The sequence below is a fragment of the Rhinoderma darwinii genome, chromosome 6 (genome assembly GCF_050947455.1).
Source record: "Rhinoderma darwinii isolate aRhiDar2 chromosome 6, aRhiDar2.hap1, whole genome shotgun sequence".
Lineage (NCBI taxonomy): Eukaryota > Metazoa > Chordata > Amphibia > Anura > Rhinodermatidae > Rhinoderma > Rhinoderma darwinii.
This window is the reverse complement of record NC_134692.1, coordinates 26959196-27535911: the sequence shown is the minus strand read 5'-3', so window position 1 is coordinate 27535911 and position 576716 is coordinate 26959196. Positions and strand designations below refer to the sequence as shown.

At 40.5% G+C, this 576716-nt stretch overlaps 2 protein-coding genes and 1 pseudogene across 5 annotated transcripts; 1 reads left to right on the top strand and 2 right to left on the bottom strand.

Moving 5' to 3' along the window:
• The first annotated feature begins 260083 nt into the window (after window positions 1-260083).
• On the top strand, window positions 260084-520349 carry KCNH7 (potassium voltage-gated channel subfamily H member 7). 4 transcript variants are annotated; one of them, XM_075829369.1, is made up of 17 exons: window positions 260084-260428; window positions 272815-273045; window positions 397817-397972; window positions 417656-418084; window positions 426077-426097; window positions 426539-426562; window positions 430388-430602; window positions 446392-446817; window positions 452416-452815; window positions 455365-455564; window positions 480918-481161; window positions 482705-482910; window positions 484388-484484; window positions 491313-491564; window positions 502019-502187; window positions 510542-510734; window positions 513591-520349. In XM_075829369.1, the coding sequence occupies exons 1-17, from the start codon at window positions 260353-260355 to the stop codon at window positions 513858-513860; spliced, it is 3609 nt and encodes a 1202-aa protein (XP_075685484.1). In that variant the 5' UTR covers window positions 260084-260352; the 3' UTR covers window positions 513861-520349. The 4 variants fall into 4 exon arrangements, with proteins under 4 accessions (XP_075685484.1, XP_075685483.1, XP_075685485.1 ...); XM_075829368.1 differs by having other exon boundaries at window positions 480909-481161; XM_075829370.1 differs by lacking the exon at window positions 426077-426097 and having other exon boundaries at window positions 480909-481161.
• On the bottom strand, window positions 382211-382280 carry LOC142656751 (U2 spliceosomal RNA; annotated as a pseudogene).
• Window positions 520350-525845: 5496 nt separating the features above from the next.
• On the bottom strand, window positions 525846-550315 carry GCA (grancalcin). Its single transcript, XM_075829366.1, has 8 exons — window positions 550142-550315; window positions 537847-537984; window positions 536711-536780; window positions 533146-533189; window positions 531749-531896; window positions 530062-530175; window positions 528018-528076; window positions 525846-526084 (listed from the first exon to the last, which is right to left on the bottom strand). The coding sequence occupies exons 1-8, from the start codon at window positions 550163-550165 to the stop codon at window positions 526058-526060; spliced, it is 624 nt and encodes a 207-aa protein (XP_075685481.1). The 5' UTR covers window positions 550166-550315; the 3' UTR covers window positions 525846-526057.
• Window positions 550316-576716: the final 26401 nt, after the last annotated feature.

Here is a 576716-nt window from a genome sequence, read left to right as displayed (position 1 = left end):
GGGTACAACATTTTTGCACTCAACTATTTTAAATATGGGAGACACGGGGCGCCATTTTTCGCCCACCAGCAATTTGGAGATACCTTAATTGGCAGAATAAAAAGCCCGATAGTCGAGATTCTAATAAAAAGATCTTTAATTCCAAGGACTACTCACTTAAAAAAATAAAAATAAAATGGGCATTTATGTTTTTGCTACTTTCACAATAGACATAATACCTAATAGTGAACAAATTCTTATGTTAGCTCTCATGTCACATCAAGTTACACCCTGTTGTATCTCATGTGACGAAATATAACGTGACAGGATGTAATGCAATGTAACGTTCTGTATAAAAAAAATGTAAATAATACACTTTTGGGGTTTAGGTATTTGCTGTCAATTCATATCTCAGATACTTGAGTTGAATTTATTGAGGCGGATAGAAGCTTACTGAACACCAAAATTTCTGTGGTGTTTGAGAAGATGCGCACATCACAGTTCAATGCTTATTCCAGTTACTTGTGGGCAGTTTGAGACAAGTCATTTTTTTTTATTGGTTTACACTTTTAAAAGAAAAGTTTGGATTTTTGGAGCCATTTATTACATCTGATATAAAAAAAACAAAAAACATTTACCCCAATAAAAAAATATATATTGAAGTGTTTTTCTATTCATTTCAGATATTCTGTGCTATCCTGGCCTCCTAATGAGCAGGGGTGCCTTGGGTCTGCCAGAGGAATTGATCCTGCAGACCCACCATCAACCTATAGAGAACATGTGCACATCCCTTTTAACTCCAGCCATTAACATTGTGTACACAGTTCATATCATTAATAAAGTAAATGATATTGGTATCTCTCTCTGTAAGAATTGTTCCTAGCACCAAGTAATAAGCTGCAGACCATCTTCAAAAGAGCTTTGAGGACCATTACTGGGTCAGAATCTAGACCCACTAGAGGATCCACTGGTGGGCCTATCCAACCCTGGTTGTCTTCCAGTTACAGAGCCTGATTCCTATATAAATCCATGTTGTTATGCAGATACTTTCTTCCCCTGTCTTTTTCTCTTCAATTGCTCTGCCCGTGTAAGTATCTGTTTAAATAACATGTCCATCGCAATTATGGGTATACTACAGTGCATTGATATTGGAAATGCTAAATATATATGAATGAATGAAATATGTTCTACCATTTTTGTTATAAGTGTGCTTCAATTTTAACCCCTTCCCGACATTTGGCGTATGGCTACGTCATAGCCGGGTAGGGGAAGTATGGAGCATATGGAGCGCAAACCCGCTTGTTTAACCCGTTGAATAGCGACTGCGGCATTTAAATAGTTAGCAATGCAATCGCGGGGTGGCGATGGTTGCTATGGCAGCCAGGGGGCCTAATGAAGGCTCTTTGTCATCTTTGTGCTCCTATTAAGCCCTGACTCTGCTTTAAGCCCTGACATATGTTTTTTTTTATGTGGAAGAAAAAATATAAAAAGTAAAAAAATCGACCCTTTTCCCATTTTCCCCCTAAAGCATTGTAAAAAAAACAAATAAATAAACATAATTGGTATCGCCGCATCCATAAAAGTCTGAACTATTACAATATATCATTATTTAACCCGCACGATGTACGCCGTAAAAAAACAAAAGAGGAAAAATTTAATAAAAAGTGACCTCACATGTACCCCAAAATAGTAGCAATAAAAACGACAGCTTATTCCACAAAAAATAAGCCCTCATACCGCTTAATCGACGGAAAAATAAAAAAGTTATGGCTCTCAGAATATGGCAACACAAAATAAATTAAATTTTTTACACTTAGTTTTTACTTGTAAATATAGTAAAATATATAAACAAACGATATATATTTGATATCGCCGTAATCGTGTTGACCCGCAGAATAAAGTTAACATGTTGTTTTAATTGCACAAAGAATTCCGTAAAAACCAAGCGCAAAAAACAATGGAGGAATCGCTGTTTTTTTCATTTTCTACCCCACAAATATTTTTTTCCCACTTCCTAGTACATTATATGCCACAATAAATGGCGCTATGAAAAACTACAACTCATCCAGCAAAAATAAAGCCCTCATAGGACTATATCGACAGAAAAATGAAAAAGTTAAGGCTTTTGGAAGGTGGGGAGGAAAAAAACGAAAATGAAAATCTGAAAATTGTTTACGACGGGAAGGGGTTAAACTGGTCTCAGGGTGTCCCGCTGATAATAACCCCAGTGATCAACTAATCTATTGGGAAATCCATCAGCAAGTGTTTAATTTTCATGCAGTGCCACTACAGGGGAAATTAAGTATTGCACAGTACCCACTGGGCTGTCATTGTGATGCTTGAATGTGCCAGCTTCTCCTAGATTAAAAAATGTTGTTTGTAGCCACTTACTAAGGGGACTCACTCTATTAACCCAGTATTCCCTAATTTGGTATTTAGAAATGGCTTTTCTAAACCAAAAAAACCTTTAGAATGAATACATTTTCAATGAATGCATACACAGCATCAGTACGTAGCATTGCGTCCAAAGCTGCACCCTACAAAGTCCTCATGGAACATCTCTTTATCTTTAATCCAGATTTCCCGTAACTGTATTTATTCCCATGGCCACCGTGGTCATGCAAATTATTGTTTAGTGTAATAAATTGTCTCTCCTTCAACATTTTAACCCATTTTTTTGGTGTTGTTGCTAACGTGCAATAACGGAAGCAGTGTAAGAAGTATGTATTTTCTTCTTATTGATTTATCATGGTGCTTTATTTACTATGGCTGCATTTTCATTAGTGTGCGAAGGGTTGATTTCGAAATTTACATACACCCCTATCTTCCATCATTTGCAAGTCATTAAGAATCGCCCTGCATCATGACATTTAGTGCATGCAATTACAGGCATAAATGATAAGAATACCATTAGTTAATTGGTTTCACCAGTTTGTGTACAATTTTCTGTCATTCCACGATTCCGGCTTTGGCCTTATATATTTATTTATTTATTTTGTGGAGGGGTGGAATCAGAAGGTCATTGTATAGAATGCAAGATGGAGTGACAATAGATTTCAGTATCAGACAACTATGATTGACAAGTAATCAAGGTTCCTTCCATTTGTCATATTATACCAGGTTCTCAAGGGATCATATGGAAGAAATATTTTTTATCCTTTAACTCTCTATCCAAAAGGTAAAAAACGGCTCTGCATACAATGTACAGTTTATGAGACAAGAATGTGTGAAACCAAACTATCTGAGAAGCCTTTTTTAGACTTTTATGGACACACCAAATTTATTTGATGGATTGTACTGGGTGACTAAATTAGACTAATGCATTTTAAATCCTGCACTTCAAGCCATAGTAACATAGTAAGGCTTAAAGGGTTTTCCAGTCCTAAGAAATTGATGGCCTATCCTCAGGATAGGCTATCAATACATGATCGCTGCGAATCTGACTCCCGGGAAACCTCCCGAATCCCGGCACTACTGCATCAGCTGTTTTAGAGGGGACGATGCGCTCGTATGAGCGTCGCTTCCCCTTCATCCCTTTCCTGCTCGTACTATGAATCGCCGACACACTTGTAGCGGTGGTTCACAGTATTACAGCCTTCTCCTATTCACTTGAATGAGAGAAGGCTGTAATACTGTGAGCCGCAGCTATGTGTCTCGGTGATTCACAGTACAAGCAGGCTGAAATTAAGGAAAGCCAGCGCTTGTACGATCGCCACGGCCCCTTAAAAACAACTGATCGGCGCGGGTGTCTGGAGTTGGACCCCCACCGATCAGATATTGATAGATAGGCCATCAATTTCTTAGGACTGGAAAAACCTTTTAAAGGCTATGGACACCTTTGGCTTGGAAAAAATAATTTGTCTATATATTAATGGTTACCTGGAGTTAAAAAAATATGTTTCCCTAAGTTTTAGGCTGCAATGTTCAGTTCTTCCCCCTGATATTCAGTTTGAAGCCAACTCCTAGTTTCAGACTTTTCTTATGTAGACATGTCCGTTCCAGTAATACAGGCTGGATGTGAGGTCTGTTTATTCAGGATGCTACTGCCTTCACAAGCTCTCTTGTGTCAGCAAAGGTTTCTTCCTGTACTGTCCCCCCCTTCTACAGCCGATGAGAAAATGGAGGGAGAAAGCAGAGAGAGCCGATATAGCGAGGAGCAGTGTGCTGTCGGATATTCATCAGAAGCAGCAGGACAACCAATAAAGCTGTGATCCGCGGGCCGACACAGTGCCTGCCGAGCAAAGGAAGCACTGCTATGGCTTGTGTTGGCTTTTCTTTTGCTCTTGATGCGCAGCACCAGCTGCAGGACAGGGACCTAGTGCGCCATGTGACATCATTCTACCTGGACCTTAAAGGGGAACCATTCCAGGGTTGCATTGCTCAGTTTTAAGCCCCTATGGTGAGTTTCCTAACATTTTTTTTCTGTTATTCCCTGTAATTCCCTGTCTTTGACTGGCTTTTCATCTTGACTCCGCTTGAGCTGACTTATCTGTGTACTAACCTTAGGCCTGACCACGTCTTGCCTCCTGATGCTGATTACTGGACCTGATGTTGCCTGCCTGTTACTGACCCTGTTTTGCTTCAACACGAAACGGTTCGTACCTGCCATCTGCAGCCTAACCATCTATCAGGGTCTATACTGGGGACCCCAACTTGGGAATCTTACAGGTAAAGTCTATACCTCCATGCAGGCGTTAAGCTTATGGAACAGGGGATTCCTTAGTCTCTGCACCCTAGTTTAGCCTCAGTCAACTCAATAACAGTCCCAGTCATTCATCATCCTTGTCTGCTGCCAAGTCCTTCTCCAACAAGTCTTCAAGGTGTTACTCTGTAAGTCTGTTTCCACTACACTGCACTACTCTGCCTCTCCACCCCTGAGACATCAGCCAATTTCCAACTACGCTATATGGGGATTAGCATCCAGATTTGCTCTTGAATTTATAGTCTAATACAGAGTGTTACATAAGTGAAAGAGTTACACAGATTCTGCAGTAGCAAAATGGTAGGACATTTTTAGGACTCTTTCGAAAGTTGCTTATTTTTCCATTTAGGATGCAAAAATTTAGTGCAAAGGAGTCCATATTCCTTAATTAATTCAATACATATGTAGTAAAAAGACACAGGTCCATCAAGTTCAACCCCCTCAATTAATCAATTACACGACTTTCATTGCTAGATTAGTTATAACCCTCAGTACCATTCATCAGTAAATACATATCTAGCCCTTTTTAAATTGCTGATAGTATCTGCCATTACTACCTCTTGTGGTAGGGCATTCCATAATTTGACTACTCTAACTGTAGACACCCTTTCCTATATTGATGTCTGAAATGTATTTCTTCCACACACAATGAATGTTCCCTGGTCCTTTGTAAAGTCCTTAGAAAGAACAAATAATGTTCTCTGTATTGCCCACACATATACTTATACATATTAATAGGATCACCTCTAAGTCGTCTCTTTTCCAAGCTGAACAAGCCAGATTTCTCTAGCCTTTCATTGTAAGAGACACCTCCCATCCCATTTAATAATCTAGTCTCCCGCCTTTGAACCCTCCCCAGCTCTCCTATATATCTTTTACAATTTGGAGCCCAAAATTGAATTCCATATTCAAGATGTGGCATTACAAGAATATTTAAAGGGGTAATATTACATTTGAATCACAGGAATTCACACAGCAGGAATGGATCCCAGCTCAACAGAAAAGGGAAACATTGTCAAACTTTTCTTAGTGAAGCTTCACCCTCTCCAGACAGGAGAAGTATCCTAACATAGTACACTTTGACTATCACCAGGGGCATAACCACGAGGCACTCTATAAAAACTTGGCTTGAGGCCCCGCTCTGCTATGGCCACTATTAACAATTTATGTAAAGCTGTAAAGGGTATTATCTATTTATTTACCACTGTCCCCTTGGTCTTTTCCCTTGGAAAGTGTACATATCCTCTAAAGGCCTTCTTTAACAGTGGAGGACACCTAAGCTACTGGGCCCCATAGTTTGCTACTTATTAACTTGCTCCATACATATACTAGGTAGCCCAGTTTGATTACCATTGGACAAGCGGTAGTGAAGGTGGTTGGCTATATAGCTACTTATATTTACGCCCTTGACTCTTGCTGCTGCTCCATATAGAATCCTATCATTCCACACAAATCTAGACCTACAGATTTTCTTTCTCACTGTATTGAGAAGGTTTATCCAGAGTTTCCATAATCACATTACAACACACCATCCACTGGTCAGAAGAGAGTATGCGGCTACTGTAGCATTTGAAATAAAAAAAATAATACATTGAAACCAATTACTATCCCATTACCTGTACATTTAGGGTTCAGTAAGTTTCTGTTATGTCTGAATTTTCTCCTTATAGTTGATCTTTTAAAAAAAAATAATCACAAAATTAAAGAATCCACTGCTCATTTATACATCTCATATAAAATACACACCAAAGAAAATGAATGATCATTTAATAAAATTGTTTTCAGGCAAACTATCACCAACATCTTATGCTGCACAATATTTGACATGGTTGAATAAAACAATTACAATATTCTTTCCTAAGTTGGATATCATACCAGTTAAATTATGTATTATGCGTATTTTAGAATGGCAGCAGATGAGATGACCATCATATTATACATGCACATACCAAAACTCCAAATAATGACAGGACAAGTTAAAATTACAACCCTGATATGGTAAAACCATACTTCAATTCTCCCGAGTAAGCACATATTTCCAAAAACTGCATATTTCTTGAAACGGTTCTGGATTTCCCTTTGCGAAAAGATTACATAACGTAGTCCAAGTTTTTTTTTTTTTATCCTAATTGGCCAAAACGTGAGGTCTGAGATATTTCTATAATATTTTTTATTAGGAATTGGAGCTAGTTTTTTCTGTTACCAAGCACTAAATCACTTGCATAGACTTAGCGTTGCAACATACAATTCTAGCTGCATGTAGCCACCACTAGAGGGAGCTTAGCACTTTACTGCTTACATAGTTATTATTGAGTTGACTTCAATGTATACTAGTATGCAGTAAGCTCCTAAGCTCCCCCTAATGGTGGATGCATGCATTCAAAATTGTATCTTTTAACTCTATGTCTGTGCAGCGAATTTGAAACTCTGTATCATGCTAACTACAAATAAGAGTATATGAATGAAATATGATCATTACATGCTATTATCATCACTCATGATGAAGGTCAGTTATGGATAAAATACATAAATGTCAACAAGAAATTAGTTTCTACCATAGAACGTTTAAAACATACATTTTATATAATCATGTTTAGTTTATATCAAATGTCTGATATGTTTATTATTTCCAATTGGAATTAACTAATTATATCTATGGAATTTTATTGTCTATGACTTAACAGCTTGGATACACACAATTCATAGCAAAAAAATTATCGGTATTACTATTGCTACAGAAATTCATAATTTATCATGGGAAATGGTCAATTTCTATCAATAGAATATAATATATTTAAAATGACTGTCTGGTGGTCACTCTAGAGATGATGTCAGGATTAGCACCATCCAGTTGGTAGCCATTTCAATGGATGTTGTCTTGACCTCCAGTCAACCGCTTCCCCCCACATTAACAATATGGGGTAAGTGGTAGTCTAAGATTTGACATATAATTAGACGTTAGGAATGTCTAGTGAATGAAGCGGGAGGGCATAGCTTGTGATGTCACACCAGCATATGCTAGCCCACTCCATTGAGGAAGAGCCACGGGTTAATGGAGGCTAGGTGAGTATTATTTAATTTTTTGAACTGACCATCATGTGACCCACCATATGAGTGGCCCAGAATGACCAACCAATCAGGAGACTGGACAAGTGCTTTAACAATTATCTTAGTAGTTACGGTGTGCTTTTGCACCAACTGATACAGCTTAGGCTATGCTCACACCTGCATTGTGCATTGTATAATTCCGTTGTTCTGCTCCAGCAGAGGAGCAGAACACGGGAATACTGGTATCAACAGTTCCGTTGCACTACGGACACCACCGGCGGCCGACAGAACCCATTTAATGGGTTCAGTTGGCTTTCCGTCGTGGGTGTCCATGGTTTTATCGGAGAAAGTAGCACAGCATGCTGGACTATTGTCTCCGGAAATCTCAGCCGGATCTGCAATGGAGGCCCCTAGCAGAACCTCCAACTCAGATGTGAGCGAGACCTTAGCCTTCCTTTCCACTTTCCGTACTTTGCATATAAAGTTTTGAATAAGTTGAAAAAATATTTGTAGAAAAAATACGAAATGGTTATTCAGCGCTTCTTCAGAGATCATAGAAAATACATTTTCATTACCTTCCATGAGTGTAAAATTTTGCATAATATCACATTCTCGGGAAAGAAATCTTGTAAGAACCGTAACTGTTATGGGTTTTAATTGTTCCAATAAACAAGCTTTTAAAACAGTTCTAAAATGTTTTATAATAACAAGCTTTGGTCTTTATCCCTACAACTGCAGAAATAATTAGAAGTAAGTGCCATTGTGTACAATGCCTTCTGGACTAGGCTGAAGGTGAAGGAGAGAGTATCATGCTACCCTTGTCAGCTGCAAGGGTAATTACTGCTGGCTGAAATTACTCAACATTTGTTTATAAGCTCCCTAGAGCATGCTCTAAATAGATTGTCTGTTATAGCCCAATCATATTAAAACCCTGCTCCTTGCAAGCAGCTACCTCCTGTTTTCTATAAGCGAGGATGGGAAATCCTGCTGCTCACTTGCTGAACACTGCATGATGCAGATTTATGCGTTATGTGATTGATTTTATGAGCTGCTCTAGATAGCATGCTTATTGTATTTTAAATGTACCTACTATATAATTGTAAAGGTGGAAGCTGTTAATACAAAACATCACAATTGTAAAAGAGTTGAAAACCAGAAATGGAGAAAGATGTTGGCAAATTGAGTGCTTTGAAAAGTTGGCCACAAATGAGCCCGACTGGCCGGTCGGTAGGCACTCTCTGTTATAATACACAAGTGTCATGGCAGCAATCACAAGATGCCTACAGCACATGTTTTTAAACAGTGCCTACAAACAGTAGGCACATTAACCCCCTTAATGACCAAGCTATTTTTTACGTTTTTCCATCGTCGCATTCCAAGAGCTATAACTTTCTTATTTTTGCGTCGACACAGCTGTATAAGGTCTTGTTTTTTGCGGGACAAGTTGTATTTTTTAATAGCACCATTTTGAGGTACATATTATTTATTGATTAACTTTTATGAACTTTTTTTTGGGGGGGATAGAAAAAAATTTTGCTATACTTTTTTGCGTCCTAAATCTACGCCGTTTACCGTGTGGTATAAATAACACAATAAGTTTATTCAGCGGGTTGTTATGATTGCAACGATACCAAACTTGTATCGTTTTTGTATGTTTTACTACTTTTACACAGTAAAAACACTTTTTTTGCAAAATTATTTGTTTTTGTGTCTCTATATTTGAAGAGCCGTAACTTTTTTATTTTTTCGCCGATGCAGTTGTATGAGGGCTTTTTTTTTTGCGGGAAGATGCGACTTTTTGATCACTTTTTAATCACTGTTTTTTAAAGTCAGGATTCACAGAAAACAGCCATTTTTCCGTCGTTTTTTATTTAATTTTTTACGGCGTTCACCGTGCGGGTTAAATCATGTAATAGCTTTATAGTCAGGGTCGTTACGGACGCGCCGATAGCAAATATGTGTAACTTTTTAACTTTATTTTGGTTTTTTAATAGTAATGCAGTTTGTAAGGGAAAGAAGTGGCTTTTTCATTTTTTTTTCACATTTTTTTTTATTAACTTTATTAAACTTTTTTTTAAACTTTTTTACTAGTCCCACTAGGGGACTTTAATATGCGATTCTCCGATCACTATTATAATACACTGCAATTCTTTTGTATTGCAGTGTATTACTGCCTGTCCGTTTAAAACGGACAGGCATCTGCTAGGTCATGCCTGCGGCATGATCTAGCAGGCATTCATTACTGGCAGACCTGGGGGCCTTTATTAGGCCCCCGGCTGCCATGGGAGACACAGACACTCAGCGATCTTATCCAAAACAACTCAGATGCGGTGCTCGCTATTGAGCACCGCATCTGAGGGGTTAAACAGGTGAGATCGATACTAATATCGATCTCACACGGCAGAGCAGGGACGCCCCCAGCCCTCAGCTACATCTGGCATCTGAGAGCAGGGAGATTTGACAGCTCCCTGCTCTGTTTACTTATTCCGATGCCGCAACGTAAAAAGTCTATGGCATCGGAATAAGGCCCGTTAGGGACCGACGTAAAAAGACTATGGGCCGGTCACTAACGGGTTAACATAAACATACTACAGATTTTTTTTTTATAAATTTGGGACAGACACTATTTAGTGGATCTATATTGAAAAAAAGGAAATAGATGGCGCCCTTCCAAACTCTCTAGGACCAAATGTAAAAAAAAAATATTATAGGTATCAGCTCATCTGATAAAGTTGTGCACACTATTGATGACATTAAAGTTTTTGGGATCGGCTACTCCAATCCACTTAAAAAAGATTGATTTCCTGTGATTCTCTTCCTTTAAAGGGAATGACTGAGCAATGGACTCGAGAATATTGACAGGACATCTAGGCACCTACCGGACAATATCTTCAGTTATTATTGAAACAGAACTATGAATTTCAGGTCTGGACCTATCCCATCGTCAGGTCAACTCTAACAAAGAAATGCGTTGTCTTGTTTCAATAATAACTGGAGATTCTGTCCGGTTGTCCGGTAAATGTCCTGTCATTATTCTCGAGCTCATTGCTCTGTGATTCCCTTTCAAGGAACATGATGGGCAAAATTGATACGCTGTGTTGTATATATACTATATGGACAACAGTTTTGGGACACCTACACATTACACCTACAGAGGTTTTTATGTCATCCAACTCTAAATCCATAGGCATTAATATGGAGTTGTCTCCCCTTTGTAGCTTAAACCACTTCCACTCTTCTGGGAAGGCTTTCTATAAGGGCATGACCACACGTGGCGGATTTCCTCCGCAACTGTCCGCATCAATGCCGCACAGAATCTGCGTTGCAGATTCTGCTGCGGATCTGCACAAAATGTGCAGTAAATTGATGCGGACTAGCTGCTGCGGACTGCGGTAAAAGTACTTCCCTTCTCCCTATCAGTGCAGGATAGAGAGAAGGGACAGCACTTTCCCTTGTGAAAGTCAAAAAAATTCATACTTACCGGCCGTTGTCTTGGTGACGCGTCCCTCCTTCGGCATCCAGCCCGACCTCCCAGGATGACGCGGCAGTCCATGTGACCGCTGCAGCCTGTTATTGGCCTGTGATTGGCTGCAGCCGTCACTTAGACTGAAACGTCATCCTGGGAGGCCGGACTGGAGACAGAAGCAGGGAGTTCTCGGTAAGTATGAACTTCAATTTTTTTACAGGTTGCTGTATATTGAGATCGTAGTCACTGTCCAGGGTGCAGAAACAGTTACTGCCGATCGCTTAACTCTTTCAGCACCCTGGACAGTGACTATTTACTGACGTCTCCTAGCAACGCTCCCGTAATTACGGGAGCCCCATTGACTTCCTCAGTCTGGCTGTAGACCTAGAAATACATGGGTCCAGCCAGAATGAAGAAATGTCATGGCAAAAAAGCAAGACGCATCCGCAGCACACATAACATGTGCATGACAGCTGCGGACTTCATTGCGGAATTTAGAATCTCCATTGAAGTCAATGGAGAAATTCCGCCATGAGTCCGCCACTGCTCCGCAACAGACAGAGCATGCTGCGGACACCAAATTCCGCTCCGCAGCCTATGCTCCGCAGCGGAAGTTTACGCCTCGTCTAAACGAACACTTCTAAATAGAAGTGGAAGGCAATGGAGAAACGGCTCCGCTGCGGATTAACGCTGCGGAGTGTCCGCAGCGGAATTTAAGTGAAATTCCGCCACGTGTGAACCCAGCCTAATAGTGTATCAGTGGGAATTTTTGCCCATTCATCCAGAAGAGCATTTGTGATGTAAGACACTGATATTGGATGAGACGGCCTGGCTCGCAATCACCGTTCGAGTTCATCCCAAAGGTTTTTGATGGGGTTGAGGTCAAGGCTCTGTGCGGGCAAGTTCTTCTACACCAAACTTACCAAACCATACCTTTATGGATCTTGCTTTGTGCACTGGGGCATACAATTGTCCAAAATGTCTTGGTATGCTGAAGATATCCCTTCACTAAAACTAAGGGGCCTAGGCCTACCCCTGAAAAACAACCCCATAGCATTATCCATCCTCCACCAAACTTTATAGTTGGCACAACGTAGTCAGGCAGGTAACGTTCTCCTGGGATTAACCAAACCCAGACTTGTCCATGAGACCGCCAGATAGAGAAGTATGATTCGTCACTCTACAGAACACATTTCCACTGCTCCAGAGTCCAGTGGCGGCAGCTTTACACCATTCTATCTGACGCTTGGCATTGTGCTTGGTGATGTAAGGCTTGCATGCTGTTGCTTGGCCATGGAAACCCATGCCATGAAGCTACGGGCACAGATTTTGGGCTGATGTTAATGCCAGAGCAGGTTTGCGACTTTTATGCATTATGCGCCTCAGCACTCGGTGACCCTGCTTTGTAACCTTATGTGGTCTGGCACTTTGTGGCTGAGTTACTGTGGTTTCTAAAAGTGTCCCTCTGCAATAATACCACTCACAGTTATTGGTGGAATATCTAGAAGGGAAGAAATTTCCCTAACTGACTTGTTGCAACGGTGGCGTCCTATTACCGGACCACACTGGAATTCAGTGATCTCTTTAGAAAGATCCATTCTTTGACAAATGTTTGTATAGGTTAGACTGCATGGCTAGGTGCTGGATTCTGTAGCTTTAAATGTTATATTGTTTAAATTCCACCAATAAGTGTAGCTCTGAAAGCCTGCAGTGAGAACGCCGTACGACAGACTATGCGAATGCCAGCCCACCTTTCTTCCATTACCACTTATTTAAAAAAGAAAAAAATATATTGAAGAAGTGTTCTTGAATGTGTGGGCATTCTCTGTAATTTGTAAATGTATTATTTTAGTTATTCCAAAATGTTAATTTTTTACACTTATTTTACCACGTGTCCCTAGGCTTTGGGCAAAAGTCACATTCTAGCATTTATATAAAAGAGGATGTCCAGAATTAGTAAAACATGACTGCTTTCTTCCCAAAGCAATGCTACATCTGTCCATGGGTCATGTCTGGTATCTATTAACCCCTTAAAGGCCAGGCCAATTTGAGTTTTCCATTTTCGTTTTTTCCTCCCCGCCTTCCAAAAGCCAAAACTTTTCTATTTCTTCGTCGACATAGCCATATAAGGTCTTGTTTTTTGTGGACAAGTTGTAGTTTGTCATGGCACCATTTATTGTTCCGCATAATGTACTGGGAATCTGAAAAAAATTAATTTGTGGGGTGAAATGGGCAAAAAAACAGCGATTACACCATTTTTTGGGGGGGGGTTTGTTTTTACGGCGTCCATCAGGCGGTAAAAACAACATATTCACCTTATTCTACAGGTTGATACAATTACAGCAATACTACATATATATGTTTTGTTTTATGTTTTACCACTTTTAGAAAAAAATAAACTGCTAAAAAAAAAAATGTTTGTGTCGCCATATACTGAGAGCCATAACTTTTTATTTTTCCATCAATTTAGAGGTGGGCACATGTGACTTTTTGATCACTTTTTATTCCTTTTTTTGGTAAAACTTAAGAAGACCAAAAAACAGCAATTTGCATGTTTTATATATAGATTTTTTGACGTCGTTCACCGAGCAGGTTAAATAGCACTATATTATAATAGTTCGGACTTTTACCGATGTGGCGATACCAGTTATGTTAACATTGCTTATGGGGAAAAATGGGAAAAGGGGGGTTTTTTGAACTTCTAATATATATATTTTTTTGGGAACATTATAAAAATCTTTATTTAACAGTTTTTTACTTTTTTTATTAGTTCCCCTAGGGGACTTGAAGCAGCGATCTTTGGATCGCTTGCATGATATACTGCAATACTAATGTATTGCAGTACATCGTGATTCTGACAGTCTCCTCTGAAGCCCTGCCGGAGACAGGGCTTCAAAGGAGTACAAAGATGGCAGACCTGGGGGCCTTTATTAGGCCCCCAGGCTGCCATAACAACCACTGTAAATGGCCGATCGTGCCGTGGGGGGGGGGGGCGCAATGTTGTGTTTGAGGGGGTGCCCCCTTGATTCTAACAATTTAAATACCGCGGTTGCGATTGAGCGCGGCATTTAAGGTATTAAACGGGCGGAATAAAAGTGTACTTTGATTCCACCCGTTGCAGTGAGGTGTCGGCTGTGTAACATAGCTGTCACCCTATGCGTATGGAGCGAGCTCAGCCCGTGAGCCCGCCCCATACTTCCCCTTAACGGCTGCCGCGTACCAGTATGTGACATGTCGTTAAGGGGTTAAAGAGCTGTAGTACCATACAACCTGTGAACAGGTATGGCACTGTTTTGGGAGTACCGGGGATCACATTGTACACACTCCCACTTCTCAGTGACATGTCAGAAGATTTAAAGATAAACCTTCACTTTAATTGCCGTTATATACTCTACTTATCACCATTTCTAAGATCTCTGGTTGCTATCACTGAATGGAAAATTTTATTGCTTCAACAAACTGAGCTCCATGTGTTTACACCATCTAATAACCTACATAAACCTGATGACTCCATCTTGGTGTTTGGTACTAGCTAGGCAGCACGCCCGCTGTTTTGTGGTTATTTTTGCCTCAGATCTTTATTCTACTCCTTGTATTCAATATAACCTGCATGCTACCAAGTAGTGATTGTCCAAAGAAGAGAACCCCTTCAAAGTATATGTCCACCTTTGATCACCATTTTGTTTTGTTTTTGTTATTAAAATGGTTCCTAAATTTTGAACTGCTTAGTTTTTACAATATATCTCCAAATCCCCTGATTTTTTTCACACAGACATGGATTTAAATAATGCAATTTTGGTTGCCTGCAGTCACCACTAGGTAGAGATCAGTAGTTTACAGAATATTAGTTACTAAGCTCCCCCTAGTGGTGGCTACAGTCAACCAGAACGTTATTATTTAACCCTAAATCTACACAGGGAATTTGGAGCTCAGTATCAGAATAATGGATCTTGCTTTGTGCACTGGGGCATACAATTGTCCAAAATTGTCCAACCCCTGTGAAGATACCAACATTTGAAAAGTTTTTTCCAGCGACACTTAATGTGTGGCTTATTTGGTGGGTGTGTCTTAGGGGTGTGGATTATATTATGAGTGTGGCAAATGGGTGTGGCTTTATTCCCAGAATTTTTGCATACAAATTAACAAACAGAAATGTCTGCACTAGTTTGGCTGACAACTACTATGGTGGCTGGTAATGCCCTCTGTAAATAATGCCACTGTGCCCTCTTTAGATAATGCCACAGTGCCTTATATAGATAATGTCACACCCCCTATAGATAATGCCACAGTGCCCTCTGTGGAAAGTGCCACAGTGCCCTCTGTAGATAGTGACACACCCCCCTGTAGATAATGCCACAGTGCCATCTGTAGATAATGTCACAGTGAACTCTGTAGATAGTGCCACACAGCCCCCTGTAGATAGTGCCACACAGCACCATGTAGAGAGTGCCTCCTTGTAGATAGCGCTACAACCCCCCCCCCCACCCTGTAGATAACGGCATAGGGGGTCTCTCTAGGAGTGGAATCACTAGTCAGACCGTTGCAACGCTCTTGCCGGGGATTTCCTCTCCCGGAGGAGCCCCTGATGTCATTGTCCATATATGGACAGTGACGTCAAGGGCTTCGCATCGGCAACGCTCTAGCTGGGGACTCCGCTCCAGGGGGAGCTCCTGACTCCAGGAAAGAGTGAATGGCAGCGAATAGAGTGAATAGTATTCAACTGTATTTGCGTCCGGAGGATGCAGATACAATTGAATTTGGAAGTTGCCGAGACACGTCCGGGACAGTAATTTGCTGGGACTGTATCCGTAAATTTGGGACAGTTCCGGCAAATTCAGGACTGTTGGCAACTATCAAATACATAGAGCCGTCCTTTGCCTTTTTGTGGTCCAGGACAGGTTAATAGTGGGTCCCTCCTGCACTTCACAAAAATCGGTGTGTCACTCCATGGTATTTTTTTTTAACTTACTTTGTCTTCACTGAATCACTTGTGTTCCCTTCACAGACACTGTGTTGTGTCCTTCTTCTATTCTCTTCAGGTACAAGCCGAAGAGAATCACATGACGCTTACTATATGTGTCATGTCATGTGATAGGCGCAATGGAAAATTGCGCTGCTTTCTCCTGGGAGCACCAGCAGATAGTATCACACATGATAGGCTTAGATATTAGATAAAGGGTCCCAGCAGACAGGATCACATGATTGACTTATATACAGGGCACCAGCAGACAGTATTATACATGATGGGCTTAGATACAGGGCCCCAGCAGACAGTATCACATGATAGGCTTAGATACCGACCACAGCAGACATATACTAATCCTCCCTACTCCCCTAGAGTCAGGCCCTCTTCACCTCCAGGCACAATGATGTACGAGGTTAGGACACAGCACAGCGTCTGGATGTAAAGAGAACCTACTCAGGAGCAGGGAGGGTACATATTTGGAGATGGTACATCAAGGGGCCTGCTTGCCCCACCTAAAGAAATCCCTATAGATATATTATGAAATTACTTAGCTGGAATTTTGGACTTAAAAAGTAAATGGTGTTCAAAGATAAAGATTAACTTTAAAGTATATGTATATAAAACTGGAATACGCCTTTAAGTTTATTGTTATGCCCTTAACATATGAGAATAAATTAACAAATTAACTAAAGTATCTACCCATCTCAGTATATTTAGTAGTGTGATGTTTTTTCCTATTGTGCTACATCAATCAGTGGCCTTGTAATCAATCATTTAAACCAGTATATAAAGCTATCAGAGGATTGTAGCTATAGGGTCACCATGTTTGAATGTGGGGAAGGCTTTTACTTTACCAGATGTGAAGTCGGCAGGTGAATCACTTGGATAAATCACACTCTCAGAGAAGATTTAATAGTGTCATTGTCACTGGAATACCAGTTGTAGATTGCTAAGGAATTGATTTTTTTTTCTCCTTTACTAAAAATACACTAAAGGCAGAACTGCAAACAGTCCTCAAGGTAAAAGTCCCCGAGTGATTTGCAGCCACTAAAGATATAATGTATTTATGTTCCTTGTCAGACTTTTAATCAAATAACAAAATAAGGACATCGAAGCCGGAGCATCATTTTATTTTACAACCTTTAGAATGAACTTCTTTTGATGACGGTCATGGGTGGGGGTTTTGTCATAAAGGATACAAAACATAGAGACATACCCATATCCACAGAACCACACACAAACGTATTATATCGAATGCATTACAATGATAATTTATTTTAAATATTGTGTTTGTTTAATATTTACAGTTATGTGAAAAAGTAAGGACGCCCTTTATAAAGTTTTGTATTTTTGACATATGTGAAATATCAATATTTGATCTTAAAGGGGTTCTCTGGGCATTTTATATTAACGGCTTATCCTTAGGATAGGTCATCAATATCAGATCAGTGGGGGTCCGACTCAGCTGATTGATGGGGCCGCAACATTCATTTCCGCGGTCTTTTCACAGTTTACATGTGCAGTGCCGTACACATCCGTAGCCGCGGTGCCTGGGATTGCAATCCTAAACACAGCCACTATGGATGTGTATGGTGCTGTGCCTTGTAAACACTAAAGAGGCCGAGGCAACGAAAGATGCAGTCCCTTTAGTCAGCTGATCAGTGAAGGTGTCGGGAGTCGACCCACCACCGATCTGATATTGATGACTTATTCTAAGGATAGACCATAAAAATATAAAATGCATGGGGGGGGGGGGCAAAACTCCCACCTTGGTCACCAACAAAACTCGTCCTGTCCCTGCTTAAAGGTGATGTACTTGTATGGTGTACTAAACATTTTTCACAGAAGGAAATTGCATATTTGAGAATTTATTTGAAATTAGTTATTGCAAATTCAATGTGTTATCAGTTTTTTGTTGAATTGCATCTTATTTATGTTTATATAGTGTTTGACGGAAGAACAAATACTGATATTTCCACATATGTTAAACATAAGAAACTTGACATGGTGTCCTTACTTTTTCACACGATAGTATAAGGGTTTGGTGGAGTACATGGCTTTTAGTCTTATAGCAATGTAAACCAAGGCACTGGAATCCAATTCAGGATACAGACGATCACCTTATTCCAGCATATTAAAGGTACAACTGCATAGTACAGGCGACGTGTCAGTTACAAGGCCTTTATCCAGCCATAATAAACCCACCACCTAACATCAAGATAATATTCACATTGTAATGACATGCAGCTCCACCTATTGGTGATGTCACACACCACAGTATCTAGAAATAAGCATAAAACAAATAAATTCACAATAGAAAAAGCAAACGTGATATTAATTTAAGGATTGAGACATAGAAAAAAATTCACATAGACTACCACTACTGGTATAGACAAAGCAGACTATGTGGGATTAACAGGGCATATACAATCTGATACGGGCACATACATGTATAGAAGAATCCTAAACCACAGTCGATAATGTACCTAACACCTTATATGTAAAACCCATATATCACCGCCACCTCTATCACTAAGTATTCTAGGCCACTCTCTTGCTTATCTCCCACTCTTGAATATAACCTTCCTTGAACTGCCTGGTCATGCCCATTCTATGCCCAGTATGGTCTGCCTCTGGGTTTTCTATTATGGTGTTGAGTGCGTTTATCAGCCTGCCATTTGCGAACAGGTTCTGCAGGGCAAGTAACAGGCTACAGAAATATTCTACTGACCTGCCAATTATTATTACATGTTTGCTAAAATAACATTATATTAAAACATTTCTGTTTATGCTGTTTGCTAAAATAGACTTTACATCTGAAAACTGAACCTCACTTCTAAGCTACTTTTTGCACTTCAAATACCACTTAAAAAGTTGCAAATGCTTATCATGGGCATCAATACAACAGCGCCACCAACTGTCTCATTTAAGTAAGATTAAATAATATTTGGAGCAATAAGTTAAGACTGAAGCTTGCCTAAAATGGCAGATAATCTGTTATAATAATCTACAACGCACCTAACCAAGAAAATTAATGTCCATAATGAAATATGGTAACAAACTATTTTATTCTGTACCATTGCAGATTTTTTTTTTATTAATACATCGAAATACGTGCAAGCTGCAGAAGAGTAATACAGATTGTTCGGGTGCTGCAGAAAATACATTGCTCTCACTGGGTAATCACCCGTGTGTGTAAGCCCATTCCCCCCTCCCCCACTGAACTTGTTTTCTTTCATCGCATTTTACGCTGCCATTTGAAATCAATCATTAAAACAAATATTCGCTTTTCTCTAGCACGTGCTCCATTAGAAAGTTATGGTTAATGAAACAGTCCTTTACTTTGTGAAAATACTACTGTCAGATACATGATAGAGAAAGAAAACCATAGCGAGCTAATGAACACTATACATTAGCTCTACAAATTTCTCATTTATATTGTTATTGTGCACGAAAGCCTGCACAGATTGTTACAGAGAGCCACAGTCCTAATTTGTCGGACATTACATGCCTGCGTCTTGCAGTTACCATAAATGACTGACTGCTATCAGTATTGGCTATTTGGGCCCCTAGTGGACGTGATTCTGAGAGTCCACCTTCCAACACATGTATGACCACTATTGTTATCATTGCAACACAGGACAAATCAAAATTTTAATAGGTTATATTTGTAAATTATCCCATAAAAAACCTAGTTTAAGTGATAGGTTCCAATGTCAGATCTATATGGGGTTGTCCTCTACTAGACATTTAGAACCTGTTGTATTAGGTACCCATTATAATGTAAGAGTCTAGGTCCACTTGAGTATGGTCGAGGTCTTTGTTGCGTAGCATTTCATGCTGAGTATACTTGGTTTCCCTTGGTCTGCCAGAGGAAGTGACTCTGAGAGCTCACCCTCCATCTATACAGAACATGTGCACGTCCACTTTTATTCTCGTTATTCTCTATGATGCTATTATTGTGCTGTCATCAATAGGGTCTTTAAGGTTATTTTTAAGTCAACTTCAAAATTCATGTGTGCAAATAAAAAAAATATTATATTTTATTTATATAGCAATGTACAGACTGCAGTAGAGGGGGCAGATGAAAGAGAATAACAGATGGCTGCAGCATCAGACTACACACAGGGTTTGTTTGTAGTCTGTTACCATGGAGATGCATAGGAGCAGCATCAACTAAACTAGTGGGATATTTTTTCCAGTTAAGAGTATTGGCACAGTTGCTTCATTTTATTTAGATGCATTAGAGCAATAAAATGAGTTGCAAAAGTTCACTACAGATCCTAAACTTCTATATATAGAATTGTGAATGTTTTCTGTGGAAATGAGCAAGTACAAAGGGCAACATGATCAGAGCATTGTCACTTAACAAACAAATATAGATCAATACTCATGGCCATACCTCGAGATCGGAGCCTGGACTCATTGTGACACTTTTAGATTTGGCTAACCACTAGGAGATTTTGCAATCTTCAATTTAAAACGCCGTTCACAGGTATATGATCTTTATGCAGGGAATTACCAGGGTTGCGTCCCCGGAGTAGTCTCCAGTATCAATAGCTGACGGCATGCAGATGGTATTTTCAAAGCAAGGTACCAGAATCCAGGTCGTACAAATCTGAAGTCAGAGCCGGCAAAGTTAATGCAACATGATAAGACAGATCAGGTCAGGCAGTGATCCAAATGCAGAATCAGTAAACAGTCCGGGTCAAATCCAAACTAGCAACTAACAAACACAATTACATATAGTAAAGTAACATGGTCAGGACCCTCTGTGACTTCTCCTGGTTTTCTAAGAAATTGGCTTTATAATGTGAATATTATATGGAAATTAGATTGTGATCTGCACTATAGGGTTAAAGTGTATCTATTCATTTTGTTTAACCTTAAAAGTTCCAATGTGATGTGCTGATTCATTTTCTAAAAAATATCTTTATAGGAAACTACATTTTTCTGTTACAATGCTGCAGTTTCCGTTTCCCTTTACCCAGCCTGGAGATATATGATACAATTATGGCAGCCTCCATACACCACTAAGGGAGCTCACAGGATACAGATTTATACAGGTCCCATTGAACTCAATACTGGCTGTAAAATGCTATATGCCCCCTAGTGGCAACCACAGGTAGAATTTTTTTACCATTTTATTTTTGCCAGAATGGCCTCTTATTAGGCTGGGCCCCTTAGGTCATTACCACAATTATGGCAAACGGATGAATTTGCTGATATTGTTGTGGAGCTGAACTGGTTGCCTGTGATAAAACAACTCTTTTAAGGAGTAATAAAAACAAATCAAACTAACTAATAAAATCTGATAGAAATCGATAACAAAAAAAGCAAAAGAAACACTCATGCAGACTTTCAAGTATAAGCAATTGTCTCAAAAAAGGCTGGTACAGATAAAAAAAAAAAAATACCAGACGGGTGTATGAGGCATCAGTGTCTGAATGGCTTGTCATGTTCTACCGTACAGAAAACAATAGTTTGTTGTTCTATCGCTAATTTGCTAATAGTATTATATATACTATTGTCTGTATCTCAGCAAGGGGTCGGTTCTGCTGCTGCAAATAATCCCTAATTAGCCAGAGTGAGCACTGCATGCTAAAATTTGGACTTTTACTTATTCCCTCAAAATATATAATCACATAAATAAATATATATATTCAGATCCAGCACATTGGTTATATGGATTGTAAACATGTCTACTAAGTCTGATCCATGATTTGTTTAAAAGAGATGATTAAGATAAGTAGATATCCTTTTTGCTGTATACTTGCTAACAGTCCTGATTTTGGTGAGATAATCCTGTAAACTAAACCATAAAATAGTGGGGTTTATGCAAAACAAGTGTTTTGCATAAAAAAAATTGCATAACAAGTGGCCATTCCCGCATTTTTTTGGGGCGGGGCTTAAAATGTCCCGATTTTGGGGATTAAAATGTTGGAATGTATTCTGCTGCAACCTGAGAATAAAGCTGTGTTCACAGTGGCGTCATGACTATTTACAGGATCTATGACGCTTAAGACAGGTCCCATGTGATCCGTCATGATCCCTTTTTTTACCCCGATCGATTCAAAATGGCTCTGTCAGGTTTCCATCAGATGTAAATTTTTACTAGATAGAATAGCGCAGCATGTTACACTATTCGGGCCACAAAAAAGCAATGGAAATCTAATGGAAAAATGAAAAAACAAAAAAAAACAAATGCATCTATGAACAGAGTCATTGCAATATAGGGAGGAAAAGGAATTCCCAAAGTATTATCTACTTTGTCAGTCCCTGTGGTCAACCTGATAGATGCGTTAGAGTAACATATGTTCTGAAAGTGAAAAATGAAATTATGGAGATAAGAAATTTTAATTATCTCTGCGCTAAACTAGAGAAGTATCACTAAATATAAAATAATGAGAAAAGTGTATAAGTTGGATAATACCTAGACTTTTCCAGCATTGCTCCCTAAAATATTCCCAATGGGCAGTAGTGAAAGTGATTAGGAGTGTTTAAAAGATGACATTTTGCGTGGACTCCATGTTGTATGGTTGCTGTCCATTTTGGATTGTATGAATCCATCTTGTGGCCTGAAGGAGCCATTTTGAGATTATAAAGTAATGTTGCTTTAAAGAGGTTCTGCCATCAGATTATAAGTGCCCTATCTCCTACATAATCTGATCGGCGCTGTAATGTAGATAACACCAGTGTTTTGTTTTTTTTCGAAAAACGAGCATTTTTGAGCAAGTTATGAGCAATTTTAGATTTATGCTAATTAGTATCTTAATGACCAACTGGGCGTGTTTTTACTTTTTACCAACTGGGCTTTGTACAGAGGAGTGTGTGACGCTGACCAATCAGTGACCAATCAGTGTCATACACTTCTCATTGTTCCAGCCCATTGTTACAGTGTGATTGTGCAGTGAAAGAAGCTGGGCTGCAACAATGAGAAGTGTATGACGCTGATTGGTCACTGATTGGTCAGCATCATACACTCCTCTGTACAACGCCTAGTTGGTAAAAAGTAAAAACACGGCCAGTTGGTCATTAAGAAACAAATTAGCATAAATCTAAAATTGCTTATAACTTGCTCAAAAAAAGGCTTGGAGAAGAATTTAGTATTCTATAAGGGAGGGGTAGTCTGACTCCTAGCATCTATGACGCAGTATATTTTGGGAACTCATAGTTTTGCATTTGAGACGTCTTGTAAGCGTATGATTGGTTCAGGGCAAAACATATTGTCATTATATGTTATTGGCTAAATGAAATCCAAATTAACGTCACATTGTAAACAATTGGCTGGAATCAAGCTGCTCCTACTTCGAAATATATTATTGTAATGGCTTGATGAATAAACGTCAGAGAAGGATTTTAAGCATACAAAGCATGGTCTCTTGTGTCATCCTTTCTCTCAGATATATATATATATATATATATATATACACACTACCGTTCAAAAGTTTAGGGTCACTTAGAAATGTCCTTATTTTTGAAAGAAAATCACAGTTTTTTTCAATGAAGATAACATGAAATTAATCAGAAATACACTCTATACATTGTTAATGTGCTAAATGACTATTCTAGCTGCAAACGTCTGGTTTTTAATGCAATATCTACATAGGTGTATAGAGGCCCATTTCCAGCAACCATCACTCCAGTGTTCTAATGGTACATTGTATTTGCTAACTGTGTTAGAAGGCTAATGAATGATTAGAAAACACTTGAAAACCCTTGTGCAATTATGTTAGCACCGCTGTAAACAGTTTTGCTGTTTAGAGGAGCTATAAAACTGACCTTCCTTTGAGCTAGTTGAGAATCTGGAGCATTACATTTGTGGGTTTGATTAAACTCTCAAAATCACTAGAAAAAGAGAGCTTTCATGTGAAACTCGACAGTCTATTCTTGTTCTTAGAAATGAAGGCTATTCCATGCGAGAAATTGCCAAGAAACTGAAGATTTCCTACAAAGGTGTGTACTACTCCCTTCAGAGGACAGCGCACACAGGCTCTAACCAGAGTAGAAAGAGAAGTGGGAGGCCCCGCTGCACAACTGAGCAACAAGACAAGTACATTAGAGTCTCTAGTTTGAGAAATAGACGCCTCACAGGTCCTCAACTGGCAGCTTCATTAAATAGTACCCACAAAACGCCAGTGTCAACGTCTACAGTGAAGAGGTGACTCCGGGATGCTGGCCTTTAGGGCAGAGTGGCAAAGAAAAAGCCATATCTAAGACTGGCTAATAAAAGGAAAAGATTAATATGGGCAAAAGCACACTGACATTGGACAGAGGAAGATTGGAAGAAAGTGTTATGGACAGACAAATCGAAGTTTGAGGTGTTTGGATCACACAGAAGAACATTTGTGAGACGCAGAACAACTGAAAAGATGCTGGAAGAGTGCCTGACACCATCTGTCAAGCATTGTGGAGGTAATGTGATGGTCTGGGGTTGCTTTGGTGCTGGTAAAGTGGGAGATTTGTACAAGGTAAAAGGGATTTTGAATAAGGAAGGCTATCACTCCATTTTGCAACGCCTTGCCATACTCTGTGGACAGCGCTTGATTGGAGCCAATTTCATCCTACAACTGGACAATGACCCAAAGCACACCTCCAAATTATGGAAGAACTATTTAGGGAAGAAGCGGGCAGCTGGTATTCTATCTGTAATGGAGTGGCCAGCGCAATCACCAGATCTCAACCCCATAGAGCTGTTGTGGGAGCAGCTTGACTTGGTAAGCAAGAAGTGCCCATCAAGCCAATCCAACTTGTGGGAGGGCCTTCTGGAAGCATGGGGTGAAATTTCTCCCGATTACCTCAGCAAATTAACAGCTAGAATGCCAAAGGTCTGCAATGCTGTAATTGCTGCGAATGGAGCATTCTTTGACGAAAGCAAAGTTTGAAGGAGAAAATTATTATTTCAAATAAAAATCATTATTTCTAACCTTGTCAATGTCTTGACTATATTTTCTAGTCATTTTGCAACTCATTTGATAAATATAAGTGTGAGTTTTCATGGAAAACACAAAATTGTCTGGGTGACCCCAAACTTTTGAACGGTAGTGTATATATATATATATATATATATATATATATATATATATATATATATATATATATATATCTCGATAACCTATGATTTGAAACTGGATAAATAACTGAAGGGCGGGTATCGGTTGACATACCCAATACAAATTTCAGTCTAATATATTTTGGCCCATGATTGCATCAACAGTTTTTGGTGCCGAAACCCGGGAGATTGCTCATCTGATAAGCTGTCAATGGAGGCCGGGCATTGAATCAGTGAATATTAAAAACCGTCCGGTACGTAAGAAGCTTATTCTTACAAAACCTTTTTCACTCATTCATTGCCGTGGCTGGAATTAGCTCACACAATGTCACATCTACTGAACGCAGTAATTTATCCAGAAGTATGAGGTATGTTAAAAGCTTTTTGTGTGATGAATGATTGCAGATACATACGTTATCTTGAGTTGTTGTTGCAGATGTGTGAATTTTGAGGTTCATGGTATGAGAGAATATTTGCCAGCATTGAACATTGAAACTGTTTAGATTGTATGAAACAGAAGCTGTGAGGAGTGAGTGCGTGACCCCTTACCCTTGGAATGTGATGTCGTAATGAGGAAAACAAGAGGAACTTTTAAAGTGTCAGTGAATAAACTTGTGCAGAGGTCGTGTGAATCCATTGCATACATCTGTCTGTGTGTAAGATGAGAAAGCTAAATGCTGTGTAGTGAACCTGCTAGGAACTGTGCTGTTTGGATTTGTGTATTGTTATAGGTCTGTTGAAAATTTCATTTATTATTTGGCTATTGTGTAGGAACTGTTAAGGATCAAAGGAAATGTTATCCTGTTGCCCGTTTGTTCTGAGAGAGCTGAGTGACAGGGACGGCGAGCGTCACAGACTACTGAGTCAGTGATACTATAAGTGTCCGTCGGTGCCACAAGTGTTCGTTGGTGACACAACTGTCCTAATCGACAGACTGCGTGTATAGCAGAGAGTCTCTTATAGACTGCGCAAGTATAGCAGAGAGTCGCGAACATCGGCAGACTGCGCGAGTATCACAGAGAGTCACGAACATCGACAGACTGCACATTTATAGCAGAGAGTCTGGGACAGAGGAGTTGGATATTCGTCGGTGATATCCTGTAGATAGTACCAGTAGTAGCGCCAGGATCAGAGAGGGCAGAGCGGGATCCCAGTAGCATACAGCCAACGATTATTGTGATAAACAGGGGAAGAAAGACACTATAACAAATACAGAGGGATCCTGTAATAATCAGGTCCTTTGTCAGGATAATAATGGTCAAATGAATATATATGAAAGTGCATAAGTGTGTATGTACCATTACACAGTGAAATAGGGAAAACTTTGAATGTTGTATTGAGTAATACTTTATATGCTTCTGGCACATTGCCAACTTGTAATATTATGTGTAAGGGTCCTTAAAAAACCACCAGTTGTATACATTGTCAGACTTGCATAAGGTAGGAATCAGTACAGACTGATTTATAGCATGCATTTGATAATCCAGCATAAATTTTGATCTGTAGTAGTATAACACCAGACTGCTGGACTGAATACAGTCGTAAAATATCAACCTGTGTTCAATGACCTACACAAATTACCGTGAAGGACATTGGTATTGGCGCACACCCAGAGCCCCTAAAGAAGTCATCACCAACATACGTAGCAAGCCCCTAGACTACAACCCACAGAGTGACTGGTTGACTGGGGACGATGAGATATATCGGATCAAATAAGTGGATTGTTCACAAATGTAGGCTGTGTGGATATTCATAAATGGCTGTTTGTGAATAGACAGAGACAGATAATGAATCCGGAATGCTGTGTGTAAGGAATTGATGATGATGATGGTGACTGTCACGATCTGTGTGTATGTGGACCCACTGGGCCATACCACCATAGTGGGATAGCAGCTGGCCAAACAGCGTACCAAGTCAATGTCTATGTAGTCCAAGCAAAAGGGTACTTGTAGCAGTTCAGAAAGTAGTAACGGCTAGGCTCAGATGGGACCTTGGCAGCAGACACCAGGCGTGGTGTAACACAGCAGGCATGACCGATGGCACAACATGACTCCAACTTTCTAAGGCACAGGAACAACGGTAACACAGGATACAGGATACAAGTAGCAGGTACGGAAACACTGGGAACTGGATAACACTAAGGGACCATTTGCCAGACTAACACGGGTAAACACAACAACGCTCAGCCAATGAGTGAAAGGGCTGAGCCCTTTTTATAGTTCAGGGTGATCATGGGTAAATTGATGATTATTTTCATGTGCGCGCACTGGCCCTTTAAGGCTGGGAATGAGCGTGCGTGTGCACCCTACGGGACACAACAGAACAGAGAGTAAGCGAGCGCTGGTGTCTCCTGGGGAGGAGATGTGGTCCAGCGCTCACAGATCCATGGCTGCGGCCGTCGGGGGGTGAGTAATCCCGACGGGCCGCAGCCGTGGATGCTACAATGATTAATGTAGATCGTGATGGGGGGTGTGATGTAACATGTGTGAAATCTGATGTGACCACAATATAGCAGATCTATATTGCATGCTCTTGCTTTTAACAGCAGTACTGTGTTAAAATTTTTGTATCTTGTGTATGGGGTTAAATAATTTGAGTTATAAATGTAATCAGTTCCTCTCCCCTGTATAAAGGAATGTTTCTTATCTCTGCGCATGTACTGTTGTCCGTAAGTACAGGGTGAGTAAAATATTACAGCAGGCTGAATTTGTTTGTATAAAAGAATGTGTGGCGCTACATTACATACTTGTAAAGGGATCTTGATGTCCCAGGAGCCAGGTCTGTAGAATCACAGACTTGGTCATAGGATTAGCAGAGAGTGAGATGCAAAAGAAGCCTGTCTCCTTACTCTGCAGGGGGCCAGGGAGGTACCTTGCGATACACTCATGTAACACAGTACATCCCCACTGATTAACTCACCTCCCTTCCCCCTCGAGATTCTGGGGAGGAAGCAGGAAGTTCCAACGGCTTCCATCCCCCTCACCAGGTAATGAGATTCCATGAAGTAGCCATAAGCCCATGGCCTCCCCCCCCCCCTTGCACGTGCATGAGCATGTGATGTCACACAGATGTGCACGGGAGGGTTTCAAAGGACAAACGGTCCCACACTTCTGTCTCTTGTTTCCTGCTCCCCGGCTCCCAATGGACTCCCCTTCCCTCCTGGTCTGCTCTTGCCTCATGGCTCTCCCCTCCTGAGACCACACCAACCTTGGACCAGATGAACTGCTAAGTATCCACGTGTAGCAGCAGCTACACGCAACTTCTCACCCCTAACACAACAGTTCCCTGTTAACCCTTGTAGCCCTGAGTTCCCTAAGTAACCCTTGAACCCTTGATCCCTGAGTAACACCTAAGTAACCCTTGATCCCTGAGTAACCCCGGCAGTAACTTGCTGTCCCTGAGTTACCTGCATATCCCCTGGCATACAGCAACCCATTCCCCTTGTTAACCCTTTTTCCTCCTGAATTCCTAAATTAACCCTTGATGTCCTTGCTACCTGATTAACCCTTAGTGTACAGGGATAGTTATTGCTAGGTGGGAGTGGGACAGAAACAGTGAGCATGTGCATGTGTATTGTATTGTAACGTAACTGTATTTATATGTATGTTTAGGTAAGTGGGTGGTGGTATAACATATGATTGCGATACCGTGTTTATACTGTACTACGTATAGCGTGAGTATATTCAGTATATATTAACTTGTTATTTGTATTGGGGTATACTGATACTATACTGTGATCAGTTACTGTGTTCTGTGTTTGGTGTATTTTATATGTAAGTGTGATTATTGTTAGTAATAAATATTACCCTTTATTTACTACATAATTGTATTTACTCAGTCGTATACACTTACGTAGCAGCAAAGCAAGTAGATTAATGTTAGTATAAGGAAAAGGTAGGGGAACTAGGCATAACCCTAGTGACCCTGATTATAAAGGAGGTAGTAATGGTGGGTGACACGAGCAAGTGAAACCCACCATTATACCAGCCCTTTTACAATTCTCATGTGTTATGATATGATTTAATGTTGTAATTAGAGATGAGCGAACTGGGACAACGAACCCGGTTTCGGTCCGAACATCGGGAAAAGTTCGGTTCGCAGCGAATCCGAACTTCACCGGGTTCGGCCGAACCCATTTTGACCGAACCCGGTCAAAAATATTATACAAATCGGCAGCCACTTGTCTCTATCAATCACTGATAGAGAAAAGAGGCTGCTGATTAAAAATAAAATAAAAAGCATTTCAAACGTACCCGGTCGTTGTCTTCGTGACGAGTCCCTCTTCTTCCTCCAGTCCGACCTTCTTTTCTGACGCGGCAGCCTGTGATTGGCTGCAGCGGTCACATGGGCTGTATCGTCATCCAGGAATGTCGGGCCGGATGTCGAGAGGGACGCGTCACCAAGGCAACGGCCAGGAGACCGGACTGGAGGAAGCAGAAAGTTCTCGGTAAGTATGAACGTCTTTTTTTTTTACAGGTTACTCTATATTCTGATCGGAATTCACTGTCCAGGGTGCTGAAACAGTTACTGCCGATCAGTTAACTCTTTCAGCACCCTGGACAGTGACTATTACCTGACGTCGCCTAGCAACGCTGCCGTAATGACGGGTGCACACATGTAGCCACCCGTCATTACGGGGCCTCATGCACACGACCGTAAAAACACCCGTTATTACGGGTCGTAATTACGACCCGAAATAGCGGGCCCATAGACTTCTGTTAGCCATGGGTACCTTCCCGTTTTCTCACGGGAAGGTGCCCGTGCCGTTAAAAAGATAGAACATGTTCTATTTTTTTATTTTACGGGCCGTGCTCCTATACATTATAATGGGAGCACGGCTCGGAAAAACGACCGGCTGCCCGTGGCCGGCCGTGCTCATCTCCGTGCGCCGAGCATGGTACTGTCCAGGGTGCTGATAGAGTTAATGGGCTGCACTAACTCTTTCAGCAACCTTGACAGTACATGCTCGGCACGCGGAAAATACAATTTTAATGTAATAAAAATTAAAAAAAACAGCGGCCTCTGCAGCCAATCACACGCTCCTCTCCTGAAATACTCTGTGCTGCCTTAAACTCTGTGGACAGGTCAGGATCCTGTTTCTTTTAAATGCTGCACTGTAGCGCAGCCTTATATAGTGGATCGAGCGGTTTCCCCAGCAGCATTTAAAAGAAACAGTATCCTGACCTGTCCACAGAGTTTAAGGCAGCACAGAGTATTTCAGGAGAGGAGCGTGTGATTGGCTGCAGAGGCCGCTGATTTTCTTTTTTTTTATTACATGAAAATTTTATTTTCCGCGTGCCGAGCATGTACTGTCAAGGTTGCTGAAAGTGTTAGTGCAGCCCATTAACTCTATCAGCACCCTGGACAGTACCATGCTCGGCGCACGGAAATTACAGGTTCGGACAGAACTAGTTCGGTCCGAATCGAACTTTTTCGTGAAATTCGGCGAACTAGCCGAACCAACATTTCATAAGTTCGCTCATCTCTAGTTGTAATGTTTTGAAGTTAATTCAAATTAATTAAATACAGATATTGTGAGACATGTGTTCTTGAAAACTTATGTACCCCTAATGTTCCCTACTCCCACATATAGTTTATTGGTTTGCAGTAATTAATATTAGCAGATATATTATTTTCTATTTTATTGGATAAAGAATTACAATTGTTATTTTTGGTTTTTACACATGCAGGCAAGTGCTATAGTACTGCCTAAATTTTATTTTTGAAAATGTATGATGTTTTAAAAGTTAATGGTTGCACGTTATCTAAAAGATAAAATGTAGTTTTGTCAGGAGAAAGTAATTTTTGTTCCAGGATATTGTGTATTAAAGGGGGCCAAACTAGTGCCCCCAGACAGAGTGCCAAACCTTACTATGTTGAGATATGTTGTTTGGAACTCTGCTACATTACTTCCGCAGAGTCCAAAAAGGAGGGAGTAGTGATGAGACTGATCAGGTACAATTTTGTTTTATTTTGAATAAATGAGTTTGGTTCTAGGAGGTCTACAAAATGTGTATGCCATTTTTGAGTTTTTCTGTGTAGATGATTCCAGATCCTTCCAGAACGGTAAATATGGCATTGGGTATGCTGTGGTGTAGTCACCACCCAATATGAGGTATTGTGTAACAGACCACTCTCCTCTAGCAAATCTGCACAGGAGGCCGAGGTGACATCACTCACAGATGAGTCTTTACAGATTTAAATGGGAAGGAAGTGAAAATTGCCTGAACATTGTTGATTCTACGACAGATTTTAGTAAAAAAAAAATTTGTTGTGGTATTAATTTATGGTGTTAATCAGGTATCTATAGGACCTGATGGGAGTGGGATTCTCAAGTGTTCTAGGTTATCAGATGAGTGGGGAAAAGTGTATAACATTTGGTTTTTATTTTTGTTTTGAGAATAAATAAGACTCCACCATTTTCAAATTGTCTTTATGCAACATGGGTTTTTAGTGTAAATTTGTAATGTAGAGATACTTCATCATATACAGTATGTACAAGACAGGATACGATGCATGACGTAAATAATCCAGAAATCACTCTCACCTTTTTGTTCTGTTCAAGATGCAGAGCTGGAGGTGCTCGCTGAGGCTTGTAACCTGGCAAAAGGTAAGATGGGTGACATTTACACTGACTCTAGGTACGCTTTTGTTATCGCCCATATTTATGGGCTTATTGGTAGTAGGAACTTTGTTGGATCATCGGGTAAGCCAAATGAGAGCGTACGAGATGACACACCTGGCAAAGAGAGTATGTGCAGCCAGGTAACAGCGAATTGGCTTGTCCCTGGATTCAATAATGCCACCACTAGGTTTGTAGCAGCCTCCATAATATGCGCACGGCATGACATAGGTAAAACAGCAAAGGTACCTATGAAAAGTGCAGCCCAGCCAGATTACCCGTCCCAGCGACTGCAGAACATACAACTTCCTGAGGTAGATGTGTAGGAAAATGTGCTTGTATGTGTAGACCTGTTCTCAGGGTGGCCTGAAGCCTGGCCAGTATTTCCTCCTCTGCAGACGTTGTGTGTAGTGACAGGGGCGCAGTTTTTATCCCAAGTATTGAACTCGTGTTTGTACAATGATAAAGATATCAGCAGTTCTCCAGATGTTATCCCAAAGTTAGTTTGTTTGATAATGGTATTCAAGAAGTGTTGTGGGAATATTAAATACTGAGGTTAAGTTTTATGTAAAGTTCTGGATCAGCGTGCCTTAACATTGGCTTATTGGAGGCATATGTCAGTATTATGTTTGTGTAAATGATAACTTCTCCGTGCAAGTAGATTCTCATTTGAAAATATTTTTGTTGTGAAAGAAAAATTTTAGAGCAGTAAATTCTGTGTGGTATATATAAAAAGAAGAAGAATCAGTTTGTATGTGACCGTTTTAGTTACTGCCCAATGTGAATGTTTAACGTAAAGATGTCAATAGTAATGTTGTTCTTCTATTGAATTACCTGATGAAGATAAATTAATGATTATGTGATGAAAAGATTGTTGGCACTCTTGACGGCATTTGCATTGATGGTATGTGGCCTCACATATGGTAAGATCTAATTGGTATGTCCCAGGTTTTACAGCTGTTGCTGCTAAATTCTGTTAGAGCTGTTTGATTTGCCTACAGAACAGTCCTGGCCGACCGGTGCCAACCTTATCATACCCGCCTCCAACAAAGAGAAGAGACCTTGAGAGTCCTTCCCAGGTAATACAAATCAGACACTTGGTATGAGACACCTGTCAGATAAACAATGGTATCTGTGTATATTTTTGTGGGTCGGAGCTTTTACAGTTTATCAGCTCAGATCAAGGTATAAATCCTGCTGTAAAGAGTAACACCAAGAGCAAAATAAAATGTACCCAGTAGCTACACATTTTCTAGGTGCCCTGTCCAGGCACCTGTTTCTTTGATTTAGTTTAAGGGCCTGACATGGTTATTGTATGTACATAGAACAACTTTTATAGTGTATGCGGAGATTGTTATCTCCAGATGAACATTTATTTTAACAATTGATAAAGGTTGGGCCCCCAGCAAGTGCCAATAAACATGAACTAAAAGACATTTAACATGATGAACTTCATTACTGAGATGCGGCAGGCACAGCGTGAGCCGATACAACGCGCTTGTCATGAACTGAAGGCAGTGTCACAATTCTAAGCAGCTGTGCAGACAAGCAACTTGCCAAAGGAAAAGGATTTCGATGCAGATGGTTTTTTGGCAGTCACAATAAAACTCCACTAATCCGTCTACAAGGGAACTCACCCCAGGCTCACAGTATAAGGTGCTGTATACAGCCCGGTGACGTATACTAACAAGGTACAGTGACTTACAGATGAGAGGGACTAAACCAAGTCCTGATGACATCAGCATTTGTCAAAGTAAAGTAAGTGTGAACCCGTCATCAGCATCCAAGTATTTTAATAAGTAAGTGACCAGGAGGAGGGTAATAATCCCCCACTGGACACCACCATACAGTCTGACTCCATAATTGTGTTGGCGACAGTCAGTGAAAAGCAGACGACAAAAGAAGAAGAGGATGATGATATACAGGACTTGAAAATGAACTGATGGGACACAGACCTGAGGGGTGATAGCATGAGATTGGTGATAGCATTATTTTATTAGTTGAGGTCCTATTGTTTGAGGTTTATAATTATAATGTGTGTAAATATGCCACGGTACTGCAAATTACAATCTCAGGTGTTTTATGTGGAGGTGTGAGGTGAAGGTCACTGGTTATTGTGACTTATAAGTAAGAAGTACATGGCAGTAATGGGAGCCCTGAGGTTATGTGACCTGGGTGTCTTTAGGTTTGAGAGAGATGCTGCCCACGACCTGTTATATCTGCAGGGGTAAAAGTCCCATTAGGACAGTAAGTGACCAATACAAGTGACGTGGTGGAGAAGTTTGGATTATTGCCAACATTAGTAGGTTTAACAGTAAAGAATGCTCATAATATAGAGTAAGTGGCCGACAGATTTGACGCTGTTACAGATTATGTGTTTGATGTTTTGAATGCTGCCCAAGGGTGGATGTGCATGTGCCAAGTAGTTAACCCAGTCTGTCGACATTATATAGACCTTTTTGACATTATGCAGGTCAAATATGACATAGGGATCCCCCCTGTAGCTGAGAAAATAAAGAAAGACTTCAGGAAAAACTTTTGCAATGCTTCACAGCAAAGTCTAAAAAACGTACCCACCATCCTAGAAGTGTGTACCTTCTGAGTGAAATTAGTATGGGAAGGAATTTTGTTGACATGCCGGGGGGATAAGGTGAAAAGGCTACGTAAGTTCGCAAGGGGGGATAAGCCCTCTTTTAAGTACCAGACTTGGATACAAAAGGTCCTAAAATAAACCAAAGGTTGGAAATGTGAAAGTGATTAGGAATGTTTATAAGATGACATTTTGCGTGCACTTCTATCTTGTATCATTTTGGATCATTGGAATCCATCTTTTGGCCTGAAGGAGCCATTTTGAGATTATAAAGTCATGTTGCTTTAAGGCTAAAACATCTATGTCAGCATTGTCTGAAACAATTCTATGTTATTTGTTCTTGAGATGGATGTTTATATTTAGTGTCTCTCTAGTATGGAGAGTACAGATGAATATTTACTTATTTTTGTGTGATAAGGGAGGGGTTAGTCTGACTCTTAGCCTTGGAGAAGAGTTTAGTATTCTATAAGGGAGGGGTAGTCTGACTCCTCGCATCTATGATGTGGTATATTTTGGGAACTCATAGTTTTGTATTTAAGACGTCTTCTAAGCATATGATTGGTTCAGGGCAAAACATATTGTCATTATATGCTATTGGCTAAATGAAATCCAAATTAACATCACATTTTAAACATTGTAAATGATTGGCTGGAATCAAGCTGCTCCTACTTCAAAGGATATTATTGTAATGGTTTGATGAATAAACGTCAGAGAACAATTTTAAGCATACAAAGCATGGTCTCTTGTGTCATCTTCTCTCCCAGATATATATATATATATATATATATATATATATATCTCGATAACCTATGATTTTAAACTGGATAAATCATGGCCCATGATTGCGTCAACAGAAGTCACACACAAAATGGGGAATATTCTATCCTGCATGAATAAGTCATTATCATCATGTATCCTGGCAACTGAGCACTATAAATAAGAGCCCACCGAAGAAACAACAAGAATCTATCTTGAGTCATAACGCTACAGGGTGTCCGATAAATAGACTATTGCAAAGTAAATCTGAATCACCGTTTTTATGACCTCATATTACAATACCCAAAACAAAACTTTAAAGACTATCTACACCTTCGCAACCATTTTTTTAAACTTATCCCTATGCATACAAAATGAAGAATGAAGCAATGTCTATTACTCCTATGCAAACCAATGTCTGTGTCTCCATGGTAACAGACTACAAACTCTGATCCTGCAATCATAGCCCCTTCAATCTGTGCACTAACCACTAAATGTACATTAAGAAGAAGTAGGGGGCTTATAGGGAATGCTGGGGAGGAGCTACTCATTCTGAGGATTGGCGGTGGTCTCAGCAGTCTCCTTTTGGTGGGAAAAACTCTTTAAAGAAGAACACTTACAGGGGCATAACTAGGAAACACTGGGCCCCATAACAAACTTTTGCCATACACAGCCCACCCTTGTAGATAGTGCCCCCTGTACATTGTGCCATACAGCCCCCCTGTAGATTTTGCCACATAGGCCCCTGTAGATAGTTCTATTCAGCCCCCTGTTGATAGTGTCATACAGACCCCCTGTAGATAGTGCCATACAGCCCCCTGTAGATAGTGCTATACAGCCCCCCTGTAGATTATGCCATACAGCCCCCTGTAGATTATGCCACACAGCCCCCCTGTAGATTCTGCCATACAGCCCCCCTTGTAGACAGTGCTATACAGTCCCCCCTGTAGTGTCACACCCCCTTGTAGATAATGCCACACAGCCCCCTGTAGATAGTGCTCCCCTTCCCCTTGTAGACAGTGCCATACAGCCCCTTGTAGATAGTGCAAACCTCCCCCTTGAAGATAGTAGAACCCACTTCCCCCTTGTAGATAGTGCCATACAGCCCCCAACTCCCCTTGTAGACAGTGCCATACAGCCCCCCACCTCCACCTTGTAGATAGTTCCATTCAGCCCCCACCACCCCCTTGTAGTCAGCGCCCCCACCTCTTCCTTGTAGAGAGTGCCATACATCCCCCACCTACCCCTTGAATATAATGCCAGACAACTCCATTTTGAGTTGACCTTAGAGCAAATCACTTGTCAAAAGAGTCCATTTCTTATGGGTTGATTCACAAATAACCTATTTTAGCTTATGAATAATATGACCTGTGTGTGCAATGCTAACAAAAAAGTTTATAATGCAATTGCCTTATCATTCCCCAGGTTGGGCCAAGGAACCCAAGACCATTGCTCATACTATATAGGTTTTCATAACTTCCATACATGTCAATGAATAGTTGCCTTCAAGACACAGCAACCCCTACTTTACAGTTGAAGTGGACAGAGGATAACTGTGGAGCCTAGCTGCCGGACCCTTACTGATCGGACCTTTGTAATATATTTTTGGACAAAACGTTTGAGAAAATGTAAAAAATTGCTCGTATTAAAAAAAAGTTCAGAAATGATAAATGAAACAAATAAATATTTTCTGTTCCATGGTGAGATTACAAATACAACAACTGATTATTTAAAGCCATATGATGTAGCGAGGTGCGAAACACGTCAGGAATATGACCTTGTGGTCATGCTCACTCATGCTATTATAATTCCTTTTGTTTGATTACATTTTTCTTTTTATTTAATTGGATGCTTGTGTCCTTGCAGAGAGATGCACGCTTTCACTTGAGCGGTCTGAAATGAGACAATATATTAGGAGGTATAAATGAATATAAATGCACATTGTATCTAGAATGCTTATTCATATTTTCCCGAATGTTACTGAAAGAAAACGATAAAGGGACATTGAATGCTCAGTTGTTTTGTTTCTGTATGCTTAATGTGAATGGAGGACAGAAATGTAGAATTTTTTTGTATTTTTCTTGCAAATTAGATTATATTGTTCCTGCTAATTCCTGCTAATTATGCCTTGTATCTAACAAATACAAAATGTTCCCTTTATATTCTTGTCTCTACCTTCTTGTGATATGCAATAACATGGTCTTTAATAGTATACACTAATTTCTTCCCCCATATGTCTTAGATCCCAGTGCTCCTGGCTTGTCATAAAAAATAATTCCTAATTATGTCTATTTAAAAATGTATTATATACATAAAAATGTATAATAAAGTATTGTTTGTAGGGTTTAATTCCAGAAAACATTACACATTGACATAGTAAACAATCTATAGCAATAAATCCTTCCCCCTCTAGCCCATGGCCCAATTACATTTTAATATACAAAGACACAAACAGATAGATTTCACACACACCTCAGTAAAGAATACCGATGTACAATGTTCATTTTTCAGTGCTTTTTATATTGGTACTGTATATTGCAACCAATGTAAAGGAATTGCATTTGGTGTTGTGGGGTGAGAATTCACCTATAAAGCCATACTGTATGTACCGCTCCTTAAAATAAGTTAAAATCAAGTGTTTATCTAAAATATAAATTTCCAATAGCATTTGCAAAAGTAAATATATTCATAATATGACTGTTGATATGTGTGTACTAATGAATATAACTGTATTAGTTGTGATCTTTTGCCTTCACGATTTTCAGATTTTTTGCTCAACACGTTACCATGCAGTGTTAATACAAAAGGTTGGCAAAAACCTGCTGACAATCATCCCCATTATAGGGGTTATAAAAATTACATTTGAACAATTCATTTTTGTTACACGGGTCCAACTTTATGTAAACAAAGCTAAAAATTATTGTTCACCTTTTAGCCCCATTTTGGTTTTAGGTCCAAAATTATGAGCTAATTAATTGTATCTTTAGGCAATGTTCACACAAGGCGGATATGCTGCATAAAAGTACACAGCATATCTGTCCTGGAACTTGCAGGGAATTCAGCATGAGAAAACGCAGCAAATTGTGGTGCTGATTTTTGTACGGAATCTCCGTTGCGGAAACTCTGATAAAAAAAATTAATACTTACCCCGTTCTCTGTTATCATGCGTCCCTGTTTTATTGGTGCAGCCCGGCCTCCTGGGATGACGCTGCAGCCCTTGTGTCCGCTGCAGCCTATGATTGGCTGCAGCAGTCACAAGGGATGAAAGGTCATCCCATTTGCTATTTGTTGAGGGTTTTACCTTCCCGATGAATTCAATGGGGAAAATCCGCAACAGAAAAGCAGCGATTGCAAAGCATAATCTGACATGCTACGGATTTAAAAAAACGCACCCCAGGTCAATTTCTGAAGGGTTTTTCAGCTGTTTTTTTCCACTGTGTGTGGATGGGATTTGTTCAAATCTCATCCACTCTACTGCTACTGTACTACGCTGCAGATTTTCAGCAATGAAATTGTTGTTCAAAATTCCCAGTGTTTACGCATCATGTGGACTTACCCTTATAGACATCAGAGTTCCATTTTTATGATGCAGAGCACCAAATCCCCTGGTCACCTTCACACAACCATAGAGACCAATGACACAATTCTGGTTGACTGTAGCCACCACTAATTAAAGCTTAAAGTCGTTAACCCCTTCCCGACATTTGACGTATCCATACGTCATAGCCAGGAATTGGAAGTATGGAACGGGCTCACAGAATGAACCCGCTCCATACGATGTGGGTGTCAGCTGTATGTTACAGCTGACACTTGCCATTAACAAGCGAGATCACGCTCGAGAGCAAGCCCGCTAGTTCAAGCCGTTAAATTCTGCGGTCAATAACGACCGCAACATTTAAATCGTTAGAAAGAGGGGGTGACCCACTCTAGCAGCTCATCGAGCCCCCCAGCAATGCAATCGTGGGATGGCGATGGTTGCTATCTCTGCCTGGGGGTCTAATGAAGGCCCCCAGGTCCGCCATCTTTGTGCTCCTATTAAACCCTGCCTCCGGCAGGGCTTAATAGAAGCCTGTCAGGAAGACGATATACTGCAATATATTAGTATTGCAGTATATCGTGCAAGCGATCGCTGGTTGAAGTCCCCTAGGGGGACTAATAAAAAAAGTAAAAATTTGTAAAATAAAGTTGTTTTTTTATGTAAAAAAATGTTTTAATTAAAAGTTCAGCAGTCCCATAGAGAATAAGTGAAGGGGCAGTGCGCATGCGTAACTGCAGCTCCATTCAATCAGGGGACTCAGGACCTCTGTTCTCTGGATAAATGGGGGTTCCAGCCATGGGACCCCCCCCCCCCCCCCCCCCCCGTGATCAAACACTTATCACCTATACTGTGGATAGTTAATAAGTTGTTTTGGTGGGATATCCCCTTAAATTTTATGGCTGTGAAGTAAACAAGAAGGTCCTGAGCTGTGTCTCACAAAAACTGAGCTCTTTGCAATAACTCAGTGCTCTAGGTCATAGAGAGGTGTCTTCCTCATGGTTATTTAATGAAATCAACAGCATAAGTCTTTATATATTTTTCAGTTTTTCATTCAAATATGGGTTGCCATTTGAGTGCTTGCAAAACAGATCCTTCTATCCGTTGCATCAATAGTTCAAGAATTGTTACCAGTCTTTTGTTATCTCCATATAAACTAGTTTTAGAGCAAACATGTTGGGGAGCTAGGCTGGGATAAATCTAATCGAATGTGATTGCATCCATTCCACCATTTTTAGACTCAGCATTGAAGAATTTACACCTGTATGTCAGGGAAATTGTTTATATGTCTCTTATTTGTTGATGATTAGATTGACAGTCCATCTATTTCAGCAGAAAGTGTATAATGCATGATTTTACCTGTGGTGACGCTGCAAGGAAAATAAACACTACCAGATTCCCTCAAAGATTCCAGAAGATCACTGGGGCTCCCAACAACGAGATACCCTGTGATCAGCTTTTCATCTGGGGTGTCAAGAGTGTACAACCCCTTAATAATCTCTTCACCTTTGATCCTATCCTGTCTCTTATTGAAAACAAAACTGTGAGAAATACATTAAGAAATATGCTATATGTATCTCAAGAGATCAACCATTTTTCACTCTCCTCACAAGGACAAGATCTTCTTGTCTGTAAGGCACAAGGCAGAAGCAGGAGCCCTCCCCCACTGCTCTGTCTGCGGTTGGGAAAAAAAACATTCCGTCAATGAAACTTTGCTTCCTTTTAGTCATCTGCCTGTCAAAAATGGGAATGGATAAGAAGGAATTTAAGATCTGTGTTTTCCATATTCTTTGTATTATTTATTTATAGGTTTACTGTTTCTCTCTTGAAATTATATCATTTTGGGTCCAATTACAAGATCTCACAATCTGATCACATTGAGCCAAAAGATGGATGCATAAAATCTTGTGAATAGACTGGTAACAATTATTATATTCACTAGTTTTTAAAGAGCTGTCAACTAGCCGGCTCCTAAGGCTAGTAAAAATGATAATAGTGCTGAACAAAGGAGATGAAAATTAAAAGGAAAGGCAAAAAAAATAGAACCGCTGGATGCAATATGAAGATGGAGAAACACAGCCATAGAAACCAGTCACATAAATAGTCATGAAATGAAAAGTTTCAGATTTGTATTGAAGTAAAAAAAAAAACTACTTAGAGAAAGGCCAACAGGCCAGACTAAATAATCCTCGACTTAACGTCCAATTCTGAATCACATATTAGCTGCAGAGATTTTAATGTAAATATGCCATTACACTGTCATTACAGTGATCACACCGCATGGCTCACAGGTCACATCCCAGCCACTGTTAATTTTGCAGGCAAAAGCTTTTTTTCTCTTGAAATGTTAATAACTTTCTATTAGTTAATGTAGCGTGACTAAAATTCAGATTAGATATAATTCATTTTAATATCTGTGACTGGCTATCCTGATCATTTAGCAATGGTTTCTAGCTCAATACAAGATGCTAAATTGGATTCATTTGCATAGCCCTGTTACAGCAGACCATTCTCCAAATCCAGGCGTCTTCAAATTAATTTAAAAGATTTTTTTTTTTATTTTTTTTTGCTTGCTACCTCGCTTTCCTGTATAAAATCTTTTGCTTACGACTAATTGAAGATACCGTAAGCCCATAACACATTTTTCCCCGACTAGAACAAATGACTAGCTAATGTCATGAGTGGTTGTTAATCGGTGCAGGATAAAATAACTGTATACTGCTTCAGAATACAAATAAGGCTTAAAATTGTAACTTTATGTCAACCAGTCAGACTCTGAACTATTAAAAATGTCTAAAAAGCATTAAATGTAGGATATACCCAATTAAGCTGCTGCAAGGCAAAAGTCGCCTCTGCTTATATGACCATTGGTCAATGGGTGCATATTTAATTGATATAGGAAAGAAAAAACATTATGTTAGTACAACAACATCATATAAAAGAACGTCAGTTGATTGGAATATAGATTAAGAATAAAAGCTGCACAAATAATAGAGATATTTGTACTCATGTCTGTTTTGCAGTAAGGCTTTGAAATACAATACATTTTAAACACTATAAAATTTAAAATTGTATGAATACCATAACGCTTTTAGAAGACAGCCATTTATAATTTCTATAGATATGCTGGTAATATTTTTACAGAATAATAAAAAATGTATCTAAAATAATACATTCTCGTAGTAGTTATTTTTGAAAGATTTGTAAAAGGGGTTGTTACACAATTAAATCACAGGAATTTTTTTTACATTTTAATGAAAAAAAATTCTTTGTAGATATATTTATGTTACATACTCGTTATGTCGCCCCCTGGTGTTCTGTTGATTCCTTCTCAGAACATCCACCTAAGTGAAGGTTTAGTGCCATTGAGAAAAAGCTGCTTCTAGTTCGCCGATTCTTATTGGCTGGCTGTCATAATAATACACGTGGTGGAGCTGAGTCGGTTGGAATGTGTGTCCACCGGCACTGGACACATTAGGTGGACTTTCTGAGAGTGAATAGAAAAAAAACACAAGGGGGCACCATAACAAAATATAACAGAAACATCTAGACACAGAAGATTTTTTTTGCTCCGACTTATACCTTTTAGCAGGGGCGTAGCTAGGGGGGGGGGGGAAAGCGGGGCATGTGCTCCGGGCGCAGTTCAGAGGGGGGCGCCAGTGCCACCTCCTCCTGCACTATAATTGTACCTGTGTCGCAAGGACACAGGTACAATTAGAAGCAATGAATGACCGGGCACGTTCCGTGCCCAGCCATTCAGCGCCTTTCCACGAATGAAGCGACTGGTACCTTTTGTACCAGTGACGCTTCCGTCGATGAAAGGCGCTGACTGACTGACAGGGAAAGTCATCCTGCCCAGCCAATCAACGCCTTTCATAGACGCTGTGTTCAACCCCCTGGAGACCTGCGCAGAAGAGAGCAGGTCTCCATGGCTGCCGGATGGCGTGGGAGCGGGAATAAGGTGAGTTTGAATTTTTTTTATTTTTTTTTAATTGTAATAGAAGTGTGGCTGTATCTGCGGGGGGGGGGACTTTGTCTACACGGGGGACTTTATCTACGGGGGGTGTCTATCTACAGGGGGACTATATCTACAGGGCTGGGCTATATACAGGGGGACTATATCTACAGGACTGGGCTATATACAGGGGGACTATATCTACAGGGCTGGGCTATATACAGGGGGACTATATCTACAGGGCTGGGCTATATACAGGGGGACTATATCTGCTGGGCTATATACAGGGGGACTATATCTACAGGGGGGCTATATACAGGGGGGCTATATACAGGGGGACTATATCTACAGGGCTGGGCTATATACAGGGGGACTATATCTGCTGGGCTATATACAGGGGGACTATATCTACAGGGGGGACTATATCTACAGGGGGGCTATATACAGGGGGACTATATCTACAGGGGGGCTATATACTGGAGTGGGCTGTCTATAGAGCACCATATACAGGGGTGGGCTATATAGTATATAGCCCCCTGTAGATATAGCCCACCCCTGTATATGGTGCTCCATAGATAGCCCACCCCAGTATATAGCCCCCCCTGTAGATATAGTCACCCTGTATATAGCCCAGCCCTGTAGATATAGCCCAGCCCTGTATATAGCCCCCTGTAGATATAGCCCCCCTGTGTATAGCCCCCCTCTGTAGATATAGCCCCCTGTGTATATCCCAGCCCTGTGTATATCCCAGCCCTGTGTATATCCCAGCCCTGTGTATAGCCCAGCCCTGTAGATATGGTCCCCCTGTAGATATGGTCCCCCTGTAGATATGGTCCCCCTGTAGATAGCCCACCCCTGTATATAGTCCCCCTGTAGATATAGTCCCCCTGTAGATATAGCCCACCCCTGTATATAGTCCCCCTGTAGATATAGCCCACCCCTGTATATAGTATCCCACAAATGGCTCCCCCTAGAGTGCTCCACAGAAAGCCCACCCCTGTATATAGCCCCCTTGTACATATAGTCAACCCCTGTATATAGTGCTCCACAGATAGCCCACCCTTGTATATAGTATATACAGGGGTGGGCTATCTGTGGAGCACTATATACAGGGGTGGACCATTTAGTGGAGCACTATATACAGGGGTGGACTATATGTACAAGGGGGGGCTATATACAGGGGTGGGCTATCTGTGAAACACTATATACAGGGGTGGTCTATCTGTGAAACACAATGTACAGGGGTGGACTATATGTGGAGCACTCTATACAGGGGTGGGCTATATCTACAGGGGGGCTACATACATGGTTGGGCTATCTGTAGAGCTCTATATACAGGGGTGGGCTATATCTACAGGGCGGCTACATACATGGTTGGGCTATCTGTAGAGCTCTATATACAGGGCTGGGCTATATCTACAGGGGTCTATATACAGGGGTGGGCTATCTGTAGAGCACTATAGGGGGAGTTATTTGTGGGACACTATATACAGGGGTGGTCTATATGGGGGCACTATCTACAGGTGCTCTATGGCAGGCACTATCTACAGGGGGCTCTATGGCAGGCACTATCTACAGGGGGCTCTATGGCAGGCACTATCTACAGGGGTCACGGTGTGTGTGTTTGACACGGTGTATGGTGCTATTATAATTAGAGGTGCAGTGTATAGCGCTATTATATTTAGGGGTGTAGTGTGTGGTATAATGATAACTTTATATTTATTTATAGGTGCAGAAATGTTGGAAAAGTGAGAAGCTGAAGACATGTGAGCGGCAAACTGCAGAAATGGACCGGGAGAAGTCATCATAAAGGTCTGGACCAAATGGAGAAAAATAACTAGAATCTGAGACGTCACCGGTGAGTCACTTAATGTAAATGTTTATTCTGCCTCTAATCAGTAATGTTGTCACTGTATGATCTGCAGCGAGATGATGGGTGGTGTGATTATGATAGGATTTATTTTTTGTGAAACGGCATCTCCCAGCATATCCTTACCATTGTTCGGGCTATGCTGGGAGCTGTAGTTTTACGCCGTACAAACCTATACGGCAGGGGTTGCACTAAATTGAGCTGTATTTGTTCTGGGGCTGTATATATGTACTGAGCTTGGTTCTTGTGCTGTATATATGTACCGAGCTTGGTTCTGGTGTTGTGTATAGAACCATATTGCTTGTGAAATGTACAAATAATTTTATGCTCGCGTTACATAAAAAGAAATGACACGTCGATTGGTAGAGAAAACAAACACGGCGAGGGGGAAGGAGATGTCGGGAAAGAGGTTGGGGGGGCGCCAAACTGAATCTTTGCCCCGGGTGCTGGAGAACCTAGCTACACCTCTGCCTTTTAGTGATGGCTCCTGAGAGAAATTCAAGATCCCAGTGGCCTTTTCTTTTAGTCATATATGCAACAAACCCCTCTCCCCCTGCTGGGTGATTACTGCCTCATCGGAGCAAATTATATTGCACACTTTCCACCTCCCCCTGATCCTACACTGTGGCAGCACACATCTTCCTACCCCCTCTTACCACTCTAAGCCAGGTATCAGCAACCTGTGGCACCGGTGCCACAATCAACATGTGGAGCATGGTTTGCTGGCACACTTCCCTCTGCCGGTGTCCAGCGCCATTGTGTGCTTGGCGACACTGAACACAGGGGGAAAGAGTGGAGCTTTGTTATGTGCTTGGCGATGCTGATCTTCCGGAGAGTGCAGTGCTTCATTGTGTTTGTCACTGATAAACACTTGGCAAGCACACAATGCAACACTGTTCTCTCTCTAAGGCATAATGAAGCACTGCTCTCTCTTGGTGATCAGTGCCACAAGGATGGAGTTCAATAACCGCACTGTAAAAGAAGACGTTCACAAAAGTTGTCAGCTCTCTCTCCTATGTGCACCCCCCAAGTTGGTGTTTAGTAGCCGTGGACTCCCCTACGTGAACCCCGGAAATCTGGTGAGAAGTAACCGAGGTCTCTTCTATGTGCAGCCCCCCCCCCCAAGCTGGTGCTCAGTAGTCGCTGTCACTCCTGTGTGCAGCGTCCCCAAGATGTTATTCAGGAGCTGTGGTCTCTCCTGTGTGAACCGCCCTAGCTGGTGTTCATTTGCCACGGTCTCTCCTATGTGCACAACCCCCAACTGGTGTCCAGTAGCCTCGTATGTACCACAGATGGATCATCTTTGCAAAGAAAGTCAGGGACATTGGTCAGACTGAAATGTAAGTTTAATGAACTGATTTAATTGGTTTATGTCACATACATGGTTATAATATGTCTTATATCACTTTTATATTTGCATGACACACTAGTCATTTATAATATTTTATCATTGATTATTTTTGTTATTGGCACGCCATGCAAAAAAGGTTGCCTCTCCCGTCTCTAAGCTGTAATGTCTTCTCTGCTCTCTTTTTTTTTTTGGGATGGTGCTGCTGAGATGATTTCTCTCAGTCACTGCAGCCTGTTGTGGGGCATTTGAGAGAGGATGAAGCTGCAGGATCAATCACTAAAGAAGACAGTCTTGGGGTAACTTCTATTGATAGTACATTACTTCAGTGGAGACTGTTTGTAGTTAGGATCGACTAGTTAATCGCAGAATTAGAAGTAGCTAGTACACATAGCAGTAAAAAAAGTTCTAGTGCCCCTTTCACTGTGCGTTTTCCCTGTACATATGATGTATGCGTTGGGTATTGATTCCTTTGAACTTTGGTTGTTTTGGACAATACCTTTCAGGATACAATGGTCAGCAAGGAAAAGGAAAAAGTGGGTAATTACCCAAATTAAGCACATTCATCCACTTGAAGCCTAACGTTTTGGAGCCACTATATCTTATATTTGTAATTTTATGAAAAGCCCCACCTTTTTTGGAAGAGTATAAATAGCAGGAAGGTGGGTAGGGAAAATTATAGGTATTATGACTACAGTAGTGAAAAGCCTGAAGTCCCTAACAGATGACAAAGCACTTTCCAGATAAAATTGTTCATATGGTTAAAATGTATAATAATAATGAAAGGGATTGTCAACACACTCAAGCTTTGCTGTGTAATTTGTGGCCTCTGAGATAATCTTCTATAGGCGTAACTACCAGGATAGCTTGCACGACTGCTGCTATAGGGGCAACAACCTCTGAGGTAAAGTGCAGATGATGATAACTATACATTATGGGGGCATAATAAAATTTTCCATTACAAATTTTGCTATGGAGCCCCAAGATTACTTATTATCCCTCTACTGCGCCATTATATTCCACATTATTACTATACTGATGCTGATTATTCCTGTACTTTGGCATAATTTTTTTCTGTGCTGTGATGTCAGTGTGTGCATGGCAACGTTACCCGCCTAACTGCATTGTGACAACTGTAGAGTTTAATGGAGGAAAGATAATGCTATGGGGTTGTTTTTGTTTTTCAGGGCTTGGCCTAGGCCCCTTCGTTCCAATTAAGGAAAATCTTTATGCTTCAGCATACCAAGACATTTTGGACAATTGTATGCTTTGTATGCTATAATATTTGTAAAAAATAAATAAAAATAGGACCATCGGCGCTGCACGAAGAGACAGAAAAATAGACGACTTAGATGACCATCATGGCAATATTTAATGGAAGGGCTACGCGTTTCGACACCGAACTGGTGTCTTCATCAGGCCAGTACTGGGTGGCAGCCGGCGATCTACACTTCACCACCTCATAATAGTCTCGGAGGAGCGCCGCCACCCCCTCACCTTTTTGCCGTACTAACTCTGCTCTAGTAGACCGAGCTCAGCCATGTATTATATTGCTAGTGGTAGAGAAGCCGGACCCAGGAAGGCTCAATTTTAAGAAGCAATGTTGCGCCAACTTCTCCAAGTTTTAGATCATATTTGGAGGTTGGAGGAGATTTGGGGCAGAAATTTAATCTGGAATGAGACAACTGCTGAATAGCTTTACTATAGTTCATACTTCTTTGGTGTCACATATTTGATTGAACTTTTTCTTTCACTAAAGCTTTCATCCATCTGTCTGTCTCTGATCCTGGTTGGCAACCACATATAGAAGCCACTACAGTGCCCATATGAGCTCTCACAAAAATGTCCTCAAAACCTTAATAGAATAAAAATCTACACTGTTAAGCTGGAAATACACTTTACATAGCTCTTGTCTGAACACTCAATCGGCCGACAGCTATTCCTTCCGGCTCCCCCACTCACACATGCAGACTCGACTCCTCTGGCAGCGGCTTATCTACTAACGAACAAAAGAATTGGGCCGAAGTTCAATACGTCCAACCTTTCTCTTCCCCGACATCTGCCATTGGGAGAGAGTCACGATGCCGCCATACATATTAGAGTCTGGACCGGTCCAACCAAAATTGATGGGACTGACCGACAAATCTAATTTGTATAGCCAACTTTACAATCATCCCCTACTATTTCTTTCCAACTGTTAACACATGAATAGATCTGACACTAGTTCTTCCATTCAAGTCATGCACCAGAAGCTCAAAATAAACAGTGCAATAGTTCCTAACCTGATATGGCAATTATGGGAATACATGTAATTGTGGAGGGACATAATAAAGGTTTACTTAACTCTTACAAGGCATATTTAAAAACAAAATGTTGTTGTAGTTAATATTGGTAAGCAATGCTGAATCGTGTGGCTGCAATCTATTCCTCTATTCATTCTTTTTAATGTAGAAAGTTGAAAAAAGAAATAAAATGCAGTAATGATAATGCACATGGATAATACAATTGAAGAGATAAATTTTCTGCAGTTCCTGTCCTATCTCATTGTAACATTGTAAACTTTACAGAAACATTTTTTGTGTTTATAAAGTTTCTAAAAAATGACTACAATTTAGAAAAATTTGTATTTAGCAAGATTTACATTTAGATTAGCAAATCTTACTTAAATGTTGATTCTAACTTGCTAAATTCACCATCATATTTTAAATATTTCTAGCACAGCTCTAAATGAGCAAGTAAGCCTTTCAAAGAAATACCAACTTAGAGTGTACTACAATTTAAAATGATTTGTGATGTTAGAAATTAAACTGGCATATGCAATCAAATATTAAATACAGATTTTAAATTTCACTCTGTGAAGCTAAAAAGATCAAAGAAAACTCTTAACTGTTCTTTGAATTCAGTATTATACTTCCTAGCAGGTCATTTACTCCCATAATTTAGTTTGACTTATTTTGGTTTCTTATCTATTACAAGTATGTGGCAAATTGATGGTCCCTCTCTGTCTGTACTTTGTAGTTTTAAACTTGGACATTGCAGTCTATGGAGAACATGCCTGAAAGGAGATGAGCTGCTGAAATGGTAATACGGCAGCTTTCAAATCTTTCCACTTCTTTAGATCTCATAGTTTGGATGTGTTTGCATTGTATTTTAAATGAACCTGTTGTTTTACAGTATAATGTTGCATTAAGTTTGTTCTAAGTAATTAGGCTATAGATTTTATAGCTTTGTCTACGAAACAGAAAACGTCACTTCTGTTACTTAGTAGAGAAATCTGATATATTCCTAACTCTGACTTGCAAAGCTTAGCATATGACCATTTTCCTTTTATACAGTACAGTACATGTAAAAATTACAAATGAGCAAGCCAGTTTGGTCAGTTCAAGGTTCCTGGCGAATAAAAAGCCATTTGCTGTGAACAATATTAGGCTAGGTTCACACTGCATTTAATGATTCTGTTCGATGGGGCTAATTTGCACCAGATATTGGTACTATATGCCAATAAAATTGCATACCTGTGCTAAAGACACCAGTGCCAGACTCACCTCTACAGCAGAACTGAAAAGCTAGCAAACAAGGGGCGGTATTGGATCAAAGATTTGCGTAAAGGGAGTAGAGGGGAAGCAAATACCTGTTTTGGGTGGCAAAACCTGGCACCATGATGGGAAGCCAAGTTTGATCTTTGCTATAGGGCCCCACTGACAATATATTATTCATTCCATTTTCATATTTTATCTTAGAGTGACATGATTGTTGACATTGCTGTGGAACCCAATGCTACAGATGTGTCCTTCCTTACCTTTCCTCTTGGCATATCCCGAGATGTGTAGCACGAGATGACAAGTCTTGAAAAAAAACATGATTTTGTGTTACACTGTCTGGAGTTGTTTATGCTATATGTGTCTATGAATGATTGTGATGCAATGTGCAGCCTGTTGAGGGTTTTGATTGCATGTCGCGATAATGTTTTGAATTTATATTGTGAGATATTGGAGCCCTTAATGAAAATTGCAGAAAGTTAAGGGTGGACTCATCTGTACATCCGTATATAAAATGTTTTCCCTTTAGAAAAGGTCCAATTTTTTTTGCTTTTACAGTCAACTTGTGCAAGAGTTGATGGGATTCTTTGATTTTTATTACTGTAATGACATATACCGCTGGTTCCAGGACACTGAGTATTACAAGCTAATGTGTATCAATATACTTTACATTAAAAGTCATAATGTATTTTGAATTAAAGTATTAATTGTACCAATACGTGTTTCTGGACACATTTCTTGATTAATGTTACTTATGCCCATATTTTAGTTTAATAATATATTAAAAAGACATAGTTCATGTTGTAAATATTCATTTCTGTTTTGAAGTGATTTTGCTGAGATTAATTCTAATCAACATTTAAATATGCAGCAGCATTGACATGGGGTGTATTAATGATGAAGATATTAAAATTGCTGCGGCAGTTATGCCATAAATCAATCAAATCAGATTGCAGCGAAAAATCTGATATTTTTTTTTATTAGAGCTATACTGTAGATAAAGGGTGTCAAACAACTTCAAACCTTTTCAGAAAAAAATGATTTATTTTCTCTATTAATAAAATAGATGTAGTAATTACTGGGGGGTGAGATTATAGTGTAGCTATAATTATTATTTATTGAATTATGCCTGCCACTTTATTATAGGAGATATCTATAAATTTAAAAGACAGATTTCAAATAAAATATATTGGATATTATTTTTGTCTGCTTCTCACAGCTTTATTGTACTTACATCCACCATGTCATAGTCTTGTAATTTAAAGTATTGCTGGCAGTTTTCCTAGTCATCACTCACACCTCAGCATTTATGCCCTGACGTCTAATTTTTAGAGATATTTTATGGAATTTGATGACATATGGCATAAAGCACAAAGTAGCTTAAAGGATGATTGTGCAAATATGGGGATTTGACAAACCTTCAAATTCAGGGTGAACATACCATATGTTAAAGTCTGTAAGCAGATTCAGAGTCCTGTGGCTGAAACAATCTGGTTCCGTACACAGATAAGAGACAACATTTTGTAGCGTAAGGCAGAGACGTGGTCAGGAAACAATCCAAGTTTAGTACATCAAAAGCAGCAATAGGTTGTAGAGTAAGGCAGCATTGAATTAAACTAGGGGCAAGAAGCTTAAAAGTCTAGCAAGGAGAAAGTGCAGTTTATATAGGAAGCCAAAAGGGTGACACTAATTAGGCAATCTTGGCACAGAATCTCACGAGGCAAGAATCAAGAGAACCTAGACAATAGAGTCAGCATTGGAGCCGTCCAGCAACACCAGCAGTTCAATGAGAAGATATACTACCTAGGACAGGAGTTTATTGGTTGAATCCTGACCCCATGTATAGAACTTGTGAAACTGCAAAGAAACCAGTAGCTAAAGGGGATCATTGCCAGCTTAATTGATGCTTCCTAATGTCTAGTATATTCAACTCTGCTGAGAACTCATGTGGATAGCCATATTAGCACTTTGGAAGGCCATTTGTGGATACTATTGCACCCCTTGTTTAGTTCTATTAAAGCATAGATACAATGCCATAACCATATTGGGCCTGTAGCAGTGATAGGTTCCATTTAACATACCTTTAGTCATTGTAAACCTTCATGTGGTAGTTTTTATTCTTTATTTTAGATTTCCTGGATAAACTATAGTATTTATGCTTCTAAAAAAACAACAGAAATATAATTCTGACCCTCAATTTGTCTTAGCAACATTGGCTGTAAAGCTGACTGAGCAGTAGCTTGAATACAGGTATAAACTATATGCTATGTAGCAGAAAAATGCAGCTGGTCTGTTGGTCAGCTTTTGCACAACAAGTATAAATCCTGGGGGACATTTATTAATACCTACATTTTGACAGGATAAAACTAGACCAGACAAGCAGAAACAAATTAATCATAGTGGTGCACGCTGTATGATAAATTTGGCGCATTTGGTTAAACACTATTCTCTTCCTTACACCACCTTATGGCTGGCATACTTTACACCAATATTTTGCACCAAATGAATGTCACACGCCATTAATAAATGTTGCGCATTTTACGACTCCTCTTAGCAACACCCCTTTTTCTAGACACTTTCAAAACTGTCATAGGTGCAAAAAGTGTCTAAAATAATGAATAAATTAGTTACATGGCATGTACGCCAGTTTTGCGGCACAATTTGAGCCAGAATACTGGTGCATTTTGCTTTGTAAAGCTCCCTCACTGTATTATTTTTTTTTTTTTTTTACTATTAGACAAAAACATTCTTCTTTTATTCTGTATGAACTTGTATGTATCTGGATGTATCTTAATTTCATGCAGTTTTGTAGAGCAAGAAATATGAGATCTTTTTGGAGAGGCTTTCTTCTAATTCCATGACTGGGTTAAATCCCACATGGAGCCATATTATGGAGTTGTGAATAACATTTTTTTTTTTACTGTAAGGCTATTTTGGGCCTGGTGGACAAGGATTATGAGTCTGTCAGAGGTCCTGCTTAGAGGTAGGAAGAAAAAGAAGAATGGGAAAAAGAAGAGCTCAATCATATCCGAACAGCTCTTATCTCCATGCTGTAGTCCATATAATGTACGATATAAATAGATTAGTAGCCTTTGCACTAGAGCTTATTGGACCACTGGTAATGTGGAAAATTATAGCTGTACTAATATTTAGGATTCTTTTTGAGGTTTTTACTTTGCATTGATGGTGATATCAGAAAACAAATGTTGATACCAGAACTCCACTCTTAACACACATTCTTATTAACACGTGTATCCAGTTTTCACCCTTATTTTATAAAACAAACTCTCTTAAGCTATGCGTAAAATTACAGAGCGTATCCACCCTGGAGCCCGTAGGGAATTCCGGCCAAAAACCTCACCAAATTGCGGTGCATCTTTTCGGGTGGAATGTCCGCTTTGAAAAACAACAGGTTAAAAAAAAATAAAGCTTATACTTATCTGTAGTCATTGCAACGTGTCCCACTGATGTCCTGAATCCCAGCCCCCTAGTTTGGCATTACATCCCATTTTATTGGCTGCAGCAGTCACATGGGATGAAACGTCACCCCAGGAGTCCAGCCTGGACGAAGAAGCATAGAGAACTGGGTAAGTATAAACTTCTATTAATTTTTTTTTCTAGTTGCGATTTTTGCAGATTAATCGTAGTTTTTTTGTTGCAAAAATCGCAACATCTGCTATTTGCTGCGATTTTTACCTCCCCATTGAATCTAATGGGGAAAACCCGCAACAGAAAAGCAGCGATTCCGAAGCATAAATTGCATTATATATGGTACATACAAACACATATTAGATAATATGTTGTAATATAACATATGGCCAACTATGAACTCCTATACAAAACCCATATAATTAATTGGAAAATAAAATAAAGCAAATGTAATAAAACGTCTCAAAACATCAAATACTACACAAAAGGTACACATTTTTGAAAATATATGGGTATTTTAACAAAAACTTACAGAAAACATTTTAAATGACTGCAATATATTAAAGTACAGAACTTTATTTGTCTCATGTACTTTACCCAGTACAGTATATAATCATCTGAAATGTATGCCGCAAAAAAAAAATCTGTGTCGAACCTAAAACGTACAGGAAAATCCGGCATGATAATTGATTGAAAGTTAAAAACATTTTTGAAATGTGTCTGAACACAATAGGCCCTAAGTACGTGATGGTTACTTTATTAATATATTGCTGTAAACAAAGTAAAGGTGAGTTGTAAGAGCAGAAATGGGCACACATTTAGTGTAAGGTAACTTTTGAAAGTAGGTTTTGTTTGAACCCATTATTTGCAGTCAAGGTTGCAAGGGAGCTTTTGAAATTATTCATGGAGACAAATTGCCTTGTACAAATCTTTTTATCTGTCTATTTATGACATGCAGTAAATTTTGCTGCTTAGATGTATTACCCTTTCATTTTGTTGTTAGGAAGCTTTACTTTTATTATGTTCTTTAATGTTGTTTATTTTGCCCATTTCTTATAATGGTATAGTAGTGCTTTTTGAGTTTTTTTAAGATTCCTCTCTAAAGGTCAAAAGCTTGATTAACATGATACATATATTTTAAAGTATATTATACCCTTTAGTGTTTATTAGCTGTCATGGACTGTGTGAGACCCACCCAAGTTATTAGCACTGGTCGAGACTTTGAAGGCCCTAAATTATTTGCCAACTAGCAGTTTCCGGGAAAAGTGTGGAGACGGCAAACTGAAACATGAACCCATGAGGAGGCCGTTTTCTCACTTCTGTTTTGAAGGTACCAAGAGAACAGCCTGAAAGCCCAACATCAAGATCTGGTGTTTCGCCACTCTGAGGTCTACCGGTAGATTCAGATCTACAGTTTAGCCACCATTGCTGTAGACCTGTCAGCAGAATGCAGTCTGTCAAATTAGATGTAAAATACGCTATATCTCCTGAAGGGTGTGCAGTACCAACTACAGCTCTGCAAGTTTTTTCTGTAGCATAATTTAGTCTAGAACTAAGAAACAACTTTTGCCATACAAGTGCTTTATTATTTAGGATTGCATTGAATTACACAGCATGTAATCTTCAGTGTATCTTTGATGCACAAAAAGTTTAGGTTGGTCTTAGTTATTGTGAGATCAGAAACTAAGTAACGGCCACACACCATTGAAGTTGATAGGATATATGTTCAATGGTAAGGGTATGTTCACACGCACTGTTTTCAGACGTAATTCGGGAGTTTTACGCCTTGAATTACGCCTGAAAAAACGGCTCCATTAGGCCTACAAACATCTGCCCATTGCTTTCAATGGGTTTTACGATGTTCTGTTCCCGCGTAAAAATATGCCCGCGTCGAAGAAGTGCATGTCACTTCTTGGGACGTTTTTGGAGCCGTTTTTCATTGACTACATTGAAAAACAGCTCCAATAACATCCGGAAAATACGCCGGAAAAAATGCGAGTAGTTACAAAAACGTCTGAAGATCAGGAGCTTTTTTCAGGCGAAAACAGCTCCGTAATTTCAGACATATTTTTCTACTGCGTGTGAACTAAAAGTCGCTGAGTAATTTGAGTGGTGGCTAATTTGTAATTGGCATTGCACTACACAAGTGGGCAAGTCTGATCATAATGCCTGTTAGTAGGGAATATGTTACATAGTGTTTCTAAGCTAACATTATTGAATTATAACATGTGACATATTAAATGAAGTGTATAATAACACTTAAAAAAAAAAAAAAAGCCATTATGGGAACAATGAAGAAAAAAATGAATAATTAGAAAAATGTTTTCTCACTATAATCTCCTATGTACTGTTTAGACACATACACTGACGTGTTATCTCCTCCTCTTGTCCCTGCAGATTCTGCTGTGGGTTCTCCTCTCTCTATACACTGATATTGTCTAAATGTGTGATCTCTCCCCACTCGCCTGCAAATTCTGCCATGGAAGCAAATGTTCTGTTCCGACAGGCCGTTGTTTTACGCGGCAGTTTTGAAAAATGGGCACGTAAAAAAACAGCAGCCAAAAAGAAGTGCATGTCACTTCTTGAGCCGTTTTTGGAGCTGATATTCATTGACTCTATAGAAAAATAGCTCCAAAAAGGGCCATAAAAAAAACGCAGCGAAAAACGCGACTTTGAATAAAAAACGTCTGAAAATCAGGAGCTGTTTTCCCTTGAAAACAGCTCCGTATTTTCAGAAGTTTTTGATTTTGTTTGTGCACATACCCTAAAAAAACAACCAGGCAGATTTACTACTGGGTCTGGGTTTTGGTGCAAATTGGCGCAATTTGTTGCAAATTTGATGTTGGCATCCCACTAGACACTTTTTAAAAGTATCTCAAAAAGGAGCATGACTTAGTGGGAAAGGGATGCGACTGATGAATAGGGGGTTGGGTTTAAAATGTGCCAATTGCACATAAAAAATTGCACAAAATTCCAGAGCAAAATAAGGCAAATCAAAAGTGGTGTAAGAAAGAGAAAAGCGTCCAACAGGTCATGCAAGATGCACCACTGTGATTAATTTACCACATTGTGTGATTGACTGGCCTAAGTTTACGCTGTCTAACCATTAGACAGAATTAGTAAATGTGGGCTAATAAAAGCTAAGCAGAGATGAGCAAATTTCCCGAAATTCGTTTTGTGAAGGATTCGATCCAAAGAAATTTGGTGCAAATGGCAAATCATTCCAATTCCTAAAATACAAAAAATACCACAGTCACCTCCCCTGGTCTGCCATAGCGACGCGTCCCTGCTCCAACTGGCTGATGTCTGCTAAGCCATGCTCCTCAGATGATGTTTTGTCCCATGTAACCGCTGCAACCAGTAATTGGTTGCAGCAGTCACATGGGACAAAATGTAATCTCCGGAGGCTGACTAAATATCACTCCAGCCAAAAGAATCAGGGATACGTCGCTACAGGAGACCAGGATGAGTATAATATTTCTTTTCTTAATCTCCTCCTCTCCCTACTTCCTCTCTGCAGTGGCAAATACGGTCGGAAATTTGCACCAAATCAAACATGATTCGCTGAAGACTTTTGTCTGTAATTTCCTAGGTATTATAAGGAAGCCCGTCAGCGACCACCATTTTGCCAAAATTCGTGCACCGCGAACCCCAAAAGTTTCGGATTTCAAATTTGATACGTTTAGAATGGATTCACTCAACTCCAGTACAAAGGTGTCCATAGTCTGTAAGGAATAATTATTTTTTATTTAGCTTTTTGATTATACATTTGCCATTGGCTCCAATGGGGAAGAGAACGTGTCAAGATATTTTGTAGGGCAAAGCAGTGTGTGTCCTGATCGATTCAACAGCAGAGAAACAACTGGGATCCGAGTACTGCCAGATAGTAATAAAATAAAAAGTTACATGTCTCTCAAAATGTAACAAAAAAACATATACAAATAAGCAAGGGATTTTACAGCTGTGTAGGTATGAGAGCTAGAATGAAAGTAAAAATGAAAATGTTTAAATATATATAGCTCGGTCCATCTGGGTTTAATAGTCTATTTGCCTTACTTAATCATAAAATTTTAGGATATGTTCATGTCACGTTTTTTGGCCTACATTTGACGTATAAACAGGGAAAAGCTCCTGAACTATACGTTAAACATAAGCTGTGATTGATGCCTAACAGTGATATCCGCCACCCATAGGCTTTTATGGTATCCATTAAATGGATAAGTCACAAACGCTCATTAACCCTTTTCATGACGTCGCACGGACCTATGTTAGGCAATGGGGACGTTCAGACTGTCCGTGATTTTCACGCAGCGTGTATCCGCTGCGTAAAACTCACGACATGTCCTATTCTTGGCCGTTTTTCGCGCATCACGCACCCATTGAAGTCAATGGGTGCGTGAAAATCGCACACAGCACACGGAAGCACTTTCGTGTGTCGCTCGTGATTCGCGCAACAATAGATAAAGAAATGAAGGAAAAAATAAAAGCACTTCCTTCATTTCTTTTTCTAAACATCAATACTGTGTGTCATAAGGATGGCATATGCGTGAAAATCACGCAGCCACGCACCATTCACTGATGACACACGGAACTGCAACGCGCGCAAAACGCTACGAATAAGGCCTTAGGGTATGTTCACATGCAAACTCAAAAACGTCTGAAAATACGGGGCTGTTTTCCCTTGAAAACAGCTCCTGATTTTCAGAAGTTTTTTAAGCCACTCACGTTTTTCGCAGTGTTTTTTACGGCCGTTTTTGGAGCTGTTTTTTATAAAGTCAATGAAAAACGGCTCCAAAAACGTCCCAAGAAGTGACCTGCACTTCTTTATCGCGGCCGTTTTTTTTTCGCGCCCGTTTTTCAAAACGGCCGCGTAAAAAAACGGCCAGTCGGAATAGAAGGCCATTTTTCCCATTCAAATCAATGGGCAGATGTTTGGAGACGTTCTGCTTCTGATTTTTTGGCCATTTTTCGGGCGTTTACGGCCCAAAAAACTGCCAAAAATAGGGCGTGTGAACATATCCTCAGGCATGCCTTTAACGAATCTGCCACCCTTAGACTATAATGTCACCCGTTTAAAGCATAAAAGCTAATACAAAGCGCATGATGTATTGGTTTAACGAAAGTCTGTGATGGATTCCATACAATGGCATCTGTCATCCTTAGGATACCGTGTAAAAGAAAAACATACGTTTACCATCTACTACGCTATTCCATACCCCCTTTCTTTTGCAGTATACTTATGTACACTCTTTTGGCCTCCGTCTAACAATAGAGCGCTAAGAACACGTTCAGCGTGTATATCAGGAGCTTTCCGACGTGCACACTAAACATAAACTTATAAAGTGTCAGGGCCTAATTTTTTTTTTTTAAATTACCCAAAAATATTCTCTGATATTTTTTCTGTATGAAACTCCAAACCAGTGACTGACACGGCTTTTTCTTTTGACTCAGTATACAGGAATAAAGTTAGTGAAATATGCAATGCATCACCTCCAGACCAAGCTATTGCTTTTTTCATTTATGTGCTAGATGGATTTACTTAGATTTGTCTTTCAGAATATTTGGTGCAAACTTTCTAAATCTCATCATTTTCAATCTTTTTTTTCCCTTTTGTTTTATTTTCCTGCTGATAAGTTATTTTCTTCCCATACGTCTTCACTGCTGGGTAATATTAGTGTCATATATACCGTGACGACAGACTGAAGACTATTAACAAACCATATTTCAAAAAGGAAAGCAATTTGGATGTATATAAAAGCCTTGGTACAGTCATGTTACCAACCACAATGAAAATTTAATGGAAAGCAACTGCAATAATAGTAACATCCCTGCAAATATTGACCAGGACTACCAGTAAAGCAAATTTATATTATCCTATGTTATCTTCGCCTAAGCAAAATCTAACAGATCATAAAACTGACCTGTTTGATAAAAAAATGTATAAAACTAGTATTTTTTTAATTGACATCATTTCTGATTGGTCATTCAAGTGCTGCAGAGCTGAGTGACATTTCGTGACACAGTGTGTAATGTGTGTGTAATATCATATCGGGGGTTTTAACCTGATGAATTACTTTAAGTCGAAGAGTTTTTCAGAAGGCAGAAACAATGTAGAATAAAAAGTTAAATAATAAATTCAGCTTTTCTACATTTAAACCCTAGCTTACAAAAATGTTCTAAGTCACAAATCAGAAGCTATTCTGAGTAGAGGGCAGTGGCATACCTATCATAGCGGCAAGTCGTCGACTGTTATGGGTGTTATTGTGGGAAAAGGCCCGGCACTAAACTACTGCCCCTGTTTACAATGTTATAGTAAAAAAAAAAAACAGAGTCCTTATATGCAAATACATTATAAAATTTATCAATACACAATTTAGGACCTAAAAGCTATTGAGAAAATTTTAAAACATCTACCATAGATGCTTTGTACACCATGAAATTGGCTCTTGGGAACAGGGAGACTGGTATTGGGTAAAGGAAATAACGGCTAGCAGGCATGAAAGCTACCATGGGGCTCAGAAAATGTAGACCTACCTCCCTTGGTGAGAACCAGATGGGAGAATGGATAAACTAATGCTGGAAGATAGCAGGCACCTAAAGGAGGCTGGACAAAGGAGAAAAGAAGAGGTATGTAGATTAAAGAATTATATGGACGTAGAAAAAGAAACAAAGAAATGGCAGCAGCAAGTGGCAGACAATGTGAATGCTATAGGAACTTTGGAGAAACGGGGGCCCAGCCCTGGTTGCTCCTATGCTTTTTGGTAATGGGCAGTGACTCTTCTCTTCAGTGGAACCACATTTTAAGCAAACAAGAGGTTTGGAAATTGGAATAAGGGTCATGAAAAAGGCATTGAGGTGGAAGTAAAAAAAATAATGTTAGTTTTATTCTAAGTGGCAAAACCCAGTGCCATAATGGGGGGTGGGGGGGTTAATATCTGCAATGCTTTTGAGTAGAAGGTTCCAAAAAGTCAACTCAGTGCTATACGTATGTTAAATGTTTGTGTGGGAGTGGGCGTAGCTAAGTGCGACCCCATTCCAAATTTTACCATGGGGACCCATGATTACTTCTTGCCGTTTGTTGGCGCCTTCAATTTATGTCTCAGGGTAAGTAGTGCTTTAGAGACTGTAGCATTCTTACTCAATACACTCCCCTGTGTAAAATCATTCTAGCCTATGCTATAAGACCAATAGTGAAATACAATTCTGACAGACTCTTTGGTTATCTCTACATCTGTAGCACAGAATATTTTACTTAGCTCATTGTATATATACGTGTTATGGCATAATAAAACCACTTGTTCATGATACAATGTAAATCTTTATACATTTCTATTTTGGACGATTCCATTTCTTTATCTCTCTATCTGTCTAAATTTTACCCACAAAGGTATGGCTGAATTGTTTTCTCATTTTCATTTCGGTGTAAGAATTGAAAAACAAAATTGCATTAGTGCTTATGTGCTGCATATTAATAAATAACCTAGATTGCAAACATTTGCTACTAATATAACACCAGAGGAAATGCACGAAGTTTAATCACATTTTTCAACACTCTACTGAGAAATATGCTTCAGGCACACACCTGCTTTTCCCTGTTACATCTAAAAGTGAATTATTAGTTAATATATGTTATTGGTGCACAATATTTGAGAGATTTTGCTCGTTATAAGGTAACATAAAAGAAAAACAAATGGAATCAGTGTAATATAATGTACAGTGAAATGAGTTGTATCAGTGGTTATTGTCCTCTTTACCTCCTACATAACAAATGGAAAGACTGAAATAAAATACAGTGCTCCAGATTACATCCAATTATGTACATTACATTAGGATGTAAATGGATGCATTTTTTTATTCCCTTCGGCCATGTTAAAGAATAGCTTGTAGAAAATATTTTGGCAGATTTTTTTTTTCATCCATTTATTTTTTCGCTAGGCTTTCCTTTACCTAGGTCACTGCCCTAGCCCCATGTATGAATACCATGGACAACCTTCATTGCCCTGCTAACTTCTTTCTAGCTATGCCCCTGGTTTTCATGACTTGGATCACTAGAATGAGGGGCCACAGTGCAGTTTTAAGTTTTTATACGTACACAGTACCACTCTCATCCATGAGCTGTGTCTCATATTATAGCTCAGCTGCAGCTCAGTCCCGTTCAGTTGGGACTTATATATAAGACACAGCTCATGAACAAGAGCAGTGAATGTTAAAACTGCAAAAGAGCTTTGGCACTTCACCAAGCACAGCGCCACAGCCCTGTCATTCTCATTAACTGTTGGGTCTCCACCAATCACTCACTGATGGCGAATCCTAGGATTATACATCGTTAAATGGGTTGTTTGGTTTGAAAACACTTTTTCAAAATCCCTTTTAAGGCCTAATGAGTTAAAAAGGGGTGTCCTCATTTCAACCCTCTTGTAATTAGCTAGAGCAGAGACCAGCTAAAAAAAGTCTCTCTGGAAGACCCATCATGTCTGTAATTCCATGGGCACCCTATTGACTTCAGTGGGCCGTCTTTAATGCTTAATTCTACCTGTGGTGGCACTGCAGGGGAATTTAACACTTGTTACTGGTTTTCCCACAAAGATTACTGTTGATCGCTGGTGGTCTCAACCTTCTAACAAAAAACGATTGTCAAAAGGGGACAACACCTTTTAACCCCTTAATGACCGGGCCTGAAAAGACCTTAATGACCAGCTAAATTTTTCTGGTTTTGCCTCTCTGCGTTTCAGCAGCCATAACTTTTTTATTTTTTCATTGACGTGGCTGTATGAGGCCTTGTTTTATGCAAGAGAAATAGTATTTTATTTTTCCCACAGTTTGGGAGTAAAAAAATTTTTTTTTACGGCGTGAATATAGGAAAAAGCGATTCTCGGAATAGTTTTTTTTGTTTCTTTTTTATCCTGTTCACGTTTCACGCTAAATAACCCGTTAGATTAATTCTTCAGGTTATTACGGTCGTGTAGATACCTAATATGCGTAGGTTTTTTGTTTTTATTTAGTGTAGGGGCAATAAAATGTATTTAATGCCAAATAAAGACTCTTTTTGGCACTTTTTTTATTTATTTATTTGTTTTGTTACTTTTTTTTTTTTTAATCCCATCAAGGGATAACTTTATTTCTAACTTTATTTTTTACTTGTAATGTATTAGCATACTTCTGTACGCTAATACATTACACTGTGTCACTATGACACAGGCTGCTGATCGGGCAGCACATAGTGTGCCCGAACAGCAGGCACACGGAACAGACAGCCCTGGGGTCCTTTGTAGGTCCCCAGTACTGACTGCAGAGGGATTCCCCGGTGTTTGATCGCATCACTGGAATCCCGGTGATGCGATCAAAGAGGGAAATTCCCTTTGATCATGCCGCGGTCACGGACCGCGGTAATCAAAGTGTTACACAGCTGGGGTCCGAATGTTTGCTGGGGTCCAGCTGTGTTCAGGAGGCTGCTCTAAGATCAGGAGCTGTTAGTAACAGCTCCTGCTTAGAGGATGAGTGCTCACACGAGCGCTCATCAGCCTGATCTGCAGCGACGCCAAAAGACGTCTCTGTAGATTAAGAACCCGCACCGCCTGACGTCAAAAGACAGTGGGCGGTCGGGAAGGTGTTATGGGAAGCTGTCACCAGCATTTCACCTATTGAACTCTGCTCACCCCTCACTGGCTGCTGCTGTCAAAAGTTCATTGCCGGCATTCGATCTTCTAAAAACCTCCTCCAACCATAAATAACCGTCTGCAAACATTTTGCGCCATTTATGGTCATAATCAGGTGTCCCTTTGTGCGCACACCAGAAGAGGACATCGATGCACAAGCGCAGGATTTCATGGGTGCTGGGGGAGATATGAGGAGCCTTCAATCAAAGGTAAGGAGGTGGGGTTAACTCGGAAAGGCTTGAGGAATGAGGATATTACTCCTTTATGCTCATTAGCATACAGTGCAGGAACACTAAAAAACTGAATACTAAGGCGGGATTCACACGACCGGGTCGTTCCCGAGCTCGAGTATCGGCCGGTAAAATCGGCCATTTTGCCCGGCCAGTTTGCATTAAGTTTTGCATCCGTGCCGGGCCGGGCAGATCCGGACAGTGACATCAGCGGCAACTCCTGAAGGGGAATCCCCATGTGTTCGGGGATTCCGCTTCAGGAGTTTCCCCTGTTGTCACTGCCCAGATATGGACAGAGACATCAAGCGCTCTGTCCAGGAGCGGAATCCCCGAAAACACGGGGATTCCGCTCCTTCAAGGAGCTAAAGTGCGGCTAGCACATAGCAGAGCGGGGAGATACCTCCCCGCTCTGCTATAGTGGCATCGCTACAGTAGTAGCAGCCGCAGCAGCAGCAGCTGCAGCTGCTAGCGGCGCCATCGAAGGTGTCGCCGGGCCAGGGTGCTTTTAAAACAAGCAGGGGAAGGGAGCCAGCGGGAAGGGGTCTATTATTCCTAATGCAGATGGGTGCCGGCCGATTTATGAGCGGCCGGCACCCGGCCGGGAAACCCTGCCGTGTAAATGAGGCCTAAAGGTACAGAGCCTACTTAGAAGATAATTATAGGTTACATAGAAATAATTTTTCACTTCCACCTGGTATTGCTGGTTTAATAGGTGAAATGCTGGCGACAGGTTCCCTTTAAGGCCTCGTTCACATTACGTTTACAGCCCTCCATCTGAGGTATAGATCGGACGGCTAAAAGATATCCCACTCTATAGGTATACAGTGGGATGTTACCCGAATTCCCCGGGCAGAGTGCTACCTAAAGTGCTGTGCCAGGGGAAGCCCCTGACATCTCTCTCCATATAAGGACAGTGACGTTAGGAGCTTTAAGATGCCATAATCCACGGCCAGAACATTGGCAATGCTAAGGCTGGGGATTTTGCTCCTGGAGGAACTCCTGATGTCACTGACTATATATGGACAGCGACATTAGGAACTTTAGGATGTTGAAATCCTTGGCCAGACACTTGGCAACGTTCTGGCCAGGAATTCTGCTTCTGGAGGAGCCCCTGCTGTCACTCTCCATATATGAACAGTGACATTATGAAAATTAAGATTCCAGAATCCCCAGCCAGAGCGTTGGTTGGGGATTTCACTCCTGGAGAAGGCTGTAGCGTCCATGGCCGAGGGCCATCGGGTTTACTCACCTCCTGACGCCCGCAGCCATGGACCCATGAGCGCTGGCCCCATCTCCTTCATAGGAGACGCCAGAACTCACTTTCGCTCCGGTCTGCTGTGTCCCTTAAAGGGCCAGCGCACGCACAAAGGAAATCGTCATCATCATCAACTGCCACGATTTCTTGGTCTATAAGAAGGCTTCAGGCCTTGTGATCCTTGCCTGAGCATTGTTAGTTTTCCCAGTCTGTCTTGCAAATGGTCCCTTAGTGTTTCCCGTTCCAGTTGTTACCCGTGCCTTGTTCCTGTTTCCCGTGTTGTGCCTTTAGTATTGCATCTGCCACGTCCAGAGGAATCTGCCACATCCTGTGTCATCTGCCACGTCCGGAGAAATATGCCACGTCCTGTGTCATCTGCCACGGCCTGTGTTATCTTCCACGTCCGGAGGAATCCGCCACGTCCTGTGTCATCTGCCACGTCTGGAGGAATCCGCCACGTCTGGTGGAACCTGCGGCACCTGTGTCATCCGCCATGTTTGGCGTTACCTGCTGCACCCATCTCCATCAGTGCCAGAGCTGCGGCCACTGTCCGGACTATCCAGGTACCCTTGTGCGGGACATTGTATTGCTGGGGTTTCCTGTTGTTTGGCCAGCTGCCTCCCCGCTATGACAGTACGGCCTAGTGGGTCCACTAACACGCTTCGTGACAAAGGCCCTGACATCCTTGTCCATGGACAGTGATTTCAGAGGCTTTGAACTACTTGCAATTGCTGTGGCTGGGACTCAGGGACTGGAGAAGCCCCTGACATCACTATCTATGTATGAACTGTGAAATCAGGGGCTTCTCCAGGGTTGTAATCCCTGGGCCGAGTGCAAACTGATGCTCTTCCAAAATTTTGCTTAGCTGCACTCTGGAAATTGGATTTATGGACCATGCCTGTTTTGTATTTTTTTTTATTTTTTTTTAGGAATTTAGAGTAAAAATAAAAGAAAGGGAATGCATATGGTTTTTGCTCATAGCTTCCCTTCCTTTTGAATCCACTTCTAGTTTTGACTAAAAAAACAGAGCCAAAAACCTTGCCAAAAATCCTAGCCTAAAATTGATACAAACATTTTTATTAGTTAGTAAGTGCCAAATGGCAATTTTTATTTTTATATTTCTTTTGCCAGTCAATTCTCTTATCATTGGCCTATGGTGCATTGAATATAATTCCCACTTTTAGTGGGATTATTCTGGCTGTTTTTTAAAGGTGCACTTCTGCACGGTCAATTAGATGTAAATTTTCTTTGCTCCCGGCAACTATTGTAATTGTGCATTCCATTAAATATGCTGAAAGCCAGTTTATGAAATGTTGTTGTTTTTTTTCGTTTTTTTTTTACTCGTTACTCCAGGGCACTTCTGCGAAAAAAAAATTACAACTGATCCGGTAGAGTTTGCAGTAATTGTTTCAGTGAAATTACAAGCGAGTTATTCTCTTATGAGAAGACATATGTTTTTCATTAGAGTGCTAAATACAGGAGTAACGCTTCAAAGTGATTAGTACAAACAGGTCTAAAATAAGATATAAAGATTGTGTTAGACTAGCTGCAATTAGCAGATTTCACAATTATGTCATTGTAATCTTTCCCTGAATCTGGAACTTCAGAAACCATCTGTTGGCATAAAGAATAATTTACCAATAGGGGAAATAAATATAAATTATATATTTTTTTATTGTATTAGTTTTGATTTTTATGTGTATGTTTTGTTTAACCCAATCTTTTATTTCTTAATTTTTCTGTTGTTTTTCGCAGTAATAAATCAAGAGTGCAATTTCAAATAAATATTTGGAATTTTATGTGACTTTTCCCTCTCGTTTTTTTTTTTTTACTTTATTTTCTTAAAGGGGTTTTCCCATCTTGGACATTTATGTCCACAGGATATGTCATAAAAGTCTGATAGATGTGGGTCCCCTCTGGGACCCACACCTATTTCTAGAACGGGCCCCCTAAACCACGTTCTAGCTTACGCAGCTCCTGCTGCCTCCCGGCCACATCCGAGTTATGGAAACTGCAGAGCTCACTGAGCTACGCGGTTTTTGTAACACCCGTAGAAGTGAATGGGAGTTCCAGAAATAGCATAGCACGGAGAGCTACGCTGTTGTTGTAGTTACCAAGTTCTGGAAACAGCATAGCTCGCCGTGCTACGCTGTTTCAGTAACTTCCATTCGCTTCTATGGGAGTCGAGCCGAGTAAGCTAGAACGGGGTTTAGGGGACCCTGTTCTAGAGATAGGTGGGACCCACAGTTTGGACCCGCAACTATCGGATATTCATCCTGTGGATATGCCATAAATGTCTAAGATGGGAAAACCCCTTTAAGGCTATGTTGTATGAAATTTCAAAAATAAGCCATTAAGGCTAGGTTTCACATCACATTTTTGCATCCTATTTTAACCAGTTCAGGACCGGGCTATTTTGAGCCTTCAGGACCAGACACCGTTTAGCCATTTTTAGCACGTGTTAGTTAAATGGCTATAACTTTTTTATTTGTTGGGCTAACGACGTTATTTTTGCGATGTTTTTTCCGTAGACAATGCAGGTTTCTTTTTTTATCATTTTTATACACATCCTTTTTGCTATTTTAGAATTTTTATTCATAAAGTTTGAAAATAATAGTAAAAAAAGAAGCTTTTTTACGTTCCAGCTATTTTTTTTTGATAATAACATAGTTTTACCCTAAAATAGACCTTTTATTTGTGATCGTCATTGTCTACCGTAAATTGTAATATATTACATGTCTATATTAGGGTAATTGGGTCAACGCCAGCGTTACAACAATGATTGGCGGGGGGGAACGTTTTTTTTTGGTGTGGGTATTTTCTGTGTATTTATTATTAATTTTTTTTTGCACTTGACTTTACTATTTTTTTATTACTATGGTCTGTCTCTCAAAGGTCAAAAAAGACCTTTGGGGAACTTTATATATATGTTTTCTTTCTTTTACACCATGTTTTTCCACTGTAACTGGAGCTGCACAGCAGACCCAGTTACAGAGGAGATCAGCCCTCTCATAGTGACGATTGTCACTAATAAGGCTGTGCTGGGTCTAGTTAGACCCAGCAGCAGTCCGTCAGTAACGGCACCCGGCGATAATGTGACCAGTCACACGATCACCGGGAGGAATAGAGACAGCGCCGCTGCTGCTGTCTCTATTCCTATACACAGCGTTCATTGAGCGCTGTGTAAAAAGACATCAGAGAAGACAGAAGCAGCGAAAGCTGCTTCTATCCTATCCTCAGGGTCCCCGGCAGTCACTGACAACCGGAGACCCGACATTCAGATGCCCGATCGCGCGGGCAGCAAGTTAAAACCCGAGCTGTAAAAAGTCTATGGCTCAGGTTTTAAGGACCCTGACCGCTGGCCGTAAAAACACAGACAGCTGTCGGGAACCAGTTAAAGGTAAATTGGACAAAAAAACAAAACAAAAAAACTTTCAACAGTAAGCAAAACTGTGGTGTGGAACGAGCCTCTGTCTTGTATATCATTCCCTTGCAATCATTTGTCTTGTATTTAGAAACACATTCAAAAAAATATTTTGTAACACACTAAAAACACTATTTAAATTTTTTAGGCCAGGTTCACACCATGTCTTTGCCTACCTAAAAAAATAGGTACATAGTTACATAGGTTGAAAAAAAATAAATCAAGTTAGCAAAGTTATAACGCCATTAAAATGAATACCAAAAAATTATATGAATATATTAATGTCAAAAATAAAAAATCTGATAATATTGGGCCTCATAAAGATGAGGTAGCATCCTATTCTATTGTAAATTGATTTTGGTGGAACTTGCATAGTTAAAAAGTTGAATCTAAAACATCTCCAATATTGCACCAAATTTGCACCACAATTTGTGGCATTTGTCTTCTCACACAAAAAAATAAAAGTGTGATCAAGCTGTAAATCTATTTTTCAACTTATTTACTAAATGCAAAGGTTATTAAGGAGTTAAATTAGTGGAGCAAATGTTTGTCTGCTTGTAGCAAAAGTAAAAATGAATTCAGTCAGATAATTTAAAATGTACCAGATTTCTTTTTTTTGTCAATGGTTTTATTTGGTTTCAACAAATTGTAAGTATAACAAGAGGAGGGAAGGGGAACAGAGAAGTAGGGAAGACACAAATCAACTTTGGTATTGTACATCTACATCTCCAATACATAGTCAGACATCACATGCAGTTAGACCAGCAGATTCGTAAGGTCCAAAGATAAGCAGTACAATAGTTAATCAGAAATATATGTAGATGCGTTCAACATATGCAACCTAGAAATGAGATCTGTGAGTCATTAAGGACGATATTGACAACGGGGGAGAGGGAGAGGAACTTATCTTATAGAGGAAGATGCGCGAGTCACTTATAGTCAGGCGAAAGGCTCAATCATTAGAGTAGTATAGTGTAGGCAATTACACAACCGTTTAACAAAGGGTAATTTGTGTAGCACCAGCTACCGACTGTTCAAGATACCATGTGGTATACTGAAAGCAGGTGTTAAGTTTCTGTTTTATCCTGTGTGGGAGCATGTCAATAAAGGTTTCCCATAAGGAAAAAAACATTTTAACTCTCGTTTCTTTGTGCAGTGTAGCCTTCCCCCAGTCCATCCTGAAAATATGAGAAAGCTTTTCCAAAAACATTTTCAGGGGTGGTGTCTGAGGCAAGAGCCATTCCTGTGGGATGGTCTTACGGGCTGAGATAGAAACTGTAAACAGTAATTTTTTTGCGTTTGAAGTGTCTGAGTCCAATATACCAAAAATTGCCCAAAAAGGGTAGAGTGGCACAAAATTAACTAAGTGGTGTAATGCAAAGGCTTCAACTCTTTTCCAAAATTGTCAGATAATGGGGCAGCCCCAAAAACAGTGATAGAGGTCAGCGTTCATTTCAGAACATTTGGGGCAAGCTGATGTGGGAATTCTGCCCATTAAGAAGTTTCTCATTGGGGATATGTAGGCTCTATGGACAATCTTCAGTGACATATCCCAGTAGGATGCTGACGGAAGAAATCTCAATGCAGTGTATAAACTATCCATAATATCTTTGATGGATAGTGTGGGAAAATGTTGTAGCCAGGAATGTTCACCTATTGCAGGGGTAATGTAATCAATAGGAGATCTCAGGAAATTATAATGCAACCATATTATTCTCTTGTTATTTTTAGTTTTGAGAATTAGGTTAACCACCAGGTCCTGTGAGGGATCAGGAGAGATCTGTTGTATCATTTTTCTCACGTAACTAGAAGCCTGTAAGAATGGAAAGAGCGCCTGAGAGGAGAAATGGAATTTGTCTTGAAATTCCCCAAATGTCAGTGGACGGGAGGCATCCGTCCGCAACAGATCGGAGATGCATCTCACCTGCCCCCTCCCAGCGAGTAAATATTTCAGCAGGATGTCCTTGTTGAAAATCAGGATTACCTACAAATGGCAGTAAAAGTGAAGCATGGGGAGTCAAGTCGGCTCCCTTGAGCACAATCTGCCATGTCTTGATGACTGAGGAGAGGAGAGGCGCACCCCGTCTGTCAGGCTGTCACTAGGGGCATGCAGGATATATAATAAAGACTGGCAGGGGCGTAACTAGGAAAGACTGGGCCCCATAGCAAACTTTTGACTGGGGCCCCCCTCCCCTGGGTGTCACACAACCCCCCCCCTTGTAGATAGTGCCTTTTTTACAGCCCCCCCTGTAGATAACGCCATACAGCCCCCTCTGTAGTTAGCGCCATACATCCCCCTGTAGCTAACGCCATACAGCCCCCTGTAGATAACGCCATCTAGCAACCCCTGTAGATAACGCCACACAACCCCCTGTAGATAACACAATACAGCCCCCTGTAGATAACGCCATACAGCCCCCTCTGTAGATAACGCCATACAGCCCCCCTGTAGATAATGCCATACAGCCCCCCTCTAGAGAACGTCATACAGCCCCCCTGTAGATAGCGCCATACAGCCCCCACTGTAGATAACGCCATACAGCCCCCACTGTAAATAATGCCATACAGCCCCCTGTAGATAACGCCACACAACCCCCTGTAGATAATACCATACAGCCCCCTGTAGATAACGCCATACAGCCCCCTCTGTAGATAACGCCATACAGCCCCCTCTGTAGATAACGTCATACAGCCCCCCTGTAGATAACGCCATACAGCCCCCCTGTAGAGAGCGTCATACAGCCCCTCTGTAGATAGCGCCATACAGCCCCCACTGTAGATAACGCCATACAGCTCCCACTGTAAATAATGCCATACAGCCCCCCCTGTAGGTAACGCCATACAGCTTCCCCTGTAGGTAACGCCATACAGCCCCCCTGTAGGTAACGCCATACAGCCCCCTCTGTAGGTATTGCCATACAGCCCCCCTGTAGGTAACGCTATACAGGCCCCCTGTAGGTAACGCTATACAGCCCCCCCTGTAGGTAACGCTATGCAGACACCCCCCTGTAGGTAACACCATGCAGCCCCAACCCCCCCAAAAAATCTGACCTACAGTGTGTCCTACAAAAGACATGTATCCCCTATCCACAGGATAGGGGATACATGTGTCATCGCTGGCAGCGATAGGGAGAACGGGGGACCGAAAGTCCCCCGAAGTTCTCCATGACTAACCTCTGACTTCCGGCGTCTGCGCAGCTCAATAAAAATGAAAGGAGCGCTGGTCACGCATGCGCACAACCGCGACCGGCACCCCATTCATTTCTACGGAGCTGCCGACACAAACCCCGGAAGTCCGAAGTTTGTGATGGAGAACTTCAGGGGACTTTCAGTCCTCCGTTCTCCCTATCAATGCCAGCGATCACACATGTATCCCCTATCCTGTGGATAGGGGATACATGTCTTTTGTTTAATGGCAGAGCGGGGAGATACCTCCCTGCTCTGCCGTAGTGTTCAGTGGCGTCACGCTGTAGCAGCCATAGCGGCTGCTAGCGGAGCCTCCGGCCATTGTGGGGCGGGCCCCATAGCTACGGCTGCTACGGCGGTAGTTACGCCACTGAGACTGGGGTTTGGCGAACTGCACCTCCACGAGAGGTTCGGAGTAGTGCGAGGTGTTGTGTGTCCAATCTGACACAATTCTTAGATTAGATGCCAGGTTATAATCGCGGATGTTTGGAAAGTTAATGCCGCCATTGAATTTTGTTTGATGGGGGATCCTCATGGCTATCCTAGGTCGACCATTGCTCCAAATAAATTTTCTGTAGAGGGCCATGATTACCTTTTCGTCTTTAGGTTTTAAATATATGGGAAGGGACTGCATCAAGTATAGGAATTTTGGAAATTTTGCTAAATGTGGAAGAGGTGTTTTAGATGGTCTATATGTGCATTTATATTATCGGCGTATAATTTTTGCGGGTTTTTTATAAGGGTTGTCTCTAAATAGGTGATGTGAGATCTCGACCATTTGAGTGGTGGTCTTGAGGCCCAGGAAGGCGGAGATGAGCCCTAAAGGAGTAATGCTTCTGATTTTTGTAAGTTAATGGTGAAACCTGATTGCGGTCCATATGTCTCAATACTTGAGAGGACAGAGGGGAGCGATTATCTTGGGTTGGAAAGAAATAGCAATACGTCATCAGAAAATGCCGATATACGAATTTCCTGGGAGTTTATTTTGATTCCCTGGACCTCTTCATCAGAATGGTCGTGAAGGGAAGAAAGGTGACTCGCGCATGATCCTAGAGAAAAGGTTAAGGGGGGAGCAAAAAAACAACAAATAACATATTAGAACTCCGACAAGAACGTAATGCAGTTTAGTGGACATCATGTCATCAAGCAACATAGCAAGCGATGAAGCGCACGGTCAGTCCAGAGAGCGCTCCTTGTATATGAAAATCAGCCTTCTGGGAGGAAATGACTTTTAGCTCTTGACGGATCGTCGAACAATAAGGTGCGGCCTTCCACGGTCACCTGCAGTCTGGCCGGGTACTGTAGTTGGAACCGGACGTTCGTCTCCACTAGATGCTTGCAGACTTCAGAGAAAGTCTTAAAATATTAGAATTTTGTGACCTCTTACTTCCAGATCTCTTTTTTTCTTGTAATTCTGAAGGATTCGCTCCTTGGTGAGAAAATGGAAGAATTTGGCTATTGTAGGGTGGGGTCTGTTCCTATGGTTTTCTGGTTCTTTGCCCAGTCGGTGGGCCCACTCAATGGGAGGCATTGGGTGATCAGTCTGTAAGCCGAGGGCTTGCATGAGGTCATGTGATAGAAACAGGTCGTCTCCCTTGACTGATTCAGGAATACCAATGAAGCGCAAGTTGCTTCTTCTGTTTCTGTTCTCAAGGTCCTCCAAATGGTCAAGTAGGAGTTGCACTTGCGAGACTTGTTTGGAGGAAGACTGTTATATAGTGTGAATGGTGTCCTCGCATGTACTGATCCTTTGTTCGGCTTCTCCCAGTCTTTGGGAATTGGAAGTAATTTGAGATAATGCATTATTGATAGAGGTGGGAAGTGCCTCCAGGCGTTTGTCGAATATCGGGATGAGTAGGCTGGAAACTTCCTGTGCCACTGCAGCCGCCTGGCTTTGGTCAGGAAGAGACTGGTCAGCAGGACTGGGCGGAGGAGAGTATGAAGGCTATGTCATGGTTGCAGTAGTGCCTTTGCACACTTTCAATTTTCTGGCTTTTTGGTTTAAGTGGGGAGAACTCAGAGTAATAGAAGATCTAGTGGTACACTCGTGCATAGCACTAGCTGAAGGGTGGAAGTATTTGTCCATATCAAGAAGGCAGCAGGTATATGACACAAAAAGGGAGCACTGACAGAACGCCTGCGCGCTTACATGCTATTGCAACATGGCATCCAGATTGTTAGGTGGTTCAAGAGTATAAGGGCCACGTGGAGCAATGCGACCCTCCAGGTCGGGTGGGAGAAAGCTGTTTAGAATGAGACCCCAGAATGTCTTAGCCACCACGTATGAGGCGTATCCCAGTTAGGAGGGGAGTTAAGCAAGGGTGTTTCGAGAGTGAATAGTGGCTCAGAGTTTTCCAGGTGTTAAGCAGAGCCAGTGAGCTATTATGAGCCCGTATCAATGTATGATCTCAGCGTTGTACTCTTTGCTGTAGTCGTATCACCAGGTAGGTGTGCAGGGCCAGTAGGACACCGTTTGGGGGTTCCGCTGATGCAGGGTGTTATACCGGCGGCATACCAGTGAGTTGGGTGAAGGCGGGTAAGATGGCCGGCGACCGTCGGCGCTAAGGCAGTGAGGGCAATGTAGCTCTCGGACCCCGTAGAATATGGGGCTGTTGTCGTGCCCAGCTCAGCCGTTGATAGTACTACGATGTGTGCAGCCAAATTCACATTCCTGCGACACAGAGGGCTAGTTTGGCGACCAGCTGGGATCGAAGTCGAAGTAAGATGCGGCCGTTCTGTAAGGTACCGCCCCCGGGAGTCCCAAAAGACAAAAAGTTTATCTGGTGGTAAGTTTTTGAATGTGCAGCCCAGAGAATAGTCCCAGGTTAACTTAGGCAATGAAATATGTAAAGTCTCTGGTGTGGTGCGCAGGGGCTTCTATGCAGGCCTATAAAGGGAGCACCAAGATGGTGGCTGTGCCTCCTGTTCTCCTCGAGTCAGGGTCAGAGGGCTTCTAGGGGTGCACAGGGGTACACACGTGGACCCAAGGAGTCTGTGCAGGTAGCAGAGGGGTCCCAGATCGTGCTCCCCAACTCCGTCACGTCAGGAGTTTGCGTACAGGGGAGGCCGGAAATTTAGTCCCCAGCTCCGGCCCCAAAAGTAGCCTCAAAAAAATTAATTCAGATTTGGCCAATTTTGGTCTTAAATTGTGTGGCCGGTGATAGCCTTGCAGACTGTCACCTCGAAACCCTCAATACAAAGGCGTAGAGGGGAGGATGGCTTCAGATTCAGTCTGCCCATCTGGAGCCCACTAAGAAAGCGTCCACCCTGGTTGCCGCTAGCCACGCTTCCCTAAAATGTACTAGATTTCTTAATAGGCATAAGTATTTTACTAAATTGGGCACTTTTCTCGACGACTACACTTCCCAATTTCATTGGTGAAAAATACACCATTATTAATAAATGTAGGCCATTACCTTTTAAAAGGTTTGAAAAAATGTAGTGTGAACCTAGCCTTACTACTTTTATTACATTACCTTATCCTGTGCTATGTGAACATGTTACATGATTATTCACTTTTACCTCTACCTGATACACAGATGAGTCCCACACCAGAGTGAAAAATAAAAATGAAAAAATATTTTTTTTTATTATTTGAAAAAAACCAATATTACAAACATTACTCTATGTACAGGACATAACGTGATCAGTGTATATTTTTTTTTTTATAACAGAAAGCTGGAGATACTCCTATGCATCTATGAGCTTATGGAATCTGTTGCCTGATCTTCTAGAATGCCTAGCATATAAGTAATCTAATAAAGCCCTGTTCACACAGAGTTTTTCGTTGCAGAAAAAAACGCAGCAAAAAAACACGGCCAAAATTGCCGTTTAAATTGATTTCCTATTGATTTCAATGGGAGGTGGAGGCGTCTTTTTCCCGCGAGCAAAAAAAAAGTTTACGGGAGAAAAAACCGACATGCCCTATCTTGAGGCATTTTCCACTTAAAAAACCCCATTGACATTAAAGGGAGACAAAAAAAAACGCGTATTTTGAGGCGAATATTTGCCGGATTTGTTTGCCGCTATTTGTGACGCGTTTTGCTGCCACTTGCTAATTATCAAAATTAATCAGCCATGTTCATCTGTGCCAGTTGTTCCTAGCTTTCTTTATACTCTACAAAAGGAGAAACTCTGCTAAATTGTATACCAAATTATAGCTACATACATCTTTCTGGTAAAAGCACAGCAAAAACAGTATTAAAGAGATATTTTGACCAGTCACACTTATGGTGTATACACAGAATATGTCATAAATGTTTTATAGGTTGAAAATCCACCTCTTTGATCCCCAGCTCCTGACCTCAATTTTGCAATACAAGATGGCTTACAGTGGCCGCTAAGAGGAGCAAAAGTGGGGGGAGGCCATGCATGTTGCTCTCTCTATTACACCCTATGGAAGTCCTCCACATAAGTGTGTCCCAGAGGTGAGACCACCATCTATCAGACTTTTATGGAATAACTTGTTCAATGGATATATTCCCTTCCTATTAAAATCTTAGCAGTTAATTAATAATATTAATATTACTACATTACTATATATACATTCACAAGTTCTTTTTATGGTGTGTTACATATATCCTGGTGAAAATCGGTAAAATCTAAGTACGCATTTTATTTATCCGATACATTTCCTCTGAGATCCTCTGGTCAAGGCTGCAGTAAGTCTATTGTATAAACAACATCTGCATTTTGTAATAATATATTTTGTAACATAAATCTATTTTGCATCTGTCCTGGAGCAAAAACAAGCAAATTAACTTTTTTTATTTTATTATGCAATTGCATTAATGCAATCTTCTTCTGACATTGATAAATCATCACATTTCAATAGAACTTGCCATTGAACCAGATAGAAAGTTGGCTTTTGAAGTGAAGCAGTAAATATGCACATTTATTATTGTTATTGCATCGGTTTAGATTTCTTGTATGTATCAAAAGTTCATACATTGTATTTAAAACACAAACACTCTATATATAGTTAATAAACCTATTATGCGAGACTGTCCACAGCCAGACTCATTATAATGCCCAAACAATATTTATGTTATCCCCGTTTAAACTTAATTGTGCATAATGTTGTGCAAGATTTGCAAACTCTGTTGTCTTAACAAACATTAGAGGAAATTCCTAAGCTTGGCTGAATCTTTTGTTTTATCAGCACTATTTTTAAATTTGAAAACTAAGTAAAAATAGCTTAGAATGGTCGGATTTAATCATTAAGCACCTAATAGCTGATGTTAAATAACATTGAAAAGAAAACCGAAAAGAAGATGATTTTAGTTCATTCTGTTTTTGCAACACTTAAAGTAACAAGACAAATAACTTCTACTGTATATAGATCACTCAACGAGACAGAATAACTTTCAAAGCTTCAGAATGAGACTTGAACATGGATTCCTTGTAGATGAAACAAAGCTGCAAACTCTTAGTGCATGGCATAGTAAATAAAAGGGCATGCAAATAATGTGGTCCCATAGTAGATCACCTAAGTCAGGCCCCACAAAAAGTCCAGTAGATCTTATCCTGAAAAATTATGGCTTCTCCTGATATAAGGCATAACAGGGCTGATGAAATAATTCTTGAAATGCTGGAAAGCTTGATCGGAGGCTAATAGGTTGGCTAATTTAAAGGGGTTTTCCCATGAGGGTCATTTATGACATATCCACAGGATATGTTATAAATGTCAGATAAATGGGGTCCCATCTCTGGGACCAGCACCTATCTCTAAAACGGGGCCCTATAAACCATGTTCTACTGCTCTGTGCTGTGGTTGAAGCGTGTGATTTCCGACCACGAATTACGGAAACATTCTCTCATTGCTAGGGGCACCACCACTGGGACCACCACAGTTCTTAAGAATGGGGGACCTGAACCCCTGTTCATCCTCACTTCCCTGACCGCAATGAGGAAGACATTGAATGAAGCGGCGGTCGAGCATGCGTGCTGCCGCTGTATTCAAAGTCAAAGGGAATGATGAAAACAGCTGAGTACATTGTCAGCTGTTTCCGTCATTCCCAAAGACATTAAATGGGGCGGAAAGCAAAATGCTTTAACACCGCCACAATCAAGCTCCTCCTAACTGTGGTCAAGCAGTGATGAGAATCTGGGGGTTTGGGATCTCTGTTCTCACGAGCCAGCGGTGTGGCCCCAGCATTAAGAAAATTATCACCGATCCTGTGGAAAGGTGATAATTTTTTATTCTGAGACAACCCCTTTCAGTATTAGTACCAAGCTTTATTAGTTCTTAGTTAATTGCAAACAAAAAATCCTATTTATTTTTTTTACAAGAGAATCATCTTTAATTTATAAAATTTTAGGTGTAATGCAGTATAAAGTTTTATCATTCAACTGTAGAAATACACAATTCTACGTGAAACAGTATATTTTTACGCTCTTTGCACACTGGCATCACAATTTCTGTTTTACAGAAATAATTATTTAAATTATGTATACATTAGGATAGAGCATAATCCATTTGACTGATCTGTCCTGATAACCCAAATTTTATCAGATTGTATAGTAAAGTGGAAGTGTACACTCTCATATGTTTACTTTATAGGGGTCAATAGTGACAATAATCATTGTATGCAATATAGCTTTTATAACTATATGTATTTAGTATTAATCCCACAAATCTATTGCACAAAAAGCAATTGTTGCCATCTCCAAACTTTATTTTACAATTCAGCACAATATGGCTTTTTGATTTAAAGCCCCACATGTCAGACCTTACTAGCTGATTTTGAGATGTCAAAGTGCACTTTGAGCCAATTTCAAATAGAACATAAAAGTACGTGAGAGACATGTAAGAAAAGTATGTATTCCCAGGCAGTATAATAGCTTTGTGTAGCTTGTTCTTGAATAAGTCTACTTATACAATTTGTATCATGGTCTGCCAATTTATTCTCAGCAGTAAAAAAATTTACTTTTCTTTTTGTGTAAAATGTTCATGAAAATTATCTTCAATTTTTACTTACTGAGTACATGGAACTTCAAATTATGGTTCATGGAATAAAATGTTTTAATTTATCCAACAGATTGAGTGTGGGGTTTCCTGGCGTGATTTTTCTTACTTGAGCAGGGTACATCTAGTGGCTGAGAAATTGAGAATTTGTGATGGAGGAATATTAAAAGACATCAAGCTCTTCATTCCTTCATCACATTAAAGATAAATTAAGGTGGAAACAAAAACATTCAATGGTTGTGTTAAGGATCTGCAAGGCACAGCTTCTGTATCCACGCCCATAGGTAATCAGTCTGCACCTGCTTCTATGTCTGTGAGACTGACTCCATCTTCCACCACTCAGGATGGCAGGCTTAGGAGTGGGAGAGCCTATCACAGCCTGGCCAGACGGAGCTAGCTCCCATCCTCTGGTCTATTTATACCTGCCTTTCCTGTTCCTACTTTGCTTGAGATTCTTCTCTGTTGGTTTCCTGGCCCTGCTGCAGCTTCTTGAACTACTTGTCCCTGCTTCGTATTGACCCTGGCTTACTGACTACTCTTCTGCTCTGCGTTTGGCACCTCGTACTCTCCTGGTTTGACTCGGCTCGTTTACTACTCGTGTTGCTCACGGTGTTGCCGTGGGCAACTGCCCCGCTTCCCTTTGTTCTGTGTTTCCTTGCCTGGTTGTCTGTCGTGCACTTACTGAGTGTAGGGACCGTCGCCCAGTTGTACCCCGTCGCCTAGGGTGGGTCGTTGCAAGTAGGCAGGGACTGAGTGGCGGGTAGATTAGGGCTCACTACTCTGTTTCCCTATCCCTGTCATTACAGGTTGTGATTGGGATCACAGTGATAAGAGCTGTGTACAAACAAAAAGTTCCTAGTTCTTAACCCCTACATGCACCTGGACGTGCCATTACGTTCTGGTGTGGGAGGTGATTTTTAGAGCGCACTCACGCAACACCCAGGACACCGGGGACTAATGCGATCGCGCTGTTCCTGCCCTTTTAAGCCATCAAATGCTGCAGTCAATCGCGACTGCAGCATCTGAGACACTAAAAAGAGGGGAGCGGCCCCCTCTGGCAGCTCATCGGTGCCCCGACAACGTGATCAGGGGGTTCCGATGGTTGTCATGGCAGCCCAGGGGCCTGATGAAGGCCCCCAGGATTGCCTTAACAGTACTTAACAGAAGCACGCAAAAATGACTATACACTGCAATACTCTAGTATTGCAGTATATTGTACCAGCGATCTGATGATGGCTGGTTCAAGTCCCCTAGGGGGACTAATGAAATGTGTAAAAAAAAAGGGAGTTTTTAGTAGTGTAAAAAAAATTATAAAATATTAAATTTAAAAATGTAAAAAAAAAACTTTTGCCATTTTTCCTCTAAAGAAATGTAAAAAATAAAAAAGTAAACAAAATTGGTATATCTGCGTCTGTAAAAGTCTGAATTATTACAATATAGCATTATTTAACGTGCACCGTGAACACCGTAAAAAATAAAAATCCCAGTTTTTTGGTCAACTTAGCTCTCAAAAGTGTTTTATTAAAAAGTGATTAAATAGATATATGTACCAAAAAATGGTACTGATAAAAACTACAGCTTGTCCTGCAAAAAATTAACCCTCACACCACTCAATCGACCAAAAAATAAAAAGGTTATGGCTCTCGGAATGTGGTGAAACAAAACAATTTGTTTTAAACAATTTTTATTTTTATTTTAAAGTAGTAAAATAGAAAACTATGTAAATTTGGTATCACTGTAATCGTATTGAGCCACAGAATAAAGTTAAGTTGTCATTTTTACGATAAAACGGTACAAACGAAACCCCAAAGTATTGATGAATCACAGTTTTTTTTCCAGTTTCAGGCCGCAAATAATTTTTTTGCGAATTTCCCAATACTTTAAATTGTACCAATGAAAACTACAACTCCTCCCACAAAAAATAAGCCCTCACACCACTCTATTGACATTTTGGCTCTTCGAAGGCGGGGAGTGAAAAACTAAAATGAAAAATCCAAAAATAGCTCAGTCCAGAAAAGGTTAATCAACCATATCACACCACTTGACTCTGGTCCTATCTGCAACCTTCACACAATTAATAGGAGATTGTAATTAACTATGGGGATCTCTGGTCACAGTAAAGCACAAATTAACCCCTTCCTGCCACAGCCATTTGTTTTTTTCAATTAGTTTTTTTCTTCCCCACCTTCCAAAAGCCATAATTTTCACCCTTTCCTTAGACACAGCCATGAGGCCTTTTTTTTGTGGGACAAGTTGAAGACTGAATGGAACTCAACAGCAACAATGCAGCCATCAAAGGACATTGTAATAACATAATGCAGCACTATCTAGTCACGCATCATCTACACATTGCCAATGCTAAATGTGATTGCCATGATGAATTTATCCTTTATCCCAAAAAGCAGAAAAAAAGGTCATTATTTTGCTTCATCTCTAAACCTTCTTATATGGCAGCAGAAAAGTACATATTTTGCTGTATTACTTTTCAAGCCCACATTACAAACCCAATAACTGACCCTCAAGAGCACAGATTGGAGGCAAATGGGCAGCGCGGTCGCTAAGTGGTTAGCAACACTGGGGTTCAATATCTGCATTGAGTTTATATATTCTTTGCATGTTTGCATTGGTTTACTCCAGTATCCACCAACACTCCAAAACCATGCTAATAGGTAATTCCTTCCTATGGAATTGGCCGTCATCTTGTCTGTAGTAATTACATAGTAAGCCCCATTAGGGACAGGGACTTATGTGAATGGTGACAATCTCTTTACACCGATGCAAAATACTGTATATAGGTGCTATAAAAATTAATGGGAAAAAATAAAATATTTTGTGAAATTATGTGTGCCTGAATTTTTTAAGGACATAAGAGAGCTATTACAGCTATCCTGTGGTAAACACCAGACCACATAAACTGTTCCCAAAATAGGCTTATTTCCAGAATGATAATTTATTGCAGTCTTCTAATCTCTGTAAAAATATAGATAACCTGTTTGGCACTAAATCTCTATTAGAAAATTGAAATAAACTGGAAAACTAGACGTGATGAGCTATAATGACCTAAAGCATCACAACAATAGAAACATTTATTGGCTATTTTGTGTTAAAAAAAAGAGCTTTAGCAGGAACCCTGAGCCTTTCGTTTGAACGTGGTTTCTGTAACCCGTCATATATTTCCCAGAATTAAATTATTGAGTAACAAATATAATATAATATAAATAGATTTATTTTTCAATTCCATTATTATCAGGTGACAATAAGGTTTTATTTGCTTTGTAGCTTATTTGTATATTTGCTATTTAAAGTTAATAATGATACATGACAGTTGAATACAACACAAACAAGGGATTGGATTGAGTCAGGAACGTGGCATTCACCTTTATATGTCTATGGTTGACTATGAATGAAGACACTCATTTGAAACAATGCTCCACACTTCAGCAATCCTCTAGAGAACAGTAGACTCGGCTGGTAGATTCATGAATATGTGCAGAGCACAATCCAACCAGAACTTGCCCTTATAAAAGAACCACTAGAAGCTTATCAGTTTTCAGTTATTTATATAATCACAAGGTTGTCATATTATTTCCCCCTCCACAGGACGGGGCTGATATACTACCAATGTTATGTACATATCTTACTAATATAATTCTGGAAATAGTGGATAAACTAACTGAAGATTGTGATTTTCATGGCAAAGATGAATGTACAAACTCGGTAATAAAATTGTTATATTAAGTAATATATAAATCATAGATAGATAAACGCAGCTGTATACTAAGATCCATAAATTAATTCGTACAATAGTACAAAGGGCTGTATACTTTAAATATTAAAAAATAATTAAATGGGTATTTCCGTCATATAATAGCATAATGCTTATTCAAGCATGTCATAACATTATGATAGTCAGTAGTCTGACGTCTGGGTCCCCAGCACATCCAGAGACTGAAGGGAAGAAGCCCTCTCGCCTGTTTCCCTGCACAGCGGCTCTCCCCTCCACCAGGATATTGCAACACAACAGCGCTTAACTAGTGCTGCAGCCCCTTAACTTTGAGGATCGTGGGAGTCCCAGCAGTCGGATCTCTACTGGTCAACAAGTGATGGCATATCCTAGCCTAATAGAACAAAAAACACTTTAAAGGGAAACTCCAGCAGGCACATGAAATCATTTTCACCCTAAACTTCCCCACATTATAACAGTGTCCTTTTCCCATCATTTAACCTCTAACTTGCTTTTCAAAGGAAATAATCCAGTTTCTGTCCTCTAGTGGCAATACTAGCACCTGGCACCAGGGGCACGTGCCTAGGATCTTTTACCCATTGCCCAATGACTTTTAGTGACAGCGATCACCATATTCAATTGTATCTGTGTTCTCCCCCTTCGCCAGTGCCCTATGGAGCCCAAGTATCTTTAGATTCTACCAACAACCCTGATTTCCATTGTCATGATTGTAGAAATTACTGTCTGCAGGCAGTAGCTTGGGTAACTACATGTTCCATTATGACTTCAGCTTGTGATCTGTGGGCTGTGATCACATGTAGCAAAAGCTAAAGTTATTTAGATCCTTCTAAATTATGAAAGGATACTGGTGAATCTTAGATGCAGATCTTAGACATAGGAAAATACACAAGAGAGGCGGCAAACTGTGCCCTGTGCAGCAGCATGCATGTCATAGGCAGTGTGTTGACTACCGCCACTGCAGGGAGGGGAGAGAGGATTGGTTGGCAATACGTTTACATCATTTACAGGAAGCAACGTGGAGGAGATTCAGCAACAACAACAACAACAACAACAGTATAATACACAGGGCTAGAAAAGATTTGTGGTTTTCACCTAGTGCACTAATGTATGGGTTCTATGTAGCAGCCCAGGAACATTCTGTCTGATATTTTATTATTGAGAAACCTATCATGTAAGATGGGAAATTGTTCACCTGAGTTTCCCTTTAACAAAGGCAAAGCATGATTTGTCTATGTATAAATAATGGAGACTAGGTCAATTTTGTATAATAGCACTCTGCCTATGTTTTTGGATTTGAGCAAGCACATACAAAATACACACAGAGCCAAATATATTGGTAAGGAAATAGACCCAGCTCTGCATGAGACAACCCCTTTAATGATAACTGTTTTGTCAATGGTAACGTTAAGCTCCTGCAACCCAATGCTAAATCTGTATCCCTCTCCTACTATGTGCCCTTTATAATATTGGTGTCTTCTCTGGGCTCCCTCAGGTAGCAGCACACGTGTGCAACTGCTACTTCTACACCTCTCTAACTATTCCCGTTGTTACTACTGTACTTTATTATTTACTTTATTTTTATTAATTTACTCTTTTTTGTATCATTATCCTGAATTTTATTTGTCTGATTTGATTCTAAAACACTCAGTAATTTGCATTGACAGAGTAGAAGTAAAAGCATCAAGATATCCATAAATAGGACTTTTAGCAAGATTTCATTACAAGCTTAATGACTTTTGACTGGCATGTTTAATCCAATATGTCAGTTATTACCGGGAGATGTATGTGTAATGATGAATTTACAAATCATATTGCAGAATAAAACTCTGTGCCATCGAGGGACATATTGTGTTTTTTTCCACACAGCAAGAATGCAGAAACTCACCTTACCTGTGACAAACTGTGTGCCGTAATGAATTCATTCCAGATCCAATGTCTCATTGCGGAGGTTACGATCCCAGCAATATTCAAAATAGTTTAGATTGCATCTCATTGTTTGGGAAAAGAGTTTATTACTCATTACCTACCAGTTTACTGATGATTGATATAACATTCTGCTCAGCAGGGAAAAAAAATGAGAAAGTTTTATGAATAATTTATAAAATCTTGGCATATTTAAGATATGGACAGTAAGTGTAAGATTGTTATTTCCTATGCTTTTTCTTATAGTGTAATGGGAGAAATGTGATGTACACAACATGGCATTAAATACTGGCAATAAATTATGAAATTTTTGGATGCCATTCAAATGGCAAGGTTGGCGGTTCTAAAGTCATCATAAGTGTACAGCAAACATATGTTCACCCAATGATATCATAAGTACATCGCTGTTATATGTTCTGTTCTCCAGCCCCACCAAATTGTCCCCTGGTCTTCTCTTGCTGTTATATGTTTCATGGGTCATTAAGGGGTCAGACATTGACGTACAGGGAAACTACCTAATGGTGGCATAGGAAAGATAGCTTTCTTCTTTTCTGCAGGACAGCTATTTTGCATCCTTTTCCAAGAGAGTGTTGCTTTAAAGGTGTTATCTCCTGAAGCATACTCCTTTTCAAATGGTATCTGGTACTGATCTTTATAGGTCTGGCTTAAATAATCCTGGCGATCAGCTACCATCACCCGGGCCCTTAATGTAAAGCATGGACAGGTTGGGGGTGCCGGAGCCGCTCGTACATAACAACTCTCCATTCTGGCTCAAAGAGGGGGACCCGATCTATAATATTTTTGGTTCCTTATGAGAACATACTCCAAGAAAGTCTAGAAAGACCCTCTCTCCAAGCAGTTTATTGGGCAAGGGGTACCCTAGTATTTATACATACCCAAGGTACTAATTGGAACCAAAGTAAAGTCATATGTATTTTCCATGAGTGAAGTTATATTTGCTTCAGCAATGTGAGTTGTGCGCAAACAGCCCTCATAAATAATTTATACAAAGAGTCCAAAACAGGAGACATCAAATTCTAACTACCAGAGGCATAATCTGAAGAGCCTGGGCTCCAATACATAACTAATAACAGGGCCCCTACCTACCATATAAAATTTATAATACTGGTGCCTTCTTATGCGACTGAGGGGCTTTTGGGCCCCCTCAAGCTCCAGGGTGTGGGTGCGACTGCTACCTGTGTACCCCCTAAAGCTACTCCCCTGTTAATTACACATGCCCCAAGAGAATTTAGAAAGGGAGTTGTAGAAAAAAATAGAACAATCCCTGCTCCCCCTGTGCTTATGTGTCCAGTAGGTGGTTCTACTCAATGATTCCCTGCCCTGTAACATGCTATGCAGGTAGGTCAATGCATTCAATGGGACAGGTTTGCTTTAAAGATATCCCCTACAAATAATTTGGTGAATACAATTACATTGTTCTGTTTTACCATAATGACTTTATGCATGGGCAAAACATAAAATAAATTACTATCAATTCTAAATATTTCCAGCATAACGCAAATAAAAAGAGTTTGTGATCCTTTAACAACATTGGAACGTATCCTAGCTGCAAACTCGCTTATGTCTGTAAATTTGGCAAGTGGTAAATTTCACAAATAGCCTAAGATTAGTAAAATGGCCGTTGTAATTCATTTATATCTCCCCACGCATGAGGTGGAAGTATATTTTGAAGAATTTGATAAATAATAATATAAATATTCTCTTTTATGACAGCTTTAGCTGTGGTCCCTGGTTGTTGGCATATGAGATTAAAATGACATTACTCAATATAGATAATTAATTGTAAATTAGTTTTTATCTCTAAAATAAGCTTGTTTTATATCTCTGAAGAGCATAGTTTGGAAATCAAGGATTGAGATGTATAAAGGAATTAAACACTGAAATTCAGGAGTGTGGCAGATATAAAGAAATCCCTGAGAAATGAGCAAGAGCAGCCGTCTAATCATATGAATCGTAAATGAAAAGCAAGACTACGATAGATAGATAGATAGATAGATAGATAGATAGATAGATAGATAGATAGATAGATAGATAGAGAGAGAGAGAGAGAGAGAGAGAGAGAGAGAGAGAGAGAGAGAGAGAGAGAGAGATAGATAGATAGATAGATAGATAGATAGATAGATAGATAGATAGATAGATAGAGAGATTCTTTTGAAAGGGTGTGGTTTTGGTCCTGGACTCTCCCCATTGAAGTGATTGGGAGTTATAGTACTTGTTGATTGATCGGTCAGGCCCCACGATCAATGTTTTGTGACCTTTCCCAGCAAAAGGTCATGAAACATTTTGGTTGGAAAAACCTTAAAAATCTACCAAACTTTGCTAAAATGTGACAATAATAGAACTTGCTTAAATGGGTATTCCAGTAAATAAGAAAACTGTTCATAAAGATAATCTTTTAACTGTAAAGAGAGATCCTGAAGACTGTGAGAAATGAATACATAAAGTATATTTAATTTTTTTTAGCTTTTTATTGTACAAAGAAAAACATTTATTTGCTGAAACGGGGAATATCCCTTTAACTTATGTCAGCTTTGTGAATATAACAAAAGTTAACAAAAGTGCCCTTGTGTTGTAGTAGTGTGTGGTTTCAGGAAGTCTGAATTACAATGATAATGCTGAGATGAATACACCACCACCTGTTATCCTTCTATTCATATTAAAGGGAACCTGTCACCAGCATTTCACCTATTAAACCAGCAATACCTGGTGGTAGTGGGTTTAAAATCATTTCTATATAACCTATAATAGTCTTCTTAGTCAGCTCGGTAGCTTTAGTATTCAGTTTTTTAGTTCCCACACCGTATGCTAATGAGCAGAAAAGAGTCAAATCTTTGCTTGAAAAGAGTCAAATCTTCGTTTGAAAAGAGTCATATCTTCATTCCTCAAGTCTTTCCGAGTTTACTCCGCCTCCTTACTTTTGATTGACAGCTCCTCGCCTTCCCCCAGCACACAAATTCCCGCGCTTGTGCATTGATGTCTTCTTCTGGTGTGTGCGCACAAAGGGACACCGGATTATTACGATAAAAGGCGCAAAGTGTTTGCAGACCGTTATTTACAGTCGGAGGAGGAGTTTAGGAGAGCGGATAACGGCAATTAACTTTTTATAGCAGCAGCCAGTGAGGGATAAGTAAAGTTCAATAGGTGAAATGCTGGTGACAGGTTCCCTTTAAACATGATTTTACCTGTCTTATCGAATGCAATGTTAATACAATTATTTATGGGGAGCTGGCACAAAGCATTAGATGGGCACCACAGGGCGGTTTTATAAATATAGCGAACAATGCAGCTGCACTGGCTCCACCTCCCTACCGTGTGATCCGCAACCCCTCCCCCCAGCACATATAGACATAGTGCCTCACTCCTGGGCACCCCCTTCAGGCAACAATTTGACATATCAGTACAAGGATGTAGTTGTAGTGTATTAGTGTCAGCACACTGGGGGGGGGATCTGTGACAGGCACTCTGGGTAGTATTGGGGCTGACACTCAGGGGCATCTGCAGCTTGGGCGGAGGCTTTGTGTGGGGGCATTGGCGGCTATGACCTCATGCACATGACTGTAGAGGTGTGCACGGTCTGTGATTACAGCACGGACGGCCCGCGGAGTGTCATCCTCGGGACGCCCGCAATCACGGACTGTGCACACACAAGATGTGCATTGCCGTCAATGAACCCGGACCGTAATTGCAGACCGTATAATGACATGTCCTATTTTTTTGTGTGGTCCGGACTCTGGGCAATGCACACGACCGTGGTAACCACAGTCGTGTGCATTGGCCCATAGGACAGCATGTATTCTATACTATCCGCAATTGCAGTTCCGGATAGTATGCGACCGCAAATGCACGGTCGTGTACATGAGGCCTAAGGATCTGTGGGGAGCATCTGGAGCTTGGGCTGCGGGTTTATGTGGGGGCATTGGAGGCTAAGGTTCTGTGTGGGGCATCTGGAGCTTGGGCTGAGGGTTTATGTGGGGGCATTGGAGGCTAAGGATCTGTGGGGGGCATCTGGAGCTTAGGCTGCGGGTTTATGTGGGGGCATTGGAGGCTAAGGTTCTGTGTGGGGCATCTGGAGCTTGGGCTGAGGGTTTATGTGGGGGCATTGGAGGCTAAGGATCTGTGTGGGGCATCTGGAGCTTGGGCTGAGGGTTTATGTGGGGCATTGGAGGCTAAGGTTCTGTGTGGGGCATCTGGAGCTTGTTCTGAGGGTTTATGTGGGGGCATTGGAGGCTAAGGATCTGTGTGGGGCATCTGGAGCTTGGGCTGAGTGTTTATGTGGGGGCATTGGAGGCTAAGGATCTGTGTGGGGCATCTGGAGCTTGGGCTGATGGTTTATGTGGGGCATTGGAGGCTAAGGTTCTGTGTGGGGCATCTGGAGCTTGTTCTGAGGGTTTATCTGGGGGCATTGGAGGCTAAGGATCTGTAGGGGGCATCTGGAGCTTGGGCTGAGGGTTTATGTGGGGGCATTGGAGGCTAAGGTTCTGTGTGGGGCATCTGGAGCTAGATAACACTGTTAAGGGGCTAAAAAACAGGTAATAAGAAAATAAATGTGCTGCTTGCTGTGTCTCTGTGAACACCAAATAATAGGCGTCATTACATTTTGCGGGGCCCATCAATGTGTTAAAATGGCCCTGAAAAAACTAATATTTTGTATATATTGCAACTAAAATTATTACAGCTGCAATAGTAGGTGCACATCTGTAATAAACATGCATCATACAATATATTCTTATTTGTCAAGCCACACCAGGGCCATAACTGCATCATATAATGTCCCGTGTTACAACATACTGTATATTGGTGCTGCCCTGTCCGTTGTAGATGATCTCAGTGACTATAAGTGCCTATTGTTACAACAGAGTAATACAAAATGATCATGAACGCATTGTCTATATCCAGACTTGGAAAGAATGAATGTTATATATTTCCTATTCTATCATCACAGCACCCCCTAGTGAAATAAAGCGGCACTTTGAAATTTGGACTTGAAAAGCAAAATGTGCAAAAATGAAAAAATGCGTGCTAATGTGGCACATGATTTTAAGTGTATTTACGGTATATTTATAAACTGTAGATGTAGCAGAGCTGACTGAGCATTTGGTAAAACTTACTGTGATATAACATTGTGACTGAGGTTTTCCAAAATACTGCGTTATGCTATCTTAACTTAGTAAATGATGGTGCTGAAAAGAAACCGTTACATTACAATTTTAGCTCTGCTACATCTGTATTGTTAAAGGGTTATTCTAATCACAGAAAGGGAAAGATAAAAACTTTGAAAGGGACGCAGCACTAAAGCAGCAATGCAGCCCCTTCATTCTCGGGGTCGGTGGGTATCCTTGTGATATACCATCATTTTCTGTGATGGGAATGACCCCTTTTAGGCTATTTTCACACATAGGGTTATTCAAACTGTCAGCCTTTAAAATGCATGCAGAAAATGTTACTCTACTTGTGATTTATATGGTGTTTTTCTATTTTTTGTATATTTTTTTTGTGCATGTACATTATATATGTATTGTGCTAATCTAATTAAGGTGTACAGTGCACCAAATGTATCTTGTGTTTTTCACATGTTTTACACTTGCCTCAGCAGTTTTGAAAAGTATTTAGAAAAAGGGCGAAACAACCAGGAATAGTAAAATACAAATGCAACATTTGGCACAAAATACTGGTGTGTGTATATGGCAGCCATTAAGTGGCAATAAAGGGGTTTTCCCATCAGAGACATTCATGACGTATCCACGGGATATGCCATAAATGTCAGATAGATGCGGGTCCCACCTCTAGGACCCGCACCTATCTCTAGAACGGGGTCCCCTAAACCCCGTTCTACTGCTCTGTGTTGTGGCTGAAGCGTGTGCTTTCCGACCATGAATTACAGAAAACAGCATAACTCAGCGGGTCCACATCTATCTGACATTGATGATATAACCTGTGGATATGTCATAAATGTCCCTGATGGGAAAATCCCTTTAAGATAAAGAGTGGGACTAACATGCCCAACAAGTTGTGCTAACTGCATTATGCCACCTGCACCCATTTGGTAAATTTGAAGCAATCATGCCCTGTTTACATATTCAATTTGCACTGTATTTGGCATATATGCCAAACATATCCGTAGGGCCCCCAAAACCTGACGCATGAAAAAAGAGTGTCCTTTTGGCATTTAATGGGTCAGTATGAGTCTGCTTACTTTTTTTTCTTTTCTTTACTGTATAGGAAAGAATAGCCTGCTTTATAAAACTCTATTGTGTAAATGGAAATCTATATTTTTCCTATTCACTAATATCATTTGGATGATATATTTATAGAGAACTGAAAAGAGACAAGAACTCACTCACACAAATACTACATGTGAACTCAGCCTTTCTTCACTATAATCACGTGTCTGGGCTACCTGGTGACATTTAGTGGAGCACAAGTTATAGGATGTGAACTGCGAGTGACGCAAAAATATCAAGGTTGGATTTTTTATGATGGTCGCAACGTCAACCGCTGTTTCCCGTAGGAAAGCATTGAAGTCACAGTAGTCCCATAACGCTACTGAAATTCGTGCACAACCAGATGTCGCTATATAGCCCCAACCTGAGATGCAGTATGAAGTGTAGTGAAAAAAGAAGTTGAAAAGAACTGAAATTAGAAACACTTTGTTAAATCCAACTAATTAAATTAACCAGTTTTCACACGATTAAGCAAATTGCACTGTACGATTTTCCTTTGAAGACCAAATTGTTTTACAATTACGTAACAACAGTCCATGAATCTCTGTCCTTAAATGTTCAGTGCTTGTACACACTGATAATCAAGCAGTGCAAATTAAAATTCTGCATGTTTATGTAAGAGGTGCAATTGTTTTTTATGTGCTATAATAATAATAATAATCATTATTTATATAGCGCCAGCATATGCCGCAGCATTTTACAATCCCTAGGGAACATGTAAAGACACATTAGACATTACATAGTGACAAGTAATTCACAATTCAAACAAGAGGAGTGAGGAACCTGCTCGCAAGAGCTTACAATCTATGAGGAAATATTGGAGACGCAAAATTTAAAACGTGCTTGTTCAGTACAATGGTCCAGCCATCTTTTATACATATGGGGTATTGCACATAAAGCTGCATGAGCCGGTCACCAGCCGGTGTCAGTGTATGGCAGACATGAAGTGCCATAGGGTGCAAGGAGTGTGGGGGACACTGCTGAATGAAGGGGTCATGTTCTTATAGGGGGGAAGGTGTAAAGGAAAGGAATCAGATTAGGAAATAAGATAGGCCTGTCTAAAAAGATGTGTTTTCAGGTAATGCTTAAAAATGTGGATGTTGGGAATAAATATGATTGTCCGGAGCAGCACATTCCAGAGGACTGGCGCAGCACGAGAAAAGTCTTGGACACGGGAGTGGAAGGTTCAGATTATGGAGGATTTTAATCTTAGATCGTTGGCAGAATGTAGAGCACAGGTAGGGTGGAAAGCAGAGATGAGGGAGGAGATGTAAGGAGGTGCAGCACTGTGGAGAGATTTGTGGGTGAAAGTAATAAGTTGACATTGGATTCTGAATTGAATGGGCAACCAGTGCAGTGACTGGCACAGAGTAGAGGCATTGGTGTAGTGGTTGGTCAGAAAGATGAACCTGACCACTACAGTCAGGATAGATTGGAGAGGGCAGAGTTTAGTGAGGGCAAGCGAGATTAGTAATAAGTTACAGGAATGAATCAGAGCGACAATCAGAGTTTTGGCTGTTTCCACAGAAAGAAAGAGCGCATTCTGTAAATGTTTTGAGGTGCAGGTGACAGGAGCGTGCAAGTGATTTAATATAAAGTGTAAAGGAAATATCTGAGTCCAACATAGCCCCAAAACAGCGGTCGTGCTGCCTAGTAGTTATGATAGTGCCACACACTGAGATGGAGACATCAGGTTTGGGTAGGTTAAAAGATGGTGGGAACACAAGGAGCTCAGTTTTAGAAAGATTCCGTTTCAGATAGGGAGAGGACATGATGTTAAAGACACCGGACAGACAATAACTGGTGTTTTGTATTAGAGCAGGGTTGAAGTTAAGGGAAAAGGCTTATATCAGCGTTTGAATTTACCCCAAAGGTGTGTATTGGGGTTGAGGTCAGAGATCTGTGCAGACCACTCAAGTTCCTCCACACCATACCCATTACACAATGTCTTTATGGAGCTCACTTTCCGCACACGGCACAGTTATGCTGGAACAGGAAACCCCAAACTGTTACCACAAAGTTGGAAACATTCAATTGTCTAAAACTTTCTTTGTTACGGGTACTAATAATATAGCACAATACCCGCAAGTTTCTAGTAGTGCTCTACTTTCGTGTTTCTTATCCTGGACTCCCCCGTTGTTGCAGAACTACAACTACAAGCATGCCTTGACAGCAGCAGTCTGTCACAGGATATTGGGAGTTATAGTTTGCAACAGCTAGAGAGCCACACATTGAGGACTACTACTCTACTTTGTGCCTCTCAATCACGTCACTCTCTTATTTCAATCCTCCGTCATTCCACTATACATTAGTATTAGGCAATTATTCTATTTCATCGTTAATTTAAAAAAAATATGTGTAATAATTTGATAGCTGATTGTTGAACAACTAATTCAAAGTTTGAAATGCATGTTTCATTTTCTGACAGTAATCTGTAATACATTATTCATACTTTCAACATTCAGATGGCTCGTCTATAATGGAGAAATGATTGGCTTAATTTTCAACATATATACCAGCAGCTCACCATGCAAATCATGTATTAAGATCTCACATTCTGTTATTTCCCATTTTCGGCAAATTTAGAAATTGCATACAGCACCGTTGGCTCAGGAACATAGATGTCATTATGTATTACATTCTGTGGCTTTTGCTCTTTAATGTTTAAATTATTATCAAAAAGTAAACACGTTTTAAGTTCAAGTTTCTTTAAGTGGAAAGTAGCCAAACCACATAATCACTGAGTAAACATTTTAGATTGGCTTATTTCTTTGAGGCTTCACATACATGAATTCTCAGATTAGATGTATAACAAAATATATTGCGGCAATTTGACTATTTATTGACAAACCACAACAATATGTTAACTGATGTAATACAAAGCTAAATATTGTCCTCTACTTGTTTGCTAGATTATGGACTAAAACATTCTGCAGTATTTGCTAATGTTAAAGGGCAACTCCAATGGGGACACCAAATATCCCCTGAGAGTTCATCCCCTGGCTCCTTCCAAGAAGTAAAGAAATAAAGGGAAACGGGAGGAGTGACGGCCATCTTTCCAGCGGTGATAACTACTGTGTTTTATCCACTTTTGGGGAAAATTGAGCACCCAATGCTCAGACACATACACAGTAGATGAAAGTAGGCCACAATGGCTGATTTTGACCATCATTATTATAAAATGTTATGCAAACTATCATTCACATTTCTCAGTGACTAGCAAATGCCTCCTGAAAGGTGGTCGGCGATGAAGCTATGTGTGTGGCATGATCAGTTTATTACAGCTGAACATTATACACTTTTTTTAACCACATTATAATTAAAAAAATGTTGTTAATCTGCCGTTTGTGTCTGGCATGCTTGTGGTTAGAGCGTTCAAACAAATGATCCATTGTACAGTTGATGGGGCGCACAGTGTCCAATTCTAATCCTAATGGTCAACTTTAGTCATTGGTAAGCCTACTATAGTTGATTATTTATTTTGTATTGCTTTAAACATTTATTTTTGTCCCCACATAAGAATTCATAACACAAAAACCTTAATTTTTAATGTCATGTAGGCATTTCATAAGATGATAAAACAAAGATCAAGCAAGCAAAAATTAAATACACTGAATATTCTGATAAAACAAAAAAATTAATCACGATTTTGTCTGAATCAGAGAATCTTCAGTACTGGAAGACAACATTTGGCCCTGGGATTACTACAAAAAGAGAACCAAGTCAATGGCTTTGCAATATAAAGAACATATAATTATCACATCAATACTAGAAAAACCTCTCAATGGCCAATAGATTATAAGACCTCATTTTATAGCCCAGTACCAAAAAGGAGATCCAAAAATGTGCAAATAACCGTACAATGTTCATTATATGAGTAAGTATACCTGTAAACAGGGCCGCCATCAGGGGGGTATTAGGGGTACTGGTGTGAGGGGCCTGGCCAAACCTAATTGAAAGGGGGGCCCGGCAACTACTGCGACATTCTTTTGGTAGGAAAAAACGGGCCCCTGCAATGGGGCCCGTTTTTTTCACCAAAAGAATGTCGTGAGCTGCTGCGGGCCCCCTCCCTCCCCTCCCCTCCCCTCGTCATGGGGGGCCGTCAAACCGTCCGCCCGCGCGCGCGCACCCGATCGTGCGCACAAGGAAACTCCCGCGCGTGCGCACTCGCGAGCGCGCACCCACGAACGCCCGCACTCGAGATCACCCGCGCGCGCACCCGCGAAAGCCCAGAAGCGCGCACCCGCGATCGCCCGCGGACACACCTGGACAAAACTTACCTGGAGCCTGGCTGGAGGTGAAGGACTGGACGTCTGGACCGAAGACATCGCCTGACGAGGACTGGAGTGGGAGCAGCTCTTCTGACACAGTGAGTAAATTATCTCAAAGTGCTGTTTATGTATGGCCCTGTTCACACAGTATTTTGCAGGCAAAAAAAATCTGCCTCAAAATTCCTTAAAGAATTTTGAGGCAGATTTTGAACTGCCCACACTATCTTGCCACGTTTTTTTGCTGCGTTTTTTGTCCGCGGCGATTGAGGACAGCAGACAAAAAACGCAGCGAAAAATGCATTTTCTGCCTCCCATTGATTTCGATGGGAGGTCAGAGGCGGAACCGCGGCAAGAAAGGACGTGCTGCTTTTTCTTTTTTCAGCGACTGGCTCCCATTGATTTCAGATTAAATCAATGGGAGGCGGTTTTGGAAGTTGTTTGGTGCTGATTCTGACGCAGTGTCCGAGTCAATATCAAGGCCCAAAAACTCTGTGAACTGGGCCTTATTGTTAGGGCTTATTCAGACGAACGTGTAATACGTCCGTGCAACGCGGGTGATTTTTACGCGCCTCGCACGGACCTATGTTAGTCTATGGGGCCGTGCAGACTGTCAGTGATTTTCACGCAGCGTGTGTCCGTGTGTCCGCTGCGTAAAACTCACAACATGTCTTATATTTGTGCGCTGTTCGCGCATCACGCACCCATTGAAGTCAATCGGTGCGTGAAAATCACGCCCAGCACTTCCGCAGCAGTATAAACTATGAATGAAAACAGAAAAGCACCACGTGCTACAAACATACAGAGTGTCATAATGATGGCGGCTGCGCGAAAATCACGCAGCCGCGCATCATACGCTGCTGCCACACGGAGATGTTATGGACCTTTTGCATGCGCAAAATGCCACGTTTTTTGCGTGTGCAAAAAGCATACGCTCGTGTAAATCCGGCCTTAGGGTAGGAACACACTAGGCATGAACACTGCGGATTTTATGCAACACATTTTATTGCGGAAAATCCGCAGCGTATCACAGTCGCAGCAGAGTGGATGAGATTTTAACAAATCTCATCCGCACGCTGCAAAAAAAATGGACCTGCAGTGTGGCTTTTTAAGCCGCAGCGTGTCAATGTATTCTGTGGAATCGCTGCTCCTCTGTTGCGGAAATGTTGCGGTTCTGCCTCAAAAATCACAAATGAGAAAAAAAAAAAGGTACTTTTTTAAATTGATAAAGTTTAGACTTGCCCCGGCCGTAGTCCTGGTGACGCGATCCTCTATTCTTAGCGCAGCCCCGCCTCCTTTCATGACGTTTCATCCCATGTGACTGCTGCAGCAGTCACATGGTCTACAGCGTCATCCCAGGAGGCGGGGCTACGTTCAGAAGAGAGAGACGCGTCGCCCTAAACTACGGCCGGGGCAAGTCTAAACTTTTTTTCCCTGCAGGATTCCCACAGTGGACATGCCTCACGAAACCTGCGCCACTATTTGGTGCGGTTTTGCTGGCAGAATTCCCTGTGGCTACCGGGGCGGATAAGCTGTGTAGTTTTACTCAGCATATCCGCCTAGTGTGTCCCTTATGATGTCGCTCCTGGAGCTGCTGCCGGTCTCTAAATAGGCAGTTGGTCCAGTAGAATTTGGAATTATTTTTTTTTGTGAACCAGCTTACAAAAATACAAAACTTTTGTGTTAGGGCCTGTTCACATCACTGTTCGCTTCTGTTCCGGGGTTCCGTCTGAGGTTTCTGTCGGGTGAACACCGCAACGGAAAGTGAAAGTGACAGCGCAGCTTCCGTTTCAGTCACCATTGATCTCAATGGTGACGGAAACATCGCTAATGGTTTCCGTTCGTCACCATTCCGGCTGAATTTTCGGACGGAATCAATAGCGCAGTCGACTGCGCTAATGGTGACGGAAACGGAAGCTGTGCTGTCACTTTCACTTTCCGTTGTGGGGTTCACTCGACAGAAACCTCAGACGGAACCCCGGAATGGAAGCGAACAGTGATGTGAACAGGCCCTAACACAAAAGTTTTGTATTTTTTTAAGCTGGTTCACAAAAAAAAATAATTACAAATTCTACTGGACCAACTGCCTATTTAGAGACCGGCAGCAGCTCCAGGAGCGACATCATAAGGGACACACTAGGCGGATATGCTGAGTAAAACTCCACAGCTTATCCGCCCCGGTAGCCACAGGGAATTCCGACAGCAAAACCGCACCAAATAGTGGCGCAGGTTTCGTGAGGCGTGTCCGCTGCGGGAATCCTGCAGGGAAAAATAAGTTTAGACTTGCCCCGGCCGTAGTTTAGGGCGACGCGTCTCTCTCTACTGAACGTAGCCCCGCCTCCTTGGATGACGCTGTAGACCATGTGACTGCTGCAGCGGTCACATGGGATGAAACGTCATGACAGGAGGCGGGGCTGCGCTAAGAATAGAGGATCGCGTCACCAGGACTACGGCCGGGGCAAGTCTAAACTTTTTTATAAATTTAAAAAAGTGCCTTTTTTTTTTTCTCATTTGTGATTTTTGCGGCAGAACCGCAGCATTTCCGCAACAGAGGAGCAGCGATTCAACAGAATAAATTGAATCGCTGTGGCTTCAAATCTCATCCACTCGGCTGCGACTGTAATAAGCTGCAGATTTTCCACAATAAAATGTGTTGCATAAAATCCGCAGTGTTCATGCCGAGTGTGTTCCTACCCTAAGGCCGGATTTACACGAGCGTGTGCTTTTTGCGCGAGCAAAAACGTGGCGTTTTGCGCATGCAAAAGGTCCATAACAGCTCCGTGTGTCAGCAGCGTATGATGCGTGGCTGCGTGATTTTCGCGCAGCCGCCATCATTATGACACTCTGTTTGTATGTTTGTAGCACGTGGTGCTTTTCTGTTTTCATTCATAGTTTATACGGCTGCGGAAGTGCTGGGCGTGATTTTCACGCACCCATTGACTTCAATGGGTGCGTGATGCGCGAACAATGCACAAATATCGGACATGTCGTGAGTTTTACGCATCGGACACACGCTGCGTGAAAATCACTGACAGTCTGCATGGCCCCATAGACTAACATAGGTCCGTGCGAGGCGCGTGAAAATCACTGACAGTCTGCACGGCCCCATAGAGTAACATAGGTCCATGCGAGGCGCGTGAAAATCACGCACGTTGCACGGACGTATTACACGTTCGTCTGAATAAGCCCTAACAATAAGGCCCAGTTCACAGAGTTTTTGGGCCTTGATATTGACTCGGACACTGCGTCAGAATCAGCACCAAACAACTTCCAAAACCGCCTCCCATTGATTTAATCTGAAATCAATGGGAGCCAGTCGCGGAAAAATGAAAAAGCAGCACGTCCTTTCTTGCCGCGGTTCTGCCTCTGACCTCCCATCGAAATCAATGGGAGGCAGAAAATGCATTTTTCGCTGCGTTTTCTGTCTGCTGTCCCCAATCGCCGAGGGCAAAAAACACGGCAAGATAGTGTTGGCAAGTCAAAATCTGCCTCAAAATTCGGTGCGCGGTTCCAGGCGGTCGCCGGTGCGCATGCGCGGGAGTTTGCGGGTGCGCGCGATTGGTCGCACGGGCGGCGGTGTTTGACGGCCCCCATGCTACCCAGGGCCGCTATCAGGGGGGGTATTAGGGGTACTGATGTGAGAGGCCCGGCCAAACCTAATTGAAAGGGGGGCCCGCAGCTCATGACATTCTTTTGGTGAAAAAAACGGGCCCCATTGCAGGGGCCTGTTTTTTTTCTACCAAAGGCAAGTCGCGGCAGTTTGCCGGGCCCCCCTTTCAATTAGGTTTGGCCAGGCCTCTCACATCAGTACCCCTAATACCCCCCCTGATGGCGGCCCTGGGTACCATGATATAGTGCTGGACGGAGTACCGTTAACAGGCGGTACCACGGTCGGGGGGCCCAGAAAATTTAGCTGTAGGGGGCCCTGAAATTCCTGATGGTGGCCCTGCCTGTAAATATTGCTAGAAATGAAGTGAAGAAATGGAGAGAAGTGCAGACTAGAGCTTCATTGTGATCACTGCCAGACATACAAGTTGGATTCAGAGAAGACTTTGCATCAAGAGGGATTTTTGCTGCCGTAAGGTGTATAAATAGAATTAATATTATTATCATATTCATTCATCCGGTACGCCAATCATCAACAGTCTTAGACGTGATTACCAATGAACAGTGATTCGTAAACTTTTTACCATGGGGAACCCTGAAAATATTTGTCACCCTCGAGGACCTTCCACTTTCATTCCTACTTCAAAAAAGCCTGGTGTAGGGACAATGACGAATTAAGTAGACCATAGGACCTGGCTTGTTCCCTGACTTTGGCTTCTCCTTCCCAACCGCCATACTGTGTTTATTATATACTTGTATTTACCTGTGTATAATATATATATATATATATATATATATATATATATATATATATACATATATGTGTATATATATATATATATATATATATATATATATAAAACAAAGAAAATCAAGAGCAGCACCATGCAGGAATGAACAGTATATGTGGGTGCCAGTCTCAGGATAAAGGCTGTATCCTTCGTAATAGTCTACAAAAAAAATAGGCAGCACTCTTGGATCTCCAAGTGAAAAAATCAAGTGATGAACTTTGTGCTTATGGAATAAAGTTCATCACTTGATCTTTTTCACTTGGAGATCCAAGAGTGCTGCCTATATATAGTACCTGTGTGTATTATATATATATATATATATATATATATATATAGTCCAGAGATAGATGAACACAGCACTCCAGTACTTCCAAAAAATCAGGCCATGTGCTCGTCACCAGGGGATGAATCAATTCCCCAATTCAGAATAGAGAAAAACATAGAACACAGTAACGGCACCAGGACTTCAGGGTAGATGAAAGCAGGGTGGATATATTCACCTCAACACAGCAACGTTTCGGTTCAACAGGAACCTTTCTCAAGCCATCTTGAGAAAGGTTCCTGTTGAACCGAAACGTTACTGTGTTGAGGTGAATAAATCCATCCTGCTTTCATCTACCCTGAAGTCCTGGTGCCGTTACTGTGTTCTATGTTTATATATATATATATATATATATATATATATATATATATATAAAAACTCACAGGTACAATATAGCCATATATAATATATATGTGTACAGTATGGACCAATATATAATGCACACAGATAGTATATATACCTGTATATACTACACACAGTACTGTACATGTGTGTATTATGTCATGTTTTTGGATTTTTACAATAGTCACAAGATCACTTTCAACTTTTTTTTTTCCCATGGGAAAGTCATATATCCACACATTTACCACTATGGTTTTTCCCGTGTTTAGCCGCAGCCTAAAGGACTCTATAGTTTTTGTGTGTGTGGGTATTTTTAATGGCCCTGTCCCTGAGATCAGCATTTCATTATCTTCTCATCCTGGATGAGTATGTGTGTAGAAACAGCGACTCTGATTATACGGATGCCTTATAACTGAATTAGTAGACACTATGTTAGGTACTTAGATCTATTGTCGTGCTCTATTAGTTGAGTATTGTTGACAAAAATATATGAAACCCCTTTAATACTGTCTTTCAAATATTAGTTAGCGGTATGCAATGTGTCCGTAGAGAAGATAGAGTAGGAAATTGTAAATATGGTTCATGCTTTGTTTCCAACCACAAATTTATTTATGAGAAATCTTAAGACGTCCTTATACAATTATAGAGGGATGTTAGTTACTTTTTGTTGCAAACACAATTGTTTCATATATATTCCAGGATATTCACACATCCCAAGGTTGTAGTTTTTGACACTCAATTTTCTATTCTAACCATATATTTTGTTTCTTGATACATACAGTCTTAGAATGTTTTCTTATTCCCTTTGTATGACCTCAAGGAGAGGGATTACAAGCTGTGTCCATGAGCTCTGTGACTCATATCACTCTTTGTATACGAAACATATACACTTAAATAAAATAAAGGTAGCCCTCATGTCCAGGCCTGTTTTATACAAAAAGTAATATACACGATTTGAGTAATGAAATATGCATGGACCAAACCAAGATCTAAAAAATGGGTTAATCGTATGGTATCGAGTAATAGAAGTAGTGAACTATCAAGTGAATTACCAAACCAAGATCTGAGAAGCGGGTTAAAGAGGCTCTGTCACTAGACTATAAGTGCTCATTTTTGAGCAAGTTATGAACAATTTTAGATTTATGCTAATTAGTTCTTAATGACCAACTGGACGTTTTTTTTTACTTTTTATCAAGTGGGTGTTGTACAGAGGAGTGTATGACGCTGACCAATCATGACCAATAACCTTCAGCAGCCAAAGCGTTTTTATTTTTTTATTGCCGTGGCTGTATGAGGCCTTGTTTTATACGGGAGAAGTAGTATTTATTTATTTTTTTCGCAGTTTGGGGGTAGAAAAAAAATTATTTTTATGGTGTGAATATAGGAAAAAGCAATTCTCTGCATCGTTTGTCTTGTTTATTTTTTTATCCCATTAACGTTTCATGCTAAATAACCTGTTAAATTGATTCTTCAGGTTATTATGATCGTGTAGATACTTAATATGTGTAGGTTCTTTGTGTTTTATGTAATGTAGGGGAAATAAAATATATTTTACGCAAAATAATGACCTTTTTTTTTGACATTTTTTTATTTATTGATTTATTTTGTACCTTTTTTTAAATTCCATTAAGGGAGAACTTGACTTACAACTTTATATTTTACTTAGAATGTATTAGCATATTCCTGTATATTAATACATTACACTGTATCACTATGACACAGGCTTCTGTTAGGGCAACACATAATGCGTCCTAACAGCAGGCAAACTGAGCAGACAGCCCTGGGGTCCTTTCTAGGTCCCCAGTGCTGACTGCAGAGGGAATCTCTGGTCTTTGATCACGTCACTGGGTTTCCGATGACGAGAGCAAAGAGGGGAGTCCCCTTTGATAATGCTTGGCGATCAATGGTTTAAACAGCTGGAGTTGGAATGTTTTCCGACCCCAGCTGTGTTCAGGAGGCTGCTCTAAGATCAGGAGCTGTAAGTTACAGCTCCTACTTAGAGGATGAGCTCACAGGAGCGCTCATCAGCCTCCTCTACAGCGACGCCAAATGATGTTGCTGTAGATTAAGGTACTGCACCGCCTGCCGTCAAAAGATGGTGGGCGTTTGTTAAAGAGTTAATAAAGCTATATATACACACAACAGATGGACCTCATGCTCCATATAAAGGATCTAGTCGAAAGTTGACTACACAGGCAATGGAAGGTGGTGGACTCATCATAAGGGCATGGTTGTTATTTTTTAGGCCAGTTGGGTAATGCTAAGAAGAGTCCTGGATCTTTTTGCTGTTCTTTTCTTCTTAGACCTTTGTTTTTATTAGGGATCTTGTAAAAGATCTATTTGTCCATGTATATGTCTGTATTAGAAACACAACTGTAATTATATTTAAAAGCATTTACAAAGCTACATTGCTTCTAAACTTATATAAATGATTATGTTTTTTAAAAAAAAAACTGTACAAGAAACATAATACCCAGAGGACAATAAGCTTAATATTAGGACATTTAAGGGACGCGTTTCGGTAGAATCTCCATTGTGTTCATCTTTATAGTGCAGAATAAAGACATGTTAAACATAAACATATTCAAAATGGCCGAGTCGTTATGCGGAATGAACAAGAAACTGTCTTTGCTTGAGGAGATTTTAACAACTACATTTTTTTCTCTAAAATAAAATAGCATGGTAACTGTGTGACCAGTCAAATGAAACTAAAGGTAATTAGGACGAGTGTGGGGTTAATTTGGTCTATAATTATATTATATTAACTAAATTAAAATGGTTTCTTTGGTAAATTGCAATTCATTAAAGCTACAGATATTAAAAAATATACAATAAAATTACATGAAGCATGTACACATTAATAGCCATTAGTAATAGCTTGATATTTTGATTCAAGCAACAGTTTAGAAGAATGTCAAAGGGTGATTGCTGGCACCTCACAAGACGGAAAAAAAAATTCTTGCCTTCCTGACACTTCACAGGGACCCTTTCTCACAATGCTCCGATACAGCTTGAAATTTCTGGCATATTTTGCATTTCACAGCATTGGCATAACACAGAGCCACTCAATATTCAGTTACAATGTAAACCCATGGAAGAAAGAAGCTGCTGTTACGGATAAGGCATAGAGAACGCTACATAGGGTATGGAAATGCTTCGTACCCACAATCTATTGTGCTTCTAAATTGCAGAACATCTCATACACTAATGATCAGCACAATGGCATTTTTCTGTGCTGAAATACAGTTCACTTATGAGCAATTCTGCTGAATATCAAGTCATTTTAATTCATAAAACATTAGTATTGTTAAACAGAATTGTGCATGTCATATTGTAGATTACATATGGAAAATACAGATTCTAATTCATATTATTGGAATTTTTAGAGGAGATAATTATATTTCATATCACATAGAGGTACAAGCCTTAAGTGCTTTTAGGATAATCAAGAGACTCAACAATGTATCTTTAGATATGCAATAAATAGTCTTTTGACTCAAATTGTCCTTTGGGGGAATTTTTCGCTCATTCTGTTGGCATCAATGCCCATTTAAAGCTTAAAAATTGGGAATTTACTCAAATATTCTTTGAATAAGCCGATAATACAGGGTATAAAATAAATATATAATTCATAATCAAAAAAAAAATCAGCATTTATTGAATTTTTGTGAATTAGTTGCAGGTTTGGGTGGTCATGCTTTATTGAAAAAAATATTAAATAGGACTCAAATTTGAGTTATTTGTTTACCATTAGAGGTTCTAGTATTTTTGGCAAAACTACCAGAATCACATTGGAGTCCTGATGGATCCCATTATACCTCAATAGGATCTGTCAAGATTTATTGGGATCTGCTAAAAAAAGATATAACTTATAGATATGTCTACCATTAACCTTTAAAAAAAAAATGTCATTCTTGAATTTCTCACAATACAGATTTATTACTAATTTAATATCGAGACATGCTAACAAAGCCCTCAACCTGCTGCAATTCACATCACAACTACTAGGTGGCAGGGCCGGCCTTTGCACAGGGCGCATCACTCCAGCAGTTGGAAGGAGGCGCTGCGCTGGCTCCATTCCCCTGCTTGAATCAGAAGCGCCCAGGCCCGGGAATTTTGAGGCAGATTTTTTCTGCCTTACAAAAAACGTTCAGTGAACATACCCTAAGAGTGTAGTGCTTGATTTTAGCCGTTTTCTGTCTTTCTTGAAACAATTTTTGGTAGGGGTGTCCTGAGTACATTTTGTTTTCCAGGGGTGCCTCAAGTCCGAAAAGATTGTGAAACTCTGTAGTAGGCTACAGGACCACGCCAACCTATGCAAGGATCCCATCGTGGAGCAGCTCAGTTCGTCGTGGGAATGAGGCCTAGGTGAGTACAATTTTTTTTTTGGGGTGGCACTGTCTACAAGAGGGAGGTGGGAGAATGTATGGCACTGTCTACGAGGAGGTGGGGGATTATGGCACTGTCTACATGGAGGAGGTGGGGGATTATGGCACTGTCTACAGGTAGGCTGTATGACACAATCTACAGTGGGGGACTATCTACAAGGGGGGGATGTGTGTGGCAGCCAGGGGAGAGGGGCATTATACTGTGTTGAGGCCACTAAGCGGACATTATACTGTGGAGGGGCACTACAGGGGGCAATATAGTGTGTTTGACACTTAGGGGGCATAATACTGTGTGGGCACAATTAGAGGACAAAATACTGTGTCCTTGAAGGGGTTATGTATGTTATATGTTATATAATTAAATATTATTATACTGCATGGGGGCACTAAAGGGGCATTATAATGTGTGGGGCACCATATAGGGCATTATACATTGGGGGGGGCATTATGCTTTTTTATGGGGCATTTTTTTATGATGGGGTGGAGTGCTGAAAGATCATTTTGCATGGCGCGCCATCTATCCTAGGGCCGGCCCTGCTGGGTGGTCACAAATAGATACATATAGCATAAACAACTATTGACAGAGCATCGCAAAAACATCTTATTTAAGGCTCATCATCTCACGCCACTCATCTCAATATACGAAGAGGAAAGGTAAGGAAGGACACATCTGTAGCTGTCATAGCTCCCTTATGAATGGAAGCCATGATGGTAGTGTTAACAAAGCCAGAACCGGAGAAGGTCTGATCTTTATGATCTTCTCAGTGCTTGTCATCCCTTCAGTTGTCCATAATCATCAGGCTGGAAAAAAATTATACCGTGATTATTAAAAACAGTTGCTTTCCTGCCTCTACTGAATGTAAAAATGAAAAACAAACACCATAATAAAGCCTCTATTTCCTGATTTTTAAAAAAAATCTATTTTATGTTTTTTTAAAGATCACCCAATAGGTAAAAGGAAGAACATTTTGTGGCTGATTGACTTAAAATGGAATCAAACATACTATTTAAACAAAGGAACCCCCATCCCAATTGGTGGCAGTAGTATCATTGTTTAGGACTAGTTTGCTTTTATGGAACCAGGAGGGCTTAACATCACCGATGAAATGCAAGCAGTGGATTAAGACGGAATGGTCCAACATTCCTCCAACCAATGGAATAATCAACCAGTACCATAAAATAAATGCTTGGTAGAAATCACTGTTGTTTAAGGGAGTCATGCCAGTTATTGAAGGCATAAGACATTTACTACTGGATAATTTTGTCACCAGAATAGTACAGTGGTTTATAAAACACAGTATAAAATTTTGGAGATATTTATAAGTAATGATTTCAACATAAAACATGAAAAAAATCCATATATTAGTAAATCAGGAGCTAGAGCAGCAGACAAGGATTTATATTTATGTTTTATTTATTTACAAAGACATTGGCTTTTTTTATTACAGCGGATATTTTTGCAAAACTGACAACAGGAAGTGCAGCCATATTAGTGGTCACCATTGAATAAGCCTCTGAGCAACTAGTGATAAACTGTCATTTTATCAATATGCTCAATCAATAGTGACAATTTACGCTTCCTTATGTCACAAAAATGGCCTCTACAACAACACAAAACAAATGTGTATAGATCTGTAAGTAAAAAAAACAAAACATAATAGCTAAAGTATGGCAACTGCTCTAACTTCTGACTTATTAGTATATGGACAATTTTATGTTTTGTGTGGAATTTCTCTTTAAGTAAACATATTAATGTTTTTATAAATTCTCTCCCAGTTTGCGTGGGTTTCCTCTGGGTACTCCAGTTTCCTCCCACACTTAAAACATACTGATGAATATTTTGGCTTCTTATGAAATTGACCCTAACTGTGTTGGAGATAGGGAAATTAGATTGCAAACCCCACTAGGGACAGAAAATTATATGGAAGGCCACAATCTGTACAGTGCTTCAGTATATGTATGCACTACTATAAGCAAAACCAAACAAACAACAAACTGTAAATTCCACTTTAATGACAAATGAAAGAAAATAATCCAGAATAATTATAATACTAATAATAATATAATTCTTCAAAAATCTTATAATTATAATGTTTATTTATTTACATAATTATTATTATTATTATAATTATTATTAGCAGTAGTAGTAGTAGTAGTAGTAGTAGTAGTAGTAGTAGTAGTAGTAGTAGTAATAGTAGTATTGTTACTATAATTTTTGTATAATATTTTTTATTATAATTATTATTATCAATATTGTTATTGTTATTTTTATTATTTCTATATCTGTATTTAATGGAATTTCTGGCTTTGTATATGCAATATATTATATATAGATACATTGCTTTACATTTAATGAGCATTGATAGCAGCAATTTTTTTATTTATCCACGCTTTTTTTAATGGCTTGTTTAAGATGTCGAGCTGTGAAAACCAATTATCTGTCCTATGGGAAACCGCTATGTCTACAAACTATTTATTCTCTAGAGCCATTAGACTTTCTGGAGTGGGCTATTATTTTTATTTTCACAAGTGACTTTTCAACGCCACATAGGGAATAAATGAGGAAGCCTAAATGCACCACTTGCAATGTATAAAATCACAATTTCGTTCTGATAAGGCTAAAGGACTTAATCAGGTTTCTCATCTGAAGGTAAAAAGCATAAAGGACGAGCAGACAATAGCTACAAACTGGACTGAGACAGGCTAATTATTGTGGCTTCATTATGAAACTTATTTTTACATAGGTCACTTGGGAAGTATAATTAAAAATGCATTATATGTGCCTTTTGTGAAGCGATTAAATTAAAAAGAGAAGCAAAAAAATAATTATGTAAGGAGCAAATAGTAATGTTGGTCAACAACGTTTGTCTATGAAAGAAATAGCGTGCTAGAGGTTCATTAGAAACACCGGTGTTAACAGGAACCGTGTTTGAAAAATGAGCCGTAGAGCAGCTTTTAAGTACTCAGATTAAAGGATTTATAATGTCAAGTTTAACACCGAAATTATAGATAACATTACAGCACGGTGAGTAATGACACCCTTCATCTAAGTTGGCACATTGGCATTCATCATAAGATTTGTGTAGTACGAATAAATGTATTAATTAGTTGAAAAATACTGAAATGATTAACTGTAGGTATATGTGCGACTTTCTGTTTGCATATATGCATATGATACAATTAAACAGAGATTTGCATGAGCATTAATCTAGGTTTTAGAATTCGGAGGAAAATAGTATAAAAAGGGCTACCAATTTCGGCCCATGCTCACCCATGCTCCATATGCATTGTAACAACTAGTTTAGTAACCCAGGCTGTGGCTCCATGGGAAAGAAAGAGAGATGTTCATATTATATGTCCTATTATGACATGATATAGAGGGGTTATTGCCGGAATACACCCCCTATGAGCCAAAGCAGCTCTCACACTGGTGGATATGAGGCAGCCATGTATTACATTGTTGCCCATTTATTTGAATGAGATACTAGATTGTACCAGATAAAGCTTCCCCCAGAGATTACAGTTTACCACCGGGGGCAGAGCGGGGGGGGGGTTGTCTTGTCTTCTTGAGACCACCTCTTTGAATATATTCCAATATGGCTATGGATTGTACAGCTATGGGTCCAGTTAAAAGGGATTTTAAAATTAAGAGCTTAATCTGTAATAATAAAAAGTTTTTAATATATTTAATTTATGGATATGCCTCTTTCACTGCTTTCATTTCTGCTCGCCATTTCTGATCCTTTCTGTATATAATATGTACATGATGGTGTGGCATCAACGTCCCATGACTTGACTCCCTTTGTTCCCTGCAGGAGACATGATCACGCAATCACATTGCAATTACAATAGGAATGTAATTATTTATCATTTGAGGACTTGATATGACATTAGGGCTGGACAAAATTCCTGGGCAAAACATCTATAGGGGCTTCCATTTTTGAAAAGGAAGAGAATGATGAGTTGAAATGTACTGCCAAAATACTTTCCAAATAGTTGTGACATAGGGCATGACCACACATGGCGGAATTCCTCCGCAACTGTCCGCATCAATGCCGCACAGAATCTGCGTTGCAGATTCTGCAGCGGATCTGCACAAAATGTGCAGAAAATTGATGCGGACTGGCCGCTGCGGACTGCAGGAAAAGTGCTTCTCTTCTCCCTATTCAGTGCAGGATAGAGAGAAGGGACAGCACTTTCCCTAGTGAAAGTCAAAGAAATTCATACTTACCGGCCGTTGTCTTGGTGACGCGTCCCTCTTTCGGCATCCGGCCCGACCTCCCTGGATGACGCTCCAGTCCATGTGACCGCTGCAGCCTGTGCTTGGCCTGTGATTGGCTGCAGCCGTCACTTACACTGAAACGTCATCCTGGGAGGCCGGACTGGAGACAGACGCAGGGAGTTCTCGGTAAGTATGAACTTATATTTTTTTTTACAGATACATGTATATTGAGATCGGTAGTCACTGTCCCGGGTGCAGAAACAGTTACTGCCGATCGCGTAACTCTTTCAGCACCCTGGACAGTGACTATTTACAGACGTCTCCTAGCAACGCTCCCGTCATTACGGGAGCCCCATTGACTTCCTCAGTCTGGCTGTAGACCTAGAAATACATAGGTCCAGCCAGAATGAAGAAATGTCATGGTAGTAAAAACAATACGCTCCGCAGCACACATAAGATCTGCGGACTTCATTGCGGAATTTTGACTCTCCATTGAAGTCAATGGAGAAATTCCGCCATGAGTCCGCAACCAGTCCGCCACTGCTCCGCAACAGACAGAGCATGCTGCGGACACCAAATTCTGCTCCGCAGCCTATGCTCCGCAGCGGAATTGTACGCATCGTGTAAACGAACACTGCTAAATTAAAGTGAAAGTCAATGGAGAAACGGCTCCGCTGCGGATTAACGCTGCGGAGTGTCCGCAGCGGAATTTAAGTGAAATTCCGCCATGTGTGAACCCGCCCTTACACTGCCCAAATATTTGTACAAAATGAGTGCAACAAAAATAGTGCCTACATCATAGCCCCATACAGTACTCAAGTAACAAATAGTACCCCAATATCACCTTGATATAAATGTAAGATGACCTGCCAGGAAGGCAATTAAAAGGTGGAGTGGCCAATAGCCCCTTTTGCCTATGTAGTAATTAGGCCCTGCCTGACAGTCATGACCTGTACTTAGACTTAGCATTACCCCTGATTTTTTTTCTAATAAGGCATAAGGTTGTCGTAAATGCTATGTACACCTTTGAAATCACTTTTTCTTAATAAAAATGTCTATCAGTGTGATTGGTGCAACTTTCTAAATACTTCTTATTAAAACATATTTTTACTCTTTGATATACAGCTGCTTTGTAACCTGTATCCAGAGCAGCTGTATTGTGTGCTAAGACCTGAATCCGTCAGGTCCGCGGAACCGATGGGTTCAGTGTCAGCGGGTCCTGACTGTCTCTGGCACACAGGATCCACCTGTTATTGATCACATCTAAGTAATGAACTCAGATGTGATTAATAGCAGCTCGATCCTGCGTTTCAGGGACACGCAGGACCCGCTGATGTTGAGCCCATCAGTCCCACGGACCTGACAGATACAGGTTTCCACACTAGATACAGCTGCTCTGTATACAGGATACAAAGCAGCTGTATCTCAAAGAGTAAAAATAATTTTTAATAATAAGTATTTTAAAATTTGCACAAAACACACTGATTGACATTATTATTATGAAAAAATATATAATTTCTAAGGTGTACATAGTCTTTAATGATATTTACTATATCATGACCTACAATTGAATCAAAACTGAGTTTATCTATTAACTGCATATACAACAAAAAAAAAATTTCCTAGACCGCTAGTAGCACAGCTTCCTTTTTGAGTCTGTATTAGAACGCAATACTCAGTTCCGATGCATTTCTACTGAGCCAAATTTAAATCACCAGAGGGTTCTCATCAGAGGCGTAACTAGGAAACACTGGGCACCATAGAAAACTTTTGACTGGGCCCCCCTCCCCTGGGTGCTACACACAGACCCCCCCTTGTAGATAGTGCCCCCTGTAGAGTGTGCCATACAGCGCCCCTTGTAGATTCTGCCATGCAGCCCCATGTAGATATTACTATACAGTCCCCACCTCCCCTTTTAGATAGTGTCATACAGCTCCCCTCCCCCTTGTAGACAGTACCCCCTACCTCCCTCTTTGTAGACAGTGCCCCCTTCTTCCCCTTGTAGACAGTGCCAAACAGCACGACACCTCCCCCTTCTAGCCATACAGCCCCCCCACCCCCTTGTAGACAGTGCCATACAGCCCCCACCACCCCCTTGTAGACAGTGCCATACATCCCCCCACCACCCCTTTGTAGACAGTGCCAGACAGTGCCCCCCAAACTAAGAAAATAATTGAATAATCTAATCACCCGCCTTTTAACCCCCTAGAGCTCTTCTATGTCCTGTTTACAATGTGGACCCCAAAACAATCCACATTGGAGATGCAGTCTTAGAAGTCATTTTATATTTTGGAAATAGGAAGAAGGGAAAAGAGTTGTGGTTCCTGTAGAGAACGAAAATAATAAACTTTATTAATATGTTTTTGTTAAAATAATTCTAAAATAATATTTTTTATTTTATCAATGTAGGGATTATTTTAACAAAAACATATTAATAAAGTTTATTATTTTCGTTCTCTACAGGAACCACAACTCTTTTCCCTTCTTCCTATTTCCAAAATATAAAATAGCATATACTGGTGGTATACACCTTTGTGGTTCCCTAAAACTCACTTTGTATATAATAAATAAGTGAGGGTATCAGCAAAATCTCTATTTTTGAGTCTTAGAAGTCATCAACTTTTCCCTTTTCCCGTCCCTTGGTTGAACTTGATGGACATGTGTCTTTTTTCAGCCGTACTAACTATGTAACTATGTAACTATGTAACTTTCTTGCATACATTTGCTAATACTTTATGCAGAATAGCAATGCAGACATTGTTTAGAGAATTCTAGAAAAAAATTACTAAAAAACTATAAGAAAACTCAAATATTGGCAAATACGCTATAATTTTCACTATATAACATATTCTTTTGCTAACAAAACAGACGTTTTTGTCCTATTTAGAGAATAAGCTAGGAACCAAATATCATATAAGATTTCCATGTTGTTATGTCACTTCCTTAAAGCTTACCAATCTGTCTCTTTTTTCTAAAAAGATGTAAAATTACATGAACAAAACAAATAAAGAAATAAATAAATAAATAAGCTTTAGTTCAAAATACAAGAACTAATCATTCATAGGGTACAGCATGTCACATTAGTTCCCCTGCTCTTGACAAATGACAATAAAAAACAGGATAAAAATATAAATGTCAAATGGTTTATAGTGACACTAAAGTCAAACGATGTGTAATTCAGACATATGTATGTTTATACCTAAGCTAATTTATAGAAGCTCAGGTGCAACATCATTGCAGTTTTCTGCTTACCGAAAACACAGCTGCTTCCATGTGAGAAAATTCAGCAATAAAACAATTATATTCTCCTATACAAACAGCCAGATCCATGTTATGTGTTATATTTACAGTGTTGGACTGGGGTTTCTTGGGCCCACCAAAGAAAAATAATTCTGAGGGTTTCCCTCTATCTATACAGAACATGTACATGAAGACAATACATTCAAGTTGTAAGGGATTCGTTCCAAAGTCATCTCTAAATGGGGTTGTCCTCTGGAGCTCATTTTTATGTCAGGGCTTGGGTCATCGGAGGACCCTCACGTGCTCTGCTGGGCCAGTCCGTCTCTCTACAGCAGCATGTAGAGTCCCTATGGGTCTGTAATCTGGACCCATAGGTACTCTACATGCTACTATTTGGTTCTTCTGTGAGGATTCATATTCTCCTATGCAATGCTCCTAAGGGAGAATACCTCCGTAACAAGACATGCATTGGAGCATGTCATTATTTTTTTTAAGGCATGCAGAGGTACAGTGTGGACCTATAGCAGTCCCAGGAGTGCCATATCATTGAGCTTTAATATGACCATGTGTGAGTGTCCTTACATTTTATACATGTGTTTTGTCAAAAGAAATGTATTTACATTTAAAGGGATCCGGAACTCATGCTATGTTTTTAGGTTCTGAAAATGGAATAAGGTCCAAAAAACTGATTGAAAAGCTCAAATCAATCTTGTTGTCCAATGAGTTGCACAAAAAATACAAATAAAGCATCTAACAAAAAAAATCACTTGTGTACAGATGGTTTTTTATGCATTTTTTTTTGTGATGGATCCTTTCCATTTCTATGTCACTCAAGCTACAGTAACATTAGTTTCATATGTCAGTTTTGTCCTGATGAGTTATTTCTTTTTGGTATTTGTATTTGACAGATTCTGTCATGATCTATATTTTACAACGTTGATATAATCAGGTGACAAAGTAAAAACTGGATGCAAAGTAGAGCAATGTCAGTTTGTGATTTGTTTTTCAATCTATTTAGATCAGTTGTAGAGGCACTTGTCCAGGATTAGGAAAATGGTCTGCTTTTTTTCCCCCAGAAACAGTCACGTCTTTCCATCAGCTGTGTCTGTTATTAGGGTGCGATTGAGGCTGAACTGCAATGCCAGACATAACCTATGCAAAGACCTGGCACTGTTTCTGGAGGAAAAAATTAAATCTTTTTCTAATTCTGGACAACCAATTCTAAATTATCCAATTTTAATGCACTTTCTAAAATATTAATCTTTAAATTGCTGAGCCCAGCAGCCATATTTTTACATTCCTGCCTTCGCTGGTTTGTGCTGTGTGAATAAATGAGGCTGCAAGTTAAAAACTTTGTGCTTCACATTTATCTGCTTCAACTACTGAAGATATTTGAATTTCAATGATAGCATCATATCATGCTTAGTTGTTTACCATATATTGTCTGTGGATGTAAAGCGGTTGTCTAAGTTGATCAATACATAGCTGCCTTCTTTCAAAAACAACGCCACTCCTGTCCTCAGGTTGTGCTTGGTATTGCAGCTCAGCCCCATTCAATTTGATAGATCTAAACTGCAATACCAGACACATACTATGAGAGAAAGCAACCATGTTTTTGTAATCCTAGACAACACTTTTAATAGTTTGCCATAGAAGTTGTAACTCAACCCTATTGGATATAATTATGTTACATGGAATAAACAAAATAATTTAAAGAAAAAGTTACTTCCAAACAATTACACAACTCTTTATCAGGTGTAAAAGCCTTTATTTTGCCAATTTATTATTTACACTTGGAATGCCACCTTTCTAAAAGCCCTTAATTCACTATTTTATAGTCGGTTCTATGACATCTGGAAAACAAAGGCAAACAAATTATATTATATTGAATGTGTACACTTCTCATAAGACTCATTGATAAAGAAATGTTTCATTACAATGATAAAATTACACTGAAAATTAATTTTTGTTAGGCGCACAGATTAATTAGCAAAACATCTTTAGTTGCTCAGATGTTTGGAGAATAGCTCGACGCACTGACATATGTACTTTTAAAATAGTGGCTCATGAGAAGAACAAATTTGCATGTACCTAGGAGAATGACGAACGACATCTAGACTTCTGAGAAATGGCAACCAAAAATATAGCACAAAGTGGCATATGTATTTCCATATCAATGACCCAAGGGAAGTGAATATTTGCATGCGGCTTATACTAAGAAGCATTACCATGTCCAGTTATTTAGTCAAAATTTGCAATGGAAAAGATAAAACTAATAAACAAATGTACACAAAGAAAAAAATAAAAGAATAAAGAAAAAGATACATATCATTTGGTTTAATAGAATGGAAATTTACTGCGGATCTCTATAAAAAAAAATCAAAAACATAATACATCCATAATACCAATCTTTAGTATAGACAGATATAGTGTGGAAATCTCACTGATTCACCATGCACATAGTCTCAAACTCACCTATAGAATCACCTACAGTTTTCAAGAAAAAGTAAGTGAACCCATTGGCATTACCTGGATATCTGCATTGATTACTGATAAAATGTAGCCTGTTTGTCTATAATTGTGTAAAGGCTAATGGTGTTTTCATTGAGGGAGGGGGCCGCGCATGCGTGTGGCTCTCTCTATTCTGTTGTATTTGACTTATGGAAACAGCTGAGCAGTGCTTGCTCGACTGATTCCTTAACTCCCATTGAACAGAATGGAGAGAGTCGAGATCCTGCCGTGGGAAACTTTACGGGTGACGTCACTCTCTGCACTGACTCTGGCCACTTTGTTGATCTTGAATTCTTTGCCGGGTTTACGACACGTCACTTGTGTCGTGGTATATATTGGCTTGTTCTGCTTCTCAGTCCGTAACGCGCATGCGCTGTCACTGTTGTTCTCGCGGTCCCTGCTATTCTTGAGATAACAGCAGGGGCCGCGCATGCGCGTTACAACAGAACAAGCCGATATACACCACGTCACAAGTGACGTGTCATATACCCGGAAAATAATTCAAGATCAACAAAGCGGCCAGAGCAGAGAGTGACGTCACCCGTCAAGTTCCCCACGGCAGGATCTGGAAACGGGGCCACTTTGGAAAATTTAAGTATATTACAAATGTATTTACATTTATAAATTACAAGCATTAACACAAAGTCATTAAATTTCTATATTTTAAAATGATCGCATGTTCAAGTTTCCTAGTGGTACTTTAAAATATTGTAAAAAAAAACTTTCAATAAAATGTACTGAAAAAGCAAATGTATGGGAAAAAAATATACAAAACTGGTTTCGCCGCATTCGTATCCACGTACAGAGTGAATGCATAAAAAATAAAAACAATGCTAGAAAAAAAAGAGTAATTAAAAAGTCGTATACTCTATACCCTAAAATTGTACCATAAAAACATCAACTCGTTCAGCAAAATACAAGCACGGATAAAGCTACATTGGCGGTAAAATCTAAAAGTTATGGCTTTCAGAATGAGGACATTAAAAAAATGAAAAACAAAGAGGTTAATCGCTAGAAAGAAGAGACATCTCAACCACATCAGGTTTTAAGTCTCTTGGTTTTCTGTTTGTTTTAAAAAAAATTGTTCAGAACTCTATTGGTTATGTAAGCAGAATTTCTACACCTGCTATACATTTGGCCTAAACTACATCTCCAGGGAGACCACGCCAGCTTTTGTCATCACTTTTAGTGAGAATAAAAGTTGCAAAAAGTTGCCACCTGTTCTGACATTTAAAAAAGTTGCATTTTACTTTAAGAACTAGTGTTACATGTGGGCCATTAGATACATGTGGGCCACTGTGTTTTACCTAATGGGTATATAAGTATATTTCAGTGTATGCAGTGTATTTTCTCCTCTGTATAAAAAGGCCATAGCTCAGAGGTCTTTATTGCTTCTGGGGACAAAAATGGAAAAAGGAGAAATATTTCAGGTTTTCGAGTTTTAACTGGTCATTTATAAGTCTAGCAAAAAAGGAGCATTGTCAATGGGGCAATGAGAAAGTAAAGTCCATAAAATTTATTTCCTTTATGGACATAATGTCATTTTGCGTTACATTCTTATAATCATAGGCAGTGACATGAAATTCTGTCTCTAGTGTCCGCTGTAAATTTTTTATTCATCTCCTTGGAAACAGATATCTGTTATTATTTCTTGCTACTATGGGATGTTATTCATCATCTGATGTACAAAAATATTTTAAAGGGTTTTGCTGATTCTTCAGTTGCCCCAAAAGTCCAAAGTTCTTCATTTGATAATTTATAATTCTATCACATTCTTTATAAAACAACCAGCATAGAATTTTTTTCTTTGAATTTAATAGGAAAATAAATGTAGAGATATACAGTAGGAACCAACAAAATGTGCATAGTTCCGATGCATTTCTATACAAGAAAATTAGAACTTTTCATAGACTTTATTGGCATGGAAATAATCCAAATATATAACTCTTTTCTTGTCTATTCTGCCAATTCACTTAATCACAGTATGGTTGCCAGGGGATCGCTATTTATTTCCAGCCTTTTTTATATTTGCATGCTTTAGTACCCCAAGGTAAATCCTAACTAGAAAAGGGGCAAAACCCATCAATGGTCTAGATAAAGACTATATTCACAAGACAGTGGAAAACAAGGGCGTTAAAAACGGATCAACTGCCAGTTTTTCAGGGCCATTTTGCATCAGCGTCTCTCCAAATTTTCATCCATTTCCCAGCCGTCTGTCTATTTTTAATGGCAGTTTGTCATCTGTTTCTCACATAAAAAAAAAATGGATGTATTTCATTTGTCAGAGTTTTTTGTACCAACCCCCTGAAAACACCACAGTGCCCATGTAGATAGTGCAACAATGCCCCTCTAGATAGCGCCACCCCTCATAGATAGTAGCAAAAAACTTGAGGACAGCATCAGTATGGCAAAAGTAAAAAAGTGTTTATTAACACATCCCAATATCAATAGTGCTACGTTTCGACCCCACAGGATAAAGACTCCTGCGGGGTCGAAACATAGCACTATTGATATTGGGATGTGTTAATAAACACTTTTTTACTTTTGCCATGTCCTCATGCTGTCCTCAAGTTTTTTGCTACAATTGATTGTCCAGGAGGGATCACTGTATTTGGAATTTGCATCCAGCAGAAATTGAGTAGCTGTATTCCGATCAAGTGAGTGCTGTGGATAACCAGTCTATCACCCCTCATAGATAGTGACAAACAACCCCCTGTAGATAGTGACACACACCCCCTGTAGATAGCGACACACACACCCCCTGTAGATAGCGACGCATTCACCTGTCCCCGCTCTTGCACCGTCCTCTTCTCCAGCAATGCCGGCCCAGTTTATTCTGACCAGGCTTGCTCCAGCGGAGTGACGCAGGCAGCACGATTATGTTAATCCGCCGCCTGCATCACAAAAAAGTGCCGAATGGCAGGGAAGGTTTTCCTTTCCTTGTCAGCGATGTCAATTGTATCCGCGTCGTTGAAGGCAAGCATTCACGGGCCGTTAAAAAAACAGCTGTCTGAATACACCCATAGAACTTCATTATTCTGAAAATGGTCATTTATAACTGTCATGTGAATAGCCTAAGGCATCTTTAAATGTCTTAATGCCGTTACACTAATGGGTGTTCACTAGTGCATACTAAAGCATTTGAACCTCCGAGTGACAAAGTATGTGGCAACTAACATCTATTCTATTAGTCCTCTCAGCCCTTGAGCAATGCTCTGGAATAAAGTGTTTTTTTAGTTAAGACCATGATCACACCGCTACCAGAGGCTCCATTCAGAGCCTACGTCTGTAGTCCCTGGGGAATTTGTTGCGAAGCATAGGGATGCATGATGCGCTATTCTTTTCGGCAAATTGACCGAAACCACAGACCCCTTTGTAGGGCTATGTTCACACCTGTGCTGGTCGTTCTATTGTTCTGCTCCGTCAGAGAAGGAGAACAAGGGAAAAACTGGAAAAGCCGGTTCCATTGTACCATGTACACCAACGGCATCTGACGGAACCCATTGACAATTTTTCCCGTCGACTTCCATCAGGGTGTTTATGCTTTTAACTGGAAAAATAGTGCAGCATGCTGTCCTATTTTTTCTGGTATTCTCGGTGGAATCTGCGACAGAGGCCCCTAACGGAACCTTCTACGCAGATATGAACTGGGCCTAAGTCAATGAGGTCCATCAGGCGCCAGTGGTATCCAGCATATGACAGATCTAGCAGGGCATTGGGGCTTCCGTTATAGACAGAAGCCACAGCGCAAATGTGAATATAACCTTAGAAGACCTGTTTTTAAAAACCTTATTGGGCATTCCATGTTATGAGCTAAAGGGAACCCCCTTCTGAACTTCCATCAATTTGCTAGAGTGGAGAGTGTCTCCCTCCCTTGTTGGAGGACCCTGCCTTCACATGCATTACATAGCATGATCATTCTTTTAAATGAGAACAACGGGGGAATTGAATACTTGCAGCCAGGTTAATTAACAAATTACAACTAATCACTGGGGTCCCAGCAACCGGATACAGTGTAATAAGCTCTTCATAGGGTGATCTTTCTGACATAAAAATTGTACAAAGCAGACAGCCCATTTCATTTTTCACCCCTCTTCCATCTTAAATGTTTTTAAAAATGTAAAACAAAAAATGTTAGACATCAAATTACCCTTGGTTATTAAAGGGTAACTAAATGTTCAACAAACTTCTAACATGTCATAGTGACAAGTCAGAAGTTTTGATTGGTGGGGTTCTAAGCACGTAGGCCCATACCAATCGCTAAAACGAAGCGGCAGAAGCGCTCGTGCAAGTGCTCAGCCACTTCATTTCTGTTTGTCTTTTTCCGGAACTCAATGTAGCGGTGTACGGGCCCAAAAGAAAGTCTATGAGTCCGTACTTCGACACAACGGCTTTCCGCAAAAAGCCGAACAGTAACGAAGCGGCTGAGCACTTCTGCTGCTTCGTTTTAGCGATTGGTGGGGGTCTCAGTGCTCGGACCCCCACCAATCAAAACTTCTGACATGTCACTACGACATGTCAGAAGTTTGTTCAACGTTTAGTTACCCTTTAAGAAATAGTTATTCTTTCATGCAATATACAATACATAGGTAAAACTGCCCAGATTTAATTCATAAGTACTTTCTTTCAAAAAGTTGCGAAATAATGCAGGGTCTAATAGTACAAAAAGAAAAAAAAATATTATCTGCTACTTGTCTTTTTTCAAATCTCTTGATACACCCACCCACGGAAAAAAAAGAAACCTCAATCAGTAATTTTATGTCTACACAGTTCCATTCTTTACAAATATATTTCCTTTACTTCTTCTCCATCTCATTTGAATATGTAACTTTTTTAGAATTCCTAAATTGACCTACAAAATGAAAAATTCATACTTATGCATACAATGTAGCTGTTTCCTATTGCAGACGGTGCAGTATATCACAAGAGAATAGATATATTTAATACCTCTTTAGAGTACAATCACTTCCAATTAGCATACTTACCGCTGTAGAGATTCAGTCTTTTAAAGCATAATGTTTTATAGTGGAGCAATGATGAGAATAGTAACATTGTTCTCTATAGAAATACCTAAGTGGGTAAATAGCTGACTCAGATGCCCCTTAACACTTAATTAAAACATATTGCCATAAATTCAATTTATACATTTTAAGCTGAACTAAAAGCTTGCGCTCATCTACAAAATAATCTTGATGGTTTTACTGGCATAGGCAGCAGTGTGGACAAAATATGGAAAAAAAAATTCTCTTTAAGGTACTTTCCATTTTTAATATGGGAAGTAATATCAGATAATAAAATAAATTGTATTGGTACAGAACACAGTGCTTAGATCAACATATATTGTACTATCGTCAAGTTAAATTAAAGAGGACATGCCACCAGACAGTGCTAGAAAAAAAAGACATACATTATCCATAGTCAATAGGTATAAGGAACTTTTCTTTAATGCCCTTGTATGATGAGTTTTGGCAGACACCCAAGATCTTTTTTTTTGGCTGATAAACATGTGATTTACAAAGATTGTGTGAAAATATATTACCTTCTGTATTAAAAACGCTAGGACGTATACTGAGTGGATGACTGCATGCCAGCCATGATGCCCAATTTTTATCCTCCACTTAGAGTGAATGTCCACTCTTGAACACCAGTTTTAGGCTCAACACACATGATGCGTATTAAGTGCGGATTTGCTTGCGGAAAACCGGCAGCGTAATACAGTACCAGCATAGTCAACGAGATTCCAGGAAATCTCATGTACACGCTGCAGTATTTTACGGGACGGAAATTGACCTGCAGTGTGTTCTTTCGAATCCGCAGCATGTCAATTTATCTTGCGTTTCCGCTTGCAAATTTTATCTGCCTAGTGCTGTGAAAACTCGCACCACAACCCGCAGCTGGAAAACGTGCCGAAAAACGTAAAAACCGCACCGAAAACGCATAATTAGGTGCATTTTTTTACCTGAGAATTTCCTGTGCATTGCTGCGGTTTTGGTGTGTATTTTCCGCAGCAAAATATGCAAAGTGTGCATGTAGTCTTAAGGCTATATTCACACTGAGTTTTTTGACAAGTTTTTTGACGCGGAAACCGCGCCGCAAAACTCGTCAAAAACTACCCGAAAATGCCTCCCATTGATTTTAATAGGAGGCGGAGGCGTCTTTTTCCCGCGAGCGGTAAAACCGTCTCGCGTGAGAAAGAAGGGACATGCCCTATCTTTGGGAGTTTACGCCTCTGACCTCCAATTGACATCAATGGGAGGCAGAGAAAGCGTATTTCACAGCGTTTTATGCCCGCAGCGCCTAATGGCCGCAGGCGAAAAATGCCACGAAAAACTCAGCGAAAATCGGCGTGCAGGGAGAGGAAAGTCTGCCTCAAACTTCCAAATGGAATTTTGAGGCAGAAATTCCGCCTGCAAAAAAACTCAGTGTGAACATAGCCTAAAGGTTTAAAAGGTTTAAATTCTATATTAATTAATTTCCTGAGGTTAAAGCTCCATATCCCTGATACATAGCTCCAACTTCCCTGCATAGACATAGCACTAAATAATAATGACATGACCCAACTTCGTCCAAGAACAGAGCGGCTACCTGTAAAATAAAGCACTTGGTAAGCCAATACACCTCATTACATTGAACTACATCACATTTTTAAATGGATCAGCAGGGGAAAAAAAAATCGACAAAGTGGTTCTTTAACCTCATGCCTCCGCAAACATTTAAACATTTTATTTACGTTTTTTTCTCCCCACTTTCCAAAAGTCCAAATTTTTCAATTTTTCCGTCGTTATTGCCGTAATATGGCTCATTTTTTGCGGGATGCGCTTTATTTTCTCACGGCACAAATTATTATATCATATAATATACTGGGAAACTTGAAAAAAATTTTTTGTAGGGTGAAGTGGGAAAAAAACAGTGCTTACCCCATTGGTTTTTGGGTTTAGTTTTTATGCCATTCACTGTGCGGTAAAAACGCCATGTTAACTTTATTCTGTGGGTCAATACAATTACAGTGAGGGTATGTTCACACGGCCAAATTTCAGACGTATACGAGGCGTATTTTGCCTCGTTTTACGTCTGAAAATACGGCTCCAATACGTCGGCAAACATCTGCCCATTCATTTGAATGGGTTTGCCGACGTACTGTGCAGACGACCTGTTATTTACGCGTCGTCGTTTGACAGCTGTCAAACGACGACTCGTAAAAATACAGCCTCGTCAAAAGAAGTGCAGGACACTTCTTTCAGACGTTTTTGGAGCTGTTTTCTCATAGACTCCAATGAAAACAGCTCCAAAAACGAGTTGGTAAAAAAACGAGTTGGTAAAAATGCGAGTTGGTAAAAAAACGTCTGAAAAGCAGGGTCTGTTTTCCCTTGAAAACAGCTCTGGATTTTCAGACGTTTTGGTTGACTACGTGTGAACATACCCTGATACCAAATTTATGTCGTTTTTTTATGTTTTACTACGTTTACAAAAAAAAACCTCATTCTTAAAAAAAAATTGTCTCCGTATGCTGAGAGCTATAACTTTTTTATTTTTTAGTTGTGCCCTTTTTTTTGTGGAGTGAAGTGTAGTTTTTATTGTTACCATTTTGGTAGAACATAAGACTTTTGATCACTTTTTATAAAAAAAATGTATGCGGGACAAGGTGACCAAAAAACTTGGCATTTTTTTAATTTTAAACGAGCGGAATCGGACTTATCTCTAATTCCGGTCTGTACTCTTTAGTGTCCGCTGTGACATGCAGCCGACACCTGCTTAATATGGAGAGGGCCCAGCCGTGAGCCTGTTTAATGCTTCCCCTTGCCAGTTATGACGTAACCCTATTTCAAATGTCGGCAAGCGGTTTAGTTTCCTGAAAACATATGCTGCACTATATATTTTTTCCCGACCTGGTGTTATTTTAAAACATCCCCATATTCCATAACAGGGCGTCCATTTTGGTAAAGTACATAGTGCATGCTACACTAGTGTAATAGAACTGCATACTGCTTGGATGGTGCAAAGATATTACTACATCTCCTCCATTGCGTCAAAGATCCACTTATCAGCTGGTGTTTTTACATGGTTCAATGACATCGAAGATTAATAAAGACAAATTCAGTCAATGGCATAGGGTTGGGTACCAAGATTAGCTATTAGGGTATGTTCACTCGAAAAAACAGGGAAAACAGCCTCTGATTTTCAGCCGTTGTTGAAGCTGAAAAAGTTGTTTTTTTCAGACATTTTTTCTAGACATTTTTGGAGCTGTTTTTCCCTTGACACAATGAAAAACATCTCCAAAAACGGCTCAAGAAGTGACATGCTCCTTCTTTTTATGCTTAATTGATTTACACCCCGTTTTTTTAAAACGGTGGCGTAAAAAAATACCCCATCTGAACGAAACACAGTTTTTCCCATTGAATTCAATGGGCAGAAGTTTGTAGGCGTTTAGAAACCGCTTTTTAAGGCATATTTCGGGTCGTTTACTCCCTGAAATACGCCTGAAAACACAGCGTGTGAACATACCCTTACCATCATGTGTCCCATTATTTCCACCGTTCTGCTGCAGGTCCATCTTGATGAGGACAAGATGGATTGGACCAGGTTTCCCATGCAAATCAAGCAGATCCTACGTGTACCATTGATACAATTATAACAATTCTACACATAGGTCAGTGGATATTGGTATAGACCAGCACGCCGAATAATGTCATTGTTGATACATGACCCCGGTTTTTTCACTGTCTGCAACCTTTTCAATACTGTTTTAGGTGGACATGGACATAATATTCATATTTTTGTATAGACTGGTTATGATCAATTGCTCTAAGGTGTAACATTGAAAACAATAAGTGACCTTGTAAACAATAGTTGAATGATGAAAGATCTTGTTTTATTCTATATTTTGTATAATATCTTTGAATATAGATATAAAAAATCATGAATCCCTGGAGCAGTTGTACGTTTTCTATATGAATCGTCAACCTTCATTTTGAGAAATAGTATTGTGAACATAATGTGGATCCTTTTAAAAACGTATACATGGAAAATTTTCAATAAAGTAGCATATGTATCGTTTAAAAAAGAAGCATTCCGATTTCCGTGAATAGGGTATACACATACTGTATGTATCTAGTTAATGAAATCAGAGCAACAGCTCTTGTATAATACAATGTTTGCTGCTTAGAATTTCTGAAGAACTGAAATGCTATAGAAGAACTAAGAGTACTCTTCAAAAGATACCATAGATGAAGATTATTTATAATAAAAGCAAAGAAAATTTGCATTCTTCATGAATACAGTGATTGAAGGGATACTCTTAACCTTTCTATCAACTATCCTTCACTTAAAGATGCCCATGGCCTTGGGTTAACAATAATCAAGCCTGTCTTGTTTTCAGTATTTTCATGTGTAAGTAAAATGTTTGGAAGTGGAGATTGAATTGTGATCACAATTATATGTATGCTGAAAGCTTATAAAGGCCTGAGCATTGAATAGCTGGTGCTCAGCAATTTCTCCCCATTGGCATTTTAGATGAATAATAAATGTAATAATAAATTGTATATATATATATATATATATATATATATATATATATATATACAGAGAGAGAGAGAGAGAGAGAGAGAGAGAGAGAGAGAGAGAGAGCAAAAAACGTAGAAATAGTAAGAGCACCAGGACTTCAAAGTAAATGAGAAGATGTTGGTTTAATCACCAAAAAGTGAGTGACGTTTCGGTTCACATCTGAACCTTTCTCAAGCAGTTACAAAGTGCAAAGTACCAGATATAAATTGGAGCAGAAAGGGTGAAAAAAGTTGGATAGCGGCAATTTTCAGTACTCTCCTAGGTGCCTGTATCCAAAAGTTACCTCTCCAAGTGGGGTAGAGGTTCCATCAGAGATGGAAATGATTCCCAAAGAATGGATGCAGAGTGGAGCATATAAAATATAGATGTGTTTAGTTCATTCAACTTTAGCAGCTACGCGTTTCAAGATTGGACCGATCTCTTCCCCAGGCTGATAAAAGGGATCGGTCCAATCTTGAAACACGTAGCTGCTAATGTTAAATGTAATAAACGCATCTATATTTTATATACTCCACTCTGCATACATTCTTTGGGAATCATTTCCATCTCTGATGGAGCTTCTACCCAACTTGGAGAGGTAACTTTTGGATACAAGCCCCTAGGACAGCGCTGAAAATTGCCAATATCTGACTTTTTTCACCCTTTCTGCATCTATCTACCAACGGAGTCTTGGAGACTCTGGAGCAAAGGTGAGGTTGATATGACATGTATTGATGTATTTTAACATGTACCTTTATGTATTAGAATGGAGCAGCTGTACAGAATGGGGCGTGATCCCTATATTCTCTGATAAATAAAAGGACTTGTGTGTCTTCTTATAATGTATACTGGGAGACAGAGGCAGGAGACTAGAGTGCATTCTCTTTGAATGACGAGCTATTAAAGTGACTGACAGTTGGGAAAAACAACAGATGACTAAGGTTCCATTTTGTGTCTGTTGAAACGGAGAGAGGACGGACATAACAGAGAGAGATAGTACAAATAGCTAAATTTAAGAAAATTATAAGGAAAGTAAATTCTTCATATATACATATTTGCCTATAATAGTGCCAGGTCGAAGGAGAAAGATTATATATATATATATATATATATATATATATATATATATATATATATATACATATATATATATATATATATATATATATATATATATATATATATATTTATATATACCTTTAGTTTACTTATTGGAAGAACAGTTCTAGTCAATAGAAAGAGAAGGAACTACATTGAATATTTGATATTATCAATAGTTGAAATGATAGAGAAGATAGATAAATAATAACTAGAAGATCTACAAATAAAACAACAACAAGAACAAACGAAATAAAATTATTTATTGGATAAATAAATTATCAATTATATCAGAGGCACCATTCTTAAAAAAAAACAAACATCTATAAGGGGAGTTGTAACATTTCTCAATTTATCTTCTACATTTATTAATTCGACTGGATATTATTAGCGAACTCTTAAGAATTTATCTGGCTAAATAGAAAAACTTTTGTTAAGTCAATACATCTTTTTGTTATATTTTATTGCTCATCTTACACGGATCTTCAGCAGCAGTCCTCCACTTGCACCACAGATACACACTCCAGGGTGTTGTGCTCCTAGCACAACACCAATAGGTGAGCATATTTGTATTTCTCCTTATGTGCTCTCACCCATCTCCACAGTTGATGTGCTATGTGCCTGTCATGTTTTTGTTTTTATCACTAGATTTAAATAGGAGGTACATACAGTGATCAACCAATTAATAAATTATCTATAATTCATATTCTATATATGTGCACTTATCAGAAATACTTATATGGAATTTGTAAATATACATATAATAAAGTGCTATAGAAAGACCCATATATATATATATATATATATATATATATATATATATATATATATATATATACTACCATTCAAAAGTTTAGGGTCACTTAGCAATTTCCTTATTTTTGAAAGAAAAGCACAGTTTTTTTCAATGAAGGAAACATTAAATTAATCAGAAATACACTCTATACATTGTTAATGTGCTAAATGACTATTCTAGCTGCAAACGTCTGGTTTTTAATGCAATATCTACATAGGTGTATAGAGGCCCATTTCCAGCAACCATCACTCCAGGGTTCTAATGGTACATTGTGTTTGCTAACTGTGTTAGAAGGCTAATGGATGATTAGAAAACACTTGAAAACCCTTGTGCAATTATGTTAGCACCGCTGTAAACAGTTTTGCTGTTTAGAGGAGCTATAAAACTGACCTTCCTTTGAGCTAGTTGAGAATCTGGAGCATTACATTTGTGGGTTCAATTAACCACTTAATGACCAGCCTATTTTAAACCTTAATGACCAAGCCATTTTTTACGTTTTTCCATCGTCGCATTCCAAGAGCTATAACCTTTATATTTTTGCATTGACATAGCTGTATAAGGTCTTGTTTTTTTGTGGGACAAGTTGTATTTTGGGGGACATATTATTTATTGATTAACTTTTATTAACTTTTTTTTGGGGGGGAATAGAAAAAAAACTGAAATTTCGCCACTTTTTCGCATCTTAAATCTACGCCGTTTACCGTGTGATATAAATAACACAATAACTTTATTCAGCGGGTTGTTACGATTGCAACGATACCAAATTCGTATAGTTTTTGTATGTTTTACTACTTTTACACAGTAAAAACGCTTTTTTTTCAAAATTATTTTATTTGAAGAGCCATAACGTATTTATTTTCTCGCCGATGCGGTTGTATGAGGGCTTTTTTTTTGCAGGAAGACTTGTAGTTTTTATTGGTACCATGTTGGAGTAGATGCGACTTTTTGATCACTTTTTAATCACATTTTTTTAAAGTCAGGATTCACAGAAAAAAGCAATTTTTCCATAGTTTTTTTATAAAAAATTTTACGGCGTTCACCGTGCGGGTTAAATAATGTAGTAGATTTATAGTCGGGGTCGTTCCGGACGCGGCGATACCAAATATGTGTAACTTTTTTACTTTATTTTTTTAATAGTAAAGCACTTTGTAAGGGGAAAAGCTGGGTTTTTCATTTCTTTTCACATTTTTTTTTAAATTAACTTTATTAAACTTTTTTTTTACTTTTTTACTAGTCCCACTAGGGGACTTTAATATGCGATTCTCCGATAGCTATTGTAATACACTGAAATACTTTTGTATTGCAGTGTATTACTGCCTGTCCGTTTAAAACGGACAGGCATCTGCTAGGTCATGCCTCCGGCATGATCTAGCATGCATCCGCTCCAGGCAGACCTGGGGGCCTTTATTAGGCCCCCGGCTGCCATTGTAGACACAGACACTCGGCGATCGTATCACCAGGTGTCGGTGGGAGAGAGAGGGAGCTCCCTCCCTCTCTCCAAAACCACTCAGATGCGGTGCACGCTATTGTTCACCGCATCTGAGGGGTTAAACGGATGAGATCGATACTAATATCGATCTCACCCGACAGAGCAGGGACGCCCCCAGCCCTCAGCTGCCTCTGGCAGCTGAGAGCAGGGAGATTTGACGGCTCCCTGCTCTATTTACTTTATCCTGATGCAGTGCCGTGAAAAGGCATATGCATCCGAATAAAGCCCGTTAGTGGCCGCCGTTAAAAAAGGCGTATTGGCAGTTACTAACGGGTTAAACTCTCAACATGGCTAGAAAAAGAGAGCATTATTCATGTGAAACTCGACAGTCTATTTTTATTCTTAGAAATGAAGGCTATTCCATGTGAGAAATTTCCAAGAAACTGAAGATTTCCTACAACGGTGTGTACTACTCTCTTCAGAGGACAGCACAAACAGGCTCTAACCAGAGTAGAAAGAGAAGTGGGAGGCCCCGCTGCACAACTGAGCAACAAGACAAGTACATTAGAGTCTCTAGTTTGAGAAATAGACGCCTCAACTTGCAGCTTCATTAAATAGTACCCGCAAAACGCCATCTGGAAGAGTGCCTGACGCCATCTGTCAAGCATGGTGGAGGTAATGTAATGGTCTGGGGTTGCTTTGGTGCTGGTAAAGTGGGAGATTTGTACAAGGTAAGAGGGATTTTGAATAAAGAAGGCTATCACTCCATTTTGCAACGCCATGCCATACCCTGTGGACAGCTCTTGATTGAAGCAAATTTCATCCTACAACAGGACAATGACCCAAAGCACACCTCCAAATTATGCAAGAACTATTTAGGGAAGAAGCAGGCAGCTGGTATTCTATCTGTAATGGAGTGGCCAGCGCAGTCACCAGATCTCAACCCCATAGAGCAGTTGTGGGAGCAGCTTGACCGTATGGTACGCAAGAAGTGCCCATCATGCCCATCAAGCCAATCCAACTTGTGGAAGGGCTTCTGGAAGCATGGGGTGAAATTTCTCCCGATTACCTCAGCAAATTAACAGCTAGAATCCCAAAGGTCTGCAATGCTGTAATTGCTGCAAACGGAGCATTCTTTGACGAAAGCAAAGTTTGAAGGAGAAAATTATTATTTGAAATAAAAATCATTATTTCTAACCTTGTCAATGTCTTGACTATATTTTCTAGTCATTTTGCAACTCATTTGATAAATATAAGTGTGAGTTTTCATGGAAAACACAAAATTGTCTGGGTGACCCCAAACTTTTAAACGGTAGTATATATATATATATATATATATATATATATATATATATATATATATATATATATTAGAAATTCTGCTGACACGCCTTTCTTATAACAGTGGAGTAGGCTGTCTTGTTCCCAGTAGAATGGTATAGCCCACACATTAGTTCTGTGTAATTCTTTCACCTGGCTTACTGAATATGACTAAGGGTGTGTTCACATCAACATACATTTCCGCTGAGGGGTTCCGTCGAAGGTTCTGTTGGAGGGTTCCGTCGGGTTAACCCCTCAGCGGAGAGGCTGTTGACGGAATGGTGACTCAATAGTGACGGAAACCTAGCTAATGGCTTCCGTCTGTCACCGTTGTGACAGGGTTCTGTCGTTTTGATGGAATCAATAGCGCAGTCGACTGCACTATTGATTCTGTCCGAAACAACGGAACCCTGTCACAACGGTGACAGACGGAAAACATTAGCTAGGTTTCCGTCACCATTGAGTTCAATGGTGAGGGAAACAAAAGCTGAGGTTTCCGTTTGCCTTTCCGTTGAGGGGTTAACCCGACGGAACCACTCAAAGGAAGGGCAATGGTGATGTGAACAGGCCCTAAACATGGTGCTAGTCATGTGGTGACTCACACACACACACACACACGCACGCACACACAATAGTTTAGAACTCCTGATAATCTGGCATTGGACAAATATAGACAAGATTAATGCCAGGAAATTGCCTAATGGTCCAGAAGGCTCTCACTCAAAGATCAGTCCATCACAACGGGCCACATCTAAGACATGATAACTTTTTACGTACAGACCAATACAATTTCTTGTCTGTGTTGCAGCATCGGATGTGACGAGCGATGGACCTTGAGTGCAGAGAAAAGGGAACAATAGAGTTGGGTATTTCTCAGTTAAACACATAGCCAAAAAGGACCTGCAGTTCGTTTGGATGTTTTTTTGGGCATAATTTGTGAATTCCTGGCTGAGTGGTACCTGTTACGGCCGCGGTCACGGACCGCGACCTCCATTTACCTGTCTTCCACAGATCTTCCTCTTCCTGCCGACGTCTCCCTCCACGGAGACACCAACTCATGCGTCCGCTCTGCCCCGTAGTGTTCACTAAAGGGCGCCCGCTGGTTCCCGGTCTTAAAGGGCTAGTGAGCGCATATGTAATTAATTAATTAATTATGCTCAGATCACCTTGAACTATAAAAAGGGCCCTGCCCTTTTGATCCTTGCCTGAGCGTTGTTTGTAATTCCCATGTTAGTCTTGCAAATGGTTCCTTAGTGTTGTCCTGTTCCCAGTGTTCCGTACCCTGCTACCTGTATCCTGTATCTTGTGCTGTGTTATTGTTCCTGAGCCTGTTTAGTGATTGAAGTCATGTCCTGCTGCACCCGTTGTCATCCGCCACGTCTGGCGCAACCTACTGCACCTGCTGTCACCCGCCACATCTGGCGTAACCTGCTGCACCTACTACCATCTGTGCCAGAGCCCCTGCCACCATCTGGACTATTTCAGGTACCCTCGTGCTACAAATTTGTACAGACTTTTGCATAGGCTGTGACTTGGCCAGCTTCCTCTTCCTCTCCGCTATGGCAGAGCGGCCTAGTGGGTCCACATACCCCTAGATCGTGACAGTACCTATGCCTGTGGAGTAGTTTTGGTAGGCCATCTTCTGCTGGGAAGATTCACCACTGTTTCAAACCTTCACCTTTGGCATTCTCAGTGGTTTGAAGCTTTGATGGAGAATCGGAGCTCTACAAATTATTTTTTTTAACCCTTTCTAGACTGATATATCTAAATAACATTTTTTTTTTCTATGTTTGGAACATGTTTTGGAACTCTAAAAAAAAATATCACATGGCAAAATTTTTATTATTCTGCAAAGAGTGGGCTACAATTATTCAACTATTCTTTGATTTTAAAGACTGATATGAAATTGATGCAACCAGTTATCAAGTGGGTCATATAGTTTTCACATGGGTGACTTGAGTGTTAGATCACTTTGTTCCTTACATAAATGCAACAATAATTGAGAAAGAGAGTAACATCTTTATTTAAGTTCCCTTTCTCTAATATCAAATTTTGTATAAAAATAAGAAACCATTCAGAATGAGAAATTTGCAGTTATAGGGGATATTTCAAAGGGGGCAAATACGTTTTCATTAAACAGTATAATTATTGATTCCAGTGGTCACATATTATTGGTAGCCAAGATAATATAATTCTGTATTCGTTTTTCTTTTATCTCATGTAGCGTTGGGAGAATACCATGGGATATTTTGCCATTTTTCCCTTTCTGAAATGACATCATTCCATCCTTCTTTCTGCTTGGATAGTTCACCTAATCCCAAATATGTATTTTGAGCTGAAATCAGGGGTCTTCACAGGTCACAGAAGTAATTTTCTTGTTGCTTGAAACATTTGTAGGCAATGAAGGCTTTGTTGGTGTTCACACGACCCTGTTGGAAGCATATGGGAAGCTCAGTGGTCTTCAAAGGATGTAGTTGTCCTCCAACATTAAAAACTGCATTACAATAAACTTATATTTAAGACTACCAACAAATACAATATAAGGAAATAATTCTGAAGTTAAATTACATTTGCTTTGTACAGACAAAGAACAAAAATCTTCACAAATTGACAGGATCCCAAAAAGTCTTGCTGCACAGGCAATGTGTGGCATTTCTCAGCAGGTTTAAATAATCAGAAGTGACCATCTGACACAGGCCTGTCTCTTTAAGATGTAGTAGAGCTTGCGCACTCTAATATGAAAAAAACAGCAGCGGTGGCGAGACAAAAAGTGAGAAGTTGGCCGCAGAGGTATGCTCTACAACCCAGCCTGGCATCCCCTTATAATGGGGATGAGCTGCTACACCAGGCCCAGTCCAAGGACAAGAATGGCACCACAAAAGCAGACCCTTTCTATGAAATCCCATATAATCCCTTTAAATTATACAATTCTGCAGCTAGTACTTTGAATAACTCCCTGATATGGATTTATATTGTTTCTATTGAACCCCTTGGGAGTTGTATACATCTGTATGTAGCGCGTTGCCCCTATTGGCGGCTGCAGGTAAACAGAATTTTATGATTTCCCTCAATGGCGATGTGAAGGGAAACAGCAGGAAAAGTTCAGAGCCTGGCAATGTTTTTTTTTATAGCAGTAGAGTGTGGTCTGCCTGTATGGTTGGTACGTATCTGTATTTTTATACAATTCAATTTTTTTTAAATAAAAATCATACAACATAATACAGTAGGCTTGTCTGTTTTTCACTGAATAATCACCAATGGGGATATCATTTTGTTAAAACATAACCTTAAATATTTTGTTTATATCGAACTTCAACAATTATGATACAAATATATTAATATGTGAAAGTCTTGTGTTTGCTCGCATTGCATTGACACAATCATCTAAATTGTTTGGACAGACAAGATGTTTATTTTTTTGCGTATGTTTTACATATTATATATATATTTTTTTATAAATATTATTTATATGTTCATTTATCTTTTTATGATTATTTTGTGATTTTCGCCAGGAGGAGATCGGTAACGCCACTAGTCCAGATGCCTTAAGCCCCTATTACACTGGCCGATTTTGGTTGGTGCAGCGAGCACCGATCAATGAGACGTCGTTGATCGGCGCTCGTTTTCTCCTGTCAGAAGGAGCTATGGATGGGGACGAGTGCTCGTTACTCTGATCGCTCATCCCCATACATTATTATCATGTCGGCAGCGCGTCTCCCTGTTTACACAGGGAGATGTACTGCCGACAACAATAATATTTTACGTTTTTAAAACGATACGATTAGCAGATAATGAGCGTTTGCTCATTCATCTGCTGATCGCTGTCCTGTTTACGCAGTGCAATTATTGGCAATGAGCGTTTTATGAACACTTGTCTGCCCGATAATCGCCCAGTGTAAAACCCCCTTAACCAGTTTCCGACCGCTGGCTGTGTATAAAACCCGTGCCTTAGACTATTTATGGCGCGGGTTTTAGCTTGCTGCCCGAGTGATTGGGCAGTTGAATATCGGGTCTCCGTCAGTCAGTGACTGCCAGGGTCCCTGAGGAGAAGATAGAAGCAGCTTTTGCTCAATAAGCGCTGTGTATATGAATAGAGTAAGCGGCAGCGCCGCTGCCTCTATTGGTTCAAGTGATCATGTGACTGGTCACAAGATCGCCAGGTGCCCTAAGTGGCAGACTGCTCCTGGGTCCAACTAGATGCAGCACAGCCCTATTAGTGACAATAGTCACAATAAGAGGGCTGATTTCCCCTGTAACTGTAGCTGCTGTACAGCTCCAGTTACAGCTGAAAAACATGGTGTAAAAGAAGAAAATCAAAAAAATAAAGTCCCCCAAAGGTCTTTTCTGACCTTTGAGGGACAGACCTTAATAATAAAAAAATAAAAGTAAAATAAAGAGCAAAAAAATTAATGATAAATACACATAAAATACCCACCCAAAAAAACGTTCCCCCTGCCCATCATTGCCATAACGCTAGCCCTGACCCAATTACCCTAAAATACACATGTAATATATCAAAATTTATGGTAGACAAAGACGATCACAAATAAAAGCTCTATTTTAGGGTAAAACTATTGTATTACTAGAAAAAAATAGCTAGAATGCAAAAAAGCTTATTCTTTTTACTATTATTTTCAAACTTTAAGCCTAAAAATTCTAAAATAGCAAAAAGGTTGTGCATAAAAGTGATAAAGAAAGAATCCTGCATTGTCTACAGAAAAAAAAACATTGCAAAAATCACATCGCTATCCCAACAAATAAAAAAGTTATAGCTGTTTAACTAACGCGTGCTAACAATGGCTAAACGGTGTCTGGTCTTGAAGGCTCAAAATAGCCCAGTCATGAACTGGTTAATACTAGAGATTCCCCTCCCCTTGCATTAAGTATAGCTACATATCTGTATCTGTCTCCGTTCATCAATGGCTATAGAGCGTAGATAGTACAGATATGGGGCTATGTTTGTTTATTGGAAATTCTAGGCTACTTCACTAGTACATCCCGTGTCTATCCACAATCTATTAGCCCAATAGCCTGCAGTCCTATGTAACTCGGATGAGTTTTACCAAACAGCAAACACAACAACAATGAAAGGGTAAATGTATTTCCGTGAAGAATTTTGACTTCCTCCAAGTCAGTAGAAAGAAGCTTATTGCATAATGAGAAAACCCTTTTCTTAGGGGATCTCTTCAGTATACATGATTTATAGTAACTAGAGAATAAATGTTTTATAGAGATGGTGCAAAAGAAAACATATTGATATGTTGTCATATAATGTATGACTAGGTTACCAATGAAAGCTTTACCACAGAGCATCTATGCCAGCATGTAAGACAAAAGACATTCTTGAGGCAAGAAGACGTATATGCCACTTAAATTATATCGGAAATGAATAAACCAGAAAGTTGGCATGTCTGTTGAGACAAATCATGGACAACATGTCTCTCAACAAGGGAATGTATTTGTTCTGTCCTGCCAACAGATTTATCACTGCCCAGGCAAAACAGGCAAAATACATTAGTGTCATGGCAAACTGATAAAGAGAAGCGCTTCAATCTAGCATCTTCAATGGGGAAAGTCTTAGGGTTGTATTGATCTGCGATATATAAATCTTGTTTTCTGTCTGCAGAAGTGAATCAAGAATGACCCTTGAGGTTAACAAACATTGTAATGTATTTAGGCTGGGGCACATGCCCATGTGTGTTTACACATTGTATTTAACCAAGTATCTTGTCATCTAATTGGCCAAGAACTTAACTAGTTTCCGGTAATGAGAAGACATTGACATAAAAGAGGAAATTCAGATAACGTGTGCTTCCCGCTTTCATACATAACTACTGTAGAGCAGGCAGGTTTCTTGTGGAAGCACAAAATTAGACAGCAGGAGTCCATAGCTGAGCTGCAACTTTATGTAATTGAGATCTGGCTCTCATACATATTAACAGCTAGATCTGATTAAGAAAGACAATGTGATAACTTTTTGCTTCTATTTAAATGTGTATTTTTTTTCTGTAAATTATTATAGTCTTATATTTAGGGCTGGTTTTATAAAAAAAAATGGAGCCCCAGGCAACAAGCGGGGCCATGCTCACCATATTTAGGAAGTTGTTTTTGTAGTTTCCAAAGCTATATATAAAACACGGGTACATAAGCAGTTCTTACTCAAATGTTTATACCTGAATTCTGCCTAACAATGGTAAATAATACTTCCATACATTACCCACACAATGAAGCCATTCAGTACCCAAATAATACCACCATACAATGCTAAAATAATACCTCCAAATGATAGTACCATATAAGCGTTACTCTACCTGACTGGTAGAATGGACAGTTGAGTGGAAGGTTTTTCTGATCCCTCTTCAGATTGTTCATGGGCGTCCGTCCACAGGAAATGGGGCCTTTGGAAATTGCCCAGACTACCACACTAAAACTGACCCTAATTTATTCTATTTATGCCTTAGGCTAAGTAGTTTTTCAATAGAACTAGACGTGATGTGTTCACAAGACAGAAGTATTTCTTAAAATAGATTCTCAGTTGTTGCCCAGAGACATGTTGATCTCCCACTCTACATAAACTTGTCATGGGTACTAACAATGTGGAGATCTCAGGGGGACGTCATAGCTAGTTTTTAAATCTGTTAAATCTTTAGAAGAGTGGTGTGTTCAACTATATGGTTATCTGACTTTTTTTGGAACCAAATTATATGATTCTGCAAAGGTAGGCAGCACAATGTGCAAGCACTTAGGCACTGTTCACATTAGCATTTACATAAACCCCTTTTGTAAAATGGATCCAGCATAGCCACTGTGGCTTCATTATAAATAAAAGCTGTGTCACTAATGTGAACCGCACCTTAGAAATACATGATAGGAAGAGGCACAACATGTTAGTACCCCAGTTTGGAGCTGGGAAATTAATTTATAGGATAACTAAACTTTTCAAAAACTTTTGGCATGTCATAGTCACACCTCAGAAGTTTTGATTGCCAGGGGTCTGAGCTCTTAGACCCCCACTGGTCAGTAAAATGAATTGGCAGTATTGCCCGGGTATTCTATGCCATTTAGTTTCTGATTGGTTTTCCTCGGAAAGCTGAGCGAGCGGTGTACGGACTCATAGAGTTTCTATTGAGCCCGTACAACACTTCAAGGAAAGCCGAGGAAAGCCATTCAGAAATTAAGCGGCACACCGCTCACCCGATCGCTTCTCCTTTTTTATTTTAGCAATCGGTGGGGTTCTCAATGTTCGGGCCCCCACCCGATCAAAACTTCTGACATGTCACTATGACACGTCAACATTTTTTTAAAGTTAAAGGGAATGTGTTGCCAGCAAAACATGTTTTTTTTTTTTTTATTAAACAGTTAGTGTAATGGTGGGGGGGGTAGGGAAACGGACAAGTGAGCCCTAATCTACCCGCCACTCTGTCCCTGCCTACTTGCAACGACCCGCCCTAGGCGACGGGGTACAACTGGGCGGCGGTCCCTGCGCTCAGTAAGTGCATGACAAACACGACAAACAAACAAGGGAATACAAGCAAGGGAAATGGGCAGTTGCTCGCGGAAACACCGTGAGCAACAGAGTAGTGAACGAGCCGAGTCAAGCCAGGAGAGTGCGAGGTACAAAGCGAAAAGCAGAAGAGTAGTCGGTAAGCCGGGGTCTGTATGGAGCAGGATCAAAAAGTAGCAGGAGCTGTAGCTGGGCCAGGAAACCTCAAGGAAAGAATTCACAAGCACAGATGGACAGGAAGAGCAGGCTTAAATAGACCGAGGGCGGGAGCTAGCTGAGTCTGGCCAGGTTGCGATAGGCTCTCCCACTCCTAAGCCTGCCAGCCTGAGTGGAGGAAGCTGGTGTCTGTCTCAGGGATGTACACTCAGGTGTTGACTGATTAATTCTGGGAATTAACCCCGAAGCAGTGCCTGGCAGATCCTTTACAGTACCCCCCCTTTTATGAGGGGCCACCGGACCCTTTCTAAGTGGACCTGGCTTACTGGGGAAACGCAGGTGGAACCTCCTGACCAATACCCCAGCGTGAACATCCCGGGCGGGTACCCAAGTCCTCTCCTCAGGCCCGTATCCTCTCCAATGGACCAGGTACTGGAGGGAGCCTTGGACCATCTTGCTGTCCACGATCCTGGCCACCTCAAATTCCACCCCCTCAGGGGTGAGGACGGGAACAGGAGGTTTCCTCGAGGGGGCCAAGGACGGGGAGCAGCGTTTCAGGAGGGAGGCATGAAACACGTTGTGTATACGAAAAGACGGGGGTAACTCCAGCTGGAAAGAGACAGGACTGAGGACCTCAATGACCTTATACGGCCCAATAAACCGGGGAGCAAACTTTTTGGACGGAACCTTGAGACGCAAGTTCCTGGATGACAACCACACCAGATCCCCGACCACAAACAGGGGGTTAGCAGAACGTCTTCTATCGGCCTGAGCCTTCTGTATGCTCTGGGACGCCTCTAGGTTCTTCTGAACCTGGGCCCAGACTGTGCACAGATCCCGATGAACGACCTCCACCTCGGGATTGTTGGAACAACCAGGTGAAACGGAGGAGAACCGTGGATTAAACCCAAAATTACAGAAAAAGGGAGAGACCCCTGACGAGTTACTGACCCGGTTATTAAGGGAAAATTCGGCGAGGGGAATGAAAGAAACCCAATCAGATTGACAGTCAGAGACAAAACATCTTAAGTATTGTTCTAGAGACTGATTAGTCCTCTCCGTTTGGCCATTGGTTTCAGGATGGAAAGCAGAGGAGAAGGACAGATCAATCCCCAACTTATTACAGAAGGCTCTCCAAAACAATGAAACAAATTGTACCCCTCTGTCAGAAACAATATTGACGGGGACCCCATGGAGACGCAGGATGTGTTTGATAAACAAGGTAGCCAACGTCTTGGCGTTGGGTAGTTTCTTGAGGGGCACAAAGTGGCACATTTTACTGAAGCGGTCTACCACCACCCACACCACCGACTTGCCTTGGGATGGAGGCAAATCGGTGATAAAATCCATGGAGATATGTGTCCAAGGTCTCTGGGGAATGGGCAACGAACGCAGTAAGCCCGCTGGTCGGGACCTGGGAGTCTTGGACCTGGCACAAACCTCACAGGCGGCGACGTAGGCCTTAACGTCTTTAGGCAAACCAGGCCACCAATAATTTCTGGTAATGAGGTGTTTGGTACCCAGGATGCCTGGATGGCCAGATAGTGCGGAGTCGTGATTTTCCCTAAGTACCCTTAGCCGGAATTGCAGGGGAACAAACAGCTTGTTCTCAGGAAGGTTCCCAGGAGCTGAACCTTGATCAGCAGCAATTTCAGAGACTAAATCGGACTCGATAGAGGAAATGACTATACCTGGAGGCAAAATACAAACAGGATCTTCCTCCGAAGGAGGGCTGGCCATGAAGCTACGTGACAGTGCATCCGCCTTAATATTTTTAGACCCGGCCCTATAGGTAACCAAAAAATTGAATCTGGTAAAAAACAACGCCCATCGAGCTTGTCTCGGGTTTAGCCTCCGGGCAGATTCTAGGAAAACCAGATTCTTGTGGTCGGTAAGGACCGTTACCTGGTGCCTAGCCCCCTCCAGGAAGTGGCGCCACTCTTCAAATGCCCATTTAATGGCTAAAAGTTCGCGGTTGCCAATATCATAGTTACACTCCGTGGGCGAAAACTTCCTAGAAAAGTAAGCACAGGGGCGGAGATGGGTGAGGGAGCTGGTACCCTGGGACAAGACGGCCCCCACTCCCACCTCGGACGCGTCAACCTCCACAATAAATGGCTCCCTTTGGTTGGGCTGAACCAGCACGGGGGCCGAGATAAAGCACTTCTTGAGGGTCTCAAAAGCCTGGACGGCCTCAGGGGGCCAATGGAGGACATCAGCACCCTTGCGAGTGAGGTCCGTAAGAGGCTTAGCGACGACCGAGAAGTTAGCAATAAATCTCCTGTAATAGTTAGCGAACCCCAAAAAACACTGTAGCGCTTTCAGGGAGGCAGGTTGGACCCATTCAGCCACAGCCTGAACCTTGGCAGGGTCCATGCGGAATTCATGAGGAGTGAGGATTTGACCTAAAAATGGTATCTCCTGTACCCCAAATACACATTTTTCGATTTTGGCAAACAGTTTGTTTTCTCGAAGGACCTGGAGCACTTTCCTGACATGCTCTATGTGGGAGGACCAGTCCCTGGAAAACACCAATATGTCATCAAGGTACACTACAAGAAATATCCCCAGGTAATTTCTCAAAATCTCATTTATGAAGTTCTGGAAGACCGCAGGGGCATTGCACAACCCAAAGGGCATGACGAGGTATTCGAAATGGCCTTCGGGCGTGTTAAACGCAGTCTTCCACTCATCCCCCTCTTTGATGCGAATAAGGTTATACGCCCCCCGTAGATCCAATTTAGAGAACCATTGGGCCCCCTGAACCTGATTAAAGAGATCAGGAATCAAAGGAAGGGGATACTGGTTCCTTACCGTGACCTTATTCAGGCCACGGTAGTCAATGCATGGCCTAAGACCCCCATCCTTCTTCCCTACGAAGAAGAAGCCAGCACCTACCGGAGAAGAAGAGGGACGAATGTAACCCTTGGCCAGGGATTCCTGGATATACTCCCTCATGGCTTCACGTTCGGGACAAGAAAGGTTAAATATCCTACCCTTAGGAAGCTTAGCTCCTGGTACCAATTCGATAGCGCAATCGTATTCTCTATGAGGCGGTAATACTTCAGAGGCCTCTTTAGAGAAAACATCAGCGAAGTCCTGAACAAACTCGGGTAGCGTATTCACCTCCTTAGGGGGAGAAATAGAATTAACAGAAAAACATGACGTACAACATTCATTACCCCATTTGGTTAGCTCCCCAGTATTCCAGTCAAACGTAGGATTATGCAACTGCAACCAGGGAAGACCTAGAACCAAATCGTACGATAATCCCTGCATCAATAGTACAGAGCATTGCTCCAAATGCATGGAGCCAACAAGGAGTTCAAAAACAGGGGTATGCTGTGTAAAATAACCATTAGCAAGAGGAGTGGAGTCGATACCCACTACCGGAACAGGTTTAGGCAAATCAATCAGAGGCATAGCGAGAGACATAGCAAATTCCACAGACATGATATTAGTAGAGGACCCTGAATCCACGAAGGCACTGCCGGTAGCAGACCTACCACCAAAAGAGATCTGAAAGGGAAGCAATATCTTAGTACGTTTCATATTTACGGGAAATACCTGTGCGCCCAAGTGACCTCCCCGATGATCACTTAGACGCGGGAGCTCTCTGACAGCATTCTTACGCTTGGGACAGTTGTTTACTTGATGCTTGACATCCCCACAGTAGAAGCAGAGACCATTCTTCCTGCGGAATTCTCTACGTTGTTGAGGGGACACGGAGGCCCCGAGTTGCATAGGTATTTCTGAGTCTTTAGGGGAGAAACGAAGCAACGGGACTTCGGGAGGCATCATGGGGGAGTCGGAGGAAAAAACACATAAACGTTCACGTTGTCGTTCCCTGAGACGTCGGTCAAGTCGTACCACTAAAGCCATAACCTGGTCTAAGGAGTCAGAAGAGGGATAACTAACTAGCAGGTCTTTCAGGGCATTCGACAGACCCAACCTAAACTGGCACCTTAAGGCAGGGTCATTCCACCGAGAAGCTACGCACCACTTCCTAAAGTCAGAGCAATACTCCTCAACAGGTCTCTTACCCTGACGTAAGGTCACCAGCTGACTCTCGGCAAAGGCAGTTCTGTCAGTCTCGTCATAAATGAGTCCGAGGGCAGAAAAGAAACAATCAACGGAGGAAAGTTCAGGGGCGCCAGGAGCCAAGGAGAAGGCCCACTCTTGGGGCCCTTCCTGGAGCCGGGACATAATTATACCCACCCGCTGGCTCTCAGAACCTGAGGAGTGAGGCTTTAAGCGAAAGTAAAGCCTACAACTCTCCCGAAAGGAGAGAAAAGCCCTCCGGTCACCTGAGAACCGGTCGGGCAACTTGAGGTGGGGTTCAAGGGGTGCGGTGAGGGGAACTACCAAGGTAGCATCAGGCTGGTTGACCCTCTGAGCCAGGGCCTGGACCTGTAGGGAGAGACCCTGCATTTGCTGAGCCAGGGTTTCACGGGGTTCCATAATGGTGTCAGGGACCAGGGTAGACTAGGTATAGGGCTTGTGAATTTGTAATGGTGGGGGGGTATGGAAACGGACAAGTGAGCCCTAATCTACCCGCCACTCTGTCCCTGCCTACTTGCAACGACCCGCCCTAGGCGACGGGGTACAACTGGGCGGCGGTCCCTGCGCTCAGTAAGTGCATGACAAACACGACAAACAAACAAGGGAATACAAGCAAGGGAAATGGGCAGTTGCTCGCGGAAACACCGTGAGCAACAGAGTAGTGAACGAGCCGAGTCAAGCCAGGAGAGTGCGAGGTACAAAGCGAAAAGCAGAAGAGTAGTCGGTAAGCCGGGGTCTGTATGGAGCAGGATCAAAAAGTAGCAGGAGCTGTAGCTGGGCCAGGAAACCTCAAGGAAAGAATTCACAAGCACAGATGGACAGGAAGAGCAGGCTTAAATAGACCGAGGGCGGGAGCTAGCTGAGTCTGGCCAGGTTGCGATAGGCTCTCCCACTCCTAAGCCTGCCAGCCTGAGTGGAGGAAGCTGGTGTCTGTCTCAGGGATGTACACTCAGGTGTTGACTGATTAATTCTGGGAATTAACCCCGAAGCAGTGCCTGGCAGATCCTTTACAGTTAGTGTATAGGTGATTAAACATTGTTCTAATTTATTTTATTTTTTTCACGAGTCAGGAAATATTATAAATTGGATTCAATTTATAATATTTCCCAGCACTGGTCACTAGATGGAGCCATTCCCAAAATTGCAGCATTGCATGTGGTAAAGCAACCACATTGCTTTATGCTGCAAAATTGGGTAAAAATCCCTCGCTCTAGTGAGCTCTCAGAATCCCCCCCTCCTTTATCCTGGCTAGTGCCGGGATAAACGAGGGGTTTGAACGGTCTAACCTCCTACACTGTGTGTCGCCATTTTTTGAGCTAACACACAGTGTAGAAGGTTAACATACAGTAGTAAACACACTGAAACACGAACATACATAGAAATAACTTACCTGCTCCAGTCGCCGCCGCTCCCTCCGGTCCATCCGCTCCGTCTGCTGCCGCTGCTCCATGTGCACAAGTCCGGAAGCCGCGACCGGAAGTAGTAATCTTACTGTCCGGCCGCGACTTCCGGTCCACAGGAAAATGGCGCCGGACGGCGCGCATTTCAAATTGAACTGTGTGGGAGCGGCGCATGCACCGTTCCCACACAGCGGCGTACACGAAAGTGGATGGAACGGGCCCCGTTCGCAGTCCCTATGGGACTGGAGCTGCCGTATTCCATGTCTGTATGTGTCGTTAATCGACACATACAGAAATGGAAAAAAAAATGGCAGCCCCCATAGGGAAGAAAAAGTGTAAAAATAAAAAAAAGTAACACACAAACACACAAATTAATCCAAACGTTTTTAATAAAGCACTAACATCTTTAACATATTAAAAAAAAAATTGGGGATACACTGTTCCTTTAATGTACACTTTAACCTAACTAAACGGTTATGCCAGGATATATACTTTTACGCATCTGTTATCATTTTTAAGGATTCATTTTATATTACAATACATTCTCAATTAAATAGAATTACTTACATTTGTGGGTTCTCTTGTTCCATTTTTCCTGGAAATTGTACTAAGGAGGAAAAGAGTCTGGGGGGGTTTGCCTGTCACTGAATGAGTCAAAAGGCTGGAGCTGCAGTGAGGGCTTTGACCAATCTTGTTCACTTTTGCTCAAACAATGAATGTGAGATCCCATGACAAGTCAGTCTGTTTTCAGCTTGTAGACACAGTGCTAAATTACTATAATAAAATTATTTGGTCCAAACAAATGTTTTCTGTATGACGCTGTCCAATCAGCTTATGGTTCTCCTCTTCCAAGGCCAGCAACACAACCTGATCATATAGTATACGGTTTCTATTCCCGACTGTGTTTTCAACTGGTGATACCTCGGGTTATTTCACAGCTAGATCCTGTGATCTGCGATCCTGGTGCCATATGAAAGGTTAGAATCTCATCTTTCATATGCCACCAGAGTCACTGTTCTAGGTAGTCCACAGACAGAGATATGGCTATTTGAAGTGATCCCCCTTCCCTCCAGCCTCAATCTCTCACACTGTGTGAAGCAGCTTCATGCTGATAGGACGGTGTCAGAGGCTGTGAGGAGGCTCCACCTCAGGAGAATCGCTGGTATTGACACCCACTTTTCTAGTATAGCTTCTTTGCATATTTCTAAAAAGCTCATAACCTTTAAAATAATAAAAGTTTTGGAACACAATTTTCACTAGCATTATCAGTGTGACAGCGCATATTAGATTAGCTAGGAGATTAGGCATTACTAAACTAGTGACAGATCCTTTTTAAATTGACACTCTAAATAGAATCTCAAAATCCAGCTTTTGTTCAGAGTTAAGTCTCAATGAGCTTTTCTCTGTAGACCATTTCTGCTGCCTGCTCGCATTGAGTGGTTGTCCAGGAACTTATGCAAGAAATGACTCTATGTGTGAACAGAATTAAGAGGTATATTATTATACAGTTTATCACATCTGGATTAGATTTATATTGTAACAGAAGCAAGCACCCTGTATACCACAATTGGATGGGCACACGCTAACTTGGGGTGCAGAGTCTAAGAAAACAGCAAGGACCCCATGTGCCCCGGCTTTGCCATGTGCAGAAGGCCTAATACTAAAATGAAGATTCCAAAAGTTCCCACATTTTTTTTTTCTAAAAGCAGAATAAATAGAGTATAAATACAAACAAATCACAAAATGATAGCAATGCATTAGAGTTCTTTAACACAGCCCGATACTGGCTGGAAAAAGAAGTGCAGATCGACGATACAGCACATAAGAACGCTCATTTGCCTGATTATTGGCTCGTGTAAAAGGCCTTTGAACATGTTTAATTTACATTAATAAATGTTCATTTATGCTTATGCATAACAAACAATATACCTGTGAAGATGTAACAGTCTGCAGGCCTGATATATGATATTCTCTATCATATGATAAAACATTGCAATATAGTTTTCATCATTACTTGTCTATCAAGTCTCTAAAGTGCGGTTGATTGTTTCTTCTGATATCTGAGGAACCTTACAAAATTCCATTATGTTCCATTTGAAATTGTGAAAACACCTTTTTTTGGACAATAGTGAAGGTCTTTTTACTTGTAACAAAAAACATTCAACATTTTCTTTAAAATTTATTTAATTTGTAATCTGGCAATGCAATCTGCAACAGAAAACAATGTAAGCAATGTAAATGCAGTCACCTGATGAAAAGCCTATGTTGAGAAACACTCCTAATGAGTGGCTCTTATGCATCAGTGCACCTACTAATGAGCTGCCAAAGAAAGCCTTGCAGAGCCTGCTAAGATAGAGCAGGAATGTGAGAAGCTAGACATGTAACTTCCCTGCTGTGATCCCTGCCTTTCTACTAACAGGGTGCCCAGAACTAAGCTACTAATGAGCATTCTATATAGTATGTCCGAACCAATGATATCTGTAGACAATCCACCTGTCTCCTTTAAAATACAGAGTAGGATGTGTGCCATGGAGAAACCACATTGGATCTTTTTGTTAAATAATTCAGAAAAATATTGATTTAGAACATCTATATTTTAAAATGGATGGTATTTTATTTTATTATTTTTGTATGTTGTTTTTTTGTTGTTTTTTTGCTTAGCAAGTTATTTTATTTATTTTTTCCAAACCATAATTCATATAGACAGAGCTCCCTTTATAATAGTCTTACAATTTATTACTTGGGAAGATAATCAGACTTAAAGTTGTGGAATATGATACTTTTAATACTTAAAGGTTAACATGAAACTGATGATTTCATTCATGATTTGCTGCTCAAAATTAGGACATTTGAAATTCTATATTGATGTTTCAATAGAATGGAGGCAATTTAAAGCATTTATTTCAAAAGATATATATCTCGGCTTGGGCATCGTTAGAAGGATACCAGCAGGTTGCTTAGAAAGTCCATTTACCTAACTCTGTTTGCTGAAAATTCCAGTCTTCCAAATGAAATCGGTACTGCAGGACACCTTTCAACTTTAACTACGAGCTGTCCACGGTATACATCCTGATGACACCGCACTTCCTTTGAGTTTTTTTAAAGACTTCCATTTTACTGTGAAAAAAAAATAGAATTTATATTATGAAAAGGATGATTGGTAGGTAACGCTCACAGTCTGATATGACGGCTCATGGTTCAGTAAATTTAGTTCAGAACAAAAACCTAAAGCATTTTTTAATGTGCAATGAGAATTGCTGACTAGAAATGTTAAAAAAGTGATGCATTCAGATAATAGGTTGCCTATTTTATATATGTAACTTAATGTACAAAAAAAAAACCAATATAACCACAATCATATATAAATAATTTTATTGTGGAAGTAACAATCTATTATTTTTATTATTATTTACTAATTCATTTACTAATTATTTACTTATTGATTTGTTTATTTATTTATTTATTTAATCATCTTTATTATTTAATTCATTTCTTTTATTGACTTATCTGAATTCAAAATGTACAAACATTTTTAAGATAATCCTTTAATAATTTCTTATACTAACTATACACAACTGAGACCACTGTGTGTTTACCCCATTTCACAAGGTGCTTCCGTTTTATGCTGCAATTTTAAAAACTAAGCTGGAGAGTAAGAAAAGAAAAAGATGGACCTTATAGGAAGTTAAACCTAGCACTGTTATATAGCCCTCAAGATCTTGGAATCCAGTCCCAATTTCAGAAACTAAAACATTAAAGTATTAGAAGACCCTCTAAGTTTATGGGGAAATGCACAGCAAAAGTAAACAACTCACTTTTCTTTATATGGAGATGAATACAGTAGATGGTCCAGAATTTTGCATGTGAAAGAGAAGCCTAAAAAAAGTATCTTCGCCAGTACAGTTACAACATAACTAGGTCACCTCATCAACAGATGTTCGGATGAAATGCTATCAAAAAAATTACATGCACCCAAGTGGTGGCATACGAACATAGAAGGGAGCAATAATGTCAGGTTCAGCTCCAGATGTTTGTGCTCTCTTTGGCAACAGTCACAGTGGGCCCCTCATCTTCCTAACCATTGTGTTGACACGTGTAGAGCATGCTTAGTCATATCAGCTTTGTCACTTCCCCACCTCAAGTCCAGAAAGCCCAAAAGTGTCACGTACTCAGAACTAGCAGAACCACTGGTTATGAGTATTTTTAGAGAAGTCTTGTAATGAAAGAAGTTATTAATGGAGTAATGACACAAAGTGAATAGCTGTGGTGGGGTAAGCCAATGCTGGTGAGGAAGCTAAAAAGGTGTGTGTGCGTGCGTGCGTGCTTGCATGCATGTTTTAGCTCTTCAGTTACTAAGACGAAACTTCAAATAATGAAAATTCAAAACGAGTTACAGTTATTGGCCTTCTAATTCCCTGCGATTCCAAGATCTGTCTTACATTTATGGGTAATAAACATGGTGGGAAGTAATGTGGGTCATACCATATGGTCTGAGTGATTGGCAACTGGGTTCTATTTTAACATTCACACAGCACAAAGGCTAGAAGCCCTCCTCCCCAAGTGATGAAGTTGTACTCAATACTTTCAGAGTTTTTCAAATATAGCAATCTTATTTATAAGAAATACCCAAGAAGATACCAAAGGAGGTTTATGGCATTTCCAATTTTTAAATATAACCTTCATAGCAAAAATAATTTCTAAGCCTCCACCTTACCAGCTAGACATCAATCTGAGTCAAGGATACATAACACAGGGTCTGCTGTGAAAAGCAAAAAGAGGGATTAACCTAAGTTTTATGCCAGAATCGATGTAATTTACGGCACCGCCATAAAAGGTGCATTAGATCCGCTGATGATGTTGCATAACGAGACTAATGTGAATCCTGTTTAATGCCCTAAGAATTTAATAATTTTCAAGTGTAAAAAAAACACATAAAATATAAATACCTGTGAAGAACGCAGAGAAGGTGTCACGAAGGGTCTGTAGACCCACTGGGTCGTACCGCCTTGGCGGTAAGGCAGCTGGCCAACAGGGCATAGGTCTGAGTCTATATGATATAGGGTACCTGTGGCAGCACGGACTGTAGCTTGGCAGGAACTAGGCAGCAGGTGGACGTCAGGCGTGGGGAAGCAGACAAGCGTGGTATCAAGCACAGCAGGACTATAGCAAGCACGGCACTAGATCGGGATACAGGTACAGGAACAGGAAACACTGGGAGCAGGAAACACTAGGGTACCATTTGCATAGACAGACTAAGAAAACACAACAATGCTCAGGCATAGAACTAGGGGGCTGGACCCCTCTTATTGTCCAGGGTACTCACGGGTCAAAGTTTGTCCATGAGATCTGGTGCGCGTGCTGCCCCTTTAAGAGCGGGCACGAGCGTGCGCGTGCACCCTACGGGATCCAGCAGAGGTGAGTGGACGCGAGCACTGGCATCTCCTGAGGAGGAGGCTGGGGCCAGCGCTTGCCGACTCGTGGCTGCGGCTGTCAGGGGGAGGTTGGAGCTGATAGCCCGCAGCCACGGACATTACAGAAGGATTATGGGTAATTTTACAGATAGATTTTAAAGCAGTGATCCAATACTGCGATCCAGTCCTCAATACTCTTAATCAACAATCAGTCATAGGCATCATACAGTATGTACCTTATTAAAACATCAGGCTCAAAGACCAATAGAATAAAACCTCCCATGAACATTTTAATGATTGTATGTCTCATGAGAGCATTGTACATATGTATGATCTATACACTGTACATTATCACCAATACATGGAGTCAAAAAAGTATACAATTACCTCGAAAACCTCAGTGAAGTTTCTTGCATTTCCATTCAAAAGATACATTAATTATACACAGATTTATCCTTTATTTTATGTAAGAAATACATACTTTTGTACAAGAACACCACTCATAAATTAATGAAATATTCCGTATACTTTGCACTAACCCAAAACCTTTGTTACTATTTGTTGATAAGTATCTGCGATGTTCAGTTATAATTAATCCGTAGGGGAATTCCCTTCCTGATAAAGATTTTTATACAGTGCCATAAGGCATTTATCATGAGAATTGGCTTAGAAAAAAAATATTTCATTGTAAAGTCTGTCTTACCTCATTACTTTGATGTAAATATTTAGAAGCTGCAAAAACTGACAGTAGAACAATAACTACATAGCGTGGTTTTCTTAATTGTTCATGTCTTGTGATATAAATACATCACAAGCCTTCTGTTTCTCATATACGGTCAAAAAATTATATAGATATTATCTACAGTATATTATATATTGTATATTATATATTTATTCAGAATTTTATTTAACTTGTATGAGAAACAGAACTCAGTTCATTAGAAGCATGACAATACGATTAACATATACATCAATCAGCCATAAAATAGAAATCACCTGCGTAATATTTTGTTAGCAAAAATTTTAATAACATTTTGAATAAAAAACACATAATGGAATTTCAAACACTGTATGAAAGAAGCTTATTGATATAATCAGTTACAGACAAGTAGGAACAATCAGTAAAGTAAAGAATGGGGGAAAAAAAGGTAGGAGAGGGTTAAATAAACAAAAAAGGGTCATCAAGTGAGAAACCAAGACGGGTGTTCCTAAGTTATTAAATCGTCTTAGCGTAGTCCTGACTAATATTTTGTAGGTCCCCCGTTATGCTGCCAAAACAGTCACACTAAATCAGTGTGATTGGCACAACTTTCAAAATACTCTTTATTAAAAATGATTTTTACTTTTTGAGATACAGCTGCTTTGTATTCTGAATACAGAGCAGCTGTATCTTGTGCTAAGACCTTAATCGGGTTCAGTAAAAGTGGGTCCTTTGTGTCTTTGACTCTCAGGATCCACCTGTAATCGATTACATCTAAGTTATGAACTTATATGTGCTCGATAGCAGCTTGATCCTTTATGTCAGAGACATGCAGGACCCACTGACACTGAACCCATCAGTCCCGTGGACCTGACAGATACAAGTTTCAGCGCTAGATACAGTTGCTCTGAATACAGGATACAAAGCAGCTGTATCTCAAAAAAGTTAAAATTATTTTTAATAAAAAGTATTTTGAAAGTTGCACCAATCACACTGCTAGACATTAAAAAAAAAAAAAAGAATTCAAAGGTGTACATAGCCTTTAATGTAGGTGGTACATGTCAAGGTAACATCCAAGGTTTCACCAGCAGGACAGTGCCCAGAGCATTACACTGCCACGCCGGCTTGTCTTCTTTCATATTGCATCCTGGTTCCATCCCTTCTCAAGGTAAGAGGTGCACATTCTCTCGGCCATCCACATTTTGTAGAAGAAAGTGTGATTCATCAGCGCAAACCACCTTCATGAATTACTCCATGGTCCCGTTCTGATGCTCATGTGATCATTGTAGGTGTTGTTGGTGGTGGACAGGGGTCAGCATGGGCAATCTGACCAGTCTCCAGCTGCACAGCCCTATACGCAGCAAGTTGCAATGCTCTGTGTGTTCGGAAATTTTATGATCATAGCCAGCATGAATTTTTTCAGCAATTTGTGCTAGAGTAGCTCTTCTGTGGAATCAAACCAGACAGGATAGTCTTCCCTTCCCACGCACATCAATGAGCCTTGGGTGCCCATGACCCTCCCACAGGTTCAACGGTTGTCCTTCCTTGGACCATTTTCGGTGGGTAATAACCACTGCTTCCTAGGCACACCCCACAAGACCTACCATTTGAATGCTCTGACAGAGTCGTTTAGTTATCACAATTTGGCCCTTGTCGAAGTCGCTCAGATAGTTACATTTGCCCATTTTTCTGGCTTCTAACACATAAACTTCAAAAACTAATTCTTCACTTGCTGCCGACTATATCCCACCCCTTTACAGGTGCCATTGTAACGTGATAATCAATGAATGTTGTTCACTGTACTTGTCAATGGTTTTAATGTCATGGTTAATTGGTGTATAGTGGAAAAATAAACAATAAACACCATATATTTATGACTAGAGAGGAGCAAATGTATTCTACACTAATAAAATTTGGTCAGCATGAATCTCAGCAAAATGACAGTTGCTGTTGAAAGCTGGCTGCCATTTTACAGATTAGAAAAAAGATCACATGACCTCGAGCGGGCTTCCCCATAATGCTTTGCAAGCAGCCTTCCCAAAATGCACTGCAGTTAGTATCTCTCTCATTTTAAAATGGGTATCTTAAAGAGGCTCTGTCACCAGATTTTGCAACCCCTATCTGCTATTGCAGCAGATAGGCGCTGCAATGTAGATTACAGTAACGTTTTTATTTTTAAAAAACGAGCATTTTTGGCCAAGTTATGACCATTTTCGTATTTATGCAAATGAGGCTTGCAAAAGTACAACTGGGCGTGTTGAAAAGTAAAAGTACAACTGGGCGTGTATTATGTGCGTACATCGGGGCGTGTTTACTACTTTTACTAGCTGGGCGTTGTGTATAGAAGTGTCATCCACTTCTCTTCACAACGCCCAGCTTCTGGCAGTGCAGCACTGTGACGTCACTCACAGGTCCTGCATCGTGTCGGCACCAGAGGCTACAGATGATTCTGCAGCAGCATCGGCGTTTGCAGGTAAGTCGATGTAGCTACTTACCTGCAAATGCTGATGCTGCTGCAGAATCAAGTGTAGCCTCTGGTGCCGACACGATGCAGGACCTGTGAGTGACGTCACAGTGCTGCACTGCCAGAAGCTGGGCGTTGTGAAGAGAAGTGGATGATACTTCTATACACAACGCCCAGCTAGTAATAGTAGTAAACACGCCCCGATGTACGCACATAATACACGCCCAGTTGTACTTTTACTTTTCAACACGCCCAGTTGTACTTTTGCAAGCCTCATTTGCATAAATACGAAAATGGTCATAACTTGGCCAAAAATGCTCGTTTTTTAAAAATAAAAACGTTACTGTAATCTACATTGCAGCGCCGATCTGCTGCAATAGCAGATAGGGGCTGCAAAATCTGGTGACAGAGCCTCTTTAATATAACACAGTGGACCACCACCAGCAGATCACATGGATGGTATGAATTGAGTGCCTCTCCACTCTTCCTCCAGACTCTGGGACCTTGATTTCCAAATGAAATGCAAAATTTACGTTCATCTGAAAACAGGACTTTGGACTACTGAGAAACAGACCAGTCCTTTTTCTCCTTAGCCCAGGTAAGACGCTTCTGACGTTGTCTCAAGGAGAGCAACAGTTGTAGCCCATATCCTTGTGAATTTCCCCCAGATTCTTGAATGGCCTTTTCTTGAGAGTCCTTTCAAGGCTGCGGTTATCCCTGTTGCTTGTGCACCTTTTTCTACCACACTTTTTCCTTCCTCTCAACTTTCCATTAATATGCTTGGATACAGCATGTTGTGAACAGCCAGCTTCTTTAGCAATGTCCTTTTGTGGCTTACCCTCCTAGTGGAGGGTGTCAATCACTGTCTTCTGGACAACTGTCAAGTCAACAGTTTTCCCCATGATTGACTGTTTGACCATTTAAAGGCTTAGGAAACCTTTGCAGGTGTTTTGTGTTGATTAGCTGATTAGAGTGTGACACCATGAGTCTACAATCTTCAACTTTTACCCAATATTCTAATTTTCTGAGAGACTAAATTTTGTGTTTTCATCAACTGTTAGCCCTAGTCTTCAACATTAAAACAAAAAAATGCTGGAAATAAATCACTCTGTGTGTAATGAATCTATACAATACACGAGTTTCACTTTTTGAATTGAATCACTGAAATAAATTAACCTTTTGATGATATTCTAATTCATTGAGAAGGACATATATATGTATGTATATATATATATATATATATATATATATATATATATATATATGTATATATATTGTAAACAGTCAGCAGGAAGACTGGTAGAGGGTAGGTATGTGCCACTGAGATTTCTTATCTCAGTGGTGTAAATCTCTGGGAAGTTTGTTGCTCAGCAAGGTTAGTTGGTGAGCAGGAGTTTTTTTAGGCTGGATTTCAGGGTCTGGGATTTAGGAATGGCTGTAGAGATTCTGGGTGGGATGGCCATTCACATACCTCCACTCCAGGTTTTGATTTCTAGAGGTTCAGAGTCTCAGCTGGCCCTGATTAAAAGGGAAGCTGACAGTGTGAAGAGAGAGAGAGTGAGGAGGAAGGAGGTTGTTATTCCTCCAGGGAGACTGCTATGACCAAAGCACCTAACAAAGGGGATTTTCACAATCAGGTGGTGGCTGCTACAGGGTGAGAACTTTAAAGATTGTTTTTCAACAAAGTTATATTGTTATGTTGGTTGCTTTACCCAGTGGACGCAAACTCTGTACAAAAAGGATCTGTTTGTTTGGTGCAAATAAAAAGTACCCGCTGTATCTGTTTTACCCTGTTTCCGTGTGCGTGACTGCCCAATACAGCAACCCAAGGGGGACGCCAGCTCACAATATATATATATATATATATATACATAGACCTAAATTCATATTACACTATACAGATGATACATACAGAAGATTAGAAATATACAACACAAATATATCGCATAGAATGAAGCCAATCTGGTGCATAAACATTGTATATATGCATTTGCATATTGTAAAGGGAAGTGTTTTATATATTTATATCTATGTACATGTAGTGTAGATATATATATATATATATATATATATATATATACATATATATATGTATTTGTCCCTCCAGAAAGGTGTCATCTAATCAGACACCCTGGGGGGTGTAAAACAAACAATGAACTAATCCAGGTAGCAGGAAGTTCCGACTGCCCTTCCGTCCCCCTACTAGATAATGGTGTTCCATGAGTCCCAGGCCCCCTCCCTCTCACGTGCACGAGCTTGTGATGTCACACAGATGTGCATGGGGGGGGGGGTTTAAAAGGACAAACGGTCCCAAAGTTCTCGCTCTCTTGTTCCTTCTACCTGGCTCCACTAAGGGTCTCCTCTTCCCTCCTGGCCTGCTCTTGGCTCATGGCCCTTCCTGAAAGACCACATGGACTGCTAAGTATCCACGTGTAGCAGCAGCTACACGTTATGATCTCCCCCTCCTTACTTCAACCCTTGTAGCCCTGAGTCCCTGTTTACCCATGCTGCCCTGAGTAACTTGCTAGCCCTGCTTTACCTGTTTAACCCTTTCCCACCATTTACACAGCAACCCATTCCCATTGTTAACCCATTGCTGAACCCAAGTATAGGGAAAGTTATATTAGGAGGGAGTGGGACAGAAATAGTGAGCGTGTATTGTGTGTATTGTAACGTAATTGTATTCATATGTATGTTTAGATAAGTGGGTGGCGGTATAATTAGGATTATATCATGCTTATACTGTACTACGTATAGTATGAGTATACTCGGTATATATTAACGTGTTATATGTATTGGGGTGTACTGATACTATACGGTGATCAGTTACTGTGTTCTGTGTTTAGTTTGGTGCATTTTATATGTAAGTGTGATTATTGTTAGTAATAAATATTACCCTTTATTTACTATACAGGGTGGGCCATTTATATGGATACACCTAAATAAAATGGGAATGGTTGGTGATATTAACTTCCTGTTTGTGGCACATTAGTATATGGGGGGGACGACTTTTCAAGCTGGGTGTTGACCATGGCGGCCATTTTGAAGTCGGCCATTTTGAAGTCGGCCATTTTGTATCCAACTTTGTTTTTTTCAATGGGAAGAGGGTCATGTGACACATCAAACTTATCGAGAATTTCACAAGAAAAACAATGGTGTGCTAGGTTTTAATGTTACTTTATTCTTTCATGAGTTATTTAATACGTTTCTGACCACTTATAAAATGTGTGCAAAGTGCTGCCCATTGTGTTGGATTTTCAATGCAACCCTCTTCTCCCACTCTTCACACACTGATAGCAACACTGCAGAAGAAATGCTAGCACAGGCTTCCAGTATCCGTAGTTTCAGTTGCTGCACATCTCGTATCTTCACAGCATAGACAGCATAGCGAGATGTGCAGCAACTGAAACTACGGATACTGGAAGCCTGTGCTAGCATTTCTTCTGCAGTGTTGCTATCAGTGTGTGAAGAGTGGGAGAAGAGGGTTGCATTGACAATCCAACACAATGGGCAGCACTTTGAACACATTTTATAAGTGGTCAGAAACTTGTAAATAACTCATGAACGAATAAAGTAATGTTAAAACCGAGCACACCATTGTTTTTCTTGTGAAATTCTCGATAAGTTTGATGTGTCACATGACCCTCTTCCCATTGCAAAAACTAAAGTTGGATACAAAATGGCCAACTTCAAAATGGCCGCCATGGTCAACACCCAGCTTGAAAAGTCCCGTCGCCCCCATATACTAATGTGCCACAAACAGGAAGTTAATATCACCAACCATTCCCATTTTATTTAGGTGTATCCATATAAATGGCCCACCCTGTATAGTAAATAAAGGGTAATATTTATTACTAACAATAATCACACTTACATATAAAATACACCAAACTAAACACAGAACACAGTAACTCGTCAAAAAACGGCCGAAAATGGCTCTCGAGAAAGAAGGGACATGCCCTATCTTCGCGCGTTTACGCCTCTGACCTCCTATTGACATCAATGGGAGGCAGAGAAAGCGTATTTCGCGGAGTTTTTTGCCCGTAGCACTCAATGGGCGCGAGCGAAAAAACGCGGTGAAAATCGCGGCAAACGACGTGCAGGAAGGACAAAATCTCCCTCAAAATCCCAAACAGAATTTTGAGGCAGAATTTTCCTCCTGCAAAAAACTCAGTGTGAACACAGCCTTAAAGTGCTGTTTGAAGTATGGAAAATATTTAAAGAATTCTTCTTACTGCCAATCAGTGCAGTGCAAATAGTACAGTCTGCACGGCACTGCCCCATATCTCTCCTCGGCAGCCAGTCTCAATTGCGGCGTCGCTCTCTGCAATTACATTCAGGCCAGCCCAGGACGGGTCGCGCTTAGCGCTGTTTTGAAGTGGCACGTCCTAGGCTGGTTTCTTTGCTCTACCTGCTGTATTGTAGTGGTCTGCCTGTGCTGGCTCGATGACAGTGGTGGATTAATATGATCTTAGGCCCTGGGCTGTACACAAGTTATGGGCCCACATCCCACACGTAAGTATCACCTACATGTCAAAGTACATCACATGACACTCTGCAGACTGTCTCTTAGCCTGATCATCTGCTACCACACTCACACTTCCCCACAGCCCCCACCACAGTAATTTACATAGATTGTAAGAGCAACATTACCAATAATACCGCCTTACTGCTACTGAATAATACCCCCGTACTGTTACTGAATAATACCTCCATACTGTTACTGAATAATACCCCCATACTGTTACTGAATAATACCCCCATACTGTTACTGAATAATACCTCCATACTGTTACCGAATAATACCCCATACTGTTACTGAATAATACCCCCATACTGTTACTGAATAATACCCCATACTGTTACTGAATAATACCTTCATACTGTTACTGAATAATACCTTCATACTGTTACTGAATAATACCCCATACTGTTACTGAATAATACCTCCATACTGTTACTGAATAATACCTCCATACTGTTACCGAATAATACCCCATACTGTTACTGAATAATACCCCCATACTGTTACTGAATAATACCCCATACTGTTACTGAATAATACCCCATACTGTTACTGAATAATACCCCATACTGTTACTGAATAATACCTTCATACTGTTACTGAATAATACCCCATACTGTTACTGAATAATACCTCCATACTGTTACTGAATAATACCCCCATACTGTTACTGAATAATACCCCCATACTGTTACTGAATAATACCCCCATACTGTTACTGAATAATACCTCCATACTGTTACCGAATAATACCCCATACTGTTACTGAATAATACCCCAATACTGTTACTGAATAATACCCCATACTGTTACTGAATAATACCCCATACTGTTACTGAATAATACCTCCATACTGTTACTGAATAATACCCCCATACTGTTACTGGATAATACCCCCATACTGTTACTGAATAATACCTCCATACTGTTACTGAATAATACCTCCATATTGTTACTGAATAATACCTCCATACTGTTACTGAATAATATCCCCATACAGTTACTGAATAATACCCCCATACTGTTACTGAATAATACCCCCATACTGTTACTGAATAATACCCCCATACTGTAACTGAATAATATCCCCATACAGTTACTGAATAATACCTCCATACTGTTACTGAATAATACCCCCATACTGTTACTGAATAATATCCCCATACAGTTACTGAATAATACCTCCATACTGTTACTGAATAATACCCCCATACTGTTACTGAATAATACCCCCATACTGTTACTGAATAATATCCCCATACAGTTACTGAATAATATCCCCATACAGTTACTGAATAATACCCCCATACAGTTACTGAATAATACCCCCATACTGTTACTGAATAATACCCCCATACTGTTACTGAATAATACCCCCATACTGTTACTGAATAATATCCCCATACAGTTACTGAATAATACCCCCATACTGTTACTGAATAATACCCCCATACTGTTACTGAATAATATCCCCATACAGTTACTGAATAATATCCCCATACAGTTACTGAATAATACCTCCATACTGTTACTGAATAATACCCCCATACTGTTACTGAATAATACCTTTATACTATTACTGAATAATACTTCCATACTGTTACGGAATAATACATTTATACTGTTACTGAATAATCCCCCCATACTGTTACTGAATAATACATTTATACTGTTACTAAATAATACCCCCATACTGTTACTAAATAATACCCCCATACTGTTACTGAATAATACTTCCATACTCTTACTGAATAATACCTCCATACTGTTACTGAATAATACCCCCGTACTGTTACTGAATAATCCCCCCATACTGTTACTGAATAATACCTCAATACTGTTACTGAATAATACTTCCATACTGTTACTGAATAATACCTCCATACGGTTACTGAATAATACCTCCATACGGTTACTGAATAAAACTACCAAACCATGATCACATATTACTACAACATAGTGTCAGAAAAAACCCACCATACTGTTCGTGAATAAATCACACTATATATAGACCAATATTACCACCATATAGTGACCTTATAGAGGTAGATGCCAGTTATACACAAGATATCTGCAGACCATATAAGTAATTACAGTATAGTTATATCGAGTGACTATTGTGGCAAATTTAAGTTTTTTAAATTTTTATACTGCTTTTTTTTGGTAGGTTCCGCTGGAGCGTTTGGACTACATCGTAGATTCATTGGACTACTCCGATGATCTACTTTTTAAAAAAAAAAAAAAATGGTGAAAGAGGGTTGCATGGGGGAGTTTAGATTTCAATAAGTTTTTCTTATGTCTGTTTTTTCTAATACTTTATTATGGCCTTGGTAATGGCTGTTGTCTGATTGAGAGCGTCCATTACTAAGAAGGGGCTTCGTGTTAGCCAGTAAAAAGGCTATCACTAACCCCTATTATTACCCCGGTTCTCACTGCCGCGAGGGGAGTACGATCCAGTACCCGACCATCTGAAGCGACGGTAAGGCAGCAGGGCGGCCACAGGCTGGTTTTACCAGGCTGGGAAGGGATAAAAAACGTGGCCCTTCCCACCCTGGTGATGCTAGGCTGCAGCTGCTTTATTGTATCTGGCTGGTTGTGAAAAATAGCGTCTTTTAAAAAAAAAAAAATAGAAAAAAAATTACGTGAGATCCCCTCCATTTTTCATAACCAGCCAGATACAATAAAGCAGCAGCAGCCTAGCATTACCAGGGTGGGAAGGGCCATGGTTTTTGGCCATTCCGAGCCTGATAGTACCAGCCTGCGGCCACCCAAGTGCCCTTCTCTTCAGACGGTCGGGTGCTGGATCGTACTCAGCTCTTCCCAGTACTCCTGGTGGCGGTGGGTACCGGGGTAATAATAGGGGTTAGTGATAGCCTTATTACTGGCTAACACTAAGCCCCTTCTTAGTAATGGACGCTCTCAATCAGACAGCAGCCATTACTAAGGCGGTAATGAAGTATTAAAAAACATAAAGAAATTTATTTTATTGAAACGACAACTCTTCCACACAATCCACTTTAACCATTTTATTAAAAAATAAAGCTTAAATCAGCGAAGTAGTCCAACGAATCTACGACGTAGTCCAAATGGTCCAGCGGAACCTGCAAAACAAAAATTAGCAGTATGAAAAATAAAAATAAAGTTGGCTGCCCCCGCAGACATATGAATAAATAGCTACCTTCGGAAACGTATTAAAATAATTAGAAAAATTAGGCCCATAAAATAAAACATATCAAATAAAAAAAAATAATTATAACACCTTTCTTTTAAAGAGAACCTTTCACCTCCCCATACATGTACAGCTGAGTGCAGCATGTAATGGGGAGGGCTGCACAAACTCTGGGGCACTTTACATTTTTTTTCCTAGCCTCCTTCGTTATTTAGATATCAGTGCTGTAATTTTTGGCGCCCGATATTTAAATAACCCCATGAACTGTCAATGGGGAGGTAATTGGCAAGGGGGCGTGTAACATCGCTGTGACACTGTCCAATCGGCTACGGTCAGCGTTACAGCAAGAGCTGGAGAGAGAGCGCGTGAACGCAGCTCCGCCACCACTAAAGAACACAAGAGGAGAAGAAGAGTGTGAATTCTTCTTCTTCTTCTGTTTCATTGCATCGGAGCTGTGCACGCACGCACGCTCTCACTCTTTAGCTCTCGGCAGACTAGGACGACGACAAGACTGATCTCTCACCTGAGATCACAGTCTTGTACTTGCATGCAGAGAGCTGAAGAGTGAGAGCGTGCGTGCGCACATGATTTCCTCTCCAGGTCATGCTGTTGATATTGTCCGTAGCTTATTGGGCAGTGTCACAGCGATGTTACACGCCCCCTTGCCAATTACCGCCCCATTGGCAGTTCATGGGGTTATTTAAATATCGGGCGCCAAATATTACAGCACAGATATCTAAGTAAGGAAAGAGGGTAGGAAAAAAAATATATAAAGTGCCCCAGAGTTTGTGCAGCCCTCCCCATTACATGCTGCACTCAAATGCAAATCTGTGGGCAGGTGAAAGATCCTCTTTAAAGTGTAACAACTTTTAAAAAAACTTTTGACATGTCAGAAGTTTTGATCAATGGGGTCCGAACACTGACACCCCCTACTAGTCGCTAAAACGAAGCAGCAGAAGTGCTCGGGTGAGCGGTGTGCCACTTCAATTCTGTTTGGCTTTCCTTGGAGCAGTGTACGGGCTCAATAGAAAGTCTAGGAGTCCGTACACCGCTCACTCGGCTGAAAGTCGATCATAAATGAAGCGGCACAGCGCTCACCCGAGCACTTATGCTGCTTCGTTTTAGCGATCGGTGGGGGCCTCAGTGCTCGGTCCCCCACCGATGAAAACTTCGGACATGTCACTATGATATATAAAGATATCTATTAATGCGATTGGTGCAAGTTTTAATTACTTTTTATTGAAAATGATTTGTACTTTTTGAGATACAGCTGCTTTGTATCCTGTATACAGAGCAGCTGTATATAGCACTGAGACCTGAATGCATTAGGTCGCCTATTACTGATCACATCTAAGTTATGAACTTAGATGCGATCGGTAACAGCTCGATCCTGCAGGACTCGCTGACACTGAATCAGTCAGTCCCGCTGACCTGACGGATACAGGATACAGCGCTATATACATTATATAATATATTTATTTTAATTAGCGGGGGCAGGATTATGGGGAAGGATTAGGGCCTGTTCACATCAGCGTTGGCTTTCCTTTCCAGTGTTTTCCATTTGGTGGTTGCCGTCGGGTGAACCCCGCAATGGAAAGTCAAACTGAAACCACAGCTTCCGTTTCAGTCACCATTGAAATCAATGGTGACGGAAACATTGCTAATGGTTTCCGTTCGTCACCATTCCGGCAGGTTTCTGTTTTTGTGATGGAATCAATAGCGCAGTCGGCTGCGCTAATGGTGACAAAAACGGAAGCTGTGGTTTCAGTTTGACTTTCCGTTGCGGGGTTACCTCCGACGGAAGCCCAGAACGGAAAGCCAACGCTGATGTGAACAGGCCCTAAGGTTTCTTTCACACTAGCATTAATATACGTTTACCTCTCTTCCGTCAGAGGAAGAGAGGATCGATACGTTAAACGGAAAGCAACGGTTCCATTAGAATTACCATTGCTTTCAATGGTAATTCTTTTGTGTCAGTTGCTTTCCGTTTGTCTCCATTCGCTAAGTTTCCGTTTTTTTTAAAGGAAACAAAAGTGCAGTCTGCAGAACTTTTATTTCCGTTTAAAAGAACGGAAACCTAGCGAATGGAGACAAACGGAAAGCAACTGATACAAAAGAATTACCATTGAAAGCAATGGTAATTCTAATGGAGCCGTTGCTTTCCGTTTAACGTATCGATCCTCTCTTCCTCTGACGGAAGAGAGGTAAACGTATATTAATGCTAGTGTGAACAAAGCCCAATACAAGTAAGATATTAATAATATTATTAATAATAATAATAATAAAAAAAAAAAAACAACTCAGCTGGGATTTGAACCAGCAACCTTCCATGTGTAAGGCAGACAAGCTAACCACTACACTATAGAAGCTATCATAGCCAATGCCTGTGAAACTATAGTAGTTAAGGTTTTTTTCAACGACAGGCATTATTAGTCTCTCCTGTCTCTCTGCTGCGTGTGGGTGGTGCCTGGTCAGAGACTCACAGTCAGACTGGCTGCCGCATGCAGTATGCACTGGGAGTGACTGTGAGACTCACCAGTCACAGCCCTGATTGTAGCTTTCCCACGCTAATTAAGCACAGGAAAGCTACAAAGCCAGGAGTATACTGCAAGGGGAGGGGGGTCTGGGCGTTTTACTGACAGCAGAGGGCTCTATAGGGGGGAATTATCCCCCCACCATAGAGCCCTGACTAGTTACTATACTGAAAGGTTAGGGGGGGGTCTGAGCATCTGACTGACTGCTCTAAAGGGGGGGCCAGAATCCCCCCTATAGAGCTCTCTGCAGTAAGTCAGACGCTCAGACCCTCCCCCACCCACACTAATCCTTCCATTATAGTGATGTGAGGACTCTATGGGTTGGATTATTCCAGCCCCATAGAGCCCTCTGCTGTCGGTAAAATGCCCAGACCCCCCCGTGCAGTATACTCACGTCACGGGTCCCGGTCCCAGCAAGGCAGGACTTACCTCGTGCTGCTCGTCGCTCCTCCTGCAGACTTGCTACTCTCTGGCTGCATGTGCTGTGTACAGCGTCAGAGAGGAGGAGGAGTGTTACAGACGTTCGGCACGTCTGCTATGTGGGTCTGCATGGCCCCTCCCCCCGATCCAGTCTGTCCCGGGCTGAAAATGCCGCCCCCCCCCGTTTGGGTAGGTGGTGCCGCCTGAGGCCGTCGGCTCACCTGGCCTCATGGCAGGTGCGGAACTGTGTATCAGTGAGTGTGTTTCAGAGTGAGGAGAAGCTATTAGAGAATAGATAGTTAGATTTACAATAATTTGATAGATAGATTTTAGAGAGAGAAAGGAGTCAGTATCAGTGTGATAGTTAGGAAGGAACAGGCAGCCATTGCTGTGAGTGCTGCTGCGGCTGTACAATTCTTACATTAATTTGTGAATCCCCAATCTTCATCACATCATTCACAAATATTCTTCAATAATATTAATCCTGGTGCTGACAGCGTCTCCATTACCTTCTGAAACAGATGTCACATACGTGACATTACTCATTATTTTTCATATAACTAATCGTTCCACCAAAAACTGGCGTTTTGCACTGCGTCAAGCATTTACACAGTGCCTTTATACTTTAGTCTGTGTCCAAGTGAAATTTTTTGTTGCTGTCACTTTGACATTACTAATGCTGTCTTGACGTTGAAGATCTTAAAAAGGGTTGGATACAGTCCTAGAGGACCTCCGAGTGTCATACCCGACTTTTCCGGGCAATTGGGACACTTTCGATTCACAACAAATTTATTCCGACCAAATTGAATCTGAAGACCAAATCAGACACAAAACTAATTTCAGGCAATCCGCTCACCTCTACCTTTTCTGAAACCTTCACATATAGACAGTTTTTTTGGATTTAAAAACGCACATAAAACCAATTTTAAAATGCCATTTTTTTATGCAGTTTTTGGCAGCGTTTCTTTATTTAATGGCAATTTATACATGCTACACTTAGAGCATGCTGCGATTTAAAAAAAAATGCTACTGACCACAAAAAAAAACTTCACAAACAAATCACAGCATGTAGTGCTTTTTATATTTGACTATAGAATTTAATGTAATATTTGGTTGCACAAAAAAAAGCCACAAAAAACCGCCATAATAAAGTTCTGAAAAATGCAGCAAAACGCTGTGTGTCAATCCAGCCTAAAGGAAAAACAAAAACATGTACTCTTTGCTGCATAGTATAAGGAGCTTTTTTAAAAAATTCTATTGACTTCTATGTATTAGGGCATGATCACACGTGGCGGATTTCCTCCGCAACTGTCCGCATCAATGCCGCACAGAATCTGCGTTGCAGATTCTGCTGCGGATCTGCACAAAATGTGCAGTAAATTGATGCGGACTAGCTGCTGCGGACTGCGGTAAAAGTACTTCCCTTCTCCCTATCAGTGCAGGATAGAGAGAAGGGACAGCACTTTCCCTTGTGAAAGTCAAAGAAATTCATACTTACCGCCCGTTGTCTTGGTGACGCGTCCCTCCTTCGGCATCCAGCCCGATCTCCCTGGATGACGCGGCAGTCCATGTGACCGCTGCAGCCTGTTATTAGCCTGTGATTGGCTGCAGCCGTCACTTAGACTGAAACGTCATCCTGGGAGGCCGGACTGGAGACAGAAGCAGGGAGTTCTCGGTAAGTATGAACTTCATTTTTTTTTACAGATACATGTATATTGGGATCGGTAGTCACTGTCCCGGGTGCAGAAACAGTTACTGCCAATCGCTTAACTCTTTCAGCACCCTGGACAGTGACTATTTACTGACGTCTCCTAGCAACGCTCCCGTCATTACGGGAGCCCCATTGACTTCCTCAGTCTGGCTGTAGACCTAGAAATACATAGGTCCAGCCAGAATGAAGAAATGTCAAGTTAAAAAAGCAAGACGGATCCGCAGCACACATAACATGTGCATGACAGCTGCGGACTTCATTGCGGAAATTAGAATCTCCATTGAAGTCAATGGAGAAATTCCGCCATGAGTCCGCCACTGCTCCGCAACAGACAGAGCATGCTGCGGACACCAAATTCCGCTCCGCAGCCTATGCTCCGCAGCGGAATTTTACGCCTCGTCTAAACGAACACTGCTAAATTAAAGTGTAAGTCAATGGACAAACGGCTCCGCTGCGGATTAACGCTGCGGAGTGTCCGCAGCGGAATTTAAGTGAAATTCCGCCACGTGTGAACCCAGCCTTACAGTATTTGTATATTGGTGAAAAAAAACAAAACTGCATGTTCCAATAGGCTCCAAGTGAAAAAGGGAATTTTTGTTAGCCAAAATCTTTTGTTTTTCTTGCAATTTCATGACCAAATTTAGATTAAAAAAACATTGTGCATCTCAGATTTTTTTTTTTTTAATAAGGACCTAAAGGTTCATTTTTGTTCAAATGTAGAGAAAAAATAATGGCTAGATTTTCTTGCCTTGACATGTTCATTAAGTAGAAAAGGAGATAAGTCAGTATAAACTTGATCTGACACCTTCACTAATAGAGAAAGCAAGACATTAAATATATGTAGATCCAACCAGGCACCTGCCATTAGCAGCAATGACCTTAACAATGTGTCTTTCATAGAAAGGTAAAATTATGCAATAGTTTTCTTTAATATATTAACAGCTTAAGTAATTTCCTCATATTTTAATTTGTTAATTCATTCATCAGCCCGATAAATGTCTTTCTCACATAAAATAAAAAAGTTTAATGAATAAAAACACTTTGCAAAACTTCAGGTTCAGAGGCCTCTGAATTTCATGGTTAGAGTAATGAATTCAAATTTTAATTTTGACATGAGATCTAACGCCCTGCTGAAAATAAAAATTAAATCTAATGCTCGCTTACAGTAAATGAATGGTCAGGACTACTATTTTAAAACCATAATATATGGTGTGACAGGCTGCATAATTAAGTTCACACTCTTCCATAGTATAGTCAGACTACTAAATAAGATATGGTTAAATTTTCCATTTTCAGTCGCGGTGAACAATTTTAAACTGCACGGATGAAAATGACATTGAAGAGCAGTTATTCGCCTTAAGGGTCTGTTCGGCATTTATATGACACCGTAGCATAACATTCAAAAAGGTCAATTTTTTTTATAGTTGTCCAGAAGAAAATGGAGATGTACAGAACTCTGATTTGTCTGGCTTTACATAAATTGTACATGTCTTCTCTGAGGTTAAAGAGACAATGTCAACATGTTCGGATTTCGAGTTGCATCTACTTTGTTGATCTTTTTTACATGGCAAAAAGCAATTTTCACGTCTTCGAGTTCCTCAAGAAATGGCCTGAAATAGATCATTATGGCTCTAGATGAGTGATCACAAAATATACAGTTATCGTATAGAGACTGAAATGGCAGATCAGTCAGACATGGCATAAAAAGTGATAGTACATATAATTAAAATGTTCGTTCCCCCATTACGGGAGGAGAGGCTGCGGCATAATTTCACCCTCTTTGTCATTTGTGAAACCAATTAAACATCAGACATCTGTCCCAACCGCTTTATTAAAATGCAGAGTATAATTTCCAGTGTTTAACAATATTTGCAAAACACTCTGCATATGTTTAAATTTTCATTATCATTGCTGTGACACGTAAGAAGCTGTGAAAAAATTGTAAACAAAATGCACATTACTGTACAGTGAATATTACAGCTGAGAGGCTTTCAACCCGTCGCACATTTAGAATAACTCTTAGACGCTAAAAGATATATATTATTATTTTTGTTCTAAAAGGTAACACAGTCGGGATAAAAAATAATGCATCAGGTCAAGGTCTTGGGTTACTAAACAGAAAATTGTCCAAAGAGTAAACATATTTATCAAAAAATAATGAAACCAAATGGAATGCATTAGAACTAGAGCATACAGCTATTTATATTGGTAATGTGCAGGGGACATCTGGGATTTTAAATTCTTCAAGCGGAGAAAGTTTTTGAAATTTAAATGCCCCACACCTACCGTTTGTCACGGTCTATTAGTAGTAATAATTATTATCATACATAATTAACAATGATTTCTAAATAAGCAATGTTATAAAAATATAATATAATATAATTAATTACAATTATTTTTATTATTATTACTAATAATAATAATAATAATAATAATAATATTAGCAGTAGTATTATTAACCCCCTGACACATACACCAAGATTAAATGAAAATCCTTAATATTTAGTAAATTCAGGGAATTGTGATTAATTCAATTGGCTTTGTCGTAATCTATCAATACTAAATATGATAAGAATAATAATCTTGATAATAGTATTAAAATAAGAATTTTGTTTTATGCCCCCTCGAAGTTGAGCAAATAACTTTTGACTAAAAGGACCACTCCTACTATATGTATATTTTAGGGTGTGCAAATACAGCATGGAAAATCCACGGCAGAATATAGTACAATGTATGTATGTGTTTTTCAAACCCCATTCACCCATTGCGGAAACAATCTGTACAGATTTTAGAGCTTTCTGACAATTTTCAAATTAATTCTGTTTCTAAAAATGTGTCAGATTTCACTGTGGATTCCACTCTGGATTTCTCCCCTGCCATTACAAAGGGCAAAATCTGCTGGTCAAATCATCGCCATGATGAGCAAAAAAAATCTGCACGCGTAAGGTGTGGATATTAATTTCAGGCTTCATTGCAGATTTGGGCAGGGTATTTAGGGTATTTGTTACATACTTTAAGTTTAGCTGTGCTGAAACGAAATGTGGCAAATCTGTTGCCAATGTTTTAAAAACAAATAGATACAATAAACCAAAATGAAACCACAAACCATATTAATTTCAAAATATTTAATTTGAAATGTATTTTTTTTACTTTTTGTATTTTTTTCTTAACATTTTTTTTCCTGGATATAACGATATTATAAGTTTAAGAATATGTTTCATGAATTAATTATAATAATTTAAGGGTGACACAAATAGAGATAGTGCTACTTTCTCATTGATATGATGTGGAGTTAAAATACATCATGGGGGATTACAGTTTTCTACTGCAGTGTTAGTAACATGAGTTATTAGGAACATTTCTTTCACACAAAAAAGATAGCATCCTGTATAAAAATGTATATATAGATTAATACTGTACATATATACCTTACATTCCCATAGGTATAATTCTGTTTACTGCTCGGATCATACACAATCTAGCCAATCAGTGTGTCAAACTTTCTGAAATCTGGAAATATCTCACCAGCATTCTAGGAAACCAGGATTTTTTTTATAGAGCACTAAATGACCATAAATTAGAGTGAGGGTATGTTCACTCTGCCTGTGCAGTGTACATTTGAAGTATACGTTGGGAAATACTCCCGATGTATACCGCCCATGAAAGCCTCTGATGTATGCCACTCTAGCGCATACAGTGTCATATTGTAAGACTGTGGTGTAGAACCCTTAACCCTTATTTTCTGCTTTGTATTTTGGGCCCAAAGTAGCATTGCACCCCTGTTGATACCATGATGGTGTACACTGTGACATATAACGTGCAGTTCTGCTGTGTTTCTTTGTTTCCTTTAGGTGGCATTCAGGGAACAGTAGTGGTCAGTTTGGCCACTTTGGTGTATGGCTCTTATGTTGTATGGGTGTCCATCCTATATTTGTTTTCATATTGTGCTGTATACTGTAGCATTTCTTTCATTTGGCAGATGGCATAATGGTTTTTGGCATTGCATTTAAAACTGTTGGCGCCAGGATGTAAGGCCTGGATGCCATTTGCAATTACTACGCCATAACAATGTGATGACACTTGGTGGACTAGTCCGCGTCGTCATGCTGTGGGTGTCATCTAAGGCATGAGAATAAATCAGTGTCGGGAGGTAGAGAGGAGTGACCCGGGCTGTGCTAAGGAGAGGAAGTTGATTAGCCGTGTGGAACCTGTAATAAACTGCTGGAGAAGCGATGGCACATAGTTGGGCCAGAGGTCCTGGAGCGAGTTGCGGGCGGTAGGCAGGCAGGAGTGTCCCTGCAGTTGTGTGCATGATCGTGTTACAAGTGGTGGGAGTGTCAGGAGCCTCCCCCGAACAGCAAGCAGCCAAACATTTTGTGACCTACTAGGCCTGAATTTCCGGACCAAACCGCTATACTGTCCACAACAATACAAGCCAGCCCTCATTTACGTGCCTGAGCCGCCACCAAGTATTGGGCCTCTCTATGGAGTAGTCTGAGAATACTTGCTTGGCCCTTGACTATTGGCAGCGGTCGAATAGTAAAGTTGACTTAACAACATCATTCCTGCTTTATTAGATCTTTGCTATGACACACATGGGAAAGAGCTGTATGACATCTAGGCCCCCTCCTTACAATATGTCACCCATTGACTCTCATTAAAAAAACATTATGTTTTTTGCAGGATGTCTCTTTATTGACATAGTCGGCTATACTATTTAATACAGTTAGAAAACAAAGATATGCTGACACATGCCTCCCCGACATATGTTCCAAAGACATTATTTTGGAATACAGCCATTCAAAGTGGCAATATGGATACATTCAGCAGTGTGAACATAGCCGTATAGTTAAGGTTTTAAGAATAAAAACATGATAAAAGTTTCTTTTTAATTTTTTACCTTATAAATCTTGTCAGATAATAATAAAAGAATGCAATACAATAAAATGTCTTTCATTTGCCATTAGCTGCCTCTAATAGGTGTTAAATTAAAAAATATTCTCGATTAAAGGATGGTTTTTATCAAAACAAATGATATGGAATAACCTTATAACGCTAGGGTGCATGCTGCAAACACGAAAAAAGAAACACTAAAATTGAATTTGCTACTATTCTTCTATTAGTGATCACTAAGGGCACATTCAGACGTGGCAGAATTGCTGTTGAATTCCGCTGCGGACAGTCCGCAGTGGAATTCTGCAGCAGCCGTTTTTACATTTGTCTCTATAGATTTTTAGGAAACTTAGTTCAGATGTTGCAGAAAATAACTGTGCGGAATTTAGGCTGCGGTGCAGAATTTTCCCTCCGCAGCATGCTCGTTACATTGCGGAGAAGAAGCGGAATTTCACTGCGGATTTCGGCCTTTGCAATGCAAACACGGAAATCTGTGGCAAGTCCGCTGTGATATCTGCAACGTCTGAATTAACTGTCAAATATGCAAATGTTGGTGCAGATTCATTGCGTACTTGCCCCGAATCTGCACCAACATTTGCAGTGGAAAAATTCTGCCACGTCTGAACATGGCCTAACTCGCATTGTAACTCTGGGTATTTTGTCGTGGGGTGTACAATACAGTGGCACGATAAGGATACGTCCACACACATCGCAAACACTGCAGATTTTACGCAATGGATTTTAAGCAGCAGAGTGGATAGGATTTGAACAAATCTGTGCTGTTCAAATCGCATCTCACGCATTCAAAACCGTACTCTCTTCTGATTAGGAGCAATAACTCTAAAACAGTGCTGTCTACAGATGGGTGTCTCTGAATTAACTGTTAGGGTATGTTCACACGGCTACATGTAAACTTCCCAAAAAAAGGCTGAAAATACGGAAGCTGAACGACTCCAAACACCTGTCCATGGATTTCAATGGGAAAAACTGCGTTTCGTTCCCATGGGGCGTACAAAAACACCCTATAAAAAGAAGTGCATGTTACTTCTTGAGCCGTTTTTGGAGCCATTTTTTATTGGGTCAATATAAAAACAGCTCCAAAAACGGCCGCAAAAAACGCATCAAAAACCGATTAATGCTTAAAAAACAGCTCAAAATCAGAGGATGTATTCCCTTGAAAACAACTCCGTATTTTACAGCCATTTTTTGTTTAGTGTGTGAACATACCCTTAGGGTATGTTCACACAGGGCCGATACACTGCGTAAATGTACACAGCATATCTGCCATGATGGTCGTAGGGAATTCCGGCTGAAAAACCGCACCAAATTGTGGTGCAATTTTTCCGCCGGAATGTCTGTTGTGGAAAACAGTAGCGAAAAAAAAAATAAAAAAATACTCACCCTCTGACTTCCTGCAGACTGGTCTCCTGTGATTGGCTGCAGCAGTCACATGTGATAAAACGTCATCCCAGGAGTCTGGCCTGGGTGAAGAGTTACAGAATTCTGGGTAAGTATAAGATTTTATTTTTCTGAGTTGCGATTTTTGTGGCAGAATCGCAGCTTTTCTGCTGCAAATATCGCAAAATCTGCTATTTGTTGCGGGTTTTACATCCCCCTTGAATTCAAAGAGGAAAACCCGCAACAAAAAAGCAGTGATTTGCGCAAATATCATTGACATGCTTCGGATTAAAAAACCGCACTTCAATTTGAGCGTTTTTTCCTCTTATAATTTACGCAGCGTGTGGATGAGATTTGTTCAAAACTCATCCACTCTGCTGCTACTGTACTATACTGTGAATTTTCCGCAACAAAATAAGTTGGGAAAAATCCGCAGTATTTCTGCTACGTGTGAACCTACCCGTAAAGAGCTTCGAAAAAAAATTCAGGTTAAGAAGTTAAAACTTCCTTACAGAGGAGCCACCAATGGGTGGCACTAGAAAGACAGCTTCTTTCTTTAGAAGAAGAGCTAGTTTACATACTTTTCCCAGGAAGCATTGCATTTGCTGGAACTCTCTAAGAAGAATGAATCTGCCCAGGGAAGAGCAAGGTTGTTTAATAGTGATTGATAGCTATGAGAAAGAGGGGAGTGATCAGGTGGCAGTAAAAAAACCGCCTAATCTGAGCTACACTGGCGGTTATTTGTAGCTGCCAGACCGGAAGGAGCAATCATCTGTTGCATTCCCAGAGCAACCGTAGAATATTGAACACTTCATTCATTCCTGCATGTGTAGTATCAGGGCAGTCCTGCAGCCAAATGAAGCGATTTTGACAGTAACACTATTGGGGATGTATTAGTGAAAATACTGCATATTCTGGTGGGGTTCACCTTAGATAAACCTACATTTTAAACACTATCTATTATTGTAAGGAAAATAGATGATCTAAATTACTTTGTTAGTTCACCTAAAAGAAAAATAGGCACCTGTTATATGTAACATTTGCTTTATTGAGAGACAGGATACAGGAACGGATAAGCAGATTTCAGGATGAAGCAATGTCATTTATTAACTTGGGTTGTGGATCCTTGGACTGCAACCAGTAGCAACAGTGATAACAACACAAAGGTCGGGGATGCAGAAACAGGTAATAGGGTTACCGGACAGTCCATAAACAGACAGAAGAGCCAACAGGCTCAGAGGTGGCAAGAGATGAAGCTTACCACGGAACCAGGAGACACCAAGAGCCGCGACCAGGCATAGGCACTAGACTTGGAACCGGGAGATGCCAGGAACAGAGTCCAGGAGATATCAGGAGCAGCGCACAGGAGCAGGCGGTAACACATCACAGGATAGAGGTCTTGGCACAGGTGACATGAAGCAGGACTGGTAGACCATCACAGCAGCAGATCAAACACAGTAGCCAAAAGTCAATACCAGGGGAAATTGTACCAGAAACAGGATCAGAATCTAGAGGCAGAATAAACCAGACTGGACAGGGCCACATTCAGGAACAATACAAGCAAAGGCTGATCGAACAGAAAGGGCTTAAACAGAGTTCATCATCAACATCTAAGGGTATGTTCACACGGCCGATTTTCTGCCGTTTTTCGGGCCGTAAACGCCCGAAAAACGGCTGAAAAATCGGAAGCAAAACGCCTCCAAACATCTGGCCATTCAATTCAATGGGAAAACGGCGTTCTGTTCCGACGGAGCATTTTTCACTGCGTTTTTTTACGTGTAAAAAAACGTCCACGAAAAAGAAGTGCAGGACACTTCTTGGGACGTTTTTGGAGCCGTTTTTCATTGACTCTATTGAAAACAGCTCCAAAAATGGCCGTAAAAAACGCAGCGAAAACGCAGCGGAAAAACGTGAGTTGCTCAAAAAACTTCTGAAAATCAGGAGCTGTTTTCCCTTCAAAACAGCTCCGTATTTTCAGATGTTTTTTGTTAAGCGTGTGAACATACCCTAATGGAGCAGCAAGAAGTTGCAAAGCACAAGAATTCAGCACAGGAGGGGGTTAATGACTGTTTGGCTGCTGCGGGGTGTGGTTGTGTAATGTACCTGAGTATACCTGAGTATAGCTGAGACACAACAGGTAGCGTAGCAGAGCTGACTTAGAAGTGAACACTCAACCCCACCAGGGTCAAAAACGACGTTACCAGCAGGAAAGGGGTGAGCAAGAACGTATTTTGGAACATTGCAAAAACTGTCATGTAATCATATATGATGACTTATAAAATACAGTTTGCAGGTATATCACGCTTCCTGACAAATTAAATGACTTAAATTATAGGTTGAATTTGATCAATTTTAACTTTTCTTGAATTGCCTTAAGCCATACAATTTCCCATGATACCAATTCAATATAATCTCGTGACATCCAGTAAAAGATGTTAAACTTTATTCTGATATTCTGTCTTTTTACAGTGCATCGATATTGCAGTTGCAAAATCATTTATGGGCATCAGTGTATAAGAAGAGATTTTACATGTCTCGGAGCAGAGGTCTGAAAGTAATGTGGGCCCAGTGGGCTAGCTATTGAGGGTGCAGAGATATCAGTCGCATTCAGGACCTGGTGTTAAGGGGGCCCAAAAGCCCCTTTGCCACATAAGTGTTTAAAACACCAGTATTATAAATGGCACATGGTATGCGGGGGGCCCTGTTGCAGATTTTGTATTGGGTCCATGAGCTTCGATTTGGGCCCAGGAGTATTGAAGCTTATGAGCCCCATACCAACTATTTTATTCATAATAAAATTGGTACTTGCTAATTAAATAACATTTGAGAACTACTTATCACCTGCATTTTTATTTATTTTTTTCATTTTCGCAGGCCCAGCCTAGCTTAAATGTTGTAACTAAGTAAGGGGGAGAAGGTCGTCTCTGGTAATTGGCCTCGGGAACTACGCTAGTGCTGAATGGACTGTCTGCCCCCGACTGAGACCCTCACATTGTGACAAATGTCCCATTTAGGCCTGATTCACAGGAACGTGTTAAACAGCGGCCGTCCCACGGACCTATGTAATTCAATGTGGCCGTTCACACAGCCGTTGTTTCAACGGACCGTGTGAAGGGTCCGTCTGAAAATAGGACATGTCCTATCTTTTCACGCATCACGCACCCCTCCATAGACTCTCATCTATGGGGGATGCGTGACATCGTGTCCCACAGCGTTGAGCACGGATGCACCTCGGACATGAAAAACTGCAATTTTGCACGTCCGAGATGCATAGCGTTCGTGTGAATCAGGCCTAAGGGTGTGTTCACATCAGCGTCGGACTTCCGTTCATGGGTTCCGTTCGACCTATCCTTTGGAGGAACCGATGAACGGAAAGCCAAATGGAAACCATAGCTTCCATTTGCATTACCATCGATTTCAGTGGTAATGCTTCCATATCGATTGTCTTCCGTTTGCTTCTGTTCCGTAAGATTTCCGTTTTTTTCATGGCAACAATAGCGTAGTTGACAATCAGCCCGACGCTAATATGAACAGACCCTAACACCGCAGTGAAAAAAAAATAACCTCCCCACCACCAAAATAAATAATAAATAATAAGTAATAAATAACGGAGATTATAACTGAGAAACCATCATATTCAAAATACCAAAAACACTCCTATCAACAAGAAAATATATTTTGTTAAATATTTGAAAACATTTTTTATTGTGTTATTTACTTTGTTGGAATTAAGTAAAGCTGCGTGATATGCGGTTTTGGAAGCAGAAATAATGAACACAAAGGATTAAATACGCAAAATTTAAACAAAAAGAACTCTGGTTTAATAGATAGTATGAGAATGATATTGAACGGCCAGGAGAGACCTTGCCCAGAAGAGCTTATAATCTAAGTGGTGTAGAGGGAGATACCCAGACTCTGTAGGAATAAGCTTGCATTAATTAAAAGTGCAAGTCAGTCGGGTCAAGTGTATCCCAAGCTGGTGGTGTAAACATAACAAATTTAATACAAGATTTATCAGGAGAAACACAAAGAGCACAATGTCAATCAATAATGACTGTTTCAATATTTTCTGGTGCTCGTCCGGATTTATTCTGGGACATCTATTTTTATTATGTCTACTTTTCATTTTCGGTTGATTCTGTCTCATACTTGCTGTGTTAAATGTGTAGTAGTATTTGTAATACTCAGAACAATATACATTCTGCCCCTGAAATTTAGAGTGGAAATACACCCTAATACAGGAATTTCAATAATAGATGACACCCCTACCCATTTCCAAATTAAAGCAGCAGTTATGCTCTGTAATGCACATAAACTCCCTGCAGAGAGAATGTTTTTTGTTTGTTTTTTTATTAGCTCTGTGGACTTTGAGAAACTCACTGCCAGGGGTATGAACTCCGGCCCTCAAGGGGACGTGCAGCGACTCTCTTCCGCTATGACGGTGTTGCACGCTGGGCGGAAGAGTTGCCGAGGCAACGTCCGATGCCCAGCAGGAATTGTGCATGTGTACTATTAATTAGAATAGGATATGTTTATGATACCTGCCGGGCGTCAGACAATTGTAAACTTTCCCGCCCGGCATGCATCAGCTTCTCTCCATGTCTGATGTCAGATCGGGTAGAAGAGAGAGGCACTGAACAGCCCCTTTAAGGAAAACATGGACAAAACTCTACGGGGCAGATTTAGTAATACTGTTTTAAATTAGAATTAGACTAGATGTGCCAAATTTATCACAGTGGCTCATGCTGCATAATAAAGATAGCGCATCTTTAGCAACTCCTATTTGACTTTATACCACATATTGGTTGGTTTACTTTCAGTGCCAACATTTTGGTACAATTTGGCACATCTGAGGCAACACCATATTGCCAGTTGGTTATGGACTTTTTCTGCACACACAAACTCAAAAACATCTGAAAATACGGAGCTGTTTCAAGGGAAAACAGCTCCTGATTTTCTGACGTTTTTTATTCAAAGTCGTGTTTTTCTCTGCGTTTTTAACGGCCGTTTTTGGAGCTGTTTTTCTATAGTCTATGAAAAACTGCTCCGAAAACAGCTGAAGAAGTAAGATGCACTTCTTTTTTGCTGCCTTTTTTACGCGGTCATTTTCAAAACGGACGCGGAAAAAACGCCCCGTCTGAACAGAACGCCGTTTTTCCCATTGAAATTAATGGGCAGATGTTAGGATGCGTTCTGCTTCAGATTTTTCAGCTGTTTTTCCGGATGTTTACAGCCCGAAAAACGTCTGAAAACACTCCGTGGGGAACATACCCTAAAGGCATCGTTCACATCTGCGTTGGGTCCAGTTCTGACGTTCCGTCAGAGCTTTCCATCAGAACAGACACAAACTGACACAAACGGAAACCAGAGGTTTCCGTTTCCACCACCATTGACTACGCTATTGCTTCGGGCAAAACTACGTGTCCGGTGCACAATAGAGACAAACAGAAACCATGGGCACCGGATCCATCACCATTGAAATCAATGGTGATGGAAACGGAAACCTCTGATTTCTGTTTGTGTCTGTTCAGGGTCCCGTTCTGACGGAAAGCTCAGACGGAACGTCAGCACAGGACCCCAACACAATGTGAACGAGGCCTTACTGCAAAATCACAGTTAAATTATACATTTTTTGCTAAGTCGCAGGAAAATTGTGACTTTTTTTCAGAATTCTTACAAAACCGTAAAATTTTGTTGTAATTGTGGCAATAGATCGTGATTTGACCACACCGAATAGACCCTTAATATAGTCTCCAGGAAGAGATGGAGTAATGCCTCTCCACCAGAGACTTGCAGTGGAACTGCATACAGAGCCATATCTGTTTATATAGTGTTGCATTACTGTATTTAGGCCTCCAGCTGTACGATATAGCTGTCATCTGTCATTAAATCCACTTCCCTTTTATGATAATAAGATGACTCTGCTGACCTGTTCCAGTCTACACAGTAAAGCTGACAAGTGAACCTCAGGACACACCAAATGTCAGTTCGAAAAAAAAAAAATTATAATTTTTAACAAAAATAATTTACACTCTATTGCTAGTAATAAAATATCCCTTATCATATAAATTTATTTCCATATCTAAATTATTATTTATTCAGAAGTACTTTTAGCAGTGGCAGAGGAAGTAGAGCTATGCTATGCTATGCTTGTCACATGGTATATGATCTTAAAATGTGTGGTTTTACATAGGACTGCAGGTGAACCTTCTGTATGAGCTGATTGACTTATCAAGATCCACCAATTCAGCTAAGGTACAGTACACCTGTAGGTAAATGGATAGAGTGATTTCAAGATCAGGAGGTTGTCTTATTACATTTATTCTTGATATGTTGGGCTGTTACTTATTTGTAGTGTTATATGTCTATCAGTCGATTTGTTCTTGCAACTTTACTATTCAAGCCCTAAAATATTCTCACATATGAAAAGTACTGGTTATCACGGCACACATAAAACATCCAGGTTTTTTTCCAATGCAAGTGCTTTTATTACAAATACATACTGGGAACATATTAATCTCCCAGAATTGTTAATAAAACATTAAAATCATGTAATACAATCTACCTCCTTTATATATGTGTATATGTTCCCCTATTGTGCTGAAGTGTACTCTTGTTTTGTCAGTAACATTTACTTTAACACACTGTAATTTTAAAGAAAGTTTTTCATTTAACTACTATCATAATTACGAAATCTCATATACATAGCAGTGCAAATATTTGTGATGTTAAATGTATATAAGCTTCCATAGTTTCACTTTGTTCAGTATATATGGCTTAATTTTTTTTTATTTTTTTTTAAATCGTCCCTTTTATACATTTGTAGAATCTGTGGCTTATACTGCCATCTATAGAGCAGTGAAGGCATAGCATGCAATGACAATATATCTGATAAAATTTACAATAAAATAAAACTCTTTTGCATGTAAAAAAATGTGAGTGTATATATATATATATATATATATATATATATATATTAAAATAATTTTCATGTATAAGTTAGAACTTGAATTACTAATATGTTTATCTTACCCTGAATCCAGGCTCCACTGTGACTTTTTGTCGCTGTAAAATTCGGCGCGGTGAGTTGTTACCCCTTTCCTTATATGAAATTATTCGGGCTTGTCCACACGTAACGGATTTGCTGCAGAAAATTTCTGCAGCATTTCCGATTGAACTAGCAGACCCAGGGGCGTAACTAGGAAAGATTGGGCCCCATAGCAAACTTTTGACTGGGGCGCCCCCTCCCCATGGTATCACACAGCCCCCCCCCTTGTAGATAGATCACACCCCCCTCCCCCCCTCCCCTGGGTATCACACAGCCCCCTCCCTATAGATTCCGCCACACTGCGTACCCTATAGATAGCACAATACAGCCCCCCTGTAGATAGCGCCATACACAGACCCCTGTAGATAACGCCTTACAGCCCTCCCCTGTAGATAACGCCTTACAGCCCTCCCCTGTAGATAACGCCTTACAGTCCTCCCCCTGTAGATAACGCCTTAAAGCCCCCTGTATATAACGCCATACAGCCCCCCTGTAGATAACGCCATACAGCCCCCCTGTAGATAACGCCATACAGCCCCCTGTAGATAAAGCCATACAGCCCCCCTGTAGATAACGCCATACAGCCCCCTGTAGATAACGCCATACAGCCCCCCTGTAGATAACGCCATAGAGCCCTAAACCCCCTCTGTAGGTAACGACCTTACTGCCTTCCCCCTGTAGATAACGCCTTACAGCCCTCCCCCTGTAGATAACGCCTTACAGCCCTCCCCCTGTAGATAACGCCTTACAGCCCTCCCCCTGTAGATAACGCCTTACAGCCCTCCCCCTGTAGATAACGCCTTACAGCCCTCCCCCTGTAGATAACGCCTTACAGCCCTCCCCCTGTAGATAACGCCTTACAGCCCTCCCCCTGTAGATAACGCCTTACAGCCCTCCCCCTGTAGATAACGCCTTACAGCCCTCCCCCTGTAGATAACGCCATACAGCCCCCCTGTAGATAACACCATACAGCCCCCCTGTAAATAACGCCATAAAGCCCCCCTGTAGATAACGCCATACAGTCCTCCCCCTGTAGATAACGCCATACAGCCCCCCTGTAGATAACGCCATAGAGCCCTAAACCCCCTCTGTAGGTAACGCCATACAGCCCTCCCCTGTAAATAACGCCATACAGTCCTCCCCCTGTAGATAACGCCATACAGTCCTCCCCCTGTAGATAACGCCATACAGTCCTCCCCCTGTAGATAACGCCATACAGTCCTCCCCCTGTAGATAACGCTATACAGTCCTCCCCCTGTAGATAACGCCATACAGTCCTCCCCCTGTAGATAACGCCATACAGTCCTCCCCCTGTAGATAACGCCATACAGTCCTCCCCCTGTAGATAACATCAGACAGCCCCCCTGTAGTAACGCCATACAGCCCCCTGTAGATAATGCCATACAGCCCCACCTGTAGATAACGCCATAGAGCCCTAAACCCTCCCTGTAGATAACGCCATACAGCCCCCAACCCCCCCAAAAAAACTATAGGCCTATAGTTTGTCCTACAAAAGAGATGTATGTAGGGGATACATGTGTGATCGCTGGCAGCGGTAAGGACAACAGGGGACTGAAAGTACCCCGAAGTTCTCCATGACAAACCTCAGACTTCCGGGGTCTGCGCAGTTCAATAAAAATGAAAGGCGCGCTGGTCACGCATGCGCACAAGTGCGACCGGTGCACAATTCATTGCTATGGAGCTGCCGACAGACCCCGGAAGTCTGAGGTTTGTCATGGAGAACTTCGGGGGACTTTCAGTCCCCCGTTCTCCTTATTGCTGGGCGTCCCAGCGATCCTACATCTGAATGCATATCTTTTGTAGGAACAACCCCTTCAGTGGCGTCGCGCTGTAGCAGCCATAGCGGCTGCTAGCGGAGCCTCCGGCCATGGGGGGCCTCATGCTGCGGGCCCCGTAGCAGCAGCTACGGCTGCTACAGCGGTAGTTACACCACTGAGCAGACCATTCGCTGCGGAATAACAGCACCATTTCCTGCGTTTTTTTACTGCAGAAATAGTGCGTATTTTGCTGCATTTTTTCAAGCCTGTGTATGGTGATATCTTCTCTGAAAAACGCAGGAATTCAGTCTACTTTCCGCAGCAGGGATTGATATGATGCGGAACTAAAATTACGCACCGCCGGTGAGTTTCTGGACTAAAATTTTCCGCAACGCGTGGATGACATTTGTTTATTCACACCCACTTTGCTGCTACTGTATTCTGCTGTGTATTTTACGTCCGCAATTCTGGATGGAAAATACGCAGCAATTCCGTTACGTGTGGACAAGCCCTTATGACGTTTGCGATCGGCGGTTAATCTCACTTCACGTTCTTCACTACTTTCAAGCTCTCGGGAGGCCACTGTGCGAGCTCTCTGACAACTCAAGCGAAATTCTCTGTCAGTGAAAGTTTCAGACTCGCGATGCATGGCAGATAGTTGCGCTTCGCGTTCCTCGTTATTCTCCAGAGACCGAGACGCCACCATGCGAGCACGCTGTGTACTTAGCCGAGACTCACGCTGGGTAGAAGTTTCTGATGAGCGAGTTCTGCCCTGACGTTTTTGAGCTGCAGTAAGTGTCGCCATCTTCTTCAGATTCTTAAGATCTAATTAGTCTCATTATTTTTGCATTTCTGCTATATTGAGAAATATTTGATCTTTTTCTGGAAGGCATTTGCTCTCGAGACCGAGAGGCCGCTGTCCAAGCCCTTTGAGACAACCAATCAGATTACAGTTTTTTGAGGCAGCTAGGTGCAAGAAAGCAGCGAGCGGATTGATTGTTTTATCTCTCATCTATGTGTAATCTCCAATACAGACAAATGTTGGAACTGTTATCCATAGCAGCCAATCAGATTACAGTTTAGATTATTGTGAGGCAGCTAGGAGAATGAAAGCAGCAACTTGATTGGTTATTTTATCTCCCTTCTATGTGTAAGAACTAAAATAAACAAATGTTGGAACTTTTGTCCATAGCAACGAATCAGATTGTAGTTTACATTCTTGTGAGGCAGCAGGTGAATGATAGCAGCGATCTAATTGGTTGCTATATCTCCTTACTATTTGTAAAAATCAATGTAGACAAATGTTGGAGCTGTTGTCCATAACAACCAATCAGATTACAGTTCTTTTTTTCTGAGGCAGCTTGGACAATGAAAGCAAAAACCTGATTGGTAGTTATATGTGCCTCCGATGAATAAAAAAAACAATATAGACGAAAGTTTGAGTTGTTGTCCTTAGCAACCAATCAGATCACAGCTGTAATTTGTCTGAGGCAGCTTGAAAAATTTGCAGCAATCTGATTGGTTGCAACCTCTCCCTTATTAAGCAATCAGTATAGATGAAATTTGAAGCAGTTGCCCATAGCAACCTACTGGTGTCTATTTTTCCAAGACCATACAAAATGAAAATAAAAATGTGATTGGTTTCCATGTGTTTGTTGTTGTTGTACTAATGCAATGTAAATTAATTTTTGAAAACATTAAATTTGCATATCTTCTGATTGAGTGAACCGATTGCGATGAACTTAAAACCAAATGTTACCCAAGTTGACTCCTATGTTTTTCAAGAAACTCCATCCGGATTGGGTCAGTAGTTTTTACGTGATGCGTGTACAAACAAACAGACAGGCAACAATTCCAAAAATGATCTTAATGCATTCTATCACTTATCCTTCATCCCCCAATTATTATTTTTTTGCAAATATTTTCAATGTACAGACACGCAAAGTTTACAGTTTTATTATATGTAGAGATAGTTTATTATGGAGATGATCGATATTGCATAAAAATTCAAAATGTGCTGTTTTATACAAAATTTGAATATAAATACTTATAGGAAGATTAGATAGATAGATAGATAGATAGAAAAATAGAATCCAGCAGCACAGGCTTAAATGAAAGGGGGTGCAAGCCTTAGGGAACTGAGTCTGACCACTGTCCCTCTAGACAAAAAGCAGTAAATAGGCAGCACTCACAAAGGGTTATAGTGAAAAAAAAGGGTACTTTATTGACCCCAAAAGTGTGACGTTTCGGCTCACACAACCTGAGCCTTTCTCAAGCCTTGAGAAAGGCTCAGGCTCACGAAGTATATCAGAAACTTGCATCCGGTCCCTATTCCTACCTCTGGTCACAATTACCTTATAGACCCCTTCAATGCAAATAACATAGTAACTAGTTTAAACTGAAACAGCATTTTTTTTTATAAAAGCATTTTATCTGGCTAATAAAATCTATTTTCAAATACGCTATTAGGAAATTCTGTGTTAAAGGGGTTTTCCCATCTTGGACATTTATGGCATATCCACAGGTGGTGGGACCCGCACCTATCTCTAGAACGGGGCCCCCTAAACCCCGTTCTAGCTTACTCGGCTCCCGCTGCCTCCCAGCCAATTCCTGGTTAGTTGGTCGGAAGTTACAGAAACAGTTGAGTGCTCGCTGAGCTACGCTGTTTCCGTAACTTCCATTCCCTTCTATGGAAGTCACGGAAACCGCGTAGCTCAGCGAGCTCAGCTGTTTCATAACTCCCAACCACCTAACCAGGAAGTGGCCGGGAGTAAGCGGGAGCCGGGTAAGCTAGAACGGGGTTTAGGGGTCCCCGTTCTAGAGATAGGTGCGCATCACAGAGGTAGGATCCACATCTATCGGACATTTATATCCTGTGGATATTCCATAAATGTCCAAGATGGGAAAACCCAATTAATAGAGGGAATCCCTCATTCAGGCCCCCCATCTATAAAGAGCATCTCATACTCTGGAGGACCAAACAAGTCCATACATTACAAGGGCAGCCCATTGACTTCAATGAGAGCTGTGTAGTATTTTCGCCTGTTGTGGCACTGCAGATAAATTGAACACTTGCTGCCAGACTCCTACATAGAGTACAGTTGATCGCTGGGGGTCCTAGGAAAAGAGCAGCCTGTGATCATCTTATCATTGGGGGAACCATTTATTGAAAAGGCAGTGTCCAAGGTGGACAACCCCTTTTAAGTTCACTTAAACATGCCTAAAACTGGCCATATGCTAGAGATTTTGGTCAGCAAAAAGGACAATTTAGACCATTATTGGCCAACCATCGGCACCTTTTCGAGACCGAAGATCGATATCTGTGGAAAATTTCATGTGCTATGTTGTATTTTTTTTTGGTTATTGTCAGGTGCAGTCTTCTAAAGCCATTCATGCCAAACAAATCACTATAATACTCCCCATCAATAGAAAATGGACCCTTCTCATGTCTGAACATTTTTTTAGTTATGTTTCCCCCATTTTACAAGCGGGCATATGGTGTGAGGAACCCACCAAACAACTCTTCATATCTCCGTTTTCTGGAGTTGTGAGTGTGACGCTGGGAAAGAGGAACGTTGTAGTTACCTGTTATACAAATTAGCTCACAGAAGCCAAATCAAAGACTCCTCCAAGGGGAATATAGACCCATCTGTAGACAGAACTTTGTTGGTGTTCTTGCCCCACACCAGTATATTGCAGGGCACTGGTTGGCTGAATTAGATGCAACTTTTTTGAAGAGACCTAGCCAGTGTATGGAGACTTTTTTGTACAGACAATGCTCCATGGGAAAAAAAATATGCAAATTAGCTCATAACAGCAGTAGCAGTGACTCCTCCGAAAGGAGGAGAGACATACATGTAGACAGCACTGTTTCGGGGGTTACTGCCCCTTCTCAGTACAGAGCAGGGTATCTCTTCCTTTTGGAGGAGTCTCTGGTTTAGCTGCTATGAGCGAATTTGCATATTTTTTTTTTACCATGGAGCATTGCCTGCAAAAAAGTCTCTATACACCCAATTGGTCTCTTCAACAAGAGCTAGTACCCTTCGCCCCTTGTTACCTGTTATAACACCTGAATTTTCACAAAACCACAAAAAAATATTGCAAATTCAGCTCTGCTAAATCTACATAACTATCTACTATATACTTGCCTGGCAGGGGAGATACCATGATCACTAAGGTGAGATTGGGACTTTCTTGCCAGGTTCTTGCTCCTCGGTCTTTGGCTTAGACCATGTGTAGTAGGGTCCTAATCTGAGGTTAGTAATCATCTCTGCCGGTGGGTTGGTTGCCATCGGGAGGGATGATAGAACACCGAGGAGAGGGACAAAGAACCACATGGTTGATGCTATCGGTCGGGTAGCTAGGTGCCCCAGGAGTGGTGACCCTGGGATGCCTGAACTCACTGGGGGATTGACCACTGAGTGATGGCACACTTGCACGCACTTGTCTTTCACGCTATCGGAGCACACACCTTTATTTTCCCGGCCTTCTGGCTGGGAAATGAGGAATTTTAATATCTGGCGAATGTCTAGGCTGTATCACAGCGCACATTCACTTATTTAATTTTGTTTTTCACTGTGTGTTTGTCACGTGTCTCACAGGATTTTTGGATGCGGTGCCCTTTTGGGACCCTTCCAAGGTCTAGGGGGAAAATGTGTGGCCTTCTGGTTCCTTTTTCCCCTTCTTCGGAAGGGAGGTGCAACCAGTTACAGGCTCCAAGGTGGACATTGGGGTGGCAGCCCAGGTAGAAGCCTTGGAGTGTTGTTGGGTCCCCCTTAGCTTCGGCAAGGGGGGATCATTGATCCTCGATCCTCTTGGCCTATGGTTTGGAGGGTCGGGGAATGGTTATGCGGGGCCTCTCTCTTTTAGAAGTAGGGCTGTGATAGACCGCATCTTTTGTGCACTTTTTTGTGTGGCACCTCTGCACTTTTTTTGCACTTTGGGTGACAGAAAGCACGACTCAGACTAAAAAATAAAAAAAAATCTACATAACTATCGCTTCTCGGCCTTTTGGCTAATATCAAGTGTAGTACCTGCTCAAGCTGAGGTTAGTAATCATCCCTGCCGGTGGATAGCACCCCATTGTAGAGGGATGATAGAACGCCAAGGTGAGGGCAGGGAACCACAACGGTCATCGCTCTGGTGTACGCATTTGGTTTAAAGGTACCATTTGTAGGTGACCAGGCGACTGCCGGATCGAGGTCAGGAGGTCGGGTAGTTTGGAAGCCCGAGTTGCTATGTGCCCCAGGGCTGGTGACCCTGGGGTGCCCGAACTCACTGGGGGTGGGATCCCACTGAGTGAAGGCACATTTGCACGCACTCTCTTTCCTTTATTCTCCCGTCCTTCTGGCTGGGAGATGATGAATATGTTATACCTGGCGGATGTCCAGGCTGTATCACGGCGCACATCCACTTATTTAATTTAGTTTTTTCACTGTGTGTTTGTCACGTTTGTCACAAGGATTTTGGGATGTGGTGCCGTTTTGGGACCCCCCTGAGGTCTAGGGGAAAAATGTGTGGTTCCATTTTCCCCTGCAACCCGGCCTCCCTTCTTCGGAGGGGAGGTGCAAACTTGATGCAGGCTCCTAGGTGGACACTGGGGTGGCAGCCCAGGTAGAAGCCTAGGAGGGTGTTTGGGTCTCCCTAAGCTTCGGCGAGGGGGAGATTATCGATCCTCGATCCTCTAGGCCTATGCTTTTGAGTGTCGGGGAATGGTTATGCGGGGGCCTCTCTCTCTTAAGAGAAGGGCTGCGATAGACCACATCCTTGTGCACTTTTTGTGTGGCACCTCTGCACTTTTTATGCACTTGGATGAGAGAAAGCACGGTTCGGGCTTTTAAAAAAAAATCTACATAACTATACACATTAGATTATTATGCTTATGCTGAATTTATTCGTTTAGCCTTTTTCTGACTATAAAAGTTTTATTACGTACTTGTGAAGTCGGTTTATTTAGTGAATTGTTTGGAAAGACTGCCTTCTGCTGGAAGCTATGTGGAAATGTAAATTTTTTTTTGTTCAAGTACAAGAAAAACCGCAGTCATGGTTCTTTACATTGACCCCATGAGGACCAGTCCACTTTTGGCCTTCAGAACATATACAGATTTTTATTTTTATTTTGCACCTTTGCATTCTGGTGGTCATAATGTTTTTGGTCGACGTTGCTGTACAAGGCCTCAGGAATTTTTTAAGGGTGAGTTGTACTTTTTTTGTTTTTTTAGTAGATATACATTAGTCTTTTAATTAATATTTTTATTTATGGAAAAATGCAGAAAAGTAGCAATTCCGCTACAGTTTTTCAGATTATTTTTTTTTTACACTGTACATTGATCATTATGAATGTTGTTATGAATATATTGTACAGGTCGGGCAGATACCACATATGTGTATATTATTTATATATCTTTTATCTTTCATTTTCATCGTCGCATTTTAAAAGCCATATCTTTTTTTATTTTTCCAGCAAAATACTTGCATGAGGGCTTGCTTTTTTCAGGATGTTGTATTTTTTGCATTTTGGGATACATATAATGTATTCTTTAACTTTTTTTAAAAAAAACCAAAAAACAATTTGAGGGGGTTGGAAAAAACATCAATTCAGCAATTTGTTTTTGGGATTTTTTTTTTACGACATTCACTTCTCTGTTAAAGTTTTTTTCCACGGTTCTCTACGGTTACTGCAATAACAAATTGATATTGTTTTTGAATGTTTTACTACTTTTGCACAATAAAAACACTTTTAAAACAAAAACATTTTGTGTCATATCCTGAGAGCCATAACTTTTTTATTTTTCTATCGACAGAGCTAAGAGCTTTTTTTTTTTTTGTGTGTGATGAGTTAACCCTTATTTGGTACCATTCTGGGGTACATATGTCTTTTTTGTCGCTTTTTATGGGGCAGAATAAAAAAAAGCAATTTTGGCAGTGTCTTTCATATATTTTTTATTTACGGTGAGTTAAATAATGTGACAATTGTACAGTTCAAGTTGTTACATATGCAGCAATGCCAAATCTTTTTTTTTTTGTGTTTTCTTTCTCTTTTACTTGTTATTAATATTTGTAAACATTTTAATTACATTTTTTCTTGTAATTTTTTTTAGTTCTACTAGGTATGAGCCTTATCGTTCATGTAAAACACTGCAATACTTCTGTATTGCAGTGTATTATGCTTGTCAGTGTAACGCTGACAGGCATCCTAATAGTCTTTGCCCAATAGGTGTACTAAGATGGCAGATCTGAGAGCCTTCATTAAGCCCCGGCTGCCATGACACTCCATAGGCACCCCGCAACCCCATCACATCACTTTGCATGGGGCCGATGGGGTTACAGAGGGAGTCTCCTATCTCTGTCTAACCACTTAGATGCCACACTCATTATTGACCACAGCATCTAAGGGGTTAAATGGCCGGGATCATAGTTGTCTTCAATCACAGCCATTTGTACGGAATGATGGCTGTACCATACAGCCGGCATCAACAAGTGATGTTGCAGGCACAGCTCCTGTTCCTGTGCTTTCACTATGATGTACACAGTTCATTAATTACATAGTTCTCATGATGTAAATGTATGTTATGGGGCAAGAAAGGGTTAGTGTCACGTAGGGTGCGTGGACCCACTGGGCCGTACTGCCTTAATGGTATGGCAGCCGGCCAACAGGACACAGGTTAAAGTCTATAGTTCATATTGGTGTACCTGTGGTAACTTCAGACTGTAGCAAGACCGGCTCGGATAGGACTAGGCAGCAGGTAGACACCAGGCGTGGTGTAGCAGGACAGGCGTGGTATTCAGCGCAGCACGACTCCAACTCAATACGGCACTTGGAACAGGATAGCACGGAACACAGGTTACAGGTAGCAGGAACGGGAAACACTGGGAACTGGAAGACACTAAGGGTATGTGCACACGATAACGTAAATTACGTCTGGGGTAGACGAAGCATTAGCGAAACGCGCGTCGGGTCTACCAGCGGACCCCCGGTCTTGATCTTCCGGCTATTCCCGTACTTGACAGGTGTAGGTATTTTGTTGCTCAAATGTGATATCTTCATTGCCTTTACTCTTTCTATATGCTATATACCAATCTGTGCAAAAAAATTTCAGTCCTATTACCTGTCCAAAAATGTATTATCTATATACTTCAGCACCTTTGGGGGATCCTTTGGCCTGATTACTTTCTGGTTGATCCGCTGCTTGAATGTTCTGATTCCATCTTTTAATCTGCGAGGGTTATATGTTTTTTATTGTGTTTTATGTTGTTTGTTTGTATGTGTATAATTGACTACAATAAAGATTTTTTGTATTTTTTTCAAGTATATGGTCGTGACCGCTTCTTCTTTTTTGGTTTGATTTATTAGTCACGAGGACCCCTAGTATATTTGGGGTTATTACTCGGTTGGCTTAAGGACGGATGCTTGTGCCGACATCTCTGGAGAGAAGGGCGTCGACCGGATGGGAGGAGTTCGTGGTCAGCAACCACGGTCGTTACAGTATCCCCCTCTTATGCCCCCTCCTCTTGGGACCAAAGCGAGACAGAAACTTCTTCAGGAGGGTAGGAGCATTGAGGTTCTCTTCTGGCTCCCAGGACCTTTCTTCAGGACCAAACCCCCTCCAATCCACCAAATAAAAGGTCTTTCCACCCTTTCTTTTGGTGTCCAGAATCTCATTAACCACAAAAGTATGTGATGAACCGCTGGGAGCCACTGCAGGAGTAGAAGTCTTGGAGTAGCGGTTCAAGATCACAGGCTTCAGAAGGGAGACATGGAAGGAGTTGGGGATCTTGAGGGTAGGAGGCAGCCGAAGCTTGTAGGAGACCGGGTTGATTTGTTGCAAGATCTTGATGGGTCCAAGGAACCTGGGAGCAAACTTGTAAGATGGCACTCTCAGCCAGATATTTCTGGAGGACAGCCAGACCTTGGTACCTGGAGAAAACTGGGGAGGTTCTCTTCTCCTTGTGTCTGCCTTACGTTTCATGCGGTCCACCGCTAGCAGAATGGAGGATCGAGTCTGCTGCCAGATACGCATGAAGTCTCTAAAAGCAGAATCCGCTGTGGGCACTTCGGACATAACGGACACTGGGAGAGGAATTCGTGGGTGTTGGCCGTAGACGATGAAGAATGGTGTTATTCTTGTGGACTCGCTAGTATGATTATTATACGAGAACTCGGACCAAGGAAGAAGCTGCACCCAGTCATCATGCTGCTTGGAGATGAAGTGTCTTAGGTAGTTCTCCATGATTTGGTTGATCCTCTCGACTTGACCATTGGACTGAGGATGGTAGGCTGAGGAAAAGTCCAACTTTACATTGAGGAGTTTACAGAGGGCTCTCCAGAACTTTGAGGTGAACTGAACCCCCCTGATCAGACACGATATGCCGAGGCAAGTAAATTATTGCTCCTCGTATGCGATCAAACAGTTCAGAAATCAACGGCAACGGATATCTATTTTTTTACTGTGATCTGGTTGAGACCCCGGTAGTCTATGCAGGGGCGCAGAGAACCATCCTCTTTCTTGACGAAGAAGAACCCGGCTCCTGCCGGGGAGGAGGACTTCCGTATGAAGTCCCTCTCTAAGTTCTCCTTATCATAGGTGGACATGAACATAGTCTCCTGCAAGGAGAGAGGATATACGCTACCACGTGGGAAGGGATGCACCAGGAATCGGCTCAATAGGATAGTCATAGACCCGGTGTGGGGGCAGCGTCTCCGCACCTCTCTCTTGCTGAAGACAACCGAGAATGCAGAATAATGACAGGGCAATCCTGCCAAGGACTGAGACAGAGGAGGCTGACGCGGACAAATCTGTACCAGGCAGCAGTTGGGACAGTCGGAACCCCACTGGAGAACCTCTCCAGAATACCAGTTCAGGACTGGGACATGTAGTCTGAGCCAGGGCAGGCCCAACAGCACAGGGTTCACTGCGGAACAGGACGGCCGCATCTGCCGACATCTCTGGAGAGAAGAGCGTCGACAGGATGAGAGGAGTTTGTGGTCAGCGACCACGGACATTACAGTTAGCATGATTTAATTATTTTTTTCTTTAATGCCATACAAACCATACAAGCTGTTCGCCCCTAATAGCGTAACAATATTTCCTGCCCCCTCAATCTCTACCTTTTTGTATACTGCAATCATTGATCACAGCCAGTCTTGATTGCAGCATACTCGTCACGTGTCTTTAAATAGTTAATTACTCACTAAGATACCTCTTTAAAGGGGCTATCCCATATTTTAATAATGATACCCTGTCCTTAGGATAGGTCATTATTAGATCTGTGGGGGAGTGATTCTCGGCACCCCCGCCGATCAGCTATTTGAAGGGGCAGCACCGCTCGTACAGCAAGCCCTGCAGCCTTTTCATTGTCTACATAGGTTTCATTGCTGTTCGTACTTTCACGCGCCGTTACTTTCGTAACGGCTCTGCGAGGTATTGCAACATTGCCCCATTCAAGTAACACATGACCCCGTTCAAGGATGATGAAGGGAAAGAGGCAAACGCATTACAGCAATGCAACAGAACTTTACGCTGTTTGAGGCACAATGTGTAACGGTGAGAAGCTGTGGTACTTAGCGTATCGGTTAAAGTGTCCAGTGGTACACAGTTTGGCGGTTACAAATAGGGGCACACAGCTTGGTGATTACAGTCTCTTATGGACACTTCAGTGGTTACAAATGGTGGCCCTTCCAGCATGCATTCTGTACTAAGGGTGGGTGAGAATGTAGTCACCCCTGCCTGCAAGTGTAACCATAGACAAAAGACCAGAGACTGTGACTGCCAACTTAAGCGCCCATCGGACATTGTATCCGCCAAGCAATGTGCCACCACCATTTGTAACTGCGAAAATAAGTGCTTATGGAAAATGGTAACTCCTAAGCTGCGTCTGGACACATGACCAGAGACCTCGCCAGCCCACCATGCCCGCCTAAGGCAGAGTTAACCTCAAAATAACTCTTAAAGGTAATGGCCATGCTCAAGTCCACTATTGCAGAAGCACCACCTTACAGGATGAATTGGAACGCTGTTTGCGAGCCAGACCGTCTTGTCCACCAACAGTGTCTGACCTCACAAAAGCTCTTTTGGCTAAATGGGCACAAACTGACACAGATACTCTCTAAAATCTTATGGAAAGCCTTTCTAGAAGAAAGACTGGAGACTGTAATAGCTGCAAAAAGGAGTGACCTACTCCATAATAATGCCCATTGTTTCAGAATGGGATGTCCAACAAGCTCATATAGATATCACATCTATATGATGTGTGCTCATGTGTCCACATACTTTAGGACATATAGTGTATGTCAATTGGGAAGTATACACATTCAAAATGTGCTGTCTTATACAAAATGTTAATATAAATACTTCTAAGATAGATAGAATTAGGTTGATAACCTGGCATGGCCACTAGATGTCATTGTTATCTTTTTTTATTATTATTATACCACACAGAAATTAGGCCTCCTGTTTACACAATTAACTGAACCTTCTCTGTTTTAATATAAAAGGCTCATTGTATTGATTCCAATTGTGATTAACACCAAGATTAAATTATGGGAAACACTGAAATAAAAACATTTTCTTAAAGGGGTTTTCCAACTAATCACCTATCGACAGAATAGGCATACCTCTCAACTTTCAAGTATCACAAAGAGGGACAATTTTTTTCTTTTAAGCCATGCCTCTAATTCCACCCAATCCCCACCCATAGACACCCGATTAAGCCCACACAGTATCATGCTCCCATAGTGCCTGCCACACAGTATAATACCAAATAGCTGCCCCTACACACTATAATGCCGTCTAAGCTGCCACCATACAGTATAATGCCCCCATAGCTGCCACCATACAGTATAATGCCCCATAGATACACCCATACAGTATAAAGCAAACACAGATGCCCCCATACAGTATAATGCCCACACATATATTCTCCCATGCAGTATAATGCCCAAACAAATTCCCTCATACAGCAGAATGACCCATAGCTTCCCCATACAGCATAATGCCCCCTTAGATGCCCCTAGTTTCAGTGCCCTTGTAGATAGTGACACAGTGCCCATGTAGGTAGTGCCACAGTATATTGCCCTCTTGCTGCCACAATACAGTATAATGCCCCCATACAGTATAAGGCCCACACAGATTCTCCCATGTTGTATAATGCCCACACAGATGCAGTATAATGCTGCCATAGCTGCCCCATACAGTGTAATGCCGCATAACTGCCCCATACAGCTTAAAGCCCCCTACAGCATAATGCCCCCATAGCTACCCCATACAGTATAATGCCCCCCTAGCTGCCCTTATACATTATAATACCCCCAACGATGCCCCTAGTGCCAGTGCAAATATATAAAGTGCCAGTGCCCTCTTTATAGTGCCACAGTGCCCATGTAGATAGTGCCCCTATATAGTGCCACAGTTTCCATGTTGATAGTGCCACCCCCTGATGATAGCGCCATTGGGACTTCCTCTAGGAGCGAAATCCCCAGCCAGGGCATAGGCCGGGGATTCTGCTCCTAGAGGGAAGCCATATATGGACAGTGACGTCAGAGGCTACTACTTGATCGAATCCCCGTTTCCGACTCTGGCCCAGGGATTCCACTCCAGGAGGAGCCACTGACGTCAATGTCCATATATCGACAGTGACCTCAGGGATTTCCTCTAGGAGCGGAATCCCCGGCCAGATCATCAGCAACAGGGATTCCGCTCAAGGAGTAGCCATGTATTCTGAAGCAGGGAACAATCAGCTCCCTGCTTCAGAATTAGTTCATAGCGGAGGAGCAGAGGGAGCTCCTCCGCTTGCCGAAAACTCCCCGGACACAGCACTACTTTAAGCGCTGTGCTCGGGGAAGCCCTTGACAGTACTGTCCATATATGGACAGCGATGTCAGTGGCTAATCCTTGAGCGGAATCCCCGTTGCCGACTCTGGCCGGGGATTCCGCTCATAAATGGACAGTACCGTCAAGGGCTTCCCCGAGCAAAGCGCTTAAAGTAGCGCTGTGTCCGGGGAGCTCTCGGCGAGCGGAGGAGCTCCCTCTGCTCCTCCGCTATGAACTAATTCTGAAGCAGGGAGCTGATGGTTCCATGCTTCAGAATTAGTTTGACAGCGGGACATACCCCCGGCATACCGGGACATCGCCCGGAATCCGGGACTGTTCCTCTGAATCCAGGACGTTTATAATAAATGTATGATCACTGGGGTTCCACCAATCACTAGAACGGGGGTCCCAACCTCCATTCCTCCCCACTGCACGATCACAGTGATGAAGATTCTGAATGAAGCAGCGGTTGCACATGTGTGCTGCTGCCCAAAGAGCTACATACGCTACCTCCGCTCAATTTAAAATCCTCCTCACTGCGATCGTGCCGTGGGGAGGAAGGGATCATACATTTATCACTTATCCTTTGAATAGGTAATAAATGTGATTAGTCGGAAAACCTCTTTAATCTTTACTGTATCCAAAACAGTACATTTATGTAGAAGAATATAGACATGATCTATTTTAAAGGGGGAAGGGCACTGAACTGTGTGTGTGTGTGTGTGTGTGTGTGTGTGTGTGTGTGTATATATATATATATATAATGTATGGACCATAGGACAAAATAACGGCACCAGGACTTCCAGATAGATGAAAAAAGGGTGGATTTATTCACCTCAAGTGAGCAGCGATGTTTCGGTTCGTCACAGAACCATTCTCAAGCTCTACAACACTACACACATTGTCAGATGTGAATAGGAGGTATATCCAATAATTAACATTAAACCAATTGATGTACAATTTGCAAAAATCAAGTGTATACATAGAGCTTCCAACCCATACTATGGAACAGTTTTACAGTCGTACTTTCATATACCAAGTGCAGTGTACATGGATACAAAATATGTAAAAACAATGTACTGTGCTTTAATTAGCAATTAGGCTAATCCATGAAAGCTGCAGAGGCCAATCTAAAAGATATAGTTATATGTAGATCATATCGGAAATCATACACCTACTGCACATGCTCAAAGATGGCGCCAAGACCGGAAATACAGTCTATGGAACGCAAGCGGTGAGAAAATCACCATTGCGCATGCGCCGGATCGGAACTTGCGTTTCAGCCCATTTGCGCACGCGCAGGCTGCGTTTACCCAATGTCCCAGTTCTAAAAACCTAAAAAATCCAGAATTTACGAACATATTGGACTAATGCAGTAAAGAAAATATTGCATAGATGACATGGTGTGTGAAAATTGGTAAAAAAAATTGCAAAAAATCTACCTTCAAATGGCACAGTGGTTAATACTCAGTTAAAAACGTATAGCTCAACTAGATAAGCTTCACTACAAATCAATTTAAGTGGGTAGAGGATCATCCCATATGGCATTTCACACTCGATCCACACCAAAACTCTCTAGGGGATAGATATATATATATATATATATATATATATATATATATTATTAAAATAGAGATTGTGTCTAGAAAAGAGTAACTGAATCCACATGTACCATATATCTATATGAAAGTAGGGTGTATATAGAAACACATTTTTATACCATGGTTCTAACACACTGCATTACTGAATTTATACAGGGTTGAAGAACTAAAAGAACATGTAATTTTCGTAGAACAATAGCGAACGTATAAAGCAGGCCTCTGCTACTTTCGTGCAGCCGTCAAATTGCTTCACAATTAGTGCAAATCTAAAAAAATAGAAAAAGCAAACAATTAATATATAGTACACATAAGCACCATAGTGATGCAACTGGTTTAAAAATACACGTAAACAAAAACGTCCAAATCAGACCTCTCAATTACATATATGTATAGGTAAACTATACCATTAAATGAATCCACCAACAATATCCTCCATGTATCAGGAGAGAAGCCATCTTCTCTTCTAAATATGTGGATCAAACGGGTATTCCACATTCAATCCCTTAGGAGACATAGTTTCAAGTCTATATATCCATTCCAATTCCTTTCTTTTAAGGGCCCGCTCCCTATCCCCACCTCGTCTCATTGGGGGTACTGAGTATATAATCCTGAATCTGAACTGTGATATCCCATGATTATTATCCAAAAAGTGTCTGGATTCTGGTAGATCCCATCTTTTAGTTTTTATATTGGACTTGTGATTCCTCATACTCAATGTCAGCTCCGTTGTGGTCTCCCCAATAGTGAAGGCCACAAGGGCAACTGAGTAAATAAATGGCAAAAGATGTCTGACAAGTATAGAAACCCCGAATGCTCATAGATTTACCGGTTTGTGGATGGTTAAAGGTATTGCCCTTAATCATATTATTACAAATATTACATCCCAAACAGGGATAACAACCCTGTTCCGGAGGAGCCAAAAACGTTTGTCCCTTACGGCTAGAACCAATGTCAGCCTTAAATACACTGTTTTTGATTGTTTTGTCCTATCTATAGGCCATCATGGGTCTCTCCTGAAACTCAGCAGTATCAGGAAATTTTCTACCCAGTACACTCCAATCTTTCCTCAAGATCTCACTGACTTGTAGGCTAATCGCAGAGAAGGTAGAAACAAAAGGAATGCAAACCTTCTTTTTCCTTGAAGTCTTACCACTTTGAAGGACATTCCTATCTAATACCAGAGCTTTTTGCTTGTTCATCTCAAGGAGATGTTTAGGATACCCCCTCTCCATAAACTTTAAACACATTTGTTCAAGCCGTGAGGATAGTTTGTCCTCTTGCCTTACTACCCTCTTGACTCTGATCAACTGACTAAAGGGCAAAGATTTCAACATTGTTCTAGGATGGCCACTAGTGTAATGCAAGAGATGGTTTCTGTCTGTTGATCTTGAAAAGAGATCAGAAACTAGACCATTATCAGATACCGAGATGCATGTATCTAGAAAGATAATTGACGTATCAGAGTAAGACATAGTGAACTTAATCGTAGAGTTCATAGTGTTCAAATAAGAGAAAAATTCCTGTAATTGACATATAGAGCAGGTCCAGATGAGGAAAACATCGTCTATGTATTGCCACCCATCGAAAACATGGCTGTAGTGGTGGGACACATAGACGAGGTCCTCCTCAATCCGCCGCATGAAGATATTTGCATATGTGGGGGCCATATTGGACCCCATCACTGTCCCTCTCTTTAGTAAGCAAAACTTGTCAGCCACCATGAAACAGTTCTTCCCCAGAATGAACTCAAGAAAAGATCTAATAAACGCAACTCTTTCAATAGAGCACCCTGATTTCTCTAAGTAGAACAATGAGGCATCAATGCCCTCTACATGGTCAATGGAGGTATACAGACTCCCCACATCAAGGGTAACAAGGACCGGTCAGGCAGGGACCACAAGATCATGGATCTTGACCAGGAAGTCTGAGGTGTCCTTGATGTAGGAGTTCGCACCAATGGCAAATTGCCTAAGGATTTTGTCTACAAACAGTTGCAGGGACAAATAGAGAATCACCCCCTGACAGAATGGGACGCCCAGGAGGTCCGACTGAGTCCTTATGGATTTTTGGCAAAAGATATAGTACAGGGGTAACCGGAAGTTTCACCTGCAAGAACTCATGCAAATCTTCTTCAATAATTTTATGCGTGAATGCAAGGTTTACCAAGGTATTCAGCTCACGTAGAAAAGTGAACTTGGAATCTCCTGGAAACAGCGCATAAACATTAGTATCACTAATCATATAATGTGTGATGTGTATATGTATATTTATTAGTTTACCACAATTCCAGACGTGGTTTGTTGTAATTTTTCTTCAGCAATGGCTTCTTTCTAGCCACCAGTCCATGTAGGCCAGCTGTATGTAGCTTCACTCCAGTCTCAGTCGCTGAATCTGAATCAATTTCCTCACAATTAATCCAACATTGTTCATTGGAATATCAAAACACTTTCATATTATTTTGTAGCCTTTCCGCTATCTTGTGCATGTCTAGAACTGTAGCTTTAAATTCCTTACAATACTTTTTGGTCTCTTTTCACAGTTTCCCTTCAGAATCACATTCGGATCAATGTTACTTGTATTGGGGGGTCTTTAATCTACACAAGCTGACTTTTTTTCTTTTAATTATTCACAGGTAAAGTTAATTTATAAGCCAATTGTCAGGGCAATATCTTGCTTATTTGCAATCTTCGAGTGTCTGCAGCACCGAGTTGAATATTTATATTAGCAAAATGTTATCGTTTTTAATAAATTTTTAATTGTGACTGAAAATTTACTTTATGAGCAGACTGGTTTGCAATAGAAATATTGGATGGAACAATCTGTGTACGTTTGTAATCCACATAAATCTGTTGACTTTTTAGGGAGTTGAGTATTCTTGCAAGGCACTGAGAGTGCTCTATATTATTAAATGTAATAGAGAAGGTTAATGTGTGATTACATACTGAGCTGTATCCTTGCCGAGTGTGAGGGTCCCTTTAATAAGCATAGTATTATAAATGTCCCCTTAGATGACAGAAGAGCGAATGCAACTTGTCATAGAACACAACAAGAAACAATTTTTCTCCTAATTAATCGACCGAGTGAAAGCAGCGGGGAAGCCACATGTTACCACCATCATACTGATCTTTTATTAATTTCTTCTGCAAGGTCTTATTACAGCTGTGCCAAAAGTGTATTACAAATGTCAGACTGCCAACATTGTTTTTCTTTTTTTATCTTTTGTTCAGAAATTGTAATTTATTTCCACAATGAAAACACTTCCAGTTACTGAGAGTGACAGAATGTGTTACGTTACTCTTGAGTAAGGGCCTGTGCACACATCAATTAATTTCCTTAGTGTGCTATCCATTGTGTTAACAGATAACACACTGACTCATTTATTTCCATGGGGCTATGCAATCGTTTTATTTGCGGATCCGCAAAACCCAGAGAAGGTCATATCCAGGGTGGATCGGTCTCACCCATTCTAGTGTATAAGTCTATTAAAAGAACACAATGCACACAGAAGCCATCCGTATGCGGTTCATTTTTTGCATATTTGTTGCCAGACGACACCTTAGTGGACAGATTTTCCCAGCATGCCATACATCATGGATGTAGAAAAGCAAATTACTACGGTGCAGGAACGTCCCTAGTTATAGAACACACGGTCAGACTGCTACTATGACCAGTACAAAAACTATGCAGGTGCGGAGGAGATAGCAAAAGAAATCTAAGTTAGCAAGCAGAGGAATTCTACCAGAGAGCTCTCTTTGCTATGAAAGCAATAGAAAACGATGCCTGAGCAATCACATGGCCTTCCCATGGGTGTTTCCTGTAGGTTGGGACAAGTTGATGACAATTTTGCCTCCTTTTGTATTTGGAAAAATGGACATACGAATCAGAAGCTGTAGGCGTGCAGAGCCATAGAGGTGCAATTTAGGCATTTATTTCATGCCAACAAATCGTAGATTTCAGCTCTGCAACACTTGCTTTGTTTGCATACGTGTTGAGTATTACATATGGGGCACACTTATTACTTAATTTTCTTCTGTGAATATACATAAATGGCTGTATTACTTTACTTGTTTAGATTAAATGTTATATATCCATCACTCACCAAAACCTACACTCAGCTAGAAAATAGTTCTATTCAGAGTATTGCTTTACATAAGAGACAATAAGAAGGTTTCCCATTGATTTAAGGGGAATGTGTCGCTAGAATTTGTAAAAAAAAATTAAGTTAAACTGTTAGTATATAAATGATTAAACATTGTTCTAATTTTTTTACTTTTTTCAAAAGTCAGGAAATATTATAAATTAGATTCTAATTTATAACATTTCCATGTGCTGGTCACTAGAGGGAGCAATTCCCAAAATTGCAGCATTGGCATGTGGTAAAACAACGTCATTGCTTTATGCTGCAAAATTGGAGAACACACACTCGCTCTAGCGTCCTCAAACAATACCCCTCCTTTATCCTGGCTAGTGCCAGGAGAAAGGAAGGGGTTGAATGTTCAAACCTCCTACACTGTGTGCCGCCATTTTTTGAGCGAATGCACAGTGTAGGACGAAGATACAGTGGTAAATACACAGTATAACACGAACATACACACACATCACAAACATAACTTACCTGCTCCTGCCGCCGCCGCTGCGTCCGCTCATTCCGCTCCTAGTCCTCGCTTCTGAACATATGGACGGAAGCCGCGACCGGAAATAGTAATTTTACTGTCCGGCTGCGACTTCCGGTCCACATGAAAATGGCGCCGGATGTCGTTCAGCCGAAGACCTTCCTTTTGGACTGTGTGGGAGCGGCACACGGCGTACGCTATAGTGAATCGACACATACAGAGATGAAAAAAAAAATGGCAGTCCCCATAGAGAAGTAAAAGAAATAAAAACTAAAAAAGTAAAACACAAAAACAAAAATAAATAAAATTTATTTTAATTACATATTAAAAGCAAAAACATATAAAAAAAAAAATTCCGTGACACCTTCCCTTTAAACGGGTTGTCGCACATTTACATTTTTCTGCTAGAATTTTTTTTTCATTCTGTTACACTGGCTTGCTGTTATATACTTATTATGACACCCCCTATTTTTTTTTACATCTATACAAAACCAATGCATATTCAGTTTTAGTTTTGAATGATCACTAACATAATTCGCCGTTTTCCTTCTACCTTGCTTAGATATTTAATAAATCCGTAAATCCCACACAATTATTACATGAGAGCAGAATGGGATGTTCGGTATGTATAGAACAGGGACCTGCTGGGAATGAAATAATGGTTCTCTACAATGAGAAAATGATAGGGTCATACACTGCATAAATTAAAGTGTCATGCAATTTACAAATAATCGAACCAAACATGAATGGCAAATTTACTGTACACACAAATAAGGTCATTATAAATTGTACATATAAATAATGCCGCCATGTACTGTACATATAAATAATGCCACCATATACTGTATTTATAAGTAATACCACTACATACTGTACATACAAACAGGGGTAGTAGCAGAATTTTGTTAAGGTGGGGTTTCATGGGCATAGATATGAGTGTCCGTCCTAGTATATCTGTGTTGACACATGCACACACATATATGAGGCCATGAAACTCCCATCTTAACAAAATCCTAAATTCACCCCTGTTTATTTGTACAGTATATAGTGGTATTATTTGTGTAAACAGCGGTATTATTTATATGTACTGTATATAGTTGATGTATTTATGTACAGTATATAGTTGGATTATTCATGAACAGTACATGGCGCTGCTAGATGCATTCACGGCCCTTCTAATAAAACACATAAATAATGCCAACCTACAATACAAATAAAAAATACTACCAATAATGCCACTATATATTGTACATATAAATGATATTGGGATAAACTATACACGTGAATAATGGCACTAATCATACACAAAAAATTGTACCGCTAACAGTATATATAAACAGTACCGCTAACAGAATACATAAATAGTACCGTTAAATATATACTTTAACAATACTGTGATCTAAATATTGATGTTTACTATACATATAAATAGCACCACTATATATATATATATATATATATATATTACAGACATATGTTGCACAGAATTACACATTACACAGACATCACAAATACTGTGCACTTACATCTTAGGACAACAATAGGGGAGCGATAAGGAAAGCAAGAGGGGTGAGCATAGGACAGGACTGTGTTTCATGCTATCTGCACTGTCTACAGGTTCCCTCCCCCTCCCTCTCCTGTCCAGCACAACAGATTCTGTATCAATTACAACAGCCAAAGAAGCTCTGGCTGCTGTTACTTATTACTATACAGGCAGGAGAGGAAGGCGAAATGCAGGACCTGCTTTGGGCTGGGAAGAGATTACATAATTGCCAGTCTGAAGCAGTAGGGAAGCAGTAAGCTGTAAATTACAACCCAACCAGGCTGCCCTTGTGGAAGCCCCGGTTCTGGTGGGCAGAGCCTGTATCCCAGCTTCTCCCTCTGCTTGTACAGTGCTGATAGGGGCTCAAGCGGAGAGGCGGGCCTAGCAGAGGATCCTCCTGCCCCCAGTGGGCCAGTCTGACACTGCCAGTGACCATGGAGACACATAGATCTACAAAGGAGTTGTAGACCCAAAATGATCAAATATTTTTTAAAGTTACTCTATTTTTTATTATTTTAGATGCAGAGTAGGAATAAAAAAAATGTAATTGTGATGGTATAGGAAACCTTTAAAAATATCCTTGGCCCTTAGATGTTCTCATTACAATTGTAACAATTCACTAAAATTGGCCAGAAATAATAATAATAATTTACCAGAATTCAAAAATGCTTTTGTTGCAAATTTTACAATATTGAAAGTTACTTTGTCATAGCCCAGGACTGAATATTGGATTTTAGTCTCATTTGTGGCAAATCATTACATGCAAGATTTAGATTAACAAGCAATAGTTTCCGCAATCTGTCATCATTCGATTAAATGTTGTGAACCTTGTTATATTGCGATTCTGAACACAGATTTACTACGTCCTGATACCTTGTCATAAAACAAGTTCCTCAGGCAAAGAAATCCTGCTGGTAATATGTCTCAATGTTAAATATTTCTTTCTTTCCAAATACAATTTTTGTGATTAATAAAACTGTTCAGAGCATAGCAACATGAAGAGCAATGTAAATGATAGCCATATTTTGGAGACTCTGTATCATTGATATATGCACAGTCAGCGCTTCTATTATTTATGGAGTTATGTGGCCTTTATGATTGACATATAAATGATTCATGTGGAGAGTTACATTCATCAGAGAGAGAATAAGCTTTGGAGCAAGCAAACTGAAGTACAGTCTGTCCTAAAGATAATTTATAATAGAGTTGATGTCTAAAGCTGTGTCGGATTGTGCAGACCTGGTAATAATAATGATTTTCTGGGGGAAAAAATTATATTTTGTCCTAGTACTTTTCAGTTATTTACTAAAACAGTTGCCAGAACGCTGAATATTATAAATACAATTGTTCTAAAAACACAACTGGACTGGCAAACCAGATAGAAGGCAATCGCCCAGGTGGCCTCCACCACCTACAGGCCTCGACCACCCTCCAACTTTCACCGAACGTTCCCAGCAGACAGACATGGGAGTTTTCAACACGTAACCTACTGTATTATATGTTCATGTCCTGCATGTAATGCTCACACGGGTCTATGATGCTGAGATATGGGATATAATTTGTTTGGTGGGGTCGTCACACTGAAGAGCCTCCTTAGCTGTCCCTTTGCCTGATTTAATCCTGCAATTTTTTAGTAATGAAAAGTACATCATTGGTGTCCACAATATTCCCTTCACATTACAGACACCCACAAGGACAGCTAGAGCAGCTCTGCAATGTTAGAAGCTAAGCAACTTTCCATATCTCAGCCGCAAGCTGCCGATTCCAGGCGCAGACTATTGGAGAGGGGGCCGTGCATATATTAGACATCTAAATCTCTAAGTTGGGAATACCCTTTTAATTAACAGAAGACTACTATCTGTTCGTACAACTCATAAACTGATAGACATGGACTTTACCAGTGTTCTCCAACCTGGGCTTCTCCAGCTATTAGGACACTACAATTCCCAGCATGACTGTCAGGCCATGCTGAGAGTTATAGTTTGCTAACAGCTGGAGAGCCACTGGGTAGAGACCACTTATCTATATCACCACCCACCAATGTTTAGGCTCTGTATTTATCCCTAATAACCAGAATCAGGTCATTAGGGGGTATATATTAAAACTTCAAACATTTACAAATTATCAATTACCAAATTTTTGTCGGGAAATTAGCCAAATTTTGTAAGCGATGCTTTACTTTGATAAATTTGCTGCATCTTTGACTGTATGTGAATCAGAAGTGCAAATCTATACGTCTGCTGTGAGCAGGTGTAGATTTGCGACATAACTCACACCAGTTTCTAATATAAGTTATGGTAAATCTCTTGTTCCGTCGGAGACCCCACCCACTCACACTAAACCCCACCCCCTTTTCTTGCCTCCTTCAGAAAGTGGCAAAAGAAGTAAAAAGTCACAAATTTTTGCGCAACTGTGGTGTGTGCCAAAATTTGTGTCTTTATTACACCAGAAAACTGAAGCAAACCTTTTAATATATTCCCCCTCATTGTGTTAATTATACACCACGTGATACAAAGAGAAGTAAGGAATCCGAGAAGGAAGATTTTCTATAGCTTTTTTTGAACCTTATGTCATACATTAAGAAAGAGAAGATGACCAGCAAAAAGATGGATGGATACAATTAAAGAAATCATGGACCCCTGAAGACCCAAACCCAAGATGGGACATTCTGGAGAAACACCATTCATACACCACATTGCCAAGAGTCAGAATAAACTTTACGGCACTTATTAAACTGATCTAACGTCTTATTTTTATTAAGATGTCATTTTCAGCAGGAGATTTATGGTCTTTTAAGCAGCTTGTATATGCTTTTAGTTTAGTATTCATAGTTACATCGATGATAGACAATAAATTGTTATGACAGAAAGTTACATATTTTGGAACAAGCTAGTTTTCTTTGAATAGCTTCTCATGTCATATGCTTGCTACATTGAAATATTATGCAAAATGTATCAGAACCTGAGATGTGTCATTGCTAGCTTGTTGTAAATAATTCCTTTTCATCACTAGATTTTTTTTGATCCTTCAGTGGACAAATGCTTCCATCCTTAACATGAGTGAACAGTCGGCAAGTTTAAACACGGATAAAGGAAATGAAACATGACAAAAATCCCCACTAAATACTTCATTATAATTTAAAGGGGAACAAGAAGGAAGATTTACCAAAAGGACCACATTACTAGGCTTACAGGAACTTTAAAGGGTTATTCCCATCTTGATAAATGTACCTATTAGCTAAACCTGTTTAAAGTTGTTATTTTTTTGTAAATACCTTTCTTTAAATGCTGTGGTTTTCTTGATATCCTGTCTCCATGTAGGTCTCAGCTCCTCTTTGTTTGTTTATTGCTCGTTGTCTAGAGATCCGGCCACTGCTGATTTCCCACCCTGGCTATCACCCCATCAATGTGAACACTTGGCTCTGTTTTCAAGACCTTTCGGGGAAGTTTTCAAGCATTTACTGTCATTAAAGCTTCTCTTTACTGTGCTCAAGGAGGGCATAAACCATAGAGATGTTTATCGTACCTTGTATAGCACCATTTAGGTATGTCCTTCTGGATGCTGCAAAATATGTATTTTATTATTGTAATGGAAAGCGGCTAGAGGGCAAGTTGTTCTGCCTGATTTGGGCAAGGCAGGCAAATGTGTCATCACTATCTCAAATTAGTGAACCAATGTAGGTAATACCTATGGATTGACCAACACTCTTTCCAAAACCACTCCACCAAAGGTTATTCTCATTATTGCAATTAACCTTCCCAATGTCCTTGCGCTGTAGAGGAAACTAATGTTTTGGGGGCTCATAAAGAACCACCTGTGTCTCTGTAATGGCAGGGGGGTAGGGAAACAGACAGTGAGCCCTAATCTACCCACCACTCAGTCCCTGCCTACTTGCAACGACCCACCCTAGGCGACGGGGTACAACTGGGCGACGGTCCCTACGCTCAGTAGGTGCACGACAGACAAACAGACAAGGGGACACAAGCAAAGGGAAATGGGGCAGTTGCCCACGGCAACACCGTGAGCAACAAGAGAGGTGAACGAGCCGAGTCAAACCAGGAATGTACGAGGTACCAAACGCAGAGCAGGAGAGTAGTCAGTAAGCCGGGGTCAGTATGAAGCAAGGTCAAATAGCTAGGAGCTGCAGCAAGGCCAGGAAACCACACGAGAAGAATCACAAGCAAAGGAGGAACAGGAAAGGCAGGTATAAATAGACAGAGGGCGGGAGCTAGCTCCGTCTGGCCAGGCTGCGATAGGCTCTCCCACTCCTAAGCCTGCCATCCTGAGTGGTGGAAGATGGAGTCAGTCTCAGAGACATAGAACCAGGTGCAGACTGATTACCCATGGGCGTATACACAGAAGTTGTGCCTGGCAGATCCTTTACAGTCTCTTTTTTTTTTTAATGGTTTGATTGGTTGAACTCAATAACCTGATGAGTGTTTCCATTCAGCGTAGTTACCTAAAGTATGACTACTGCATGAGAATGTCTAATGTATCCCCCAGACATTCCCACACCTTTTTTTTTTTTTTTATTACATCCTTAGTGACCTAATTATATTGTAACAAAATTGCATTTACCAAAAGGTCAATTCTACCAGATATGTCTGAATTTTAATGCATAAGAGAAAAAGAATGTTGGTTTATAAAGAAACACTCTGCTTAAAAACCAATAACTCTCACACCCTTCTTCTCTTAATCTTTACTGCTCTGCCCAGATGAAAAACCTGTACCAACCATCATGTCATGTGATATTTATTGTACAGGTATTCTTTGGTGTGGTAGGGGGGCCATGGGTCAGCCGGGGTCTGGATGCAACGCTAAGCTATGCACCCGGCTCTTTTTTAAAGATCTCAGGATGCTTTGTGATTCCATTTGTGAACCAGGAGGGTTAGGATGAACAATACTTTTCTTTTTAATTAAAAATGAGATGATCATCAAATTACATCTGTAAATGTACTCTGTGGGGCCTCTTGGAATAAATCAAATGTGTATTATATCTAACTTTTAATTAGGCAATAGAGAAAAATGCACAGCAGGATTATTACATGACACACATCTGTCTCCTCTTAATAACATAAAATTACGCCTATGTCCTTTTTATGACCTTTTAGAAACATAAAAGAAAAAATTCTAAAAGCCTATATAGGAAACATCAGAAATATATATTTTCAAATTCTAGTTGAGTATGAACACGAAAAAATGTAGTCCTTACATATTTTATAGCGAAGGCATCATTGTAACCATTTGTGTCACTTTTAGTCAGGGAGTATGACCAGTCACTTGCATATTATAGTTCAGTTTGGTTGTATTATGACTTGGCATAGTGATTTGTATTTGTCCGGTCTACCTGTTAGAACTATCTTCAGCAATGTCATTCAATGCCATGATTCATCAAAGGTGAAAATTATCTGGTTTGTTTTAATAACTTGTTAAAATGATCATTTGTGCTTAGTTAAGAAGTTGCAGATCCTTGACACTGACAATGTTCCCCATGAAAAACGAACACATTTTCTTGACAGTTTCTGAAATTGTATTATAGAGGTCATCATGAACTTTGACTCAATATATGTATATATAGGGGCGTAACTAGGAAAGACTGGGCCCCATAGCAAACCTTTGACTGTGCCTCCCCTCCCCCACAATATACGCAACCCCACCCCCACAACCACACCCTCCTGACAGTGAAAATTTATCGGTTCTTTGTGCAATGTAAAAATACAGCTAGGCCGCTAAGTTGTAGATCTAGCCCCCCTTATTTTTGGAGATCCCGTTAATAATGTTCCCACAGCCCCCTGTAGTTAGTGCCACACACCCCCTGTAGATAGTAACACACAACCCCCCCTTGTAGACCGTGCCCCCCAAACAAATATGAAAAAAATTGTAAACCCCCCCAGCCCTGTTCCCGTGATGAACGGAGCTGCTCCTCAGCAGCCTATGAGATGTTGAGACAGGACGCTTGCGTAGGCTGGCGTGATCCAGTGATGTCATTGCACTGGCATGTGCAGGGATCCTGTCCCAGCACCATATATATATATATATATATATATATATATATATATATATATATATATATATATATTGTATATGCCGTGTGTGTGTGTGTATGTATGTATGTATGTATATATATATGTATATATATAATATATATATTTCCATGTAGACACTACTTTTTTGCCTACAGATCGCTTTTTTCCGCTTTGTTAACCTCTAATTGTCTGACATAGAGTACTCCCTCTCTTTTTATAAAATAGGTTCTCCAGCAGCTGCAGTGCACATTATACAGTCATTTGTCCCAGCTGCTACAGAAAATCATAATACACACTTCAATTACTAAAGTAAAGACCATTGCAGACTGCAGTCGTGTGCGGAAAAAAAATTAATTCTACTGAGAATTTCCTATTTTTTGTTTTCGTTAATTTAATAAATATGGATGTCTACCAACACAAGCGATTCACCGTGTACTTTATTTTAAGATAGGTAGTGCCCTTGGATAGCAAGATTACCTTCAGAATGACTCCAGGATCACAGCATGTTACTGAAGTAAACGCCACATAGAGATATTTGTCTGAATGGTCCACACAGGGTATAGTCTCACTGCAATGAGCATATATCTTTGACTTGTTCAGTTTAATTGAGCTCCTGCTGGACTCAGAATAATACCATGCCAATGACTGGCTAATAGGTTGTGCTTACATACAAATGAACGCCCACTCACGGAGGAAGAGAAGACTAGTGAATCTTCCGGCTGAATTTCCATGAAGATAATTGTGTTTTTATCTTCTATGTAGTCTGTATTAAAGTCATTATTTAAATGATACTTAAAGAGGCTCTGTCACCACATTATAAGTTCCCTATCTTGTACATGATATGATCGGTGCTATGATATGCTAATGAGTTTCTCAATGGACAACTGGGCATGTTTTACTTTTTGGCCAAGTGAGCGTTGTGGAGAGAAGTGTATGACGCTAACCAATCAGTGACCAATCCGCGTCATACACTTCTTCCCATTCATTTACTCTGCAGATAGCGATATAGCTATATCGCTATGTGCAGCTACATACACACACTATAACGTTACTGCAGTGTCTTGACAATGAATATACATTACCTCCAGCCAGGACGTGATGTGTATTCAGAATCCTGACCACTTCTCTGCACTTTTCTGTGATTTACAGCACAGCACAGCGAGATCTCGCTGTAAATGACAGTTTACAGCGTAATCTCGCGAGACTACGCCTGCTATGCTGTAAATCGCAGAGAAGTGGTCAGGATTCTGAAAACACATGACGTCCTGGCTGGAGGTAATGTATATTCATTGTCAGGACACTGCAGTAATGTTATAGTGTGTTTATGTGGCTGCACATAGCGATATAGCTATATCGCTATCTGCAGAGTAAATGAATGGGAAGAAGTGTATGACGCTGATTGGTCACTGATTGGTCAGCGTCATACACTCCTCTGTACAACGCCCACTTGGCCAAAAAGTAAAACACGCCCAGTTGTCCATTGAGAAACTCATTAGCATAAAGCTAATATAGGTCATAACTCCATCAAAAATGATCGTTTTTCTAAATAAAAACACTGCTGTAATCTACATTACAGCGCCGATCACCTCATGTACAAGATAGACCACTTATAATGTGGTCTCTTAAAAAGTTAAAGGAGACTTAAAGTTGTTTTTTTTCACTAAGACAAACCCTTTCCATATTGTATGGAAGTCATAGAAGGTGAACATCCACTCGGATCTCCCTGTAATAGCCAGGGCTATTAATGAAGGGCTGCTATCCCAGCCTGAAGCATGTAATACATTTTCCCTGCATTTGGATATTTACTTGCAAAATAATTGATATAATAGAATCTAGGCTGTAGTTTAAATGGATTGTCCCATCTGGATAACCCCTTCTTAGATTTATGTGAGCCTGCTTCTGTGAATAGCTGTTACTGACACTTTGTGAAGCAACTCAAATATACTCTTACATAAGCAGGGGTGTAGCTAGGGGGGGAAGGCGGGGCATGTGCCCCGGGCGCAACTTAGAGGGGGGCGCCAGCGCCACCTCCTCCTGCACTATAATTGTACCTGTGTCTATAGGACACAGGTACAATTAGAAGCACTGAATGGCCGGGTACGTTCCGTATATCCATATACAGGGGTGGGCTATATCTACAGGGGGGCTATATACAGGGGTGGGCTATCTATGGAGCACCATATACAGGCGTGGGATATATCTACAGGGGGGCTATATACAGGGGTGGGCTATCTATGGAGCATATATACAGGGGTGGGCTATATCTACCGGGGGGCCATATACAGGGGTGGGCTATATGTGGAGCACTATATACAGGTGTGGGCTATATGTGGAGTACTATATACAGGGGTGGGCTATATCTACAGGGTTCGCAGGGTGCTGTCGCCATTTTTTGTCTGCTGTATTTCTGCAGTCACAGGTGTTCTTGCACCTGCATACATTTTGTATCATTTAGTTGGAATGTGCTGTTCAACTTTTTGTTGTGTTTATGTGATCCATATATGTGGGGTTAGTGACTGCCTCCACTTGTTGTTCTTGCACTCCTCCCATTCTGCCCTGGGTGATTTTAATCAGTTCAATGCTGGATCCTACCATCCCCAGGTATATATGTAGGCTTAGTCCCAGTTCTGGGTGTATGTGCAGCGTAGGTTCCCACCTTACAGAGGTCGCCTTGTCGTGGCAGGTGGGCTAACACTTTTTGATCAAAATGTGCACTAAGAACCTCCCTATTTGTAAGTAGATTTAGCTTTAGTGCATATTTATTTAGTGGTTTAGGTGGCATTAGTGTTCGCAGGGTGCTGTCGCCATTTTTTGTCTGCTCAACAGGGGGCTATATACAGGGGTGGGCTTTCTGTGGAGCACCATATACAGGGGTAGGCTATATCTACAGGGGGCTATATACAGGGGTGGGCTATCTATAGAGCACTATATACAGGGTGGGCTATATCTACAGGGGGCTATATACAGGGGTGGGCTATCTGGAGCACTATATACAGGGGTGGACTATATGTGGAGGGGTGGACTATATGTGGCGCACTATATACAGGCATGGGCTATATCTACAGGGGGGCTATATACAGGGGTGGGCTATCTGGAGCACTATATACAGGGGTGGACTATATGTGGAGCACTATATACAGGGGTGGACTATATGTGGCGCACTATATACAGGCATGGGCTATATCTACAGGGGGGGCTATATACAGGGGTCGGCTATATGTGGAGCACTATAGGGGGAACTATTTGTGGGACACTATATACAGGGGTGGACTATATGGGGGCACTATCTATGGGGGGCACTATCTACAGGGGGCTCTATGGCAGACACTATCTACAGGGGGCACACTGTGTGTATGGGACATGGTATATGGTGCTATTATAATTAGAGGTTCAGTGTATGGTGCTATTATATTTAGGGGCGTAGTGTGTGGTATAATGAGAACTTTATCTTTATTTATAGGTGTAGAAATGTTGGAAAAGTGAGAAGCTGAAGACATCTGAGCGGCAAACTGCAGAAATGGGCTGTGACCGGGAGAAGTCATCATAGAGGTCTGGACCGGATGGAGAAAAAGAACTAGAATCTGGGATGTCACCGGTGAGTCACTTAATGTAAATGTTTATTCTGCCTCTAATCAGTAATGTAGTCACTGTATGATCTGCAGCGAGATGATTATGATATGATTTTATTTTTTGTGAAATATGAACTCCCAGCATATCCTTATCATTGTTCGGGCCATGCTGGGAGCTGTAGTTTTACGACGTACATACCTATATGGCAGGGGTTGCACTAAATTGAGCTGTAGTTGTGCTGGTGTTGTATTTATGTACTGAGCTTGGTTCTGGGGCTGTATTTATGTACTGGGCTTGGTTCTGGTGTTGTGTATAGAATTATATGGCTTGTAAAATGTGCAAATATTTTTATGCTCGAGTTACATAAAAAGAAATGTGGAAAAGAGATGACACGTCATTGATTGGTAGAGAAAACAAACACGGCGAGGGGGAAGGAGATATCGGGAAAGAGGTTGGGGGGGGGGGCCAAACTGAATCTTTGCCCCGGGTGCTGGAGAACCTAATGCATAGTCACATTGAGTCAGTTAGAGGGGTAAGGCTCTATTACACAGGACAATGATTTTTTTTTTTACATGATCAGTTGTATTTTTCAATGGCACCAGTTTGTGGTACATATAACTTGACAAGGCCATCCACCAAAACTCACAGACCAGGCAAGGAGGGCATTAATCAGAGATTCAACAAAGACACCAACGATAACACTAAAGGAGCTCCATAGATCCACAGAAGATATGGAAGTATCTGTCCACAGGATCACTATAATCCATAAAATCCAACTCCGTGGAGTATATGGAAGAGTGGCCAGAAAAAAAGCCATTGCCCAAAGAAAAACAATAAAAAAACAAGTTTTGAGTTTGCCAAACTGCATGTGGCAGACTCCCCAAACACATGGCGAAAGGTTTTCTAGTCAGATGAGACTAAAAATAAATTGAGGCCCTTTGTTAGGATCCCTGACTGCCATGGAAATTCATCAGTGACCAGCGAACATGTTGGTGGGCTGTTTGCTGAATGACAGAGGGAGTCACTTAAATGCCACAGTCGATATGGACCGCTGTATTTGAGGGGGTTAAACAGCCAGGATCAGAGTTCTCACCGGTCCCAGTCGTTGCAGCGGAAGCCCGGCTGTCAGTCAGTGTGGGCCCGACTGTTAGCTTGGGCACAGCTTCTGTGCCAGCACGATTCCCATGATGTAACTGTCATGGTGGCTTAATGTAATCCCCTCCATGACATAAAGTTATATCATGGTGGCTTAACAGGTTAATACAGAAAGTATATTGGGAAATTGTATAAGGACTTATTCATGTGAGTAAAGTACTTAGAAATATGTTTTTGCTGTAAATTACAGCAGTACAAATTTTTCTTTTAATTCTTCTTTAATAATTTATTATAACATGAATCCGGCAGATGTGATTAGCTAAAACCCTGCAATTTCTATTATCCCCTAGTTGCAATTTATAATCACCAGATAATTAGTTAAAATGCATTTTAATAGTCCAAGTGTGACGATAATACATACTTCACTCTTCACTTAAGGTGGACAGGAAGAGAAAGCGTCCTCGGAGTTGGTGTACTCTGAGGCGAAAGTGGAACAAAGAGGAAGATTTGTTCGCAACTCAACAGTGAATAGATGATAGTGCTGAATGAAATGCTTGTTTTAGTCAATGGCAATGGTGAGGCGTTGACAAATGTCTTGTAATAAGATAATAGCGGCCTGGTTAACAAGCTCTTCATGTATCAGGACACAATAAAATGATGCGTTCTGAAGAACCTACTGATAAAACTGTGTTAATGGCCCCGGTTGTAAAACTCTCACATCTTTGATATGGTAAATAAAGAGTTAAGACAAAAAAGGCAAATTACAGGTGTTATCCTCCCATTCAGTGACATACATAGCCAAGAGAGGGCTCCCTTATAATGGGCCCACCATTATGTTGCCAGGTTTTGACCCTCAAGACAGAAGAGCCTTGTGTTTGTTCCCTCCTTTCCATGACCCTTACGTTAACTCCTCACGCTGTTGTTTGCTAATAATGTAGTTCTTCTGGGGATGGCACCAACCAACACTCTTTAACCCCTTCCCGCAAATGGGCGTGACTGTACGTCCAGATTGCAAGTGCTTTACCGCAATCAGGCGTACAGTCATGTTCTGGCTTTAAATTGTCACCGTGTTAAGTGATACGGTGACAGTTGCCAGGCAGGCCTCACTGGCACGGAACCAATCGAAATAGTCCCGTGTCGTCAAGTACTGTGATTGGCCAGTTAGTGCTGACTGGCCAATCACAGCATAGGAGGCAGGATTCACAGGCATCACCGGCTCTGACGAGCTCTGTTGTGTGTGAGAGCGTGTCAGGGTCAGTCGTAGTGAAGTGAAGATTAGAGAAGTGGAGGAACTGATAAAACCCTTAGATCTACCAAATTTCTGCCCACTGACCAGTGATCACCACCTTTGACCAGCCATCAACTGTCACATCACCTGTCGCAGTACCCGGTCGCCATCGCCCTGCTGTGTCCCTATATTGCCCAGTACCCGAGTTCCCTGTTGGGTAGTAATGACACCTCTCATTTAGATTTTCCCCTGGTAGGTAGGGTATCCTCACTCACTACAGCAGGGTCGCTAGTCGCCAGTCTGTTCTTGTTGCTCACATGTGAGTGGTCAGAAGGGTTTTCACAGCATATGAAATGCTCTGCTCTGATACGAGTCAGATTTTTAAGAAGTAAGGGACTCCAGATATGAGGTGAAGAGCCCATTGTGCCACTGTAGCCTTGGGCTTTAAAATCTCTACACACTTTTAAAGCTGCTTCTACTAAACAGGTGTCTTTTTGTTAATTATAATGACAATATTATAGGATGACAGACATTTTATAATTACTAATAAGCATTTAATGAATTGCTGTTGTATACTTCTGAAAAGTAATAAAGCACTGTACTTGAATAAATCACCTGGAAAAAATACGTATTCTTTGTTTCATCATATATTATGTAAGACAGTCATGACGAGGACTACAACATACACGTATATTATCCAACTCTTAAGACAAAAGTCACCTTGTTACTTGAGTGGAACATATATGAATAAGTCATTCCTGCCCATAAATTATGGATACAAATCCTGACTTGTTTTCACTTTTTTTTTTAACATTAAGTCCTCACAGTCCATGTTTATTATTACAAAACATGACTTATTAGTAATCTACCTTTAGTATTTGTCTCGCTTACTGTTACTGTATAGAGAGCTAATACATAGGAACCAATTAGACATTTGCTTTCATTTTTTGATTAGCATTATAGACAAAAACAAATTTCTGATTGGTTACCGTGGTTTAGTGGATTTTTTTCTTTTTGTGTACAAGCAATATAAGAAAAATACATTTCTAGCATTTGACACACAATTGGTTTAAAAAGCGTGGGCATCAGGGGTGTTGCTGAGGCCTTAAAAAATAAGAATAATGGTAAGGATATGCTGGGAGTTGCTGTTTCACAAAAAAAATCATACCACCTATCATCTCACTGCAGATCATACAGTGACTACAGTACTGATTAGAGGCAGAATAAACATTTACATTAAGTGACTCACCTGTGACATCTTTTCAGATTCTAGTTGTTCTTTTTCTCTTTTCTTCTCCATCTGGTCCAGACTTCTCCTGGCCACAGCCCATTTCTGCAGTTTGCCACTCAGATGTCTTCAGCTTCTCACTTTTCAAATATTTCTCTACCTATACACAAAGATAAATTTCTCATGGTGCCACACACTATGCCCTTAATTATAATAGTTCCATACACTGTGTCCCTGATTATAATAGCACCATACACTGTGTCCCTGATTATAATAGCACCATACACTGTTTCCCCCCCACCCAAACACACACACACACTACTCCCTGTAGATAGTGCCACCATAGAGCCCCCTGTAGACAGTGCCCCCATAGAGCCCCCTGTAGACGGTGCCCCCATAGAGCCCCCTGTAGACGGTGCCCCCATAGATCCCCCTGTAGATGGTGGCCCACATATAGCTCCCCCTGTAGATAGCGCTCTACATATAGCCTCACCTGTAGATAGTGCTCTACATATAGCCCCCCCTGTGTACAGTACCCCACATACAGCGCCCCCTGTAGATAGTGGCCCACATATAGCGCCCCCTGTAGATAGCGCCCCATATATAGCTCCCCCTGTAGATAGTGTCCCACATATAGTCTCCCTTGTAGATTGTACACAACATAATGCTCCCCCCAGTAGATAATGCCACTCACACTTTTAAGTGAAAAAAACATGACATACTCACCTTGATCCCGTTCCTGTGTCAATGCATGCCTGCTCTCTTCTGAGCTGGTCTGCTGGTGCTGAAAGGCAGGGCAGTCTTGCATTGTTGAAAGACGCTGATTGGCATGGCAGAATGACTTGCCCCGCCAATCAGCACCTTTCAACAATGGAAGCGGCGCGATGACGTCATCACGCCACTAACATCGTTGAAAGGTGCTGATTGGCGGGGCAAGTCATACTGCCCTGCCAATCAGCGTCATAGTAAGGCGCTGAATGGTAGTGCACGAAACCTGCCCGTCCATTCAGCGCTTATGCATGTAATTGTATCTGCGTCCTATATACGCAGGTACAATTAGTGCAGGAGAGTTGGCGGCGACTGGTTTCAGTTGCGCCACCGATCCCTCAGAGAGGCAGCAGGCCGCCGCCTGAGGCGAGAAGCTCATCTCGCCTCATGGACGGTGCGGCACTGCTTACTTCAGCAGAGCACATATCTAAGACTGCCATATAAAACGTCAGTCTTAGTAAATCTGCCCCTTTATGTATTACAATGCACATTATTAATGATAGATAGATAGATAGATAGATAGATAGATAGATAGATAGATAGATAGATAGATAGATAGATAGATAGATAGATATGAGATAGATATGAGATAGATATGAGATATAGATAGATAGATAGATAGATAGATAGATAGATAGATAGATAGATAGATATGAGATAGATATGAGATAGATATGAGATATAGATAGATAGATAGATGATAGATAGATAGATGATAGATAGATATGAGATAGATATGAGATAGATAAATAGATAGATAGTGCTGATCTCCTGGTAGTTCTCCTGTAACAATCTGTATGCTGATCAATATATCTCACCATATTGCTTACTTAATAAAAGATAATCTGCTCAGGTTGTTGTCCGTGTCATTCCACTATGTATGTTCAGATGTCTAGGCTAATTTTAGCATCATTGTTTTTCTTTTTATTCTGCACATCTCTCATTGTTTTGCTAAAGGGCCTGTTTGCTGCTGTGTGAACAATGTACTGCTAATTTAATCTTCTTGGTTTGTCCTTGGTCAATGACTCTCTTTCTTGGCACATATTTTCCTCTCTTTTCCTTAGTGCCTGAAATTGCTGCCAACTGTAAGCTAGCATGCATCTGTCTGGGTTATTCTGTGCGCCATTGATTTAATGCAATAACATAAACACGTTTTATATTTGTCTGCCTATATATATGATCGTCTATCAACTTTGCGGTACAAGTAGGCATTATTTTATTTAAAAAATGTATAACTTTGAAATGCATGAAAAAACACAATTCCACCGTTTTTGTTTTTTTTCTTTTAACAGCGTTTACCTTAATTGTCAAAATAACTTTCTATGGGGGCTCATTGTGCAGGAACGGCTTCTGCGTAATCACTATCACGTAAATGTACGTCAATATACGGTATTTGATTCCTAATAGAATGTTTTTACAGTAGAATATTTGCTTTTGTCAGAAATTATAGGATCTGTTTTATAAAGTTCTAGTATTTTACGAATCATGGCAACTCGCCAATTTTTACATATTTAAGTCAATCGTGTACTCGCTAGTGACCATCCTTGTTTAGGTTTCTCTTAGGCCTAGTTCACACGGAGGAATTTGAAGGCAGAAAAAGTATGTCTCAAAATTCCTTCAGGAATTTTGAGGCAGATATTGACCTGCCTGCACTTTCCTGCTGTGGTTTTCTCAGCGTATTTTGCCCATGGCCATTGAGGGCCGAGGGCAGAAAAATGCAGCGAAAAATGCTTTCTCTGCCTCCCATTGATTTCAATGGGAGGTCAGAGGCGGAACGGCTGCAAGATGGAACATGCCGCAAAAAATCAATAGGAGGCGGTTTCAGATGGTTTTTGGCGTTCAGTGTGAACTGGCCTTACTGTGATAAAATCTGCTATAAAATCTGCCACAAAATTAAATAGTAAGTCTAACAATGAACAGCATTTTGTTTTTAGATCCGAAATTTTGTTCTGTTTTATTTCATAATACATCTCTACTTGGAGCTCGGTTTATCCGGTATGGAGACTAGAATTCCGCCTATAGTTCACAAAGCTATAGAAATTCTGGCTGCCTTTAGCTGCTGTACCACTAAGTGCAGTTGCACACAACCGAGTGCCACTCGGCCGTTTTTCTCGGCATCCAAGTGGCACCCGATAGTTTTCACGGACGCATTCACTTTAGTGGGTGAATCCCGATTCTCCGATCTGTGGAAAGATAGGACATGTCCTATCTTTCCACGGATCACTGATGGGACCCGGTCGCCACACAACAGTCGTGTGCATTAGGCGTAAAGGGAGCTTAGATGCTCACTGCATTGCTGTGTCGCATAAACCACATCGCAGTTTATGAAAGTTAATGTGGCTGTGTTTCAACCCGCAGGTTGCCAGGACCACAATACGACAGTCGCAAAAAATTCAGGCTGCTAGTGCGACTTGTGTTGTACTTAAAGTCGCCGTGTTGCATATCTGTGTCGACAACAGGCGGGCAATGTCCGGACCAGTACTCAGAATCAGGAGGCAAGGTCAGGGTTAGGCCAGAGGCCGGTTATACTGATAAAGCACAGTTATGTCACAGCAGCTTACCTGAGTCAAACCCAATTGGGATGTCACAGCAGATTTGGAACAAACGCACTTGTGATGTCACATGAGCATAACTTAGTGAATCTCAGAAAAACTTGTGAAAAAAAATCCTCCAGCTCACCTTGTCACAAGAAGGGTATGGGAATCAGCACACGGATCCTCGTGTCGGCACACGCAAGAGATACTTCGTAAACAGGGGAGTTGGATCCAGCGCTGAGAGTCCATGACTAAGGACCTAGAGAAGGTCTGAAACGCGTAGGCTACCGCCTATCTTTTCTTATTCCCTCTGCACTTTGGACGATACCCACTTGTCACTAACTGCTGCTCGTAGCTTCTCTGCTACGATTTTAATCAAGACGAAATAAAACTTGGGATCAGACTCACGTTAGTGAATCTCACTTATGATGTCACAGCAGCTACCTTACTAAAACCCACCCGTGTTATCACAGCAGCAAACCTGTGTGAAACCCACCTGTGAGGTCACAGCAGTTTACCTGACTAAACCCACTTTTGATTTCACAGCAGCTTACATGACCGAAATATATATATTTTTTTATGTCACCGCAGTTTACTTGACTTATTCCAGCTTGCAATGTCACAGCAGCATACCTGTCTGAAACTCACTTGCGGTGTCATAGCAGATTACCTGACAAACAAAGTTGGGATGTCACAGTAGATTATCTGTCTGAAACACCCTTAGATGTTACAGCAGCCTACCCTAGCAAAATTCTCTTGTGATGTCACAGCAGCTTACCTGACAAAAATACATTTGTAATATCACAGCGGCTTATCTAATAGAAACACAGTGAAGACACAGCAGCTACCCTAGCAAAACCCACATGTCACAACAGATTACCTGAAAGAAACACAGTTGTAATGTCACATCAGACTACCTGAGTAAAAGAACCACTTATGATGTCACAGTGGAAAACGTGACCACAACCAACTTGTGGTGTCACAGCTACGTAGCTGACTAAAACCCACTAGTGATGTCACAGTAGCATACCTACCTGACTGAAACTCACTTTTGATGTCACATCAACAGACTTAACTACAATCCACTGGTGATGTCACAGAAGCTTACCTTGCTGAAACCCACTTGTGATGTCACAGCATTGCACCTGACTACAACCCACTTGAGATGTCACAGCTGCAAAAAAATCCACTTGTGATGTCACAGCAGCTTACCTGGCTCAAAAAAAGCCATTTGTGATGTCTCAGCAGATGATCTGTCTTAAAGGCTATGTAAACCTTTGAAAGGCAATTTAAAAAAAATAAAAATGGTTTCATAAACATGTGTATCAGTGTGTTTTGTATAACTCTGTAAATACTTTTTATTAAAAATTAGTTTTAAATTTTCAGATACAGCTGCTCTGTATTCTCTATACAGAGCAGCTGTATCATTTGCTATTACCTGAATCCGTCAGTCCTGCAGACATGACGGGTTCAGTGACAGCGGGTCCTGCGTGTCTCTGAAACTCAGGATCCACCTGTAAACTATCACATCTAAGTTATGAACTTAGATGTGACAGATAACAGGTGGATCCTGCGTGTCAGAGCTACTGAACCCCTTAGGTCTGCAGGACTGACGGATTCAGTGAATAGCGCTAGATACCGCTGCTTTGTATAGAGAATACAGAACAGCTGTTATCTAAAAAAGTAAAACAAATTTACAAAGTTACACAAAACAAACTGATATACCTTTTTATTAAAAAATGTTTGGCTTTCAAAGGATTACATGGCCTTTAACCCCTTAACGACCGGCATACAGCGTTTTTACTTCGGCCGTTTGGGGTAGTTCTTCTGAAGCGCCGCCTTTTCACGTCGGCACTTCAGAAGAACTTTTCTCGCATCGTGCGGGGATCTACTGAAGCCTGGGATGTTGCTAACAGCCTCGGACTTCAGGGCAACGATCGGAGACCACTTGCAGTGGTCTCTGATCATATTTAACCCCTCGGATGCGGCGCTCAATAGCAAGCGCTGCATCTGAGTGATTTTAGAGGGAGGGGGCTCCCGCTCTTATCCCACTGGCATTACATTTTATTTTCTAAAAGTCAAGATTGTTCTCTCCGATATAAGAATAGAAATACATACTTTCTTATCACAGAACTTTATTAATTCTGAAGTTCTGCATGACCTTGTTAAGATACTTGACTTGATGGGTATCACTTACATTATGATATCTGTGTCCTTGGTTGGTACAATGAATCATCTAAAGGCTGAGAGTTTGGTTTCTGAGGTTGAACATGAATATCCGTGCCAAATGTTTATGTAAAGTTATAGTGTAATTATTGTATTTGTGGCATGCTTTAAACTCGATAATGGTGTCCATAAAGATCGAAATAGCATTACTGCATCTTTTTATATCAAGATGGGTTGCGTAGCATTTCGTTTTTATATCAAATTACTTTACCTATCCAGATTACTTTACCTATATAATTCATCCATGTCTATTTTTCCTTCTTGAAGGAGAAATGGTATCTTAAAATGTTGCCATAACATTATGATTGATTGGTGGTCCAAAATAAAACAGACATGGAGTTCAGAGTGGTTGCTGTATGGGAAATGTAGCATTACATGCCAACCCTTTGAATGAATGGCCTAACATGTAATGCATAGACGGGCTGGATCCGTCAGAGTAGGAGCAGCTCTTAAAGTGTAACTAAACTTGTATAAAACTTTTGACATGTCAGAAGTTTTGATCAGTTGGGGTCTGAGCATTAAGATCCCCACCTATTGCTGAAAAAAGCTGCAGAAGTGCTCAGGTGAGCACTGTGCGCTTCGTTTCCGATCAGCTTTGCTCGCGAGTGGCGTATGGGCTCAATAGAAAGTCTACAAGTCTTTACACTGCTTGCTCAGCTTTCCGAGGAAAGCTAAGCATGGCTGATCAGAAACGTAGTGGCACATCACTCAACTGAGCGCTTCTGCTGTTTCATTTAACCCCTTCGCCCTCCCTGACGTGCCATTGCGTCCGGGTGCCGGGGGTGATGTTTGGTGCGCGCTCACGTGCTGAACGCGCTCCATATGCTGCGGGTGTCGGCTATATTTGACAGTGGACAACCGGGACTAACAGCGCTGTTCCTGGCTGTTTAACCCCTCAAATGCTGTGGTCAATCGCGACCGAAGCATCTGAGGCATTAAAAGGAGGGGGCGGCCCCCTCTGACGGCTCGTCGCCCCCCGGAGTGAGATCGGGGGGTGACGACAGTTGTTATTGCAGCCCAGGGGCCTAATGAAGGCCCCCAGGGCTGCTTTCACTCTGCCAAGCCCTGCCTATGGCAGGGCTAAACAGATGCCTGTAAAAATGACGATATACTGCAATACGTTAGTATTGCAGTACATTCTATCAGCGATCTAATGATCACTGGTTCAAGTCCCCTAGGGAGGCTAATAAAAAGTGTAAAAAAAAGTAAAAAAACGTTTTTAGTAGTGAAAAAAAATAATATTAAAAGTTCAACAAAACCCCCTTTTTCACATTTTACCCCTAAAGTGATGTAAAAAATAAAAAGAGTAAACAAAATGGGTATCGCTGCATCCGCAAAAGTCTGAAATATTACAATATAATGTTATTTAATGCGCACGGTGAAAAAACGCTGTCAAAAATAAAATTGTAAAACACCAAAATCGCTGTTTTTTGGGCAACTTAGCTTTAAAAAAAATGGAATAAAAAGTGATCAAAAAGTTCTACGTACCAAAAAATGGTACCAGTAAAAACTACAGCTCGTCCCGCAAAAAATAAGCCCTCACATCGCTCAATCGGTGAAAAAATAAAAAAGTTATGGCTCTCAGAATGTGGCGACACCAAACATTTTTTTTTTAACAAAAAGTTTATTATCAATAAAAGTAGTAAAATATGAAAAAAACCTATATAAATTTGGTGTCACCATAATCGTATTGAGTCACAGAATAAAGAGAAGTTGTTGTTTTTACCGCACAGTGAAAGCCGTAAAAACGAAACCCAAAAAACTATTGAGGAATAGCAGTTTTTTCCATTTCCAGTCCGCAAAGATTTTTTTTTCAGTTTCCCAGTACATTATATGGAACTATGAATGGTACCAAAAGAAACTACAACTCCTCCCGCAAAAAATAAGCCCTCAGACCACTCTATTGACGGAAACATAAAAAAATGATGGCTCTTGGAATGCGGGAAGTTAAAAACGAATATGAAAAATCAAAAAATGGCTTCGTCCCGAAGGGGTTAAGCCACCTGGAGGGGGAGGGGATATCCACTGATGAAAACCTCTGATGTCACTATGACATGTCAAAAGTTTTATGAAAGTTTAGTTACACTTGAAGCATATCATAACTTCCCTTTATAAAATAATATAAACTATATGAAGGATTATACTATAGGAAATATTGAAACATGCTACTGGATACCAATATCCTGGGTGCAAATACTTCAAAACTTCACATATGTAAAATAAGACAAGAAAATCCTCATGCCAAACATTTCACTCATGTGAGATATTGTATTATCTGATATGGTATCTTAACTGAAATCATGTATACTAATAGAATCCTGTAAAATGCTGTCATCTGGCAAGTGGGCTAGTGTCAGTTTCATATACAGATAACACAAGTATTTATAGCGCCTAAGATTCTGAGAATTTCTGTCAACATTGGAAGCAAATGAGAAAAACATACAATGAGCAACATCGAAACATCATATGTTTCAGTAAGACACACAATTTTTAATAATATTTATTTCTGATATTATGCTCTCTAATATAAACTGTGATAATGGATTTGGACTTTTATAGAAATAATATAAAGGGCAGATCTTATACTACAGCCGATTTAAATCCAAGACAAATATATATATAATGTCATGACAAAATTAGTGGGGGCAACTGCAACCATTAAATGACTCCAATCTGCCAATTACTGAAGCAAAAGATTATGGGTACCTTGACCCTAAGGTTGGGTTCACACAGAGTTTTTTGCAGGCGGAAAATCTGCCTCAAAATTCTGTTTGGAATTTTGAGACAGATTTTGCTCTGCCTGCACGACGATTTTCGCAGGGTTTTTCGCCCATGACCATTGAGCGCCGTGGGCAAAAAACGCTGCGAAATATGCTTTCTCTGCCTTCCATTGATGTCAATGGGAGGTCAGAGGCGTAAACGCCCGAAGATAGGGCATGTCCCTTCTTTTTCCCGCGAGACGATTTTTCCGCTCGCAGGAAAAAAACGCCTCCATCTCCCATTGAAATCAATGGGAGGCATTTTCAGCTGTTTTTTGGCGCATTTTCCGTCGTGGTTTCCGCGTAAAAAAAACTCAACAAAAAACTCTGTGTGAACTCCCCCTAAATGATTCTGAAACATTGAGATTGCTCATACGTTGGCTTATTCCAGTTGCACTGACATATTCACTACAATACAATATATATATTTTTTTTTTTTTTTTTTTATCTTTGCGCTCACACAAATACAGATTTAGGCCTGTTTAACATGACAGTATTTTAGTCAGTATTTTCATCAGTATTTGTAAGCCAAAAATAAAAGAAACAGTATAATGGAAAGATTTGCACCTCTTATGTGTCTTGGGTCCATTCCCGGTTTTGGCTTACAAATACTGCTGTGAAATACCGACCAAAATACTGTCGTGTGAAAGGGACCTATGGCATGAAGAATTTTACAACACAACCATAAAAATGACAATATAGGCATCATAGGGCTTAATAATCGAATGAGTCCATACTAGTGTTTTTGTTTATTTTCTATTTTAAATGTACTTTATTAACCCCTTAATACGAAAGGTGTAGGAAATTGGAAAAAAAAAACGGAAATTTCGCCACTCTCTTTTTTTTTTTTTTGTGTCTTAAATTTACGCCATTTACCCTGTGGTATAAATAACATAACTTTATTCAGCAGGTTGTCACGATTGCGGCGATAACAAATTTATATAGTTTTTTTTTTATGTTTTACTACTTTTACACAGTAAAAACTCTTGTGTCGCCATATTTTAAGAGCCATAATTTTTTATTTTTATGCTAACATACGTAGCTGTATGAGGGCTTTTTTTTTTTTGCGAGATGACTTGTAGTTTTTATTGGTACTATTTTGGAGTACATGCAACTTTTTGAGAATTTTTTAAAGCAGGATGAACAGAAAACAGCAATTCTGGCATTGTTTTTTATTTAATTTTTTACCGCATCCACCCTGTGCGGGTTAAATAATGTAATCAATTTATAGTTGGGGTTGTTACGTATGTAACTTTTTTTCATAATAAAGTATTTTGTAAGGGGGAAAAAGTGGGTTATAATTTTTTTTTAACTTCTGACTTTTTTATTTATTACAAACTTTATTAAACTTTTTTCATCTTTTTGTTTAGTCCCACTAGGGGACCTCACTATGCGATGTTTTAAACGCTTGTATACTTCTGTAATGCAGTGTATTATTGCCTGTCAGTGTAAAACTGACAGGGACCTGTTAGGACATGCCTCTGGCAGACTAAAGGCAGACCGGGTGACCTTTGTTAGGCCCCCAGGTACCATTAAAACCATCTGCAGCCCGCGATTGCATCGCAGGTATGCCGGTGGGGTGAGAGAAGAAACACCTTCCCTCTAAAACCACTCAGATGCGGCAGTCGCATTTGAGAGGATAAATATGATCGGAGACCACAGATAGTCGTCTCCGATCGTTGCCCTGAAGCCCGAGGTTGTTAGCAACAGCGTGGGCTTCAGGAGCACCCCGCCCGATGCAGGAAAATCTGCAGTGCATTACAGTCCGATCCATGTGGATGAGATTTTAAAAAGTCTCATCCACATACTGCGGAACAATTTCCGCATGGAATTCAGAGCATGCTGCAGATTTTCTTATCCGCAGCATGCGCATTCTGTTCTGGATATACACAGATGTAGAAGCGGTTAGTTAACTCTACACCAAAATTGTCACATAACACGTGCAGAATTTAGTTGTGGAAACGCTACAGGTACCCACACATGTAGCCGATTTGTTGTGTATTTTCCACATTGTATCCTCAGCGTTTGTGCAGCAAAATCCTACGAAAAGCGTCAACATCCAGAACACAATGAGTATGTTGCCGTATTCTCTGATTTCCTGTGCGGAAAATGTTCAGCAGCATGTGGACGAGATTTCTGAAATTTCATCCACTCGCCTGCGACAGTCTTCTGTTGTGGATGATCTGCCCGCAAATCCGAATGGAAAATCTGCAACAAATCAGCAACATTTGCAGGGGGCCTAAACATCCTACTATTGTTTTCTCACAGATTGGCCTAAATGTGAGAAAAAATGAAATGTTTTTAGTGAGGCATTTGTATTCCTTTTTTTTTTTTTGTTACATTTTGTCATGAGTTTGAGTTGTCCAAACTTTTTAGACCAATTTTTAAAAATATAAGGGCGAACTTAATTTATCATAAACTTGTAAGTGCCCCTAATCTCTTCATTATTTTTTTTAATTACCACTATTGGTCAAATTTGATATCTGTGACATTAAGTCCCTGTTCTTTCTAAATGTTTTGCTGTATGTCCATAATAGAAGTCCTGTATTCCTGAAATAATTGTTTGAAAGCATCTTTTTTCATGTCCTTGTCTTTCAGTATCAATTGTTGTCACGCTGTCAGTTAGGCTGGGTTCACACGTGGCGGAATTTCACTTAAATTCCGCTGCGGACACTCCGCAGCGTTAATCCGCAGCGGAGCCGTTTCTGCATTGACTTCCACTTCTATTTAGAAGTGTTCGTTTAGACGATGCGTAACATTCCGCTGCGGAGCATAGGCTGCGGAGCGGAATTTGGTGTCCGCAGCATGCTCTGTCTGTTGCGGAGCAGTGGCGGACTCATGGCGGAATTTCTCCATTGACTTCAATGGAGATTCTAAGTTCCGCAATGAAGTCCGCAGCTGTCATGCAGATGTTATGTGTGCTGCGGATGCGTCTTGCTTTTTTGCCATGACATTTCTTCATTCTGGCTGGACCTATGTATTTCTAGGTCTACAGCCAGACTGAGGAAGTCAATGGGGCTCCCGTAATGACGGGAGCGTTGCTAGGAGACGTCTGTAAATAGTCACTGTCCAGGGTGCTGAAAGAGTTAAGCGATCGGCAGTAACTGTTTCTGCACCCTGGACAGTGACTACCGATCACAATATACAGCAACCTGTACAAAAATATAAGTTCATACTTACCGAGAACTCCCTGCTTCTGTCTCCAGTCCGGCCTCCCAGGATGACGTTTCAGTCTAAGTGACGGCTGCAGCCAATCACAGGCCAAGCACAGGCTGCAGCGGTCACATGGACTGGCGCGTCATCCAGGGAGGTCGAGCTGGATGCCGAAAGAGGGACGCGTCACCAAGACAACGGCCGGTAAGTATGAAATTCGTTTACTTTCACTAGGGAAAGTGCTGTCCCTTCTCTCTATCCTTCACTGATAGGGAGAAGGGAAGCACTTTTCCCGCAGTCCGCAGCAGCTAGTCCGCATCAATTTACTGCACATTTTGTGCAGATCCGCAGCAGAATCTGCAACGCAGATTCTGTGCGGCATTGATGCGGACAGTTGCGGAGGAAATCCGCCACGTGTGGTCATGCCCTTATAGCAGAACTGAACATCTGGAAAATTGTGAACATGAGAATAGATTATCGTGTTTGTATGAGTTAAGTGATGGATATTTTCGTGTTGCTATTGAATTTAGTTTACAAATCATTTAGATCTGAGATGTTGACAAATTACAGATCGTTACATAATATTATATCACTCAACTCTGCAACAATGTTATGATAACACGACTGAGACATGATTTATAGCGCTCTCCACAATGACTTTTGAGGCAATTTATTGTGTGTTACCGTACACCGCAAGATACAGAAATGTCAAATTCTCCCTGTAAGGCTATGGCATCACGCCGACTACAACCTACGACAAAGATTTCTGTGTCGTCCTGCCTTCATCGCAGGTAATGAAAGCCAATGTGGCTGCATTGCGACCGCGATACGACAGTTGCAAAAAATCCAGCAGGTTCTATGCAGGCATGGTGACTCAGTGATCTTTGCCCCGTGCCATGTAGCCCTAGTCTAAATATAAGATGTTAGGGCAGATTTATTATTACTGTCCTAAACAGAAACCGCTTAATGCCTCATGCACACATCCTTGTCCGTTTATACGGCAGCAAAAAATGAATCTGCAAAACACGTACCGTACACGGATAGCTTTCATATGCGGTCCGTTTTTTAATGAACCATTGAATAGAATGGGCAAGACAGATTCACAAAAACTGACAGGAATAGGACCTGCTCTAAATTTTGCCCAAAGAAACGGATGTGTGCATGGTCCAATAGAAATGAATGGGTCAATGTGCTATCCGTTCAAAAAACGGATAGCACACTGAAGAAAATAACTGTTGTGTGCATGAGGCCTAAGGGTACCCTCGAACAAAGCGGATTGGTAGAGAATTTTCTGAATCCACTGTGGCTCTCCATCCCCTTTCCCCTGTATCGATACCCTCATTTAGTAACAGCTACACCTTATTTCCTCCCCCTGCGTGGGGACTGTTATTTTTTTCTTTTGTTATGTTTGTATGCTTATTATTTATCTTTTTATACCAATAAATACCTTTTGAAACAAAAATCCACTGCGGAAGACTGCTGTAGGCAAGGCTGTGATATTTAACAAATCTCATCCACATGGAGCTGAACATTTTCTGCACAGAAATCAGAGAAACACGACAGATTTTTTTTATTGGCAGCATGATCATTCTGTTACGGATGCTTACAGCGAATTTCACCCTTTTCAGTGTAGAAGGGGGTAAAATCTGCAGAAAAATGCACTATGTGGGTGGGTACCCTGAAAAAAGACCAAAAAAAGCAGAAGATGCACCAAATTTATCACAGTGAGTGGTGTAAACTGCAATGATAAATGTGGAGCATCTGGCTAAGATATATTAGACACTTTTCCTTCCTCCACCACTTGGTTGGTTTACGTTAGAGAAATATTTTGCACCAAAATGTGTACGCACTTTGGCACATTTTAAGCCACACCCCTTTTTGGAGACACTTTTCAAAACCGTCTAATGAGGTGCAAAAAGTGTCTAAAACCCAGATAAATCTGGCGCAAGGCATGTACACAAGGTTTTTGGTGCAAATTGAGCCATTTCGTTTTGCAAATCTCCCCCAATGTGTCTTCGTGTTCTGAGTACATTCTGTGAACTACGCGGTCACATTGTCTTTCTGATTCTTTTGTTTCTATGAGATAATGTTGACTAAAAGTGAATAGGCCAAAATATGGATAAAAAAAAATGTTCTTTGCTGAGTTTAAATAATTCCTTGGCTGGAGTAGACCCACATTCAACCAAAGTGCTGTTCTCATGATAGATGTTGTCAGGTATCTTTGGACATTTCTCTTTTTGCAGCTCCCCTAATGTGTATTCTACAGGATGTAGTTCTTCAAGCAACCACTTGACTCTCTGTCTTGTTGGCCGCCACATACAGAAGTGGTCACAAAAAGTTTACAACCCTATTTGGAGCCAATCACTTGGCACAAGCGTAGGAGTGGACTGAGCATTCGGGCAGTTTTTGAAGACTCATGGCCAGAAGTGGCTCAGAGCCCCTGAATCAAATGCAATAAAGTTTAAATGCAGCATCTGCAAACAAAAAGAAGATCAAAGTAAGAAGAAAAAAGAGAGAAATGCTGCTCAAAGGCTTTTTGTTAAACCAGTTCAAGTGTATTGTAACTATGGAAGCTGGTAAGGCGCCCATGACCAATATTGTCCAGGGGCTCGGACCATTCTCAGTCCACCCGAGCGATCGAGTCACATGGTTTGATTCACATATAACCTAATTTGACCTTATGTTCTGTTTGTGAAATGATAAAAAAAAATATCCATTACAATGCAATTGAAAGTGGACATACACATGTTATGAATATAAAAGGCAAAAAGGGTGCGAGCCACATGTGGTCCTTTGGCTTGTTTTTATTTGCTCTTTTACCTTTCACGTCTGTGAGTGTAATAAAATTTGATCAGAGAAGGAGCAGCGTTATTGCAATACTACGCTATTAATGGCTGCTGTTTTATTGTTCCATCTTTCTCTAGTATAGGGATCTTTGGGGGGAAAAAAACCCCTCTTGAGGATACGATGTTACCACTAGCAACCTGTCCTCTGTGAAATTCTCTCTGACTCTTAACATTATACCAAAGGGTGAATTATACCAACCGTGTTCTTGTAAATTGAAAACTGGACTCAAGAGAAGTCTGGCAGTCTGCTCCTAACGAAATGTATGTATGTTCTGCGTAGATGGAGGGTAATTTTCTCTGGTGCGCCAAAGAAACACATTCCACACTGGCCTATCCATATTAGACCGGCCCGTTGCCACTTAAACATTAAGAACCATGTGAATATTATACAATAAATCGTACAACGTCAGGAAAAAAAAACCATGCAAGATAAGGAGGTAAATGTGACAGAACAAGCAATATTGTAAGTTATGTGCTATCTTTCTCATTGTGTACTGAGAGGAAGGATTATCATCCTTGTTCATCAAATGAAGATACTGTTAGCTTTACAGTGTATCAGTCTTATCATAGATGCACTTTAGACACCAAAAGCTCATATTCAGAATGTACATTATGTCGACAGGTTTGTCACCTATAGGTGGCACTAGAGATATGGTTTGCTTCATTCTGGGGTAAAGCTATTTTGCATACTTTTCCTAGGGGGCATTGCCCATAAGACTCCCTACCTGCTAGATCTCTGCAAGGAGAATCAGTACTTTCCAAGAGTGCATCAAAGGCATCTCATCCAGTCAACTTCGAACCCTACTCTGCACTGCTGAGGAGCAATGGTTCTGAAACAGTGCTGCCCTGAGATAGGTGTCTCTGGTTTGGCTTTTAACCCGTACCATCTTTAAATCTTTAAAGGCTCTATAAAAGGTTTGACAATGACTTACATGGTAGTCACCTAGAAATGGTACTAGAGCGCTATTTTGCATTATGTCTACAGTAAAAGAAAAACCCAGGCTATCGTTTCATATATTAATGCATTCTCGCCATATTGGTTCCAGTACCAGCACAGTCATCTAAATAGCTATGACTTATGATATTGAAAATATAGTTTTGCTACACCGTACTAAATTTGATATATACATTGCATATGCCCAGTGCAAAAATGCATGTCATTTCCTACTCTATTGTTAACCCATTAGGTACTATGGATGCTTTCATAGCCATCTTTAGGGGTGTGTGAACTGTGCAGCCACTAAGGGCACATTACTTGTCACTACTGAAAGGGACGCTGATCCGAAACGTACACCCTCGATGGCCAAACCAATGCCCAGCAGCTGCACTGGATTATCCAACTAAGGAATGGCCCTGGTTGCTATCAGGTAACATTGAAGGCTAGATCTATAGCACTTTACTTTGAGGGATACCAAAGAATACTATGTTCTCACCAGACATAGAGCCCTTATAAATATAAAATATACAAGCAGTCACAGTATTTTAAGCACATCATACATGTAAGAGCAATGTATTATATTTTATACTATTGTCCATTTTAACTTAATGCATTGCAATAGTCTGTATTCAAAGGGGTTTTCCCACCAGGGACAAAAATGACATATACACAGGATATGTCATAAATGTCAGATAGATGTGGGTCCCACCTCTGTGACCCGTACCTATCTCTAGAACGGGGCCCCCTAAACCCCGTTCCACCTTCTCCTGCTCTCGCTGCCTCCCGGCCACTTTTTTACTTTATGGTCGGGAGCTATGCTGTTTCCGTAAGTCCCGTAGTAATGAGTGACGAGCTACGCTGTTTCCGTAACTACTATTCAGTTCTACGGGACTTACGGAAACAGCGTAGCTGGTCGGAATTCACCTGCTTCAGCTCTGCTATATATACAAGTCTACTTCATGTTATAATACCTTGCAACCTTCTGTATTATTGCTTATGTGTCATGACCTGCTGTTTTAATTGTTTTAATTGCTCCATAATTTTTTTTCCCTAACTACAAATTCCAGATATGTATATTTGCATACTATTCTAGGGAAATCACCATCAACAGTGTAATGTCGGGGTAGGGAGACAGACAGGTGAGCCCTAATCTATCCGCCACTCAGTCTCTGCCTACTTGCACTGCCAGTCCTAGACGACGGCGTACAACTGGGCGACGGTCCCTACGCTCAATAAGTGCACGACAGACAAACAGACAAGGGTACACAGAAGCTAAGGGAAATGGGGCAGTTGCCCACGGCAACACCGTGAGCAACAAGAGTAGTGAACGAACCCAGTCAAACCAGGAGTGTACGAGGTACCAAACGCAGAGCAGGAGAGTAGTCAGTAAAGCTAGGGTCAATTTGAAGCAGAGGTCAACTAGTAGTACTAGCAGGAACAGCAGAGCCAGGAAACCAGACAGAATCACAGGCAAAGGCAGAGCAGGAAATTAAGGTATAAATAGACCGAGGGCGGGAGCTAGCTCCATCTGGCCAGGCTGTGATAGGTTCTCACACTCCTCAGCCTACCAGCCTGAGTGGTAGCAGATCGAATCTCTCTATCAGACCTAGGAGCAGATGCAGACTGATTAACCACGTGCGTCGACACAGAAGCTATGTCTGGCAGATCCTTTACAAACAGGTTGTATTTAGATCACTATATCTGATAATAATTCTGCTTATATAAGCACTGTCATTCCAAAGTATATTATTCCTCTTGTACGTTATATAGTCCTGTCATAGATTAGCCATCTGCAGGACTAGAAGTGGCCCTTTTATGCTTTTGTCTTTCTCCCTCTTATTATTTCTTCCTTGGATTATGCTTTGCATGTGAATGCTACAAATATGATATATCTTTTCATGTTATCCTTACATAACCATGCGACATGTGAATATTATTTTTGTGTTTACTTTAATGTACATAACATATTGTTTCTGCATTTGCAGAGTTTGACAAAGGCTGGATTGTGGCCGAAACGTTACAGTTATCTCTTCATATTGCGTTACTCCAATAAATCTATTTTTGCAAATTGACCTAAGGAGTGCTTGAGCTTACCTCTTAAATATAAATCTTAATTATATTAGCATATATTGTTTAAAAGTTAGTGTCCATTTGAGTTACTCCTTAGCATAAAGGTGTCTGGAGTCTGGAAAAGCTGGATTACAATGCCTGCAGGAACTGTAATGACAGCCATATTTTTTTCATATAGCTCTCCCAGAAAACACATGGCATAACTTGACAGAAGATGACTGAAAGATTTATACTTAAGTTTTATTTCATTTTATAAATGTATTAATTTACTCAATTGGTTAAATGTATGAATTTATTTATTTTATTATATGTTAGAGCTTTCTTACATTTACTTTTTTGGATAAAAAATTTATTTTAAATGTCATCTGGATGCATCCAATGTATCACACATAAACAACTGGTCCTAGAAAAACTGGAAAAAAAATTCTGCCATTTTGCTATAACCCACTGATTTAATGTAAACAGCAGCATGACATAATTGTCTCTGACATGTCTGCCTTGGGTCTGGAAACTATATTGTAAGCTCCACCGAGGACAACTGCTATTTCTGAACAAAGCTCATTGAGTGACACATTGACACAAATGTTGCAATATAGAAGAAATGTTCAAGACTAGTCTTGTATTATATGTATTTATCACACATGTCATTTATAATATTGCATTGTAGCTACACACCTGTGTACTTGGTGTGATCTGTTATATCTGTATTATGTCAGTACAACCACTACAGGTTACTCCCTATAATGGCCTCCACCGCCTCTGTGCTCACCTTATCCTCCTCAGTAGTCATCTCAATTTACCTTGTTGTTTTCGTCCCTTGTTCTTGGCTAAGGTTGCCAAATTTTCTACTCAAAAATACCACTCAGGTTAGGTTGTATTTTCGTGTGCCGGTTTTTGCGCAAATCACAGCAAAATAAAAAACCACATGCCCATGTCTGCCTCTGTGCTTCCTGCCCACTGCAATCTTTTGCCAATGCCAATCTTACACTTGACCTAGTCCTGACCTAGCTACTCATGTTCTTAGGACTGGGCAACCTAGTAAAGAAGGAGTATCCTATACAATTCGGAAATAATATGACTGTGCTCAGGGCTGGCTCCCGGTTTATGTGTGCCCTGGGGCAACACAGACATAGTGGGACTTGCGGGGGAACACACGGCGGCAGTAAAACAGCAGAAAACAGCCGTTTGTGCCCCCTAATAGAAGTTAGGCCCTGTTTATGCCCCAATATAGAAGTTAGGCCCCCAGTTGTGCCCCCATATATACAGTGCCCTCTGTAGATCATGCTATAGTGCCACACAAACCCCCTCACTGTAGATAGCGCATTTTGCCAACCCTCTGCCCAGAGATTCCTCTCCTAGCGGAGCCCCTGACATCACTGTCCATATAAGTATAAGTACAGAGCAGGGCACTGATTGGCTGAATGAGATGTCTTAGATGCAGCTCAGGGGGGTACTGGCTCTCAATGAAAAGACCCAGCGGGTGTATGAAGTCTTATTTACAGGCAATGCATCACAGGAAAAAATATGCAAAATAGGTCATAGCAGCCGAACCAGAGACTTCTCCAAAAGAAAGATCTATGACATATCTGAAGGATATTCTATAAATGCCTCATGGAAAGGGTGTCTGGGACACCTACATATCAGGAAAGGGGGATCCCGTGACATTTGTTGTGTTGCAGGATCAGATCTCAAAAGCTGTAACAGGGAGATACATATACACCCTTACACATTTATTTGGACACAGAACCTATAATTTACAGAAGGAAATAGTAGATAGATGCGTAACTTGTATTAATCCCTGCCATGTATCTTCTTTGCCCACTTGGATTTGGATATAAAGTATTACACTCCTATACTAAAATTGGAACACCCACCTGACAGCCCACATGCCGTTCTCTTTTTACGTATCTATTAATTTAATTTGAGGACATAGTCTGGGATAAAACAACTATAAACATATGGTTTATACAAAATATACAATTTTATTAGTACGCCCTGTGGCTTAACGCTAAAATCCATTTTTAATTAATAACTGAAAAACATGTTGATATTTGTGTTTACTTAGATGCATTCATTATTTTTTATGAACTATTTCTATTTTAATAAGCACAATTTGTAATTAGCTTCATTATAAGACACACAAAAAAAACATTCCTGCTGAATAAACATATGTTTTGCTGGTATTGTTTTTTCTTTGCTTCATGGGATTATTTTAATTAAATAAAATGGAATCTGAATTTTCACATTTTAGTTTCTTCATAATTTCTCACCAGAAAATTCTTAGAATTGCATCAGTGGTAAAGAACGTTCTTCAATAAATTACACCCTGAAACCTATAAGTCAGTATCTTTTAATGCTGTGCAGTTTTAGTAGATGTCGATGTCACTTGACTCGCTGTCACTCCAATGGGTTTTCAACTATGTGAGTCATGTGATGTCCTAAAGCAAGATCGAAAATGAATTTATACTAGGTAAAAAAAATAAAATTAAGATGAGTACAAAGAAATCACATACCTAGAATAGAGACTGTATTTTAAATATAGGCTGTCATTTAAATGACTGTATATAATATAATCTTTATAATATTAAAGCCACTCCGGTGCCTATGTTCACTCACTTCGATAGATAAGATTACTTCGAGGGTCTCGCACCTTATGCTGTGGAGAAAAGTGGCGCTACTTTTTCATGCCCGGCTCAGGACGTAGGTAAGCCCACTGGAGAGTCCCAATGTCAGGAACCTAGCAAGTATGCTATCGGGCAAACCTTGTTTTTCTTTCAAATTGTGAATCTAAATTTTGTTTGCTTCATTATCAACCAGATTACGCAGAACAAAGGTCGGTAGTTAGAGGGATTTAGAGGTTTCCACATATTGGACTACTATGAAGGAACTTGAGCCTACTCTAAGTAGTCTAGCAATGAAAAAGTCAGCTTTATTGTCCATCAGCATAACCATATAGACATTTTCAATATAGGTAGCCAATGTATCTAAATCATTGTGTAGAAGACCCATGAGCATATTGATCAGTCTAGCTGTTGAAGGATGTAGGAATGGCTCCCTTGTTGTAGTGGAAGACAAAGAGGTGGGATTCTTTAGGTAGTCAATGGTATTACGTATTGCACAAGGCGACTAAAAAAACGGTTAGGCCTAAGTTCCATTGTGCTGGAAAGCCGAAGAGATGGCCAATTGTAACAGCACAGGGTGTAAAGTATAGTCTTGGACCGGGATAAGGTATGTTTATCTGGTTGGGTATGTTTATCATAGATAAGGGCCTGTTTGTTGCTGTCCACGACGCAGCAGCATTCCTGGATAACACAGTAGCAGAAAAACTAGGTCTGTTTGTGTCACATGCCATGAAGAGGCTCAATGGATTTAACCATTTTGGTATCTTATTGGGGCAGGAATATTAGACATGCCTAGGGAAGCGCCTGTTGCTAAAGGTGTAGAGCATTGGAGAAGACTAGAGAAGGTGCCAACATGTAGGCCTTAAGTGTGTAAGCAAAGCATTTATACCCAGAAATATTTGGCTCAGGAGAGTCTGGCACTTACACTTGATCTTTCGAGAGCCAGACATAAGTTGGAAGTTCTAAAAAAAACAAAACCCTGACCCAGTACACAGAACTCCTAGAAAACATGTCAGGTCAACAGTTCAACCAAATTACTTTATTTTTATGAGTTACATAGAAAAATAAAATTTGTCCGGAAAAGATATATCAGAACATTTGCTAACATATTATTGAATTAAAATGTAATTGCTTTAGGAATATCAAAGGATGCATTTCACTCCCATCCCATTTTAGATTAAATTAGTCTATAACCAAGTGCATGAAATATTTATATTTTAAACTCTACTTGGTGTCAGAATCCAATCAGAGCTATAACTCCAGTGTTTTATGCAATATGTTCTCTGGCTCGTGTCATAAAGTTCAAGCAGAAACAGGCTCTGAAAACTTTGCAAGAAATTTTCTTTGGTTTTCCAGGGCCAGGCAACATTAAATGTAAGAATCCCAAAATATACTACAGAACTGCAGGAGATTTTGGAAATAATATTGGGTTATTTTTTTTTTCTTTGGGCCATCAATGTGTGATTGGTGGGAGTCCGACCCCTGTGACCCCCACTGATCAGCAGAACAAAGAGGCTGTGATGATGTGTATCCAGAAACAGTGGGACAATGCATATATGCGGCTGTGCCTGGTGCTGCATGTATGGGGGTTCTGTGTCTGGAACAGTGAAGGGGCCACAACACTTAGTTTAGATGCTGAGTGGGGTCCTTGAGCCGTCAATATGTATTCCCCTATGTAAAACCCCTTAAAAGAGCATTGCTCCCTACAAAAATCCTACACCTAAATAAAAACACTAATGTCTTAAGAATTTGCATTAGAATGTGTACATAACGCACTAACCTTATATAGCAGTACAGATTTAGGCCTAATGCACACGACCATGATTTTTTTGTCCGTGTGCTATCTGCAATTTTGCGAATAGAACACGGACCTATTAATTCATATGGCCCCATGCACACAACCGTGATGTTCACAGATCCGTGTGGGGGATGTGTGTCTGGGCCGCAAAAACTCAGGACATGTCATTTTAGGGTCCGTACTTGCGGTACGGACTCGCCCATTATGCATGACTGTCCCAGAAACAAAAAATTGTAACAGGCCTCTTCCAACTATTACTTGTCCTCTTAAGTGCCAGAAGGGGCATTGGGCCTATGGCATAATGCCTCAGTTACAACTATAACCATCACAACCACGTGCCTCTGTGATGACCTCATTTTTGTTGATTACCCAATATCTGTTATTTGTGTAGTTGAACAAGTTAATCCAGAAAAGACCAAATAGAACATTAAAAGACTTCACACAAGTTATTTTTTATTCTAAGGGCATAAAGTTCTTTAAAGTTTCTAGTGTAGCAGAAAGTTGCTACCAATTAAGTAAAGGTGGAATGGAAACTATTACTGAATAAATGTCTGCAAACATGGATTTGGCCTTTAACATTAGGCCATTCTGGAAAGTTTAACAAGCCTCGTACTAACCACATTATTAAGAGGATATTCTGGCTGCTTCCTATCAACCATCTGGTTATGGCAGCTCCTCGCTTTTTTGATGATGAACCACAGGAGCACAGCAAGTGAACGAGACTACTAGAGTGATAACAGGCAAATCCTCCATTTCTACCACAGTAAGTCCTATCTGCAGATGACAAGCAAAATTATCTCTGCTCACACATGCTGACATCCCATAATGTTTTCCCACAAGTGCTGGACAGAAATAGACCAAGGCTTCATGGGAGAATAGCATTCCATTTACCTAGGAACAATAGAGTAGGAGCACATAGTGGACATAGCAGGTCCGGACGTCGAGATCTCTATTCAACTTATGTTCCAATCGTTGAAAATATCACCAGATCACAATATGTATTTTTTAGCTATAGTTAAAAATATTAACACAGTGACTATAACTTTTTGAATGTTTTTAAGCATGAACTACAAATTACTAATATACTAGTAGGAGGGAGCGCAACCTGGCAGAAATCATCTTTAGCATCTGCACCGTAGCTTCCTCCATCTGCTCCTTTTCCCAAGAGATGTCTCAATTTACAAGTATCTCTACTCCTGCACTCATCAGACATTTACAGTAACCATAGAGCAGTCACCATGTTCTTCCTCCTGCTGTCACTATATGGAACGTGTGGAGGGGGAAGGGTAGTGATAAGAACAAAACTTTTAAACCATTTTCTGCAGCTTGTTGACTTTACAGTAGCTCTGTTTTGTAGGTCTTAGAAGACTATGTTTACACTTGCATTGTTTATAACGGACGTCACGACACTCATTCGGATCCTTTGTATGACGGATACCAATCTGTAGACCCCATTGACTTACAACGCAGTCCGTTGTTTTTCCGTTGTATTTCCGTTGTGGTGTCCTTCTTTTTGACCGGAAACAAGGAAGCCGATGTGAACAGAACCTTATACAACCTAGCACTAAATAACACTTTGTAATATAGTCTGTTGAAATGTGGGCAAAAAGCAGGGGTGTAACTATAGGGGTAGAAGATGTTGCAATTGAAAGACCCCTCAGACTCATATGTTGAGTCAAGTGCTATAAATGTTGTGTGACTGCCGGGGCCCCATTATAAATTTTGCATGTGAGCTCAGGATATTCACGTTACGCCAGTAGAATATGGCAAAGGTTGTTTGAAAGGGGGAAAAAAAAGCTTTTCAATAAGTCCCACCTAATATTAAATCTTTTGAACTTCCTCTACCTAAAAAAAAAGTTTGTGTGTGTGTATATGAATTTGTTTTTGAGACAGTGATCGGAAAAGTGGTCCGGGTTTGCTATATTTCCCTAAGATTCCTTTCATATGTGTACTAGGCTCCAGGAAGTATATGTCTCATCCAGGGAAAGCTGGATGAGATAGAAGAAATCCAGAAAAGCTGAGTTTCCTTAGGAAGGGGTAGTGTAAAGGATCTGCCAGACACAGCTTCTGTGTCGACGCCCGTGGTTAATCAGTCTGCATCTGTCCCTAGGTCTGATAGAGTGACTCGATCTGCTACCACTCAGGCTGGTAGGCTGAGGAGTGGGAGAACCTATCACAGCCTGGCCAGACGGTTCTAGCTCCCATCCTTGGTCTATTTATACCTTCATTTGCTGCTTGTCCTTTGCCTGTGATTCTCCTGTTTCCTGGCTCTGCTGTTCCTGCTAATACCATTGACCTCTGCTTCATATTGACCCTGCTTGACTGACTATTCTCTTGTTCTGCTTTTGTTACCGCGTACTCTCCAGGTTTGACTTGGCTCGTTCACTACTCTGTTGCTCACGGTGTTCCGTGGGCAACTGCACCACTTCCCTTGCTTCTATGTTCCCTTGTCTGTTTTGTTTGTCGTTCACATAGTGAGCGTAGGGACCGTCGCCCAGTTGTACGCCGTCGCCTAGGACGGACTGTGCAAGTAGGCAGGGACTGAGTGGCGGGTAGATTAGGGCTCACCTGTCCGTCTCCCTACCCCGACATTACAGGTAGTTTGCTAAAGACTTTTTTAATTTCCAAGTTCGTGCCTGGATTTTTATGGAATGATAGGCAGATTTGTAGGGGGACCTATCATTCCCTTCCTGGCCAGTACGGAGTATCCTTTGCAGCTCAGGTGTTGCCGTTCAGCTCATCACTGAGCTTTAAAAGGTCTGTACTCTGTGCACTTGAGGGGGCGATGTGAAAAGATAGAACCTGGGTGTTGGAAAATGTCCATCTTTTTAAGATTGTCATGACTACTAGCCTAGCTTCTGGGTGGCTCTGGTTTGCATTGCAGAGCAAATCTCATTTCTCTTTCTTTTTCCTATCAGATTCTAGGGTGGAGTATTTAAGTCTGGTCAGTTCTTTCATTGTTTCTCGTGAATTTCTTTGTGTATGCAAGTATCTGATCAAGCTCCTGGCTACACCCTGTATCAACTGACTATTTGGATCATTGGAACTGGACCTCGGCCCTATCTGTTGATTAACCCTTTTGTTCACTCATTTGGACGTTCTGCTCTCGGCTGGTTTTGACCTCTGCAACTCCTGGTATTCTTCTGCTTTCTGATTTGGACTTACAGTCTCTTCTGGTTGTGTACTCTGTCTGCTGTTTACCCTCTGCCTGTCTGGTCTCCATTCTGATATTGCCTGCATTGCACCTCCTGTGCAACACTGTATACTGTTAGTGCAACCTGGGTTCTATGCAGCCAAATCCAACCTGCCTTGCGGTGGGCTCTGGTGAAGACCATAAAGTAGCCTTATACTCTGCTGATCAGAGTAGTTACGGACTTGAGGAAGCGGATTACCTGCACACTTTATCCAGACAGTCTCCAGCTGCCTTTGGGAAATTGCTTACAGAGCAATTCCATAACTTGTACTCTGGGAATTGCTCAACTAGTGATTCCATTACACTGGGTTTCTTACTGTCTAGAGACAGTAATATTGAGGTCTGCTAGCCGCCTGCTGGAGTGTAGCAGTTTGTGCTAGGTAACACATTATTTTGGTTCGTGTAGTTATTAGTATGACACTCGTATAGTGAGGGAAAGTTGTGTTTAGTTAGTGCTCAGCTGAGCAGAGTTTATTTAGTGTTTTTGCGTGAATGTAAAGGCTGTATGTTTATTTTGTATTCTGCCACAAAATGAAGGACAGGCAAAGCAACAGAACTTCTGTGTCACTGTCTCTGACTGCACTCCTATATATGTGTAAACAAAAATAATTTAGGCAGCACTCCAGTTAGTGAATAAAGAAAAAGGTGTGTTTATTCACCCCATCAGTGACGTTTCAATCCGACATAGAAAGTCTATGAGCCTGTGCACCGCTACATCAGCTTTCTGGAAACAGCCGAACAGAATGGAAGCGGCTGAGCGCTCACACAATCGCTTCTGCCGCTTAGTTTTAATGATTGGTGGGGTCTCAGTGCTCAGACCTCCACCAATCAAATCTTCTGACATCACTATGACATGTCAGAAGTTTGTTGAACGTTTAGTTACCATTTTAAGCTATTAAGCTCCCCCGAGTGGTGGCTGCAGGAAGCCAAATTTGCAAACAACTCAAAAGGGAAAAATCTGGACTTTTGGACCATTTACGCCAGCTATGCCCCTTTTCTAACAAGTGGGCAGAACTTAGTAAAAAAAGGGGCAGGGCCATCCGCAGCCCAGAAACCGACGTAAATTATAGTGATAAAACTAGGCCAGCTCCTAGCTGGTGTAGATTTAACTCTGTAGCAGGGACGTAACCGTATACAGGCAGGGCCCATACTGCACCCACTTCTCCTTGATCGGATATTTAAAAAAAATAAAATAAATCAAAATATAAAATGTACTCCGCTAACCACTCTGCTTCCACATGAAATACAAAAATGTACTCACCTCACTGCTCTGCTTCTCCCGCCCGGATCTTCTCAGGGTCCCAAATCAGGCCGCAGCACATACAAGGGAGGGCCTCATATGTGACACAATAAATAACATCCTGATGCTGGATGTTGTGCGTTGGATGACAGCGCCGCATATAACGTCCTGATGCTGCTCGAAGTGAAGCTCCAGTGGAGCTGAAAGCTAAGACTGGCGAATAAAATGCCAGTCTTAGTAAGTCTGCCCCTATTGCTTTGAATTAAATTTGGAGCTTTATTAAATACTAGTGGCAGGGAGGAAGGCCCTCTTAAAATATAACTTTTATTATTTTGCAAATGAAATATAACAAAAGAAAACGAAAAAAGAAAAAAACACCCTGATGTTCGTGGTTTTTTTAAATTAATGTTGGGTCATTTAGGACATTCCGAGAACTCAGGGAGTAATGCAACACGTAATTCTATCTATAGTCCAGTTATCTCTCAGGCAGAGTTTTGCTGTTCCTCCTAAAATATGCCCTATAGATTTTGGGCTATTGGAGACTCACTCACACCTGTAGTAGCACTGTCCCTAATCGTAACCAACCAGAGGCTATTCATGCACTCTGAAAAGAGCGATCCCATGTTGACCGTAGTCCTAAAATCTATTCTGTATCACTATGCACAATCTAGCCTCAACATGTTTCGCCAGAGTTTTTGCTGGCTCATCAGGAAGCAAACTGATATGGTAACGGGATGCAGTCAAACTTGGCAGTGGTAACATCCTGTTACTATATCAGTTTATCAGGCCCCCAGGCTGCCATGCCAACCATCGGCACCCCACAATCGTGTCACGGGGGGTCGCTGCAATGTTACAAGGGTTTGCCCCTCTGTTGCTAACCATTTAAATGCTGTGGTCGCTATTCACCGCGGCATTTAACGGGTTAAACGAGCGGGATCCCACTCGTTACACTGAAGTTTCGGCTGTAAGATTCAGCCGACACTCTCTCGTTCTATGAAGTGGGCTCAGCCCGTGACCCAGTTCCATACTCCCCCAGCCGACGTGCGTCGTGTATATATATTCGGCAGATATCAGGAAGGGGTTAAAGTGTCATTCTCAGCCAACCAGCATTGTTGATAGTGTTCTCAGCAATGCTCATTGGATACGAGCAGCTGACAAAGAGGGCTTTCGTAAAACCGTCCCCCCATCTCTGATTCTCTATAGTAAGAGCTCTAAACACTCACTAGTTTTACTGTTTATTGGCATCTGAGTCTCTCGCTTATAGATGAAGTTTAAAACGTGTTTCAAATGATTCGCTCGTTCTTATACATAACATAATATGTTATGCCATGAATAAGAACAAGCGAATTGTTTGAAACCTGTAGGCTTTATGCATCCACCCCTCTGTGCTCGCTACAATTTTTAAACAAATTTTCAATAAAGTGGAAAATATTTCCTTTTAAACCCAGCGCTGGATCAAAACAGTTTTTCCGTTCTATTGTTATTTAATCGAGTGACACCTCGAGGATCCTTGCGCAACCGAGGATCCAACGCCAAGATTTGTCTCTCTCTTATCATTATTGGTTTGTTTTTTATAGATTTCATGCATTGATTTTGCTGAGCCCTCACTATACTTATAAATAATGTCTTGTTCACCTTTTCCTTTGGTTCATTCCTTCTTATTTCAAGCCCATCACACTCTACTGACCTCTGACCATAAGACCTCTGATGGAGCAGAGCTGACAAACATACCATTTTTTAATATATGTTTCCATGAACTGCAAATATGTTTTTGCTTGCAACAGAAAATGATGGCTGCCATGCTTACTCTATACAGTGCACAGTCCCCTAAGAGCCTATTATGCGGTTTTATTTTTGTAGGATGACTTTGTATTCATCAATCTTGTTATGACCAGGATCTTCTCAACACTACTAAAGATCAAGCCGAGAAAAAAAACTTCAACATATTTACTTTTATTCTTATTGTATTACATATAACATCATTTTTTGTTCATGATAATTTATCTTAAATATCCCCTTCCATATTGTAATAAACTTAAATGGTATTCATGTCAAATGTTTTACAATCAATTTAGATATAACAGTTTTACTTCATAAAGGTCTCGAGAGATGTTTAATTTTCTGCTGTTAGTCACACGTTTGCATATTATAATTGCTGCATACTTTTTTTTTTAATAGTTTAGGAAATTATCATCCTTTATTTCATTTTCAGACAATAAAGTCGTAAATAAAATTACATTGCAAGATGTGCAATTAAATATCGGTACCTACTACTGCGGTGGCTTTTGGAAACTGTTAGGAAAAATATATGACTACATTCCCTCGAATCTCTAATTTGCCTAATTGCCTATGGAGATCCACTGCAAAAAGGAGCGGTTCAGCCCATCGGATTAACAATGTGATGTAAGAAACATGTCCTTAATGTTATGAAATTATTCGTGCAGACGCTCGGTGAGAGATCCCATCTCCCTCCATCACCTGCTTTGCTAACTTGCTCTTACATCATTTTTGACACTAATTAATTACGGGTCTCTAATGTAGAAAAATCATTAAGCCTATTCTTTACTGTAAGGTTGTGTTCATAAGGCTTCTTTCAAGAAGAAGATGATAGTACCTTGCTCTCAGCCTATTAGAAGGGATATATTCTGTTCTTCTAGTATGAAGGTCGTAGTAAAAAGTAAGGATGGCTGATTTCGTAGAGACCCTTTCCCTTTATCTAACGTTGGCTCAGCAAATGACAAATCTACCCTTTTTATAATAAATCTTCATTAGTTGTTTGTTCTTGTTGTTCAGTTAGAAGAAAACTCAACAAACGAGCTAGATGCTGTTGACGGATCTTATGCAGACTTTGTTCAAATTCTATTCTGATTTTTTATTTTTTTTGTTTTTAATGTCTTATGTGAATACTCAGGACACCTTGACCAATAATACAGGAACTCTAATGCTTCTTAACCACACAAGCACTCAAATTATCTGATTAACGTATGGATACCTAATACTTAGTCGGTAATCGTGTGATATGAGCAGGGTAGTGAATCAAACATAGAGTGACTATTGCAAAACACCAGAACATGTACCACACGGCATATGGTAAAAATTGTATGTTTGTTTTATGATATGCCATTGTAAGATGTGAATATCCCTTTAAGGCTATATTCATAAAGCCATCTGGGGCATCTTTTTGTCAGTACCGGCAGATTTGACTGGAAGAATAGTGCTGTAGTAAAGTAAATTGCTGTAAATCCACAAATTCCAGCATGATTTTACATCAACTTACTGTGATTTGAACAAAAAACTTAAAATCATAGGCACAGGACTAACATAACATTAGACCCTTAATGAGAAGACCCTTAAATACAGTGCCTGCTACAGTATCCCTATAACAGTGATGTCAGCAACAAACCGCACTCAATGTGTTATGGTTATGTACTGGAGATGTTGGGATTCTAAACTGTAATACATTTGGCATTGACTAGACTGGGGTGCGGAGTCTAAGGGAACCCCTGGTATTCACCCTTAAACCTACACAATGAGGTTTGGACTGCTACAGGAAGATACGCAGGTCACAGTTTACCCAGCATAGTAACAGATTGGCGGCAGTAGCGCTGGTGCAGTAGTAGTGTAGTCAGTAACAGAGCCTCAGGTCGCCACCAGGAGAGCAGTTAGAAAGCTTCCTGGCGAGACTAAAGCATAGTCTAGAGCAGAGCCAAGGATCAGAGCCTGGAGTAGCACAACCGGCATCAGGGAGACAATCCAAAGGACAAGGCATGAGCATGTAAAGAACAAGGCCGAGGTCAGGATCAGGAACAAGCATAGTAGCCATTACCAACACGCAAAAACAGGAGCCAGGAAAAGTTTGAACCTCAATAACCAGGCAACCAGGACAATGCTCCTTTAAAAAGGCCACCAGGCCTTATGTCATCTTCTGGCGCCAGTTGCCATGGCAACCTAACGCGGCTGTGTACTGCGATCAGAAAATCAGTAATCCGAACCAGTAGGGCAGCCGCAGGAGACAGGTCAGGAGAAGAAGCATTTTGTTTACCTAGCAACCGCAGGTGGCCATCAGAGGTAGCTGCAACCGCTCGACAGGACGTGGCACTGGATCCATGCAGGTTGAGTAACACCGTGTTGTTGCGCTCTGGAAGTCACATAGTGGCACAAGTGCTGCTCAACCTCCCTGTCCTCACCGCTCTCCTGAAGTTCTGATGATGCGGCATTTGCCAACACTCGTGCCGTGGGTTCACCACCCATGGCCTTCATCTACATGATAAGCTCATAATGGCCTCAAATTTCAAAAAAGAAAGTCCCTTGCATGTATGAGGTCTTCTAAAAAGGACACAAATGTTCGATGAAACCTTACCTAGGATGAAAAGTTACCTCCTCAGATAATAGATACATATTTTTTATACATTTATTTAAAGAATTGTCAGCACCAGGAATTGCTCTGTACAAACACATTACTGCTGTCTACTGTATGGGGGGGAATGAGTAAGGAGGAGATTTACAAGAAAACTGGATGTTGGTTAAGTCGAAAGCTTTGTTGTTTTTTTGTATACATATTTTTACAGAATGAAAAATGCATAGCCTCCTTTAGGGAAACAGAACAGATGCTGTATCAGCATATTCACCTTAAAACGTGAAGGGTATTTATAAAATACGACACCAGAAATGGAAAATATCATTAGAGAATTATTTCCTCCTTTCTTTTCTTCACCTTTCTCCTGCATTGTTCTTAAGACCCCAGTTTTATGAATACATCTATAACACTTCCATCTATTTTTGGCATGTGTGCAGTGTATAAATAGCCTGATGTCTTCTGTATATGAAGAAGGTGAGATATTTACACACTGAAATTATTCATCCTGTACAGTCGTTATTCTCTAAACTCTGTTCACATCCATCTTATGAACCAAATGTATTAAAGTCAATCTCCACCTCTGGAGCCAGGGACGTGTATGACCCGGGATTACCTAAATATTATAATCACTCCCTTGTGAGGTCCTTCATATACTCCACCAATGTCCTTTGGAAATCATTAGCAGAATACAGAAGCCATTTATGAAGGCCTGTATTCTGTCAATGAAGAATTATATTTGTAATATAACGAAGGACATTGAGCATTTGTCCCAATATTACATTGACAGAATACAGACTGCCATTGGGGCTGGCCTCAGATTGGTTGTTGCCTTGTGAAGTACCTTTAATTGAAGTTAAGTATGAAATCCAGAGTGCAAACCCAGGTGCCCAAGCCATCAGGGCCAGTTAAGCCTCCTTCAGTAGTGACAGGGGATGTTCCCTGTGCGACTGCACATATTGCACACATGTAAGGCCGCCATAAACAGTCTATATTCTACTGATTGTTTCTGTAGATCAGTGTTTCTCAACAAGGGTTCTCAAACCTAGGGGTTCCCCAGAAAACAGCAGCAGCAAGACCTGGCACTTTTACAGTAGGGATGGCAAACAGCTCAACCTGCTGAAAGATGCTTGGCAAAACAGTCAACGCATCTAAGATAGACTATAGTGGCCAGGTAAGAATTATAGATTTTTCTACAAGACACTTCTATGAGGTGAGAACGGGATGAGAGTTTCTTCTGGAGTAGAAAAATTGTTCAGGGGATTCTTCATGGTAAAAAGGTTGGGAATAAATGCTGTAGGTAAAAAAAAAAAACAGGGGAATTCCTTGCAGGGTTTATATCTGCTTGCTGTGCAATTCTTAATCTTATCTTTAAATGATCAAAAATTTCTGGGTTTTACCTCAAATTCATTCTAAGGCTCCTTTTATACGGTCCGACGTGGGCCGTGTAAACGATTACCGATCAACGAGACAGCTCAATGATCGGCGCTCATTTGCTCCTTTCACAAGGAACTATGTTTGGGGTCGAGCAATCATTACTATGATCGCTCATACCCATACATTTCTATCATGTCGTCAGCATGTCCTCCTGTTTACACAGGGAGGTGCTCTGCCGATAGCTATAATATTTTCGGCTGCATAAATGATACAATCAGCCAATAAATGAGCGTTTGCTCGTTCATCGACTGATCGTTGCCCTGTTTATACAGGACAATGATCGGGAACGAGCCTTCTGTGAACGCTCGTTTGCCCGATAATTGGCCCGTGTAAAAGGGCCTTAAGATAATTCTCAGTATAGATCATTTTTGTATTGTTATATTTGTTTCCCCTTCACTGTTCTAAAAACAAATGCTCAGGTCCCTCTTGCTGTCAGTGTTAATGGACTGTCCATTGGTAACCTTCATCTTCTTTTAGGGGTCATCCAATCGCCTTAATATAAAGACAGAATTAGCTTTGCTACATATGCATATTTTACATTGAATAGGCAGTCAGCAAGGGGCGCTGTGTTAATTGCCTTAGCTGACATGTTAGGCCCTAATAACATCTGCGTCGGGCCATTCCGTTGCTCTGCTACGTGACAGTATACCAGAAGCAATGGTTTAGTTGCAGTACACAAACCACCGGAATTCATTATCTTTAATGCGTTCTGTCTGCTCTCCGTTGGCTGCGCTATTGTTTCTGGTAATCTCTACTGGATCTGCGACAGAGGCCCCTAAGAGGAGCCTCTAATGCAAATGTGAACAGGCCCTTAAAGGGCTTTTCTGAGATAAAATGACTATGTGTTAATGTTTGTAATTTATTAATGTAAATACATTTGTAATATACTTATATTTTCCAAATTGGCCCCGTTTCCAGATGCTGCAGTGGGGAACTTGACGGGTGACGTCACTCTCTGGCCGCTGTGTTAATCTTCATTTCTCTTCTGGGTATACGTCACTTGTCACGTGCTGTGTATGGGCTGTTCTGTTGTACAGCCCGTAACTTGCATGCGCTGTTCTCGAGATATCAGCAGGGACCGCTCATGCACGTTACGGGCTGTACAGCAGAACAGCCCATACACAGCAGGTGACAAGTGACGTGTCGTATACCCAGAAGAGAAATGAAGATCAATACACCGGCCAGAGAGTGACGTCACCCGTCAAGTACCCCACGGCAGCATCTGGAAACGGGGCCAATTTGGAAAATATAAGTATATTACAAATGTATTTATGTCAGGGATCATTACCATGTATATTGTTTGAAAAATATTATCCTCACACATATGTATATACATTTCAGTTCTTTGTGTAATATACTGACATATATAACAAGTTCTTTGTTCATGTCGGACACACCTATGGAAGACACCGTCCCCTGGAATGCAAGAAGAGTGAGTCTGAGAAACTGGTGGGGGCGTGGGCACTCCCACATCTCTGGGGAGGAGGCATGTGTCTCTTTCTGTTTTTCTTTGTTCTGAATAAAAAGTTTTATTTTCAGTCCTCCTCCTGACAGAGAGGGAAGCTGTACCAAACATTTCTGTGTGGTGTACTTCTCTCCAGGCATGCCTTCAGCTTTCAATTTACAGAGGTGGTTATTCGGTGTGAAATACGGACCTGACATTTACATTAATAAATTACAAACATTAACACAGTCATTTAAACTCGGAAAACCCCTTTAATGCTAGTATGTTGTGTAATATTACTGTAATATACTAAAATTATTATTGCATAATATTACATTAATCACTCCTCATAGGATAACAACTATGTTAGGGCTTGACAGTAGTAGAATGCATATCTATACATTTTATTTTAGATGGTGACATCCTGCATCACTTTCAGCTGCCGTTTTTAAAGTGTTTCCCAACTTGGGTGGGACTTATTTTTCATATAACTGACTGTACCTGCATAAAGGTACACAGTGTATCCGCCCCCGGTGGCCGCAGGGAATTGTGGTGCAGTTTTTTGCCCGGAATGTCCGTTGTGGAAAACTGCAGCATTAGCCGGCCTGCTGGGATGATTGGCTGCAGTGGTCACATGGGATGAAACGTCATCCCAGGAGGCCGGCCTGCAGAACCTCAGAGGTAAGTATAAGTTGTTGCTTTTTTTTCTAAGTCACAACACTTGACGGTTTGTTGTGGGTTTTAGATCCCCCATTGAATTCAATACAGGCGATTCTGCAAACCCAATTGACATGCTGCGGCTTAAATAACGCACCGCAGGTCAATTTATGTGCAGAATCTCTGCATATAACATATGCAGCATGTATATGAGATTTCTTGAAATCTCATCCACTCCTCTGCTACTGTATTATGCTCTAGATTTCCGCAACGAAATACGTTGTGGAAAATCCGCAGTATTTACGCCATGTGTGGACTAGCTGAATTTGCATCCAGAATTTTCCTCAATATTGGTTATCCCAAAAATGGCAGTATGCGTATGTTGGTGATAAGCGATCATTACAAATCTGTTTTGAAAATTTATTTTGTGTTAGTATTTTTCTTATGTATTTTAATACCCACAACCTTTGAATGACATTTACCACCCACGTGCCATCAAGTGCCTTAACTTTTTCCATTTGATAATGCTCTCTGTACTGCTTAAGATTTCTGTTAGCATAATTGGACATCTAAACTGTATCAGGCTTCTAACTAGACACTAGTAAGATAAATCTCCTCTGTAGCTAAAAGTAGCAAGCAAATCTCATATCATAATGACCTTTTAATTTTTCAGTGCTTGCGAGCTATTTGTCCTGTGCAAAGAACTGCAAAAAGTGCCTGAGAGCTTGTGCAGAGTACACCCGCCACTTGCAAATTTGTGGCACTTGAGTCTATACATTATATAATATTGCAAATTTGTAGACAAACCGTTATTCAAATATTTTTTATGTATACATTTATTTAAAGGGGGCAGTGAAAACTACAAAACAGGACCAAATAAGAGAGAGATCACTATACTGTATGTCCTATATGACTACATTTAATCAGATGATTATGCTAATAACAAAATTAAATGTAACATTTTAAACAATCAATTTGATTTAGATTTTTCTTGAAAAATTAAAGATTTTTTTTTTCGTTTTTTGGCGTACTCCAGGCCTGATGCTCTTCCAGGTTGACTCTGGATAGTGGAAGTTATATAATATAGCTGCACACTATATCAGTGGTCTCCAACCTGTGGCTCTGTGAATTAAACATTTTCTCCTAACAAATTCTCTGGGATGTAAAGAGGTTCTCAAGCTAAATGTATTTTTACACTGGTTAATGTGACAACAAGAGATATATTGTATATACAGGAGTGGCTTAAGTCCTGTATATTCTTTTTGCCTGTTGCCTGTCCTCAGTTTAGTGGTGATTCTGCCTGCAAAGGATTAGAAGAAAGTGTCTGATAGTTTTCAAAAAACAGCGCCACTCCTGTCCAATGGTTTTATCAGGTATTGCAGCTCAAGTGAATAGGTTTGAACTGCAATACCAGAAACAGCCCATGGACGAGAGCTGCACTGTATCTGTGAAAAAAAGCAGACCCTATTTTCTAATCATATACGACCCATTTCAGACTATCATCTAAAACAGACTAGGGTCAGGTGATTCTGTGCCAAAACGATAGCCCCATAGGCGGCTGCTGAATTAGATCTAGTTCCTAAAGGAAGATGAGGAGGCTTCTAACATCTTTTTCCTCTTGAGCTGTGTATAGGGTGAATCTAATCGAAAAAAGCCAGCTATCATTGTCACCGTCACATAGGCTTTAGGGTATGTTCACACGAAGGCGTCCGTAACGGCGGAAATTACGGGGATGTTTCAGCCTGAAAACATCCCCGTAATTTCAGCCGTAACGGCATGTGCAGGCGCTTGAACGTCGCGTCCATTACGGACGTAATTGGCGCTGCTATTCATTGGAGTCAATGAATAACGGCTCCAATTACGGCCAAAGAAGTGACAGGTCACTTCTTTGACGCGGGCGTCTATTTACGCGCCGTCATTTGACAGCGGCGCGTAAATTACGCCTCGTGTGAACAGACAAACGTCTGCCCATTGCTTTCAATGGGCAGATGTTTGTCAACGCTATTGAGGCGCAATTTTCGGACGTAATTCGGGGCAAAAACGCCCGAATTACGTCCGTAATTAGTGCGTGTGAACATACCCTTATAGGAGAATTAATCCTGTTTTATGGCCAATTTGCACCTATGCGGGACCCGTTTTCACAGATCCCTCATAGGCTTGAGTCTATTGAGGGATCAGTGAAAACGGACAAAGATAGGACATGTCCTATGTTTTCACGAGCCTTTCACACAGTCTGTTAAAATGACGGCCGTATCAACAGCCACATAGAAATACATGAAATCATGTGACGGCCGTTAAAAAAACTTCAGTCACACGGCTGATTTCAACGTTTGTCTGAATAAGGCCCCATGCACACGTCTGTAGTTTCGGATAAAATACTGACACATTCATTTCTATCGGCCACAGACGCCTTCCTATATATTTACGGGTGTTTGTTCGGGCCATAGAAATGAGCCGCAAAAAATAGGACATGTCCTATTTTTCGCATTTACGGACCGGGCTCCAATACTTATTACTGTGAGCACAGTCCGCAAATATGGATGACAATCGCGGCCCATCCGTGCAGTATTTACTGACCGTAAATGCTGCACGGTCGTGTGCATGACGCCTAAAATGCATAAATTCACAACCTGAACCCTTGAGCAAAGATGTTCCCCTCCAAGGAAGCACCTACAACTGTCCCATCCCTCCTATAAAAGTGACAACTCTTGTTATTGTTATCTTCCAAGGAACACTCAGTCTTAGGCTTGATTCGCACGAGCGTGTTAAACGTCCGTGGGACGGCCGTTGAAACAGCGGCCGTCCCACGGACCTATGTAATTCAATGTGGCCGTTCACACAGCCGTTGTTTCAACGGACCGTGTGAAGGGTCCGTGGGAAAATATGACATGTTCGTTCTTTTCACGCATCACGCATCCCTCCATAGACTCTGAACTATGGGGGATGCGTGACATCGCGTCCCGCAGCGCTGAGCACAGATGCACCTCGGACATGAAGAACTGCAGTTTTTCACGTCTGAGCCACGCAGCATTCGTGTGAATCGGGCCTTAGGGTATGTTCACACACAAACTCAAAAACATCTGAAAATACGGAGCTGTTTTCAAGGGACAACAGCTCCTGATTTTCAGACGTTTTTTAATCATACTCGTGTTTTTCGCTGCATTTTTAACAGCCGTTTTTGGAGCTGTTTTTCTATAGAGTCAATGAAAAGCGGCTCCAAAAACGACTGAAGAAGTGGCATGCACTTCTTCTTTTTCGCGGCTGTTTTTTTACGCCGCCGTTTTGAAAAACGGCGCATAAGAAACGCCCTGTCTGAACAGAACGCAGTTTTTCCCATTGAAATCAATGGGCAGATGTTTGGAGGCGTTCTGCTTTACGATTTTTCAGCCGTTTTTTGGGACGTTTACTGCCCGAAAAACTGCTAAAAACACTCTGTGTGAACATACCCTTATATTCTCCTGAGACTCCGCTACAGGCGGAAGAAGCCTGATTTCGTATTTCTCTTGTATCAGGGTCCATAAACCAAAAAATTGAAGTAAGTATTTGCTGCTTTGAACTACAGATAAAAATGTCAATCACTGCTGATAATCTACATTTAAGAAAATGCAGAGAACCGCCATGTATATTTGTAATGCAATAAGTTTAGCTCCAACCGATACAAAACCACCGATCACACACAGATGTCATGATGAATTTTGCCAAGAAACAAACTCGGCTCTGCTACATGTGTACTATTTCTCATCAGTTTTCATTAGGAGTGTTTTGGTACAGCTCTGTGCTCCTTGCTCCTGCTCATCCTAGTCTACTTGATCCTCACCATGATGAAACTGTGTGTGTATTTCCCCATGAGTGTGATTATCTGATTATGAATTTATGTCTGTGTCCAGGAACTATTGACTAGTTCTTTGACTTCATTACCCTAGTTCCAATGCTAAAATCTCACTGCCTGACATGTCCTATTTTTTACGGAAGATTTCTATGGCCCGGTCACCTTCCCGTAAATATACGGGAAGGCGTCTGTCAGCCATAGAAATGAATGGATCCCGTAATTACAGACCGTAATTACGGATGAAATCTACAGTCGTGTGCATGGGGCCTTAGGATTCTGTCAGGATTTATTATTGAGTTATTATTGTGATATTTTATACCCTATTCACACACGCAGGAAAAAAATCAGTGCGGAATAATGAACACGCTGCAGATTTTAACCCTTTAACGACCCAGACATTTTTAGTTTTTCACTCTACGTTTTCCAACAGCCATAACGTTTTTATTTTTCTGGCAATAGTGTGAGGGCTTATTTTCTGCGGGAGGAGTTGTAGTTTCTACTGGCACCATTTAAAGTACCATATAATGTACTGGGAAATGGAAAAGAAAATATTTGTGGGGTGGAATTGGAAAACAAACTGTGTGTGTGTGTGTGTGTGTGTGTGTGTGTGTGTGTGTGTGTGTGTGTGTGTGTGTGTGTGTGTGTGTGTGTGTGTGTGTGTGTGTGTGTGTGTGTGTGTGTGTGTGTGTGTGTGTGTGTACACACACAAATGTATTGGGGCTATTGCCCTTGATGTTTTTAAACCTTAGCAATGTCCCTGGCTGATAGTGCTGCATCCATGGGTCACATAGGAGTTCCAGCGATGCAGCTGAAAGCTATCGGCCAAAAAACAGAATTTGGGGTGGGGCCCAAGAAGGACTTTTGCATCGGGGCCCATAGGGCCGCATTCACATGAGTGTGTTCGGTCCGTCATATACGGACCGTATGTCGGCAGTATTTCCCAGAGTGAACACTGTGCAGGAAGCCGGGTTCCTATCATCATAGTTATTTACGATGCCAGGAGTCCCTGCCTCGCTGTGGGAAAACTGTCCCGTACTGAAAACATGATTAGGCCTCATGCACACTTCAGTTTTTTCCTTCAGGGTGCTATCCGTTTGTGTCACTGATAGCACCCTGAACCCATTCATTGCAATGGCCCCATGCACATTTCCGTTATTTAAACGGATCCGTTGTTCCGTTCCGTGCAAAGTAGAGCATGTCCTACTTTTCTCAGTGATTCAGTGACCGTGTGGCCCATAGAAGTCAATGGGTCAGTGAAAAAAACGGATGGCACACTGAAGGCTTCCGTGTGCTGTCCGTTTTTGACTGATCCGTTGCCATAGCAACGGCTGGGTGGGACAAAGTTCACAGACTCACAGTCTACAGTAGCCAGTCAGTTCTGAAGATGGATGTGGAAAGAATGATAGCATTGGTGCAGGATCACCCAGAACTGTGGGATACGCGCACAGAATGCTACCACGACCGTTATAAAAAGGACGCCGCGTGGGAGGAGCTTGCCAAGGAGCTTTTGACATGCAGATGGCAGAAGGGAACTAGTGCCCAGCGTCACAAAATAAGTAAGTAAATGCACACATTGCACTGCTTGTTTTCTGAGCATGCTTTTCTTTTGTTCCATTGTATGTAATTCTCAGTAGGTAAACTTTACACACCCACAGTAATGTTATTTTCGCATTGACCTGCTGTCTTATAACATGTGCTTTGCAATCCCAAAATTCTGACCGGTATAGACTTTGCGCAGTTTCAAGTGTGTCAGAGGGTAGCGTAGACCTTGCACAGTTGTATTCTGTATTATTTCTAGTAGAGATGAGCGAACTTATGAAAAGTTCGGTTCGGCTAGTTCGCCCAATTTCACGAAAAAGTTCTGACCGAACCTGTAATTTCCGTGCGCCGAGCATGGTACTGTCCAGGGTGCTGATAGAGTTAATGGGCTGCACTAACTCTTTCAGCAACCTTGACAGTACATGCTCGGTGCGCGGAAAATAAAATTTGAATGTAATAAAAAAATATATAAATACGTTCATACTTACATTCCTCCTGTCCGGCCTCCAGCGATGACGTTTCATCCATGTCACCGCTCGCTGCAGCCAATCACAGGCTGTAGTGGCGGTCACGCTCGTCACGTGACCGCCTCTGCAGCCAATCACAGGCTGCCACGGCCTCTGCAGCCAATCACACGCTCCTCTCCTGAAATACTCTGTGCTGCCTTAAACTCTGTGGATAGGTCAGGATCCTGTTTCTTTTAAATGCTGCACTGTAGCGCAGCCTTATATCGTGGATCGAGCGGGTTCCCCAGCAGCATTTAAAAGAAACAGGATCCTGACCTGTCCACAGAGTTTAACGCAGCACAGAGTATTTCAGGAGATGAGCACGGCCGGCCACGGGCAGCCGGTCGTTTTTCCGAGCCGTGCTGCCATTATAAAGTATAGGAGCACGGCCCGTAAAATAAAAAAATAGAACATGGTCTAGCTTTTTAACGGCTCGGGCACCTTCCCGTGAGAAAATAGATAGCTATGACACTAGGAGCCCGTCTTCCTGAAGTGTGTTCGGTCCGGGAAATACTGCCAACATACGGTCTGTATCACGGACTGAACACGCTCGTGTGAATCCGGCCTAAGCCTTTAGCTACTTCTCTGCATGTGAACATACCTTTACAGTCCAAAGCAGAGTTCACAACTCTAAATGTTTAGCTGTTCTCCTATATTGCAGTAGGTGTTATTTGTACCTACATCGCATTACTGTAAAGTGCCTGGCGTACACATCAGTCAGCATTTTAGACATATTTCCGTTCTTCGTAGCAATAAATAGCTATAATTGCCCATAATGGAAACATTGTTGAATATCATTTAATGTGTATTAAAGGATACCTATCCTTTCAGTGACATGTGTGACATGCCATAGTGACATGTCAGAGTATTTGGGCAATGAGGGTCCGGATACTAAGACCCCCACCAACGCAAACAGAGCAGTGTACAGACTCATATATTTTCTATGAATCCATACACTGCTCTGCTTGTGTCTCCGAGGAGAGCTGAACAAAGCCGATCATAACCGAACAGGCACAGGGCTCTTCTCCCCTTCATTTCTGCGATCATTGGGGTCTCCGGACATGGACCCCCACCAGTCGACACCTCTTCGCAGCTGCATTGGAGGTTCTGTAAGGAGCTTCTGTTGCAGATTCAGTCATTTTTGCTGAACAAAATAGTGCAGCATACAGCGCTATATTTTACCGGCAAAATGGCAGAAACCACGACCGAGATTTTATGGAAACCTTTAAAGTCAATGATTTTGTTTGGCAGCATTGGTTTTGATCATGCAACGGATCCAGTGCTTCTGTTTTTTCCCTTTATTCTGTTCTGATGGAACAGAATGAAGGAAATCGTAGCGCAGATGTGAACAGAGCCTAATCTTACTGTAGTTTGTATTTGTGAACAATTTTTATACACTGGACAAATGGTGAGGCATTTCTGTCTTATAAATATGCCATAAGTGTATTGGGTAGAAAAACCCTTTAATACACTAAGGCTTTATTCACACGAGAGGGTCCGAGTGTCGGCTGATAAAAACGGATGTTTTGGTCCGGTGTTCTTGGCCATTTTGCATCCGTTCCGTTTCCGTTTCAGGCTGTGTTTCCATCTTTAACGGCTGATTTAGACCCGTTTTGCATCTGTTTTTTTCATTTGTCAATTTTTTGCCACACACTGCCCTCTGTAGATAATGCCACACACTCCCCACTGTAGATAATGCCACACACTGCCCTCTGTAGATAATGCCACACACTGCCCTCTGTAGATAATGCCACACACTGCCCTCTGTAGATAATGCCACACACTCCCCCCTGTAGATAATGCCACACACTGCCCTCTGTAGATAATGCTACACCCTGCCCTCTGTAGATAATGCCACACACTGCCCTCTGTAGATAATGCCACACACTGCCCTCTGTAGATAATGCCACACACTGCCCTCTGTAGATAATGCCACACACTCCCCCCTGTAGATAATGCCACACACTGCCCTCTGTAGATAATGCTACACCCTGCCCTCTGTAGATAATGCCACACACTGCCCTCTGTAGATAATGCCACACACTGCCCTCTGTAGATAATGCCACACACTCCCCACTGTAGATAATGCCACACACTGCCCTCTGTAGATAATGCCACACACTGCCCTCTGTAGATAATGCCACACACTGCCCTCTGTAGATAATGCCACACACTCCCCCCTGTAGATAATGCCACACACTGCCCTCTGTAGATAATGCCACACACTGCCCTCTGTAGATAATGCCACACACTGCCCTCTGTAGATACTGCCACACCCTGCCCTCTGTAGATAATGCTACACCCTGCCCTCTGTAGATAATGCCACACACTGCCCTCTGTAGATAATGCCACACACTCCCCCCTGTAGATAATGCCACACACTGCCCTCTGTAGATAATGCCGCACACTGCCCTTTGTAGATAATGCCACACACTGCCCTCTGTAGATAATGCCACACACTCCCCCCTGTAGATATTGCCACACACTGCCCTCTGTAGATAATGCCACACACTCCCCCCTGTAGATAATGCCACACACTGCCCTCTATAGATAATGCTACACACTGCCCCCTGTAGATAATGCCACACACTGCCCTCTGTAGATAATGCCGCACACTGCCCTCTGTAGATAATGCCACACACTGCTCTCTGTAGATAATGCCACACACTGCCCTCTGTAGATAATGCCACACACTGCCCCCTGTAGATAATGCCACACACTGCCCTCTGTAGATAATGCCACACACTCCCCACTGTAGATAATGCCACACACTGCCCTCTGTAGATAATGCCACACACTGCCCTCTGTAGATAATGCCACACACTGCCCTCTGTAGATAATGCCACACACTCCCCCCTGTAGATAATGCCACACACTGCCCTCTGTAGATAATGCTACACCCTGCCCTCTGTAGATAATGCCACACACTGCCCTCTGTAGATAATGCCACACACTGCCCTCTGTAGATAATGCCACACACTGCCCTCTGTAGATAATGCCACACACTCCCCCCTGTAGATAATGCCACACACTGCCCTCTGTAGATAATGCTACACCCTGCCCTCTGTAGATAATGCCACACACTGCCCTCTGTAGATAATGCCACACACTGCCCTCTGTAGATAATGCCACACACTCCCCACTGTAGATAATGCCACACACTGCCCTCTGTAGATAATGCCACACACTGCCCTCTGTAGATAATGCCACACACTGCCCTCTGTAGATAATGCCACACACTCCCCCCTGTAGATAATGCCACACACTGCCCTCTGTAGATAATGCCACACACTGCCCTCTGTAGATAATGCCACACACTGCCCTCTGTAGATACTGCCACACCCTGCCCTCTGTAGATAATGCTACACCCTGCCCTCTGTAGATAATGCCACACACTGCCCTCTGTAGATAATGCCACACACTCCCCCCTGTAGATAATGCCACACACTGCCCTCTGTAGATAATGCCGCACACTGCCCTTTGTAGATAATGCCACACACTGCCCTCTGTAGATAATGCCACACACTCCCCCCTGTAGATATTGCCACACACTGCCCTCTGTAGATAATGCCACACACTCCCCCCTGTAGATAATGCCACACACTGCCCTCTATAGATAATGCTACACACTGCCCCCTGTAGATAATGCCACACACTGCCCTCTGTAGATAATGCCGCACACTGCCCTCTGTAGATAATGCCACACACTGCTCTCTGTAGATAATGCCACACACTGACCTCTGAAGATAATGCCACACACTGCCCCCTGTAGAAAGCGCCACTGTAGCTCCCTGTGGGAGCAAAATCTCTCTGGCTGGGAATCTCCACTTCATGTGTTGCCCCTGATGTCACTGTCCATATATGAATAGTAACGTCAGGGACTTCTCCTGGAGCAGAATCCCTGGCCACAGCTTTGTCAATGCTGTGGCAAGGGATTAGAGGGTTTCTACACCTACAGTGGCTCCATCTACAGGAATGGGGGCTTACCATCTACGGGGAGGGGGTGCTATCTACAAGGGGGCTGTAGTACTACCTACAGCAAAAATATATCCTCCTCCTCACATGCACTTCGCACTGTGAGGAGGAGTAGAGAGCGAGTGGCAGGAAGCACGGCCATGTATACACAGCCCTATAGACTTCTTTGGGAGCCGTACGGCTGGGAGAACGGCCCAAAATAGGGTATGTTCCATTTTTTGATGGCTTGGTTTAACGGGTTGTTAAAAAATCGGCCGTGTGAATAGCCCCATTTGGGGTCTATTGTTCTTACTGCGCCTGTGTGACAGCCGTTAAATAAATGGCCGCTGCGCGGCAGAGTAACCCTTCCGTGTGAATATGTTCATAACTTAGATGTGATCGATAACAGGTGGATACTGCGTGTCAGAGACAGGCAGGACACGCTGGCACTGAACCCGTCAGTCCCACGGACCTGACGGATTCAGGTCTTCGTGAGCCATACAGCTGCTCTGTATACAGGATACAATGCAGCTGTATCTCAAAAAGTAAAAATTATTTTGAATAAAAATTGCACAAAACGCCCTGATGCACAATTTTATTTAAAAAAAAAAAAAAGATTTCAAAGGTGCACATACCCTTTAAATATTAACTACAAGCGTGCTATGTACCATCCGGGGCCGCTTTGCTTTGCTTATTTAGCTCTTGGCAATAAACTGTAAGGTTATATTAGCGTGGAAACAATCCAGTATCCTTCCTGGCTGATAAGTGATGACGTCACGAGGGAGATCGATCTGATCACGTAATATCAGCCGCTGTGCAGGAGAATCTGTGTATTATGTCACTTCACAGTAGACAGCAAATGCCTCTCTGTATACACAAAGCAGATTGTTAACTGCAGAGGTGTAATTGTCTTCCAATAAATCCTTTTTCCCTATGGGATGGGGGGTTTAAACACACCCTGGTTTTCCTTCCAGAAGACAAAACCCTTACAAAACTCTGAGACTATGCACACATTGATCAGTCTTTGTCTTCCTTGTTGAGGATATGAAGAGCCACTCATTATTATCACTATACAAAGCATTCTGCTAAATCTTCTCCTAGGGTTAGTTATGTGTGTATTAAAATGTGCATTACTTAATAGAAAACACATAGAAAAACCTGTCAAATTTTACAATGATGCAAAACTTTACTACCAGATACATTTTCCAGCACACAGATCCCATTAGCGGTAGCTTTATGCAAATATTTTAGTAGGATTATTTTACTTTTAGATAATCCTAGTCTGGAGGGAGATCATACAGCTAGTTAAAAGGCATAGAGCTGCATGTGACTCTAAGAGCTGTCCATGGTCCTGAAATATCAGTGGAGTCACTGGTGAGTGCCCAGGCTCTGCAAATAATCTGAAATGGAAAATTGACAGTGTAATTACAGATTAAGCCGAGCTGAATTTGTCAGGTGCAGCAGACTGACTTTGTCATGAAGAACAAGCTGTAATGATGTTACGATGTTTTATCTGTGGATTACTAGTAAACTTGCTACTTTATATTAAAACGTTATTCTACAAGGAATTATTAGGATGTGCCATAAATGTCTAACAGGCGGAGGTCCTAGCAGCAGTTTTTCTAATCATGTACATCCCTTTAACCCCTAATGAAATTAGCCTATTTTGAGTTGTATTTTTCTGTGAACACTTTTTTTTTTTAAATAAACTTTCTTTAAGTTAATTTAATACATTTTAATTCCCTATATGGGATGTCATTATGTGAACCTTTGATCACTTCTATAATGCTTTGGTAAATTCAGTATACCAAAGCAATATTGCCTGTCAATAACAAATTGACAGGCAATCTATTAGGCCATGCCTTTGTTAGGCCCCTGGCTTCCATGACAATCCATCAATACCCCATGATCACATCGCGGGGCACCGATGGACTGACAGATGGAGCCCCCTCTCTTAAACACCTTAGATGCCGTGGTCGCTATTGACTGCAGCATCTAAGGGTTGAAGCGTCCAGGATTAGAGTTATCGGCTATGAAGCCATGTACGTTCTTTGCCTTAAAGTCTATGTAAACCTGTGAACGCATTAATAATAAAAAAAACAAAACATTGTATGGTCTTTTAGACAAATTTGTAATTTAAAAAAAAAAAGTTTACTATTTGAGATACAGCTTCTATGTATCCTGGATACATAGAATCTGTATGTTGCTGAAACCCAAAACTGTCAGGTCAGCGGGACTGACTGCTACGTCGAAGCAGGATCCAGCTGTCATCGATGTTTCGTGAAGCATATAATAATAATAATAATGGCAGAATTGCTATTTTTTTTTTCATACTCCCCCCCCCCCCCACAAAAAAGTTACATTTGTAAGTTGTACAGTATGTACCACAAAATTGTGCCAATGATAACAAAGTTGTCCCAGAAAAAACAAGCCCTCCTGAAGCTACATCGATAAGGGACGAAAAAAGTTATTGCTCTCAGAATGCGGATATGCAAAAACAAACTTTTTCAATAAAATGTATGGCGGTGATAAAAACGAAATTTTTTACTGCGTCCTAAAGACTGCAATTAAACTGCGTCCTTAAGAGGTTAAACACCAGAAGGCAAGTACACTAGAAAGCTTGCATGATTACATTAATAAATCTCCCTCAGTTGGAAGATTAAGGCCCCATGTACTCGTGATTTTGCGTCCACATACTATCCGCAATTGCGGAGCAGCAAATGCAAATAGTATAGGGCACATTATATCCTATTGGCCAATGCACATGACCGTAGTTTCCACAGTCCCTGCATTGGCCAGAGCCTGGACCGCAAAAAAAATAGGACATGTAATTTTACAAGCCACATTTGTGGTCTGGTCTCATTAAACTCAATGCACTCTTGTGTGTGCATGGTCCGTGGTTGCGGATGACGCGCAGAAGTCACTACTCGGGCCGTTCGTGCCATTATCACAGATTGTGCACACCTTTACGGTCGTGTGCATGAGGCAAGATGGTGAAGGAGTTAATGTTATTGAATTTAAAGAGTGTAGGCAGTGAAGGGGTTAAAGTTTACAGATAATTAAATTTGACCTAATCTGAATAAAGGCTGATTAATGTAATAATATTTATTTATAGGGATTGGAACACTATCTTTTTAATACAGAGCTCCAAATTCGCACTTTTTTTTTTGCCCAACCGTAAAGATAAATAATAAAACCCTCGTTGCCTACAGCCACCACTAGGGGGAGCTCACGGCATACAAATGTAATTAATTAATTAAGCTGTATAATTCCAGAAACGCCCCCTAGTGGCATCTGCAGACTGAAAGCATTGTACCATTTGACGCGAAGATAGTGGGCAGCACAGTCCCTGAAGGCACTACCACCAGTACTGCCCTGATAGCAGTCATGCCTTTTTGCCTGAGTTTTGATCTGCTCATCTACAGGGGGTCATTGGCTCACATGCGGCCCATGTGACTCCCTGACAGTAAATAGACTGCAGGAACCGAAGGTGGAGCTGCCTGTCATCATCACTTCACTGGGTGAAGACCCTGCACTCTGCTTGCTCCCCCACCCCCTTGCATAATATACGTCATGGCCTTTTGTAAGAACGTTTGGTAAGTCTCTCATGCTATTTAGTGGACTATTCTGGTGTATTCTCCTCGACCTTATGGTAGATCCTTAATGGTTAACCAATATTTATTTATGCTGATTTCATTATTGTTAATGTAACCTTAGATAAAATAAGTTGTGGTCAATTATTGCATCGATCACATCCGTACTTGCAGTTTGAGGTTATGTTCACATCTGCATCACAAATTCCATCCAATTTTACAGGAAAAACAGTGCTGCATGCCGCGGTATTTTTCCTGTCAATATGATGAACGCCTCAACGGAACCAGATGGGTACGGCGGGTGTTACTGGTATCCATCGTGTGACAGACCTGGCGCTGAGTCCCATATTAATTAAAGCCATACCGCAGATGTGAAGAGAGACTTATTTGTCGAAGAATATCCCATTAAGGGAAATTCAGTAATATAGTCATTCTGATTTCTGCTAGAAGTGGATTTTGGAATTGCTTGAAGGGGTTGTTCACTTTTTTGTTAGAAGATTCCCCTGATGATAAGCAGATAACAGGATGTCCTGCTACTGGGGGATCCAGAGATCTTTGTGGATTCCAGCAGCAAGTTTTTCATTTCCCTGCAGTGCCACCACAGGAGAAATAAAGCATTACACAGTTCTCAATGAAATCTATGGGCTGTCTGTGGTAGGCAGGGACTTGTCACTTTCTCCTGAGTAGGAAATGCTTTTTATAGCCACTCTCCATACCAAAGTATGAGGGTCCTGACTGGGGACCCCCTCTATTAACTCAGAATTCCCTAATAAGGTCTTTGAAAATGGGATTTCTAAATCAGACAACCCCTTTAAATGTCACTCCCATAATGTAATGTTATTTTAACTCCTTTTAGTAGATCAGTTCCCTGTTATTCCCCAAGAAACCTGTCCAGAGCACACAATCAAGTCTATCAATGGACTACACCACAGCCTGTCAGTTGAGGGGTTCACAGACCCCCATATATCACAATGCCCCCACCAGTAATCTTTATGCTATATTAGGTAAATGCCAATTATGCATTATCCATAATATACTATTCTCATTACTAAACATTATTATGTCACTGCTATTTAGCCGGTTCCTGGCCGTGGGCTGTATATAATACTCTATGGCGTGGGCTTTAGCTTGCTGCCCGAGCAATCGGGCAGCTGAATATCAGGTCTCCGGCAGTCAGTGACTGCTGGGGACCCCAAGAAGAAGATAGAAGCAGCTTTCGCTGCTTCTATCTTAGATTGCTTCTACACAGCGCTCAATGACAGCTGTCTACAGAATAGAGGCAGTGGCAGCTCTATTGGTCTCGGTGATCTTGTGTCACATGATCGCCGGGTGCCGTTAGGGGCAGGCTGCTGCTGGGCCTATCTAGACCCAGCACAGTCCTATTAGTGACAATAGTCACTATAAAAGGACTATAAGAGGGCTGATTTCCCCTGTAACTGGGGCTGTGCAGCCACAGTTACATTGGAAAGATAACGTGTAAAAGATGAAAAAATAAAGTCCCCCAAAGGTCTTATTCTGATTTTTGAGGGACAGACCATAGTAATAAAAAAATAACTCTATTAGTGCTAAAAAACCCGTAATAATAATTACCAAATACCCGCCCAAAAAAAACCTTTCCCCTGCCAATCATAGACCCAATTTCCCTGAAATAGACATGTAATGTATCAAAATTTACGGTAGACAATGAGTATCCCAAATAAAAGGTTTATTTTATATTTTAGTGAAAAACTAAATTAATACCAGGAAAAAATAGCTGAAAAGTAAAGCGTATTTTTTACTATTTTCAAAATTGATGCCTAGAAATGTTAAAATAGCAAAAAGATGTGTATTAAAATGATGAAAAAAAAATAAACCTGCATTGTCTACAAAAAAAAACCATTGCAAAAATCACGTCGCTAGCCCAACAAATAAAGTTAGAGCCGTTTAACTTACATGTGCTAAAGATAGCTGAACGGTGCCTGGTCCTGAAGGCTCAAAACAGCCCGGTACTGAACCAGTTAACCAATTTACTGCAAAATCCCTTTATTTAGTTTAAGTATAACAAAAAAATTCTATAATTGCTATAAAGTTCTCACTGCTGCAGAACATCTTTACCTATGATATTCATTAATAACTACTTTTTCCGACAGTCTACCAATGGGCATATGTACTGGCATGCACATAGTTAACCAGTTGTAGGGTTGCCTGTGCATGGCATTTTTCTCATGACAGCTCCCTATGCTGAGAATGAGATGTGCCAGCTGCACACAAGGGGATCTCATAGTGAGGAGGGGGCTGCAATAAGGGAGCCATGCTCTTCCCGCTGCCATGGAGCCTCCTATAGAGGCTGCGCTGTGTCTGCCTCTCCCCTCCTCCACCTCTTCCTCCTCCTCTCATAACATCACAAGCTGTGCCTGAGGCTCTGGAGGTGAGGAGGGGAAGGACAGAGACCCTCACAGTCCCTGCTTCAGGGGGGGAGGGGGGGTTCCAGCACCTGCATGTGTACCAGGGTACCACCAGTCCAGGACCCCCTTGTGCAGTATCCTGGGCTCCATTGTTCAGTGCAGAATGCTTTGTGATGAAGAAGAGGAGATGCTTCACATGATCCAGTGACAGCACAGGAGACAGCATTGTGTACAGTTAGGAAACTGAAATCCACCCAGTCCCAAAAATGCCTGTGAGAAGAGGACATGTGGCGCCCCAAAATACATTTCTGGGACTCATTATCAGGAAATTTGAAGGGCAGAGTAAGTATATTATTCCATGTGCGTGATCTGTTTATTGCAAGCTGTAAACTAGTGTATAGGACTGCTACCATAGACTATAGGGGAGCGGACACTGTATGGAACACATTACTGGGCACTGGTGCTTTCATGGTGTATGTATAATGGGATGGAATTGCATTGATCTTTAGGAGATGTAGTGTGACAACTTTATAATGACACTTTAGGACACACTGCCTACATGTAAGACAGGCGCTGCGTAGCACTTGCTGCTTACACCATAGGATATTGGACTTTGTCGTCGCTGATATATAGATATATATAGAGATAGATATATATAGAGAGAGAGATAGATATAGATATATATATGTATGTATATATATATATATATATATATATATATACATATGTATATATACATATAGATATATGTGTATATATATATATATATAGATGTGTGTGTGTGTATATATATATATATATATATATATATATATATATATATATAGATGGGATTAAGTTTGCTTTGAAGGCTGAAGTGTCACAGGTCTATGAATGAATGAATGGTCTTGTCTCTGTATACAGTCCAGGTGTGCTCAGCAGAAGTGAAATATAATACACCATCCCTGCTGCATGGGTTATGTAATGATGCACTAGGAAAAATATAGATTTACTTTCAGTCAGCACTGATATTACCCATCAGTCACATATCAGCAGTCTAATATAGTCCATTTATCAGCAGTCTAATATAGTCCATTTAACCCTTCGACAACATCCCCAAAAAAAGACAGGTTACGTACCTGAAAGCAGTTAGCATGAATGGGTAAAACCATATCATGCCCATGTACATGCAATAGGCATGTTTTGTGTACAGTTATAGCTGAGCTGAGTTTGTGAGATGGGATCTGTGAGTTTCCTTACGGCTGTATTTAAACCAATAACTCAAAGGGAGTTAAATACCAAATTCAGCTCTGCTACATTTGTACTTATTTATGAGATTTTTGAGGACCATTATAGTGGTCAATGTACAGAAGCCCAATAGAGTGCAATGAAAGCTTCAGGTGAAACAGATAGGTCTTCTAGTGAGCATGCAAATGCCATAAATACAAGTAACATTTTGCTATTCTAGAAAGTCACTGAATAATTGGTTGCCTTCAAAGACCGGCTTCAACATTATGAGATTGCAGGCGGCAGCGCACAGCACAGTGTCTATGTATAGGTCATTAAAGAGCAATGCACATCATATACAATACAGGAACTTCATGGAGGTTTGCGTTACAATGTGTTATGATTTTCTAAATGCCATGTAAATAACACACCGGTATTGTGACCGCAGCATCTTATATAAGAGCTCCATCCTGCACACTCAGCACAGTCTTCAGGCATCTTGCATTAATTAGGCTTCAGGTAATTATATGTGTCTCATTAATTTGATAGAATTTCTTTTAATTGTACAGATGTTGAGTGTTACAATTTCATTCCATGTTATATTTCTATATTCTGGCACTAATGAGAAACTGGGTAAAAAAAAGAACTACATTCAGAATGGAAATTGTTCTATATTAGTCTCCTTTTAAAGCCATAGTGGCAAATAAAATTTAAAAAACTTAAAAGCCCAAATATCTCCAGTGTTACAATACAGGTGCCGAATTATCAAACATGCCTGAAAGGTTTATAAAATGTACTAGTCAGGTTAGAGAATGACACCAAATAAAATAGCGTTATGAACTACGTATTGTAAAAACGATGCATGGTTTTTTTTTCCATTTAGTATTATGTATTTTGGTTCTAGTCTTCTATAAATTGAGATTATGGAAATTCTATCTATCTATCTGTCTATCTATTAATCTATCTATCTATCTATCTATCTATCTATCTATCTATCTATCTATCTATCTATCATCTATCTATCTATCGTGCATACCTACAGATGTTGCAAGCACCAACTTGACAAACGACACGCTACTCTATTTACGTAGCGTACCATGGGTGTTACGCTATTTATGTAGAGTACCATGGTGCTCTACGCTTTTTACGTACAGTACCATTCTGATTCACTTGCTATTGGAGTGCCCTTTGTCAAGCAGGCACTTGCTAGATCTGTATCTCACATATCTTACTTATCTATCATGTATCTAACTCATATTTACATTTTAATCAAACTATTTCATAACTATCTATTTGTATCACATAATCTAACTAACTATCTAAGTAGGGGTGAGGCTAAAGTTGTCATATAATGGACTCGTGCATTGTCAGAAGTCAATAAGTGAAAGTTAAGATAATGCAGTAGGTTCACATGCAGTTCTATGGAAACACACAGACATGAAGATAAGCTAGCTGCTCCATTTGTATCTATCTATCTATCTATCTATCTATCTATCTATCTATCTATCTATCTATCTATCTATCTATCTATCTATCTATCTATCTATCTATCTATCTATCTATCTATCTATCGAATATCTAATATCTATCTATCTATCTATCTATCTATCTATCTATCTATCTATCTATCTATCTATCTATCTATCTATCTATCTATCTATCTATCTATCCATCCATCCATCCATCCATCCATCCCTGTGGCTCTCCAGTTATGGCTTTCTCAGTCTTGGAGGGCAGGATGGGACAGCTTAAAGATTGACCTGTAAATACTGTACGTTTATAGGCCAACGGGAAGTTAAAAATGTCTGCTTATACTTGTTGTAATTGGGTAATGAAGATGTTTATTGAGCTGCCACAATTCTGGAAAAAAAAATCAAACTGACCACTAGGTAGAAAGTTACTTTAAATTCCCCACATCACCAAAGCTCTAGAATGCCACAGGTAACGTAGAAAGGAGGGAGCGATCAGCCAATTACTGTTCCCCATCTTTAAAAGAACTAGCTTTATCTCCCTATATATTATCTATGTTATGTTGGTCAAATCCCTAATAGCAGCAATGACACTGTCCATAGACATCTTGGCTCTGCACATGTCAGTCTTCTCTGTTGTTCTGGCACAGTATTAATGAACCAGAAAGCTCAGGATGAACAGAACTGTATGTCCTATCCAGAATGGAGAGTGTTTTAATCTGTTTTGCAGTGCATGGAGTTGTTGGGAAGACAGAAAAAATGCACGGCTGTCCTGAGATAATCCCTGTTAGCAGCTGCCTGTGCATTTTTGCAGTAATGCACTGGAATACAGAGGTATTTCAATGTATTATATATATTTAAAAAAAAATGTAAAAGTAAGAACAAATTTAGATAAAGTTTAATACAATCATTTGTAACAAAAAATAACATGCATACAAAGCACGATTTAGTTTAAAAAAAAAAAAATATTTTTATTAAATGATATTCAGAATACATATTATATAAAAAATACATATTATATATTTCCTTAATTGTTACAATCAGTCCAAAAATTCAAACATCATTTAAGGTGATTAGGGAATTATGGGAAAAAATACAAAAACAACTATGGCAAAATAATAATAATGAAATAATATCAATTTTATGTACCGAAAAATTCTAGCAAATGAAAAATCAACCGCCGAAACACAAAACCTCACATGGCAATGTCAGTGAAAAAAAATAAAAAAAGTTATGGCTCCCGAAATACCTAACAACCAAAATGGACCTTGTCCTTAATTGGTTAAAAAATGTAAAAACCATTGAGCCTTGAATTTTACATGCGAAACCTGCCCTGATAACACTGTCCTGGTAACACATGATAACAGCCGGAGTGTTGTAAAGCCGGTTAGTCACAACTCTGTAAGTGGAAGATTGCTGAGATTGTTTGGAGAAGTCTATAAACGATATTATGTCATATAGGAAAATGTCAGCATACGATGAATATATTTATGTGAATACACCGTGATGATATATAATCGAGCTGTCAAAACAACATCCACTAATAAATGTTTTTGCTTCATGAAACCGGGCCGGGATGATGTTTGTTTCATTTATATAATTAGGAAGCTTGGGAGAGAATTCAACTTTTCTGTATGTAAGTTACTATTAGTATGTATATTCTTCTCCTAGAACCTATATTTATGTCATGTCAATCAGACACATCACATATATTACTTTGGTTTGGATGTAGCAGCTGGGACCCACTGATGGGGCCTGAGTTCTCAGTAGAGCGGTAGTCCTCTATCACGTCATACATGCATAGTCCCTTCAAGTGAATCTAGAAAGGAGGACAAAAAACACGGCGCCACATGGTGCAGATCACACGGTGTGAACTTGAAAGCAATATAGGTGATATGAACTCACCTATTCCATTTGTGCAACAGCAGGCACAACACTGGTAGAAGAAATGGATATGTGATGGAGCTGCAGCTGGGTTCAGAAGCTGGTCCACTGGAAGGGGAACCGCTTGAAATGACAGATAAAGGAATGAAAAAAGAAGAACCACGGTATAGCGCTGGTACCATCAAGGACAAACGGTGTAGAATTATGTTAAAGAACCATTTTTTAGTTAATCTGGACTTGACCTGATGAAGATGCCGGTGCGACGTTGAAACACGTAGTCCAGATTAATTAATAAATGGTTCTTTAACATTATTCTTCACCGTTTGTCCTTAATGGTAGCAGCGATATACCGTGGTTCTTCTTTTTTCGTTCCTTTATCCTTCAAGTGAATGGGAGTTTCAGAAACCTAACAGTGAGTTCATAGGTGCGAGGGACCATGCATGCATAGAGAACGTCTGGTCTGCGAGCTTCAGATAGACAATGTCTTCCTGTAAGTCATCTTTCTTCTCCTCCGACCTCCGCTCGTGCCTCTTGGAGTTGCACAGGTCGTCAGAGTGTGCATGTCCAGCTGCTGGATGTGAGTGTCTCTGGCTCTCTGGTGCATTGCCCGATGCAATCTCACGCTGGTGCCAATCTCATACTTGAGCTGGTCCTAACGCTGCTGACATTCTTAAGATGTCATCCTTGAAAAGGAGCGTTATTCAATCCAAATTGGAAGAAATCGGACTAAAATCTGACTAAAAATGCACTGACTTACTATGCAAAGTTACCAACAAAAAATTGCTGTATTTTTTTTTTTTTTTTACTGCGAATGGTCTCCTAGTATTAATACTAGCTGAGCCGGGGGATTACCGACTTGGTATTAACCCTATTCCTTTATGGTCCGAGGCATAACTATAATGGGGCAGAGGTTGCAGTCTTATCCAGGTCCAAAGTCCAACAAAGGTCCTTCTGTCCCATATGGAGAGAATAGTGCTATAAATGAAGCCGCATAGTTGGAGGCCCTGTTACAGATTTTGCAATAGAGCGCAGGAACTTAAAGGCACTCTTTCTGCCTGAAGTATATGTACCTCTGCACATCCTAATCCCTAATCTTATACAGTCAGAGAAAAAGTAGAGTGATAGAAGATACATGACCATTCAGATTTAAAGAGTAATTCCACCTTAAACATTTTGCTATTTTGCAAAATAGAAAACAGGAAGTGAAGTCATACTGACTGTAAATGTTAAATTTGCTGCAACAAAAATTGCCGCTATAGCAAAATAGAAAAAATGGCGATATCTTTTTAAGAAAATCAAAAATACTTACCGAGCTCTGGATTCTAATGTGGGTTTCCCCCAATGACGAGGGTGAGATCTGTGGAAGAGTAGAACATTTTAAAATCTGCAATATACCCTCAAATCTGCACAGATTTTTTTCCATAGCCTACGAATGGGGTACATATTCTTGGTTTCCATTCTTTCAATCATTGGGGATAAAAAAGGGTTGAGCTTCTTACCCAATGTTTTGACCAGGGGCTTTCACCAACATTGACCTGCTGAGAACCCATGTGTTACATTCTTTTGGATAAAAATAAAATGTAATTTTATTATTTTCTAACCTTAAAGAAGTAGTTCCTCTTCTACTAAAACCTGCTATCGCCCCTTTCGCATCACATTTGGGGGAGCAACGCTCCTGTACGTCTTTTGTGATCAAGAAGAAGATTGTATATTAGCACATGGGAGAGGGGAAATATTTCTTAATCTTTTTTTACGGAATGTTTCCTTTCTCATCTGTTTATTTTTATTAAAAAAGAGATATGGGTAATGGGAGAAACGATTTCCACGACGTGATGTTTAGGGGACTAATTTAAGGTTTTCTTCATGTCATTATCAAGATAAAATATACATTCTGATGGCTTCACGAGTGCACAGTAAATACCTTTGTATTGGATTGAAGAGGTGTTCATGGAAATTGATACTTATCATCACCTGTGTCCCATGTAATAGAGCGTGTGTGGGGCTATCCTGTTTCAGTTCTTGGATTATGCTGGAGTTTTCCACTAGCAGTAAATTCAATTAGACAATCTCCTGTGACTCCAAGGCAAATGTACACAGCAGAGCTTATACGGAGTCACACAGAGCCCCTGCAGCTTTGTACTGCAGGGCTATAGGCACTCTGTGTGCCACCGTATGGTGCCTCCCTATGGGCACCATATTACTGAGTGAATAATGGATTTACATCCCAGGAGCCTGTAGGGACAAATTGTCTGGTGCCTTAGATTTATCAAGTAGGCCACACCTTAAAGGGTTTGTCCAGTACAGAAAACCCATTTTCATATATTCTTCTAGGGACATCTTAGTTAATAAAGGGGGGTCCTCTGTTCATGATCCTCATCTCCTGGCCAGCGTTAAGAGTGGCTACAAAGAGCGTCTCTCGCTCTGGAGAACCTGTCCTATCATGCATTACAAAGACAACCCATTAATTTAAATGGGTGCTGTGTAATGCTCAATTTTCGCTGTGGGGGCGCTGCAGGGAAATTGAACAATTACTACCAGCTTCTCTCACAGATAACATCTGCGCTCAGCAGGGGAACACTTTGTGACCAGCTTTTTGTCAAGGAACCGTTCTAATAAGTAGGAATTGTCCAAGGTGCACAACCTCTTTAAGTCACTTATGCCTTTAAAATGTTTTCTTCTCTTATAAAATAAAGCAGAACATTGCGGAACGCTTTTCAAAACATCTTGCACCCTCTGTAGTCTTCCCCTTGTACCCCTGGGTGTCCTCCTCTTACAGCACTGTGACTGCCTAATAAACATATGGAAAGATATAATTCACAAATGAATACATGTTGTTAAAGGGGCTTTCCTACAAAACACATGTATCCCCTAGTCACAGGATAGGGGATACATGTGTGATCGCTGGGGTCCAACCGCTGGGATCCCCAGCGATAAGGAGAATGCGGAACCAAATGCCCCCCGAAGTGCTTCATGAGAATGGATCCCTGGTATGCATACTCAACCAGCGCGCTATTCGTTCCTATGGAGCTGTCCGAGACAGCGGTACCGGAAGTCCCATAGAAATAAATGGAGCGCTGGCCGAGCATGCGCACCGGCACTGCATTCCCATGGAGCACTTCAGGGGACTATCGGTCCCGCGTTCTCCTCATCACTGGGGGTTCCAACGGTTGGACCCCCAGCGATCATACATGTATTCTGCGGATAGGGGATACATGAGTTTTGTAGGAACACCCCTTTAAGTATCTTTGTATGAACATTTTCCATTTAACAGACGCACTTCTCCCAGGGCCTCCTATAGACATAGGCCTACTGTGCCTATAGGTGAATCTGCCCATGTATGGAGGTAATCTCCCATAGAAACAATGCTGTTCGGGGAGAATATATCTGCAATAAAGCATCTGATGGAACGTGACACAGTATGGCATCCGTTGAAAATAATCGCTGTTTGCCTCAGGATGAAATATAAGGCATATGAAGGTACATTTGACTTCTATGGGGGCCGTATCACGGCTCACTACAACCTTATGTGAATGGGCCCCTAATTTCCAACAAGTTTTTATATTGAGCAAATCAAAGTCTGTAACACTTTTCTTTGTGTTATTTTACTTCAACTTGGAAAAAAAATAAAAGTAAAAAAAGTTTATACCTGCTCTTATCACAGAACAGAATTAGTCTGCCAAAATGATTTATATCTATTGACACAGTGAAGAAGCAGGAACAAGTCTACTGATTGTGATAGAATATTAGAATTATTCATATGGAAATTGATACATTCCATTGTTGAGTATATAAACTTTATCACATTACAGATTCTATTCCAGCACAACCTGGAAAATGTGACAACCACTAATTCTCTCGCTAAGTCATATTAACACAAGTGGCATTGTACAATGAATGCAGACAGATGATCACATTATCTTTGTATAACGAAATGCATTGTAAATTCTACTCGGTCTAATAAAAGAGTGCCAGAAAATCTTTCTTAATATTACAGGAAAAAAACAGAATAAGACTGTAAATCAGCAAAATGGAAATGTAATATTCTTTACGGTACAGATACAATAACTAATTAAAATGCCCAATTCCCCGGTAAATTATTGAGTAATATCTGTTGAGTTATTAATGTGGGGAAGATGGGTGACAACCAATATGGCTGCCATCACAGCTCCCACAGGGATTGCTTCCCATCTTTTCCATCATCCAGAATGATAAATGTTTATAGTTATTCCGTAATATACTTGGAAGTATAATTGCATAACTAGGCAGATTTGACATTCGAGTCTAAGGGTAAGTTGGGTGACAACCTCTCTGAGAGTTGTAATGGTCTCTACATAACATACATAACTCAAAAATAGATCCTAAGGCCTCGTGCACACGACCGTGTTTGGTCCCTGATTTACAGACTGTATGTCGGCTGCATTTCCCGGACTGATCACTACTCAGGGAGACGCAGTTCCCAGCATCATAGTTACGTATGATGCTAGGAGTCCCTGCCACCCCGTGGAAATACTGTCCTGTACTGTAATCATGTTTTCATTCTTGGCATCATACGTAACTATGATGCTAGGAACTCCGTCTCCCTGAACTGTGTTTCGGTCCGGGAAATGCGGCCGACATACGGTCCCAACACGGTCATGTGCATGAGGCCTAACTCTAATACTGGGTGGGTTTTTGCAACTAACGGTGCCTTGCGAACGTTTTCACCCCATTGGTGTTTTGTTGCATTACAATCTGGATTCGAAATAGATTTTTGGGGAGTTTGTACCATTTGATTTACACAACATGCCTACCAATATTTTTTTTACTTTGACACAAATAATAATTAAGACAAAAAACAGAGAACGTTAGCATACATAAGTATTCACCCCCTGAAAGCCAATACTTTGTGGAACCACCTTTTGCAGCAATTGCAGATGCTGGTCTCTTGGGGTATGTTTCTATTAGATTAGCACATCTAGACACTGGGATTTTTGCCCATTGTTCCAGGCAAAACTGCGCCTACTCTTTGAAGTTAGATGGGTCGTGTTGGTGTACAGCAGTCTTTAAGTCATGACACAGATTGTCAATTGGATTGAGGTCTGGACTTTGACTAGGTCATTCCAAGACATGTTCATTTTTTCCATTAAGCTGCTCCAGTGTAAATTTATCAGTATGTTTATGGTTGTTGTCCTATTGGAAGGTGAACCTCCGTCCCACTCTTTCCTTCAATTCCAACCAATTTTTGAGTCCTTGCTAATGAAAAACATCCCCACAGCATGATGCTGCCACCACCGTGCGTGCTTCACTGTGGGAATTGTGTTGTCGGGTGATGGGAAGTGTTGAGTTTGCGCCACAAATAGCGTTTCCCTTGATGGCCAAAAAGTTCTGACCAGGGCACCTTCTTCCATGTGTTTGTGGAGTCTGCCACATGCTCTTTGGGGAACTCAAAATGTGTTTTCTTATGCTATTTTTTTTTTTGGCCACATTTCCATAAAAGGGTTGAAACTAGAAGAAAAAATGTCTTTTTTTTTTTTTTTTCCCTTAAACAGTGACACTTTTGTCTGCAACAAAGTCCATGGATAAGAGTGGAGTTTCTTTTAGGAAAAAAAGCAGACCTTTATTTTCAGACAAGCCCTTTAAGCCTTAAGTACACAAATGATTCATAGAAGCGAGATAATTCAAATTAACCACATTAAACGCAAAGGTTTCTTCAGTTGGCCGCACCACATGGAGGTATCCGCACGCAGGGAAATAAAGATGCTCAGCGCATGCGTGTCCCCTGTCTGCTGCTGAAGGATTCGTGACACGTTAGAAAAACTAGGGGGGGCAAGCATGGAGTTATATTTAGTATTCAAGATGCACCAGAATTCTGGCATACATGCTTTGCGGAAAGAGGTGTAGCTTAAAATGCAACACTGTGGACCAAAAAATGTGCCAAAATTTGTAAGAAAAAATCTGGCGCTAACTAAGCTAACCAATAAGTATGACAAAGAGATAAGTGTCTAGCAAGATGTGGCAAATTTATCATACATTATGCACCATAGGTCCACCATACAGTACATTGACATCCCTGCAAAGCTTGGTCGTGCTCTTAGGGTATGTTCAAACGGGTCATTTCCAGACGTTTTTCGGCCCGTAAACGCCCATGAAAAATAGCTGAAAATACAGGAGCTGAACGCCTCCAAACATCTGCCCATTGATTTCAATGGGAAAAACGGTGTTTCGTTCCAACGGGGCGTTTTTTTTAGCCGTTTTTCATTGGATCAATAGAAAAACAACTCCTAAAACGGCCGCAAAAAACTGCTTAAAAACAGAGGCTGTTTTCCCTTAAAAATACAGCTCTGTATTTTACAGCCGTTTTTTATTTAGCGTGTAAACATACCCTTAGAAGTCTTTCATGCAGATTACAAATAGGTCCACTAGGGCTATTTTTTGTCACGGTATTGCATTTTTGATGCATGTGTAAACCTACACTATCTATCTATCTATCCTATCCTATCTATCTATCTATCTATCTATCTATCTATCTATCTATCTATCTATCTATCTATCTATCTATCTATCTATCTATCTATCTATCTATCTATCTATCATCTATTATCTATCTATCTATCTATCTATCTATCATCTATCTATCTATCTATCTATCTATCTATCTATCTATCTATCTATCTATCTATCTATCTATCTATCTATCTATCTATCTATCTATCTATCTATCATCTATTATCTATCTATCTATCTATCTATCTATCATCTATCTATCTATCTATCTATCTATCTATCTATCTATCTATCTATCTATCTATCTATCTATCTATCTATCTCATATCTATCTATCTATCTATCTATCTATCTATCTATCTATCTATCTATCTATCTATCTATCTATCTATCTATCTATCTATCATCTATTATCTATCTATCTATCTATCTATCTATCTATCTATCTATCTATCTATCTATCTATCTATCTATCTATCTATCTATCTATCTATCTATCTATCTATCTATCTATCTATCATATATTATCTATCTATCTATCTGTCTATCTATCTATCTATCTATCATCTATCTATCTATCTATCTATCTATCTATCTATCTATCTATCTATCTATCTATCTATCTATCTATCTATCTATCTATCATCTATTATCTATCTATCTATCTATCTATCTATCTATCTATCTATCTATCTATCTATCTATCTATCTATCTATCTATCTATCTATCTATCATATATTATCTATCTATCTATCTATCTATCTATCTATCTATCTATCTATCTATCTATCTATCTATCTATCTATCTATCTATCTATCTATCCATCTCTAATCGCCTCCATTGTATTTTTTATTACAAAAAGCAAAACAACATATGTATTCTTTTAAGAATAATAATATTGTAGAATTAAACCAGAATACCGGCAATTTTTATAAACCTGCCTGTGATTACCGGCACGGCCTGTGATTACAGGCACGGACAGCCGCGGACCGCCACGGAGAGACATCTGAATTATCAAGTATGGAAGCACGGTCCGTAAAATAAAAAAATAAGGACATGTCCTATTTTTTGCAGATGCTTTCTACGGCCTGGACACCTTCGGGAATTGGATAGATCCGTACTAAAATTACGGTCATGTGCATGGGGCCTGAGTGTGTATTCTGTATCTGTTTATAAAGGTTTCTTCTGGCCACTCTAGCTCAACAACATGCTGATAGGATGATTGGCTTCCTGTGAAATTGTACCTGTGGTCAGATAATTAGACTGTGAGCTCCTCTGGGGCAGCAGCTGCTGGGAATAAATACTTTCTCAGCAGAGGGTTCGAAAACTATTTGCCACAGTAAAAAAATAAAGGTGAATAATTCTGATACCACGTACTTAGACATCAGATGTGCCATTAACTACTTTTCAGAATTAGACACCGTGGCTCCTGGGTAGTGACAGGTGACATCAAACCCATACTGAGTCCTGTCCAGCTCTGTTGGTCTTCAGCGAAGTGTAGTCTCACATAATATCTCCTCCCCCGTTTACGCCCCTGAGTAGATGGGCCGTACTGCTGATTCTATAGTAATTTGGGAAGGCAGGTATGGTAATATGATACTATGGATGATGTTGTAAAATGACATTTTTATTGTAATCAACCAGGTTAGATTCCCACTGACTGTAATTTATGTTCTTGTTACAGACAAAAAATTCATTATTGCAAATGCCAGGGTACAGAACTGTGCAATTATTTACTGCAATGACGGATTCTGCGAGATGACGGGATTCTCAAGGCCAGATGTCATGCAGAAACCATGCACTTGTGACTTCTTATATGGGCCGGAGACCAAAAGACATGACATTGCCCAAATAGCTCAAGCCTTGCTGGGGTCAGAAGAACGGAAAGTCGTGGTCACCTATTATCATAAAGATGGTAAGGCCAGCAAACAAGAACTCTTAAATTGACATCTTTATTTATCCTATTGATTAATCTATATAAGTCTGTCGTTGGCTTGTTCTAGCAATGTGTTGATGTGTCTTTTTATGGTTGTTGTGTTTAAAGCCATCCGGAGGGACTAACTATAGGACAGGTTCAATAGGAGGTGCATCAATAGTGGTCAAATGACTCTGAAATTATTATATATTAGAGTCTGGGAAAGGTCTTAAATCTTTATTGTTTGTACTTAGTGTTTCAAATCTTGATGACTGAGGTCTGGGCCGTAACATTGTTTGTATTATTTCCATTACTCCAACATTTGCCTTTATGCCTTGCTGTTATACTTAAAGCGGTTCTCTGCTTTTAACAATCCCTAAGCTTCCCACGAAAATAACCTGATAACGGGTTCCCCTGTTGCTGGGGCCCCCAGAAATCCGCTATAATCTGGGGATCTGACACCAGGGGTATATGGAAATTGTTTCCTAAACCAGAGAAGCCCTTTAAATTAAAGCTCTAGTCATAACATAATGTGACACTGGTGACAACCTCCATGCAATGCCAGTATCAATAAGGCAGTGGAGCTTGGCACATTCATGGTAAAATATTATTCATGGAGCATAAAGTAACTGTTAATACAAGTACAGTGTCCCATACAGTTAAAGAATTTTTTTCTTTTTTACTGCTATATTTATTTAAGGAATAGGAGGCATTTTATTACTGGAATATCATATTTTCTTCTTAGGTAGCCAGGTAGTAAAAAATACTATGCAGATAGACTGAAATACTGCTCTTGACATGTCAAGTTGTGGACACAGATAGTTGAGTGCCCCCGCGCAAGAACAGTATATGGGCCCCTTGATATTTCCAATATCTCATCATTGATCACCCCCTTAAGTCTCTCAGTTACTGTTCACCATAAAATTCATGAGCTCAGTCCCTTATATGCAATCTATTAGACAGAAGAAGGTTGCTTTAGGATTACAGTGGGCCATCTCACCTACTTCGGCCCTGTACAGCTGCACAGGTTGCACCAATGACGTGTCCGCCACAGATATACAACGTGATTGTAAATTTTCATGTGTATTTTCATGATGGAAAATGTTTTATGGCTTTAAAGACACTATATCTGTTATAACATTACTGGTTATATAAGGGACACATGGATATTAAGGTACAATTGCTTTATGTTTAAGGGGGTTGTCTGTTGTGAAAATTTCTCAAATACCGCATTAGGCATTCTGCGTAATAGAGGGGGCTCCTAGTCCAGGGTCCCTATAAGTTAGCCAGAGTAGTCTGTAAAAAGAACGTCCATTGATTTTAAAAAAAGTACCATGTAATGCTTCATTTTTCCTGTGCTGGCACTGCTGGGAAACTGAACACTTTCTGCTGGGTTTTGATTACAGCTGATCATGGAGATGCCCAGCAGCAAAACAATCTGTGATAAGCTTATTGTTGGGGTGACCTTTCTAACAAAAAGAGATTGTTAAAATCTGACAACCAATTTAAGTACCCTTTTTTATGGTTCTTTTATTGGTATTACTACCACAACAACATTATTTTGAAGGATTATATGAATGTTTTGATGAACAAACAAAGTAAACAATAATAGGTTTGAGATCTCTAACCATAATGTGAATGGACCCAATTATTATTTATGTGAATGCTGGTTTTTATATTTATTAGGAACATTCTATTTCATTCAAGCTTCTATTGTGTATATTCGTCCCTTGAATTATGATGTTGTTGTTGTTGTTGTTGTTGTTTTTCTTATAATGTCAAAGTTACTCTCAAAGTTTAATTAATTGTAACTTGGGTCAAGCATGCTACCGTGTTCATGTGGTATTAAAAAATAATGGATTGCTTCTGCTGCTGCAGGATATTGCTCATTTTGGGTGTTCTCTTTTGAGAAGGTACATCAATCCAATATTCCAGTCATTTCTAGGCATATTGACTACCTGGCTCTTGGGATTTGCCAAGTCCTGGGTTAGAGAGGTTGAAAGAGACCTAGTATTAGCTATTGTGCATGTGGCAGACTAGAGGGCTCGGTATTATTTCCAAAAATGCAACCATATTGACATTAGAAACAATTATTATTTACCAGTACTGTGTATTAAATTTATACAATTTTCTTGTAGATGTGATACACTGTGTAGGGAAACATTATATATATTTTTTTATTGTTTTTCTTAGGCCACATGCACACGTCCATAGTTTTTATCGGCAATTATGGATCCGTAATTGTGGATAAAATACTGACACATTTTTATCGCCCACGGACACCTTCCGTATATATGTACGGGTGTGTGTCCGGACCATAGAAAAGAGCTGCAAAAATAGGACATGCCCATTTTCCACATCTACGGACCGTGCACCTATACTTATTACTGAAAGCACAGTCCGTAAATGCGGATGACACTCCACGGCCCGTAAATAAATACTGCATGGACGTGTATCATGTTTTCTAGCTGTTAGCCCTTAAGAAAACATTTGTAATGCTAGCCATCAATATGTACGTGTGCTGTAACGTGGTTGTTCCTGCACAGTGCACCAAACTGCTATTTTTTTTTATATCAGTCTAAGTATTAAAAAGGGAGTAGCTATAGGAGTAACATTCATAATATTAACAAACATTGAGAAAGGGGAGGAGGGAAAAGGAAGAAGTGAGCAGGGAAGATGCTGCATGAATTTGCATGCAGGCGGGTGACCAGGTGACTAAAGAGTTCACTATAGCGTTCAAAATGCTAGAGCCACTTTATAAAATATATTAGAGAATTGCATACATAGACATGTTTTCTTTCGGTGGCAGAAGTCTTCTGATAAAAAGTCTATAGGATAGGGCTGTGTAGATTTCCAAATTTCCTTCTTGTGTCCATTAGATCAAGAGGCAGAATACAAACTTCTGTTTTTGGCAGCCTATACTCTAAGAGTAGACTGCAAGCTGTTGTAAAGCAGCCTGCATCTAATGATGGATTTGCATGTCAGCAATTTAAGTAACATAATATAATCAATTTACTATCTATACAGTTGCCTAATATAGTCTTCAAAGAGCATGCAGTAAGCTCCATATATATTCATAAATGAATATATATCAGCACAGAACTTTGGACAATAAATCAATGTAGTGTTAAAAAGCAGTCACTTTAAAGGGGTTTTCCCATCATGCACATTTATGACATATCCACAGGATATGTCATAAATGTCAGATAAATGCGGGTCCCACCTCTGGGACCGGCACCTATCTCTAGAACGGGGCCTCCTAAACCGTGTTGTGGCCGAAGCGTGTGATTTCCGACCATGAAGAAGAAAACAGCGTAACTCGCTGAGCTATGCTGTTTCCGTAACTCCCATAGTAGTGAATGCCGGTTACGGAAGCAGCGTAGCTCGGGCTCTTACCGGTCACATCTAAGATCATAACTTAGATATGATCGATACTGGGTGGATCCTGCGAAGGTGTACATGGCCTTTAATGTGGAGTTTCACTTTAAATAAGAATCATTCGTTTTAATATAGTAAGTATTTATAAACTAGGTTTAAAGGAGTTTGGATTAGACAGATATATCGAGATTAGATATTCCATCAATGTCTAATTGGTAGGGGTTTTACCGCTGGGACCCTCAACGATGCCTGGAGCAAATTGTCCACAACCCCTTTTTATCTAGCCTTCAGTATGGGCCTCGGTGGTGAGAGTGACCCCTACCAACTAGACTTGAAAACCCTGTTAATATTTTTAAGTAACCTTAGAGGCTGTTCACACATCTGCATTAAAGGCTCTGTTAGGGGCCTTCGTCACAGATTCTGTTTTTTTCCAGATAAAAGAGCGTGGCAAAATGACAGAGACCATGTCGGCGACCCGACGGAATCTATTAAAGTCAATGGGTTCCGCCTGGCACCAATGAGTTTCTTCATGCAGATCCCAAGCTTCCGATATTTTCCGTGTTCTGCTACTATAACAGGGCACAGCAATGAAAACCGGATGCAGATGTGAACCCGGCCTTATACACTTTCATTTATCTGCTATTTGTAATATTTAGATTATTTGTATATCATTTGTATACTATTTATATATCAGTATGTTTTTCCGAAGGCTTTAAAATAAATAATTTGGAAAATGATTTAAATAGTGGTAATTTATAACTCTGCTGTAGAAAAAAAATATATGTATTTCTCAAATCAAGAGCGGTTATAACGTGAGCCCGTGAGCCCCAGGCAGTATTTTCCTCCGGAGATCTTTATGGTAATCTTGCTTTGCTGACTAATCACTTAACAAAATTTGACACCGTGGACTCTGTTGCTCATTTTTGCTTTGCTGCCTTTGCATTCAGGAGTTCATTTTGCTCTGTGACTATGTTTTAAGCACGACATTATAAAAATTCTTACTTAAAGTAAATTGTGCTGCCAAACATCAAGTTCAGGGCATGGAAATAATTTAGCACTTTGTGTCACTTTAATATGTCCCCTATTTTTAACAGCTACAGTATGCTTAAAACAGAATTGCCTGTTTATTCAAGAGGTTGAAATAGCTCAAATCTGTTCAACCAAACACAATGAGCCACATTTACTAATAGTGTCTTAGTTTTCACTGTCTAAGAATAGGAATAGCCGTCTTTTAGCTATATTTATTAATCTGGCGCACAGACCTTAACCCCTTAAGGAACAGGCCCATTTTGGCTTTAATGACCAAGCATTATTTTTTGGTTTTTCCTCCCCGCCTTCCAAGAGTCCTAACTTTTTTATTTTTATGGCAACATATCAGGGCTTGTTTTCTGCGGGACGAGTTGTATTTTCCAATTGCACCATTTTTGGGTGTATATATTATATTGATGAACTTTTATTAAAAAAAAAAAACTGAGAAGGAATTTAGAAAAGAACTGCTATTCCAACATTGTTTTTCTCGTTTCAAATTGACGCAGTTGACTATGTGGTGTAAATAACATTTTAATTTTGTTCTGTGGGTCAGTGCGATTACGGCCATACCAAATATGTATAGGTTTTTTATGTTTTACTACTCTTGCACAATTAAAATTTGTTTTTGCATCGCCGCTTTCCAGGAGCGTAACTTTTAAAAATTTGTCGATGTAGCCATATATGGGCTTGTTTTTTGCGGGACGAGATGACGTTTTTATTGGTATATTTTGGAGTACATGAAACTTTTTGATTCATTTTTATTTTATTTTTTGTTGGGAAAAAAGGAAAAAAAAAAAGTATTTTTGCTTCTTTTTGTTTTTGTTTCTTTTTGCAGGAGTGTGCACAATAAGCGTTTTCTTAAATAACTTGTATTACCATTTCTGACTAGAGCACGGACTGGCCATAGTCTGCGCTGCCGGCTGCTCACTGCAGTAGAAAGGCGTTCTGCTCCGTCTCTATGGCTCCCGTATTCTGAATGGCCGCCAGCAATGTAGGATCCCATTACATTCTGCATGGAGACAGAGCAGGGCACTCTTCTTCTACTGCATGGAGAAAGAGGGGGATGGGGAGATAAAAAGAAAACAACACTTATCTAAGGTAATTGCGTAGGGATATTCCAATAATAAACACCAAAAGTAAGAACTGGTGAATCAATAAGGACTCCCCTTTTTTAGTAGACACGGGGTCCCGGCTTAACTAAGCTTCTCCCATTGTCCAAAGTAATGTGGTTGCGATGAAGAAAAAGGACTCCTTTGTTAGGCGCTCCTGTGCTGGTTATGATGTAGTATTTGCTTTTTGTCCATAACAGACAATTTTGACTCATAGGCAAGATTTTTTGCTTAAAATTGCTTAAAACACATGCGTTTCAATCTCGTGCTGAGGTTTACATCGCATTCCTGGAGGTGCTCTTAAATTATATTTTAAAAAAAATAATTCTCTGATAAAGACAAATTAATTTTGTTAAGAGGTAAATATTGCATTGATATAATGAAAGAATGTAATGTTATGAAAATAAATAAAATATTACTAATAATACATGGTATATGTGTCCCTTTGTTATAATTAACCAGATTAATCCAATTCTTCCTGCATTGGTGCGTCTGTTTTTTGAGGGTAAAATCTCATAATGCGGTACAACGGGTAACCTTGCTGTGGGCTTGACAAACACATGACAAAATCTGCATGCACTTTGCTGTTTTTGATAGAAATGACAGCGTTTAAAAATTGATATCAGCTGCACTTATAACTTTTCGCGTTTGTGGTAAAATTTGTGCTAAACAGCATAGGGGGGATTTATTAAGACTTGTTTCATACAAGATGCGACCACATTATAAAAAGGTGCTGGTCTCATGATAAATTAGGGGCATTTTTGGCTGTCCATGTGCCACAGAGTCAAATGTATTCCAGCTTAGAGATGGCGCAGATTTGCACTGTAATTGGCGGCAGTTTCTGGTTTAATTTATCTTATTTATTCACAGGATCTGCCATTAATGTCTGATAGAAGTGGGTCCCACCACTGGGGCCCGCACCTATCTTCCGAACGTGGTTCCCCTGATCCCTTTCCTGGAAGATCCGGGCAGAGTATTAGTGCACTACAAGACAGGACATGAGCTACGATGTTTCCACAACTCCTATTGAAGACAATGGAGTTCTGTAAACCGCGTAGCACAGTGATTAAACTATTTTTGTAGCTCTATAGTTGTGCCAATTGCTGTGCTTCGCTGTTTACATAACTCCCATCCACTAAAATTGGAGTGATGGAAACAGCGTAGCTCATGTTCTGTCCTGTTGTGCACCTATAGGGTATGTTCACACGCTTAACAAAAAACGGCTGAAAATATTGAGCTGTTTTCAAGGAAATAATAATGTGCCGCTTACATTATACATAATACATAAAACAGTGATATTTACACAACTATTTGTGCATAATTTTGCTTTCTGTATTTTGAAATGTTGATACATATTCTTATTTTTTATTCACAATTTAAATGTAATTAACATTATACTACCTATATTTAGGCTATGTTCACACGGAGTATTTTGCAGGAGGAATATCTGCCCCAAAATTCCGTTTGGAAGTTTGAGGCAGATTTTCCTCTCCCTGCACGCCGATTTTCGCTGCGTTTTTCGCCCGCGGCCATAAAACACCGCAAAATACGCTTTCTCTGCCTCCCATTGAAGTCAATGGGAGGTCAGAGGTGGAAACGCCCGAAGATAGGGCATGTCGCTTCTTTTTCCCGCGAGGCAGTTTTACTGCTCGCGGGAAAAAGACGCAGACGCCTCCCATGGAAATCAATGGGAGGCATTTTCGGGCCGTTTTTGCCGAATTTTGCGACACGGTTTCCGCGTCAAAAAACTCGTCAAAATACTCCATGTGAACATAGCCTTAATGTAACAAAAAAAATCTGTGATATTATATAAACATTATTAATGCATAACATTACTGATGATTTAAAACAAGATCTATTCTGTAAGTTAAAACTATGAAAAGTAAAAAGTTAGTAATGTCTTGAGGGCAGTACCAGGATTGGTTTGCATGTGCCCTGATGTTGTCGGTTATGTATTATGGATCCAGGGGAAGGATGACATCTTCTGTGGAAACGTCTTCTGCGAATTCATATTTTATAAGTTGCTAAGGAAAAGCAGAGTTGTGATTGTTGTTTGGCGATGATGGTGAGATGAAAGCTTTGTGACTTGTTAGTTTGGGCATGTCAGCTGCTTGACATTTTACACGCACAAGTAAAAAAGGAAAATGGCATTTTCTGAACCCATCATAGCAGCTAAATATAGCTCCGGCAGAACAATCTTTGGCATGGCACGCTGTATCTATTTTTAATTAAATATGTCAAAGCCAGCTGGGAAATCTGTTAAGCTAATCTTTAATTAACAAATATTGCCACAAATGCATCAGAGCTGGAGGCAAAAAAAATGCTACCCGGTTTTTCTGTTCCTAGACGACTCTTCCGGCATATGGTGCAGATGTCAATTTTGCAACCTGACTTGTCAACATGGGCTACTTAAGGCATTAGCACAGTACAAATATACCGTGTTGTTTTATGGTGTCTACACGTGATGTGCAGTTCATGTTGTTAATTGAGTTTTTCCATTTATCTATTTAACAGCAGACCGTATTCCAGATAGGGCAGATTAAAAAAGGAGTTTATACACTTGATGTTTATTGCTGAATAATTTTAAAGAATTAGACCCAGGGAACACAATGTTAATGCAATAACAAAAATGTTCCGTCCTATTATGGAATTGCATAAATATTCATTCCCTTACTTTAGCTATGGGGGAGGGATTCTAGTAATAACCTGCAGGCTGCAGGACATTTCGCTTCTTCACTATTGCTAGAAGAGTCAATGAATGCATTGCAGGCTTAGGCCTCATGCACAAGGCACATATTTGGGCATCCCAATACGATAAAGCCATAGACACCATATTGTGCTCGCTACTGCGAGATATTCTCCTCTAAAATCGATTCTGCTAGGGAAGAATAGCTAGGTAATATGGCGTCCAATGGAAAATGGCACCATTTTTTATTCCATTACATGCCTCTGTATGAATTGCCTCTATACTATTCAAGAACTAGGAAGCTCAGGATGAACAGTAATATAGGTTCTGCCTTGATAGAAGAGTATTTGTGCTGCATTGCATGGAATTGTAGCAAATAAGAAATTCCATCGTCCTCAGCAATCCATTCTTCTTCTGTGGGTACGATCTTTGGGGGATTCTGCAATAAGTCTTTTAATAAGTGTTAACATAAGTCTTTCTATCAATTCGGTATCCATTTCATTCTCAGATCCTTATTGGATTTACTTTATACAGCTAGCAGGATTAAACGGGATATACTTTGTGCAACCCATGACTGGCAGCTCCACGAACCCAGGACCCTGTCGGAAAAGTTTCATGTTGCATCACCCTTGTATCTTTCTTGACGTTCTACTACATGTTCTTACATTACTGGCTCCCTAGAAATAGTCCTCTCTAGTGTCATGTGTACATTATCGGTATATGTGAATGCCTACATCTAATCACCATTACCCCACCAAGTCCGAGTTGACAGGGGCTAAATGTCTTAAATGTGCAGTGTGACCCGAGTAATAGAAGGTTTAACAGTTCATAGGAAATATCCCGTCTCTATACAGGTGTAATTCAACTGTTTGTATTTCTCTCTTCCCCGGGGTATTTTTAGTTTTAAGATGAGCACGCTTCTGTCTTGAACTTTATTCCATATTAAGCTAGATATCAATTGCGTAATTAAATTCGAGTAGAATTGTCTTTATTTTATTATTTATAAAAAGAGCAGATGGTTGTTTCATCTTTTAGAAGGTCATTTAATATTGTGATATCAAGTGTTTAAGCTTAAAGTGGTATTCCAGCCCTAAGCATTTTTCACCTATGCACTGGATAGGTGATAAATGATAGATAGGTGCTAGGAACCCCCCAGCCACAAGACGCTCCATTCAAACTCTTAGCCGCCGTTGAGCGGCTGGGAGGAATGGGGGACCGGTGTTCCCCTTTCTGGTGATTGGTGGGCCTTCCAGTGGTTGCACCGACACCACTCTAACATTTATCGCCTATCCAGTGTATAGATAAAAAATTCTTTAGGCTGGAATAGCCCTTTTTAAAGTGAATTTTAATTTAAAGTGAAAATAATAAGTGCAAATTTCTGCACTTATTAATTTTTTTAATATATTTTTTTTAGCAGTCATAGCTACGGTTTTCTAGTACAGAGCTCAAAATCCCCATCAGAAACATAGCGTTTAAGGATAAAATTCTGGTGGCCTGCAGCCGTCACCAGAGGGAGCTTAGGAGTGTTCTGCATACTGTATTATTATTACATTCAATGTGTAAACAGTATGCAATAAGCTCCTAAGATACCGAGTGGTAATTGCAGGTAGCTAGAATTTTATAATTGTAAATTTTTTTTCATGTGTATAAAGGAGATTTGGAGCTCTGTATAAAAAAAAATTACTGCTATAGAGGTATATTTTAATATTTTATATATATATATATATATATATATATTGATGTATTACATTTCTCTGTAAATTATCGAAAACATAAACATTTTACAATTGGAGTCATTAAAAATAAAAAAAGATGTTTAAATGCTCCGGTGTCTAGATATTGCTGTAACATACTTGTTATGGCGCCCTCTAGTGTTCTTTTCATTTCCATACGCAGATTCTTATTGGCTGGCCTGCACAATAGTAGCAACCACTACGCTGCCCACGTACAAGAGAATCTGGGTGGTGGGACTGAGATACTTGGCTTGTGTGACCACCAGCACTGGACACATTAGTGGACGCTCTGAGAGGGAGTAAAAAACAGGGGGCGCCAAAACAAGTATGTAACATCAATATCTAGGCACAATAGCATTATTAAAACAAAAATATTTGATTTGAAAAATTGTTACATTGTGCCGTTATCTAACGGAGAAATTTAATTGTTGGACTACACATTTAATAAATTGGTTAGAACAGAATGTTGCGCCTAAAAATGACATTGTATAAAAAGGTGTACCGGTCACTTAAATACTCGAATTGCTTAGGAGCATTGCCTTACTGGATAACCCACGTACGCTCCAGCTGAAGATAAAAAAAAATCCGTATACATCCACATTATCTGAACATAGCCTTAACCCCTTAGTGACCAGCCTATTTTAGGTCTTAATGACCAAGCTATTTTTTACATTTTTCCATCGTCTCATTCAAAGAGCTATAACTTTTTGACAGTATAAGGTTTTGTTTTTTAATAGCAGCATTTTGGGGTATATATAATTTATTGATTAACTTTTATTACGTTTTTTTTGGGGGGAATATAAAAAAAAACAGCATTTTCGCCACACTTTTTTGCATCCTAAATTTACGCCGTTTACCGTGTGGTATAAATAACACAATAACTTTATTCCACTGGTTGTTACGATTGCAACGATACCAAATTTATATAGATTTTGTATGTTTTACTACTTTTACACAGTAAAAACACTTTTTTTTTCAAAATGATTTGTTTTTGTCTCCATATTTCAAGAGCCTTAACTTTATTTCTCCACCGATGCAATTGTATGAGGGTTTTTTTTTTCCCGCGGGATGACTTGTAGTTTTATTGGTACCATTTTGGAGTAGATGCGACTTTTTCATCACTTTTATCCCATTTTTTTTAAAGGCAGGATTCACAGAAAACAGTAATTTTGTGCATTGATTTTTATTTTTTACGGCGTTCACCGTGCGGGTTAAATAATGTAATAACTTTATAGTTGGGGTCGTTATGGACGCGGCGATACCAAATATGTCTTGCACTTTGTAAGGGGAAAAAGTTTGTTTTTCAATTTTTGTTTACCTTTTTACTAGTCCCACTAGGGGACTTCACTATGCACTTTTATAATACACTGCAATGCTTTTGTATTGCAGTGTATTAGTGCCAGTCCGTGTAAAACGGACAGGCATTTGCTAGGCCATGCCAGAGGCATAACTAGGCATAACTAGTGGCAGACCTGGGGGCCTTTATTAGGCCCCCCAGCTCCCTCCCTCTCTCCAAAACCACTCAGATGCGGCGCTCGCTATTGAGCACCGCATCTGAGGGGTTAAACGGGTGAGATCGATTAGATCGTTAGAGCAGGGCTCTTCCCTCCTCTCAGTTACCTCTGGTAGCTGAGAACAGGGAGATTTAATGGCTCCCTGCTCTATTTATTTATTTATTCTGATGCAGCACCGTTAAAAGGCTATTGCATCGGAATAAAGCCCGTTAGTGGCCGCCATAAAAACACTAATGGGAGGTCACTAATGGCTTTAAGGGTATCTGCGCATTACAACTATTTCTTATTTCTCAAATGCATCTGAAAACCAATAAAGCAACTTTGCAAATATCCTTGATTTAAAAATTTCCTACCATTTTTGTGTGTACAACTCCTATGCAGAGCTTTGTAGCCATCTAGACACATAAGTGAAGTTGTAGAAACAAATGGTAGAATAGTTGTGATTAAAAAAATAATTTTCTTTCAGTTTTATATTAGATGCATTTGAGTAATAAAAAAATTGTCTCAAAGTGCACATAGTCGTTAAGAAGTTTTGTTACGGTAAGTAATTCTTGGCTCCTTTAATAATGACAAGTTGACCATGTTCAAAGGTAGCAATACGTCTCCTCACCAAATTCTAATGCTTGTTGTATTTACTTTATTCCTGATATATTGGGACTTGTGCTGTTTAGAGAAATATATACTTGCTCATCCCACCATAGAATATTATCCCACATGGCTTCGGGATAATTTACGTGATTTTATGACAATATGAGACAAACATTGATGTTACTCATGAATTTCAGTGGTTTCCTCCTTGCTACTCCATCATGAGTTATATTTTCCAATGGTCATGAACATAACCCATAGCTGAAGTTAGAGATGCCTGCAGTCTTTTATAATCGGCATGATGCAAGGCCACGTTCTCCTGGCATCTGCCAAACCCAGAATCATGAATCAAACTCCCGATGTGAAGTGTAGTTCATGACTCTGAAGGAAACCCATCCACTTCTCTAGAGTCCAGTAGTCCTCCACTCCACCTGAAGCTTGATGTTGAATTTTTTTTTGTTCTACCTACCTTCTGTGTATCTAAGCGACCTACCTTCTGTGACCTTGTGTAACAGCGCTTACTGTTGACTAGGACAGATTTAGCAGGGCAGGAACTTGATGAATTGACTTGTTGGAAACCTGTTTCAAAAATACTCAAAAAGCAGAAGGTTCTTCATATGGCATTGTCACTATAAGTGGGACATTGCGGTCAGTGAACTAGGATGCTCACCTGTTGTGGTTTTATCAAGGTGGGAGCTGCAGTCATGAGCCCAAACCTGAGTTATTTACGTAGCCAATGAGGTCAATTGAACAAACCGTCCTCAGAAGAATCTACGACAAGACGTAAACCTTTTTTTTGTAAAAGTTAAAATGCGTTTTGGAGCCACACAGGCTCCTTCGCCAAACAAATGCGTTGTTTGACCTCTTACACCAAAAAATATCTACTGTTTTACATGACGCTTTTTTCTATATGCTTCTGAGGACCCGCGGATCTTATTTCTTGCGTGTCTCAGCTATTGTTGAGGTTCAATTCCCAGCAGGTGTCGATTTCTTACCCGACTTCCAGATACATCATATTTTTGTAAGCACATTTATATTTTTAGAAATAGACTATCCAGACTCCATCACTGGTATTTACATAGTGTGGCGGGCAGTTTCATGATGTAGGAGTATTTTTCGAACAGATGGAAGCTTATTTACCAAGTATCATGTGTGTCACAGACAACATAGCAGTTAATTGTGTGTTTTCCTAACGAGCTATTCATGAAACATATTAGTTTAGAAATAAGTGTATTCTTGAGGCTATTAAATGACCGTGATGATGATGATGTCTACATATCATTTGAGCCCCGCGCACATCCATCTTTCACCGGTGCTTCCTGTAATATATCTTGGGTTGCGTCTGCGGAGAGAACGCGCAGTTCCTTTCAGATTGACACGGATCCTGCTTTTCAATGATCTGTAAAACTACACGTAGTTTCAACTGAGGCAAACTCCACATAATTACATAGTGGGAGCAATTCATCAAATGTTGTGAGGGTTCAGTGCGGCTGCATCATTCATTTTACCTGCTTCTCTATACTCAACATTTCCGAGACAAGGAACATCAAGAACGTTTCCCCTAAAACCAAAAAATCACCACTAAATCAAAGACCTTGAGTTCTCCTATTCTGACAAGTTGTTAAATTTTCTATTCAGACATTTCTTATATATTTCTGGGAAAGCTCGTTAGCAAGTTATACAGAAGCCAACATTACAGCACTAAACTTTCCCCGATATCCTTAATGGCAGATCTGCCTAGTTAGGCAAATCACTGCATAGCAGAGTTTGGGGAAGCTTGTGATAGCCTGTATTAGACTGAATTTACACATAGCATTTTTTTTTAGGATGTTTTTGGAAAGCCAAAAATGCTGCAGCCACAAGTTTGCTGTTCGTTTATAGAAACATATCAATATCCCTACATGCATAGCATTTTGGTATGTGCCGTTTGTTTGACGTTTTTGTCAGGGTGGTGGAGTCGGAGTAGGACAATGGAAATATAGGAGTTGGAAGTTTGGCTTACTGACTCAACACTCCTAGTTTTTTTGGTCTGTGCTTGTTTTTGTTTTTAAATGCGGCATGCTCTAGTTATGGCATTATGTATGGGGTATTTCTCCAAAAACTTCAATAGAATTTTTCATATGCCTTACAAATGTACCTTAGAAAATGCTTTTTTTGTAGGCATTTTGTTATGTAGTTTTACCTGCAAAAGGAAAGCTTTGATCACAGGGTGTATTCTCACGTGAAGGTTTTATTGTTATTTTAATGTTTTTTGTTGTTTTTTTGCTTTAGGCCAGGATCACACACACAGTTTTGATGCAATTTTTGGCTCCATTTTTTGAGCCAAAGCCATAAGTGAATCTAAAAGAAATAAAAGGTATAAAGAAAAGACTGATGCATTAACTTTCTTCTGTGTCCACTCCTGTGTTTGGCTAAATAAACTGAGCCAAAAACTGCATGAAAAATGTGTGTGTGTGATCCTGGTCTTAAAAAAATCTTGGCAAAGAAACACAAGAAAACTGATACATGTGAATACACCCTTTAGGCTGGGTTCACACAGAGTTTTTTGCAGGTGGAAATTCTGCCTCAAAATTCTGTTTGGATGTTTGAGGCAGATTTTCCTCTGCCTGCGCGCCGATTTTCGTTGCGTTCTTCGCTGCGTTTTTTGCCCGCGGCCATTAAGTGCTTTCTCTGCCTCCCAATCGATGTCAATGGTAGCTTAGAGGTGTAAATGCCTGGAGATAGGGCATGTCCCTTATTTCTCCCGCGAGCGGTAAAACCTCCGCCTCCCATTGAAATCAATGGCTGGTGGTCCGGATGATACATCCTGAATATAGGGGTACAATATGTCCATCTAAATAAGCCCTAAAGGTATCTGAAAGACACCCTAACAAATGATCATAATGGGAAACACCAGTTTTTAAGAGTTTCCCTTTAGGTTTCAGTAGCAGATAGGATAACTATGTATTTAATAGACTGTGGCCCATTGATGTAGTGAGATCTATAGAAACTGAAAATGTCACGACCAATAATTATAATACACTGGTTTACAATGAACTGATAAGCAGCTTCCTAATGAATATTACTTGAGCCCACATAATGTCTGCCTCCATTGTGCCTCCTTTGTATGTAAATGCACTTTTACAGAGCTTGGTTTGTTTGAACTGTCATAATATTTTACATTGCATTATATTATGATAATGTATCATGCCATTTATATAGTTTGGAAATTGCTTCCAATGTGAGTGACTCATCGCTACAGCCAGATATTGCTACAGCATGGGAGATATGCAAAATAAAAGTATCATCCTGTTGCAATTTGCGGCGAAATCAGTCTCCTGCTGCTTCTCATCTACTCATCTGCACTTGTTTTATGACGTGTAAAATGTGAACTTCAATTGCATTATGGAGATCATCTTGAGAAAATGATAGAATAAGCACTTATTATAATGTAAATGGTCATAACTTATTCTTGTCTTCTACCCAAGTGTTTTTAGTTGGTATTAAATTCTAAATAAAATGCAAGAATATAAATAAAATTGTATATTGAAATGAATTGTAGACTGAGATAATGCTATAAGGCTATGTTAGGCTGTCAGTAGTCCACCGACATGAAAGTGTTAATTTTATGTGCAATATAGACACCACTAGGGTTGGACTGGCCCAAGGGGACCAGTATCAGGACATCCTCTAGTGGGCCCAAGCTCTGAGATAATAATGGGCATCAAGGTCCAGCAAAAGACAATACTGTTTGGAGCTGACTATGGAGCCAATCACTTGCCACGGGTCTATTTCTTCTGGGATCATTCACAAATAACCGGACCTTATTGATGTTATGTCCTGTGTGTAGAATTGTAACTACAAAGTTTACAAGCAATTAAAGTGGAACTGCACATGTTGTGTAGAGATGGAAGGTGAACCCCCAGAATAATTTCCTCTGGTGAGCCCAAGGAACCTCAGACCATTTAATTTATGATTGATTATTGGAAGCATCATCCTCTACCAATGAAAACCAAAACTTCCCTTCTCATCATAGAAGAGTCTCTCAGCTGAAGCTTGTTTGATACAGAAGATGATTTCAGATCTGGGCAGTTTTCACAGCTTCAGAGAAACAAGACCTTCATTACATGTATCTAATTGACTTTATGTTGTTCAGCTACTGATTGGTACTTGAGTCATGCTGGGATTCTCAGCTGGGATAGAGGCAGAGTGAGCTTCCTCATTCAGTGTCTGGTCACAGATATGTTCATGTGACTGCTGTAATGACAAACTGTCAAATGCTTGTAAATCAAATATTGAATATCTTACAAATACCCTATTCCTGTTGAATTAGTGACCAACCACTAAAGAGCATAAGTTTGGGTAGAGGAATGACATGAGACAAGTTCATATATGGCACTAGTTCTCTCAAAGTGTTTGTTTTTTTCTGAAATAAAGTGAAATTATATTCATAATATTATATAATTTGATAATAAACCACCTACAGCATTTAGGTCACTTCCATTCACTTTAAAATTCCTGCTCCTAATTTTCACCTTAAAAAGGTTTTGTCCTTTAAAAGTTCCCCACTGGCTGGAGAGGTTTTAAGAAAGTGTATGACAATTACCTCAATGACACCCGTGGTTTTTAGAAAATTGGTGGACTTTTTTCTCAAAATGGATGTTTTTACAGTCGGAAGGCGACAAGTACCCTTCTCCTCTGCAGAATAGCGATATTTTTTCTTTTTAAGCTCGCAACCCAACTGACTGAAATTGCTTCTTTTCTTTTTCAAGGGTTTTATATAGCATTCGAAGAAGGTAAAATACTTTTGTTAATACTCCCAGTCAAGAAACTGAAAGCCTGTGTGCACAGCTTGCCCTGTCAAGATTTACCGGCTACCTAATTACTCAAGAACTGACATTAGTTTCTCTTTCTAACTTCTTTATATATTAAAACCACATTATTACATTTTCACACTCCAGTTTGCCATCAAACACTTTTCTAGTGTCAGTTCTTTCTAAAAGGACACTAGACTACAGATTAACGTCGCCTGTAATGCGGCTGGATATTTGAGTCCTCATTATGGCCATAACACCTGGACACCTTGTTTTTCTACTGAACCCAAACTCAGATCACCATTGGGTTCTATGGTGATTAGAGACGAAAGTTCAGTACAGCAGAATTTAGGGGGTCCAGATGTTGTGGCCGTAAAAAGGACCCTAAAATGCTGCCATATTTTAGTCTGTGAAATTGTAAAAGACTGAATAGGGTTGTCCTAGATTAGAAAAAAGTGGTGCGCTTTTTTTCCAGCACCAGTCTTGTCAATGAAATCTGCCTGGTATCGCAGTTAGGGCTTATTCAGACGAACGTGTAATACGTCCGTGCAACGCTGCATTTTTTGTGCGCGCAAAACGCACACGCTCGTGTGAATCCGACCTTAAGCTCATTTCACTTTAATTGGGGACCAGCTGCAATATCAGACACAGCCCATGGATAAAAGTGGTGCGGTATCTGGAAAAAAAAATCTTTTCATTTTTTTAATCTCGTTTAATTCTTCAGAGGTTGCTACATTTTAGATTCACAGTCTAGGCAATCATCTGTGAGTTTAACAAACTGTATTCCAGGCTAATACATTTTTACCTACACTGATACCTTGTAGCAAGTTATCAGCAAAGGAGACAGAAGATGATTGAAGACCTTTTGAGATGATAGATAGATAGATAGATAGATAGATAGATAGATAGATAGATAGATAGATAGATAGATAGATAGATAGATAGATAGATAGATAGATAGATAGATAGATAGATAGATAGATAGATAGATAGACAGACAGATAGAAAAACAAAAGGTAGAGGGTCCAAATCCTCACAGAACTCCTGGCTCCGTGTCCCTCCGTAAAATAGCAATCCAAGAACGAGGCAGGACTACAAGGTTATGATGAAAGAAATGGAGATATTTTATTCATTCACATGCTCCACTTCTTTCACCACAACCTTGGAGTCCTGCCTTGTACTTGAATAGATGATGGATGGATCATTCGACAGATTGTGAGGATGAGCAGGATCGAGTGTACAATACAATTATTAATATGGTAATCCCTATCTACTACTGATTGTTTTAGGATGGATTCATACACGGCAGAATATGTTGCAGAAGTTTCTGTGACTGAAAATTTGTTCCATTCATCGGAATGGAACTTGCAGAAATTCATACACCTGCTGCAGGAACAACCACATTCAGATGAATGCAACTGATTTTCAGTCGCAGAAATGTCAAATTCCACCCTTAGGCCGGGTTCCCACAGCACGGATACGCTGCGTAAAAACCATGCAGTGTATCCGGAATACATTCCGTCTGAAAAATTTAACCACGTTGTGTTGTGGGTTTTCAGACGGAATTTCCGCTGCGGAATAAAGCCGTTCATACATACCCCCTCCCTCCCCTGACGTCTGCTCCGGCCTCACTGGATGACATTACAGGCCATGTGGCGCTGCAGCCTGTGATTGGCTGCAGCGGTCACATGGGATCCAACGTCATCCCAGGAGGCTGGACTGCAGGAAGAATGAGGGTGTTCTAGGTAAGTATGATTTTTTTTTTCCGTAGTTGCGATTTTGGCGGCGTAATCGCTGTGAATTTGCCGCAGAAGTCGCAACACTTGGCTTTTTTTTGCGGGAATTTGCATCCCCATTGAATTCAATGGGGAAAACCCACAACGGAAAATCAACAAAAGCGCAGCATAAATTGACTTTAAATTCCGCACCACAGGTCAATTTATCAACGTTTACGCTTTTTTTTTATAGCGTGGGCATGTGATTTTCTAAATCTCATCCACTTTGCTGCTACTGTAAATGCTGCGGAATTTCCACACAGAATTCTGTTGCGGAAATTCCGCAGCATTTACACTACGTGGGAACCCTTCTAGTATATCCTGACCTCCGTCCTACCCTCTGCCGCTGGGCTCCGGTCAATGACTTAGGAGGCCGAGTTTTTTGGAAACTGCTGTTTCCAGAGTTCCCGAGTTCCAGAAGCAGCGAAGCTCACTGCTCTACGCTGTTTCCCTATCTCATGTTCACTTCTATGGGAGTTCTAGAAACCGCCTAGCAAAACGCACTTGACTGTTTGTAGAAAACCTGGCCACTTTGAAAGTCAGAAGCCTTAACCCTGCGACAACTGCTGAAGGTAGGATGGGAATCAGGAGGCCCCATTCTGGAGAAATGGCATAAATGTACTAGATGGGAATACCCCTTCAATTACTTTACATCCATTTGGCAAATATAATATTGCAATGTGATAAAAGGCCTCAGTGGAAAGGAGCTCTTTGATTTGTAAGACCTTGTGTATATCAGCTAGTGCCATATGAACACGTTTCTGCATAAATGCATCCAAGATGAGATGTGTGAAGTCATTTCAGTGCTATTTGTACACCGCGTAGTCACTAATGCAGAGAGATAATCAGATTCAACTGTCATCACACATCAAGACTTTACATAGAAAGTAGGATGATTGATTTTTGACTGGATATAGAAGCTAAACAAGTAAAATTGCTTATGGGAAAAATACTCATCTGCTGTGACTGAGCGAGCTCTTATTAGGACGGGTATATTCGCTTGCAGAGGTTGTATGGAACTCTGTAGTTAGTGACTCCGTAGATGATTATATCACTACACGTGTTTCAGCACTTTGAGTTTGCAGGTTATACTGTACCTCTTTGTGGCTGTTTCTATCCCTTGATGCTTCACAATAATCGCATTTAGAGTTGACTGGAGCAGAGCTAGCAGATCATAAATTTAATGAACTGACTCGTGGCAAAGGAGGCCTCCTACGACAATGGTGCAATGTTTAAAGTCACTGAACTTTACCTTACAACTTGTCTATGGAGATTGCAAAGCCTGTGTTTTTACACACCTGTTTGCTATGGCTGTTTACCTCTATGGCCACATACCTTAAATGGGGACCAGGCCGCTATTATGAACCCATTGGAGAGAGAGAACCCAGCCAGCGCTGGTTGGCACCATCCTTTTGCTACTGGCTGTCAAAAAACTGTAGAGGACCCCAACTACAAGGGACCTACGTGGTTAGCAAACAAGGGAGTGTCAAATTGGCCCAAGGCCCATAGAAAGAGTATCAAGGGGAACCAAACACCAGGACCTTCTTTCCTGGGTGGCAAAATTTGACATAATCAGACATCTTTGCTATTAAGCCCCTTCTATTCTATGTACACCACTGGTGGTCAGTTGTATGGGACTGACGTAAGTGTCAGTAGGAGAAAGAATTTGTGGTCTCATCTGTGACATTGCCCATTGTTATATATGTTGCAGACCTTTGACAGAGCGCTGAAAAAAATGTGTGTTAAGTAGTTTATATTTTTTTCTTAGAAAAATAGGAGTGCTCCTAAAGTGCTTCTCCAAGATTGTGTCTTCATTATCTTATGGCTCTTCAAGCATTGTTCACAATATTGATAATTAAAGACAATGTAGCAGAAGGTTCTCACTTTAACTGAGAGCGTGTAAAAGAGAATAGGTGCTGTGTGACTGCACGGATCCGTGCTATAAAATATTCCTGTTCAGCTCAATAAAGTAATTTTTCTGGATTATCTGTGGGCATCGCCACTGTAGTATTTAAAAGTATATTGGCAAATTCGTTTTACTTGCCTCATTTCTTAGGCCTCATGCACATTGCTATATTACCTTCCATACAGGTTATATGTTGTAGGGAGTTCTAATACAGCACCCATATTGTGTTTATAAATCAGTTATAAAATGACTTTGCGTTAGATGCTTACTTCTAGCTAATCTGTCAAGTCTCTTATGTGAGCAGCATAGGATAGAGAGGAAGATGCTGAGCTCGGGGATATATCGTTTTCCATGTTTTGATTCATATTTTCATGTAAAAAGCTGTTCAAATGCTGCCAGGACTCACAGAAAAAGCCTGAGAGTCCTGCTTTCCCCGCCCACACAGAATGATTGACAGCTTATAAGTTTGTGTACAGACGTTTCCTACGAGCATTTAGACAGCTTTTTCCATCAAAATACTGAATCAAATCATAAGAAACGATATATCCCCGAGCTCAGTGTCTCCACCTCTGTCCTCTGATTCTCTTAGAGTAATATGGGACAGAGCCGCTAAGGGTTTTCTCATAAAGAACATTTCTCCCCTATTCACAGAAAAGGTGATAAATGTCTGATCAGTTGGGATCCAACAGCGGGGACCTTTACCGCTCTCGAGAATGGGGGATTCAGAGTGCCCTATGTGAATGGAGCATGTCTGCTCATGCGCGACCACTGGTTCAGCACACCCATAGAAAGCAAATAAAGCGATGGCCGAGCATGCGCAGTCTCACTCCATTCACATATGGCACATCTGTACCTCCGTTCTCGGGATCAGAGGAAGTACCAGTGGTCGAACTCACACCAATCAGACATTTATCACCTATTCTGTGGATAGGTAATAAATTATCTTTATGAGAAAACCCTTAAGTTCCCTATGCTTAATATTGTTTTGCTACGGTTTAAAAAATAAAAAAAAGATGGAGAGATGGAGAGATTTAAGCAAATACTTTTTCAAATCCCTGTCTATACAACCTGTACGCTGAATTTACTCTTTGTTATTTTGGCCCCTTATTACTGGTAACATTGGTACACACTGAAGATAGGTCGTATATATCTTTTGCTGGTCGTGTACATTACATTTAGAAATAAGTGAAAGGAAACTTGTCCAGCAGTACAAGTGGAGAGATCTGCTTGAAGAAGATTAACTATATCTTAAAAATGTAGCAGGAAACCTCTCCTGTGATAACAGTTAAATCTATAAGCAATTTGGTGTATTGGCGCATGCAGTGACAGATGTATTTGTCCTGGGAAAGTGTAATATAAACCAATCAAATTCCGAACTAATGCACGGTCTGTGGTGTAAGAGCATGTCCTGAGAACTTAATATTACTTTATAGCTCATTGAGTATAGCAAATACTAATAAAGTGATCCGTTCCCCTCTCTTTGTAATAGCATCACCTCCAGACATTATCAGCCGATGACAGACCACACTGATCTACAAAGAAAAGGCAGTACTTTACTCATTCAGGCCAATAAAACTTTACTACCTATTGCAGCTGTTTATTGAACCAAATTGTAATACTTTATACGACTTTAATCATGCAGGCTATGAGTAGTCACAACTGGTTGCTCCATAATCATATAAAAAGTCTACCGACTTTAAAAGTTTCGAATTTCACTAAGAGTGTTAGATGAGCTTGTATCCATCCCCCCAAAATATACTGGATGTCTACATGGGTTCCATCTGTTGCTGCCGCCTTGGAGGTTTCTATACTTTGGGGAGGTCTTCTGTCCAAGCTGGGTAAACTCTAGTAGATCATAGGTGGCAGTAGGGAACCTTTGACCCACCATAATTCTGAGGGCCCAGCTATAAAGAACAAGTACGTACGTACGTACGTACGTACGTACGTACGTACGTACTATTAATTTCTGTTGTCATTGCATGTGCAGGCCACATCATCATTAACAAGATAACATTTTTCTTTTATGTATATTTGCTGTTTTTTGGCATAGTTATAGAAAACCCTTCTACTGAATACCTTGGGGGTTAAGCATAATGACAGATATGCGTACTTGGCTCCAATATCTGATATCTGCTGTTAATGCTTACTCTGCACTTTCTAAAATACAATCTCCTTCTAGAAAATGATGGATGCCTCCTGTTTTAGAAGTGGCTGTACATCATTTTCAGTGTACATCAAGGTTCGCGGTGCACTGGATTTCTGGTGGTGTTTCCCGATGGACCTGGTCACGTGATCTTCCTCTGATGTGTATGGGATTTCTCGGAGGACCAGCAATATTTTTTTCCTGTTCTGCTTCACTGAAGACTATTCGGTGATATGTTTCCCAGGCACTCGACTACTTTATTAGTTGTTGGTAGCTAGGCTATTGTTTGTTTTTGTCAGTAGAAAGGCAGGATTATTAGAAAGGGGATTCTGTTTGACATAAAGACGTTCAGAGCAGGAAATAATAGAAACAAGTAGAACTTCATGTCTAATTCTTGTAGTTTTCTGAATTTCTCAAGTGGTTTATTATCAGATATAAAACCTCCCTCTTCATTTTAATACAACTAAACATATAATTATTTCTATAGAAACTTTTTTACGTTCTCCATACAGTTGTAGTGGATTGTAGTGCATCAACTGGTATATCTTTATACGGGTATTTGTATTTGATTTAAATGATGTCAGAGCTTAAAGGTTTTTTTTCATAGGTTGCCATTGACATATACAGGCAGAGGATGGATGGAAAAATGGGCATGCGGTTCTCCTCATTCATTCTTATGGGAGTTATGGAAACTGGCGAGCAAAGGGTGAAAGGGAATATAGTTATATTGAAACCTATACCTCTGTTTATCTATACTATAGTCTGTATTACATGGCACCTATTCATGTGAGCTGCCCTTTTCAGTGGCTAAGAGAGGGGGGTCCCGAGTAATCTTGGAAATGTCAGATCCCTGGTAAAGGTGACTTAGTGAGTAAGTAGTATCTCTAGTCAGACTTTTTATTTTGTCTTTTTCCTTTAGTCATCATGCACACGACCGTAGCCATGTGCACGCCCGTGATTTTCCGGTTGGACGACCGCGGAGTGTCACCCGCAGGCCGTGCACATAGCCGCGTGCATTCATTTCTATGAGCCTGGACCGCAAAACACGTCCATAATAAGACATGTCCATTCTTTTTGCGGTCCAGGCTCCCGGGCCATGCATGGACTGTGCATGGGCCCATTGAAATGAATGCGGTCGCAATTCACCCGCAGATCTGCAGGTGAATTGGGGCCGCAAAAATAAGCTTGTGTGCATGGGGCCTTAGTTTTCTTGTAATAGACTTGTCATAAATGTCATATTGGTGGTCATCTGGCAGTGGTGACCCACGCTTATTATAAGATTTACGTAACTCCCATTGAATGTAATGTACATGTCAATTTTCCTCGAACATTGTTCATTCAATTGTTGGAGGTCCCTGCAGCTGAACCCCCACCCCTGAATGTAGAGTTTATTATTACACATCTGATTGACATGTCATAAAAATCTACCATCAAAATTCCTATTTGTGTTTGAAATGGGTATACATATATACATTCCAGGAATCGGTTGAATGATTTCTTACCTGAGTTTTTAATAACCACTGAGGTTTTCTACAGATCACGCCTTCCAATTTAAAAGCTCCATTGACCGCTGCGCAGCAGTAGTCCCTGTGTCTAATACATGAAGATAAAACAATCATACATTTGTTATGACTACATTGTACACCGGGATAGGATTTCGGACGCTTTTTGCATTGCGTAAAATGTGATTCATTCAACCATTTGCATTAAGCATTTTAACTTTGCCTGTGTCATCACTTATTTGCTTGGTAATACCCAACATTTCATGCAAAGCAGGCAGCGCTGTTTATTATGGAAATAGTGAAAGATTGATCTCATGCTCTGTCTGAAGCAAGCAAATGAGTACTTGGTGTGTTTTACCATGCTTACCAAGACGAGGCTATTTGTCACTTTTATATTTTATTTTGCAACGTATAATGTGACTGATTTAAACTGTTCAAGCAACTTCACAATAAGAGATTGAGGTTATTATCGTGAGTGATCTTTCCTGTGGGATTTTATATTTGCATTTGTTAACTAACCATTCCTTGCTACATTGTAAATACTGTTCACCGTGTAAATATGGGAAGAAATAGATTTTATGCCTGGCATTTGGAATGTAAATCATCTTCCCTCGGACTCTGTTTTAATGTACATCGCAGGTGCTGGTATTTTTCCATGGTTGTAAATGTACACAATCAATACAGTTCTTTACTGAATAGCGGACTCTTTAAGGGGGTTTCCGAGTTATTCCAAAAAGTGGCAGGGGTAGGAAGGATGCATTTAAATAAAAAAGAGCCATTACTCACCTCATTCCAGCACCGCCGATCCGGTCCTCCCCGCTGCTGTTTATTGACATAGCTGCAGCGATGATGTGCCCGTATAACCATGTGATCGCAGCAGCCAATCACTGGCCTCAGCCATCCTGATCGTATACCCACTGAGACCAGTGATTGGCTACAGCGATTATGTGGGTATACAGGCACATCATCGCTGTAGCTATAAACAGCGGTATCTGTGAGGTGAGTAATGGCTTTTTTTTTTTTTTAATCCCTCCTACCCCTCCTACCCCTGCTACTACATAGATACTATCCTAATTGTTCTAGACGTGGGTTTAGGGTTCATGCACTTGGCTGTATTATGGATCAGTGTTGAACTAATATGTAATATGGCACACATCCATGAGCGAATATCGTACCTCAAGGTGCCTCTAATTTCTCCGAAAATTGTGGCATGCCTCATCGCATGCCGGTTTATCAAGGTATTCTCCCCTAGAATGATTGCTAGGGAGAAAAGAAGAAAACCAGAAGACGGTCCTGTTTTTAGTTCAACTTTACATTGTAGCTTGCTTAAGAAAGCTTATTGTCTGGGGACCCTTAGGATTAAAGGGGCTGTCTACTTTTTCTGTCCGTCCATAAGCTAAAATATTTACCTAGACAGCACTTTATATCACACTTTATATCACACTTATGCCCCAATGTGTACTACCAAGTAACTTCAATTCTAAAGTTTTGCAGATACTATAGGACAATATACAACGCAACTGTGTCCTCTTAATTCTGTTACTATATCTAGTAATGTGATCATGTAATCATTTACAGAGAACCCAAAATTCCAACCGTCACACCCGACGTCCGTGCCAATCAAATCTGGGCAGATTTAAAGGACCACTGAGCTTGGAAGAACCATAATAATTTAGGTAAACCTGCTCTTCTCTTGCCAAGTTGAATATGGGGTAGGCTAAGGCTGGATTCACACGAGCACATTACGTCCGTAATGGACGGAACGTATTTTGGCCGCTAATGCTGGACCGAACACAGTGCAGGGAGCCGGGCTCCTAGCATCATAGTTATGTACGATGCTAGGAGTCCCTGCCTCGCTGCCGGACAACTGTCCCGTACTGTAATCATGTTTTCAGTACGGGACAGTAGTTCCACGGAGAGGCAGGGACTCCTAGCATCGTACATAACTATGATGCTAGGAGCCCGGCACCCTGCAGTGTGTTCGGTCCGGGATTAGCGGACAAAATACTTTCCGTCCATTACGGACGTAATGTGCTCGTGTGAATCCAGCCTTAGGGTATGTTCACACGTACACGTCCGATACGCCTGAAATTACGGAGCTGTTTTCAGGAGAAAACAGCTCCGGAATTTCAGACGTAAAGGCAAGTGCAGGCGTTTTTCGCAGCGTCCATTACGGACGTAATTGGAGCTGTTTTTCTATGGAGTCAATGGAAAACGGCTCCAATTACGTCCCAAGAAGTGACATGCACTTCTTTGACGCGGGCGTCTTTTTTACGCGCCGTCTGTGACTCTGTTGCCCACATATACCAGGAGATGGCTCTACTTAATGCAATAGAGTAGGTGACCGTTTGGGAAGAACTACGGATACTTTGACTGAGGGTAGTATTTATTTTCTTATTTTCTGACTATTAACTCCCATTGATTGCAGCTGCCATAAACACACAGACAAAGTAGGAAGATTGTCATGAAACATCCAGGTACAGTATGGTAAATTCATTACATTAGAAAATAAAATCTATTAAATTATGTTCTGACTTTACCAATAATCTTCCCAGATTGCTATATTTTAGCTCGTTGACTTTGATTTTCCCAATAACAGATATATCAGCTGCTAATTATGACTAGATGTAAAGGTCACAAGCAACTTCTTCATAAAAATACACTATATATTATGGGGTGTATGTGTATATATGTGTGTGTGTGTGTGTGTGTGTGTGTGTATATATATATATATATATATATATATATATATATATATATAATATACCTGTCTCAAGGCAGCCTTTAGGATTTGAATGTGGTGGCAATCAAAAGACTAATTGGTCATGCTTGGAAAATGTTATTTCAGTGTTGTATAATTCAGTTTTACTTTAATGCAGCATACTGATCTTCCATAATATAGGCTATTCTGCTGAATAGAATACTGGTTGACAGCCTGTTCTCACCAGAACTATTTAAGCATAGAAAACTGTGGAGGTATTGTTTTTAGGTGACTTCAATGTATTCTATGTTCCCTGAATGCCAGAGCAGATAGATAGATAGATAGATAGATAGATAGATAGATAGATAGATAGATAGATAGATAGATAGATAGATAGATAGATAGATAGATAGATAGATAGATAGATAGATAGATAGATAGATAGATAGATAGATAGATAGATAGATTGTGACACACCATGTGGAGAGGTTGTGGATGGAGTCTATATTTCCCCAAGATTTTTGTCTTCTGCTATCTGAAAGCAATCAGGAAAAAGTTTGTCAGCCAGGGAAAAGGAAGCCTGAGCAAGTGTATCATATAAATCTAATAAAAACCTGGAAAGGGGCCTGGTTGTTGGAGTGGGGAGAGATGGGTGGGTTAATTTTTTCCTGGTTGTTTTCAGATAGCAGAAGACAGAAATCTTGGGGAAATATAGACTCCATCCACAACCTCTCCACATGGTCTGTCACATTATATATATATATATATATATATATATATATATATATATATATATATTCAATGGGGCGACACTGCGACCAGGATTCTGCATCCAAAAGTGCTTCCTTCACCAGGCTGACCTCCAAACCTGGACTTATAGAGAATAATGGCACAAAAAAGAGAGCGGTACTCCAGTGGGCAACCCTACCATAGTCATTTTCAAGCCTTGAAACAAGGCTCCCACCTACTATAGGAGTACACAGTCTCCCGTGATTTTGCTGCAAGGGAGCCGGTGAATGGCCCCGAAGCGAAAGCTGCAGTAAAAAACCTCAGATGCTGGTGGTCACATTTGACACTGCCATCTGATGGGTTAAATTCTCGTGATCACAAATTTTTCTGATCGCAAGCATTGCCGCTTGGTCCTTGCTGTGCAACACAGGCTAAAAACCCTTTCCCGACGTAAATAGGCATATTAGCGACGGGAAAGGGTAAAGGGATATTTTAACAATGGGCTTGTCTGTAAAATGATATATGAGTGAATACGTCTTAGGGATTTATCTGCCTTTGAATGAGTCTGGAAGCTGGATGAGGAAGTAGGCCAATCTGCTGTCATGTAGAGGAGGCTGCTGAATTATGTGTTCTAAGAGCAAATGAAGCAGGACCCCAGGCCAAAGACTTAGTTTGACCCTACCCCCAACTGAAACTTGGATACAGCCAAGTATAGCGCTCGGCGTTCCATCAGACCTATAGACTTTGAATGGAGCGACCGTTACGCATGCTTGACCGGTCATGCGATGAGGTAGAACGGGACACTTGGGACCCCCATTCTAGTGATCAGTGGGGCCCATGTCAATTATATATTTATACCCTGTCCTGTAGATAGGTGATATATGTTCTTCATGGGAATACCCCTTTAAAGAGCAGCAATTGTTATTTATTATATATAAATATATGTATGTATGTAAAAAAAAACTAAATAAAAAAAAATGATATAGATACAGAAATTGGACGAACACAGCACTCCAAAAATAGCTGACAATAAGACCATGTGCACGTTTACCAAAAAGGATGACTCAATTCCTTGACTGAAGATAAGTAGAAAAAATATATTCCCTTGCTATATACCTATTTGGGTGTGCCACAGGCATGTCCTAATATATTGCCTGTCAGATTTACACTGACAGGCATTAATGCTTTAATATACAAAGTATACCAAAGCAGTAGATCTGCGATCTAAAGATCGCGAAGTGAAGTCCCCTAGTTGGACTGAAAAAATAAGTAATTAATGTTAAATAAAAATGATTAGTAAAGATTACAGTTAAAAAATAGATACATTTTTTTCCATAAAAAGTGGTTTTATTTAGTAAAAGTGTAACAAATAAGTACTAGTACACATATATGGTATTGCCGCAACCGCAATGGCCTAAATAATAAAGTTAACATGTAATTTAAACCCCAAAGTACACATATACGGTGAAGGGCGTAAAAAAACCTGCAAAAAGCAATGGCAAAATGACTATTTTTTTTCTCCATTGTCCCCCAAAAAAGTCATAATAAAAGGTAATCAATAAGTCCCATGTACCCCAAAACAGTACCAATAAAAAAAAAGCCTCGTCCCGCAAAAAAACAATCCCTTATATCACTACATTGACGGAAAAATATAAAAATGATGGCTCTTGGAAAGCGATGATGCAAAAATAAATAATTTTAGTTCAAAAGAGTTTTTATCCAAAGTCGTGAAACATAAAAAAACCTCTACATATGTGGTATCGTCGTAATCATACCGACCCATAGAATAAAGGTAACATGTTATTTATGCTGCACAGTGAACGGCGTGAATTTAAAACGCATAGAACAAGGGCGGAATTTCAGGTTTTTTTCTATCCCCCCCAAAAAAAAGTTTATAAAAGTTAATCAGGCAATGATATGTACCCCAAAATGGTGCTATAAAAAAGTACAACTAATCCTGCAAAAAACAAGTCTCATACAGCTATGTCGACGGAAAAATAAAAAAGTTAGAGCTCTTTAAATGCGACGATGGGAAAACACTAAAAAATAGCTTTGTCATTAGGGCCTAAAATAGGCTGGTCACTAAGGGGTTAAGGGCTTGTTTGTTTGTTCTTTTTTTAAAATCTAGATACTGCCTCTTTAATTAAATAACAGTTCTAAAGTTTTTGGTTTAGAATAACTAAACAAAATATGTTTCCTTGGCACAATTCTCACATTAATAACAACTATTACATCAAATGCTTCTGATGTTATCAAACTTCAACTTTACAGAAAACCGCTCCCTGCTATCAGACCACTCTGTAATCTTAACGGAAATATGAAGACAGATAATAAGATATGTAGGATGTCACTGTCCGAAAACTAACAGCTAGAACTAAGGAGGTGGTCCTGGACTAAAGAAAAGATCTTACTGTCCTCAACACGGGGAGTACATAACTTTGTCTATACCACCCAATAGTCGAATAAAACATTTGCGGGACGATGGGAAAACACATCTATTGCATGTGATCGGCGCTGCAATGTAGAGAACAGTAACGTTTTTTTGTTTTTTTTTAAAACGTTCATTTTTGGCCAAGTTATGAGCTATTTTATATATATGCAAATGAGTTTTGAAATGGACAACTGGGCGTGTTTTTTTTCGTATGTCCAACTGGGCGTGTATTGTGTTTTTAACTGGGCGTGTTTACTTGTTTTACTAACTGGGCGTTGTGGAGAGAAGTGTATGATGCTGACGAATCAGTGACCAATCAGCATCATGCACTCCTCTCCATTCATTTACACAGCACATAGTGTTCTTACTAGAACGATGTGCAGCCACATACACAAGTGTCCTGATAATGAATACACATGACCTCCAGCCTGGACGTCATGTGTATTCAGAATCCTGACACTTCTGCATCTTTTCTGTGAGATTTCCAGCAAGGGAAACAAAATCTCGTTTACCTCGTAATCACGCGAGATTACGCGTGGCTTGCTGGAATCTCACAGAAAAGATTCAGAAGTGTCAGGATTCTGAATACACATGACGTCCAGGCTGGAGGTCATGTGTATTCATTATCAGGACACTTGTGTATGTGGCTGCACATCGTTCTAGTAAGAACACTATGTGCTGTGTAAATGAATGGAGAGGAGTGCATGATGCTGATTGGTCACTGATTCGTCAGCATCATACACTTCTATTCACAACGCCCAGTTAGTAAAACAAGTAAACACGCCCAGTTAAAAACACAATACACGCCCAGTTGGACATACGAAAAAAAAACGCCCAGTTGTCCATTTCAAAGCTCATTTGCATATATATGAAATAGCTCATAACTTGGCCAAAAATGAACGTTTAAAAAAAAAAAAACTTTACTGTTCTCTACATTGCAGCGCCGATCACATGCAATAGGAGATAGGGATTTGAGAATCTGGTGACAGAGCCTCTTTAAACTGAGAAATGGCCCCCTCCCCATCAGATCAACAGGCCTTTGATGCCCATAATCCAAGCTCCCTAATATGTAGTTTCTATGACCATAATTTTTCTGCGTGTGTGTAGGCTCAGTAAGTAAGTAGGAAAACTGCTATGGTTTTTTTTAAGGCCAGGATCACACACACAATTTTTATGCTATTTTTGTGTCAGTTTTTGTCATAGTTTTTTTTAGCCAAACACAGAAGTGGACACAAAAGAAAGATGATGCATCTGTCTTTTCTTTATATCTTGCATTCCTTTTGGAACCACTTCTGTCTTTGGCTTAAAAAACTGAGCCAAAAACTGCCACAACAACTGCGTCAAAATTGTGTCTGCGATCCTGACCTAATGGAGAAATCCTGTTGTTTGATACGTATTGCTACTACTTCTGATGTTTTTGATCAGACTAGAAAACGTCTACCCATCTTTCCACTCAACCATCCTTGTTTCAATAAGATATGATGATGCCCTGACCCCAAAAAGTACTGGGTCTGCCAATAATGGGAAGTTGGCTTAATAAGGTTATTAAGAAGAGGCTTGTATTGACTCTGAACAAGTAAAAAAAATAATCTTTAATTTTTATCTATTTCTTCAATGTCATCTGCTAATTATTTTAGTAATACATTTAGACACCCCTTCCCACAAGGGAGAGACCGGAAGTATACAGATTGTCTGCTCTAGTGGCACGATGATAGCATTTCTTGTCATGGGTTCTGACAGTTCAATCTGCTAATAGGTGCGTTATGTAGATCAACATCAATGTCCATATGTTGAACTCTATTTTCAGGATAGGTAGTATGTGGACATTGATATGGATGGTGATTTATATCAATACAATGTCCCTACAACAAGGCTGAGATGACTGAATACATTAGTGCTGTCATGGGCACACTGAATATGAGTAGCTCTAGACATTAAGCTTGTGAGTCAATTTTCCAACATGGACATCCACTTTAAATGCCCTTCACTTTGCTTGTCTCTTTTTTGTCTTCGTTTTCTTCAACAACTGTAAATTAACCACTTAGGTATTGATTGTTATGGCGCTTGAAATGTCCACTTATTTCTTTACCAATCCATTACAGGGGTTTCCGGTATAAAGTATTTTGATTACTTTGAAAACACTTAAAAATTACTATAAAAGTCTGTTAAAACACAAGGTGCTGGATCCCAGTCGTCTAAATGCATTTGAACTGAGTTCTCATTACATTAACGGTTGCATCAGTAATGATTTTGGTTTTGGTCAATATGACTTTAAAATTTGTTTTGCTCTATCAAGACTATCATCCTCTTAAAGGGAGATACCAGTCATTTTTGTAACCCTAAATATTTCCAACTATCAAATATGGATTGGGCCATGTAATTTTGAAAATTACATAAAAATAGATTGCAGAGAAGATAAGCTCATAACGCAACAAAGTCCTGTGGTCCCTTCAAAACAGCTGATCGGCAGGGGTACGGGAGTTGGATCCCGACCGATGAGATATTGATGACCTATCCTGAGGTTAGGCTATCATATATTTGTTAGGACTGGACAACCCCTTTAAGTAATGTGGATGCCATTTTAATTATTTGTAGGTCTTTGTTGATTTTAGCTCAGCTTTCAATATGGCGGTGCCATCACGGTTGGTGGCTAAGCTTAGAAGACTTGGGCTGTCATCAGAATCATGCATCTGTTTGGTGGGTTTTACGACTGATAGGAATCAGATCATTAGGGTTGGTATTTTTTTTATCAACAAGAAAGAGGTAATACTTTACGTACAGCTTTATTTTCTTAATGTACATCGGATTGTGAAACATGTCCTAAGGATATTATTCTACTAAAATATGCAGATGTCATGACGTTGATTGGAATGATTACAGGTGAGGATGAAACCTCTTATAGATCTTAGATTCGTCGTCATATTTTTTTTTTTTTACTTTTAATAAAATGTGGTACTTCAGAGTTTCTATCAAGCAATTAATTTAGAGCATTTTAACCTACGGTATCACTGTTTGATTTGATATGGCAACAATGAAGGAACGTCATTTGTTTTGTAGAATAGCTAAAACGTCCGGGTCCATAAATTATTGTGACGTTTATGCGCTGTCAGGTTTGTTGTTTTTTTTGAGAAAACATGTGTGGGTAACGGCCAACAGAACCTTGAAGCATCAGTCACACATATCGCATGGTGTGTTTGAATTGTAACCTATGGGCAGCAGATATCGAGTGATTAGGTATAGAGAAAAATTTTATCCAACTGCAGTGTGTGTTGTAAATAGATCTATGTGATTGTATCTATGATATGTTGTTGTATATGCTCTAATCCCATAGTGGTTTTCCATTTTTCCACATGAGGATTGCTGTCTATGGAATTTTCATACTTGACAATAAAGGATTATTCGTATCACTCTTATTCTATAAACCGAGTGAGTGACTGTTCAAGTCTACTACATAGACAGATCTGGTTATCAACCATATCATATAGAAAACACAAAAACAAATGAAAATAGCATCACTCCATTAGCAATCGAAAAGGGGGTGCACAACAGCCAACGTCCCGGTTTCAGGACGGCCCATGCAACAAATTAAAGAAAAACTGCAGTAATGTTCCAACCTCCATGAGGTTGTTTGACAAAGACCTCGTGGATGTTCAAAAGTTACACATGTCCTGGTGAATAAACACCCTTATTTTGGATTTAAAAATCTGGAGTGCTGTTGTTTTTTAACATTTATTTATAAAACACAGTTAGAATTGTGATGACCCTGGGTCTTCATCTTATATATGATCTTCTTATAGAACATTTTTTGGACAACCATTTTCCATATGGCAGTTTAAAGGATCAGGGTCCCTTTCTATTAGCCAGAATGGAGAGCCTCTAGAAAGAGCTCAAAGTGCTGTATCCCTTCGTTTTCCGACTCTGTCGTTGGAATCCCCCATTAACTGGAATGGATCTGTAAATCGTAATCAGGCTCACAGCAGTACATGGGAAAGATCTCCGACACATAAAATAAAGGGGTCTGGAGCTTGACGAATAGACCCACACTGATTACTTTTTCTGACATGTCTCTGTAACGGTGAACCTTCCCTTCAAATGAGTTGTCCACTTTATGCAATCCCTTCTTTTAAAAGGTCCCCTGACAATAAGTTGATCTCAGACTATCTTGCTGCTGGTAACCCGAGCAATCAGCTATAATCTGTGGGAGAATCCGTCAGTAAGTGTTACATTTTCCTGTAACGCCGCCCACCACAGAGGAAATAAAGAAATCCACAGTGCCCATTGAAATCAATGATCTTGCATAGATGTTGCATAGTATTGCATGTATTGCATAGATGTTCTGTGTCCTCCAGAGAAAGAAAGAGAGATGCTCTTTGTAGCTGCTCTCCTCTATGGCTAATAGTTGAGGTTCCTGAATGGAAGAGGAGAAAGGCTGTTGCAATGTGTTCATAGGCATTCAAATGGCCCCACCATTTATAGACTCGCAGTTGGACATGGGCCCAGGTGTCTAAGGGGCCCAATTGCTCCTGTACCCCAAAAGGGGACACCGGCATTGTTACTGAGATATCATAGTTTCTCAGTAGGATCTCCATTACAGATTTTGCTTTGAGCTTGTACTAATTATTTTTAGCAGCAGTGAAGGAAAAACTCTGATAATGTTTTGTGGTAAAAGACTAGAAATGACAAGTTCTGATCTGCAGGATATCATAAGAAACTACCAGTTTACGGTATTTAGAAACTTCTCAACAGAAAGCAATGTCAATTTTATTGCATTTTTGCAGCATAATTATGCAGATCAGGATATGTTGTAGTAGTTACAGCGTCCCTACTGTGACAAACGGTGTTTTCATTGTGATTATGAACGAAGAGTTTGGAAAATAATTTCCCTGCCTGTTTATCTAACTCACACACTAATTATCTTTTCTGTGCTAAATGCTTTCAGTTTTATCGGCTTTGTTTGTGTTGTTTGTAAGTATATATAACTTTATATAATAGATGAATACATTTATAGTGGTTGCTGCTGAGAGCACTATTCTTTACACATGTGACTCATTCATTCCAGATATTGCATATATCACAATGACCTGGTAGGATAGGACTCTCTTCCATAAGGTTTGCACTCAAGGCAGTGACATTCATATAAAATATTGGCAGTTTTTTGTTTTGAGAATTGTCGCTTTGTTTATTGAAATGCACAATACCGGGGTATCAGAAGTTGATTTAGGGCTCTGCAGTTATCATCATTCTCACAAGGAATCTAATGACCATTAATAGAATATGTGTAAGCCAAGGACATAACAGTTAGAGTAGCTGGCTATGTATATAGTGCCACACAGCTCCCCCTGTATATAGTTCCACATAGCCCCCCTCCCTTGTTTAAAGTGGCACAGAGCCCCCTCCCTTGTATGTAGTGCCAAACAGCCCCCTGTAGATTGTGACACACACAGACCCTTGTAGATTTTTCCACACACAGCCCCCTAGTACATAGTGCCACATAGCCCCTTAGTATAGTGCCACACAGCCCCCCTTATACTGCCATACAGCCCCCTCTTGTGTATAGTGCCACACAGCTCCCTCTTGCATATAGTGCCACACAGCCCCCTCTGTATACAGTGCCACACAGCCTCCCTTGTAGATAGTGTCACACAGCCCTTTCTTGTATATAGTGCCACAAAGCCCCATGTAGATAGAGCCAGACACAGCCCCATGTAGATTGCTCCACTCACAGCCCCCTGTAGACTGCACCATACAGACCTCCCCCTTGTAAATAGTGCAATACTGCCTCCCAAATAGATAGTGCCACACAGCTCCCCCTTCCTTATTTCTAGTGCCACACAGTCCCACTTAGTAGATAGTGCCATACAGCCACCTGTAGATAGCGCCACACTCAGACCCGTGTAGATTCCATCACACACAGGCCCCTGGTAGATAGTGCCACACAGCTCCCTAGTATAGTGCAACACAGCTCCCCCTTGTGTATAGTGCCATACAGCCCCCCTGTATAGTGCCATACCACCCCCTCTTGTATATAGTGCCACACAGCCCTCCATGTATATAGTGCCACACAGCCCCCTCTTGTATATAGTGCCACACAGCCTCCCTTATAAATAGTGCCACGCAGGATCTCGGGGAGCAGGTCTTGGTTAACTGCATTGGAAGCTAATGCCTTCTCCTCAATGCAAAATTTTTCTCCAACACTTTATTTCAGAAGGTGTGGGGTGAAATTAAGGAGACCACCAGCCTAAAAGGTCACTCAAAATTTGCCCCAATCTTTGATAATAAAAGATACAAAGCGCTTAATAAATTATCTAAACCTTATGGATGGGTAATAAATGGACTCCAATGCATTTATCAGATTCTCTCTCTTACTGGGCTAAAAGACTTTGAGAGAATTCAGAAGAAATTTAATATTCCCAAAAGAGATTTCTATAAATAATTACAACTTTGACGTGCATTGCAGTGTGAGCCTCAAGATCCTGTTCAATGGAGTGCTTCTCAAGACTGGTTGATTCTCGAGAGTGTTTTTGTAACTCCTCCATACAGAAAATGTGTATCATCATGCTATGGCCTTTAAAGAAAATCTACACTAAATGTCGCTATGACAGGTGGTCTAAACAAGATCACAGGTGGTCTAAACAAGATCTTGATCTATCCCTTGATGAATGGTTTGAAATCTAAAAAAAAAACACCAGGTTTACTTCTTTGAGTCAATTTGATAGGACAAGTCAAGTTTTTCTTCCTAATCAAGCCTTTCTTACGCCCTTGATTTTCTATAAAATTTGTCACTACGAAAGAGACTTGTTATAAATGCGGTTTATCAAATGGAGACTTTACTCATCTGATCTGACTTTGCTCCAGGCTGCATCGGTATTGGGCATTAGTTAATAAATCCATCATGGAAATGTTTAAGACTAATTTGGAGCCTAAACTAGAGGGAGTTATTCTGAGTAAATTTGATTCCTCCAACTCTTTTAATTGCGATCTCTAGAATTGTATTTGCTTCTAGAAAATGACTAAGTCGGAACTGAAATAAAAATCGACACTATCTTTTGCAGCCTGGAAAGAAGCTATTGATCCCCCATTCCTATTTGAAAAATTCACACATCCAAAGGGGGAAATTAGAGGTTGTATCTTTTTATAATATTTGAAATCCTTGGATTAATCAAATGGGTAATGACTCTTTGTTTATAATGATTAAATATGGGATAGGCAAGAAATGGGCCACTGAACATAGTTTAATACCCACGCAATATTTAAAAAATGTTTTAATCTTGTCCTCGCTTCTACTATGTCTTCTCAGCTGCCATGCGGCTTGTTGGTGGGTATGGGGGCTGTGGGTCTGGGTGTGTAAACCAGTTAGTTGCATTATGTATAGCATAATTAATGGGGGTTCTTCCTCTTTGTGGTTTATTTTTTTACATTGTGTGAATGTATGGTTTAGGTTTTATATTTTCTATAAAAAAAAAATTAAAGCAGAAAAAAATAAAAACAGAGCCTCAATAAAGGATAAGATTTTTCTCCCTAAAAAAATGATCAATCATTCACTCTACGAGAAGAATATGTTACTCATTGGCTGTGTATTCACCTACAATAAACTGGCTGATTCACTTGCAAATATGAGATTGGTCAGCTACGAGAGTGCATTTAAATTGAATTTCATGCAGTAAAACTAATCATAAGCCAATAGGCATTCATAAGAAATAATTACTTTTCATGTACACATTTAGAAGTAACTTCACTTCTGTCTTGATTCAATCAAGTGAATCACAAGTTCATAAAAAATTTTCACTCTCAGAGTTTTATCTAAGAAACGGTATGTCCTTAATACTTTTAAAAGGAGTAAGAACGTTCTGCATTTTATGAATTTTATTTGAAAGCTTCTAGGAAATTAAGTTTTGTCCACGGAATCAAGTTACATTTTAATTTAAGCACAAGCAATCATTATACTAGCAGTATAAATTGTAATATTTTGTACAGAATTTATCAAGTCTTCAAACTTCGCCAGTATTTACAATATAGGAAGCCTAATATTAAGCTTTTTATTACAAGATAGATAGATATATAGATATTAGATAGATAGATATTAGATAGATAGATAGATAGATAGATAGATAGATAGATAGATAGATAGATAGATAGATAGATAGATAGATAGATATTAGATAGATAGATAGATAGATAGATATTAGATAGATAGATATTAGATAGATAGATAGATATTAGATAGATAGATAGATAGATAGATAGATAGATAGATAGATAGATAGATAGATAGATAGATAGATAGATAGATACTACCAAGGTAACAGGCATAGCAGCTGCTAAGAAACAATAACTGAAGGGTCCTAAATCCATGCAGAGGTAAGGTGCTGTTAGTGATTACTAGGGATGTTGGAAGGAGGGTGTATAAAATGAATGGGGCCTTATTCCAAATTTGACTATGGAGCCCCATAATTACTTGTTGACCCTTTGCTCTGTGCATTATCCCTATTCTAAAGCATAACTTTGTGCATTATTAAACAGGCATCCCTGCACTGTGACATCATTGTCTGCAATAAATCTGCATGGTGACATGATTGTGTTTTTTTCCTGTGTTGTGATGTCACTGTGTGCATGGGTGTGTTATTCCTGTGCTCTAATATCATTATGTGAATTATTCTTCTGCTATGACATTAGTTTATGCATTATTCCTGTACTGTGACCTATCTGTATTATGTCTGTGCTGTAACATCACTTAGTCAATTATGCTCGCCCTGTGATGTAATTGTGTGCATTGTCCTTGTGCTGTCACATCACTGTGTGCATTATTATTGTGCTGTAACTACATTGAGTAAATCTCCTTACTATTACTGCGTGTATTATCTCTCTGCAGTGACATCACTTTAGGCATTATCCTTTCTATGACATCACTTGGAGCATTATCCCTGTGCATTAGAGAACTAAAATAATTCTAAGCTTTCCATGTTCAGAATTCGCTGTTCAAAATGGTCTTTAAGGCTCTGTTCACATCTGCAGTGGGGTCCCGTTCTGACGTTCCGTCTGAGCCTTCTGTCAGAACGGGACCCTGAGCAGACACAAACTGACAAAGATGGAAACCAGAGGTTTCCGTTTCCATCACCATCGATTTCAATGGTGACCGATCCTGTGCCCGTGGTTTCCGTTTGTTTCTGTTGTGTACCGGACCCGTCGTTTTGCCGGAAGCAATAGCGTAGTCGGGACCCCAACGCAGATGTGAACAGAGCCTAAGATCAATAGAGATAGATAGATAGATAGATAGATAGATAGATAGATAGATAGATAGATAGATAGATAGATAGATAGATAGATAGATGTGAATTTATGGTAGTAACTCCTTTAACTATTCTCAGCTATATACAACTTTATTCCCATGTCCTGGCTATGAATACTCAGTGTACACAAAGTAATGTAATACCTTGTTTACATAACATAAGCATTCGCCATGTTCTTACACATTAGCTATGCAAACACTATATATTATGCCGCCGTACACCTGTCCGCATCTGTTGACAAGTCCCAGACAGATCTAAGCTTTACTTGAATGTGATTGATTGCTCTTTTAAGCTTTCTATTTGACTGCTAACCCAGTCAGCTTTATATAAATTGGTATGCAATGTGTCTGAAAAATGATCTCCTCCTACCTACTAACAGAGACCAGCTCTACATTGGTTGAATGGGGTGAAATAGAAAATAAGGAAAAAGTGGTTCAGAAGCTTCAAGTTGTGCATTTGCTTCATATCACATAAATATAAGTGTAAATATAAGAGAAGAGGCATCGTAGCATCAAAATGAGAGTTTGTGAGGTCAGTTTTTGATGTGTGTGGCCCAACATGGGACCTCACCTGAGCATGGTGCAGTAATGGAGGAGGACATAGTATAGTTCAATACAACAGGACTTTACTCTGGCTGAGGCATAATGCATAGTGAATACAAACAGTGGTTCTTAGATTAGCGGTTACAGTCTCCAGTGGGTACACAGTTTAGCGGTTATAAATGGTGGCATGCAGCCTTGCGGTTTCAGTCTCTCTTATGGGCACTTAGCTATTAGCTAGGCGGTTACAGGTTCTTATGGACACTTAGCTAGGCGGTTACAGGTTCTTATGGACACTTGGCTTGGCGGTTGCACTTAACTTGGTGGTCACAGTCTCTGGTCTTTAGGAGCACTTGCAAGCAGGGGCTATTACACTCTCATCCGCCCTTGGTATCAGAATAGAAGTGGTCTGAAACCACTTGTAGGATACACAGGGTCTCCTCCGATCAAGGAGCACTCTCCCCAGCAGCCTGGTTAGGGTCAAGGCACTGGATGCGGTCCGGAACCGTTAAGCAGTATACACAGGGTCTGCCTTTTCAGTGGCAGTTCAAGTGCACTATTGTGTAAGGGATGCTAGTCAATACTTAATACTTTTGCATAAGCCTCTTACAGTGCAGCTAGGAGGGCTGGTTGGGCATGTGTCTGTGGTGCTGAGTGTTGGGGGTGCCTACAAGCCGCACTTTCTTATAGCCAGGGTATGCAGATAGCAGGGATAGGGCAGAAGATGGAATATTTACTCTGGGTAAAGGAAAGCATAGCTACAACTTTGGCTCCTATCACTACACCCTATCATCTTGGAACAGGTCTGTCCAGTGCTTTTTTGCCCCATTTTATGCAGGAGAGAATTGGTGCATAAATCTATGGCATGTTCCCCTTTCCTTGTTAGCTAATGTTTCATTGCCTTTGCTCCTGTTCACACCACCCATGGGAAGGGTAAAGGGGTGCACCTGAGCTCGGCCTCTCCCTTCATTTAGCACCAGCAGGGATTCCCTCTATATTATGTATGAGCTTGGTTGCTTATGTATGTTGTCCGTTTAACAGCTTTCAGAGTCCAGAACCCTAACGACTTTACTCTTATCTTGTATCCCTCTCACAGTTTGTAGTAAAATCATGATTAGTATTTAGCATGTAAGTGGACATTATGTGGTCATATGGTCTCATGGTCTGTAGAGAAAGAAGCTTCTTCATGCATTCTTTATAACCCGAGACATGTTCAGTATGTGGCTATGCTTTGTTCCTTAATAGAAAGGAAATTATTGTTGGTCCTGCCAAGGAGGGCTAGCAACTCTTGGCCTGGGGGTTAAGAGAAGGAAATGGAACAAGTACTATATATGTCTGCAATAATAGACTATTAAAGGTATAAATCTAATGCTAGATAACCATATAAAAATAGGGTTTGTGTTCCAGCAGGATATTCATACTGTATGTATAACTATTTTCTTATTATAGGTACAAAGTCAATTTGCCATGTCATTTAGGAAGAGATCTTGGTAAAGGGGGCATGGCTTGGTATATATCAAGGTGGTCAATCGTTATTTCTTATCATGTTTAGACTTCGGCTAAATGCACACGTTGCGTAATTTGATGCGGAAAATCTGCCTCAAAACCGCAGGTATATGCACGTAATGCCGCAGCTAAAACCGCACCCTTTGATATGTTTTAGGTGTCTTTTTTTACATTTTGACGCGGAAATAGGTGCGGTTTTATGCTGCAGAATATGGTGCATTTTTCTGTAAAACTAGTTAGATACAATTGGCAAGCAAAAACGCAGGACAAATTGACATGCTGCAGATTTTAAAATATGCACCGCAGGTCAATTTACGTGCAGAAAAAATCTGCTCCGTATAGAAGAAATTTCTTAATGTGCCGCATCATATACAGGGGGTCTGTGTGGCATCATATACAGGGGGGCTGTGTGGCATCATATACAGGGTGTCTGTAGACAAGTGACCACACCTGAAGAAGACGAGAGACGGTGCTCTGTAGGGCAGCTGACAGACGGCGCTCTGGAAGTATGTAGGGCATTGTTGTTTTAACTATGTAGTTGAGAATGTAGGGCATCATGTACAGGGAGGCGTGTGGCATCATATACAGGGAGGCTGTAAATAGTGTCTAGGTGAACATGTGACCTTCCTTTGGGTGTTTTCAGGGGGTTGGGACAAAAAAAGCCTGCCCAGTTTTTCATGGCCATTTTGCATCAGTGTGTCTTTAAATTTTCATCCATTTCCAGTCCGTCTGTCCGTTTTTAATAGCCGTTTGACATCCGTTTTGCATCAGTTTTTCATGGGCGTTAAAAAAAATTATGAATTTCATTGGTCAGGCTTTTTTTGTCCCAACCCCCTGAAAACACCCAAAGGAAGGTCACATGTTCACCTAGACACTATTTACAGCCTCCCTGTATATGATGCCACACACCTCCTTTATATGATGCCACACACCTCCCTGTATATCATGCCACACATACCCCCTGTATACGCCACACAGACCCCCTGTAGTTGATGCCAAACACCTCACTGTACATGATATCCTACACTCTCAACTACATAGTCAATACAACAATGCCCTACATACTCACAGAGCGCCGTCTCTCGTCTTCTTCAGGTGTGGTCACTCGTCCGCACGGGATCTGTCAAGGCGGCGTGATGACGTCATCGCGTTACCTTCGCAGAACCCGTAAAGACGACAGACCACACCTGAAAGAGCGCTATATCGGTGAGTATGCCAACAATAGCCAGCAAGGGAACCAGTAGTTCCCTTGCCAATCCCCATTTCAAAGATCCGTTTTCAACGGTTGTTACATTTATTGACAGCCGTTAAAAATGAATCCATTAACTTCTATGGGGGCCATCAGGCCGTTAAAATGGCCAAAAATAGGACATGTCCTATTTTTGACGCCCGTTATTCACGGGCTGTTAAGAAAACAGGCGTGTGAATACACCCATAGAACATCATTGTTCTGAAAACGGCCGTGTGACGGCCGTTAAAAGAAGGGGCATCACATGGCCGTTTTTCCACTGTCGTGTGAATAAGGCCTGATGCAAAACGGCCATAAAAAACTGACAGTTGATCAGTTTTTAATGGACATTTTTTTTTCACTGTTGTGTGAATGGAGCCTAAAGGATATTTCCATTCTAAATATTTTTTAAAAAGTATATCTCTGGACATTGCAACACATAAACAAATGTGCGAATGAAAACAGCCATTGCTTACCTGATGCTTCACTGTAGTAAAGTTTATATTGCTAAGTGGCTTCTTATTTGATTTCATGACTTAGCGGCTCCATTCATAAAGATGTTTGAAAGCCCTTTAAATAACACATATAGACAGTATATACATTATTCATTCATTGGATTGAAAGTCTACTTTCTCCAATATCTCTTATGTAATTATCCTAAATTCAGATGGACAGTTTAGAAATAGGTTTCAATTGTGCCGTGCGGTTAATTTGTACCGTATGGTGATATGATGTTGTGTTAGTTTCTGCTGGTTTGTAGTTTACCAGCCATCTCCAACAGTACCTTATGCTTTACTGATTGTGTTTGTGGCATCGCAAGGAAAAAAAATATCAGTCTGTACTTGACAATCTGTTATTCGCAAGTGTGGATATCTCAAAACAAAATCCAAACATGCTGCTTCCCTCAGTAATGTGCCGTGTTACCAGCAGACGCTTGTTGGATACAGTAGGAGATTTAAAGCAAAATCAGATATTCCAACCCACTCTGTTGGCTCAGACTAGGGATAGCATTCATAAAGACATGTTTTATGGATGCTACTATTATTAATATAAAGGGCTGCCAAGATGGTTTTGACTCCTGGCGATAACACGAAAAATGCTTCTCCAGATTACTCTTCTGTTTAGTCTTTCCGGCTTCTCTATCATATGTTCGTGGTTTCTGTGATTTCATTCATTCACCTTGTTGCTGGTCATCCTCTTTTCTATTGAATCTGGTGTTCGTCTAATTTGTCAAAAAATAAGATAAAGCCCCAGCCTGTTTATTTACATGGAAGGTTAAAAGTGCAGGATTAGAAAAAAAAAAAGCTCTGCCCTTTTTCAAGAAAACGCACGACTGTCCTTGGGCTGTGTCTGGTATTGCAGTCTTAGCCTTTCATGTGCACGGCCAGCAATGTCCACCTACGCAAACCACACTTTTTTTTTTTGTCCCAGTGCATCAAAATGAAGCATCTTTGTAGTCTTGGAAAAAATTTAATTTCAGTCTGTTCATATAGCTCCTATGAAAAACTTTGTGTCTCCATGGTAACAGACTACAAACAAACCTTGTGTAGCCTGATTCTGCAGCCATATTGTTTTCCATCTGTCCCCTGCTTGTTGCTAACCTACCGAATATATCTTAGCAAAGGTAGGGGATCGATATAAGAGAAGCTGCCGGATCAGACAACACAGGGTTTGTTTGTTGTCTGTTACCATGGAGACACATAGCTCTGCATATGAGCTGTAGAAGCAAAACAATAGGACATTTTTAATCAAGACTTTGTAAAGTTGCTTCATTTAAAATTTTGTATATACATTGTGAGTAAAAACATTTTGTTCTTAAAGTGTAACTAAACGTTTAACAAACTTCTGACATGTCATAGCGACATGTCAGAAGTTTTGATTGGTGGGGGTCCGAGCACTGAGACCCCCACCAATCGCTAAACGGAAGCTGCTGAAGCACTTGTGTGAGCGCTCAGCCGCTTAGTTTCTGTTCGGCTTTTTCCGGAAATCAATGTATCAGAGGATGGACTCAATAGAAAGTCTATGAGCCCGTACTCCGATACATCGGATTTCCGGAAAATGGCGAACAGAAATGAAGCGGCTGAGTGCTCACACGAGAGCTTCAGCTGCTTCGTTTTAGCCATTGGTGGGGGGTCTCACTGCTGGGACCCCCACCAATCAAAACTTCTGACATGTTACTATGACATGTCAGCAGTTTGTGAAACATTTAGCTACACTTTAAAAGTGGACATAGCTTTTACACAAAAACTTCAGACACATTCCTAGTAGCAATCCGCAAACTTTTGAAACCAGCTCTGGGTAAATGAGAGTCTAAGACAAGATTGAACTCAAAATCTGTAAAAAATAAGTAAAGTAATGTTATTTGACATCCCTTATTCTTGGTAAATGTCGAGGTGTCCTTTAAGTATAAAGGACGTCTGCTGATAATGGAATATCTTTTATTTTTTATTTTTTATAGCAAACCTTAATCCTCCCACCTGTGACTGACATGTTAGGGTGTGTGCATCACTACCACCTTTACCAAATGTTGAGGTTCTTTTTCATAGACTCTTTTTTATAGAAACAGACGTATTTTCAGATGTTGACTCAATATGTAGATAACTTTCTATTTTTGTTGTTGTGCTACGAGTCATGGTTTTAGTTTGGCAAGAAATTATGCACTATGCAAGCTCTGCTCCTGACTCCCAGAATGTGAAATCTTTACACGTACTAGAGGTTTGTATGTTCAAGGAATAAAAACATTTCTTTGTTAAAGAGCAAGTCTGGCTTTTTAAAAAGAAATTCAGCAGCTGCAAATGTATTAACATAAGTAAAAAAACACATACCCATCTTTTAAATCACTGGTCGCACAGAGATCACGTGCCATACATACTGAAATAACCTCTGAGTCCAGTGATTGGCTGGAACGATCATGTGCTAGTATAGCATATCATTGCTTCAGCAGGGAACCAATTGAGCGGCGGTGATGGAGCGATGGGGGATTTAAAAGGTGAGTATGAGCTATTTCACTTATTCCTGTTACAGACTCTATTCTATTTTATTTTTTTAAAGGCTATGTAAACCTTTTGAATGGCTTTTTTTTTAACAAAAAGTTCAGTCTGTGTGATTGGTGCAACTTTATAAATAGTTTTTATTAAAACTTATTTTTACATTTTTTTGAGATACAGCTGCTTTGTATTCCCTATACAGATCAGCTGTGTTGTTTGCTAAATCCTGCTCCCGTCAGATCCACTCAACTGACGGGTTCAGTGAAAGCGGGTCCTGCGTGTCTGTGACATGCAGGATCCACCTGTAATCGATCACACCTAAATTCATAACTTAGATGTGATAAATTAAAGGTGGATCCTGTGCGTCAGAGACCCGCAGGACCCGCTGACGCTGAACCCGTCAGGTTCGTGGGACTGACGGATTTAGGTCATAGCGAAAGATACAGCTGCTCTGTATAGAGAATACAAAACAACTGTATATCAAAAAGCAAAAATAGTTTTTAATAAAAACTATTTAGAAATTTGCACCAATCAAACTGACTGACCTTTTTATTCAAATTAAAAAAAAAATGCCATTCATAGGTCTACATAGCCTTTAAACTTCTGAAAACCCCTTAAAATTTTTAATAAGAAAGTCCAAACATTAATCCAAGCATATATTAGTCCAATATGTACATACATTTCCGGGAAATTGATGTTGACCTATAAAACATATGCAAGTACATTAACATTTTTAGAAAAGTTTCTATGTCAAATTCAAGTTTTGTTGAGGTGCCTAATTCGCCATTAGGCTGCAATGGCGAATTTATTCACTAGATTTGAGATTTAAATTAAAGGTGCTCTCCGGGAGTGTAACATTGGTGGCCTATCCTTGGTTTGATCGGTGAGAGTCTGACTCTCTTGAGAACGCCGCATCCCCTTCATTGTTTATGTAGACACAGATTCTTGTACGTACAGGCGGCTGTACCCGGTACAGCAGCTCGTCTCATTAACTTGAATGGACTGAACGGAATAAGCTGCAGAACCAGGCATTGTACACCACTGTGCCTGCTGTATGTAATCATTGAGCTGCGGCACTAAACGAACGACAAACCCCGACTTTCTATGATGTCAAAACCCCTTTAATCTAAATAGAGAGGCGTAACGTGAAGATCCTGAGCACCAATGCAAATACTGTAACAGGGCCCCTTCCTAGCATATGTAATTTATAACCCATTTTCCAGCCCCTTTGGTGATGGCAGAGGGTCCTTTTAAGTCTGCTACCACTACACCCCATATACTACCCTGTCTAAATAAGTAAATCCCATTTCTAAATAGAAGGTACCTCTAAGGCCTCTATGTCATGGTAATTTATATGCAATAGCTGCAATTTCCTTTTGTCATACATTGTTATTCCGTGTAATGTGTGGCATTTTACAGAAAGTCTGACTCATCACGTGCGGCAAAAACTGCTGCTGGTCGAAGTGATTTACACATCTTTTGTACAAAGCTGAAATGAAGTGTCATCAACAGTGGATGGGAGAAGTGTACACCACTCTGCGAGCAGGAAAATACATCAAGGGAAATACGAGGCACTGTCATTGTGCTGAGACTGGCTCATTCCTAAGGAAAAATACCAGTAGAACAATATCTGATGGTATTTTTTTGATGGATTAAACAATGGCCTACTTTTAAAGCGGATCTGTCATCCCTCTACGCTGCTCTAAGTGTTGGGACAGGTCTTCTCTCTTTTTAGCCCAGACAGCATAAAAAAATATTGTGCCATTTGGCAAATAGCAGCTTACAAAAAATACAGCAGACTCATTTTGTACTACGTGTCTACGAAGCCATATACGCAGCAAGCTGTGATGCTCTGCATGCTCTTACACTTTTCTATCATATCCAGCAGTAACTTTTTCAGCAATTTGTGTTACAGTATCTCATCTCTGGGACCAGACTGGCTAGTCTTTGCTCTCCACAAAGAACAATGAGCCTTCAGCATCCATGACCCTGTTGTCCACCTGTTCTCATTTCTTAAACCATTTTTGGTAGGTCCTAACCACTGCATGCAGGACCTGCCGTTTGGAGATGCTCTGACCCTTTGGCCCTTGGGAAGTTGCTTAGATCCTTATGCTTGCCCATTTTTCCTGCTTTTGACATATCAACTTCAAGAATGGATAAGTCATCAGTCTATTCTCCTTTAAAGTCCCTTAACGGTTCAAATTTAGCTTTCTTTCGAAGTTTCTTACATATTTTTCAAGAACAGAAGAGAATATGTTTTTCCATTTGGTCAGTGTTTTATCTTTTTACCAGATTATTCTAATCTAATAGTTATTTATGAGGAGTTTTCATCTTGGATAATACTATGAGGTCATTCCAAATGACTGTAATGTACTGTGCGATTCCTGTGATAACACATGGACCGCACTGAGTTTATTTTGGTCCATTGCCTTAGGCTCTTCATATTGCAGGCTAACGGATCTCCCGCCTTTCTCAGTCCCAGTGCAATTCATACACTTTGGATTAAACAGAATTTTCTGGTTTCGAATAAAGATATTACAAATTAGGTTTTGCCATAGAGGAAAATAACAAATAGCCTCAAGTGTAAGAATGTCCCTAAATGTGAAGTTTCTCCAGTGCGAGAAAAATGTGCAGAACATTATAGAGTACTGGGCCTCTGGCGATGGTGGAATTATTACAGTATGAACTGAATAGGACAGTGGGGAAAAGATTCGGGGAGGAGAAGCAATTACAATGGCTTTGTATTTTGTTAACTGCTTTGCTGCTAATGTTCTTGTAGCATCTTATACTTTTATTATTTACTACAAAGAAAATTCAAGAACATGACTGAGGTTCTGTTTTTAGCGGATTGGCTGTATAAACCAATTATTGCAGAAAATGAAGAAAAAAAATAAAGAATGCAAAATGATAGTGTTCCTCTCTTAAATCGGACTATGTTAAAAAATGTTGTGCTGGTTATTTCTTAACAATCTTTTATAGGGGTTGGAGCACTGTTTTTCTTCTACAGAAATCCAAATCACCTGCTTAGACTTAGCGTTAAATGATAAAACTCTGGCTGCCGGCAGCGGCCTGTAGAGGGAGCCTTGGAGCTTACTGCATACACTGTTATCATTAAAAGGGATTCTCCGCTTTGTGCTATTCTTTCTTGTTAGAAGGGTCCCAATAAGCTGATCACAAAGTGTCCTTACGCTAAAACCCCTGAGATCAGCGACAATGTGTTGCGAAACATGGCAGAAAGTGCTTAATTTCCCTGCAGTGCCACCACTGGGGAAATTAAGCATTACACAGTGCCCATTTAAGTCAATAGGTTGTCTGTGTAATGCCATACAGGACAGGTCGTCCAGAGCGAGAAATGCTCTTTATAAGCGCTCTACACTCTGGTCAAGAGATGAGGATCCTGAACAGGGTACCCCTCTATTACCTCAGAATTCAGTAATAGCGTAATATATATGATTTTTTTTTTCTAAACTAGACAACCCTTTTATTTCAATGTATAAACAGTTTGCAGTGAGCAAACAGCTGAGAAACAGCTGTAACTAATGAAATCTTAAAGGGGTTTTCCCATGCAGAACATTTATCACATATCCACAGGATTTGTCATAAATGTCAGATAGATGCGGGTCCCACCTCTGGGACCCGCACCTATCTCTAGAACGGGGTCCCCTAAACCCTGTTTTAGCTTTTTGTGCTCATGCTGCCTCCCGTTCAATTCCTGATTACATGGTCAACACATGGTTGGTAGTTATGGAAACAGCTGAGCTACGCGGTTTCCGTAACTCCCATAGTAGTGAATGGCAGTTATGGAAGCAGTGTAGCATGCGAGCTATGCTGTTTTCGTAACTACTATTCAGTTCTATGAGAGTTACGGAAACAGCGTGGCTCAGTGAGTTATGCTGTTTCCGTAACTCCCGACCATGTAATCAGTAAGTGGCCGGGAGGCAGTGTGAACACAAAAAGCTAGAAGGAGGTTTAGGGGACCCCGTTCTAGAGATAGGTGCGAGTCCCAGAGGTGGGACCAGCATGTATCAGACATTTATGACATATCCTGTGGATATGTCATAAATGTCTTTGATGGGAAAACCCCTTTTAAGCTTTCTCTAGTGATGACTCCAGGCAGATAGAATTATGTATTTTAACTACAGTATATGTCTATGCAGGGGATTTAGAACTCTGTATCAGAAAAATTGAGCTACGAACGCTATAAAGATACATTTCATATTTTTTTTTTATAAACTTTAACCTGTATTTTTATCAGAACGTAATCCATAGGGCGTTTCAAAATAGGCCATTAATTTAGACAATACATACATGCTAATATATATTACAGTTTAGCAGCAGCTGGCCTGTGAACATTACAAGCGCTGTATGCATCCCTCAATCTTGTCAGTAGTGTCACAATGAATAAAATAACTTCCTTGAGTTGTATGTAGTAAATAACACTTTTCTGACACTTTAACAACAATCATATATCATCCCTAGGAAGAGCTAAAATACCAAAATACGGGAAGATGAATCACTGTCCCAAGAGCTTACTATTTAGGTCAAGACAACACTCCAGAATATGCAGGCAATTATATCACAGAATTTTTTCGTTACATATAGCAGGTTTCATGTATCAAAACTGTCCTAGAGAAAAAGTGGTCTTGTTGTCCATAGCAAGCAATACATGTATAACTTTTCCAGTTTGCAATGATTCCTGCTACCGTTGTGGTAGGGACCTAAAACAAGACTGTGTAGCATGAAGAGGCAGTGTATGATATAGCTGATGGAACTTTTCAATACATTTAGCTGTATGTACTGAAATTGTGATCACCCGTCAAGTCCATCAGAGCGGGAGCTGGCCTTTCTTAGCTGCTCTTTGCTCTGGCTATTAGAGGTGTGCAGAGCCGACTCAAAATGTTTGTGAGTCCTCGGGTGACGGTCCTTTTGGGCCCCTTGACCCTTCCTCTCTCAATTTAACAAGAGTAAAGCATTTGAACTCAGATCACTTTGGACCAAAAACGTCCAGTGGGCCCTGGCATTGCCCAGGTCTGCCTGGTGCTGACACCGGCCTTGCATAGGGTCTAGAGAAGTATATGGGACATAGATCATTTGGACAGGGGTTGTTATGCTGAGACAACCCTTTTAAAGTAGTTTTGGCTACATAGGCAACCCCCTTTCTTATAGGAGCTCCTGAGACTCCCAACAAACACCCGATTTCATCGACGGCCAATTAAATGAAAGGCTGTCTATGTAATGCATCAATGTCCCAAGCCTGCCAGAGCGTGAGCTCTATGACATCCATATACCTTTACTTTATAATTTTTGTCAAAACTGAAAAAGTGTCGGTGCTCCTAAATCTTTAGACAAGTACCTAGAATGTTTTTTGGTTTTTTTTCGGTCCAGACCACTGGAGCTGACTTTTTTTCACAGAGCTGACTTTTTCTTAATTGGTAGGTAACAGGGATGTGAAATTATCCAGAAAATACTATTCCTGTTCCCAGTATTGATGTCCTATACTTAAGAATGTTTAACAACTTTTGTGTGTATTGATTTCTTGATCCAACAAGCCCACGGCAGCTATATGGAAGCTGTAAATGCAGAAGATTGACTCAAAATAAAATATCATTATTTCCATTGAGTCAAAAAAGGCATTTTCCCCTTCTGCATTAGTAAACATAATCCACTCATTGTGACAGGGCAGATTCCTCTCCGGATGATATAGTATGTGTAAACTAATGCACACTGGATTTATATACAATATGTTGCTCATTTAGCTTCTGGTTTCTGCTAAATTACATCTTAATCTATTTTGTTTCATGTAAGTCAATTCTCTAGTTGAGTTTTGTAACATTACCAATCCACTATTCAATAGATAATTATAAATAAGTGTATTTCCAGCCCCATCAGTGAGGTCATGGTTCCCACTGCTTCTTGCCAATAACCCAATGCTTCCCCCTTTTTTTTTTACCTTGCTATGCATTTGAACCCTAAAAATTCTGGATGATCAAGTGTTTCAAGATGAAAAATTACTACTAATTGACAGACCTGGAAATGCAATGCTTTAGAAGAAAAGTCACACCAGGCCACCAATAAACAAGAGTGAGAAAAAAATGGACACCTAGTTATTTTTGGGCCAGTGTTGGTGCACCGCTGCCATTTTTCTCTTCTTCACTGGACCATAAAAACACACTGACAGGTCTTGCAATGAAAGTTGGTGACATGATTTAGTAGCACTCCATAGGTTCAGAAATACCCCATTTATGGCTTAGGATGTGGCAGAGACAGTACAACCGCTCAGTCAGAAGACGCCTTCTTTGATTTAGACTATCCCCTGGCCCCAGCTGTAGTACTTTGTTGCTATTTCTAGCACTTGTTCCATATATTAATGTACCTGACCTTTAGTTATGACGTGGCTTGCCTATATTTCTCTTCTGCCTCATCGTCTAATACTTCATATGGTCAGTATTTGCTTATCCTTTGGCTGTGGATTTGATTACTTTTGTATTTCTCGAGTTTGTGCCTTGCTTACCACTGCATGCCAAGTACGTATTGTGTCATCCAGTTGATGTGGGGGCTACTCCTGTCAGTGAGCTCTCACTAATATAATTCAGGGTGCTTTTTCCTACATGGAACCACAGGTTTATTAACTATTATTGCTATTCATGCTTTTTTTTATATTGTGTTGTTTGTTGCCGTCTGGCATGTCTGCAGGTTTTTATGCATTGTAAGGTCTCCTATATATCACACAACTTTTTGCATCCTAGGGTCTAGTGCTTTAACCTTTCCATGAGGGGCTTGTCCCATAGCCTAACCATGGGCTAGGATTTAGGTCCGGCACATGTTTGTGCATTTTTGATTGTTTTTATCCTGTTTGTGTTGTTTTTTTTATATATAATTTTTTGGTGTTCTAATAAAGATATTTAATTTGCCAGAGAGGTGCATTTTAACATACATGTTTTTCATAAGTACATATTGATCTTAGTACACGTTAACAAGCACTTTTGTTTTAAGTAGTGCCCACTATTTTTTTGTGACATCTAACTCCAGTGACCAATAGACTGCCCGTGGCCAAAACAGGAGTCAAATTGAAAAGATTGAACCACTCGACTTATTCTCTGAATATTTGTAAAGATTAAAAGAAGCTCTACAGTCCATGTAATTCATTCCGGTGTCCCAAGTTGGAGCTGGAATACCTTCATGTGTAACCCACATCAAGAAGCCAAGTTATTATAGACTAAGGCAATTTGAGCTGCTGTACCACAGAGACAAATAAATGTGCTTTAAGGAATCCTGGAAGACTTTGGTTTTCACTGTAGTTTCTCTTTAAGAACACTTTGAAGGTATTATATGTAAACCAGATAGATAGCATGGGTATCGAACCCATGGCACTTGTGCCAGAAGTGGCAAACTTGAGAATCTTCCTGGCACACAATGCATTGTCAGGGTGGCTGGGATTGCAGGAGGTTCGTAAAGTGGGAAAGTTGTGCAGTGCTAGCGCCACTGAGTGACCTCTGGAGTGGAAGTGCGCTGACTGATCTTCTCATACTGCCATCCACCAGATCATAGTCACAATGGTTACATTTTTCCAACCAGGGACAGCACCCTTCAAGGTGTTTTTTCATGATCAGTTACGGGGGGTCCTGTGGCTATGACTGTTGTAAAGGTCCTGTGGCTGGCACTGTATTTAAACAGTCCTCTCTCTGTCCTGTCTCTTATCGGGATCCTGTGGCACTTTTATGGGGATTCAGTGGCAGATGTTTTGTATCTACAGTACATCAGTACAGAAAATTACTGTAAATTGATGTCAAATTGTGGTACAATTCTGTTGGAATTTGTGCAACTGATGATTTACAGCAATTACCGCAGTGTAGTCCCGAGCTTGATGGTAGATCTTGGCACTTGAGAGAATTTTCTAGACTATTTATCACCTATTTTGGCACAATCGGGCTATAAAGGCTTTAGAACAGGGGTGGTGAACCTTTTTGTCAAAGACACAGATTGTTTTTCTTAGGTCAATCAGAGACTGCTATTCCATAGGCTGCAGTTTTGCAGCTGAGGTGGCAGGGAATATAAATTATTTACAGCCCTTATTATCGAATCTCTTCCACTTCAGGAAATTATTTGGATTATATATTTTGACACATTTTTTATATGCAATTGTTGGATCTTCCTTAATTTGTGAAACACAAAAAATGTCAATGTCTATATTGTTGTGATGTTTCCCTTAGTCTTGAATTACAGTTGACCTTGTCATCCACCAGTGCTTGTCATTAAAACTGAAAATCCTTTTATAGTACAGTATCTGCCAAAGACATAGAAAGTTGCCCATCAGGAAAGCACTATGTATTTGTGCAGTTTGGACAAAGCCACCCAGGGGAAATGTACGCAGAGACCTCAGGAACACACTGCATTTTTTTATTTTTTTTGCAAACCACTCATGTTTGTGGATGGATGAAACGCTGCTGAAAATCGAAATATAACTCTGTTTCCTTGACAACCAGTAAAAAAGATAAACGCCTTGCCAATAACTATTTAACTTATAGTAGAAGTGTTTGTTGATACCAAGAAACTTTGTGACGATGTTTTGATTTAAATATCAAGTCAATTAATGGGTAAAGTAAGTAAAGTAATTGCCCTAATATGACATTATGATTTACTGAAGTAAATGGAATATACTATAGCCCACAAATAGCATGTGTTCCCAGCTCTGCTACGCTATAAAGGTAAAAGTATGTGAACAACCCTCCTAATTATTGAGTTCATGTGTTTCAGTAACACCTTTCGAAAACTGGTGTATAAAATCAAGTACACTGCAATGCAATCTTCTTAGGCAAATATTGGTGGTAGTAGTAGTGTGGGTCATACTGAAATGATCATACTGAAATGTTACAGGGAACCGGTAACTTGCCAGATGCCACTGTTCTCTTTATAGTAACTTGTAACTATTGCATAAACGGAAGAGCCGAGTGCCTTTTTGGACCAGGGATTTTGTCTCATTTTGTTCTCTTTCCATCCCTTCCCCTCTTCCCATTTCTTCCTTTTTTCCTTCCCTCCCTCGTTTTGTTTTTTGTATTTGAGAAATTGTCATTCCCTGGTTGGCACCGTACGACTTGTACTGAGCTTAAGCAGATCCAGCCATGATCTGATATCCATATTTATTCTATTGTCTATGTTCTCTTGATCCTTTCCTTATGAGGTTTCTTGACTGACTACCTGATTAGTATCACTCTTTTGGCTTCCTATATAAGCCTGGCATTTCCTCCTTGCCAGACTATTAAGCTTCCTGCCTCCGGTTTAGTTCATTGCTGCCTTACTCTAAAAACTCTTACAGCTTATTTGTGTACCAAACTCAGATTGTTTCATGACCACATCTCTGCCTTACACTACAAAGTTCTGCAACTTATCTGTGTACCAAACTCTAATTGTTTCCTGATCACGTCTCCAGCTCACACTACAACTTGATGCTGATAATCAGTGTGCCAAACTTGGATTGTTTACTGGACACGTCTTTGCTGCACGCTACAACCTGTTTTCAGAGGCGGATTAAGAAGACCATGGGCCCTGGGCTGTTACCCAATATTGGGCCCCCCTTCTCCACCGCCACCCTGCCGCGCCGTAACTATTGCTAACACTATCTTTTTGCACAAGCATTAACAAATGGGTGTTACGATTCCTCTTTCACAGGGCTGTGTCCCTACATACTGACAGTATCACACTGTGCAGGGACACATCCTCCTGACAAGGTAATTGGTAACGCCAACTTTTCTATCAGTCCTGGACTGCACAAAGACGTGATGTTGAATACAAGGATTTCCTATAATAAACATGTCAGGAGAGGTGACAGATTCTCTACTAATCCAGTGACTCACAGGTGACGACGTCTCAGATTCTAGTAGTTTTTTTTCCTCTTTTCTTCTCCATCCGGTCCAGAGCTCATGACGACTTCTCCCGGCCATGACCCATTTCTGCAGCCCTTAAATATAATATCACCATGCACTGCGCCCCTGAATATAATTGTGTCAGACACTGTAAAGTAAGGCACCACATACACAGTGCCCCCTGTAGATAGCGCCAACCCCCCATGTAGACAGCACCACACACACACCCCCTGTAGATAGCGCCACACACCCCCCTGTAGATAGCGCCACACACACACACACACCTGTAGATAGCGCCACACACACAACCCCCTGTAGATAGTGTCACACACACAACCCCCTGTAGAGAGTGCCACACACACAACCCCCTGTAGAGAGCGCCACACACACACAACCCCCTGTAAAGAGCGTCACACAGCCCCCTATAGATAGAGCCATACAGCCCCCTATAGATAGAGCCACACAGCACTCCCCCTTATATATAGTGCCACACAGCGCTCCCTTCATTATATATAGTGCCACAGCGCGCCCCCCCCCCCCCTGTATATAGTGCTACACAGCATCGCTACAGTGCAGCCCTGGGATGTCATTTTATCCAATATGACTGCTGCAGTCTGTGATTGGCTGCAGCGGTCACATGGGGTGAAACGTCATCCCAGGAGCCCGGCCCGGACCAAGAAACAGAATTCTGGGCAAGTATAAGATTTTTATTTTTTCTAAATTGCGTTTTTACATAACATCTGTTATTTGTTGCGGGTTTTACCTCCCCATTGAATTAAATGGGGAAAACCTGAAACAAATGAGCAACGTTTACGCAAACACAATTGACATGCTGCGGAATAAAAAAAACGCACCGCAGGTCAATTTCGGAGCCTTTTTTAACGGAATTGCTGCGTATTTTCCGCCTGGAAAATACGCAGAATACAGTAGCGGCAAAGTGAGTGAGATTTACCAAATCTCATTCAGGCGCTGTGTAAAATTTCCGACAAGACATTTTGTCCTGCAGTGCGTATTTCTTGTACTGCAGCATGTAAATTCCTGCTGCGGAAAGTGGACTGAATTGCTGCGTTTTTTCAGAGGAGATGTTACCATCTCCCAATATTGAGAAAAATGCAGCAAAATACGCACCATTTTCTGCAGGAAATGGTGCTTTTTTTCTGCAGCGGAATTTCTGCTAGTTTCTGCGGAATTGCTGCAGAAATATATATATATATATATATATATATATATATATATATATATATATATATATATATATAATAAAGTAGAGGAAAACACAGCACTCAATGCAAACTGAACATCAGGCCATGTGCACGTTACCAGTGGAAGGACGAATCAATTCCTTGGATTAGAATACCAAAAAGACAAAAGAACAAGTAACAGCACCAGGACTTCAGCGTTGGGGAGATGTTGGTTTATTCACCACCAGGTGGAAGAATGAGCAACGTTTCGGTTCACACCTGAACCTTTCTCAAGCTTGTTCTTTTGTCTTTTTGGTATATATATATATATATATGTATGTATGTGTATATATATATATATATATACACACACACAAATACACACACACACACTATATACATACATACATAAACATGTACACATCACAGACATACATGAGTATGCACATTATACACATATAAAGTACACATTGTAAACACACATGCACTTACCTTTTATGTAGGATATTTGTGAAGGGTGTTCAGCAGGTTGATGTGGTGGGAGTCTTCACACAGCGTTTCTCCTGCTCACAGCCCGACACAGAGCCCGCAGACAGTCTCCCCTCCCCCATGTCCCGACTGCTAGAAGCAGGAGGAGAGATGTGCAGATCAGGGACGGGGGGCTGGAGGGGAAGTTTCAGCATAGACCACGGCTGCTAAGTAGGACAGAAGCTCACCTCGCCTCATGACAGGTGCGGTCCTGGCACCGGGGCTCCCTCCGGTGCTAGCGACGCCACCGGGCCTGAGGGGTTTCGAATCGCCCTAATGATGATCCGCCACTGCCTGTTTTTACTTGTCTATAAACCGATATTGGATTACTTCCTGACCAGGTCTCTGTCTCACACTACAAATGGTTCGGCTTAACTGTGTACTGAACCAAGACTGTCACTTCCCTACTCTTTCTATTATCACCCTCCTTCCAGATTGTTTCAGCCACTGAACTCCGATTCTGCTTCCAGACCTTGACAATTGGCTGTAGGGGGTTCAGAAGGTACAAAGGCTGCTGATGCTGCATAAGATAACAGAAGCACTATATACTGAAGACTGTTTTAGACGGGGCTTCCTTGAGTACACTAGAAGAAATTATTCCTCTAGCTATATAGAACATGTGCACTGCCACTTTTATTTGTATCGTAAGCTTTGCTATCATTGCACATACAGGGCACATCATCAGTAAGGTTCAGGACGATATTTGTGCATCAACCCATAAGAAATCAACCCTAATAGCACGTGATTGGTTCCGTAGTCCGCTCTTAATGGGGTCGTCTTCTGCTGGACCTTTGGGGTTACCTATTGTGTCCTAGCCTGGGCCCCCCAGAGGAGGATTTGGTGCACTGGTTTATATCATCACAATATACTTGTGATGACCACTATACAAATGTATGCCTGATTTTATATTATACATGTATCCCTATTAGTGTAATATAAGGACATGAGAGTAGGGTGTTAACTAAGGTGGTGTGCCCCAGCATAGCTTTTGCATAAGAGTTCCAAGACCTTCAAACTAAGCCTCAGTTGTAAAACTAATATGAGCAGCTATAATGCACAAAAGTGTCACTTGCTAGTTGTTTTTGGTAAAATGAATGATACAGAGAAGTGAATGGAAGTCTCAGAAGAAGTATTATAGCAAAGAGGTGTAATTTGCTGTCCCTGGGTTCCAATGCAAAATTTATAACAGGGCCCCCACCAACCATGTGCCATCTATAAAACTGATACCTTCATATCTAGCAGAGGGGCATTCTTTCCCCTCTACAACCTCTATTGCTATGCCCCTTGTGTAGCACCATACATGAAGGTGTATAGACAGTTTGAAGGTATAGGGCAAGTGAGAAAGAGTAAGAGAGATTTGTAAATTCAGCCGTACCACATAACTCTGATTGCGCAGTTCTGCTTTCCATTACGCCATAGACTTTAAAAGAGTTGTATTATAAAGCATCGTGATGGCAGCTTAATCTTAGAGCTCCTCACTTCACCTTCAGAAACCACAGCTTCAAAGACGATATAACCGATCGAAATGGTGAGAACATCAAGGGACAAGAGCAGAGACTCACCCGGTCCTGCAAAACAGGGAAAGAGCCAGTCCGAAATTGACAAATATCTGAAAAAGAAACTTTCCTCTCCTGCGGCCCGGGAAAAAATGGCGCCGGCACAGCATGCAGACGAGGCTGGAGATGATGACTCAGAAGGAGATAGCTCTGCAGCTTATTCAGAACCAGCGAGGGACAGAGACACGTTATCACGCTCATACTTTAAAAAGGTACTGACACAAGCCATTACCCCAATTATGAAGGAATTGGCGGATATAAAAGGAGATATTAAACAGATTGGGCAAAGGGTGGAATCACTAGAAGAAACGCAGACCTCCATCTTAGGCCACAGTGCTGCTGTTTCCACCATGCTTATCTCTCATCAAAATCACATAAATAACGCTCACTTGATGATTGAGGACCAGGAAAATCGAAGTCGCCGCCGGAATATCAGAGTGCGGGGCCTCCCTGAAGCAGTAACAGGAGACACATTGCCCCAAGTGATTATACAGATCTTTTCTGACCTCGTGGGTCAAGAGAGGGCCGACAAGATGGTGGTGGAGAGGGTACACAGGGCGCTGAGACCAAAGCCTGCGCCGAACGAACCGCCGAGGGATGTGATTTGTGGCCTGCTAAGTTTCAGAGATACATCAAGTCTGCTGAAAGCGGCGAGGGAACGACAGGAATATCTGTATGAAGGGACACAATTACTCTTTTTTCAAGATATAGCTCCCAGTACCTTGGCTAAAAGAAGGATCTTAAAGGAACAGTGTCATCACAAATTATTTTTTTATATGTTAAAGATGTTAGTGCTTTATTAAAAACGTTTATATTCATTTGTGTGTTTGTGTTTTACTTTTTCTTATTTTTACACTTTTTCTTCCCTATGGGGGCTGCCATTTTTTGTTCCATTTCTGTCTGTGTCGATTAACGACACATACAGACATGGAATACGGCAGCCACAGTCCCATAGGGACTGCGAACGGCTCCCGTCCCATTGACTTCAGTGTACGGCGTCTGTGTGGGAACTGCGCATGCGCCGCTCCCACACAGTCCAATTCGAAATTGGCGCCGTCCGGCGCCATTTTCCTGTGGACCGGAAGTCGCGGCCGGACAGTAATATTACTACTTCCGGTCGCGGCTTCCGGATTTGTGCACTTGGACCAGCGGCAGCAAACGGAGTGGACGGGCCGGAGGGAGCCGCGGCGGCAGGAGCAGGTAAGAGATTTCAATGTATGTTCGTGTTTGTGTGTGTTTACTACTGTATGTAAACCTACTACACTGTGTGTTAGCTCAAAAAATGGCGACACACAGTGTAGGAGGTTACACCGTTCAAACCCCTCGTTTATCCCGGCACTAGCCAGGATAAAGGAGGGGGGATGCTGAGAGCTCACTAGAGCGAGGGCTTTTAACCCAATGTTGCAATGCTGCAATTTTGGGAATAGCTCCATCTAGTGACCAAAAATGGGTAGTATTATAAATTAGAATTAATTTATAATATTTCCTGACTATTTCCTGACTCGTGAAAAAAATAAAAAAAATTTGAACAATGTTTAATCACCCACACACTAAATGTTTAATTTTTAAAAAAAAAACATGTTTTTCTGGCAACACATTCCCTTTAAAACCAGTGACGGACATGCTACGGGTCAAGAAATTGCCGGTGCGGTGGTTATTCCCGTTCGGTTTAGCGACCATGATAGAAGGGCGACAATTCGTCATTCGATCCCCAGATGATCTCCCTAAACTTTGGGAAAAGTTAAGCACTTCACCGCTTGACATTCCATCGTGGCTACCTGTGCAAGCAGCATCGGATATACCAGAACTTCCATACTTACCGTCGTCAACGGGATGGCAGGTGGCGTCCAGGATGAAGTCTCCGCGATATCGGAAACATCCAACGCCAGCTCTGGCTGATTGAAATGCTCGTCATGGACGATGAAAATATTTTCCTTCACTACAGAAGTGGTGAATTAAAGGGAATGCGTGAGTGTTTATCGAAATGCTTTTGTTCAAATCAGCAGATCCCTTTGTACCTTGTATTACATAAGTAAATGGTTTATTTCAATTGTCCTAATATAATATGTACACTATTATCTTCTATATAGGTGTAGCTACAGCTGTATTAGACGTTGATATAATATACTTTTATACGATTGGATAGTGTTTAATACTCAGGAGCGAATATACTACAGTATATAGAGATTCTATATAGATATGCTAACTTACTCTAATATAGAGAGATGGATGTTGAGGACAGCCCATTCTTAATCTAATATTGTCGATTAGCATAAATTGGATGTTACAGTTTCTGGAGGTGGAACTTTGTTTCCTGGCGTTCCAGTCTCCCCCCCCCCCCCCCCTCACCCTTTCCCAAGTGCTCTCTCCGGGAAGGAGATACTGATAGCAACCTTGGATACTGGAGGATGTGCGGGATTTCCTTCTGCCCTTCCTCTGAGATCTCCTCGCTACGGGGTTGATAGTCCCACGGGAATATATGTACATAGTTTAAGTTTTTATGTTTACACCGTGACCGTGCTCAGACATCACTGCGTCTGTCTCATTGTATTACTCCATTATGGCCTCGCTTAAAACTTTATCATTTAATGTTAAAGGCATGAACATCCCTCAGAAACGAAGTCAGATTTTCAACATGTTGAGAAGGGAAAGTGCTGATCTCATTTTCTTACAAGAAACGCACTTCAAATCAAATAAGATCCCTTCACTTCCTATTAAGCCGTATGATAAGTGGTATCATTGTTCTTTATACTAGTGCCTCGAGAGGGGTTTCAATAGCGATACGAGACACAATACCCTTTGTTCATGAAGCCACACAAAGTGATCCTAGCGGTCGTTATATATTTCTCAAAGGAACTATTCTGAACACGAAAATTACATTAGTTAATCTTTATGGACCAAATGTGAGACAGGCGCAGTGGTTGACGAAGGTATTACAATCTCTTCAGCCCTTCTTTGAAGGGATGGTCGTAGTAGGAGGGGACTTTAACCTGGTAATGGATCCGAACTTGGATTCCACCTCCAAAATATCACATATTACCCATAAGGCCCGCAGACGATTAAAAATGCTGCTAACCAGGTTGAAATTGATCGATGTGTGGAGAATACATCACCCGTCCGACCAAGATTATTCCTTTTATTCGGCCCCACATGAGTCATATCAGCGTTTAGACCATTTGCTAATTTCAGAAAGATTCTTGCCCGCGGTCATATCTTCCTCAATCGGTAACATTACCATTTCGGACCATGCACCGATTTTTATCAAAATTAAGTTGACAGACCTTCCAATGAGAGGGTGGAATTGGAGGCTAAATGATACTTTATTAGAAAATCAAAAAGATTCTGACGCCTTAGAACTTCGGTTGAAGGAATTTTTTGTGTTTAATGATGGTCCTCTTGTCTCTCAGCCTATCCTATGGGAGACACATAAGGCTGTTATAAGAGGGGAACTCATTGCCCTGGGGTCTAGAATTAAGAAGGAACGGATGAAAAATATTAATCAGGTGTTGGGTAAAATCTCCGTATTGGAAAATATACATAAATGTGCACAGTTGGCGTCAGCACAGGTTGAATTACGACACCTTAGGCAGGAACTAAAGAATCTCCTTAATGTAAGATCGGCGAAAACCCTTCAACTATTAAAGTATAAAACCTATGCTCACGGGGACAAAGGGAACAAAATAATGTCAAACCTCATCAAAAAACAAAGAGGGAAAACGTTAATTTCATCCATAAAAGACGGGAAAGGGCACAAACTCACTACAACAGATCTCATTGCCAGGGAATTTAGGAATTATTACCTGGAGCTGTATAATATTAAAAAAGATCCTACACAGGCCAGTATGATCCTACAGGCGGACGCCATACAAAAATTCTTAACATCTATTGAAGCACCCTCCTTGTCAGAAGAAGACCGAGCCTCATTGGTGGTTCCATTCACTATGTCTGAAATTGAAAGGACTTTGATGTCCATACCAAATGGGAAAAGCCCAGGGCCGGATGGTCTGCCCATAATTTATTATAAAAAATTTAAAAATATACTCATGCCGTACTTTTTATCTCTATGTAATGCCATGTTGAATGGAGCTACCTTCCCTAGACAGGCCTTAGAGGCCAACATTACCATACTACCAAAGGAGGGAAAGGATCTGGAAAGGTGCAGTAGCTACAGACCTATTTCACTACTAAATTCGGACTTGAAATGGTTGGCAAAAATTTTGTCAACACGCATTAATGGTTGTCTTTCTAAATTGGTTGGAGCGGAACAGGTGGGATTTGTTCCAGGGAGGGAGGGAAAATTTAATACCATAAGAACGGTTCATGCAATATATCATGCTAGACAACACAAAATACCCCTGATATTATTAGGGACGGACGCAGAGAAGGCCTTCGATCGCATTGATTGGGTATTCCTGAAAGCTGCTCTTGCTAAATTTGGTTTCCCCCAAACACTTATAGACATGATTTTCTCATTATATCAAAAACCTACAGCAAGAATGCAGGTAAATGGCACCTTCTCAGATCCTTTCCCTATTCAAAATGGAACAAGGCAAGGCTGCCCTCTGTCCCCCACGTTGTTCGTTTTGGTAATGGAAACACTTTTACTTAAAATTAGACAAACCTCCTCTATTAAAGGCCTGAAGGTGGGAAAATTCGAGCACAAAACTGCTGCGTATGCGGACGATTTGTTGGTCTTCATAACAAACCCTCTAGTGGCCCTCCCAAATCTCATACAAATTTTTGAGGAATTTGGTTGGATTTCAAATTTTAAGATCAACTACGAGAAATCGGAAGCATTAAATATAACTTTACCTAGCAATATCTTATTGACAGTTAGCTCTCGTTCACCTTTTAAATGGCAAAAGTCCGAACTGCAATATTTTGGACTTAAATTCACAGCTGTCCCTAAATTACTTTTCGCCAGGAACTACAACCCATTGTATTATAAAATTAAAAATTATTTGAGTAAACTACACATCCCATATATGTCGTGGATAGGACGCAAGAATCTTCTTACTACATTCATTTTACCACAAGTTTTATACCTGTTTCAGACTTTGCCAATTGACATTCCGAAGTATTATTTCTTAAAATTTAGACGCTTATTCACAGAATTTCTGTGGAATAAGAAAAGGCCTAGAATCGCATACCTGCAATTGATAAGGAAAAAAAATGAAGGAGGGCTGGCATTGCCGGACTTAACTTCGTATTATAATGCAATACAATTGGGTAGATGGACACAATTGGCAAAGACTGAAGGAGCACTGCCACATGTAGCTATAGAAAAGGGCTTAATGATACATAATCTGACTTCTGCTTTGTGGGTCGGAAATAAGTTTCCTGCCAGAGCATCGGTAGTGAGTGATATGACATGGGGAATGCTTAAGGTATGTCACACTTCTTCGGCACTACATCTACGCGACAATAAGTTCTCAATGTTAGCGCCACTCTCTGTACTTCCATGTTTGATAAATTCCAATTGCTCTATGGTTCCTGATTCTTGGTCTCATTTGAGGTCATTAAAGATAGAAAGAGTTTTTGACTCAATGGGTCCGCCTACACTACATACCTTACATGAGGAACTGCATATTCCCAGCCCTTCAAGTTTACAAGTGATAGACTTCTCACACACATGTAAGAGGTTCCTCGCTTCTGCAGCCGCACGCAAATTGGACCCCACATGTTTGGAAAACTACACCTTATTCGCTACAACCCCTAAAAAATGTCTCTCTAAGATATACAAACAATTGATAACAAACATGAGCAAGGAACCTCCAGGTTTCATATCAGCATGGGAAAGGGAACTAGGTTGTTTATTTACTGCAGAAGATAGATCTTAAATTTTACGTCACTCACATGGTTTTTCCAGGTGTGTTAGAATGCAAGAAAATTCCTACAAGATGCTAACACGATGGTACAGAACGCCGGATTATTTATGTAAGATTCGGGTTTCTACTTCGGATCAATGCTGGAGATGTGGGAGGGAAGTGGGTAGCATTTCCCATATATGGTGGTCATGCACGGAGATCCAACCCTTCTGGAAAGAAGTAGAAAATCTGATTGCAAGAATTTGCTCAGAACCAGTGTTACTCACAAAAGAATTGGTTTTATTGTGGTTACCCACTAAAGAGTTTTCCCCATCCTCCAAAAACCTCCCCACATACATAATCTCAGCGGCTAAAATATTGATCCCTACCATGTGGAGAAACTCAGCACCCCCATCATTGGACCTACTAGTGAACAAAATACACCAAATATGTCGGCTAGAAGAACTTGCAGGGTGGGAAAACAAAAACAGGAAATCCTTTCTCAAAACATGGCAGCCCTGGCTAACATATAGGGATAGAGCTTAAGGTAATCAAAGAGATGAAAGACAAGAGCAGGGCTCGTTGGTAGAGATGGGAGCTCAGAAATTTAGATCAAGAGGGATTGCAAATAGTACTTAGTACTTGACAGTACTTACAGTAAAATAATAGTCTTATATGAGTCACGGTCATGGTGGAATGAATGTTTAAATGTTTATCTGTTTATTTGGTTTGTCTGTCATATTGCAGTGGAGCGAACAAGATATACTGATTGTATACATTAAACTGTATTGCTATGGCGTAAAATTTTAGATGTCATGACGAGAAGATATTGTTCTCAAGCATAAAATATTGATGTGCCAGGCATAAATGCTGCCTGTTATGGTCTTTGTAAATGTCTGATGTATTTCTATGCAACTGCTCCAATAAAAAGAGTTTATACAAAAAAAATAAAGCTGATCGCCACTGGTCCAGCTCCTCACGCCTCTGACAAACAGCTGTATTGTATGGGGAAAGCTTCCGTTGACTAGACCTTGGTATGTAGTTTTACATAGTGGCCATTCCCCTGGAGAGTTTAACAGCTCACCTTTCTGGCTTATAGAGGAGGACCCCTTTTCTATGACGTGCATGTGCCCTAGTAGAACATATGGACAAGGGTGGTCTTTTTGGGACTGTCAGTGAATTAGAAAGCCTAGAAGGGAATGGAACCTGACTTTTTGAGAGCCATCAAGTTGTTTGTTTTTTTTGCAGTAAGCATTTCTCATCAAATGTTTTAAAAAAATCTAGTTTGATAATGGACTCCTCATTCTTCAGCTTTTTTATGGAAAGCAGAAAAGTTCAGAACTTGAGTAGCAGAGATGATGAACATTAAGAGAAAAATGAATAGTGGATGAGATACACATTACCCATCAATTTTTCTTTTATGATTTGTAATGTTGAAGCTCCAAGAAAAAAATGTTGGCCTAATACGACTCCCATCTTTTTTTTTTTTTTTTTGTATGAGAAGAAAAGGTTGAATTGGTCTGTCCTTGTACCTAATGCTGAGATTTCTTTGTTCAAGGCACTGAAAGTCTTATTAAGTTTTTTGGCTTCCTATCAAATTGGCTCGTATATCTATAGCCTATATATATGTGAAGAAATGATCGCAGCACTCCAATAGGTTGATGTTAAACAAAAATGTGGTTCATTGCTCCATGTTTCAAAGGATAAGCTACGTTTCAGTCCTCTCACAGGACCTTTTTCAAGTCAAGTGAGAAGACTGAAACGTAGCTTATCCTTTGAAGCATGGAACAATAAACCACATTTTTGTTTGACATCAACCTATTGGAGTGCTGCGATCATTTCTTCACATGTCTATAGAACCGTTTTGGATTGACTCTGATGGACGCCGTTAGTAGTAGAGTTCTATTAGGGATAATATTCCCGCTATGTGTGCAAGGTCCTGGGATTGGGGAGTGGCTCCTATCTCCTCCCACTTATGAATATGCATTTCTATGGCGATTTGACTTATTTTAGTGTTTAATACCGTTTCTTTATTGTTTTTATATGATACACTAGTCTCTACTTGTTTATAACACATACACTAAATGTATGCTATGTTTTTTACTATATGTACACTAAATGGTGGCACGATTTTGAATGTTTTTTGTACTAATCATTACTGATGATGTAATATGAGGGAAGTGTATAAAACCCTGGTCTGCACATATGACTATTGCTTGAGAAAGGTCCTGTGGAGAGGACTGAAACATAGCAATTGATATGGGTCAATAAACCACAAATTTTTTTGCAAACTATTTCCTGAGTGCTGTGATCATTTCATTGTTTGTTTGTATGTATGTATGTATGTATGTATGTGTATATATATATATATATATATATATATATATTGACATACATTTATCTATATATATATATATATATATATATATATATATATATATATTTGAGGTTTTTTTTATTATTTTTTTGTATTTTTTTTTTTAATTTTGAGATAACTATTATAGTTTCAATTCTGCAAATGTGAACCATTAATGTCATTTTAGGCAGTAATTTATGAATCACTAGGTAGACTTGTGCTTTACTATGTGTCATAACATTTTACTTTAGTATTGCACACAATTTCAATGAGTGATGCATTATTATATAGCTGTCGGTTATAATGTTCTTTTTCTCTGTACATAGTTAAACAGCCTTAAGAACTTATCATTATCTTTCCTTTTTTGCCTCTATATTAGTCTGTGTGTATGAAGAAATAACTTGATCACTGGTTCTGTTTTTATGCAGCCCTCAAAATAGAAAAGATCATTGAATACCATTAAAGGGCCCCCAAAAGACCGGTAACTCTAGTTTTGCAGTGGATTGGGACAAGAGTCTGGGAAACATTGGTGACAACTTCTATGAGAGAAAGAATAATAATGACAGCTATACTGGTTGTCTTCTAGCTTCTCCAGACACAACTAAGAAATAGTTGAAAGAAAATGTAGCAGTGCACATGATAACTCAAGGAGATTTATTAACATGTGAATTATTTTTACTTTTATTTTTTTTTGAGGGGTAAACCTATTGATTACCTATTTAACATATATTAAACACCTAAATACAGGGCTGGTACCCAAGGCATAGGTTTTAGAATGCTGTGGTGGCATTCCCAGTGATAGTATATATACACATAGCATGTGACTGCTGCAGCCAATCAGAGGGCCCAGTGCTGACGTATCATATTATGGCATAATGCCAGAAATACAACACATGATCGATGATTGGTTGCAGCAGTCACATGTTAAGTGCATGTAAACAATCACCAGGAGTGCCGTCAGATCGGTAGTGCTGGATCGCCGTGGAAAGGATAGGTGAGTGCTGCTTCCTTACTTCATTTATATAATTTGCGGCCCTTGCACAAAAAAAATTCAGAACCCAGTTAACCCCTTTAAGCTCCCTCTAGTGCCTATCAACACTTGCACTGTTCAATCAGTCACTTCTCTCTACAAGGGAGCATTATTTCTTTTCCAATGTAGTATGGTCCCTGATGACTACAGCTTTCTAAAACCTCTGCTTTAGGCACCGACCCTGTATATAGCTGTGTAATATATATGGTCAGAACCTGGATAACCCCATCACATGCTTACTGCTTACTGTTTTTATTTTTAAGTTTAATGAAAAAATTGTATGCAGTGAGTTCTTAAGCTCCCTCTAGAGGTGGCTGCAGGAAGCCAAAAGTCTACGTATTTATTCAGCACATAATTTTTAAACTGTTCAGATTAAAGAAACAAAATTGTATTTAAGAGTGAGCATTTTGTTATATGTAATATTTATTAATATGTAATATGAAATTGTAGGTTCTCAGCACCACCACCTCTAATATTCAAGAATCTGATACCTTTGAGGTTACAGTGTTACAAGACATGCAGTAATATAATGATTCCTTCTGCATTCAGCCACAACTATGTTCATGCATTACTGGAGTTGATAACTTCAGACGTAGTTCATGTCAGAGTGTACCAGGGTTAATATTATTAGCAATCTGCAGTTGTAAGAACTTCAAAGACCTGTATACTTTGCAGGGTTATGTCCAACTCATTTTCATTTGACATTTATAATAGCGAGTACAGCATCAGTGAAAGCACAGGGAGATAGTGTAGTCTTCGGTGAACATCAGATTGGCTTAGAAGAAGCTGAGTCATACAGAAGCGTGCAGATTTTGGATGGATTGCTAAAAGCTGGGAGGATTTTTAATGGATTTTTCAACAGTGTGAAGTCATGTGCAGTTTGAGAATTAGGTGTGAGAAACCTGATACTTGTAATATTAGAGCAAAAGCAGGAAATCTTCATATGACTGTTGGGTTGATGGGCGTAATGGTAATATATGCAAGATAGGGTGTAATAATATCCAGTTACTCAATTCTATAAATGCTAAAAATAATTAGTTACCAAATTAGTAATAGGCTACATATGAATATACACTTAATTTGCATATTAGTACACCCTTCCACCATGGCAGCCTACAGGCACAGGCCTAGAAAAATATGGCCCTGGATTTAACAAAATCCCATACACATACTGCAGAAAAAATATGAACAGATTTGAAGGCATGCTGTAAATTTTCAAATTGCAGATTTTTTCGCATTTGCAGTTGAATTTACACATTGTATAGGCAAAATCCACATAAATATCCATGTAAAAATCCATATGTAACACATCCATTTTACAGCAGATTTCAGACCACTCCACAGCAGTAAATACGAATTGTGTAAGCACATGGCCTAATACAGCTCTCATTTGTGTAGCCAAGGTCCTGCTATATTGTGTTATAAAATTTGCATTATATTTTCAGGTTCACATTGCAGTCCTATATGAGCATCAGTCCATCAGTCCATCCATCAGACCATCCATCAATGTTGCTGGGAAATTGCTCTTATTTCTATAGTTGTGCAATCATAATACAGCCACATAACGCCTTTACTATGTATTATGTAAGGACTAAGTCATTGGCCCTTGTAGTCCTGGTAGTGGGTATGGGGTGTACTATCTGCTTTATGGCATCAGGACCTACTCCCGATAATTACACCTTAGCATATACTGGACATACATTACTTATTAACCAGACTCCAAATCCTGCTCAGTGATTTACTACATCATCTTCTATCATTTATCATGTCTTTATGTCTTGCAGCATTTGTCACTTGGGTTGATATGTTTTGAATTATTTAGGCCACGGTGGGAGTCCGTTTTTTCACCGCAGCGGCTGGTGTTGTAAAACCTACATCAAATGCCCAATTGTTTGCAAAACTGATCAATCATTTCTCTTCTTGAATCTGAAACCACAAAAGTATAAAGGAAGAAGAATAAAACTTGAAAATGCTGCTCCTCTAGAATATTGCACACAATAAGATATGCACAGTTTTGGCTGTGACCCCGTAGAGGTATTTTACATCATAGATCTAAATTGGATCCCATCATAAGAGGACCCCCCATTAACAGCCGGAGCAGCTTTGGCGGACTGCTCCCGGCCATCTATTACATGGTTGGACATTCATTTAAATGGCTGGCATGCAATACTATAAATATTGCAATACTACGGGTGCTGTAGGGGAAATGTATGTCTGGCCCCAACTTTCCCGTGCTATATCACCTATTTACAGGGTGTTTCAGAACCTGAAACTACAAGGATCAGCTGGTTGCCGGGTCGACTTCATTGTAAAAAGGTGTGAGACAACCCCTTTAAAGTTTTTCTTAATGTACCTGCGATATCAAATATAGACAGTATCAGAACCTGAACTATCCTAATGCACTTACCAGGCAGTCTCAAGTATTCAAAACTCCTTCAGTGGCCCATACGCTGCACGGTGCAGACTGCCAGCAGAAATTTACAACAACTTGTAGTTGACTAATGACTCTTTGACCAGTAAAAAATTTCCGGCACAGTTTTCTAAAAAACTTTTTACGCCGTTTATCATAAGTGACAATATAACTCTATTGTACGGCTAATTACAAGGATACCCAATATGTAATGTATTTTACTGTTGAAATATTTTTTATTCAATAAAAATGATTTATAAAAAAAAAATGTATTGTATTTTTTTTATTTTGCCGCGTACTTTGATTTAATCGTAACATTTTGCTATCTCATTAGGGGACTTTTAATTTTAGACATTTTTTTAAATATAAAATGGACATGCCTCTGAAAGGGCATACCTAAGATATTAAAACCTTTTTACTGTGTCTCAGCCCCGGTAGTCTGCCATATTAGTAGGTTGATATTTAAAGTTGCTAGAGGAATCAACCACTTTGCATTTGGTTTCACACAGTTGTAATACTGCTGAATTTTATGGTTTGTATTAGACGCAACACCTAGACCCACCAGGGTTCTACTGAATAGAAATTAGAGCACCATAGGGGTCTATGGTGATCTATGTTCTGTTCACTGGTACCTTGGGAGTCCTTGAGTTGTGGTCAGAATACAAGCCAAAAAATGCAATTGAAGTTCCCGGCCTTCTTTTCAGGGGCAGTCTGCCGGTGTTTGAGGTTAGCCTACCCAATTGCAGTGGTTTACCGGTTATTACACCAGAATCCACCAAGAATGGTGCATATTGGTGCTACAGACAAACTGCACGCTGTCCAAGGTACTGTTCGAATAATAAGTACATTTCTAATGTGTTGGCAGTAAATATTTGGCCATGGAAAACCCCTTTTATATGGTGGGTTTGGCAGTGATCCAGCAGAATAAAGTATATTCTGCCTACAGTATATGTCCAATCTAATAGTAAGGAACTATAGTTAAGTATTTAGCTGAAATAGTTAACCTACAAAAAAGGGAATTGTTGTAATATGAAAGCAATTACTAGGGCTCTGGTGTAATGTAATGAATAGCGAGAACATTTTTTCCATTTTAATGAGGATCTCTGGAAATACAGTGTGTGATTGGTTGATGCCATTTAAAAGTACTTTGCAGATACAGGCATAATGCGCTATGCTACATTACCCGCTGGGATGCACCAAGTTCCAAAACAAACTAAATTTCCCAGCAGCTGGGAAAGGAATGCTTGCTGAGAACCCGTTCACTATCCTTCTTGAACATCAAAAGCTTTATATCCAAATGAAAGCAGTACAAGATTATATAGATCGGCCCATTTGCAGACTGGATAAGTGTCAGGCCTACTGGAAAGGGATTTTGGGAAGGCACCACATGGATAATGGAAAAGCAATTAAGTTATTGCTGATTAGATGACGACAGGACTGTTTGTCTTGTGAAATGTTAAGGATGAGCCAGTCTCTTATGTATTATAAGATTTATTGGAATGTCAAAAATAAACCACAACTAATGGGGCTATTTGAATAAACTGCACTTTTATCACATATATATATATATATTTTTTATTTTTTTTTTACAAATAACCTATTGAAATAATAAGCTGGCAGCCTATGCAAACTTCTTGCATTTTCCAGGCAACTTGATCCATGAGACCAAGATGATAAAGCAGAGGTAGGGTCCAATCTGTATCCGAACCAACACATGCAGAATAAAAATACAAGCATTGCCCTCAGAGAGCAGGGGTGCTATATGGTCAGTGCACAAATCGCTAATGTATTCCCTAATAAGAAGGAGTTCCCTTAGGTGAAAATATTCATTAATTAATTTATTCATCCCAGCACAGCTAGCCAGTACATGTAGAGAGCAGTACAGTACGTGTAGTACAGGTAGAGAGGGGTACAGGACATGTAGTACAGGTATAGAGCAGTACTGTACATGAAGTACAGGTAGACAGCAGTACAGTACATGTAGTACAGATATAGAGCAGTACAGTGCATGTAGTGCAAGTAAAGAGCAGTACAGTACATTTAGTACAGGTAGAGAGCAATACAGTGCATGTAGTATAGATAGAGAGCAGTACAGTACATGTAGTACCGGTAGAGAGGGAGTACAGCACATGTAGTATAGGTAGTGAGCAGTACAGTACGTGTAGTACAGGTAGAGAGTACTACAGTACATGTAATATAGGTGGAGAGCAGTACAGTACAGTACAGGTAGAGAGGGAGTACAGTACATGTAGTATAGGTAGAGAGCAGTACAGTGCATGTAGTAAAGGTAGAGAGCAGAGTGGAGTGTAGTACATGTAACAAAGGTAGAGAGCTCTTAGCGAGCAGTACAGTACATGTAGTAAAGGTACAGAGGGGTACAGTACATGTAGTACAGGTAGAGAGCAGTATAGTACATGTAGTACAGGTAGAGATCAGTACAGTATATGTAGTACAGGTAGAGAGCAGTACAGTACATGTAGTACAGATATAGAGCGGTACAGTGCATGTAGTGCAAGTAAAGAGCAGTACAGTACATTTAGTACAGGTAGAGAGCAATACAGTTCATGTAGTATAGATAGAGAGCAGTACAGTACATGTAGTACCGGTAGAGAGGGAGTACAGCACATGTAGTATGGATATAGTGCAGTACAGTGCATGTAGTACAGGTAGAGAACAGTACAGTGCATGTAGTATAGGTAGAGAGCAGTAAGGTGCATGCAGTACAGGTAGAAAGCAGTACAGTACAGGTGGAGGGGGAGTACAGTACATGTAGTATGGGTATAGTGCAGTACAGTGCATGTAGTACAGGTAGAGACCAAGCAGTGCATGTAGTACAGGTAGAGAGCCGTACAATGCATGTAGTACAGGTAGAGAGCAGTACAGTACAGCTAGAGAGGGAGTACAGTACTTGTAGTACGGGGAGAGGGCAGTACAGTGCATGTAGTACAGGTAGAGGGCAGTACTGTGCATGTAGTATAGGTAGAGAGTAGTAAGGTGCATGCAGTACAGGTAGAAAGCAGTACAGTACAGGTAGAGAGGGAGTACAGTACATGTAGTATGGGTAGAGAGCAGTACAGTGCATGTAGTACAGATAGAGAGCAGTACAGTGCATGTAGTACAGGTAGAGAGCAGTACAGTACAGGTAGAGAGGCAGTACAGTACATGTAGTATGGGTAGAGTGCAGTACAGTGATGTAGTACAGGTAGAGAGCAGTACAGTGAATGTAGTACCAGTAGAGAGCAGTACAGTGCATGTAGTACAGGTAGAGAGCAGTACAGTACAGGTAGAGAGGGAGTACAGTGCATGTAGTACCGGTAGAGAGGGAGTACAGCACATGTAGTATAGGTAGTGAGCAGTACAGTACATGTAGTATAGGTAGTGAGCAGTATAGTACATGTAGTATAGGTAGTGAGCAGTACAGTACATGTATTACATGTAGAGATAGTACATGTAGTATAGGTGGAGAGCAGTACAGTACAGGTAGAGAGGGAGTACAGTACATGTAGTATAGGTAGAGAGCAGTACAGTGCATGTAGTATAGGTAGAGAGCTGTAAGGTGCATGCAGTACAGGTAGAAAGCAGTACAGTACAGGTAGAGAGGGAGTACAGTACATGTAGTATGGGTATAGTGCAGTACAGTTCATGTAGTACAGGTAGAGCAGTACAGTGCATGTAGTACAGGTAGAGAGCAGTACAGTGCATGTAGTACAGGTAGAGAGCAGTACAGTACATGTAGTATAGGTAGAGAGCAGTACAGTACAGGTAGAGAGGGAGTACAGTACATGTAGTATTGGTAGAGAGCAGTTCAGTGCATGTAGTACAGGTACAGAGTAGTATAGTGCATGTAGTACAGGTAGAGAGCAGTACAGGTAGAGAGGGAGTACAGTACATGTAGTATTGGTAGAGAGCAGTACAGTGCATGTAGTACAGGTAGAGAGCAGTACAGTGCATGTAGTACAGGTAGAGAGCAGTACAGTGCATGTAGTACAGGTAGAGAGCAGTACAGTACATGTAGTACTGGTAGAGAGCAGTACAGTGCATGTAGTACAGGTAGAGAGCAGTACAGTTCTTGTAGTGCAGGTAGAGAGCAGTACAGTACATGTAGTACAGGTAGAGAGCAGTACAGTGCATATAGTACAGGTAGAGAGCAGTACAGTGCATGTAGTACAGGTAGAGAGCAGTACAGTGCATGTAGTACAGGTAGAGAGCAGTACAGTACATGTAGTATAGGTAGAGAGCAGTACAGTACATGTAGTACAGGTAGAGAGCAGTACAGTACATGTAGTACAGGTAGAGAGCAGTACAGTGCATGTAGTACAGGTAGAGAGCAGTACAGTACATGTAGTACTGGTAGAGAGCAGTACAGTACATATAGTACAGGTAGACACTAATGCAATACACGCAATATGGGTAATGAACACTGCAGTACATATAGTACTGTACTGTACCTTATTGAGGAACTACCACACAGCCAATTAATGCATTGCCTTTAAGTATACATGCTCTACTTGCCCCCAATGTTGTGCACTTATTCACATGGGTTTTATGAGTAAAATGTCAATGCTGATTGGCTAGATATTCCAGGCAATCACATATGGCATAGACCAGCATTGCATGTGGAAAATATAAAAATTATTGTAACCTGATGTTATTGTAACTTGAGGGAGCACAGCACCACCAAAGTTTAATGTACCTATCCTAGCACATGCAGTAAGTGGGGGTAGCATGACCTAGTGGAGGTGTGTGTGTGTGTGTGTGTGTGTGTGTGTGTGTGTGTGTGTGTGTGTGTGTGTGTGTGTGTGTGTGTGTATATATATATATATATATATATATATACATATATATATATATAATGATTTATATATTTTCAAGGGGAGAGGCAGAGTGCACATGTAAAAAAAAAATCTTTTGTAATCATGAATGTATTTGTTTTATTCTGGTTGCCATGGCTACGTCCAGGCATGTGTATTGTAACTCTACAGTAATCATGTTTCTTTTTTGTGAATTACCCTTACATCTATCAACTAGGATTTGGCAAATCTTGTTCTGTTTTGGAACCCTTGAGTGTGATTGACATAAAACTTTGCATGATGGCTCACTAGTTAGTACTGCTAACAGAGGTGTAGCTTGGGGTTTAGCCCGGGGGGGGGGAACACATCTGAGTGGACCCCAACCCAGTGGGCCCCCCAACGCATGTTTACAAATGCAGATGCGTATCCAACGGGGTCAGGCTTACGTAAGCAGCATAGATTGCTGTGCTACTATGTTTCTGCAAACTTCCATAGAAGTGAACGGGTATTACGGAAACCGCGCAGCATAGCGAATTACGCTGTTTACTTCTATGCACAGTATTGTGCCTCCCTGCACAGTATAATGCCCCCATAGCTGCCCCCACACAGTTTAATGCCCCTATAGTGCTTCCCCACACAGTATAATGCCCCCATAGCTGCCCCCACACAGAATAATGCCCCCATAGCTGCCCACTCGTATAATGCCCCTATAGTGGCCAAAACACAGTATAATGCTCCCATAGTGGCTTTCACACAGTATAACGACCTCGTAGTGGCCCTCACACAGTTTAATGCCCCTATAGCTGCCCCCATAGCTGCACCCCACATCCAGCATAATGCCTCTATATCTAGCATAATGCCCCGACAGCCAGGATAAAGCCCTCACTGCTGCCCCCCACAGCCAGTGTAATTCCCATTCCCCCACAGCCAGCATAATGCCCCTGCACCTATGCAATATAATGCTCCCATAGTGCCTAATAAAAGAAAAAATAAATACTCACCTAACCCTGTTCCTACTACAAATGGAGGAGATCCCTCTGCTCCTCCGGTCTGTGCAGTGTGTGGCTCGGCACATTGCGCCTATCTTCTCCAAGCCGCTCACAGCCGGCGTTACACAGTGAATGCTGGAAAAGGGAGCTGACGGCTCCGTGCTCCAACATTTGCTTTAACTGTACCTACGTCCTGACGCAGATACAGTTGAGACAGGGACATGCCACCGCTGGCGGACCGGCCCAGCCCGCCCCTGGGTCACACCATCTCAATGGGCCTGGGGCCACCAGCCCTCTACCCCTGTTAGCTTTGCCTCTGACTTTTGCCTATCAGCACTGGGGTTCTAGATTCAAATCCAACCAAGGGCAACATCTACATGGAGTTTGTATGTTCTCCCTGTATTTGCATGAGTTTCCTTTGGGGGAATTAAGATGGCTATCACCATTGGGAACATGGAGGGATGTGAATGGTGAAAAGTTTTGTACATTGTGGGTGTATATTGGTTCTATATAACGAAGAGGCAATAAAATACTTATCTAATATGAGCAACTCCTGCTTCATGATGTCACTAGATAGTTTTTTTTTTTTTATTGGTTCCCACCTACAAGATGTCTGCATTTATTATGTATAAGCAATGGGAAAGATTACAGGCCTTCAGGATTTGTCTCTATTTGCACAGGAGAATAACTCATAAATCAGATCCCAAAGTGTGTCTCCAGCTGGCGCCTGGAAGCTGTTTTAAATTTAGAAGAAAGTACAGGAAAGTAAAAACGCATTAATTCTTGATTTAAAAGTCAGATGTAGACATTTTAACATAATAATAATTCTCTTAGAACTTCTGCCGTTGTGTTCGGTGCCAAAACGATATTAGTTCATGCTATCTTAAGCAAGCACTCTGCTTTATTTTCTAAATATTGAAGTAAGAATAGGCCAAGACATCTTAATGATGAACTATACATAGTTTCCAAAATGTTAATTTCCTTGTCTGCCCGCCATCTTGTCCTATACTTTACAGTCATGCTAAATGGCGGAAGGAGCTCCCAGTGCGTGCTAATGCTAAGTCAGGTTGGGAGCAGAAAACGGCAAGTCCCAAGATGCCCTATGGTTCATGATGCTGATGGGGGAAGATTCACTCATTGGAGAGCATGGGACTAGTTAGGGAGCATGTCATACTGTAGTTTGCTGAAAGACAGAGATGCAAGAGGAGACCTACGGTGAAAAAAAGTGCCTGCTCTTGCAGGCGGGTATTCAGATTAGGTGTTAAGTGATCCACCAACCCAGAAATAGAAGAGGACTGTACTTAGCTATCTCCGTCATACCTATAGAGAATATATGGACCTATCCTGTGCATTGGTGATAAGTTGTTATGGTGGGACAAGCCCTAGAAAAATTCCTTGGCAAATTCCTTGCCAAGGGGTAACATGAAGTGGGCTCACGGGCTGAGCCCGCTCCATACTTTGCAGGTAACGGCTGTAACATACAACCAACACCTCACTGCAACGTCCAGGATTGGAGATATGTCTAATCTTGGCCATTTAACCACTTTGAGGCAGCGATCAATAGTGACAGTGGTAACTAAGTCATTACAAAGGAGGGGCAGCCCTCTCCGACAGCCTATTGGCCTTCCCGTGACATGATCACAGGGTGATGATGGTTGGCATGGCAGCCTGGGCGCCTAATTTGCTGAAACCGGACAAAGCTTTTAAAGAAACAAAATGGTGTACACTGATAGACATTCGCTCTAAGGCCTTATTCACACAAACGGGATAATCGGCCGTGTGATGGACGTTCTTTGACGGCCGTCACACGTCTGTATTGAAATGAATGTACATCTATGGAGCTGTTCACACGGCTGTTTTTTCGCGGACCCTGTGAACGGCCCGTGAAAAATTGGGATGTCTTATTTTTGTCCATTTTCACGGATTCCTCAACAGACTAAAGTCTATGAGGGATCTGTAAAATCGGGTCCCGCACAAGAGCAAATCGGCCGTGAAAAACGGTCCGTTTTTCAAGGCCATTTGACACCCGTTCGTGTGAATAAGCACTAAGCCTGTCAATTTCTATATTTTTTTTACTCCTGTTCAACATTTACATAGATAGATACATAGATAGATAGATAGATAGATAGATAGATAGATAGATAGATAGATAGATAGATAGATAGATATTTAAATATGGTTCAAAGAACTGAGCCTATTTACTTCTCCAAATTTGACTGCAGAGGATGGAAAAGGCATTGCTCGCCTTTATTCCCTACAGGATATATAGGCGATGTCTGCTCTGTAGAGACCAGATACATCCAGTGCTGCTATGACGTGACTTATTCCTGTATATATCCTGTCCATACAGAGCAGACTGGATAATTGATCCTGTGGGGAGTGCAGATAAACAAAGCCCAGACCCCTGCACCTGTAGTCCCAGAGCACAACGTTTGGGGACCGAATCTTAACACAAGATATATTGGATAAACTGCAGCACTACACATACTCATATCTTTTAACCCTTTTAACTCAAATAACCCATTTACCTCTTTATGTCTACTCGTTACCGTAGAGAGACGACACCACGAGGTATTACTGTTTATTAAACCTAATGAGATACTCTGTACAGATAATAAGGACATGCTGTAACTTGTAGTCCTGCACGATCTGCAAAGCCACAATGGTTACCTACATATGCAAAAAATTGAAATTGCTTAGTAAGGTTAATCAAAGCTCTGGCCCAATCAATCACAAAACCCCGTAACCCAAATTCACGGAGCAGGACATGATGCCTTGTTACTATGGATACCATTCAAGTATAGGATATCATTAAACACACCCCCACTGCGTACTGAACAGGTGAGGGAGGATTAATATACAGTGAAACAAGACTCTACCAATTAAGGCAAAGAAACACAAGACAATGCCGGGATATTATACAGCCAGCCAAATAATTTCAATTTATACATCAAAATCAATATATTTGGCTATGTAGCGAGGCCACGGTCCCATAAATCCGGAGTGATACTATGAGACTCCATTGTATATTGATGATTTAAGATCTGACTTACACAATCATTGGCCATATTTTATGGTGTCCATGAACTTTTTCTCAATGCAACGGCTCATACAGTATAGATCTGTGATAAGGCACCTAAAGACTGTTATTTGTCCATACTGTGCCTCTAATTGTATACAGATGCACACAGAGGATTTTGTCATGGATTTATACAGAATTATTGAGGAAAAAATATTTTCCAATTTATGAAGTAGTAGTGGAGCAATGTATACTGTAGAGCCTATTGTATGCAGTGTTATCATTAAAAGGTTTGTCCCGCCATAACTTATTTAGGGACAAATGGGATTTTTTTTTCTCTTAAAGTGCAAAAAAAGTATAATAAAGTGTGTTTTATTTTTTATTTTATTAGTCCCTCTATACTGTACCCCATCTTGCGCTGTATGTGCCTCACGTGGGAACCTGTGCTGTACAGAACATGTGCATGAGCTTACTTATAATTACATCTACGCACCCCACACACATATACGATCACATTTGTTTTATAGTTTTGTATACTGTATTCGTTCCGTCTCAATTTATTTTACATACATCTAACATTTTTCATCTGAAACCATTTAAAGGGGTTTTGTGGGGAGCGAAAATGATTAGCAGTGTACTGACTGTAGTATGTGAGCACCCTCACTGATATACATTCCGGTCCCCCGTCGTGCTGATTGAGATTTGAATCTATTTTTATAGCGCTGGTGGGGGACCGGAAGTCTAGTGGCACAGTCTTCTTAGATGACAATACAATTCTTCGTCATGTTACCAGCCCCGCTGTACTCTATGTACAAGCACGAGCAGTAGTTACTGCTTGTATATAGATCACAGCCGGTTACATGACGAAGAGTCGTGTCCCCCACATAACCCCTTTAAGTTATATATATTGTTTTATCTGTTGTTTTTTTTGTTTTTAATGGTACAGAATGTGTCTGATATAAGATACCAAAGTGGTTGAACCTAGACTTCCATGCATCTTATCCATTGTATTGTTACTCAACTGGTCCTATAATATGAATGGATATATAATATAGTCCAAATAGTCCAAATTAATGTACAGAATAAGAGAAAAAATTCTGTTCATAAGACAAGGGCTCCACAGAAACTTTTGATTTCAGTAAAATTGTGGGCTATTACTGTGACTTAAATCAATTTACATGCAACTTTTTCCCCTATAGGGAAATATCAGCATCGCCCGACAGTTGTCAGTCACACTACCAAAGTCACCAAGGAGCCCTAACCTTGGTCTTACACAGGACTAAAGGAGGACTGTCTTACAGGCATCAACTATACATAGAAAGGAAAAGAGGGAGAGATTTTGTTTACATTTCATTGTATTATTCAAAGCTTCAACTACTATTTTACTATACAATTTTGTAATGTGTGCGCACGTCTTTGGAGTATTTATAGTGTCTTGTTCTATATTGTCGGTACACAGTGTAACAAAGAGTGTCAAACATCAATATATGATAAATGGCTGTTTTGAATGGATTCCGCAGAGACAGAACATTAAATGTATGTATCTATTTTTCCCCAAACTTCGGGCAATATATTATATTTATCTCTCGGGGACAAAAGACAATAAGTGAAGAATTGCTTTTCGTAAACTTACGCCGTTCAGTGTCTTAAGAACCAATAGAATTCAATGAAAATAGTTGGGATTACCAATTATCATTTTATTGCTGACATTTAACAAAGTTGCTCTAATTAGCTGATGGAGAAGTGGCATTTTCGGTTAAAAGATCACTAAAAGATCAATATTGCTGCAATGATATCATAGGTACAGTGTCAGTAACCTATAGCAGCAGGGTAGATGTTTGTTTTAACCCTTTCAGGACTGAGCTGTTTTTTGGGGGTTTTCAAGAGCCATAACTTTTTTATTTTTCCATCAATAGAGCAGTGTGAAGGATTCTTTTTTTTTTGCGGGAGGAGGTGTAGTTTCTATTGGCACCATTTAAAGTTCCATATAATGTACTGGGAAAATTAAAATGTTTTTGGGGTTTCGTTTTTACGGCTTTCATTGTGCGGTAAAAACAACAACTTAACCTTATTCCGCAGCACAGTCAATACCATTACGGTGATACCAAATTTGTAAAGGTTTTTTTTATATTTTACTATTTTTACAAAGAAAAAATGATTTTTAAAAAAAAAAAATGGTTTGTTTCAACACATTCTGAGAGCCATAAGTTTTTTATTTTTTCGGTGTGAGGGCTTAGATTTTGTGGGACGAGCAGTAGTTTTTATTGGTACCATTTTTTGGTACATACAACTTTTTTATCACTCTTTAGTACATTTTTTTTAAAAACTAATGTGACCAAAAAACAGCAATTTTTGGGTTTCATTTAATTTTTTTTACAGCATTCACCGTGCGAGTTAATTTTTTTGATATTGTAATAGTTCGTACTTTTACGGACGCAGTGATAATATTTTTGAATTCTTTTCTTTTTTTTTTTACAATACTTTAGAGGAAAATTGGGAAAAGGGGGGGGGTGTTAACTTTTTTATTTTAGTACTAAAAACGTTATTGAACTTGGGCTGCCATGACAACCATCGGCACCCCGCGATCAGCTGTTGAAGGGGGCCGCCCCCCTCTTTTTAACGCCTCAGATGCTGTGGTCACGATTGACCGCAGCATTTAAGGGGTTAAACGGTCAGGAACAGCGAAATCGCTGTTCCTGGCCATTAGTCCAGGGTACCAGCTGTAATACACAGCGGACACCCGCAGCATATGGAGCGGGCTCAGCATGTGAGCCCGCTCCATACATCATCCCCATACTAGGACGTGCAATTACATTGTGGCATGCAAAGGGGTTAATTAACTGGTCTTGCTAAGGGCAATCAAAGTTGATAATAGATTGGCTGGATACAGTAGTGATAGAAACATTTGTATCAATTTGCAGGTACGTTTTAGTTTTTTTTACTAAAGAGCAATTCCACTTGGGATTTTTATTTTAGAGAGAGGCTACATACAGTAGTTGGTCCTTGGTAGCGTTATCAAAATACTTTAAACATCTGTGTACACTGTTCAGTATTATTTATTGCGGGTCCCCATAGACTATTAAAGAAAACCTCCGACAGGAAGACTGAAGCTGTATTTACAATGGGAAACTATTAATTTCACTGGAGTTTAAGGCCATGTTCAGACATGGCGGAATTTTTCCGCTGCAAATGTTGGTGCAGATTCGGGGCAATTATGCAACGAATCTGCACCAACATTTGCACATTTGACAGGTAATTCAGACGTTGCAGATATCACAGCGGACTTGTCACAGATTTCAGTTTTTGCATTGCAAAGGCTGAAATCCGCAGTGAAATTCCACTTCTTCTCCGCAATGTAATGAGCACGCTGCGGAGGGAAAATTCTGCACCGCAGGCTACTTTCCGCACAGTTATTTTCTGCAACGTCTGAACTAAGTTTCCTAAAAATCTATAGAGACAAATGTAAAAAACGGCTGCTGCAGAATTCTACTGCGGACTGTCCACAGTCGGAATTCAACAGAAATACCGCCACGTCTGAATGTGCTCTGAAGGAGTTGTCTCATCACAGACAATGCCTGTAACCTCTTAAGATTTTAACCTTCAGGACCAGAGCAATTTTTTTGATTTTTACTCTTTGTATCCCTGCGGACATTTTATTTTTTGCACAATGTACAGTAGTTTTTTGAGGCTTTGTTTTTTGCGGGATGAGTTGTACTTTATGGAGGTGTGATTTTTTTTTTTTTTAGTACATATACATTCACTTTATTTTATATACATTTTTATTTTGGCAGAAGGGCAGAAAAAAGCAGTTCTGTTGCAGTTTTTCTTTTTTCTTTTACAGCATATACCGATGCTCTAATTTTTTTTTTGCTGGTTGTGACTAGAGATGAGCGAACCGGGACATCCGAACCCGGTTTCGGTCCGAACATCGCGAAAAGTTCGGTTCGCAGCGAATCCGAACTTCACCGGGTTCGGCCGAACACGTTTTGACCGTACCCGGGCGGGCAGAAAAAGCATTACAAAAATATTATACTAATCGGCAGCCACTTGTCTCTATCAATCACTGATAGAGAAAAGAGGCTGCTGATTAAAAATAAAATAAAAAGCATTTCATACGTACCCGGTCGTTGTCTTGGTGACGAGTCCCTCTTCTTCCTCCAGTCCGACCTTCTTTCCTGACGCGGCAGCCTGTGATTGGCTGCAGAGATGTCACGTGGGATGAAGCGTCATCCCTGGAGGCCGGCCTTCTGACGTCATCCTGACGTGCGTGACCGCCACTACAGCCTGTGATTGGCTGCAGCGGCGACATGGATGAGACGTCATCGCTGGAGGCCGGACAGGAGGAATGTAAGTATGAACGTATTTATATATTTTTTTTATTACATTAAAATTGTATTTTCCGCGCGCCGAGCATGTACTGTCAAGGTTGCTGAAAGAGTTAGTGCAGCCCATTAACTCTTTCAGCACCCTGGACAGTACCATGCTCGGCGCACGGAAATTACAGGTTCGGTCAGAACTAGTTCGGTCCGAATCGAACTTTTTCGTGAAATTCGGCGAACCAGCCGAACCGAACTTTTCATAAGTTCGCTCATCTCTATTTGTGACGATACCAAATATGTGTATATTATTTAATGTTTTTGGACTTATATTTAAGAAAGTTTATTTATTGTAACAAAAATGTGCATTTGTGTGTTTTGTTTTTTTTTACTAATCTTTTTGTATTTAACAATTTTTAATTAACTTTACTTTTTGGTTTTCACTTCTTTTTACGGGGCGTCTTTTTACGCACCGTTATTTGAAAATGAGGCGTAAAATAACGCCCCGTCGGAACAGAATGCCGTATTTCCCATTGAAATAGGCAGATGTTTGTAGGCGTTCTGCTTCTAATTTTTCATCCGTTTTTTGGGCTGTTTACAGACCGAAAAACGGCTGAAAATAGCCTGTGTGAACACACCCTAAGAGCGGGGCTGTGTATTACAGCCGCTGAACATCGCCTGATCGCACGGAACGCTTGCTGTGCCCGTACAATCAGCAGAACGAGTATGCTCGTCCTGATGCAGCAACGACCTGCCGCTCATGACGAGCATACTCGTCATTAATTGGCAACCAGTTAATCTCAAAGCCACTGTCGTGATTAGCTGATCGCCGCAGGTCTGGTTCATGAGATCCCTTGCAAATAGCTGATTTCGAGCTGCAGAACTGATGTAGTATTATATTGCCGCCATTCAGATGAACGGTTGTCCATATAATACATGGACAAAGTCTGCTAAAGCTCGAGCTCTCCACACTGGCTCATTGAGGGGGTCCCTATCACAGACAAACGCACACATTATCAGGCCTAGTTTGGACCTAAACTATAAATCTGTGTGCCGCTTATTCCATATAAAAAAAATCATAGCATGTTCCAACACATGCCGTATAAAGGAGCTATTCTCCTCTGGAACTAATGCTTCTACGGGAGAATATGGTTCCTCATGGAGACACCATGGAGTGGCGCATGGAGTGCCTAGGGGCCAAAAATAAATGGCTCTTAGCGACTCCTTGTGCTGCTGTAGAGAGTCTGTGAAAGTCCATAGAAAGACAAAGCAGGAAGAAATAACAAACTCCATACACACATTGTCTCTGGTCAAATGCAACAATGCAGAGTGCAATGTAATAAATAAGTAATAAAGGGGTGCTTTGAATTTTATGTAAACCGAATCTGCCACTCTCCCCTTACTGCTGTTATTCCATAGAGCAGTGCTCTGAATTTTAACAGGATATATGAGCAATGAGCTATATTTATATAAGGGTCAGTTCACACGTAGCGTAAATACTGCGGATTTTCGGCAACAGATTTTGTTGCGGAAAATCAGCAGCATATTACAGTAGTAGCAGAGTGGTTGAGATTTGCACAAACCTCATCCACATGCTGCGTAAATGCGGAGCGGAAAAAATGCTGAGAAACTGACGTGTGGTGCAGAGTTTTATTCCGCAGCATGTTAATTGTATTTGCGTAAACGCTTCTTCTTTCTCCAGGACGGCCTCCTGGAATGACGTTTTATCCCATGTGACCGCTGCAGCCAATCAGGCTGCATCGGTCACTTGGGATGAAATATCATCCCAGGGCTGCAGAGTGTCTGACGTCAGGATGTCAAAGGGACACATCGCCATGATAAGTATCCTTTTTTTTTTCTGTGCAGTTTTCCGCAGCGGACATTCTGGCCGGAAAACTGCGGTTTTTCGTCCGGACTTCCCTGCGGCAAACTGGGCGGATAGGCTGCGTGCTTTTACGTAGCGTATCCGCCCTGTGTGAATGTATCCTAAAACTATAGACAACCTAAGAATGAATTTCCAGTTGTTATTATTCATTGGGCCCAATACTTTTTTGAAGGCTGTGTATGCTAATAGGCAGCATCCAAATAATGGGAATGAACGAATCTCCACATTACTGTGTCTCACAGTGTATCAGGATATAGCTATGCAATACGTCTTGTCTCAGAAATATACATATGGATAATGATATAACGTAAGTTATTTATACGTTTGGGAGAGGAGATGGGCTCGGAATTATTAGGAGAGACATTCCTTACCATAGGATAAAATAAGACAATATCAGTTTTCTTTATGATCAAGGCTTAAAGGGAACCTGTCACATTGAGCACGCAGTTAAATCTGCAGTGAGCTGAGTAAATTGATATATAGCTTTGGGGGAAAAGATTCAATATAACGAATTATATTCATTCAACTCCTTGCTCATTCTAGGCTTAGTAGTCCAGTGGGTGGTCCTACTCAGCAATTGACCGTTATCACTCATGCAGGCAAGGCTGACAATCGCTGAGTAGGACCGCCCACTGGACTCCTAGGCCCAGAATGACCAGGGATTTAAAATACAAATTATACTGAATCTATCTCTACAGAACTATATATATCAACCTGCTCCGCCCCTCACGCTCTACAACATGCTGCCTACAGATTGGACTGTATGTTTAACGTGTCCAGGGATACAAAAAAATGTTTCGGTTTTTTCCCAAAAAATAGCGCCACGTTTGTCTTTGGACTAAGACTGGTATTGCAGTTCAGCCTCATTCACTTGAAAGCAAACCCTTTTTTTTCTAATCCAGGACAACCCCTTTTAACTATTTATTATACTCCCAAATCTATTGTTATTTGTTACTTCAATTACGTGACCCCGTGACGCTGGTGATATGGAGACAAAATGCAAAATGGACAGAACTGTCTTACACAGAATACCCTTATAGGCCTGGGGTCTATTGGTACTGACTGGGACACAGGCCTTTGGCTAACATCAGAAATCATGCATTGCCCCTAGGCTGAATTTGACCATAGGAAACTTTTCAGGCTGGAGGAGATTAGACATGTTTTTAACCCTACTTGTCATATTATATGCCTGACGTAGATTATGACTTGTGTCAGGTCCAATATACGAAATCTTCACATGGTTTATAAGGTTACACCATTACATGGCGTACATCTGCATACTGTATCTCTTTAATCCTATTATTCTCCTCTAGAAATAAACATTGTTCGAAAATGTAATTTTTCTAATAACTTGGATGGGATGTACGGCTTATTTCGTCTAATGTACTGAAAGAATGCACTAGTAGCCGTCTCCTCCATAACACATTCATCTGCACTGCTGCTTTCTAATGGGAATCTTCTCATTTCCCAACAACAGAAACACATTAACAATGTTGTTTTATTAAATCAAGGGAATCAGAGCTGTAATATTTGAATACAATTTCCATATTTAAAAAGTTATATTAGAATTTTTTAGCTGGGAGGAAAACCTTTTGCAGTATACAGAAAATTAGGAAGCGTCCCTTGCCAAATGTAATCGTTAATTAGCAGTGTAAATAGCAAAAAATGTGCATGTTTTAATATAAAAATGGGAAGTGGAATACATAAATGCAAAGAAAAAAATAAATGTAATTATTCATAAACCAGTAGTAAATTCCACACCCTCCAAATTGTTTTAATTTCCAGCGCATTTTTTATTTTATTTTTTTTACAGCTCAGATATTCTTTTGGGGTTTCTGGTGTTTATGATGCCAAGAATAGTGTCATCTGCAGCATTATTTTTCATGTCAAGAACAGCCGAACCTTGAGTGAAAGCTGTAGGACCTTCATTACAAGTCAACGGGACCATCAGGATTCATTGCGATCTCTCTGTGAATAGATCAGTTATATCAGTCATGGCTTTGTTAGGATACGAAACTACGGCGGTAGTTTGTATAGAGGCTTACGTGTGCTTATATAAAAGCATACGATGTACCCACCATTCCCAGTGGCATATACTGCGCCCAGTCAGTCGTGACTCATTGATATAGGGTCCAATTCATTATCCAATGGCGTAACATCAAATCCATAAAAGTCCAGTACAGTTGTCCTTGATAACCCACCAGTGTAATGTCTACCCCGCTTATACATAGTGCTGGATATACATAGTCCTTGAGAAGATAGTGGTAAAACTGTACGTCGTTAATCGTGACACAGTGGTATATTCTGTATCCACTAACTGGAGACACAATGGAGCTGATGACTTTATTTACTGTCCATTCTCAGGTAATACAGTGGTATAGTGTGCAGCCTGTAGTAATCTAAAAACATAGGGGGAGATTTTATATGCCAGGCTAAAACCAAAATACATGGGAGAAAGATGTGCCAATTTTTTTAAGAAGCGCTTGCCTCCAAATAATGTTGGTGCATTTTTCACTTCCATCTGCCAGAAATTAAAATGTTTGCCTGCTATTATCGGGTATAGATTTGTGCCGTAATTTATGGCAATTTCGGTCTTAGATTATGGTAAATCTGTCAGACCGAAGGTGGCCCCACCCACTTGCACAAACCACACCCCTTTTCTCGTCACTTTTGAAAATCTGTGTGAGAAATGTAAAACAGCAAAAAGTCACAAACTATTGTTAAATATGGCATGCTACATAATTTGTAAATTTTCAACACCAGAATTGTGGCGCAAATGCTATTATACATTTTCCCCCTAGTGTCCTGGTGACCTTGTGGAATATAGTATATTTTATTTTATATATAGCACATTAGTGACCGATCTGATAACCCAGTGGTGTGCTGTCTATCCTGCTTATCCTTTGACAAGTTGTATAATTTTACACCAGTGCAGTTGTAACCCCCAGACTATAGATAGAAGTATATTTGTATGAGTCCATAAAATTCTATTCAAAGTGTAGCTAAACGTTTGACAAACTCCTGACATGTCATAGTGACATGTCAGAAGTTTGGATTGGTGGGGGTCCGAGCACTGAGACCCCCACCAATCGCTAGAACGAAGCAGCAAAAGCGCTCGTGAGAACGCTCAGCCGCTTCGTGTCTGTTTGGCTTTTTCCGGAAAGCCGATGTATCGGAGTACGGGCTCGTAGACTTTCTATTGAGTCTGTACATGATACATTTATTTCCGAAAAAAGTCGAACAGACGCGAAGCGGCTGAGCACTCACTCGAGCGCTTCAGCAGCTTCGTTCTAGCGATTGGTGGGGGTCTCAGTGCTCAGACCCCCACAAATCAAAACTTCTGACATGTCACTATGACATGTCAGAAGTTTGTCAAAGTTTAGCTACACTTTAAGTTGCCCGTTGCTAGCACTGTCAGATTTACATACTGCATATACTACTTATAAGCATATATGGGATTTGTTCTATAAAAATATATTATCGATCACAGATAAGCATGAAGTACCCTCCTTCTTAAAGATTTCCGCTATATTTCTATGTGATTCCAAGCGTCATAGAGCAAAGTAAAATGCTTCTTCTACGTAGAAGGCGCCTCAAGGCTATGTAAACCTTTTGAGCACATTTAAAAAAAATAAAACAATGTATGAGGATTTAAAACAAGTTTTTAATTGTTTTTTTTATTAAAACCAAATTCTACTTTTTGAGATACAACTTCTATTTCTGGATACATAGAAGCTGTACCTTGCACTAAATCCTGTATCCGTCAGGTCCGCGGGATTGAAGGCTTCGGTGACAGCAGGTCCTGCGTGTCTCTGACACATAGGATCCAGCTGTTATTGATCACATCTACGTTCATGACTTATATGTTACATAGTTACATAGTTAGTACGGCTGAAAAAAGACACATGTCCATCAAGTTCAACCAAGGGAAGGGAAAAGGGAAGGAAAAATATCTACACATAGGAGCTAATATTTTTTTGTTCTAGGAAATTATCTAACCCTTTTTTAAAGCCATCTACTGTCCCTGCTGTGACCAGCTCCTGCGGTAGGCTATTCCATAGATTCACAGTTCTCACAGTAAAGAAGGCTTGTCGCCTCTGCAGCTTGAACCTTTTTTTCTCCAGACGGAGGGAGTGCCCCCTTGTTTTTTGAGGGGGTTTTACAAGGAACAGGATTTCACCATATTTTTTGTATGTGCCATTAATATATTTATATAAGTTAATCATGTCCCCCCTTAGTCGTCTTTTTTCAAGGCTAAATAGGTTTAATTCTTTCAATCTTTCCTCATAACTTAAATTCTCCATGCCCCTTATTAGCTTCGTTGCTCTTCTTTGTATTTTTTCCAACTCCAGGGCATCCTTTCTATGAACTGGAGCCCAGAACTGAACTGCATATTCTAGATGAGGCCTCACTAATGCTTTGTAAAGTGGCATTATTACATCCCTGTCCCGCGAGTCCATGCCTCTTTTAATACACGACAATATCCTGCTGGCCTTTGAAGCAGCTGATTGACACTGCATGCTGTTATTGAGTTTATGATTTACAAGTACACCCAGATCCTTCTCAACAAGTGAATCCGCCAGTGTAGCGCCCCCTAGGACATATGATGCATGCAGGTTGTTGGTACCAAGATGCATAACTTTACATTTATCTACATTAAACTTCATTTGCCAAGTGGACGCCCAAACACTTAGTTTGTTTAAATCTGCCTGTAATTCATGAACATCTTCCATAGTCTGAACTATATTACATAGCTTGGTGTCATCTGCAAAAATAGAAATAGTGCTATTAATCCCTTCCTCTATATCATTAATAAATAAGTTGAATAATAGTGGTCCCAGCACTGAACCCTGGGGTACACCACTTATAACCGGGGACCATTCAGAGAAGGAATCATTGACCACAACCCTCTGGATACGGTCCTTGAGCCAATTCTCAATCCAATTACAAACTATATTTTCTAAACCTATAGTCCTTAATTTACCCATTAGGCGTCTATGGGGGACAGTGTCAAATGCCTTTGCAAAGTCCAAAAACACTAAATCCACAGCGGCCCCTCTGTCTAGACTTCTGCTCACCTCTTCATAAAAACAGATTAGGTTAGTTTGACAACTTCTGTCCTTAGTAAAACCGTGCTGGCTGTCACTTATAATGCTATTTATTGTCACATAATCCTGTATATAGTCCCTCAATAGCCCCTCAAACATTTTCCCCACGATGGATGTTAAGCTTACTGGTCTATAATTACCCGGGGAAGACCTAGAGCCCTTTTTGAAAATAGGCACCACATTTGCCCTGCGCCAGTCCCTTGGCACTATACCTGTCACTAGAGATTCTCTGAATATTATGAAAAGGGGGACAGAAATAACTGAACTAAGCTCTTTAAGAATTCTAGGGTGTAACCCATCTGGTCCCGGGGCCTTGTGCACATTTATTTTATTTAATTTAGCTTGGACCATCTCTACATTCATCCAATTCAGTATATCAACTGATATATTAACAGCACTGGCACCGGCTACATCAGCTGCTCTTTCTTCTGTTGTATATACAGAGCTAAAGAACCCATTTAGTAACTCTGCCTTCTCTTGATCCCCTGTGATCAACTCCCCATTACCATTATCTAGGGGTCCTACATGTTCAGACCTTGGCTTTTTTGCATTTATATGCTTGAAGAATTTTTTAGGATTTGTTTTACTATCCTTGGCCACCTGCCTTTCATTTTGTATTTTTGCTAATTTTATTACATTTTTACAGATTTTATTAAGCTCTTTATATTTTACAAAGGCTACAGCTGTACCCTCAGATTTGTATTTTTTAAATGCCCTTTTTTTGTCATGTATTGCCCCTTTCACAGAAGGTGTAAGCCATGTGGGGTTTAATTTGAGTCGTTTATACTTATTACCTGTAGGAATAAATTTTGCACTATAATAACTCAAAGTAGATTTGAAAATCTCCCATTTATCATTTGTTCCATTATTTGACATTAGTTCTTCCCAGTCTATATCCTGAATTGCAGCCCTCATCCTGGGGAAATTGGCTTTCTTAAAATTAAATGTTTTTGCCCTCCCAGCCTGCGTTTGTTTTTTACAGTATAGGTAAAATGTAACTATATTGTGATCACTGTTACCGAGGTTTTCACGAACATTGACATTCCCAACAAGATCTGCATTATTAGAAATGACCAGATCCAACAGAGCTTCACCTCTAGTCGGGTCTTCCACAAACTGGCCCATAAAATTTTCCTGCAACAGGTTGAGGAAATGTCTCCCCTTTGCAGTTGAAGCCGAACCATGACACCAATTAATATCCCGGAAATTAAAATCTCCCATTATCACTACAGTACCCGCCTGTGCAGCCCGCTCCATCTGTTTATATATCTGACCTTCCATCTCCTCAGTTATATTGGGGGGTCTATAGATTACACCAAAAGTAATTTTTTCAGTGTTTACCTCCCTTTCTAGTTCCACCCACAAGGTTTCAACCTCCTCACAGTATTCACCCACTATTGTCTCTTTCACACTCGCCTTCATATCACTTCTCACATACAGACATACACCACCACCTTTCCTATTTGTCCTGTCTTTACGAAAAAGTGTAAAACCCTGTAGATTTACAGCCCAGTCATGTGAAGAGTCCAGCCATGTTTCAGCAACACCAACTATATCTATATTTTCTTCCAGTATCAAGGCCTCCAGCTCCCCCATTTTGCTTGCTAGACTTCTGGCATTTGTGAACATACACTTTAACTTGCCTGTCAGTTTTTCACTTTTATTATCAGAAATGTGATTTGACATTAATCGGTCCTTTTTATTTACACTGATGTTTTGTAACGAAAGGATCTCCTTATCTTGTTGTCTAGTCCTCTCCCCACATTCTGTTTCTCCCCCCACCAATATAGTCTGACCCCTCTCTAACCTGGCTACCCCTTTTTTTTCTACATTGACCTCCCTCCTCAGCCCTAGTTTAAATACTCCGCCACCCCAGCTAGAATTCTCTCCCCCAGCACAGCGGACCCCCTTCCATTTAGGTGCAAATCATCTGCAGAATACAGTTTGTACCCCAATGAAAAGTCAGCCCAGTGCTCTAGGAACCCAAATCCTTCTCCTCTACACCAAGACTTCAGCCATGCATTTAACTCCCTAAGCTCCCGCTGTCTTTCCTGTGATGCGCATGGCACAGGCAGTATTCCTGAGAATACAACCTTGGAGGTCCTTCCCTTCAGCTTGTAGCCTAGTTCTTTAAAATTATTCTTAAGGCTCCTCCACCTACCATTTATTCTGTCGTTGGTACCGACATGGACCACGACAGCTGGATCATCACCAGCCCCTCCCAGCAATTTGTCCACCCGTTCCACCACATGCCGAACCCTGGCACCAGGGAGACAGCAAACCATTCGGTTGAGGCGGTCTTGGCGACAAATTATTCTATCCGTCTTCCTGATTATAGAATCCCCTACAACTATCAATTGTCTTGGCTTGCCTGCATTACCATCCCGCCGACTACTAGCTGGGCTGTTCTCCCGGCTGTTAGGGAGATCAGTATCCACTAGGGCTGCCTTTTCTGAGACTGACACCCTCGCATCATCACCCAACCTGGCAATTTTGCTTGGAATGCCAGAAACCGGATCGGCCTTCCTTGTCTTTGACCCCTTTCTACTGCCCCTAACTACATTAACCCAGCTACTTACCTGATCCTGCTCACCCATGTCTTCACCCTCCAGTTCTAACCCACTAACTGCATGCTCTGTGAGCAGCAAGCTCCGCTCAAAATTGTCTATCCTCCTCAGTGTTGCATTCTGCTCCTCCAGATCTCTAATACGAGCTTCCAGGTGAACAACATGCTCACATCTGCCACAGAGATATTCACCCTGGAACCCCGGCTCCAGTCGTGTATACATATGACAAACTGTGCACTGAAGAAAACCTCCAATCTTGCTATCCATTATCCAAGTTACACCAAAACAGCGAACAATTGTCAAAGAAAAAGAAGAGTACTTACTGGGGCTTCAACTCCTCTTTTCAACTCCGGTTTTAGAACTCCACTTAGTTCACAAGCCACTTAAACCACCAAGCTCAGAAAGAGCAAGCTCAAAATGAGGTCTGATGACTAATTTATACCACCTGTGTCCAGTTAACCCCTTCCCCCTCGTCAACTGCTCAGCTGGAACGAATCTGTGTCCAGTTAACCCCTTCCCCCTCGTCAACTGCTCAGCTGGAACGAATCTGTGTCCAGTTAACCCCTTCCCCCTCGTCAACTGCTCAGCTGGAACGAATAAACACAGAAATACAGCAACACAATACAGAAGTACAGCAATACAATCCGGTTTTAGAACTCCACTTAGTTCACAAGCCACTTAAACCACCAAGCTCAGAAAGAGCTTGTGATCGATAATGTGGGGGTTTTCCTCCGCTTGTGATCGAATATGTGATCGATAACAGGGGGTTCCACGCAGGACCCGCTGTCACCGAAGCCGTCAGTCCCGCTGACCTCATTCGGCTCTGACTGCAAGATACAGCTTTTATGTGTCCAGGATACAAAGCGGCTATATCTCAAAAAATTAAAAAAATAAAATAAATACACTTTAAGATTTTGTTTATTTTTTTTAACATAGCCTTTAACTTTAGTGCCTCTCTCAGCAATTGAAGTAATTGCTAATAAAGTTGGTTGTGCATTGAATTTCTTAGTAGACTTATATAATGCAGGAATTAGCTCTCCATTGGGCTATTATTCCTCCCTGAGAAACAGCTGTAACTAATGAAACCTTAAAGGGGTTTTCCCATGAAGAAAATTTATGACAAATCCACAGGATATGTCATAAATGTAAGATAGATGCGGGTCCCACCACTGGGACCCGCACCTATCTCTAGAACAGGGCCCCTAAACCCCGTTCTAGCTTTTTGTGCTCATGCTGCCTGCTGGCCACTTATAGATTACAGGGTCGGGAGTTACGGAAACATCGTAACTCACTGAGCTATGCTGTTTCCGTAACTCGCATAGTAGTGAATAGCAGTTACGGAAACAGCGCAGCTCGCATGCTGTGGATATGTCATAAATGTCCTCCATGGGAAAACCCCATTAATTCATTTGTAATCCAGTCCCCCAGCCGTCTATTAGAGTTTGGCGTATACGAGCAATGGCCATGACCCTATATCTATAACATATACTTCCATTTAAGATATAGCAGAATTTCCAGATTACTTTTAATTATTTTCCTCCCATTCTGAGAACCCTAAGTAACCACAATATCAGGGATTACAAGTGTTCCTGTGAATATTTAGATCTGATCGCCTTCACGTGTTAAGCTTCCAATATGCATTAACCTGTTCCATCCATTCATTCATTTTATGACTGGTAGAACAGCCGCCAACCATGAATTTGTATTAAACTGTATGACTGCGCTGTCCGTTAAAGACTCCTAACACTGCCATGAACACATTGAGTATACACAATTACTGTTGGGATAGATTAAAGGGGATTTTACATTATTTATTATTATTATTATTATATATATAATTATTTTTACTAATATAAAATACAATCTGAAACCAGACAAAAAATGACTCATTGACTTCAATGGGACAGACTTGAGAGCATGCTCCTTTTTTTTGTTTGTTTTATTTTGAGCATGCTCTGTGACATGTGCAGCCATGTGCTCAATGCACTTGAAAGTTGCTATGGCCACCTATGTCTTTGAGTTGTTTTCTATTGATGTCAATGATACTACTCAATGACAGGTCACTACATGGCTCCTGTAGTATTCTTTTAGATGTGAGTTGTGGCTATCTCTTATTGAATCGTTACAGTAGTACATTTGCAAGCTTTACTATTGTCATAGAGCATATTTACATTAAAGAAGCGACAATTGATTACCCTGGACCCCCAGGGAAATTAAATGCTCCACTGTCATCCATTCACTGGAAATAGCGAGTTACTATGGAAACGGTTATTGATTTAAAAAGGAAGAAATACATATACCCACAGATTATAGGATTACTGCTCCAGACTACATAGACACTCTGTCACTTCTTCCATATTGGGATTTTTAAGACACAATTATTGTAACAATTACAACAGAAGGAAAAGAAAATATTTGCAGATTTAATTTATCATGTAAGAGACCAGTAGATGTAGAAAGCAAGAAACAAATCAAACTCTGATTAATAAACAAACATAACTACAGTGCCTTGCAAAGGTATCCCCCCCCCCCAAAAAAAAAAAGTGAACAGATCAGTCTGGATTGCAAATCGCAAACCATTGTGCTCCTAAAGTAGTCAATTCAGTAGTCAATTTATTTTTGTCAGCAGATTTATTTATATTATATATTTTTATATATATATATATATATATATATATATATATATATATATATGTATATGCCTCTTAAAGGCTATGTACACCTTCGAAATAAATATTTTTTTATTTAAAAAAAAACTGTGTTTTGTGCAACTTTCTAAATACGTTTAAAAATTATTTTAACTTTTTGAGATACAGCTGCTTTGTATCCTGTATACAGAGCAGCTGTATCTAGCGCTTTAAACTGTATCTGTCGGGTCAGCGGCACTGACTGGTTTAGTGACAGCGGAATCCAGCAGGATCCACCTGTTATCAATCACATCTAAGTTATGAGCTTTAGATGTAATCGGTAAACACTCGATCCTTCGAGAAAATCAGGACCCGCTGTCACTGAACCGATCAGTGCCTCTGACCTGACGGATACAGGTTTCAGCGCTAGATAGGGCTGCTCTGTATACAGGATACAAAGCAGCTGTATCTCAAAAAGTAAAAAATTATTTTTAATAAAATGTTTTCAGAAAGTTGCACAAAACAAATTTTTTTTTTCAAAGTTGTACATAGCCTTCAAGTTATATTGGGGGGGGGGGGGGGGGGTTGAATACTTTTGAAAGGTACTGTAGATATACAGTGAAATCTGATAGAAATGACTGCCCAAAATGACAGTGAGAAATGGTCTAGAAGGGAAATCCTCTGAAAGAGGTCAATATACATACCATATAAGGAAATCCAGTATAGAAAAATGTGTTGATTGCGGGTGGTATTCTCACAGAGGTGGTCTTTTAGACGTTTTAACCCAACAAGTACTATTTTCAAACAACCAATTTGTAGCTTATGGAAACTGATGACAAGACTCAGTGATGTACATAGAAGAGAGCGGGCCACGTTGCAAAAATAAAAAAAATGGGCCCCCCAATTACGGGGTGCGGTTTTGCCTCCTAGGACAGAAGGGTTTGATGTTTGTTGTCTCCTGCATGCTGATAGACCAGTTTGTGAAATATAGTCCTTTACTTCACAATTGAAATCCAGTTTCATGTCATATTTTATATATAATGCGTATTGAATGGCAAGACTGAAAGACAAAAGCCCTTTGATTGCACGGCACATTAGCACGACATTTCTGTGAATCCTAATCACTGGGGTCCGTTATTGGCTATCCATTAGTTAGTACTAGCCATTATGAGTAACGTAGTTGCAAAACTATTATTTAACAGTCATACGTGGATATGTACCCTTGGATGTGTTCTGCCCTTGTGAATGACCCCTTACTTTGCTTTTAATGTTTACTGGTTCCTTAATATCCGTCCCTGTTCTGAAGTCCAGGCTATGGTGTTTGTTGAGAAACCCATTACCTTTAATGCCCAAGGCCCAGATCGCTCTGTCTGCTTCTGCGAAGGGTTTCCTTTAACACATGAATAGATAAAGGCATAGATGTGTGTGTATGCATTTGTGTGTGTGTGTGTGTGTGTGTGTGTGTGTGTGTGTGTGTATGCATGTATGTGTATATATATATATATATATATATATATGTATATATATATAGATATATAGATACATATATATATATATATATATATACTTATACATATATATATTCACACATATTACAGACTACGGCAGTGGCTAATGTCTTCTGCAGCTGTACTGATCTGTATCCCCTGAGGCTTCCCAACACCAGCTCAGTAGCACTGTCCTAAGAAATAAAGGCCAAGTCATTACATTTGTGCCAGCCAAGGGAGCAATTGCCCTCTGTCACCACCAACTATCAGAGACGGTGAGGTCCAAATTACAGTATGGAATGATGATAACTGAACTCATGAAGCCTTCATAAATTTAAATTGACAGTGAAGACCCTAATACCCAACCGTATACGTGAATAATGAAGTGTACTATAATAAGGTCATATTGAATTTCTATCTGGGTGCTTTAAAAATTTAAAGCAGTGATGGAACCCAATGATCATCAGTTATTCTGCCATGTAGAGGAGACTTTGAAAGTCATCAACGCAACACTGAGCCGTGTTATTAATAGCCAATCTTTACATTTCAAAAGACATTGCCGCAATTCACAGCATATCTGAGGGGAGGCCTTCTGCAGGTCTTTTTGAAAAAGTGGTTGTTCTCTACTGATACAGTCTGTTAAAAACCATATGCCAGTTTGTGTCATAAATATAACAAATCTATAGTTTTAAATAAATGTCCACCACTTTGTTTTTTAAATCTAAATAGGTCAAAATTTTTATAGAATTTTAAATTCATAAAATATATTTATAGTTTCAAATCACCTGCATAGCAATAGAATTCTTGCTGCCTTCAGCCACCACTAGGGGGAGCTTAGAAGCTCACTGGCTACCATTCATACATTGAAGTGAGTAAGCTCCTTAGCGTCCTCCAATTAGAATTTTATCATTTAACTTTGTCTACGCAGGGATTTGGAGCTATTGACCAAAAAATAAATAAATGGATCCACAACTACTATAAAGCTATATTAACAAGCTAAAATGCACAGAAAGTTGGACCTAAAAATAATATAGGGCTGAAAGAGGGACTCACTTTAAGGCATTGATTTCTGGAAGACGGAGCACAAACATTTTTATCCACTATGGATTCCTTTTGGATCAATATGTAGTGCTGATATAATAACAGTTTGCAGATTCCAAAAAGAAAAACATAGTCTTAATATTTAGCGTCATACAGAACATCATAAAATGCAATCTCAGGCCCAGCTCTTGGAAGGTACTTGTTCTCCTTGTAGCGATCTAGTTGGTGTAGGGAGATTTACAGGCAATGCACCCTGGGGCAAATTAGCTCTCCTCCAGCCAACCAGTACCCTACTCTGTACTTACAAGAAGCAAAAACTATGAAGCAGTGCGCTCTACCGATGGATATCACTGGTTTGGCTGATATCCCGAGTTTTGTTTCAAGGCTCCTTCATGGTTTGGGGTTTGACCTTCAGGGTAGTTACCTATAAATGGCACTAGAGAGATAGTTTTCTTCTTTTTGGAGGAAAGCTTACCGTAGGACTTCCTACACCAATATATGTCGGATTTAACATGGGCAAATTCGACACAGTGAACATACCCTAAGAAGGCTAAGACAAGTGGAGTTATCTCACAAGGTTTTTTTGTCAGGAATAGCTGACCGTTTTATAGTAGGTAAGGCCTCATGCACACGAACGTAAAAACAGCCATAATTACGGCCAGTAATTACAGGAAGGTTGCCCGTTCCGTTGAAAAATATAGAACATGTCCTATTTCAGGCCGTAATAACGGTTCGTGCAGGCCCATAGAAGTCTATGGGGCTCCCGTAATTACGGGTGGCTACGTGTGTGCACCCGTAATTACGGGAGAGTTGCTAGGCGACGTCAGGGGATAGTCACTGTCCAGGGTGCTGAAAGAGTTAACTGATCGGCAGTAACTCTCAGCACCCGAGACAGTGACTACCGCTGGAGTTAATAGTATTAAAAGTTAACTTACCCAGAACTCTTCTTCTTCTTCTTCCTCCAGTCCGGCCTCCCGGGATGACGTTTCATCCCATTTGACCGCTGCAGCCAATCACAGGCTGCAGCGGTCACATGGACTGCAGCGTCATCCAGGGAGATCGGACTGGATGTCAAAAGAGGGACGTGTCACCAAGACAACGGCCGGGATACGTATGAACTTTTTTTTACTTTCAAACGCTGCGGAAACTCTGCCTGAATGGGCTGCCCCTTCTCTCTATCCTGATAGAGAGAAGGGGCTGCCGATTAGTGCAGAGAAAACGGGTCCGTAAATACTGGTGGAATACGGGTCGAATACGTGTGACAATGGACCCGTATTTACGGGAGGAAAAAAATATGTTCGTGTGCATGGGGCCTAAGGGAGGTACCAACAAAAACATCAGGTTCTACCCTAAAAACCCTAATGCTTATGGCATTATGACCTTGTAGGCATCTAAATGTGTTCTGGTCTGATAGATGCAGATAAAATAATCCATTCTTTTACTACAAATAAGAGGGTTTCCTAACCTGTGGTACCATGTAGTAAACTGACAATACAAACACATACACAGTGTAAAGAGATAACGGGACAAGCACTTTAAAAGACCTGGCCCTCTGAGATTGCTTAAGACAATAGGAGTATAGACACAAATCAATGAGGACATAGAACTCAGACAAGTGCACAAACCTCGGCTAAAGTATTCGTATGTTTGGCGGGTGTAATAAACAATTCTGAAGGAAACTCAAGACATTTCAGGCACAGAAATAAATCTGAAAGAAAATGCTGTCTCAGGGTGACAGGTTTACAATTATTTTAACACTATTTATTACAGGCAGGGATAAATACTTTTTTCTCTTTTTAGGGAGGTTAAAAATTACTCAGAAGATTTGTTAGGCATCTATGGTAAAGGCAGGCATATAAATCGGGGAATAAAATTGTATCATATCATCTCCATCTATTGGTTGAAGTGATATGTTATACGTGTATAAAATTAACATATGGTTATAAGTATAATTCCGCTTTTCACAACCGTTCAAATCTACAGAAAAAGTTGAATAACTTTGAAAATTCTTTGTTTTTGTAAAATGTTTGTGTTATTTCTACATTAATAATTATAGCTGGTGTCAAAATTCTGCTGGTTGCCCTTGGAAACAGACAGTGGCTTTTCTCTGACCTTCTGTCAGACATGTGTTCAACTAGCTTAGCTTTGTGTAACTATTATCTGAGCTCCCACAATTCACTGCTTTCTGGTAACCCAAAAAAATTTGTGAGAGTAAAATTAAACTAGTGGGTTTGTAGTTAAAGGGGTTGTCTCAGACCCATTTTAAATTAAAGCCAGTTTAGTCATCAGATGATCGCCCCGGGTTGGCTTCAGAAACCCCTGGACAATAGCTGATATCGCTACGTGGGGACATGCATCTGTCTGTGCGTTTCCCTGGCTTTGGCTGATGCATGTGAAATTTAGTGTTACATCTATAAGAGTGGCCGACCAAGTGATACGTGGACGGGCTGGGTCAGACAGATTGAGAGTTACTCTTCGTTAGTAGCTCTCTGCTCTGCCTCATAGGGGAGGGTCCTGAGTGGGGGCCTCTAAGATGTTCAATTGCCCTAAAAGGGCAAATGGAATGGGGTTGTTTTCATGACTTATGAGAAAGCCCTTTTAAAGGAGATGTTCAGGGTTCAAACAGCACCAGATCTGTTAACAGGTTGAAAGTGGTATTGCTACTCATTCCCATTCACTTCATTGGAGCTGATCTGTAATACCAGACACAACCAATGTGTTGCACATCTAATGAGTTAACACTGGGTTTAGATTTAGATACTTTATAAACACCTTCATCTGCAATAAGTAATAAACATCAATCAAACAATATCCGGTGTGCATTACAATAAGTGTCCCACCAGAAACACTCCATTGAAGTTAATGTTCCCTTTCTAGAGTCCGTATTACAGGATCTGTATATTGCTATTCTGATAACTATTAACATCTGAATTTTATGGGGGAGTGTGATTCTCTTTGAATATCCTGCACATGGACAAGTGTGGTGCAGTTTCTGGAAGAAAGCAGCTAAGTTTTCAAAATCCTGGACAACCCCTTTAAACTAATACACTTTATTGGCTAACTGGAAAGGTTGACACCAGGTTGACTAGAAATGGACAAAGTTATTTTAAAGCATACCTAACCTTTTGTGTGACTTTCCAGGATAAACTGTCATACTGTATATGTGTACATGAGTTATAATAATATTTCCAGCCATCACATAACTTGTAGGCTGCATTTTTGTGGTAGTTTTTTTTTCCTATATAGGTTCTATTTCTAAATATAAGTGTTCCCTGAGCTAGTGGGTGGAGCCTAACTGCTATCATGTCTGACATACACTGCACACAAATAGAAGAGAACATCCTGCTCCCCAATATCTTTGTAGCACACCTTCGGGTGCAGCAGCAGCATGGGGGAAACCATACAGCAGTAAGGAGCAGTGTAGCTGTGAATCCAGCACTGGGGTGAGATAAAACATTTACAAGAATCTACAGCAGCATATTTTTTGTCTCTCTGCCCCTCTCTCACACTCTGCTCGCTCCTCCTTAGACTTCTATGGGCAGCATATAATCAGTGTGCTAATAATTCAACTTGTCTCTCAAGATGGATTTTAGCAGTGAATTAAGAGTAAAAGAGAAGTGCCTGATAAGTGGAGAAAGAGGCATTTTTCTCTAATAAGCTATATTAGAAAGTTTCTTATATGTCCTTGTACTATTGATTTATGCAAAATGTGTTGAAAGGTTAGTGACCATTTAAGGAAGGACTTAGTTCTACAGCATAATCAATACATCCTTACAAAAAAAAACTATAGGCACTTTTGCTACTGACTTATAAACAGTGTACATTTCCAATTTTTTAGTAGATCCACTGCTTTTATTCTTGCCTTGTTTCATACCCCTATTTAGGTTAATAGGAATTGCATAGCAAGTGAATATGGATAACGACACCTACTATTGGAAACAACCACAGTAAGTTTTAGAATTCCATAGCAGGTAGACCATCCAGTCAACTCTTCCTAATGTGAAATGTAGACTTACACTTCGAGGAAAGCCTTCTCGGTTTTAGATTTTGGCCAAATCGGGAGGTACACTTTAAGCTACTTATGAGAATTAGATGACATCATGACTACCCATATATCATTTTTGTTGTTCCAGTATTCTGATTATATTGAAATAATTTATCCTTTCTTTATAAAGTGTGCGACTAGAAGGAAATAAAGTATAGATTTCTTAGGGTACTGGAACTGTATTATTTTTATGATATTCCAGCTTATCTCTCATGCAATAAAATTACATCACCAATAGCCTGATCTTAAAATGTTGTGTATCTGTGGGTGACCATTAAATTAACTAAATGCGAAGCAAAGCAGATGGAAGCATTTCTTATTAGATTCCCCTTACCAATTCAGAATTCTCTCGTACACTACTGCACTAATACGGATGTAGCCATCTTTATCTGGACTCTGATAACTTGTTGCAGCGTGATATCACACACCAAAAGCCATTGAAAAGTCATTGAAAAAGTCAAGATAAAGGATCTTGCCACTGTGTATTTAATGCGTTAAAAGTCAAGATAAAGACGACTACATCTGCATGTTGTAATACAAAACCCTACAAGAAAATAGACCAGTCGCAATCGATTCACTCAATACTGCATTTAACAGTGTCGCCTTATTCATACTTCCTTCATGCCAATTTGGGAGTTGCAGCTGACTAATTGCCATATATATTTTGTATCGGACTTTGTCTTTGATCACACTATCATCTATACCAGAAGTCATCACGTGGTGATGGATCTATCAGCACCAACGAACCCCATTGACTTTGATAGGGGTCTGTCGGGTTCTAGTTTTATTGAGGGCAAGAATAGTGTGTCAAACTGCACTAATCTTGCCGTCAATACAGTGTGAACAGACCCTTATATATGGGTCTTGCATTGGTTCGGTTTTCTGACTCACAATATGAGTCATGAGTGCTAAACATGGTATGGTTGAAAAACTATTGTCTCATAGCAACTTCTTTTGTAATGACCTACACAAAATGTTTAAGTCCTTAGGAAATTCTTTGGTAAAGCCAACAAACGTAAATAGCCACCACTAGGGGGAGCATACATCATAAAGTTTTATTATTGTCATCAATGTATAAAGCGCATGCAGTTAGATCCTAAGCACACCCTAGGACGGCTGCTCGTAACCAGAATTTTATCATTCAACCCTATGTCTATGCAAGGGATTTTGAACTCTGTATCCGAAGCGGATCGCCGACAACTATAAAGATTTCTTAAGAAATTAATCAACACAAAATAGTAGACCTGTTTAGAGAATAGAAAAATAGTGTTGATGGGTAGACCTTCCCCTTTAGGCAACCAGGTTAGTCTTTAGGCAATTATTATTATTTACTGACATACACACCAGCAAATAAGAAGTTAATTTACATAATAGAAAATGCTAAACATTAGATCAAAAAATGCACTTTTTATAAAGAATTTCAAAGGTCACCTTATTGACCTGATTCCTGTTCAATATCCATCAAACTTGTGGTCTGTCAACCTATACCATGACAACATTGCAGGTCATTTGACTCATTTAAATCAATTTACTTATGAAGAAATAGACTAGAGAAACCAATCAATACAGCATATGTGGAAACAGAGCAACGTGCCAAACTCTGCAACTAAAGCTTGTGTCAGCGTCACTGAAAAATTCCACTTAATCTATATTAAAAGAACATTAAAGGGATTTGCAGTATCAGACAAAAACCGGGCTACTTTCTTCCAGCAACAGTGGCGCGCCTGACCATGGGTTGTGCCTATTTCTGCTCTTTTGGAGTGAATGGGGATAAACTGCAACACCAGACAGCCATGTTTTTCAATCTCTGGACAACCCCTTTAAGAAGGTGAAAGGCAGCAGTGGGCCACCCTGTAATCATCACGACAATGTCCTTATTTTGGCAACACTGTCAGGGCCAGTTCACACTGAGTTTTTTTACACGTTTTTTGACGCGGAGACCTCGTCGGAAAACGCGCCAGAAATGGTCGAAAATGCCACCCATTGATTTCAATGGGAGGCGGACGCGTGTTTTACTGCGAGCGGGAAAAAACGCTCACGGTAAAAAGAAGCGTCATGCCCTATCTTCAGGCGTTTACGCCGCTGACCTTCCATTGACATCAATGGGAGGCAAAGAAAGCGTATTTCGCGAAGTTTTTTCCCCTTAGCACTCAATGGGCACGAGCGAAAAACGGTGCGAAAATCGCAGCAAACGGCGTGCAGGAAGGTCAAAATCTGCCTCAAAATCCCAAACGGAATTTTGAGGCAGAATTTTCCTCCTGCAAAAAAAACTCTGCCTAATACTTGTAACAATTGTTGGCTTTTGTACTTCCCAAATAACTGAAATTATGTAAACATCTGATAAAAAAACAAAGATATTTCAAACATTGTGACTTTATTTCATTATTGTTTCATAATATTTTACTTCTTGCATTAAATCAGAAAACAAAAAAAAATTACCAGGACCTTTAATCTTATGCTATGTTCACATGTTTAGGATTTGATGAAGATTTAGTCGTGGATTCTTATTTTCTGCGCAGGTGCCGCACTGAAAAGCCGAGAGTAGTCCTATTGAATTATAATGGGGCTAATCCATGTGCAGATTTGCTGGCATATCCGCAGCAATCCGAGTGTCAGTCTAGAATATGATTGGTGAGGATCCAACACCCAGACCCCGCACCGATCAGCTGTTCTAGCTGTCTCCGGATGTTATGCAGTGGTCAGTGCCGGAAGCAGGCGACAACGGTGACAGTACAGCGACCGTGCTACAGTACTGCAACTCTGCACCTATTCAGGAGAACAGGAGCAGAGCTGCAGTAACCCAGCACGGGTGCTATATTATGACTGGAGCCATCTGCTTGTGGGACCAACTACTGCATAACATCCGGTGCAGCTGATCGGTGTGGGGTGTGGATGACTAAACCCTGCCGATCATATATTGATGACCTATCCTGTGGATAGGTCATCAGTATGAAAAAACACCCCATGCCTGGACAACCCCTTTAAGTATGCATATCTAGGCAGATTTGCTGATCTGTTTTGGGTAAGCTCCATGACAACTCCGGTCAAAGCTATTATGGTGGCAAAGTTTGTTGTTACCCAGCTATGGAAAGGCTAAAAAGAGTTTTTTTGAGCTGGACCAAAAAGGAAGACCGAATGACCTCCATTTCCCGGAGATGTTTGTTAATATTCCATAACAGGAAGGTATCACATATTTTTAGCTCTATTAAGGGTTTTATGACCTTTTTTAAAACGATATTGTATTCCAGATTGGGATATACCAAAGCATCTCAAGAGCTTAATTTCATTAGCTTGCTGGTTGCTCACTGAGGAAGGTCCTCATTTAATTAGGTTTTATTCTATGTCTTTGCCTCATCTCATTAAATGTTGCATATGGTAAGTATTTTCTGAGATTAGTATAACTGTATCTTACTGCTGGCATTTTATGCTGTGTAATGAAGACCATTCTCTAGACAATTAAATTGCACCCATTTTAGTTGTGTCTTCCATTTCAGTCTTATATAACTGTTCGGTATGGCTCCTGCTTCAGCAATTTCATGATTTGTACGGTAATTAAAAATTGTCCAAATCATTTTAATAAAATATATGGGATATTTGTGACTATATTGTAGCAATACGAAGCCAACTTTTTCTAGGTTTCAGCATTAAAGTGTAATGTAATTGCGCTCCCATCAGAGTTTCTAGAACAAGATACCTCAATAAAGACTTTTTATGTGTCTCCAGAGCTTTGATTATAAACTGTATTTGTATATTTTCTTTGTTTTTCCTTAGCGTAAACCATAGAAGCGCTGAATGCAACAAAATAACACTGAAACTATTTCTAATTGATAATTCGCTTTGGATTGCCACTAGAAATTGCAACTAATAATGTTAGACCTGTCTTATAAATCCACCAATGGTACAAATTGTACAACCACATTGGCCACTATTATTTTTATATTACAGATCTTCCTTGGTTGCATAAGTCATTCTAACTTTTAGATTTATCTAAAATACTATACACCCCTTTGTCACCTTTGGCGCACTGTGTTCTATATAGGTGACTAAGGTTCATTTTATATGTTGTTTAGGTCCATATAATTCTCCCCATATTGTATAGATGTAGTGGAGCTGAGTTTGTCATTTGGTGCAACTCATCATTTTACATAGCACTACAAGTAAACCCTCCGCATTATTGTAATTTAATTACCACAAGAAACGCTGGATCTCCAAAGAGTTTAATGAGTCAACACAACACATAGTGGCGTGGCTAGACTTCACCTGGGATGAAGATTTGGTTGTAGCGCTAGCCCTGTATCTAAATACCTTGGCCAAGGCAGAGTGGTTTGTTTGGTGCTTCTCTGGCACCAGGATTTGGGGCACCCCCGCGCGGGGAGAAAGAACAAAAATGAAAAATGACTGCGGTACCAAGGACTTAAGTTATAAAACGTAATGATGTTGAAGGATCATCATTCTTTTTTGGCCTAGTTCACACAGAGCAAGCGACATGCTCTTTCGTCAATGGGAGGTGATTTCGGACTCCATGTGAACTAGGCCTTAAATTATAGTTCCACCTTTACAAATTAATTCCCCCCTTTAGCTGCTGGAGTATTCTTCGATCGGTTGTGGGGAAAATTCCAATTTAAATAATTTAAAGGGCAAATCAGATCAAAATGTTGTTGATCATGTGATTGAAGAATGTGATATCAAACCACCACTGATTTTCAGAATGAAACGTCTCTATAAGGGTATGTTCACACGATGAGAGGCATTTACGTGTGAAAAGACAGACTGTTAACAGCTGCCTCGTTTCACACGTAAATGCTCCTCCTCGTAATTTACGAGGCGTCTGAGACGCTCGTAAATCTTGAGCTGTGCTTCATTGAGTTCAATGAAGAACGGCTCAAATTACGTGGCAAAGAAGTGTCCTGCATATAATGTATATAAGTGTCCTGCATATAATGTATATAAGTCTCCTGCACTTCTTTGATGAGGCAGTCCATTTACGCGTCGTCGTTTGACAGCTGTCAAACGACGACGCGTAAATTACAGGTTGTCTGCACAGTACGTCGGCAAACCCATTCAAATGAATGGGCAGATGTTTGCCGACGTATTGCAGCCCTATTTTCAGACGTAAAACGAGGCATAATACGCCTCGTTTACGTCTGAAAATAGGTCGCGTGAACCCAGCCTAAACCTCAAACCTAATTGGTGCAGCCAACTGCCGAGGAAATGTAGTATTACATGGTGGTCATTCATTCTGATGGTGCAACCATTTTTAAATCATTGTGTGCTGCGTCTCTACAATGTATAGAACAATAAGCATTTTTCAGTATACACTATGCAGTAATTGTGATTTCCATTTGTATAAACCAAAAATCTGTTTTTGTGGTGCGTTATACAAATAATATAAAGGTGATTTGGCATTCTATGGTCCTGGAATGTATAATGCCCATTTATTTTCTACATATTAGGGGTTATGAGCAATACTTATTGGCGGACTGTCCCACTTTTTTTATGTGAGATATGTAACTCTGTATAATATCGGTCATTTTGGCCATTTAATTTGTCATTGTTTGCATTTTTTGTATTGTGAAAAGCCGAATAAAAAATTTATTTTGGAAATCAAGGCGATTTTGCAGCAGCAGCAGCAGCAAATTGCACACACTACTCATTGCATTTTTTTCATTGTGTGATCTCTGCTTTTCCAACAGAATTTTTACAGCTGATGTGTTAACATGCCCTCTTATTACTAAATAATTTAATGATGCAGCAGATTGAATATTTTAATGTGTCCAACAGCTTGTAGTGTCACAAATGCAAAGGGACCAGGAGAAAAGACTCATGGGGGAGCACATATCAACATGAATCGACATTTGCCTATGAAAAGAAACATAAATATACATGAACACTGATTTAAAAAAATATTTTGGCACAAGTCACATTTTTGGAGACTAAGATATTCAGACTACTGAAACACAGAGAGGCTAGCATAAATGCGCACAGCACATTATAATATAATTTTTTTTATTGACCCGTCATCGAATGTCCCCTCTACTGTAAATTAGAAGAATATTAGACGTCACCAAGGAGTTCCATGACCACCTAAAAACATGACACTGAGTGCATTTATACAGATGATTTCTGATAGTCTTAGTAATGTAAAGTAGGGCTATATTATTCCTTATAATACAATAATACCCACCTTTTTTTTTTATGAAAGCCTGAGCCATGCTTTCTATCACCAAGGTGCAAAAAAAAAGTGCAGGGGTGCCACACAAAAAGTGCACAAGGATGCGGTCTATCGCAGGCCCTTCTCTTAAAAGAGAGAGGCCCCGCATAACCGTTCCCCGACCCTCCAAGCCATAGGCCAAGAGGGTCGAGGATCGATGATCCCCCCCCCCCTTGCCGAAGCTCAGGGAGACCCAACAACACTGCAAGGCTTCTATGTGGGCTGCCACCCCAGTGTCCACCTTGGAGCCTGTTTCTACTTGCACCTCCCCTCCAAAGAAGGGAGGCCGGGTTGCAGGGGAAAAAGGAACCAGAAGGCCACACATTTTCCCCCTAGACCTTGGCAGGGTCCCAAAAGGGCACCGCATCCGAAATCCTGTGACAAATGTGACAGTGACAAACACACAGTGAAAAACAAAATTAAATAAGTGGATGTGCGCTGTGATACAGCCTGGACATCCGCCAGGTATAAAAAAAATCCTCATCTCCCAGCCAGAAGGCCGGCAGAATAAAGGTGTGTGCTCAGAAGTGTGAAAGAGAGTGCGTGAAAGTGTGCCTTCACTCAGTGGGATCCCAACCCCAGTGATTCAGGGCACCCCAAGGTCACCAGCCTTGGGGCACATAGCAACTCGGACTTCCAAACTACCCGACCTCCTGACCTCGTCACCTGGTCACCTACAAATGGTACCTTTTAAGCCAAGTGCGTACTCCAGAACGATGACCGTTGTGGCTCCCTGCCCTCACCTCGGCGTTCTGTCATCCCCCTACGATGGTCCAAACTTCCACCGACAGGGATCATTACTAACCTCAGCTTGGGCAGGTACTACACTTGATCTTAGCCAAAAGGCCGAGAAGCGATAATACCCACCCTACTGCTGCAGAACTTCTTATTGAAGAGTAAAGGGGATATTCCTGTATATCATTGTATAATACACACTGCAGCTGTTGAAGAACTTCTTTTTTAGAGAGAGAAAAAGGACTTCTTGTCAGTCAATCAGTGGTTGGCACAAAATAAAGGACTTCCTGCAAATGTGATCTGTGGCAGACTGTTTCTGGAGGCTGAGATGAATAGCAGCTACGTAACGCCACTCATCTCTATGTGATCATCAGGCTATGCCGTCAGAGTGTGAGGTTTATAAAACTATGATTTACAAACATGCAAATGGAGAATTATAAAAATTAACATATATTGAAAACTATATAAAAATGTAGAGTAGAATAGTGTATTACTGACACACAGTGAAATCTCTCCAGAAGACCACCTCTTTGAAAAGACCATTTCCTTATCCAGACCAGATTTCTTCTGACAGATTTTTAGTATCATCATATATTATCCATACCGGCCATCCTCTTTGAGAAGACCCCCCTCCAACCCGAAGACCACTTTCAATGACATTTTAGATGGTCATCCCAAAGTGTTTTCAGTGTATCAATATGCATCATTTTAATTTAAACCAGTTTCAAGCTATAAAAAAGCTAGTGTAATATAGTGCTGAAGAATATTTTGGAGTCATGTATATAAAAATTTTTGAAGGGGTAGCCGGGAATATTATAACTTTGTGATATATTCGCATCCATGTACGAACACTTCACGATGATGAGGACTGTAAACATGCCGGATGATAAGTGTCAAACTTCTGAAAGTTTGCTAAGCTGTTAGGTGTGTATTTGTTGACAAGTTGACAGTTTACAGTAGCAACGAGCAGAACTGTGAATGCAGCTCTGGACTACAACTTCTGATGACTTTCCTGGGTTTGTCCTAGATTACTGAATTTGCTATACTGTTAGTAGTCGTTGAAACAGAAAAATGCAAGGAACACAGCATTCCAGAAGCAATGCAAGGTCGTCTCTGTTGGGTTTGTCACCATATACCCATTCCTGCAAAACACTGTGAAGAGAAGGTTCACCTTTGCATCCACTTGAATCATTCCAGCTTGTAATGTAATTCCCGAGTACACTTATTCAAGTAACAGAGGAGGGCAACAAGGATGAACAGGTAATAAAAAAAACTTCCCTAGATGTTTTTTTATCACTGTCAGCTGAATACAGACCCCATTTATGGCACCTGTAGTCAGAAACTAAATGCGTTATATACAGAACTTGTATTCAGCTGACATGGGAAGCAGCCACAATGCAGTCCCTCTTAGCCTTTCCCATCCTCCACCATACATTTAATGAAAGCAAGTCAGTAGCGATCAGTGTCAAAATGTATGGCAGTGGGATGGCATGGGCACAGGATGTGTACCTGTGCCATCTCCTGTGATAGATAGGCTGTGATTCACAGCTACCCTGCCGCGGCATCATTTGACATTAGAAATAACACCACTCCTGACTTCATGGTCAATAGCGCCTGTCGGAAGTAAATGTTGAAGGTTCTATATTAAAGAAGTGCTGGTAGTGTATATTGTTGACGCAGGTCTCTAGCACTGGAGTAGGAAGCATTAGATGTCTACAACTTTTTGTTACTTTTCAAGGGAATAGCAGGAGAGACAGTGCCGCCTTGCTGAGATTTTCTTTCAATAATATTACTTTTCTATTCCCCCCAGTATACCAGCTTGTCAAGCAGATTTGTTTACATTTCTACTAGAGTTAGGTGCCCAAAGGTAATAACATTTATGTCCCATTCCAGTTTAATTAAATTAAAGAAATCACTCTTGTCTTTAATGTCTCGTCTTCTGCCTGTCATTTGCTGGAGTCACTAGAGAAGCTCTCATCAATGGATAAATAATGCCCTAAGCTTGATACTGACCCATATACTGTGTTTACTGATGCCTTTCAAACATACAGCGAAAGACGGTAAATCAAGATCTCATTTCTAATTACAGTTGAAGATTGCGGAGAGTCTCTCTGGTGTCTGGCAAAATGTATGCAAAACAAAAAAGTTTGACCCTCCCGAGAGCAAAAGACATATAGTTCTAAACCACATTGCAATGGAGAAATACAGGAATACTATTTCATTTACAGGTCCAAATTTTTGTGCTGATTCATTTTTTAATATATCTTTACAGCGGTCGACCTTCTAGTTTACAATCATTTTATAGACCTAGAGATAAATGTAAAAAAAAATATTGCTGCCTGCAGCCACCACTAGGGGGAGCTCACTGCAAAGGGGATGCAGTGGCCCAATATACCTCAGACAAGAGACAGATTAGAATCATGCTCGCCCAAGTGTCTTTCAAAAGGGGTTGTTTAGGATTAGAAAAAACGAGTTTACTTTTTTCCTCCAAAAACAACGCCACTCCTGTCCATGGGAAATATGGATCAGCTGCAATCCCAGACACAGCCCAGGACAAGGGTGGCGCTGTTTTAGAGGGGAAAACAGGCAGACCTTATTTCTAATTCTGGACAGCCCCTTAAAATTTAAACGGTTTCTTTTTTGAGAATAGATATAGGCTTTCACTGTACTCTATGTACAGATATGTTACCCAACTACTGTATATGAAGTAAGAATGTTCTTATTTTGTACCTTTTTCCTTTGTATTTATGCCCACCACACATTATACGTATTATGTAAACCTTGACTAGAAATATATTTAAATAGCATCTTTGCATTCATTATTATGTAAATGGACAGGTTCAATTTTCCCAAGGTACCTATGATGCGGCAATAGCCTTTTTATTGTCTCGCTTGATGGAAAATGCTGTTGTCTTTGCCATCTGCTACAGAATACCCTTCAACTTAATGTCCCCTATATAACTATTCAGATTCCCTCTTGACGCACTGGTGTAACACAAATGTACAGATATAAACAGCGTGTGGCTTTTTCGTGATGCAATATTTGCAGGATCCTCAGTGCAGCGGGTTTATTTCACCATTACCGGTTTATTACCGCATCAACTACAATGTATACTTTTTACTCTATGAACAATGGTCATCTGAAAATATTCTCTATCTACACTACCGTTCAAAAGTTTGGGGTCACCCAGACAATTTTGTGTTTTCCAAGAAAACTCACACTTATATTTATCAAATGAGTTGCAAAATGACTTGAAAATATAGTCAAGACATTGACAAGGTTATAAATAATGATTTTTATTTAAAATAATAATTTTCTCCTTCAAACTTTGCTTTCGTCAAGGAATGCTCTATTTGCAGCAATTACAGCATTGCAGACCTTTGGCATTCTAGCTGTTAATTTGCTGAGGTAATCGGGAGACATTTCACCCCATGCTTCCAGAAGCCCCTCCCACAAGTTGGATTGGCTTGATGGGCACTTCTTGCGTACCATACGGTCAAGCTGCTCCCACAACAGCTCTATGGGGTTGAGATCTGGTGACTGCGCTGGCCACTCCATTACAGATAGAATACCAGCTGCCTGCTTCTTCCCTAAATAGTTCTTGCATAATTTGGAGGTGTGCTTTGGGTCATTGTCCTGTTGTAGGATGAAATTGGCTCCAATCAAGCGCTGTCCACAGGGTATGGCATGGCGTTGCAAAATGGAGTGATAGCCTTCCTTATTCAAAATCCCTTTTACCTTGTACAAATCTCCCACTTTACCAGCACCAAAGCAACCCCAGACCATCACATTACCTCCACCATGCTTGACAGATGGGGTCAGGCACTCTTCCAGCATCTTTTCAGTTGTTCTGCGTCTCACAAATGTCCTTCTGTGTGATCCAAACACCTCAAACTTCGATTCGTCTGTCCATAACACTTTTTTCCAATCTTCCTCTGTCCAATGTCTGTGTGCTTTTGCCCTTATTAATCTTTTCCTTTTATTAGCCAGTCTCAGATATGGCTTTTTCTTTGCCACTCTGCCCTGAAGGCCAGCATCCCGGAGTCGCCTCGTCACTGTAAACGTTGACACTGGCGTTTTGCGGGTACTATTTAATGAAGCTGCCAGTTGAGGACCTGTGAGGCGTCTATTTCTCAAACTAGAGACTCTAATGTACTTGTTTTGTTGCTCAGTTGTGCAGCGGGGCCTCCCACTTCTCTTTCTACTCTGGTTAGAGCCTGTTTGCACTGTCCTCTGAAGGGAGTAGTACACACCATTGTAGGAAATCTTCAGTTTTTTTGGCAATTTCTCGCATGGAATAGCCTTCATTTCTAAGAACAAGAATAGACTGTCGAGTTTGACATGAAAGCTCTCTTTTTCTAGCCATTTGGAAAGTGTAATCGAACCCACAAATGTAATGCTCGAGATTCTCAACTAGTTCAAAGGAAGGTCAGTTTTATAGCTTCTCTAAACAGCAAAACGGTTTACAGCGGTGCTAACATAATTGCACAAGGGTTTTCAAGTGCTTTCTAATCATCCATTAGCCTTCTAACACAGTTAGCAAACACAATGTACCATTAGAACACTGGAGTGACGGTTGCTGGAAATGGGCCTCTATACACCTATGTAGATATTGCATTAAAAACCAGACGTTTGCAGCTAGAATAGTCATTTAGCACATTAACAATGTATAGAGTGTATTTCTGATTAATTTAATATTATCTTCATTGAAAAAAACTGTGCTTTTCTTTAAAAAAATAAGGACATTTCTAAGTGACCCTAAACTTTTAAACGGTAGTGTATGTATCAAAGTTATAGGATAAATTGGCCATAGAAAAACAAAAAAACGAGTCCTTATTTAAAGGGAATTTACTAAACATACAAATTAGGTTGTTTGAGGTCAAAATGTGAAATAAAAAGCTACTTTATTGATTCTAGTCAGTTACAGCACCACCTCTCCCTAATGGTATCGGGTACTTCGTGTCTACAAATTGAACACAATGACAAAATATTTCATCTTCAATAGATGTAAAAAGTTGCTGATACTGTTTCTCCTCTATTAAAGTTATTTTACCTTCAAAGAACATGACGGCATATCGCTAGGATACACCATCACTTTTTGATCAGTGGAACACTGTAAATAGAACTCCCACCGATCCAGAAAATGAACCAACACTGCGGCCCCCTCAAAGTTTTTCCCTTCTGTGCAGAGGAAAACAGTGGGTGGCCGGAAGTTCAACTGTGCAAGGAAAAAGAGCGGCGCTTCTGTACAGAGGAAAACAGCGGGTGGCCGAGAAAACGACGGTGCAAGAAAAACAGCGGCCCCTTCATTCTCAGAATCAATCAGGGTCCCGGCAGTTGGTATATGCCATCAATTTTTTGTGTGATGGGAAAACCCCTTTAAGAACACATAATCGGACCAATTTATTAATGCATTTTTCTGGCGTGAATACATTGAAAAATATGGTGTGCACATTTATGAAACCCATGCACCTCTCAAGTGAGGCTTGAGTTGTGCGGAGCATGGTTGTACTGGGGAAGAGACTGACCATATGAACTATATTTATAAATCTCTTCAAATCTGTTTTATTCTATTTGCTTACAATTTGCTATTTGGTTTCTAAAAGGAGAATTATTAGGTACTAGGGCAATAGGGTAGTGCTTTAGGCCTCTGGCTGAAGCAGTTAGTGGAGAGTACTTTCCACCCCAGTAAGGTGATTGTGTGGTGACGTAAAAAAAAGGCTATGAAAACATTGTACTGTCATTTTTTATCTTGTATGTATTTTGGGCTAAAAATAATTTTTCAAATATATCTTTGTTAAAAATGTTGCATCGTTTTTGGGATCCAGCTTCTATGCATCCGCTTTAATCAGTTGATCATTAGTAGGGGGATCCTGTGTGTCAGATGCACACATGATATGCTCTGAGCCCAGCTGTGAGTCAGCTGGACTGACGGATTCAGGTTAAAGGGTAACTAAACATTCAACAAACTTCTGAAATATCATAGTGACATGTCAGAAGTTTTGATCGGTGGGGGTCTGAGCACTGAGACGCCCACCGTTTGCTAAAACGAAGCAGCAGAAGAGCTTGGTACCCGAACCTTTAGAATGGCAGCTATGTTCTTTAGTTTATTGATTGGACATTGTTATGTAGGTACCTTACAACAATATTATTTGTGCACTGGGATCATATACTAGATATCCCCGTTGTTTAAAGAGGCTCTGTCACCAGTTTAATACTTCTCTATTTTATACCTAATCTAATTAACGCTTTGTTGTAGGTAACTATTGTATTTATTTATTTTTTTTAAACGTTTATTATTGACCATGTTCTGATCATTTTTATATTTATGTAAATTTTTTCTAAATGCCCAACTGGGTGTTTTGTTTTTTTCGTTTCACCAAGTGGGCGTTGTAAAGAAAAGTGTATGACGCTGACCAATCTGCGTCATACACTTCTCTTCATTCATGCCCAGCTTTATTCACAGGCCATCGTGATCTCCACTAGAATCGCGAAATCACGCTGTGACGTCACTCCCGCAGTCCCTTCACCGAAGCGACGGGAGAGTGACTAGACATCGCCTCCAGCCGTGCCAGGACTGCTGCTGAGGATGATAATCGTCCTGGCACGACTGGAGGCGATGTCTGGTCATTCTCCCGTCGCTGTAGTGAAGGAACTGCGAGAGTAAGTGACGTCCGAGCGTGATCTCACAATTCTAGCAGACATCACGCTGGGCATGAATGAAGAGAACTGAATGACGCTGATTTGTAGCGTCATACACTTTTCTTTACAACGCCCACTTGGTGAAACGAAATTAAAAAAACGCCCAGTTGGGCATTTAGAAAAAATTAGCATAAATCGAAAAATGATCAGAACTTTGTCAATTATAAACTTTGTTTTAAAAAAAAACAAAAAACAATAGTTACCTACAACAAAGCATTAGTTAGCTTAGGTAGGAGATAGAGAAGTATTAAACTGGTGACAGAGCCTCCTTTAATGTTTTGCAAAAAAAAAATTGCAGATGTGCCACGCTGCATTTATATTCCTGGTGTGCGTCCTCAGCCTAAGCTCAACAAACTGAAATGTACACCTTGCAGCCTCACTTATACCACAAACAGAACAGCCTGTGCTCAATTGTATTTTAATGAACAGATGCTTTCCATAGTCGGCTGTGGTGTGCATGCGTCCTGGATGAGGGCGCACAATAATGAAGACAGTGGGGTTTCCCTATTTTGGCTTGCTTTTCCCATATCAGGTTAAAAAGTTCATACACATGCAGTCTGGAACTGTAGGACATAAGAGATTTTGACAGTGAAACAGAGCCAGCAAACTATAAACAGATGGCACGAAAGTGCTGACAATACAAAGAAATGGAATATTTAGAAGAATGAATTGTAATACGGCAAAGCAAAATTCTTAATACGGTAACACCATTTGAGTGTGAAAATTTCTGGAGCGGAAAATACTATTGAGCCTGCTTATAAAATGTACTGGAAATATTTTTTGTCTTGCTTGGTGTATTGTTCTGGAAACACGTTTCCAATGGAATTAATAGATTTGTTATGATTTTATTCATTGCAGGATATTTAACAAAACTGTAAAATCTCTGTCCACATGAATGCGTTTAGATGCCGTAAACCTATCTTAGAAGAACAAACTATAAATCCCTAAACCTTACCAAGTGCCATTCTGAAGCATTATAGGGCACAGCGTCGGACTGGGATCCCTTGGGCCCACCAGAGAAAATTATTCTGAGGGCCCACCCACCATCACTACAGAATATGTTCACATCCACTTTTTGTTATCATTGTACACAAAGGAATTATCGGCAATAAAGTCTAATAGTTTATTTGTGAATCACCCATAAGAAATAGATCCTAGTGGCATGTGATTGGCTCCAAGTTTGGCCCAAATGGAGTTATCTTCTGCTCGACCTTTTGGACCTATTATTGCGTCAGAGTCTGGGCCCGCCGGAGCTTCCTCGGGTACTGTGGTGGACCAGTCCGACCCTGACAGGCACGTGCATTAAGACAGGCGCATGTGATGTCCATGCTAATGGCGCTGTTGAAGGGGAATTCCCTTGTCATTTTCTGGGCATCTACCCATATTTTTTTTTCTCTTCTGACGGATCCTCAAGATAAGTTTATTTAGAGATCTGAACATCTCCGGACAGTATTTCTATATTACACCTTGAATCTTTAAAAATCTATTAACCTCCGTTAACAATCGTCCCTGGAGATAGGCTTTAAGTGGGTTCAAAACGATTGAGCACTAACTTGATGGTAAATTTATTTGGAAAAGGGTTGATATCTTAAAAATGATCTGTCCTCAAATTGTCCAAAAAGCCAAGCTGGATTGATTTTTTAAAAATGTAGGACTGGAGATATACTACTTTCAACTCCTATGAACATAGGAACATAGCCTGTCAAACCTTGTAAACCGTATTTCACTCTCTTGACAAGTGGGATTGGCCATTGTCACAGAGAGCCAGATCTATCCTGGACAACTTGCTGTAGTTACCCTAGCTTCCCTGTCTTTGATACTGACCAATCAGCGCAAGGCAGCTTGTGGGTAGTTTACGCCCTGTTGGCTAACTACAGCATATTAGCATATAGGGAGCCAACACAACAGTTGGCCATATCTCTGGACTAGGGGAGGTCCAGAAAAAAAACTGCTCTGGAATTAGAGACACAGCTCTATTCAGGTCCGGCTCAAGTTATATGACCAAGTGATAGATCCTCTTTAAGTTGAGGCCTCATCAGACGTCAACTATCGGTCCACCCCACCTCCTCCAAGAATTTGGAGAAAGTAGATTGACCCTATTTAGGGCTCAGTTATCCAATCCAATTCTGGGTCCATCAATTTGTTAAAACAAAACCCTAGTATGAATATAGGGGAACATGACTGATCTATAAAAGTTTTCGGAACAGTCATAAAATGTTCCAGTGCATACCCTGTTGGTTTTAAGTTATGTGCAATACATTTGGAAGCAGTTGTTCTGCAGGTAGTATCTTTTCCAGTGGCACATGACTGTAGTTGCCACATATGTGCTAAAAGAGGGAAACAAAAAACAAAAATAGGGACCTTTGTTCCAACTATTTGGTATCTCTATATATTTTGGGTTAAATTTAATTGGATAAACTAACTACACTTTGGTTGCTCGTACACCCATGGAGTCGCTTCATTACCGCACCACAGCTGCATTTTTACAGCTGTTGCGGTAATAAAAACCGCAATGGTGGTCAATCATTAGCTAAAACTGCACATATTTGCAAGCAGTTTTGCTGCAGTTGAGCCATTGTGCGCTAATGGCACATCGCTGTGTTGCAACATTCTGCCCTACGTGAATGTACCCTGCATATTTGTCTCTATAGAGTATGTGTATTATATCTGTATTCATACTATTGCTATATGTATGTACGATTCTATAGACATCAGGGCAGATCAATATATCAATATCACATGCAAATAAACCATCTACTGTATTATACCATAAGGCCAATAATAAGGCAATGTATAAAATGAGTGGGAATATAGAATAATATGTCATGTAATTCTATCCTGACAATTGTGCTGTCCTAATAGTGGGAAACAGGACAGAGCTCTTTTTGTGTTAAACAAGAATATTTTTGCTTTCTTAAGCCTTTACATGCCCTTTAAATAGATTGGTAAACAATATTTGTATCTGTATACCCTTTTCCATTAAAAAACAAGACGGTCGCTGTAGGTGAATGTTGTCTGGAACCATTTGAGAAGGCCTTTAAATTATTAACCATAAGACAATCAAACAAAACACGAGCTACTCCAGCTCGACCACTGAGGCACGTCCCAGATAGCTCGAACGTGTTAACCGAATCCTCTGACTTATATTTTTTTAATGGTTTTGCGAAGTTCATTTGTGTAAAAGGTCAGCGCAGAACAGCAACTCATCAGGTTGTTGTCCATTTACATATGTAGGAGGAAGATCAGATGCATTGGCTGTTTTACATGGCTTCCGTTACCGCTCCTGACAGATGCTAATCATGTCTGAGTATAAAGTTTTCATTGCTAAACTTGTCATCACTTATAGATCACATATCTAGTGACAAGAAGTGAGAATGTGCTTACAGTTAAAGGGGTATTCCCACATAAAGTGATGACAGATCGCTAGGATGTGCCATCATTTTATGATCGGTGTGGGTCCGACCTCTGGGACCCACATTGATCTTGAGAATGAAGGAACTGCGATGCTTATGTATTACTATTGCTGTAGCATTGGTCGGAAAACTGGTTGGACCTGCATGAGAATCTTTCACGTCAGATTATTTTTAATCTTTTTAGTTAATGGCAGCTATGCATCAATTTCCCATGCAAGACCGTGTATGTGTATCGTTGTTCCGAAAGTCTGGAATAGTGACCCTTCACTAGAATATATGCATGATGTATACAGTGGGCTTGGTCCATAAGATGACTGAAGCCATGACTTGGGGTAAGTCGAATAGTGTATGTGTATGTGAATTACACTTACCTAATATTTGTTAAACAGTCACAACCTACACTTTCATATCAAGAAGACTCGACACCGAGGGTTTTGGATAAATTGGCCACAACAGCCGTTTTATTAGAAAATAAATGAAAGAATTAGTTAAATCAATTAACCATAAATAAACAAATAATACTCTTATTATTTATTAACTGAACAATAATAAAACAAATAATAACATTGAAAAACAATTCAATACGCATTGTAGCACTTAACATACAAACCACACCCAACACGTCAGACACCACTGACAAACAAACATTGACACATAGACTAGGAGAAGTCCCTGGGGCTATATATATATATTTATAGTTTATGTTGCCCGCCATCTGCCCACCATTTACCCCCAGCCGTAAAAAACCCGGCTTGGAAGCACCAATACTCCTGGCCTATGCCGTAATGTAATTGCCACCTCTTCTAAGGGATAACACCCTAAGGAATGCCACACTATCCAGCCAGACACTGTCCTTTTCATCCTTATAACTTGGGGGGATACATGCCAACGATGCGTCCCCCCATCACTTTTTTCACCAACTCCAAGGACTCCCCCAGCAAGCTACCATGATAAAACGCTATAAAAAACTGTCCTCCACACATGACATAAACCAATCACATGTAGAGAAGCTCTAATGCAGGGCGGGCGGGGATGTACCTGCTATGTGCTGCTCCGGTCAAAAAAAGATTGGGAACCGGGCAGCACAGCCTCTAATACCCTGCTAATCCCTCCCTCAACCATGACTCCAGCACCCCTATCCACTATCTCTGGCCCATTACCCTCCCTCCTATCCCCGTCATGTCTGGCCTACCCTCGACTGTGCCAGGGTCAGTCCGGCCTGTGCTAGATATTTACATTACTGTACTATACTTCACATACCACTCTTTACCTGAAACCTATGACTTTGCTGTCTGGTATTGATATATTATACTGTGTATGTTTTTTTGACTACACTACTCCAATTTTGCCTACTATTTTTGTTCTTCGTGTCGGATTAACAGTACAGTGAGGTTGCTCTTAGGATTAATGTACACGGCATTGCCTGTATGGCAGCATATGAAATCCCTATGGGACCGTATACATGCCATGTACAGCCGTGTGGTCAGGCATCAAATTTATTTTCATATGGTATTCAATAGAGCATTGCCTGATATTTCTTTTCTCATGGATTCTTTAAAAAACCTAGTTTCCACCACATAAAATTTAAGGCACTCGGAGGCATAGGATGGGCACTATATTACAATTCTGCACGAATTCATCTGTATGCATGAGTCCTTAACACCGCCATGAATTCAAGCCAATTTTTATATTGATATCAGAGTTCTGATTCATTTCTCAGAAGCTTAGCACTTACTATCTAAAATATATTTTTTAAGTGTATGAAGGATGTATAAACCAAGAACAGGATGCGTAAGAAAATTAATTATTAGAAAAATAACTGGTATAAGATTTTTCATTCTTTTTTTTTAATGATCTGCTATTACTGTGAGATTATATATATATATTCTTAATAAAGTCATCCACTCTATTTTAATGAATACAGTACACACAGTGATATGTAGCTGCGGGACTTCATCTATCCTTTTCTTCCATCTGATCTGGGACCATTCTTTTTCTTGGAACGAGAGGTCAGGAAATGTGAAGATATTTAGAAATATGTGAATTTTGGGGCGGTTTGTGTACATCTAGAATCTGCTCTGGAAGCCCCTACCACATTGAACACTAATTTGGATTTTCTCTTGTGAATCTTATGGCCCCTTATGTTGCTGGGTCTTGCTACTGTGACAAAAATCTGGATCTGCTAGAAGATCCACCGGTGAGCCGGTCTGACACTACTTGTTTAACATCTCATTCCTCTAAATTTGGGATCCCCCCCACCCTACTGCTGTAACAGCCCCCAGTTTTCCAGATAGACTTTCTACCAGACTTTGGATCATGGCTCATGGCAGACAGGTATGTCCAATGTTCCCCTAGTACGACCCTGTCAATGAGCACATTTGGATGGGATGTTCACATTTAGTGTATATTAAAAAAAATAAAAATGTATGGTTTTTACTATCAAGTATTCGAGGTATCGTTTTTATTAATTGTATTAAACAATTTAGCATTATTTAAAAATCAATAAAACTTTTTTAAAAGTTTGTGAATACTTATTTAGCTCTAACATATTCCGCAGTGCTTTACAGAGATTTGCCATCATTCACATCAGTCCCCAAAATCTTGTTTCTCTATCTCAGACACACACTAATGATATTTTTATGAGAAGTCAATTAATATATCAGTATGTTTTTGGAATTTGATAGGAAATTGGGGGACCCAGAGGAAACCTGTGCATACTCGGGAAAAACATACAAAAACTCCATGCAGATGTTACACTTGGTCTGTTGTATTTTTGAATTTTTTTTATTTATTTTTTTGTCCAAAGCAACAAACTGAAGTCCTGATTTAATTTAGTAAATTCAGCTTTAATGTGATTAAATGTTAGATTGGTGGGGGTCCGAGCACTAGGACCCCCACTGATCCCTAAAAGTACAGCACTCAGCGGCTTCCATAACCATTATTGAGATTGTGCATGCTCGACTTTTGCACCATACAAACTCCTCCTAACCACGGTTGGGGGGGGCACATTTTAGTGAGTGGTGGAGGTTCCAGCGGTCGGACTACCACTGATTTAACATTTATCACCGTGATAAATTTTTTGGGCTGGAATACCCCTTTTTACTATGAAATTGGAATTCTGATTGGTTACTAGATCCAAAAATTGGCACTTTCTATGAGTCAGTTCTGATACATGAGGCCAATTGTGTTTTTGTCTTCTTTCAGTCTTTATACCATTCAGTGCTTTCCAGATAAATCTGCATCGCTATTTTTTCTTTCGCCTGAGAATGTAAACAAACAATAGAAAAGCCATTTATAAATGCTGACGCCTGCACAAAAAGGAAAATATCATGGCTGTACATTCAGATGAAAAATCCCCTATCCGCTAAGACAGCTTTATGGAACATTATTCATTAGCCTAAAGACTGCTATTCTCCGATGGTGAAAGCTATAGCATTTATTTAATAAGTCTGAGCCGACCGAGCTGCCTATCCTACAGCACGGCTATTTTTAGTTTTTGTGGAACAATCCTAAATTGCTTATTTTCTGTTTACTAAAGTCATTTTGTTTGTTTCCATGGGAACTATAGCAAGTGCCATGGAGTAAGTGTTTCAGGAGATGGTTTAAGACACTATGGATAAAACTTGAACAGTGTGATCATAACAAACTGATGAGACCTACTGAAGGAAAGGAAGGCATCGAGGGAAGGGGGTATAGACGGAGGAAAACATATTTTCTTCTAATACGTTTTGCCAAACCTTTCTATAACAAGTGTGCTGAAATAAAAAATGGGGAGAGGCCAGTGGATTTGGTGGGGAGGGCAGTATGCTTTAGAGTAAGTGGAGGATTGGCTTGAGAACAGTGGCGTTAATAGAAAGGGGAACCCATAGTAAAGGTCAAACTAGGCCCCTAATATGGTGCTGAATTTGGCCACCCAGTACAGAAGGGTCTAGATTTACTTTACCCCCTTTTCATGACCCTTGGGGCAATTCCTAACCCCTTTGTTTACTAACAATACAGTTCCTACGTAGAGGGGAGTCCTGCACTGGTACTCACCACCCAATAACAAAAGGATTGGGTCCAACTAAGGCTGGGCCCCCTCTCTCCAGGAGGCCTCATAGTGGACACGTGGCCTGCTACTCTGGTGCGTATGCCATTGGATTTGGGAGTTCCAGTTTGTGGAACACCACTGGTGAAAGCTTACATTTGTCATTGTAGTGAGGGTTTACATAGTCTTGCGGTTGTTGCTCCAGAAGTCCTAGAATTTAGGATTTTTGGTAGTCCTGGGTGATTATAATAGTGATGTCCAAAAACTTCTAGTCAGTAGGTAGGTGTAGGTAGGTAAAGAACCACTTTGTGTGTTGATCTGTGCAATGTATCTTCAGTATGTTCAAGTGCTGCCATACCCACACACTATTGTGGTGTAGTATCATGTGAGTTTGCATTGGGTTTGAGAGAATTAAGACGAGAGGGAGGAGAACTACTGTTACAGGATGCACAGAATGCCATAAGACTACCCTTGCACGCTAGTTTTATGATTGTCTATTTTATGACTCTTATGAAGTAAATGAGACTTTTCATATGTGTCTGATCAGTGGTGCCCACCTGTTGAAGTCCCTATCAAAAACTTATTCGGGCCAATTTCAGTCCCAGGAGGAGAGACGCACGTGTAAAGTCATTCTCAACTGAAATAAAAGGAAGTAAAAGAAACCTTTAATGAGCCCATTATTTTAATGGAGCGTTCTCTTACACAGGGGAAGCAGTCATTGTCGGCTTAGATGTTGTACTACATGATTTTAGTTGTTTTGTTTGTTTTTGCACAACAATCTTTCAGATAAGCAAGAATTATTTTCTAGTCAGCAAAAAAGCTTTGACTTTAAAAAAAAAAGTTTTGTAAATGACTTCTAAACTAGGGCATCTTCACTGTGCGTTAATGCGCTAATCAATAAGAGAAGATTAACCGTACACACATTAAAGATGAAGCTAAAAGTAGAAGCTACAGAACTTTCAATTAAGCATTACAGTAATTATGTTTATAACTTTCTATTAAGCGATGCATGTAAATTAGGATTTTACTACTTGTTGCCCAGCAGTGGGGGAACGTAATATATTAATTATTTAGGAATCTTCTGTTCACTCCATAGAACTTTTTATATTTATTCTATACATTTTTCTATTTTGTGATAAATATATTATTTTATAATTTATTATTTTATTATCTATATAATTGTCTAGTTCTATCTATAGATACCAGAGGCGTGACTTGAAGCTCCTGTTGCAAAATTTGTAACTGGGCCCCCCACACATATAATACTGGTGTCTTCCTATGTTGCAGAGGGGGCACTGGGCACTGGTGACTGGTACCTCTATACCTACGCCACTGATGTGGTGCTCTCAAAAGGGAGAGCCTATGAATGATTTGTTATCCCCCAGCCATACTTGCAACACAATTTATCCAATATCTGCCCTCTTGAGATATTAATGCTACAGGATTGAAAATATAAAAGTTTATAATGTGAAATGTTTCATATACAGTTAATTTTAATTATTTTTCTATTTTTCAGGATCAACATTCATCTGCAGCACACATGTCATACCAGTAAAGAACCAGGAAGGTGTAGCAATGATGTTTATCATTAATTTTGAGAATATGACAAAGGTTGAAAGCGCAGATTCCCCGGATAAAGTAAACCAAATTCTTCCAGTCAAGACAGAAAACCGTAAGTTAATAATGAAACATTAATAATCTTCTCTTTTAACTTTATTTTGTTTAATAACTTTTAGTAGCTTTTTAATGCCGTATGTGTATGTGTGTGTATATATATATATATATATATATATATATATATATATATATATATACACAGGGTAGGCCATTTATATGGATACACCTAAATAAAATGGGAATGGTTGGTGATATTAACTTCCTGTTTGTGGCACATTAGTATATGGGAGGGGGGAAACTTTTCAAGCTGGGTGTTGACCATGGCGGCCATTTTGAAGTCGGCCATTTTGTATCCAACTTTAGTTTTTTCAATGGGAAGAGGGTCATGTGACACATCAAACTTATCGAGAATTTCACAAGAAAAACAATGGTGTGCTTGGTTTTAACGTTACTTTATTCTTTCATGAGTTATTTACAAGTTTCTGACCACTTATAAAATGTGTTCAAAGTGCTGCCCATTGTGTTGGATTGTCAATGCAACCCTCTTCTCCCACTCTTCACACACTGATAGCAACACCGCAGAAGAAATGCTAGCACAGGCTTCCAGTATCCGTAGTTTCAGTTGCTGCACATCTCGTATCTTCACAGCATAGACAATTGCCTTCAGATGACCACAAAGATAAAAGTCTAAGGGGGTCAGATCGGGAGGCATTTCTTCTGCGGTGTTGCTATCAGTGTGTGAAGAGTGGGAGAAGAGGGTTGCATTGACAATCCAACACAATGGGCAGCACTTTGAACACATTTTATAAGTGGTTAATATCCATATCCATACAGTGTATTTTTATATTATATATATATATATATATATATATATATATATATATATATATATATATATCAGCACTGTGCAAAAGTTTTAGGCAGTGGTGAAAAAATGCTGAAAAGTAAGAATGTTCTCAAAAATAGAAGTGTTAATAGCTGTTTTTTTATTAACAAAATACAAAGCGTGTGAACAGAAGAGAAATTTTAATCAAATAAATATTTGATGTGACCAACCTTTGACTTTAAACCAGCATCAATTCTTCTAGGTACACTTGCACAAAGTCATGGATTTTATAGGATTATAGTGAGGTCTATGATTATTTTCATATGTAGGTTGAAACACATTCATTAACTGTAACAGAAACAGCTGTGTAGAAGGTTTAAAACTGGGTGAGGAAAAGCCAAACTCTGCTACAAAGGTGAGATTGTGAAGACCGTTTATGTCACCGGTCCACCATGGCAAGTCTGAGCACAACAACAAGACACAAGGTAAGTTATACTGCATCAGCAAGATCTCTCCCAGGCAAAGATTTCAAAGCAGACTGGGGTTCTAAGATGTGCCGTTCAAGCTCTTTTATAGAATCACAAAGAACGGGCAACGTTGAGGACAGTAAACGCAATGGTCAGCTAAGGAATCTTAGTGCAGCAGATCAAAGACACATCATGCTTCCCTTTGAAATCGGAAGATGTCCAGAAGTGCCATCAGCTCTGAACTGGGAGAAACCAGTTGGAGCCAGCTACACCCATCGAATGTTCGGAGAAGTCTGGCCAGAATTGGTCTTCTTGGTAGAATTGCGTCCAAAAAGCCACATCTTCGACATGGAAAGGACAAAGCAAATCAACTATGCACGAAAACATAGGAACGGGGGTAGAGAAAAATGGCAGCAGGTGCTCCGGAATGATGAGACAAAATGTGAAATATTTGGCTGTAATAGAAGGAAATGTATTCGCCAAAGGGCTGGAGAGTGATACAATAATGAGTGTCTGCAGGCAACAGTGAAGCATGATGAAGGTTCCTTGCATGTTTGGGGCTGCATTTCAGCAAATGGGGTTGGGGATTTGGTCTGGATTAATGGTGTCCTCAATGCTGAGAAATACAGGCAGATACTTATCCATCATACAATACCATTAGGGAGGCGTTTGATTGGTTCCAAATTTATTCTGCAGCAGCACAATGACCCCAAACATACAGCCAATGTCATTAAGAATTATCTTCAGCTTAAAGAAGAACAAGGAGCCCTGGAAGTGATGATCTGGCCCCTACAGAGCCCTGATCTCAACATCATTGAGTCTGTTTAGTATTACATGAAGAGACAGAAGGATTTGAGGAAGCGACATCCACAGAAGATCTGTGGTTAGTTCTCCAAGATGTTTGGAGAAACCTGCCTGCCGAGTTCCTTCAAAAACGGTGTGTGTGTGTGTGTGTGTGTGTGTGTGTGTGTGTGTGTGTGTGTATATATGTATGTGTATATATATATATATATATATATATATATATATATATATATATATATATATATATATAAAATAATTTGTAAAGCATGCTTCCTGTGCTATTTCTTTGTAGGGGACACTGGCAGCCACTGCATTATAAATGTATAAAAGTGACAGTTCAAATATCAAAGACTATCTGATAAACAACAAAGAAAAACTATTACAGAGATTAAAGGCACAATTGTAGCAGGATGATACTTCAGTGATTTGTGATGATCTTAGGAAAAGAAAGCGTTCTCCGGACTATTTTGAAGATTTGAGAGGAGAAACTCACATCCTGTATCTTATTGAAAGTGAGAGTTCTTGTCTTTGATTGCCTGTGAAAGATAGTGACTAGAGCCAGGGTAATTTATGCAGTGGTGTCTCTTCCAAAGCTTGAGTGAATGCCATCTGGTCATGTAGAGTTAGTAAATGACGCCCTGGGGATCACTAAAATGTTTTCTTTTCGATGATCTGGCAAATGCTTCCCAGTGCATCAGGTTTTGACATTGCCTCTTAAATAGTAAAAATGACATCCCTGAAGTCTGCATCTCAAATATTGCAAACAGACTGCCATGTTAAAAAAAATCTGTATTGCAGTATTCCTTGTTGTGTCACTTTAACATTTAAAGACGTAGTACCACTTCAAGAGTGATTAAAAAAAACATTAGTGGATGCAATCAACATCCATGTATAAATATATCTTAGGGCTTATTTGAAAACATACCCCTAATGTCCTTTTTAATTGCTTTTAATTGGCTATTCTTCAATACACCAAATTCATACAGAAATTTTTTCCAGGCCAGTAGATATTTTCTCTCCTCACTCTTGTTCATGGGAAAGGGAAATAACATCACCTTGCTACAAAATACAACATTGAAAGGTTATCACTCTTTTTTTCGCTCCAAGTCTTTAAATACTCAGTGAGATAAAAAAAAAATAGGACAGTCCCTAACAGATTTCACATTCAGCTTTGCTACATTTTAAAAACACATTGATCATTGTTCCCATCAAATTTAGGCCATGCACCAATACATCCAGCTCATACATTTATTCAGAAAAATCCCTCTCATCTTCATGCTATGGCCTGTGTAGTCTGTGGTGTGTAATCTGTGCAGCCAATCTGCTTTCTGGCCATTAGAAATAAGCTTTTACTCTAGGGACTCCTGAATTATAATAGTTATGTATATATCTTGTCCTTACAAAAGTCTGTATTAAGGTACGTGGAGCCAAACGTGTGGGTAAAGGCCTCCTGCTTTCTTCTTTTAGGGTTATAATGCTGCCCCAATACTAGTGCAATAGAGTGCCTAAATGATACCCCCCATACCGTGCCAAATGGTAGAACCTTACAGTTCCCACATAATGCTGACCTGTTTTACTATATAATGGTGGCATAAAGTAAACAGATAACAGTACCATACATTGCACATATAATACTGCCATTAAGTGCCTACACAATGGTGTCACAGCGTAAACAGATAACAGTACCATACAGTGCAAATATAATCCTGCTATATAGTACCAACATATTCATTTCTTACAGTGAACGCATAACAGTACTATGCTCTGGAAATCTAATGCTGCCATATAGTACCTACATAATAGTGCCATACAGTGAATACATAGCAGTACTATGCACTGGAAATATAATACTGCCATATAGTACCTACATAATAGTGCCATACAGTGAATGCATAGCAGTACTATGCACTGGAAATATAATACTGCCATATAGTAACTACATAATAGTGCCATACAGTGAACACATAGCAGTACTATGCACTGGAAATATAATGCTGCCATATAGTACCTACATAATAGTGCCATACAGGGAATGCATAGCAGTACTATGCACTGGAACTATAATGCTGCCATATAGTACCTACATAATAGTGCCATACAGTGAATGCATAGCAGTACTATGCACTGGAAATATAATACTGCCATATAGTACCTACATAATAGTGTCATACAGTGAATGCATAGCAGTACTATGCACTGGAAATATAATGCTGCCATATAGTACATACATAATAGTGAAATACAGTGAATGCATAGCAGTACTATGCACTGGAAATATAATACTGCCACATAGTACCTACATAATAGTGCCATACAGTGAATGCATAGCAGTACTATGCACTGGAGATATAATACTGCCATATAGTACCTACATAATAGTGCCATACAGTGAACACATAGCAGTACTATGCACTGGAAATATAATGCTGCCATATAGTACCTACATAATAGTGCCATACAGGGAATGCATAGCAGTACTATGCACTGGAAATATAATGCTGCCATATAGTACCTACATAATAGTGCCATACAGTGAATGCATAGCAGTACTATGCACTGGAAATATAATACTGCCATATAGTACCTACATAATAGTGCCATACAGTGAATGCATAGCGGTACTATGCACTGGAAATATAATGCTGCCATATAGTACCTACATAATAGTGCCATACAGTGAATACATAGCAGTACTATGCACTGGAAATATAATACTGCCATATGGTACCTACATAATAGTGCCATACAGTGAACACATAGCAGTACTATGCACTGGAAATTTAATGCTGCCATATAGTACCTACATAATAGTGCCATACAGGGAATGCATAGCAGTACTATGCACTGGAAATATAATACTGCCATATAGTACCTACATACTAGTGCCATACAGGGAATGCATAGCAGTACTATGCACTGGAAATATAATACTGCCATATAGTACCTACATACTAGTGCCATACAGGGAATGCATAGCAGTACTATGCACTGGAACTATAATACTGCCATATAGTACCTACATAATAGTGCCATACAGTGAAGAGATAAACTAACTGTACCAGGGCAAATATAATGCTGCCATATAGTTCCTATATAGTGCCATACAGTAAACAGATAACAGTATCATACCAATGCAAATATAATCCTGCCATATAGTACTTACATAATAGTGTTATACAGTGAAGAGTTTTTGTAACACTACCTTGTGCAAAATAAATATTGCAATATATTTCCTATACAATAGTGTGATACAGTGAACAGGTAACCGTACCATATATTGCAAATGTAATACTGCCATTTAGTGCCTACATAATGGTGTCATCATGTGAACAGATAAGCACTCAAATGATATGGTGTCTAAATAATACTGCTGCTGTGCTATGACATATGTTTAGTGAGTGGTGGGGACAAGTTAGTGATGTCCATAGGTGGTCGAGGCCCCGGGGCAGTTACCCCAATAATTTATGCTATAATCCAACTCTGTCTGTGCACCTGTAAATGACACTTTCTTGTGTGCTAGTTCAGCAGCTGTTTGGAATTTATTCTGCATGAAATGTGACTGTTTTCCGATCATATAATGACATATAGGAATAAAAACATTTTTTCCATTTAATATTTTTCCCATGGCGTTTATATGTGTCTTTGTACCCCATCTATATGATGGATGCAGTGGCTTTGCAGTGTAGAATTACCTCTGCTGGCCTATTATACATTGCAGCACTCTATAAAACAATGATGTTACTACTAAAGCTGCTATTTTTGGAAAACCAATGACACCGCCTGGAGGATTGGTGAGATCTAGACGTGAAGAAAAATACTGCACATGGCTAATAACAGAAGTTACAATATACAGTACGTAAACTGGACATATGAACCGTAGATGGGGCATTATATACTAGATTGTGTATTCTTAAAGGGGTTTTACGGGAATATAAAAAATGAGTGTGGCCGTAGGAAAGGTGTTAAAAAAAATTACAAATACTCACCTGTTAGATCCCCCGCCGCTCCAGCGCCGATGCTCTGGTGGCCCTAGTCGGTCTTTGCTTATTTCTCCTGCAGTGATAACGTGCCATTCAACCTGCAGCAAATCACTGGCCTCAGCGGTCTTGTGGGGTACATGCAAGCGTCTCCGCTCAGGCCAGTGATTAGTTGCTGTTGTCAGATGAATGTACGGCACGTCATCACTGCAGGACGAGTAAAGACCAGCAGAGTGTCGGCGCGGAGTATTGATTATTTTTTTATTTTAACACATTTTTTACTTTCAGGCAATTTTTTTTTAATTCCCAGACAACCCCTTTAAATGAAGACTATACACAGTCCACTTATAATGGCAAGGTTGTATTTCTGTTTATATTTCTATTCATATTTGTCTTTGATCAATTGACATTACAAATTATTTTTTTACAACAATAGTACAGTGTATAGAGCAAAGTTCAGATGTAGCAGAGTTGAATATGTCATTTTAAGAGGACCTGCCAGCTCTCCTTAAATGTGTGTTGTAGTGTGTTAAACACTCCACGTGAAAAAAGAATGCTGGAGCATTTTTTCTTAGATCTATGTGTTGTCATTCCTCTGTTGTTCCTCCGGCAAATGTATGACTAAATTGATGACATCGGACACAGTCAGTATTGATTTGACAGTGTCAGACTGCATAGGGACAGGCCCTATTGACAAATAGAATGTTAGCACCCAGTAGTCATTCATTCCTACATTTCCAGGAGGAATAACAGAGGTATGGCCCAATGCAGAGTTTAAAGAAAAAATTCTTACAGAATTATTGTTTTATGGAGAATGCAAGTGCTTACTAAAACAGACATGTCCGGAGAGCTGATAGCGCCTCTTAAACTTTTGTTAGTCTAAGCTAAAATATCTAAGTACGTTTACATCATTGCCAAATTCTACTCTGCTATTTTTATACAGAGGGAAATGTAGTAGCAAAAATGTTCTGACCGTCATCTTCAAGGCTAGGGATCCACAGAGGTAAGGCTTCGTTCACATCTGCATCGGGGTTCCGTTCATGGGTTCCATCGAAGCTTCCCGTCAAGGAAACCCATGAACGGAATCCAAACTGAAAAAAAGGAAACCGTCGGTTTCCGTTTGCATCACCATTGATTTCAATGGTGACGGATCTGGTGCAAATGGTTTTCATGTGTCACCATTGTGCAAGAGTTCCGTCGTTTTGACGGAATGAATAGCGCAGTCGACTACGGTATTGATTCTGTCAAAACGAAGGAAAACCCTTGCACAACGGTGACAAACAGAAACCATTTGCACCAGATCCGTCACCATTGAAATCAATGGTGATACAAACGGAAACCTATGGTTTCCGTTTTGTCAATTTGGATTCCTTTCATGGGTTCCCCTGACAGGAAGCTCCGATGGAACCCATGAACGGTACTCCGACGCAGATGTAAACGAAGTCTAAGCGTGATAAAATTGCGGCACCTAAATATTTCCTTATGGGGAGAAAAGATGTGTGACAATAGCAGCAATTCCCGCATAGGGTGACTATGAGGTTGCTTGTAAGTCACAGTAATGCTGCAGCTGTACCACGACGCGAGGGCGACCCCTTGCCACCCAGGAGCTCTAGCCTTAATCAAGCAGTATGGAGTAATGTATTAAGGTAAGTAGTCTCAATCCAAGCTCACACAATTCCTACACATTTCAATGGAGAAGATTAATTCTCATGATCCTGAAAGTCTCAGCAGCTGAACCCCCACTCATCCGACTTTTATTATATGTCTGATTGACATGTCATAAGTGTCCTTAAGGTTAAAGGGTATGTTTGAGACTAGAAGAAAAGGGGTTTTTATTTATTTATTTTTTTTAAAAAACCGCGCCACTCTTGTAAATGAAATGTGCCTGGAATTGCCACTCACGCTTATTCATGTGAATGGGGCTAAGTTGCAATACCACAAACAGCCTATAGACAAGAATGGCGCTGTTTTTTTGTTTTTTAAATGGGTTCAGTCCATTTGATATATGGCTTTCTCTATTATCGTATATATGACCATAATTATCTAATTTATCCATCCATTATTATTTCCACTTTCTGCTTTTTACCTTTTCTACTCATTATTTTGACAAGCACAATTTTAATGCGTTTTCCTATAAAATCCTTTAAACACATCAATAAATAATTTTCTTTGTAGTGAAATAATTGCAGACCCAGCTCGAATCTTGTTTGTAAGCAGATCAATTTGGTGAATCCATATATTTCTAATGGTTTTCATTGGAACCATATGATTTATTGGATAGCTTTAACTAAGCAAAGGGAAGTAAAATAGTGTCACTGAACATGGAATTATTTTTTTTTGAATCAATAAATTTGGAGTATAGTTCTGTGCGTGCAGATTTCTTCTCTGTTATTTATTATGTCTATGAGTGCATATACATGTTAACATTTGTGACCTTCCTATTTATCTTTCGACTTTACCACTTCGTTTTTGAATGCAAATCAAAATATGTCAACTTTTTTGCAACCATTTTATATTCCTCCAATGCAAAGTAAACAAAATAAAGCAAATTTGCAAATCTTGATTTATAATATCGTTCTGTGTATACAGCTCCTATGCAAATCTAGTTACAGACTGCAAACAAACACTGTGTGCAGCCGGATCCTTTGGTCTTGCTAACCTATAGTCAGTAGAATTCTGCCTGTAAAACTCAGCTCCAGTTTTTTTTTAAGTGGATTTGCACCTCAGGCGTTTTTGAAGCGTTTTTTGCTGCATTTTTTTTTCTATTCAACAGGCAAAGGAAAAAACCATGAGCGTTTTGCCGTTCGCTGCGTTCTTTTCCGTCTCCCATTGATTTCAATGGGGTTTTTGAGGCGGAAAATGTCTCAAGAAAGGGTATGTCGCTTCTCTTACCTGTGAGCGGTTTTTTTCCGCTCGCGGGAAAAAAACACCTTCACCTCCCATTGAAATCAATAGGAGGCAATTTCGGCCGTCTTTTGATTCGTTTTTTTGCTGCGGTTTCCGCGGCTAAAAAAACGCATAAAAAACTCTGTGTAGGGGGCACATGGATGGGAGTATGATTGCAGGATCACACTACACAGGATTTGTTTGCAAATATGGAGACACAGGGGTCTGCATAATAGGGATATGTTCACACAGGGCGGATACGCTGCGTAAAAGCACAGAGTGTATCCGCCCTGGGTGCCACAGGGAATTCCTGCTGAATTACCGCACCCAATTGTGGTGCAGTTTTTCGGATGGAATGTCCACTGCGGAAAACTGCACGTCCCTTTGCCATCCTGCAGCCCGGCCTCCTGGGATGACGTTTTATCCCATGTGACCGCTGCAGCCTGTGATTGGCTGCAGCAGTCACATGGGATGAAACGTCATCCCAAAAGGCTGGCATGGACAAAGAAGCACAGAATTCTGGGTAACAATAAAAAAAAAAAAAAAATTCTTGAGTTGCTTTCTTTGCGGCTTAATTGCTGCTTTTCCGCTGCAAAAAATGCAACATCTGCTATTTGTTGCGGGTTTTACCTCCCCATTGAATCCAATGGGGGAAAACCCGAAACAAATAAGCAGCGATTACGCAAATACAATTGACATCCTTCGGAATAAAAGATCATAACGCAGGTCAATTTCTGAGCAGTTTTTCCGCTCTCTATTTATGCAGCGTGTGGATAAGATTTGCTCAAATCTCATCCATTCTGCTGCTACTCTATTATGCTGCAGATTTTCCACAACAAAATCCATTGCGGAAAATCTGCAGTATTTACACTACGTGTGAACTGACCCTAGCTGCGTACACAAACGGAAGAAAGTTTTAAATTCTCACTAGATCAGAATTTCTATACTTATTTTTTTATCTTGTTTATTTTTATATATTTGGTTGCAAAAGTGTATATATATTTTAATCTTTTAGATTAAGATGGTACTATAAAAGTCTGATAATCCAGCATTTGTGAAATGGATTATTGAATTGGATTATTAAAAAAATCAAAAACACAAATAATTTAGCAAATCCAGAAAATCACCACCAGTACAGATTATATACCAACTCTTCTGAAGATGATTCCCACTCAATTCTTCCTATGGATATTGGACTGTAGACCCTCAGATTTTCTGATAATGAACTGCTAGATTAAAGGAATTTTTATACTGATTTAGGCCCCATGCACACTGTCCGTTGTCACACGTTTTTAACCCGTATTTATGGACCCGTAAAAAAAAGGGGGGCTGGAAATGATGTCACGTGATCGCTCAGACGCCATTTTCTCTGCTTCTCTTTATTCATAAATTGAAATCCCCTGACGTCGCCTAGCAACGCTCCCGTAATTATGGGTGCACACACGTAGTCACCCGTAATTACGGGAGCCCCATAGACTTCTATGGACATGCCCATGCCGTAATTACGGCCTGAAATAGGACTGGTTCTATATTTTTCAACGGCCCGTAAAGTAATAAACCATCAAATACTCACAGCCTGAAGTGCCCCCCGCTCCAGTGCTGAGAGTCTGTTGTCCGCCGACAAAGGCTTCTGTGGCGGTCATGTGCTGCTCATCGGTCACACATCACTGCAGCCAATCGCTGGCCTTAGTAGTGATGTTGCCATGAATGGCACATGACGGCTGAGGCCAATGATTGGCTGCAGCGGCAACATGACCGTTGAATGGTAGCAGAGAACTGAGTCTCAGCTCTGGAGTGGGGGGACACTAAGTACTAGTTTATTACGTTATACCATCCCATGCCCTGCTGCAGATTTTGAAAAGTCCTGGAAAACCCCTTTAAGGGAACGCTCCATGTTCTAGAAGGAGGCTGTCACTAGGGGAGAGCTGCAGAGGGTGCTAGATTTTGTGAGAAGTGCACCACAATTTTCTGATTTACTTTGTAAGGGGAGACTAAAAATTCACAAGCTGAAGTGCCCCCGGCTCCAGCGCTGAGATCATGTTTGCCGCCGGAAACTACTGCAGCAGTCATGTGATGTTCATCGGTCACGTGCAGTGATGCTGCTGTGAATTCCAGATGACCGCTAAGGGCAGCGATTGGCTGCAGCGGTAACATGACTGATGAACAACAGCAGAGAACGGGGTCTTAGCGCTGGATCGGGGGGCACTTCAGGTGCTAGTTTATTACTTTATTCCATCCCCTGCCCTGCTGCCTATTTTTAAATGTCTTGGATAACCCCATTAAGGGACCCCTCCAAGTTCTAGAAAGAGGTGGTCACTAGGGGAGGGCTGCATAGGGTGCTAGATGTGAGAAGTGCACCACAATTTTCTGCTTTACTTTGCAAGAGCAGACTGAGGCCCCATGAACTCGACCGTATATTTCATCTGTAATTACTAACCATAATTACAGACCGTAATTACGAACCCATTCATTTATTTTGGCTTGGACACCTTTCCGTATTTTTACGTATGGGTGTCCGTGCAGAAAAAATTATAGAACCTGTCCTATTCTTGTCCGTAATTACGGCACAGACTTTCCCATAGAAGCATATGGGCGCTTCCATAAATATGGACGGCTACGGATGTGCATCCGTAAACCGTATTTACGGAAGCATTGCTATGCATCATGTTGGTGACATCATTTGCAGCCTTCTCTTTTTTACGGATCCATATATATACGGATCAAATATGGATGCACTACGGACCATATTTGCTGATACCGTTCCGTATATACAGATAAGTTACAGGTGACTACGGATCCATATTTACAGACGGTATTTACTGATAGATGCAAATACGGTCGTGTGCATAGGGCCTAACATTTTAAAGCCATACAAGATTGTAGGTGTGGCCTACTTGATGGGCGGAGTTGAAGACACAAGACAATCTGAGCCAATAGGCTGCTGAGAAAAACCTGCACCGATGTTAACAGAAAGCAATAAATCTATTCCTTTTCCATCTGTTTTATCTATTGACCTCAATGTTAGAAAGACTGAATGTTAGGTCAGACAGACTGGCCTGCCAAAAGAAGTTTCCTGACAGAACATATGCGGCAAATTGACCATGTTAAAAAAAAAAAAAAAAAAAAAACATACATAATTTATACTGCGAGATTATCAGTATAGCGTCCTGTAATCGGGATGAGAGGGATATTAGAATCGTTGCGGTAAAAGTTAATGGCCCTCCATTACTTGCAATAACGGGATGAGCTAGTAAGAAGCAGTAATTTTTAGCAGTAATTTCCTATTCTTTCTTGATGGCGCAGGTATGTCTCGGGTGAGATAACTTGTGTTTCCATGGTTACGATTCATGACTGACTTGTATTGTTGCTACGTTTCAGTGTATGAGTTTTGTGCTTTACAAACAAGCTATTTCAGCTGCAGACACGAGCGCTTGATACATTTTCGATTCCATTGAAATTGCTGACATATAGCAACAAATAAGATCCTACAGAGAATATTTCCATTACGCTGTAATGCCTTTGGGTGTATTATGTGTTCAGGCGATTTAGCTTTTATACCAGGAGCTGCTTTTGAATCACACCACCTGACAGAGAATATTGTCTACTTGCCATCTTTTTGAGATTTCCAGCCACTGTGCCACATTTTATCAATATTCCTGATGAACATGAAGGCCCCTGGTTAGAGCTCTCTTTTTATTATTGATTAAATCTACAGTCCATTGCCTAATAACAGGGTCGTAGTTAATGGTTCATGGGTCCCGGTGCAATAGACTCTTCTTGCCCCCCCCCCCCTCAACTTCTTCTCATGGCCAACGGCCTACAGATTTCCGCTGCATCGTTGGGTCAACTAAGTGACACAACAATGCAACTCTAGCAGACAGGGGTGTCGCTAGGGTCTTAAAGAGGCTCTGTCACCAGATTTTGCAACCCCTATCTCCTATTGCAGCAGATCGGCGCTGCAATGTAGATAAGAGTAACGTTTTTTTTTTTCAAAAACGAGCAGTTTTGGCCAAGTTATGACCATTTTTATATTTATGCAAATGAGGCTTTCTTAAGTACAACTGGGCGTGTTTAAAGTTATGTACAAGTGGGCGTGTATTGTGTATGTACATCTGGGCGTTTTTACTTCTTTTACTAGCTGGGCGTTGTGAATAGAAGTGTATGATGCTGACGAATCAGCATCATCCACTTCTCTTCGTTAACACCCAGCTTCTGGCAGTGCACAGACACACAGCGTGTTCTCCAGAGATCACGCTGTGACGTCACTTCCTGCCCCAGGTCCTGCATCATGTCGGACGAGCGAGGACACATTGGCACCAGGCGACAGAGGCTACATCGACTTACCTGCAAACGCCGATGCTGCTGCAGAATCAACTGTAGCCTCTGTCGCCTGGTGCCTATGTGTCCTCGCTCGTCCGACACGATGCAGGACCTGGGGCAGGAAGTGACGTCACAGCGTGATCTCTCGAGAACACGCTGTGTGTCTGTGCACTGCCAGAAGCTGGGTGTTAACGAAGAGAAGTGGATGATGCTGATTCGTCAGCATCATACACTTCTATTCACAACGCCCAGCTAGTAAAAGAAGTAAAAACGCCCAGATGTACATACACAATACACGCCCACTTGTACATAACTTTAAACACGCCCAGTTGTACTTAAGAAAGCCTCATTTGCATAAATATAAAAATGGTCATATCTTGGCGAAAAATGCTCGTTTTAAAAAAAAAAAAAAACGTTACTCTTATCTACATTGCAGCGCCAATCTGCTGCAATAGGAGATAGGGGTTGCAAAATCTGGTGACAGAGCCTCTTTAAAACGTTAGGGGAGACAGTATATCTAGAGCACTACGACCCTATAGCTATGGATAGGATTAGATACAGTGGCTCAGCAGACTTTATCACATATGAGATGTAGGGCCCAGCTCGCTGACATTGCGGCTCCAGCGTTGGACCCAGGAAAGGTAAGTATAATAATTGTTTTGCTTTTTTATGTAGTTACTAATTTTTTTTATGTGTTTGTATTATTTTACAGGTTTTGTTGTTGGACTACTTTGGATTCGAGGACTACTTCAATGACAGCGTATTTATATTTATCCTCAATAAAATGGTTAATGAGGATTGTGTGGGGGTTTTTTATTTTGCTAAAATATTTTTTCTATGTGCTTGTATTTTTTTAAACTTTATTACTACCACATTAGTAATGGCTGCTGGCTGATTGAGAGCATCCATTACTAAGGTTGAGCTTAATGTTAGCCAGTTAAAAGGCTAGCACTAACCCCCATTATTACCCTGGTACTCACCATCACCAGGGGAACCGGGAAGAACCGGGTGTGATCCAGTACCTGACCATCTGTAATGATGGTCCGGTACTGGGGCGGCCACAGGCTGGTATTATTAGACTGGGAAAGGCCAAAAAAAAAAACCCACCCTGGTAATGCTAGGCTGCTGCTGCTATGTTGTATCTGGCTGGTTATGAAAAATGGGAGGGATCCCACATTGTTTTATCCAATTATTATTATTTTTTTAAATGACGTGGGGCCCTCCCATTTTTCATATCCAGCCATATACAACATAGCAGCAGCAGGCTAACATTACCAGGGTGGGAAGACCCACTGTTTTTGAACTTTCTAAGCCTAATAATACCATCCTGCGCCTGCCTCAGTGCCTGATCGTCACTACAGATGGGCGGTATTGGATCGCACCCGGCTCTTCCCGGTAGCCCTGGTGGTGGTGAATCCCGGGGTAATATTGGGGGGTTAGTGTTAGCCTCTGCCCTGGCTAGCACTAAGCCCCGCCTTAGCAATGGACACTGTTAATCAGCCATTGCTAAGGCGGTAGTAATAAAGTTTAAAAAAGAAATACAAAGACATAAAAAAAATATTTTATTGAAGTAAAAAACCCCACACAACCCTCATTAACCATTTTATTGAAAATAAAAAAAGCCGCAATCGAAGTAATCCTCTAATCCGATGTAGTCCAACAACCGAACCTGTAAAAAAAGCAAAAACACAAAAAAAAAAACATTAGTAACACATGTGGTAGGCTTAGATACAGGGCCCATCTGTGATACGGTCTGTTGGATCCTGTATCTAAGCCTACCACATGGTAGGCTCACATACAGGGCCCCAGCAAACAGTAATGTTATACTTACCCACCTCTTTGGCGCAGCGAATCTCCTGAAGCCATCCAGCGTCACAATGTCCGTGGCGCACATCGTCTTGACTTCGAAGACGGCAGGACCTCCGCTGCGCTCGGGAATGAGGAGGGTAAGTATATTGTTACTATAGTAACAGGGCCCCGAGTAGTTTATTAAATAGGCTCCAGTTACTATAGTAACTTTTAATAGTTGTAGTGCAGGGGCCCAGTCGCAATTGCGACCGCTGCAACCCCTATAGCTACGCCACTGCCTAATAATATTGTGCAGGTTCTCACCAATTAGGCTCTGATCACACTAGTTTCATGGCTTTCATTAATAACAGACCTACGACAGCGATGCTGGATTTGTTTTCAAATTGACACCACTGACTTCAATGGGATTCCCTAAAAGTTCCAGTATTTTTGACGATAAGAATAGCGCCACAGACTGCGCTATTATTGCCGTTAAAAATACCAAAATGGCCAACAGAGACCCCAACAGTGCTGAAATGTGCTGCAGAAAGTATACGCTAGACATATATGCCTATACAGTAACATATTGACTCCGATTGTAAAAAAACTGTATGCTATGTGGTACATATTTGCTCTTTCCTCATCCAGGAGTTGACCAAAATGCTATTACATGCCCTCATCATATCCCACCTAGATTACTACAACATCCTCCTCTGTGGTCTAATACTCTTGCACCCCTCCTAAACATTCTCAACTCCGCTGCCCGGTATACACACCTCCCTTTATCGTTCCTCTACAATCTAAAAAAAAGATTTATTTATTTTTATCAATTACAAAACTTGACATCATAGAGGGGAGTCTGCTGCTCAGGATCACCCACTGAGCCGGAGCCTACAGCTGCTGAGTATCAGTGACTCCCACTCTGGTAAACCCAGACCATCCTTGTATTACATGGACACCCAAACATATGAGTGGCCGCCATGTACATCCTACATTAGCCCTGAAGCACTGCTGGCTGGCTGAATCTTCCCCCAGCAAAAACAGGTTTCAGAAGCCAGACCTGGGGTGATCAGCTGATCGTCGGATGAGACAACACCTTTAAGTATATTGTTTTGGAAGTTATTTATCCATACACATTATAACCTACTCTTTATTTCAATGGATTCCAATAAATTTTCTGAATTAATATAAAAAACAAAAGTACTACATATAGTACAAATATAAACACTGTGGTAGGTGATCCGGATCCCAAAAAAATATAAAATATCCAACTATCCCTGTGAATCTTATAATTGATTCTCTCTGTTAAGTCTAAAGCGTCTGGATTTGGGAGATTCCAGAAAATCTTGCAATTTGTGCCGAAAGCAGATGCCGGATTACTGGAATTTTACTGGAATTTATCTTTTAATGAAATAAAATTATTTAGAAATTGTTGTCCACGTGGTCTCTTCAGATATGTTTCTTAGAAATGCTCTGGCATGTGAATTAAATGCATGGAGGCTTGTGACTAATTTGTCCCACATTACAGTGTTTCGTTGTAGCTAGAAGATGATTGATTAAAGCAATATCTCACCGGAGTTTACACCGGAACAAAACAATTACAACAATACAGGGGCTAGTACACATAAACACATTCAGTGCCCATCCCCTCATGCCCTACACAAAGTACAACACATAATAAGCCATAATTCAGTAGGACGGGTGCTGTTGTGTACTTTTTTATTATTTTTATATATAAAGCTGTTTTACAAGACCGCTCCCAGAATTCCTAACATTTGAATCCTAAATTACAAAACATGTTAAATACTGCCCAATTCCACTTAGGAAAGCCCCCAAAATTGCATGTGTTCCCATTAGAAAATTAGGACTGTTGGGAGGTATGCCGAGCCCTAACCACATGACTTTACACTACGTAGCATCTATATACTGTATTTAATTCAAGTTCTTTTACATAGTATTATAGTAGTATTCTGTAATGATCATAAAACACCATCACACCTCCGCATTGCCCCCTTAAATTTACCATTTCTTATGTGGCAGAGGAACCTTTTGGCCTTCTCAACCACCAGGGGCCAGGTGCAACTGCACCCTCCTCACCCTCCACAGTCCACAATATAAATTTAATATAAACCTTATTCTGATTGGGCATAATTTTTATTTCTGTGAATGCAGACAGCAGGATAATCCGTAAATGTTTTCACTCTGGTTACTAGGGCAATGATCAAGGGACCTTATACACTATATGGACAAAAGTATTGGGACACACCTCTTTATCGTTGAATTCAGGTGTTTCATTCAGTCTCATTGCCACAGGTGTATAAATCCAGCTCTAGCCATGCAGTCGCTTTTACAAACATTTGTGAAAGAATGGTTCATTGTAAAGAGCTCACTGAATTACAGCGTGGTCCTGTAATAGGATGCCCCCGCTGCAACAAGTCAGTTCATGAAATTTTTTCCCTCCTAGATATTCCACGATCAACTGTGAGTGATATTATTGCAAAGTTGAAGTGTTTAGGAACTACAGCAACTCAGCCAAGAAGTGCAGACCACGCAAATTTACAGAGCAGGGTCGCCGAATGCTGAGGTCCATAGTGCATAAAATGAGCCATCATTATTGTAAACATTATTATTACTATTATTTGCCATCAAGTTGACATTTTGAGTCCTGAAAGTCCCATCTTCTATTTGGATGTTAATGCTTCCCAATGATATTTTCATGATTTTTGTATCATGTTCGGTCAGCTTGTTGCAATTTGTTCTCCTATTCATTTTCCTTCAAGTATAATTGTTTTTTTTCCAGTGTACTGCATTTATCTATAATATGGTATAATATGGTAAAAAAATAAAATAAAGTATTAGCCAGATCATTTGTTTGGTTTAAAGATTCCCTACTTTTACTGCATTATCAAAACTGAAGTTCAAATTAATCCATAGTGAACGTTAAATGGGTTGTCCACTTTAGACCATCCCTTTTTGTTAGAAGTATCTAAAAAAATAAATTAAAAATAGCTAATCATAAGGTGTAGTAATACTGGGACCCCCAGCGATCACCTGTAATCTGCAGCAAGTTTTAATTTTCCCTACAGTGCCGCCATAGGTGAAATGAAGTATTGCATATTGCTAATTGAAATCATTGTACTGTTTTTGTAATACACAGACTTGCTGAGTCCTCCAGAGGGAGATGCTTTTTTTACTTGCTTACTCTTTTGCTGCTTTCTGCTCCAGCAAATTGATTTTAGTATATTAGGGTGTTTAAAAATGTTTTTCTAGACAACATAAAATGTAATTAAAATTATGAGTTTTATTATTATTTAACCCCTTAATGAACGGTGTATAGTCTTTTTACGTCGGCCATTAGGTGTAGTTCTTCTGAAGCGCAGCCTTTTCACGTCGGCGCTTCAGAAGAAGTTTTCCCGCATCAGGTGGGGTGCTCCTGAGCCCGGGCTTTTAACAGCCATGGTCTTCAGAGCATCGATCGGAGACCACTAGCAGTGGTCTCCGATCATGTTTAACCCCTCAGATGCAGCGCTCTGTAGCGAGCACTGCATCGGAGTGGTTTTAAAGGGAGGTGGCTCCGTCTCTCACCCCATCGGCATCCCGCGATGAAATCGCAGGCTGCGGATTGTTTCTATGGCAGCCTGGGGGCCTAACAAAGGCCCCCAGATCTGCCTTTAGTGAATGCCTGAGGCATGGCCTAACAGATGCCTGTCAGTTTTACACTGACAGGTATAATATACTGCAATACTGAAGTATTGCAATGTATTGTAAAATCGATCAAAAGATTGCACAGTAAAGTTCCCTAGTGAGACTAAAAAAAGTTTTAAAAAGTTTAATAAAGTTTGTAATAAATAGTCCCAAGTAAAATATAATTAAAAACCCACTTTTTCCCCTTACAAAATACTTTATTATGAAAAAAAAGTGAAAAGTTACACATATTTGGTATCGCCGCATCCGTAACGACCCAAACTATAAAACGATGACATTATTTAACCCACATGATGAACGCCGTAAAAACTAAAATAAAAAAACATGCCAGAATTGCTTTTTTCTGTTTATCTTACCTTTAAAAAAATGCGATAAAAAGAGATCAAAAAGTCGCATGTACTCCAAAATGGTACCAATAAAAAATACAACTCATCCCGCAAAAAACAAACCCTCATACAGCTCATATCAGCAGAAAAAATAAAAGTTATCGGCTCTTAAAATATGGCGACACAAAAACAAATAATTTAGAAAAAAAAGTGTTTTTACTGTGTAAAAGTAGCAAAACATAAAAAAAACTATGTACATTTGGTATCGCCGCAATCGTAATGACCAGCTGAATAAAGTTATGTTATTTATACCACGCGGTAAACTGCATAAATTTAAGACACAAAGTGGCTACATTTCCATGTACCCCAAAATGGTGCTATTAAAAAATACAACTCGCCCCGCAAAAAACAAGTCCTTATACAGCTATGTCGACGGAAAACTAAAAAAGTTATAGCTCTTTGAATGTGACGATGGAAAAACTTAAAAAATTGCTTGGTCATTAAGGTTTAAAATACCTTCGGTATTAAGGGGTTAAGCATAATAATTTATATAGATTCACATCCAAAATGAAGGTCGCCTAATGCCCAAAGAATGTTAAAAGGATGACATGTCTCTTTGTGTCATTCCTTGTCTTTCAGGCAAATTGTTTGGCTTCCGGTTACCATCATTGAGACTTCTAAATTACAGAAAACAATCGTTACCGCAGGAAGATCCTGATGCCGTCATAGTGGACTCGTCTAAGCACAGTGATGACTCTATGGCTATGAAGCACTTTAAATCTCCTACAAAGGAAAGTTGCAGCCCATCCGAAGCAGATGACACAAAGGCACTGATCGATTCAAACAAGTGTTCACCTTTGGTTAATATAACTGGACCTCTGGACCATTCTTCACCCAAACGACAATGGGACCAGCTGTTTCCGGACGTGATGCATACAGGGTCTCACTTGTCTCATTCACGGTCAAAGGAAAGCGTTTGTAGCATGAGACGAGCATCTTCAGTGCATGATATAGAAGGATTTAGCATTCACCCGAAAAGTGTTTTCAGAGACCGACATGCGAGTGAAGGTATGATCCCCTCTTTTTAAATAAGACAGCACATGCTTTACAGACTTAGGATAAGCATATAGCCTAAATAGCCATTTTCTGTTCAAAACTTATTTTGTATTTCAGAAGGATGGGAAAAAGGATTTTACCTATAAAGTGCCTCTTAACATTTGAATTCCAAATTATGGGACATTCTAGCCCTAGCCCCATTCTGGTGGGAACACCCAAAAATAACCTAGAAATACCCCTTTATGCAAATATTAATAACCGCCACCCCTTTGTGGCTCTGTTTGTCATACAGTCTCCAAAAAAAAAAAAAACGGGACTCTCAGGAGGTATACTTTAACAATGAAAATCCTTAAAGAGGCTCTGTCACCACATAAGTGTCCTGTCTCCTATATAAGGAGATGGGCGCTGTAATGTAGGTGACAGTAATGCTTTTTATTTAAAAAAACGATCTTTTTTCACAACGTTAGGAGCGATTTTGGTTTATGCTAATGAGCTTTCTTAATGCCCAAGTGGGCGTACTTTTACTTTCGACCAAGTGGGCATTGTACAGAGGAGTGCATGACGCTGACCAATCGGCATCATGCACTCCTCTCCATTCATTTACACTGCACTAGCGATATAGATATATCACTATGTGCAGCCTCATACACAAGCCCTAACATTACTAGTGTCCTGATAATGAATACACATGACCATCCAGCCTGGACGTCATGTGTACTCAGAATCCTGACACTTCTGACTCTTTTTTTGTGAGATTCCCGCAAGTGAAACCAAATCTCGTTTAGCTCCGTAATCTCGCGAGATTTGGTTTCACTTGCCGGAATCTCACAAAAAAAGATTCAGAAGTGTCAGGATTGTGAGTACACATGACGTCCAGGCTGGATGGCCATGTGTATTCATTATCAGGACACTGTAGTAATGTTAGGGCTTGTGTATGTAGCTGCACATAGTGATATAACTATATCGCTAGTGCAGTGTAAATGAATGGAGAGGAGTGCATGATGCCGATTGGTCAGCGTCATGCACTCCTCTGTACAACGCCCACTTGGTCGAAAGTAAAAGTACGCCCACTTGAGCATTAAGAAAGCTCATTAGCATAAATCAAAATCGCTCCTAACGTTGTGAAAAAAGATCGTTTTTTTAAATAAAAAGCATTACTGTCACCTACATTACAGCGCCGATTTCCTTATGTAGGAGACAGGGCACTTATAATGTGGTGACAGAGTCTCTTTAAGTTATCCTCATCTATCAAGTTGCTAAAAATTATATTTAACATTCCTTATATGTATTATGTTCTTTATATCTATAATTTTTTTTTTTTTGCAACAATCAGTATAACGGTTGGTTGTTCGCTAACTTTATCAGAATTAGAAGTACAACAATTTTTTGACACATCGACAAAAGAGGACAAATTAATGCCTATGGTGATTTGCATTTTTCAATTATTTTTGCAATTTCATAATAATATATTATTATTATTATTATTATTATTATTATTATTATTATTATATTCTAGAACATGGGGAAATTAACAGGAACACTACATCTAGAAATTAATGATACATTTATTTTCTCTGTTTGTTGTTCTTAAGTCTGTTGCTACAGTATATAACACCTATATAACACCTTTTATGACAGCCTGTAGTCTGCAGATAAAACATATACGGTCATAAAACAAATTTGAAATATCTCAACTGCTTTGTCTAATTTTTAGATTCTTACACCTACACCAGACACTTTAAACAGGACACAAAATCATATTAAAACCAGGAGTCTAAAATGTTGAATAATGTATTTTAAATGTTCATATACATCGCATGGGGTAAAGGCAAATATTTCATTGGCTGAAGCAGCATTTTAGAAAACATTCCATCTGTCCCCTACGTTTTACTAATCTAAAAAACAAATGTATGTTAGGAAGAAGTAGGAGACAGATGGAAGAGAGTATGACTGCAGGATCAGACTACTCAGGTTTTTTTTGTAGTCTGTTACCATGGTGACATAAATCTGAATTGCAGCTATAGGCACAAACCGTAGGATATTTTTAATAAGGACTGTTTATTCATTTTTCATTTTTGATGTATTGAAGAAATAAAGAAAAAATAGTTGCAAAGGTGGACAAAATCCAAGTAAACACAAAATGCTGTTTTTAAATGATGATTCTATTTATTGAAGGAAAAATGCAGTTCAGTCCTACCTGACCCTATGTGAAAAAGTAGTTGTCCCCTTAGCTACTAAATAAACCAGTTAACCAAATTCAATTGACAATTGTGTTCAATTTTACTTGGCACACCCAGGCATGATCACTGCCAGACCTGTTGAATCTAAACATCACTTAAATAGATGCAGTCTGGCAATGTGATTCAAATACAGATGCCAAACAAAGTTATTCAAATCTTCCAGCTTGGAAAGGGTTACAAAACCAGCTCTGAGTCTCCAGCAAACCACTGTGATAGCCATTATCCACAAATGGAAAAAAATTGGAACAGTCGTGAATCTTCCCTGTAGTGGTCGGCATACCAAAATGTCACCGAAAGCACAGTCCAGGAGATCACAAAAGGACCCAGATGAACATCCAAAGAACTGCAGGCCGCACTTGTCTTAGTTAAGCTCAATATACATAATTCCGCAATAAAAAACAGACACTGGGCAAAAATGGAATCCACGGGAGACTTCCAGGGCACAAACCCCTGTTGACCAAAAATAACACAGTCTTGTCTCTCATTTGCCAAAACAAAAGTAGATAACCCGCAAGACTGGGTGTAATACTTTGTGAACTGATAAGTCAAAGGTGGAACTTTTTAAAAGACGTGGGTTTTGTTACAGCTGGCTTAAAGCTAACACTGTATCCCACCATGAGAACATCATAACAATAGTCAAACATGGTGATGGTACTGTCATGGTCTGAAGCTGCTTTGCTTCTGCAGGACCTGGACGACTTGTCAATGATGGAACCATGAATTCTTCTTTCTATCAGAAAATCCGGTAGATTGTCCCGCCATCAGTTTGTGACCTAAAGCTCAAGCACAGTTGGGTTATCCAGCAGGGCAATGACCCAGAGCACACAGACATGTCCACCTCTGAATGGCTCAAAAGAAACAAAATTAAAGTTTTGGAAGTGGCCAAGTCAAAGTCCTGACTTAAATCCTATTGAGGTGCTGGAGCAAAACCTTTAAACTGGCATTTTATGTTCGAAAACCCTCCAATGTAGCTGAATTATAACAATTCTGCAAAGAAGAATGGGCTAAAATTCCATCACAGCGATGTGAAAGACTTTTCGCAAGTTATAGAAAACTTTTGATTGCATTTGTTACTGCCAAGGATGTAACAACCAGTTATTAGTTTAGGGGGTAAATTACTTTTTTTTACATGGGTGATAAAGGTTTTGCTGCATTTTGTGTTTACTTGTGTAGTCTTTATCTTACATTAAAATTAGTTGGATGATCTGAAGAAATCGGGTGAGGGGCAAATACTTTTTCACAGCACTGTAATTCAAAGTCCAGCATTGGTGATCATTACAATTCCTACACTACATGCATTATGAAATACCTGTGCACCAGAGTATGGTTTGTAAATTATAGGATATGTCTACCATCACAGCCAATTTTATTTTTTATTTTTTTGTCCCAATGCCTCTAAAATGAAACAAAGCAGCTTTCAATACAGATGTATCCTTCCTTACCTTTCCTCTTATTTCAACATATACTGAAATGTGTGGCACGAGATGAACAGCTTGATAAAAAATAAACAGGATTTGCGATACCCTGTCGTGGGATGTCTATGTTATAGGTGTCTGTATGGCCACCCAGTAGTTGTGATGTGAATTGCAGCCTGTCAAGCATTTCGTTAGCATGTCGCGATATTTTATTGTTGTGGTTTCATGAGAAATTGGAGTCCTTAATCAAATTCAAGCAAAGGTAAGGGTGGACACATCTGTTGGTTTTAATTAAAAATGTTCTATAGTTTTGTATCTACAGCTCCCGTGCAGAGTATGTGTTTCCATATAGTTTGATCCTGCAGTTATATTCCCTTCTATCTATCCTTTACTGCTTGCTAACCTACAAAACATATGTTAGCATTAAGAACGGAAAAAATGGAAGAAAATATGACTGCAGTATGAATTTGGTTGTTGTCTGTTATCATGGAGACACATAGTTTGCATTGGAACTGTATAGACATGACAGTAGAACATTTTCTATTAAGGCTCTGTTCACATCTGTGTTTAGGTTTTCCGTTCTGCTCTGTCACGGGAGCAGAACAATGAAAAACAATAAGTGACATGATGGGCTCCAATGGCGCCTGACGAAACCCATTGACCTAATGGGTTCCATCAGGTTTCCATAATTGTGCCTGTCGTTTTGCCGGACAAAATAGTGCAGCGCTATTCATGTGGACAGAGCCTAAGTCCTAATCGCAAAGTTGCTACATTTCTCATTTTAGAGGCATTGGGACAATAACAAAATTTGCTGCAAAAAGTCTTTACATTTTTAGAATGAAGGTACAGTATGACATGTTATCAAATATACAAACCTAAATCCAAATACTGCCCCTAAAAGGGTGGTGCATCACTTTAAAGAGAATGTCTACATATTTTTTTATAGAATTACATTTCGTAAATGAATGCAAGTCTAAAGATCATCGTCATGCAAACCTTTATTCTATGTAAGAAACTATATGAGATTAGGGGGGAAATGCTGTTTTTTACTGGTAAGAGCACCAGACATTGAGTGGTGCTGTTTCTGAAAGGAAAAACAAAAACATCCTTATTTCTACTCTCATACAACTTTTTTTAAATATACTTATTGTAATCTCGGCTGCCTGTTGCCACCACTAGGGAAATAATCTGTGTGTAAAGTTGTGTACAGATCCTTTTTACATAGACAGAGGGTGTATACAGATTGCCTCCCCCTAGTGGTAGTGAAAGGCAACAACTACTTTTACAGTCCGATACATAACTTGAATCTCATGGACCCTGATGCAAAATCTATAATACAGTCTTCTTATCCGGTAGAGGGGCCCCTGGAGACCATTAGGCACCGGGCCTTGGGTGCAAATTCTATCTCTAGCTACACACCCCATTTACAGAGGTGTGTGGGGGGGGTACAACTATATTAGAAAGTAATAAAGAAATTAAGCTTGCAGCCTTACGAAGTATATTAGGAAAACACTCCAAATTAATTTATGCTACTGGTCGATGCTTTTTAAAGCATTGGCTTATTTGATGTAATTATGGGCCGATGTTGCTTTCATTGATTTGTTTCTCTATGAAAAGCTTGCATGTATCCAATTAGCATCAGATAAGGAAAGTAAAAGAATTTAGATATCATAATTGTCCAAAAAAAGGCAACATCAGAGGTATCTGTAAGATTTATTGAATGAGATGTAAATGGTTAATATTAAATTAGAACCACTATTGCAAGAAACCATTATTGAAATAGCTGGAGCTGGAGACATTGCTATTTGGAACAGATATTTTTATTGATCGCATCTTAGCTACTCAGGGCTTCTTTCCAAAAGATTTCTCTCCCAAGTGTCTTGCAGAGTTCTACATTGTATTCCCTTAGAGTAGAAGTGAGTAGTTGTTGTAATAATAGATAGTGACCTTAACATAAAAAAAAAATGAAACTTTTGTATGTCTTTACACCTTTCATTGCTTCCTACTAGCGTTCTAATAGTGAGGAAGTGTTAAAGGGTCAATAACATGGATAACAGTGACATTTTATAATCGCTTAAAGTAAAAGTTAACCTTTTAACTCTATATTATTTTTAGGTCTAAAATTCTGTGCTGATTAATTTCCTAATATATCTATATAGTGTTTGGAGTTTAATTCTACAGATACAGATCTCCAAATCCCCTCTAAAGACAAATAGTTAATTAATTCAATTTTGGCTGCCACCACTAGAGGGAGCTTAGTGCATACTGTTTGTACATTTAAGTCAATAATAAAACGGTATGATTTAAAGTTCCCGCTAGTGGTGGTTGAGGGCAGCCAGAATTTTTAGAATTTAAGGATATGCCATAGATGTCTAAATAGACCACCCTGGAAAGCAAGAGAAGGTAGAACAGTGGTCAGGGGGCCCCGTTCTAGAGATAGGTGCATGTGTTTATTCCATAAATGTGCAAGATGGGAAAACCTCATTAAGTGTAGCTCAGGTTTTGAGGGACATAGACTAGTATAAGATTTTCAGAATTACCCAAAATCTAAAAAAATGACCACATATTAGCAAATCAGAAGTTAAAGTTTTACCCAAAGTTTGGTCATTCGGTTTCTTTTACTATGAGATATTGGCATTTTTGGGGTTTTGTGGCAGCGGCCATTTTTTCAAAAGTGACAACAGGAAGTTTAGCCATATTGGTTATTACTTTTGAATAATCTTCTTAGACAGTAATGAAGACTTTGATTTTATCAGCATGTTTTATTAATAACAGAGTGAACGTTTTATCATTATTTTATGAGAAACTAATTCAAAACCGGTAAGGCTGCCCTTCCTGTTGTCACTTTTGCAAATGAAAATTAATACTGCAGCAAAGAGGCCTAGAATGGTTCACGCTGATGAATACACACACATGCCTTATATAGTTGCATATGTTAGTCATGCAGCAGTGTCGAGTCTCTATTCATTGTAGAAAAGCTGCTTTACTACATTTGAAAGGGGAAATAAATAGCCCATCAATATTTCACTCATGGAAATCTTCCCCTCCAGGTCCCCGGCCCATCAGCAGAATGAAAAGGCAGTAATGCTCCTGCGAGCGTTGCATATCCTCTATTGTTTAAGTAGGTACAGCGCCATACATATATTGTGGCTGTGGCTAGTATTGCAGTCTAATATCAAGTGAGAAATCTGTGATTTATCTCCAAAAGTAGCCTTAAACAATTAGATTAGAAACCTTTAATTGCTTTTGTCACTTTCTTTAACCACAAGGAGTGAACTTGTGTTGTTTGTGGGGGTCTGAAAATAGAATAATTTATCACAAAAGTTCTGCTTTAGTAAACATCTTTTCTTATAACGCTGCATTTTGCCGCTCGTCTGTTATTCCTCCGAGAAATTTATGAATAAATTGACAACTGTGTGTTACCATTCGACTTGTCAGAGGGGCGTGTCCCTACACAGTCTCACTCTGTCAGCACTGATTGGACATTGTCAGTCCGTGTAGGGACAGACTCAACTGGTAACACCCATTTGTTAATTTATTTATAAACTTCTAGGAGTAATAACAAAGGAATGGCACAAAATAGAGTTCTAAGAAAAGTTACTCTGGAATTGTTATTTATAGGGAAAATAATTATTTACTAAAAAAAGACATTTCTGAAGAGGTAACAAGTCCCCTTTAAATTGCCTTTAAACCAACCCAATACGTTCTTTTCTAGAAGCCATATCTGTTGTAATGTAAGACAATGTCTTGCTAGCTTTAGAGCAGCTGATTGGCATTGTATGAATCCATCAATAATTACAACAAAACTATTTTCATTAGCTCATTTAGTGGTGATCCATTAAGGGTATAAATGACATGCATACTCTATGCACTCTTCCTTCAGGGAGGATTTGTTTCTTGTGCCATCATGTTATACGCCATTATTGGCTCTTTTTCAAGCTTAAATTATGAGGTCAAAATGTCACTGGTGTAATGTGGTGGAACATGTTACCCTGAAGGTTGTTGTCGCAACGATCCTTATTGATCGTATTAATCAGCGTGGGATTACTTGATTTGACAATTTGTCATCCACATTGACAGACTGTGGAATTCTGCTTACAAGCGTTTCAATATGTCTGATTCAGATGTCAGAAAGGTAATTTTTGGCACAACAATGGGGAAGTCAGAGAGGAGATTAGGTCAACAGAGTTTGATTTTCACGATTGATCGAATATATAAAATGAGCATAGAATTATTTATGTTGTAAATGTAGAAAAATATTGTTGTTTTTTTTATGTTGTCTTTTTTTTTTAGTCCAAACCATTTAGAATATTCTCTTTTGTATTTCCTTTTGTTCTGCTGAATATCAGACAATGGTCGCGATATCAAAGGTAATGTGTGATTAACAAATGTTTTCTTTGACGCTTAAGAGTGCCACTTTGCCCGGCATGTTAATTTGCCTGTTGCATGATCTGAGATATGGCGCCCTCTGCTGGACTGATAATGTCTAGGTGAATTATTGAATCTGTATTTGTCTTTCAATGGCTAGCCAGCTTTCCCACACAATATGGATACACAGATAGAGAATAATACATTTCACTATGAATCCAAACTCATGCATCTAACATAAAAGTAACTAAATTCCGCTGATGTATTTATTTGTTTAATTTTACAGGGTTGGAGCTACAGTAATGAGATGTAGTTAACTCCTTTGCTGCCAGACACCGCTATTTATTGCAATATTCATCCTCTGGTAGCAAAGAGGTAAATTTGAAAGAAGCAAAAATTGCATATGTTCTTCATTTACTCCTCTTTTGTCTCCTTAAAACTAGTTTCACATTCCTGGATGGCAGGGGGTATGGTTTACTTTTTTTTTAGTTTAGATATTCATGCATGCTTTATCAATTGCTATGCCCACTGAAATGGTTTGCCCTGTGCATTGTTGTATTGCATTGTATTGTAGTGCTTCTAAGCAGGTATTTCCAAACCTCAAGGTTATAGACAGGACAGAAAATATCTGAATCAAGTTTGAACCGTCAAAGAGTGAGAGAACCAATCGTTGCAAAGAAGAAGTAACGTTAGCAACACAATGCGCGAGATTTATTAATACTGGCGCCCATGCCCATGCAGTGTGTGCCCGATTCATCAACATGTCTGATCTGGAGTTTATTCCGCCACAATAAGAAAATGTTAATAAATGAGACTTATACCCACCCTATCTTATCATTTCTAGAACTAATCGGTGGCTTAACCTAGAGGTCAGATTCGCTTTCCTTGTTTGCTTAGATTATAATGCCTATGGACAGAAGTAACGTTGTGCAGGTCTGTAGAGCCTATGGAGAACAGTTATCGGGACAACCTGAACTACACCCAGCCCCCCTTTAATATCCGCCTAAGCAGTTCCAAGAGTAGTCATGATGGGCAAGGGTAGCAGTTGCACCCGAGATCTGGTGCCTGATAGGCCCAAAGTCCCCTCTACCTCATAAAAAGTCACTAGTATTAAAAAAAATTGAGCATGGTAGGTGGGGGCTTCCGTTACAAATTTTGCCTTGGGGTCCAGGACCTTCAAGTTATACTTATGCCCTTTGGGAACCTGGAGCTTTACAGTTGGAGCCACTTTAATGGTTCCAACAGACACTATAAATGGGCTTTTCCTACGTATATTAGATACTTGTGCCCTGTCGTGAGGATATCTGATAAATACTGAACGGTGGGGGAACCCGTAAATTCCAAAAGCAGGATGGTTTAGCTCTTGCTGGTTTCCCTGACTCCCCTTCTTTTAAGTGGAGTGTTACTGCAAATATTCAGCATCGTCTCCATGGATGGCTGGCACCAAAACAGATTTTTAAATCAATGGGCATCGCAGTGGCGGGCCATCGCCAATCAGTGTTTGATAAGTATTGGAGATTCCATTATGATTAATTCCCTAATATAGATCTATTACCTGAATGAGAGCAGCAGTGAAGATTTAGTATTCCCCGCACCTGCTGTCCTGGTACTATTGCTAGAATATAGGCTCTTTACACGTATTTTGTGAGTAGAGAGTTATAATGTGCTAATAGTTATTCCAGGAGCCTCAACCACACAACTTTTATTTCTACTTGACCATTTTCTGCATTCTGGGAGTTATAGATACCAGAATGGCCAAATCTAAATCTATAGAATCTGTTTTCATAAACCAGTTATATAAAAAGCATCTTATTAATAAAACTGCTGGTAAATATACATACAGTATAAGTTAATGCAGCATTGGGTCTTTTTTTCGGCATTCTTGTCAATTAATGCCTGCGGCAAACGATTCAGTATGGTATTTGAGTGTGAAATTGCTCGCTTGCATGCTGTGTATGATTATTATGCTGTAACACATAGTATGCTTACTAACCATTGTGAGTATTTGTTTATTGCTCTCATAGAGTTACTAATCTTTTACATGAATGTTTGATGATGAGAGGTCATATCCACATATTATGCAGAATCCCCTGTAGTACATGGGCTCTATTCAGTGTTACATTTTACTATGACTTATGTGTTCACCCTGGAGAACTTATCACTTAGATTCTTTGAATATTTTGTTTTGTATTGTATTTTCTTCAATGTTATTATTATTATTATTATTATTATTATTATTATTATTATTATAATTATTATATTAACATTGTTATATTTTTTTTAATACTAAATGTTCACATATCGATATTTGCACCAAAAATTTAGTCTCAATGAGGTTGTTACATCTAATCATCCCCGTCCATATGCCCTATAATACATCATAGTGGGGAACCCCTATTCAGGACCCTACTGCTCTGGCAGACTTGGCCTGGCCATGTGTTACAGGTTCGCCAGTTCACTTAATTGGGCGCCATGTAATACTACCTTTCCCCCTTCAAGGCAAATGTGTGCCCTAATGATACTTCCCTTGGCAATATCAGCCCATTGCCGTGGGGCATGGGGGGGGGGTCCCTGGAGTCGGAACTGAGTCTAGCTCATAAATAATAATCTTTATCTATAAAGCGCCAACATGTACTGCAGCACTTTACAATTCAGAGGGAACATGTCCAGACAATATCAGACATTACAAAATGACAACTAATTCACAATTCAAACAAGAGGAGTGAGGACCCTGCTCGCAAGAGCTTACAATCTATGAGGAGATAAGGGAGACACAAAATGCAAAAAAGGTTTAATAACCCTTATTAATCACAAATAGCGGACTATCGTGATAATCCCGTTTGTTAAAGAAAATTTCCACCCAAAACACAAGGCTGGCCATACAAATTATAAGTTATGATAGCCAAAGTTTGATAATTGTTTGATTTACTTACAGACATACTGCCATTTTTCTGATTTGGTGTGGTGACAAGTACAAGGAAGTGCAGCCATATTGGTCATCATCTTTAAATTATCTTCAGAGAAACTGACGGTAAACCTGTCATTATATTCAGTAAGTTCAACAGAAAAATGCCAATATCTCTGTAAGTACTTTAGATATAATTACCAAACTTTGGCTACTGGTCCAACTTCTGATTTACTTATCTATAACCAATTTTAGTTTTGATTGGAAATTCCCTCTAAGACACCAGTTTACACCATTATGAAAACGGCCCTATTGTCACAATCTTTATTTAGAAAACCAATGAAACCTTCAGGAGCTCATGACCCTTGCCAGCTATTTTTCTAGCAAAGTAGAATTATGAAACGCAATAAACCTGTAATTGTATTATTAAGTCAGATTATTGGTAGCAACATCATTTACACAGTGAGAATAAACTGCACCAATCAATTCTATGAATCTACATTTCTCCAGGATCGATACAACTGCAGTGCTCAAATACGTCTTTCATTGTAAGCTTCAGTGTCGCCGATATTTTGTTACGCAAAGTTTTTAGTTTCACGGCTAATGAAATGTATCCTTCAATTCAATGTTTTCATCCAGCTTCAAGACTGATCAAATTGGGGATTTTAGTGAGTCATAGAATTACTCAGAGGGAAAGTAATGCTGGATAATTGCAGGGTCTACACTATTCGAGTGGAATAAACCAAATGATCTTTTACACTTCAGGAACTTTCTATTTTATACACATGTATTAGATTAAATGGAGCACACCGCATCACATGTCAATGACAAGCCAGTTTTAGCAGCCGTAAAGTAGTCGTAGCCCAAGTAAAAATAAAGGATTATATATATATATATATATATATATATATAAAACAATTTATCTGAAGACTTCTAAAAGTCAAAAAGAAATAAAAATAATTGTGTGTTGATATCTTAAAGAAAGTCATGGTCACAGAGTCTCCATGAGGAGGACTGACAAATTATTGAGACCACTCCATACTCCCCCTTCCTGGCTCTGTAATAACTGTATGTTAAATTTCAGGAAGATGATCTGGGGTGGAGTAATACAACCTCAGGGGTTGGACTTTTTTTGTTTTAAATTTTTGTGCTTGACAATGATCAGGTATCACACTTTATTTCTTTTTTTAAGCACAAAACTGACATCTACCAGCCGTGAACTTACTTATATTACTAATAAACTACAATTATTCTAAATGTTCTTCATTTCTACTTCCCATTTAACCCACGGAAGAATGGATTTTTAGGAGATCATGATCGTTTGGTGTTTTCATCAAAGTGTTATTTTATTTATACATTGATAACTTGTGTTTTTAACTACTTCCAGGCCCTTTTAATCATATCAAATCCAGTCTTTTGGGTTCTACATCTGATTCAAACCTGAATAAATACAGCACCATCAACAAAATCCCACAGCTCACTTTGAACTTTTCAGACATAAAAAATGAAAAAAAGGCTTCATCACCTCCTTCTTCGGAAAAGGCTATCATAGCACCCAAGGTTAAGGAGCGAACTCACAATGTTACAGAAAAGGTCACACAGGTAAGATATGTGCCCAAAGTATAGACCATATGTCCTCTCAGTGTTAGAGATAACAGCAAGGAGGGGGTTATATATGGCAGATCGGAGAAGGGGGTACTATAAGACTCATTTACACATTTATTGCTCATATTTACAAGACCTAATTGATAAAACTACAGAACTCCTTTAATATTTACAGAGCCCATGTCCATTGTTTTGAGAAGTTACAGAAATGAGCAGCAAACTAACTTTATCTATGCCTGTGCTGCGTCTGTATGTAACATAACTTATAGAAGCCTTATAGCAAAGAACTTGACATTTCCCCATGTTCCTTGCTTCGTTTTACTCATATAAATTTTGTAAGGCCAAATATAAAGTTTAGTTATAAGTTATAATGTTTGTACTATTTTTTTAGTATAAATCTTCAAAATCCCATTAATGTGATTGGTATATTTGGAATTGTGTGTTTTCTCCTTTTTTTTGGGGGGGGGGGGATTTCCTACTGTAGCAGTCACCTTTTCTCCAAGTTGTATAGCTGAGAACATAGTTGCCAATATTAGAATTTTTTTCCAGGAACACTTAGGGTAAGGTATGTCTTATTATGTGTGGCCTATCTGGTGGGTGTGTCCAGTGGGCGTGGTTTTCTTTCTAGAATTTCTGCATACAAATAAACAAACAAAAATTTCTGCACTAGTTTGTCTGACAGCTGCTATGGTGGCCAGTACCTCTTTGGTTAGCCGGTTGTTTACAAGCAGGTGATGTCTCACTTTATCACTAGGGCTAGACAATATGTGCTGACCACTACTGACAACGTAAAACCCAGCGTAGATAGTGCCACACTGCGCCCAGTAGATAGTGCCACACTGCCCCCAGTAGATAGTGCCAAACACTGCTCCCTGTAGATATTGCGATGCACAGCTTCCGGTAGATAATGCCGCAGTGCCCTCTGCAGAGAGTGCCACACATTCCCTTTTTGGATAATGCCACAGTGTCCTCTGTAGAGAGAGCCACACAGCCCCCTGTAGATAGAGCCACACAGCCCCCTGTACATAGAGCCATACCACCCACCTGTAGATAGAGCCACACCACCCACCTATAGATGATGCCACCCCATCACACCAACATCTCACATCATTTATAAAAATACCGTATTTTCCGGACTATAAGGCGCACATAAAATGCTGAGAATTTCTCAGAAATAGAAAGTGCGCCTTATAATCCGGTGCGCCTTATATATGAACCCGACAGTAAAGAGAGGGGTTCATACAGGATCCTTTACCTCTATCGTGGGCGGCAGGGGTCGGCGGCGGCATACCACAGCACACACCATGCTCCTCCCCCCCGTGCGCCTAGGAATGAACTGAAAAAGTACAGTAAGGGTATGTGCACACACACTAATTACGTCCGTAATTGACGGACGTATTTCGGCCGCAAGTCCCGGACCGAACAGTGCAAGGAGCCGGGCTCCTAGCATCATACTTATGTACGATGCTAGAAGTCCCTGCCTCGCTGCAGGACAACTGTCCCGTACTGTAAACATGATTATACTACGGGACAGTTGTCCTGCAGCAAGGCAGGGACTCCTAGCGTCGTACATAAGTATGATGCTAGGAGCCCGGCTCCTTGCACTGTGTTCGGTCCGGGACTTGCGGCCGAAATACGTCCGTCAATTACGGACGTAATTAGTGTGTGTGCACATACCCTAAACGTTTTGATTTGCAATTACAGCTGAACCAGTTGCAAGTTATTGTTAAAAAGTGTAATAAATTTTGACTTGCAGTCTGAGCAATGGTTTATTTAACGGTAATGTGCTGCGCCTTATAATCCAGTGCGCCTTATATATGAAACATGATTGCTTATAAGGCGCTCATAGAAAGTGCGCCTTATAATCCGGTGCGCCTTATAGTCCGGAAAATACGGTAATTTAATTTAAATGCATATCCACCTAAATTTAAAAAAAAATGACATACTCTTCTTTCGTTACAGAGTTGCTCTACTTTCCTTAATGTGCGGTGTTAAACTGGGTCTCCTTGAGTCGGCCAAAGGAAATGATTGTGAGGGCCCACCCTCCACCTATACAGAACATCTGCATGTCCACTCCTAATTCTATCACACTCTTATCATGTTGTTATAATTGCACTCACAGGACATATTATCAATAAGGTGTAATAAGTTATTTGTCAATCACCTATAAATAATAGATACTTGTGGTTCCAAAGGCAGTTCTAAATGGAGTTGTCTTCTATCAATACCTTGGGGTCAATTATTGTGTTAGATCCTGTGCCCACCAGAGAATCCTCTGGTACTTTGGTGGGTCAGTATGACCCTGGTAACTGGGGACAGGTAGTTGCACCCATAGCCATCTAGTAACACATAGTACATGCAAGCATACGCAATATCATTCCTCCTATCCTCTTATTATGTCTGCCAATCTTGTATATGTTACTTCCATAGTAACTCCTCTGCGCCATCTGGTATTGAAAGAGGAAGAGAAAGCATTCTAACATCGAAGGGATATTTCCATCTCAGACATTTATGGCCTATCCATAGGATAAATGTCTGATAGATATCGATCCGACCTCTGGGACGTGCACCTATCTCCCAAACGAGGCTCCCCAACCCTATCCCACCTGGTGAGAGGACTGCTGGCCATGGCATCCAGGCAGAGGATTGGTGAAGAGGTGGCCGAAATTTCCGGAAACAGCTGGGCTTTGCTGTTTCTGGAACTTCGATTCACTTCTAAGGGAGTTAAGTAAACATCGTAACTCAGCTAGCCTGGCTGTTTCTGGAAATCCCAGGCAGCTCTGTGATGATTCTCCACCTGCATGTGGAAGCCAGAGGTCAAGGGACCCGTGCTCTGGAAAGGGTGTGGGTCCCAGAGGTGAAACCCTCATCTATCAGACTTTTTTGCATATCCACAGGAATGTGTAGGATGGGAATACACCTTTAAGTTAAAAACCCCCACATAACAGCCAAAAGTGAATCCTGGGAGCAAGCAAATCTAACTTCCTTTTAATTTTTCATTCATCTTAATGCAGGGAGCAAAAAATATGATGCTCACTTTTTAACTGAAAATACTGGTGAGAATTTATTAACTTTTCTTCACCAGTTTTGAAGGATAGGAAACTTGCAACAAGAAGTTGTAATTTGTGGGAGAAATTGTGACTTTTGTGCTGTTTCCGCCACTCATGCCACTTTTTAAAAAAAGTGGGCAGAGCTTTGCGGAAGGGACAAATTTACTATAATTTATGCCAGAAACTTGTGAAAATTATAGCACAAATCTACTTCAGCTCGTAGCTGAAATAGATTTCACTTACTGTTGCAGAAAGACCAGATAAAACCTATGTGATAAAAAAAATACTGCCTAACTTAATAGTTTATTTAGCGCTTTCATTATTGTTCTTCTTCTTGAATAACCGTGTCCAGTCTAATAAATATTCATTGAAGAATTATCATATATTCATACAATTTAAGTCACTGCTTTTCTTTGCTGGTAAAAAAATAAACATTGCTAATATATTCATAATATAATTGGTTTGCATGCTAACATTTAGATATTGTGGCTTTGCATTTGAATGTGGATTAAAAGATATTAAACAAATGGGAATATAGAAGTATTTAAACCATCTTCACTATAGTGTAGTAAATAAAACATAGAAGATTATACTTCTGTTACATGCATTCTCATGACATGAAATTAGGGGTTAAAATGTACAGTATAACATTATACTGACAGCTGTAGCAATCTAAACTATTTTACTATAGCACTTATGTAATTATATGTAAACTCTGGGTACATTACTAGGTACAGCTGTAAACCTGCTCAACTATGCCAATTTCGGAACAGACTATCTTGTGTCAGCAACTCAACGTGTAAAAGCATACAGACACAAGGTCAGAATCCGTGGAGACCCATACGCTGCTTCTATTCCTCTCCCATACTGCCCAATGTATAATACTATATGGTGCCTAAATAATACGACCAAAGAGTGCCCAAATAATATTGCCATATAGTACCTAAAAGACACCACCATAGAGTGTCGAATGATACTGTAAAGGATCTGCCAGGCACAACTTCTGTGTATACGCCCATAGGTAATCAGTCTGCACCTGAGTCTATGTCTCTGAGACTGACTCCATCTTCCACCACTCAGGATGGCAGGCTTAGGAGTGGGAGATCCTATCGCAGCCTGGCCAGATGGAGCTAGCTCCCGCCCTCTGTCTATTTATACCTGCCTTTCCTGTTCCTCCTTTGCTTGTGATTCTTCTCGTGTGGTTTCCTGGCCCAGCTACAGCTTCTAACTATTTGATCCTGCTCCATACTGACCCTGGCTTTCTGACTACTCTCCTGCTCTGCGTTTGGTGCCTCGTGCACTCCTGGTTTGACTCGGCTCGTTCACCACTCTTGTTGCTCACGGTGTTGCCGTGGGCAACTGCCCCTTTCCCTTTGCTTTGTGTTCCCTTGTCTGTTTGTCTCGTGCACTTACTGAGCGTAGGGACCGCCACCCAGTTGTACCCCGTCGCCTAGGGCGGGTCATTGCAAGTAGGCAGGGACAGAGTGGCGGGTAGATTAGGGCTCACTTGTCCGTTTCCCTACCCCCGTCATTACAGATACTGCCATACAGTGCCTACATAATAGTGCTATACTGCAAACACATAACATTGCCATAACCTAAATAATCCTACAGCTTGGACCGTGATAAAAGTTCAAGATGACCAACCAAGCAGGAGTGGGGCATGTATGGTGAGGACTAGGTGGTGGAGGCCCCTAAGAGGGGGGAGGCCCTGAGGCAGTTGCCTCTTTTGCCTATATAAAACGGGACATTTTGATCCAGCCCTGTACAGACGTGGTTGAGAAGTTTAATTATTCAGATCATACACCAAAATTGTGGAGAGATTTGATTGGATTGATTTTGACCATGTAATGATTGTTGACACTGGTAAATTAAACCACTAGTGAAGATGGTATGGTGAGTCTGGGGGTTAAAGTGTGGGCTCATCTCATAAGAATCACTTTAAGATATAGATCTAGTTGGGCTACAGGCTTAAATATTCATAATATATAAGTAATTGAATATTAGTATAAAAGAAACTGCATAAAGACAATAATGAGAAAATCAAAGGTTTGTCGCAGCGAATGTCACCATAGCCTTTCGTCAAAGTCCAAGCCTGTAAATAACTGAGAAGCAGTAATAACTGAAATGGGTATAAAGAGTCATTTCTCCAAGACTACAATTTACCAAGGTAATTCTGCCAAGACCTACAGACTTTCCTTGTCTGTAAGACAGTGATTGCGCCCGAGCAACAGCAGGCACCCTGGCAGAATAATCACCTAGAGAAATGGACACAGTGATTGCCGGCATGTAAAAGTCATTCTTTGTCCACATAGAGCGTTCAGCATTTCTCCCGAGGATATAAATTATTAATGTGCTCTCCTAATAATAGCGTATCCCTGTATTTATCATCACACTAATGAACAGCTTCATTATTAACGCTTTCATAATTGATTGTATTTATAGTTCATGTTTTATCCAACGTTCTTTATATCTTCCAGTTTTGGTTATGAAAAGCTGCTGATTATAAGTGAATGATATTAATTTATATACTGAATTATTTAACACCGTAAAGATGGCCACAAATGGGCACATGCTTTGTTAATACCAGTTACAGGGAGACATTGGCCCATTCCCTTAACCCCTGCTATGGCCTTGGCAGCGTACTCGATTCTGTTGCTTTATTTTTCAATTAAGATCCATTATGTCTGTGGTAGATTTACAACAAATTGATGTTCACGAGTATTCATTAATGTTCCCCTATATAGACTGTTCTTTCCATCGGGTAGAATCTTTGGGCCATTGTGTCCAGCTTTACAAACTCTTTGTTGACCAATGACCATCAGAGTTATGAGTTGTCCAATTTAAATCCCAAACCACATAAAAGTCCACCATCACAGAGCTGCTCTCAGGGTGTTCCGCTGCTCGGACCCCCAACAATCAGCTGTTACTGCAGGATAAAGTGGTCTGTGAGTCCTCATTTCCCCTGTAATGCAAGGATTAGCGGGGTTTTCCAGAGGGAGAAATACTCTTTGCAGATACATAACATTATTCCAAATGCAGGATTGTCAGCATTATTAAAAAAACTAACAGTCTTGTATAATATTTACAGAGAGCACAGATGAATTGATGACCATACACGTTAGATAAAAGTCAGCCAAACCCACCAATTTCGGTGGGATTGGCTGAACATCCTCCAACGCCAAATATCAGGGAAAAGAGGGATCCGGCATATTAACATACTAGATTCTTTGTACCTGTAGCAGATAAGCCGCTGACACTTTCTCCCTCAAAAAAAAAGCACGCACACTCGGACACAAAAGCTATTGCATTTGTATGGTCTGCCTTAATTTGCTGATCTCTTCCATTTTCGGGTCGCAGATGGCTAAGGGGTGGGGCTTGACTGAGGGGAGGGGCTTATCATTCATGGTCTCATTTTGCAGAAAGTGGGGGAGGACTCCATCTGTTGCCAGTTTCCTTGAAGAGAGTCTGTGTGACATGTTTCTAGTGACATGTTTGTTTTAGTAAATAATTGTATTCCCCATGAAATAATTCTAATGGAGCATCTTTTCTTAGAACTCTGCGTTCTGTTATTTTTCCTAGAAATTTATGAATGAATTGAGTACTGGGTGTTACCAGTTGAGGGCGTGTCCCCACACAGACTAAAACGGTCCAATCCGTGCTGACAGGGTGAGACCGTGTAGGGACACGTCCATTTGACAAGGGGAATGGTAACACCCAGTTGTTAATATTTTCATACATTTTAAGGAGGAATAACAAAGGAACGGGACAATGAGAAGTTCTAAGAAAAGATGCTGCAGAATTGTTTTTTTTATAGAGATCACATGTATTTAATAAAAGGAGAGGTGACATGTCTCCTTAAGGTGGCTATACTCATTACATTTTTGTTGGCCAAACCCGACGATGTCCGCGGGACTGGCAGACTATCTAATGATCTAATGTGTATTAGATGTTCTGCTGTTTGTTCGCAGAAGTCTGGGAAAAAAAGGATTGGGCATATTGAATTTCAAAATACCCGATCCTTTGTTCTCAAGGTAGATAAGCCGCCACCAGAGGTATCTGGCAGCAGCTTATTCCCCTCTCCCCAATGAGAACTCTGCCAAACCAAGCGTGCATGTGTATTGTGTATATATTTCACTCACAGTATGTCCTCATGCACACGGCCGTAGCTGTGTGCACGGTCTGCGATTACGGCACCCGCAGGCCGCCGCAAATCACGGACCGTGCACACATTGATTTCAATGAAGCCTGGTCCGCAAACGGTCGTGTGCATGGTACATAGGTTAACATGTGTTTTATACTATCCGCCTTCGCTACTCTGCAACTACGGATAGTATACAGCAAATACACGGTCGTGTGCATGAGGCCTTTTAGTTTCATGGCAATTTATTTTTTCTTTACCTCTGAATATAGTACAGTTACTAACCATTATAAATAATGTTATGCATACTTATTTGTGGCAATTTTACCACTAAAACAGAAGGCAACAGGACACAAACATGATGCAGGCTTTTACTGTCCTGTTGAAGATCAGGAAACAGATGAATACGTTTTTTGTACAAAGGTAGTATATGTCAACAAAAAAAGGTATCCTGTTGCATCCCGTTTTAAAGGTCCCCTTTTTCTAAAGCTTTGTTCATATCTGCATTCAGGTTTTCCGTTGTTCTGCTCTGTCATAGGAGCGAAAAAATGAAAAAATAGATCCATCTAATGATGGAAACCCATGCCGCCCGACGGAATCCATTGACTTAAATGGGTTTCCGTAGGGTTTCCATCATGGCATTCGTCATTTTGCCGAATAAAATAGCACAGCATGCTGCGCTATTTTGTTTTGCAAAAATGATCAAATTTGTGAGCAGAGCATTAAAAAAAAAAAAAAAAAAAAGTACCTTTCAATTGGGATTTAAAAACATAGTGTGAACCAAGGCTAAGATGAATGAGGTCATTTAATAATGAATGATTATGTCCAACCATTCATGTTAACTGCGGTTCTAGAACAGAAGGAGTTCTACACCTTCCGTCTTCATTCAAGGAAAATATGATTGATGTAATAGTAAGGGTTTTATCCCCGCATCACGTCACAAATGAATTTCACACTTTTGTGCACATTTGGTGGTTCATTTTTTCAAGGCTCTCAATGTGACAGTTCTTTAAACATGACAATTAATTCAAGAATTGCAGAAAGTTCTCATTAAAGTTGTCATGTCAATTCATTAAATATAGCTTCTAATTAGCATATTGTCACTACAGATATTCTCTGATATTTTTTAACTTGAGTTTTCTAGAGGATGTTTTAAAGGCAATGTAAGCCTTCTACAGGGATGTTTTTTTTAAAATAAAATTGTCAGTCAGTGTGTTTGGTGCAACTTTCAAATTAGTTTTTATTAAAAACTAATTTTACTTTTTGAGATTCAGCTGTTCTGTATTCTGTATACAGAGCATCTGTATCATTCGCTAAATCCTGTAGGTCCGCAGGACAGACGGGTACAGTGACAGCGGGTCCTGCATGTCTCTGACAGTTCATAACTTAGATGTGATGGATTACAGGTGGATCCTGCGTGTCTGAGACAAGCAGGACCCGGTGACACTGAACCAGTCATTCCCGCAGAGCTGACCGGTACTGTATTCAGCAAACGATACAGATGCTCTTTATACAGAATACACAACAGCTGTATGTCACAAAGTAAAAAATATTTTTTTTAATAAAAACTTATTAGAAAGTTGCACCAAACACACTGACTGACCTGTTTATTATTTAAAAAAAAAACACTTTGGAAGGTGTACATGGCCTTTAAAGGCACATAAAAGATTGTTAAAAGGGATTGTAAAGACAAAAAAAGCGGTCCCCAAGAAAACAATAAAATTCCTCCAGCTTGTAATGTAGATAGGCATTACCACCCCATATCAAATTGTCATGTTTTGCATTTTATTTTACCAGTATTTTACTCACTGTATTTTGTACGGCAACTATGTGAACAGCTCTGTACCCTAAGGGCATAGCCACACGTAGCGTATTTCTTCCGCAACTGTCCGCATCAATGCCGCACAGAATCTGCGTTGCTGTTGCGGATCTGCCCAAAATGGGCAATAAATTGATGCGGACTGGCCGTTGCGTATTGAGGTGAAAGTACTTCCCTTCTCTCTATCAGTGCAGGATAGAGAGAAGGGACAGCACTTTCCCTAGTGAAAGTAAACGAATTTCATACTTACCGGCTGTTGTCTTGGTGACCCGTCCCTCTTTCGGCATTCAGCCCGACCTCCCTGGATGACGCGGCAGTCCATGTGACCGCTGCAGCCTGTGATTCGCTGCAGCCGTCACTTAGACTGAAACGTCATCCTGGTAAACCGGACTGGAGGAAGAAGCAGGGAGTTCTCGGTAAGTATGAACTTCTATTTTTTTTACAGGTTGCTGTATATTGTGATCGGAAGTCACTGTCCAGGGTGCTGAAACAGTTACTGCCGATCGCTTAACTCTTTCAGCACCCTGGACAATGACTATTTACTGACGTCGCCTAGCAACGCTCCCGTAATTACGGGTGCACACACATAGTCACCCGTAATTATGGGTGCACACACGTAGTCACCCGTAATTACGGGTGCACACACGTAGTCACCCGGAATTATGGGAGCCCCATTGACTTCCTCAGTCTGGCTGTAGACCTAGAAATACACATAGGTCCAGCCAGAATGAAGAAATGTCAAGTTAAAAAACCAATACGCTCCGCAGCACACATAACATCTACATTACATCTGCGGACTTCATTGCGGAACTTAGAATCTCCATTGAAGTCAATGGAGAAATTCCGCAATGAGTCCGCAACCAGTCTGCCACACGTCCGCAACAACCATTGTATGCAGCGGACACCAAATTCCGCACCGCAGCCTATGCTCCGCAGCGGAATTTTCTGCATCGTCTAAACGAACACTACTAAAAAGCAGTGGAAGGCAATGGAGAAACGGGTCCGCTGCGGATTAACGCTGCGGAGTGTCCGCAGCGGAATTCCAGAGCAATTCCGCTATGTGGGGCCTTGTAATGGACGGACGTATTTCGGTCGGAAGTCCCGGACCGAACACAATGCAGGGAGCCGGGCTTCTAGCATCATAGTTATGTACGACGCTAGGAGTCCCTGCCTCGCTGCAGGACAACTGTCCCGTACTGTAATCATGTTTTCAGTATGGGACAGTAGTTCCACGGGGAGGCAGGGACTCCTAGCGTCGTACATAACTATGATGCTAGGAGCCCGGCTCCCTGCAGTGTGTTCGGTCCGGGACTTGCGGCCGAAATACTTCCGTCCATTACGGACGTAATGTGCTCGTGTGAATCCAGCCTTACACTGAATGATGCAGCTGCTTCTCCCTCACTCAGAGCAGGAAACACCAGCAAGACCTGAAGCACCAATCAGCAGCTGATTAGCATACAGCAAAACAGCTGCTTGTCAATGCAGCCTTCAACTTAGACCATATTATGACCTCTCATACACTGAATGGCCCTTTTCACACTGTGTATGTTTACTGTATGTGCTGGGAAAGCTCACGGTGTATACGTTATTAAAGGTATCCATAGGTCCTAATTAAATTGTCTTTTTAGCCTCCATCGAGCCAGTACTTGCCAGTATACCTTTTTTCTGCTGTATGGAATAGTGCAGCGGATTGAGCTATTCCATACAAAGGCATCCAGTAAAAAAAAGTATATAACTCGTTATACTTTTTTTTTTTTTTACTTTACCATCTATCATGATGGATGACATATGTGTCCTATCTGTGCATCCTTCTGACATATACCACCGATGGACACTGCAAATGGCAGTGTTAAAATGGTGTAAAGCTGCTCATACATATTAGATCCAACTGTCCCTGATGGTAGATGTCAAGGTTGAACGAGGAGCAGGCAAATAGTATTTCTTTGTTCTGTCAGAAATTTGCTTCTCTATTGAAATAAATGTGCACACTCAAGGATATAGCTCTCACTTCGAGGAGTGGGACTTCATTAAGGAGGGGGAGTTTAACGTGACTGGTCCTATTTTAACCCCTTCCCATCTTAAACAACTTTCAGATTTTAATTTTTCATTTTTTCCTCCCCACCTTCCAAAAGCCATAATACTTTTCATCGATATAGTCCTATGAGGGCTTGATTTTTGCGGGACGAGTTGTAGTTTTTCAGAGCGCCATTTATTGTGCCATATAATGTACTAGGAAATGGGAAAAAAATATTTGTGGGATAGAAAATGGAAAAGACAGCGATTCCTCAATTGTTTTTTGCGCTTCATTTTTACGCAATTCACTTTGCAATTAAAACAACATGTTAACTTTATTCTGCGGGTCAATATGATTACGGAGATACCAAATATATAGTTTTTTCTATATTTTACTACTTTTACAATTAAAAACCAAAGTGTAAAAAATGTAATTTATTTTGTATCGCCAAATTCTGACAACCATAACTTTTTTATTTTTCCGTCAATTAAGTGGCATGAGGGCTTATTTTTTGCGGGATAAGCTGTCGTTTTTAATGATACAATTATGGGGTACATGCGACATTTTGATAACTTTTTATTCCATTTTTTGTGGGAGATGAGGTGACCAAAAAAATAGCGATTCTGGCGTTTACAATTTTTTTCTATGACGTTCACCGTGGGGTTAAATAATATCTTGTAATAGTTCAAACTTTTACGGATGCGGTAATACCAATTATGTTTATTTAATTTTTACTATTCTCTTGGGGGAAAATGGTAAAAAAAAAAATTTTTTTTACCTAAAAACAAAACTTTATTTTACACATTTTTACTTTTTTTATTAGTCTCCCAAGGGAACTTCAACCAGCGATGTATTGCAGTATGTCGTCTTTCTGACAGGCTTCTATTAAGCCCTGTCAGAGGCAGGGCTTAGTTCGAGCACAAAGATCGGAGACATGGGGGCCGTCCTTAGGCACCCAGGCTGCCATAGCAACCATCGCCACCCCGCGATTGCATTGCGGGGGGGGGCGCGATGAGCTGCTAGAGGGAGTCACCCCCCCACTTTCTAACGACTTAAATGCTGCTTAAATGCCGCGGTCGTTATTGACCACAGCATTTAACGGGTTAAATGAGCGGGATCACGCTCGAGCGCGATTCCGCTCGTTACTGTGACGTGTCGGCTGTAACATACAGCCGACTCCCGCATCGTATGGAGTGGGTTCACTCCGTGAGCCCGTTCCATACTTCCCTTACCTGGCTATGTCGGGAACGGGTTCATTTTTTCATATCAGGATGGAATTAACGGGAAGAATTTTTATTTTTTTATGTTCTCTACATTTAGGCCACATGCACACAATATGTATTACGTGCGGATTTCCTGTGCAAAATCTCCAGCGTAATACCGTACCAGCAATGAGTCAATGAGGTCCCACGTAATGTCGTCTACATGTTGTAGAATTTTTCCACACATAAATTAACCTGCGGTGCGGATTTTAAAATCTGCATCATATAATTTTATCTTGCGTTTTTATCTCAGAATTGTATTTGACAAGTTTATTAAAAAAAAACACCAAAATCCGCAGCATAAAATCCTGTTTCCGCATCAAAGTGACAAATCTGTACCTGTGAAGGCATCAAAAGTCGCATATTTTACCTGCGGAGTTACCAACTCTTATCTGTCGCTTTCATGTGGATTTTCTGGATCAAATTCCGTAACGTGTGTATGTAGCCTAAGAATTGGCACCACATCAGTTCTTAACTTCAAATCGCAAATTAGTAAAAACTGCATAATGATTATTCCAGATACTGTTTGTAGGGGTTTCTCTAAACATCAGGTACATATATAACAACCTATATATTCAGGGTGAACAGTCTCATTCAAGGGCTATGAGGAATCTTGCCATATATTTGTCTTGAACGTTATATTTCAGCCCTGAGGGGCAACTCGTACAAAACTTTTTGAGTTTACCAACTATTGTTTATATACTTTATATACATCACACATTAGATGACTTTTGTTAACGTTCCACTTCACTGAGCTGACCGGTGACTAATGTCGTCTGAAACACTTGCTTATACCCCTGCCAGGTCCTGGCCAGATTTCAGCTGGAAGTGGAGAAGATCCAAGACTAGCCATTTAATAGATGTTTCTCATTGTATCAATGGCTGCCTCTTGAGTACAAAGTAAAGAGAGAATTATGTCTTGTACATGGATGAACAGTATGAATGACCTTGTCCTTGACGAGGCCAAAAATCTACAGCTACTAGCAACATACAGTAGTTATCTGTTTGGTAAAACAGAGAATAACTAAAGTGGCGTACATTTTAATTGTAGAAACTGAGCAAAAATCTGAATAATCATTTCAATTGATGGACAAGTGGACAGGAGAGGAAGATTGCTTCTATAATTCCCTGACCATTCAAAAAGTCTTGGTGATCAGCTTACAGATAACCGTAGGACCTTAATCAACTTCTAATTGAGATCAATCAGCGATTAATTGAGAGACGTAGTTGTGGCTGGACAGGGATCTTATATACCAGTGTCCATGGGCATTGTCCCCTTCCACTATGGACACCTCATTGGATTCGCAAGTTGTAAGCGCCAGATTTTCAAACACATAAATACAATTAATCTACGACAAATGTAGAATTTTTACAATTAAAAAAATACTTAGTTCGGTGCCTCTACCCCATGTGCATATGTGGATTTGTATTTCGATGGCCTCATTATCGTTAGTCCCTGCTCCGGGACTTCTTATGTTGGGTGCTGACTCCGATATGTTCTCCATTATGCAAAGTGAGTCTACTGCCAAAATAGCATATTATTAACACTTTATTAATAATTCTTGCCCCTTGTGCCAGTCGCCCACACCCCTCTCGCCAAGCCCCCGAGGCACATGCTACTAGATTAAAGCAGAATGTAACCAAAACCTGAAACATCAATCGATCAGTCCAGATGTAGCATCTTGCATTGTATGACCATCTCAAATGTGTTCAAGAATCACTCAAGGCAAAATTAGCACTTTGTATTATGCCTAGTACAGGGCCTGAGGGGGCGGTGCATGACAGAGATTTTTTCTTTGGTGTTCTTCAAATTCTTGTCATGCTCCGCCCCCCTGAGGCCCTATACTAGATATAACAGCATTGCATGAGTTATGCCTAGAGTGTTCCTTGAATAACTTGTGGAGAGAAAAGGCATGACTATATCATCCTCTATAGTAGACCTAAATAAAACTATTTTATATTAAAGTTCTATTGTATTAACATCTTTGTACCTTTTATTCCTAGAATTGTATCGATGGACGGTGTAATTGCAGCGTAATATTTGGCCACTTGATGCTTTGTTCTATAATACAGTGTACATTTAGTAGTATGCTTTACAGCAGGCACTAACCTACTGGAAAAAAATCCTTTCAAATCAGTTCTATTGTTTGGTGGTTAGCGTAACAAACGTGAAATTGTTGTAGTCATTTCAGGCAGTTGTAGTTTCATGGAGCACTAACCACTAAGTACCTTACAGGAGATAATGGATATTTTCTCTTCAACCCCACTTTGCCAGTGGTGCTCCTAACAAATGGCATTTGTACTCAGCTATTTTATTGTTGTGAGCATATAATTTTAGAAGCTACGTTTACTATATTTTCTTTTTTAGTATTAAATATAGAGGTATAAACACTACCAAACACTCAGTGGTTTGTTAAAAGGGAAAAACTAATGTTAACCACCTGTCGTAAAATAATTAGGATCCAATTTCTGGAAAACTCATCCAATCACTCTTCCCATTTCCATATCTTCAATAAATATAAGTATTTTAGTATTAATCTAATCTCAATCTGCATAGGGTTTAATGCTCTGTTTTGCTAATACAGAGCTTCAAAAAGAGCTTCTACATAGTCATTGAATTCAATAATAAAATTCTGTCTGGTTGGAGCCACCACTAGGGGGAGCTCAGGATTTTACTTAAAATGATTTATAGATTGATCTTAATAATTAAACGGTTCACAGTAAGCTCCTTCTAGTGGTGGCTGCAGGCAGACAGAATTTTATCATATAACTGTATTAATGTATAATTTTGTGGGAAAATTTCCAACATAACCTGTAATTTATTGATATAAAATCCCCGCTTACTGCAGGCTAAAGAGTCTAGTGGGCGGTCCAACTCAATGATTGGCAGCTATTTCTGTACACACACATATGCAAGGAAGGCTGTGAATCACTAAGTAGGACCACCCACTGGACTCTTAAGCCCGCAGTGAGCAGGGATTTTAAGAAATAAATTACAGGTTATCCTGAATCTTCTCCCCAAAACTATATATCAATCTGCTCAGCCCTTCCTGCTCTATAATATACTGCCTACAGATGGGACAGCATGCTTAATGTGACCACTTACTTTGTGGAGTTACAGAATTTTTGGGTCTTCGAGATGGTATATGTGAAGTCAATATATGTAATGGACCTCAGCCACGCTTCAGAAAAAGTCAAGATTGCGCCATAATTTGAGAAACGATCAAAGAGTTAATATGTTGTACTTTTAGTCACATGGATTTCTTAAATGAACTTTTGGTTCCTCCCAAACTTCAAAAACATACTACAAAGATAAATTATTTCACATATACATTTCACAGGGAACGCTGAATGATATTCCAAAATGTGTTCCCTATAGAATAGCTGTGGAATATGCCAGTGATATAGTAAAAATGGGTAATAAAAAAAAGTCTGCTTTTATAGTACTAAAGGGCAATACATCTTCACTAATTGTCATCTTTAATGATGTCTCTCCACAGGTCCTGTCGTTGGGAGCTGATGTTTTGCCAGAATACAAACTTCAAACACCTCGTATCAATAAGTTTACTATATTGCACTATAGCCCGTTCAAAGCCGTATGGGACTGGTTAATTTTGTTGCTTGTTATATACACGGCCATTTTTACACCCTACTCGGCTGCCTTCCTACTGAATGACTTAGAGGAGCAGAAGAGGCGGGCGTGTGGATATTCCTGCAACCCCCTGAATGTTGTAGATCTAATGGTAGATATCATGTTTATTATTGATATTCTTATAAACTTCCGGACCACTTATGTTAATCACAATGAAGAAGTTGTCAGCGATCCTGCAAGAATAGCAATTCATTATTTCAAAGGCTGGTTCCTAATAGATATGGTCGCAGCAATACCATTTGATCTTCTGATTTTTGGATCTGGCTCAGATGAGGTAAGTGAAATAGATTATTTTTGCAAAAGGTAGGGAGTTATCTTAAATCCTTTTGAATTAATGTGGTGGGTCTTGGAAATTTGTAAATCTTTGTTTTCCCAAAGATAGCGCTCGTCAGTCACAAAGAAATTAATGAAGCGGCGGCCGAGCATGCTCACTACCTCTCCATTCCTATGGGGCTCCCAGGAATGGCAAGGTAAGCCCGTTCTCTTGATCGGTGGGGTCCAAGCGGTTGTACCCCCTCCAATCAGGATAGGTGATAAGTAATGATTATGGGAAAATTACTTTAAATTATCTCTAAACCAGACATATCCCGAAATGTATGGCGGGAGATGGTAAACAAACATGTAAAAAAAAAATACCTGCGACAGATGCCATCAACGCCCATAGATTCCCATGTTAGAAAAAGTATACTTATTTTTACTAAATGGCGCAAGATTGTATTGAATTGGTATCATGACAAATTGTAGAACTTGACACAATTCAAGAAAAGCTAAGAGTCCACACATCTGTTCATGTAAATGGAGTTTTCAATACCCCATTCCGATGTAGCAGATGTTTCCCCTGCATATTTCAGGGCATCATGAGGATTTTGAAATACTGTTATGACCAATATTTTGTTTTACATTTTTTTTTAATTTACATCGATCCTTTGACTTCCACAATTCCAAAACTTTTCCTTCTTGCAATTTCAATGTTGAGGAGTGTATATCCAATTCTTTTTGAAACCACTACTGGATTTGGCTCAAAAATCGACATCAAAATCTGAAAAATAATCTTCAACAAATTGCGATGCATGAACCTGTCCGTAGGATGTGTAATTTTTAACTATCATTTCTAGTACACAGCTTAGAGGAAACCGTAATTATGATTATTGTTTTGTGGATTTGCCATAGACTCTTGCCACAGATTTCACAATTTGCAATAGAAAGGCTGAAATCCACAACAAAATCTGCCGCAAAATCATCATGTAATGCATAGATTTTGCTGCGAATTTGCCACAGGTTTGCAACAAAATCTGCAGCAGAAAATATCCCGTGCGTCTGAACTTGTTCTTCAAAATAAAAAGTAACTTTTTTACATGTCGTCCGTGCAACGTCACGCAAGCAGCAGCAGCAGCCAATCGCTACCACTAATCAGCTAGGTATTAAAAAGTTTTTCATTTTTATATTTTAATTTACACATTTGGGAAAACCAACTTAAATAGTTTTTTATGGGTTTGTGAGAGACCAAAATTATTTGTAAACCCCCACGGCGGACATGGACTAATATAAGTAAAGCACACCCTATATCCCGTCATTGTATAAACACCAGGTTATGAATAAAAAGAGACAATTCCTTTAAGAACTTTTCCAATCAATGAATCCAAAATCATGAGACATTTTAAGCCCTGTCCCATTCCAAGAAATTCCTAAAACACCAAGAAACGCCGATTTGTGTCCCGGTTCATAGGACAGTCCTACGAATATGGGGACGGTTGAAAAAGTTTATTTTTCCTAGATGATCTCAATCAGTGCTATATACTTCTTGCAGAATTCAGTTTGTAGAATATTCACCTAGAAGGAATAATTTTTATGAACCTCAATCCCTGAACAATTTATATTCTTTCTGCAAGGAAATTAATATCTGCTCAATAGTGGAAATTAAATATGATGTGTACAGAACTATATCCTGAAGGTATGTGAAGAAACCAAGGCTCCGGAGTTATTATGTAAAATTGTGATTCAGCATGAGATTTTCATGTTTAAATATGGATGACCGAGTCTCGAGAGATAGATCTCCTTTCTCATCATTTTAACTCTGTGTATAATTAACAGACAATATTTAATTTAATACTTTATTTTTAGCCTGAAAGGAAACCAAACTACAATATATATAATAATTGATACAGAGGTTGCCAGTGAAAGTTCTGCCACCTCTTTCAATCAGATGTTTGCTTGATGTCAGTGAATAGAAATATTCTTGTTTATGTATAGAGGTTGAAAAGCATCACAGCTGAGACTTTGCTACAATTTTACTAAGTCTAGGCAATCCTCTTTCAGCTAAATGCATTAGCAGCACTATTCATCTGATGTCCTGTGGGTTTGCTACAATATATCAGGGTAGATAAAAAAAACTATCGTAAATGTAGAGTGCGGGGATGGCACGGCTCGGGAGCTGAACCCGCGCCATCTAGGTGTTAACTGTATATACAGCTGACACCCTGCTGCAACGAGAGGGATAGTAGCTAACTCCGATACTGGTAGCTTAACCCCTTAGATGCAATGCTCAATCGCTCATTTTGAAAGGCCATCGGCGCCCCCGCAACGAGATTGCGGGGTGCCGAAGAATTGTCATGCAGCCCAGGGCCATGGACGTGAGTCTATTAGGCCTAACAAGCTGTAAAAATCCCAAGTAAAAAAAAACAACTTTTTCCCTTACAAAATTGTTTGGTAGGGCAAAAAAATATATAAAAACTATGCAAAACAGATATCGCCGCAGCTGTAACTAAAAAAACTCTTAAAGTTATCAGGCACAGTGAACTCCGTTAAAAATCTTAAGAACAATGCCAGTAGTGCTGTTCTTTTTACGTCCTGCCTCCTAAAAATAATAATAAAATGTAATCAAAAAGTCGTATCTACCCCAAAATGGTACCAGCGAAAACGACAACACAAAAACAAATGATTTGCAAAAGTAGTAGAACATAAACAGCTGTATAATTTGGACTTCGCCGTAATTATATTACCACGCAGAATAAAGATCTCAAGTTATTTATACCGCACAGTAAACGCCATAAAAGCAAATCCCAAAAAGCAAGGCGGAATTGCTGGAGTTTTTTCAATCTCCACCCAAAAACAGTTTACCTAAGTTACTCAATACATTATATGCTCCCCATAATGGTGCCATTTAAAAATACAACTGATCACGCAAAAAACAAGCCCTCATACGGCTGCGTCGACGGGAAAAGAAAGTTATGATTTTCGGAATGCGGAGCTGAAAAAAGGAAAAAAAAATTGCTGCGTCCTTAAAGAGGTTGTGACAAGATCATCATTTTTATCACCTATCTGTACTCTGCTTTTTCCATCAGTCCCATAGGCTGTAAATGGATCGGCACCAGACATGCTCGATTGCCGCTACATTCATACTCCTCCTCACTGCGATTGTGCAGTGAAGAGGACCACGGGGCTCGGGACTCCTGTACTAGTGATAAGTGGGGGTCCCAGCTGTGGAGCCCCCAGGGATCAGGCATTTATCACCTAATCTGTGGATAGGAGATAAATGTCGATCTTGACATAACCCCTTTAGAACCCAAGCAAGGCCGTTACTTAAGGGCTTAAAAGCTATATTATACAGAGGAAAATCTGCTATATCGAGGCTATAAAGTGGCAAGGGACCAACTTGGAAAGGGATTCCTCTCTACAGGGACCCCAATAGAGGCTATATGAACTGCCTCTCCATTCTGTACGCCCCTAGCAACACCTTGGAACATTTCAACGTTCGTCTATACAGTAACTTCTCCTGTACTGGTTGGTGTCCTATGCCAGCGTGCTCTGGGGGACATCGAATATGTATTCTTGTTATTCATTACATAATTATATATGCCAAGTAATCAGAATGCGGACACATGCCTCCATATAACCCCTATCTGCAGTCATCTCCCTCTCTCTAGGCCTGATCTGAATTAGGACATGTAAAAACAGCAGGCATTCTATGGTGTCAGCTTAATGCTGTTACTAAATCTGCAGACTGCAGCATTTAACCTATCATTAAAAAATAGAAACGCTTTTCTGGCTTCTTGAGAAGTCGTGATTAAAATACTACTCATTCCTTACATAGAATTGAAACCCAGGGCGATAGAGATAGGATTTCTTCCTAATTAGGGAGGTTGTGGCTATGGAATTCAGTTACTGCAAATTTATAAGCATGTCGAATATAGAGGTTTGCAAATTTTCCTACGAAAATCACCATATATAAATATCTTACATTTTTGCAACATTTTAAGTTCCGTACATCAGTCAGTGGAGTTCAGCCAACTTTCCCACAATTCTTACATCACGAGGTGTATTCACTAACCTCTGGGTTCCATCAGGGTTAGCCCCTTCACACTACTCTTTGCTCCTACAGGGATAGGAAGGATAGGATGTATAAGAGCCCTCCTGGCCTATGAAGGAGTGACAGTGTGAATTAGCGCCAGTTCGGAGGCTCCATTTTAATTTTATTTTTTTTAAAAAGAACCAGTTAGAGGAAACAACAGTTATATCATGTAAACTAGTGAAAGTTATATTTTGCTGCATTCCCTTTATTTCAAGAATTTTAGCTGCTTAGATTCCTCCCTTGTTCACTGCTGGTTATATTGATAATATCCTTGTATAGGGCTTGAAAATGATAGGATCACATACCTTATAGCAATACCACTACATTGTGGGACTGTCCCGTGAATGTAAATACAAAGTGGTGGGACTTATGCAGATTTGCATAGAAAGGGGAATTTCTAAGCGGAATGGGGCAGTGTTATGGAATTGCAATTTGAGCGATTCCCAAAAAGCTGCTGGACAGTGCCGGGAGAGAGCGTGCACATAAAACCGCAACCTCAAATCCGTTGCAACGCTGATCGACAGTGTCTAAGGCAATCAGGTGTTTGCCAGAGCCGACCCCAGGCTGTCTTAGCAGAGTTCAGCGTTGGATAGGAGGTGCAATGCAGACTAAGTTGTGCAGGAAACAAGACAGCCAAGGTATAAACAGAAAGTCCAAATCAGAAGGCACGCGAATATTAGGAATAGCAAGGGTCAAAACCGGCCGGGAGCAGATAATCCAAAATCGGCAAACAAGGGGTTTAACGAGAGACAAGCTGAGGTCCGTTTCCAAAAGGTCCAGAAGTCGGGAGTGCAGGAAATGTAGGAAGCTTGATCAGACGCCAAAAGACACAAGCACTGACAGGTGGAGGAGGCTGGGTATAAATACTAATTATACACCAGAAGGCAGAAGCAGGTAAAGCAGACACGCCCAGAAGCCAGAACCATAGTCATGGTAACCTTAAGGGAACAGGCGTTTTCTTAACAGGATACCTTATACTAATTTTTTTGTTCCATTATATATAATTTCCAACCACCAAGTATATTTCACTCTAGCTGAGGTTTAGTTAGAACATTATTGCATATGCTTGCCAAGTAAGGACTCCAAGTAGAAGGGAAATGACGACCACCTTGAGCACAGTTCAGGATGAGAGTCATTTTTCATTGTAATTGGATTTCATTAAAGGGTTGTCTAGGATTAGAAGATTGGTCTTTATTTCCAAAAATAGCGCCACTCTTGTCTGTAGCCTGTGTCTGGTATTGCATTTCAGCTCCATTCACTTGAGGGAAAAACAGATTCTAATGAATTACAATTGATCATGACAGATCCGTCAAATAGATCAGAACGGATCATAATGGATCTGTCATGATCCTGCAAAAAGCAAAACCATGACACAAGTGTGAACAGACCCTTAGGAATAATAACAACCGCTATGATAATGAAAATCATATCTTTGCCGCTATTGATCTTGTGGTGGATAGTACTTGCAGAGCACATACGTGTCTATATAACCTAGTAGATAATTCAGTTTGTTTATCTTCACAGACCACCACTCTCATTGGGCTTTTAAAGACTGCAAGGTTACTCCGTTTGGTCAGAGTTGCGAGAAAATTGGACAGATATTCAGAATATGGTGCTGCCGTCCTAATGCTACTCATGTGCATTTTTGCATTAATCGCTCACTGGCTCGCTTGCATCTGGTATGCAATTGGCAACGTGGAACGACCTTACTTACTTCACAAGATTAGTTGGCTGGATGCCTTAGGAGATCAAATAAAGAAACCGTACAATTACAGCGATCGCAGTTCCGGTCCATCTATCAAGGACAAGTATGTCACAGCCCTTTACTTTACATTCAGCAGTCTCACTAGCGTGGGCTTTGGAAATGTGTCACCCAACACCAACTCGGAAAAAATCTTCTCCATTTGTGTTATGTTGATTGGCTGTAAGTACCAAGATCTAAAATCATCATATTAGTAATTAATTGTTCAAGCCAATAAGTGATTTGCTAAGAAAAAATATAATAAAGTATATATAACATGTTGGGAGGTGTTTATTGGGGGCTTTGGTCGAGATGAAATGGCCTTTAACCTTCAAAAATATTTTAATAATCTTACTGAAGTCTGGAGAGTACAATCTTCCATTGGCGTAACTACAGCCATAGAAGCTACTATGGGGCCCAGAGGCTAGGGGGGCCCACTCAGGTGCAGCAAACATGTTGCTGCTTTTTGTTGGATATTGACAATTGTGACACATACTAGATTATTTATTCTTTTTGGGGTTTATTAACTATATAATATATAGTCAATTTAATATCCAGCAGATCATGTAATCTTTGGGGAAACACCCTAACATTTTCTAAATGCTAAAAATTGCCTTCCATTCATAATTGGCAAGGGGCATTTCTGTCACTTGCTTATTATGGTCTCATGCTATTTTAACGAAAAGCAGTGATGGTAAATCTTGCTTAGTTGCTACCATAAACTGACGTACCGTTGTGACAGGGTTTCGTTGTTTTGAAGGAATCCATAGCGCAATCGACTGTCGGTGACAAACGGAAACCATTAGCAACATTTCCGTCACCATTGAGATCAATAGTGACGCAAACGGAAGCTTAGGTTTCCGTTTGCCTTTCCGTTGAGGGGTTAACCCAACGGAAACCTCCGACGGAACCCCTCAACGGAAGGGCAACGGTGATGTAAACAGGCTCTAAATCCATATGGCAGTTGTCACAGGGAAAAACCCACTGATTACAAGAACGAAGGCCACGTTAGGTATTTTACCCAAGGCACTGTGCCAAAAGCTCCAAAGCACCACTCCCATCCAGGGAAAATTTAGGAAGTGTCGTGCTCCACAAGACCCCACAGCCATTCATTCTAGCACTTGATGGGGGGTCCCAGTATAGTAGATTAACAATAAATATATACTTTTCTGCTGACCAGTTACATATTTTTTATTGTGAATTAAAAAGGGCTAAGATTGAACCGGTGAATTGGCATTTAACTAGACAGTTGCCATAGAAAAGAAGACATTGATTTTCATCCATGTCATTTTGGACAGTAAATTAATTGCAATGGAAGGTTATGAAAAAAGCCTATAACTCCCACTTTTCTCATTAAGACTATCAATTTGAAACCAGTTGGCTTCTATCCTTTCATTGCAGTTGTGCTTTATGGACTTGTGATGATATCCAACCTTGATAATTGTTGCTTAAGTGTAAGATGGTGATCTATAATTCTCACCAGTGAGACCTCTAAACCAACTGCTAATTAGCTCTGTCAGGTTTCTAAGGTCTTCGTGGCTCTGAAGGTAACTTGCAATGACTAATAATATAGAAATAGGTTTCATTAGTATAAATATCACGAGAATATTACATGTTTTACCAGAAAGGTTGGCATTGGCTTTAGGGATGATCACACAGTGTATATTGATTGTCACAGGAAGTTTTACTGTGGGTTTTATTTCATTTAAAGGCTATGTATACCATTATATCAATTACATCTAAGTTCATTAACTTAGATGTGACCGATTATTATGGTGGTTCTGTGCGTTAGACAGCTGAGCCGTCAGTCTAGCTAAAGTGACATAATCAGCTCATAGCGAACGAAACAGCTTCTATGTTAAAAATATTTAAATTCACAAAAAACATTGATTAAATAATAAAATAAAGCTTGCAAAGGTGTGCATAGCCTTTACATTTTTAGGAAATCTAGTAGAAGAGACATAAAGGGAATGTATCATCAGAAAATTATATATTATTTAAATATTATAAACGTATTTGTTTTTATATGACTATACATTTAAAAAAATCCTGAAATATTACGCTGTAATTTTCTCTTTTCAGCAGTTAACTTTTCAGCACTGCTGTGTAGGCTGGGACAGAATGGGCAGAGTCATTTCATTATTATAAAGGCTGGTGATTTAATGACAGATGACATAACAACTTTATTATAGGGGGAGTTATAGATAAGGAAGGATAGTAACACTATTCACACATATAAACTCTGTATACAGCTCCACCGCCACTCCATGGTGGAGAGGATGTTCTCCATCTCTTTCTGGAGACTGTATTCGTTTATAGAAATGTTTCTGTCCATAAATGCCCATTCATTGCATTTGTCATAAAGCACACACACCCTGCTGCATTCTGCAGATAGCATGTGTGTGTCTTTTATATGGCTGCCACCCAGGGAAGCTTTAAAAAAAAATTAAAGCATCTAGAACATACAAAAATAATATATAATTAAATAGACATTATTTCTCTTACTTATATTTAATGAATGAAATAAAAATTTAATTTGTGATACATTCCTTTTAATGATCTTCAAAAGTTCTGCTGAGTATAAATAGAGAAATATGTAATATATTTTTTTCAAAAATAATACTTTTTTCAGGTAAGTTTTTTTTTATTATACTGTATATATCTGCAGTTTGTCAGGATTTGATAGCATGTATTTGCTCACCTAATATAATTTTTGTTTCTTTTCAATCCAGCATTAATGTATGCAAGTATTTTTGGAAATGTGTCTGCAATAATCCAAAGATTATATTCAGGAACAGCACGGTACCACATGCAAATGCTCCGAGTTAAAGAATTCATAAGATTTCACCAAATTCCCAATCCTTTACGTCAGAGGCTTGAAGAGTACTTTCAACATGCGTGGACCTACACCAATGGAATTGACATGAATATGGTATGCTACTTATTTTTTCCAAATGGAAAATCATTAAATTAATATAATAATATATTTAATATAATATAATACACTGTTACATTATATGAAAAGCCTATGTGGTTGTAATTTATATTCTGAATTTTTTTGTTTAAAAATAGTTTTTACAATCTACATTAGGTTTACAGGTAATTACTAATTAAGTATCAATAGGTTGTTCACACCATTGTTTCAAAAATGTTATGAGAGCTGTAAAGAGCTAGTGGGGGTCTTAAGATCAAGGGGCATCTTAGGCAATTCTTAATTTTACATATGAGGTCTGTTACTCTATACTAGTTATTTTTTTGTTTTTTCAATTATTTTTCAAGAAAGAGATAGACTGACCATCCGGGCAAATAAATGTAAAAATAAAAATAAGTGCTCCTTAAATGCAATTTGTTAACCCAACCCAAGTGTATCATGGTGGTTGCTAAGGGGCCAATGACTTTTTAAGATCTGCCCTTCTGTTAAGAAATACAAGTAATATCCATAATTCATTATCTTAAAAAAAACATAGTGCAGGTCATGCCGTGTGAATTTAAAGAGTGTGATTTGCCTTTTTACCAGCTGCTCATACAGATTCCTTACATAGCTACATGTAATTGCATATTATGTTAATTATACAACCTGTCCTAAGATATCATGCTCCTTCTTGTTATCTTTTCTGGCCAAAATGCAAGTCTTCAAATTCAACCTTTCCTGTCTTAGAAGTTTGTAATACTGTACAACTGGTATTTAGTTTATGGTTAGAGAATACCTGACCGGATACTAGCGGAGAAGGACGTGTGACATCGCTGTTGTCCTGATTTCTTGAGTTGGTCTTTGTCGTCTATTCCTCCTGAAGTTGTTGGAGTCTAATTTATATCTTTGTGTATTATAAAGTTGTATTAGCTAACTTCAAACCTAAGGAAAGAGGTGCAAACTGAATAAAACAAATCCTTAACATTTTAAAGCCTACTTACTTAATTTAAGAGAAGCCATTTTGAGGTTGGGTCAATACTTGTGCACTTTTGCAACTATTTTAATTGCTCCAATGCAACTAAATTTGAAGCAACTTGCAAATAATCTTGATTAAGAAAAGTATTTTTTTGTATTTACAGCTTTTATGCAGACCTATGTGTTTCCATGGTTTCAGACTACAAATAAACCTTGAGTGTAGTCAGATCCTACAGTCCTGTGCTACTCCCTTCAATCTCTCCTACTGTCTGCAGATTAGCAAGAAGATAAAGTGAAAGGAGTGGAGTTACACATCACTCCATGTTAAGACTACATGTAGGGTTAATTTGTAGTCTTTAACCATGGAGACACATATGTCTGCATCAGAGCACTAAGTAGGACTATTTGCAAAAAAAAAAAAGCTTCATTCTATTATTTCAGAAATATTAATGTAAATAATTGTGTCGTTGTAAAGGAAAAAAACAAATTTACACACAGATGCAGATTTTCATACTACAGCCAAGCAACACTTCACTTTCTGTTGTTACCTAACATATACAGTAGGTAACCAACATGCCGGTGGGTGAGAATCAACCTCCTTGAATAAAGACAGAAACGCAGTCAACTCCACCTGGACCTTTTTATTGTGGTTACAAGAGATTTCATTTACAGACTTGCAGATTATTACATATCCTGTTGTACCAGACCGGATCAGCAAAATCACTGTTAGCTTTTGAGAGTTTGATCAATGTCAATACAACATATGTACAAAAATCAATCATGTACTCAATTCTTTACTCTAACTTATTTAAAGGGGTTGCCCCATCAAAGACATTAATGGCATATTGTTAGGCTATCCAAGCAGTGGCTGATTTGAGGGTGTCCAACCACTGTAACCCCACTGATCACTAGAACAAAGTTGCAGTGGTGCCAGGAAAGCATCATGCATCTTTGTTCTAGTGATCAGCAGGGATTAAAGCTTTGGCTTTAGCAAAATTCCACCAATGTCTAATGAGAGAGCTTCTTAAATCTTGCATTGTCCTTACAAAGGATTTTCTACCCCTAAGAGTAGATTCCTACAGCTACCAACACTAATAAAAAACAACTAGAATTCGGTGTAGTTCCTGTGCTGTGCTTACATTGTGCAATGATGTCATCCAGCACCACATCAGGTGACAACGGTAGCCAACTGCTGGCCACTGCAGTGACAACACGTCACCAAGAATGCCACAATTGGCTGCCACTGTCACATGACCTGTAATGGCACTGGACAACACTTTATCACACAGAGGTAACATGTAGCAGGGAACCCTGGTGTTTGGAGGAGCGGGAAGACATCGCATTTTTAGAGGTTAGTATGTTATGACGTTTATTGTTTTAATACTGGGAGGTTGCAGTAGGCAATTCTTAGGGGTCAGAAAACCCCTTAAAATACAATGTGAAACTAATATGTTGAATCCAACGGCTACACAGTGAGGCTACCGAGTCGGCACCAGTCTTTAATCTTTTTTGTTACTCAGGACAAGATAACCATGTATGTCTTATTTCTAAAGAAGAAATATATCCTGTAGGCCACATAGGTCTAAAGAAGACGGCATTCATTTATAGGGCTTACCTCATTTTTTATTATTATTATCACAGATGAGGATCGTTATCCGGATTCTCACATTACAAGGCCAACAGCCGAATAATACTACAATTATAGATGGTTATACGGCCAACAAAATACATAGTACTCTCATCTCTGGCAAAACTATGGATTGCTTTAACCTCAATCGATTTGATTTAAAAAAGTAACAATGGGTCAATTCATTTATCGATATTATTGCCTAAAGCCATAACATCTAGTAAAATGAGGAAACTCATACAGCAATAAATCCAGTTTATATTATAATAATATATAATTATTTTCTATTAGAAAAAATATTTGTTAAGATTACGTAGATAATTACAAATTAGGTCTAAGACTCGTAGTTTCAATGGCATAGCCAGTGTACTATATCAAGTGAAAAATAGAAGATATTTCTATTGGGTTCCCTTTAGATAATGTCAGGAAGGTGAATTTGTTGAGCAATTGTTATATGTCCAACATTATAACATTTTAGAACTGAAAATATTTGACCCCACCCAACGTTTTCCCATACCCTTGTCATGGCCGAATTTGGGGATTAAAGATTTAGGGTTTTCTAATAGTGTATGGAAACTCAGAAGATAGAAGACTAGAACTGGTACAACAAGAGCCAGTCCTGCTGCGTGAGTTGAACTTTAATAACAAACAGGAATTTTATTCAACTTGGGCAAAATTGTAGGTGGCCAAACATGGGAAATTTTTGGGTTAAACGTGGACTGGAAAGTTTACTTTAGAAATTGAATTTCATTGATGATTTCCAATATCAATATGCCAATATCAAAGTAGTCAAGGTGGACATTTTAACATTTAGTCTACATTTACTAAACATATATGCAGCAGAGTTTGTTCAAAGAAAATCCCCCCTAAAATAAAAAAAAAGCAACCTGGATATATAAGCTATTTCTGAGTTATCTTGATGTACAACATGGGTAAAGCTGGTCATACACAATACTTTAAGATTGGTCACTAATCCAGCCAATTGGATTGTCCCACGAACAATCTAACCATCAACACACCAGATTAAATTTGTAGATCAAGCAGTTGTTTAAAAAAAAATAAGTTGTGAACAATTGGCCGTAATTGGCCATACACATACATCTTTTGAGGCAATGACTAATCAAAGAAATTTGACATGGGCTATCATCTTTTTCGGTAGACATTGGTTAGTTGTTGGCCATTGTGATTTTTTTTTTTTTTTAGACCAAAATGGTCTAATTTGGCCATTTCGGAAGACCTTTGATCTAATATCTATGTCTATGACCAGATGTTGAGTGACAGCCACTTATCACAGCCATTACACTACCCTGAAGTGATAAATCTTTGTAGAAATCTGAATGATAAACCTTCTCGACACTGAAATGGTTGTGTTTAGTGGTTGTTGCTCAGCAAACTTTAGCCATGTAGATCAGGATCAATGACCAAATCGAAGAGGACGACTCAAAGACTTATATCTCTATTTTATTTTAAGGGGAAATGCTCAGTATAATGTTTGATATAAAAGTCATGCCTTCCATAGCATGTCAACGCTTTGCATGTATATTGACACATTAATAGTTGTATATGGCTAACGATAGTGACATGGACTCATTTGCATTTTCTTGTAGATATGTGTCTAGAGATTTTTGTGTTGCCTTTATTCTAACATACTTATAATAGATTTATCTCTTTTGTGCCTGCCTCAACCCCTGTCTCCTGGATAAACAACACCACTGGTAAGAACAGGAGGTATTTTATATAACTTTCCTTTAAGTGTAATACAGTTGTGTTTTTCTTTTGTGGAGGGATCATTGCCTATTTTGTTATTTTGCTTCATCCCTTTGCATGGATTGGAGTGATAGAACATAGAAGTAGAATATTTTGAGACTGAATGTGGAATACAAGAAGGCTGAATATTTAGTTGAGGTCTGTAGCCAGCAGAGCATGGTGGGTGGTGTAATTCCATAACAACTCGAAATGGGAGACCGCTTAGGGGGCTGTAATGAAAACTAGAGCACAGGAAAACCCTTTATTCCTCATTACATTCAAAGAAGTTCTAGCTGAACCATGATGAGTAGCATGAAAAGCCTTGGGTCTCAAAGTTGCCCTATTGCTGTGTGACAGTGTCAGACTCCATTGAATTTTCCACCAAATTTTCAGAGTGATAGGTGGGGAAATGACAAGAAGGATGGAGAGGTGTGAACTTACCCTGAGGCCTCATACAAACAACTGTATTTAGAATCTGTGCAATACGGATCATCGGTACTGGCTCTACATCTCAGGAACCTGTAGACACTGACTCCCCCCACTAAGTAAGCCACACCTGCAGCCATGTATGGTCTTAAAATGTTTTTCCACTCTAGCAAAAAAAAAGCAGAACATGGTGGTGCACTTCTCACAACATCCAGCGTCCTCGGCAGCCTTCTCCTTATCCCTCGCTTGATGTCCTCCTCTCAGTCACAATAGTGTGATCATCTAGTTATCGTAAATTTTCCCCTTCGCAGTTGCCCTTTCCTCTGGCCCGCCTGTGTGTAGGTTACCTATTGTAGTTGAATCTGGCTCTGCAGATCGTGAATATGACATTAATACTCTTCTATGGAGGCATGCATACCACAATATGTCAAGTGTCAGTAAACTGCATTTTTTGCAAAAAGTCCACATAAAAAAATGGCAGCATGCTCCAATGATTACAGTATGTTGGACCATATTCCTTTCTAGACACTCTTTATCAGTTCTTCTACTGTGGAAAACAGTCTGATATATGAATACTTGCCAGTAGTCCTAATTTTCATGGGACAGTCTCCCAAACCGCTTGACAAAAGGGGGGAGTTTATGGTAATTTATTTTAAAAGGGGGTATTTCTGGATGTTTTGGGGGCATTCTCTGTGGAATGGGGGTGAGGCTTAGGGTAAGTTCACATGCTTAACAAAAAATGGCTGAAAATAAGGAGCCGTTTTCAAGGGAAAACAGCCTCTGATTTTCAGCCGTTTTTTAAGCAACTAGTGTTTTTTGCGGCGTTCCTTACGGACATTTTTGGAGCTGTTTTTCTATTGAGTAAAGGATAAACTGCTTCCAAAATGGCTCAAGAAGTTTCATGCACTTCTTTTTACAGGGCGTCTTTTTACATGCCCTTGTTTGAAAATGTGGCGTAAAAGAATGCCCCGTTGGAACAGAATGCCGTATTTGCCATTGAAATCAATGGGCTGATGTTTGTAGGCATTCTGCTTCCGATTTTTCAGCCGCTTTTCAGGACAATTACAGCCCGAAAAACGGCTGACAATAGCCTGTGTGAACATAACCTTAAAATGTAGAAGGAGAAGGAATATACATGGCATACAATACAGAAACATATGGACTCCAATACAGTGCACAATACAGTTCTGTGCATGAGGTCTACAAATAATAATTGATCGGCTCGATCTATAGACATATTGCTGTTTTCCTGGGCACTAGACGAATATTCCTCTTTGGCTATTGACATGGCATGTACAATTATCAATAAGTGTCATGTATTCTGTCGCTCAACATTGTGAGTGGTTTCCGAATGCAAAAATGAAGAATTGACACAAAGTCTCTACCGCGTCTAAACTGCATTTATCGTGTGTGGGCAGGAATAAACATTACATACATTCATTAAATTAGACACAAATCCCGTGGCCATATTCATTATGAATCACTTAGACAGGTGACTTTGCTGTTGTTATCATATTGCATTGCACATGCTTTGTTACGCACCCAGAAATTATAAATGATTCAGCCTCAAAATATGTTTACATTATGTATGATATTTGTGCTATGGGACCACTGAATCATTAAAATACAAGCTGTCTAATAAAAGAGTTCATTATAATTCACACATAAGAGAAAAGTTTCCAGAGCTTCATGGAACTAAAGAGATTTTGGTATCAGGATGTAAGTTGTGATATTGGGCTCACTCTTACTTTAAAAAAAAAAAAAATAGCTGATAACAGATGACAATAGCTGCATTAATCCGCAGGCAAATTAAAACAAATAATCAAAAAATTTATATTGTTTGAAGGCATGAGGGCTATTACTTATGTCTAGTGAATGCTATTAGGGATTATTTTTTTACATTCATGAGGAGATAGACCTCATGCACACAGTCATATTACGGGTTTATGCAACTTTTGAGTTGTACGGAGCTGTAATAGGGTACCCGGAAACATATCATCAAACATCTGAAATAAGTTCTATGAAGGCGTGGGGACTATTATCTATGTGTCTAGTGAATGCTATTAGGGGTTCTTTTTACATAAGATAACTTGTATTTTAGATTTAGTTTGGTTTAAAGGGATGATACTCTGGATGGCTATGAATTGTGTTCTGGCATAAGAGCAGATTGCATGAACCTATAGAATGACTGATCCTGCATGATGGCATTGTACCCAGCATACATTCAAGCCAGAAAATAAATATTTTAAAATTTTATTATAAAGATTATTTGAAAGAATTAACAAGCACTTCCACATTTTGTATTTATGTGTAAATATAACCCCTAAATGAGGCACTATGGCCCCTCACTTCTGTGTGGGAGAAGTGACAACTACTCCGTGGCACAAAATGGATTGTTACTTCTTTAATCCACCCATTCTGCTCATCCATTGTGGTACAGATCTTGTGGAATGAATTTAACCCAGGGATGGAGTTGTTGATACAAAGAAATAGATTAGATAGATAGATAGATAGATAGATAGATAGATAGATAGATAGATAGATAGATAGATAGATAGATAGATAGATAGATAGATAGATAGATAGATAGATAGAAGACAAGTAGACTAGATATATACTTTTTCCAGTGTTAATTTAAAGGCTATGTAAACCTTTGTAAGGCAACTATTATTATTTTTATATATATATATATATATATATATATATAAAGGTGCATCCATGTGTTTGGTGTAACTTTACAAATACTTTTTATGAAAGTATTTTTTAACTTTTTTCAGATACAGCTGCTCTGTATTCTCTATACAGAGCAGCTGTATCTAGCGTTATTCACTGTATCCAGCAGTCCCGCGGACTTGATGAGTACACAGTACAGTGACAGCGGGTCCTGCTTGTCTCTGACACGGATCCACCTGTTATCCATCACATCTAAATTCATTACTTAGATGTGATAGATAACAGGTGTGTCAGAGACAAGCAGGACCCACTCTTACTGAACTCATCAAGGTCGCGGGACTGATGGATATGGCGAATAGCGCTAGATACAGCTGCTCTGTATAGAGAATACAGAGCAGCTGTATCTGAAAAGTAAAACTAATTTTTAATAAAAAGTATTTGTACAGTTGCACCAAACACATTGATAGACATTTTTATTTTAAAATTTGCCTTTCAAAGATTTATATAGCCTTTAAGGGTAGATTGTCAAAAGGATATGTTATATTCATGTACATAGCATCAGATTGCTCCCTACAGTATATATCAGCTCCCATGTACTGATGAATCTAATGGATATATATTAACGCCTGCCACACAATAAAAATATACCGTGACTTGACATGGGAACCTTAGAATAGATGCGCTCACTAGTAAGGTAACATGAAATCTTCTGTGATGGGACTGTATGGGTTCAGTTGCTTATTTCAGGGTCGATACGCTTCTGCAACCAATTTTTGTATTGCTCCAAGGCATCGTAAATAAAAAAACAATCCTCTTGTACTGTCTGTAGGTTAGCAATAAGAGGAGGCAGAGGGTGTTTAGTAACATATAATTGTAGGATAAAACTACAGATTGCTTGCTTGTACTCTGAATCTATAGAAACACATAGGTCTGCATAGGAGCTGTATTCACAAAACAGTAGGATTTTTTAAAATTAAGACTATCTGCAAAGTAGCTTCATTTTTTATTTTAGATACATAAGAAAAAAATAGTTGCAAAAGTGTACACACCCTAGTGACTGGTGAAATATTGGCACCTACTTGGTGAGACATACACTAATGCCCTATCCACTCCAATAACTCTTCAGTCATGCCACGTTGCATGAACTATCACGTTGTTGCAGGTAAGGGTATACAGCAGTTCTGAAGATGTGGTTAAGGTGGGCTCAGGTCTGTACAAGGGCTATACCTCTGCCAGGCACAGCAATTTCCTTCATTTCCGCAGAATATTAATATTAGCTGTCAGCAGGTGTTTTATTACATACTACATGGTATTGTATTTCAGATTCATGCATCACTAATGGAGCTGTACAAATAAAAGTACTTCCAACTTGGCTCCAGGCAAAATAATTATTAATATGCTTTAAATATAATCTCCTATTATGTCTAATTACGGAGCTTGGTTGCAAAGATCATTGTAACCTTTGTTGGCATTGAAATGTTTAGATTCAATCAACCAAGAGAAATTAAAAATACCATTGCAGTTATTTATGGTCAGAGGATAGAAGATAGTCTAGATATTTCCAGTTCTTGTAACATGAAAGATTAAGAAAACAGATGTTTATATAGAATGTTCTTGTGTTGACCTAATTACTATGTACAAATATATCAATGATTAATAGAGAGATTTGTCCGATTCTCTTTTTATACCTTGCCCTGTAACCATGACAAGCGGGGATCCACTATGTCTAGAATAAAGAAGATTTCTCTATTGACATGGAAGGGGTTTTTACTGTAAGAGCAGTGTGAATAGAGAGCTCTCTACCATAGGATGTTGTTATGGCTGATTATGACTTTAAAGTGAATGTCCACCCTTCGACACCATGTCATTTTTAGGTACATTATTCTGTGCTAATTAATTTTTTAATACATCTTTATAGTGGTTAAACTTTAAGATACAGAGCTCCAAATCCACTGCATAGCCATTTAAATAAATGATACAATTATGGCTGCCTGTAACAACCACTAGAGGGAGTTTAGCAGTAGACTGCATACTGCTCTATTATTGCATTCAATGTATAAACTGTATGCAATAAGCTCTTAAGCTCCCCCTAGTGGTATCAGCAGGCAGACAGAATTTTTTTTCATTAACTCTATAGCTACGCAGCAAATTTGGTATTCTGTATAAGAAAATTGGGATCTCCTTATGTTTATAAGATATATTTACAAATTTATCAGCACAGAATTTGATTGGAAAAAAAATGATATTACAGAGTGCACATTCAGTTCTAAATGGGTCTAGATGCTTTTCCTGATACATAATATTAAAAAAAAATTTAGTTCATTGTTTAAGATGGGTTGATCCATGGATTTATTCTGATTGTCTTATTGGAGTTGAGAAAATGTTTTTCCCTAGTATGAGTGAATTGACAACTACCTCCTATGGCTCAGCTTGCCTTCCTCTGGATCAACACTAGGTTGAACTTGATGGACTTGTGTTTTTTAACAACCTTACTATGTTACTATGGAAGATGAATATAGAGATCATTGATAGAACATAATCTGGTATAGGTGCTCAAATATTTTGGCCAATCCAACCAATAATAAATAGTAACTGGTGCAGCAACGGCATGACACTGACCAGATTTGTTTATGCCTCATGCACACGACTGTGTGGGCCGGCTGGGTCCCGTCAGTGATCTGTGGAAAGATAGGACATGTCCTGTCTTTCCACGGATCAGAGAATCGGGTCAGTTTTCACGGACCCGATTCACCCGCTAAAGTGAATGGGTTTGTGAAAACTATCAGATGCCATGAGAAACAGCCCGAGTGGCACTCGGTCGGGTGCAACTGCACTTAGAAATTATTCCTGGCCAATAGTCGTCACCATTGCAACTTTAGGAGTTGGAGTTCAGAACCGTTTTCCTATTGTAGGAAACTAACTTTGCATCTATGGGGTTTATATACATCTAAATGACGTAAAATCTCTTTGTGTATAATCACTTTTTTTTTAGTAGACTAACCATCAGATGTATATTACTAATACCATTATTGAATTGTCACGTTTGTACATTCACAACTTATATACTGTATGAGGGAATTAAAATATCAGAAAATCCCCAACAGAGTAAATCTATTTAGTTATTAATTAATAGGACCTGATAGATGTTGGATTCTCATGTGTTCTATATTAGATAAGCATATTAAACTTACTGGAAAAAGGCGTAGAGACATTCGGGCTTGTAGCCGCCATTCCCCCCGGTTTTATCTTCCCTCCTCTTCTGGATTGTATCATATGATAAGTTTCATTTTGTGTAGTCCTTTTAGTAAAACTTTGTTTTAAAAAAATTCAAATAGATAAAAATAGGGTAGAAACCCTCCCGGTAGTCATCCCAAAATAAAAATTCATAGAGCCCTTTACAAACAACAGGCCACCATTTACAGTAGTTTATACTATGCCTTCGGATAATTCAGAAACAATTTAGACAGTAGAATTCTATTAGAGAAATTTTGAATGTCCACGTTTTAGCACCATGTCATTTTTAAGTTCAACGTTGTGTGTAGATCAATTCCTTAATATATCTTTATAGCAGCCGGAGCTTCGTTTTTTCTGATACAGAGCTCCAAATCCCCTATTTAGTCAGATAATTAAATAAAATGCCACGAGGGGAGTTGAGTAGTCTATTGTAGTGTTTTATTATTATTACCCTAATATTTTATTATTAAAGGGTTTTTCCCATGAGAGACATTTATGACATATCCACAGGAAATGTCGTAAATGTCAGATAGATGCGGGACCCACCTCTGAAACCTGCACCTATCTCCAGAACGGGACACCCTAAACCCCGTTCTGCCGCTCTATGTTGCGGCTGAATCATGTCAATTCTGACCATGAAAAAGGTTATATGGTCGTGAGTTACGAAAACAGCATAGCTCGCTGAACTACGCTGTTTCCGTAAGTCCCATAGAACTGAATGGTAGTTACGGAAACAGCGTAGCTCGCATGCTATGCTATCACTACTATGGGAGTTACGGAAACAGCGTAGCTCAGCAAGCTATGCTGTTTTCGGAACGCCCGACCATATAACCAGGAAGTGGCCGGGAGGCAGTGATAGCAGAAAATGGTAGAACGGAGATGAAAGGGCCCCATTCTAGAGATAGGTGTGGGTCCCACAGGATATGTCATACATGTCTTTAATGGGAAAACCCCTTTAATGTATATATTTCATGGTCTGAGCTCCTTAGCTCCCTCTAGGGCTGGTAACAGGCAGTCAGAATTGCATCAATTAACTATGATTATGAAAGGAGCTCTGTATGAGAAAAATGGAGCTCTGATACCTATAAAGATATATTAAGAAATTAATTAGCACAGAATTTTGGAGATAATAAAATTAAAAAAGCAAATGCTATTCCAGGGTAGAGTGATAATATTTTGTGTATCAACAAAACATAGGTATAGAAAATCATAATAATATAATGATCAGCTACGTTTGCTTCTGGGGACTTCACAAATTATTATAGTATTGTTATTTTATATAATTAACACTCAGCTAAGCTGTACTGAAAGAATACCAAATGATAATAGATTGTAAAATGTGGGAATTGTGATTGATGATTCAGTCCCTAATGACGTCTCTATGATGACAAGTCAGGGACTGAAAAGAAAGAGTTACCAAGAGATGAAGTGTCTCATTATCAGTCTGATAATGTTCTCAGTGACAATTGTCCTACAGAAAAATTAAGGAAAACGTTTGTTTTGCGTGTACCAAAAGAAGAGCAGAATGTCTTTTACAAGCATGCAATAACCTTGACAGACGTTGCTTTTCAGGATGAACACAAGGGGAATTCTCGCTATTGTTTAGTTATACAGGTGCTTAAATTCATATATAGTCAGTATTTGGTTAAACCAATTGTTGCAAACTCAAGCTCACATCTATCTGTGCTTGTTGATCATCTCCATCCATAACCATGGACATTAAAATGGCATTTCAGCCTCTGCTATTCTGGGAAGTTTTTACACTAAACTTTGGAACATGTCTGTGGCAATAAAAGGAATAGTAAATATAGAAAATGCACAAAATATAAAGATATTTCCAGCAATTCCTCCCTTCATTGCCTCCTTTCTTTTGATCACTTTTGTCTCATATTACAATTAAAACAGGGAAATAGATAAAGAAATCTTCTCTGTGTTTCCCAGGAAATCAGCCACGTCCCCCTCCTCCTCATTGCTCTCTGTCTTGCTGTATGACAACTGGCAGCAGCAGAAGCCTCCATCCTCTGCCCTATCTGTGGTAGGACATAAATAATGTTTAGCCCGATACCCTTGACTAAGCCCCATCCTTAAACCCAACCCCTGTGTTTTCTGCAGGATTTTTAGAAGACTGTTTATTTCAGGAACATGCACACAATCCTGCAGACTAACAAACAGTGGAGACCAATACAACTATATCCACCATTAGTTTTTCTTGAATTCTTTTAAGGACTTCAATTTTTCATGAAACAAATTCAATACAATATCGTGTCATGCTATCAAAACCCTTGACAGGCTGCAACTCACATCACAACCACTAGGTGGCCACACATAGGGACATTTAGCATAGACATCTCGTGACCGAGTATCACAAAATTATGTTTTTTTCAAAGCTGGTCATCTCGCGCCACACATCTCAGGATATGTTGAGATACAAGGAAAGATAAGGAAGGACACATCTGTATATCTCCTGTTTACTTTTCTTATTCATTTCCAAGTTTTGTGTTCCTTTGTCTGAAGAAAATTGCTCTGGAAATCAACTGATCACCACAGCACTGCAAACCCCCAATGTAGCGGGGGGGGGCAATCCCCTCTATGACCTCCATAATTCAGCAAATGGATAGGGATTATTGAAGTGAGACAAACCCTTTAATAAAGTTGGGAACTGAAATTGGTCAACAAATCTGAATGTGTTAGCATTCAAATTCATTCCAAAGATGGTTGATGGAATTGAGTTCTAGGCTTTGTACGGGCCGCTCAAGTTCCTCCTCCGCCAAACTATACAGTTGGCATCATTCATTCTTGCACCCACCCCACCCAAACATGCCCATCCCACTGCCACATTTCATCATATCAGACCAATTCTGGGGTGTATTACATGACTTCAGCAGATGCCATTGCCTGACATTGCATACACTTTGTGTTGATAAAGTAATTTTTATTACTTGTTCCTTTTAGGGAATCTTGATAACATTCATTTATTTAATGTCTATTAGTAACTCGTTCCTTAGCACTGTAAAAAGATTATCATCATTCACTGTCGCCAATGAGGCCCACAATCTAATCTCTGTATCTCAAACATACACTAGAGGCCAAATTTCATAAGAAGTAAATTTACCTATTAGTACGTTTTTGGAGTGTGGGAGGAAACTGGAGAAACCAAAGGAAACTTATGCAAATATGGGGAGAACATGCAAACTTCCTGCAGATGTCATTGGTCGGATTGGACCCATATTGCACATTAGTTGTCTGTAAGGCTACATTCACACGAGCGTATCAGATTCACTCGCATGAAAAACGGTGTGAATCTGGTCCGTGTGTCCTGCGTTATGCATCAGTGTGCTTTGCGCGTGGCATGCCTTTTTCACACACGAAAGCACATCTTTTTTTTTTGCAATTAAGTATACGTTATGAAAGACTGTTAAAAAGCCCATGACATAGAAATTTAATATATACCTGTGACGGGTGCCATACAGTGACGTAAGTTACCCATAGGCTCCCATGTTTAAAAAAAAACAACTTATGCCGCAGAGTATACTTTTTTTGTGGGTTTCCACAGGATGCAAAAGTATAGTCTACAACGCTATTCTATCCTTCAAAAAAGGTATACCGACGTATACCAGCTCAACTGAGTCCAAAAGGCACTCTTTTCGCCTCCTTTGGGTTAATAGAAGCTTATGGACTTGTTTAACATGTACGTCAGGAGCTTTACCGAAGTACACGTTAAACGTAGGGCCAAAACGTAGTGTGCACAGAGCCTTAAACTAACAGTTGTCATGATTAGAATAATTAGGAAACACTATTAGACATATTGATAATAGGTAATGATTGTAAATCATTGGAGGGAATTCTTCAAGCCCAAATGTTCCTCTGCCACATAAGAGGACACTAGTATTATAAATGGCACATGGTAGGTGAGGAGCACTGTTATAGATTTTTCTTTGGGTCCAGGAGCTTTAAGTTACGCCTCTATCCATGTATCATCAGTTTGGAGATTTGAGGGCCTTTTTTTTAGAGCAGCGAAGCCGTCAATTTCATCCAGCTTCCCTGGAGGATGTATTCTGTATTAGCAAAGTATAGACCTTCATGAATGGCAGTCTATAGGTAGCTATAAGCTCCTGGGACACCTTGGGGTAATCTGATTTCCCACATGACAATGAGCCCCATGATGAAAAGCTCCAGCATTCCTCCTGTCCCCTTGGGCTGTGGTGGCCAGGATAACTAAAACAGTGAGAACTTTAGACTCTTTTTACAACTATCTACATTTTGGACCATTTTATTATGATTTTTGTAGCCAAAACACATGGGGATAGTTACTACAAATGATTATTTTGCTTTCAATGGGATTTTGATTGGCATGTTTATGCTACATAAGATATCCATCCTCATTTTGGGTCTGTGCAGAAAAATGCACCATGTAAAATTAATCTAAAAACTTTTTAAGGTTTTAATCCTTTCATAATCGAAATTTTAAAATTGTCAAAATTTTGCAAAACAAAGTCTCTACTAGACTTGCAAATTTGCCACCACATGGGTCTTGGCATGATGGGTATAGAGGTTATTTAGACCCTCTTGTTCATAACTTTGTTAGGTAAAATTCATACCTTTGAGCCAGTCATACACATTTTGGCCAGCAAATTGCAAGCAGCCATTACTTGACCACTTTCGAGAGTAGTAAGATATACATTAATTGATAAGGATATTTGCTTTTTTATATAATGCACTGGGTCAGCAATCTAACTGGTAGAATATCATAAATTACAATTTTATGTTTCTACATCTATACTAGAGTAAAAGTTAGGAGTGGACCTTTAAAGTGTTATGTTCTTCAAAAGACCCTCAAGATGTCTACCATGTCTTAGGAAATAGTATATTGCCTTGTTTTATAAGAGGTAGGACTGGAGGAACTTGTGTGAGTTTAAAGGTTTGAGGAGCAGTGAATGAATTGTGGTCGGTTGGCACAAAAAGTCTTAAAAATTTGAAGAAGTCAATAAAATAGAGAAAAGTGTATAAAGTTGTCAAGGTTGTGCTTGGGATAGTTTATAGAGAGGACTAGTGAAAAAAGTGTATGGCTGAGTCAGGTTGTTTTGTTTTTTAAGTTATCTTAAGAAGAAGAAGATACAATCTTCCAGTTGGGATATGATGATGGTATGTCGTAGTATTTTACTAGTGACACGGGTATGGAAAGGGTGGGTTGGGAAAAGATGGCAGCTGGTGGTTAGTGGGTGAAAAGAGGGAATTATTCTGGTGTTGTCAATGGTAATTGTTAGTTTCGTCAGGGGAACAGATACATTTTCTTATTGCTCTAATGCAGCTAAAATAAAACAATTAAGCAACTTTGTAAAAAGTTTTTTAAAAATGCATGTGTCTCCATGGTTACAGACTACAAAAAATAAATCCTGCAGTCATACTTTCTTCCATCCATGTGCTACTTCTTCCTAAACATTTCAATGTATGTTATCAGGAGGTAGAGGACAGAAGAAAGGGAGTCTGTCTCCAAGATGAGATGAGGTTTGTTTGTAATCTGGGACCATGGAGACGCATAGGTCTGCACAGAAGCTGTAGACACAAAACGGTAGGAAATTTTTAATCAAGACTAAGTGGCTTTATTTTCCTAATTTAGATACATTGGAGCAATGAAGAAAAAATAATTGCAAAGATGGACATACCCTTTAAATAAGTGCAAAATATTATTAGTATTTTTTTATATAAATTTCAATGTTTTCTTAACAATAATTTCCACAAATGCCAGGGTTTATTATATAAATTGAAGGGGTGTTTTGTTTTTTTTTATATCATTTTTTAACTTTGATTTTATGTAGTTGTCAAAAAGACAAATTACATTATGTGTTAAATAATTAGTTTGAATTTTATGTACGATATCTAATTGTTTACTCAGGCATGGAGCAATAGAAATAGTTATTTCTTTAGGCATTACGCTTATTTTTCAACATTGATAATTGGTACTCTACATTAATCTTTTATTTCTGAAATGTTGTTTCTGCCAATTATTGTTAAATTATGCAGCAATTATCACACTCCTTGGTTACATATAATTAAAGAACTGTAGGGAACATGTTTTAGACGTACAGCTATTCATGTTGACTGCTAATTTTAAGGCCTCGATAGTTTAGGGTATGTTCACACGCTGAGAGGCAGTTACGTGTGAAAAGACAGACTGTTAACAGCTGCCTCGTTTCACACGTAAAAGCTCCTCCTCGTAATATACGAGGCGTCTGAGACGCTAGTAAACCTTGAGCCGTGCTTCATTGATTTCAATGAAGAACGGCTCAAATTACGTGGTAAAGAAGTGCCCTGCACTTCTTTGCCGAGGCAGTAAATTTACGGGTCGTCGTTTGACAGCTGTCAAACGACGACTCGTAAATAACAGTCGTCTGCACAGTACGTCAGCAAACCCATTCAAATGAATGGGCAGATGTTTGCCGACGTATTGTAGCCCTATTTTCAGACGTAAAACGAGGCATAATACGCCTCGTATACGTCTGAAATTTGGCCGTGTGAACATACCCTTAGGAATCCTTTGGTCTTCACCCATACTACCTGCAAGGTGTTTTACAGGATTCCCAGGTTGGAGGCTTCAGAAGAGTCTCTGGTTAGCGGTGAGGAGAACTTTAACAGAAAAAAACAGAAATAAACCAGCAGACAGGAACAGAGCTCGATGTCATGTCTCATACTCAAAAATCCTGGGACCACCTCTAAAACTCATGCAAGGATTATAGGAAATAGAATCTACATAGTTAATGAGCTAGTTGGGAGCCATTGTCTGCCGTGACAATCTGACATGGTCATGGAGAGCACACATGCCTCTGTCGTATCTTTCTGCTGCCCGTGCGCCAACCATTTTCCCCCATCGGACATAAAATTACATTTTTTTATCTTCGCCTCACTGCTCCTCTTAGCTTCTTCCGTCTGGGTCCCCAGAGGCTCCCTCAGTATGCTGCAGATCATACAAGTTCAGGATCATTACATTGTGTGTATATATATATATATATATATATATATATATACTTTTTTATTTATTTACTATTTCATTGTAGAATGGTGGGTAGTCTGATCGGTGTGGGCAAAGTACTGGGCCTGGCATGGGCCTCTACCTTGCTATGCCCCGCAGAGTAAAATCTATGCTAGCTAGGAGCTACCATAGATTTCCGCTATAATTTAAGCCAGTTTTCTGGCATAAATTTGTCGGCTACGGTGGCCCCATCCATTTTGTAAGCCATGCCTCTTTTCAGAAAGTGGTGAGGGCAAGGTAAAATACCCAAGAATTGCCGTTTTCAATACAACTTGCGACTTTTCGGCCATTTTGCGACTTTTCGAAACCAGAACACTGGTGTAGAAAGGTTGATAAATTCCTCCCAGAGTGCACAAGTAAAGATCTTGACTTTAAGGTCACCATTCTAGGTGGTCATCTGGGTATGGCCAGTAATGGTCTGCATTATTGACACAATTGCTATAGATTTAATTTCATTATCAACAAGATTATTGGTACACATCTGAATCCATTATCTAGACAGCAATGTATTTTTGAGAATTTGACAACTAGAGCTTCAAGATATTGATTTGGAATGGGGTACAATTTGAGGATGATGCAAAAGCATGAATAGGGGACTTCGATTTGGATTAAGTTTTGGCTTACTTCTGATGGGGGTGATTTGGAAAGCATGAGGGCGCAACCTGTGGTTTGTATGGGAGGGGGTGTTTGGTCATTTGAATCAATGCCAGGAGTATGGCCCAATTTCTATTTATTCTTAGCTATGTATTCACCATTAAAATTGTTAATATTCACTAATATTTGTAGTATTTGAGCACACTCCTGCTTATACAACATAGTTTTGAACTGTAGGCTGTATGACAGCATTGGGCCAGAAAACCAGCACAGTGACAGCTGTTCCATCCTACAGGGAATAAACAGTGTGAGGCTGGTGTCTGAGCACCGATGGTAATATTATCCGCCGTTACTTCTTCCAGACTCCTCATATTCATAGTGACATTTTTTTTTTTTATTTCAATATCAACCTGCTATTACCTCAACATGTGGACGCTATTGTGTGGTCTCTAGAAGTTTTCTTAATTGTCAGCTGTCAACTTTTCAAACAAGCTAACGGTGAGTTCCTGTTTGACCGCCTGCCAATAGTTGCCTGTTCCCAAGTGAACATACTTATATGAAGCCAGGAATAAACTTATTTTTCAAAGTAAAGCCGGGGACAGTTGAATTTTGGAACCTTCTTATAGCTCATGTCTGAAGTTGGCTGTTTTCTCAAGAGACAGTCCAAAAAATTATAAATCTGTTTGATCAGTTCAGTGCGGTGAACTTTCCTTATGTCTAGCAAGAGCTTAAGAATGTGGTTTCTGAATCAATGAGGCACTTAAAAATATTTTAGATGAGCGATTATGGTTACCATTAGAGTGAAGTGCAGAAACAGCGACATTCAGCTCAACTTTTTGGCATTCTATATTTCTCACTTATTGTGAAAGTTGATTAAATTTGGGATTTGTGTTGGGGAGGTTGCAATTGAATAGGCACCCTCAAACATACATTATTATGGTGAGAATCATTTGCTATACTAAACACACTGGGGCAATTTATTAGGACTGGCATTTCAGACTCATTTATTAAGAGGTGCACGTCTACTACAGCTATGAACTGGAATGGATTTGCTTTATAATAGTTTTTTGTTGGAAATTATAGCAATTTTATTGGATGGTGGTGACCCCTCTTGCTAAGCCCCATGTCCTAAAAACAATCAATATCTGACTATGAATTATTAGAGTCTGTAACTTATTTAAATATTAATATACACAAAATTTGTGTACGTTTTGACCTGGTAGAGCCAACCGGAATCCGTTGTGACCCCGGTTCTTAGTTCGAGTTAATTATTATTTGTCTTATTTGAGCTCAAATATATTAGACAACTTCTAACTGGCTACAATGGACAAATTTATACATTAAACATTTCAATATTGTCATCTAAAAACACTGACCTATTGATATTTCTGTTGTACTTCGATAACTGCATACGTTTTGAATCATTGTAACCCTGTGAAAGTAATTGATTTGCATTTATTGCTTATATTATTGTAAAAGCCCCAAAACTTTTTTTTTAAACATAAAAATGGGACTTGAAAATGGTAGGGACTATCAGATAAGCTAGATGTCCCGAGAGAGTCAGAGGGATCTCAAGACAAGCCCTGTCTGACTTTTCGCGGTGTAATCCATTTGGATTGTGCAGGACGATTGTGCACAAAGCAATCCTACAGTAGCAGTAGCCCTCCTGTCTAATAAAACAAGTATAACTGGCCCAGAGAACTGCATAGTCAGTCCTTTAGGGGTGTATGGGTTCCTGCTTTGTGAGAGGGGGCTGTTTAAACAGTCCTAAGATTCGGAATGGTTGGTTGGAGGTTTATGAGAACATGCAGACGCCTATAAGGTAATGTAATGTTATTACCTTGCCTCAGTATGTACAGAAATGCTTAAAGGAATCAGAGGGGATGTGCACTCTCCACTGATCCACTGTTAAAAATCGATCCAAAAACCATATTGTGTTGGTAAAGCAAGTACGGATATATTGTCTAATATGTGTTCAGGAAGGACTGCAGTAATGCATTTTTAATTCTGAACTCTTCCTGAAGGGCCACCTCTACCAAATCCATCCATTAGCTTTTCCAGGAATAATTGTTGGCTAGTAGATATGAATTTGACCCATGTTTGTAAAAATTGTTGATATATACAGGAGAAAAGATTGCTGTGCTTACCTGACCTGTCTCTCTGTGAGACAAAAGTCCCAAACTTTGCCCCCACTGGAGCGATTCTCAGAGGTGAGGAAATATGTGCAGTCAAGAATGTCTCTGGCAACCTTGGTATGAAATATGTATTTGCATAATACAAAGGGAATCAGATATTGGTCTTCAGGGGTGGACATATCATGTGTGTAGCTTGTCAGTTGCCAAGAGAAATTGGCACATTAGAAAGAATCTCTATGATGATGCCACACGATAAACAAACAGGGGACCCTACGTCTATGCCCTTCCATTTTGGTCTTTATACTGCTTTGAGTATTGGTCGTCTTTAAGCTGAGTTCACACAGAGTTTTTTGCAGGCAGAAAATTCTGCCTCAAAATTCCGTTTGGAATTTTGAGGCAGATTTTCATCTGCCAGCATGCCGTTTGCCGTGTTTTTCATGCCGTTTTTCGCTCATGCCCATTGACTGCCATGGGCAAAAACGCCACAAAATACACTTTCTCTGCCTCCCATTGATGTCAATGGGAGGTCAGAGGCGTAAACGCCCGAAAATAGGGCATGTCACTTCTTTTTACCGCGAGCAGTTTTTACCGCGAGCAGTAAAATAATGAGTCCGCCTCCCATTGAAATCAATGGGAGGCATTTTCGGCCATCTTTTGGTGCGTTTTCAGATGCGGTTTCTGCGTCAAAAACGTGTCAAAAAAAACTGTGTGAACAGGGCCCTATTAGGATTCTTGAAGTTTTAGATTATTTGGATATGGATGTTTGTCACTGCCTGCATATTAGCATGTATGAGAATTAGTTTAACCAGATATTGCTGATCTTGTATAGTTATCATTGAACACATATAAACATTGGAACAAGTCATGGCTAACTACATTATACAAAGTATGAAGAAAGGTATTTGCTATTAGATACAATTCAGTCTTGTACAGATGATTCCACCCACGCCTTTGCTTGAATTAGGTTAAGGATACCAATTTATAATGAAACTAATTTAATACAATTTGGTGACATGCTTGCAAAACCCTTGACAGGCCACAACGCACAAGACAACCACTGGGTGGCCAAAAATAGACACAAATAGCATAGACATCTCGTGACAGAGTATCGCAAAATTATGTTGTTTTTTATAGCTGGTCATCTCGCGCCACACATTTCCGGATATGTTGAAAAGAGGAAAAGTGAGGAAGGACACATCTGCACCTACTTGCCACAGCTGATGTATAACTGGGCCCAGAAGTGGCAGGGTCCATAAGGTCTGGCGACAGACATTAGTGTGAAACTTTGTTACTACTAAGCAGTCCCCACATTTACCAGTCCGTCTGGCTTCTTACCTTGTCACATAAAAATATCTCCTAAAAACCAGACACTTCATATCTCTCATATGGAATCAGATTAATACAAACCCCCTATTTACCTCTTCCTATAGTATTTATATTGTTAGTATGAGCTTACCTACATGGCTAGTAGTTGTCATGAAAACCTAAACTCTTTTCGGCCAAGTGCAAGGTCATTAAATTTACAATATGAAATAATATCCAGATGTTTGCCCAGATGCTTTAGAACATCCAGTTGAAAGCAAATATTTGATGACACTGATCAAGGGGGTACATACCATAGAGGCAACCCATGCATAGTAGTCCTTGTCCCTATTCAGTGGTTGGTGAGAACCTGCAAGGATGCTACAACATTAGCAAACTAGAAATAGAAAATGACCTGCAGTTGTGAAAATAGATGGAGGTACCAGGATCTCCTGTTCCAAGTGGTTAGGAGGGTGGTGGCGTCAAGCAGAACCTGAAAGAGGTCAAATTTTTATCTTTGCTATGGTGTCCCCGGTTTTCTATCTACGCTGCTGACCATGATATTGTGGGGTTTTCTGAAACTGGATTTGGCTAAGTGACTCAACAGAAATGACCCTAGAGAGGGGAAAATTAGATTGAGGGCTGACAAAATAGATATTTGAGGTGGCACTATGTGAATCCAATTATCAGCTGGAAGATGCTTTCTGTTGTATTATGTAAACCACTGATACTAAACCAGTAGAAGTAAAATGTTTTATATATCATTCAGATCTATACTGTATATATTATTCCTTTGTGGGTCACAATGCCCAAAATGCAACTTCATAAAATATGAAAACGCATCTTGTAAAATTCATGAATAGAGGGACTTTGTAAAACTTTAATTAAGTCTCCTTATGCAGCTTGTGCTGACTTACTACTGAATAGTCTTTAATGCATGTTCCTTTAAAATCAACATATGTCTCAACAGGAAAATGGTTATCAGGGTTAGACCACCAACAAGTGCGGATTCAGGCCTCCCTACTGTGGGAATAGAGACTCCAAATTAACTATAGAAAACACTGAGAACAAAGGAGTCATAAACTATTAGGATAATTTTGCCAATGGCATAGAAAAATAAACTTTATTAGGACAGTACAAATTACATACAATTTAAAAATAGACTACAAAATCCAAAACCTGTACACCTCCCAAGTGGCAAAGACGAACATAGAGGAAATACCTCTTATAAATGCAGCTCCGGGAAGAAAGAGATCATTAAATCAAACAAGCAAGGGCTCAGACAAACATATTGTCAGTTCAGTATGAACTCGGGAAGTCACTGAACCACAGGAATTATATGGGTTAGTAGCACCATAGGTTTTTACCTTATACCTTTTCTACTTACCTTTCCTCTTGTGGCTTTACTTGCTGGGAAGATATATCTTGCTTGATGTGGGCTTATGTAAGCAATTTGTCGTCATTTTTTGAATCCAGCATTTAATCATTTACCTACAATGCTACTATGAGTCTGGATGAATATATGACCCGATTTCACTTACATTTCATTTTCTGGCGTTTTGCCTTCACTTGATATTCAATCATACTGAACTGACAATATGTTTGTCTGAGCCCTTGCTTGTTTGATTTAATGATCTCTTTCTTCCCGGAGCTGCATTTATAAGAGGTATTTCCTCTATGTTCGTCTTTGCCACTTGGGAGGTGTACAGGTTTTGGATTTTGTAGTCTATTTTTAAATTGTATGTAATTTGTACTGTCCTAATAAAGTTTATTTTTCTATGCCATTGGCAAAATTATCCTAATAGTTTATGACTCCTTTGTTCTCAGTGTTTTCTATGTTCCTTTAAAAGCCTAAGTCCTATAAAAACCTAGACACGTTTTTTAGTTAACCCCAAAATCCTACACCCCCTCCCCCACATCACACACAGGGGGGGAGCCACTGGTGCACTAATCATACAGTGCATCAGTACTAACAGAACTCTCACTATAAGATCTGTTATGAAATTACGGCAAACATTAATGTAATAAAAATGTTCTAAAGTTGTTGGAGCTCCGAATGGGGGATGGGCTTATTTTAAGTTTTAAGATTTCTGTGTACACCCCTCGGTCTTTGCAATGTACAGCTGTTTTAGGTGTACCTGTATTACCTGGGACATGGAGGGAATAGTGTGGTCACTAGGTGTTTTCTGTTCATCACTTACAAGAGGGTTCAAAAATATAATTCTTTCACCAAGGAAAAACACTTTTTGGTTAGAACTGCAAGGAGAGTGATATGGAAAAAAAAAGTAATGTGTAGGGAAACAGCATTAACCCCTCAAGTTTCAGGTCTTGAGTGGAGTCAGCCTTTAGGGGTTTGAGTAGACTCTCACTCCTTTTTTTTTTTTTAGAAACATACAGGAAGTCCAGTCACGTAAATATATTCTACCTTGCAATCACTTTGTATATATATTTTGGATTAAACTACTAAATATGTATCTTGTATGCAGTTCATCAAGTCACCAATGGCATCGCTTGGTCCAGTCCACCCTGGAAATGTTAAGCTAGACATGATAAACATGAGAATGTTGAGTCTGTTTTCCAGATTGTTGGCCATTGTTTGCATTAGCGGATAGTCTGCCTTGTTGGATTATTTTTGGTCGATAATTGGTTATAATCATGTAAAGAAATGCTGAATACTTTTGGCTACAATGTTTCCAAAGCAGTGGTCAATAATGTTCAAAATACTGCTCCGTAGCAGAAAACACAACCGGTGGATGACAACCTCAGATCTCCATGCTTTTGTGGAGAACCAGAATGTCACCCACAGTGATAAGAAGAGCTTGTGGTGCATATCCATGTGCATTTCTGGTACTGGCTGCCAGGTAGAGCAAGATAGTGGACCCATCACTGGATTGTAGATGACTGTGTTTTTAGTTTTTTTTTTAATAGTGTGATATTAAAGTAGCAAGCAGACCACTGATACAGAGTTCTTTAATGTAAATGGGTTCTGACAATAATTTGTTCTCTATATATCAGCAACCAATGCACTTAAAGGGCTTCTCCGCTTTGTACAATCCCTACTTGTTAGAAGGGACTATTGACAATAAGCTAATCACAAAGTGTCCCTGCTGGGACCCCCAGTGATCAGCTGTAATTGCTGTGTAAACCTGGCAATAAGAGTTCCATTTTCATGCAGCGCCACCACAGGACAAACTAGGTGTTACACAGTGCCAATTCAAATCAATCGGTTGTCTGTGTAATACAGGACAGGTCCTCCAGACTGAGAGACCCTCTAGAGATAAGGGTCCTGGACATATTGAATTCTCTAATAGGCTACTTATGAAAATGGATTTTCTAAATTAGACAACCCCTTTAATATTTGTAGCAAATGATGTAACCATAATTATTATTATTTTGTGTAGTATAAACAGCGCCACTTATCACTTAAAAATTGTGCACCATATCCGTTTTCTAATTGTTGTTAATATCTGGAAATGTTTACCCGCTCACTTATGAATGTTATAATAGTTTTCTGATTGAGGAAAGACTTGTGTACTCCCAATTGTCCTGTTACTAGTTGTATCCTGACGTAGCATGTATTTCTGAACCATGAAGTTATTGCTATTATACATTTTATGTATTCGCAGGTACTCAAGGGATTTCCAGAATGCCTGCAAGCTGATATTTGTCTACATCTCAATCAAACATTGCTACAGAACTGCAAGGCGTTCACAGGAGCGAGTAAAGGATGTCTACGAGCTTTAGCTATGAAGTTTAAAACCACACATGCCCCCCCTGGAGATACTCTCGTTCACTGCGGAGATGTGCTCACAGCCTTGTACTTTTTGTCAAGGGGCTCTATTGAGATTCTCAAAGATGATATAGTGGTAGCAATTTTAGGTAAGATCTACTAGGTTTTGTGTAGCCCCAATAAAAACATAAGCATTATTAGTAGATTCCTGAGCAATGTGTCAAGGTTAAAGGAGTATTCCCATCTTATAAAGTGATGGCATATCACTAGGATATGCTATCACTTTATGATCATGGAGGTCTGACCTCTGGGACCCCCATCGATCCTGAGAATGAAGAGGTCACAGGACTGATTTAGCACTACATCCACTTCACTGTTTTCCACTGCTCATCGGCGCCCTGGCTATCCGCTGTGCAGAAAACTGCAGCATGGCCCCATTCAAGGGAATGGGACCAAATGCACTTCCCTGCACAGACGGGTTTCCAGAGTGTTGCTGTGCAGGGAAAACGGTAAGTGGATGCAGCGCTAAATCAGTCCTGTGGCCTCTTCATTCTCAGGATCGGTGGGATTCCTAGATGTTGGACCTCCACAAACATAAAATTATAGTATATCCTAACAAAATACCATCACTTTATAATATGGGAAAAACTATTTAACTGTAAAACGATCACGAGAAACATCATATATGTCCTTACTGTACTGATCCTATAGAGCACCATATCGATGCTACAGTTATTAAGTTTTACTGCCATACTTTTCTTTCTGCATGGTTGAAATAGGTGTGGGTAGTTACATTGTTGCCTACCAGAACTGCCTATTTGTATGGACTTAAAGTTTAAAAGGAGGTGGTTTACTACCCATAATGTCCATCTCAATGGTACATGACGTAGTTATTTGCAATCAACAAAGTTTCAAATACTGTATAGTGTCAATATTCAATGATCCATCACATCAATATTGGTCCAATGGTATAGAGGAGTTTTTAGGTAATCTATGTGGGTTTTATATTAGGGTTATATTATTGCACTTATCTTTATGCTGTGTCAAATGGAGTCTACCAGCTCACTTAGTGACCTAGTGGACATGCTTGATGACACATTGTTCACCCTCGTAGCCCAGTGGCCATCCCTATTGGTCCAGTGGTTTAGTGGAATTTCCTTGTAATCAGTTTTCCTTTTAAGCTGTGGACAATATGCTAATAAGGATCAATATGCCCCATAAAAGCTCTACCTGTCTGTAGAGCTTACATTTTTTTAATTCTATCAGCACAATTTAGAGGCAACAGTCCTGCTAATCTAGTGGCTCTTGGAAGGTACTGATCTCCTCATGGCAATTCAGCTGGTAGGAAGTCTTTAGGGAAATGCTACCTGGGAAAAAAATATGCAAATTAGCTTTCCTTTAGGAGCAAGAAAAGTGTCTCTCTAGTGTCATCTATAGGTAGGAAGCCTAGGTAATTCCCAATTCTTTCTAGAGCATTGAAACATGACTGGTTATCAGCCAAAGCAGGTATTTGATATTAGAGTTCCCTTATGGTGTTTTTCAATTTCCTGAACATTTTGTTATCTATGTATCCGTTTTATGACTGCCAACTATCTAAAGCACAGAGAAATTGAATGAATGGGTTGCATTGTCCCCCTTGAAATGAGGGTTTAATATGCTGTATTTTTAAAAGCCTTGTTTTTCTCATCTCAGGAAAGAATGATATTTTCGGAGAGATGGTTCACCTTTATGCGAAACCTGGAAAATCAAATGCTGATGTACGAGCTCTGACGTATTGTGACATGCACAAAATCCAAAGAGAAGACCTATTGGAAGTTTTGGATATGTATCCGGAATTTTCTGATCAATTTCTCACAAATCTAGAGTTGACTTTTAATTTAAGAGATGATAGCACAAAGGTTTGTATTGTGATTACAAGTATTCCTATTACTATAAGATTACTTTCAGTGATATTTCAGATATATCTCAGATTGCCATTGGATTCCCTTGTTTTGCCAGGAGAGTCTATTCATGCTCATCTTTGCCCCAAGCAAAACAGAGTCAGAGCAGCCATGCAACTGTGATGTTTGGTGATATTGTCAAATTAATAAAAAACCTGTGTAGTCAGATTATTATGGCTGATTATCTAACAAAGATGCAGAATTACATCCTGTCCTATAGTCAGAGTTGTCTATATAGCTTAGCCCTAAAATAATAAAAAGTCAATACAAGAGACAAGTCTAGGTTTACTGCAATCCTATCACTGTGGCCTTTGTAGCTTAGTTCTAAAGTGCTATGAAAGGGTTTGTCAAAGATTAGAAGCGTCTGCAAATTTTTCCAGAAACGGCGCCACTTCTGTTCAAGGGCTAGGTTTAGAATTGCAACTCAGTCCGATTCTTGTGAATGGTACTGCGTTTCGATAACAGAGATTAGGGGATTTTCTGGTTTGGACAACCCTTGCCTATGTGAAAGGGTCCCCTGCGCTGTTAGCGGTTGCATTCTCAGCTGTTATCGCCGAGGGAAGCGGCCGGTAACCATTAAGAATCTATAGAGGTGTTCCACAGGGGCATGGCTAGAGGGAGTGGCTAGTGAGGCCTTTTCTGCTAGATACTAGGGGGTGCCAACATACCATTCATGCTTGGCTAGGGTATTTAGCTCCATGAAGAAAATTTATTGAAAAATCCAGCACTTCATCCGGTGAGATTAAAAACATCTTCATTTATTTCAATACATTAAAGAATTTAGAAAATAACACATCCTAGGAATAAATTCATCTAAGATATTTAGATACAGGGCTAGGCCAGTGAACTAAATCTTTGCCCCAGGTGAGGGTAAGTCTATCCACGACTTTAGGGTTCTGAGTGAAGGACCCCCCGCCCTATTACAACCATTTGTTCTTATTGGACATATGATAAGAATTTGTCCAGACCTGTGTTTCTCAACGTTTCTAAGCCAAGTACTCCCCAGTCAAACCAATTACATCCAAGTTCCCCTAATGATATGATCATCCCCTGAGCTGCCTATTAACAGCATAGCATGAGGACAGTGCATACCCCCCCCCCCCCCCAGAGACATGGCATGTACCCCCTGGGGTGCACGTATTCAGAGTTAACCACACAGGGTACAACCTAGCATTTTGTAGTAGCATATGCCGTAGATCCCCCCCCCCCCCTTGCTATTCCACACTGACAGACTTTTAATGATCTAAAATGCACATTAAGGTGCTCTGAAATTTTCCACATAAGGACCAGCTAGGTTATTTTAAAGATAACCGTGTAATAAGCCATATGCTTATGTGACACATGCATACAATGAATTTATTGCTACCATAACATGCTTTTCTTCGATAAGTTAGCTGTATCTATGGGTCATAACCATGCATGTTTCATTAACCAGGCTGCGCTCCTAAGATCACAAGCAGATGTTGACTATGAAGAAGAGAACTGCAAACTTCGAAGAAGGAAATTGTCTTTTAAAGGAAAATCAGATGAAGGTAATTGTATTTACTGTATTTATTATTGGAGATGAATTTGTGTTCTGTCCTATGTCTATGGTATCTAATCCAATTATCATCCAGTTCTGGATTTATATTAATGTCCTGTGACTTACTGACTAGTAGCCATGTAGTGTTAAGGGGGTTTTACACTGGGCAATTATCGGGCAAACGATCGTTCATAGAACGCTCGTTGATGATAATTGCCCCATGTACAGTGAAGGAAATAAGTATTTGATCGCTTGCTGATTTTGTAAGTTTGCCCACTGTCAAAGACATGAACAGTCCAGAATTTTTAGGCTAGGTTAATTTTACCAGTGAGAGATAGATTATATTTTAAAAAAAACAGAAAATCACATTGTCAAAATTATATATATTTATTTGCATTGTGCATAGAGAAATAAGTATTTGATCCCTTTGGCAAACAAGACTTAATACTTGGTGGCAAAACCCTTGTTGGCAAGCACAGCAGTCAGACGTTTTTTGTAGTTGATGATGAGGTTTGCACACGTTAGATGGAATTTTGGCCCACTCCTCTTTGCAGATCATCTGTAAATCATTAAGATTTCGAGGCTGTCGCTTGGCAACTCGGATCTTCAGCTCCCTCCATAAGTTTTCGATGGGATTAAGGTCTGGAGACTGGCTAGGCCACTCCATGACCTTAATGTGCTTCTTTTTGAGCCACTCCTTAGTTGCCTTGGCTGTATGTTTTGGGTCATTGTCGTGCTGGAAGACCCAGCCACGAGCCATTTTTAATGTCCTGGTGGAGGGAAGGAGGTTGTCACTCAGGATTTGACGGTACATGGCTCCAACCATTCTCCCATTGATGCAGTGAAGTAGTTCTGTGCCCTTAGCAGAGCAACACCCCCAAAACATAATGTTTCCACCTCCATGCTTGACAGTGGGGACGGTGTTCTTTGGCTCATAGGCAGCATTTCTCTTCCTCCAAACACGGCGAGTTGAGTTAATGCCAAAGAGCTCAATTTTAGTCTCATCTGACCACAGCACCTTCTCCCAATCACTCTCAGAATCATCCAGATGTTCATTTGCAAACTTCAGATGGGCCTGTACATGTGGCTTCTTCAGCAGGGAGACCTTGCGGGCACTGCAGGATTTTAATCCATTACGGCATAATGTGTTACCAATCGTTTTCTTGGTGACTGTGGTCCCAGCTGCCTTGAGATCATTAACAAGTTCCCCCATGTAGTGTTCGGCTGAGCTCTCACCTTCCTCAGGATCAAGGATACCCCACGAGGTGAGATTTTGCATGGAGTCCCAGATCGATGTCGATTGACAGTCATTTTGTATGTCTTCCATTTTCTTACTATTGCACCAACAGTTGTCTCCTTCTCACCCAGCGGCTTACTTATGGTTTTGTAGCCCATTCCAGCCTTGTGCAGGTCTATGATCTTGTCCCTGACATCCTTAGAAAGCTCTTTGGTCTTGCCCATGTTGTAGAGGTTAGAGTCAGACTGATTAATTGAGACTGTGGACAAGAGTCTTTTATACAGGAGACCATTTAAGACAGCTGTCTTTAATGCAGGCACCAAGTTGATTTGGAGCGTGTAACTGGTCTGGAGGAGGCTGAACTCTTAATGGTTGGTAGGGGATCAAATACTTATTTCTCTGTGCACAATGCAAATAAATATATATAATTTTGACTATGTGATGTTCTTTTTTTTTTAAATATATATAATCTATCTCTCACTGGTAAAATTAACCTAGCCTAAAAATTCTAGACTGTTCATGTCTTTGACAGTGGGCAAACTTACAAAATCAGCAAGGGATCAAATACTTATTTCCTTCACTGTATACAGGGCAGCGATCAGCATATGAACGAGAAAACGCTCGTTCATCTGCTGAATGTATCTGTGTAACCAGGGAGACGCGCTGCCGACATTATAATAATGTATGGGGACGAGCGATCGGAGTAACGAACGCTCGTCCCCATACGTAGCTCCTTGTGACAGGAGCAAACGAGCGACGATCAACGAGCTGTCTCATTGATCAGCGCTTGCTGCACTGGCCAAAATTGGCTGGTGTAATAGGGCCTTTACTATTCAGGCATTGATAAGGTCTAGGAGACCAAAATCACATTGACTATTGTGCCCTATAGTCTGAGGTTGACTGCAACATTTGCCAGCAGTTTGACTCCAATAGAAATTCATATAAATGTCTCTTAGTATCTCCATAGACTTATTCTATTGGAAAGTCACTCAAGAATAATAATAATATAAGACTAGATCCTGCTGATTATTCCCAAGGTCAAGTATCTGTTAAACTTCTAATATCGCCACCATTGGCACAGTTTGGCTGATCAGACGAGATCTAGACCTTTAGCTCCTCAGGGTGACTTGTCATGTCTACATTGGTCAAACGTTACTTAAGACCTTAAAAAATAATTAAGAGGAGGTTCCTTTCTGATAATTTTGGCTTCCGTCTCTATATAAATACTTTTTTTGTATGGAAAAGCTCTTGAATGCTTTTGATAGAAAGAGAATATGTGAATGTGGACTTTACTCCATGTGAAAATTTGCCATGCTTTCAAAGTTGAGGGGATTGTCAGGCAATGATCACAACCCTATGCCCTGGTGCTGACAAAAACTCTTTCAAGCCATTAGACACTGTAGCACTAGTTACTAGTATCCACCTAGATAGAAAAAAGGCTAAAGTGTTTTGGTAATGCTTATGCATTATATACAGGGCTACATTTACTGGTAGGCAGAGTAGGCATGTGTATATATGTGTCCAGGGAAGGGCACCTGCTAGAGGGAAATGTGCCTTTGAATACACATCTGAGCTTTAAGTGTATTCATATAATAATTAGAAAGCTCATCGTGCTGTACCAGTCTACCAGGGAGGGACAGGGTAAGGTTGATGATATTTACCTAATGTTGTGAGAGGGTATCGCAATATTCTGCTGCACAGATGATCCACAGGAGAGAAGGTACTAGTCTTAGAGGTCAAGATATATAAGGTTTAGGGATGATCTTTTTGTGTAACTTTTCTGCAAAAGTTACAACCTGGCATGTGCGAAATTCTCAAATGTCCACCGTCCTGGGAATTGTGAAAGTAGCTTATTCTAGTAAATATGTGTGTATAGTAATATGCATTTCAACTGCATATAGAGAAGACTGTGGAAGCATTACAGGATCTTTGAAATCAGTCTGTGCTCGGGACCTGTGGTGTATAGAGTATGGAGGATCATAGCTTAGGGAAGTATATTGCAGCTTATGGAATGTATTATTTATTTTCTTGTAAGTCACACAATACTGTAAGTAAATGTTAGCCTTATAACACCATGTCATTTTTAGATCCAAAATTTTGTTCTGATTAATTCTATAATATGTCCTAATATCAGTCAGAGTTACAAATCGCTGACGTAGACATATAGTAAAATAAGATTCTAGCTGCCTGCACCTGCCACTAGAGGGAGCTTAGGAGCTTACTGCATACAGTATTATTAATATCAATGTATAAATGTAGTTGATCCCTCTAGTGGCGGGTGCAGGCAGCCATAATTGCATCATTTTACTATATGTGTCTATGCAGAGGATTTGCAGCTCTGTATCAGAAAAATTTAGCTCTGGTCGCCTCTTGCAAAAGTTGACCAAATGTAAAGGTTTTACTGTACTGCACCTTGACTATTTAGTAACTGGAATATAAATTGCACTTGTAAATTTGATGTTAAGGAGAAAATTAAAGCTAAAGACGTAACTGGTTGGGAATACAGTAATAAAAGCAAATCTATTCTAGTCCAGACCAGTCCAGAGACCTCATTATCTATTACCATTCTGCACACGGTGCAACACTCTCTTGGCAGGTAAATTGTGTCCACTGGTGCTTAAAACCAGGATCCCTGCACATGTTGTGTCACTCCTCATAATCTTTTCCTCTTTTGACGAGGCTGAGAAAAGTGATTAATTAACGTCTTGCTAGGTTCTTTTGCTAACCTTTCCCTAGCAAATATAATGATAGGTTTTAGATAGATTTCAGGTGGCATAGCCTGAAGGGTTTGTGTCCGCCGGTAAAAGCCAAGAATGTATATTAAGATGGGATGAGAATGAGGCCCCTGCAGGTAATTAGCAGCAGAAGATAATTGGCGTGTCTTATGGAACGGATCTGTTGCTATCTTCCACTAAAGGGATGGCCCTATTATGGCAGAACATCCAGACCCACGGCGATCAGCTCTTTGCCAGGGCAGCTTCAATCTGATATGGCATTGTCTAATTTTTTACGGCCTCTTTGATATGTGCAGTCCTTTCACCAATGTTCATAAGAAGAGCATGAGTTGTACTAATAATTCCATTTTATTTTTGTATACTTTCTAGCGGTTTTTACAGGCCAACCTTTATTACATTACTGAATAAGAATATTGTCTTTTCCTGACCTGTCAATTTATTTTAAAGTTTTACATTTCCATAGATATTGATAGGTTCTGCAATCATGAATATTGGATCCCCTTCCTATTAACTATCTAGGCCTCATCTTTTACGTTAATCTGCATTCACTACTCTCAGTTTTTTACTTTCTACCATCAACCAGTTACATCCCCATCTTCAGATGTACCAACACATCCAAGAGCCATCCTCTCCAAGCTGTCCTGCATGCTCCATCTCAAGACATCTCAATGTTTAACATATATTTGGGCATCTGTGGAGATCGCAATCGTCCGACCACCATTGATAAGAATGTCTTTTAGTAATGTAATTTGTTGGAATACTCCTTTAAGTTGCTCATGACTCATGTTCTACCCTGTTCCTTATTTTTTCTTCTGTTTTACTATTTATATGCTAGCAGTTTGTTGAAATGATAACATATGGTCTTCAGCTAAAGAAGAGATTCATCTTGGGTTTGTGCAAAATGTTAGATTTTTTTTGTTAGATGATGTTAAAAATATCAGGAACAAATAACACAAATTTTAGTCATATTTGGAACAGATACTGGTTTAATCATACAGAATTAAAGTAGAAAATGTGCATTACAAAAATGTATTATGAATGCAAATGGATATCTGGCATATGGAGGAAACCGCTGCTACCTGCTACCTGTTCTAGCTAGGAGTAGCAATATCCTGCCAAATGGTACTGCATCACATTAGCACACTGCCACCCGGAGGCTGAAAAATACACAGGGTCACATGTATAAAATTTAGTTTTTTGCATAATTTTCTTAATGGATCAATAACAATGGTAGTATCAATGTGTCTGACAGGTTTTGGCTTATTTATAAATGGTAACTACCAGTGCCGGCCTTAGGTTGGATGGCGCCCTGTGCGGGACTCTATTGCTGCCCTCCACAAACCAAATATTAACCACATATATAGACACACATATATTGGAACATATTAACTGTACATGCATAAAGGGACATATTTAGACAAACAGGCAAATATATATATATACACACACATTCTGGAATATATACATACATAAAGGTAAATAAGTAGACATACAGACACATATATATACACACACACACAAATACATGGGCAGGAACATATACAAATACATAAAAGGCACATATATACAAGCACAAAGACACATTCACATTCACATGCAATAAATAAATAAAGAATACAAAAATGTATATATATATATATATATATATATATATATACATTTTTGTATTCTTTATTTATTTATTGCAGTGCACATCCAAACTGGAGATACACTTAAAAATATTATTTCCATGACCTTATTGCCATAAATTTGTTAAGGCTTTATAGAGTTTTAAAATGTGTTGTTTCCCTTAAGGGGTAGTATAGTATATAGGGGGCAGCACAGATATCTTCATTTTATTTGTTCTACTTTAATACTAAACACGCACACTTCCAAAGATACATAAATACACATGCAGTCATATATACATACTGGAACATATACACATACTAACATGAAGATATATACACACATGCACATATATACAAACATACTGGAACATATACACATACAGACTTCTATACACACACATAGGCACTTACCATCACCTCTTGCTGACAGCCTCACAAGTTTCTTGCAGGACGGGCTGTGGGCAGGAGCTTCCTTTCATCTCTGTCTCGGCTCTTGTTTACTCGGTGCGTGTAACTAAGAGCAGAGGACAGAACAGAGGCAGAGCCCAGTGGTGTCCCCTACATGCTGGGAAAGTGTAGCACCCTGTGCACTTAAACAAGTTGTACACCCCTAAGGCCGGCCCTGGTATCTACAATGCACTGCATTTATATTTCATATCCAAAGTAAAGTGCAAGGAGCCAGGTTGTATGCTACACACAGTAAGCACTAAAATAGCTTTGGGGGATTAAAGGAACACTCCAAGAAAACTGATACAGTGCCTAATGTAGGGCCTGCGGGGGCGGTGCACGACTAAGACCTACAAAGAACACTAAATAGAGAAATCATGCACAGCCCCATTGGGCCTTTCACTAAGTATAAAACAATGTATCTGTTTTTCCTGGAGTGTTCCTTTAAAAACAACCCATCGATGATGTCATTAATGTATGTTTTCCAAATTTCAACCAATATAGCGCAGCCTGGGCAAAAAGCTCTCCATGTAAATGTGCCACTTGATCAGGGGATGGTATGTAAACAAGTAAATCTCACCAGATTGGACAGTACCCAACAGTAACCCAATCTCTATAATACCGTCAGACCCTCACCCAATTTCTAATATCAGTGAAAGTTGGATTGGAGAGGTTAGAGCTGAATTGGTTTCCAATGTATTCCAATGACCAGTATAACTTAGACACCTCAATGAAACCTTGGGTCAGATGCAGGCTCAGTATATACATGAAACAGATATATTCACGGTTCATCTGCTTTCTTTCTGTAGATGACAACAGTCAAGATGGTTCAGGCAATTCAATGGATAATATCAGAAATTATTCCTATAACAAGACAAATGCAGATAAAAGGAGAAGCGGATCATCGTCATTAGCCTCTTCCATTAATGAGCAGAAGCCACTGTTTGCAGAACTTGGTGGCTTTAACTCGACTTTCTCAAAACCTTCAGCGCCTCAGTTTGAAGAAGCTGTGTGCCCTTCTGATAAGATAACCCTTACAAAAAGAAGTGCATCTTACAGAGGTGAGAAATATTTACATATATGGAATATATATATAGGTGTGTGTGTGTGTGTGTGTGTGTGTGTGTGTGTGTGTGTGTGTGTGTGTATGTATATATATATATATATATATATATATATATATACACATCTTACAATACAATAATAGTTTATAATGTGTCTTCTGTGTATAAGCAAAATATAAGCTGGGCTAGGACTGTTCTATAATACTGTGCAGTGGTTATCTGTGTCTGGCCAGGGCCGAATTAAGGTTAGCCCCTCTCGGACCGGGACCCCACCAACATGATATAGGAAAGTTGGCCAAGCATGCCCTTCTGTACTGAAGTCTATGGGAGTAATGGAAGAATCTCTTACACTTCAAAATAGAGAGCCACATGCATGCATGGCCACCTCTTTACCTTTTTTTTGCTACATAGGACTGCTGAACGACCATACGAGAGGGTGTGCCCTCACTAGAATCCGGCCCTGTGTCTAGCAGTTTTATTCTTGACTTCATGATCCTCTTGTAGCTGTGTCCATGAAGTAGCTACGTTACAGCAGACATTATTAGTGCCTATGGAGGAATCATTTAGTCACAGTGTCACCCAGGATTCATAGAAATGCATAGACCTTGCTCTCCCCTCCTCTACTTGCTCTCTCCTTTCCCTCCGCCCCTGTATTCAAAAAGTAAATACCCCTCAATATACATCAGTATGAGATCAGGGGTAATTTTTCTCTATAACTAAACAGATTTGCCATTCAAGTGTCTGAGTGACAACTACTGTGGGAGCTATAATAATGGTCGTTTTGGTTGTCACTCTTCTCTCCAAAAAAAGTGTGAAACAACTCAAGAACTGGTGTTGCTTCTATTTAATTTGCTCTTCAAAGTGTAGGGCTTAGGGTATAAGCTGTGTTTATGACATCATAGGTCTTCTGCTCCAGACAGCATACAAGCTTTAAAGGCTTGACAATGGCAGCCCTGTCCATATGACCTGTAAGGCACATGGATGTCCTCGAGGGGGGTTCCCCGCTTGGGATCCCCCTCTATGAGCGAGAATGGAGAGTTGTTATCTAAGAGTGAGCAGTGTGTAATCCGCTGGAGGAGAAATGTATGGGCAGACGTGGCTTCACCCGTCAATAACCGCTAAACTCTGAGGGTTAGAGAAACCGGACCGGTGATGATCGACTGCCGGCTTTGTGGTTATTTATTTTCATGAGTCAACCTTTTTAAAGGTGTTTTCCTGCAATACAGCTTGATAACCTATCCTTAGGATAAACCACCAATATTTAATCACTGGGGGCCCGACCTCTGTGACCCCCACCGATCAGCAGAACAAAGGGGTCTCCTAAGGAGGTCAGACCCCCACGAATTACACATTAATGGCCTATTCTATGGATAGACCATCGATGTATATTCCCAGAATACCCCATTAAACAACAGCCTATGTTCTGCTGATTCAGTTGCCCTGTGAACTTATTTGATCCTTCCTTTTGGTAAAGGGAAGGGTTCTTTTTATTAGAATGTATTTTTGAGAATTGCCATTTATGCAATTTTTTATCTATAACTTTAGGTTTTTAAAGGTATAGAACATGCAATAAATAACCGTGTCTTTTCAATATTGAAACACATGTTTTTGATCATTATTTATTTGACTATATTCTTATTACATGGGGCAGGTTTTGGGGAGCAGGACAAGATTTCTCTCTCTCTTTGAAAAGCTTCTTTTTCCAAGCTTGTCATGAGCGACTTTTCCAACTGAAAGATTTAATTCCACGGACTTATTTAGGATGAAGTTTTGCGTCCCTGCAGCCATAGCAACTCTTACCAAGGCAACCCACTGCAGAATTTAGTCTGTGCTAAATTTAGAAAGTCTGCAAAAAAAAGTCTACATTTTCATCAAGTCTGTGCATGATCCAAATCTGTCTTTTTGGAATATGCGGAATGTTTTATTTATGTTTTGCTTTTTTATTTAAAAGTAAAACGACGGCTGGACAGATAACATAAATCCAAGACCTGATAATAGCGAAATAATTCAATAAAGCTTAACATAGGCGACTTTTATTGAAATACGACGAGGATTTATTTTTGTCTGTAGTCTCTTAGCAAATTTTATGCCTCTAGTCTAATGTTATCGATTGCTTTATATAGTAAAGGAATCCAATTACAGCAAGTCTGACGTTCTTATCAGATTTATAATTATTTTATTCCTTCAGTAGCTTCTAAGCACAAAGAGAAAACAATTTCTTATTGGTAAAAATGTGTCTCTCGTGACTTAATAACAGCGTGCTCAGGGAATCGTATAATAACCGATGAAAACATTATTATTCTTATCAAGTCTAGACATATAGATCCGAGACAAGGAGAGATTTCTCCTCCTTGTTTCATCAAACAATTCCTGGAAAATATGTCATACAATAGATGTAAATTGCATGAGACAGATTATATGCCACTTATATATCTCACAACGGTGTCACTTAATATAAAAGTAATTGTGAGTCATGGTGCAATATTCATGTTAAAGCCATCCCGACATGCAGTAGTTTCTGCTTTTAAGGGGATTATATGGTCTGGGTATATATATATATATATATATATATATATATATATATATATATATATATATATATATATGTATGTAAGAGGCAGTCTGGACGAAAAAAAAGTGTGAAGTATTAAAGTATGGTTTGACATTTAATAAAAAAAAAAAAATCGGTCTATCTATAGTGTTTTATTACCCATAGGCACAGCTCTACAAGAAGCCAAATACATAGTTGTAATTATGCTTTAATACATTACTGAGTTTCAGGTCTCTTTTCAGCTAGTGGATTATACATGTTGCACCTGTCTCCATCTGTATTATAGCTTTGCACACAGAAAATAATGGGGTACAATGATAAATAACGTGCATAAAGTTTCCATAATTTCCATAGCATTATATTTCTAAAAATCCTTATAGGAAGAGTTCCTTTTAGTTGCAGGAGAAATCCAATAATAAATTAAAGGGAATTTAAGTTTTCCCATGAATGTCCTCTGACTTTCTGTATCTCACAAAGACTTCAATGGAGAGAAGCAGAATATGTGTGGCCACTTCTCTGCCGGAGATGGGGACAGGGCATCCCTGTCTAATGGTTGGATCCCTACATATCAGGCATTGATGACATATACAATCAATATACACCCCTTTAAAGAGATGTAATCGTGTTTTTACTGAATAGGACCTGTCACCTCTCCTGACATGTCTGTTTTGGGAAATAATTGTATTCCCCATTAAATAAAAATTCCAAAACACTTTTTCTTAAAGCTCTACGTTGTGCCGTTCCTCTGTTATTGCTCCTAGAAATGTATGAATAAATTGACAACTGGGGGTAACAAGCTGGGGGTATGTCCCTACACAGACTGACAGTGTCCAATCAGTGCTGACAGAGTGAGACTGTAGGGACACGCCCTATTGACAAGGGGAATGGTAACACATCCAGTTGTCAAGTTATTCATACAGTTCTAGGAGGAATAACAGAGGGATGGCACAGCGCAGAGTCATAAGAAAAGATGATCCCGAATTTTTATTCTATAGGGAATACAAGTAATAACTTTAATAGACATGTCAGGAGAGGTGACAGGACCTCTTTAAATTACACAGGATTTAGAGACTCTATGAGGAAACATTCCACAGAGGCATGTTCATGTATAGCTGCTGTGTGCCCTGGGAACGTTCGAGGACTAGCGCTTTTACACCCTTTGAGATTATCAGAGCTCCTCTCTTATCCAGCCAAAGAAGACCCCTGGGGGCTAAACCATTGGCCTCTCTTTGCAGACTGATGTTGCTCTGTGTACAGATATCGCTGGGACCTGACTTGATTTCTCTATAGTCTTTACCGGTTTAGGCTTGAACAGAAAATCTAATGATCTGATCTGTAACAATGGTAATAGCCAAGAAGCTGTAACCCTACACGCTGACAGGTTGGAAAGGATCGCTCTTTCCATTAGCGTGATAAACACACCTGACAATCACCCGGAGACCTAGCAGTACATAATACGGAGGATCTGGCTGTAAGTACGCAATGCAGAAAGACACTTGAATCGAAAAAATTTTGATTAAAAAATAAAATAAAAAATTATTTCTGTAGATATAAGATGACATCAAAGGAATCAGTTCCTGCATGTATCTGGCATCCAGCCTGCTCCAGATACTAACTGAGGACTTCAGGACACAAGAAGAAGCCTATACTATATAATAGGGTAAATTGGAGGATCCCCAGGGCACCAGTCGTGTTAGCTGGGGCAAAGATCTACATGGTGGTAGTACTATCCTCTGGTTTACGTGTTCTCTTTTCAGCTAATTTTGCTATATACGAGTCACATTTCTGCCTATCCGACCAGCTTTGCAATATGTTTGAATAGCAGGGCGATGGTTAATAAAGGGGCATACATTTCATGTGGGATCATATAGTTACATACATAGTTACATAGTTTGTACGGTTGAAAAAAGACACATGTCCATCAAGTTCAACCAAGGGATGGGAAAGGGGAAGTGGGATCGGAAAGGGGAAGTAAAAAATTTCTACACATAGGAGCTAATATTTTTTGTTCTAGGAAATTATCTAAGCCTTTATTAAAGCCATCTCCTGTCCCTGCTGTGACGGCTCCTGCGGTGACTATTCCATAGATTCACAGTTCTTACAGACAGTAAAGGAGACTTGTCGCCTCTGCAGGTTGAACCTTTCTTTTTCCAGTCGGAGGGAGTGCCCCCTTGTTTTTTAAGGGGGTTTTACATGGAACAGAATTTCACCATATTTTTTGTATGTGCCATTCATATATTTATATAAATTACTCATGTCCCCCGCTTAGTCGTCTTTTTTCAAGGCTAAATAGGTTTAGTTCTTTTAATGTTTCCTCATAACTTAGATTCTCCATGCCCCTTATTAGCTTCGTTGCTCTTCTTTGTATTTTTCCAACTCCAGGGCATCCTTTCTATGAACTGGAGCCCAGAACTGAACTGCATATTCTAGATGAGGCCTCACTAATGCTTTGTAAAGTGGTAATATTACATCCCTGTCCCAGGAGTCCATGCCTCTTTTAATACACAACAATATCTTGCTGGCCCTTGAAGCAGCTGATTGACACTGCATGCTGTTATTTAGTTTATGATTTACAAGTACACCCAGATCCTTCTCAACAAGTGACTCCCCCAGTGTATCTCCCCCTAGGACATATGATGCCTGCAGATAGGTTGGTACCCAGATGCATAACTTTACATTTATCTACATTAAACTTCATTTGCCAAGTGGACGCCCAAACACTCCGCTTGCAATTCATGAACATCTTCCATAGACTGAACTATATTGCATAGCTTGGTGTTATCTGCAAAAATAGAAATAGTGCTATTAATCCCATCCTCTATATCATTAATAAATAAGTTGAATAATAGTGGTCCCAGCACTGAACCCTGGGGTACACCACTTATAACCGGGGACCATTCTGAGTTGGAATCATTTACCACAACTCTCTGGATACGGTCCTTGAGCCAATTCTCAATCCAATTACAAACTATACTTTCTAAACCTATAATCCTTAATTTACCCATTAGACGTCTATGAGGGACAGTGTCAAATGCCTGTGCAAAGTCCAAAAACACTATATCCACAGTGGCCCCTCTGTCTAGACTTCTGCTCACCTCTTCATAAAAACAGATTAGGTTAGTTTGACAACTTCTGTCCTTAGTAAAACCGTGCTGGCTGTCACTTATAATACTATTTATTGTCACATAATTCTGTATATAGTCCCTCAATAGCCCCTCAAACATTTTTCCCACAATAGATGTTAAGCTTACTGGTCTATAACTACCCGGGGAAGACCTAGGGCCCTATTTGAAAATAGGCACCACATTTGCCCTGCGCCAGTCCCTTGGCACTATACCAGTCACTAGAGAATCTCTAAATATTATGAAGAGGGGGACAGAAATAACTGAACTAAGCTACTTAAGAACTCTAGGGTGTAACACATCTGGTCCCGGGGCCTTGTGTACGTTTATTTTATTTAATTTAGCTTGCACCATATCTACATTCATCCAATTCAGTATATTAACTGATATATTAACAGCACTGGCACCAGCTACATCAGCTGCTCTTTCTTCTGTTGTATATACAGAACTGAGGAACCCATTTAGTAACTCTGCCTTCGCTTGATCCCCTGTGACCAACTCCCCATTACCACTAACTAGGGGTCCCACATGTTCAGATCTTGGCTTTTTTGCATTTATATACTTGAAGATTTTTTGGGGATTTGTTTTACTTTCCTTGGCCACTTGCCTTTCATTTTGTATTTTTGCTGATTTTATTACCTTTTTTACAGATTTTATTAAGCTCTTTATATTTTACAAAGGCTACAGATGTACCCTCAGATTTGTATTTTTCAAATGCCCTTTTTTGTCATGTATTGCCCTTTTTAAAGAAGGTGTAAACCATGTGGGGTTTAATTTTAGTCGTTTATACTTGTTACCTATAGGAATACATTTTGCACTGTAATCACCAAAAGTAGATTTTAAAATCTCCCATTTATCATTTGTACCATTATTTCCCAGTCTACAGGGTGGGCCATTTATATGGATACACCTAAATAAAATGTGAATGGTTGGTGATATTAACTTCCTGTTTGTTTCACATTAGTATATGGGAGGGGGGAAACTTTTCAAGCTGGGTGTTGACCATTATGGCCATTTTGAAGTCGGCCATTTTGTAACCAACTTTAGTTTTTTCAATGGGAAGAGGGTCATGTGACACATCAAACTTATCGAGAATTTCACAAGAAAAACAATGGTGTGCTTGGTTTTAACGTTACTTTATTCTTTCATGAGTTATTTACAAGTTTCTGACCACTTATAAAATGTGTTTAAAGTGCTGCCCATTGTGTTGGATTGTCAATGCAACCCTCTTCTCCCACTCTTCACACACTGATAGCAACACCGCAGAAGAAATGCCTCCCGATCTGACCCCCTTAGACTTTTATCTTTGTGGTCATCTGAAGGCAATTGTCTATGCTGTGAAGATACGAGATGTGCAGCAACTGAAACTACGGATACTGGAAGCCTGTGCTAGCATTTCTTCTGCGGTGTTGCTATCAGTGTGTGAAGAGTGGGAGAAGAGGGTTGCATTGACAATCCAACACAATGGGCAGCACTTTGAACACATTTTATAAGTGGTCAGAAACTTGTAAATAACTCATGAAAGAATAAAGTAGCGTTAAAACCAAGCACACCATTGTTTTTCTTGTGAAATTCTCGATAAGTTTGATGTGTCACATGACCCTCTTCCCATTGAAAAAACTAAAGTTGGACACAAAATGTCCGACTTCAAAATGGCCGCCATGGTCAACACCCAGCTTGAAAAGTTTCCCCCCTCCCATATACTAATGTGCCACAAACAGGAAGTTAATATCACCAACCATTCCCATTTTATTTAGGTGTATCCATATAAATGGCCCACCCTGTATATCTTGAATTGCACCCCTTATCCTGGGGAAATTGGCCTTCTTAAAATTAAGTGTTTTTGCACTCCCAGTGTGTGTTTGTTTTTTACAGTATAGGTAAAATATAACTATATTATGATCACTGTTACTGAGGTTTTCACGAACATTGACATTCCCAACAAGCTCTGCATTATTAGAAATGACCAGATCCAACAGAGCTTCACCTCTAGTCGGGTCTTCCACAAACTGGCCCATAAAATTTTCCTGCAACAGGTTGAGGAAATGTCTCCCCTTTGCAGTTGAAGCCGAACCATGACACCAATTAATATTCCGGTAATTAAAATCTGCCATTATCTCTACAGTACCCCCCTGTGCAGATCGCTCCATCTGTTTATATAGCTGACTTTCCATCTCCTCAGTTATATTGGGGGGTCTATAGATTACACCAAAAGTAATTTTTTTCAGTGTTTACCTCCCTTTGTAATTCCACCCACAAGGTTTCAACCTCCTCACAGTCTTCACCCTCTAATGTCTCATTCACACTCGCCTTCATATCACTTCTCACATACAGACATACACCACCACCTTTCCTATTCACCGTCTTTCCGAAACAGTGTACCCTGTAGATTTACAGCCCAGTCATGAGAAGAGTCCGGCCATGTTTCAGCAACACCAACTATATCTATATTTTCTTCCAGTATCAAGGCCTCCAGCTCCCCCATTTTGCTTGCTAGACTTCTTGCATTTGTGAACATACACTTTAACTTGCCTTTAAACGTTTCACTTTCAGTATCAGAAATGTGATTATTTGACATTTGGGCATTTTTATTTTCACTGCTGTTTTGTAATGAAAGGATCTCCTTATCTTGTTGCCTAGTCCTCTCCCCACAGTCTGCTTCTTTCCCCACCAATATAGTCTGACCCCTCTCTAACCTAACTACACCTTTATTTTCTACATTGGCCTCCCTCCTCAGCCCTAGTTTAAATACTCCACCGCCCCAGCTAGAATTCTCTCTCCCAGCACAGCGGACCCCCTTCTATTTAGGCGCAAATCATCTGCAGAATACAGTTTGTACCCCAATGAAAAGTCAGCCCAATGCTCTAGGAACCCAAAGCCTTCTCCTCTACACCAAGACTTCAGCCATGCATTTAACTCCCTGAGCTCCCGCTGTCTTTCCTGTGATGCGCATGGCACATGCAGTATTCCTGAGAATACTACCTTGGATGTCCTTCCCTTCAGTTTGTAGCCTAGTTCTTTAAATTTATTCTTAAGGCTCCTCCACCTACCATTTATTCTGTCGTTGGTACCTTCATGGACCACAACAGCTGGATCATCACCAGCCCCTCCCAGCAATTTGTCCACCCGTTCCACCACATGCCGAACCCTGGCACCAGGGAGACAGCAAACCATTCGGTTGAGGCGGTCTTGGCGACAAATTATTCTATCCGTCTTCCTGATTATAGAATCCCCTACAACTATCAATTGTCTTGCCTTACCTGCATTACCATCCCGCCGACTACTAGCTGGGCTGCCATTTCTGAAACCGACACCCTCGCATCATCACCCAACTTGGCAATTTTGCTTGGAATGTCAGAAACCGGATCGACCTTCCTTTTCTTTGACCCCTTTCTACTGCCCCTAACTACATTAACCCAGCTACTTGCCTGATCCTGCGCACTCATGTCTTCACCCTCCAGTTCTACCCCACTAACTGCATGCTCCGTCAGCAGCATGCTCCGCTCAAGATTGTCTATCGCCCTCAGTGTTGCATTCTGCTCCTCCAGATCTCTAATGCGAGCTTCCAGGTGACCAACATGCTCACATCTGCCACAGAGATATTCACCCTGGAACTCCGGCTCCAGTCGTGTATACATATGGCAAACTGTGCACTGAAGAAAACCTCCAATCTTGCTATCCATTATCCCAGTTACAACAAAACAGTGAACAATTGTCAAAGTAAAAGAAAAGAAGAGTATGTTCATGGTCTTTAACTCCTCTTTTTAACTCTGGTTTTATAACTCTACTTATATCGCAAGGCACTCAATTCACCAAGCTGAGACAGAGCCAAGCTCAAACTGAGTTCAGCAGTCTAATTTATATCACCATTAACCCCTCCCCCTAGTCAGCTGCTCAGCTGAAAGGAATCTGCAAGGAAAAAAAATAGTTTTTAAATTGTGTCAGTTTTTGCTATCTTCTATTTGCAAGCAATCAATTAAGTTCTAACACAGATTCACAAACACAGAAATACAGCAACACAATACAGAAATACAGCAACACAATACAGAAATACAGCAACACAATCTGGTTTTATAACTCCACTTATATCACAAGCCACTTAATTCACCAAGCTCAGACAGAGCCAAAGACTATTTGCAGGAACAATCAGTTCTAGCTTCATATGGACAATTCTTACCAATCTTTTTTTTTACTTTACAAAGTATAGTTTATTTTATATACTGATGTAGCAGAGCGGAGTCTGCTATTGTACTGGGTGTTCTATGGTAACTCAGTGAGATATAGCAGAAAGGGCACTTGCATTTCTATAGAAAACCACCAGTATAATTGATGACAATGAGCTCTTTGCAGCGGCTCTCCTCTTTGGCTGACTGAGAAGCGCCGGCACAACACTCTGGCTGTGTATTCTGGGTTCTGTCTGTAGTCTGATCCTGCAGTCATGTGTTACTCCACTTTTTCTGCCCCCGCGTTTGTTGTCTAACATTTAAGAAAAAAGGGGAGATGAAAGAGGGTAACACAAGACAGCATGATCAGACTACACAAAATTTGTTTGTAGTCTGTAACCATAGAAACACATAGATCTGCATAGGAACAGTATACACAAAGAAAATCTGCAAACTTGATTGCTTTTTTATTATAAATGCAGTGGAACAATACTGTAGTATTCAGTTTATGCCTCTGGATATGTTCCACTGAAAAACTACAAACCCCAGCATGCTATATCAAGGACAAGAGGATGGAGGTATTGACGTGTGTATTTTTTTTTCTTTTTGGGATAGATATAGCAAGCCCAAGATGCTGGGAGAGAGACAGTGCCGGGATACACCAGAATATAACCAATGATACAGTCCTGAACAGTGTAGCCTGGGGGATCAGTGAAGGTGACAATGACCTGACGTATGGAGAAGTGGAGCATCGGTTAGATCTAATGCAAGAACAAATGAACAGGTAAGAGAAATCTATCCGAGGACACACAGCTACCGCACATTCTGATTTCCATAGAAACTTGTTTATTTTTTCCTCTCTTGTACAAAGTTGTAGATAAGCCAAGATGCGCACATTCAGGCCCCCTGCACACGGCAGTGTGTACGGTCCGTGATTACGGCACGGCCGGGCCGCGGACTGTCACCTGCATTTTCGGGCCGGGCTCACATTATAAAGTATAGTAGCACGGTCCGTAAATACAAAAAAAAATAGGACATGTCCTATTTTTTGCGGGTCATTTCTACGGCCTGAACACTTACCCGTAAATGTAGGTGAAGGTGTTTGTGGTCCATAGAAATGAATGAATCAGTATTTTTATCCGCAATTACGGATCCAAAATTGCGGATAATAATTACGGTCGTGTGCATGAGGTCTCAGTCCTTGAATTTATGCTAATTGACTTACAGTATATAATGTTATAGTGCAGTCATGGGTTCAGCATTGCTTAGTAAAACATATTCATATTACATTTTCATTAACTTTTTTCATCTTCACAAAATTCAATGCTCTGCCACATTGCAGAACCCATAACATGGTTCATCCTGAGCTTCCTGTTTCATAAATACTATGCTAGAAATACAGAACTGAGCTATTAGGGTATGTTCACACGGCCTATTTACGGACGTAATTCGGGCGTTTTGGCCCCGAATTACGTCTGAAAATAGCGCCTCAATAGCGCTGACAAACATCTGCCCATTGAAAGCAATGGGCAGACGTTTGTCTGTTCACACGAGGCGTATATTTACGCGCCGCTGTCAAATGACGGCGCGTAACTAGACGCCCGCGTCAAAGAAGTGACCTGTCACTTCTTTGGCCGTAATTGGAGCCGTTATTCATTGACTCCAATGAATAGCAGCGCTAATTACGGCCGTAAATGACGCGGCGTTCAAGCGCCTGCACATGCCGGTACGGCTGAAATTACGGGGATGTTTTCAGGCTGAAACATCCCCGTAATTTCAGCCGTAACGGACGCCCTCGTGTGAACATACCCTTAGGGCATGTTCACCCGACCTATTCTCAGCCGAAAAACAGGAAATACGGCGTTCTCTTCCGACGGAGCGTTATTTAAAGCCTCATTTTCAAATAACGGTGGGTAAAAAGACGCCCCGTAAAAAGAAGTGCATGTCACGTCTTGAGCCGTTTATGGAGCCGTTTTTCATTGACCCAATAGGAAAAACAGCTCCAAAAATGTCCGTAAAAAACGCCACAAAAAACGCTAGTTGCTTAAAAAACGGCTAAAAATCAGAGTCTGTTTTCCCTTGAAAACATCTCAATATTTACAGCCGTTTTTTGTTAAGCGTGTGAAAATAGCCTTAGAACTGTTATGATGTTCATAGAGGCTGAGTAGAGGGAAATATCCCTGCATAACAATGCAGTTATGTACTTCAGGGTCTGTGGAAATCTTCTCTATACCAGTTTTCAGGGCTAGAAGTTGTAAAAGGGCTTTTTGGCCTTTTTATGTCACCCTTCCCACTTTTGCACAAAATAGAGGCGTGGCTTAACAAAATGGGCAGGTCCACCACAGCCTCACAAATTTATTATAATTTATGCCAGAAAACTAGCGGAAATTGTAGTGGAAATCTACGCCAACAGACAAAAAAAATAAAAAAAAAATATGTGTGCTCCCCTCAGCGCTCCTCTTTACTTCTCCCCTCCGGGTCCCTTCATGCTGTGACTGATATGTCGGGCAATGTCAGGATGTCCTATGTGACGTAGAACTAAGGTTGTTGAGCGCAATGTCGCATATAAGACCCTGATGTTGCTCGGCATCAGGACATTTTATGAGCGGCGGCGTGCTGAGGGAGCCGAATAGAGAAGCGAAGAGCAGCCTTGAGGTGAATTTTTTTTATAATTTGTCCGATGGGGGAGAAATGGTTGGCGCACGGCCACTGTCATTGTGCCACACAGCCAGCAGAGAGATTTGTGTGCCTCTTAATAAATCTGTTGCATCAGACTACAGCAAAGCAGAAAGCGGAGACTGAAACGCCCATCTTAGTAAATCTGCCCTTAAGTTTTTACAGGGTATAATTTGAGCGCAGTACCGGAAAAACGGAGCTCTGATTGCTAAAATGATATATTAAAGGGTAACTAAACTTTAAAAAAACTTTTGACTTCTGACATAGTGACATCGTAGAAGTTTTTATTGGTGCGGGTCCGAGCACTGAGACCCTAAAACAAAGCGGCAGAGGCGCTCGGGCGAGCGCTTTGCCGCTTAGTTTCTGATCGGCTTTCCTTTAGCGAGGGGTGTGCGGGCTTATAGACTTTCTATTGAGCCCGTACACTACCATCAGAAATGAAGCGGCACAGCGCTCACCCCAACACTTCTGCCGCTTCGTTTTAGAGATCGGTGGAGGTCTCCATGCTCGGACCCCCATCGATCAAAACTTTTGAAATGTCACTATGGAATGTCAAAAGTTTTTTGAAAGTTTAGTTACCCATTAAGAAATGAATCCGCATAAATTGTTGGACCTGAAGATAAAATTGTAATAAAAGGTGGAGATTCACTTTAATGATTAATTCCAGCCATAAAGCCTCATTCACACGGCCGTATTACAGAACAGTCTTCTAATGATTTTACACAGAGAGAGTTGCTATATTCCGGAAGTATTCTTTCCAAAAGTATTGCTATCATGGCAGAATACCGGGCTTAGCAGTGGCATCATATGGCGGCACATGGACTGCCTCCAGGGTCTGTATATGCGCTGTGCATGGAGCCGTCATTTATTATCAGTGTGAATGTTTTTATTGTGCGTTGCTGAATCTTTGCAGGCGTCACATTCTTGCAGTGATGTCCTTCTCAGCGGTTTCTGTCTTAGCCATTTGGTGTGATGAGCTCGGGGGGTTTCGCGCTGTCTGTGTGTAAGTGGCTAATGTTCCATGTGAATATGCGTTCTACCACCCAGCTGGACTTGGCCACAAGCCTCGGTGGGAGCCTTGGGCCTGTATTTTGGAGATGGATAAAGAAGAGGCGAAGAATGTCATATACATGGAAGATTAGCACGAGAGTGGGTGAAGATGGGACAATGTCACCTTAGATTTTATGCCTCACATAAGGACTTCAAAAAGAATTGAATCTAGAACAAATTGCCAAAACCTTTGAAGAAATAGAATTACTTCTCTCATTCATAACTGAACATTCCTATTTTTTTTTTTTTAATTCTCTAGGATAGGTTCTTTTTGGCCTCTACTATTATGTATTCTATACAGGAACTGGCATTACTAGATTTAAAGAGGATTTCTACCTAGAGATGACTTCTTTTTGGCTCCATATAACATTTACGTACAAATATAGCAGGGCTGAGTTTGTCATTGTTGCAGAGCTACGTTTTTGACACGGTTATTTTAAAAGGGTTGTCCGCGACTTTCAATTGACGATCATGTAAGATCATCGGTGGGGGTCTGCAAATGGGGCTGAGTTGCAGTACCAGGCACAGCCACACCTGTATGTGCGTCACTGTCTGGATAAGCGATGCGGCTCCCTTGTTCTGCTGATCGTGGCGATCCCTGGGGTAGGACCTAAGAATAGGCTATCGACTGGAAGTCTCGGAAAGCCTAAGTATTAAACACGATTTGCAGTAGAATCACATCATATTACTTTGTCCACATTGATGTCTCAAGAGCCTGGAAATCTAATTTTGTTGATATAATATAAAACCTATACATACAGCAGAAATGCAAATAAAAGGCTAATTATTGTGCAAGTGTGCCCTCTGCTGGTTGTTTGAAGAACATTCAGCTAGTAAATTTTCTTTGTAAATTATTTTTTTTTAAAGAGATTTTCCCACAATTTGCATTTATCACCTGGATAGGTGATGAATGTCTGATCGCTGTTGCGCCCCCAATGATCACCAGAACTGGGGTGCCAAGCCTGTCATTCCTGCTCACTGCACAACTTTAAATAGAACGGTTGGTTGAGCATGTGCGGCTCCGCTCCATTTGAATTCTGTGGGAATGATGAAGACCGCCAAGTACAGCGGTCGGCTGTTTCCATAGACCCATAGACATTGAATAGAGCGGCCCCACGCATGCTCCTCGTCACTGCAGTCACACAGTGACGAGGAACAGGGGCTCAGGAGCCTCATTCTAGTGACCAGACATTTATCACCTACCCTATAGGGAAAATTTCTTTAAGCACGAGGCATAGATGAAGCAATATTTTTCATTTTTTTCATCACTCTGTTCCGAAAGCCATACATTTTTTTAGCCTACGTAGATGTATGAGGGCTTTGTTTTTGCAGGATGAGTCGTATATTTTAATGGCACTATTTCAGGGTATATACAATGTTTGGATAACATACATTTTTTGGGAGGTATAAAATAAAAAACAGCCATTCCACTTTACTTTTTTTTTTTTATGGCAATTCGGGTACGGGGTAAAATGACATGTTAACTTTATTCCGTTGGTTGTCATGATTATGGCAACAGCATTTATTTTTATGCTTTACACAATAAAAACATTTCTTTTTTAATTAATTTGTTTTTGTGTCGCCGTATTCCAAGAATTAGAACTTCTTTATTTTTCCGTTATGGATCTTGTTTATTCTGGGCCAAGTTGTAGTTTTTCACTGGTCAAATTTGGGGGTACATAGGACTTATTGATTAACTTTTTGTTCCTTCTCTGAAATTGTTTTTTAGTTTTTTTGTTTTTTTATGTATACTGTGCGGGATAAATAACGTGGTCATTTTAAGGTACGGGTCATTACGGGGGTGGGGTGATCAGGTTCCAGAAGTGGGAGACAAAGCTTCGGAAGATGTGTGGACGGCAGCCTATGTAAATGGAGCACAGACAGATTCTCCCTAAGCTGCAGGGAAGGGAGGCCATGGGTCCCTGACTCTTGGAGGCCTCTTTGGCATGGAGGGTTAAGGAATAGAGGATGATAATACAGAGAACTGGCTGTGAAGTGGGTGACTGAGAATGCATGTTAATCAGCAATCGACTCAGTAGGTGGATGTGCACATTGCTTTACACTTTGAACACCAGGTGGTGCCATACTATGTAGGTAAATGTCATAACTCTTCACTACATCGTTTTTGTTTTTGCATTTAAATGGCAAACATTGTTCATTTTTTATGTTCTGTATAATGAATATGATACTTAATGGTGGGACGACTCCTTCAAGGGGCTGTTAGGTTTAGAAAACTTATTACCAAATATTCTATTAGGGATTTATCAGAGGGGGGTCCCTCATTCCCGGCGTCCATCAATAAGCTGAAGTAGAACTGAAGTAGATACAAAAATCATCTTTCTCTCTGGGGCATATCCATACATTACGTGGACATCCCATGCAATGCTTCATAACCCCAGTGGTGGCACTTATCATCGGGGGACCCTCCTAACAAAAAGGGATTGTAAAAAGCCTACAATTTTCTCGGTATACCTATAACCAAAAAAAAGAACTGTGCTCCTGAAGTCTTATGTGAGTAACTGAGTGCAGTCTTGCTCAGCTGTTTTTTGCTTTTTTTCTTCAGATGTCCAGCAACCACTCACCTCTTTTCTCTATGGGAATAAAGGTGTCATCAGGGGTGTACACAAACATTGTATAGGGCCTCCCCCCACTGAGCTCTCCGACAAATGTATTTTTTTTCCATCGTCATTTTGTAACACAACTTTATAGGGGTTGGAGCTTCAGGTTGGACATATAGGGCTCCAAATCCCTGGTATATGAATTTATATTGCTACTAATGAACGCAATTGGAGCTGTTAAAATCTCTATACAATGAGCTCCCCCTAGTGGTGGCTGCAGGAAAACACTATTACTGTGTTACATAGTTTGTAAGGTTGAAAAAAGACACATGTCCATCAAGTTCAACCAAGGGATGGGAAAGGGGAAGTAAAAAATTTCTACACATAGCAGTTAATATTTTTTTGTTCTAGGAAATTATCTAAGCCTTTTTTAAAGCCATCTACTGTCCCTGCTGTGACGGCTCCTGCGGTGACTATTCTATAGATTCACCGTTCTCACAGTAAAGAAGGCTTGTCGCCTCTGCAGCTTGAACCTTTTTTTCTCCAGACGGAGGGAGTGCCCCCTTGTTTTTTGAGGGGGTTTTACATGGAACAGGATTTCACCATATTTTTTGTATGCGCCATTCATATATTTATATAAGTTAATCATGTCCCCCCTTAGTCGTCTTTTCTCAAGGCTAAATAGGTTTAGTTCTTTTAATCTTTCCTCATAACTTAGATTCTCCATGCCCCTTATTAGCTTCGTTGCTCTTCTTTGTATTTTTTCCAACTCCAGGGCATCCTTTCTATGAACTGGAGCCCAGAACTGGACTGCATATTCTAGATGAGGCCTCACTAATGCTTTGTAAAGTGGCAATATTACATCCCTGTCCCGCGAGTCCATGCCTCTTTTAATACACGACAATATCCTGCTGGCCTTTGAAGCAGCTGATTGACACTGCATGCTGAAATTTAGTTTATGATTTACAAGTACACCCAGATCCTTCTCAACAATTGACTCCCCCAGTGTAGCTCCCCCTAGGACATATGATGCTTGCAGGTTTTTCGTACCCAGATGCATAACTTTACATTTATCTACATTAAACTTCATCTGCCAAGTGGACGCCCAAACACTTAGTTTGTTTAAATCTGCCTGCAATTCATGAACATCTTCCATAGACTGGACTATATTACATAGCTTGGTGTCATCTGCAAAAATAGAAATAGTGCTATTAATCCCATCTTCTATATTATTAATAAATAAGTTGAATAATAGTGGTCCCAGCACTGAACCCTGGGGTACACCACTTATAACCGGGGACCATTCAGAGAAGGAATCATTGACCACAACCCTCTGGATACGGTCCTTGAGCCAATTCTCAATCCAATTACAAACTATACTTTCTAAACCTATAGTCCTTAATTTACCCATTAGACGTCTATGAGGGACAGTGTCAAATGCCTTTGCAAAGTCCAAAAAACACTATATCCACAGCGGCCCCTCTGTCTAGGCTTCTGCTTACCTCTTCATAAAAACAAATCAGGTTGGTTTGACAGCTTCTGTCCTTTGTAAAACCGTGCTGGCTGTCACTTATAATACTATTTATTGTCACATAATTCTGTATATAGTCCCTCAATAGCCCCTCAAACATTTTCCCCACAATTGATGTTAAGCTTACTGGTCTATAATTACCCGGCGAAGACCTAGAGCCCTTTTTGAAAATAGGCACCACATTTGCCCTGCGCCAGTCCCTTGGCACTATACCAGTCACTAGAGAATCTCTGAATATTATGAAGAGGGGGACAGAAATAACTGAACTAAGCTCTTTAAGAACTCTAGGGTGTAACCCATCTGGTCCCGGGGCCTTGTGTACATTTATTTTATTTAATTTAGCTTGGACCATCTCTACATTCATCCAATTCAGTATATCAACTGATATATTAACAGCACCGGCAGCGGCTACATCAGCTGCTCCTTCTTCTGTTGTATATACAGAGCGGAAGAACCCATTTAGTAACTCTGCCTTCTCTTGATCCCCTGTGACCAACTCCCCATTACCACTATCTAGGGGTCCTACATGTTCAGACCTGGGCTTTTTTGCATTTAAATGCTTGAAGAATTTTTTAGGATTTGTTTTACTATCCTTGGCCACCTGCCTTTCATTTTGTATTTTTGCTAATTTTATTACATTTTTACAGATTTTATTAAGCTCTTTATATTTTACAAAGGCTACAGCTGTACCCTCAGATTTGTATTTTTTAAATGCCCTTTTTTTGTCATGTATTGCCCCTTTCACAGAAGGTGTAAGCCATGTGGGGTTTAATTTTAGTCGTTTATACTTGTTACCTGTAGGAATAAATTTTGCACTATAATAACTCAAAGTAGATTTGAAAATCTCCCATTTATCATTTGTCCCATTATTTGACATTAGTTCTTCCCAGTCCATATCCTGAATTGCAGCCCTCATCCTGGGGAAATTGGCTTTCTTAAAATTAAATGTTTTTGCCCTCCCAGCCTGTGTTTGTATTTTAAGGTACAGGTAAAATATAACTATATTATGATCACTGTTACCAAGGTTTTCACGAACATTGACATTCCCAACAAGCTCTGTATGGAAGCAGAAAAAGCTGTTCTGTTCTGGGGCCCCCTCCTACCATGGGCCTTATAACAGTTACATATCCTGCCGCTATGGAGGTTAACCAACAGCCGTCAGCTCTCAAAACTCTGTCAGTCCTGTGATAATTACAGGTGGAATAAAATCTAAAAAAAAAAACAACTGCTGGGATGTGACCACTTTCTCCAGCATGCTTGCTGAGCAGAAAACGATTTGATTTTTATTATCTGCTTTCATTTATAGTTCATTTATAATTACAGGATAGAGACGCAAATGACTGCTGATATCCAAGCTATTCTTCAGCTCCTGCAGAGACCATCATCACTTGTACCGCCAGCCTACAGCATGGTAACAGCCAGTTCAGAATATCACAGGCCGGCGGTAAGACAAGTGCAGAATCGACATCCCCGGGCGTCTATCAAGACTGACAGGAGCTTTACTCCATCATCACAGGCAAGTACAGAACCGAAGCAGAGCAAATACATATAAACTGCCCACAAACATATCAACATTGTACTAATGTAATCAGTCAATGTGTGACCCTATATAAAAAAAACAATCCTTTACCGATTGTAGGGTGTCACTTAAAGTGGCATAACCAGAAATGTGCACAATAGCAAAACTAGCGAATTCAGAACATGAAAGACATGATTGTTTTCGTCTGCACTCGAGTTCATGTGTCTTTCCCTAATGCACAGTAATAATGCACAAAGTAACATCACAATAATGGGATCATGCACACAGTGATGTCACAGCATTAAAATAATACACATGGAACAGTGAAGCGATAATGCACACAGTGATGTCACAGTACAAGGATAATCTACTCCGTGAAGTCACCGCATGGGAATTATACGAACAGTGATGTCACAGCACAGGGATAATGCACACAATAATATAATAGCACAGGAATAACACAGATGTCACCATGAACTCAGTGACATCACAGCACAGGAAATATCAATATTACAGTCCCAGAAAACCCTTAAAGATCATTCAGATATATGATAACGAGGCGCCATTCTTTAATGTCTTCAACATACACATTTTCTCTTGTACAATTGTCACCAGTGAATAGAGACACTTGACTGCCTTGCGCTGGGTTTTCTATCAACTTCTGTCAAGTTGTTGTTCCCATTCAGATGTTTCTCATACCTGTTTCTGGAATAACTTGGTGACAAACAATAGGGCTTCCATCTTTCTTAGAGCTCTGAATAGCAGATCTGTGTAGTGATGAAGTGAAATATCCCCCGCTGCTATGCCACTTCATAGCCAGGCACAGACAGACAGAGATATATATATATATATATATATATATATATATATATATATATATATATATATATAAAATATGTTGTAGCATTAAAGCCAGCTTCCACACAACTAAGTTGTGAAAGTGATATTATATCACACAAAATATTAATATGTGCCACTAAATTGATATCCTTTTTTTAAAATATGAAATTCTTATTGAATTTTTGAGCAATACAATCAAAAAACATATATGGCACTTATTGCTTTTTGCCATAGGGACTTACCTGAGCAAATACCAAATATACACAATAAGGCACGAAATTATATTCTAAATGACGCAATGGCATTGTCGCAAAAATTCAAGAAATAATATTTTATATCACAAAATTTCATTTTGTGTCATAAGATTATATGTAGTCCCACAGAATATTGCCTCGGAACCAGTGGATGAAAACACTTTGTCCTTTATTCCATTACAATTTGCAAATACAGTCAAGGCGACGTTTTGGCCTTTCTCCAGCCCATATGGGCTTGACGTCGCCTTGACTGTACTTGTAAATTGTAATGGAATAAGGGACAAAGTGATTTCATCTACTGGTGCCGAGGCAATATTCTGATGGACTTTGACTTCTGGGAGATGGTGAAGTTTGGAGCCATTTGATGCACTATAATGTCCACGACTGGTGCTGGGGACTATCCTTACTTTTTCCCAAGATTGTTTACTACTATTATAAAATTGTATTTTGTGTAATTTGCCCATAGTTTGTTTATTGAATAGGGGACAAGTTATTGATCATGTTAGTTTGACTAATCACGCGCATGTTTATATCTTTCAATACCTGTAATGTGTGAATTGCAATTGCCGATGTCTTAGGCTTAATTCATATCTGCGTCGGAATTCCGTCCATGGGTTCCGTCAGACCTTTCTGTCAGGGGAACCCATGAACGGAAACCAAACCAAAACCATAGCTTTACGTCTGCATTACCATTGATTTCAATGGTAATGCTTCCGTTGGTAATGGTTTCCGTTTGTCTCGGTTCTGTAAGGTTTCTGTTTTTTGGGCGGAATCAATAGCATAGTCGACTACTAAACCAATGGTAGAGCAAATGGAAAGCTATGGTTTCTGTTTGGTTTCCATTCATGGGTTCCCCTGACAGAAAGGTCTGATAGAACCCATGAACGTAGTCCTGACGCAGATGTGAACGTCTGTATTTCTTGAAGCTTGGTAAAAAATATTCAGGCTTGTATGTGCAAATCACATTTTCGAGTTATGCGACTGTCATCACTAAGATGAAAATAAAGAAAAATGTTTAATTTCACACAGACTTCTGCCTCCTGGTCCAGCTGTTAGAGCTGCATCAATAGCATTATGTGTCATTGTGTTTAGACTTACTTGTGCCCTGCATTCAGAAGTGAAACTTTTACTTAAAGCGACGCTCCGGTCCCGTGGCAACATTTTAAATATGATGGTGCATATGAAGTAATATTACCTGGTGCACTCCAGCTGTGCCCCTCTGCCGTGGATCCGCCGTTTTAGGGTCCTCTGTGCGCTGTCCCAAAATGACTGGAGTGCTTCTTAGACTATGAGTCTAAGCTCACATGACCAGTTCTGTCCAATCCGTGAACAGGGGGCGTGTCTTAGACTCAGTCTGAGAAGCACTGTGGCCGTTTTGAGACAGCACAGAGGGGACCCTAAAACAGCGTATCCACGGCAGAGGGGAGTAACTGGAGAGCACCAAGTACTATTTCTCCATATACCCCATCACATTTATAATTTTGTCCTGGGACCGGAGGGTTGCTTTAGTTCTACATACAATGCTAGAAATGTTCTGCTATTTGTTAATGGTTCCTTGATCCATGATCTTAAAGTATGGACAAATTACACAAAATACCATTTTATGACAAAATTTATTATTCTGTGTCACAGCATGTCATTTTGTGACACAGAATATAATTTTGTAACATAATGTCATATTGTAACACACTATTTTTTGGCAAATGGGTTGAATGTAATTGATATTCTCTTCTTTTTTTTTTTTTTTTTTTTTTTACAGAGCCCTGAATTTGTAGAGTTTGAAAAGCCCACACCAGAATCCAAAGATTCCATTTCTAGTGCAGTCCATATAAATGCAGCATCTGAGGACAACCTGACGTCACTCCTGGATCACGAGCACCAGTCTGCTCCACTGGATTTACAACCAAGGCAGTGCACATCATATCTCAACCCAATGAGACACACATCTCTGCCAGATTCTTCCATACACCACAAAGGGAACATGTCCCTGCACAGGCACGAATCTGACCCTGGTCTTCCTGGAAAATAATCCAAACCAGTTCATTTTATAAGTACCTTCAAATAAATTGTAAGTGCTTTTAAAGGCTGTTTTCCTCTTTGTATGTAAAATCCTCTTTACTTGACTCAGGGGCAAAAAATGGATATCTAATATGCAAAAGTACTGTATATTTTGATACATTTGATGCTTACTAAAGGTACGTTTGAGAAGTCATGATGTAATATCATGTAAAGACTATACTTAAAACATAAAACTGCCAGCATCACAAGGCACCTTATATTTTTTTATTTTTTAACACTTGCATGTTAAGAAGTCATTTTTTTTTTATCGCATGAAGAATGATATTAAATTATTTCTCGGAGATGTAATATTATCGTGTGAGTACTTTCGACTGGACATGAGTCAGAGTTACTGTTTTAATTCTTTCGGATTGTATAATCTTTAAAGCCTAACTCTGCTGAAGTAACTGCATACACATTGTATAGCTAGCATTACATACTGTTGCATAAGTTATTACTCCACTTAGTGCAGCTTGTGGTAGGTCAGGTTGCCCAGCATTTACTTGGTCTGAGTGACCATCCTCTCAGTATATGCTGCTACATGTACTGAAGTGATCACAGGAAGCTGTACAAGAGACTGCCACTACAGACTGCACAGGCTTGTTTTAGGTTCCTTCTAATAGGGAAACAAAATCAAACAAATCAAACAAAATCATACAGAATTTGATTATGTGCTCACTGTGTGTTGAGTCTTGGGGGCTATAGTTGTGTCCAGCCTTCAGCCACCACTAGAGGGAGCCTAGGAGCCTACTGCATATTTATACATTTAATAAAACAGTATACAGTAAGTTCCTAAGAAGCTCCTACCTGGCTGCAGGTAACCAAGAGCTCTATGTCGGAAAAATGGAGTTCTGACCGATATAAAAATGTATTATACACCTAATCAATACAGGGTGTTGGGCCTAAAAAAACATGGTGATAGAAGTCGGACACTCACTTTAGGATAAATAAACCGTGCAGAGGAGTATATCTCTGTACATTTCCTACTAGTCAGTTGAATTGTACAAGCTAAAAAAGCATGGTCCATTATAGTGCTACAGGTTGTCAATGATGTGACTAGACCAAGTGAAGGCAAACTGTGGCGGGCTACCTGTTGCAGAACTACTGGTACCACCATAGGCTTGTGCTTCGAGCAGTCCCACATTGTCTACCTCAGAACTAGACGAATTCAGAAAAGTTCTCCTTTGAGCACAATTTCACTGTGCAATATTTCAGTATCTAAGGATAGATGGGACTCTTGAAATGTCGGAATTCAGAATCCAATGAAGAGGTTCAATTGTAGCTCAAAAGCCAAACCTTCAAAACTATCAGCCAGTATACCAAGAGTAAATTGTATATATAGGTATTTAATAATAAGTGGTTGTTTCTACTTGATGTTCATATATTCAGGTGAATAGACAATGAGCAGACTTCTGCTCCTAAATTTATTTTTACAAAAATATAATCAAGGCCCTGTTCACATCTGCATCGGAGGCTCTGTTAGGAGTATCCATATCGATTTTGTTGTTTTTGGCAGAAAAAAATAGCGCAGCATGATCCACTATTTTGACAAGCAAAATGACAGGAACTATGACGGACGCCTGACAGAACCCATTAAAGTCTATGTGTTCAGTCGGGGCGCCGTTGGTTTCCGTCATGCGTCGGATCCGGTGCTTCTGTATTTTCATTGTACTGCTCCTATGACGGAGAAGAACAATGGAACCGGAAACGCAGATGTGAACACAGCCTTAAGAGATACAGAAAGCCACGGTTTAAGCCCTGGCAAGCATCCTCGCCCCGTCTCTGGTATCAGTTCAGTGGTAACTAAAGATCTGAGTAATCTGAGATACACTGGTTGCTAAGGAGGTGCTGCTTGACATCCTCAATGTAATAACTAGGGTTGTTGGGCAGTCTATCCTTAGCAACAAGTCTGTCAGACAAAACTCAGCCGCTCAGCACAAAACTGAATTGGCACTGGGATGACAACAGAGAAGGGGAGACGTAGCTTGGTGGCAGATTTGGCTTCAGTATTAATCAGAGGTAATTGTGAAGACTATTAATGACTTTACAACTCTTGCATGTTGTGTGATGCCTTTGATTGCAGCAGCATGAGTGATGATATAACCCTAAAAGTAAATTTTGGGGGGCTGTTTTTGTTCCATTGACCATGTAAGGGTATTTATGTCAATTACAAATATGGGTCATTAGCTTAGATAACAGGTCGATGTCCCAAGATTTCATACATACCATAAGCATAGTTGAACGAGTCGTTCTATAGAACATGAAGAATATTGAGAATATCCTATTTTTGCTTTAGAAAAACTCTATTTAAATTGAAGCGGTCCTCAGCTCCAACAATCCCAGCGTGCCTCCGCTCCAACAATCCCAGCGAGCCTCCGCTCCAACAATCCCAGCAGGCCTCAGCTCCAACAATCCCAGAGGAAAGCTGCAGCTGGCAATACCTTTCCCCTACATGGCTAGCCATGTAATATATGAACTGGCCCAATTCACCAGAGCAAGGGCCACTCTTTATTAGCGTCTCATGACTCTGGGTAATAGAAGGAGGTGCTGAAAGGGGGAACGCCCCTCTGTGATGTCCATATGCCCTAACAGGGCCTATAAAAAGGCAGTGTCTTCCTCCTGGAAAAATATTTATTATTTAATCGTGGCTGTTTCTGGGTCTGTCCTTTCAGAGGCTTGTCTATTACATCTTGAATCTTTTTGGATGGGATTTTGATGAGATTATAATTTTTTTACTTTTTGACTATTAGGTGCATATCTAATGAACTAGTAAAATGCTGATTAGGGTGATGGATGACTGAATAACTAAGTTCTTTCCGATAGTAAGGCCAAAAACCCAAATTCTGTAACACACAGGGCACTGGGAACTGCCGAGTGATTGACAAGTCTCAGCTTTACTTTGTCTTCCCTGTAGTTTTGGTCCCCAGGGCAATTAATAGGTTTCCATAACATTTTCTGGTGTTAATTATAGGACTGGAGAGTAAGTCCTGAGTATTTGCATACAGATGGACAGCACCTGAGGGAACATAGAGAATATAGCAGCCAAGATACTGGAATATCCTTTTACAAATGTGCTGTGTAAGCAAATATTTATATTGTGATAGGAATAATTGCCTGCACAGTTAGGCGAAATTCACACGAACGTGTGCGTTTTGCGCACGCAAAAAATGCAGCGTATTGCAGTTCTGTGTGTCTTCAGTATTTGGTACGTGTCTGCGTGATTTTCACGCATATGCCATCCTTATGACATGCGGTTTTGATGCTTAGAAACTGCAATGAATGTGGTGCGCCTTTTTTTTAAACTTCATTTCTTTAACAACTGTAGCGCGAATCAAGCGCGACACACGGAAGTGCGTCCGTGTGCCGTGCGCGGTTTTCATGCACCCATTGACTTCAATGGGTGCGTGATGCGCGAAAAACGCCCAAGTATAGGACATGTCGTGAGTTTTACGCAGTGGATATACGCTGCGTGAAAATCACAGAATGTCTGAATGGCCCCATTGATTAAATGGGCAGATGTTTGGAGGCGTTCAGCCCCCGTATTTTCAGCCGTTTTTCGTGACGTTTACGGCCCCCGAAAAACGTCTGAAAATAGGCCGTGTGATACCCTAAGGGTAGTTTTACATGCGGCAGACTTGTTGCATCTGCAACTGTCCCATTCATTTGAGGAAATCCATGCACATGCTGCAGAAACAACCCCATTCGGATGTCTAGAAAGGATTTTTCAGTCAAAGATATTTCTGCCGTATTTCAACAAAATCTGCCGTGTGTGAATTCACACTACGAGATTTCTCTTGATTGGATCCCTGATCCGATTGTTTTGGTCAACAGCCCTTCGTTTTACTATATGTTTTACTAGATAGACTGGGCTGCGCTATTGGAATTTTACTTTATATTTGATGCATCTACACATAATGATTCTTTAAGGGCCATCAAAATTAGACATTGAAATAGGGTTCAATAGTAGAATTAAGAAAACATGAAAGTATTGCCCCTAAGTATAATTTACTTACAATGGTTGTGGTGTGATTTTGAGATTTTGATTGTATAGTTGAGACACCAGAAAGTTATTTATATTTGAGGTTATGTCTTTATATGCAAGTTATGACGCGGTAGGTTTCTAGTATAAGCATACGGTCAGGGATGTAGCTATAGGGGGTGCAAAAATAGTAGTTGCACCCAGGCCCTTGTGTTTTAGGAGGTTCAAAGGTTCCTCTGCCCCATAAGGAGACGACAGTATTATAAATGCCACATGGTAGGTGGTGGGGCCCTGTTACAGATTTTGAATTTGGACAAAGAGGGGCTTTAATTTACATCTCTGCATATGGTTGTGGATATCTTAGACTCGCGCCAAAAGATCAGACAGTGTAATTTCGTGCGATTCATAAGATTTCCATAAGGCGAACATTTTGGTCACTAGGGCCTGTGTCATGTTTCCTCATCTCTAAGTTTAGTCACACAGACAATATGATTTTTTTTACGGCTGCATGCAAAGTGTGATTTGATACAGTAATTACAATGGAGAAGCCAAGGCCGGTGGTCATGGGTTATTGTTGCCCCTGTATCCACCTTCTTCTATACATCACGAACATAGCAGACACCAAAGATCTTCATTATGAAGGATTGAGGTGAGTATTATTAACCTCTAAATGTGCCACACCTGACATTGGTTGCGATGTGTAAGGCACCTATTAAGCCATATGTAAGATTACACATAGCCCAAAAATACTTAAAGAACTCCCATGAAAATTTTAATTGCTCTGCCCATTTGTAATTGGCATCTTGTACATGTAAATGACATTTATTTCCTCACTGGCTGTCTAGCTTTCAATACATAGACTCCGTTCGGCTCCCCCGTGCGGTCACATGATCTGTAAACTGACTCGCCGAATCACACAGCGTTTTATGTGTGGAGCGGAAGCCAGTTTCTCTATGTAAGTCTATGGGACTCAGAATGTAACGGTGCCCCTAGTGGTCAGGTGATCTTGGTAAATGGTTGTTGGCCATTACAAAGCAATAATTCATCATTTCAATCCATTCCAGACTTCATTGGTAGGTGTTACCTGTTGTTACCTTTGCCGGACATTACTATGGTGATCATCTGTAAGTATTCAATCTAACCTAATAATCTGTGTTCAGTATCAAAGATAAAAAAGTAGAAGACCCGCAGGAAACATATCAGTATTTATAATAACATATAAAGGCTTTGACCACGGAATGGTCCTCTATGACATCATTCATCATCTATGACATGGGGAGGGGTGATTCAGGGTCATTCATGTGAAGGTTTGCGCAGACCGTTCTCAAAGTTACAAACATTCATAGAGATATCACAACAGGAAGCTGCTAAATATTGCACAATAGTTTTACTCCCGGTTCTGACCCGAACCCACTTGTGATGTCAATCTCCACCAGAGCTGTAGCTAGGTTTTCCTTCATCTGGGGGCAAAGATTAAGTTTGCTGCCCTAGCTCTGTACCGAAATACCCATTGCCAAGGCATAGTGCCTTTTCTGGCGCCCAGTAACCAGGGCACATGCTCTTCCACCTCCGCCCCTTAGCTATTCCCATGCGTTCCACTGTACTTAGAAACCTATTAATGCTCTTGAAAGGGTAATATGAGATAAGAAAAATGGGTCTGCTTTTCAGAAACAGCGCAACTCTTGCTCATGGCCATGTCTGGTATTGCAGATCAGACACATTGTCAATGGGCTTTGTCCGATATTGTGAATGTGGCCGAGCTGCAATACCAGACAGGATCCAGGATTCTACCTGCATCTCTCTACGCCCGACGTCACATTGGGCAGGATAACAGAATTATATTGACTTCTTCAGGTTTCCATAACTCACATTTATTTTTGTGGAAAAGGCCTCTGCATCTGGGTTCATCTCTTCATTACCAGCTCATTCTAAGGCTGGGTTCACACACACTATTTACGGACGTAATTCTGGCGTTTTAGCCCCTGAATTACGTCCGAAAATGCGGCTCAAAAGCGTCGGCAAACATCTGCCCATTCATTTGAATGGGTTTTACGATGTTCTGTGCCGGTCATTTTTTTTTTACGCGCCGCTGTCAAAAGGTGGCGTGTAAAAAAAAAAGACGCATGCGTCAAAGAAGTGTCTGTCACTTCTTCAGACGTAAATGGAGCAGTTTTCCATGGACTCCATGGAAAAACAGCTCCAATTACATCCGTAATGGACGCAGCGAAAGACGCCTGCACATGCCATTACGGCTGAAATTCCGGAGCTGTTTTCTCCTGAAAACAGCACCGTAATTTCAGCCGTAACGGACGCTGCCGTGTGAACATACCCTTAGAATAAGAATGGAGGAAATCCCATCGTCACGATCACTGTTTGACTTTTGATATCTCTGAATGATATCACATTAATCTATTTTGGGTCAACCAGCTCATTATGGAGCATTTCAATTAACGAGACTTATATTCACACCGATATCATCAACTTATATATATATATATATATATATATATATATATATATATATATATATATATATATATATATATATATATATATATATATAAGACGTATATCTGCTAATCTCACCCCCTGCGGCTTGGCTGACAAGTGTTTTGTGTTATACGTCTGCTGAAGTCCTCTCCTATAAGTAATATTCTACTTGTAACACCGTAGTGAAAAAATATGACATTATCCTGTATATGTTCTAAAGTGCAAAAAAGTAAAATAATAACCAAGTTCATCCCGACATTCTATACCGATAAGACTCTTTAACACGGTCCAAAGATCTCCAAGGTGTGGTGGCCCCACGCAGTCACTTTCCTTATATTGTAGTCCTGTCATGAAAGCTGTTAAGGCTCATGGCGTGCATTTTCTACTTCCACGTCACTGTTATGACAGCGTCACTTAGAGTCCCCTGGGTTTGATAGACCAAAGCCGCATTCAAATGACCGCAATGGGGCCAGCTGAGAGCCGTATTATGGCCTACAGACCCAAGTGATTACTATAGAACCCTTCGTTGATCTAAGTTTGGTTCATTTGAACCGCAGGGAGTCTTGAGCCTTGCAGTGGTGACACGCACACTAAAATACAACCACATCATAGCTGTCTGAATGCGGCCTGAGGTTTGACTAAGAGCATTGTCTGGATTCATTCACACGTTGATGGAGAATTACTAAGCAAATTGCTCCAAAATAAGGACGTTGTTGGTTTTAAATATATTATGTTTTTGACCCTTTTTTTTTGCCTACAATTACCGTTTTTAAAATTGCTGAGATTAAAGGGTGTGGCTAAGAGGAGTCATTATTGTTGGCGGGTTCGTTAAAGATGTGTGCTATATTTTGGTGCACATTATTTGTACACCAGCCATGATGGAAATGACAGATCCTTTATATCCATTACAGTCACTTTATTTTTACCCTCATTGATTTATAATGTAGCGGATGAGCGCTGGAGAAATTTAGGATCCATCAGACATCGCGGTTGAGGTGCAGTCAAAACCGCATTGCAAAAACTGCATCCTTATTTACTGCAATTTGGTGCGTTTTCAATGCTGTTGAACCAAGTCAAATGTGGTTTCTACTGCACCTCAACGTATGAATGGAGCCTTAGGGTATGTTCACACGGCCTATTTACGGACGTAATTCGGGCGTTTTTGCCCCGAATTACGTCCGAAAATAGCGCCTCAATAGCGCTGACAAACATCTGCCCATTGAAAGCAATGGGCAGACGTTTGTCTGTTCACACGAGGCGTATATTTACGCGCCGCTGTCAAATCACGGCGCGTAAATAGACGCCCGCGTCAAAGAAGTGACCTGTCACTGCTTTGGCCGTACTTGGAGCCGTTATTCATTGACTCCAATGAATAGCAGCGCTAATTACGGCCGTAATGGACGCGGCGTTCAAGCGCCTGCACATGCCGTTACGGCTGATATTACGGGGATGTTGTTTTCAGGCTGAAACATCCCGGTAATTTCAGCCGTAACTGACGCCCTCGTGTGAACATACCCTTAGGTTCACACGCCTCAAAAAAACGCCTGAAAAAAACATAAGCTGAATGGCTCCAAACATCTGTCCTTCGTTTTCAATGGGAAAAGCGGCGTTTAGTTCAGACGGGGCATTTTTTTTTTACAGGGCCGTTTAAAAAAAAACGCCCCGTAAAAAGAAGTGCATGTCACTTTTTGAGCCGTTTTTCATTTTGTCAATAGAAAAACAGCGCCAAAAACAGCTGAAAATCAGAGGCGGTTTTCCCTTGAAAACCGCTCTGTATTTTACAGCCGTTTTTAATTTTGCATGTGAACATACTCTTACACTTCGAATGAAAACTACATAGCCCATTTGCTGTTTTTGACCCATTGATTTTCATGGGAAAAACCAGCGAATGGGGCTGAACTATCCAGCTGGATTCACACAAGCATGTTCGGTCTGTAAAGGACAGTGTGTTCGGTCCGGGTCTTGCGGCCGAAAAACGTTCCGGAATTAATCTTTTTGGCATTTTTTCACAATGGATTAAAAACGAATTGTGAGAACTCCTTGTGTTACGACAAAGTAAAACCCACAGATGACACCATAACAATAAGCTGTGCCAAACCCCACTACACTACATCTGTCAGTGGAATAAAATGGGGCTCAAAATGCATCAACTACCAATGTCATCCTATAGACCTGTCCTGATGACGCCTTATGCTAGATTTAGGCAAGTGCGAAAGGACCTTTCAAACCAATTTACCATATCATTTGATCTGAATTATATTAATAGGATATTCAAAATGTTTATTGGAGACCCCTCCAGACTCCCTAATATATAGACATATAATTTCAAAAACATTCTATTTGCTTGGAAGCTCCCAAATATGTTACGACTGTTGGGACAACCTTGATGATTCTAACTCCAGTAGAGATCACTTGTAGTCACCCAGTAGAACTACACACTTCTGAAAAAAAAAAAAGTACGGACTACCTGAAAAATTAACCCGGTCACCCATAGCAGCTTTCATTTTTTTCCAAAGCAGTTTAAAGGGTGGACCAAGATTGTTCATAAGCCCTATTAGGGCATATGGATGTGGGGTATCCCCCACTAGGGTGAACCAAAACAGAGAACCACTCATTTGTAGGCAGACATGTGATACTACATTTGCCTGGCTGTGGTTCCCCTCGGCAAAATCACCTACTTTCCCATGGTGCCGGGATCTGGACCACCAGCGATCAGCTGATCGCTCCTTTCTGAAAGGGGTTAAACAAATGCTATGGATGTTTTTTTTCCACTAGACAGCTTAGATAAATGAGGCTCAATGTTTGCAAACCGGTTTCATTTTAAGGCAACTCAACTTTTGCATTGTGTTGGTTTTATTGGACTGTTTCTGGTTCACTTTTCCTATGACCACAATCGGTTTCCGTCATACAAACGTCTTTTTTTAATTTATAGGTCGCACAAAGTAATGAAGCAGCCCGGTCATGTTTTCTACTGGAAAGTACAGATTGCAAAAACCTAATCATATTAGTGTAAGCATGTTTAGAAATCATGTAAGGAATTCACATGTAATGTATCTATATTTTGTAAGGTAATTTACCCGATCACCGGGCTAGTCCCGTTTGGGTACGGATGGCATGCACTTGATTTTACAAGTATATAACTGTATGTACATATTGTAAGTAGCACATTTTAGTGAATGTATACGCTATAAATAGCACAACAAAAAAAACCCAGTTAGGATTTCTATATTGCTTGCGGTATAAAATTTTGAAAACATTTTACAATGTGTAAATATGGAAATGTAGAATTCACTGTAAAATATTTGCAAAATGATTTAGTATTTAGAAAATATATATGCATTGTTATGATAATAAAAACGGTAGTTTCTAAAATACTAAAAGGCGTGTTTCATTATTATTACTGCGTCTAAATACAAGAATACACATTTATAAATATGCAATAGGGTTGAATCTTTTACGTTATATGCTTTGCCTGTTTTGGGTCGAAATACATCGCTGTTGATCCAGCATCATTTTTTTTAAAAAAGTCCTTATTGTAGATGAAGTAATTTTTATCCATATTTTAATTTGGGATGGTTGATTAATGCAGTTTTAAGTCTCACGCACACGACCGTGTGCGCCGTCCAAGTCCCGTCAGTGATCCGAGGAAAGATTGGACATGTTCTATCTTTCCTCGGATCGGAGACTCGGACCATTTTTCCGGGCCCAATTCACCCGCTAAAGTGAATGGATCCGTGAAGGCTATCGGGTGCCACTCGGATGCCGTCAAAAACAGCCCAAGTGGCACAATGGTCGCGTGCATTAGATCTTAGGATTAGTTTGTAAATATTTGAACACCAGTCAGCTTTTCTAGATCATGGAGTAACTAGTCAGGTTACAGTGTTCTGGTATTAAGGGAACCATTTTTTATTTTTATTATAAAAAAAAAAAAAAATAATTCTTACTTAAATCCTGGACAATCCCTTAAAGGCACCATAAACCTACTGGTTATACGGTCTAGTCTCTATATCTTGAAATGATGAGTGCTAATAATATAAGAAATGTTGTACACACAAAAATATGGATGCAATTTTTTAAACTCACTAGCTTTATTTATACAAATGAAGGTGTTAAAAAAAAATTAAAAATAAAAATTATAAAATACACGTATTTGATTGCACAAGTACAAATGTATGTATGGTTCTTGCAAAAGAACTTTCAAAAGGTTAAAAATATGAAAAGGAGTAACCAGTAAAAAAAAAAAAAGAAAATTAAAAAGGCCTGAAGATTCACAGCATATAGCGCAATATGGCAAGAAATGTACAGACAGGCAGAAGGTTATATTATAAGCCAGCGGTGTAAAGCATTCCTACTAATTTGGCAAATATAAAAAAAAGCGTTTTAAATATTAGGCAAGTGCCCATCAGTGAGATCTAGGGTTTTCTTAAAGAGCAAGTTCAGAGCCATTTGCTTGCATGTAGGGACTCGTGTGCAGAGACGCACGGGTCCCTACTACAAAGGTGTAGGCAGTCCGTGTATGGTGCCTCCATTCGACTGTTCAATATGGCCACCACTACAGCTCCCATACGGTTTGTCAGCCATCTTTCCCAGACTTCTGAGTCAAGTCTAGTTCGCTATGCAGCAATGTGGGAGTGCGGCTTGAATCATTGTACAATAATGCAGATTTACAGGAGTCTAGAGAAGCTGGAAAACAACCCCTGGGGAAGGAGTAGTGGCTCCTTTAAGGGAAACCGTCAGCAGTTTTGAGGCCTCCAAACTGCTGACATAAAAAGGGAAGGCGTTATAAACGGACCTTTTTTTTCTCAGTGAAAATTGACGTTTGATTCCTCCAGCGCAGCGGTCGCAAGGGCCACTCTACATCGAGTGACGTCTGCAGCAGCCAATCAGGAGAGCACTAGAGCAGCCGCTCAGAGCAGAGGGGTGGGACTTGCCACTGGGGAGGAACTTGATGTGCACTTGCGATCAGCACACCGGGGGCATTAAACATCATTTTCTTGGTCATGCAAGAATATTTTCTCTGCGCCCGAGATAAAGGATAGGTTTAAAATACCCCCCCCCCCTTATTGATCTGTCAGCAGTTTTGAGGCGTCAAAACTGCCGACAGGTTTCCTTTAAGAGGAGCGCTCAATGGGCCTCAAAACTGGCCTGGTTTTAAAATATCAGCCAATTACAGAGCAGCTTTTATTTTAATACGACAGTTCTCCCAATTGAGGCCCCACGATTTATTGTTAACTTATTGAAAATGCTCTGATCAAACGTTATACAAAAGTTACATTGTAGGGTTGTGCATCAGTCTGAATACAGGCCCAAATTTGAAGGAGCAAAAAAACACCCCAGTGAAATGGAAGGGATTCGACTCAAGACGGTCATTTCTCTTCCAACGTGAAGACTACATTGGTTGGATAATAATGTATTACAACAGGCACTTTTTATGCTTGAAATAGACTAATGGCTTTTATACCCATCACCGGAAGAAAACCAGATCTGCAAGGTTGACATTACGTTTTATTACAGTGACCCCTGTGTCCTAGTATACAAATACAAAATAAGTTAATGCATTAAGCTTTAGCACTTAAGTCATATATATGTAATTGGCTTGATTGGTAAAACAGAGCTACTAAATTATACAACAGATACACTTGGTTCCTTCCTAGTAGAATTCACATGTTGGGTTTTGTATTCATGTTCTTCATAGAAATTCAGATGGCCATGGTGGTCTGCAAAAACTAAAGAACAAGACAAAGGATCATAACACGTAACGAAGAACAGGAGGAACATGCAAGAAGAAGAAACTGCTCCAAAACATCGTAAAATTGTCCGTAAGAAAAATCTGAAGTTCGAGCGGTAGTCAAAATTTAGCCATCAGATTTTATTTACATTCTTTAGTTTTGTAAAAGTGACAAAGGAAAAGGAGACATATTGGTGGTTACCCTTGAAGCAGCATCTCAGAAACGGACCGTGAAGCGGTCGCTGGCATTACTTCAGTTCTTTCAATAACCGTTTTACCATCCGCCATATCGGTGATCTTTGAAGCAGCGTCTCGGTGCTTCAAAGGTGAAAAGTAATCCGGCTGCTCTTCCAGTAAACCTTTGCAAAAAATGTCATAAAACCGAAGACGTCAACATCTTTAACGGTTTGCCGACCCAGGACGAGAATACTAGTCCTGAGCAGCGGGTACTTGGCGCGTCAGGACGAGTATTCTCGTCCTGTGTGACAGCCAATGTCTGCGCGCCACGATGAGCGGGACAGCGGCTGTAATACACAGCCGCACTCTATCGGCAGAGAGAAGGGAAACCTCTTCTCTCTGCCATTAACCCCGAGATCAAAGCTGATCGCAGCATTCAAAGCTAAAGTGAGTCTACCCTTTGATCGCGTCACAGGAAATCCCTGACGCGATCAATGGCTATACCTGGTATGGGCAGACAGCCCAGGGTCCATTGAAGGACCCCAGGGCTGTCTGACCATATTTTCTGTTAGGGAATACTGAGGTATGCCCTAACAGCTGCCTGTGTACTATCAGTACACAGTCTAATGTACTGGCATATAGATATATGTCAGTACATTAAAGTTCAAAAATAAAAATCAAATCTAAAAATCCCTCTATGGGATTAAAAAAATAAAGTTAATAAAAAAAAAAAAAATATTTCAAAATATAAGTCCCAAAACATGAAATATACGCATATTTGGTATCACCACGTCCGTAACAACCTGTACAATAAAAGTAGAACGTTATTTATGATGATCGGTGTAAAAAAAAAAAAAAAAAAAAACGGAAGCGGAACTACTTTTTTTTTCTACATCTTTGCAAAAAGTACAACTCGTCTCGCAAAAAACAAAGTCTCATACAGCTACGCCGGACAAAAAATGAAAAAGTTATGAGCGCCGGGATGCAAAAAGTCTGTGTCCTTAAGAGGTTAAAGGGTGGACAAAAACCTTTCTGGTGGAAATCCTCTTAAACAGACCGCCGCCATTGTTCGATATCACACAAAATTCCTTCCAACTTGACCCTTGAGATGCCAGGTCACAGGGAGGAACACATTGGCAGTGAAAAACGTAGTCCCTCCACCACCGGTCCTCCTTACTGGGATATAAAGTCAGGAGAGCCTAGTACCATCCACACTTTGTTGCGCAGATATTATATATAGTTTCTTAAAGTGTAACTAAAAACTTTCAAAAAAACTTTTGACATGTCAGAAGTTTTGATCCGTGGAGTTCAGACCATCGAGATCCCCACCAATTGCTAAAACGAAGCGGCAGAAGTGCTCAGGTGAGCACCGTGCCGCTTGGTTTCTGATCAGCTTTCCTCAAAGTGGTGTACAGGCTCAATAGAAAGTCTATGAGCCCGTACACTGCTCGCTCGGACCCCCACCAATCAAAACTTCTGACATGTCAGTGTGCAACAGCACAATTTTTTTTTTTTTTTTAAAGTTTAGTTACCCATTAAACATTTTTCTCCCCCCCCCCCCTTTTAATATTCGCTTTAATGTTTAATCAGTTATCTCAACACTCAATGATTCCTTCTATCTGGACCCAAGATACAAAGCTGGACATCACTAATAGAGGACCTTCATACCATCCCCCACATCATTGGTATAACCATTTTCATTTGACACATGCATCCGTTTATTGGCGACAATGTTTAACTGTGCAGATACTTACATCATCATACACAAAGCTGACAATTCCTTGCTGCATGCTGTCTCTTCGTCGAAAAGTCTCTGTGTAAACAAGGGTAAAAGTTTTTTCCCCAATTCTTAAAATTGTAATGTGAGAATAATAAAAGTGGAGGTTTCATTACATGTAGTGTCTACACATCAAACGGCTTACGAAAAAAATCCAACTTAGAACACTATTTGGGGATGCACCGGTTTGCTGCCTCTGAATGTAAAAATAAATATTAAAATAAAAAAAAATGATATATATATATACACACACACACACACACACACACACACACACACACACACACACAAAAAGGAGCTACAACACCTTTAAAAGTGTAGCTAAACGTTCGACAAACTTCTGACATGTCGTAGTGACATGTCAGAAGTATGTATTGGTGGGGGTCCGAGCACCGAGACCCCCACCAATCGCTAGAACGAAGCAGCTGAAGTGCTCGTGTGAGCGCTCCGCTGCTTCGGGTCTGTTCGGCTTTTTTCGGAAATAAATGTATCGCGTACGGTCTCAATAGAAAGTCTATGAACCCCTACTCTGATACATTTATTTTTGGAAAAAGCTGAACAAATATGAAGCAGCTGAGCGCTCCGTGCTCGGACCCCCATCAATACAAACTTCTGACACGTCACTATAACATGTCAGAAGTTTGTCGAACGTTTAGCTACACTTTAAATATAAAGGAAATGAAACAAAGTTGTATTGTAAATAAAGTTTTTTTTTCTCATAATATACCCTCTGCCCTAGCGCAGCTACATGGACAGTACTAGAAGAGAACAAGATGTTATTGCCATAGTTCTCCATGTAGCCACAGTCCCAGAGAGCTTTTGATGACCGCGTGGCAGCGTAGCTGTTGCAAAACTACAACTCCCAGCGTATCCGGATATCAAGATACACTGGGAATTGTAGTTTGAGTTATTTCAATAAACTAAAAATTTACAACTAACTAGAAAATCCTTTTAAATGTATGTGGGTGGAGTTAGAGCGCTTCCATATGTATCCGACAGCTTTTTCATACATGTGGGTTTGAATGCATTGGGAGTGCAACTGGTTAAAATACATGGCAGCTCATGCATTTAAGGTGAGTTTCCATATGAAAAACAACAGACTTATTCATAAATGACGAATGCTCCTAGAGATGGTGCAGGACACATCTGGATGATCGCACACAGAAACATATGGAGGCAAATCTGGTATGGATACCTTGAGCCTAGTTATCCAGGCGTTCAGTGTAAATTTCCCAATTTTCTAACCTTCTCAGCCTAATCGACACACCAGGCACGACACTAGTTATGCCTAAAGCGAGCTGTGTTATATTCAAGTTATGTGGCTGAGCTGCACTACCAGATATCGTCCATAGACAAGCGTGTCGCTGTTTCTTGGAGATTTTTTTTTTTTTTACAGATTGTACTGGCTCCACCTGCTCATGTGATGCTGGTATTAGATGATCGCAGGGTGTCCTGCTGCTGGGATTCCCAAGTGTTCAATTCCCTTGCAGTGCCACCACAGGTGAAATGAAGTATTAGGCTGGGTTCACACGACCATGTTACGTCCGTAATGTACGGAACGTATTTCGGCCGGAAGACCCGGACCGAACACAGTGCAGGGAGCCGGGCTCCTAGCATCATAGTGATGTACGATGCTAGGAGTCCCTGCCTCTCCGTGGAACTACTGTCCTGTACTGTAATCATGATTACAGTACGGGACAGTTGTCCGGCAGCGAGGCAGGGACTCCTAGCATCGTACATAACTATGATGCTAGGAGCCCGGCTCCCTGCACTGTGTTCTGTCCGGGTCTTCCGGCCGAAATACGTTCCGTACATTACGGACGTAACATGGTCGTGTGAACCCAGCCTTACACTGTGATCATTGAAGTCAATAGGCTGCCTTCCAGAGTGAGAGAAGCACTTTGTAGCCGCACGGTCTAACAGATGTGGGCCCCCTCCCGCGGGCATTTGAAATTGAGATTTCTAAACCAGACATCCCCTCTAATATTTGAAAGCGGTTTTATGAATAAATCAATTATTACCTGTTAAAGCCCGAAGCTTGACACAGCATGCAACGTAGTCGTCAAAGAATATCCTGCCACTCTTACTGTAACGCTTCACTATAGCATTCAGGGTTGATGGGTTTAATCTGTAGCCTACAAGCGATAGAGAAAAAAAATAAAACTTCAATAAATCTAAATCAAGATCGTGGTTTGGTTTCCAGGATACATAAAGCAACGGGTAGAGGAATGTTTACAGGTTTAAAAAAAAAAAAAAAAAAATGTGCACCGCATTACATTGAAAACCGCATGTATTTACCAGTTTTAGCCGATCGGTTTGATTATGGTGCGCCTTTCTGCGCTATATAAGCACACGCAAAACACCTCCAACTCCTCAAACTCGTTCACATTGGATCATTAATATTCACGTCATGCAGCGGCTACTAAGATGGTTGCAGGAGCGATAGATTTTCAGTTTATAAAACGTAAAAATCAGCTTCATATGAAAAAAAGCCTCATACTAATATCTTTCCCATTCATGGCTGCTCTGGTGGTCCCAGGCCGGTCTGTGTTAGGCTCAATGCCCGCGATGCGTGTTACATGTGGTTTTGCCGCATGTATTTGCGAGGAGAAAAACCGCAGCGTAACACAGTACCAGCATAGATTAAGAAATCTCACGTACACGCTGCAGTATTTTTCTGCACGTAAATTGACCTGCAGGGCGTATTTTAAAATCCATAGCATGTCAATTTATCTTGCGTTTCCACTCGCGAATTGAGGAAAATCACACCAAAACCCGCAGCAGGAAAACGCACAGATTTACGCAGCAAAAAAGGTAAAAAAACTGTACCAAAAAAAACACACTCTTTTTACCTGCAAATTTCCTGCGGTTTTGGTGGGTATTTTCCGATGCAAAAATACGCATTGTGCGCATGTAGCCTTAAACTGATGACGTGCCGTACATACAGACAAAGCCCTCTGCCTCAGCGATCATTTTTTATTTTTTTAAGTCCAAAAACCCTTTTAGTATAGCGTCACGGCCTCTTAGAAACAGGAGTAATCGGAGAACATGCGCGGCTGCAGGGAGAGTCAGACAGAAGAAAAACAAGCTGCCGTGTACGTCGTCTCCATGCACATCGGCTGCTGTCATTTCCTGCTACTGCATTCAATTACTACGGGACTGACAAGCATTGCGCTCCGCTTTCTCCGCCATTCAAAGTAATGCTCCCTGCGTTCGAGCAGTGGGGAGGAACGAGGGGCTTGGGACCTCCATTCCAGTGATCGATTGGGGGGGGGGGGGGTCACAGCAATCACACACTTATCACCTATTCGGTGTATACGGTAGGTGATAAATATAAATTCCGGGCACACATCTTTTGGGAGTCTTCATTTGAGGCTTGGTATAATGTTGATGGCATGAATAAAGAGCAACCTAATGGCAGGCAGACCTCAATTTACTTTTATACCACGGTTCTTTATGGATGATTGAGGACTGACCCACCCAACTGGCCTGTTGCATCCATAAAGAACAATCGTGTTTCTCTTGACCCATTTTTTTGTGCTGACAGGACCAGTCAGCAGAATACAGGCTGAGGCTCAGCAAGTTATCAGATCGGCCCGCTGGCAAAAGTACATTTGGACAGAAACATATTAAGACCACTCTCTAATCTTTAAAGTAGCTTCAAAAACAGAGGTTCAGGTTACAGTCGCCGTCCATCTAGTCACTTACCCATAGACAGAATGGCCTGGTTCATCTCATGCGGCTCCACGGTCCCGCTTCTGTCGCGATCAACTGCACAGAAGTTTTGTTTCCATGCGCTCAATGCTCCCCATAACTCTTTGAATTCATTGAATCCCATTTTGCCGGTATGGTCAATCTGGTTTTGGTTTTGTAAAGGAGTTTGTCAGATACTTAAACTTACAGGGTACTCCGTGCCGGTGCAAATAACGACATTTCAGTGATCTTACATTATGAAGCCTTTCCCTCGACCACACGTCAGTATTTTGCATCAGTATTTGGAAGCCAAAACCAGGAGTGGGTCCAGAACACGGAAGAGGTGCAGATCTTTCCATTATACTTTTTCTGCTTATTTTCCATTCCTAGTTTTAACTTCCAAATACAAAATACTGACGCGTTAAACTGTGTGAACAGGACCTTCTTTTTTTTTTTATTGCAGGAAGAAAAAGAAAAAAAATAAATAAAAAAAATAAAAAATTTACCTTAGAACTCCTTCAGGAATTTTGAGGCAGATTTTGACCTGCGTTTTTTGTCTGCGGCCGTGAAACTAATGCAGGGACCGTGGCAAAAAAAAAACGTTTGGAATCGAGCGCCACAGGATTTTTCTGCCTCCCATTGGCTTCAAAGGGAGATCAGAGGTGGAAACCGCAGCAAGAAAGAAAATGCTACTTATTTTTTCCCTGCGTGCAGCTAAAAGCCTCCCAGGAAAAAAATGCAAAAAAAACTTCAGACGTTTTTTTTGGTGCGCGGATTCATACAGTTTTCCGCAACAAAATCGGCACCAAAAAAAATGAGTAAACAGGGCAATAATGCAGATTTCAGTATAAGGCCTCATTCACATTTGTTTTTTTTGGCCTACGTTTAACAAGTACGCCAGTTTAATCATACCCCGAAAAAAATAATAATGTGTATGCCGACGTAAACCAGCTGAATGGTGGCCAAATGTGCACTCTTGTGTGCGCCATCGGGCTACTGGAGCCCTACGGACACGTCTAGCGTTTACATGGAGAGCTTTTCTGCCATACACTTTAGACGTAGGAAAAAAAACACAGAGATGTGAATGGGGCCTTACACCGAGTTGTCCGACTACAAGGACAGGAAATATTGTTGTGGGGACACCGGTAGATCGGCGCTTCTCACAGGCTTCCTGCGATTTTTTTAAACTCTCGTCTCAAAAACCATTTTAAAAATTGTAAAATATTTTTTTACATTTAAAATCATACAAAAAGGGGTTGTGGCATTACATCATCTCATCATAGGAATGAACTTTCTTGCTTGTATTTACAATATCGGACAATAGTAATTCTTTGAAATGACAATAGGAACAACGAAAAAGAACCGTCACGTGCCACTATTCAAGTAACATTTTTCATTTTTCCAAAGGATACATCCAGCATGGCAATCATAATCCGACAGGTTTCCAGGCTGAAAGCTAAAAAAAAAAAAATACAAAAAAATTAAATATATATATATATACATACATACATACACACACACACACTTTTAACATAGTTTGTATACAAGTAAATATACCAAAACCAACCTGTACATTTTCATTATCCACTGGCAATAAAAAAAATGTTTTTATAGACACCGATTGACCAAGTGTAGGTCTACATAGTGGGAGAGCATATGGCTTGCTTCACACTATCGTGTTCTGTCTGAGATACAGAGTGTATGTCAACTGAAGTTCAGGGAGCCGGACTCCTATCATCATAGTTATCCATGATGCTGAGAGTCACTGCCTCCTGTCCCGTACAATAAACAGGATTACAGTACGGGACAGTGTTCACATGGGGGGGGGCAGGGACTCCTATCACAGATAACCTTGATGCTAGGAGTCCCGCTCCCTGAACGGCATTCGGACTGGGAACTACGGCCGGTATCTCGCGGACTGAACGCGGCGGTGTGAAGCAAGCTTGCGTGGATTTTTTTGACTGGCGGTGCCACATTTATGTGTAGGACATTCGTATGCAGAATACAGGTCAGCGACACGCTCGTATTAACGGATCATTTAGTTGCTGTATTGCACCTATATTTCTAAAACTAAAAATACATTTATTTCTGTGGAAATCTATGCGAGACGAGTGGAATCCATAATACATAGGATATATATCCGTGTCTCGGATTTCTTCCCATCTCTCTTTTTACTAGCATTTTTAACGTATGGATTTTTGGTGAATGTAAAATGGACACAAGTTCTGTTCTACTAATTACTGGAGCGATGCGGTATTCAAGTAGTGCTTTATTATTATCTCTGTACACTTTCTTTAAAAACGCTGACAGACAAAACCGAGTTATGGGATTTCAGAAGGTGCCACCAGAGGTTATCTACAGGTCAGAGTCCTTTATTACCAGCGACCGGAGATTTTGCCTTGAACAACTGTTACGTCATAGAAGAAGTGCTCTATATACAGGCAGCGCTGCCCTAGACAATCACACCTTCACCCTTGTGAGATAAGACAAGCCAAGATCGCACCGGCATGTTCAAGTGTTACATTAATAGCTAACCAATGTATGTCAGCAGCGTCGTAAGACACGGAGAAGGGATATCTACAAGTACAATTTACACGTAAGGAATACGGTTCAAAAAAGTGGTCTGTGGAAAAAAAATTAGACATAATATAACATATGGTGTAAAAACTATTGCAGTTTAAAGAGGCTCTGTCACCACATTATAAGTGGCCTATCTTGTACATGATGTGATCGGCGCTGTAATGTAGATGACAGCAGTGTTTTTTTATTTAGAAAAACGATCATTTTTTACGGAGTTTTGACTTAGTTTAGCTTTATGCTAATGAGTTTCTTAATGAACTGGAGGTGTTTTTACTTTTTGACCAAGTGGGCGTTGTGGAGAGGAGTGTATGACGCTGACCAATCAGCGTCATACACTTCTCCCCATTCATTTACACTGCAGATAGCGATAGAGCTATATCACTATGTGCAGCCACTATAATGTTACTGCAGTGTCCGGACAATGAATATACATTACCTACAGCCAGGACGTGATGTGTATTCAGAATCCTGACACTTCTGTAGAGTCTCTGAGTTACAGCATAGCAGGAGTAATCTCGCGAGATCTTGCTGTGCTGTAAATCACAGAAGTGCAGAGAAGTGTCAGGATTCTGAATACACATCCCGTTCTGGCTGGAGGTAATGTATATTCATTATCAGGACACATGAGTAACATTATAGTGTGTTTATGTGGCTGCACATCGTGATATAGCTATATCGCTATCTGCTGTGTAAATGAATGGAGAGAAGTGTATGACGCTGATTGGTCACTGATTGGTCAGCATCATACACTTCTTTCCACAATGCCCACTTGGTCATATAGTAAAACACGCCCAGTTGTCCAATGAGAAACTCATTAGCATAAATCTATTATAGATCATAACTCTGTCAAAAATGATCGTTTTTCTAAATAACAAAAAAAAAAATACTGCTGTAATCTACATTACAGCGCCGATCACATCATGTACAAGATAGGCCACTTATAATGTGGTGACAAACTCTTTAAAGGAACAGTGTCACCACAAAAAATGTTTTAATATGTTAGTGCTTTATTAAAAACGTTTATATTTGTGTGTTTGTGTGTTATTTTTTTATTTTTACACTTTTTCTTCCCTATGGGGGCTGCCATTTTTTTTTCCATTTCTGTATGTGTCGATTAACGACACATACAGACATGGAATACGGCAGCTCCAGTCCCATAGGGACTGCGAACGGGGCCCGTTCCATCCACTTTCGTGTACGCCGCTGTGTGGGAACTGCGCATGCGCCACTCCCACACAGTTCAATTTGAAATGCGCGCCGTCCGGTGCCATTTTACTGTGGACCGGAAGTCGCGGCCGGACAGTAAGATTACTACTTCCGGTCGCGGCTTCCGGACTTGTGCACATGGAGCGGATGGACCGGAGGGAGCGGCGGCGACTGGAGCAGGTAAGTTATGTCTGTGTATGTTCGTGTTTCAGTGTGTTTACTACTGTATGTTAACCTTCTACACTGTGTGTTAGCTCAAAAAATGGCGACACACAGTGTAGGAGGTTAGACCGTTCAAACCCCTCGTTTCTCCCGGCACTAGCCAGGATAAAGGAGGGGGGGGGGGGGATTCTGTGAGCTCACTAGAGCGAGGGATTTTTACCCAATTTTGCAGCATAAAGCAATGTGGTTGCTTTACCACATGCAATGCTGCAATATTGGGAATGGCTCCATCTAGTGACCAGTGCTGGGAAATATTATAAATTGAATCCAATTTATAATATTTCCTGACTCGTGAGAAAAAAAAAAAAAATAATTTGAACAATGTTTAATCACCTATACACTAATTGTTTAACTAAAAAAAATAAAAACATGTTTTGCTGGCAACACATTCCCTTTAAGTAACAAAAACTAAATTTAACTAACAGTTACAACTCCATCTGTCTATGCAGCTTATCAGAGCTTCGGCAGCATCCGACCTCCACTGGATACCTACACATAACAGCAGAACTACAAGACGTACCGGTAAACCACCGTTTCCAATAGATAAGACCCGATGCTCTACTTTGGCTGTGATTTTACCAAGAACCCTGCGCTACAGCCTCATGTACACTGCTCCTCTGTATGCCTCGGATTTCATACTTGGGGGTTTCTGTTCCACTCTACAAAAATTGTGGCATGCTACATTAGATGCTGTGTGTATAAAGCTGTACTCCGTGTGACATGGTACAACGCTCCGCCGTGTGCACAGGGTCCCATGTGGCTCAGCAGTAAAGGACCCAGTCTGCCGCCGTGTTGTGTACAGTACATGAGGTCTTGCCCTTTACAAGGAACCTGCCGGGACTTGGAGGGGAATAAAGTATTTGCCCAATTTTACCCACCGTATTCTTGTGAACGGGTGAAGGAACGGTTGATACAATGCACTTATGGGAAAGATGTATAGAGAACGGACAGAGGTGTACATTGACTTACGAGTATAGGTCCCGTGGATTCCGGCCTGTGATAAACATCTCTGCAGTTCTTCAGCGTCTATTTCACCATCCTACAGAACAGCATTTATTTAACACACATACAAAACAGTAGATCACAACAAAAAAGTAAATCTCTCATTTCCCATTTGTATCAGTTTCAAGAAAAGCTGCGTGGCAACAAAACTGTCCACCATTACCAAGAGGGTTCCCTTGGGTGACGGAAATTATTATTATTTTTTTTTTTTTTTACAGTACCATTTTGGGGTACTTTTTTGTTTTTACAACCACGCCTTCCGAGGCCATAACTAAGTTTTTCCGGCGATGTAGCTGTATGAAGGCTCTTTTTTGCGGGACAAGTCGTATTTTTTTTACCTGTACCATTTTGAGATACATAGAACTTACTTTCTTTTTGGGGTGAATATAATGCTTTAGTATACCATAGTATGATTGTCCGTCAGCAATAAACGGTTAGGCCCCCAGCAGCTAGGGCAATTTATCGGCTTCCCACAATTGCGTCTCTTCCGCCACTTGAATGCCGTGGTCGCTATTGACCATCTATGGGGTTAACCGGCTGGGATCAGAGTTACGCCTGATTTCAGCACGAGGTTGACACTATATTAAAGCCGGCAGCCGCTGCGGATGGTGCGGGCACACAGAAAATCACATTACGTTACACTGATCACCATTAACTACAAAAGGGAATTTCCATTGCAAATCTAAAAGCAGATCTTCAGGCTTCTTGTGAAAGTATCCAATAAATAGTAGAAGCCGTTCAGGACAACTTTAGCAGGAACTAAAACAAAACTGCCCCAATATGTTTCTACAACGTATGAGCAGAGAACGTAAGGGAACTTCTTATGTAGCAATTCCCCATTTTTAGGTTATTAGTAGAACTGCCCCAAATCCAGAAGTCCTGGAGACATCGGCCGCTCTGTGACACTCCAGTAATAACACCAACGTTAAGGGACTGCTACATAGAGGAAAATTCCACTTCCAAGTAATAAGAAAATAGAGTATATCCAAAAAAAAAAACAAAAAAAAACAAAACTGGGATTTTCTAATTAAAGGGAACCTGACGGTATGAAAATGCTGCCCTATTAAATGGTACGGACAGGCACTCTGGTTTATGGATCTTACCTGGCCGGCCACTGCTGTGAAGTAGCCCCACATTGGGTCCCCTGCGGCATACTGAGGTTGTCCATAGAAGCCGCCGTGCACATTTTGGGCCATGGCCTGTCCCATCATTACCATTTGTGGGTTCATGTTTCCGTACGGCTACAGAGAGGGGGAAAAAGAAAAACAAAAACTTAGATCGTCCTTTACATATGAGCGACCTGTCACATTGCATTTCTATTATAGGAGAATCCAACAAATAACCTTTGCACCCAAAACGTCTGTGCAAAAAAAAAAATAAAAAAAAAAAAAAATAACTAGCTAAAAATCTGCTCAAAACCGGAACAACGGGCAATCACCATCATGTAATAAAGGCTGTATAAAAGGTAGAACATGCTGGTATATGGACACGCTTCTTAGCGAAGGCTGCGTTCACACCTGCGTCGGGGGTTCCGTCAGATCTTTCTGACAGGGAAACACGCAAACGGAAACCAAGCGGAACCCCGACGCAGATGTGAACGAAGCCTAAATCTGTTACTGGGCAATATTGCGGCTAGTAGAGCCCCCGCAGGGTGTGTCATTCAGCTTTACTGGACTCCTGAATGAGAATCCACTTAGGGACAGAAAGGCATGGAAGTGGAGGACGTGTCATTGCACAGTTATCCCCCCAGCTTTCTGAGGCCCCTGAATGGCAAATCTGGAGAACCGCTGTGAAGGCCTCCAAACAGAACACCCAGCTTTCCCGAAAACAGATAAACAAGCAGCGTAATCATTTCCGACCTGACAGAAGAGGGACATTATGCAGCATGAGGACGAGCGATGAAATGGAAAAGATGAATTTCCATAAAGATTTGCCGGTCGCCCCGCTCCACCCAGACTGCTACATTAACGGCTCAAACGTTGCTTTTCCTCTCACTTGTGTGGGGGATGGGAAGTGACAACCGCTCAGAGCACATTCCCAGATTACCAGTGGTCATGTTTTCCATTTCTACTTCCGGCTAATGGGGGGAGGGAGGGGACCCTAGAGTTCAGATTACGAGATGAGGATTGGAGGTTGGATCCTTGTCATACGAGTAACTTTATTTTAAATGGTCGCTTCCGTATTTTCACCGCTCCCAAACGACTACAAATACATTTATAGCTACTGAAAAACAAAAACCAGCCATTCAGGACCCACGGTGTAAGGAATTTCATATATGTTGTAGGTGACCACGTCATTTCTGGAAATCAGAATCAACACCCCCTTAGGGCTCATGCAGAGGACCGGGTTTTTCTTCAATGCTATCCGCATTTTTTACAGACCGCGCAATGACCCATTTATTTCTACGGGGCCACGTACACAGTGTTTTTTGCAGATTTTTTTCATTTTACAAATTATAGAACATTTCTTGTCTGTTTTTGGAGACCTGTTCCGCCATATAAGTAAACGATTCGCAAAAACATAACAGACAGCACACAGAAGCCAACCTTGTGCGGTCTGGATTTTGCGGATGCTTTGCTAGAAAGTGCTTGGGCAACCCAATCGCGTGACCTTTCTATGGGTCCGGACTGCGAAATACGAATGACACACGAAGACACGGCCGCAATATACAGAACGGATATGGCAGCATCTCTAAGGTGTTATAGACTAAAATACAGACTCTAGGCCCCCTCTGCCATTTTTTTTTTGTCACTTTAGTTCCCCTTCCAAAAAAAAAAAAAAATCTGAAATATAAAAAAAAAAAAAAAGTGATCAAAAAGTTGCAAGTACCCCAAAACGGCACCAATAAAAACTACAGCTCAGCCTGCAGTTACGCAGAGCAAAAACAGTAGCGGCAAAGTGAAACAGAATATAAAAAAAAAAAGTCTCAGGGCCTGTTCACATCAGCGTCATGCCGTCACCCTTCCGTTCATGGGTTCTGCTAGACCTTTTCGTCGGAGGAACCCATCAATGGAAACGGAAAACAGAGCATCCATAAGCATTACTATGGATTTCAATGGTAATGCTATTGTTGCAAATCGTTTGTTTGTCTCCGTTCCGTAAGTCGACTGCGCTACGGCTTCACCTAAAAAGAAAAACCTTACGGAATGGAGACAAAACTGAAACCATTTGCAACAGCAGCATTACCGTTGAAATCAATAGTATTGCTTATGGAAGCTCTGGTTTACGTTTCCCTTTCCATTGATGGGTTCCTCAGAGGGAAAGGTCTAATGGAACCCACGGACGGAAGGGTGACGGCATGAGGCTGATGTGAATGAAGCCTTATCCACATGATGCGTATTATTTTTTTTTATTGTTTACATCCTCAGCATGTCAATTTCTGTTGCAGATAGAGCACGGATTGGTTGCGGATCTTCTTTATCTTTCTTTAATTTAAAATAGACAATAAAATCCTGAATTTGTTCTTTGTGTGGTCTCGTAGAAAATTTACAGGAAAATCCGTGTAAATTTACCCTTAATATAAGGAAGATGCCACTTTCCTTTAATAGGATATATTTCACATTTCATGCAAAAAAATAATAAAAAAAAAAAAATCTAATAATACACTGAATCCCCTCTGATGCTGTCCGGGGCAGACGAGTTCCCCTCTGAGTCACTCTCAGGTCCCGCTGTCACAGTCACAAAATATCAAACGGACGGATTACGAGGACTCCGCTACAGGAAGTTACACTATAGGGGAACTTCACCAGGACGTCAGTCTGCTCAATGTTAGCAGTGGTGTAAAGGGAGAAGTGGGCGGACGTCAGGAAGTGGTGGCAGAAAATAGAGGTGTTGTAGCTGCTATTCTGTGAACCAAATAACTTACACTCAGCGCTCGGCAATTCTCCATGAATTTGTGATACCCCCGAGACAAACAACGGCGCCTAATTCCTCAGACATGTGTTCAGCTCGGACCAAAGTGATCAGCACAAATAACGCTTTTACATAAACCATTAAAGTGTTTACACAAATCCAACCGCATCTACAGGGAACAGCACGGCTTATACGTGAGCACTCAGGATCGGACGACAGGAAGTAAGAGGATACATATTTAAAGGGCCGGTTTTATTTATCTAAGGACATGTCTCGAGGACAGATTGTTTCTGGTGCTGCCATAGGATCTTGTGACATTCTCGGAGATCCCTGACCAGTCACGTTAAAGAGACTCACCACATTATAAGTGCCCTGTCTCCTATATAAAGGAGATGGGCGCTGTAATGTAGGTGACAGTAATGCTTTTTATTTAAAAAAAACGATCTATTTTAGTTTATGCTAATGAGCTTTCTTAATGCTCAAGTGGGCGTACTTTTACTTTCGACCAAGTGGGCCTTGTACAGAGGAGTGCATGACGCTGACCAATCGGCATCATGCACTCCTCTCCATTCATTTACACTGCACTAGCGATATAGATATATCGCTATGTGCAGCCTCATACACAAGCCCTAACATTACTACAGTGTCCTGATAATGAATACACATGAAATCCAGCCTGGACGTCATGTGTACTCACAATCCTGACACTTCTGACTCTTTTCTGTGAGATTCCAGCAACGGATACGAAATCTCTCGAGATTACGAGGTAAACGAGATTTGGTATCCGTTGCTGTAAATCTCATAGAAAAGAGTCAGAAGTGTCAGGATTCTGAGTACACATGACGTCTAGGCTGGATTTCAGGTGTATTCATTATCAGGACACTGTAGTAATGTTAGGGCTTGTGTATGAGGCTGCACATAGTGATATAACTATATCGCTAGTGCAGTGTAAATGAATGGAGAGGAGTGCATGAGGCTGATTGGTCAGCGTCATGCACTCCTCTGTACAACGGCCACTTGGTCGAAAGTAAAAGTACGCCCACTTGGGCATTAAGAAAGCTCATATAGCCGATATCAGAAAAAAAGCAACAGAAATCTGCATAACCAAAAGTCCAAAACAAGTCGCACATGTAAATATGTGTGGACTAATAGGTCGATTTCAGGGTGTGAAACCCTAACAGCATCAAAAATGCAATAGAAACCAAAAAAAGAAGAGTTGACGCTGAAAAATTGAGAAGTAAAAGTTATACAAAAAGAATGCTTTATTGGACAATAGTAACACACTATAAAAAGAATCCAGAAAACCACAGTAAAAACAGGGATCTTTGGCTGATACATGTAATCAATACCATGTGGCTATGCAAGAGACTGGTATAAAAAGTGCATGTGCGTCTTGAGAAAGGGTAATGAATGTGTATATGTGTCCGTTGAATGGCAGTCTATGCAAAAAGTAGTACAATGGAATACGTGTATAAATATACAATATGATAGACTACATAGAAATGGGTCAAATAATTTAAAAGTAGCAAGACAACGGATAAAGCAGCACAAGTGCTACTTGACATATGAGGTAAACAGGAACGAAAACATGCAGGATACATTAGATGAAAGAGTAAATGAAATGTTAAATGAAAAGTCAAATAAGTTCTCACATACCCATGGTAGTTGGACGAGGTAAATGCAGCCAAAGTCCACCCCAACGCGCGTTTCGGCGCTAATGCCTTCGTCTGGGGGCTGCTAGTGCAGTGTAAATGAATGGAGAGGAGTGCATGAGGCTGATTGGTCAGCGTCATACACTCCTCTGTACAACGCCCACTTGGTCGAAAGTAAAAGTACGCCCACTTGGGCATTAAGAAAGCTCATTAGCATAAACGTAAATCGCTCCTAACGTTGTGAAAATAGATCGTTTTTTTTTAAATAAAAAGCATTACTGTCACCTACATTACAGCGCCCATCTCCTTATATAGGAGACAGGGCACTTATAATGTGGTGACAGCGCCTCTTTAACTTGGGATCCCTCGGCTTCCTGGAACAAAAGAGGTTGCCTAACAAAGACCATATATTTTTTTTTTTTAAGGATTAGATGTTACTGGGCCAGCCACACATTTCCCCTGCAGCAAAATGTAGCATTAGATGTAATGCATGGACAAGCTGGGTCTGGCAGAGCGTCTCTCTGTTCTGGTACAAAGAGGGAAGTCCCGAGGGGAGCACCCCATCTAGGATGACCACAGGGCATAGAAAGAGGGGCCAGAGCATGACATAGGGATTCAAAGAAAGAGCCCCCCAGCATCAGCTTTGCAACAAAGTTCCTTTAAGGACCACGACTTATCACTTAAAAGAGCATTCCTATTCAGCGGTTTTTCGGTCTTCAGAAACTGGGTCCGTACATAGTTTACCTGGAGATTAACCCTCCCAACCGTCAAGGATCACTAAGAGTGACAACCGACACGGCACATGTCGCTGAAAATGTATCTTAAGCCACGCCTCTAATCCCACAGTATCATGCTCCCATACAGTATAATATCAAATAGCTGCCCCCACACAGTATAATTCCCCCCAGCCACCAGCATACAGTATAATGCCCACACAGATACCTCCAGTGCAGTTTGTGCATATATGGACAGTGACATCAAGGGCTTCCCCGACCACAGCGCTTAAAGTAGCGCTGTGCCCAGGGAGTCCTCCGCTCTAAAATAATAAAAATATATAATTACACAGAACCTCCTTGCTTCTTCCTTCGGTCCAGCCTCCTGGGAGTACATCTCATCCCATGTGACCGCTGCAGCGTCTTTCAGGGCGGCCGTACCGAACGAATCATCCGGATAATGGCCAAGGTAAGGGCTTATTTAGACGAACGTGTAATACGTCCGTGCAACGCGCGTCATTTTCACGCGCCTCGCACGGACCTATGTTAGTCAATGCGTAAAACTCACGACATGTCCTATATTTGTGCGTTGTTCGCCCATCACGCACCCATTGAGGTCAATGGGTGCGTGAAAATCACGCGCAGCACACGGAAGGACTTCTGTGGGACGCGCGTGATTCGCGCAACAGCAGTAAAAAGTATGAATGAAAACAGAAAAGCACCACGTGCTTTTGTTAAAAAAAAAAATACAAACAGTGTCAATGATGGCTGCTGCACGAAAGCCACGCATCATACGCGGCTGACACACGGAGCTGTTAAGTACCTTTTGCGCGCAAAACGCCACATTTTTTGCGCACGCAAAACGCACACGCTCGTGTAGATCCGGCCTTAGTATGAACTTTCCGCAGCAGAAACTCCACCCGAAAAACTGCACCACAGTGTGGTGCGGTTTATCAGACATAACACGCTGCAGGTTCCAGCTCAGATATGCGGTGTCGTTTTCCACAGCATATTCAACCCGTGGGAAACTGGACTTGGAGAATTAAAAGAGGGGGTCCTTCGTTTAGGATTCTTATCTGTTGGCCAGAAAGGAGAGCGGTTACAAATGAAAGTCTCTCGCTCTGGAGGACCGACCCGGTCATACATTACACAAACAACCCATTAATATAATTGGACACTGTGTAATACTTAATTTCCCCTGTGGTGTCGCTGCGGGGAAATTGAAAATTCACTGCCAGGTTTTCTTACATATTGGAGGTCCCAGCAGGGGTGCACTTTATCATCTGCTTTTTGTCAAAGGACCCTTCTATCAAGTAGGCATTGTCCAAAGCAAAGAACCCCTTTGAAAATTAGTTTTGTGACCGTAGAGGGAAGGGTAAGTGTGTGTCCCCACAGACCGGATACGCTGCAGAATTTCTGCAATGGAATTCTGTGCAAAAAAAATCTGCAGCATTTACAGTGAAAAAAAAAGTAATTTAAAAAAAAAAAAAGAAAAATTGCGCGGCTTTCAATTCTGCAGCATGTCAATTTATGCTCCGGGTTCTGTGCGGAGATATTGCGTGCTTGGGCCAGTCTTAAATGAGAATAAATGATGCGCTAAAATAACCAAGTTGAGCTTTGTTGCAGTTTGTGTATCGAATACACTGTAAAAACCGCTGTAAATCCACAGGTGCACCGAAGGTTTGCTATAAATCAATGCTTCACAGTAAACCACCATGTAAAAGCTCTGCGGAAAATGCTCAGTGACTTCTGCAGATTCATTGCGTTTCCACAGCAACATGCGCACAAAATACGTACTATTTACTGCAGATTTCTGTGACCGATTTACCTGCGTTTTTTTGAGATTCCGCTGCAGATATTCTGCCTGTATGAACAAGCCCTTAAAGTCAGGCTATGTTCACATCACAGCCCTATGTCAAAGATATATGGCGGGAAGATCTCGCCATGTTTACCTAAAAGGGAAGGCTGCGACGTATCCCACTGTATAGGCATATAGTGGGATATATCCTTAATGGGCACCAAATGTGATTTTTTTTTTTATATATATATATATATATATATATATATATATGCGGAATACTTTCACTAATAAACTTACTTTTTTTTTTACTGTATCCATCTGTATAGAATAATGTAGTCTAATATGCCATTCTTTAAAGCAAAAAATGTAAAGAATACTGATGCGTGCCTGCCCGGTGTATGCCAAAGAGGACACACTCTTGGCACCGGTTAAATGGAGGCCTATTGATATGTGAGGTGTATACGCCGGGAGCTTTCCTGGCAAATGCTGTACACATGGCACGGGTGATATTATGTTGCGGCAATGACCGAATGAAAGCTCACCATTACTAAGGAGGTCGTCCATCTTTGGTCTGTCGATTTCAGGGACACGTAAGGCGGTGGTGCAGTGCACATGACTGACTGCCACATTTAGGGCAAGTTCACACGCATCGTAAATACTGCGAAATATGTCGTGGAAAATCTGCAGCATTATACAGTAGCAGCCGAGTGGATGGGATGAGATTTAAACAAATCTCATCCGCAGGCTGCGAAAACGATAAGCGGAAAAAAAACCTCAGAACTTGACCTGCGTTTTTTTTAATCCGCAGCATGTCAATTGTATTTGTGTAATCGCTGCTTATCTTGTAGGTTTTCCCCATTGAATTCAATGGGAGGTAAAACCCGCAACAAATAGCAGATGTTGCGATTTTTGGGACAAAAAAGCTTGAACTCAGAAAAAAACATATACTTACCTAGAATTCTGCGCTTCTTTGACCAGGACGGCCTCCTGGGATGACGTGTCATCCAATGTTACCACTGCAGCCAATGACATGAGAGGAAACATCCCAGGAGGCCGGCCTGTGGGACAGAGGGTAAGTATGAGAGTTTCTTTTCGCTTCAGTTTTACACAGCAGACATTCTGGTTTTCGGGTGGTTTTTCGGACAGAACTCCCTGCGGGTTCCAGGTCGGACACGCCGCGTGATTTTTTACGCAGCATATCCAACCCATAGGAACCAGGCCTTAGGGAGGGGGCTTTCCCTTTTCTCCAATGCAGACTTGCTGCATCTTCCACCTGACACCCCCATGATCAGCTGACATCACCTGGGGAAGCTGAAGGGGGCACATATTTTGCAGCAGCTAAAACATAGTATTACATGACGACCATCCGAATGAATCAGCGACCATTCAATGTATGGCCAAGAAGAGATCTCCAGATGAGGGACCACTCTTTACAGCAGCTTAACTAAGGGACCCTCCTCTTGTCCATATACACTAATAAGGCATACGGAAAAGGGATTCCTTCGTTTTAATATCTTATTAAAGGCTATACACACACACACACACACACACACACACACACACACACACACCCCTTTGAAGGCATTTTTTTAAATAGATTAGTCAGTGTGATTTGTGTAACTTTGTGAGGCCTCGTGCACACATCTGCATTTGGTCTGTGATATACGGGCCATGTCTTGGCCGCATTTTCCGCACCGAACACACTTCAGTGAGCGAGCGTTCCTAGCATCATAGATATGTATGACAGGAGTCCCTTTGTCCCCGCGGAAATACTGACCTGCACTGAAAACAAGTATTTCCGTGGAGAGGCAGGGACTCCTAGCATCACACACACAATTATGACGTTAGGAACTCCGGCTCCCTGAAGTGAGTTCAGTAGGGGAAACGCAGCCCATATACATCACAGACGTGTGCATGAGAACTAAATAGGTTTTATAAAAAGTTTTTTTTACTGTTAAAGATACAGCTGTTCTGTATTCCCCATACAGGGCAGCTGTATCGTTCGCTTTACACTGAATCCGGCGGACCTGATGGGTTCAGTGTCGGCGGGTCCTGCGGATCCACGTGTAAACAATCATACCTACGTTCATAACTTAGATGTGATCGAGTACAGGTGGATCCTGCGCGTCCGCCGTCACTAAACCTGTTGGGTCCGTGGGACTGAGAGATTCAGTGTAAAGCGAACGATACAGCTGCTCTGCATAGAGAATACAGAACAGCTCTATCTCCAAAAGCAAAATGAATTTTAAATTTAAAAAAACTGTTTACAAAGTAACAAAAACACACTGACTTATGTACAAAAAAAAAAAAAAAAAAAGTGTACATAGCCTTTAATGACTTTGTAGAGGATTAACAGACTAGAATTACAGTAACTGCAGGTGATAAAACATTTTTGTAAAAGTAAACACATAGTATAATATTACAGAGAGAACCAGGAGGAATGGGCAGAGAAATGGCAAATGAAGTTCAAGGTGGATAAATGTAAAGGTTCCAGGAAACAAATTCTATAATTATGCAAAACTGCCACTGAAGAAAACTTGGAGATATTGGTGGAGGGTAAACTTAACTTTAGCAACCAGTGCCAGGCAGCTGCTGCCAAGGCAAATAAAATCCTGGAATGAGCCATAGATGCACATGACAAGAACACAGTAAGTTTGCCTCTACACAAATTACTAGTCAGGTCACATCAAGATAATTAAGAGAATGTGCAGCGATTCAAAGGCTTTCACAGGATTTGCCCAGAGCCCAGTTTCATGGGTTCTGACACGGATGCCCAATAGTTGCATTTATTGAATACTCACTGATCTACTATACAGTGGTCCCTCAACATGCAATATTTATTGGTTCCAGGACGACCATTGCATGTTGAAACCATAACCCTATGGCAAACTGGTAATTGGTTCCGAAGCCCCCAAAATGTCCATCCGAAATTAAAAAAGGTGGATTGAAGACAAATAAGCACAAAAACACAAATAAAGCATGATTTGTAAGTCCAGTGGTCCCTCAAGTTACAGTATTAATTGGTTCCGGGGCAACTAGAAGTTTAAAATAACTTGAGACCACAACTCTATGGAAAACTAGGAATTGGTTCAAAAGCCCCCAAAATGTCCACAACAGATAAGGAAAAAAAAGACGATTTAGCAGATCACTAATACAGAGGAAGTTCTCACATATAAAAGTCGGAAATATTGTAGCTGCTGGAGGCTGTAAATCACTTTCTACGATGAGCATAGGAACCTGTACAGTACAGTGTACCAGAAATATAACATGAAGCAGTCCTCACCTGGTGTCCAAAGGAGAAACTGATCCTGGCGCAGGGAAAGAGGAGTACATGACATGTAGGGAGGGGCTATTAGACAGCCAATCTGGGCAACGCCCATACAGATTGGCTGGTTCTTCCAGCCAATCACATGCGCCCGAGATCCAGACCTTTTGTGACATTGAATGCGGCTTCAAGTTACAATGGCCCAGTAAAGACCATTTTACGTTGAAAATATTGTAACTTGAGGGACCACTGTATTAGGTTATGATCACGGGCAAATCCAACCCATACTTGCTGCACGATCCGCGGTACAAACCCAAGGATGATCTCAGATTCTGCCACGGATTTGATGTGCGCCATGTCCACGTGTGGAAATCTGATGGCTTATCCGCACAAAAAAAATGTATACGACACGTGGATCTCCCATTGTAAACAACGGGAAGTGGATTTCATCGCAGAATCCGTGTGAAATCCGACCCGTGTGAACGCAGTCTTAGGAGGCTGGAAGGAGAAGCTACAACTGGTTACAGTCATTTAAAGCTTTTCTGATCAGGGTGACGTGTACGAGCAGCTCCCGACATGCCTGATTTATCCACAAAGGTCGGAAAGAAGAGATTTCCAGAGATGCCGCATTTTATATCCAAGGTGGACAAAGTGCAGAAAAACCAGTCCACGAGCACACGGTGTTATAGGAACGGATACGTACAGCGCCGTGACGGAGAAAACGGCAACAAATGTCGGATATAATACATTTACTAAACCATGTACGGTATCACCTGCGTAAGATGTATATACAATATAACAGTATATTTATTTCAGTTACTTATATAGCGCCATCATATTCCGCAGTATACAGCCGATCACCTGAGCGTCAGGCACCGGAGAGCGGGAAATAAATCTGGAAACATCGTTCCTGCTCCGTTAGGCCGCGTTCACATGTTTATGAATCGGTCAGGATTTAGGCGCAGATTCTACACCTACAGAATCCACTAGCGTAGCTCCGGCTATGTACGGGAACGGGGTATTGTAAAACCTGCGCAGAATAACGATCCCCGCCATGTTCTTTATTACCGCAAGTTAGTTGCATTGAGTGACATTGGAGCTAATCCGTTCTCGGATCCGCCGGCAAAACCGTGGTAGAAATCAGATTTTTAGCTGCGGATTGTCTACAAAATGCAGTCAGAGCTGCCAAATCTGTACAATGTGAACACAGCCTTAGGCCAGGATCATACACGCAGTTTTCATGCATTTTTGTTATTTTAGTTTTACGCCAAACCCAGGACTGTACTCAAAAAAAAGAGATGAGATGCATCAGTCTTTTCTTTAGATCTCGCCTTCCTTTTGGTTTCGGATTCACTTCTGGCTTTGGCTAAAAAAACTGAGCCAAAAACTGCACCAAAACTCTGTGTGTGATCATGGCCTAAAGGGGACTCTGGTGCTGAAACTCTTATGGGGTCACTGTGGCAGGAATTTGTATGGTAGCTAAGGCTAGCTCTTAAAGGGGTACCCCAGCAGCCAACATGTATTACTTATGTATGGCACAGGCGATATTTTTTGATCAGTGGGGGTCCGATCTGCTGCGGTGTGTGTGTGTGTGTGTGGGGGGGGGGGGGGCGGTAATCGAGCGATGGCACTACATGCACTCTGCCACCCCATACACATCCATGAGGGGGCACAGAAACAGCTGAGCGAGCACATGGGTAGGGGATAAATGTTATGGGCTGAATACCCCTTTAAGGTGGTAATGTACGTAATTTATAAGGGTTCAAGCTGGCATCTGTGGGAACTGGCACTGCTACATCTTATGGGGGGCACTCACAAATGGGCATGTACAAAATGTGCTACAGATTGTATATGTGTGTGGGGGAGGGGAGAGGGGGATCCTAGTTTATATTTCAGAATGCCAGGGGGGGTGTACTTATATAGACACTATAGGGCCTCCAGATTTGCTACACAGCCTCCTGTGGGTATACAGAAGCAGTCACACCTATACAGGAACGTGTTGAGCCTGGTACACACCACTCGGGGCACACTAGACACCATCGGGGCACACTAGACACCATGTGGGCACATAACGCCCCATCCCCCCCTGCACAGCCCCCGTCGTGAGTCACTTACTCCTCCATATCCGGGATACGCCATTCTCAGGTCGCGGCTGCTGGGAGAACTATCCGGTGTCCGTTATAATATGGAGAATAGCGCTGAGCTGCACTTACTACGTGTTATCTCCAATCTGGAAAGCGCAAGGAATGCAACACAGCAGCGCTCTGTCAAAGCTCGTCTCTGATTGGTCAACATTCTCCCCTGGGTGTGGCCGCGCCTTTTCCGATTGGTTAATCTCCTCCCCTAAGGCGTATTCTAGCTTTCCCTAGTGTAGAACTCCACCCATTTCCCCGGTGACGTCATTGCTCATCGCTTTCTCCCTCTCCCCGCTCTGAACATCTTTCTACCAGCGTAAACTGGTCCTGCTGCTGCTGCTCTGCTATTGGTTGGTGGGGGACCACGTGACGTCTCTGACCGCGAACATGTCTCTGAAGTACTTGCAGTTGCGATGGTCGTGGTGTCCTGTTACTAGAATGTGGGGCGTGTGCTGAGCGGCTGAAGGCCCAAAATACACCGCTCTCTTAGGGGTTAAAGGGGAATTACAGCTTCAGCAAATAATGGTGATTCTTTGTATAAGAAAAGCAAGACATTTTTTTCTGTATATTTTATGTATCAGTGCTTTAGGATTTTCAACATCTCTGCTTGCTGTCGTACAGTAGGAACTATTGTTTACTTATGGAACTTGTTTTGGGATTATTTGTACAGATGTGTCCACCCACCCCCGTGCACACAAACATAATTTTGCGGCCCGCAATTCATTTCAATGGGCCCATGCACATGACCTTAGTTTTTACCGTAATTACGGATAATCTACGGATCCATGAATTTCTACAGGTCACGGACACCTTTCCGTGTATTTACGGATGTGCGTCAGGGTTGTAAAACTGATCTGCGAAACATAGAACACGTCCGCAAATGCGGCAGTAACTCGTCCATAGAGGTCTATGGGTGCATGCAAAATTGCGGACGGTTACGGATGTGTAGCCATGCGTAATTGCGTAAGTGTTACTATGCGACGGCAGGGGATTCCCCAAGAAGATGGCGCCTGAGTGATCATGTGACCTGGGTCATGTTGGTGACATCATTTGCAGTCTCCCTTTTCTTTTGCGGATCTGTAAATACGGATGCACTATTGACCGTTTTTGCAGACAGCGTGCCAGATATGCGAAGGATCACTGTTAGCGGACAGTAAATGAACACTACGGTTGTGTGCATAAGGCCTTATTCACGAGAGAGTGTCCGATTTGCGCCCACAAAAAACGGACTGTTTTGAAAGCTCCCGACATGCACGATAAACATGTCCGTAGGGCTCCATTAGCCTGACTGAGACCAAAAGAGTGTCCTTTTTGTCTTTGTCGGGCTGGTATACATCGCTATACCCTTTTTTTTTATATAGGTGGAATAGCGTAGTAGACCACACTATTCCATCCTGAGGGATCCCGCAAAAATAGTCTGGCAACCGTCACAAGTATACGTTAAACGTGTACGTCGGGAAGCTCTCGACATCACTGACCATATATTAACTTCCCTCTTTAGCCACTTTTGACCTTCCTGACCGAGCCTCATTTTTCAAATCTGACATGTGTCACTTTATGTGGTAATAACTCCGGAATGCTTTCACCTATCCAAGCGATTCTGAGATTGTTTTCTCGTGACACATTGGACTTTAAGTTACTGGCAAAATTTGCTCGATATGTTCAGTATTTAATTGTGAAAAACACCAAAATTTAGCAAAAAATTGCAAAAATTAGCATTTTTCTCAATTTAAATGTATCTGCTTGTAAGACAGGCAGTTATACCACACAAAATTGTTGCTAATTAACATCCCCCATATGTCTACTTTAGATTGGCATCGTTTTTTGAACTTCCTTTTATTTTTCTAGGACGTTACAAGGCTTAGAACTTTAGCAGCAATTTCTCACATTTTCAAGAAAATTTCAAAAGGCCATTTTTACAGGGACCAGTTCAGTTGTGAAGTGACTTTGAGGTCCTTAGATATTAGAAACCCCCAAAAAGTCACCCCATTTTAAAAACTTCACCCCTCAAAGTATTCAAAACAGCATTTAGAAAATGTCTTAACTCTTTACACATGTCACAGGAATTAAAGCAAAGTAGAGGTGAAATTTACAAATTTCATATTTTTTTGCAGAAATAAATTTTTAGTACAATTTTTTTTATAACACAGAAGGTTTTACCAGAGAAATGCAACTCAATATTTGTTGCCCAGTTTCTGCAGTTTTAGGAAATATCCCACATGTGGCCGTAGCGTGCTACTGGACTGAAACACCGGCCTCAGAAGCAAAGGAACACCTAGTGGATTTTGGGGCCTTATTTTTGTTAGAATAAATTTTAGGCACCATGTCAGGTTTGAAGGGCTCTTGCGGTGCCAAAACAGTCAAAATCCCCCAAAAGTGACCCCATCTGGGAAACTACACACCTCAAGGAAATTATCTAGGGGTACAGTGAGCATTTTGACCGCACAGGTTTTTTACAGAAATTATTGGAAGTAGGCCCTGAAAATTAAAATCAACATTTCTTCAAAGAAAATGTAGGTTTAGCGATTTTTTTTCTCATTTCCACAAGGACTAAAGGAGAAAAAGCACCGTAAAATTTGTAAACCAATCTCTCCCGAGTAAAACAATACCCCACATGTGGTAATAAACGGTTGTTTGGAGACACGGCGAGGCTGAGAAGGGAAAGAGCGCTATTTGGCTTTTGGAGCTCAAGTTTAGCAGGAATGGTTTGCGGAGGCCTTGTCACATTTACAAAGCCCCTGAGGGGACAAAACAGTGGAAACCCCCCACAAGTGACCCCATTTTGGAGACTACACCCATTGAGGAAATTATCTAGGGGTATAGTGAGCGATTTGACCCCACAGGTTTTTTGCAGAAATTATTGGAAGTAGGCCCTGAAAATAAAAATCAACATTTTTTCAAAGAAAATGTAGGTTTAGATTATTTTTACTCATTTCCACAAGGACTGAAGGAGAAAAAGCACCGTAAAATTTGTAAAGCAATTTCTCCCGAGTAAAACAATGCCCCACATGTGGCAATAACCGGCTGTTTGGAGACACGGCTTGGCTTAGAAGGGAAAGAGCGCTATTTGGCTTTTGGAGATCACATTGAGCAGGAATGGTTTGCGGCGGCCATGTCACATTTGCAAAGCCCCTGAGGGGAAAAAACAATGAAAACGCCCAAAACGTGACACCATTTAGGAAACTACACCTCTTGAGGAATTCATCTAGGGGTGTAGTGAGCATTTTGACCCCACAGATGTTTCATAGAATTTATTAGAATTGGGCAGTGAAAATAAAAACAATCCTTTTTCTTCAATAAGACGTAGCTTTAGCGCAAATTTTTTCATTTTCACAACAAATAAAGGAAAAAAAAGAACCCAACATTTGTAAAGCAATTTCTACCGAGTACGGCAATACCCCATATGTGGTCATAAACTGCTGTTTGGGCACACGGCAGGGCTCAGAAGGGAAGGACCGCCATTTGGAGTGCAGATGTTGCTGGATTGGTTTCTGGGCGCCTGTGGGCCCAAAACAGTGGAAACCCCCCAGAAGTGACCCAATTTTGGAAACTACACCCCTCAATGCATTTACCTAAGGGTGTAGTGAGCATGTTAACCCTGCAGGTGTTTTGTAGAAATTAGTGTGAACTCGATGTTGCAGAGTGAAAATGGGATTTTTTCCACGGATATGTGGACAATATGTGGTTCCCGGCTTGTGCCACCATAACAAGACAGCTCTCTAATTATTATGCGGTGTTTCCTGGTTTTAGAAACACCCTACATGTGGCCCTAATCTCTTGCCTGGACATATGACAGGGCTCAGGAGTGAAAGCGTACCATGTAAAATTGAGGCCTAATTTGGCGATTTACAAAGTATTGGTTCACAACTGCAGAGGCTCAGATGTGAAATAATAAAAATAAGCCCCTGGGAAGTGACCCCATTATGGAAACTGCACCCCTCAAGGCATTTATTAAGGGGTGTAGTGAGCATTTTCACCCCACAGGTCTTTTCCATAAATGAATGCGCTGTGGATGGTGCAAATTCAAAATTTATATTTTTCCCTAGATATGCCATTCAGTGGCAAATATGTCATGCCCAGCTTATGCCACTGGAGACACACCCCAAAAATTGCTAAAAGGGTTCTCCCGGGTATGACGGTGCCATATATGTGGAAGGAAACTGCTGTTTGGGCACGCTGTAGGGTTCAGATGGGAGGTAGCGCCATTTGGCTTTTGGAGCGTGGATTTTGCTTGGTAGTAGTTTTGTTTGGAGTCTTACTGGTGTTTCCGTTTATAATGTAGGGCATATGTAAGCCGGGCGGAGTATATAAGGGGCATAGTCAGGTGGTATAATAATGGGGTAAAAAAAAACAATAAAATGATCCATAGATGTGTGTTACGCTGTGAAGCAATCCTTTCCGCACAGGCCAATGTCGCACTGATAAATGGCGTCCTTTATTATCCCCCTTTTGGTCCACACTCCGCGCCTTTGTAGTTTGGGGAATTTTGCTGGGAAGTGTTGTCCTGGTATAATACGGGCACCGTCGCTTCCAGCGGATATGTTTGGGCCCTCCCCTTCCTGGTTCCCTAATTTTAGGTCCTTGATAAATCACCTCTTGAAACAGAAGAAATGTTCCCCTCGGGCACAACTGCATATTTTTTTATTTCCTGACTTATTGGAGACATAACTAATTTTATTTTTCATAGACGTAGCGGTATGAGGGCTGGTTTGTTGCGGGACGAGCTGTAGTTATTATTGGTACCATTTTGGGGTACATGCAACTTCTTGATCACCTTTTATCCTATTTTTTGTGAGGCCAGGTAAACAAAAAAACGCAATTCTGGCACAGCTTTTTTCGTTTTTTTTTTATACAGCGTTCACCACGCATTATAAACTACATGTTAACTTTATTCTGTGGGTCAGTACGACTCCGGCGATACCTAATTTATAGCACTTTTTTATGTTTTACAACTTTTTGCACAATAAAATTACTTTTGTAAAAAGAATGTATTTTTTCTGTCGCCAAGTTGTGAGAACCATAACTTTTTAATTTTTTTGTCGACGGAGCTGTATGAGGGCTTGTTTTTTGCGGGACGAGCTATAGTTTTTATAGGTACCATTTTAGGATACGTGCGACTTTTTGATCACTTTTTATTCTAACATTTGTAGGGCAAAGTGACTAAAAAACAGAAACTCTGGTAACGTTTTTTTTACGCTGTTCACCGCGTGCAATAAATAATATAATATTTTGATACCTCAGGTCGTTACGGTCGCGGCGATACCAAATACATATGGTTTATTATTATTTTTCAATAATAAAGGACTTGATAAGAGTAAAAGGGGGATTGTGTTTTATTTTATTACTTGAAACTTTTATTGTTTTCAAACTTTTATTATTTGCACTTTTTTTTACACTTTTTTTACACTTTTTCTCAAGTCCCACTAGGGGACTTGAAGGTCCAACGGTCAGATTTATTTTTTTCTAATACATTGCACTACCTATGTAGTGCAATGTATTAGATCTGTCAGTCATTCACTGACAGCAAGCCGATTAGGCTTCGCCTCCCGGCGGGGCCTAAATCGGCTTCCGTAATGGCAGAGCAGGAGACCATTGTGTCTCCTGTTGCCATAACAGCAGTCGCCAGTCCTGATTGCCTGTCAGGGCTGGCGATCTGCTAGTAACCGCTACGATGCAGCAATCGCTTTCGATTGCTGCATCGAAGGGGTTAATGGCAGGGATCGGAGCTAGCTCCGGTTCCTGCCGTTACAGGTGGATGTCAGCTGTACAGTACAGCTGACTTCCACCGCTGATGACGCCGGATCAGCTCCTGACCCGGCGCCATCTTGCCGGCAGCTACGGAAGCTGATCAGGCTCCGCCGCCGGGCGGATCTTGACCGGCTTCGGTGCTAGGCAGACCGGGAGGCCAGTATTAGGCCTCCGGTTGCCATTGCAGCCACCGGAACCCCGGCAATTTCATTACTGGGGTTCCGATGAGCTGCAAACACCTTAAAGAGGCTCTGTCACCAAATTTTGCAACCCCTATCTGCTATTGCAGCAGATCGGCGCTGCAATGTAGATTACAGTAACGTTTTTATTTTTAAAAAACGAGCATTTTTGGCCAAGTTATGACCATTTTCGTATTTATGCAAATGAGGCTTGCAAAAGTACAACTGGGCGTGTTGAAAAGTAAAAGTACAACTGGGTGTGTATTATGTGCGTACATCGGGGCGTGTTTACTACTTTTACTAGCTGGGCGTTGTGTATAGAAGTATCATCCACTTCTCTTCAGAACGCCCAGCTTCTGGCAGTGCAGACACACAGCGTGTTCTCCAGAGATCACGCTGTGTCGTCACTCACAGGTCCTGCATCGTGTCAGACGAGCGAGGACACATCGGCACCAGAGGCTACAGATGATTCTGCAGCAGCATCGGCGTTTGCAGGGAAGTCCATGTAGCTACTTACCTGCAAATGCTGATGCTGCTGCAGAATCAACTGTAGCCTCTGGTGCCGACACAATGCAGGACCTGTGAGTGACGTCACAGATCTGCACTGCCAGAAGCTGGGCGTTCTGAAGAGAAGTGGATGATACTTCTCATCAGAACGCCCAGCTAGTAAAAGTAGTAAACACGCCCGATGTACGCACATAATACACGCCCAGTTGTACTTTTACTTTTCAACACGCCCAGTTGTACTTTTGCAAGCCTCATTTGCATAAATACGAAAATGGTCATAACTTGGCCAAAAATGCTCGTTTTTTTTAAATAAAAACGTTACTGTAATCTACATTGCAGCGCCTATCTGCTGCAATAGCAGATAGGGGTTGCAAAATCTGGTGACAGAGCCTCTTTAAGTGCAGCGATCGCGTTTGAGCGCTGCACTTAAGGGGTTAATGGCGGGGATCGAAGCTAATTTCGGTCCCCGCCGTTACAGCCGGATGTAAGCTGTAAGATACAGCTGAGATCCGGTGATGATGGCACCGGCTCAGCTTCTGAGCCGGTCCCAAACATTCGGCGTACATGTACGGCAAGATGCGGGAAGTCAATGCTTTCCATGACGTACATGTACGGCAAATGTCGGGAAGGGGTTAATAATGATGTCAGGAGCTTCCCATGTACAACAATTCAGGTAGCGCTCTGCATGAGGGGTTCAAGCGACGTCCATACAGGGGGAAGCGTTGCAGCTTTTCATCGGAGGTTTACGTCCTTCTGATGTGATGTGTCGGGGGCCTCGGAAAATTTGTCATGATACCAATTCAATACAATCTCACGCTACCCAATAAAAAAAGTATACTTTTTTTTAACATGAGAGTCTAGGCGACATATGGCTGACGGATGCCATATATGGACAGGGGATGGCTCTGGCAGGGGATTCCGCTCCAGTAGGAGACCCTGATGTCCCTGTCCATATATGGACAGAGACGTCAAGGGCTCCTCCAGGAGAGGAATCCCCTGCCAAAGCGTCGACAACCCTCTGACTGGGGATTTCACCTTCTAGAGGGAGCCCCAATGGTTGTGTGGCACTTTCTTCTAGGGGGGGTGGCAATATCTACAGGGGAGCTGTGTGACACTGTCTACAGGGGGGACTGTGTGGCACTACCTACAAGGGGGTGTTGCACTATCTACAAGAGGGATGTGTGTGGGAGTATCTACAAGGGGGTATGTGGCACTATCTACAAGGGCTGTGTGGCAGTATCTACAAGGGGGCTGTGTGGTACTAGCTACAAGGGGGAGTTGTGGCACTATATTCAGGGGGGCTGTGTGGCACTATCTACATGGTATGTGTGTGGCGCTATCTACAGGGGGAGTGTGGTACTATCTACAGGGGGTCTTTGTGGCACTATCTACAGGAGAGCTGTGTGGCACTATCTACAAGGGGGTGTGTGGCAGTATCTACAGGAGGAGGCTGTTCATGATGTCACCGTATATTCTCATTAGCCTCAGTTATACAATCTGTTTTAGTCTGACACTAACCTTGTTCATTTATTTTCTGTTACATTTATTGTTATAGTAACTCCCTTATAGAACTATATTGCCTGCAAAATGTACAAATGGTTTTATTCTCGAGTTACATAAAAACAAGTGGAAAAAAAGTGACGCCTCGTTGATTGGTAGAGAAAACAAACATGGCGAGGGGGAAGGAGATGTCGGGAAAGAGGTTCGACGGGGGGCGCCAAACTGACTTTGCCCCGGGTGCTGGAGAACATAGCTACGCCTCTGATATATACAGTGGGGTACATCACCCGAACTCCTTGGTGCTACTCTGAGCCCTGGGAAGTCCCTGACCTCACTTTTCATCTATAGACCGTGATGTCAAGGGCTTTCAACTATGGAGTCCCCGGCCAGAGCATCGCAAGTTCTCTGGCCGGGGACTCCTTGCTTGGGGAAGCTCTTGACGTCACGGTCCATATATACACAGTGACATTAGAGGCTTTGAGATGCCGGAATCCCCTGCCAGAACGTCGGCAACGATCTGGCCGGCGATTCCGCTACTGGAGAAGCCCTTGACGTCATTGTCCATATATGGACAGTGATGTCAGGGGCTTTAAACGACATACTCCCCTAGTACGCTTCTGATGCTCTGGCCAAGGACCCCAGGACTGGAGGAGCTCCTGACGTCACTGTCCATATCTGGACAGTAAAGCCAGGGGCTTTTCCAGTCCTAATGTCCTCGGCCAGGGAGCTACAGGTGCTCTAGCCAGGGACTCCATAGTTTAAAGCCTCTGACTTCACTGTACATATATGGACAGTGATGTCAGGGGCTCCTGGAGTCCCCGGTCACAGCACTTCCGATGCTCTGTCCAGGCACTCCTTAGTTGAAAGCCCCTGACATCACTGTTCATATATGGACAGTGAAGTCACGGGCTTCCCCAGGGCCGGAATCTCCGGGGCCAAGGGCTATCTGGTACTTTTCCCGGGGATTCCAGGCATGGGAAAGCTCCCCAAGGTATATGTTTAACGTATACCTGTGACGGATGCCATACAGTGGCACATTCAATGTCTTTGGGAATGACGGAAACCGCCGAGTACAGCGTGAATGAAGCGACAGCGTGCATGCTTGACCACTGCTTCATTCAAGCTCCTCCTCACTGTGGTCGAGCAGTGAGGAGGATCTGGGGGTCCAGGTCTCCCGTTCTCCTGATCTGTGGGGGTTCCAGCAGTCAGAAAATGATCACCTATCCTGTGGATAAGTGATGATTTATGAATTTGGGAATACCCTGTAAAACACCTCTTTATATATTTAGCGCATCTTGGGGTGTCCGTGCAACTGATATGCAAATCTACGCCTTGTATGAGCAGGTGTAGATTTGCACCATAATTTACGCCAATTTCTGGAGTAAATTATGATAAATCTGTCAGTGGAGGCCCTGCCTCCTTTGTCTTAACCCCACTTGTTTTCTAGCAACCTTCGGCAAGTGGCGAGAAAAGTAAAAGTCGTAAATTTGTGTGCCAAATTTTGCTACTTTTTTATACGACAAAAAACGCGTAAATCTTTAAAACTGCCGTCCGAGTGTTTGCAAAGAAACGGCATAAAACACAAATGTATGCTTTAACCCCTTCTCGACATCTGCAGTATATATATGGCGCACCCCGGGTGGGGGAGTATGGAGCGTGCTCACGGGCTGAGCCGGCTCCATAGAACGAATGTGTCGGCTGTATCTTACAGCCGACGCTTCAGTTTAACGAGCATGATCCTGCTCGAGCGATCGCGCTCGTTTAACCTGTTAAATGCAGCAGTCAATAGCGACCGCGGCATTTAAATGGCTAGAAACAGGGTGGCGGCCCCCTGAAACATTGCATCACCCCCCACAACGCAATCACGGGGTGCCCTTGGTTAGCATGGCAGCCTGGGGGCCTGATGAAGTCCCCCAGGTATGCCATCTCTGTACTCTGGCAGGGCTTCATAGGAGAATGTCAGTATAACGATATACTGCAATATATTAGTATTGCAGTATATCATGCAAGCGATCCAACGATTACTGGTTCAAGTCCCCTGGGGGGACAAGTAAAAAAATTTGAATACAGTAAAATCTTGATTGTGCTTGGGGGAAAATGCTTTTTTTTTTTATTTTTACTTTTAGAATTTTCCCCCAAGCACAATGTAAAAGAAATAAAAAATTAGCACGGCTGGTATTGACGTGTCCGTAAAAGTCTTAACTATTACAATATAACATTATTTAGTCCGCATGGTGAATGCCGCAAAAAGTTAAACCGACAGAATCGCTGTTTTTTTGGTCCATTCATCTCTCACAAGAAAAATGGAATAAAATGGTACTAATAGAAACCACAGTTCTCCCCGCAAAAAATAAGCCCTCATATCGAGAAAAATAAAAAAGCTATGGCGCTCAAAATATGGCGACAAAACTCAAATTGCAGTTTTTTCCTTGTAAAAGTAGTAAAACATAAAAAAAAACAATATAAATTTGGTATCACCGTAATATTGACCCGCAGAATAAAGTTAACATCCTGTTCTTGCCGTAAAACAAAACTCCCCAAAAGATCAAGGACTCGCTGTTTTTTTTCTCCTATTTCACCCCACAATCGATTTCTTTCCTGTTTTCCACTACATTATTTGGTGCCGTGAACATCAAAAATAAAAAAGTTAGGGTATGTTCACACGGCAGTGTCCGTTACGGCTGAAATTACGGGGCTGGTTTCAGGAGAAAACAGCTCCGTAATTTCAGCCGTCATGGCATGTTGAGGCGCTTTTTCGCTGCGTCCATTACGGACGTAAATGGAGCTGTTTTTCTATGGAGTCAATGGGAAACGGCTCCATTTACGTCTGAAGAAGTGACAGGCACTTCTTTGACGCGGGCGTCTTTTTTACACCCCGCCTTTTGACAGCGGGGCGTAAAAAAAATGACCGTCGGAACAGAACATCGTAAGACCCATTCAAATGAATGGGCAGATGTTTGCCGACGCTATCGAGCCGCATTTTCGGACGTAAATCGAGGCGGAAAACGCCTGAATTACGTCCGTAAATAAGCCGTGTGAACATACCCTTATGGCTTTTGGAAGGTGGGGAGGAATAAATGAAAGTGAAAATCCGAAAAATGGCTGATGCGGAAAGGGTTAATAACGTTTTGTTTTTTTTCCCCAATGCGCTTTGTTGCCGCATGCCATGACTTTTTTCTTTTTATCAGGGTAGTTGTATGAGGACTTGTTTTTGCGGGACAAGTTGTAGTATAAATTTATTTTAGAGTAAATAATTTAGTTTTGTTTTTTAAAGAGGGGGAAGGCAATGGAGAAAAACAGCAAATCTGCCAATATTTTCTTTCCCTAGTTTCTTTTATGGCTTATATCTGTTTATGTATAAATATATTAAATGACCTTCTCTTTTGTGTTTAGCTGTGTACTAGTTACACTTTATTCACATTTTCCATTCGTCACAACGGTAAAAGCCGCTGCCTATCCCATGTAGAACAATGATGAGTCACACAGTAATCCTGCTTGATGTGTATTTTTAGTTTCCTCATACTTCCACGTTTACCGTCAGGTTACTATGAAATTGCTGTCAGACTGGTTCATCTACTTATTATGTAAATGTCTGACCCATAAAGAAAAGAATCCTGAAGAAGAGTACCTGACGGCAGACGTATCACTCCTCATAATTTGAGGCTGGCAGAATGACAGGGAGGATTGACTGAAGCTGTCCGCCGTTACAGTACACTACTCGTGTAGGTCATAGCCGGCAGAGGGAATCCCTGTGTCTTCCCTCCCAACCAGTCTATATCCCATTTCCAGGCAAAACGTGCTCTGCAGCTTGTTGTCAGTAATTTAGGGGCAGCCGTAGTGTATCTAAAAATCCAAATGACTGCCCTATTCCATTTTTGAATTATTCTGTTAATGCGAGAGAAGTTTTTATATTAAATATATATTTTTAGCATTTTTGGTGATGTTTTTTAAAATTTTCTATATTATCTATGTTAAAAAATAATCCTAAAATTGCCACTGAGCCTCATAATAGACTGACCCTTCCTGTTCTGTAGAGATCACTTCTGAGAGATCATCTTATTAGTATCACAGGTAGGATTGTAATGACAGGTAACACCTCTATATAGATAACACAGGATTCACTATTGACAATAGGGGATGGACCCAGCTCCCCTCCTCCCCCTCCCTGCACAATGACCTCTGCACACGTCACAAAGCATGCCTAGAAAATTCCCATAGGAGTCAATGGGTTCCCTCCTGTACACAGGTTCCTATGGTCCATGTTTCTACTGTAAAGCATATGTCTAAATGCTGTGAACCGTAGCTCAGGCAACATGGCTGCTCTCATAATCATGTACAGAAAATAGAATAAAAAATCTACAATCCAAAAATAAAAATATTAGAAAAAAAAGATTACGTTTCACTATCTGGTTTAACCCTTTAACGACATGTCACGTACTGGTACGCGGCAGCCGTTAAGGGGAAGTATCGAACGGACTGAGCTTGCTCCATACACAGCGGGTGACGGCTGACACTTTACTGCAACGGGCGGAATCAAAGATCACTTTGATTCCGCCCGTTTAACACGTTAAAGGGGCTCGGTCACCACATTATAAGTGGCCTATCTTGTACATGATGTGATCGGCGCTGTAATGTAGATTACAGCAGTGTTTTTTATTTAGAAAAACGATCATTTTTGACGGAGTTATTACCTATTTTAGCTTTATGCTAATGAGTTTCTCAATGGACAACTGGGCGTGTTTTACTTTTTGACCAAGTAGGCGTTGTACAGAGGAGTGTATGACGCTGACCAATCAGTGACCACTCAGCATCATACACTTCTCTCCATTCATTTATACAGCACATAGCGATATAGCTATATCGCTATGTGCAGCAACATAAACACACTGTAACGTTACTGCAGTGTCCTGACAATGAATATACATTACCTCCAGCCAGGACGTGATGTGTATTCAGAATCCTGACCACTTCTCTGCCCTGCCCCATTACCTGAGTGTTGTTAGTTTATCCCATGTCAGTCTTGCAAATGATCCCTTAGTGTTATTCTGTTCCTGTTGTTACCCTTGCCCTTCTACCTGTATCCCGTCACCCATGCTGTGTCATTGTTCCTGAGCCTGTTCGTGTTGGAGTCATGTCCTACTGCACCAGTGTCATCCGCCACGTCCAGTGTCATCTGCCACATCCAGTGTTACCCGCCATGTCTGGTGCAAACTGCTGCATTCACCTCCATCCCTGCTGAAGCCTCAGCCACTGTTTGGACTATTTCAGGTACCTTTGTGCTATGTACTGTTATGGACTGCATACACTGTGATTAGGCTAGCTGCCTCTCCGCTATGGCGGAGCGGCCTAGTGGGTCCAGATACCCCGTGATTGTGACAGTACACAAGCCATGAAACCCGCTGGCCAGCCCAAGACCGCAGTTCATAAGATACAGACAGAGATGCATGACCTACGAACACGTCAGGATCAACTCCTTGAAGCGGTAAATTCCATCATGGCCCGTCTGTATCGACTCACTGTTCCACCTCCGGTTCTTCCTCCTGAGACTGTTGCTGTTCAAGCAGTATAATGCCCCCATAGAACCCCACACACAGTATAATGCCCCTATAGCTGCTCCTCACACAGTATAATATCCAATAGTGCCTCCCATACAGCATAATGCCAAATAGCTGCGCCCACACAGTTTAATGGCCAAATCGCTTCCCCCACACAGTATAATGGCCCCATAGATGCCCCCATACAGTATAAAGCCAACACAAATTCCCCCATACAGTATAATGCCCCATAGCTACCCGATACATTACAATGCCCCCATGGATGCCCCATACACTATAATGCCCACACAAATTTCCCCATAGCTGTCCCCATACAGTATAATGCCGCATAGCTGCCCCCAAACAGTATTATACCCCCATAGCTGTCCCCATAAAGTATAATGTCCCATAGCTGCCCCTATACAGTATAATGCCCCATATGGTATAATACCCCCACAGCTGCCCCATAGAGTAAAATGCCCCATAGCTGCCCCATACATTATAATGACCCTTCACTGCCACCATACGGTATAATGCCGCCTTAGCTGCCCCATACAGTATAATACCCGATAGTGCCTCCCACACAGTATAATGCCCCATAGCTGCCCCATACAGTATAATGCCCCATAGCTGCCCCCATACAGTATAATGCCCCCATAGATGCCCCATACAGTATAAAGCCAACACAGATGTGCCCCATACAGTATAATGCCCACATAGATGCTCCCATACAGTGTAATGTCCACACAAATGCCCCCATACAGTATATTGCTTACGCAAATTCCCATACAGCATAATTCACCATAGCTGTCCGATATAGTATAATGCCCCCATAGCTGCCCCATACAGTATAATGCCCCATAGCTGCCCCCATACAGTATAATGCCCCCATAGATGCCCCATACAGTATAAAGCCAACACAGATGTGCCCCATACAGTATAATGCCCACATAGATGCTCCCATACAGTGTAATGTCCACACAAATGCCCCCATACAGTATATTGCTTACGCAAATTCCCATACAGCATAATTCACCATAGCTGTCCGATATAGTATAATGCCCCCATAGCTGCCCCATACAGTATAATGCCTCCTTAGCTGCCACCATACAGTATAATGTCTCCTTAGCTGCCACCACACAGTATAATGCCCCCTTAGCTCCCCCGTACAGTATATTACTCCTTAGCTGCCCCATACAGTATAATGCCCCTTTAGCTGCCCTATACAGTATAATACCTCCATAGCTGCCCCATACACTATAATGTCCCTTAGCTGCCCCATACAGTATAAATCACAATAGCTATCCCATACAGTATAATGCCGCCTTAGCTGCCCCATACAGTATAATGCCCCTAGTGCCGCAGTGCACATGTAGATAGTGCCATATACAGTGCCAATGTAGATAGAGCCACAGTGTCCCCAGTAGATAGTGGCACACACCCCTTGAAGATAGTGCTACCCCCGTGTAGACAGCGACACCCCCGTCTGTAGATAGCGCCATTGGGGCTCCCAGCGGAATACCCGCCGTGGCCAGGAATTCCGCTCCAGGAGGAGCCCCTGATGTCACTGTCCATATATGGATAGTGATGCCAGGGGCTTCTCCAGGAACGGAATCCCCAGCCAGGGCGTCGGCGACACTCTAGCCAGGGGATTCTGCTCCAGGAGTAGCCCCTGACATCACTGTCCATATAGTGACGCCATAGGTTAATCAAGGAGCGGAATTCCGGCCAGATCGTCGGCAGCGCTCTGGCCGGGGATTCCACTCCTTGATTAACCCCTGACTTCACTGTCCATATATATGGACAGCGACATCCGGGGCTCAATCTAGGAGTGTAGATTCTGCCATACAGCCCCCTGTAAATAGTTCCATACAGCCCCCCACCTCCCACTTGTATATAGTGCCATACAACCCCCACCTCCCCCTTGTAGACAGTGCCCCCACCTCCGCCTTGTAGATAGTGCCATACAGCTCCCCACCTCCCTCTTGTAGACAGTGCCATACAGCCACCCAAACAAATAAAACGAAAAATTTTTACTCACCTAGGCCCTGTTCCTGTAACGAACGGAGCTGCTCCACAACGGGTTCCTTGCGTAGGCCAGTGTGATCCAGTGACATCATCACACCGGCCTGCGCAGTGATCCTGTGCCTGATAGGCTGCGGCCCAAGCGACCTGTAGCCTAGTAAATGGCAGAGCAGAGAGATAGCACCCTGCCTTGCCATAGTGTTCAATAGTATCTGCGTCCTAAGGAAGCAGATACTATTAAATGTGGCGTCGATACCGCGGTAGCAGCCATAGCGGCTGTCGGCGGTGCCTTCGGGCATGGATGGGTCCGTCCTGGCCCCTTATGCCGCGGGCCCCGTAGCAAACGCTATGGCTGCTACAGCGGTAGTTACGCCACTGCAGAGAAGGAGTGCCCGGGCAGAAAGGCAGCTGCAGAGTCAACACTTCGCTTGAGAAACACAAACGGGAAGGGAGCCTGCTTGGTGCCCCCTTCCACCTGCTGGAGTGATGGCCCAGGTCGCACACCCCACAGGCCGGACCTGGCAACGCCCTTGTTGCTCCAAAATGCTTATTTGCATATATTAAATAAAGTGATTTTTTTCTGCAAAGGGGGTACTCATGTGAAAAAGGAAAAGAACATTACATTCAGGTGAGCCTACACTGTATTACTTGTTGCTAGTTTAAAAGGTAAATTTCTGGTGACAGACTCCCTTTAAAGTAGCGCTGTGTCCGCGGTGTCCTCGACGAGTGGACAGTGAATGCTGAAGGAGGGAGCTGATGGATCCTTGCTTCAGCTTTGGATTCAACTGTATCTGCGTCTGAGGACGTAGATACAGTTGACACTGGAACATACCACCGGCCGCCCGGGACAGCGCCTGGAATCCGGGACTGCCCCGTTGAATCCCGGATGGTTGGGAGTTATGGTAGACATAGGGTTTATTATAGAGACATTGATGTAAATTCACTGATTGTAACAAACTGAAATAAAATTCAGAAGAAAAAATTACGTTTAGTACCCACACAACTTAATTCCTTAAATGTTTGAAACGGTTCAGTTTGGGTAGACAACTTACAGTTCTTCAATATGAAAGCACAACTATACTGCCTCCAGTACCATGCTGCCCTCTACTGTTTGGATGAGGATTTGCAACCAGTGTAACAAAAGGCTATGTAAACCTTTGAACATGTGTTTTTTTGTTTTTTTTTAAATAAAACAATGTATCGTGGTGTTTTAAGTAACTTTTTGATTTACACTCAGGATCCAGCTGTTATCGATCACATCTATATTACACGGGCCAATGATCTAACAAATGAGCGTTTACAGAACGCCCCTTAAGGACGCAGCCTAGTTTTGGCCTTAAGGCTCAGAGCCCATTTTTCAAATCTGACATATTTCACTTTATGTGGTAATAACGTCGGAATGCTTAAACCTACCCAAGCGATTCTGAGATTGTTTTCTCGTGACACATTGGGCTTCATGTTCGTGGTAAAATTTGGTCGATATATTCAGTGTTTATTGGTGAAAAATTGCAAAATGTAGAGAAAATTTTGAAAAAATTGCATTTTTCAGAATTTAAATGCATCCGCTTGTAAAACAGACGGTTATACCACCCAAAATAGTTACTAGTTCACATTTCCCATATGTCTACTTTAGATTGGCATCGTTTTTTGAACATTTTTTTATTTTTCTTGGACGTTACAAGGCTTAGAACATAAACAGCAATTTCTCATATTTTTAAGAAAATTTCAAAAGCCTTTTTTTTAAGGTACCTCTTGAGTTCTGAAGTGGCTTTGTGGGGCCTATGTATTAGAAACCCTGATAAAACACCCCATTTTAAAAACTAGACCCCTCAAAGTATTCAAAACAGCAGTTAGAAAGTTTTTTAACCCTTCAGGCATTTCACAGGAATTAAAGCAAAGTGGAGGTGAAATTTGCAAATTTCATTTTTCTTGCTGAATTTCAATTTTATTCATTTTTTTTTCTGTAACACAGAAGGTTTTACCAGAGAAACACTACTAAATATGTATTGTCCAGATTCTGCAGTTTTTAGAAATGTCCCACATGTGGCCCTACTGCGCTCGTGGACTAAAACACAAGCCCTAGAAGCAAAGAAGCACCTAGTGGATTTTGAGTCCTCTTTTTTATTAGAATATATTTTAGGCAGCATGCCAGGTTTGAAGAGGTGTTGAGGTGTCAAAACAGTAGGAATCCCCCAATAGTGACCCCATTTTGGAAACTACACCCCTCAAGGAATTCATTTAGGGTTGTTGTTACCATTTTGACCGCACAGTTTTTTCACAGCACGTATTTGAATTGGGCTCTGAAATGAAAAAAATGTCATTTTTTCCAATAAAATGTCATTTGTGATCAAAATTTCTTATTTTCACAAGAAACAAAATACCCCATTTTGTTGCCCAATTTGTCCTTAGTGTGGCAATACCCCATTTGTGGTGATAAACTGCCGTTTGGGCCCATGGGAGGGCTCAGAAGGAAAGGAGTGCTATATGTTTGTTGGAGTCCAGATTTTGTTGGATTGGTTTTCGGGTGCCATGTCGCATTTGCAGAGCCTCAGAGGTATCAAAGCAATGGAAACCCACCAAAAGTGACCCCATTTTGGAAACTACACCCCTCAAGGAATTCATTTATGGTTGTTGTTAGCATTTTGACCACACAGTTTTTTCACAGCACCTATTTCAATTGGGCTGTGACATTAAAAAAATGACATTTTTTCCAATAAGATGTAATTTTTTACCAAAATTTCTTATTTTCACAGGGAACAAAATACTCAATTTTGTTGCCCAATTTCTCCTGAGTGCATCAATACCCCATTTGTGGCAATAAACTGCCGTTTGGGCCCATGGGAGGCCTCAGAAGGGAAGGAGCGCTGTGTGTTCTTTGGAGTACAGATTTTGCTGGTTTGGTTTTCGGGTGCCATGTCGCATTTGCAGAGCCCCAGAGGTATCAAAGCAATGGAAACCCACCAGAAGTGACCCCATTTTGGAAACTACACCCCTCAAGGAATTCATTTATGGGTAATGTGACCATTTAGACTCCATAGTTTCTTCACAGAACTAATTTGAATTGGGCTGGGAATTAAAAAAATATATATTTTTTCCAATAATATGTCATTTTAGCTCAAAAATTCTTATTTTCACAAGAAATAAAATACTCCATTCTGTTGCCCAATTTGTCCTGAGTGCGGCAATACCCCATTTGTGGTGATAAACTGCCGTTTGGGCCCATGGGAGGGCTCAGAAGGAAAGGAGCGCTGTGTGTTCTTTGGAGTCCAGATTTTGCTGGATTGGTTTTCGGGTGCCATGTCGCATTTGCAGAGCCCCAGAGGTATCAAAGCAATAGAAACCAACCACAAATGACCCCATTTTGGAAACTACACCCCTCAAGGACTTCAATTATGGGTGTTGTGACCATTTTGACCCCATAGTTTTTTCACAGAACTTATTTGAATTGGGCTGGGAATGAAAACAAAATTATTTTTTTCAAATAATATGTAGTTTTGGCTGAAAATTTCTTATTTTCACAAGAAACAAAATACCCCATTCTGTTGCGCAATTTGTTCTGAGGGCCGCAATACCCCATTTGTTGTGATAAACTGCCATTTGGGCCCATGGGAGGGCTCAGAAGGAAAGGACCACCATTTGGCCTACTGGGGATTTTCTAGTGCGAAGTCATGTATGCAGAAGCCCCTGAGGTACCAGAACAGTTGAAACCCCCAGGAAGTGACCCGGTTTTAAAAACTACACCCTTAAGGCATTCATCTACATGTGTAGTGAGCATTTTGACCGGAGACCTACACCCCATAAACTGTAATGTGGGTTCTCCCGGATATGGCAATACCCTACATGTGGCTGTTATCAGCTGCCTGGACACACAGCAGGGCCCAGAGGGGAAAGACGAGGGGGGATAAGCTGTGTGGAGTGCATCAGGGTAAGTAAAATTGGGGTAAATTATAAACCAAGGGATGTATGATACATTTTAAAACACTTTCATACAGAGCTCTGGTTATTCGGGACACGTGTCACATTGATATATTGTGTCCTCCCTTACCCCCTCTTATAGCAGACTTTGCACCTCTTTTGACTTTTTCCCTTCTTGCCAGTTTGGGGAACTTCTCCTGGAAAGTGTTGCCCTGGTACGATGCGTGTGGGCTCGCTTCCAGAAGTACTGGGTGCCCCCCCTTCTTGGTCCCTAAAGATTAGGTTCTTGATAATCACCTCTTGAAATTCCAGGAAAGTTCCCGTCTGGCCTGCACATCGACGTAGCATGTACGCATTGTACAATGCCATCTGTATGATGTGCCCGGCCAGCTTCTTATACCACACCGCATGGCGCTGTAGGGCTTCAGGGCTTGATCTTACAAGTCCATCCCTCCCATGTACGTATTGTAGTCCAGAATGCAGTCTGGTTTGGGGGTGGCCTTTCTTTCATATATCCTAAACCTGTAGGTATACCCTGATGCACTCTCACAGCTTATACATCTTCACGCCATACCTTGCCCTCTTACCCGGCAGGTACTGGCGGAATTGAACCCTCCCTTTAAAATGTACCAGGGACTCATCAATAGAAATACACTTCTCGGGGGTGTATGCTGGGGAAAACCGGGCACTGGAACGGTCTAATAGGGGTCTCCGTTTATACAAACGGTCAAAACTGGGGTCATCTCGGGGTGGGCACGGCTCATTATCAGTATAATGTAAGAAGCGAAGTATTGCCTCATTTATTTATTTTTTTAGGTTCCAGTTCAGTTCTGAAGTTGCTTTGAGGGGCCCATATATTAGAAACCCCTATCAAACACCCCATTTTAGAAACTAGACCCCTCAAAGTATCCACAACAGCATTTAGAAAGTTTATGAACCCTTTAGGTGTTTCACGGGAATTTAGAGCAAAGTAGAGGTGAAATTTAAATTTTTTTTTTTGTCAGAAAATCCTCTTTATACCATTTTTTTTATAACACAAAAGGATTTATCAGAGAAACGCAACTTAATACGTATTGCCCAGATTCTGCAGTTTAGAGAAATATCCCACATGTGGCCCTAGTGCGGTAATGGACTGAAGCACCGGCCTCCGAAGCAAAGGAGCACCTAGTGGATTTTGAAGCATCTTTTTTATTAGGCACCATGTCCGGTTTGAAGAGGTCTTGTGGTGCCAAAACATTGGGAACCCCCCAAAAGTGACCCCAATTTGGAAACTAGACCCCTTGAGGAATCCATTGTAGTTTTCTTGGGGTGCATGCAGCTTTTTGATCAGTTTTTATTCTATTTTTAGGTGGCGTGGTGACTAAAAAACAGCAATTGTACGATTGTTTTTTTTTTCGTTTTTTTTTACAGCGTTCACCGTGCGCTATAAATGACATATTCACTTTATTCTGCGTGGCGATACGATTACGGCGATACCAGATGTTTATAGTTTTTTTTAATGTCTTATGGCGTTTGCACAATAAAATACGTTTTGTAAAAAATCATTCACTTTTTGTGTTACCTTATTCTAAGAGCCATAACGTTTTTATTTTTCAATCAATAAAGCCGTGCGAGGACTTATTTTTTGCGTAACGAACTGTAGTTTCGATCAGTACCATTTTTCGGTACATGCGACTTTTTGATCTCTTTTTATTCCATTTTTTGGGAGGTGAAGTGACCAAAGAATTGTGATTGTGGTTCGGTTTATTATTTTTTTTTTTTACGGCGTTCACCGTGCGGGATAAATAATGAAATAATTTTGTAGTTCAGGCCGTTACGGACGCGGCGATACCAATTATATATAGTTTATTTGTTTGTTTATATATTTTTATTAATAATAAAGGACTGATAAGGGAAAAAGGGGGATTTTTACTTTTAATACTTTTAAAACTTTTATTTTCTTATTTTTACACAACTTTTTTTAACTTTTTTTTTACTTTATTACTTTGTCCCACTAGGGGACATGAGGGCAGGAGGCCCTGATCGCTATTCTAATACACTGCACTACATGCGTAGTGCAGTGTATTAGAACTGTCAGCTACTCACTGACAGCAAGCATAGTGGGTCCTGACGTTGTCAGGACCCACTAGGCTTCCGTCTATGGCATCGCCGGACGCCATTGTTTGGTGTCCGGTTGCCATAGTCACCATCGCCGGCCGCTATCGCGTAGCAGGCCGGCGATGGCAGCTTAACCCCTAAAAAGCCGCGATCTCTATAGAACGCGGCTTTTAAGGGGTTAATCAGCGGGGACACAGCGATCGGTCCCCGCTGTAGGAGCTGTGACAGCTGCTGAACAAGACAGCAGCGTCACAGCTCCTGTATGTGTCGGGAGGACGGCCGAAACGGCCGTTACTCCCGAGACGTACTATTACGGCATGGAGCGCGAACGATACAGCTGCCATGACGTAATAGTACGTCAAGGAGCGGGAAGGGGTTAATAATAATGGCCCTCAAAAAAAGTAGTGCTTCCGCAGACTGTCCCCAATAGTAATAAGTTTCCCCAGAGATACCCATTAGTAATAGTGGCCCGCAACAGTATTAATGCTAGCCCAGCTGTGTATAACAATCGCGCTCATAGATCATTATGATGTATATCCATCACAGAGCGGGAACTAGCACCCGCTTGTGATGGATATATATATACATCATATAGCATTAAGGAATATTTAAGGCAGCAAGTGGACATGTCAGTTGTTAAGTTTGATGTTTTGGATGCAGAAAAATGGGCAAGTGTTAGGATCTGAACGACAAGTTCCATATTGTGATGGCTAGATGACTGGGTCAGAACACCTCCAAAACTTCAGGTCTTGTGGGGTGTTTTCCCGATAAGCAGTGTTTAGTACCCACCAAAGTGGTCCAAGGATGGACAATTGGTGAACCAGCGACGGATTCATGTGCGCCCAAGGCTCATTGATGCGTATGGGGAGTGAAGGCTAGCCCGTCTGGCTCGATTCCACAGAAGAGCTACTGCACAAATTCCTGAAAAAGTTACTGCTGGTTATGATAGAAAGGTGTCAGAACACGCAGAGCATCATATGGGACTGCATAGCTGCCGACTAGTACCAATGCTGATGCCTGTCCACTTCCAAAAACGCCTACAATGGACACGTGAGCATAAAACCTGGACCATGGAGCAATGGAATAAAGTTGTCTGGTCTGATGAATCACATTTTCTATTACATCACGTGGATCATCACGGGTGCATGCACGTCGCTAATCTGGAGAAGAGATGGCACCAGAATGCAGTATGGGAAGAAGACAAGCTGGTGGAGGAAATGTGATGCTCTGCTGGGAATCCTTGGGTCCTGACATACATGTGGATGTTACTTTTACATGTACTATCTACCTAAATATTGTTGGAGACCAAGTACACCCCTTCATGACAATGGTATTCCATAATGGCAGTGGCCTATTTCAGCAGGAATAATTCCCCATCCACACTGCAAAAATTGTTCAGGAATGGTTTGAGGAACATGACAAAGAGTTCAAGGTGTTGCCTTGGCCTCCAAACTCCTTAGATCTCAATTCGATCAAGCATCTGCCGGTTTTGCTGAAAAAACAAGTCCAATCCATGGAGGCCCCACAGCAACTTACAGGACTTAAAGGATCTTCCCCGAATGTCCTGGTGGCAGATACCACAGGACAGCTACTCTGCTCTTGTAAATAACAAATAGCCGTTGCGGCGGGTTCGCAGCAATTCCGCCGCAAAACACGCAACTCAGAAGAAAGAAAAATCTCATACTTACCCAGAAGTCACTGTTCCTCCCTCCAGCGTGGCCTCCCGACATGACGTTTCTTCCCATGTGACTGCTGCAGCCAATCACAGGCTGTGGCGGTGGTCACACGAGCTGAAACATCATCCCAGGGGGCCGGCCTGGATGACATTAGAGGGCCGGCCTCATGGGATCACACTAAATCCCATGCGACCGCCGCTGCAGCCAGTCACAGGCTTCAGTGGTCTCGTATGAAACGTCATCCCAGGAGGCTGGCCTGCTAGCAGACCGGCTAAGTGCTGCAGTTTTCCGCAGCGAACATTCCGGGCGAAAAACTGCACCACAGTTTATTGTGCTTTTTTTGCCCAGAATTCCCTGCGGCGCACAGGGCGGATACGCTGCGTGCTTCTACGCAGCGTATCTGCCCCGTGTGAATTCAGCTTGAAGATGAAAGCTCCCGACGTACGCATGTAGGGCTCCATTTGCTTGAATAAGGTGTATTTTTGGTCTCTGTCAGTATACCTTTTTTTTTTAAAGGATGGAATAGCATAGTGGATTGTGCTTTTTCATCCTGCCAGATCCCTCGCTGTGTAAATTTTTTAATATGGGGGCCTATGGGTGACAAATGCCGCTGAATGGCATCCATCTCAGACTTCTGTGCCCGAGCCATCAGCAGCGGGCGCCAACTGTACCATACATCCAACATCCTGCTCTAACGGCCAGGATCTGAATTAACCCCCGATACCAAAGCCCTTAGATGTCGCAGTGTCTAAGGAGTTTAACAGAGGTAAAAGGGCTTCCTCTGCTTCCATCAGCACTCTTGTGATGCCATGGCGGGGTACTGATGGTTGTCATGGCAGCTGGGGTAATAAAGGCCACCAGACCGGCCATGTCTTTATTCCTATTAGGTCGTGCCTTTGCCTTTTACACTGACAAGCAATAATTCTTGGTATACTAAATATACCAAAGCATTATAGACAGTGGCGTAACTACCGCGGTAGCAGCAGTAGCGGCTGCTACGGGGCCCGGGGCTTGAGGGGGCCCGTGCCGCCAGCCGACACGCCCACCCAAATGCCCGGTGGCGCCGCTAGCAGCCGTTATGGCTGCTACAGCGGTAGCGCCGCTTCTGTGGGGCCTGCGCCGCCGAGCCTTACACAGGCCCTCTCATCATGCCTGTAGGTGTCGCTAGCACCGGAGGGGGCCCCAATGCTAGCGGCAGCCAAATACATGTGTTAGCACTGAATGGCCGGGCATGTTCCGTGCCTGACCATCCAGTGCCTTACAATGACACTGATTGGCTAGCGGCGCGATGACATCATCGCGCCGCTTCCATGCTTGGAAGGTGCTGATTGGCGGGGCAAGTCATTCTGCCCCGCCAATCAGCGTCATTGGAGGACGCTCGTTCAGCTCCTGCAGACATGCTCAGAAGAGAGCATGTCTGCATCGCCAGTGAACAGCGTGGGAACGGGATCATGTGAGTATGGCAATTTATTTATTTTTTTCTTCAAAAATGTGAATGGCATTATCTATAATGGGGGGGGGGGATTGGTCGTCTTTATGTGGGGCCTATCATATATAGGGGGGTCTATATGTGGGGCAGTAGCTACAGGGGGGTCTATATGTGGGGGTGTGGGCCACTATATACAGGGGGCTCTATATGTGGGCCATTATATACAGGGGGCTCTATATGTGGGCCATTATATACAGGGGGGTCTATATGTGGGCCACTATATACAGGGGGGTCTATATGTGGGGCACTAGCTACAGGGGAGGTCTGTATGTGGGGATGTGGGCCACTATCTACAGGGGGGTCTATATGTGGGGCAGTATATGTGAGACACTATACAAGGGTGGGCTATATGTAGAGCACTATCTATAGGGGAGCTATTTTTTAGGGTACTTTCTATAGGGGTGGGCTATGTGTGGGACACTATATACAGGGGTGGGATACCTGTGGGGCACTAGCAACAGGGTGGCTATATGTAGTGCACAGTCTACAGGGGTGGGCTATATGTGGGACACTATATACAGGGGGAGCTATATGTGAGACACTATCTATAGAGGTGGGCTATACGTGGAGCACTAACTATAGGGGAAGCTATATGTAGGGCAGCACGGTGGCTCAGTGGTTAGCGCTATTGCCTTGCAGCTCTGGAGTCCATATGTGGGCACTATCTACAGGGGGCACGGTGTGTGTGTGTGTGTGTGTGTGTGTGTGTGTGTGTGTGAGACAGTTATATTTAGATGTGTTGAGAATTTTAACTTTGTTTATAGGTGCAGAAATGTTTTAAAACTGAGAAGCCGAAGACATCTGAGTGGAAAACTGCAGAAATGGGTCATGGCCGGGAGAAATCCATCATAGATGTCTGAACCGGAGGGAGAAGAAAAGAACTAGAATCTGAGATGTCACCGGTGAGTCACTTAATGTAAATTAATCTGCCTCTAATCAGTATTGTAGGCACTGTATGATCTGCAGCGAGATGATTGTGGTATGATTTTTTTTTGTGAAACCGCATCTCCCAGCATATCCTTACCATTGTTCCGGCCATGCTGGGAGCTGTAGTTTTACACCGTACAAACCTATACGCAGTGGCGTAACTACCGCTATAGCAGCCGTAGCGACTTCTACGGGGCCTGCAGCATGAGGAGGCCCGTGGCACCCGCCAGCACGGCCCCCACCATGGCCGCAGGCTCCGCTAGCAGCCGCTATGGCTGCTACAGCGCGACGCCACTGAAGGGGTTGTTCCTACAAAAGACATGCATCCCCTATCCACAGGATAGGGGATACATGTGGGATCGCTGGGACGCCCAGCGATGAGGAGAACGGGGGACCGAAAGTCCCCCCTAAGTTCTCCATGACAAACCTTGGACTTCCGGGGTCTGTGTCGGCAGCTCCGTAGAAATGAATGGAGCGCCGGTCGCGCTTGTGCGCATGCGTGACCAGCGCTACTTTCATTTTTATTGAACTGCGCAGATGCCAGAAGTCCGAGGTTAGTCATGGAGAACTTTGGGGGACTTTCGGTCCCCCGTTCTCCTTATCAATGCCAGTGATCACACATGTATCCCCTATCCTGTGGATAGGGGATGCATGTCTTTTGTAGGACAAACTATAGGCCGTTTTTGTTTTTTTGGGGGGGCTTATATGGTGTTATCTACAGAGGGGGCTGTATGCTGTTATCTACAGGGGGTCTGTATGGCGTTATCTACAGGGGGCTGTGTATGGTGCTATCTATAGTGGGGCGCTGTGTGGTGGAATCTATAGGGAGGCACTATCTACAAGGGGGGGGGGGTTGTGTGATACCCAGCAGAGGGGGGGCCCCAGTCAAAAGTTTGCTATGGGGCCCAGTCTTTCCTAGTTACGCCCCTGATTATAGAAGTGATCAGAGGATGACATT

Bases quoted from the DNA above. Each gene is read 5' to 3' on its own strand.
- KCNH7 (XM_075829368.1), top strand. From the start codon at position 260,353: ATGCCTGTGAGAAGAGGACATGTGGCGCCCCAAAATACATTTCTGGGA. The intron at 397,973-417,655 runs GTAAGTTAATAA...CTTGTCTTTCAG, and splicing joins TCCAGTCAAGACAGAAAACC to GCAAATTGTTTGGCTTCCGG. The intron at 481,162-482,704 runs GTAAGATCTACT...TTCTCATCTCAG, and splicing joins TATAGTGGTAGCAATTTTAG to GAAAGAATGATATTTTCGGA.
- GCA (XM_075829366.1), bottom strand. From the start codon at position 550,165: ATGGCGTATCCCGGATATGGAGGA. The intron at 533,190-536,710 runs GTAAGTCAATGT...TTTTTTTTTTAG, and splicing joins AATCCACGGGACCTATACTC to CTTTCAGCCTGGAAACCTGT. The intron at 528,077-530,061 runs GTAATAATTGAT...TTGTTTACACAG, and splicing joins CAAGCTTCGGGCTTTAACAG to AGACTTTTCGACGAAGAGAC.